Raw genomic sequence first — 518,051 nt, 5'->3', positions numbered from 1 at the left:
TTCGTAAAGTGTTAGCCTGAGAAACGGGCATGTACATATATGCATCTGATTAAGCGGACTGTAACCCACCAAAGCTTGTAACATAATAAATTTAAGGGATAACGGGGCTCTGATGTTTTCTCTGCAAGAGAGAGAACATGCATAAGATCAACCTGTTTAAGGCAGGAATCACCACTTCTGTGTACACACACACATCCCCGCTTTCCTCTCTGATGAACAGATGTTTGCATTGTTTCAAAAGCTTATGTACCCAGAGTTGAGAGACAGGCAAAAGGAGTGGGTTCACATGATAGGGGAAGCAAAGCCTCAATCACTTTCAATTTTGTTTGAAACTTGCCTGCCTCTCCGACCCACAGGTAAGCAGCTGCTAGGCTGTGGAGAAGTACTAAGATGCAAGAATTACCATTTTTTAGGCGATCGCTCCTAAATGGCCCTAGAAATCTCATGCTCTCTCCAAATTCTATTAACTTATTATTTCCTAATGCTCATATCCTGGCTTTCCTCCATCATGGACCGCATGGTTTGGTACACATTCCCAGGTAGTCACTCATCCACACACTGACCAGCTTAAGACCTGATCAGCTTCAACAAGGCAGGTAGGTAGCCTTGTGCCTTCAGACCACACCTGGCGAGAGCGGTATTAACCACATGATTTGCATGCAGCATGTCAGTCCCATACACTGTGGTGCTCTTTGGAACATAACAGGAGCCCCAGTTCAAATCCCCGCCCCTCCCGTTCTGTATGTATAGCTACTGGGATGCGTTCAGCATTTCAAATTAAAAGAAAATCAATTTATGATTCTGAGTCAAAATGGCAGTAAAACAATAGAAACCACATGGGAAATCAGAGGTACGATTGAAGACTGAGCAAGATATAAGGGAAAGATGAAGGACAGGAAGACTGACCTGGGAGCAAAGTCACGTTGTTAACAAGTTCCCAAATAGAGCAATAACCCATTCCCATACAATGAATAACCTTGGACCCTGAGCCAGGGAGGGGCACAGGGACATGCAGTTATCTATGGCCAGAAGAGCAGGTCTTTATTGCCTTTGCAAAGTTTTAAAATAAACATTGCATTTTAAAAATAAAAATTGCAGCAGCAAATTGTGGTTTGAATGCCGGAAGCATGTGATTTCCACACAACAGAAGCACTTTCTTCAGTAAAAGATTGTGTGGATCCTTCACTACAAAGTGGCTAATAATATCTGATTCATAGGTTTGATTAAATGAATTAAAACTTGTAATCAAATAAAAAGGTGCCACCAATTAATCAGGCAACAGATTTATATTATAATTATTGATAATATATAACAACTGCAGATGGGAAACATCAATCATCTCAAAAGAAGCATTTTGCTTTCTGTGTTGCAAATTGGAAGAGGTTATTCTTCTAAGATTATGACTGATTGACACACGTCCATAATCTAGAAACAAAGACAGTATGCATGCTGCTTGTTCTGTTTTTACTCATGTGTATGGGTGTAATTGACTTAAACCCATACAGTTAATTGACTAACATTGTTTAAATGAGGTGGCAGTCTTAATCATTGCACAAAAGCCTTACCTGACTATCTGTAAAGCCTCTTGATGGTTCCTTCTGTCCACACCAGGAAATGTTTGCTTTTAAAACAAACTTCTAAAATACAAGTTTCCCTGGGCTCAATTCTACCTGCTTGAATTTTTCTTTTTCTTAAAAAAAATCACCTAATAATCTCACATGGGGGATTTGCTGTGGTGAACCCTGTGACAGGCATACTTTGCATATGCTCAGAGACATTTCTTTACCAGCCATCTCAAAGGGGAGGAAAGGGTATAATAATAATAATAATGTATTAGAAGCGAAATTAGCTTCCAAATAGGCTTTATGTTCCCAACATTGGAAAGCTCCCATTCAAATTAATCAGAGGGAACAACAGAACTTCACTCCCCTCCAGGCACACTTATCAGATAGTGTAAATCAAATAGCTCTCGACTAGCAAACCTGGGGCTCATGTTGATAGAACAGATTACAAAGCTTGAGAACAGGACCATCAATCAGCAGATAGACATTTCAGCTCCATATTTTGCTGAAATTTCAGCTTCTAATTTGCCAAAGGGGAATGATGAAAGCTCTGTACTTCAGGGCAACACAACACATTCTAATTGGAGTAGGGGCCTTGGTGGAAGTCTAATTTAGGTAAGGATGTAGATTTGAAATGCAGCGTAGGCTTTTTTCTTCTGCAGGGTAGAATCTGGATTCCAGAGCTCATCCCAGCAAATTATCAAGCAAGGCGAAGTGTATCTCCCACAAGCTCACTGTAAAGCCTCAATGAATTTCTAGAGCTTCTGGTTGAATGAGGGAAATCAATTAGCAGCAAGTTTCCAAATCAATGGCTGAGAAAAGAGGTCATTTAACCAACTGCTATTCGCTTGGGGGAGGAACTGGAAGGAGAGAATGAGAACAATATTAGGCTGTGACCTGTGCCCCTGCTTGGATTCAGTAGTTTACACTGAAAGAATTGTGAAATTATAAAGCAAAGCCCAGCTTGGGGCTCTAATTCTGTGCTTGAGGGCACCATTTCAGCTTCCAGGAGTGGGAAAACAAATTTCATTAGGGCAGGGCAAGATTTGCAGAAAGGTCACGGTTTGGGTATTTTCAAAATTAAATTGCAGAAAAATAATAATTGTATATTTGAAGGGGATTTGTTCTGGCTCTTTATTATACTTCATAATAAGTATAGCAATCCTAGCAACACTGGTCAAGTCTTTTTTTTATTTTTTAAGGAGCTTGCGCTTTTGATATGCAAACCTTGGTCTATGTAATTTTTTTCTAGCAATGTTGAACCAATGAATGCATATAGGTTGCTTCAAAGGAATAAGGTCTGAAATATGGGAGGCGTGGTAGTGGATTACACTCCCTACTGTCTTCTTTTTCTTTGTTCTCCAGTTAATTTCCTTTGATTTATCTCTGGAGAATATTCCATTGCAATATATTCCCCTATCTCTTTACTTGGAGCGCCTACAGACTGCTAACGTTTGACCAAAAGGATTCAAGTGCATACATCTGAAGGCAGCCTTGTTTAGGGAAGTTTTTAATGTTTGATCGCGTTTTTAATACAGTACTCTGTTGGGAGCCACAGAGTGGCTGGGGAAACCCAGCCAGATGGACGGGGTATAAATAATATATTATTATTATTATTATTATTATTATTATTATTATTATTATTAAATGTAGGTTTGCACAATTAACGTAGATTAAAGCACTCTGTCACTCTAGCGCAATAAATGTACTTTTAAAAAGAAACAGACTTTTTGTGGTTAGGGAAGAGATGGGGAATGATGAACATATAAATGTCCCCCAAGCAAATGTGGGTGAGTGCTCAATAAAAACAGAGATAGTCTAACTTCTGCATAAGCTTTGTGTGAGCAAATCAAGATGAATATTCAATAAATACGGTAGGTCATTTGAAGGAGCCCTTGGCTTGAAATATTTGTGACATGCTAGATTTCAAGCTGAAAGGCAGCATTGTTTTGTAAAGCATAATGCTGAATAAAGCTGCATGCTCAGGAAATACTTCTGAGTGAATATGGTTAGGATTGGGCTGCACATGAACTGGCTCCATTGGTTAGAGCATGATGCTGATAACACCAAGGGTCACAGGTTCGATCTCCATATGAAACAGCTGCATTGCAGGGGGTTGAACTAGATCAGGGTTTCCCAAACTTGGGTCTCTAAGTTGTTTTTTGGACTACAGTTCCCATCATCCCTGGCCACTGGTCCTGTCTGCTAGGGATAGCGGGAGTTGTAGTCCAAAAACAGCTGGAAACCCAAGACTGTGGACCAAATGATCCTCAGTGTCTCTTCCAACCTTACAATTCTATGATTCTGGGACTATAAACCTATGCTCACTTACTTGGGATAAGCCCAATTGAACACAGGCTTACTTCTAAGTTATGCAGAGTGTTGCACTGTGAAGTTGTATTTCTGTACACACACTTACTTGGGAGTAAGTCCCACTGAACTCAATGGAGCTTATTTCTGAGTTTGTTTGTTTATGAAATTTCTATACTGCTCTTCAACTGAGGACCATAGGGTGGTTTACAATATAAACACACAAAAGTTCAGTACATAACATACTAATAAACAAAAACCAATCAGATGGTACTCATTGTGTAATTAATGTATATAAAGCCTGAAGTTTTGGGGGGAAATTCAATCACTGTTCCCATGAGCTGAAATAAAGATCATGAAATCACTACTCAACTCTGAGTATATTTCACAGTGCCCCAGTTTTATCTGGATTGAGCTTCAGTTTGTTGGCTGTCATCCAGTCCATTACCAGGGCAAGGCAACGGCCCAGCACATCCACTGCCACACCTGCAGACGTAAAAGAGAAGTAGAGCTGTGTGTCATCAGCATACTGCTGACAACATGCTCCAGAGCTCCAGATAACATCATTCAGCTGTTTCATGTAGATGTTAAATAGCACAGGGGATAAAATCAAACAGTGAGGAACCCCAGTCTCCATGAAGCTGAAGAGCACTTCTCAAGCACCACCCTCGATCATCCCAGTAGGACTTTGCAGTGGTTCCACCCACCCCTAACTCGGACAGCCACTCCAGAAGGACACCATGGTCAGTGGTATTGGAAGCTGCTGAGAGGTCAGGGAGAATTAGCAGAGACACATTCCTCCTATCACTCTCCCAGCAGAGGTCATCATACAGGGTGGCCCAAGCAGTTTCTATGCCAAAACTGGGCCTAAATCCCAATTGAACTGGATCTAGAAAATCCCTTTCCGCCAAGAGCACCTGGATCTGGTCCGTGACCACCCGTGGAGCATTGTAGGTCATTTTCTGAAATGCCAGCATGCCTTGATATAATTGTTTCACTTGCTATGTTTAAATAATATAAGCTTGCTTCTGTTCTATCCTACAAAGTTCTGTTTTATTCTGATATACTTTGGAAAAGCTATGAAGGTCATATGTCATAAAAATTAAATGATTCTTCAGCTTGCTTTGCCCAAGTCTGTGTATTGTTGTTCTCTTGGAAACGAGCTGCTTCTTATTACAGTGATTATATAATGCATGAAACATATAGCACTGCACAAACCAAGTTTCTTAGAATTTTTACATCTCTCGGATACAATTGTCAAAAGTTATAGGGCAAACAGGAATGTTATTCTGAATGCGGAATTCTGTCTCAGTCAGCCAGTTATGTCACATTGTAAGGTTTATGCAAAATTTGTGCCTGGTTCCAGATGGCAATACTGTATGAATTTATCATGTTTCCTAAAAGCATTGTGAGGGATTTATAAAAGTGTAATTAAACATTAACATCCAGTAACATTTCTCTATTTTAAATGTCCCCCTCCCCCCACAGTGCCATGCTCATTCCTTCAAACATATTCCCAGGGTCACTGATTCAAATAATACTCCAAGGGGAAAATATGCTACACTCTGCTATCGCCTCAGATGGTTGCATCTTAGGAAGAGGGGCATAGAGAGAGGGAAAGGAGGGAGAGGCTGGGTGGGAAATAGCTTTTGCCAACACAATGCACCATCGACCAGGCCAGAAACCAAACAGGAGCATATTTCCCATCTCCCAAATGGTGGTGGAAGCACTGGAGAGCCAAACCACCCACTGCTTAATGACTTCTTCAGGGCTTTCTACAGGGTCCCAAGACTCTTTCTCGGACTAGGTGCCCCCCTCCCCAAGACGCAGGTCAGACCAGCTTCTGAAACATGCCTGCCTTGTCACTGGGCCTGACATTACTGTGAGAAAGTTAGGGACGCCTGGTGTTTTGTGATGACTGCTGCATCAGCAAAATCTCCCCAAGACATCGCCAGGTCCGTACAGTCTCCTCTTTCCGGGGTAGTCTGGCACTGTGTAGCCAAGAACACCATCATGGACGCATCCTTATGACGTCAAAAGTGGCCTCAGGATGTGCCTGGCAATGCCTGTCGCCAGCAAGTAGCCATTACCTGCAGAGGAAGTGTGCACAGCCAGGCAACTGTATATTCTTAGCATGCTTTACTGTTGCTTTGCACACTGACAGGGTCATTCTTTATTGGCCTATATATAACACTGCGAATGACAAATTCAGCATAAGCAACAGAGAGCCTTGTGGTACCTTAAAGACTAAGAAATCTACTATGGCAGAAGCTGTTATGGACTGCAGTCCATTTTCTCAGCCGCGACAGACTAATAGGGCTATCCTTCTGGAAATCAATTCAGCATGGTTGTCACTGGTAACTAACTCATTCCTAATAGGTCCCCAGGCAACTGGCCACAAAAAGACTAGATCAAAGAAGCATGCAATGGAAATACAAATGTTTAAACTACACTCTTTCTCAAGAAAGGCATGTGGTCCCTAGGGTTAGAGTGATATTTAAGCATCCCCACGCCAAGTGAATATGGATACTAAAAGTGCACTGTGGGGACTGCAGTTTACGCCAACATCAAGGGCAGCCGTACATCAAATCCCGAGCACTGTTTAGGCCATTTGCAGCGCTAAATATGACAATACAATATGTTTTGTCCCTTTGGGTTGTTTATTTTTCCCTGTCATTTTTATTTCTTGGACACCTCTAACAGCTAGATTTTTATAGCTCAAACAAGAACATACCATATATGGAACCATATATGAAAACTCAACGTCTCCACGCAGGTGGCCAAAACAAATGTTGGAATTCCTGCAGCCTTAAAGCAGCATCAACAGGCCCAGTTGGATAGACCAGCATAGATGCCACCCATTTTAAAGCCAGGAGGGAATATAGGTTGACTGGATCTACAGCAGGCATCCCCAAACTGCGGCCCTCCAGATGTTCTGGCCTACAGCTCCCATGATCCCTAGCTAAGTGGTCGGGGAAGATGGGAATTGTAGCCCAAAACATCTGGAGGGCCGAAGTTTGGGGATGTCTGATCTACAGGCTACCTTTTGGAAGAAGAGCAATATATAAATTCAACAAATAACATCATCATCAACAACATAGTTTGATACTTGAGGTGCTTGTGACTTGCAGCAGTGGCAGTTTGTGCCCATTGAGACTGGAAGGGCAGAAAGCCTGGGGACCAGCAGCAGGTGGCGGAGGCAGAGCCAGTGACAGGCAGAGCCAACTAATTTTAGTTTTGTCCACATCCTCTTCCCTGATGAATTCTACAAGGGCAGCAATGAGAGCAGATGCACACTGTACATTTAAAGCACATCCAGTGCACAGCGCAATGTACTTCCCACATCATGGAGCTACAATTCCCAGCACCCTTAACAAACTACAGTTCACATGATTTTTTGGGGGGAGGGGGGAGGCATGTGCTTTAAATCACTGGGTGTGCTTTAAATGTACAGTGTGGATCTGCCCAGTGACAATGGAGGAGGAGAGTGACACCCAGTATCATCTCATGGACTGGTTGTGAGAAGGCCAGGAAGGGGCTGGTTGAGGGCAAATTGAGGCAGGAGGGGCAGTGACCCATTCACCCTAACAGATCAGCCTCCACTGACTTGAAGAGCTTCCTCCCCCTCCCATCACCCCATCTATTTAGCTGCCCTCTTTTCCCTCCTGGCTCTGCCTACGAGTATGAAATTCAGCTGAGGGGGGGGGGGCATGGTACCCACCCCTGCCTGGAATATGTGCTGCTAGATACAGTTGAGATTACGCTGAAAAACCAAAGCACCTGATGTGATTTTATATATCCTAACTCTAGCATAACTATAGGCCTTGGTCCTATATACCTGAAGGAGCGTCTCCACCCCCATTGTTCTGCCCGGACACTGAGGTCCAGCGCCGAGCGCCTTCTGGCGGTTCCCTCACTGCGAGAAGCAAAGCTACAGGGAACCAGGCAGAGGGCCTTCTCGGTAGTGGCGCCCGCCCTGTGGAACGCCCTTCCATCGGAGGTCAGGGAGATGAACAACTACATGACATTTAGAAAACACCTAAAGGCAGCCCTGTTTAGGGAAGTTTTTAATCTGTGATATTTTAATGTATTTTTATATTTGTTGGAAGCCGCCCAGAGTGGCTGGGGAAACCCAGCCAGATGGGCGGGATATGAATGAATAAATAAATAAATAAATAATAGCAATATTTGTTTTCTGACATAGACCTATGCCTTTGCTAGGCATTCCTAATATATAGGTATATTTAATGGCTTGGAACAAAAAAACCACTTTCTTGAGACCAATCTCCACTGAACACAGAGGAACTAATGTCCAAGTAAGCCTTGCCTTTCTGAGTAAACCTTGCCACATGCCTTTCTTGAGAAAGAGTGTAGTTTAAACCAGTGTTCTATCCTAACTACTCCCGATAAATAAATCACAAAGGTTTCAAATGAGGGAGAGTAGTTCTTGTTTCTGCTTCTAAATGATGCCCCTGTTTGCTACTCACCCTAATAAAATTCTATTTATGGTGTAAAACCAAAGAAGTGCATCTTCCTTTCAAAAGAAGAGGTGTTTGTGTTAGCAAATTGCAAATTTTTATAGGCTTAATTGTGCCTTCTAGCAAACCAGGAGGCTTGCGGGGACTTTGTTACAGTGTGTTAAAGTCAAGCAGACTTCTTCTTCTTCTTCTTCTTCTTCTTCTTCTTCTTCTTCTTCTTCTTCTTCTTCTTCTTCTTCTTCTTCTTCTTCTTCTTCTTCGTCTCATAAAAAGAGATAAGCCTTATATGAGCATAGCAGCTGATTTCTCAAGCTGAAAAGCACATTGTGATGTACTCTCCTTACCAAAAAGGGGATGAGAGCCAAACTTAGAGCACCTTTAATAGAAATTAGCAGTCACTTAGTCTTAAATAGCTTCAATTTTGAAGGCAGACCCATGGCGTCTTCCATCTCCCGCCTCCCCTTTTATAGAAGTTTAACAAGAAGATAGCTGGGAGCTGCAATTATTTCTTCTTTGTGCTAAAGAGCATCAATATCATAGCTGCCAAGTTATCCCTTATTTTAAGGGGTTTTCCCTTATGCTGAATAGGCTTCCTCGCGAGAAAAGGGAAAACTTGGCAGCTATGATCAATATGGTGATGCACAGCAGTTGGTCACACTGTGCAGACTTTACATTGCTATCCTATGGGGCCAAATTTATGCCAGTTTGCTAGTTTAGGCACCCACTGGTGGTGAAAAGTACTTCAGCACAGAAAACACTGGAATGAATGGACCCAGATCTGCCCATATTCACTCCATACTTTTAAAGCACTATGGTACAGTGGTACCTCGCTAGACGAATGCCCTGCTAGACGAATTCTTCGCTAGACGAATGGGTTTTGTGATGGGAGGTTGCCTCGCAAGACAAATTCGTTTTGTGAAAAATTTGTCTAGCGAATTGCGGTTTTCCATAGGAATGCATTGAAATTCAATTAATGTGTTCCTATGGGCAAAAAAATAATAATAATCAATGCATTCTTATGGGATTCGCAAGACGAATTTTTCGCAAAACGAATTGACTCACAGAATGAATTAAATTCGTCTTGCGAGGCACCGCTGTACCACTTTAAGCAGTCATGGATTCCCCCCAAGAATTCTGGGAGCTGTAGTATGTTAAGGGTGCTGAGAGTTCTTAGGTGACCCCTATTCCTCTCACAGAACTACAATTCCCAGAGTTTCTTGTGAGAGGGTTTTATTTTTAAATCACTCTGGGAATTGTAGCTCCAAGAAGGGACAACTCTCAGCACACTGTGACGGTTACCTATGTATAGTGCTGGAGGGGAAATAGTTAACTGGGAGACCCAATCAGAACCCAAGGGGGTGGAGTCAGAGGGACTATAAAAACCAGCCCTGAGGGGTAGTACAGGGGGTTGTTGTTGAGGAGTGGAGTTGAGAGAAGTGGTTGAGGGAGTTAGAGAGTTTGTGGGTAGGCTGAGGTAGTGTGGAGAAATAAGGGGAGTTCGGAACAGTTAATTGCTAGGAAGTGTAGGGAGGAACTGATTGCAGGAAGGAGAAATGATTACAGAAAGAGAGAGAGCAGGAATAGGAAGGTATAGTCCGGTATAGGTAACAATTGTTTATGTGACTGAAGACTTTTATTGCAACCACATGCGTGTTAAACTGCAAACTAATAACATTTTGTGTTCCAATTTAACCCTGACTGGACTCAGTATTGTACCAGTTAGAGACTGGTTGGTGGCAGCGGGAGAACTCAGTGGTGGCACAGGGATCAATAGACGGTGAAAAGTCCGGGGACCCTGTGTGATCGCCACACACTCTTCCCAAGATTCTTTGGCAGAAGATAAAATATGATACTACTTTAAATGTATGAGTGTGGTCTTCCTTTGCTTTACATCAAAAGTCTAAATACAAAAAAACCCCATCACATTAAAACATAAAAGTAATGTGTCATTAAAACAGCCGCAGGTAAAGAAACACAGAGTACCACATATTAAAATACAGTTTGGTGCTTGTGTTCTGAGCCTTAAAGGTAAAGGGACCCCTGGCTATTAGGTCCAGTTGCAGATGACTCTGGGGTTGCGGCGCTCATCTCACTTTACTGGCCAAGGGAGCCGGTGTACAGCTTCCGGGTCATGTGGCCAGCATGACTAAGCTGCTTCTGGTGAACCAGAGCAGTGCACGGAAACACCGTTTACCTTCCCGCCGGAGCAGTACCTGTTTATCTACTTGCACTTTGATGTGCTTTTGCACTGCTAGGTTGGCAGGAGCAGGGACCGAGCAATGGGAGCTCACCTGTTGCGGGGATTCGAACCGCCGACCTTCTGATTCGGCAAGCCCTAGGCTCTATGGTTTAACCCACAGTGCCTTAAGAGTCTGTTAAAACATCAGCAGAATCAGGGCTATATGTATCTCCCTAGGGAAAGGATTCCACAGCAGGGCCACCACTGAAAAGGCCCTACATCTCATGCTCATCAATACATCTGTGGCAGATCCACATGCAAGGTCTATGAGGGTAATCTCAAGGCCTGGGCAGGTCCACAACAACTGATGGATGGGAATGGGAGAGCCATATACAAACATTTGGGGTTCTCAAAGGTTCATGTCAATTCTCTCCTAATAAGGGGGGAATTGTAACTGTGTATACTCTATGCCACTGTTTTCCTGTGGAGTTCTAGTTCATTTAATGGGTTTTGTGCCAGAGAGCAGCCATTGCTATTTACTAATTAACTGGTGCATGTTTGTGTTGTTGTCTTTGATAAACTGATTTAAACTTCATCTAAAGAGGCATACTTTTTCCTACCTTTGATGAGCTTAAGCCACTACAAACTTTCTTTCAAGCCGTGTGTAAACATCAACAAATCAGCAACATTATGAGGACAAATTAGGGCAAGTTCATTGTATGTAAATCACTTCAGCCAACTTTAATGTGACATTGTAATTAACTCCACTGGTAAAATAACATCTCATTTGTATTTAAGAGATCCCACTTAACTCCAAAGGGTCTCTCATAACAACATTCTTAAACAATAGCCATATTTTCTGGAAATGCGCAATTGGAAATTAACATCTGTTACAATATAGTGGCAAGCTATGTGCCTAATAGTAGTCAATGGCCCAGCGGATGTCTTTATTAAGATGTCATTTTGAAAGAACAACACTGAACAATTTAACTTTTGGCAAGCATACCAATTAATTACACAGGCTCTGTTTTAATTATGCTTATGTAATCAAGATTGTGCCTTTGCCACATAATAGAAGACTAACTATTCAGCTCACTGCAGATATATAGGGAGATGAAAAGACGGATGATCCACTTGAATATTCCTCTCTGAATTGGTAGAGCACCCAAATAGAGAACTCCCCTTTTAGGAGCATATTTTTAGAAGTGGTTCTAAATTATGAAAATTTGATGATTAAAAATACCGCATTTGGGTGTGTGAAGAGCACCTGGGGAGTATGGTGGTATGAGGGTTGAGCCAAAGGCATTGGTTTGGAGAGATTCAGGAGCTGGCAACTAGAAGCCAGGACCCAATATCTATCAGGGATCAGAGGGCAAAGCAGAGAACAGCACTGGAGATGCTGCTTTATACTGAATCAGACCATTGGTTCATCTTGCGCAGTATTGCCTACACTGACTGGCAGCCGCTCTCCAGGGTTTCAGGCAGGAGGCTCTCCCAGCCTGACCTGGAAGTGCTGAGAATTGAACTTGGGACCTTCTGCATGTACAGCACATGGTCTGCCACTGAGCTATGGCCCTTTCCTATTCCTGGCAATGAAGGACCAGGATCAGAAATAAAAGATTCACTCAAGCTCAGGTAGGTTTGTTGCTCATGCAATGGTGAGCTTCTAGGGTTGCCAGACTCAATAGAGGACAGGATTTCTGTGCCTTTCATTGCCCTGCTCTCTTTTGAGTCTGGAAACCTTAAAGAGAAACCAGCAGACCCTTTGCTTGGAAATTAAACAAAGGGTCTGCTGGTTTATCTCTAAGGTTTCCAGACTCAAAAGAGAGCAGGGCAATTAAAGGCACAGAAGTCCTGTCCTCTGTTGAGTCTGGCAACCCTATGAGCTTCAGAAGAAGTCCTCCTTATGTACCACTTCCTGCCCTGGAGGCGCCAACAGTCAGCTTGCATGGAAGGATGGATCTGGTCCAGAAGGTTCTTCACCGAGGTTGCAGTCACATGGGGCAATTGGGCAGCATTCTTGACAAATTACTAGCTTAGAAGTTATGGAAACTGTGCCTTAAGAATGAAAGAATATAGAAAGAGCCTGCTGGAGCAGGCCAATAGCCCATTCAGTCCAGCCTCCTGTGCTCACAGATGCCAACCAGATGCCTGCGAGGAAACCCGCAGGCAGGACCTGAGCACAAGAGCCTTCTCCCCTGCTGTGGTTTCCGGTTAACTGGTATGCAAAAGCAGTGCAGCCTCCAACTGTGGAGGCAGAGCCTAGCCGTCATGGCTAGTACCCATTGATAGGCTTCTCCTCCATGAATTTGTCTAACCTTCTTTTGAAGCCATCTAGGTTGGTGGCGATCACTGCCTCTTGTGGGAGCGAATTCTGTTGTTTAACTATGCGCTGTGTGAAGAAGCACTTCTATGAATCTTCCAACGTTCAGCCTTTAAAGCCATGACTACAGGTTGATGGGCAGGAGGTCCTCAAAGGGCCAGTACCGCTGTCTGAAAGCGGAGGGGGTTCACACTCATGCCCAAAAGGAGGTGTGAAGTAGCAGATGGAGCAAGGAGAGGCTCCGTCAACACTTTGCAGGTGCACAACTCGATTGGCTTGCTGCATGCATGGGTGTTGATCACCCGTATCAGCAGACCATGGTGGATGCAGCTGTCCACTCAAAAGCTACCCAGCTGCATGGTGCCAAGATAATTACCTTCTTCCTTTGGCTGCTGCCTTCTCTTGTTTCCTTTTGGTAAGCATGGGGCCTCCCCACCCCCTTGGCTGCCATGTAGGCATCTTTAAAGGCAAAAACACCCACAGACTTGAAGATCTGGCAACCCTATTTGGAGCCTGCCATGCGCCATGCATAATTCATCCCTTTCCCCCCAGGCAGCATGTATTAGAAAGTCTGCATTTGGTTTTTATTTTTGGTTTGATGAATGAGATTAATAATTGCATAATGGTATGAACGTAAAACATTGTCTTCTTTTCCTTACAGCTCTTCCAGCTTCTCAAGACAGGCCGCACATTAGATATTTAAGCGGAATTGCTCAGAGGGTATGAGTCACCCAGTTACTTTTTTTTGTTTTGCTTTGGCTTTTCCCCAGCGTGGACACAGAACGATTCTTGCTAGTTCTCAGTAATTCAGAGTGATTTCAGAGCAGAACCATCTCCAAATATAGATCACACTGAATAATGGCTGTGAACAGCCCTTGTTAGTGCATTCAAATGTCTGGGGAAAGAGGGGAAAACATCCTGGAATGAAAATGGTGAGTCATTACCTGGGCCCTTCATACATCCTCAGACAGTTGGGCATCAGAAACAAAGACAAATGGTCTGAACAAATTTCAGTTTTTTGACCTGCGCAATGCCTCTAGGCCTTCATCATGAGCTTGTCTGTATCTACGTGATGCACAACTCAGTAAGTTACAGTCTTTTACCATGGTGCTTGAGTACTTTCAAGCGATTTCAGAGGCTGCTACCTTGTTCCATAGATAAGCTATTTATCACACAAAACTGTTACAGAGATGGAGCCCCCACAATGCCCCCCCCGAGAGACATTGAGAGAGAGAAACTTTTGGGATAAGCATCAGCCCAAACTACTTTTCCAACTCAATAAAGTAGTTTTTGCTAAATAACTCACAGCATGCCCCCCCCCAAGATAAAAAGCCTTCTTTGATCAGAGGGTCTACAAATTATGGTGCATTAATTGGATCCTGTCACAAGGCTGCTTCATGCATTGCACTTTTAGAACAGTGCTTTTTGGGTGGCCATGTGGCCCACTTCACTGAGTGCAGTCCTCTATTTGAAGGTGTCCTCCATTTGGATGTTCATTCCAATTATGACCCTTCTAGACCAGGGTTTGCTTACATGTGGACTTCCAGAAGTTGTTGGTCTTTGACTCTCATTAATCCCAGCCAGCATGGCCAATAGACAGGAGTGATAGAAATTGTCGTCCAGCAACCTTCATCTAGTGGTGGTAGTGGGCATCACAGTAATAGCTTTGGGGGTATAAGAATAACATTGGATTCTTATCTCATTATGCATGATCAAGCTTTCTTTAGCGCCTCAGCCCTTGCTTTTTCCCCGCAGGACCAATTGCAGTCATCAGCAATCGTTAACAGCCATCAACAGGTTTACCACTCCCATCAGCCCATCACCCATTCCCACCCCCACCCCACCCTCTGTATATACATAAGGGTCTGACTTCTGTTTCAAGTGTATCTGAAGAAGTGTAGTGTGCATGCACACAAAAGCTCATACCAAAATAAAAACTTAGTTGGTCTTTAAGGTGCTACTGAAGGAATTTTTTTATTTTGCTTTGACTCAGACCAACACGGCTACCTACCTGTAACTAGAGCTTTGGGGGTGTATTTTTCAGCCCAATGAGATTCCCAAATATGAACAACAAAGCTTTTTAAAAAAGTTATTAAAATATTGTAAGCTGTCTAAAAGAAACTTAGAGCAAACCTTAAGAGTGTTTCCACTCCCATTGTTCAGCCCGGACACTGAGGTCCAAGGGCCTTCTGGTGGTTCCCTCACTACGAGAAATGATGTTACAGGGAACCAAGCAGAGGGCCTTCTTTGTAGTGGCACCCACCCTGTGGAACACCCTCCCATCAGATGTCAAGGAGATAAGAATTAAATAACCTTTAGAAGACATCTGAAGGCAGCCCTGTAAAGAGAAGTTTTTTAGTGTTTAATGTTTTATTATGTTTTTGTATATGTTGGAAGGCTCCTAGAGTGGCTGGGGCAACCCAGTCAGATGGGCGGGGTACAAATAATAAAACTATTATTATCAGTGCTATTTTTCTAGAAAAAGAGGTGTCGGAATTCACCATGAGATGAATTCACTGAGAGGTGCCAGAACCGAGTTCTGGTGAGTTCCGACTGAAAGAAAGCTCTGATTATTATTCTTATAAGAGTTTCATGGGGTGTTTCTTCTGCCGCCATCAAGAAACCTGCAAAAACAAACAAACCCTCAAACAAAACCTTTTCCTTAGTTGGAGAACTATAGTTTGTGCCAACCTGTAGACACCCCACACAGTTTCTTGCCCTTTCCCTGAGCTCTCAACTCTGTGGGGGGGAAATGATGGTGCGCTTTACTACCCCATCCGCTAGCACTGGCTGGGGTGGTGAACACACCGCAATGGCAAAGTTCAATGCTTTTTGGAGATGCAAGGTGTGGTGTTTTTTGTTTTTGTTTCCAAAAGGAAAATGTGAAGTGGCACCTGGCTGAAATCTAAGAACACTGAACAGGTGAAAATTTGTGAAAATGTCCTAGAATGACTCCTCTGTAGGTCTACTTTTTGTGAATTGCACAATGAAAAATGCAGCAGGGGGGGCCCTCCAAATGGATGGAGTTTAAGGCAGTGGACCCCAAATGTTTCCCTTCATGAGCCACAAGAAAAAGAAAAAATCCACTACAGTAATACAGCTGGATCAGGTGTTCCTTTGATATTGCATAATATTATGTTCTCATAGGCAGGGAATGGAGTATAAAGCAAGCAAAATTAACTGTATGAATTCTTAATGCCATGGAAGACAGCTGGCAAAGTTTCACAGGTACAAGGTAAAACATATGAGAAAAATGCGAAAGAGAGTGCGGAGCCCAATCTAAGGGACTAGAGAAGAAAGTGCTGGTGTGTTTTCTGTCTGAAAATTGGAAATGCCATTTTCCTGTGGATCTTTCCCACCTTTCATATGGTCACCTCTGCTCCTCTCTATAATCCACAGAGCATAAAGAAATGTTATAGTTGGTATATATGCTGACAGATAAGGTTCGTTCAGTGCTTATGGGAAAATAGAAGTAGTAAAGAAAATGTATAAAGGGAGACGCCGGAATCAGCTCCATCACTTTCCTCTTGACCGTGGGAAGCTGCAAGAGGAATGTATCAAAAACATTCTACAAAAAGTCCAGAGACCATGAGGAATCATGGGAGGACAGGGTAAATAAGTTAGGAGATTCCACCCCATAGTGGAAGACGGTTCAGTTCTGGAGCCTGTTTTGGACACTGAACCTCTGGAGTACAGTGCCCTAGTAATGACCACATAAATTTGTGACTAGTTGAGAAGGAAGCTGCTCATCTAGCCCCAAACCTGAGTAGCTCTCCATATGTTTTTGGACTACACTTTGCTTCATCCCTGACCATGGGCCATGTTGCTTGAGGCTGATGGGAGCTGCAGTCCAATAACACCTGGAGGTCATCACAGTGACCACCCCCACCTTCAAGCTGTTATTAGCTGTGTCCTTGACACAACTTCAAGGGTTTGATGAGGGATGGTTAATTAAGATCAGAGAAAGTGCTTTCGCACTGATCCTAATCATACCTCAACCCCAGGGTGGGCCAACTCCCTTATAACAAGATCCTGGAATGTAGCGTGAGGAGGTTCGAGAGGCATATGCCTCACAGTTGTTGGCATCCATCCGTCTCAGGAGACAATGGAGTGCGCCTTCGGGGTGAAGTCAAACTGCTGCGCTAGCAGCACCGAAGTGACCTCCCCAAAGCCTGGGCAGTGTTTATGGAGGTCCTGGGCTGCCCAGGCAGCAAGACGCCCCTCTTGGTCTGTGGTCCAAAGGAAAGCAGAGCAATACATCTGGCACCAGCTTGGCTGCAATAATTGCTGGAAGAAGGCATGCAAGGCAAGGCACCATCCAACCGTCTTAGGGACTCTACTCTGGATTTGTGTGTAGAGTTTACTCCTTAGCCTTTTCTTCTCTTGAAGAAGTGTCACAAGGCAGCAGGGGTTGAGGATCAGTTTTCCTTCTCCTAGACGAGCGACCTTCCTAGGTTGATGATCCCCATCTGCCTCACTGTACATGTCTTCAATTCTACTCCATTCCTTCAGGGATCCCTTGAGCCAGTTTTATCCCATCTCATTTTCCTCCCCACTCCTTGGAAACTCAACTTTAGGTGCCTCCTTGTGGTCGCTGGGCATGTTCAGTCCTCATCAGCCAATGATTTTTCCTCCCTTTTAATTTACCAGCAAATATTTCCCTGCATACCTGTGTAGTCCTCTGAGTATACAGAAACTACAGCCTTGCCTGGTGTTGGCTCTTTTTCCCTGCCCAGGTGATAGAGACCAGACCCCCCAAGTTTGGTATTAGAAGGCATGATGAATTAGAAACGTAATTGCAGTGAGTCATCTATCCAGTAGATGGCAATTATAGACTCTCCATGTGAGTTCCAGTTACCCTAAGTCTCATATAAGCTGCCATGTAACTTAATGGAATGAATATGCTTCGGGTGCTTTCAGACATTTCCTTTTTCTTTGCAGGGGGAACAAGTAGCAGCACAGCCCTCCATCATGTCCCAGTGACGACTTCTATTTATTTGTGACATTGTTGCAGACATTATTTTTGTGTATTGATAGTTGTGTGGTGTGCTGGTCCATACCTTGAATTTCTTTCAGGATGATTGAGAATAGATCCGAAATCACCATTCATTTTGCCTAGCAATTTCTCTTTGATAAATAGGAAAGAAGTACCGTACTTTTCCATGTATAAGACGCCCCCCCATTTTTTGCATGATTTTTAAATTTAAAAACCTAGTCTTATACATAGAAAAGTACGGTAAGTAAGGAATATTAAACAGGCACATAATGGATAAAGGAAACAAGAGAAGACATGTCAGTATTTCACATCTTGAAGTCAATATTGTCAAGTGGTGGTGGCAATATACCAATGCCGAGTCTTCCTTACAGTGATGTCTACTCAGAACTGTCCATTGTGCCTATGAAAGTCTATGTACAGAGGAGGGACCGTGTATCTAAACAGCGCTTTTAAAAAGCATAGTCATTCACACATGTTTAACCCTTTGCATGCCTCCAAAACAAAACTTTACTTGGGAAATAACCTTAAAAAGAATCATTTCTCCGTACCACAGAACGCTGTATCCCCAAGCAACATTAGTTGCATGGGAATGTGGAGACCCTGTACCAAAACAATGCAGAGTACTGGATTGCAAATCTATATATAGACTTTCTTATTTTAGTTCCCAACTACCTCAGTGTGGGATGTTATTAATCCTCATCTTGACATGTGTTTTCCACAGGCTCAAAAGAAGCTGTCAAACATCCAGCTATTGATCTAGACAGCCAGAAAATGTTTACCATGGGTGTGTTTTTCATTATTTGGATTAAGTGAATCAATGCACTTTCCAGTGGAAGAGGCAGGGCACATGTGGGGTGGGGGAGGAGAAAGAACTCACTGGTGGCAATTGCCTATTTATTTCTATTTTACTTTCCTCTTTTGAAGTGTTATATTCCTATTTGAACGATAGTATTCCCCCCCCCCCCAAATTACACCTATACATAGAAGTATATGTACGTTTTATACAGATCTGCATCGTCTCCCCCCCCCCAACCTTTTTCTGGTTCTGCATTTGCTCCACTTTCGTAATAAGCAAGTGGACACCAGAGGAGATTATCCAAAGTGGACGACAGTCTCCATGGCTACAGTGGCCTCTGTAAAATGATACAAACCTAAAGGCCTGCTGTAAACCATCTGATATCTGCTTGGTTCAACAATGCGGTGTTCCTTTCACTCATTCTAAAACTCTATGAATTAGTAATGGAGAAAACATGCTACCCCAGTACAAAACCAAACCAAACCAAACCTAGCATCTTCCTCTACCTGTTCACTGCCATGATTCCATGGCAGCAAGCAAGTAGTTCAAAACAGGGTTGAAAATCTGCCTTCTCTAATACAGTACTCGCCTCCCCTTTAAACATGTCCTGTTGAAAATGTGATTACTGTACTTTTTCCAATTACTGCTCCCTTTGCCCTCTTCTTCTTCAAACAAATACACTCGTCTTGCAAAAGCAAACAACTTTCTTTTAAAAAAAACTTTCCCCCCTGAATTCTGTGCTGCTGCTGCTGCTGCTGCTAAGGCTGCCTGATGCTGATGGTTCCCACTCTTCTCCCTTGGCGAAACCTTGATTAATTCTGTGTCACCATTTGTTTGATCTTGTCATTTCTTCTTTCTGGGGTTTGGTTGGCTTGCAGACCCAGGAGCTTGCTTCAGTTAATGACTTGCTCCATCCTTCCATCTCCTACAGACACTTCCTCCTTTACCACTCAGCTGCTCTTTCTGTAACATGAAAGGAAGAGGAAGCAGCAGCAGTGCAGATGATTGAGTATGTTTTATTCAGAGAGAAACACACTTAGAAAGATTATTTTCCCCTACTCTGACAGAGGCTGTCTGCAGGTCAGGGGGGTGACTCAGACTGAATCACAAGGGAGAATGGAAACAGTCAGCATGGGGGTCGTCTTCCTTCACCTTTTCTGCTTTTCATGTTTGCTCTTTCTCACCAAGGTGCAAAATCTTTCAAGAGGCTTCATGGAAATTTTAAAAAGCACAAATCTCAGCTTTCTTTACCTTCCTGCACAGGTTCTTGACACTCAGCTCAGTATAGCGTAGCCGCTAGGGATATAAAGAGCTGTCCTAGAACAACAGGCCATTAGAGACCACTAACCAACGCAAAAGTAAAACTGAAACAAGTTGGCCTTCTGCTGGAGACATTCCATCTGCCACCCCACTTCTTTCAGCCCCTACCTAGCAGGTAGAGTGTGTGCATGTGCACTAGCTAGAAGCCACCAGCCATTAAATGTGATCTAACAAGCTTCCAAAAACCCAGAGATAATTATCTCTTCACCGGGTTGACACAATAGTACCCCTACTGCAGTAGCCTTATACTGCAAGGCCCTTGGTACTATCTTCTTTTGTAGGTCTTTCCAAGTTCTCATTGATTAACATAGAATCATAGAATTATAGAATTTTACCTGATTTTTGTTTTTTAAAAAAGTTCTGGAGATACCAAAGATTGAATCTGGGACTTGACGCACACAAAACCAGCAAAGCATTTGTTCTACTACTGAAATAGGCTACCTCCCATTTACAGGTGAGGGAAATGTGGTATGTGATAACACTTCCTTTCTTTCCAGTTTATAACGCTGGATGCAAGATGGGTTTTGAACAACCAGTGGTTTTTGAACAATTCTTTGCTTGCACTAAAGGATGGAGAAGAGGGGTAGAGGGCCAAGGAATCTCCATTCAGGCAGAAAGACGGAACTGCATTGATTATTGCTAATGCCCACACAATGAGTGGCATCCAATTTTGAAAATCATCGCCATTATTATCACCATCTTATATGCTTTTCATCAGAAGATCCCAGGGCTGGTACTTTACACAAAAATAAAACACAATGCAACTAAAATAGAAATAAACAACAAGAACCCAGCCATAGCCCCCAAACAATCTGTGAGTAATAATTGTGTCCATCTGTGAGTCAACATCCTTCTGCGTGAGCAACAGGACTTTCCTGTCTTCTCATTCCCCTTCCAACCCCTCATGCACTCCCCAAATCAGCTTTTGTGTTTGTGTGAGGGAGCAGATTGGAGAGGGGTTATATGGGGATGAGAGGAAGGAAAAGTTCTGCTATTTACACTCATACAGCGTTGAAGAACTGTTATGTACTACGCTTGGATCATAGAACAATAGGCAAGTAGGATCCTAGAATGCAATAACTGATTGGCTTGCAGGAGAAGACCAATCAGGCTCCAGGAAGAAGTTAATCAGCCTATTAGGCTGGTAGGATCGTAGAATGCAGCAACTGATTGGCCTGCAGGAAAAGACCAATCTTGCTCCAGGAGGGAAGCAGAATCAGCCAATCAGACGGGATTCATTGTGTAAGTAATGTATATAAAAGCCTGAGGTTTGGGGGGCATTTCATTCACTGTTTTACAAGCTGCAATAAAGAGCATGAAGTCACTACAGGACTCCGAGTTTATTTCAAGAACACACTCTAATTCCAATTTAGGAGAAATATGTATTGATGTTCCAGCATCACTCAGTGGTCACTGATGATGTGCAGAACTATAATTTAGTGGTAATTATACCAGTTAGAAAGCAGCAAAGCTGTAATTTGGCTCCATACTAAGTCTTAAACTAAAAACTCCAGAAAAGCAGACAACTTTCTAAGGGCCAAATTAGATATTATGGCAATCCTGTGGTTCTGCCCAAAGACAGCTGCCACATGTCTGTTCATCTCATCTTCCTCCCCTCATAACATCTAGAATGTACTTGGTTGTAATGTCAAGCAGCCTTCAACATTTCCACACCTCTGCCGTATTGGTAGGTGTCTGGCAAATGCCAAATGTTGTGATGTCACTACATGAGGTAAATTCCACTACACATTGTGGAGAGAAGAACAAGGTAAGCTGTAGCGATTTCTGTTGGCAACTGTGCATTTGTTGTAATGTCTCCTTTTGCCCCTACGTCTCTTCCACAAGTTACATAGAACTGCGGAATTGTACTACTCCTTTTTGTGTTTCTACTCTAAAAGGCATGTGGAACTTGTGGAACTCAGATGATTTCTGGAGCTCACTAAACTTACCAATACTGAACCACCTGTGCCACAGCAGAGGCCTACAATACATGCCATCATTTCTTATTTCTATGTCTTATAGAATAAGATGAAAGTGTGATTTGGCAAGGTCCTTTTAATTTTAAGGAGCCTAAGAAATCTGGGTAGGCATATCAGTGTTCTTCAAAATTTGTGATTCTTGAACCTTGTTCTATTCTCACTGGGTATCTGAGTAACTTGCTGGTGGGACTTGGCAGAAGTCTCACCAATGTGGACAGGAACCCTGAGTAGGGACCAGGGCTGGTCCAATGTCAAAGTCCAAGCAAGCAGGGTAGACAACAAGATGTCAAGGGAGAGACAAAGTCAGAGCAGTCCAAGGTCAGAGTACTGTCAAGCAGCATCCACAACAAGGATCAAGAGAGAGGCTGGGTCAGAACAGTCTGTGGTCTTCCTCCTCTGATGAGGAGTCCCTTGGCTAAGGCATAACAAACCCACATCATCCATGTGATTGCTGTGGACTTTCACATCACTCCACCACTTCCCTATACATATCAATGGATTCTGATTTAATCAACATTACCAAACAAAGTAAAATAAAAATCAAGAGCCTTGAAGCACAGACACTTTTTTTTAATGAATTCAAAATTTTGAGAAGGCAATATTATACTACATAAAATGTACCAGTTTACATCATGTAAGAAAACAATAACACTTCATTTGTTAAAAACTGAGGCAATTAATTATTGTTTCTCGAGGCAATCTCTTCTCTATTCAGCCATAGCAAAGACACAAGAGGATGTTATATTAATGGGGCAGGATGACTGGCTGAACACTTTCACATTTGTTCTTTATAATGATCAAGATTAAAAAGCCATCATAAAGATATTACCATATTAAATTACATGACTGTCAGCAATTAATTTGAATTTGTGCATTCTAATGGCTACAAGACAGAAACGGTGTGGTTACTTAATGACTTGTTAAGAAATTGCCACTTTTATATATTATCGTCTTCTACCTGTAATTCATCTTGGAAGATAGCTGGATAATCTCCACCCCCCACCCCGGTATTAGTCCTATGAATTTTTCATGCTTACACCAGAAATGCTACACAAACCCAGTATTGTTTGATTTGGGGGTAAAGAAATATATACATTGGTGAGTCAACACACATGCTCTGTCATGGAAACAAATACTGGATAAAATAATGCAGCAAGTGTGTGTTCAAACAACTTCTACCACATTTTAGAACCTCTCTTTAGGGAGATTCAGAAGACACTCCCTGTCCTGCTCTGGTTCCTGGGAGACACCCACAGAGTAAGGTACCCTGTCAGGTTGGCTCTCACAACACAAAGGAGAGATATTAGGGAGCAATTCTGACAAAGGTCAGAGGTGAACTGAATGAGTCCTTTTGAGCCTTTGGCTTTTTGTACGCACCATAAAGTGAAGAAGAAGAAGAAGAAGAAGAAGAAGAAGAAGAAGAAGAAGAAGAAGAAGAAGAAGAAGAAGAAGAAGAAGAAGAAGAAGAAGAAGAAGAAGAAGAATAGTAGTAGTAGTTTGGATTTGATATCCCGCTTTATCACTACCTGAAGGAGTCTCGAAGTGGCTAACATTCTCCTTTCCCTTCCTCCCCCACAACAAACACTCTGTGAGGTGAGTGGGGCTAAGAGACTTCAGAGAAGTGTGAATAACCCAAGGTCACCCAGCAGCTGCATGTGGAGGAGCGGAGACGCAAACCCAGTTCCCCAGATTACAAGTCTACCGCTCTTAACCACTACACCACACTGGCTTTCTTTCCCCTTCCCAAAGAATCCATTGCAACCTGCAACTCACATGTTGGAGGTAGAGAACCTTCACATGCTGACCAACTGTTCTTACAGCAGTGGGGGTAGTTGCTGCATGTGCCAGTGATGGGGATGGAGTTCCTCACGGGTCCTTTCAGCATATGTGAGTTATCTGAATCTCCATCATTACCCATAGGGTGTCCCTTACTGGTTCCCAAATCTGTTCCAATTCTCTGGCAATCCTCATGCCATCTTTAGCAATTCTCATGCCATCTTTAGCTGTTGCCATCAACATAAGGCTTGCCAACCAATTTTGTCTAGATTGAGCTTAAATTGGTCACTCCATTCCATAACAAATCTCCAAATCCGCTAACAGATGTTGTTTCTGTCCTGACCCATTCAGAGTTCTTAAATTGGCATTCTCTTTGAAATAAGATTTTCTGGCATTTTCTTTCAGTGGGATCACTCCCCAGCTACTGCGTGGCCCTTTGCCAAACTTGCTAAAGCTTCAACAAAGGAATACCAGTCAGTTTGACAAAACAAAAGTCACTTCTGCCTTGGTAGATTCCACACATAATTTATTCTATGTGAGAAGTGTCCATGTGCGCACATTTCATGGAGTATAACAGTTCCATGACAGGTGACAGTTCCTTTCAAAGTTTCCCTCCCCCAGCATAGGAAAAGACCACATGTGTGAAAATTCTAAAAATGGTTTACTTACAAGGGTCTGTGCTTTTTCCATACATCGGCCAGAAAAGTTGCACAGGCAGTAAAATGTAGCTTAGTTACAAAGTGGTAAAAGTTCCTAAACTATTGGTATAGGAACACAAGAGAGGCTGGTGAGAGTCATGCGGCTTAGCTGGATCAATGAGCTCAGATGTCCTCACACGTTGAATTCACAAGGAGAATGGAGGGGAGGTGACAAAGGTTTGATGACCTATTTCCTCTCAAGCTAAGGGGAATTGACATAGCTAAGCCTACCAGGACAGCTTACTCTATGGTATTAACCCAGACATCCCCAAACTGCGGCCCTCCAGATGTTTTGGCCTACAACTCCCATGATCCCTAGCTAACAGGAACAGTGGTCGGGGAAGATGGGAATTGTAGTCCAAAACATCTGGAGGGCCAAAGTTTGGGGATGCCTGTATTAACCCCTTCATGCATTAATTGGACTTAAGAATATTGACTATATGAAGCTGGTTATCCCATAAAAGGAACGTCTTCAGTAAGTGCCAACAAGAGAATAGAGATGACACTTTTATGATATGTAACAGGAGGGAGTTCCCAAGGGTCTCATTCACTAATTCCTGCACTGGGGGCTGATTTTGTGGGATGATGACAGCTTGGAAGAAAAGGGTAAAAGCAGGGAAGCCCCCAACAAATTAAACAAAGTTTTCCACTTGCCTTAAACTAAGCAGATGAGAGATCTGCTTGTTCTCCCTGAAGAGTGTGTTTTGCACTATCAACAAAGCTCTAGCTCACTGGAGTGTAGCAGGAATTGGTAGTGGTGAGAAGTTTGAGGGGCTGCTTAGGATGGATCTTGGAAGAAATTTAATTCCCCAATCACTTGGAATGATAAACAACTCTGTTGCCATCATACTGACCTTTGGCCAGAGGTTTCTGTTGAATTTTTGCTAAAAATTGACTGTGTTACAGTTGACTCCACACTGGATTAGCCTGACCAGATCTTGGGTCCATCTGAGGTGTGTGTGTGTGTGGAGGGGGGAAATCGCTCATGGATAAGTACTCAGTCTGATTCACTTTTTCCATTAGATTTAAGTGGGTGGAGAAAATGTCAATGTATCAAAGAATGTAGGTGTATTTTCACATTTCATTTCTATCTCAGGAAATATTCCTGTAGCATGGAGTGATTTGTACAAATGTCATTTGTCAAAACAATTTGCATCAATTCGCTATTCTGCCATTCATGATTGTTCCACAAAAGGCAGTGCAATTTTGTAAATTATGTGGAGTACACTTTTTAAAAATAAAAGCATATGCCATGAATCTTTTGTGGTTACATAGATTTGCTTGAAAATATTACTCTAAGGCTGCAAACCTATACACATTTACCTAGGAATAAATTCATTGAGCCTGCTAGGACTTGGCGAGAAGACACACATAGGATTGCCCTATCACCTCCTAACAGTACTGTATTTAGTTAGATACTGAGAAAAATGAGAGCAGATGAAGGGAGGAGGTAAATGGAATGGGATGGCTTTCCTTTGAATCTTATCTGGTTTGAGCATTGGCTTTATCATCTGTTTTCCACCCCCTATATTTTGTATAGCTGGTTATATTTGCAGCCCATTCTGGGCTCAGCAATCATGAAGATCAGGATGAAAATTGCCTAAACAGAAAAACAAAACACATAGTGCTAGAAGTAGATTATTTTCCATGTTGCCGCCTTTGGTGTGCCTAAGACTGCCTTCAGAGGGACACTAGCCTTCCCACTACAGCAGTAAATTTCAAACTTTGACTGACCTTTAATTGTTTGGATGACCATGTTGTGTGAACTAGGCGAATACTGAGCTATCTGAACCTGAGGTCCGAATAGATAATAAGCAGCTTCCCATGTTTCTACATCTGGGTAGGGGAGGGTCATTTGGAAACACTTTGCTTCTTAGACGGGAGGCTGCCTCACAATTTCAGCTTGGTATGATACAGAACAGAAACAATCCAACACATACCGGTATCTCCACTGAAATCCTTGATTTTAAAAAATGCTGCAGATATTCTTAAACAATATATGGATGCCTGAAATGCTTGGACTCAGGTCTACTGCAACCCTTGTACCTTTTCACTAGACTACACCACTTTATCATTTAAAAGGAGATGCATGGATAAATTGGGACAATGGCAATCTTGAGAGTCCTCCCCAGCTTTCTCATTAGTTTCCAAGGCAAGCCCTCGAAAGCAAATATAATGGATAAAGGAGGTATAGTGGTTACTTAAACTCCCTGTGTCTGGCCTAACTAATTAGTTGATGTGCACAATTTGCTAGAATAAGGAGCGATGGATGTGTTCTTCCAGCATCGCTGTTGGTCTCACTTGTGTTTTGTCTGGTTCTTTATGTGGTCTGCACTGTTCTTCTGGGGCAGTCGGGTGGATGTGGTTCAGTGAATCCCTGGAATGAGGATCAAATTGTAGCCTGTCTGCTGTCTCCTTCATGGGTTTATTTACTTAACTGCCTTGCAGGAAGAAAATGGTAATAGGTGTATATAGTTCAGCTTGTCTTGTATAATTGACTGCCTGCGACTTTCAGCTTTTAAATCCCATGTCAATCAGGCCACAGCAGACTGTGGGATTTGCTACTTTGGATGCATTTGTTGATTTATTTGCTATTTTTATACTCCAGCTTTTTGGTCTGGCAGACCTGCAAGATGGATTACAATTAAACCAAAATACAATAAAAAAATAAATACAGCCAATGCTAAGACATTGTCGATATGCTGAAATGCCAGCAGGGATGGAGTTTACAGAATAAATCTGGGAGAGTGGCACATTGTGCAGCCTGTGCTCCTTGTGACCATCAGCCAAGCTTCCTATGGGTGACGAATGCATGTGAGACATGGCGCTTGTTGAGATATCCCAATCCCAGACTGTTTAAGGGCTGTATTAAGAACTAGCAGAAAAGGTTATTTATGTATGCAACAACTGCGGCCCATGTTTTCTAAGCCCCCCAAAGGGAAAACGAGCGAGGTCCCAGCCAAAGAAGAACGGCAACTTAAATTGACAGAATATGCGCAACTTGCAGACTTAACACACAGAATAAGATAACAAGAAGAACATACGTTTAAAGAAGATTGGAAAACTTTTATTGAATATGTGGAACATAATTGTATACAGCCAAAAACGCTGGCAGCATTAAGATAAATTCAACAGTGTAAATACGTTTTGATGGATGAAATAATGGGAAATGATTGGTATAGTTTTTGTAAAATAGGAAGGGGTTTAAGATATGTAAAATGAACCATGGAAAGAGAAGAGGGGAAGCCATTGATATTTTAAGGATGTAAAATGAGTATTTGAAATTGTATGACAGAAAATTTAATAAAAATTATATATATATATATATAATTAGCAAGGGTATAGTTGAGCTCTTAGCATGGTTAGTCCCTGTCAACTGTGGGGCTGATGTATTTTCATCCAGTTGCAGCTTCTGAATAGTCTTCAGGGCCACATTACAATAGTATAGCCTTCAATCAATGACAAGAGCTGCACTCAGTAACTTTCTATAAGTTTTATTTTGGTGGCCCTTCAGAGGTAAGGTAAGGTAAGGTAAGGTAAAGATAAAGGACCCCTGGACGGTTAAGTCCAGTCAAATTTGACTGTGGGGTGTGACGCTCATCTCTGCTTTCAGGTCAACTGTCCACAGACAGTTTTTCCAGGTCATGTGGCCAGCATGACTAAACCGCTTCTGGCACAACAGAACACTGTGACGGAAGCCAGAGCGCATGGAAATGTGGTTTACCTTCCCGCCACAGCGGTACCTATTTATCTACTTGCACTGGTATGCTTTTGAACTGCTAGGTTGGCAGGAGCTGGAACAGAGCAACGGGAGCTCACCATATGATCAGCAAGTCCAAGAGGCTCAGTGGTTTTAGACCACAGCGCCAAGCATGTCCCTTGGCCCTTCAGAGCATCCTAGTGGGAAACAATGTCTCCTCCTGACTGTCTCACCATTTGTTGTTTATTTACTCCCTCCCTAGCATGTGGACAGCCTGCCTGCTTAATGAGAAATAAGTCCTTCTGAGTGCAATTGGTCTTGCTGTCTAGTAACAGGCTGATCATTGTAAGCTCCATTATACAGATGGGTCAAGAGAGGAGATATGCATGTGTGTGTGTTAGACCCTGTGCATTTTGAAAGCCATTTCACTGGCACTGAGTGACTTGTTGCACTGCACTACAGAAATGCGCCCGCCCGCCCACCCACCGTGTGTGTGTGTGTGTGTGTGTGTGTTCAAAGCCCCAATAAGTAAATACAATGTGCATATTTCACTAGCATGGGGGTGAGTAAATTGTTGTGTTTACCATTGATTATATCACAGACATTTCCAGTTGTACACCCACATTTTAAATATCACTCAGTACAACAATTAGTTCATTATCAGGTTTAAAAAAAAGGGGGAAATATGTTGCATTTTCAAATGTTGAAGGCAGTTTCCTCTTGCAGCAGAAACACTTCCTCGAGAGAAGACACTGGCATCAGGCACAAAAATCCTTGCAACATGGTCCTTGTTGCAGAAAAGCCACACACCCCACTCTCTCACACACAGAGTATTGCAGTAACAGAGCAAAGCATTATTTATTTTCTATAAGGAAGAGATTTGATCATTGTTAATTAGAAACAAATGATCCTGTGTATGCAGCTACAGTTGGATTGTAATTATCACCACAAAAGCTATTGTATATCCTGTATGCATTTTTCTGATGCATGTTTAGAAACCTCCTCCCACATGCTTTGCAATGTTACTCCTTAAACACTGCTTTAAATATCATTTGGAGAAGTACAGCTCACAGTAAGATGCTGAGATCTGACAGAAAGGCATGCACACCTATTCTTTATTGATCACAGCACAAAAATGTCATCAGCGAGACAGAGCTGGTGTGCTGTGCCCTGTTCCTGAATCCATTAGAATCAAGCTGTTGAGTGCATTGCCTCTTTTCCCTGCTTCCTTGGGGTGCTCTTCCCAGTGGTAATGTGATGTCTATTATGAACCTTGTTGGGAATAAATGCCAGAAGAAAATGAAATTGCTTTGTTTCTAGTGATTTATCCAAAGCCATCAATCTTTAAAATACTGGTAAGCATAAAAGAAAGTTGCAATAATGGCTTCCCACAGCACAACCAAGGCTCCTGTTCAAGGACCGCCCCTCTCCCCACTCCAGAGACTTGTGGGTATTGTTATTATTGCTACTATTGGGTTACATGATCACAGCAGATGGTGACAGCAGTCACGAAATTAAAAGACACCTGCTTCTTGGGAGAAAAGCAATGACAAACCTAGACAGCATCTTAAAAAGCAGAGACATCACATTGCCGACAAAGGTCCGTCTAGTTAAAGCTATGGTTTCCCCAGTAGTGATGTATGGAAGTGAGAGCTGGACCACAAAGAAGGCTGATCGCCAAAGAATTGATGCTTTTGAATTATGGTGCTGGAGGAGACTCTTGAGAGTCCCATGGACTGCAAGAAGATCAAACCTATCCATTCTGAAGGAAATCAGCCCTGAGTGCTCACTGGAAGGACAGATCCTGAAGCTGAGGCTCCACTACTTTGGCCACCTCATGAGAAGAGAAGACTCCCTGGAAAAGACCCTGATGTTGGGAAAGATGGAGGGCACAAGGAGAAGGGGACGACAGAGGACAAGATGGTTGGACAGTGTTCTCGAAGCTACGAACATGAGTTTGACCAAGCTGTGGGAGGCAGTTAAAGATAGGAGTGCCTGGCGTGCTCTAGTCCATGGGGTCACGAAGAGTCAGACAAGACTAAACGACTAAACAACAACAATTGCTGTTCGAGGACCCCCCCCCCGTGAGAAATAAAGACACAGTGACACATGGTATTTGAGTTAATGGGTAGAATAAGGCCACACAACTTTATTGGTTAGAGCAAGTGAAAGGTATTGGCTTAGGCATTGAACTCCCTAGCAAGCATGACTCCACCCCGCTCAGCGGGGGGTCATATCAGGTTAACACCCCAAGGGAGGAGCCTGTTGATCCAAATACAACTGAAAGCTCCCCCTGGTGCCACCGGGGATCGTGCCATGGCCCTAGCCACCAGCAGGGCGTCGGACAGGATGCACGACTGCCGGATCCCTTAAGGGGATACCCCTATAAGAGGAGGGTTGGATGATGGCCACAACCAGTCCTCGAACACACCAGATAACTCCATATTCCAATGCCTACCGCCAAATACCAAAGAAGTTGTGATGAATTGCTATGAGGTAGGCGAAAAAACCAAGAGGCTGGTGCCAATTGGATAAAAAACTCCTACCAGGCCCCTTGGGCAACCAAAAGCAACCAACCAAAGTCCATAGCAAGGTCAATGCAAACAATAAGGGAAGACCTAAAAGGAGGGTGGGAGGCAGTTAAAGATAGGAGTGCCTGGTGTGCTCTGGTCCATGGGGTCACGAAGAGTGGACACGACTAAACGACTAAAGAACAACAATTGGCACACAGGCACCTTTTTGAAGCTTATTCTTGCCTAATTAAGTTCCTTGTTTCCCCTTGGGGCAGGTACTTGCATGAGATAACAGCTGCAGTGCCGCAAGAAGTACTTGTGAAGGGCAAAATATTTGTTAGCAGTTGCTATTTTCAACCTTGCCAGAATAAACAAAGAAGAGCTTAGCACCTGCAGTCTTTGCTTTTGAGGAGTCAGCACAATTTCGTACATAATCGGAGGGAGGAGGGGGCAGCAGAGGAAAAGCAGGGTGGATAGTCATCCTTTTTAATGGAAGTTGTACGAGTTTCTCCATCTGCAGCTGCGCAGAGATAACAAATGCTCCCAGAAGGACTGAAGAATACACCGAAGAATTAAATGCTTTTGTAATTATTAATGTGCTGGGGATAATAAGCCAGCGTGGGGACCAAACAGGAGGGAGGAAAACCCAAGCAGAGCGAGTTCAAGAGAAAGCTACGATATGGGAAAGGAAGATAAGACATCAAAAATAAAACCTGCCAGCATAGAAATTATCTGTGTTTTTCATCTCTTGTCTTGTATCGAAACCAAACCAGAAAACTCTGCAATGGGGATGCAAGAGGAATGGCAACAGGGCTCTCTGGACTCAGTTCAGGGTCAAATCAAAGAGAAAATGGATGACTAACAGACTGTGCTAAAGCAAAAATAGCAATTTCTGAAAGGCAATTAGGGAGGTCAAGCCTGCAGGGGTTGAATCTGGCCGTATGTTCTCACGTGACAAATTTCTCCTTTGTGCTGCCACACTTGTATGAACAAGTAGATAAGCTGCTCAGAAGCAGGTGGAGAAAACTGCGTCACAGAACAGGGCTAGGAGAAGAGGCCCACTTGCTGGCAGTCATTAAAAAGTTGCTGTTCTTGTGGCTTTGTGGGTAGATAAGTCGAAGGGTGTGGCAGAGAGACTGAGTTACTGGCTCAGCAGGAAGTCCCTGGTTTAAATCTGGTCTAGGGGTAGGGGAAGCTGTTGTTGGGCCACAGCTCCTAGAAACCCTCACCACTAGGGGTGGGCCCAGTGCTATTTTTCCTGAGGAAACTCAAGGGTACACAGTACTGGCACCTTTTTTTCTAAAAGAAAAGCACTGGTTTTAAAAAAAAACAAAAACTTCAACAACCAACTGTAACAACCTTTTTTTTCCCTAGAAGAAAAGCACGGGATGAGTCAATATGTCAATTTCGGTTTCCCCCAGTTTCTGATTTTCCCAATGTTAAATTCAGGTCTCCACATCAGTTTGCATATTCTTTTTAAAAAAAATTCTTATGAAAAATTCATCAGCATTTTAGTGTGATTTCTCCTAATAGGCCCATTTTTGCATGCAATCTTGCCCAACATACAAAATTTTGCAAAGCAATTTCCCCTTATATAAATCATTTTTGCTCTGTTATTTTCACTAATATTACAGATTTAGCGGGGGGGGGGGGACGGGGGACACTGAGATTGAGAGAATATGTCTTGTCTAACGGCCACCTAGTGAGTTCATGGCAGATGTGAGGTTGAAAGTAAGGATTTACTGAGTCTCTTAGCCACTACGCAACAGCAATGCTAGGCTATTCAACAGAGGCACCCTGACAGATTCAATAAAGATACAGGGGGGCTTCCAGACTGTTGTTATTTTTGGGTGGGATTCAATTACATACTGGCAAATTTGGGTCTTGAAATCATAGTGGATTGAGAGGTCTTGTGGCGCAAAGGTGCTTCCCCCAAAGATAGGACATTTTGCAATAAGAGAAGTGATGGGAAATGCACTGGACAGGTGGGATAATGTTTACTGTGAAGCACTGAAATTCAGCCTCCCCACAAACAAATCAGGGCGAATGCAAATAAACAGGGCATCTGTTTATGGTATTGTGTTTGCTCTGCCGTAGCCACCATTCCCAGAGCAAATGGATGACAGCCACTACACTCTATAATAATCCAATCTACTACAATTGGCCAAATGGTGGTCCTGAGCTATAAGAATTTCGCTGGTGATTAAAAAAAAATGTTTGCTTTGGGGAAATCCCCTGTAGGCTGCTACCCCACCACTTTACATTGTTAATTAAGTGCCTCAACCATTGCGTTTGCACTCTTTAAACAGTATGGTTTCTGCCTTTAAAATATTTGCCAAGCACGCCTCCCATTCAATTTTGTAATCATTGTATGTGATATGAACCAGTCTGTGAACATAACAGTACCATACCATCTGTTACGCTGGCAGTCGCTTAGACAGGAATGAAATTCCAATTAAGTTCCATTAGCTGATCCAGGAAATGATGGATCCCACATGAAACTTTGTCATCAGCAAACCCACATTGATTACAAATGTAGCTCTTTCTCCCCCACTATTTTCTGTTTTTGGTGGGTGGTGTGTTGTTGTTGTTGTTGCTATCCCTCCCTTGTCAGAAAGAAACAGTTTAGACAGTTGTTGTGTTTCTAAAGGAAGACCCATATGGCAGGTAAATTGGAAAAGCCACACTGCGAATTACATATCAGGGTGGTACAGCTGGTGTGTAAATAACCTCCTTGGTCTGACAAGTGAGAATTACATCAAATGCAGATATATAAAGAAAGCTGTGTGGAAGGCGGGGACCTCCTAATTAAAAAAACTCCGCTCTGGAAGCAGATTCGGCTTTGTCTGAAACCTCACAGATCCATCTCCTTTCCTGCAAAGGACTTCAAGCTGTCACCAAATAGTCATGCAACTGTTCTTCCCCCATGACTCTCTACAAATAAAGTCAGGACAGGTTATTAAAGAAATATCACAGGAAGCCTCTAAGGGGATAAAGAATGTCTGGATTTTGCGTTCTGTTTTTTATTTACATAAAACATCCTCTCCAAAATTTGACACAGCTTCCATCAGAGGAAAACTGCAATAAAACAAATGAAGAACATCAATCGGTAGTTCCAACAAAATTAAGAGCCGTAGTGACAATGCAAAGCTGCAATGCACACTCACCACAGCCTTGCAGAAGACGTAGGTTTTAAACCCTCTCCAGCCAGGGTAGGGAACTTTTTCAGCCCAGGGGAAACGTTCCCTTATGGGAATCCTTCCAGCAGCTGCATGGTAGTGCTAGGCTAAGCCACTGGCAAAATGAGACAGAGCAACAGATGCAACTCTTACCTTTGCAGTAAGCTACATTCCAGCCAAACAAAACTCAAAAGGTCTTTGCACACCCACATCTCTTCATCCTCCATCTAGGCAAGCAAGGTGTTCAAGGAAACATTCCAGCCAGGAAAAAGCATTAAAGGAAGTTAGCAACAAGGCTGAGGAGGGGGTGTGGCCTGGGTTGGGTCCTGAGGGCCAGATAGAGAAGTATTGAGGGCCACATCCAGGCCTGAGGCTCCACAGCCCTGTTCTACTGAAATATACTCGGAGTCGAGAGTGAATTTCATGCTCTTTATTCAGCTCGTAGTCATCGAAGAGAAGAAGAACGGCCCTTTCCCCAAAACCATCTCCTTATATACATTATTTACACAATGGGCCTTGCGTGATTGGCTACTTCAGGGCTACACCTGTGGGCCAATCAGGTTGCGGATTCACTTCTGCCAGCAGCCTGATTGACTGCTCCTGCAGGCCAATCAGGTTGCGGATTCACTTCCACCTGGAGTTGGATTGGGTGGCTCCTGCGGACCAATCAGGCTGCTGATTCTGGATCCTATTGTTCTATGATTCAGCTCAGTACATAACACCTACAGAAAGCACGCGATCAGACCAGCCTGTCTTATTCCAGCCACAGGCTCAGAGCAACTGGAGCAAAAGCAAACTGTACCCACGCCTTGTATCATATCTCTCCTCGTGCCACATGGGAACAACAGCACAGGGACCGCGCACCTCAGAACACAGGCAGACCCTGGGCTCGCATGAGGTGATTTCTAACTAAGGGTGGACAGAGCCGTCTGTTTCAGTTTCACTTATGTTCATTCACATCTCCTAAGTCCAAGTTTCTGCATCAATGTGGGGTTTTATAAATTACAAAAAGAAAGCTGCATGGCAATTGCTATTTGTATTTTACAAAATAGGCATTTTAGTCCGAAACATACATATTTTATTCTAAAGGCCACTTTTGCCCCTGCCCCCACCCACCACAGGCGTGCCCCCACCCCAAGGTTGTCCAGAAGGGAATGTGACCCTTGGGCTGAAGGTGGTTCCTCACCCTCAAGATAAAGAAACAACCAGCCCATCTATTATAGGAAGCACCGACCCTTCCAATTCCAGAGTACTGCCATTTCCTACCAGTAGCTCTTCCACGTTGTTTGTATTCGCTTTCAACCTGTTTAACCTCATCAGTTTGATCACAGCCTTCCAGTGCTGGTTTAGAAGGGAGACAGCTGCTCTTGCCTGCCTAGTGAATGGAATATGGGGATGGTAATAACCAGCATACAACCAACTTCAAAGGCCCACTCAGCTCCAAAAGACCTCGCCCACCATGAGCCCAGGTTCAGACATCACCTTAAGCCAAACCAGTAGCAGGACTAATGTGATTTTTCTTGCTAAGTACCTGCATGCTCACTTGTTCCTACTTAGTCAGGGTGACTATCAGCTGAACTGAGAATTCTTGCATGTGTCACTACAACATCTTCTCATTCCTTGATAATAGACGTATCAATTTAACCACCATTGCTGATTGATTGACTTCAACGTTCGGTAAGTAAGGCCCAGAGCGCCCACCTGCTGATTCTCCTCCTTCACAATAAAAAAAAAGTGAAACGCTCCCCTGGGTCTAGTGATGTTGTTTGTTTCATTGGAACACTGGGCTGCAAGGCATTCTGGAAAGGTTAACATTTCCCATTCAAACTGCATTATTAGTAAGTAACACTACGACTTATGCACAGGCACTGTACAAACATTGTCAAAGGAAAACAAGGCAGAGTTACTGCAAAGGTTACTTCAGTCTGTGCAGTGCTTTTTTTCTTAAAAAAATGTTTAAGGGTACAGTACTCTCATTTTGCTACTCATATTGAAATACTGCCCCTCAATGTGGCCAAACTTAGATTCACAAAATGTTTAGGGGTATGTGTACCCCTGCATCCTCCCAGAAAAGAACACGGAGTCTATGCATCCAAACACTCGTGCATGCAATTTGCAAAACCAGTTGGTTAATTAAAGCAGGGAGGCAAATCAAAGGTGCCCAAATCCATCTAGCTATACTTTTTGGATTTCTTCGTGACATAGATCACGAGAACCCAAGTTACAGGTTGTTTTGCGCATCCTAAGATGTGGCAAAAAAGCAAATGCTAAACTAGGCAAAAGCATTATTTGTACCACCCCCCATTGTCATGTGTGAAAAGGAAAGTGCTGGATATCTTCCTATTTTTTGTAACACAAAGCCACTCAAAATATATGGAATAAAACGGCCAACAAGATATTCTTGGGGAATTATCCTGATTGCATCTCTCAGAATGTGCAAGCTTCCCTATAACCATTCTCTACTCATTAGCCATTAATGCTCAACTTAAAAAAAAACACACACAGACTAAACAGTAATTTACCCTGTAATACTTTTACCAATAGCTGAAAGCCCAAGGAATGCTGATAGCATCATCCACAAACCAATTGCCCTGTGCACTCCCAGAAGTGATTGTGTGGGAGCTGCTGAGTGCATGAAACATACTTTAGGTTTTAATAAATGGCCAGTGAAGAGCACTCAAAGGGATAAGTTTCCCCCACCCTTTCCAATGCAGAAAGTATCCATACACAATGCAGGAACGTCCTCAGAGCAGAACGTGGTGGTGGTGGTTTTCTTAACCCACTCTGAGCACCATATGCTATGGAAATGATAAATAATATTGCTTATCATGGGCAATAATCGTATTTGTGAAACTAAGTAGCATAAAAAAAAATATTAATAATGGTTTGTGTGGACCCAGGGAAGGCTTTGAGAATCTTGCTGTAACGATTAAAACCCAAATCATGTCTCTGTATCCAGGAAAAAACCCAATTTTACAAATGTAGAAATGCTATGATGCTGCCGCTTTGTGAGCCAATTATAATATGAGCTTCAACAACAACAAATTCTGAAATTACTTTTATCGTATGCGAGTTAACATAATTATGCTACATTGCTTAAGGCTTGCGGTACAGTTGAAGATATTTCGTTCCTTGTAAAAATTTGTTTTCATCTTGTCTGTGCCTCTCATAATAACCGCAGGTAAATGCATTTTAAAATGTAATTTCTATAATTGAATGCATTTTTAAACTGAAATTTTGCCAAAAGCATTTGAAAACTCAGATGATAGCTAGAAAGCTTCTCCAGAAGGCTATCTGCTTTATTAAAATGAGAAGAACCATAAGTCGCAAGTGCATTTCTTACAAATTGAAAAATGGGATGAGATAGATCTAACAGATGATTTTAAGCGATATGACACACATCCTTTCACAACAAACTGAAGAATAACACACATTTTCTAGCAAGCTGCAATGGTTTTTGAGAACTAGGACAGGTCAAAGTTCAATACAATATGAGGAATACATTTGAGTTTGTATGAAAGGTTCTTTGAAATAGCAGGAAAGGGATTCATTTTGCAATATCTGCGGCACAAAACAACCAATGAGTAGCCATCAAAAATGGGAGAATATAAGGCATGATCCTAAATTTGATGTTAAGTGACAGAAAATATGTTCATGACTTCTGTGGTCCTAAGCATATTTATGAGGAAGTAAATTCCATTGAACTAAATAAGATGTACAGTATGGGTAGGCATATGAGAGCCATCCAACTAAAAGAAGGTATTCCGTGAATTTAGCAATTCACAGAATGGGACTTTCCTACCTCTCCACAGTCTCTCCCCCTCAATTCTGCTGCTAGGAGTTGGAGGACCACTGGGAATAGAATAGGAAGCTGAAGACAGGGCAGGGAATTAGCACAAATTACTCTCCCTCCTACATGAAGAAGCAACCCGGGATCCAAGCTTTGGTCCTTTAGCACCACACTGACTTGTTTTATTTTTAAAGTATGACTTGTTGCATAAGCCCTAGTTTCCTCTTAAAATTCGAATAACCACATTTTTTCTCCTTCATGAAAACAAAATGTCTATAAAAGGTCCACAGCAGCTCATACTTGTAATCTTTCTCCCACCCCACTTCTTTGAGTTCCAGCAACTCAGCATTCACCCAGATTTGGTTTCTGTTTGAAGGTCACTGGAAGCTTATTGGCATTTTGTGGTGGTCATTTCTTTATATACAGGTTGAGCATAGTTGGAGATACATCTTAAATTGTTGTTGATGTTTAGTCGTGTCCGACTCTTCGTGACCCCATGGACCAGAGCACGCCAGGCCCTCCTGTCTTGCACTGCCTCCCGCAGTTTGGTCAGACTTCAAGAACACTGTCCAACCATCTCATCCTCTGTCGTCCCCTTCTCCTAGTGCCCTCAATCTTTCCCAACATCAGGGTCTTTTCCAGGGAGTCTTTTCTTCTCATGAGGTGGCCAAAGTATTGGACCCTCAGCTTCAGGCTATGTCCTTCCAGTGAGCACTCAGGGCTGATTTCCTTCAGAATGGGTAGGTTTGATCTTCTTGCAGTCTGTGGGACTCTTGAGAGTTCCTTAAATTAGGGGTCAGTAAACCATGGACCTCTAGATATTGTTAGAATACAACTGTCGCCACTGCCACCAGCATCCCTGACCATTAACCATGCTGACTGGGACTGTTGGGAGTTGGAGCCTGCAATTATCTGAAGATCTGCAGGTTGATCTTAAACAACTGAACAGATAAAAGTCCACAGCTACCTGCAACCTTAGGTTGTTTACACAGCCCAAACCCTTCCTTGGTTTCTGTCTCAAAAGGGCAGACTATTGCTTTTACACCTGGATGAATAATTTCTTGTATTGGATAATGCAGACAATTTATACTTGGAAGGCCACAATTTAAAATTTGGCTGGCATGCATGTCTTGGTTATGGGAAAGCTAAAATCTGTAAGAGTTTTATGAACCACATTTTCAGGAAGGATTTGTAGTGTCTGGGAGAAATGTAAAAATTTGCTGGAAATGAAAACACCTTTATGGTTATCTCCCATTGAAGCAATTACAATTAAGAGTGTTAATATGGATAGACTATGGGCGATTTACAGGGAACTGCTGGATTTAACAGGGTGGGGGGGGCAGACTCAAACCTATGGAAAAATTAAGGAGCCAAGTTACGGATTGGCTACAATACCACCAGCTACCGTATATATGTTTAAGTTAGATTTTAAAAAACAGGTGTTTTAAACAGCTTATCACCAATGTAAAATATGTGTCATGATACGCAGTTAAGATTCTGTATTGCTTGATAAATTCTTGTTAGAGCAAAGTTTGATTTAAGGAAGGCCTTAACCTTAACCTTACTAAAATTCCAGCAAATGCCCTTGACTTTTGTAGATGGACGGTGCTGCAAACTGACTTTTGATCTGTGCCATTATTCTGTTGGGGTGAAAAACAGTGGAAGTCCTTCCTTACTACATATTGCACTGTGTGTTTCCAAGAATATTCGGAGTACTGTATGTTTCTAAAGCAACTTCTGAGAAATTATCAACTCTGGTCCTACCAGCAGAACTTAGAATTCCTGATGGCCAATGGGAGCAAAGCAATTTTATACAGGGACTGCTTTTGCTCTGGCAGCCAGGAAGCAACCAAAAAAAAAATGACTCATTTTGTGGGTTGTAATCATGATACTTGGCTATTGGACTACTGCAACTCTGTAAATATGTTTTGTATGTATTTCTTTGACTACTGCCTGGTTGGATTTATTATTTTTGGTTGATATTTTATTCTTCTCTGTTATGGCCAAAGGGTAAAATAAATAAACTTGAAATGAACTTCTTAAAAACAATCCAGCTGAAGTTACCTGTGCTTAAATCCCATCAGAATCAAAGGGGTGGGGTAGTTAAGACTAATCTGCTGCATGGATTTCAATGATGTGATGTACACAATCCTATGTTGCAGGTCCAATGGCTGGATCAAAATTAAGATTTGGAAAAGCAAAGCAAATTTTCACCATCACAGGATTCAAACAAGCAAGGAGCCAAATACTTATTTAGAATACGGAGCCGTCAAAGGTAAGTAGCAGTAAATGAACAAAATAATAGAATTGTACAGTTGGAAGGCACCATGCTCTACCTAATCCAACCCGTGCAATGCAAGAATCTTTCTGCCCAACGTGGAGTTTAAACCCATGACTCTGAGATTAAGAGTCTCACGCTCTACTGACTGATCTATCCCATACAGCACTGTTTGGTCATTTTAGCCGTAGGTAAGCTGGCTGGCCTGCTTCTTGGGAGAAATGACAAACCTAGACAGCATCTTAAAAAGCAGAGACATCACCTTGCCAACAAAGGTCCGTACAGTTAAAGCTATGGGTTTCCCAGTAGTGATGTATGGAAGTGAGAGCTGGACCATAAAGAAGGCTGATCGCCGAAGAATCGATGCTTTTGAATTATGGTGCTGGAGGAGACTCTTGAGAGTCCCATGGACTGCAAAAAGATCAAACCTATCCATTCTGAAGGAAATCAGCCCTGAGTGCTCACTGGAAGGGCAGATCGTGAAGCTGAGGCTCCAATACTTTGGTCACCTCATGAGAAGAGAAGACTCCATGGAAAAGACCCTGATGTTGGGAAAGATGGAAGGCACAAGGAGAAGGGGACGACAGAGGATGAGATAGTTGGACAGTGTTCTCAAAGCTACGAACATGAGTTTGACCAAGCTGCGGGAGGCAGTTGCAGATAGGAGTGCCTGGCGTGCTCTGGTCCATGGGGTCACGAAGAGTCGGACACGACTAAATGACAACAAGCTGGCTGCGTAAGCTCAGGAAAATTATTAGAAATAAATACAAACAATTTGAAACTAGATACAAGTAGGCACCCAAGCCTTTAGAACAGGCAGCTGCGGAATTAATAGAATGCACTTACCAATAGCAAAATACAGAATGAAAAGTATTTTCAACAGTAATTCTGTTTGGTCATATTAAGGGGAGGGGAGGAATAAAAAAAGGGGAAGTCTTACATTTTAACAAAATGAGAAACATTAACCAGTTTTCTAGATAAACTCCTGTTAAAAAATATCATTGGTGCTCCTATGTCCTGCCCCCATTGCAACATGCATTCTGATTTCAGTAGGATTCAAACATTGCTAATGTCATCCGAATTGCACTGGTTTCCCCAACAGAAATTGCAAAAACTGTGATTTCTCTAGAAATGTGCTAGAACTAAAACGCTATAATAAACTAGATGCTCAGTGGACTACAAAACTTGTTTCCTTTGCATACTTGTAAAAAACTGCTTCTACATTTTTGTAGAAAATGTATTCCGTCTGTAAAAGTAAAAGGTAAAGGACTCCTGGACAGTTAAGTCCAGTCAAATTAAGAGTATGGGATCAAGGGAGCCAGCGTTTGTCCACAGACAGATTTCCAGGTCATGTGGCCAGCATGACTAAACTGCTTCTGGTGCAATGTGACACCGTGATGGAAGCCAGTGTGCATGGAAACACCGTTTACCGTACCACCGCAGTGGTACCTATTATCTACTCGTGCTAGGATGGCAGGAGCAGGGACAGGGCAACAGGAGGTCACCCCCATCGTGCAGATTTGAACTGCCGACCATGTGATTGGCAAGCCCAAGAGGCCTGGTGGTTTAGACCACAGCACCACCTGTGTCCCCTTATTCCCCCTATACCCCCCCCAAAAAACTGCTCTTGAGCGTTTGAGAATCCTTTATAGTGGTGTGGGAAGTGCTATACTGGGCTTCAACAAACTGAGAGTTTTCCAGCACAGAGTTTGAAAAATGTTAAATACGGTAGTATGTTTTAAATAACCGAGAGTTTAAAATAACTGATGTTTTCAGAACCAACTGTAAATTATTTTAATTTTTCTCTGAATGAACCAAATCCAAGGCAGTAACAAATATTGTATAACAAAGAAAATATATTTCATTCTATCATTACATTTTGAAACTAGGAAAAATACAATTACTGTAAAGAAATTTTTCAATTTTGGGTAAAATATTGAGAATTGTTATTTAATAACACATTTAAAAATGCAACTTAATACTAAATATATATTAACACTAAATATAATCAGAATATTATTATATGAACTGCTGTCTTGGTGAAACAAGATTAACATCCTGTGGAAACATCTCAGCATCTGAGTGAGTTGTACCCAATAAACTTTCAGATCACAATAGCAGACAATGAGGAATTAATTGGACAGGAACATTTGAAAAAAAAGAGAAGGGCAAAAGGGAACTTCAGAACTTTTCCCAATCAAGCCACTGCTCTAAAGCAGGATTCTATAAATCTATAAATATGAAGCTCCAACACAAAGGCCTGGTTGAGTATGTTGAAGTTTGTGTGTGGCCTAGTCTCCTCTTTGTGACTGGGCAGCTCCAGAACTATTCTGAAACGATGCAAAGATAGAAAAGTGAAGTCTTAGTTCACAAGTACATATGTCTGCCTAAATAGGATAGAATCCTTAAATTGTAAATGAACAGGGCTAAAGCTTTAAATTTTAAATTCAAACAATTACATTCTCAAAAAAATCTGATACAGGGGAGTCCACAACTTGCCTCTGGCTAGATTTCTCAGGTGAGAGGTAGGTTTCTCTGAAAAGGCAGAGATGTTAAAGCTGCAATTTGTGTGTTCTTATGAAGTCAATATTCCTCCCTTCCCTCCTGCGCATGCACTCACAGAAAAACTGCCTCACTTTTTAGTACATTGGCTTTTCTGGATTATTGCTCTTCCAGTGACAAGAGTGAGCAGAGCCATTCAAAATATCTGTGTTTAGTCTATATTATTATTGAGAGGATGAGCTTTTTTCATCATTCATGGAAACTTACTATGCATAGTTTGAGAATACTGTCTCCCATAACACCCTCAATTTAATTTGCCCCCTCTCCAACTTAAATGAAATCTTCCTTCCTGCAATTGAATTTCATTTGCGTTTTCTATATTTTGTTCTATGGTGTCCCAAACCCAGTTTTGTCCTAAACACACCCTATAAATTCTGCATTTGTTTTCCTTTCTGATCCTGATTCACTTCAAATTGTCCTGTAGTACTCTAAAATAGGACACTGAATTGAATCAAACCTTCTACATACTACTGTATTTATTATTATTTATTTTATTTCTATACCCAAAGGTCTCAGTATACTGTACCATTTCTTCTGACATTATGAATGCAATGTTTATGCTAATGAAACTAAAGTAGCATTTGTCTATAACAAGACACTCACTTCTGGTACTGATGCACTAAGAGCCCAATCCTATGGAACCCCAGCACATAATCTTGTTTCATTCTTGATCTCAATCCACTGCTTATCAAAGGTTCTTTATGGTACTTTCACACAAAAGAGTAGGAAACTCTTAAATCTACCCTTTCCAGGTACACTTGGCAGGCGGTAGAATAAGATCCTTTGCATTTATGAAATAAGATCTGACATGATTTTAGGGGCAGCCACAATATGAACTTGCACTGTAACAGAAACAGGACTTGGCTCTTAATTGAGACAAAACACATCTACCCTAAAACTTATATGAACTTGGTCTTACTAGTATTATTTACTTAAGGCATTTATATCCCATCCTTAACAAAAATCAGTACCACTGATGCACAACACCCAGCGTGCTTCCAAACAGGCTATTTATCTTTGCAAAAGTTAGTTATTATCCCACACTTTCTAGGGTAATTATTGTGTTACTTTTCTCACTGCAAAAAGTCCAATAAAAGTGAGGGAAATTGCCCTGGAAAATGAAAGATAACGATCACAAGCTGGCAATGTCATATAAGCACTGCGCTAACATATCAGGATGAATTCTCCATAAACTGGTGGCATCATATAGCCTCCACACAAGTTTCATGCAACCCTATCAGTGTGACTGCACAATAAACAGTCAGTTTGGAATTTCCTTGTCTCTCATATATCAGTTAAAAATAAATGTGAGAGTGCTCCTGTTCATCTCATTTTAACTGTTTCCCCCTTCTGAAATTAATTTAAGAATTAGACTGTTCTATTTGAATTGAAAGTGTGTCTGAGGACTTGTATACAAATTGTTTTGATCACTGAACAATTAATGGACATTAGCTAGGATGGTAGAACCACTGCACAATCACATGGCATTCAAGTGGTGCTGCAGTAAAACAATATCAAAAAGCGTTTTTTACTTATTCATATTACTGACTTGATCAACATTGATCAGGCTGAATTTTTTTTCCAGAGAATGAATTGTTGAGTGCAGCCATTGCTACATGTTAGATCTGCCTTTTGGCATAAAAGCCCAGATTCTCTTTAAAAATAATATTTAGCACTAGCATGGCAGAGGCCAAATGTGGCACATGGCAGCAATGCTATTCCACTTCTTATACTTAGGTCCAAACTGGACACGACATAAGGTTACGTAGCCTTGCATTTTTCTAAAATGAAGTGGGGTGGGGAGTGTCAATCCTTTACCCCATGCCAGTCTTGATACAAATCAAAGATCCCAGTATCTACTTGCAATGAGAGGAAACTGCTAAAAATGGGAAACATCGGCCATCAGATAGGAATTCTGCATGCACCCAAATACTCACTGGAAACACAAAAATGTATATTTGAATGGCAGTCTTCTCCCAAAAGTTTTTGAAACTTGCTTGTGTTTCAAAAGCAGCTCACCATTGTGTACGTGTGTGGCAGGAGCACTGGCCTAAAATCCAAACAGTTGCAGAGTTAATCATGCATGCTCTGGATGGCTCACCTAAAAATACCAATGGTACATTTTTTATATATATCGCTTATAAAATAAAAATTGCATTTGTGAAAAACAGTCATAATACTTGCAAACTTAGCATATAAAAATAAAGACATTTTCACTTTGATCTGGTCATTATTATTGGTAATTACATTGTGTATCCTGGAAGCTTGTTTACTACTAATTCACTGATGTGTCTATATTGATTAGTAATATCCTCCATCTCAAAATTATCATCTTTTTCTTTTTCAGATGGATTGCTTTCTTCTAACCCACTAAGATCAACATCAGACACACTGGAGGGCAAGTAAGAGCTAACTTGAGATGTCCTTATTGACTGGCTCTTTTCCACAGATGATTCGTCTTTTTCTACACTATTATTTATCTCAGAGGGAATTTGTTCCTCCCCCAAGGTCTGCATATCTTTGCTCTCTTCCTTGTTGACCCGCTGAGCTGCAGGTTCCTCTTTTGAAACTCTTGCAGAAGGAGAATCATGATCAAATTCATGAAGAGCAACACCTGTGGTTTTTTCATTAAATTTTGAATAATAGGTCTTTTTAAGAGATTGGATAGGAGATTTATCTGAGGGAACTGGAACAGGGGGTGAAATGCTTTCAGAGGTCAAACTTCTTTCAGACATTTTAGAATCTGAGTCCATAACAGACTGGCTTTGATTTGGGTTTATTAGCAAAGGTTCAGAGCTGTTCTCTTGAGCTTCTAAGGCTGTACATGAACTGTCAGCATTGGTGAAATCTTCTGAATAGGCTACATTTTCAGAGCTAAGAACCACATCACTTGAATTCTTAAGTCCATGGCTGCTTTCAAAGTTGTTTCTTTGGCTATCATTACGAAGGCTTGAAACATCCCAATTATTTTTCAGTACATATTTTTCTTCTTCTGTATCAATTTTACTTTCAAGGGCATTAGTATCCTGCAAACAGACTCTCGGCAGATGGACTTTCAAACTCTTTTCTTTATAAGAAGAGCCAATACTTTCAGGAAAGCTCTTGTGTTTTGCATTTTCATGACTCTTTACACGGCGGGCTGCAACTTTTTTTTTGAGATCACAGGTTAGTCCCTTTATGGGGGCAGAGTAATCTTGGTCAGTACTGCTTTGTATTAGAGTCTCAACATTTTCATTTATTTGAGCATTTTCTTCAGAGATGCTTTTTTCATCAAATTGTCCAGAAGACTTTGAATGGCGCTCGGGAGAGCTCCGCAATAGTTTCCCTTTATTTGAAGAGCTTTTGCTTTTCCTTTCAATGGTGATGTCTCCTTGCTTTTTTCTACGATGTTCCCTTTTTTCATGCACTTTCAACATGACTGGATTGGAGCGCAGCAAACGAAGTTTTAGAGTATTTGTTAGCCCATACGTAAGCCTTCGTCTAGGGGAAGAGTTTTCCTTGGTATTGTTTTTCTCAAGATTGCCACTTCTTTCCATTTTTGGGAATCCTTTACCAGGGTTCGTAACTTGCATGGAGGGATACATGCATTTTAAATGATCTGGGCGATTTCTTTTTAACTTTGGGCTAGCAGACCTTCCTCTGTCTTTATGATTAAGAGAGGGTTTTTTATATTCCCGGAAGGGGCATAAACTCTTGACACTTGAGGGTGGGGCTTTTGTACCATCTGCTACATTTTGGTATAGCCATGCTAACTGAGGGTGCACAGTAGACGGCCCTGGCTGCAGCGACTGGTTACTCAGCAGGGACAGTTCCACCAACAAAGCATTCAGCAGAGGCAGCTGGCTCAAGGTTTGTCTGAGCTGATCATGGCTACTAAGCGCTGGAGATGCCAAGGGAGGCTCCGGGACGCTACTCAAAGGCTCCTCCTTAATAGGCTCTGCAGAGGGAAAGACGATTTCTTCTTCGGGAAAAGGTTCACGAGGTGCAGCCACCGACACCATCCCTGATGCCGCAGCTTTCGGCGTGGAGCAAGAATTTTCAGCCGGGTGGCTATAGTACATTGGCGGGGGGCAGAAGATGTTGGTCAAAATCTCCAACTCTTGGGCTGCTTTCTGCACAGCAAGGCTGGGGGGCTGTTTTTCCGTAAGGGTGCTGCTTAAGGACTCCGTGCTGCCACCTTCTGGGGCAGGGTCCTGCTGGTCTTCTTCTCCCTCTGGGATGAGCTCCAGGTTGATCCCTCTGTCGCTGTGGACGCTCGACGGACGAGGTGGAGGTCTGTGCCGCTCCTCGATGTGGGGCTCCCCGGGGGCCGCCCCCTGCCCCAAGTGCCCCAGCAGGCAGGGCCCCAAGTTGCTCAGGCGGTAGCTCAGGCCCAGTTCTCCCACCGGCTCTCCCATCAGGTCCCTCAGCGGAAACTGCCCCCTTCGTCCTCCGGGGCCGCTCCCCATCAGCAGCTCCTCGGCGGCGGCCGCCAGGGAGACGCTGGAGGTGCCCAGCAGGCGGGCGGGGCCTTGTCCCGGCGGCAGCGCCAGTAACAGCGCGTAGAGCGGGGAGCGCCTCAGGAGACCCTTGAGGGCGCCCGGCCGCAGCCGGAAGAGGCACGACTTGCCCCGGCCGAAGGGCACCAGCGGGCCCGGCACCGAGTGCGGGGCGCGCACCAGGAGGGTCGGGAAGTCCAGCAGCCGCAGCGCCACCGCCGGCCGGAAGGGCCTGCTGGCCGGCATGGGCGTCGGCAGCAGCCGCGGCTCCACGCGAGCCGACTCCACCAGCAGCTCCAGCGAGAACAGGCTCTCCTCGCAACCGTCGCCGTCCTCCATCCCGGCTCACAGTCGACAGCTCTCACGAGACCGGAGGGGGGGAAAAACAGCGAGGCGACACGCGCGCGTGCGCGCCAGCCTCCGCGTATAATTATCTCTATGGAAGCCGTTGTCTAGCGACCGGCGGCCATCGCTGCTTCTGTACGCCGCGGCCGCAAAGCCCTCTGGGAATCTCCTGCGATCAAGCTCTCCAGGCCGTATCGGTGTCGGAAGGGATTCCCAGGGGTCATCTAGTCCAACCCCCGCCAAGAGACGTGTTAATGCTGGGAGCTACTAGACAGCAGGCCGTTGCCGCAGGTGGAGGCTTGTACCAGCAACGGCGCAGTATCCGCGGCAGCAGAACGGGTTTCATTGTCTTGAGCGCCTCATTTTGTCTTAATGTTAATGTTTAAGCAGCCGTTCGCTTAGAGCAAAAATAGTTTTTAGCATTCTGAGATACCAGTGGAAAAAAATCTGGCGTCCGTCCCCCCTACCCCTTCCTTGGTCTCCTGACTTGAGGGGCACAATCCAGACAAATATAAGCACCTTAAATTGCTTTTGGGTTGTTGTCTTCAGTGTGAGCACATGCTGATCAATATCTAGCGGAAATAAACGGGATGAATTTGTAATTTTGCTTGAATGCCCCTCAGGGTTTTAGATTTGTTTGTTTTTGCATTTCCTATACATGCTTCCCCCTTTTGTGCTGTTTTTTTAATGTTAAATGTTGCAAGTGTTGGAAGAGGGGGGTGAGTGGGATTTCAAAGGGGACGACCGTTGTTTACATATGGATGCATGTATTTCTTTAGCTGCAGGCTTTGGAATATGTGCTATCTTTTTTGCTGTACAAGAGAAATCATCTCCACTGCAACATGAAATTATAGGATTTGTGTTCGACTTTAATTTTTGTTTTGAGTGATCGCTTTAGCTAGCTCTGCTTTCATTGATAAAAGCACTGAAAGTATGCAGGCAGTGTTCAAAATCAAGATAAATCTGGGCCCAAGCTTTTGTGATTTTAAGCCATCCTCATCAGAAGAGGAAGATGAATATCCTTTTGGGGAGGTTTTGTCAAGAAAAAGGAGCATCCACAGATGTAGCCCCATTGAACATAAAATGTCAAATTCAACTCTTCCCCCCCCCCCTGCAAAATAACTCAGTCATTGTAACAGACTGGTTTTCTGAGCACATGAACTTTCATGAGAACTACGTGTGTTTTTATTACTCATTCTTGCATAGAGAATGCTTGAAAAAGTTAATGAACTGTTCCAAATATCAAACAATCAGAATGGAAATTAAAACTATTCCAAAACCATCTTTCCCCTTCAAACTCACTGATTTATCCTTAATCTGATTGTGTTTTGGGCTTCACCCAAGACTTAAACACTTGGGGTTTGAATTATTTGGAGTGAATAATTCACGTATGGCACTTAGTTTGCAGACAGGAAGATTGCTGTTGTCAACAGTTCAAGCCAATGTACCAGATTTGACTTGGCTTCGTCTTGTTTGTTAGGATTAATGTAACACATCTCAGTGAGCTGGAATCTGTGCTGCCTAAAACAAGAGTTGTGCACTCAAGCAGCCTGGAGAGAATACAGAGCATGTGCTGTACAGTCCAGATATGGCCTCCCTTCCCTCCATGACAGGGAGGGAGCAGTGCCCTTTCATTGTGGGAAGAGGCTAGAAATAAGCACATACTGTACTCCCTTTCTGGTTTATAGAATGAATTACTCTTCCCCCAAAGATGACACAGTATTGCACGTATTAATGATTACTTTTAAAATACTTAAATCATGGGGAAATGCCCAAGGTTCACATGCTGAGTAGCCTGTGGTCTGTATTATGATGCATGGTAAAGCTTGTGCTTTTAATACAGTTTAGAGGATTAAATGCACAATGCAGGACAGGAACACTTTACTAGTATGAGATTTATTTTAAGCTAGAATGTATTTGTTAGGATTTGGTTTCTCCCTTTTGTACATAATATAACCGTATTACATTTATAGTAACAGTTTCTGAAAACAATCCATTAAGATTGAAAGCATCTATAAACTATTGAAATAGCAATTTGTCTTTTGCTTTCTCATAATATTTTAAAAAATAAATAAATTCTTAAATACTTGTAATATTGCATAGCCAAATAAATATTTATTTTAAACAATCAAACATCGGAACACTCTCAAACTCAGGCACCATCCCTCCATAGCCTCCTCTATTCAATATGATAGCCACTTTCAGGCATCAGTTCAAAAAGCATGTTTGCATGAGATTCCCTTCCTCCTGTATCTGGTTTACACATGCATGTGTTTGCCTTTTGATTCTCCAGATAATCACATGCTGAGAAGTAAAGTACTTTATGTAGTTGCAATGCTTCCTGAATTATGCAGAATCTTTTCATGTCTATTATCCGTATATCGCTGATTCAAACACTGCGTTGGAGCCAGACTTAAATCATACCTAAGAGTAATGTCATTGATTTCAACAAGTCCATTCTAAGCATGACTAACAAAACATGTGCACTCCAGCCGGGCAGCAGCAGGGCTGACAAAGCAGTGGAACCACCAATGTCTCCACAGCCCTGTTGCTCATTTTCGGGTGGAAGGTGAGGAATAGCTTGGAGCTCCTGCAGTGTTTGGGGCACTGTCAAGTGACATTGGTAGGGACATCTTGGGATCCAGCTGTTCTAGACTGACTTATCTCCCCACCCCCCACCCCCAGCAATGTCCTGCTTTGGCAACTGCATTTGTTTGTCATGCGAAATGGGGAGTCCTGTGCTTGTGGAATTACATTGGTGTCACTGCAGACAGGGGCCAGCAGGGTTGGCAGAGGAAGCCTCAGCACCCAATTCACACATATCCGAGTTTGAAGAGGGGCTGGATTGCAGACTAAGCCTGGATCCAACCTCACTGTCTTTTTCCACATCAGAAATGATCAGATGGAGGCCAATGGCCCATCTATTCTGACAACTTGTACTCAACTCACAGTGGCTAACCAGATGCCTGTGGGAAGCATGCAAGCAGGATCTGAGTGCGAAGAATTCATTCAGCTGCTCTGCAATCCCCTTCCCCTCCTTTACACACCTCTGGCTCCCTTGTCTTCCAAGGGTCCAGCTGCTTCCCTAGCCAGGGCCTTCTGTTTCTACTGCATTTAAGAAACTTCTTGTTGGTCTAATATTTTCAGCAATGTGCTCAAATTCTTTCTTTTCTTTTCTTTTTGCACACCATACTGTCTACCTGTGCCCCCTCTCCCCCCAAAAGAAAGTTTGTGTTCATCTTTCTCAAGGAAGCATTGTTGCCTCTAAAAGCTGTTTTGATTGCTGAGTAGCCACACCAGCATATACTTGGCCCTTGTAGCACCTTTACCGATCTGCAATATACAGTCCAGTTGAGCTTGATATTGTGTCTTTATACAACTGCCAAACATTTTGGAGTGATTCGACCCTTCTGACTTTGCCTTTCAGTTTCCTTTTTACCAGTCCCCTATTGTTGGGGAAGTTTCTTTTGAAGGCAAATGTGACTGTGTTGAATTTTCTGGACAATTCCAGACGGTCACTGCTCCCAAATGGCTTGACAAGACTTGCCTCTTGCACAAGATTCTGGGCACCACTCAGGATTAAGTCCAGGGTTCCCACCCCTTGGGCCAACATGAAGACCAACTGTACGCTTTACGTCCTAATCCTAAACATGCAGAGGCAGGATGGTAACCCATCAGGGATATTGTTGTGCATTTCTTATGGCATAGAGTTGAACTAGACTACGTTTGATGTCACTTCCAGCTCCATAATTCCATAATCTCAGAAGTCAGTCTTACTGAGTTCAACAGGAAATATTTCTTGGCATGTTTGCTTCTGATTGCAGTCTCAGCACAAAGTGTGAAAGCCAGCACCCCACTCCAAAAAGTATGATTCATGTCCTTGCTCTCTGCAGAATTTGACTGCTCCCACAGTTCTTCCTGCACGCGGGTAGTGCTGTGGTCTAAACCATAGAGCCTACGGCTTGCCGATCAGAAGGTCGGCAGATCGAATCCCCGCAATGGGGTGAGCTCCTGTTGTTCGGTCCCTGCTCCTGCCAACCTAGCAGTTCGGAAGCACATCAAAGTGCAAGTAGATAAATAGGTACTGCTCTGGCGGGAAGGTAAATGGCGTTTCCATGCGCTGCTCTGGTTCACCAGAAGTGGCTTAGTCATGCTGGCCCCATGACCTGGAAGCTGTCTGCAGACAAACACCGGCTCCCTCGGCCTATAGAGCGAGATGAGCACCGCAACCCCAAAGTTGTCTGCAACTGGACTTAACAGTCAGGGGTCCCTTTACCTTACAGGTCTCCCAAAGTTTCTCTCTAGTCTGCTGTGTGGTCTGCCAGATGATTGGCCTAGGCCTGATGTTTCTGTGGAGGCTGCATGTGCTAAATGAGCACCTGAGACCTATGAGAAATCTCAGCACGCTGCTAAGCTCCAGATATGCCAAAGTGAATTCATTATCAGGGCATACGTTACATGCGGCGCTATGTGCCTTTCCAAAATGTTATGCTGTTGCCCAGATCCAGAGAAGGCAATCTGCATGTGGAAGCAGACTTCTGTGTACTTCTTGGGGACTGTAATGTAATGTAAGGAGGCATATTTGAATGAGGAAGCCTGTTGCTTTCACTGGAACAAACATTTAGATGTGCTTTCCCGTTTGGATATGGAGTAGAACGCACATCTAAATGTGTTAAAAGTGATGCTTCAGTTGAAGACATGACTTTTGCATTTGGATGCATATTGGCATATGGAACTAATTTACATTTGTGGTCCCTGATACTGAAGGCTGCTTCTCTGGGCAGATTGCCTTCATTTGAGTAGGTTGTCTTGGGATTCTTCCAGAGCTTTGCTCTTTTGCAGGTTGGATTCAATCACGTACAGGCAAATTGACAGCGAGCAATTAAAGTAAATTTGACACTCCCATTCCCAAACCCCACCACCACCACAATGGACTTGTTGGCAATAAGGAAAGTAGTGGGAAAATGCACTGGAAAGCACGCAATAGCAATTGCTTAATGTGATGTAGTATAACCTCTTCACAAACAAATCAGAATAATTGCTAAATAAACAGTTTTAAAAATGGCTTCCCCATTTGTTCTCCTTGTACGTTTGAGGCAACTTGGGCTGTACCGCTGAGAGGTGAGAATTGAGACAAGGGCTTGTTTGTTTTTTCTGGCCGTTTGGCTCCCTCACTTCATCATCACCTTCATCGTCTCCAAATAGTCCCAGCAACACTGAAAGGAAGAAATGATGAGTGAAAAGAGATTTACTTTTAAAAAGTTGTTTTGTTCAGCTGAAAGAAAACTGGTGAAACAATAAGAAAAATAAACGAAAAGCCCTCAAAGCTGTGCTTTATTTCCAGCAGGTTCTGATAAATGGAAGTGAAAATGAAACTCCTCCCTTTTTTCTGTTTCTTGACTTTCTGCCTCCTGCCTTCCCTGCCAATAATTGCCATACACCACTTTAAGAAGAAATGAAAAATTTGCTGCATTTTGTGGCACTTTAAAATGGTTTATAGTCAGCATTTAGCCAATGCATTGGCAGGCTGGGGGGGGGGGGTTAAATTTGATCGATTAAAAGAATTAGTGTTCACAGCTAAACCTGCCTTTACCCAAAGTAAGTACCCTAAAATTATACCTTCTGATCTGAGAGATTTGACCCCTAATCCCAACACATAGGTAAGAGATGGGGGTGGGAGGCCTGGAGGAACCTGTGGTTGGACTCCAATTCCCATCAACCCCCTAGCTAGCATGGTCAATGGTCAAGCATAATAGAAATTATAGTCCAACAGCAAATGAGGGCCCAGATATTTCCCTTTCCTGACATAGGGGCTGGCTATAAGATAGATACTCTTAAGCTTGTCCAGAAAAAACTGCGTAGTAAAGTGATGTTTATTCTTTGACTGAGTTCTGGCACTGAAAGCAGCTTGAGGCTGAGTTTGGCCTGAATAAATTCCTACATTTGCCTGACGTACAGCCCAGTTACAATAACAAATATATATTTTTGTATCGCTGATTCTACAGGGACTAAGCTGACTTAAATGTTAATGCCCATCACTAGGAATTAGATGGTGGCCTTCCCTTCTTAAAGGATGGATGTCTTCATAGCTAAAACTGCAGTTTACATCCTTCCAAATCCAAGGCAATGGTGGCAAATTAAAATAGCTGCTCCAGGGGATAGCCAGAATAAGCAGAGGCCTGGCTCACTCATCATGGTAAGTCATGGCTTAGCACAAGCGTATGGACTCCTAGAGGTAAAATGATGATCTCTTTGTTCCTCCCTGATTATTCTGCTATCGCACTGCACTCATGACTTAGCTGTCCTGCACAACCCATAAGCTATAAATCATAGGACAAACTTTAGTTAGTCTGGAAAAAGCTAAAGCACAAGCCCAGTTTTGGGCAACATCCTGAGCCCAGCTGTGATTTAGCCCTGCATGGGGAGAAACAAAGCAGTTGCAGTTTCCCAGTGTTTGTGTGTTCACAAAAAACCATAGTTTGACTTAATGCAGTGCCTGGGGGCGTCCATTTGTCCAGAAGTACAGTGGTACCTCAGTTTAGGTACACAATTGGTTCTGGAAGTCTGTACTTAACCTGAAGTGTACTTAACCTGAAGCGAACTTTCCCATTGAAAGTAATGGAAAGTGGATTAATCCGGTCTGCGGAGTACTTAAATTGAAAGTACTTAAACAGAAGCGTACTTAAACCAAGGTATGACTGTACCTCCTTATGGTGGATAAGTCTCTATAAATATCCCTTAAAACTCCATAATGCACGAGAGACTCTTCCTGCTCAGTTCCTGTTTGCCCTGGCTCGTCAATTTTACATTGAATACCCTCCATCCATTTGACTGGATGCCAGGGTGTGGCACCCAACCTCCCATTTTGAGCAGAGGAGAGGTGCCAAGAGCTGCTCTCTGTGAGCAAGAAGAGTGCTGGTGATGTACGTGCCTTTTTTTTTATAAAGGTAAAGAACCCCTGGATGGTTAAGTCCAGTCGAAGGCGACAATGGGGTGTGGCGCTCATCTCCAGGTTGAGGGAGCCGGCGTTTGTCCACAGACAACTTTCCAGGTCATGTGGCCAGCATGACTAAACTGCTTCTGGTGCAACGGGACACCATGAGGAGTGCCAGAGTGCTTGGAAATGCTGTTTACCTTCCAGCTGCAGTGGTCCCTATTTATCTACTTGCACTAGTGTGCTTTTGAACTGCTAGGTTGGCAGAAGCTGGGACAGAGCAATGGGAGCTCACCACCATTGTGCGGATTTGAACCGCCAACCTTCCAGTTGGCAAGCCCAAGAGGCTCAGTGGTTTAGACTACATCGCCATCCACATCCCCCTTTTTATACATGGAGGACATGGTGTCACGGTCCGGTCGGCGGGCGTCAGGACCAGAGGCAAGATGGTGGTGAAGAAGCAGGGTCGAAGGCAGAGGCGAAGGTCCACGGGGCAGGAGCAAGGCGAAGGCGAGGCAGGGGTCCAAGAAGCACGGCAGCAACAAGGCAAGGGTCCAAGGAACAGGAGGCCAGATGCAACCAGGCAGGGATAGCGTTGCTGTGGCAAAGAGCTGAAGGGAAATGCTGGGCTTTTATCCCTCCCAGCTCCTGCCACCAGGTGCAGTGAGATCTCAAGTGGCCTCACCTGGGTGATTACTCCTTGCCTCTCCAGCACAAGCTGAGGACTTCACCTGTGTGGCCACGCCTTGCTTCTCCAGCACAAGTTGAGGCATGCCCCAGTCCTGCAAAGCACTACAGGCGCCAGAGCCTGACCCCTGCCCATACTCCTGACACATGGCCACACCATTTTGCAGTCCTGTCTCTTTCAGATTTTAGATGGGTCCGCCATTTTGTATTGTGCCATGTCCTACAGCAGTCATTTTGTGTCATGTTGCATGCATGGCATGCAATGTACTCCTTCCAGGGCAGCCATTTTGCAACTGGCACCCATGATACGGTACTTTCTCAAGGACACATCCCAGCCAGGCAAAAACACACAAGGAGACTATGAAGTTGAGCTGGTTAGAGTAGATGGCCTGAATGGAGTATATTTGGCTGAGGAGGGGTTGTGACCTGACCTGAGGAGAATTCCATTTGCCCCACTCTGGTTTAAAGGATCTGGAGATTGCACGGCACAACTGCATTATCATTTACAGAGTCAGAACAGCCAGTCAACATAAGACAATAAGGAAAAGAGAAACTGGGTGCTGGCATTAAGTGTGGAAAAAGTAAATGATTCTTTGCAGATATAATCCTTCACATTTTTCACATAATGGGATAATCATCACCTCGTTTTTACTAATGAGGGGGCTTTCTTGAATCAAATGATTTTCACAGCTGGATCAGTAAAGCCAGTTCTAAGTTACTGCTCTTGAGACGGAAAGGCAAGTATGCGACTTTAACTCATCAACACAGTTTTAAAATACTCTCTTGTTGGAACATACTTTCCTCACTCTCCCCTCCCAAGAAGAACCAAAGACCTTATTAAAATGACCACCCACTGTAAGCCCAGGAAAGAATGTTCAGGTGATGGGAGAGACAATGGAGAAGAAAACAAAGTAGATAAGCTTGTCTACTCTGTAGTTTTTTGAGAGGGAGAAGATTGCATAAAATAAGACCTGACCTTTCAAAGAGACAGCCCTTCAACTCAGATTTTCATTCCAACATGTCAGTCTGCTAAGCTTGTCCTTTTGCTGTCAGAACACTGATTTGGCATCATTTGGGGAACAGGCTTTTGGAAGAACTACTTTTTTTAAAAAAAAAACTCACATTTGAAAGAATCTAGTTTCCTCTGTTCAGTTAAAGACTAGCTAATGTTTCTTGGTTTTTTTATTCTGATCTCTTGAATTACTCATTTTTGAAGTCTATTTGTTCCTCTCCCCCCCCCCACTGTAGAATCAGAGTTTCATCATCATATTCTTATAATGTTTACTGTAGAACATCACTCCCTCATGTGGTGTTACTGGAAACCCCATGAGTATTTCTGGTGTAATTCAATGTTAATTAATGTACGTCTTTAAATGTTGATACTTGTACATCTAGGATCCAGGAAATTGATTGCATAGTGTGTATTTTTGTTTTGTTTTTTAAGTCAATCTGTTTTCTTTTGCCATATGCAGCAACGTCTTCCCAACAAATGATGCTGGTATCCCATTTACTTAGTCAGCCATAAAGGGCAGCTTTGACAAGCCTGCACAGTTATGTGTGATGTCAAGAAAGTACTGAGGCTGCGCCTTGAGGTGGCATTCAGCACCTGCATCTCCTGCTGAAGCCAAGGCAGTCCTTGAAATACCCAGAACCTCTCCAGATTGGGCCCTTTCACTGTAGGCAAAGATTTATTCAATTTGCTCAGTGCCACCTGAAAAGCTACATTTTACAGTATTCTTATAGGTCAAGCTGTAAACCACCCAGGGCTGAATTGCAGTTAAAAACTGCACAGTGCCTTCCACTCTGAAAGCCCCTTTTTGCGCCTCAGGGAGGTTTCAGAAGGAGATGAAACAATTAGATGAGCTTTTACGAACAACAAAAAAGGGCTTCAAATATTTGTTTGGGTACAAATATGTTTTTACTGTGTGCATCCTAGCATCGGCTCATGAGATCGTACTGAAGCCAAACCACATTTTGTCAGAAGTTTATAGTTCAACTACTCTGTGCCGAAAGATTTTATCTTTTCTTCAAAAACAGATGGAAACTCAGTCAGGCTGCTCTGGGCTCTCTTGTTCATTCTGAGACTTCAAGAGGATTCCGGTGGATGTTAATGGCTGAGGTATTTAATTTTATTGCTGTTTATGTTTCAAAAGTCAGTGGTTAGATCAGAATAAAACCAAGAAGCATTGGGTTAGTCTGGCACTGAATGCTCAGCCTTGTTTGTAAGGATGGAACCAGATGCAAAACAGGCTGAGACTTCTGTACCTTTAAAGGGCACACAGAAGATGGAAATTTGATAGGTGCTACTTTCCATATAGGGCTGGAACAAACACCTGTAGAAACCCCTCTGTTAAAGACACAAGACCCCTGCTTTCCTTTGCAGCAGCTGTGTTAGGAATTATAAGGAGAGTCTCTCAGTGTGGCAATTGCATTAGACTTAACAGCCCTACAGTAGCAGACAGTGGGGTGGGGTGGTGGTGTTCCTTTCACCTCCAGTTGCCCGGGATGGAAAGGTGGAGGGTCACGGTCAGCATGGTGCAAATGCATCAGCAGAGCCAATCGCTGCTCCTGCCAGTGTGTTTGCACCACACCAAACTTGTTGCCATCGCAGCCCTGCCCCTTTCCCTCGGGGCAACTGCAGCAACACCAGTGAGGGGAGGGCAGGTAAGAACTGTTCCACCACCGACTGCTGTGGAGCACACATATTGTTGCGGGTCCAACTGTTCAGATTGCAATTTGGGCCCAGGGTAAACTGAATTGCAGGTGCTGCTGTTGCCTTATCTCACGCTTCTTGCACTTGCAGCGGTGCCACATTTTCAATTCAATATTGTGACTTTCTTCTTTTAGCTGCATTAGGAAAGATTTCTGTCAGGAGCCTGTATTGTTTGGGAAGACGCCGCATTAATTAAAGTGTGAATTACTCGCTGTGTGGGTGCTGGAGAGGAAGTAGATGGGAGCCGTTCCAAAGAGCCTTTAATGAGTTCAGTCATCTGGGATCCCGATTTCCATCTCATAAATAATAAACCCTCCTCAATATGCTAATTAAGACTTGCCTTTAAATTGCTCGCTTTAAATTTACAGAGAAGGGGGGAAAGTTCTGAAAAATGCAAGTCTGCTCTGACAAGAGTGATTGGGCATTGAGAGTTGCGCCACCTCCTCTAATTCAAGAACAGTGTGAAGGCTATATAAAGAATTGCTGCGTTTTCCCTGCTGTAATTTTAGATTTTGTCAGGGAGAGTGGAAATTCCACTTAAACATTTTAATTAAAGGTTATTGTGTATGCTATGTTTATTCCTGAAAAGACGTGGTGGGGTTTTCTTCCCTAAAAGCCTCAGCTCCTTCCTTGGCGGTTGTGTAGCAAGGGACCTCAGAATGAGAGCCTAGCCACACCGCAACCTCTCTGTACTCACCTGACTGAAGGCTTATGCCAGGGATAGAGAACCTGTGACCCTCCATATGCTGCTGGACTACAGCTGTCGCCACCCCTAGCCATTGGCCATGCTTGGTGGGGCTGATGGGAGTTGGAGTCCAACAGTATGTGGTGGGCTGCTGCAGGGGTACCTATCATCAGCTTAAACCCAGCATCCGGGCTGGAATTTTGTCTGAGCCCAAGTTGGCTTGAACTGTTAAATTCCTCCCCTCTTTCTTTTATTCAGCCCTGCCCCCATGATGCTTCAATGGGTTGGCTGGAATGGTAGCCCTAAACCTGCCTGAGAGCAAGGTCAATTCCATTACAGCCACTTCTGAGTAAACATCAAAGATGGCTCACCGTAACGTTTGGCCTTCCAAACTTTGTTGGGCTCCAACTCCCATCAGCCCCAGCCTGCAAGGCCAATTATCAAAATTAGGGGAAGCGATAGCCCTTCAGCCTCTGGGAGCCCCCAGGTTAGACACCTCTGCTGTAAATTATGTGAGGCCTCCCATGGCTTAGTCACATGATTCCTCAATAGATTGGCCACCTACATGAATGCGTCACAAGAAGAAATATCTCTGTACTCTTCCATATCTTGGGTCAGCATGTGAAGTGTCTAGAGAACATTGCCTCCGTGGTGGCCTAGCTGAATAAAGAAGCCCCTTGATGATTTTGTTGGGCCAGGAAAAGAATTAGTGATAACATATTGGGCATGGTGCATTTCTTTCCTACTCTCCCTGCGAAGAAGAAGTGTCAATTTAACCCTACAACAACCCCGTGACTGAGGTATGTTAGGCTGATAGCCTGCCCTCTATTATCCATGGTTTGTTAACATTCAGATTAGACTATTTTAATTGTTTTAACAGAGGGGGGGGGTTTCCCTTTGAAGATGGAAGGTAGTTCAAAATACTGGCTTGTAGATCACTAATGGACTGGGTGTTATTACCATGCTGCACTGCTGCATCTACATTTTATAATTATATATATTTTATATTTTGGTGGTTGACATGATAGAATATTGTTTCCTGAGCAATATGTAATTTCCATAATTTTCTGCTTAACATACATATGATTGTAATGTAAGTCATCATTTATCAACCAATACTAAGACTTTGCTCGATACAGTTTTATTTTCTGTATCTTGGCTCTTTGTTCAATATTCTTTTCAAGAAATATGCCCCATCAAAACTGACTCCTAGTTATTTCATTATTGATCTCCTGTAGAAATTGATCACTTCACCATAAAGTGCTCTGGGTGCACAAATAGAATTTTCTACTTACCTTAGAAAATGTTTTGTTTGTTCAGGTGAAGATTTATGATGACTTCAGTAAAACTGCTATACACCTTTCAATAGGTTTATATTGCTTCCCATGAAAAAAAAGTTACATATACAGAGGCCTTGACTTGGCGTACCATATTTGTTCAAATCTAATGCTCACCTTTTTTGGCCAAATTACATTGCGAAAATTAACGTGCACATTAGATTTGATGGCACATTTACATTCGCCAGCAAATAGTTTTTTTGGTTTTAAGTTCTGAAAATTGGGGTGTGCATTAGATTCAGTGGCACATTAGACTTGAGTTAATATAGTAAATGTGTCCCACACAATAAAGGATCCTTTGTTCCAATCCCTGGGTTAGCCCCTAATCTGCTTCATGCCTTGAAACCTAGTTTCTAATACCCATTCTTCACTGCAGCTAGGATTTTATGTTGAATGTGCTGAACCAGGCAATGTCAAGCACAGGGGTCCCGAAACTTACGTCACCGAGGGCCGATGCTTCCAGTGTCGATCACGCTGCAGGCCGGAGCATGCACCCATACACATGCGCACACGCGATTTCCGGAACACTTCTGGGTCGCCAGAACACTGGAAATAGCTTGTGCGCATGCGCATGGGCCTCCTCCGGCCCGGAAGCGCGCCAGAAATGACACTAGCACATGCACACAAGCTATTTCCGATGCTCCGGTGACCTGGAAGTGGGCAGCTGCGCCGCGCTGCGCTGTTAAGAGCGGGCGCCAGGGGCGCATAAAAGAGCCTCACGGGCCACATCCGGCCCCTGGGCCTTAGTTTGGGGAAGCCTGGTCAAGCAGATAACACTCCGGCTCATTCCAAACAAGAAGACCCTGTCAACCTATCACACCTCAGCTCAGAGATCTGCACTGGTTGCTCATTTGCTATGGGACCAAGTTCTATGTGTTCCTAATAGGGCCCTTAATGGCTTGGGACCAGCTTAGTTGGATAATCACCTTACCCCACATGTGCCCACTGTTACATGTTCCACGGTTACATGTTCCAGGCTTCAACATTCCACAGTTGTGAGAAATCGATCATTCAATGTGGCTGCACCTTTACTTTGGAACTCCTTGCCTATTGACATCAGGCAAGGGCGTCTGCTCAACTCTTCTTGGTGCCTTCTTTATACATTTTTGCTTAGGCAAGTCTACTTGCCTAAAGCCTATTAAAACACGTGAACATCTACATAGATGTTCACGTGTTTTAATATACCTGTTATTTTTTGATTATGTTTATTTATTTTAACTGTTTTTATTGATCACTAACTTTTATTGTAAGCTGCTTAGAGGGTCTACTGCAATCAAAGGGCCAAGACCCTCATAAAATTCAAGGAGGGGATTGGACCCCCTGAATATTCTACGGTCTGCAGTGGGCCTTCTTGGGCCTTCCTGCGGCTGCGACAGCCCCCATTGGGCCTCCTTCCATTGTGTGATGTTATGAGTGCGCACCAGGCCTCCCCAAGGTTGGGCAGAACCCGGCGCGCATGAATGGTAAGGACAGTTCCTTGGTTAGGACCAAGGCCAGCCCAAGACATTTCACTGCCTGAAGCGAAGAACATCATGGTGTTGACCATGTCCAAATCCTAACTGGACTAGCAGTAGTTTCTGAGTTCAACACCATCAATGGGACAGAATCCTCCATCACATGTCATGGCAGTAGGCCAGCTTAAGGGGTGCAGAGAGTATGTCACTCTCACGGCAATGTTCATTCTCTGTCTCTCAACATCTGCTTCCTGAGATGGTCGCCTTGCTCTCCCTAATGGTGGGGCCAGCTCTGGTTAGGACAACACGTGACCCCTCCATAAACAGAAGCACAAATCAGGTTGACTGGTGGTGGTTGGTTCCAAAATACTAGATTATGTGTTAGAAGTGATGGGAAATACCGTAGATCCCTTTTGGAAAGCCACACAGTGAAACACAGAGTGAGTGTTTGCTTATACTAATGGGGAGGGGGCTTGTAACTCTTTTAATGTGTGCCTACAGTTTAGCTTGTGGCCACGCTCACATTAGCTAACGTTCAAGTTTTTCATTAGCTGAGCTGACAGGTAATAATAATAATAATAATAATAATAATAATAATAATAATAAATTTTTATTTATACCCCGCCCTCCCCAGTCAAAAACCGGGCTCAGGGCGGCTGACACCAACAGAACCACAATAAAACATAAAAACAATTAATTAAAATACAGTATTAAAATTTAAAGTGCAGCCTCATTTCAAGTAGGCCATAAGTGGCTGACACCAACAGAACCACAATAAAACATAAAAACAATTAGTTAAAATACAGATTAAAATACAGTATTAAAATTTAAAGTGCAGCCTCATTTCAAGTAGGCCATAAGTCCAAGCCATGAGGGAGAAAAACACGGGTCAGGCTGAGTCTAACCCAAAGGCCAAGCGGAACAGCTCTGTCTTGCAGGCCCTGCGGAAAGATGACAAATCCCGCAGGGCCCTGGTCTCCTGGGAAAGAGCGTTCCACCAGGTTGGGGCCAGTACTGAAAAGGCCCTGGCTCTAGTAGAGGCCAATCTAGCCATCTTATGACTTGGGATCTCCAGAATATTATTATTTGTGGACCTTAAGGTCCTCCGCGGGGCATACCAGGAGAGGCGGTCCCGTAGGTACGAGGGTCCCAAGTCGCATAGGGCTTTAAAGGTCAAAACCAGCACCTTAAAACAGGTAAACACACTGAAGGCAGCATGTTAAGGATTTATACTCCCCCCCCCCAATGTGATCATGTACAACAGCTGAAAGATTTCAGGCTCTGCTGGAAAATACCTTTAAATATTGAACTGCTGTTGCTGCCAAAGTTTTTGTAAATGAAATATAATTCATTAGTTACCATAGCAATGCAGATGCAATCGCATGGAGCCATAATAAATCTTGCTAATAGTTATATATCTCACAGTTGTTGTTGTTGTTGTTGTTGTTTAAAATACCATCTTCTTATTTATTAAAATATTTGGCTACTGATCTGCTTCAGTATTTATTATGGCTTCATTTGCTTTCAGCGATGACATTTTGATATGGATCTAAAGAGCCAAATGACTATATTGAGTAGGGTAAAGCTAGTTAAACTCATTTCCCTTCACTGGTGCTAACCAAAGATGGGCCCAAGCCACTGAGAATTTCTCCGGAGCGTGACCCATTGAAATGAATGGAAGCTGTGCCAAAGTATTCTGTTCATGGGCAACTCTCATTCATTGACGTTTTCACATCGAAATGGCATTGAGGCATTTTACAGGAAGTGGTTCATAAACTGAATCGCACAAAATAGATGTGGGTATCATACCCACTAAGCAAGATCTCGCCAACCAAGTACTTCACGGAAAAACTCACTCGGCTCCAACGCTTTTTATTTCCAAGTGCGCTATCTTGTTAAAATGTGGTGCAGCAGCCTAACCCTGGGCAAAGAGAGTGTTGCCATTCTGCATTTAAATAATGAAAATGAATGGCATTTCGTCCAGGTGAATTGTTCCATTCCCACCCCGTCCCTCCATTGCCCTGCAGGTTATCTGGAACCTTAACAGGTCGCCTCAACTCTGCATAACACAGATGAACTGAAACAGCAAGTCTTCTCTAAGGCATGCACTACTCATTTCATGTGAAATCTAACGTGTGACCAACCATAAAGTTGTCCCTGCCATTGTGTAATTTACATGTATCATAGAATTGTAGAGTTGGAAGGGACTGCATGGGTAAAGCTGACAGTGCTGTGTGTTAGATTACAATTTTCTACACTAGGTATTTTGGGCAACAGGCTGAAAAGCGTGTGCTGACCATTTACAGTTGCTTTCATCTCTTTTCCAGCATGCTAGCTAGTAAGGGACCACAGGAGTTGACACACACACAAACACACACCCCTTTCAGTTTTGCACAAAATTGGAAAACTGCCCAAGCAAAATTATAATTGCCAGATGGTGTGATTTTGCACCCTTCTTGGGCAAGGATTGTCTTTTTTAAAATAATAATAATAAAACCCACAAGGCATGCAGGCATTGCACCTGCTCTGCCAGTACCTAATTGCCATAATAGAATCAACGAATTAGATGGCAGTGACAGACATGAAAGGGAACGCCTATTGGTATGAAGGGGGGAAACCAAAGTTGCTCCTCAGATACAATTGTAAATACATGTGGGTGTGGACAGCTCTAGTCTAATTAGAATTTGGTCAGTCATCATTCAGGGAGCATCCTCAATCCTCATTGGTTTGTTTTTGTGGTTCCTCCCTCCCTCCCTCTAGGTTTTCTCTCTCTTTTTTTGTCTGAAATTTGCTTTTGTATTCTTGTCACACATTGCATTAAATCAGCTCCTGTGTTGTGATGTGGGTATTCATGTAGGCTCCCTGAACATAATGTATCTCTAGAAAGATTTAAAAGCTAAACTTACTCCATGTGCTTTATATCCTTATGTTTCTATCATCCCTACCTTTAATTCCTCACTAATGTAATGTAATCAATTCGAAACTGTATCAGTGTGGGAAATGAATGTTCGAATGGATGTTGGCTCTGCCTAAATTGCTGAGAGAAGAAAATAGGGGAATCGCTCACGGTTATCTCAAACAGGACACATAAATTTTGCCTTTTTACAATATTAGATAAGAGATACCTTCTTTGGAAGTCACAGATTAACAGACACTCCTGAGGCATGCCTGACTGAAATGGCACATTCCAGGGCAGCTGGTACCTTGTCTCTCCACAAAGGACAATAGGATCCTGATAAGAGCAGAGATTTCTGCAATCATGATGCTGACCTGCTTGTTACATACCTGAAAACTTGGACAAAACAAATGGAGCAAGGTGCTCAGCTGAGCGTGCAAAGCAGAAGCGGGGGGAATATAGGAGCCACAGATGAACAGATCCATCTTCGATCAAGACTTTGCCCGTAGTCTACACTGAGAAGGAGAACGAACTCTCTCTAAAGCACAAGTTTTGTAGGCAGAGTTTGATAGGAGTGACAGGTTCATTCGTGAAACGACGTATTCATTCCACTTTGTAAGAAAACTGAGATGCATTACTTAGATAATCAGAGCAATTCATTGTTCACAAGTTAAGCACATGGATTTTCCAGGCTGTTCCACATTAAAGGGTTTAAGTGCTGTTTTTCTTCTCGTAAACAATCTGTATACTTATAGGGTGACATCCAACGCCACACAACAGACTTCTATTCCTCTCATCCCTTCTGCAGCCCCACCCTCCCCCACATGTCTGCCTGTCAGCTTCAGAAAAGGAGGGGAGATTTGTGCCACCAGCAGTATTCATTCCATTGGGGGACGGTCACTATTGGATTTCACCCATAATGGCTGGGGGAAAGAGGAAGAAATTAAGCGAAACGCTTATCTTTCTATAATAGCTTCAAAGCAGCAATTGTGCTGATTGTGTGAAATTGATCAGTTTCTTAATGAATAAAAATATCAATATGCTGAACTGGCAAAAATGTCCATGTCCTTGTTTTAAAACCATTATTACAGAAAAGCAACGAGTTTTCTTTTTGGGGTGGGTAGGGGGTGTTTATTTTATGTTGCTGCATTCTTTTGGGGGGGGTTGAACATGTTTAGTATATTTGTTTCCTTGTAATGATTATTTATTGTATATGTTTTGTTTATTGTTTTCTCTATAAATTGCTTCGGGACTCCTCCCGGCAGTGTGAAGTGATACATAAATTGAGCTGAATTAACTGGGGTGTGTGTGTGGTGTGTGTGGAATGCTTTCTGCTGTTGTCTTGGAAATCTGAGGGTACTTTCGATGAAAAACTTGGGCAAGGAGCAACCGCAGCAACAGTTGTCTCTCAGTGATACTTTAACTTGTATGGCAACTGATGGGTCACAATGAGGGGATGAAAACATAGGTCACCACCTGTGGAAATACCTTTAAAATGTGGAGGGAGCCAACAGATGCTGAGAGATTATTTCATCACACGGCTTTGATGTGTCAGCACAAACAAATGATTGCCATAACCTCTGAGCCCAAATCTCTGCTATAGCCAGCTGCCTGAACCCACCTGAAGAAAAACCTGGAAATTTAAAGGAAGATGCAGGTTGAGAGAGTCTGAGAGCAAAATCCAATGATAAGAGAACCTCTGGTCAAATTCCTAGAGTTCTTGGCTACTGATGGGCTCCTCCACATGACCTGTTTATTGATTTGCTTGCACAGAGCTTATGAGGAAGTTAGACTGTGGCTAGTGTTTATTGGGCCTTCATTTTTATCCGTTTGCAGGGACAATGAGCATTTTTCCTGATTTGCTTGTGTGGTGTTTATATATCTTCCCATTCACCATTCGTTCATGGTGCACTTTTTGGTGCATTTCCCCACTGCTTTCTTAACTGCAAAATGCCTTTTGTTGATGTTTTTAAGTGGATTTAGTTACAGGTAGGTAGCTATGTTGGTCTGCCGTAGTCGAAACAAAATTTAAAAAATCCTTCCAGTAGCACCTTAGAGACCAACTAAGTTTGTCATTGATATGGGCTTTCGAGTGCATGCACACTTCTTCAGATACACTGAAACCAAGTGGAGTAATTTCGTTGTTCCCGCAAGGGGACAATGACAATAAAGATTATCTTATTTGTTGTGCTAGGGTGACTGGGCACTTCAATCCACTTTAATTGCGCAAACCTAAATTTCTCATGTGCACTCGAATCTCTTCTGCAAAATACTGACAGCCTGGAGGGGGCCAGGGTCAGTTTCAGAGCTTGTGCCGGCTGTGATACCGTAGTGTGCACTTGTCAGAGTGTAGCAGTCTCTGTGGCTGTAGGGTCATGCGCTGAATGTGTGGTGGTGCAGAATGATCTCACGGGAGCTATTCCACCATCTTCACACATGGATTAGTTCTTTCTGTGTTTAGCTAATGTGGAGAGGGACATGTTTGATGCACTACACTGTGATTGATGGGTGTCAACGGTGTTGCTAGGGATACTGTAAAAGTGTCTGGCTTTGCTACGTTATCTTTTGTTTCTAGTAGTAGTATTGCTTTGCTGTTGACATTGCTGCCGGATTGAATCAGCTCGTAGCTACCAAACTTACACTGATGTAAGAGACCACTCAGGACCACAGGACCATTAGGCTGAGATGCCTGTTTGCTTCCCTTCCTTCTGTGTGCCTGATCCTTCACAGCAAAGCAGCCTGACTGAGCTGTTGACCGCTTTAACAAGTGACACGACCTTTTCATCCAAATTCTCCCTCTCCAACTCACTGCAACAACTGAGTTCCAGGTCACAAATGTCCACTCGCAGAATGTTAAAACTTTTCTAAAATGATCCAAGACTGACCTTTGTACTGAGTATCGCAGCACCAGACATTTTTCAGACTGCTGAAAATCTAATGTTTACCTCACAGAATAGCCAATTCTGTGTACTTTGGAGTGGAAAACGGAGCAGATGGTTTTCAAGTCAAAGTGCTGAAACGAAGCAGGCAGATTGGTGGAAAACTAACGTGTTATTGCCTTGTCTGCATTTGTAAAGCCGCAGCAAAGGATGGATGGTGTGGAATCTCCGCCTGCTGATGTTGGCACTCTACACCCTTGAGTGGCTGTGAACAGAGTCAGCATTTATGAAAGGGTAGCGTTCAAAGACAAGGTGCAGAAAATGACTGAGAATTAGCTTGTTCTTCCAAATTATTGGGAGGCAAAAGATTTCTTTATTTTCAGAATTTTTCGGGACAAACCCAGTCCTGTTATATACTTTGAGCATCAAAGCAGAATGTGATCCAGTGAGTTGTTTGCACGTGCATGCACGCACACACATGTGCGCATGTGTGTGTGTGTGTGTGTGTGTGCGCACACACACACAAAAAAACACACACCCCTACCTATCCAGGCAGCAATTTGGCCAAGCCAGTGGATGGAGAATTCATACTAGTTTAGGGTAGATCTGCACATCATGTGGCCCATCAAGCCAAATGCAGGTGTTGTGGAATCAATAAAGCTCCCATTTGTCTGCCTGCTTATGATTGCAGAAATACTGGACAGGCCAGATACCTGACCAGTGGAGTAGGGATAGGAGAAAAAATTGGTTTCTTTATCTAATTTGGGTTTCCCAAAACATACACAAAATGAAATGCAGGCGAGAGTGCTACTGTACTCAGGTCTTTCTTGAGGGCTTGGCAACTGTGAAAACAGGATGGGTCACTGACCTGATAAAGCAGGCTCTGCTTATGGTCTTATCCTCCGAAATTCATACTTCTCTGAATTGTGTGATGTAGTTCTTCAACCAAAAAAATGCATACCTGTACAGTGGTCTGGCACAGGCCACGTCAAGGCCCTGTGAGACTATCCAGAGTAGGGGGAAGGGAATAGCAGCAGGTGAGGAAGACCCAGTGAGTTGCCACCTAGTTGACCCCACCTCCAGCCCTGGTGGTGCCTCTCATGCCACTGGAACCTGCCCTTCCATTGACACCTGCTGACTAGCCCCTGCCCACAAAGAAGATGTCAGTCTGGTTCTGAGCTGGTGCTGTCTTCACCTCTGTCACCTAGGACACAGAGATGCCAAAACTTGCACAAGCAGATGGTGCAGGCATGCTCTGCTGGAAGGCAGTCCCATTTGCTTGCCCACTCTAAAGAAATGCCCCATTTGCGATGCTAAAGCCATGCCCATGCCCCACTCCTATATAACAGAAGCTTAGCCATCCATTGCACTTGCTGTGTCTTTCCTTTTTTCCTTGCTTAGGTACCGTGCTGATCTGAGCACTGAAGGTTTTTTTTGCAGAGACCATAATCTGAGTCCAAGTTCTTTATCCAGTGGGTAGGGCCATCTTAAGCATATCTGGCGCCCTGGCGCCGTGGTGTGAAGATCCCTCTGACGCCCCCCGCCCCGTTTCCCAGTGCGGCTGTCTGGCGCAGCAGCACGCACCCCCCTGGCGGCCTGGCACATTGCGCCACCCAGCCTTGCCTTATGGCTGGCCCTGCCAGTGGGAGCCAAGACAAATTGCATTCAATTTTTTGAAAAAAAAATTCAAATTTTATTAGATTTTCACTTACAAATCAATCATATCAAACCGATTATTCCAAATTATACAAATATATATCTATTAAACCAAATATTATGCCAAATTATAAAATCTTTGCTTCCCCATGCTTCAAATTCTGAGGGTTCTGAATGACAAATTGCATACAAAAATTAAGGGAGGTTCTCATTAAAATGTTGGTGAATTTTTGTGTAGATTTTTTTTAAGTAAAGCATGGAGTGATGCAGAACTGGGAAGACCTTAAAGATTAGGAAAGTGAGAAATGGAGAAAAACCAAAATAGGCAAGGTGCTTGTGGCACAGAATGGGATTTGGTAGGGCTCATTAGCCACTTTGCACACACACACAGGAAATATTACAGTATATACAAGGCGAAACCCATCAAAGTTTGCAGATGGGCTTCTTTGGAAACACTTTGGCGTCTTGTACCCATTTGCCCTTCCTCTCTCACACACAGTCGCTCGGATAAAATGTACAAGATGTGCTTTCATTAATATGCAGACTTGCTGGAAGCTTTTGACAAGCAGAACTGTAAAAAGCTGAGCCAGGAAGAACAGGAATGGGAGGGGGGTTGGCTTGCTATTTTCTGCCCATAGAAGAGAGGCAAAGAACGGCGAAGCCAGAGAAAAATTTGAAAATATTCATAATCATTCTGCCCTTCTTCTTCCCTCAGGGTGGATCCTGTCCTCCTGCTGATAGGGGAGATGTTAGAGGCAATTTGGGTTGATCCATCACAATTGTGGGATAAAAAGTAAGGCAAAGGCTGTGCGGTGGTTTTTTGAACTACACATGACAATAGCCATCATCCATTGGCATCCTGTAGCTTCTTGAGATATATTTTATCTTAATGTCAAATAGTCGAGGGTGAAACCAAATTGGACAGTTCTGTGGACTGGTCTCCATGTTCTGATTATATATAGAGTCAATAAATAATCGCCCCATGACTCACTCCTTGTTGTGGTTGGACTATATAGATTCATCTTAAAATCTGGCTGTATGTAACTGCATCTCTGTAATTTGATTTTTATAGTGAACTAGCTGGCCCGGCCACACGTTGTTGTGGGTTTTTGTGTTAAGTGGACCTTTTTTTGTCAAATGGTCCTTCAGAATCTCCCTTCAGAGTCCCCTCACCTGCCCTGTCCCAACCCTGACTCCCCTACTGTAAATTTCAAAAATAAGACTCCCCCACCCACGCGTGTTCCTGAAAATGTCCCCAACCCCCACTGCTTTGGCTGACTCAGGGTCCTACCTCCCCCCCCCATGGCTATGGGGTTTCCCCATCCCTTTGTTGTGCCTCATCCCTGTGAGCCCCCTCCCCCGTTGCTGTGTCTCATCCCTGTGATTCCCCCACCCTGTGAAAGGCCCATATTCTGTTTGTTTTTGCCTGTGGCCTACTCAGTTTTCCCTGTCCCAACCCACCCATCACTGCTTTGGCTGACTCAGGGTTCTTCCTTTTCCCCCATGGCTATGTGCCCCCCCATTGTGCCTCATCCCTGTGAACCCCCCCCCCCGTTGTGAAAGGCCCTATTCTGTTTGGTTTTGCCTGTGGCCTACTGAATGGTGCGGCCTACTCAGTTTTCACTGCTTGACAATGCTGCGGCCTATTGAAAAAGCTGGGCCTTGTTGCTGCCAAAGGACTGTTTTCAGTTGGTTGCTGTGGAATTTTGTGGTGTCATCTGGCAGCGTAGCTTTGGAGGCGGCAGCGTGCGACCTGCCTTTCTATTGGATGCTTCTGGAGTCTTCAGAGCTTCTGGTGGTGACGTCTAATTTGGGCGCCACTATTTTGTGTTTAATCATTATTTTAGGTGTGAAAGGTGTGGTTTTTTTGGGGGGAAAGTATGCCAGATCCCTCCCTGATGGGCATGGAACGTTGTGGCCAAATTTGTTACATTATGGTTCAGCAGTTACGGAGAAAGGCTGTGACTTACACGCGCGCAATGCCTACATTTTTATAAAAATTCCTTCAGTAGCACCTTAAAGACCAACTAAGTTTTTATTTTGGTATGAGAAGTGTGAGTGCATGCACACTTCTTCAGATACACTGGAAACAGAAGTGTCAGACCCTTATATATATATACAGAGGGTGGTGGGGATGGGTGGGAATGGGTGATGGGCTGGTGGGAGTGGTAAACCTGTGGATGGCTGTTAACGGCTGATGATGACTGCAATTAGTCCTGGGGGGGGGGAAGCAAGGGCTGAGGCGCTAAAGAACGCTTGATCATGCATAATGAGATAAGAATCCGATGTCTCTATTCATCCCAGGTGGCTCCATGGTTTTAAGCTTGGTAATGAGTTCCAATTCAGCAACTTCTCTTTCCAGTCTGTTCCTGAAATTTCTCTGTAATAAAACAGCTGCTTTGAGATCTTGTATAGAATGTCCTGGGAGTTTGAAGTGTTCTCCTACTGGTTTCTCTGTCTTATGGTTCCTGATGTCAGATTTATGTCCATTTTCCCAGGCAATGGACATCAGGTAGAGACAGCCCCACCAGTCCATAGCTGTCAAGTTCTCCCTTTTTAAAAGGGAAATTCCCTTATGCTGAATAGGCTTCCTCGCGAGAAAAGGGAAAACTTGACAGCTATGCCACCACCTCTCTGGTGTGAGGAGCAGCATACAAAAGCACAACCAGAGGGCAGGGCCACACACTCACTGTGTTTCAAGCCGCAAATGTGCACAAAGCCGAAGAAATGCAGGACAAGTCCCACCTCACCCACACCTTTAACTCTTACATATTTTAAATTATGTGCCCCACTAAACATGTCTGCTGCTATTTCCCACATCGAGAAACTGGCTCTGGGACAGACCAGGGATGTTTTCAGCTATGTATAAATGGGGAAAGATTACATCTGTATTCTGGAATTTTGTCAGCTAGGCAGAAGGATTCTGGCAGAGCTTTTCTCAAACATCTTTGCACTCTTGTGACCTTTTGCTCTGAGTCATTGTTATTCTCAACAGTAGGAATGACCCAAGGCAGCCTTCTTGATAAGGCAAGACAATGACACGCTTTCGGTAGGCTAAAAATATTACATTGGCCTCACACAATGAATAGCGGTATGACAGCAGGGAAATCAAAAGCAACGCTGGGGTGCATTTTATCAGAAACGCAACATTGCCCGTGGTCTAGATGTGATGTTACTAGCCCTTCTGCAACCTCTCAACTTTTCTAACAAAAGATACTGTAAAAAGTGACAGTGATGCTGTACATTGAACAATTACAATGGCAATTTATATGTTACCTGGTGTTAAGTAATAGATTGGCTAAAAAAAATTGTAGAAGAAAACAACTTTGTCCCCTGTCTTCCTGCAGAGAACTTTAATAATATAAGCAGCTTAAATCTATTTGACCTTGTTTCCAAAAGCCAAAGAGCATTTAACCATAGCTGCCAAGTTTTCCCTTTTCTCGTGAGGAAGCCTATTCAGCATAAGGGAAAATCCCTGTAAAAAAGGGATAACTTGGCAGCTATGCATTTAACATGGAACAATGTTAAGGAAAGGCAGCGATCCTTGGTGTCTTCAATCTCCTTTGGGCATAAGAAGCAGCAGCTTAAATGCTCTGCCTTTTTCGCACTGTGGGAGGACATCTCCTATAGAGCTAAGCTGAAAGTTATTCACGAAATTGTTCTGCCTGAAACTGGGGGCTTCAAGGGAAAAGGAGCCCTAAAATTGCACACCCTTCACTCTTTCCACCACTACCACCCCCCATTTCATGGTTTAGACCAGTGTTTCCAAGACTTGGGTCTCCAGCTGGTTTTGGACTACAATTCCCACCATCCCTGACCAGCGGTCCTGCTAGCTAGGGATGATGGGAGTTGTAGTCCAAAAGCAGCAGGAGACGCAAGTTTGGGAAACCCTGGTTTAGACAGTAGTGTCGGTTGCACTCTTGGGAGTCCTGATGGCTGGTGGACACATTTCCCCACTCCCCCAAATCCATAAGAGTATGGTTTGATTTGGCTTCACACCAATGCCATATCCTCATGTGACTTTATTATGAAGCATCCAGGAGAACAATGCTTCCTGCTCTCATTGGGGAGCCTTAGGTGGGAGTTAACAAAATGGCATCCAGCAGCACAAGGGAGCATGATCACCTCGCCCTGCCCTTCAAATCACTCAGTGGTCCCTGAATGTGTATGTTATGAAGAGGATGGTGAAGTGGTCCAGGGGTCACCACTAATCCAGGCACAGTATTTTACATCCTCCCCTTCCTGGATTCGGGAGAAGTCCAGGGCAGCCTCTTACAGGGCAGCCCAAGAGATGGATGGTGTCCATGTGATTCACTAGGCATGTCCACGCTGTGCAGGTGATGCAAGGACACAGAAGAATGCACTCGCCGGCAGGCTGGCAATGTCACATTTATTATTCCACTGCAAGACCTGTACACTTGAAAGCATCACCGTTGATTTTTCTCTTCGGAAATCTGTCCGCCAGCTCCAGACAAACATATTCTTTTCGCTTTGTGGAATCTGGTTCCTCCTTCAGCCAAAGCACCAGCTGGGTGAACTGTATCTTGATCACCTGGATCAAGTTCCGGCACCTCTTTTTCTTGCAAGTTAGCACAGGTTTGGCCCATTAAATCTGCCTATAGCAGCCTACAACTGATCTGTGTGGCCAATGGGGAGCATGACGACACCCTCCGAGCCCCTTAATTCAGGGGTCCCTGGGGTCTCCTTTTCACCCTGAATCTTACCTCCAACTCTCCCATCTGGCCTCTTTCTGAATCTACTATTTTGTCCCCAACCTTCTCCTCCTCCTCCTGAACAACATCCTTCCCTCCACCTTGGCCCATTGCCTGGCAGCTGTTTTTCATGGGAAATCAGCCGAGGGCAGGTTCAAAAATGTTGCATTCCTCCACCCAAGTGCTACCAAGAAATGTTTCCATGGGGTGGTTCTGCATGTGGAAATCATCATGCCTGTAAACAACTCAGGGTGTTGTTTGGGCCAGTAATATGACACCTCTCCATGCCAGTGGCTACCAAGGGAATCTAGTGCTGGTATGAAGACACCTCGCATGATGTCAGCCGCCCTAACCGCATGGTAAGCTGTTTACAAGAATTATGGCTTCCACATGGCATTCATAACTGTCTTTTCCCCGCAATGTGCATGTTGTGGGCTGTAATGTTTGAGGCAGTCCTGAGAAAGTGGAATGCATTTGTCTCCCAGAGTTCTGAGCAGGCTGGTGTTTGTTTTCTGAGCCACATAGAAGGGTCATAGTGCAGTGGTGGAGTGCAAGATTTATCAGCAGAAAGTCCCAGGTTCATCCTCCAATGTCTCTAGATAGGATTGGGGAAGTTTCCGGTCTGAAAACCTGGACAGATTCTGCCTGTCACTATATGGAATTAACCAAGACTCTGACTTGGGAGAAGGCAGCATTCTGTGTCTCCAAGTCCCACTTCAGAACTTATCTGATAGGTAGTGATGCCTTTGAAGTTTGGGTGCTGCTACAACATTTCAAAAGAACATTTAACTCCATTGGAAATATTTTCTTGATATTGTTGACTAATTCAGGATTATCTTCTGGGCTGATTCTGTGTCCTGATTATTGATTCCTAATGGCAAGTCAACACATGGTTTTTGGTTTTGACCAGATGTAAAAATAAGTTGATTGCTCAATTTTTAAAAAAATTGTATTAAAAAAGAACATTTAACACACATTTCATCCCATGTTAGCTTCGGCCAAATACACACTAGACACTTAAAGCACATGGCTGCCGCCAAAGAATCCTGGGAACTGTAGTTTGTTAAGGGTGCTGGGAATTGTTGCTCTGTGAGGGGTAAACTACAATTCCTAATATTATTTGGGGGAGGCACAATGTACCTCAATTTGCCTCATTCCTTCATAGCTTGGCCTCTCCCTTCGTCTTTTGTTTTATTGACATCCTTTGGAACCTCTTTTGCTGTTGAGATTTCGAGATTGTAAGCTCTTTGGGGCACAAACCTGCCTCCTTTCCCCCACTTAAGTCACACTGTAAAATGTATTATTAAGATATTCAGTATGTGGCCTTAGGAAAGGCAGCTACTATTACTTAGCCTCAGTCATCCATCTGAAGAACAGGGATAATAATACCAATGTACTTTACAGGGGGTTATAAGAACGATTTACCTCAATAGTTCTTATGTATGTGAAGTGCTTTAAACACTCTGGGGGTGCTATAAAAATGCTCAGCATTTTTAGAAAACAAAACGACACAAAACACAAAAAACCCAAGGTTAAATCAGAATTATACTTGGGTCAGGATACCAGCTACATTATTATCAGGACATTTGGGGAACCAGGTCTTTGATTCTGCAAAGCAGACTTGAGGAAATGTTAACAACCATTTTGTGGATTCTCTGAAGCAAAACTGAATAGCAGGCAACATCTCTCTGTTTCAGAAACTCATGCCTGTGTGGCAAGGCCTCTGAAATCCATGAGCAGCACAGAGTACCAGAGGTTTGCTTTGTCTTCCTGCCTTTTTTGGTAAATTAATATTTTGGACAATGGGGGATATAAATAATGTACAGATACAGCTTCTGTTTTGCTGGCTTACTGAGCTGGAGTTGCAGAGGCGCTGAGCCAGGATCTAATTCCTGGCTTTATTAGGTTATGAAACTCTGTCTGCCTAGAAGAGGTAATGTCCTCAAGCTGTTAACATCAGCAGCAACCGATGGATCTAGTGCTGTTGGACCTAATGGAATTAAGTGTGTGTGTGTGTGTGTGTGTGTGTGTGTGTGTGTGTGTGTGGCTAATGAATGTAAATGCTGCTGGGAAGTCATTTTGGGTGAGGCATATGGTAGTACTCAGAACTATTCCGTGCAACCATAATAAGCCATTTCACCAGAGGGGAATGGTAGGCAAATGCCAGCAAGATAAAGCCATATGATTTAGGACCAGCTGTGAAACAACATCTGTACCTATGCACTGGGCAATTTGCAAGGGTTCCATTGGTTCTGTTTTCTAGCAGCTAGAAAAGTAGTTTAGGAACGGCAACTGCACAGACAGGAACCTAGGAGTCTGCATTATCAAACTTCTCATCCACCTACCTTGCTTTTGTCTAATTATTGGCTCTCCAGGGTTTCAATCCAACCTGGCAATCAGACCAGGGATCTTCTCCCGCCTCCAAGGCAGGTGACACACTCCTGAGCAACAGTCCTTAAAGACTCTGCAGCTCTTCCGCATTAATAATGCCTCTGCTTAGTCTTCTCAAGAGGAACATTTTACTAACCACTGCTAGAAAAGTAGGCAATGTTTCCATCTGAAGCCCCACAAGTTTGCATTTGATAGCCCTGTGCCAGGGGGGAAGTAACTTGGTTAATAAAGGAAGAGATTTCCCAGCAGTGTTCAGATGCGTTCTTAGCCAGCTGTTACTCCAAAATGTTGGGCTGTGGGAGGCTTGGGAATGGCTGGCTGCTAGGTCATGAGATGGAACCACCAGGTAAATACATCCATAGCTCTCCACATTTCTGCATTCTGCTGAATGAGATCAAGAAGAAATAGTGCATCAGGAAACAAAGCATTAAGATTGGGGATGAAGGTGTGCCAGTATTGATGAGAGTTGGTGATAGAAGCCTAGATGAGCATGTTTTCAGCCTGGCATTTATGATGATGCTGCAGCAGCTCACTAAGGTGGATTCTTGGTAGGATCATCTAGAGCACGGGTGTCAAACACAAGGCCCGGGGGCCTAATCCGGCCCGCCAGACCTCGTCATGTGGCCCGCGTAGCCGCCACCGACAATAACCACTGACAGTAGTTCTGGAGCCTGCGATTGGCCGAGGGTCAAAACCGGGGGCGGGGCTGCAGGCGGAGGGCGGGGCGCTGGAGCCGCGCTGACGGCCTTTGCCAGGGAATTTCAATTTCGAATGAGGCTGAGGGAGGTGGTGGCACAGCGGCCAGACGGGGAAGTGAGATGCAGGAGGAGGAGGAGGAAGCCCGCCGAGGAGGTAGGAAAGCCCTACAGGCGCCGCCGGCAAAGTTGGTGCCGGGATGGAGCAGCGCTGGGGGTTTTTTGGGGGGGCTTTGCTGTTGTCTCTGAGAGCGAGTGAGGCGGCACTGGGGAGCCGCCGCCCACCGTTTCCCTTCCTCTCCTCGGCTGCATCCGGGAGGTGGACGAGCGAGCGGGCGAAAGGGACGCAGAGTGAGCCTGAGGGGGAAGTAGGCGAAGCGCAACAGTCGCTCTCTTGATTCCCTCATCCCCCGTTTTCTCCTCATAGACACTCGGGAGGGTGCCTGGCTTTTGCTCTGCCCCCCACCCCAAGCCGCCCTTTGGCTTCTCAGTTCCGGCAGAGCTGCTCCCCGGGGGGCGGCCGGGAGGGAGGCGGCGACGACGGCACGGGTTCCTGCTCTTCCCGCTCTGCCGCCGCCTCCTCTCAGCCCCTCGTGATGTAGGGCTCCAGATGGAGTCGCCTCGCGGTTTGAGTAGGTGGGAGGGGAAATTTTTTTTGGGGGGGGGAGGTTTTCAAGCCTCCTCTGCCTGCACTCCTGGTAGGGAGAGGCAGCGGCGAAGACGACAACAGCGTGGGTGGGGGGAAGAGCAGCTCTGAGGCGAAGATGCACGTCCGCTGGGGCTGCCGCCGCCTTCCTCCTCGAGAAATCCGCTGCCCTCCCTCAGCGCGAGGGGAAGGGACTCTGGCGCTGAGGAGGGAGGATGCAAAAGCAAAGCAGGGAGTTGGTGCTGCACCGCATGTTCCTGCCCCTCTCCAAAGCATGGGGTGGGTTGCAGGGTGTGGCATCCTGCCTAGCGGGGTTTGGGTGTGCGCAGGGCGGGAGAGGGAAGCCCTCTTTCCATCTGCAGGTTTTTAATCCCAGCAGTGGCTTTCTCCTTCCTGCCGAAGGTTTAGTTGGCCCCCCCCCCGGAAGCCGTCGATCCCCACCTTTTGTTCAAATTTCCCTCGTTTACATCCCCTCCCACACATGCGCCACGACGCAGGAATGTGATCCGCGTGGGGGCAGGAATGAGCTTACATTATTACAAAAAACAGTAATAATTGAATGCAGTGACAATAATTTATGATAATAAAGAGTGGACACATAGTCCTACAGACACAACCGGCCCTTTGAGGGTGACCAAACTGCTGATGCGGCCCCCGATGAATTTGAGTTTGACACCCCTGATCTAGAGTTATTCACAGATTACAGATGCAGGAAGTGAAAATCCTACCTACTGATTAAAGAGCCAGACCTAAGAATGAGGGAAGTTGCTAAAAGCTAGGAAACTAGCTCGGAGGGTAGCCTTTTGAAGAGGACATTCTATCTGCTATGTTTTATGGGAGCAGCACACGATAAGCCATGACCAGCAACGCTCCTCTTGACATAGTGCAGGTGTCTGGACATTCTCCAGGGCACTTATGCTAATAGTCTACCAAGATGACTCATGGCACAGCACAGATTACACCAGTCTCTCTGCACATCAATACAGATCTGAAGTAAAACCGAGCCATGGATTTGTGTTTATGCAGGCAATCATTAACTGAACAGCCTCAACCTTGCCCAAGGCTAGAGTCTGGATTCTAGTCAAAGTTTGCACTCGGTAGATTACGTGACAAAGCTTCCATTAGCCATGAATAAGCAGAATTCTGTCTGATGGAAATATAACCCATAAAGGGGCATTTTTGGGTGGGCGGGTACAAAACTAATAAAGATTTGCTTATGGACATAGCAATAAGGAAAAATATCTTCTGTAATCTAAAATGTGTATGCCCAATCACAGAAGTCTTCAGGGGAGTCACTGTTCATAGTCTCACATGGTTCAGAAGCACGGCTTGCATCCACCAGGAGCCATGAATTTAGTATGGTGGGCTCAATTTTACTCCTTTCTAGTTGAAGTCAGACTGGTCACCCCCCTGCTGAAATTCCAGCAGCTACCGGTACTGAAAATTTCTGTATTCCAGCAGGCATTTCAAGTGAAGCCTGATTTTGTAGTTTTAACTGAGTTTTATACTTTTTCCTATTACATCCTTGTATAAACCATTTAGAGACAATTGCACTTGAGCAGTATATACATTGTACAAACAAACAAACAAACAAACAATAAAATGGAAAGTCTAAGAACAGCATGTTTTTTCAAAAGAGCGACTGCTGATATGTTGTCATTTCTGGTGCTTTGAAGCTGGCACCAATGGGGGATTTTCTCCCAGCTGAATAGCAGCTTCAGAGAAGGGATTTTCCATCAGCACTGCAGCAGGGGAGGCATGAATTAAATTCCCTCCCCATAACTAATGTGATACTGATAATTGCCAGACACACCAGTGGATGGTATAAGATTTCAAAAAATGTACTTGTTAAATGCAAAGGGTCATTCAGCATCGCCACCAACTTTGGCCCCAAGGAATTGTCGGCAGCCGTATTTCTTCATATTACCTGTTGCCCTTCCTCCCCTGCTGCCTTCTCTATTGCTCAAATTTATTACCACCACCATTTAATGTGTATGCTGCCTTTCCGTAGTTGAAATGGTGCTCAAGGCCGCTTACAATGTGAAAAGATTTACATAATTACAAGCATAACAGAAGTAGTCATAAACAATAAATAAAACACATCAAAATGTATACAACCATAATCGAACTATTTCCGCATGAATCTAAAATGAGTATTGATAACAGCAGCAACAACAAAACCCAACAAAACCCTTTAAACAATCCCCTGACCATTAGATTGTAAGGTCAAGAGAGGGACCTGGGCTGAGTGTTCTGGCTGCTTTGTATACATGGTTCTATAAAGTGTGATGCACATTTGGTGCCACTATTAGGAAAAAAAGTATATAATAATCATCATTATCATGTATGACTAACTCAAGTGGAGCTCAGCAGTTCCCAGATGTAAAGTGTAAAGCTCTCATAAGAGCCTTCTGTCATTAGTCTGGCAGGAAATACACATTTAATAAATAAAACCTATTCAGCTGTATGTGGTGCTTTGTTGTTGTTGTTGTTGTAAGAAATAAGCTGCCTGGTAATAATAATAATAATAATAATAATAATAATAATAATAATAATAATAATAGTTTGTTTGTTTGTTTATACATACCCTGCCCATCTGGCTGGGTTTCCCCAGCTACTCTGGGCTGCTCCCAACAGAATATTAAAAACACAATAAAATATCAAACACTAAAAACTTCCATAAGCAGGGCTGCCTTCAGATGTCTTCTAAAAGTCAGGTACTGTAGTTGTTTATTTCCTTGACATCTGGTGGGAGGGCGTTCCACAGGGCCCTCCCTTCCTAATAGTGGCCCTACCGAAAAGGCCCTCTGCCTGGTTCCCTGTAACTTGGCTTCTTGCTGTGAGGGAACCGCCAGAAGGCCCTCAGCGCTGGACCTCAGTGTCCAGGCTGGACGATGGGGGTGGAGACACTCCTTCAGGTATACTGGGCTGAGGCCGTTTAGGGCTTTAAAGGTCAGCACCAACACTTTGAAATGTGCTCAGAAACGTACTGGGAGCCAATGTAGATCTTTCAGGACTGGTGTTATATGTCATAAATTGATAACTGTGCTGTGGGTGCCAGCACAAAATGGCTGTCACGGGCAGGAAAAAAGAAAAAGAAATGAAGTGACGGCACTCCGTAATGGTGAGTAGCTTCATACACAAAAGCACCGACTGTATCCTCCTTTCAGGAATACCCAATGTGGAGCCCTCTATATATTGATAAGACTACAACTCCCATCATCCTTGACCATGTGAAAGGTTGGCTGAGAGGGAGTTGTAGTCCAAAACCACATTGGCTACCAGAGACCTATTTTATTTCATTTTGTGTGTGCATTCTGAGTACGTTCCATATTAGTCTATCTGCATAATAATTACGAGTCTTTAAATGCAGATACTATTCCTTCTGCCATACCCTTGGCATCGGCAAGAAGAAGGGGGAAATCAGCATGTTTTTTATGAAGCTTAGATCTTTTGAAGTGCATATTTGAACTAATCGACGCAACTCTGACTCAGTTAGTTCTTCTCCTCTGCAGAAACAACGCAAAATCCAAAACCGCTCACAGTCGTGTGTGCTATAAACACTTCTTCTTAAGAGAATTACACACACACACACACACACACACACACACACACACACACACACACGGATAAGTTATATGTGTCGGGAAATGTAATAAGCAAAGCAAGAGTTGCCAGAATATGTAAACACACCATTTCTGCTTTGAAGGATTGCTTTGTTTACCTTGAGTTCATTAAAGATACAAGAGAGACACACATTGCAAATTCAGCATCCTTGCAAAGCTGCATTTTCTCTCTCTCTCCAGTCCCAGATCAGAAGTGCATGATCGTTCAGGAAGGGTATGTTCCCAAATCTGTAAAAGAACACAGATGGGGCAGTAAGTCCTTAACCCTTGCTTGCTCACCCACCAATCATAGCTGTCAAGTTTTCCCTTTTCTCGCGAGGAAGCCTATTCAGCATAAGGGAATTTCCCTTTAAAAAAGGGAGAACTTGACAGCTATGCCACCAATTCTTCTGTATAAATGTCTCCCCTAGCCATTCTGTTTCACCCTTAAGTTGGCCGCATTTCTGGTCTTGGAGTTCAGCTGCAGGGGAGAGGGGTGAGCAAGAGCCCAGTTGCCCTCACACTGTTTGTGTTACAAGCAAAGACTGGATCAGCAATGGGCCTCTGGATGCTTGGAGTTAGCAGAGTGCCTGCTCAATCCCTTATTGCAGATTGCTATTAATAGTACAGTTGCTTCGATGCAGCAATAAAAGAGGAAATAAAGTTTTTAAAAAGAGATAGAGGAACATCTGCTCCATAGCAGAGAAAGCAAGCAACAAGCCTCTATGGGAGGAAGATATGTTGACCTTGTACCATCTTCCTGTCATCTCTTTTCTGGTTTCATTTTATCATTTCATGCGGGACTCCAGGTAGCAGCTGTGCAGTTGAAGTTGCTTCTAAAATGTAACATCAACATTCACAAGTCAAAATCCACCAGGAAACCAAACCTCTGCAGCCCACAAGACTGTTATGGCTAATGTAGAGATTTGACCCATATTTCAATCTAAAAGAGCTCCTTACACTTAGAGCAAAACCTTTTCTCCATTTGCACCTTTCAAAAGTTTCTCTTTTGTTGTCTCCCTCACATTTCAGAGAGGCTGCTCATTGGTATGTCACAACAATAAAATATGACTTTGTGATAAGCTTACAACCACGAAAAGCTACTTTTTGAACTAGTTATTAACTGAAGGGTGTGTTATACCTTACAAATAGTGCTGTAAAGGACCTCATGGATACTACCGTAATACTATGAATATGGCTATTTTTACTTTTTTGGGGGGGGGGAGATACAAAATGCAGTTTTGAAGGATGTTGCAAAAATCTGCAGGTCCAAAGTAACAACTAATGCAGAAATATACTTGAGTCTCAAACCTATTATTTTACTATGAGTGGCACAAGGTTTCTTTAACGGAGAGCAGAGATGAGCTAAAAGAGGGAGCAATCATTTGTGAATATGTTTGCACACACACCCAGACTAATCCCTTTCTGACCATTTGTTTGAGGGGTGAAAAAACAAGCTATTGCCAGTACTGTTGCTTTGGCAAAGGATATTTTCCCTCCTCTCCAGGTCCCCCCCCCCAAGCAATCAGGGACTGCATCTGCGTGCAACCAATCTTCTGCTCTTTTCATTTCTCTGCATGTTCTAAGAGACTAGGCGGGGAGAGCTGGTCACAGCAAGAGAGGGAGACTCCCTGGATTCTTTAGCAGCCTGCCTCATCCCTGTCTCCTGCCCCCCACTTCCAGCCTCTGCATCAGGACTGCTTTCTGCCCCAGCTTCTTCCTTCTCACTAAACCCTTTTTGCCTGTTCAGCTTCCGACACCTCCTTCTCCCAGTCTGCTTCCTCTTCTCCCTCTGACCACTCATCACCACTCCACCACCAGTCCCCTGGTTTTGCATCTTCTTCCGCTGGGGGTTTCCTTGGGGGTTCTCCAGCTGGTGCCTCCCACAGCATCTCTTCAACCAGCCAGTCCATGACAGTTGCCTAAAAGAGTTCCATCTATTGTGGATATCCTGTTTCCACACATTGACTTAATCCAAATATTCCACTATACAACTGGAAGGGGACCGAACCCCCTTTGTTGTTTGTAAAACAACAGCACAATGTTGTCCCCTTCTGTATGTCCCCTGTGAGCCCTGAAATCCCTATTGGGGGTGTCCAGAATTGCTTTCCAGGCAGCAAGAGGGTCAGTGCAGGAGGGAGGGAGGAAACCAGCAACACCGCTGTACAAGCAGAGATGCCTTCTGTTGACCCAGCGGGATCTTTGGATATCAGCCGCTGCTGGCAAACTAGAAAACCCAGCTTGTTCAACAACTGGTGACTGCGGAGTCTATTAATCATTTGACCATCTCAGACAATCAAGTTCCAACTGTTTTCTGCCAGCTAGGGACTGCAAAGCTGCTTTTTGAGACAAGGATTTTAAAGGGCATTACACCTATAATTACACACACACAAAGAGGACTGAGGGCCAATGCGATTCACATATCTAGTGATGGCATGGATTCCTTACCCCCCACCCAGCTGCTATTTGCATCTGGAGAAAAAAATCCCAAGCCATGGGGGAAGTGAGGAATCTGGGTTTGGACCCCAGCAGCGGCAAAGAATTAAACTGGACCACAGTTCTGATCTGACTCTCTCCCGCACCCGCACCTACATCCACACCCACACACCACAAACACCCTGTGGCTGCTATTTGCTTCTAAAATGAGCCATGCCATTGCTGACTGTGTGAATATTGTCACATCTTTTGGGGGGCCCAAACAGCAAGGTACTATCTCCAGTTTCACCCTGGACCAGACTAATGCTGCCGTCGTTATAACTGAAAAAGCCGAGCCAGCAATGGTGGTTTGAGAGAAACAACACACAGCGCTGTCATGGATTTTCAATCTCGGCTGAACATTATGGAGTTAGGGAATTCCCAGCCCACATTCCACCAGGTCAAGAGTTCAAGCCTCCCTTTGATCTCTATGGCAAACAGTAGCAGATACTGATGTTGTGTATTCCTTTGAGCTGTCAGTTTCAGTGAACCTTTTCCATGTCACACTGAGGGTTTATAGCCTTTCCCCTGCTTCATAGGTCCCTGTTGTATTGACCATGAAGTGGTTTTTAATGCCTGGAACAAACAACATTCATCCAGTCTCCAAACAAAACAGACATTTAAATGGCTTTTAACAAGCTCTTTACCTGGGGTCTTAATGCACTTACCATTTATAGTGGAACAGTTGCTGGGGGTTTTCAGTTATTTTGGCATGTCGCCGCATGACAGCAGCACCATTTGGCTGGTATTCTGGAATAACGGACTAACACTTGTGGCTAGTACTGTAGGCTACATCCCAGCCACACAGAAGCCACATGCATGTACAATGTGCTCATAGGATTCTATAAAGAGCAGCTGTGGGGGGTATCCCAGAAGGTAAAAAGGGAAGAGCCATTCAGGGCACACCTGATGAAACTCTCTTTTACACAGAAGCAAGACATAAAACCTTGTGATTTTTACAGTCAGAGGGAGCCACCATCAAATAGTAGCTCAAATCTAGTGTAGTTTGATAAGGGCGCTAAAAAGTTGCTCCAGAGACCCCTATTTCCCTCTCAGAGCTGCAATTCCCAAAGTGGCTTAACAACTAAATCCCTCTTCCCAGGCAACACCTGGGGATTGTATCTCTGTGAGGAATAAACTACAGTGCCCAAAACTCTTTCAGGGGAGAAATGTGCTTCAAATGTACTTGAAAGGTATAGCCTTGGAAATATCGCTGTGATGCTCCACTGTCTAGAACAGCTGTGGCCACACACCTCCATTTGCTTCCCTCTAGAAATTTGTGTGTGTGTGTGTGTGTGCGTGTGTGTGCGTGTGTGTGTGTGTGTGTGTGTGTGTGTCCCCTCTAGAAAAACCCATGGTTTACCACTTAATTGGGACAAATGGCAATCGGGTTTTCCATGGGTTGAGGTTTGTTCTGATTCAGTGGTGAAGGGTGTGTTTTTCAGGGGGAAAGTGTGGACGATCCCCTTGGTCTGCCCTCCAGCAGAACTGGAGCCACGGGCTGCAGAAAGAGGTAGCTCCCTTCGTACCAAGATGATTCCTTAAGCATCTCTTTTTCCTGAAGGAAGAACTCTCAAGACATGGGATCAGGTTCAGGAATCTGTTAGATGGTTCTGTGCCCAAGCAAGGGTGGTAACCCATGTCCAGCTCTGTATGGCCCATGTTCATGTGTGGCACAGCATATAGACACATATACCTCTGCACAGGATCTTTCTGTCACCAAAAAGGGAATAGACCGTGCAAGTGAACAGTACACACAGATGCATGTACATATGCCTAAGGTCTCATGCAACTTTCTGATCATTCTCATTCCACACACTCAATGTAAGCTATAGATTCTACCCCAAATTTCAGTGTAACAGTTGTTGCTTTAAATGTGTCCTAGCCGGGGGGGGGGAATCCCTGCAGGAAATCTTGCAGAAAACCTTCCACCCAAGGACTTGGGGAGTTCTTGCCTACACAAAAAATAAAATAAAAAATTTGTAGAGTTTACCTAGTCCCTGAAGAGCTGCCACAACATTAATGTTCTATGCACTTTTTCCAGTTCACCTCACTGCCTAGATGAAATGTATGTTTTCCTGGCCCATCCTAAATGGGTCAGCGAAGTGCATCTCCCATGATTCCACTGACCACTACAGAAAATATCCTGTTCCTAGAAGAAGGTGGCATCTGTTTCTCCATCACCAGCTAACTACGAGGATGACCACCTACATTCCACCACCTAACAAGGTTTGTGCTCAACCATTCATTTGCTATTTTAAGGCCACCCTCATGATGCAAATGGCTGAATGTGAATTTGGGTTGAACTTGATTGTTTGCTTCAGTCTGGCATATGCTTAACTGGTCACGAGACTTCTTTTGCAAATACAAATTGCGAGCACAATTCAAAGTGTTGGTGCTGACCTTTAAAGCCCTAAACGGCCTCGGCCCAGTATACCTGAAGGAGCATCTCCACCCCCATCGTTCTGCCCGGACACTGAGGTCCAGCGCCGAGGGCCTTCTGGCGGTTCCCTCACTATGAGAAGCAACGTTACAGGGAACCAGGCAGAGGGCCTTCTCAGTAGTAGTGCCCGCCCTGTGGAATGCCCTCCCATCAGAGGTCAAAGAGATAAACAACTACCTGACATTTAGAAAACATCTGAAGGCAGGCCTGTTTAGGGAAGGTGTTAATTTGTGACATTTTATTGTATTTTAATCTTTGCTGGAAGCCGCCCAGAGTGGCTGGGGAGACCCAGCCAGATGGGCGGGATACAAATAAATTATTATTATTATTATTATTATTATTATTATTATTATTATTATTATTACTCTTAATTCAAGCTATGGTTGGCTTCTCTCCGGGGAAGCCATAGATAGGATTTTTTGTTTTTGTTCGGATGCTTGCTGGCAAAATTACAAGACTATATGACTGCATTCACACTGTACATTCAAAGCAATATAATGCCTCTTTAAACAGTCATGGCTTCCCCTAAAGAATCCTGGGAATGTGTTAAGAGGGCTGAGAGTTGTTAGAAGACCCCTATTTCCACGACACAGCTACAATTCCCAGAATGGTTTAACAATTAATACCTCTTCACAGGGAAATCTGAGCCGTCCTTTCCATTTGGCTTAGTGGCGCGGTGCGCCACAGCGCCTCCCCATCAGGGGCGCTGGGCTGGGGCGCCCAGCAGCCCCGTGCTCTGCTCATGTTCGAGGTGGTGAGCGAGGCGCTGCTGCTGAAGCAGCCTAGCTCTGCCGCTGCCCCTCCTCTGTTGCACTTGCAGGGGGCGGTCGACTGTATCCTCCACTGTGCGCTGTTCCCGCCACGGCCCCTCGCAACAGCAGGCTTGCTAGCCGCCGTTCCAACGGCGCCTAGCAAGCTGGGAGGGGGGTGCCAGGAGGGATTTTGCACCACGCCGCTGGATACCCTTAAGACGGCCTTGATCTGAGAACTGTAGCTCTGTAAGGGGAATAGGGGGCTCTATCAACGCTCAGTACCCTGAACAAACTACAGTTCCCAGAATTCTTTGTGGGAAGCCATGATTGTTTAAAGTGACACCATACGCTTTAAATGTATGGTGTGTCAGGGGATATCAGACTCAGCCTTGATGCATACAATATAACCCACATTGACAGTGCTCCAGATTGATCACATTAAATTAGCCCTAAAACCTCACACCCACACATTTAGCTTTAACTGTTCTGCTGATTTCAGTGGAATTTACTCCCAAGTAAGCATGGCAGGATTGCAGTGTTACTTTTTCCTCAGTTTTAGTTTCGTAGCTAAACACACACACACACACACACACACACACACACTTTGCAAGATTCTTAGAAGGTAAAATGTTGCTACTCACACTGGGCCTTTGGGAAATGTATTTGCATATTAAATAAATTAATGGCTATCCATGCTCTACTTCTTTCAAAAAGTCCTACTGTGCAGGAATGGGCAAGATTTCATTCAGCTCATTTGCAACCTTATGCATTGCATTCTTGCAGACATTTAGGCAGGAATCCAATAGGATTTAAGCAGCCTTAGCTGTGTGAAGGATTGCTGTCATAGTCAATCAATTCTAAAAGATTTAATGAAATGCAGAAAGTTGCCAGGGCAGTATGGCTTACTTATAATGACTTCTATGATTCCACTAACCCTCCTGACTGACAATATCCAGTGCCTCATAATGCACATGCATTGTTTAGCTGTCTGAAATGTTTCTTTGGGGTCCAAATGATGCATGAGCTCTGGTTGTTCATGTGCCAGTTCTGAAAGTCAAGGGCTAACTGGGAGTAATCCAACATATGTGTAGGAATGTCAAAAGCATTTATATTGAGCCTTCAAGCTGCCTAAGTGGAGTTTTCAATTTAGCTTGCAGCTTATCTCGCTCCTGTATTTGGCAGGGAAAGATATTAGGCTTACGATCTATCTCGGTGATGCTGGAAGCTATCCAAAAGCACACACTTGAATTGTTTAGTTCTATAAATTCCGGTTTTGGCTGGGCAGGGTAGTAGGTGCCTGCAAATTTGTGACTTCACAAAACTTAGTGAGAGTTCTTAAGCCTGAGTACAGAAATAAATATAACCCTAACCTCCACCTGCACTCAGAGCAAAGCAGAGGTATTTGCATTGTGGAGTTCAAGGCAATGTTATCTGATAAGAAGAAATCAATACAAATATTCTACCAGAGAGAGGAATGTAGGAAGCTGCCTTGTACAGAGTTAGACCATTAATCCAATGGAGTCAGTCTGCATTGATTGGCAGTGGCTCTCCAGGGTTTCAGACAGCCCCACCTGGAGATGCCAGTGATCCAACTGGGGCTCTGCTATTGAGCTACAGCCCTTCCCTCAATTCTGCTTTCTCTATCCTGATCAGAACAGAACAGAATTGTTGAGTTGGAAGGGACCATGACCATCATCTAGCCCAACTCCCAGTAATGCAGGAATCTTTGTTCCCAACATGGGGCTCCAACCCACGACCCTGAGATTAAGAGTCTCATGCTCTACTAACTGAGCTATTCCAGGTCCCTAAGTTCCTTTCCTGCCTAATAGAAACGACTTGTGCTGCTACATCTAAAGAGCACAGGTCTAAATATTACTAGCTTACTAGCAAACATGCTTACTAGCAAACATGCTTACTAGCAAACATATTACATGCTTACTAGCAAACAAATGCTAAAATATGACCTTTGCTGCAAAGGCTATTGACATCCTTTGGGTGGTTCAATCTGGAATGATCTTCCATTTGTGAAACAATGGTTCTCCCCAGCTCTTAGCCCAACTGAAAGTTGTGTTGATGACAAGTTAATGAACCAAAATAAAGCAAAAGTCAATGACAGGTTTCGATTGTTAATGTCCCTTAGTTTCCTTTTAATTAAAATTTCTGTAGAAACATGCATGCCCTACTCAGAAACAATGGACTGGAAAGGTAACATACAGTTAGACAATTAGCAAGACACAATAATGTTGGTGGAAAGCTCTGATGACACAACACAGACATTTCCAGGTTGGTACAAGAGATTTTATTGCTTGAGGTGGAACAGCAAGTCAAAGTGCATCGTATCCAGGTTGGTCAAAGTATTTTGCTCCAGGGTAGAAAATCCCAAAAGTGTCTGCCCCCTCACTGGCAGTAAAAATACAGCTATCATAAATTCATAGAATCAAAGAATTGCAGAGTTGGAAGGGATCCTGGGGCCCATGTAATCCATCCCACTGTGATGCAGAAATCTCAACTAAAGGATTCGTGGCAGATGGCCATCCAACTTCTGCTTTAAAACCTCCAAGTAAGGAGAGCCCACCACCTCCTGGGAGACACCAGAAGGTCCTTCCTTCCTGATGCTTAGTCAAAACCTTCTTTCTTGTAACTTGAATTCATTGGTTTGGGTCCTACTCTCCAGAGCAGGAGAAAACAAGCTTGCTCCATCTTCCATGTGGAAGCCCTTGAGATAATTGAAGATGGCTATCATATCTCCTCTCAGACCCCTCTTTACCAAGATAAACATACCCAACTCCCTCAACTGTTCCTCATGAGGCTTGGTTTCCAGACACTTTATGATATCTAAAATCAACGGCCTGAGGTGGCCAAGATCTTCTCATGCGCACTTCTGTGTATTGTGCATAGCTCCCTACATCCCTAAAAACTGTGGCAGACAGCAGGCCTTCCCTAAGCGTGCTGCATAGGTGACAGTTGGCTGAGACTTTCCACAACTATTCCACAACTGCTTTCTTATTAGCTAAAAATGCTACCTCTCAAGTTTACTTCAAACATGCTCCATTTCATGACAAGTAGAACATGCAAATGGCACGCCAGAGAACCTGCAGAGCATAGGGAATGTGCCAGATGAGAGCACAGAGACCCAGGTCCAGGTCCTCCTCACTGGGTTGACCTTGGGCCATCTCTCAGCCTAACCTACCTCACTGGGGTGTTGTGAGAATAAAACAAAGGTGTTGGGTGAACGTTATATGCCGGAAACTCCTTGAAAGAAAGGTGGGAGAGAAACACAACACATAATAATGTAGGAAAGCATGTCAGTCGGAAATCATGCCTGGCAATTGCATACTTCCAAACTAAGTAGCCCAAAAGAGATGTGTGCATTTGTCGCATGTGGTGATTTACAAGTGGCTGGCATGTTCCCCCCCCCCCCACAGAAGTACCATCTGTGTGGGAAATTAATCACATTTGGAAGTGCCCTTCTGTTGACACCAATAGTGGAAAGATTAGCCAGGCTCCTTGTTCTTCTGTTGTTATCTAAGCTGCAGCACTGTTGCAATTGGCAGGTGTCAAGGAAAGAAAGATGACCTCCGTGCTTAAAAGAAGGGCTGCACCAGGAGAGAAACGGCAGAATAAAACAAACACAGTCCAGGTTTTTGGAACAGTGCAGCCCAGCAATGTTTGACCCCCAGTTAGTAAGGGCTTAAACTATCATTTACCTGCTGCTGCTCACAAAACAGTGGATCAAGTGTGAGTTATAAAACCATCATGCCACTACCAGCAGCTAAATGTGGGGGAAAGGTCATGCTGTGCAAGACCAACTTCCAGATGTGAAAGTAGATAGCCGAAACATAATAGGGTGTGGGGAGAAGAGACCCCTCTACACCACACCTATGTGACCCAGCCACAAAAGCCCTATTCAGTTGTTCAGCCTAAGCACGAGGGTCTGAATGTGTAGGGGGCAGGGGAACATGTGCCAACCCCCCCCCCCCCAATATTCTTGCACACTGGGTGCGCTGTCTCCAACCTCACCTTCATGCGCCGAGTGGAGAAGTCTAAAGAAGAAGTGAATGTGGGAATTGATTGGTTTTCTACATATTCAGTAGCCTAGGGTGTCCAATGATCATAGGGTCATTTTCAGAAATGCATCCTCCCACCTCCATATACAGTCGAACCTCGGAAGTCAAACAATCCGTTCCGGAAGTCCGTTAGACTTCTAAAATGTTCAAAAACCAAAGCGTGGCTTTTGATTGGCTGCAAGAAGCTCCTGCAGCCAATCGGAAGCTGCAGAAGCCCCATGGGACATTCGGCTTTCAAAAATAGTTCGCAAACCGGAACAGTCACTTCTGGGTTTGCAATGTTCGGGAGCCAAAACGTTCGGGAACTAAGCTGTTCGACTTCCAAGGTACAACTGTATATATATATAGAGGTGGGAGGATGCATTTTTGAAAATGACCCTATGACCCAGTAGTTTGGGTCATATGTGTGTGTGTATCTGTATCTGTATCTGTATCTGTATCTGTATCTGTATCTGTATCTGTATCTGTATCTGTATCTGTATCTGTATCTATATCTATATCTACAGCCAACATCCAATTGACTCGTGACTGTGCATGTCTGCATTGCTTCAAGCTGGAAGTGGCTGGAAAGTGGGGCAGGGCAGTGTGTGAAGGGGCAGAAGGGGTTTATGCGCACTCCACTGATGTGCACGGGGGCCAGGAGAACAATCCTCTGTGCAAAAGAGTCATTGCCTGTATCTATATGCAAAACCCCTTTCTCCTCTTTACAATGTCCGTATTGTGTGAACTAAAATAAAAAAGCAAATACTGTGGTCTGCAGTTTGTGGTCACCTGGAACTAAAAAACTAGGAGAAAGAAGTTTTTAAAAAGCATATTTTACACACATTCTCAGAAGTTACTTGTGACTTTTTCTTACAAATCCTGTTGTTGTTGATGTTCTCACAGACGGGTTTCAAGTAGACCCTGCGCTGAAAATGGATAGCTCTCTCTACATGTAATCTGTAAAGCAATCTTCTGCCAAGAAAGGTACACTGTAAAAGCAACTGATAATGTCGACTCCTTTCCTGTGGAATGGGATTTACCATATCCTCACCCTTTTGACTCTTTGGCCAATATTGAGAAATATTAGTGAAGCCACTCCCCGACTGAGTCAGTGATACTTCTGTAATAACATTCCAGCTCATTCCAGCCATCAGATAAGAGAGCCTCATGCATGCAGAGCATAAAAACAGTGAATGAGTCAGAAATAAATCTCCCAAGGACAGACGTACCGGTATATCAGGGGAAGTCTCATGGTGTTACTGGGGGGCGGGGGGAGAGACATCATGTGCTTTTGCAAGGGGATGAAAGTAATTCCGCTTCTCCAAAGAGTGCATCTTAGAAGGCCCATCTAAACAGTTTTCTGGCATGCTTTTGCCATGTATGGCTACCGAGAGAATAAGATTAATATTATTGTCTGCTACGGTACCAGTGCTGTTTATTCCCTTTATCAGGTGCTGAGCTTGTGCGGTACCATATATGTTATGATTTTGTGGTTGGGAGTAAGTGGATAGAAGTAGTTCTAAGCCACTTAATGGTTGGACTTAAAACTGTATGGGGTTTTTTATACTGTATGCAAAAATAAAACATGAAAACAATAAAACAGTGTAACAAAAACCAGTATACCAGTATTCTGAAAGCAGGACTTCCATAATGACAGGGTCCAATCTCATGTGTCAGGGGAAGCCTGAGCAAAAAGCTATATGCTTACAAGATGTCTGAAGGATGGTGGTAGAGAGAAGGGCATTCCATATTTGCGAGGTAATGAAAATAACTCTTCACGCATTTTAGATTGCTGGGTGGCACAGTTGGTTGCAATGCCAATTATCCTATTTCTGGATTCTCATTGTCATCTTTTGATGATGCAGAATTGTGGGGAAATGTGGCACAAAGTGAACCCAGGGTTGTGTACGGACAGTCGTTTACTCTGCATCTAGGGCACTCCCACCACTGATTTGGGGAGTAAAGTCATACCTCGGTTTAAGTATGCTTCAGTTTGAGTACTTTCAGTTTAAGTGCTCCGCGAACCTGTCTGGAACGGATTAATCCACTTTCCATTACTTTCAGTGGGAAAGTTCGCTTCAGGTTAAGTACGCTTCAGGTTAAGTACGGACTTCCAGAACCAATTACGCTCATAGTTCAGGTTAAGTACACTTCAGGTTGAGTACTCCGCGGACCATCTGGAACAGATTAATCCACTTTCCATTACTTTCAATGGGAAAGTTCGCTTCAGGTTAAGTACGCTTCAGGTTAAGTACAGACTTCCGGAACCAAGTGTGTACTTAAACCGAGGTACCACTGTAGTGTACACATGACATTAACCACAATCCGTATCTATCCTACTGTTCCTCATGAACTGCTGTGTTTTGATGTGCTTTTCCACCTTCAATCTGAATTGAGAAAAAGAACAACCTAGCTGCATTTTAAGTTCATTTTATTGATGTTTGAAGTTTATATCCAGATAAAACTCAAAATCCTTCTCTACCCATGTATATGAACTACACATGATAATGTCAACAAGAGCGCTGGGTGGTCAACCTTTGTGAATGTCCTTTCTTAGCAGGAATGAAGAGTGACATTGTGGGAGGTCATGAGAAGTGTACAGGCAGGACCAGTCCCATATTTAGTGCTGGTCATGCACAACAGATATGCTCAGCAAAGCTGCATTAATTCAGGGGAGCTCAGAGTCAGCACAAAGTGACATGACATTTTCTGATTCCATGCATCTTTTCACATGGCAGCACACAGTAGAGCACAAAAACCACCATGTAAGGCTTCCTAGGACTGGTAACTTGTCCAGATGCAGGGGAAATTCCCATGTCCACCGCTGACCTTCAGACTCCTTTGCACGCAAAATCTGAGTCTCATACTCTCATTGCACCATTTGCCATATTTCACACCATTGTGTGGCCATGGGAATAAGTTATATTAAATTAGCTAAGATGTCTGCAAGGCAAATAGCTTAGAATGCAAGTCCATAGATATAAGTGGGTGATCCATATGTTTGTCTGTCTACCTACATATCTAATCATGTCTGTATTTTCACATGGCTCTGTTGTTCAAAAAAGATAAAGAAGTGAATATTTTCTTTGCATTCTTCCTGAAAGGTAAAACTAAAGGCTTGTTCTTGGCTATAGATTATGTAGGAGAGACCTTAACAACAATCTCACGTTGCTGGGTTTTGTTTTTAATTAAATTTACAGTATATCCCACCTTCTCTCCAAGAAGCTCAAGGTGGTTCTCTTTCTCCCCATTTTATCCTCACATTGATTTATGTGAGGGAGGGGGCTACTCCCTCCACTCTTAATTTGAAGCTTTATGGGACTTCAACTGTGTTTCCAAACTTGGAGGGATTCTGTGCCCTGTGCACATTCCAAACACTTAGCTAGTTGATGTTGTTGGGTTGATTGACCAAAACCCCACCATCACATTTCACCTCTTTCCCTAGCCCGCCAGAGATCATTGACCAGCATGGACAAAGTAATTTCAGTCCCACTATGAGGCCTGAATCCCGATTGGAAGAGATCCAAATGGTCTGCATCCTCCAGGCATGCCTGGAGTTGTTCAGCAACCACCCGCTCAATCACCTTTGCCCAAGAGTGGAAGATTTCTAGCCTTATTTTCTCTGTGACATGCTAATTTACAGGGCGGAAGCATCCATGTGAGTGAGCATCTCTCTCCTTCATTTTGAAGCGATAAGATGGTCTCACTAATGGTCTATTATGTGATACGGGTGGTGCTGTGGTCTAAACCACAGAGCCCTAGGGCTTGCCGATTGGAAGGTTGGCGGTTCGAATCCCTACAATGGGGTGAGCTCCCATTGCTCGGTCCCAGCTCCTGCCCACCTAGCAGTTCGAAAGCACGTCAAGTGCAAGTAGATAAATAGGTACCGCTCTGGCGGGAAGGTAAATGGTATTTCTGTGCGCTACTCTGGTTTCACCAGAAGTGGCTTAGTCATGCTGGCCACATGACCCGGAAAAAACTGTCTATGGACAAATGTCGGCTCCCTCGGCCAGTAAAGCGAGATGAGCACCACAACCCCAGAGTCGTTCGCGACTGGAGTTAACTGTCAGGAGTCCTTTACCTTTTTAATGGTCTATTGACTCTATTCATTTTCTGACAGAGCTGGCCTACCTATGAGGCAGGCTGAGGCAGCTGCCTTGTGCAGTGGAAGCCCACGAGATAGCACACCTGTGGGCACCTCCACCACTGGCAAGATTTCTGCTTTGCAAGCGCCGCCCCACAACCCAGGTAAGGGAGGCGGCAGTGGCAGTGGCAGTGGCAGGGTGGTGGTGGCAGCAAGATGGCAATTTCCCAATTTGTGTCAAGTGGCAGTTAAGCAAGCATTGCCTCTGTTTTCTGAATATCTAAAGTGCACCTTTGCCCTGATATAAAATCAGATGAAATCACTTTGATTCTTGCTCACTTTGATTTCGTTCACCATTCATCCGCTGATCAATGCGAACCAATTTGTTCTGAACACAACAGAAGCCATAGCATGGGTAACATAAACGGAAACAAGTTGCTTATTGTTTCACGCTCTGCATTTGACAAATATGCATCTGAACTGCAGAAGCTGATGTAATGATCACGCCAGTGCCCAGCGCATTCCTGCTGATTTAGAGCAGAATTTAAGAGCTCTTTGTTCAAACAGCGGGTCAGAATTTTTGGGCAACTTTACATCAACTACGTCTTCTCCCTGTGCTTCAAAACACCATCTATTAAACTGGAACAGCACTGCTCTTTTGTACAAGCATGCTACAAGAATAAATTCATTAATGCATCTGAAGTGCTCAGAAACATAATGACAGTGATTAGCACCATAGAAAAGTCCCTGAATTAATACACTGATTACTCACAAATATAATTTGGGTTTTCAGAGATGCAAATTTCATTCAATTGTTGTTCTTTTTATTCTGATCTTAGGAAGCTGACTGTTCCCCCATCCCTTTTTTATGTGAAGAAATTGGCTATGCCGTTGTTATAAAATCATATTGGGGGGGGGGGTTTGCAGGACACCATTATTAATGAACAGAGAGGGGTGACAGAATTTGACAGCTGCAATACCCAGAATCCTGTTCAATGCCATCTTCCCTGTCTCCCCACCCCTCCAGCTAGGACTCGACCCTGCCTGAAGGAAGGCTTAAGGATCTGCATATGCACAACAGTTAGCATAAACTCACACATTTCCCCTCTCCACCTCCCCTCCGCCCAGAACAAAACAATGTTTCCAGAAGAAGGGGGGGGGGAAACCGCCCAAATCCAAAGTTAAACTTTTCTACTCAAGTTAATAATACAGCCTATTATATGTTCTCTTACCATGAAATCTCTATCCGCTGCCTCTGTATTAGAATTGCTGTTTTATATCTTAGAACTGTATATGTCAGGACTGCTACCTTTTAATTAGAAATCCCTGCATTAGGTATGTTTTCCAGGTATATTTTCTGTATGAACCCTGTATGATCCCAACCCACCTGAACCTTGCCCTACTACCACCCTATACCCATTCAAGGACACACGGACAATAGAGGGATTAGCTGGAACAACTTTATTCAAATAAATTGCCATCCTCAACGTAGCCCACCCTTCCATGGCCTGGAGGAAAACACTGCCGGGCGGACTTCCACCCCATGGAAATCGCCAGGAACTGCCCCACCTCTGCACCCATCTCGACTGATTGCCCTTCCTGCCAAACAACAGGGAGCACCATCAGCGACAGGAGAAGAGCAATTGACATCTCTCCATCTGAAAGGAGAAGTCATCTCCGCACCCAGCTAATCCGATCTCCCACCCGTCGCCCTTGTCTCCCCCTCCCTCCTAGTCCAGAGATTTCCATGCATGAACAGGAGGGTATATAGGGGGACTTCACCATTTCCCGGGGGCCCTTCCTTCTTTCCAGAGGCAGGGACCCTACAGCTGTAGTTTTCTGCATTTTTTCAATAAAGGGATCTGTTTGTTTTCACTGACAGCAACGCGTGGTCTCTGTCATTTTCCCGGCGGAGGCGAACCAAGCGCAATCCCGGAGCTTCCAAGCCGCGCCTGTCCCTCTAACAGGGAAGCGCATTTTGGGACCAAATTTCCACGACAGTTTATGGCGAGCCAGCCAGGAGCCTTCGTTTAGCCGTACTCTGGGGGAGCCGTGGTTGGAGGGCCCAAGCGCACCCAGCCATTTGCAGGGGGGATCTCCTTCCCTGACTGTCCCTGGAGTTCTGGCCTAACTGGGATCCTTAGCGGGACCACACAGGGAAAACAAACAGGATCCAGACGGCCGTGGGGGGTTGATTTTTACAAGATTTTCTTCTCCTGATTGTTGCGAGGTGACCAAGCTTCAGGAAAAGAAGGCAGCGCGCTGCAACGTGAGTATCAATAGGGAATTGGCTTTTCGGGGTGGGAATTGTCACAGCAATCAAACTCTTTCCTATTTTCATAGCCAAAAAACCCAAAGCCCGTCGGAGTCTGCCCAGGCTGGAAGGTTTTGCGGCTGCCCTTTTCCTCCCCAAGGCTTGTTGTCCGTCGGAGTTTTGCCCAGATAGCAAGCCTTGGCAACTCTCCCTTTTCTCGCTTAGCTATCCCGGGTGAAGACGCCCCTCTGCCATGGCGACCTTTCTTAGGAATGACCCATGACCAGAGATTGCAAGTGCGCCCGTTCCCTTTTCCTACTTTGCATTCCTCAGGTCCGATCTGGCATTGCGTGGGCAAGCGTTCAGTAGGACCTGAGTCTAGAGTGTAAAAGGCAGGGAGATTGCTGTGGCACTATTAAATTTTGGGTGGGAGTAGGAGTCCTCCTCGGAGTGTGCCCACTTTCCTAGAACGTTTTCCTAAGGAGACTTTCCAAACCCCATTTTCCCTTAGAGAGCCCTTTAGCAAACCTTCCCAAGCCCACTTTCCTATCGGAGTCGGTCCACTTTCCTATCGGAGTCTGTCCACCTTCCTTAGACGTGCCCCAGGTTCCCCAGGAGTCCCCAGAACCCCGAGAGACCCCAAAGCCCCGTCGGAGACTGCCCAGGGCTAGAACTTGCGCAAGTGCCCCTTCGGAGACTGACCAGGGCAAAAATGGGTGCACCCTTGTCCAAAGGGACATCGCTGCAGGCTTCAGGGGAGAAGGAAGCTCCGCCGGAGCTTACTTCTCGCCTGAACACTGACAGCCCGCTGAAGTACGTCCTCAACCACTGGGACGTCCTTTCAGAGGGGAAAGGAATATCGCAAACGAAATTGATGAAACTCTGCACAAAAGATTGGGTGAAAATTACTGCAAGGCAGCCCGCAGAACTGCGATGGATAAGGGAGGGATCCTTTAATCTGCAACGACTGGCCGCGTTGCGTGTCGCCCTAGAAGACCAGTACCCCCTCCAGATTAGGTACCTTGATATCTTTGAGAGCGCCCGAAAGAAGCTGAAGGGTGACAGCACAGCACCCCGACAAATGCCTATCGTCACCCCACTGAAGGGGCCCCCGCCATACCAAGAAGCAGTTTCAGGATTCATGAAACCAGCAGATACAAGAAGGTGTATATGCCTTGATTTACCTGGAATGATTCCTTATAGAATTAAATTGACCAATTTGGACATGTGCCCTTTTCAGAATGGTTTTTATGGGGCTGTATAAATTATAATTGGGTCAGTTCTAATTGGGCAAGTGTATCCAAGGTGCAAGTAGCTTTCTCCCTTTAAGAGTAACTGAGCAACTCCCTACTACAGTGCAAGACCAGAGCCTATAATAAAAAAATCCCATAGAAAGCCCAAGGCAAAGGCATCTCTCTCATGACATGCCCAAACCTGTGGCAGCTATGGTGAGTGCCAGGTGACATGGTCGATATGAAAGCCCTAAGGGGATTCACCAGGGATTGTTGCTGCTGTGCCATGATGGAGGTGTGGGACCAGAAAGCTAACTTTTACACCTGAGAACACACAAAAGGCAAACTCCAAGGAAACTGCATTTTTCAGTCATTGGTGGACCTTCCCGGTAATGTAAGGCATATACCATTTCTTATAAAATGCTTCTCCCAAGCCCCCTTTGAGCCGCCACCACATACCCCTAGGTTGTGCCAATGTACCACCTGGGAAATGGAGAATATTATGTGAGGCAATGATTGGTTGTTACACAACAATATTGCCTCAGAGAGGGGGCTGTTATAAAATCATATTGGGGGGGGGGTTTGCAGGACACCATTATTAATGAACAGAGAGGGGTGACAGAATTTGACAGCTGCAATACCCAGAATCCTGTTCAATGCCATCTTCCCTGTCTCCCCACCCCTCCAGCTAGGACTCGACCCTGCCTGAAGGAAGGCTTAAGGATCTGCATATGCACAACAGTTAGCATAAACTCACACATTTCCCCTCTCCACCTCCCCTCCGCCCAGAACAAAACAATGTTTCCAGAAGAAGGGGGGGGGAAACCGCCCAAATCCAAAGTTAAACTTTTCTACTCAAGTTAATAATACAGCCTATTATATGTTCTCTTACCATGAAATCTCTATCCGCTGCCTCTGTATTAGAATTGCTGTTTTATATCTTAGAACTGTATATGTCAGGACTGCTACCTTTTAATTAGAAATCCCTGCATTAGGTATGTTTTCCAGGTATATTTTCTGTATGAACCCTGTATGATCCCAACCCACCTGAACCTTGCCCTACTACCACCCTATACCCATTCAAGGACACACGGACAATAGAGGGATTAGCTGGAACAACTTTATTCAAATAAATTGCCATCCTCAACGTAGCCCACCCTTCCATGGCCTGGAGGAAAACACTGCCGGGCGGACTTCCACCCCATGGAAATCGCCAGGAACTGCCCCACCTCTGCACCCATCTCGACTGATTGCCCTTCCTGCCAAACAACAGGGAGCACCATCAGCGACAGGAGAAGAGCAATTGACATCTCTCCATCTGAAAGGAGAAGTCATCTCCGCACCCAGCTAATCCGATCTCCCACCCGTCGCCCTTGTCTCCCCCTCCCTCCTAGTCCAGAGATTTCCATGCATGAACAGGAGGGTATATAGGGGGACTTCACCATTTCCCGGGGGCCCTTCCTTCTTTCCAGAGGCAGGGACCCTACAGCTGTAGTTTTCTGCATTTTTTCAATAAAGGGATCTGTTTGTTTTCACTGACAGCAACGCGTGGTCTCTGTCATTTTCCCGGCGGAGGCGAACCAAGCGCAATCCCGGAGCTTCCAAGCCGCGCCTGTCCCTCTAACAGGGAAGCGCATTTTGGGACCAAATTTCCACGACACCGTATTAAAAGCAGAATGGAAGTTAATTCTCAGTAAACCCTGGGATTAAATCCTTAGCACTAAACCTAATCATTTTCTTACAAAGCACCCTATATGATATTTCCAATTTGGGAGGTCTTCTATTCTATATTCAGATTTCTAAATAGATATATCTGAGGGAATTATTTTCAGAAGTAAATTGAAGTCACAAGGCATAAACTGTTTGAGATACAGTTAATTATATCTGTTTTGGTGTCTTCCTATTTTTAATGTTCATCTTTAGTCAGAATGGGATCTGGGATATATAGAATTCTGCAAATTGTTATTCCTTTTGGCACATCATGAAAACCACATTTTCCTTTCATAACCTGCTGGGATGAGTCCAGACAAGTCCATTGAAAACTTCAGATTTGGATTCGATCAACCAAAGCAGGGCCTAGGAGATAATCCAAAAAGCTAGTTTGCTTTTTTAACTGCATAAATGATCCTTAAAATTGCAGTTGGGCTTAGAATTCAGGTCTTCTGAATGAAAACCTCTTTGAAGTCTTAAGCTTTGCTAGTCTGAGCCACAAAGCCAGATGTAATGATACATAGTATTTTTAGATTTTTGTTGTTGTTGTCTATGCTTATTTGTTTATGTATTTTATTGTAAATGGAAAACCTCTACGGGATCATCTTGTTATGATGGAAGAATGGGATATAAATATTTTAAATAAATAAATAGCATTATTTTCTAAGGTGCAAAGTTTAATTTTCAAGGTTTGTTTTTGTTTTTAAAGAGAGCACATGCTTTGAAATGTCTGAATGGTGGCACAAATGTTTTGCTATTCAAAACCTCTTGAGTAGGGATGGGGGAGAAATTCAATTCACTTTGCATTTAAAGATGAACCTACCTAATTATCAATTTTGGTGACTGCAACATATCCATCCTTCAAATTTTGGACTTCTCTGAATCTTGCAGTGCCAAGTAATAAACACACAAATGCATATACTAGTAAAAAGGACATATGGAAATGCATTATATCAGAGACAACTGCTTTTCCAAAAATGAGTATATTTGGGGAAATTACATGCTAACACGTGCATATAATGAGAAATTTGTGTCAAAATGCTGATGAATTTCCATGATGACCTCTTTTTTTGGTTTTTAAGCAAACTGATGTGGAAATGTGAAGAACTGCACTGAGGGTTGGGGGGAAATGAGAAACTGAAATGGAAACTGATACACTGGCCCATCCTTGCTCATGGGCAAAAAAAATGAAAGGCACAAATACAGGATGGGAGACACCTGGCTTGAGAGCAGTACATGTGAAAAGGATCTAGGAGTCTTGGTAGACCACAAACTTGACATGAGTCAGCAGTGTGATGCAGCAGCTAAAAAAGCCAATGCAATTCTGGACTGCATCAATAGGAGTATAGCATCTAGATCAAGGGAAGTAATAGTAACATTGTATTCTGCTCTGGTCAGACCTCACCTGGAGTACTGTGTCCAGTTCTGGGCACCACAGTTCAAGAAAGATACTGACAAGCTGGAACGTGTCCAGAAGAGGGCAACCAAAATGGTCAAAGGCCTGGAAACGATGCCTTATGAGGAATGGCTTAGGGAGCTGGGTATGTTTAGCCTGGAGAAGAGAAGGTTAAGGGGTGATATGATAGCCATGTTCAAATATATAAAAGGATGTCATATAGAGGAGGGAGAAAGGTTGTTTTCTGCTGCTCCAGAGAAGCAGACACGGAGCAATGGATTCAAACTTCAAGAAAGAAGATTCCACCTAAACATTAGGAAGAACTTCCTGACAGTAAGAGCTGTTCGGCAGTGGAATTTGCTGCCAAGGAGCGTGGTGGAGTCTCCTCCTTTGGAGGTCTTTAAGCAGAGGCTTGACAGCATATGTCAAGAATGCTTTGATGGTGTTTCCTGCTTGGCAGGGGGTTGGATTGGATGGCCCTTGTGGTCTCTTCCAACTCTATGATTCTATGAGCAATAAAAAGTGGTGTAACAGTAATAGTAGACACAGACTATGAATCTGTGACTTTGTTGATGGTGAGTTCTGCAGTTCCTGATTTTCAAAAGTACATGAGCATGAACTATGCCACTTTATACATATTTTTTGTCGACCGCAAGCTCATCTGAACCTAGCTAGAGAATGTGGACAGGTCATTTATAAAGTCTGTTGGCTGTAGTAGCTCTTGTGCTATGACCTAAGGCAAAATTTGCAAGCATGCTTGTAAAAAAAGTGGTGGCAGTCTAAACAAAAGGTGGCGTGGGTGTCATTTCCAGGTTTCACCTTGATCCATGTAAAGTTGATGAGAAATGGATTTTACCAGAAGCAAAACCTGGAGTTATACAAATATAAGCTCTTTAATGTGACAGCAGTGCCCAAATGGAAGATAGTGTACAATGCAGCAAATGTGATGCTCTGTTGAGATATTATTATTGCTGCTGCTGTGTTACTACATATATTATTGTGGTTTACATATATTATTCTAAACCACATTGAGGTTTGTTTTGAAGTGAAATATTGATTCATAATAAAGAAATGCATTTATCCCTCCTACCTGTACACAGTTGACAATGAATAGCCTACACTGCCTGATTCATATTAAGAGGGCGGATCGTGGCATTGCTTCATTTTACCAGCATGAAACAGAATGCATCTAAGGATGGAGACAAACAATAGCTTTTAAGAGAGTTGAAGGCATTGCAATAGAGCAGGGTTTCCTTGCTTCTTTGATCTGATGGTTTGGCCCAGTAGCTTTTTCAGGTTTTTGAAGCACTATGAAACCCAGCACTATGAAACCAGACACACCATAGGGAATATTGCTTCTAACATACCCGTATGAATGTATATGTGAATGGGAGGCACTATCCCTTAGGGAGTACTGTTCTCCACTTGGTTTGGCTGGTGTCAAGTAATGGATGCAATGGACTTCCCTTCCTCCCTCTTATTTTTATCCTGGCTCTTCCAAGTTCCAGGTGGCTCACATCTATAAAGCACCATACGTAAAATATCATCACCAAGAACCCAATGCAGCCTTTGCCAGGTTTGGAGTGTGTGTTTCTGAAAATGGGGTGCTCTGGACAGGATAGGCATTGTGTTGGTGTACTGCCTGCCTCTAGGCTGGTGAGGGATGTAACCTGAGGAGAACTGGTGTGGCCTAGCGAGGAGGCATATTCTAGGCAGGGAGAGTCTCATGGGCTGGATAGGAGCCTGGGCTGAGCTTCCCCATGCCTAAGGTAAGAGGGAAAGTGATGCTGATGCGATAAAGAACCGAGCTGTCTTAGGGGAGGTCTACACTACACATTTAAAGCACCTTCCACTTGATTTCCCCCAAAGAATCCTGGGAACTGCAGTTTCCTCCTCACAGAGTAACATTCCTAGGACCTCAACAAACTACAGTTCCCAGGATTCTTTGGAGGAAGTCATGTGTTTTAAATGAATGATGGGTGTGCTTTACATGCATAGTGTGGATCTGTCCTGGAAAACCACCGCAGGGAAAAGAAGTTAAGGTTTTAAATGGCTACATCCAGAGTCCCTCTTCAGCTTTTCCCCAGACAGAGAGCATTCCCAATCCACGAACACATGAGTGGACTTGTCCACTTTCGAAGCAGTGTGGTGGGTCTTCTATAAATACAAAACAGGACCAACAACTTCTAGAACCAGTTCAAAGTGTCTCTGCTGTAAATGTTACAAAACAGAGACTATCTGCAATGTGTTTTGAGACCTGCTGATTTCTGAGACTGAGCAGTGAACTAATTCACCTCCCCCCCCCCCCGCCCCAGCCTGTCTTTGCCCAGAGGGTGAAAAATTACATAAAGGCTGTGTCATTGTACTTGTTAGCGCAGTGGGGAAACAGTATGAAACAAAAGATAAAACCAGGTCTCCTTTCTGTCGCCTCATGTGATAGATGAGTCAGGAGCCTTGGTCAACATGACGTGCAAAAGGAGAAACAGTGGGATGGGTCAAAACACAGAGGAGGTGGTGATAAAATGACATGCACAAACGGTACTTGATGGAGGAGGGGGGCAATGGTAGAGGCAACATACAGCTTGCCTGTGAGCCACACAATTAAGTGAAACCGTTTTTTAAAAAGAAACATCTGGAAATTGAGTTGCCTGAGATATCACTTCTAAGGTTTTTCTAACCTTTTCTAAAGTCCCTCCCCCCAGCTCAACATTCAAGTACACCCACCAAAATCAACGGAACAAACTAAAGGACGTCTGTTTTGTGTGCAGCATTTTCTGTTTGTGTATGTTTTCCCCTCTGGCTGAGCGTGTTTTGGATTATGGTCTAATCCTATAACTGCCTGACTGCCTCAGTTTTTCAAACCTTCAAATGAATAGCTGATTGCTCGCCTGGCATATGCTTCTGTCACATGCAGCCAAACGAAGGAAGCAAACAGGAACTTTGAATTCCATCACAGTCACACAGAGGCGTACCTAGACTCCCTCGTGCCCTTGGCTAGGAGCAGAAGAGGAGTGACCCAAGGAGTCAGGCGGATGGCCTCCTAGCCACTCAAAGCCAGAGTGGAGAGGCACGATTTTTGCACACACACCCTGGGCCTGCGTCCTTGGTGGTGGCCAACCCCTAGGTGCACCCCTGCATACGCAGAAATGGGACCTTGTTCTGTAGCACCTTGCTTCCTAGGATTTCAAATGGCTAGAAAATCAGTGTGGGTTGTTTGTCTCCAGTATCCAAGTATGTATGTGAGAGGCACTGTTTGTAACAGGCCTGCACGACGGATGACTCCCCAAGCCCAAGATGCCATGCCCAGTAGCTTCTGAAGTTCTTGTCAACCTTTCTTTTTAGCACTTCTGGGGGGGGGGGAAGGGAAGAGTATTGTTGTACCCTTTGTTTGCCACTGTCCAGCGGGTGTGGGTTGCGCTTAACTTGGTGGGCTACAAATTCTACAGGCTTAGTGAGCCACAAGTTGTGCACTGCATGAATTGTGCATGAACATATTGTGATTTTTGCAGCTGAGATCTTCCCAGGATACCAGGACATTGCAAGCTACTTGTATATACCGGTGTATATATATACTTGTATACGTACACATACGTATACGTACACACACACACACACACACACACAGAGAGAGAGAGAGAGAGAGAGAGAGAGAGAGAGAGAGAGAGAGAGAGAGAGAGAAGTTTAGGAGAAAATTAAGCCTCCTTAAAGAGTTAAGCTTCATTCTCAGCAAAGCAAACAGTGGATTAGCAGTATTATATTTCACATTTGCTGAAATGCAGCCAGTCTAGCATGCTTTAACACAATGTGAATCCTGTTGAAAGTACAGAGGAATTTTAGGCAGCTTTCTAATATGCTTTGCTTGTGTGAGAACTGGCCAGGAAACAAGCTTGAAAGTTTTCATTGTTATAGGAAGAGCCATGAGGGATGCAAGGATTGTGAGTTTTAAAATACTACCTTAAAGTTACAATCCTGTACAAACGTAACCGAGAGTAAGTGCCATTGAACTCAATAAGGGTAACATCTGAGTGCACTTCAGACTGCATTTAAAGGCAAATTTACCCAATGCACAATTTCCAAAATAAGATGAAACTGAAACACAGCCATCTTTTGAAATGCACACTTGTCTGAATTTTGGAATGCAATAATGTGTACAAAAATGCATATACTTGTGTAAAGTGTGCATATAAATGTGTGTGTGTGTGTTTGTGTGTGTGTGTGTGTGTGTGTGTGTGTGTGTATGAAGGAAGGAAATACAAAAGGAAAAATTCTTTGAAAAAATGTGTATATTATGAGAAATTTGCAGGAGCATACGTGAATTTGCACGACTTGTTTATATATATATATAAAACTAATGTGGAAATGTGAACCAAAAATGAGATTGGGAAAATGAGCAACTGAGAGAAACCAACACTGGCAGATTCACCCATCCATGCTTCTGAGTAACTAAGGCCACACTACATAGCCTGATTCTCTCTGGTGTGGTGCAGCATTATCCGTGACTATAGAAAATAGCCACTGCCATGTGGAGAATTTTGATTTGATAGGTCATGGGTGCTCCAAGGGCATTCACTAGCAAATAAAAACACACCAGGCATGTTCCCCAACAAAGAGCTAAAAGGCAGAGGAGGACAGCTTTTGTGTGATTAAGTAATATTTCGGGAAACATGTGTAAACGCAGTGGTTGGTGGTGGAACATGGGAAGCTCCCCTGCCCTGCTGGGGTTTGGTGCTTGATGGAGAAGGGGCAGCACTTATCAGAGCCTGGCTCACCCTGGTCCCCGCTGGCTGAGCTAAGGAAGATGTTGTCTCAGCAACAAACCAGCTTTGTGTGGCCTTTCTTTCCAGTGGCTCCACCCTTCTGGGACAGGTATCTGCAAGCCATAAGGGGCCCATAACTGATTCTGCCGTCACATGTCCCTGAGTGGCTATGGAGCAGGGCACGTTAGGAAGGGGCCAAGGAGACTGGTGAAACTTCTCTAATAGGAGGAGTACTTGTACTTCCTGGTTGTCATGGTGACCGCTGGCTCCAGGCACCGTAGCCCATTGAGTTTCCCCACTCCTTCATACTCTCAAACACACAGCTGCTTGATTTACCTTGCAGGCCAGATTATTTCCTTTGACCTAACTAGGGCAAGCACCTTTACTTCATGGCGTTCTTCTTAAGCTGTCACTACCACTCCCTTGTGTTTTCTAAATGAGCTTTCTCAAAGAGAAAGAGGCAGCCTCAGAGCCAGGGCGCATGTGAAGAGTGAGCAACCCCCAAAGTCAGAAGATGATGGCAGAGCCACATCTTCAGGCTGGGATGGTACTGAAGGAGGTGTTAAGGGCGCTTGCCTGAGTGGGGGGAACATTGGGACGTGACAGGAACATACCCGCTCATCTTTCCTAGAATATACCGTACTTCCCATGTTTATAATGTAATTTCAAATTTGCTTTCTTTTCCAAAGTCTCATTTCTGTGTGCTTAGTAAAGTGGTATGGAAAACAACTCTTGCATTTCTGTTTCCATTAGGTGTGTGCATAGAGAGAATATGCAGACCCGGCCCACACATGAAGTGGGGTAAAGCAGCTGCCTCAGGCAGCAGAGGTTCCCAAGGTGGAGCCCCTGTGGGTGCCCACCCCACTCCACCGCAACCACCACTGGCAGAGAAGCGGCACCTGCTCTGGCGTGCAAAGTCTTGTGAGATTTTGGTGAGAACTGTTGTGGTGGGCGGCACAGCGGTGGCAAACCAGGGCAGCACTTCTCGTTTGGCCTCAAGTAGTGAAACAGGATGCATTGCCCCTGAATATATGAGTGTCCCTTAAGTCCTATCATTCTCTGTCACCCATTCTGCTGCCCCTAGTGGCATTCACAACAAGTCACAAGCCATCGCCAGCAAATCGACTGCCTCAGCTTGTTTCGTAGTAGGGCCAACACAGAATGCCAAGCTCTGATACTCTGCTTGCTCACATTCTCGTTGAAAAGGCCATTTCTGCTGGGTCCCTTTCTCAAAGGTGGTGGGGAAATTACAATGCGGGTTCATCCAGTTCATTAGCTGCAATGCTCCAAATGTACTCAGAATTGCTGTCCCGACCCCTATCTTCTACTCCCCCCCCCATTCATCCAGCAGTTCCTGGGCTGTGGTTGCAGCAGCTCTGATGGTGGTGGTGGCAGAGATGAAGAATGAACTTTCTTTTCCTCACTTCCTCTCCGGCACCAGGAATAGGGCTGAGGAGGGTGGGGGAAGGAAGAGGAGAAGGGAGAAAAGAAGAGGGATAGAGGATTCCCAGCTACTGTTGACACTGTAACAGATAGCACAAGCGGCAGCTAGGTCAGCAGGTGGGAGCAGGATGGAAGAACAGTCCATCCCTCCTTTCTCTGCTCCTGCGTAGTGCTTCTCTGGCATGGATTGCAATCTGAGCCAGAGAAGAACTACGGGTGGGACTGGGTCCAAATCAAGAGCAGAGGTGTAGATTAGAGGGTCTTCTCGGTAGTGGCACCGCCCTGTGGAACGCCCTCCCATCAGATGTCAAAGAGAGAGAGAAACAGCTACCATATTTTTAGAAGACATCTGAAGGCAGCCCTGTTTAGGGATGCTTTTAATGTTTAATCGATTATTTTCTTTTCTTTTTCTGTTGGAAGCTGCCCAGAGTGGCTGGGGAAACCCAGCCAGATGGGCGGGGTATAAATTATTATTATTATTATTATTATTATTATTATTATTATTATTATTATGCACAAACCAAAGCCATAATCTGAACCTGGTTACCATTACACTCAGCAACATTAGTAGCAGACATATTTGTTAGGGCTCCTAGTTGAAACTGAATCTATTTGGAATGTTTAGCAGGTACAGATCCTTGTGGCTGGAAAGGATTCAGTATCAAGTGGAGGAAAGCAAATAGAATGACCACTGGTCACAGGCCTTAAAAAAAATCCAGACTGTCAGATTACAATAAATATGCTATTTATGAATGCTGTCCCAGCACATTCATCTCTTGTGATTTCTCAGAGCAGCTAATATAGTACAGTGACAGGATTAATTCTGTTCATTCTGATACTGGGCACCTTTTCTACTGCATCCATAGCTTTGATTTCTTCTTTAAAGGGGTAAATATGTAGCAATTCATTCCAAGACTTCCGTTTGAACCTTACTTATAAGGAAAGAACTCCCATTTCGTTCAGGCTTCCTTCTGAGTAAACATGTTTGTGTTATTGGTTTAAAAGTCTTTAATCATCATAGCTTGAGGAGTTATGAACTGGGAAGAAAATGGCATTTGGTTTGGTTGAAGGATCACCCATGGAGACTAGCACATGCGCCAACACCAGAATCTAAATATTAACAGGAAGGAACTAGGCGAAGGGCATGTCAGGAGGTAACAAAAGTCCACTGGAATTGTATGAAAGCCTGGAAGTGCAAGTGTGTGTGTATAGGATTATTGTCTAGGGCTGAAGCCCTGTGTTCACTTACCTGGGAGTAAGCCCCTTTTAATTTAAGGGGATTAACATCAAGTAGACAAATGTAGCACTGCATTGTTAGTGATCCAAATGAAAGCCAGGCCTAGAGAGAAAGGGCAGAGAAGGGAAATTTTAGGGGGAAGGGTTAGCATGTCTATAAGGGATACAATATGCACTGTTTCAAATTAATATAGCTGGCATTTCCATGGTCTTAGACAGTGCTTTTTTCTGGGGGGACGCAGGGGTAGGCATACCCCTAAACTTTTTGTGAATCTTTGTCCTTTTGTCCTTTTACTGTACTTGTTTTCCTCGATTTGAACTATAAAATGATGATTTTCGTGAGTCAAAATGAGAGTAGCCCCAAACATTTTTTTTTAAGAAAAAAAAGCAGTGGTCTTAGGCAATAGTATTTCCTGGCAAGGTTGCTGAAGTATAAATCTGCAGCAAACAGACCCTGGATCTGAAACACTCCTGATCTCTTAATAATACAGGTTGGTTTCAGTCCAAGAATTGCTTGCAAAAGGTCAAGAATTCCGCACAGCATTTAGCACAGCAGGGGGGTCCCATCAAAATGAGCTCACATGTAATAGTAGCCAATAATGCAATAAATATTTCAGCATTACTGAAATGTGATAGGTAAGAGAGAAAAATCAATGGCTAAGAAGGGCGACCTGTAAATGTTCATATTTTTAAAAAGGACCAGAGATTTCATGTCCAGAAATAACCACAGCAGCAAGTATTCACAGAGGACCCCTAGTGGTGGAGAACCATAACAGGTTATTTCTTAAGACTATGTACATTATGTAAACTGCACAATGAAATTGCCTGTAATGCAAATTCTTGTACAGTATAATGATTTTACAGAGATTGGGGTTTGATGGTGCTGGAGAAAATATGCTAATGAAAGAATCAGAAAGTTCTAAATACATGTGAAATAAAATCATTTGTGTCCTCAATTTTGTTTCAAACTACAGTACTGCAAGCAGAGGGATTATCCGGGGAATAGCATTTTTTGCTCGTTCCCTTAATACACTTGTCAGTTATTTCTAGGAACAACAGTGACAAGCTATGAAGAAAAGGCTTCAAACACAGCCAGAATGCTTTGTAGGCGTAATGTGGGACTCTGGATACTGGAGATAGCACGACAAGAAGAAATATAGGTGTACCTTCAATTATTCAGCATGAAGAGTCTTTAAAAGGCAGAAGTAATATAGATTCCACCTGCCCGCCTTTAAGGAAAATTCACATCCATCTACCAAGCAAAAGGGATGTTTATATAGTACACCAGTAATGATTTAATTCTTCAGTTGCTAATTCTAACATAGCCAAAAACCATCTATGTACAAGAGGTAGGTGCCAACAGACTTGGGGGAACCTCAAGGTTTGCAGAAGCAGAAAAGTACATTAGAAAGGCCCAAGGAAGACCCCCTCCCAGTCTAATGAGGGTAGAGCGTGCTGAGTGGGCATTGAATACTGAGTGTCTGTTGAAGGGATGCTGGTTAAAAAATGGGTATGTTTTTTTGTGTAATTTATACCGTGCTCTTCGTCCCAAAGGAGCCCAGGATGGCAGGGTAAGTAACAGAATGTCCTCGAAGAGGCCATGACTCACTGGTTGGCTGGAGCACTCAATGGGAGCATTCCACACTGCAACAAGTGCAGGTCCCACTTAGAAACATAGCATTGTAGAGTTTGAAGGGACCCTTAGGGTCATTTAGTCCAGCCCCTTGCAATGCAGGAATCTCAATTAAAGCATGCATGGCAGCCTAAAAACCTCCAATGGAGAGTCCACTACCTTCCAAGGGAGTCCTGATGTTTAGTTGTAATCTCCTTTCTTGTAACTTGAATCCATTGGTTCAGGTCCTGCCCTCCAGATCAGGAGAAAACAAGCTTGTGATGGCCCTTGTGATGTTTGAAGATGACTATCAAATCTTGTTTCCTTTTGTTTTAAAAGCAGGTGTTTCACCTTTATACTGCAGCTGTGTTTTCAATGCAGCTCTCAAAATATTTACTAAAACAATTCAGATACACTAAAACTATGTGTGGCCCACCCAATGCAAAACGAGTGAGAGCTGATCAATGTTGATAATGTGCTAGTCAACACCACACTATTACTTGTTTAAAAAAACAACAACTATTCATATACTGTTTAATACTGTAGTATCTATGTGGCACTAATAAAACCAGCCATTCAGTGCCATAGCATATTACATTGTGCCTATATGTGCAGTGTATATATTTCTCCAATATATGCACCATGTACAAATTCTCCACAAACCTTTGTATCATAGATGGATATATGAGTCTACCCTGAAAGAGTGCACATTCAACAGAATGCCACCTTCATTTAATCAATTAAAATACTCATTTATAATTACATTTATAAAAATCAATAAATAAACACAGGATTCTTTTTATATATGGAGAGAGAGGGAGGGGCAGCTATCTATACACTGGGCAATGTTGTATACAATTTGAAACAAAGATTGCCTAGGAAAAAATTAATGTATTTGATTAAACAGTTGAGGAATGCAATCAGGTTGTGTGTGATGTTTAACTTATTTACCGTAAAACATTTCTAAGCCACTCTTCATCAAAGCAGATGCCATTGTCTTCAGCAATATAGGCAACAAATTCATTAAAATCTAACGCAACACAAAAACATGAACATTAGCAGCTGGGGTAAAAACAACAACAACCCAACAGCAGATATATATTAAGGTTAAAATGTAAACTTGATTGGTTGAGTATTTTAGAACACCCTTGAGCATGTGGCATTTTCGTTGTGTCTGCCTGCTCTGTTTCAATAAGGTTAGCAGTAAAAGTGAAATTTACAAGACAAGTGAATTCTTGTAAATGTCAATCTGTTGCTTGTTTCCAGGCCATGTGAAAACTAGGGTAACTAAATGGTTAATCTCCATACCTTCCTAGTGAGCAACTGAAACTTTGAGGGGCAGACTATGCACTACCCGAAAATGTATGTAATGAAGGCCTGATTAGTTTTGTAGCCTAATGAAAACAGCCTCAGGAGATTGTGTTTTTGAGCAGAGGAGCACTTTGCCTGTGTGTAACCTTTTCCCTGCCAAGTATTCCCCCCCCCTCCCAGCTTCTCTTCCTCCGCTTCCAGGTGCGTATTTGTGAAAAAGGGTATCTCAAATTCCTGGGGTGTTTGTGTGATTTTAAACTAAAAATCATCATGGGGAGGGGTTAAGCATCTATTCCCTCTACCATTCTTTTGCTCAAAATTGCAGACTTAAAAATAAATCACATTTATAGACTGCTTTACTATCTCAAAGAGGCTTACATACACAATAAGTACAAAAAACCACTTCAATTGATTTGCACAACAAAATACATGAACAATATCCATATCCATAAACTTAGTATAAATTTGATAAAATCAGAGAGCCCTACAAGGCAGGATAATATATTGGGGCTGCTTTTCTGTTGCAAAAGCTCTGGGATTTGTAGCACCTACTTTATCCCTGAGTTCATTACTGTCACGTCACAGTTATGATTAAAAGAGTTGGAGGCAGTAGCACTTTTATTAAATTGAATGATATCTTGTCTACTGTAATGTCTGGACTGTTGCAATTGCCCATCTCTAGACATGAATTCTGTGTCAACTTTAGGAGGATCAAGACCATGTATTCCTGTGAGGGGGCCTCTCAAATTCCTTTTGTCCAAGGGGGCTGAAGAAAGAAAACAACACCTTCTCCTATCACTATACTTTACTAATGGGAAACACACCAAAAGATTCAAATAAATATCCTTCCAGAGCATACTGAAGTCATAACTTCTTTCCTCTGGAGTATACCTGTTTGAATTTATGGGGCTAATATTTTTCATATATATATATATATATATATAGAGAGAGAGAGAGAGAGAGAGAGATGAAAGTGCACTTCTGGAAACTGCATTAAGTCTTAAAATTATTGTTTCCAAAACTTTAGTGCACTATTCTAAATTTTAGAGGGAATACTAGGGCTATATTACATCTGCGCTTTACTGTGCCTGTTCTCAAGACAAAGTGCAACAAGGGAACTGTGCTTTGGGCTGCAATCCTGCACACACTTACTTGGGAGTAAGTCCCATGAAACTCAGACTTATTTCTGAGTATGATTGCACTGTCAGAATCAATGTTGATAACTTCTTCTTTCTCCCCAGGATGACCTTCCTGTATCTGGGTACCTGGTGCATAATTCCTTCAGAATGAGCTGCACAACTCTCTGTCTCTCTGCATTCTATGCATTCCTGTCAAGTATCAGTACCCAGACCTGGTCAAATCAGATTTTTCTTATGGTGGATGTTTTAATAAGAAATAATGTAAGAAGTCAGCAAAATGCTTCTCATTAGAGAGATGGGTAGGCTGCTTTACACACCCAACAGCAAATTTGTAAGTGTAAGTTTTTCAGAACAGAAGTTACTGTAAGAGTAGCAGTTTCTCATCATACGTTTGAGAGATACGCAAGTTACTTTGTCTTCTCAGATAAAAACTCATGGCACAAATTTACTTCCTGCTTCTAAAGAGCTGTTCCTACATGCTGTCTGTCTCTCGTTTTTCATTTCCACTGTTTTACAGTGGCTACCACAGATGTGCCCATTACTTTCTTAAATAGACTTTGAGGTAGTTTGTGTGTTTTGGCACTCAGCTGGGATAGCTCAGTGAATTGAACATGAGACTCGTAATCTCAGGGTTGGGCAAAAGATTCCTGCACCATAGGAGCCAACTCCTAGGGGCTGAGGGGGATTGTCCCCCCAATAAAATATTTGAGGAGGCTGCCCCTCAAATTGATGGGCATTGCCATATAAATGTACACAGTGTCATGTGATCGATTATGCGGGGCGGGGCTTACCTCACTTCCCCATATTTTATTCAAGTTGGCACACCTGACCCTCACGGTCCCTTACAATTGTGTGATTCTATTTCCGCTGCGAGGACACCACCTGCCCCAGAAAGAGAGCAGGAAATGGCAACGCCTTACTACGATGGAGTTGTCCAGGGTCTTGAAACGAGATGCCACTGAATGCTTCGAGAATGCTCACCCTCTCTGCAAAGGGCTGCCGCGGCTGCCATATGCGCCCTATAGGGCTACGGAGTCTCCACCGGAGTTTTAGAGGCAGGCACGTTTATTAAAGTTTACCGATGGCCGCTTTTCTTTTCACACACCCCGCTTAAACAGCGACTCGTGTCAAGGTCCGATCGCCGTCCACGCAAGAGAGGAGTTTGCGGTGCAAATCGGCGTCCTGGTCAACGTAGATTTCATATTCGCATTTTAAAAACCCCTTTGGCCGCCCAGAGCCGCGCCATGAGGAATCCCACCGGGATCGGAGACTCAGCCCGCAAGGCTGGTTACAGTGTCTCTCTCTCTCTCTACCTCGGTGACCTGCTTCGCTCCGGGCTTCCCGCCGGCCTCCTCCTCCAGCTTAGAGACTTTCCCTAGCGGAGCTGCCCTAAGAGGCAGAACTTTAAGAACCCGCCCCGCGCGCCGCCTGGGAAACAGGGGGAAAAAGGAAAGAGCGGCGGCGGCGGCGGATCTCAGCGAGCTCTATAAGGCAAGGAAGACAATTACCGAGAGAGAGAGGAAAAGCAGAAGGTGGGATCGCCTGCTAATACGTAGGCGGGGCGCCCTCCCCCCCCACAAGAGGCATCCTCCCCGTCCAATGGGGCGTCAGGGCGCCCTCCGGGGGGCGGCCGCAGCCAATGAGAAGCCAGGGAGGCGTAGCCGCGCCTTGCAGCGAAGCTGAGCTCCTTTCCTCCCCAGCCTATCCGGCGACTGAGACGGACCGAGCCGGAGCTTGCCTCGCGCGGGCAACTGCGCCGGCTAAAGCGGACGGGCGGCGCGCGCGCGCGCGGCGTCTGGGAGCGAGGCGCTCGCTCGGTTCGCCCCTCTCCCCTCCCCGCCGCGCTCTGAGGGAGAGACGCTCCGTCAGTCAGTCAGTCAGTCAGCCCGCCAGTTGGTTTACAGGGAGAGTGGAAGGTAACCGGACGGAGCTCCTTCTCCTGGGAGCAGCCCGGCTTCGCTGGTGGGGTGTGGAAAGGAGGTAAGGGAGCCGCCGCCGCCGCCGCCGCCGGGTCTCTCTCGCGTCGGTTCTCCTGAGAAAGTGGTGAGGGAGTCTGGAAGGGGAGCCGAGCCGGGCTAGGTTCGAGACTGAGGGGCAGCAGCGGCTCCTTCAGACTGTCCGGCTGAGGGGAAAGCGGGTCTTCCGAGGAGGGCAAGTCGGTGCCATCCCCTCCCCCCCCCCCTTTGGTGGAAGAGAAAGAGAGAGGGAGGAATTAATGGAGGGCTTTTGGGGATTAGTTCTCCACAGAACCAGGATCTCTCTCTCTCTCTCTCTCTCTCTCTCTCTCTGTGTGTGTGTGTGTGTGTGTGTGTGTGTGTGGAGTTTCTGGTGGGGGTTGGGGAAGCGACACTTTCTTCATGCACTTGCTGCAGATGGTGCAAAGGTTCCTCACGTTACTTTCTTCCTCTCCTCTCCCCTCCCCTCCGGGAGAGAGACAGGCTGACAGTCAAGATAGAAAGTTGGAGGAGGTTTTTCTGGCCTGGGAATAGGTGAGGAGGCGAAGGCAGGAGGGAGTTGTCTTTTCCTCCCTCCCTCAGGGATCTCTGCTTAGCCACCCCCCCTCCCGTGGGTGGAAAAATAGCACAGGGGGGAGGGGGGCTAGGGGTCGGAATTCCCCCCACCCCAAGCACAGAGTTCGCCTCTCTCGCGCACAGCTTTTGTGCCTGATGTAGCATTGCCGTGCATCGCTTGATTTCATCTACTGTACAGTATTTATTTATAAGTTTTGCAAAACAAATGATTCTGCTTGGACTAGGGCATGGGTTGGCACAACGGTGGTATTTGTTGGACTGCCGACGTCAATTTGCTGGACAGTTGTCTAAAACCGGCACCTCAAGTTTAGTCTAACTTTTTAAGGAATGCTGTGTGCTAATTGCTGGGATGTTTTTATAAGGCTCTCCCCCCCCCCCCATGGGCATATCGGAAGGGAGGAAATGGGGCAATCTTCTCTTCCCTTTGGATTTGAAAAGCAATGTATCAATCGTAGGTGCTAGAATAAGGTTATTGTCTGGTCCAGCTAAATGATTTTTCAGGAGTTTGATTTTTATGTATAGCAAATGGCAAACGAGGTTCTGTGTGTTTTCTCCCCCTCCTTCTCTGCTACCCTCTTGTTTTTCTTGAGTCTGAAGCATGACCACCAATTTTTTTTAAAAGAAAGCTTTCTCCTTATTAATGTCTTGTCTTATGCTGTATTTAATGGAACACAAGTGCCTTTGTAGTTTTGTGGAAAACTTTTACCATTATTTTATGGATTTTGGTTTAACTAACATTGTTATTGGGTAGCTAGCTCACTGCTTTGTTTTGACAATAGACTGTTCTGAAACTGATAAATTATCTAATGCACCTATTAACATATAAAGTGAGTTTGTAAGCTTCATTTTTAATGTATGTTAGAGGATACCTTTGAATACTTGCAGCATGGTTATCCTATTTTTATAGGATTGGTTGTTGGCAAAACATTGTTTGAAAACAGGTATCGATATTTTTGATTTAAAGATTCTTGCTAACAAAAAGACTGCTGTGAATTCTTTTACCTTATTTTTGTGTTCAATTTTCATTCCTAAATGTTAACACTAGATGGCTTTCTTGCATCGTCCAGAAAGTACAGTACGGTTCAGAGCTGGCTTCTGACTTTGCTAGGTTACCGTATATCCTAGCACTTTCTGCTTATAAAATACTAGAGTGCCCTGGTCTGTTTTATAGTAAATGGAACTAAAGTAAAACCAAATTTAAGCAGTTCCGTTCTTGGCAGTTTTGTTTTGACATTCTTCTTTACAGAAGTTCTACGGTATGTGTGCAGTTGTTTGCAATTCCTGTAATTCTGTGGTAAGCGATGCTCAGAAAAAGCTTTGAATGTATTTTTACATGAAAAGGGCTGCTTTATAATTGATGCATATATTGATTAATCAAAATTGCATTGCTTTACATTCTCTTTGAAACTGGTATAACCTCTTTAACTGATTTAATATAAACAAAACAATATTTTCTCTAGTTTTGTGCTTTTGTTGTTAATTTTGGCCAAAATGATGGTACTCAAAGTCACATTTCATTAGCTTCTGTGTAGCTAATACACTTGTATTTTGTTTGTACAAAAAGTGGCCACAGAACAGTTCTTTATGTAGTGCATGATGTTTTTCTTCTTATGAGCTAGGTGACTGTGCAAGTAGTGTAGATATGCTTCTCTCCATTCATATGAGCACAGTATGAAATTGAGACTGCGCTGTTGTTGTGGCCTGTCTTCTACTTGGGTCATGCTCTGAAGAGTAAAAATGTCCCGTCCCCACCCCGTCCCCGGAATATCAGCACCCTTAGAGTGCATATCAATACAGAGGATTGAAATGTAGAGGTGCTGCATTTGGATTTAGGAAGGATATTGGGCTCATTATGGTTATCATTTATCTATGCTGTTTTCTGAACTATTGTTAATGGAAAACATGAAATGTAGGACCCCAATGCAGGCTGTGACTAATGTTGTCTGTTCCCCAGTAGTAGGCTTTTCTTGTTGGTTGATGCTACAAGAAGTAGATTGAGATAGTTGGCCACTTCTGCTTCTGTTTGTTGTTTCTCACATTGGTAAATTCCATCACTGAATGTTAGAACTGAAATTGTCTTGATGGATGTTACTTTACATGTATGATTTGGGCTCATTTTAAAATGTACTTCAGTGTCATGTCTATCCCTAGACCTGACAGAGGGTTAGAGCATAATCTACTCACTTGGTATGCTTTCTAACATGACTACAATAAGTCAAATTGTTTGCATTCTACCTGTAAAAGCTGCTTACATTTTCTGTGCTCTTATCCATGCACTTTAGTTAAGTTTGTGTATCCAGTTCCATGTTTCTGGATTTGTCAAGCTTGATTGGCAGGTGTCTTATAAGTAATCAGCTCATTTGGCTTTTATAGGAGACACTCAGAATATTTGACATCATCTGTTAATTTGCAACTGAATTAATTTCTGGAATAAAAGTTGCCTACCTGTACTTTTGTAATTCATTAACATAATTTCAATCTTGCAAACTCCTATCTTTTCAGTTTTCTTTGAATTTATATTACAGTTAGAATATTTTGTCAAGCTATTTTGATGTGTGAGAAACACTTGTTTAATCAGAGTTTGAAATGTCTGCCTCATGTACATTGATGGCACTAAATTAAATAAACACAGCATTTACAAAAAGTTGTGGAAGAATTGATTTTAAAACTTACTGATGAAGTAAAAAGTTCCCCCAATTAATTGAGTAGATGTTTATTTGGTCCTGTGTAAATACTTCTAATAATAGTAGAGGAAGAAGTGTTTCCAAGGTTGTGCTGGCCAGGATTGGAGGGGGACAAGTTTTTCTGTCTGTCCTTGGTGGATCTCCTTTTAATAAAATGCACCCCCTCCAAAAAATAAAAAATAACCAATGCAGGATAATTACAGTAATTATGCCTGTTCCAAACTGGCATTGTTGATGATTATGATCCTGAAGCTTCTTCAAGAAGTTTCAAATTGAAGACTGCTTCTACCCCGTTTCAAGGCCTAACATTGACTACTGTCAGCAGTAGAACTATGTTCATAGAAGTATCTGCCAGTGTGCAGCAGGGGCCTGTGCACCAGATGTGCCTATCTACCAGTGCAGCTCTTCACCAGCACTAGCTGCCTCCAGCCAGTGAATGGGGGCAGGGTAGGATTGTTCTTCCAAACTCGTGTAGTTATTTGACTTTCTTTAATTGGGTGAGAATTATAATCATAGAGGTGGAAAGACCCAAGGGTCATCTTGTCCACCCCCCTGCAATGCCGGAATCTCAGCTAAAGCATCCATGACAGATGGCCATCTAACTTCTGCTTATCCCCCACCTCTTGTGGGGTTCCGCTGTTGAAAAGCTGTTTCTGTCAGAAAGTTTTTCCAAATGTTTAGTCAGAATCTTCTTTCATGTAACTTGAAGCCATTGGTTCAAGTCCTACCCTCCAGAACAGGAGAAAACAAGCATGTTCCCTCTTCCATGTGACAGCCCTTAAGATATTTGAAGATGGCTATCATATCTCCTCTTAGTCTCCTCTTTTCCAGGCTAAACATATCCAGCTCCTTCAAGCACTCCTTGTAAGGCTTTATTTCCAGATCCTTGATCATCTTGGTTGCCCTCCTTTACACACGTTGCAGCTTGTCAACACCCTTCTTAAATTGTGGTGCCCAGAATTGGACACAGTATTCCAAGTGTGGCCTAACCAAGGCAGAATAGAGTGGTACTATTGCTTCCTTTGATCTGGACACTGTACTTCTGTTGATGCAGCCTGAAATAGTGTTGTTTTTTTGCTGCTGCATCACTCTGTTGACTCAAGTTAAGCTTGTGCATCTGGTTCTTCCTGCCTAAGTGTAGGACCTATTGAAATTTATTTTGTAAGCTTGCATCCAGTTCTCCAATCTGTTATGGTCATTTTGAATTCTGATTCTGTCTTCTGCAGCATTAGCTACCCCTCCCAGTTTGGTGTCATCTGCAAATTTGATGAGCATCTCCTCAATTCCTTCATCCAAGTCATTTATAAAGACGTTAAACAACAATGGGCCCAGGACAGAACAGTGTGGCACGCCACTTCTCACTTTGTTCAAGGTTGACAAGGAACCATTAATGAGTACTCTTTGGGTTCAGCCAGCCAGCAACAAATCCATCTTGTTCAACCCACATTTTACCAGCTTCCTCACAAGAATATCATAACTTCACTGTCTACACATTGTGAACTACTCTGGATAGTCACACACTTCTGCATAAGTATTCTGTATATTAACATGAGAAGTGTTCTATAGTATCTCCAGCTGGTCATTGCAGCAGCAAAGTTGGGAGCAGTTTACAGAGAGAAGTGTTGGTCTGCCAATGTGGGCATACCTTCTGCTGCATAGGATCATAGTATTTAGTGTTTCTTTTGTGCATTTTAAGCTTTTCAAATACCAGTGTGGCAAAGCATCCAGAAAATGTAGAGCTGGAGAATGAAATTCTCAAAGAAAAGACCAGTAGGAAGTGTACCCGGTTTGGCACTGTTGGTTTGAAAACACTCTGAGTGCCTTCAGAAAATAGCATCCAGCCCTCCCCAGTGCATTCCATTCCTGTTCCAAAGCAGAAGAACCAGTATGGGGGTTGTTGGTTTGGTCCTGTGTGGCCAAGGCTCATCGGACATTTTGGCAATGCAGCTGCCAATCTCCATCATTCCTTACAATTTTGGAGGTGGCAGACATAACCACATACTTGTCTGGATGACCTCCACTCACCTCTAAAGCTTCAGAGTTGGGAAGAAAGCTGATTTGATGTAGCTTTGTTGGAGTGAAAATAAAAGGATAGGAGGGAAACCTAGAGATAGATTAGCTATTTCTGATTAGATTTTAATTTTGATAAGTAAGATGAAAATTAAACCAAGTTCCTAGACAGAGTTAAAATAAGTTATTGAGTCATCACTTGCTCTTTCAACATCCTAATGAGGCTGATTTTATCACTAGATGATGGGCCCTGGCATTGATTTGCTGTATGACCAGCAGTACAATTGTCCTCCATGGGCTTCATATACCAGCTGTACCACTACAAATGATTGTGTTGAGTGGTGCTTTGTTTAAAAGAGGGGAAACAAATGTGATGTTAATGTACAATTTCCAGAGTTGGCCACATATGGGGATTGGAGAGGGGACTGGCAAGGAAGTGCATGGATGGACAAGATGTAGACAGTATTGTGGTGAGACAAGAATTTTAAGAGGTGGGAATAAAGTGGAATCAGGGGTTTTCATGGATGGAATAGCATGAAAAACAAAGTATTTACAGATTTTGTTTAAAATATTTTTCAGAATGTGTATTGTAAAAACTCAAGTTAGATAGGAGTTAAGTTGTGAAAACCCTAAAGAAAAGTATTTGTTAAAAGTGTAATAAATAACCCCTTTTAAAAGTTCTTATAACACAGTTAATAAGGGCTTGTAGTAACCTATGCTAAGGTCTACCATTTGTTAACACATTATTTCTTATCCTCACCGAGGACACCGTTCAGTGGAAATGTCTCTGGCACAAACACCGTTCAAACTATATGAATGGTTGCATGCTACATCCAGGGTGGCTTGCATAAATGTTCCCAGTGAATTGCTCATACAGTATGTATAACCCCAGTGTAGTCAGAATTGTAACCTGTATTGTGGAACCTTTCAATTAGTTCATTAATGTATAATAAATTTATAAGCTTTGTTAAAATGACCATGATAGATATTTGCATTAAATAGATTTATTTAGTATGGCCTTCACAAAAAACTTCAGTGAGAAGATGATGTGTTCTGTATATGTTCTACATGGTGTGATTTAATCATTTGCTTCCATTTTAAAAGACAACAATTATAGTTGTAAATAGCTTTTTTGAAAGCATAGCATAAATACTATAGGAGTTAATGACATTTCAAAATAACAGCTGCTTTTAAAAATAACATTAAGTACTGGTGTGTGTGCATTTTTAGCATTCACTTGATTTTGGAAGGTAGTGTAGCTGAACAGCTGCAGATTGTGTATTTTCATCACAAGCTGTGGAGTTGGAAAGTTACTCTACTTCTTCCTATCCAACAAAGGTAGTTTGATGCTTGAGCAGCTAGATCAAGGTCACTTAGTTTCAACTACACACAGTACAGATTATTATTATTTGTTTGCTGTGTATAACAGTGTAGTAATTCACTGAAAGGAAAGGCATCTACAGGGTTATTTTGTATGTTCTCACAGTCTCACAAACTTTCAATTTTTTCTTTTATGTAATTGTGCTTAGTAATAATGATCTACACAGACACTCTACATATTCAGACTATGATTAATACAAATGAGCTGTCAATGGTGCAATGCTTGTTTGTAATATACAAGAGATCTGAAGCAAAATGTTGTAGCATTGTGAGTTCTGTTCACTGTTACCATCACTCATCCATGCTATCCATGATAACACAACTCGGTTCATTTCTCCTCTGGTTTTCTACCCTTCCCCCCAACTATCAGTCAGTATTTATTGGCAACTGAATAAGCTTACTGGTAGTTCTCATTGGATTATTTTGTGTTCCCCTCTTGTTTTTTATCTCCTAAGTATTTTTGTACTTCTGAGCAACTTAGGCTCTCCCAAGCCCACTAATATATCAGTGTTATGTGTGGATTATGCTGTTTTTGGCTATTAGTGCTCACATCCTGGACTTCAAAAGCATACGGAATGGTAGAATGATTATTTACTGAGATGTGCTGACTGTGTTGAATCTTACTGGCTTGCTTAAGATCTTGACCAGCTTCTTTCGAGAAGCTTTACCCTAAATCCTTAACTAGTGGCTTTCACAATGCTACTTGTTTCAATAATGACCATCTGTGTTCTAGAAGATTTCGAGGCATGATTTTGGCCCAAATCTTGCAGTTACCACTACTAAATATTCAGCTGTTGTAACTCTTTTTCAGGTCAATTGCAACAGTCAGTGTACTTGATTCATATATTTATCATTCCTCATATTTCATATTACAGTTGTATTGTGATTGTGGCACTGCCCAAGCATGTGGGGGGGGGATGAGGGGGACCGAGAGATCCTCAGCTGATGAAGCATTTTGGCCTCAGTGATGACGAATCAAGGTAACAAGTGAGTTAGGCAACTATGTAAGGACTGATGACACCCACCCAAGAGTTCTTAAAAGAACTCAAATATGAACTTGCTTATGATCCATACTTTTGTTAGAAGATATCCAACCATGTTGCTCAGCTGATAGCAAAATGTCTATCAGAAGAAAGGGGAGAGAAACAATTTTCAGTGAACCCCACTCCTCCCTGCAGCTCCCAAATTCCTCTGGAGGGGTCAGTTTGAGCAAATTTAAGGGGAATGTGGAGGGGAATTGTGAAAAAAACTATTCTCTCCATTCTTCTGACAGAAGTCTTACTGTCAGCTGATCAACACTATTGGATATAACCCAGTGTAATTTGTCTGTAAGATCAGCCTCTATACTCGAGAACTGGAAAGAGGCCAATGCAACTTTAAAAGAGGGAGGCAGGATCCAGGGGTGATCTAAGAAATGACAAGCTGGTTAGCTTAACATCTATTCCTGGAAATTACTGAGCAAGTCTTGAGGAACAAGTTTTGCTGATGAATAATCAGTGTGATTTGTATAAGGATTAGTCTTGTGGTTAAAACAAAAAGGGATTTTGAGGAATCCAAAATGAAATCTCCAAACTGGGTAAATGGGCATTAAAATGTGATTAAATGTAAGGAATTGTAAAGCGATGTACACTGGAGCAAAAAGCCTAACTTCACAGATACGTAACTCTGCAGTGATTTGAGCAGTAAAGTGATTTTGGAGTTGTGGTGGATAACTCAATGAAGATGTCAACTTAGCTATAGAAATGTGAATTTCATGTTAGTGATATTTAGGAAAAGGGTTGAAAAGAAAACAATCAGTATCATAATGCCATTATACAAATCTTGTCATGAAATCACACTTGGAATACTGTGTTCAGTTCTGGTCGTCATACCTAAAAAAAAGATGTAGAGTTGGAGAAGGTTCAGATTAAGGCAGCCAGAATGATCAAGGGATTGTAAAAAACTCTCCAATGAGGAAAGGTTACAACATTTGGACATGAGAGAGTCGTATAAAAGTATGCATACTGTGGAAAAAGTGGATGGACAGAAGTCCCCATCCCCTCATAATACTAGAGTGGGGGCCATCTGATGAAGCTGCATGTTGGAAGATTTATGACAGATGAGAGAAAGTTCATTCAATTAAACTGGACATTGTTCCCGCAAGATATAGTGATGTCCACTAAAGTACTTGCCTTTAAAAGAAAAGTTCATGGAGAATAAGGCTATTGGTTGCCTCCTCCAGTATTGGAGGCAATATGGCCCTGAATGTCAGTTGCTGGAAAGCGCAAGTAGGGGAGTGTGATGTTGTTTTCATGTCCTGCCTAGGGGAGAATAGTGAATCAAGGCCATCACAATCAGAGAAAAGACGGGCCACAAGCAGAAGAAAGAGGTTCATGTAGAACAGATAACAGCTGCACACTACGGGTCAAGTTACTGTATACGTATTATTGTGAAATTATGGAACTGAAATACATTGTAGAAAGCACTAGGTAAGAGAGGTGAGAGAGGACAAGCCAAGTATTTGAGTGAATCCATGTTAAAGAATTCTTAAACATGAGCCACTATGCCAGAGCTCCTCATGTGTATGCTTTACAGTGTGCCCGTCACTGTTAAATGCATCTTGCCATCGTGTCCATGGTTCTCAAGTGTGCAGCAAACCTTTCTGCATACCCAGTTTCTGCTCTGAACTCAGCCTTGGTATTCATCTATTGACTTTATTCAGTTCCTGGGTTGTTGGCTGGCTGACCATTTAAAGATGCTTTGGATTATAAGGGACATGACAAAGTTAAGACTCCTTGTAAATCCTTACAGCTGTTTGTCCTCACTATGGTAAGAATAGTTAGAGGGCTAATGGGAAGCAAGGAAATGCTCATTTTAGATGTGTTATCAGTACTAGATATGACTCGGACTTCCACATTAAATTGAAGTGAGAGCTTGAAAGGCTGATTTTTATATTAAAAATGAGCACAAATAGAGAAGGGTACCTTGTCTTTCCTCCCGCCCTGCCCCACCATACTTTGTTTCTTCAGGCATTTGTCGGCCTGGCCTAGAAGGTCTCCTTGAAGCAATGGAAAGTGGAGAGGTAAAATAAGGGAGGCTTAGGCTCCCTCATCTGCATAATACTGCAGTATATTTTTTATTATTTTGTCCCTCATGTGAATGAAATAAGTGAAGTTTTTAATCAATGGGTTAAATACCCCCCTGCCCCAGTGCAGCATTTTGTGTCCTCAAATACATTGCCATTAATCAGCATGCTTCTTCTGAAACTAGAGATCAAACGTAGCAGTACCTGTACTGTAATACCTGCTTCATGTACACATCTGTATGATAGGAAATGAAACACTTTCTGCTCTTGCTGCCAGTTGTGTTTCCTGTATGTAAACAAAAGCAATCAGTTAGCAGAATGGGAAATTGTTTATTTGCAGGATGCTTGCTGTATGAACGGAAGGAAATGTTCTTTTACAGAGATCAGCTCATTGTGTTGAGGCTACATTGCTGGCGAAATTGATTTTAGAATAGTTTGGGGAAATTAGCTGCAAAATAGGTGCATCTATTTTGAGTCCTAACAACTTCTTAACTCTTTACATTAGTGGTTGAAGTTGAAGCTTATAGATCTCATAACCATCCCTATTCATAGTATATGAACGGGATTTACACAGTTAAATGAATGTAATTTTAAACAGGAAGTTTGCTGTTTGTGCACTGCCTTTTTAAATTTTTGAAGCAAAGATGTAAGGCAAATTTGAATGTAATCTGAACAAATTAGCTAGGAAATATGTAGCCTGATAATCTGTGGTTTAAAATTTTGGAGGATGCGGGATAACAGGACTCCAGTAAATCTCTGCACCCACCCTGCCTTGAAGTGAAATAAAGGTTGTTTCCCCACTAGAACACCTTACTGCAGCTGAGATGTTGCTTGTCATTGGCTGGAGGCTTCACACAGGATTTACCGTATTTTTCGCTCCATAAGATGCACTTTTTTCCTCCTAAAAAGTAAGAGGAAATGTCTGTACGTCTCATGGAGCGAATGCGTGGTCCCTGGAGCCGAATTGCCCAGGGGCTAAAGGCAGATCATGCTCTCTCTTTTTTTTTAGAAAGAGCTAAAGGCTAGCAAGAGGGAAAGAGAGTGTTGAAAGGAACCTGCTCAGCAGCTGATTGCAAGAGATCAGGGAGGGAGATAAGGGAGTTTGCTCCCTTCCTGGCCTGCCCGGCCCCTTGCCTAGGCCTCAGTTGTTGTTTGCAGAGGGAGACATGTGACTGGCTGATTAGATTATCTGTCTGGAAACTGTAGAAATGGGTCCCTTTCCTTTCCTAGAGAAGCTGCAGAACTGTGAGTTGAACCCCATAAAAACAGGATTTTCCCCCTTTGCAAGGAAACTCAACAACTTTGAGCTGATCCTAAAAAATGGAGCTTTCCCCTTTGCAAAAAAAGATGCACAACTGTGAGCTGAACCCCCCCCCCCCAAAAAACGGGGCTTTTCTCATTTGCAAAAAAAAAGCTGCACAACTTTGAGCTGATCCTTAAAAAAATGGAGCAAAAGAAGCTTCCTGAAATATTTAATTGGGGGGGGGGGGCAAAGGCACCTAGGCCTCTAGGAGTTGGCTGCTATGCCTAGGACAATTCAAGAAAGCAAAATATATTTTTTTCTTGTTTTCCTCCTCTAAAAACTAGGTGCGTCCTATGGTCAGGTGCGTCCTATGGAGCGAAAAATGTGGTAATAGCCCACCATTACCTTTCCATGTAGCTATTTGCTTAGAATTAAGTCTATCCAAGGCAGTGAACTACAATATAAACATAAAATTGCAAGAATGTAACATGATGTTTCAAACACTACATTGCAGAAACAAACAAACAAACAAGAAAACATTAAAATATAATTCAGGCAGTACAGAATTGTTTCCAAAGCCACAACAATAAAGAAGTATATACAATAAAATAACATGTTTTAAAAACCACATGAAACAGATATTTTTTTCTTTTTGAATACCGCACATCCCTTGAGAGGGAGATCCATAAAGTGGAGACCACTGTACTTTGAAGTCTCTGTCTCTGAATCCCACCAATTTGACAGATCTTAAAAGTGAGCCAGTGAGCAGACCCTATATTGAGCGAAGGCCTCTCAACATTAAGGATCCCTCCTTGCAAGTTTTGTCCCTTTATTGTTTTGTCATGAGCATGATAGTTGTTTTTAGAAAGTTGCTTGCGATTTGAGGACGCACCCCCCACGAGGAGTAAAAATACACAGTGACACATGAATTTAGGTTAATGGGCAAAATAAGGCCACAACTTTATTGGTTAGAGCATGTGAAAGGTATTGGCTTAGGCATTGGAGACACAAGCAAGCATGACTCCATCCCGCTCGACGGGGAGTCATATAAGGTTAACAACCAGTGGGAGGAGCCTGTTGATGCAAATACAACTAGAGGCTTCCCCTGTCATCACCAGGGGTCGTGTCATGGCCCTAGCCATCAACAGGGCATCGGATAGGATCCACGACCGCCGGATCCCTTTAACGGGATACCCCTAAAAGAGGAGGGTTGGATGATGGCCACAACCAGTCCTCTAACACACAAGACAAACACATATTCCAATGCCTAACCACCAATACCAAAAAGTTGTGACGAATTGCTACGAGGTAGGCGGAAAAACCAAGAGGCCAGTGCCAAATGGATAAAAAACTCCTACCAGGCCCCTTGGGCAAGCAAGGCGACCAACTGAAGTCCATAGCAAGGTCAATAGCAAACAACACAAAGAGGTAGACCTAAAGGGAGGGTGGGCGGGAGATCCGATGTGGTGCAGCAGCAGAATGAGATTTGAATGCTGCTGCACCCGCTTAAATGTAGTCAAACCCCGCCCCCAACCAGCTCTATTGGCCAGCTGAGAGACTTGGCGCGGCCGCAGGGATAGGCTGGTGCAGGGGGCCGAAAAACACCGCCCTGCTTAGTGCGGGAAGCAGCTCCTGCTCGCAAAGTCTCCCCTCTTCAAGGAGGAGATATCTTCTTAACAGATCTATGGCCCCACCTGCACTATACATTTAAAACAGTATCATGCCACTTTAAACAGTTATGATTTCCTCCAAAGAATCCTGGGAACTGTCATTTGTTAAGGGTGCTGAGAGTTGTTAGGTGACCTCTGTTTCCATAAGCAACTGCAGTTCTTCCAATCACTCTTCCCAGGGAACTCTAGGAATTGCTAGGTGCTATAATGTCTCATAATTTTGTATATTTACAGATCTATATTTGTCTTGTAATGTTGGCAGGAAAGGTTTTCTCTTATTTTCTGCATTCTTAGAAATGGATTATCATTCATGGATTTAATTTTAAAATGTATCCTCCCTTGCTGTTCCTTTATCAGCATACATTTATTTAGAATTTCTGAAGTTTTAGTGGGCTAGTTTAGATGTGTTTCCAAACATTTGATTCTGTGAAGCAGATAAGTTGATGTCATGATCTACTACTCTACCCCTTCATCTTGTGTGTTCTAATTATTAGATTGCACTCCAGTCATTTTGTCTGGGGAGGATGTTGGAGTACAGATTATTCAGCAGCTGTGTGCTTCCCAGCTAAGTCTTAGGTGCAATCATTTTATTTTACTTTATATTTAGTTTGTATTCTCCACCCCTGAATCATATATGGTTCCACTGTCCCATTTTCAGTGAGACATCCTGGATTGACAGAAGCCGCCCTGGCTTCTCATCCCAATCCTGGGTGTGCCATTCTGGCTCCCGTGCTTTAGCTATGCCAGTTCAACATGGTACCAAAAGATGGATGTTTTTTCATCTTTCCCTGTGGTGCGAGTCAATTGGCTCACACCAGAGCGTAGGACCAAAAAATGGAAGCAAAGCCTACCTTGCCCATCACCACTCTTCTTCCTGGCTTCCGGAAGCAAACACATCTGCGGACGAGCTGGAGGCCACAGTGACTTCTCCCAAGGCCATGCCAGCCACAGAGGAGGCAAAGACCATGGAGGAGGAGGCTGCAGAGGTGGCAGGCAGTGGCAAATGAGTGGGTGAGGGGAACTGAATCTTGCCTAATCAGTCCAATCCATCACTGCTTTGTTAAATTGACTGGGCCAACCCATTATCCCTGCATATAATAGTATATCATCATTATACCTCGTGCTGAAATCATGCATAAAATATACTACTAAGAAAAGACAGCGTACGGTCTAGTTTCATTCATAAATAGCATTAGCTACAGAATGAGAAGCAAAGGATGTAGCTACAAATAATTGTAGTCGACTGAAGTCTCTGCAGTGTCAGCCTTCTTTACAGTAGTTGGAAAACACCCCTACTCTGACAGTCTAGAACTCAAACTGTTCAAGTACAGTACCATTTTCTACTGAGAACAGGAATCAGTAACCATTACATGGTAAGCCAAAGTGAAATTGCAAGGGATCCTGTAGAGGAGCTCTAAGTCATTTTTGATCCTCCCTGGTTCTTTTTATTGCCATGCCATAGGCTTGATTTGGCTTTTTATCTGAACTTGGGCTCATGGTTAAGCTCTCTTCTCACTAGCCACATGCTGTAGCTTGAGCAGTCGTGTTAAGCCAAGGTTTGGTTTAGTGTGATGTGCAAACCTGGTTTGTGTGAAATATAAGTGATTAGATATTTCTTTAAAGTTTGTTCTGTTTTATCCCTCCCCTATGCTACTATCTTTCATTGCAGGGCTCTCTAAAATGTGCATTTTGAACTACAAATAGCTGAATATACAAAGTTGCCTCAGGGCTACTAAACCAATGAGATGGTAGCTTGTCACAGCCAGAAGGGCCAACATTGCGGTACCCTGATAGGAAAGATAATTGTCTATACCTTTTTATAATTTTGAATGTGTCATATTGGGACATAAATCAGTCCAAATGGATTTCTTCTTTGTTCCAATTAATTTCTTATGTATAGGAGATGGTTTTGATACTGGGGGTGTTTTAGAGTAAGGCCCTACATTTTGAATAGAATATGTGTTAATTGATTTCTTCTTCCCTTTTGATTGACAGGTATGTGGAGTAAAAGTGAATTGCTGTCAACTTGATCTTGATCTGAAGTTATAAAATGCAGACCCAGAAATGAGTCCTACCTTCTGGAATGGCAACCTGAAAGATCTTTTGAAACACACAGACACTGTAACTCTTTCTTACTTCACTTCATAAATAATGGAAATGTCAGACCAACAGCACTTCTCTTGAAGATAAGGCTTTGCATTCCCTTCCTGTTGCTTGGATATGAGTGATCACACATCACAGGAAGAAAAACACAAATCCAGCAGAACTTCCTTAAAGTTTAAGGAATCAGCAAGAATTATGCAGTCTGATGACTATTTTGCAAGGAAATTTAAGGCTCTAAATGGTAATATGGGCCCCCCTTCTTCTCTAAGCGCAACCAACAAAGGTGAAAGCAGCAACCCAGCCAATGGTACCCCAGCTATGCCTAAGATGGGTGTCCGAGCCAGAGTATCTGAATGGCCTCCTAAGAAAGATTGTACCAAGGAATTAAGCAGAGCTACATGGGAAAGTAGACCTCAAGTTAGTTATGACGGTGCTGGGTCAGCAAATGGTGATCAGAATGAGGGGCAGCAAAAAGAACCCCTTGATATAGAATTTGCAGAGGCAAAGTATGCATTAGGAGACATTTTTCTCCATTCACCACACAGAGGGCTTCACCCTATAAGACAAAGAAGCAACAGTGATGTTACAATCAGTGACATTGACACAGAGGATGTATTAGACCAGAATGCTGTTAATCCAAATACAGGAGCATCTCTCCATAGGGAATATGGAAGCACTTCATCAATTGACAGACAAGGTTTGTCTGGTGAGAATTTTTTTGCAATGCTTCGAGGCTACAGGGTGGAAAACTTTGAGCATAAAACACACATGCCATTTGGATTTCCTGAATTTTTTCACTGCGATCCAACGATTTCTCCAAGTCTCCATGCTGCAGCACAGATTTCCAGAGGAGAATTTGTAAGAATTTCTGGACTTGACTACATGGATAGTGCCCTGCTAATTGGTAGAGACCGGGACAAATCTTTCAAATGGAGATTGAAGTCAGAATCTGTAGAAACGTCACTCTTTAGAAAATTGCGGACTGCTAAAAGTGAACATGAAACCCTTAAATTCTCGTCTGAACTAGAAGAAAGTAGACTTGATAAAAATGTTCATCCTTGGAACTGTCAGAAGTGTTTCGCACATTATGATGTCCAGAGCATTCTGTTTAACATTAATGAAGCAATGGTTACCAGAATTAATGTGGGGAAAAGAAAAAATATAACCACTGGGGCATCTGCTGCATCACAAACTTCAACGGTAGCTGGACAGCTTGGAAGCTGTGAATCTCCTATGGGGAGTAAAGAGGATCTCAATTCAAAAGAGAACTTAGATGCTGATGAAGGTGATGGGAAAAGTAATGACCTAGTACTGAACTGTCCTTATTTCAGGAATGAAACTGGTGGGGAAGGTGATAGGCGGATTGCGCTCTCTAGGGCAAACTCGGCCTCCTTTTGTGCAGGAGATAGTTGTTCTTTTGAGTCTTCACTAAGTTCACATTGCACGAATGCCGGTGTTTCGGTGCTGGAAGTACCCAGAGAGAATCAACCAATCCACAGAGAGAAAGTGAAACGTTATATCATTGAGCACATTGATCTTGGTGCATATTACTATAGAAAGTTTTTCTATGGAAAAGGTAAGCAATTTTTTCTGGAATCTCTTGCTCCCAAAGGTTTCGGAGCATTTGCTGAACTTGAGTAGTGTTGTGAGATATGAAAATATCTAATGTAAAATGAAGCTCTGCTTTTTAAATATGTGTCTTGGAGGGCATCATTATGACCCTCCTTAAAGTATTGAAAGCCCCCACCTACTTATTTAATATTAATGATTTACTATTGGGGTTGTGTTTCTTTGACTTTTCATGTCATGTTCTTACATAAGCTTTGACATTTTTAATGAAAACAATAATCTGGTCTCCTATTCTGAACTACAAGATTAAAGGAGTTAGGACTGTGAGAAATATTCTTTAGGAGAGTATCACACTGTCAGTAGTTGCAGCATCATTGTTTGCAAGTAACAACAACACCACCTTTATTGTCAATGTACAATCTATGTACAGTGAAATTAACAAAAAACTGTCTTCCATCAAAATGCCATAAGTGATATGTTCTTACAGTGGTACCTCGGTTTGCGGCCGCAATCCGTTCCGCGGAGGCGGTCGCTCCCCGAATCAGTTGCTCGCCGAAGGCACGCTTCTGTGCGTGTGCGAAGCACCAATAGAGCGCTTCTGCACACACACACACTGCGCAGATTGCTTCTGCGCATCCAAGCACCGTGGAACCCGGATGCAAACACTTCTAGGTCCGCGGTGGTCGGAAACCAAAGTGGTCGCGAACGGAGGCAGTCGCAAACCGAGGTTCAACTGTATTCTCTAACTAGTATTTTATACAAATAAACCAGCTAATTTCATAAGCACCTAATACATGTGAGGGTAGTGTGATGAGTTTTAAACTCTATACTTACCATAGTGCAAACAAGGGTTTAATATTGCTACAGGTACATTTAAAAATACTCAAAATGCCGCGTTTTAACTTTATAAAGTGCATAAAGTGTGATGGTCTGGATCCATGGTCTGGATGTGGCCCGCCAAGGCACAGGAAGAAGTGCCAGCACCTGCAACTTTATCTCTCAATCTGATCAGGAGATAGAGCTCTAACTACTCTTTAAAGAACTAACTCTTCTCTAAAGATCTTTTCTAAAGGGCAGGGAGAGAGATTTTATCTTCAGTCTTGATGCTAAGCAGCAGAACACTCAGATCAAAGAAAGAGTCTGGTGCCTGATCTTTAAAAATAAATGGCAGCATTTCCACCTACCCCAGCATTTGAGTGGAGAGGGTTAAAATGTGTGCATATCTGTCCCTGTGTATTTTGTGTGTGAGCGTGTTTGTGGGCTGTGTGCCCACATATCTAAGGAATGTGTGTATGGGGGCAGGGAGGGTGCTGTATGTGTAGTGTTTTTCTAGGAACGTGTGTGCACATTGACATGCATTGGCCATGTCAACCACTGGCATGTGGCCCTTGGAGAAATTGCTTTTGGGTAAAAAAAGCATTAAACCATATTTGGTATAATGCGTTCAATGCATTTTACCATCTTCCATCTAGTTTTGGTACAATGAGTGTATTCCCCTGAGTGTATTCTTGTTATTAAGAGTCATTCAGTAGTATGTTGTGCATGTGCATACACATGGTGTTTCTTTGTTTCTGAGCATATTTATAAAAATATTCAAACTATTTTCTCAAAGTTTAGGGGCCATTCTTACCAGTTTCATATTTACAAAAGCTACAATGCAGAATTGTAATTGTCTAAAATATGTATTAGGGGGCTGCTGCTTTGATAATTGGACAAAATCTGGGTTTTAAAACAAAGTGTAATAAAATTTAGGTATATAATAAATACCTGTCTCTACTTAGCTTCAAGTGGAAGAAGTTATTTTTATTTATTAGTAAATGTTTGTATGGTGTGTATGGACTATGAAATAACTTTTAATGTCAATTATTATTCAAGGTATGTGGTGTTAGGTGAAATACATTAAGAACATAATCTTTCTTCCTCTGTGATGGACAACAGAATATAGACAGAAACCCCATGGGAGATTGAAAGCTTCTATGGTGCCTCTGGACCAGACAAGATACATGCTTTAAGCCTCTTACAGAAAACTGAAGCTCTTTTGAACCTTGAAGGCCCAAGCCAGACCATTGGAGACAGCCTCAGCATGGATGATGAAGTCTTCCAACATTGCTGTAAAAGGGCTCTCCAACACCACATCCAAGATTACCTCCATCAGCTCAGAAAGGGAGGTAGTAGTACAGCCAGGTAGACAGTACACTAAAAGCACAGGAGGGGTTGGAAATAGCTGAAGGAACAACAGCAGGATTATTTAATGTTTTCTAGAAGTAAGTCCCATTGAGTTCAATGACATTTACTCACAGTCTAAGAGAATTTGAGCTGTGTGAACTCTGAAGGACAAAAGGAACGCACCAGAAAAATGATATATCAGTTAGGACTCATCAAAGGAGGACAGGTTTGAGAAAGGTACTCAAGCAAGACTGTAAAGTAACTAGTAAATAATTTTTATTAGTTTTAGCCATCTTTGCCCCATGCTTCAAATAGGTTTCCATGACAGCTCTCAAAATTTCAAAATAAAATATTTAATTAAAATGTGCAATCATAAGCTAAAAGCAACAATTCAGATTGGAAAATATAAAACAGTAAGTAGAGGAAAACATTTAAAATTCAAAAAATGGAAAAGTAAGGTTCTGTGCATACCTGTGAAGTACCGGTAATTTCAAAGAAGAAATGGGAATGAAATTTCCCACTCCTACTGCCAGTGAAGGCAAAGCTAGAAGGATAATATATTCTGCTTTTTTAAATCACTTTTTAAAAGAGGCATGTTATTAAACAAGTAATTGCTTGATTTGGGGACTTGCATTTGTATAAATAGTCAGATTTGGCAAAAAGAAAATTTTGTCTGTCCACCTTCCAAAAATGTGGGAATTCTTTGTATTAGAGCCATTGCGACTTCATTTTAAAAAATAAAATAAAAATGTGTTGGAATATAATCTGTATAAGCTAAAACCTACTTTCTTAATAGAAACTATGTATGCAGACTTGTCAGTTATGAAAATGATTAAAGCACATTTGACTAGCCTATGAAAATAGTCACAATGACATTTACTGCACTGTCAGTTTAACTATCCTCTTAAGAACTATGCTTATCCATGTATGTCAACTCTTACTTCCATATAAGTGAATAGCAGCTATTCACTTTGTGTAAGCAAAAAATAAAGTAGGCAAAACCTGCAGACAGTGGGTATCCCAACTTCTACCATGAGGAATCTAATATTCAACCCCCCTCCTCCAAACAGTTTCTTCTCCCCTTCAGTCCTTTCCCAGGAATATATTTTAGGAGGTTCTAGGCAATGTGGAGCTCCCATTCTGACTGCACATCTCCTTAACATGTAGGGTTTGAGGGAGTGGGAGGATTTGCATCCCTTGTTCTTTCTCACCCAAACGTCTGTGTTGTCCCTCAGTCATTCAATCAAAGTAGGAAAAATAGGTTGCAGGAAGGATTAGAACTCAACATCTCCTACCCTTGTCATCAAACTTAAAAGGATGTTAGCTAGTTTTGAATACACATAGGTTTTGACCATATTTTGTGGAGGCTTGGAAGGTGCAAATAAGAATTCTGTTCAGCCAGAAGGCTACATGCTACTCAGACTCACCTCATTAATGGCATTAGTATGATGATAAATATGAATTGTAAAGAGCCCTGTGTGTAGAGAACTAAGCCTTGGTTTCAAAGAGCTATGAAGGTTGATGCAAGGGGCCTGCCGTAGTCCAGTGGAATGTTTCTTCTTTCTCCTTTGAATGCCATATCAGTACAGTTCTTGGCACTGTCTCAGTTTTAAAGGCAAGGTGCATGTATGACTTGTTCGACTGCTATTCAAGAAAAATAGACAGTCCCCTTCATCAAATTTGTGAGGGATTTTGCTGAGTTATATATATACCTGCAGCTCAGGGAAACACTTCATGCATCTGATGAAGAAGACTATAGTCCACAAAAGCTTATGCCATAATACATTTTTTAGTCTTTCAAGTGCCTTTGGGTGCGGAATAACAACGTAGTTACTAAAACACTTGCATCTAAAATATCAATATCAAAGGAACATTGGATAGCAATAAAATGTCTGTTGACACAGAATATTTTTAAGAATCTGGTAGAGCAATCAAAACCCCACTTTGCATCAGATGGGGGTGGGTGGATTAGACTGGGCAGAGGTGTCCCTTCACCAGCTTTGTCATCCTCCCAATGGCCAGTGCCTGGAGAGAGACACAAACATCATTCTGCTGTTGTGGTGCTCCCCTCTTTTGTCCTCCAAATGTCTGAGTGGGGGTGGTAGTATTGGCTCTAAGCTCTTCCCCAGCTCCAGGTTGCCCCACCGCACCAAACCACCAAACTTCTGCTGCTGGGGAAGAAGGGAAGTTTCGACTCCTTTCTAAATAAATATTGCAAACACAATCCAGCCAGAGTTAAGGACATTTAAATGCCACTGACTTCAGTGAGGGTATTAATGATGTGCTTGATTTTTTTCCCCTTATTCTGCGTCCATGGCCATAGGCAGTATGCTTCTGAATACCAGTTGCTGGAAACCACAGGGGGCAGGGCAGAGTTCTGTTGTGCTCAGCTCTTGTTCTCAGGCTATCAATGGGTACCTTGTTGGTCACTGTCAGAACAAGCAGCTGGATTAGATGGGCCATGGACATGATCCAGCAGGGCAACTCACCTGTCAATCACATGTCAGTATTATGACATCAGAAGACTGATGGGTGGATTGTTCCACTTACCTGTCCAAATCCCTTGCTTGGTGTTTGCCAAGCTTGAGAACTACAGTGCAAGCAGTGTTGCCAGCTCTCTGCTTTGCAAGCCTCTCTGTGCTGCATCTTTCCACCCCTGATGTGAGAGGTGGAGAGGAACAACATGGGGCAGCTTCAAAGAGCAGTGCTGGTAGGGAGAGTTGGTTTTAATTGGTTTGGAAACTGCTTCTTCCTCTTTGAGCAAGGCACACTCCTCCTTACCATCACCAGATTATTGGGAGCATGCCTTGCCCCAACAAAGGAACTGTCAGGAGCTAGTGGGCCAGATGGGGAGATTTTAATTATTAATCTTAATTATAATTAATAATTAATCTTAATTATAGTTTGGCACACAGTTTGGAAGTTCCCTACCCCCACGTTAAATCAACAGGGCTTAAATATGCTTAACTTAGGTTGGATTGTACTTTGTGTGTGCATTTAGAAATGTGAGTTTTCGTGCAAAAGAGAGTTAATTTACTTCTAATATAGTTGAAATTACAGTTGCCTCATTTGGAAGGTGAGGAAATCTGGTTTTAAGAGAACCTGATCTGTGGATTGCCATAATTTCATGTGTGCCAAAATATACAAGACTAATTTCTATCAAAGTATTTCTTGCCCTGGCATCCCAGCATGCTGCAGAATGGGTCATAACATTTTTTTCATGTTTATGAAAAAATATGTTAGTTACAGATATTTGCATTTTTTTAAAATGGCTGACAGTTTTCAGCCACAATAGAGATCTATACTGAACAGATGTCCTAACTTGCAATACACTTATTATGCTTTTAGGTTCTGTCAGGGCGGTTGCTGGCTACCTTCAAGCAACGACACTCCAAACCATCTTGTCTTTAGTACTTTTATTGTGAAAGTTATTTACAGTGCAAGAGCTTCATGGAAACATGTCTACTCAGTACTATCAGATTCTCCAAATGGCGCTTTTTGGCTCCTTCCCCAGCAGAGTAGTTTGGGGACCCCAAATCTCCGCCCCCTGCGTTTGCGAGCCGCTGATCGCCTCAGTTCTGGGGTGAATTTGAAAGGACGCCCCTCTGCTGTTTCCCCGCTGGAACTCTCTGCTGGCCCCTCCTTCCTTGCTGATATCACAGGCTGCAGGTAGGGCTCTTGTATGCTGCCTGAGCCCTGGCCCGCTCCGCTCACTTCCTCCTTCCTGTCTCCTGTCCCTCTGCTGTTGTCCGAGCCATTCGAAGAGCTGGATTTGATGAGGGGTGGCTGTTCCCTGTAAGCCTACCCCCTTACAGGTTCATTGTCCTGCCTGCACATAAGACATAATAGAAATGTAAACAAATAGGTCTGAGGGACTTTCCAATCTCAACCAGTAACATTTATCTGACAGACAAACAGGAATTTGTCAGTCTAATATTTCATTATTGTCTTCTCCTCTTTATGTACAACAGAGCATCAAAACTACTTTGGAACAGATGAAAATTTAGGACCAGTAGCAGTCAGCATCAGAAGGGAGAAGTTTGAAGATGCAAAAGAGAAAGAAGGTTCACAGTTCAACTACCGTGTAGTGTTCAGAACAAGTGAGGTAGGGTTTCCGCCAGGGGTGTTGATAGGTAGTTAAAGGGCTTTGGACACAGTCCTATGGCACAAATTTGCATAAAATTTACATATGCTTATTTATATGCATAGAAGCAAATTTAAATAGACTTTCAGAAGGGAAAAATAAATGCTGGGCTTGCTGACAGGACTTATTCTGAGCTATGGAGGTGCCACGAGGATTCTCTGGACAACGTATACTGTATTATGCCCTCTGTCCTATATGTAATCTATTGGTAAGAGCAGGTGTTTGCTTGTATTCTTTCTCCTGTTCTGCCTTCCTTCAGTAACAGAGCCCAAGGTAGCATAAATGTGGTTTCCAAGCAAATTCCACACTGAGGCACTCACCAGCTTAGTTTCAGCAAATTAATAGCCAGACCATACCTTGGGACTTATGCCACCACCACCACCACCACCAACAACAACAACATGTCTCTTCATCAGATACAGTGTGCATGCACATGAAAGCTCATACCAAAATAAAAACTTAGTTGGTCTTTAAGGTGCTACTGAAGGAATTTTTTTATTTTGTTTCGACTCAGACCAACACAGCTACCTACCTGTAACATGTCTCTGTTACACACACACACACACATATGCTTACATGTCATTTTAAAAACTCAGTGCCATCCACACATAATACCTGGCAACCCCAGATTAAAAGAATACCAGATGTGCAGAAAAATACTGGATGTACAAAGTAGATAACTTAGGAAAATTAGTCTACTTTAAAAATGGGGACATGATGCTAAAGCCTGGGACATGGCAGGTGCCCAGGGGTTTTTCTAGTGCTGCAGCCTGCCCTGCTGCCCTGTGAACAAAGTTTGCTAAATAAATAATTAAACAAATATTTATTATTTATACCCTGCCCATCCACTGGTTTCCCCAGCCACTCTGGGCAGCTTCCAACAGAAGTATTAAAATACAATAATTTATTAATCATTAAAAGCTTCCCTAAACAGGGCTGTCTTCAGATGTCCTCTAAGAGTCTGGTAGTTGTTTTTCTCTTTGACATCTGGTGGGAGGGCGTTCCACAGGACGGGTGCCACTACTGAGAAGGCCCTCTGCCTGGTTCCCTGTAACTTGGCTTCTCGCAGCGAGGGAACCACCAGAAGGCCCTCAGCACTGTCCAGGCAGAACGACTGAGGAGAAATGGTCAGAAGTCTGGGAACTAGTGCAAAATACTCTCACTTGGGCAAAATACTCTCACTTGGGCCCTGTGGCAATGCCCCTGGTTTCCACACTGCTCCAGAAAGTAGTGAAAGGTAGTCAAAGAGAAATAATAAATTCACAGCGCTTTCATTTCACATATAAGATAGATATATTCAGTATCATGTGAGCTGACTTCTGCTCTGCTCACACAACAGAACTTCCCTTCCCCCTCATACCTCACGAAATCTGCTCCAGAGGGTCCCCTACCCTCCGGAGCAGATTTGAGTGGTGCATGAGAGAAGAAGAGAAAGTGAAGTTCTGTTCCGAAGGCAGAATCCCATTTCTATTTCTGCATGTGGACATGTAAGCACTTGCAAGGAGAAACAGGCAATTACTGGCAGCAATTCCCATAAGCTGCAGTGGCTGGAGAAAGTGCCACTGTGGTTAAAACAAAACAACGGAATCATAAATAATTATCTGTTTCTTTCCTGTTTAGCAGTTTGGTGTAAATAAGATGTATACTACATCTTGGTTCAGCACACTAGATCAGGGTCCCCAAACTACGGCCCCCGGGCCGGATGCGGCCCAATCGGCCTCCCAATCCGGCCCGCGACGACCCCCGCCGCCCGCTGCCGTCGCCCGCTCTTACGGCGCGCGGCGCGGCGACGGTCTTAAAAATCGGCAAAAAATCACCGAAAATCCTTTGTGCGCATGCGTATGGGCCTCTCCCGACCCAGAAGAGGTCATTTCCGATGCACTTCCAGGTCGGGGGAGGCCCATACGCATGCGCACAAGCGATTTTGGGCGATGTTTCCCCGCCCGTGTGCGTGTGCGCATGCGCACGGGCGCGCACTCCCCCGCCCTCCGGCCCGCTGCGCGCACACTCCCCTGCCCTCTGGCCCGCCGCGCGGTCGGCGCGGCGGGCACCGGCCCACTGCGCGGTAAGTCTGGGGACCCCTGCACTAGATGGATGGGAGCTATGGGTGATTCCCCCTGTTTATTACTAAGAGTGAGTGATACATGCTTTTTGCTGCCTGACACTCTGGTGATGTTACTCTGTTCCGATAGAGAGTAAACTTATTTTGCCCAGTCTAGATTGTAAGAAATATAGTCTTTAATTATTGTTGTTTGCAAGTTGTTTATAAAACTTAAAACTAATTGTACAACATTGATAAAGTACAGAAAATTAAATATATGTCATAATTAAAATATGCAATAAAACAAAACAGCACAACAATTAAAACAAGAGAATCAGGTCAAGAAATCAAGATAATGCTTGTGTAAACAGGTGCATCTTCAAAAGCTGGTGACATGCCAATATAGATTTCAGCAGGGAGTGCATTCCAGAATTCTGGTGCCACCAATGAAAAAGCTTGACCCTACATCACAAGCTGATCAACATTAGGCCATGTTCTTGTGTGCCCAGCTTTCATAGTGATCTATGGAATTGGCAAGAGAAAGGTGACTGCTGTGTCCCTGCTCCAGGGTTTGCGAGTACAGTAATCACATCTGAATATAGCCACCAAAGAGTGAGATTAATTTGGGCAAATATGCCCTAGACTTTCATACGGCACCTGTCTCTTACAGAATTCTGGAGAAAGTTAACATTCAGAATGACACAGATGAAACACAAACATTTTTCTAGGGAAAGAAGTAACATATCACACGTGTGTGTGTGTGTGTGTGTGTGTGTGTGTGTGTGTGTGTGTGTGTGTGATCTTGCCAGTATAAGCCAGCAGCTACCCACCCACAATCTCTGTTTTTTCTTCCTATTTTATGTACTGTAACCCTGATTTCCATTATTATCTTGGTTCTGTTCATGGGGTAACAGTGGAAAGTCCTTTGTGAAGTGCCACCTGTGAGGAAAGTCTATTCATGTTTCCAAATCTGTGTTCCACTGGGTTTGACCTGAAGAGTTATTGTGCCTTTCTGTACTCTTACCATTTGTGTTCAAATGCCTTTTCAATTTTGTAATTGCTATTGGTTTTATGTCATTCAGTATTTCCTTTTGAAGTTGTCTGATACCTCTAAAAACTTCGGTAAATGCCGTTATAAAGTCCCACTAAATCAAAGGGATTTAGTCCCGTGTGTGTGTGTGTATAGGATTGCAGCAGTTTTACATTATTTTATGGATGTGCTTATAGATAGGTAGAATATGATGGCTCTTGTAGAATCAAATCGTATTGGAGCCTAGCAGTTCTTATGTCAAAAATTCATTTTCCCTATTGAGGAATGAAGGAAATGGGTACACTTTTCAAAAATAAACAGATGGTGAGCCTGAGAGTGTAGAAGATAAGTATGGCTGCAGATGCTTGACAGAAGAGGATTATAAAAGTATAAGCAGGCTTGGGAAGAGAGTGGAAAGGAATAATGTTTTGAGAGGGGGAAGGGAGAGAGGGGATGTGACACAGAATTCCTCTTCTTTAACAAAATACTTTAAATGTCTATTTTATTTTGTGTTGTTGGATGTTCTAGCTATTTCTAGAACAACTATGTAAAGCACAGCAGGGTAATTTGTTGTAAAAGAATGGCATCGTGTTCAAGGTTTAAAAAATAATAGCATCTGAAGTCGTAGGAGGGATGCTAATTAAGCCTCATGCACTTTCTTAGGCAGCTTTAACAAAACACATACCAAAATCTGGTTGTCCACCATTAATTTCAGTTATAGGTAGTTTTTCAGTTCATTTTTCCTTCCCTTGTTAATTAATCATGGGAATCATGTGTATGACATTTGTGATAAATCTTTGTAAAAAGTTTCTCAGATCTTACATTGGCTAGCATACACAGAATTAAAGGATGCATTTTGCCATATAGTTTGCTGATGCAGTTTATGAAGTTTATATAAAATCTTCTTGGGGGCTAGAAACTGAGCCCAAAGTGATGGTTTCATGCTAACCTCCAAGTACTAATGTTGAAAATATACTGCTTGTGAACATGCTTCAATAGACACCTGACTTTGACTGTTGACCTTTCTGCTTATTTTATTCTTTTCAATGTGTGTCTTTAGTTGAATTTAGTTGTATTTTGAAGTTTTGCAAATTGCTATTGCCCAGCACCACAGTAAATTAAGCATAAGTGTAGCCATGTTCAGCATTATTCTTCAAGCTTGTTTAGGTTCCCCAACCTAGCACCATGTGCCAGATGAATGAATTTAGAATACTCTCCACAATTCTTGATAGTGCAGTTCTATGTAAGTTCAGTCAAATGCACTTAATCCCCTGCCAGAGCTTCCCATTCAGCGTGGCAAGGTTGGGGGTAAAGCCAGCACATACGGGGATGTTAGAGACAAGGCTAGCATGCATGCTCTTACTTCTCCGTACGCAGGTTCAGGCAGTAACAGCTTAATAGAGTTTGTACCTTCCTTTTCCTTGTTGAAGATTGTGGTACAATGATAAACATTTAGTAAGACTTATACTCTCGCTATAGCTTACCACGTTGAGGGGAGCCATTTTAGAAGATGCTATTCCATCCACTGCTAGACATGGCACAGCACGAGGTTTACCTCTTAAAGAAGTATTGGAATATGTAATACCAGAACTGAGCATTCAGTGCCTAAGGCAAGCTTCCAACTCACCCAAAGTTTCTGAACAGCTGCTTAAACTTGATGAACAAGGGGTAGGTATTGCATGCCTTGCCTGAACTTGTGTGCCTTTGAGTTGTCTTATTGCAGTGTTTTGTTGTCATAAATACATCTGAATTTGATCTGACCTGTCTGTGGAAATGCAGTTACTTACGATAAGTGAAGGAGATTTTAAAGGAACTTTAACAAAAGGGGACTTTCTGTTGTATTTATATTACAGTAAGATAATTTTGTAGGTTTCTTTTTTTTACATGTTGGCATATTTATATACTGCTTCAAATAAAAGTGGTTCACATAAAACAATAAATATACAAAATCCACATTTACACATACTAATCACAAGCACAAGTGGCTGTACCTTCCATGCAGGTAAAATACAGTTTAGTAAGCCATTTTAGGTAAACACGCAATATTAGAAAGCTGCACATTGTATTAAAGGGAAAATCATTGGTTTGTCAATCTTTCCCCTTTTCAGATTTTCCTTTCCTAATTATAATTAGCACACCTTATTCACAGTGGCAGTCTTCTTACTTGATATGGAATATATGATGGATCAAACAGCTGAAATTCTAATTGGGACTATTTAACAAGTTAACACTGCATGAGCAATGAAATGAACATATACTTTAAATTCAGAGTGAATAATGGTGAGATTAATTGGTTTGATAAAGCAGATCTATTCTGCAAGATTATAAAAGGCATATTGAATCATTTTATATAGAAATGCATATATAGATACAGAAAAAGAGCATCATTTTAATCAGCCTTATACAAATATGGTGAATAAGGTAAATATCTGCCTTCTTCTAAGGAGCTCAGGACACCATGTATGAGGATGTCTCTTTTTATTCTCACATGAGGCTACACACACACACACACACACACACACACACACTAATAAATAATTAACCAACCTGGGTTTTTTGAGCTGGGATTTGTCCCCTGGATTCCTCATTCCCAAGAGCAATATTCTTTATACAGCAGACCTCATTCTGTAGTCAGAGGATGTATTTTGACCAAATAAGTATTTTTCAGTGAGCCTTGAGCATGGCTGGATATCTGAAAGCAGTACAGAAAGACTGCTGCTTTCTATCACTTGGTTAATTTTTAATAGGAAGGGGAAATGCTAATAGAAAGGATGTAGGAACACTGGATTCATCCTATTTTGATACTACTAGAAGAGATCAAATCAATTGCTATGGCAAAAATAATCACCATTTGTTACAATCAATTGGAAGTACATACTTACATTATAGATGCTTTAGTTCACCTGCAATTGTTGTCAGAAATAAGCAAGCTGATTGTGTCAACAGTAGTTACAATCTAAAAGGGAACTTGTATAAACTCCACCCTCACCTCCACCCAAATCCTTCAAGTAATTGGGAAAATAGAGAGATGGCTGGTATTATTGCAAAGAGGAGGAGAGTCCATTGAACTTCAGGTATCTGAAATTTAAGTTAGGAAAAAAACAGTATTTTTTTCCTAAGAGTAACTAATTTCTGTGGTCTTTTTGGGTTGAATATTCTGGAGCTTTCAGTACTGGCATCTTTCATATATGCTGCTTTCTGCTTACACTGAGGTTCTTGCTTATGCAGGCAATATCTTAAATTAGTGCAAATGTATTTGCTCTGGGATCAACATAAGGTGTTCCATTTTGCTAGATGGAGATTTAGACAGTACTTTAATATACAAAGTGATCCTAAAATCACATTTCACTTCAAAGATTATCCCAATAGGTATAACATGTATTTTGGCCTCTGAAAAGAAAAGAAAACATTAGAGAGAATGAGGATACTTAGCTACAAATGATCCAATGATTAATACTGCACAGGGGCTTTGGGAAGGCATGATTTATCTGCCACATGCTAAAGAAGTAAAATTCAGTTAGTGTGCCAGAATTGGCATTAGCTGCTGTTCTGGGAAAGTTCAAATATGTCGATCCTAAACTGAAAAGTGTTTACTAGGGTTACAAAATATATCTGTCAGACCCTGTATTAGAGACTCTTTCTGTTCTGACTAGTTTTTTCCTAATTACAGCTGAGTTTTCAGCACAAGATTGGGATCCTGTATTGCAAAGCTGGCCAAAGCACCGAGGAGGAGATGTATAACAATGAGACTGCAGGACCAGCTTTTGACGAATTCCTTGATCTCCTAGGTCAGAGAGTATGGCTGAAAGGTTTCAGTAAATACCGAGCTCAGCTAGACAATAAAAGTAAGTTTTAATAATAAATTGTAATAAACACAAAAAGTATAAAAAAAGAGAATCTGTTATGCTAAAGTGCTTTCCTTCTGTAAATGCAGATTACACAGAGATCACAGGGACAGCATCTACACTGCATTTCTTTCTTCCCTTCCAATCTGAGCACAGTCACCCTACAGTGGGGCCAGATAGTGTTCCGGGCCTGCATGCTGATGCTTAGGGCCAGAGTCATAGCAACAGATGAGTTTTATCTTTGTGCAGTTAACTACATGCCGACCATGCAGAGCTGTCCAGACACACCCACACCCATCTCCATCCTCCATCCAGGCAAGCAGGAGGTATTATTACAATTAAAGGACATACTACAGGAATGGAGTAGGACCAGTGAGGGATGTAGCCTGAAGTGGTAGAGAGGCATGCTGAAGAGGCATGAGGACTGGAGTCGGACAGAGGGGCCTGGAGGGGCCACATTTGGGCCTGAGGTTCCTCATCCTTGCTCTAGGGAGACCAGACCCAGCAGCTGGTTTCCTTGGTGAGGAAAGCAAGGGGTTGTGTGAGTGGCTGTGTTTTGCGTGTTCCGTCTTAGTGGTTGTGCTGCACCCATTTAATGCCACGCAATTTTCACTTGCCACAGGACATCAGTTGAATACCAAATCACAATAGGGACATACGGCTTGGGAAGGGCTTCTGAAACTATTTGGAATTTATATGGAACTGTCATATTTGCTGGATGGTTTTTTGCAGCCCAGTGGTGGGGAGGAGAGATGTTTATATTACACTTGAATTTCTGCATTGTCTTCATTGACCCACTTGTGGACTTTATTTTCAGCTGATTCAACTGGAACACATTCCCTTTATACTACCTACAAAGATTACGAAATAATGTTTCATGTTTCAACTATGCTTCCATATATGCCGAGTAACAGGCAACAGGTATGTCTCAAGTCAGCTTTAGGGAATCATGCATGATTTCTTGTCTGAGAAGTTGTTTGTAGAATGTAATTTTCCTGTTGAAATGTTTGTTATGAATACTCAGTAAAAATTACTGTTGTTATTATTTTAACTTGAGGATTGCATATTGCTTAGGGATTAAAATGCTTAGGTTTATTACTTCTGTTTTCACCCAAACGTTTATTCAGTTAACTATTTTTTTCCCCATCTGGTCTTTCCATTCTTAAAAAAGAGAGAATAAATTATTTCACTGAATTGCCAGTATTCAGTGGTACAGATACTTCTGGAAACTTAAATACTTCCTCTCCTACCAAAACAAACTGAATCCAGCCTAATTTTTAATAATGTGCATTTAAAAGATGCAAGTATATGTAATTTGATTTTTCATGGTGTAAGTTTTGGTATTCTAATAACATATTGCTTGTCTGTTATGCACATAATAGATCATTATAGAGCAAATACAGTTAATGTTTGAACATGTTCCATTCTGTTCTAGTTTAGAATATCTTGCCGCATTAAGGATGGCTAAAAATGACATTGCATCAGAGGTTTTGTAGAATCCTAATGGTTGCAATCTTGAATGATTTGAAGTTAATGGGCTTTTGCCATTGGCTTGAATTGAATTATGATTTTCTTTTTTTGTTTTTGTAAGGTTAACCCTGTCTTTGCCTGTACTAATTGATATAAATAATACCTTTGGCATAAGTTTGCTTTATAAATGCATATAAATGGGTTTAAAAGAAATAGATATTTTTAAATGTATAATATATTCCCACTTCTACGAATTTAATGTATGAATAAAGGAGCCATTCACAAATGAGATTACTGCCCAAAGTGTAGCATTCTGTAAGCTAGTGTCTGTAGATAAAAGAAGCAACAACAGTTCCTTGTATATCTGCACAAAGAGTAAGGATTTCTGCAAACATATTTTTGGACTTCTTGGCAGATGTATAAAAGTTATTTCCTTATCTGTGGTGAATTTGTTTTGTGAGAATAGCTACAATTGTAGTAGTTAGGTTGTATGATATACTTAAAGTGGGCAAGTTGAGAATGTGGCAAAACTTGCAATTCTGGAGTTCTAAAAGAATAGCTTTGTAGATGTATAAAAATTAAAATAGTTTTGTAATATTTGGCAAATCACTTTCCTAGAAGTGGGTAGGGGTAACCGGCTGTCTTGTTTACCAAATTCACCAAACTAGGATCTCTTTGTTATTTCAACCACTTTATAGCTTGTTTTGTACCGTTTTAACTCAGGTGTACTTTCTATTGTTTTCAGAGGGAACTATTCCCAAGGCAAGTGCCCAGAGGATAGAATGAAGCCTTAGTTGGATAAAGAGAGAAACTCTTAATAGTAGACCTGCACAGTTCTATCTAATGAGAAAATATTGTAGCAACTCCTTTTAAAATGGAGCTAGAAATTATATGTGAAAAGGCATATAGGAAACGGCTTTAGAATACATCTACCTCAGTACTGTCTACACTAACCAAAACAGAAACTAGTGTTTCTGATAGGGAACATTTCCAGCCCTATAGCTAGAAATGCCAGGAACTGAACTTGGGACTGTCTGCACACAAAGCAGATGCTCTACCAGTGAGCTATGTCCCTTCCACTATACATCTTCCATATTTGGTCCACCTATGGTTTTTGGAACCATTTTGACCATTTAGGATGATACAAAAAAAAAAACAAATCCATCTGCCATACGAAGTTAATTGTATCTCCATGTAATTTAGAAACCCTTAAATTTCTTTGGGATCCAGTGCACATGCCCAAGGTGATTAAAATGATAGGTTAACATATCAAAGTTGTGAACAATGAGCTTACTGCATTTATTTGCAAATATTTTATTCCCTCCAATATGACACAAAAGACAGTATACACTGGAATAACAAAATGTTTGAGAAACTGTAATCTATCTGTGGATGGGTTTAAATTGCAAAGTTTAACTATTGTAGAAAATGCTTCTACAAAAGATATACTCAATGTTGATTTCAAATATTTTTGTTCCTAATTGCAGGCAATGACAATACATTAGACCCTTACTTTATGTTGAATGTTTGTCTTTGTCTTGGTTTTACCTAATCTGTGAGCATAGGAAATAACCTTTTACCTTGACCCACTTCTTCCAGAATTGTATGGTGTTTGTCACCCTCACTATTGTGTTTGCTTGAGCCACTCATTTCACTCTTCAGTTTTCTTACCTTTGCTTATATCTTTACCTAAATATCCCCTAATGTGTCTTCCTCTCTAGACAAACTAAAGCCTGTTCTTGGTTTATCCTCAGAATTTTCCAACCCAATTCCCCCCCCCCCCAGTAACAATCACACCCTTCCACGATGTTTTAGTAAACACTCATCAGTCTTTGTACTTTGGTATATTTAGCAGTAATATCATAGTATGTTCTATGGATTTCTTTGGATAAAATAATGTGGAAGTTTTCCATATTTAGGTAATATTAACCTCATTTGCACACTAAGCCGAACTATGGCTTAATTTGAACAAAACTGTGTACTGGTGAAAATTGTGGCTGCTTAGCTCCTTCCCTGCTGTTTCACTACCAAGAAGTAAACCATGGTTTGACTTATCATTACATATAAACTTGGGCTTACGGTTTGTCTCCCCCAAATCAAACCAAGAACAGTAAGCCGAGAACAAACTTTGGCTACAGATTGTGGTTTGTTTGGCGTGAGATGAACCATGAGCTCTAGTTCATAAGACTAAGCAAAGACATGGCTTAGTTATTGGTAGTGTTGCTGCAGGAGGAGCAAAGCACACTTGTTTGTTCACACTAAACCATAATTTGATTTAGAGTTATGCGCAAACCAGGCAACTGATATCTGAAGGCCCCCCACATTATTTTTTATGATACTGGATGCCAGTGGTATTTGCACAGCATGGGCACTTTTCAATAAAATGTGATAAGCACACTCTAGTAATCAACATTTAGCCAGCCTTAATGTGTAGAAGAAATAGCTAATGAATGTTTATTTTCTCTTTCTGTTGGTACCTCATTGCCAAACTATATAATGTAGAATGTACCCATGGAAGTATTCTTGACAAGTTAGGAACAATTCACATAAAATAACAAACTTTCCCTCTGAGACACACAGGAAGCTAAGATTCAGCATAACAGATAAAGTTGCTGCTGTCATCAAGGAACAGTCTTACCAGCCCTGTGGTATAGAAATTTTACTTTGTGTACAGGGCTTATCACATTTCATCCACTTATCCGAGTCATGTGGGAACTTCCCATCTTGGATTTGAATGGGATCTAGAGGTCTAGCCTCCCACTGAAATTATGGTTTGAATACGTTTATACATCCATTATACCTCGTATGATCACTGGCCATGGGATGTAGCCAGTTACTGTGAGCACTTTCTCCAATGAGCATTTCTTTAAATCCAATTACCTGTGAGCCAGAAATAGGCCACACCAGAACTGTCTGTTGCTTTTTCTAGGAAATAACTACGCCCTGCTTGGTCACTGATCAGGACATCCCTCTAGTTTTAGAGCGAGCAGGAGATCCAAACACACAGGTAATTTTTCACTTTGGCTGCAATATAGGGTGGGGAGTCTTCACTCTGTGTTCTGATCAGAACAGAGGGAGCTACCCACTCTGGTGTGGCCAGTACCACCTCCTTGTATTGGCTTTCCTTACACATCACAGTTAAAGGCTTCTCCTGTTGAACTTTTACCCTTGTAGACACCCTTTCCAGATCATTTCCTTGCAATATTTCCTCACACTTCTGCCATTTGCTTTTGTTATCTTTGGTCAGATCTGATTAATCCAAGTCAAGTTATCTTCTTGTCTGATATATATATATATATATATATATATATATATATATATATATATGAGTTATTGGTATGTAAGATTAAATGCTTCTTCAGTGTTTGGAATTTTCCTAGTTTAATCAGGTCTGATTGAAATATGTGATCTTTGTATGTGTAAATATTGACATATTATAATGCAAACTTATTACGAAACCACTTATTTTATTACTAAATTAAAATAAGCTTGAAGGTTTCCTGTGATGTCTTTTCATCCCCCTGCCCATTAAATTGAATGAAGAAAGATGCTTTATGCAATATGACAGGATAGCTTTGTTACTTTAGCTTGAGCAAGCAATTAAGGCTTACAGAAATAGATTGCTGTGGCTTTAGCTGTCCTATAATGGTCAATTTAGCTTGGGAAGCTTAGAGATGAATAAAAATATGCTAAAGGGACAGATTAGGGGTTGCATCCCATTTCAGATTATCTGGAAAACTTAAAATCACATTTGATTAGCATGTTAGGAAAAACAGAGCCAGTAAAGTAAATTGAATGTCCATAATTAAGGTCAGATCAGAACTAATACATTATTTTTAAAAGGTGGTAGATATTTCTTTTCTAACATTCTCTTAACTTGATACTCTTTCATATTAAAATTAAGTTCATTAATGCTGATATTTTACTGGATTCATATTTAGATAGACCACATCAATTAAGGTTGTGATCTACATTTTTTAAAAAAATAAACACTATTATCAGTGGACCTTACTTCCAAGTAAATATTGTGTTAGAACTAAGGTGAAAACTGTTATTAGGGTCTTGTTGTCAATATTGTGTTACTTTCTGAAAATAATCCCACTTGACCTATGTACTATATTTAAAATTCCAATTGAATTATATTGTTAAGAGTGTGTTAGAAGGGCAGTTGAACAAATAAGGAGAGAAAAGGAAAAAGAACTTGAAAACAAGCTCTGTATAGTAGTTACATACCATTTTCTTCAGTTTTCAGAACAGTATCTCTCTTTTTTTCTAGTCTCTAATATATTTTTCATACCTTTTTCTCCATTCAATTTGCATTCCATTTATACAATCCTACCGAGATCAATGTATTACATATCAATATTTAACTCTCCCTGCCTGTTCCTTGCATTTCAATTCCCCATTTATAATTATATGGTTCTATTACTGTTTTTCTTTTATGATGTTGTACAGACCTTTATGGTACTGATTATAATGGTAGTCTGCCATGTTGACTGAAATATTAGTTGTACCTCAGAAATCTCACCCAGTTTGCTAAAAATTTAAAGAATGAACAAGTTCCAATTTGTTTTATATGGTTAGGTTAATACAATTACATTAATGAATATGCTTATGCATGTTGGTGACAAAACTCAAATTCCTTTCAGGAACTATTGTTGCCCTTTAGAATAATTTAGAAAGGTTTATATTGCAAATGTCTGTTATTTACGATTCAACCCAATTAGCGCCTAATATCTAAGCCAAGCCATGGCTTGAGGCAAATATGTGGGATCCCAGAAAGGTAATTGTCCATTTTGCTCCTCTCTAGTTTGTTTTGCTGCTGCACTGTGCCGAGCTAAGTTATGTTTTGGCTTAGCATGTCATCCAAACTCATGAACCTTTGCAGCCCATAAGTGGGCCTTCTAGAGATCCCCTGGAAAAAATCTGTCCTCCACTCAACTATCTTTTACATGCCTTTCCTCACACAGACTGGAGTAGGCAAAAATGTTCATTCTGTTTTTACACTTTCCTGCAGGCATAGCCAATGTGGTGCAACTTCTTTCAGTCTGAGCCAGCATGGCTAATGATCAAGGCTGCTGGGAGTTGTAACCCAAATCACCTGGAGGTCACCATGTTGGCTACCCCTGAAATATTTACTTCTTGCTTCTGTTTCCTGATTTTTAACCTGTTACTGTTAACAGATGAATCTGAAATCAAAGGTACTATGTCACCTTCTGCAACTTTGGAATAATTTGAATATCTGGGAAACCACATCTGATCAGTACATGAACTTTTATTTTGGTGATGTGTTAGCAGAGATAAAACTCACTTCCATAGAGCCTTTGGGCAGAATTCAGCATTGCCCCAAGGAGATCATTCCATCGACACAATTACTTTTGCTTGCCAGACAAAATGAACTTCTCCCTCTGCACCCTGTTCTGGGGGCTCTCCTGACCCTCCCAATCAGATATGGGGAGGGCATTGGTGTGAAGGTGAGGGAGGGGGGTAACTTCTGTTGATCTCTTAGGACTTGTTGCACTAGTTCAATCCAGTCCAATGACTTTAGTCCACCTGTACTGTAGACCGAAATATTTATGCCCCACTAAAAACATGCTGAATTTAGTGTCTGTAGCTGTAAAATGTATTGCAGCTACTGGCTTATAATGGTATGGCAAAACTTTCATTGATTTTAATAGAGTTGGGTTGTACCCTATGCCATAAATTAGTGTGCACCAGATGCATACCCACAGTTGTGATTTTCATTTACATACCAGTATCTATGTCATCTAGGTAAAGGTAAAGGGACCCCTGACCATTAGGTCCAGTCGTGACCGACTCTGGGGTTGCGCGCTCATCTCGCATTATTGGCCGAGGGAGCCGGCGTATAGCTTCCAGGTCATGTGGCCAGCATGACAAAGCCGCTTCTGGCAAACCAGAGCAGCACATGGAAACGCCGTTTACCTTCCCGCTGTAGCGGTTCCTATTTATCTACTTGCATTTTGACGTGCTTTCGAACTGCTAGGTTGGCAGGAGCTGGGACCAAGCAACAGGAGCTCACCCCGTCACAGGGATTCGAACCGCTGACCTTCTGATCAGCAAGCTCTAGGCTCAGTGGTTTAACCACAGCGCCACCTGTGTCCCTTATCTAGGTAAAGGTAAAGGGACCCCTGACCATTAGGTCCAGTCGTGACCGACTCTGGGGTTGCGTGCTCATCTCGCATTATTGGCCGGGGGAGCCGGCGTATTGCTTCCAGGTCATGTGGCCAGCATGACAAAGCCGCTTCTGGCAAACCAGAGCAGCACATGGAAACGCCGTTTACCTTCCCGCTGTAGCGGTTCCTATTTATCTACTTGCATGTAGATGTATGTCATCTACATCATTTCAAAAGCCACTAATACAGGTAGGTAATGTTTTAAGTAAAATTCAATTAAAACAGCTCAGGATACAGCAGAGGTCACATCTCCAATTTTCCACCAGCTTAATCCTGGACATCCCAAATTAATACAGTAAACAAAAAGGTATTGCAATGTTTCCAAAAGCCCTGAGATCGAAACTTTCTGGTAGATGGACTTAACAGAGACTTTGTGTTGCTTCAGTATTTCCTTTCACTGGCAGCTCTGCTTTTAAGCTAACAGAGGGAAGCTGAAATAGCTTCTGGTTTACTATTATGGACTGCTGAAGTAAAAATTCATCAGAACACTGCATGTGAACTTCGGTATGTGTGGAGCTCCTGGATTGTGACATTTCCAACACCTTTTCAGCTTTCCAAATAATTACAGAAATTGTGGATGTTTTAATTGCAGACTTGTTACATTGTTACAAGTTATATAAATTGATATTAGGTTATGTTACTTAAGATATGTTACTCCAAAATATCATCTTTAGCTATAATATGAATGTCTGCATGTACATGTTTGGAACAGTATCCAAAGGACCACATGAGAGATTCTAAATGTGTGCCAGGGTATCTGAGGTCCCCTTTCTTTCACAGACTCTGCTGCAGACACACTACCCAAAAAGAAAGCTGTTTCCAAAAGTTTGGGAAGCTACTGTAATAGTGGGGAAAGCTGCAGCTGGAAATAAACGGCAAAAGCTGTGTTGCACACATGAACCGCTTCAACATACATTTAGGAATCCTTAGATCTTGGCCTGCCTTTGCCCATTGCTGCATTTCCAAACTTAATTGAAATAAAAATTGTACTGCAAAGATATTTGGTGACTTGTGTTATGGCGCGGAAAGATTGGTTTAAAATGTTGAGAATTTCTAGTAGATATAGAAACCACTACAGTGAGGAAAAACATCTTAAGGAAACAAGAAATGTTGTATTTCAGATATGAAAAGTTATTTTGCATCTTGGAAATGATGAGCAACAAAATGATTGAAAGGCTATTTAGTGAGGGTCTGTGCTTCATATACTTGAACCCGATTGGTTTAAGATTTTACCTATTCTCAACCCACCACTTTCCCCTTTTTAAAGAGCTGTGTATTTCAAACGGTATAGACATGACCTGTAAAATATACTTAGGTTGGGTGCTGCCTGTGCCAAGACAAGAGCATTGCGACTCATCAAAGTGTAGGCTTTTAAAAAATACATAATTGCCGTTTTTAATAGTTTTCTTTTTTTCTAGTGGATGTGAAGGAAATTGTAGTCACCATTTTAATGGTTTTTTGTTTGTTTGTTTTGCCTCTAGCTTTTAAGGAAAAGGCACATAGGAAATGACATTGTTACCATTGTCTTCCAAGAGCCTGGAGCGCTTCCTTTTACTCCAAAAAATATCCGTTCTCATTTTCAACATGTGTTTGTCATTGTTAAAGTCCACAATCCTTGCACTGAAAATGTGTGCTATAGGTGAGTACAGGTTTGTCGATTGCCTTAGTTTCTTAGGCTTTCATTGGAAATTGCTGGGGCCATTGTTTATTTGCTTTATTAGCCTTTTCTGCATTTTCCATGTACCTGTGCTCCCAGCTCACCCAGCCAACCATCATGGCACTAACCGCCCCCTTCCACTCAATGAATGAGCCTAGTGGCCATATCCTTGCCAGTGGGGGCTGGCAGCAAGCCCCCAAATGGGTTGCCTCAGGGAGGGGCTAAACCACACTGGGACCCACTGGATTCACTGCCATCGGATGATGGAATTTCTTCTAGTTGTCCTGTACCTCCTCATCTTTGGCCACAGTGAGCAATCAGAGTACAGATGGATGGTGGGTGTACTGCTCCAAAAAGCCCAACTGATGGCTCGAGAGGGTTTGGATTGCACCCTAAAGCCAAAAATGATAGTACTTTAAAAAAATATTAGTAAGGTTCAGGAAACCTGGTAGCTTCAATAAAAATAAGTTGTATGGTACCTGTCAGAGACACTGATGCGGCTACTCTAGAGTAACGACTCCTCGCAGCATAGTCCTTTTAGACTTTTATTAAGTGCTGATTATTTACAGTGCTCAGAGCGATTTATATACATGCTTTCGGTCAGGTGTCAGTACCTCCGAATGGAGGTTGGCGCGTTTTTCTCCAGCAAAGAAGCTTGGGGAGACCCAGCCTCTTCCCCCTACGTTTTTTGTGCAATTCCGGAGTCGGGGGGATTGGCCTTCCCCCCGGGCTCCCCCCTTCCTGTCCCACCTGGGTCAGTGGCTCCGCAACCTTGCCTGAGCCTCGGACACCACTTCCTGATTCTCCGCTGGAGGCAGAGCTCTCCCTGCTCTCCCCAGCGCTTGGGGATGGGCTGGACCTTAAGATGGGAGGGACCTCTCGGTATCCCCTGTCCCTCACAGTACCAATAGAATGTAGTCATCTATATTTAAATCTCTGAATTATTCAAGGAAAAGAAGCAATCTTATGAAAGCTGAGCCCTATTGCTAATACACATTTCTATATGCATGGGACTCTAGACTGGAGAAGAGGGGTAACCGACTTAGTTCCAAGGTAGCCCATAATAAATCATGGCATGCTTATATGTTCAAACCATGAATCAATACTGTATAGAAGTGTATTCTAGGCATATGGCATCAAAAACTGTGCATTTGTTTATACACTAGTACATATATTTAGTGTTCATGTACATGCATATATAACACACCATTTTATGATGGGTTGGTACATCAGCATTTGTGTTCTGTGAATATTTAATTTTTTGATGCAGCACATTTTCAATTTGATAAAAAATAGATATTCAGTTAGGAAGAGTTCTATAGGGGGTTGGACTGGATGATCCTAGTGGTCCCTTCCAACTCTACAATTCTATGATTTTATTTTTCTCATTTTGCTGCAAATGTAATTCCTGACAATTCCTGACAATTTCTGCTTTTGAAGAGTTTTGAGGTAGTTTATTATATAATTTTTTCTTGTCCTCGGTAAGTGCATGAATATCTTATGTATAAACAAATAATGTTTTAGTTAAAATAACTTACAAAACATTGATCCTATAATAAGTTTCCTTTACTTTCTAGTGTTGGAGTTTCAAGGTCAAAAGATGTACCACCTTTCGGGCCACCAATACCTAAAGGAGTGACTTTCCCTAAATCAGCAGTTTTCCGGGACTTTCTTTTGGCCAAAGTTATTAATGCAGAAAATGCAGCACACAAGTCAGAAAAATTTCGAGCCATGGCCACTAGAACACGGCAGGAGTACTTGAAAGATCTTGCAGAAAACTTTGTTACTACTGCTACAGTAGACACGTCAGTCAAGTTCAGTTTTATTACGCTGGGAGCAAAGAAAAAAGAGAGAGTGAAACCAAGGAAGGATGCCCACTTACTCAGCATTGGAGCAGTGATATGGAATGTGATAGCACGAGACTTTGGTCAGTCCCTTGATATTGAATGTCTTCTTGGTATCTCAAATGAGTTCATCGTGTTGATTGAAAAGGAATCAAAGAACGTTGTTTTCAACTGCTCCTGCAGAGATGTTATTGGATGGACATCTGGATTAATGAGTGTTAAAGTTTTTTATGAAAGAGGAGAATGTGTTCTTCTCTCAGCACTTGATAACTGTGCTGATGACATCAGAGAAATGGTTCAAAGACTGGAAGTAAGTCTTTTAAGCTCTTGGCAATTTCAAATGCTATTGTCAGTAATTTTTCAAGATAATGGAGATGGATAAATATGATACCTGACTATAGAATTTTAAAAATGAAAAATTTACCGGACCATTTCAAGAGTATTTCTGTATTACAGGCTTAAACTGGAAATGTGGCAGCTGTAGTCTGAAACAGAATTGTCCCTTTTTAGTACAGTTAGGGTTGCCATATTTCAAGAAGTAAAAATCCAGACAATTCTACTAAGCATAACAGAAAATTCACTTAATTCAGATTCTCTTTAAGTGTGTTAAATTGTTCAGATATATAACCTGACCCAGTCAAATGAGTCAGGTTACAATAATTTAGCATTGAAAAGGGTGATCTGTACCTGTAAGTATTTCAGTAAATTACTATTTTGCTTCCTTGTTCAAAATCAGCAGCTGCTAAGTCTTCTACAAACAAAACAGTCCCTGAATAGTTATAATAATCAGTAAGAGAAATGTACTCTCTTAGAAACTGGACACAGGACAGATGGTTGCTCCAGGGGCATCAAACGTTAGAGCTTGGAGAAGAACATCTTTATTCAGAAATCTCTAGTCAACCATAAAAGACAAAAATACTATTACCTACCCAAGGGGTAAATTAGTGCATGTGACTTTGCATTGTTTGAAAGCAGTTCATTACATGTTTCAGAAGGCTTGTGTCCAGTGAGGGAGATGTGAAGACTTGGTAAAAAAAAATTGAAAAGTGGTGGAAAAGAAATGGGTGTAGGAAAAGTGGGTGTGGGTGTGCATGCAAGGCTAGAAACAGATTACTGAACAATTGGTAGTTGGGAGTTGGGAGGGGGGATCTCTTAGGAAATGTACTATTCAGAATGTGTAATACTAATGTGTATAAAAGAATCCTACAGTTAATTTACCCTGCTGAAATTTTTTAGTCTCAAGATTCCAAAGCAGTAATAAGACTGATGACAGAACTAATACTGTGTCTGACAGGATTACTGAACAAGTAATTATTTTCTTTCTTGATGTTGGAAACTTACTTCAGAAGTTGCAGAATACAGAACATCTTTGAGTGTTTGGTTCAGAAGTACATTATAAGAGTATATCAGTCATTTTGATTCTGAAACCTGGTGGGCTTTTGACTCCTCTTTTTAGAATTTGTTTAAAATATTTGTTTATGCATGGCCCTTAATAAAAAAATCACAATAACACAAGAACTATACACTGTAATATAGTAAACAATTGTTATTTTCATCTTGTTTTTAGGTAACTTAGGTTGGGATTCACCTAACCAGCCCTTTCATTGGATCTGTGCAAGAACTTTCACTTGGGCTATAAGGCTCCCCCCATCTCCCCCCCCTGCTATGCCTTCCAAAATTGGCTTAGAAGGTTGGGAGAACCTGGTGCAGGGAGAAGCATATTGTTTCATTTGGCAAGCTGGAGTGCTCGCACAGATAGAATGATTTGAAGACCCTAAGTCTGCAATCCTAAACAGTTAGCTGGGAGTAAGTCCCAGTTAACATTGTGGCTCTTATGTATTGGTTCCATCATGACACAGATTTATAATTGTTCTAATAAAGTTGCTATTAGTTTTGGATTTCAGAAACATATCAAACAATAAAACTTTATAGGTTATAATAAATAACTACACTTCATGTTCTTAATGGCGGGGGGATAAAATCACATTTTTAAAACCATTTGAATATCACCCTACCCACAGCTCACCATTTCTGGAATTTTTACATCACTATCCTTTTATACTGTGGTCTCACTAATTTGATATTCCTTTAGATAGTAACTAGAGGATGTGAAACAACAGAAATGACCTTAAGGAGAAATGGTTTGGGACAGCTCGGATTCCATGTTAACTTTGAAGGGATTGTAGCAGATGTGGAGCCGTTTGGTTTTGCCTGGAAAGCTGGCCTACGTCAAGGTAGTCGCCTCGTGGAGATCTGTAAAGTAGCTGTAGCAACCCTGACTCATGAACAAATGATTGACCTGCTGCGCACTTCTGTGACTGTAAAGGTGGTGATTATCCAGCCACATGAAGATGGATCACCTAGACGGTAAGAAGTCACAGTAGCTAGTAGGTTATTTGTGTCTTCACTGCTGACATTCTTTTGCCCTTTTCACAGATGGCTTTCTTGTTAAATGGGTAGTGCTCATTTGGTGCTAATGAGACTTGCAGCTAACACAGTCTGTGAGAGAAGTGCTATCTTGTAATAGATGGAATGGATCTTAAAAGTTATTTTAATAAAGGATGGATTGTATACTGGGGAGAGTGGTTGCTTTTAGTTAAGTGAGCAGTGCTTTCTGAATAAAGTGAACTGTTTACTAGAGAATGGGGAAAGCATCAATATGGGAATAAGGGGGGAAGTGTTGGCAATTAAGAAATGTTTTTGAAAAGAGTAAAAATTAATAACAGATTTGAAATAGGGAAATAGAGTAGAAATTAATATGGCTTTTGGAATGGAAAGGAAATTAATAAAGAATAAGGGGGGAAAGGGTAGAAAGTAATAATAAATATTGGGGAACGGGGTGGGGGTGCTCAGTATATTTAATGAGGCAAATGGTTAATAAAGTTTGGCTTTGACTACACTCACATTAGCATGCAGCTCCTGGAGGGATTGGCTATGGGTCGATACAGTCCTCAGCACCAAAAAGGTTAGCTACTGCTGATCTACCTGTTGCCTGCATGCTCTATCCTCATAGGAAAGTATTCCAAACCCAAATAATTTTGCTTGCGCTTTTCTGCACCTTTTCTAGCTCTCCAATATTCTTTTTGAGATTGGGCAATCAATGTTTTGTTCAATTTCTCACTTTAAACTAACATTAAAAGTATCCAGAACAGATGGAGCAAGGAAGAAATTGAGAAAGTAGAAGAGGGAACTTAGGTTAAAAGAGGCAGCCTTGTGCTAGATGTGCCTTTGTAGCTAGGCAGATGGATATTATGAGGACAGAATACATGTCCGTTATACCCACTATAATAAATGACTGGGTTCTTTTTATCTTAGCTAATTCAAGTGTTTAGTTAGCTTTCTTTAATAGTGAGAGTGCTTGCTGTGTATGGCTGCCACATCAACATATTTAACTACAGCATTGTAGAATTGGTGATATATATGTTGCATTTCATTTATGGATGTTCTCCAAACATTAATTTCTTTGCGTGAAATGGGGGGGAAATTATCCCTTTATTGCTGCCACTCGTATCGCTACACATGTGCTGCCTTTTGAAGACATATAAATATGTCTGAATATCACTGTTTTTTTCAAGTTGCATATAATTGGCAGCTGAAAGATTTTCTCAGCTTCATTTGGAGATTTTTGCCATCTGCTTCCAAGTATGAAATAACACTTTTTGGTACTTATTCTCCTGATTATCACTGGTGCCATTCCAAAACAGTTGGATAATGATCCATAGCTTAGGATAGGTGGCAGACTGCAAAAAGTCTAGAAAAGTCAGAGCCCTTCTACAGGCTCCTACGTCATTATCTACCCCAACAGAAGGAGAAGGGATTTTTTGCAGCATAAACGTCTTGTGATATGAGAATCTTCAACTGCCTCTTTAAAAGAATGTCTGCTCTTCCTGGATTATCCGACTCTTTGAAGCCTTCTTAGCAGACTGGACTGAGTAAAGGTTTCCCCAGAGTCCACTGTTTTTTACTACTTCCAACCAAGGTGGATAAAAATGGATAAAAGTGTAATCTTACGTTTTTAAAAAGTTCAGTCTATAATCTGTTTCTCTTCTAAAATTATGTGGTTGAAACCATGAAGGTTATTGCAAAACGTCAAAGGCTCAAGGTGCCATAAGACTCTTTTTTGCAAGAACAGGCTAGCTCTACTATTCCTTTGGGAAATTGTTTCCGCCTTCCAGTGGGAACGCTTTGAGCTCTGGTCCCCTGAGTGTACCCCCTCACCTCAGCATGGGCGGGATTGCATCCCACATCACGCTGGGGGAACGTCCCGGCCACCCCACCGCCAGAGCCACCAATCCGGTGGCTCTTGGGCATGGCCGGGACGATTTAAACTCCAGCGGGAGGCTAGTTCAGCCCCTTTTACCTCGCGTTGCAATTCTCCCACCCTCCCTCCCTTCCTTTAGGCTGACCCATTGGCCTTGCTTTGGACTTCGTTCGGTCGCCTGTTTTGAAATGGGGGCCAGGTAGGAATTTTTCCATTTGGCAGATTGGCTTGGCCACTTGGTTTTCGCCTACCTCTCAGCAGTTGTCACAACTTTGTAAGGTGGTTGCTAGGCATTGGCATAGTGGTGTGGGGGGGAGGGGAGGTGTGGCCATCACCTGCCCCTCCATGCTTTAGGTATTCCGCTAAAGGAATCCAGGGGTCTGGGTCCTGTCCGAAGCCCGTGGAGGGGCTAGGGCCATACCACGACCTGGGGAACTCTGAGGTGCTTGAGTCGGTTCACGGCAGCCGGGCTACCTCTTCAGGAGTTTACCCTTGCCAGACTTCCAGCAAAGCGGGCAGGAAGTCAGTTATAGTCTCACTTGCCATTACCTAAGCCAATACTGCTCACATTCTGTAATCAATAAAGTTGTGGCCTAAATTCGCGCACCAACATTAACTTTAATCTCTGTGTCCTTGTGTCTTTATTTCTCGGGAGTGGGCTCGAGGGGCCTCGAAGCACAATTGGTTTAAAACTAAAACTGACCTCAATTTAAACATATAACCTCTTAAATATGAACATAGAACCCTCTTGTGAAAGACTCCTTTCCTTTCCTTTCCTTTCCTTTCCTTTCCTTTGTAAAGACAGGTCTGTGCTGCGATTTGTTCATGGGGGAATCTTTATACAGCATACTAGTTCGCATCTTAAACCCTGATTCAAGAGACCAGAGACAAGGAGGTCATCACAGGTTCTAAAATTCATATGATGTCATGACTTGCCTTATAACTGAGTCCATATAGATCATGTTGTCCTGATTGATGCCCAACTATCTGAATTGTACAATGTTTATGACTCTACCACCCAAACAACAAAGAATTCACTTTACATCTCATGGCGAAAACACTGTTTTGCTCTTCAACTACCTTTCCTTCAGAGACCAGAAAATGTGACAGCAGGGGACTTAGAGACAATACTAGTGGACATCACTTATGATGGAAATCCTAAGATGAAGCCATGATCATGAAACTTACGAGGTTTTCCAAGTTATCTGCCCCTGGAAAAAGATTACTCTCCACATCCCAAAAAATTCTCACATGATTTTCCTTCCGATATTTTTCTATAAAGGTTAAAACTCCAGTCCACAATCAGCAACTGGAACAAATTATAATAGATTATGTGTGTCTGGTTTCAACAGAGGAGAATTTATAGGAAATACCTTCTGTGCTTGACAAAATGTTAAAGACAAGTTTTGTTGCCCCATATCCAGATCAAGCTTCTGTCACTGCATTTCACAATCACAGGCATATGTCCAATGAACAGGGGGGATAGCTAATTTGCTAGCTTAATCTATTACCAGGCTTTATCCCTGTTCTACTGACATGTTCAGCATATTTTCCTTCCCAATGTGGACAGATGGGCTAGACCCTGTGCTTCCCATGGCTAAAGATTTTCAGCCTCGGGAGTCTACAGACCATACTATGGAAAATGCATTGAAGTCAGATGTTGAGGTCCATGTTATATTATCTCTAAACTCAGGCTTGATCAGATCATTGATTTAAAAAAATCTAGCCATATTTAACATAGGTGATGCTGTCCTAGCATAGATTATTATCAGCTTCAGTTTTTGTTGTGTTAGTGACAACTATAGGTAGAAAACTCCACTTATTCAAGCTTTGGGCTTTGTAGGGCTCAGCTGCCAAATTTGCCCTTTTCCTGCTGAGAAGCCATTCAAATAACCTCTAGATGAGTTTTAAGGCTGAACTTGACAATACATTAGCTCTGTATATTTGCTCTTAAGTGCCAGGTATTGTGGTGCTGTTATTTATTTAAAAAGATTGCCCACCCCTCTACTGGCAATCTAGTTTGGGACCTTGGAATGATGGGGCATGGAGGTTTTAACCCTTTGCAGTCAATTCGGCCCCTCAAGCTTGCAATTAGCACAGTGTGTTTTTTTAAGCTCTCTTCCACCATGCAAGAAGCCAGCATGGGAATGGTCTGAATCGGTATCATAAGGAGGCTAAAGGGTTAAAGCCCCTTTACCCCACATTAGGGTCTTAATATTGCTTGGCCACCTGGGTAGGGAGTATGTGTTTTAAAAAATAGTCCTCTGCACTTAAACAACACAGACATGGAGCTAATGTCTAGTTGGGCCCTCAGTGAACTTGTGGGTCATAAAATAACCCCTCAACCCCACTGAAGTCTTCCTTGTTTACTCTTAGATAGCTTGTACATCAGGGATTTTGCAAGTCATACTAGTGGCGTGTTGAGCAGGCAGGTTTTCCTTGGAATGGAAAAGCTGCTTTGCATTCAGTTTTATCTCTGACAATTTAAATTTTACATAAGCTAGTATAAGAGTACTGATGATGGGCCATATTTTATATTATTATATAATTGACATGATATAATCATATCATTTTATGACATGTGCATGCTATACTACTTTTTTAAAAAAAATGATGGGCTATATCTCTACAAGACTCAAAGATTATTATGTTTATGTATACTGCAGGGGTTGCTCAGAACTGTGTCGAATTCCCATGGTGGAGTACAAACTTGACAGTGAAGGCACCCCATGTGAGTATAAAACCCCTTTCAGGAGGAATACTACTTGGCATCGGGTGCCAGCTCCTGCAGGGCAGCCTCTTTCTCGTGCCTCTCCAATCCTAGGAACATCTGATAGATTGCAGTGCCAGCAGCTTCTCCAGCAGGCGCAAACAGCCATTCCTCGCAGTACTTCATTTGACAGAAAGCTGCCAGATGGTGCAAGGTAATATGCTCTCTGTGTTATTAATTCCTGTATTTTCTTAGTGCTTTATTAGTAAACCTTTCTGGGCTTTGGTATGATGTGATTTTTTAAAAAAGCTGTTTTATTTTTAAACCTCATTCATATACTACTGTAAAAGGTTTTAACATGTTTGAGCTGCAGTGAGCTTAGTGTTCACCTCCACGAATCCTTGTTGAAACAATAGTCAGTGCTAATGGTACTTTAAAAGGTAGGTGACATTAAAACTCACACCCTCCTCTCTATTTATAATGGAATATAAAAGCTAGATACTAGGCAATTTCGGCCACTGTGGTAGTCGACCAATAAAATAAGGACTTCTAAATAAGAGCAACAAGCATTTAAAAAATGAAATTAGTTGCTTGCATCTCATTCCAAGAGAGTTTTAATATATTTGTAACATCAGTACAGTGGTACCTCAGGTTAAGTACTTAATTGGTTCCGGAAGTCCGTATTTAACCTAAAGCATACTTAACCTGAAGCGAACTTTCCTATTGAAAGCAATGGAAAGTAGATTAATCTGTTCCAAATGATGAAAAACACCCCCTAAAACAGCAATTTAACACGGATTTTACTGTCTAATGAAACAATTGATCCATAAAATGAAGGCAATAATCAATGTACTGTACTATAAAATAAATAAGACAGTATTGTAGATGAAAAAAATTAACATTTACAGTGGTACCTCGGGTTAAGTACTTAATTGGTTTCGGGGTGCCATTCGCACCCCGAAAAGCACTTAACCTGAGCGGCAATAGTGCGCGTGTGTGAAGCGCCAATAGAGCTATTCTGCGCATGCACGAAGCACGCAGATCGCCTCTGCGCATGCGTGCGTGGCGGAACCCGGAAGTAAAACATTTCCAGGTCCGCGGAGTACTTAACCTGAAAGTACTCAACCTGAAGCATACTTAACCCGAGGTATGACTGTAGAACATGGCTATAGACGTCCAAGATCAAATGGATATTTGTGGAATGATGCCTTTGTTTAAAAACTGAAATGACTTAAAAGTTAAATGAAAACCCGATTGACATTTGTTCCAATTCAGCAGTAGGCAGCGGGTTTTTCCAGTGAAAGTGGCTGGACAGAAAAATCCCCTCTCAGGCCCGTACCTAGAAATCACAGGACATACGGAAGTGTGGATGAGCCCCAATACACTATTGCTTGCAAGGATTTATCTATATGTACTTTAAAAAGTGCTGAATTGTGGTCATTATGCGAAAATGTGCAGACTGTAGGAAACATCCAGCATCACACAAGCAGACTTCACCATTCTCTTGCTCCCTCACTGCAGGCCCCTCCAGAGCAGCTTGTAGGGCTACTGAAGTGGGGATAAAGGGAAGCTGCATATAATTATGTTTCCCACATCTAAATATGGTTTAAATTTCATGAAAACTATTCCAGTGTCTTCATATTGTTGTCTGTATTTCTGATTTCATTAGGAATTTATATCAAAAATAACAGGATTGTTGTTGAAGCACCGCAGATCTGTGTACATTGTTAATTACTTGAGTCACTATTTCAGAAGTTCACCGAGCAACCAATCATCCTCCAGTGACCCAGGACCAAGTGGGAGTAGTCAGTGGAGACACCAAGTTGGATATGATGGGTATTTGTTTCTTTACATCTGAATCCCTTTTTATGAACAGTAACTGTAAAAGCTAATTTACGTGTGGAATATCCAACTGGCTGTTATAGAATGTTTCATAGGTGGAGATTAAGGCTTCGTAAAAATAATAATTTATTTTAATTACTGTATTTACTCAATTCTAATGCTCACCTTTTTTGGCCAAATTACATTGCGAAAATTAAGGTGTGTGTTTGATTTGATGGCACATTTACATTCACCAGCAAATACTTTTTTTTGGTTTCAAGGTTCTAAAATTGAGGTGTGCATTAGATTCGATGGCACATTAGATTCAAGTAAATATGATATGTGCTGCTGTAGTCAATCTGCCCCATCTCTGAAGGCTTGGAGGCAATCCATACATAGCTGAATGGTGGTGGTATCGAGTGGTGTCTGTTTGCTAGCGGAAGTGCATCAACTAGCACAAGAAGAGGGAGCTGTTTTTCACCAGTCCCCTGTAGCAATTGCAGCCCCCTGTGTCATATCTCACACTGTTCAAGAGAGTCTCCCAACTCTCAGGAGAAGCTTTTGGAGTAGCATTTGGCTGTGGCTGGGGGGAGCGGACTAAGTTGGGTAGACCTGATTAGTGAAAATCTGGTACCCTGCTTTGCTCAAGTTAAAGTGGTTCAGCTTGTAAGAAAACCACCCATTTAAAAAAGAAATCAACGTAAGATCTAATACGTTGAGCAGGGGTATCAGCAGCTATATTTGGGCAACTTTCTGTATAAGTCTTAGATAAATAATAACTTAAGCAGAATGTATTTAAATTGTGCTAATTACTGAGGAATGTCTTACTCTTCTTTGCTTACCAGTTATCAATACTGAAAATATATAGTTGTGCCATTTTACAGCAGGGATTTTTTTAAACTGGACGAGAAGCTTTCCTAGTGAGCAGGGGAAAGCAATAATTTATTTCGTTGTTAATAGGTGCCAGTCCCCTTTACTTCATGATCACCAGGGTTCAGGTCCACTGGAGAGTGAAGGAGGCAGAGAACATGAAGAATCTTTGGAAGCGACCAGGCATCCCAATGGTAATTATTATTCTGTTTCAGTTTAATTACATTTTTGCTGGTTTTGTTTTCCACTTGTATAATATTTTGCATTTTAAACTATCTTAAAGGCCTTAGAATATTTTTTTTTAATGAAGCACAAAGCACTGCACAATCTCCAGCTTCTATGGGTTTACTTACTTTGCTGGTTTAGAGGTTTAAAAGTGATACCCAGAATTGTTTTTGGAAATTTTCTGGTAACCAGTGAAGGTTGTACAGTACTTCCATAAAGAGTGATTTGCTGCAGTCTTCAGGTAGGGTACATTGCATTGTCTAGTCTCAAGGCATGAGTGATCACAGCCATGTATGCAGTTTTCAGAAAGGGGTGCAGTCAATACAGCAGCCTAAACTGAGCAATGAGGCTCCTAGCCACAGCCATCACCTGTGCATTCATGGGCAAGGCTACAAGCCTGATTTTTCTAAGAGGACTGCTACCCATCCCAAATGAGGTTGAAATACAGTCACTGCTCAACAGTCTTCCAAACCATAAACACTTCTGTCTTATCTAGATTAAGCTTCAGTTTGTTAGCCCACATCCAATCAGTCAGTGATCTCACTAGTTAAGGCTTGAGAGGGGAAGGACATACAGAACTCTGTGTCACTGGCATACTGATGGTAACAAATGCAAGACCTTTGGAAATCTTTCCTAGTCATTTTATGTAAATGTTAAACAATATCAACCCTATGACACAATTAAATCCCAAGGATTATTCCCACTGGCACATTCTAAAATCTGTCCGAGAAGGACATTTTCTCCAAATCTTATCCCAGCTCAGATGCCATGGTTGATAGTATTGGAAGCTAGTGAGAGGTCAAGAACCAGCGCTCTCCTTGCCCAGCTCCTGGTATAAATCCTCCACCAGGCCAATCAAGGTTATCTCTGTTTCAAAACCTAGTTCCACCCATATGAGATCTGCATATTTGTGTGTAAACCTACAGAGGATTTTTCTTCGTGTGAGAGTGTGAATGCTGAAAATACAGATTCACTCATGCTAAATCTCAAGGTTTATAGTTAACACCAGGTACCATTTTTGTCCTTGTGTGGAACTTGCAAGAATTAGTGCTGTGGCATGATCAGGAGCTTTTCCTGCAGCTAAATGTGTATATGGTACAAGGAATGTCCCACAAGGTTGTTTTTTCTAATATAGTTCTACTACTTCCTTTCTCTTTTTATGTTCATATTTCCCTGCTTCTGTCTTCCTCATATAATTGTAAACATCCTTGCACACACCATTTTCTACCATATTTTCACACAGTCTTGTGCGCCTGCGCATAGTACTCTCTTGAATAAAGACTAGAATCAGCTGCATATGTATCTCATCACATTTGTTGTTTGCAGAGAGTTATAAGTTTTTTTTCTCCACATACAAGCTAAAGTACTTTTTTCTCAAAGCTACTGGGATGACTTCTTTTAAAACGATACTGTTTATCTCCCTCTGTTTTTTGATCATCAGAACATTAAGAGGATGTGTGTATTGATTTTGCATTGTGCTTGCATTTCCATGTTTAGTAGAAATGACACAGCAAAAGGATATGTACAAACAGGCCCTTCTTATTCAGAACTCTCATTTAGTAAGCTGTATAGACATCAGTTTAATTATATTTTAAGATGATGGGCAAGAGTAAACTCTCTGCTCTAGGAAATTTCAAAGAACATCACTGTTTCAACCTGATGCATATAGCATTAAGTTGTGAGCTTCTTTTCATTGTACCATATGTTTTGTGCGTTTAGAAATTAAAACACATAATTATTTATGGCAGAAACCAAGTGGCATGCACCATCAACCAAAGTCTTGAGTTCCTATAAAGACCGCGCTTTACAGAAAGAGAACAGTGGCAAGGATTCACCAAACAAATTTTCTCATGTAAGTCTTTTTTCTTAGGGTTTCCCAAATTAGGAATCTTTCCAAATATGTGGGCACAGTCTCTGTTGCAAAAGTTGGGAGAGCTGTGCAAATAGCTGGTTGCATTTGAGCCAGCAACTTGATTGAAAGTGTATGTTTTGTCCCTGCTTTCCCGTATAGAAATGGGAAGTACAAATTACAGATGGTAAACTATCCTGCAAGATGAATGAGCTATTGGGGTTAATAAATTTATTTCTGTATCTTGCTATGTCCTACAGTTCTGTTTGGCGTTGTTTTGCGTACTATCATTTTAATGGAATAACTGAAAAACTGTAAAATTGAATGGAAAAGAGGCCATCCAGTTGTATCTGCCAGTGTTACAATCTTAGATGTGGAATAAATTGCAAGAGTCTTGAGTTTTTTTCTAAAGTGTGTGCACAACTAATAAGCTTCACTGATGCAGAAGTAGATTCAAATATTCTTTCTGGCAGTGACCTCATACAATCTCATTATAAAGGGCATGTGCAGGTTTCTAGGGCACTGCATGGATTAAAGCTTCATGTAAGCATCACTCTGGTGTCTGATTAGAACATAATTTACATTGACTTGCATAGTCCTGAATACATTTTCTATTGTATTCAAATAACATTCATACATTGCCATTTCTTGTCATGTTGTAAGGGATAAGCATCTATTTTAATTACCAGCAATTTCACTTCTTTTATTTAGGCAAAATTTCACATTTAAAGAATGCATCTAATAAGACTATATTGTTATGCTTGTTCCTGTTAATTTGTGTGGTGGTGGTGATGACCTGATGTTAAGAAACAATTATTTCCAGCTGAATTAAATAATGTGAGAACTGAAGTGTGAGATTTGGAAAATAGAGCCTGTTTGTGCACAAATATCACTTTTGTGGTAAATTAAATGACAAAGGAACTATGCCAAGCCAGATTCTTCGCTTTCCTCTAGTTTATATGCATAAGCAGTCCATCTCCCCTGTGTTGCGCTAGCAAATGTTCATCGCCTTTTTGTCAGTGAAACAAAAGAGCAATCACCAAATCTACTATTTCAGCATATTTGATTCCCACACTCTGTCCAGACAAAACCAGTGCTGGTCACAGCTCATCTTCATGACTGAAGGATGATTGTAGGATCAAAAGAGCACTGGTTATCTAAGCCACCTGAGGGAGCAACATTGGCACAAGGTTATCCTGTATCTTATCCTATGTTTCTGCATACATACACATTTAGGTGGATATGTGCTGGCAATTTTTTAATATGACACAGGCATTTTAAATCCCTTTCCTTTTCCTCACTTATACCCTTTTAAACATTGACTTTCCTCGATACAAGAAGAACTGATATTGTTGACTTTATCTGTATTTCTTGATTTTGAATCTTGCATATTTTGCCTGTTATGGCAAAGTGGGGGAGAGAAGGTGAGAACAGTTTGGGGTTTCGCTGTCCCTTGCTTGCTCAGCATCAGGAGGGGCAAATGCAGAGGCTGATGCCAGTCTTTTTCTTAAAATAGTTCATATTGTGTTCAATTACTTGCAAACATTTTGAGGTTCTCTTATAACAAAATGTACATTTGCTGATGTAATATGATGTGTTAGGGATTTAATTTAAAACTATATTATAACATTCTGTACTGAACACAATTCACTCTGCACAGTGGAATCTTCTATACAATGGGCAAATTATTTCCCATCCTATTTTTACTTTAGTTTATTAAATTTGTTCTTTGCTTCCCATAGCCAAAGTCCTGAAGCAGCTTACAAACGTTAAAATTTTAAAAAAATGCAAGTGATAATGGCATATCCATTAAATCATGCAATAAGCAAAAAGTGTTAATTCAAAAAGTCACTCAAAAAAATCCACCACCACCAAGATGCATTTGAGCATGTGTTAATCAAAATACTAATTATTTTATCCATATTACAAGTTTATGCTGTTAGCATTATTCATTATATCTGTTTCATTTTTATTTGGCACTTCCAACAAATAGTGAGGCAGCTGCTTGCTTCTTTGATTGATGAAACTGTGAATAAGATGAAGTATAACTGTATTGTAAAATGTTTCTCTTTAAGATTGGAGACAAAAACTGTTCCAGCCATTCCAGCAGTAATACCCTGTCAAGTAACACATCCAGCAACAGTGATGATAAGCACTTTGGCTCCGAAGACCCAATGGACACTGACTTGCTTGGATTAACATACATTAAAGGGGCTTCTACTGACAGCGGGATTGATACAGCTCCTTGTATGCCTGCTCCAATTTTGGCCCCTTTGCACCTGGCTGGAAACCGGTCAGGGATACATAGCCGGACTGATCAGTGGGCTGAATCTTCTGAAGCTCCTGGACCAGATGATGAGACTAAAATGTATGCTGTTCACAGCTATGCTTCTGCCATTTCTAGCAGTCATACAGGTGATGGTAGCATGGGAGACCTCAGTGAAATATCTTCACATTCCAGGTAAGCAATCCCCCACCCCCCCCCAAAAATCCAGCTCCACAATTCTGTGATGGATAGTTCTGAATAAAGTGTGGATTTATCTTTTTTCTTGCTATTAACATTACATTTTACATGAGTGCTTTTATAAAACCTCATTTTAACAATGTTACATTTCAGAACAGAGGAGGAAAGACTAAAATGCATCTTTCTTTACAAACTTCCTTCATGTGCTTGACAGTGAAACTATAAACGGAGAAGAATATGCAATATTGTGTAGAGCTGTATGTTCCATGCAATTGCATAATAGCATGTGACCTGTTTTCTTTGCTGTATGCCAAGTCTCTGCTTGTTCAACAACAAAATTTAGATAACATGATTTTTTAAATATGTGGACACTGTTGAGTGGATAGTCTTCCCATGTGGCAGAAGATTGTACTAGATATCCCCCTACCTCTATGCTTCAGTTATGAAATCTGTAAATTACATTACACTTTTTACATCTGCAGAACCCTTTGGATTATCCCAGCAAATATAGACTATTGCAATCTTGGGGGGTGGGGGAGAGATTCACATGAACCCCTCTATACACTGAAAGAGAGCTTGGGTGAGTGCATGGCTGTGTGGTCTAGCTCCACCCACTGCCACCACAGATGTACGTGTGTAGACCTTCTGACATCATTTGAATGTGCTGCTGTCAGGGGAGTGTGACAGTGTTGGACAAAGCTAGTCTGCATGAAAGTGATAGTAGCCCTGTAGCCCTACCACACACTCTTTCAGTACATGGAGTACTTCATGACTTTTGTGTAAAATGTTGACACTGAAAAAAATGTGACACGCAAATGTGTGTACACATATTACCTTTGTTTTCTGAACAAGTGGGGCTGGTTTAGGATGGTAGTGATTTGCAGGGCAATCCCTAGCAATACTGAGTAAAGGCTCAGCATCAGGAGGGGCAAATGCAGAGGCTGATGCCAGTCTTTTTCTTAAAATAGTTCATATTGTGTTCAATTACTTGCAAACATTTTGAGGTTAAGAGAACAAAATGGACATTTGCTGATGTAATATGATGAGTTGACTGGAACACGACTTTCTAAAAAGTATGTTGGGATTTCCATGTTTAGAGTTTCTAAGGCTTTAAGAACTTAACCGGCGGAAATTGTTCCTATTTTTTACTTTTCTGAAATACAAAACATTTGCAAACCAACCAACTCGGCACTTGAAATCCCGTCACTTCAAGTTCTGTACTAAATGTCTTTGTACAGCTGGTCTCTGTACTTTCAGTTGTGTGGCAATGTCCCTCCCTCCTCAGGAAATAAGACACAAGACACAGTGAATTGATTTTAAGTGGGTGAACAAAGGCCACAACTTTATTGGTTTCGGATGTGGAGCGGTATTGGCTTAGGCATTGGAACCTAACCGGCTATATCCGACTGTAACCCGTGTGTTACAGTCTGTGAGAAATTAACCACCAGAAAGGAGCCCAGTGATGTACATCTACTGAGGCACCTCCTGTGGCCACCGTTGGGGGGTGCTATAAGGCCCTGACCTCCGTAGGCTCAGGACAAAGCTACCGCCCCCGGAACCACTTTAATGGGAATTCCATGTGTGTGTTCATCTTTTTTGCTGAAATGTCAGTTTAAACTATGATGTTTGAAAGGCCTCTTACAGCAATGTTTGGGTATATTTTTGAATAGTTTATCTGATACTGGTGTGTTTTAAGCATAGAGTTAAATTGAACAAAGGTGGGACATATAATGCTTTATAATCTATAACAAAATGTACTTTTAAATTGATTGGGCACAGTCTAACCAAAGAATAAAACTGTCAAACACAATGGCCATTATCTGAGGCCATTCTCTGGATTCCCCACCTCCTGAAATAAATCATATAGCTGATCCAGGAAGTGGGGCAAGGGCTTTTGGTTGTAGCAACCTATGTTATATCATCACCAGGGAAGGTCATCTGGTGCCATCTTTGATATCCTTTTGGTAGTAGGAGAAATATTTTTATTTGCCTAGATATTCCAGCATGTACTGGCCTTAATAATGGCTTCATCCATTTTGGTGGATTTTATTGTTGCTGTATTTTTCTCTACATTTTTTCTTGTTTTAGGTTATATTTCTAATTTATTTATTTTTAATGCATACTGCCTTGAGAATTATACAGCATACATTTTCCAAATAAATTTCCTATCAGCTGTAATGGGGAAACTATGAATTTCTATAAATATATCCAGTGAAGCCAGGATGACTTTAAAGTATTTAATTGATATTGGACAAAGAAAGCAAATAACATTAAATATGGCTGACTTTTGTCCTTTTGAGAAGACTTTAGATTTAAAAAAATGTATATGATATATTTTCCTGTCACATATTTCCTCATGTTTTCCTCTCTTCTAGTGGGTCACATCATTCAGGAAGTCCTTCAACACATGGCCCTAAAAGCAGTGGATCATTAGATACGTCCAAAGTGTACATAGTGTCACAGAATTGCAGTCAACAGATCTCTGGCTCCATAGCAAAATGCTACCCTCGACAAGGAGCTATTAGCAAATATGTCATTGGCTGGAAAAAGTCAGAAGGTAGCCCTACACCTGAGGAGTCTGAAGCTTCGGAATGCCAAGAGTAAGGGAGAGTTTGTTTTCTTGGGGATGAAAAGTCTGTGTGGATTGGAGGAGGAGGAGAGCCTGAATCATGAAAGGGAATGCAGGCTAGATGATGTATAAATCCCAGGACTAGGAAGAAGCAGGGAAAGGCCAGATAAAGTTAGTTGCTTTCTGTCAGAAATCAAAGTTCTAAATCAGTATGTAGAAGGAAAGTATAGTTGAATATTTCAGTTTGTTTTATACATTTTTATGTTCTGTTGATTTCTTATCCAAAACAGCTTTGCAAAATTTCTGGAAATAACAAACATGCTCTAATAATATAATTACATACAAATGTATAAGGAATGTCGTGCTTTATTACTAGTAACCTAACCTGTACTCAACATGAATGTGTGCTTTGTTATTTTTTATTTAATAATGATCCATGAACAAAAAGGAATTGGGTTGTGTGTTTTCTCCTCCATGTTGGAACCCAACTTTAAAAAAAAAACTTTATTGGAACTTATAATGACTGATGTACTAGATACTGTTACTGTGGTTTTAACGTCAGTTTTGAGCATCATTTTAGAGAGTTAACAACTTTGCAACATTCCCTCTAATTGTAAAGAACAAATTGTTTCTACAGAATGTATAGTGATGTTGAGGGCCTATCGTCAAGTCAGCTTCAGGCCTCTGTAAGGAATACAGTTTCTGAAAGTCAGCGAGTCTTATCAAAAGAAGAGTTTTTGAAGTTGATGATGCCAGACAACATCTCTGTGGAGGAAGGCAGAAGAAAGGTTAGCTGCTGTTACTTTTTTCTTTGTCTCTGTGTAACCGTTAGAAGCAGTTATGGTGGTGGGAGCACTGCTTGATGGAGTTAGTTCTAAAAAGAGTTGTAAATGAGAGAGAGTATAGAGCTTGTAATACTATGATTAATAATAAGGATTCTCACAAATATGAAGCCTGGTATGATTATAGTCAGGCGGTTTGGTATATTTAACCTGAAAGCTCTTCACTTTAAGGCAGGGATGGCTGCCCTGAGACTCCAAATGGCTGCCCTGAGACTCCAACTCCCATCAGCTCCAGCCAGCATGGCCAATGGTTAGGGATGATGGGAGTTGTAGTCCAGCAACATTTCAAGGTCCACAGGTTAGCCACCCCTGCTTTTTAAGTTGCTAAGTATAGATTCTCATTTGGGATGGAATTTTCTGAAAATACTGATGTTGAACTTGCACATTTGGACTATGGTTAAAGGTATGGATGAGCTAGGCTGCTGTAACTTGCACAACATTTTTAACACATTCTTTGAAGTGTGTTTTAAGTATAGAGGATTCAACTGGCATTTCTGGAAAGGTTTGAGAGTTATCCAGAAAATAAGCTTAGTGGCTATCATGAAATATCTATTGTTTGGTTGGTTGTAAGCTGCTTTAGGTTGCCCTGGGAAAGGTAAAGCGACACAAATTCTTTTAGATATAACTTTAGTGACAGTACTGCAGCTAAAATAAAACTATGGTTTTTATTTTGTCACTGTATTATTTATTTTCATACACACACACACACATATACACCTGAGGGGGAAGGTGAGGGAAGTAAGCCTGAACCACATGGGAACCATTTCCAATAATCCACTTTCCATATTGTGTAGTGATCATACTGGTTAAGTAATACCTGAAATGGGTTTAAGAGAACTTGGTTGATGTCCTAAAGCAGAGGTAGGGAACCTCCAGCCTGTGAAGTCATTTTATCCAAAACATACCCTTCTACCTATTAGCTTACGTCACTCGTGACATCATCTGATAAACAGGAGGGTGGGGTTGAATCTTGCTCAGTTTGGCTGTACGCTTCCATTCCCAGAATTTCCCAGCTTTGGGATTTCACCTGCCATGATTCTGCTATCAGGTGTTTGGTTCCACTCACCTGTCAAACGTAGGCAGCAAGGGGTGTACAGAACATAACAATCTGGCCCACAGGGCTAGAAAGCTTCCCCAATCCTGGCATAAAGGAAAGGGGAATCAGTGAAAATTGCCACCTCCTTCCATCAGAGGTACCCCCCTGCAATGGATCAAGGGACTTTCTGCAAATGAGAAGTAGAAGATAATTGGTTTAATCAGAGTTATATTTTGGAGTCTATATATAACTAATAACTTGGATTAGATATTAGAACAGTCTTTAAATCAAGACTACGCCTTAACAGTTTTAAATGGATTTCAAAGAATTTTTGCAACTATTACCCTCATAGAGCTAGAGGTTTCATTTATTACTCAGGAGTTAATACAACATTTCAGTAAGTAATAATTCATTATGATGAATGCTTTTATGTCAGAAGAAAATATAATTATCCAGTAACTTTGCTAAAATGCCAGGTGACCCCAAATGATTGATATAGCTAATATTCTGTTACTAGTACAAAGACACTAAATTCATGTTAGTGTACTATAGTGGGTAAGGCTTATCTACAGAATGAATTATTAGGGCAATCATTAGACACCACCTAACCAATTAAACAGTATATAAATGAATAAATTAATAATAATGTTGGAACATATTTTCTAATTTATATTTTTGAAAAAACATAGTTTTCATTTTACGGGAACCTATCTCCAAGGAGGACGCTATACCGCACTCTTTCTGATGAGAGCATATGTAGCAATCGGAGAGGATCTTCATATGCTAGCTCGCGGAGCTCAATGCTAGACCAAGCTTTGCCAAATGATATTTTGTTCAGTACTACACCACCATATCACAGCACCTTACCTCCTAGAACAAGCTTAACCACTGGTACTGGACGCCTACGACGTAAGTGTGTGTTAAACACTGTCTCATTTGATACTGTGCAATTGAAGGCAGATCTTCTAAACAGAATGTAGGAACCAAATTGAATCATTAGTTCCTCTAGTTCAGTACTGACCAGGAGCAGTTCACCTGGGATCAGCTCTCCGGGTTCCTTTCCCAGCCCTACCTTAAGTTGGCAGAGATTGAACTTGGGGCATTGTGTATGAACACCAGTCCAATGCCAGTTGACAAAATCCCTCTGGGAAGGGGCCTCCTTGCCCAGTCCCTTGCAGCAGTTTCAACTACAAAGGATGGCAAGGGTGGTCAGGTGGTTTCACTCAGACTGTTTTCATATTATTGCTTTGATACTTCTTTCTGCTCCTCTATTCAGCCTGTCATCTTTATTCTTAATTCTGTTATCTGTGGGGGAATTACAATGTATTGTGCTTTTCTGCTAATCAAATCATCTAATAGGGGAGCATGGAATACGGCTTGAAAAATATACCATGAATCTTAATCATGTCTAACAGTAACTGAGATTCCTATCATAAACAGGATTAAAATCCCAGGTTTGAATCTTGTTTGCAATCCATGTTTAAGAGGCTAGTTAAGAAATAAATTATGCTGGTTCAGACATAACCCCCATACCCGTGGTTAATTCAATCAAGGGTAGGGCAAGGAGCACACGCGGTACCTGGTCCAGGCTGAGATCACTGCCATCAGCACCAGGGAAGTTTATCTCCACAGGGAGCACAGCGGTAAGACAAAAATCTACATCTCCCAACACCAGAAGGGCAAATCTTCCATTCAGAAGACCTTGCAACACCCAGAGTGGGGCAACAAACCTTGGCTCTCTCACATCTCCTGAAACTGGGGCAGCTTCTCTCACACCAAAACCAAATAAAAAATTCCTTCCAGTAGCACCTTAGAGACCAACTAAGTTTCTCATTGGTATGAGCTTTCATGTGCATGCACACTTCTTCAGATACTCTGAAACAGAAGTCACCAGACCCTTATATATAGTCAGAGGGTGGAACTTGAACCAAGGAACTTGAGCAGCAAATAATGCCCACCCAAATAATGCCCACTCAATCTTTTACCATTGTTAGAGATCAGGACCAGTAAGCAGATGAGTTTGTGAAAAAATACAGTTTGGGTCAGAGGTGACAAGTTAAATAAAATATTGAGGGGGGGGAGCAAGTAAGCCCTGCCCCACATAATTGATCACACAACACAGTGCATGCACGCTGTTTTAATGGCAATGCCCATCAACTTTGCCCCCCTCTGGCACCCTCAAATATTTTATTGGAGCTGAAGGGACCTCGGCCCCTAGGAGTTTGCTCCTATGGTTAGGGTTGGGCATCAAAGCTGGGATTGCTATTTGGAGGGATGAGAGCTAGAAGTAAGGTTTTCCAAACAAGATTTTAAAACAAACAGCATAAACTAAAATATTGTCTCATTCATATCCAACCAATCGCTAGGAAACTTGTTCAGTCTTATGTAAGAATTAGGCTGCTGCCACTTAGCTGTTCAAACTCCTTCCTGTTAGGTATCAAACAAGTTCCATCTCTGTTGTAGTTCTGGTGCCTGTTGAAAGCCTTCCTTTTTCAAGAAGCCTTTTAAGAGTGGCAATTTTTGTCCCAGTCGGTATCTGTGTTGGATTTGAAATTGTTTTTGTATGTTTTAATTGATCACTTTGAAATATACAATGGAAAGTGATTCATAAATGAAAAAACATGTATTTTAGAGTGGTAACCATTAGCTAAATACACATTGTAGCGTATCAATGGTCTGATAGTGTGTGTAGATATTTTCTGGTTTTGGACCAGTCATAGCCCTGTTTTCAGGTCAGACACCCCCAAAGTAGTTCACATTGTGTTAAAAGCATAACATTTATGATGACCTAATTAAAAACTATAAAATACTATGGCATATACACAGTCCATAAAAAATAAAACATTTTAAATATTGTAATTGTTCCTTTTCTAAGTTGTTAAAAATGGTCCTGAAGATGGCTTCTGATTCTGCTTCTTAATTTAGATGAGTTTTGGTTCTCAGACGGGTCTTTATCTGACAAATCAAGATTCAATGATCCTGGGTTGATGCCCCTTCCAGATACAGCAACAGGATTAGACTGGTCTCACCTTGTAGATGCTGCACAAGCATTTGAAGGTACTGTAAGAATTTATGCAACCACTGCACATGTAATTAGTAGAAATTAAAGTCCAATGCTTGTTGTAACATTCATTGCCCCTAGTTATTGGCAGTCCTGCACATGTACTCTTGACTTATCCGTTTTTTGACATTCAACGATCAGTCAGTTCCAGTTGATAGGTGAGCCCCAAGAACTTTGTTGGTGGACCAACAAAGACCAAAGGTGGCATAAGGAGAGCCAGAAAGAGAACAGCATATGCTGACATCCTTAATTACCGAGTTTTCTTAGGGCAGTTCTACACATAGCCACTAGTTCATATTATAAATATCTTAAGAATCAGATGACGTCCTGGCTAAAGAGGAACAAATTTCGCCTGGCGCCTAAATGTGTAAAATGAAGGCGCCAGCCAAACCTCCCTTGGGAGAGCATTCCACAAGCAGGGAGCCACTACAAAAAAAAGGCTCATCTCATGTTGCTACCCTCTAAACCTTTTGTGAAGGAAGCCCACAAGAAGGGCCTCAGAGGATGATTTCAGGGTCTGGGTCGGTTCATATGGAGAGAGGTAGTCCTTGAGGTATTGTGAACCGTTTAAGGCTTTATAAGTCAAAGCCATCACTTTGAATTGGGCCCAGAAACTATTTGTTATCAAGTGCAGTCAGAGCAGGATTGATGTAATATACTCAAACAGTCTTGCTCCGGTGAGCAACCTGGCCACTGAATTCTGTACTAGCTGAATTTTCCGAACTGCCGACAGAGGCAGGCCTGCATAATGCAGTAATCTAACCTAGAGGTTACCAAAGCATAGATGACATAAGTTCGGCTGTCCCTATCCGTGCTTTTTTTCTAGAAAAATAGGTGCCAGTACTCAACATGAAGTTGTTACAGTAAGTGCCACACTTTATAACAACAGCAAAAGAGGTGCCGGTGCTCCGTACTCTTGAGTACCCCTGAAAAAAGCACTGGTCCCTGTCCTGATAAGGGTGCAGCTGGGCCACCACCCAAAGGTGATGGAAGGCACTCTGTGCCACTGAGGCCACCTGAGCTTGAAGTAACAGCAAAGGATCCAAGAGTACCCCCAAGCTATGTATCCACTCATTCAGAGGGAGTGTAGCCCCATCAAGGTTATTTACATAAAAACTTTTCTGCCACAGTGTTGCTTCCTTCAACCCCTGCCACGTCCAGAATCTTTTCAGAAGTTTGGTAGACCCTCCCAAATGTTGTAGACTGTAGCATGGGAAACTACAATTGGGTGTCAGGGGAATTGCCAAACTTGGTGGAGTTATTTGAACAAGTGGAGCTCAGCTCATGCAAGAGGACTTCCTTTTCTCCCCCCCCCCCAATCCTCCATTTTATCCTCATAACAACTATGCAAAATAGATTAGAGTGAGAGACAGTGATTGGCCCAAAGGTACTCCCCCACGCTGAGTGAGGTTCAAAGCTGAGTGGAGATTTGAATCTGGATTTCTCCAGCCCTTATTTTATTCATATTCAAAATGTTGGATATAAAAGGCTTTTCTGATTTCTTCAGACAACTGTAGTTATTGTCGCTGCTGGTTTTCATGGTTGCAATACCATAAATAAACCTGTGCAATTTAGCACATACAGTAATGGAAATTAAAGAATTCTACTGTGTTTCATAGTGTGTTTGGAAATCTGTTTGAGCTTCAACGTAGCTAAGACTGCAATCTTATACATAGTTACAAGTGAGTAAATACGGACTGAACAGTCAGTAAACATGCAAAGGATTGCTCTGATAGTATGTTTAGGATTGTAGTGTAAACATTAAAAACAATTATGAATGAATAGCTTTAGTAAAAAGAACCTGAGGAGAGAAAATAGATGTATCTTTTTTAAAGAATAAGAATAATATGGCTGATTGTTAAAGGATGTATACTATTGAAAGCCGGATTCCAAATCATCATGCGTATGGAACACATGCTTTTTCTTTGTTTGAACTTTTTAACACTTCCATCTTCAAAGGACCTCAGGGCAGTATACAAAGGTTTTCTCCCAATCTTCTCTCTACAAGGAACCCGCTGGAGGGTTGGTGGTGGTTAGGTTGTCAGAGATTGTGACTAGCCCAATGTTCCTCAATAAGTGTTGTGATTGAGCAGGGATTGGAACCCAGATTTTCAAAGGTTCACACTATTCACTACTTCACAATAGCTCTGGTTTATGGTTGCCACCTCAACATCAGAAGACCTGTTATCCTAGCAAAGCATTAAAACTGTGCCAGAATACATGTTTAAGAACAGGATGTTACATTGTTAGAGCACTGCATTAATAAAAACATAAAGTCAAAGTTAGGACTAAATTTTACAGAGCATGTTAGCCAAAACAGTTTGACACTATAGGTGTACTTCAATTAACTTGAAGCTAACCTTTATAATGATTGATATAAATGTGATATAACGGCTGGTTTCTGAACTTTTATTTTGTAGACCTTCAAATGTCTTCGCATAAATTTTCATTCTTTGCTTCTTCCAGTTTGTAACAGTGATCAGCACATTTCTGCTTGTGTAGCTGACTACTCTTTTCAGCAGTTATATTTCTTTGCAGAATCAGTATTCCTGTTCTAGGTATAACAAAGGTATCTGTTAATACCATACTTTTTAAAAAATGACTGGCATAATTCAGATCTGTATTTATATGCTGAAGGACAGAATAGAGGTCTCTGCTCACAAACAGGATCCAAGGGCCTGGTGTACATGTCGTTAATCAGAAGGATCATTGTTCATGTCTAATGCTGGTTCATTCAGTTCCCTTCTGGATTTCAGATTCCTGTTACGTTATGCGTTCCCATGATTTCATTCTCTTTGAGAGAGACAGAATGAACATCTTAGATCTGTATTGCCTTTGTCAGAGATGGAATCCATCCGCAATAGCTCTTTCTTCTTGGATAAGCTATTACATTTAAAAAGCCATAACATCAGTAATTGTATTCTGTCTTCAGCAGCAGCCAGTATTCATTTCTTCAGAGGAAATTTGCAAGATTGCAAGTCAAAAAGTTATTATGTTCCTTGTTCTTCTCTGTATCTGACATTTTTAGGCCTTGAGACACTCTGAGAAAGATGTTTGTATTTTGGCCATGTTAAGAACATATGAAGAGCCCTGCTGACTGCCCTGTCTAACATTTTTTAATCAATCTTTCCAAAATTTAATATCTCCAGAATTTAATATCACCCTTTGCTCATTTCTTCTATAGTATTAACTTTTGCTACTTCTGGTTGTGCCAGTGATAGTCTGCAGATGTATCATCTGTTTGTATTTTTATACTTTTCCCCTTTGTAGATCAAACAAAAGTATTAAAGGTTGGCTGCTAGCACAACAGTCCTTGACACTGGACATCTACTATTCAAAAAGTCTCTAGAGGAAATAGAAAGCATATACTAAAAATATACAGTATTTTACATGCAGCCTGGCAAAATTGCATTTACAGTCAAGCATATCTGAAGGTTGCCATGCATCATGCTATCTTGCCAAGAAAATGAAAGAAATAGACAGTCTAGCATTCAAATTTTACATATGTTTATGAACTGCTGTGTCTCCTCTGTCATTTCCCATCATCTGCTAGGGAACATTTTTAGGAAAAGATTCAAATATTTACTTTTATTTCATAATTAAAAGATTGACATGAAAAGGGAAAGTGATAACTAGGCCTCAAGCTGCAATTTTATTTTTGTCCCATAATGTTATAGGGCATAGTAACGAATATGGATAGTTTGTCTTTTGGAAAGAGGGAATCCTGATGGCTAATATGCTGCCATTATTACTAAAAAGTAAAATCATTTTTTTGACTTAGCACATGTAGCAGTGGGGTGAGTTGATGAGGAAAATTACTGTTTTGAGAAAATCAGGAAAGATCCCACAGTAAGAGTTAACATGAGTTGATGTTAAGTAATATTCCATAACTATTGTGTCTCATAAGGATTGCAACTATATTATTCCAAAGTTAGCTCGGTGGACTCTGTTGTTCATAGGAGCATTCTAAATCTTATTTCAGATTTTGACTCTGACGAAGAACTTGGGCCAGTCTGTCATCACACTCCGTTTCTAGGTGATGGTCTGGGGTTGGCTGCTGAATCTTATGTTTTCTAAACAAACTATCTTTATGCTTTTATACGTTTGCACGGTTGCATGATTATATGCAAGCATTGGGCCTTTGTGAGATGTGAGGGGAAGGCATGTTATTGTCAGGGCCAGCAGAAGTCATGGACTAGAGAAATCCGAGTACAGTCTATATATAAATGAAAGATCTCTGTTGTTGCAGCATAAACCGTTTGCATGGGGAAAAAACCCTCAAAGCGTGATTTACTCACGTTCTATACCAGTTTGTGTGTGGCATACTCTTTTTCTTTTAGAACTGGGTATATTTTTATATGCCACACTGCATGTCCTTCAGTAAAGAAACTCTGTTCCCAAACAAGGCAAGCATGTATTCTGCAAGTCCTAGGGTAAAGATTTTATTCCAGAATCCTAAAAGGAAGTAGCTGACATTATATGTGGAAGATTGGTAAATGTATGGCGATGGTCATAATGGTAGCATTTGCATATTATTCTGTTCAGGAAGAATAACTGTGCCTTGCTATACTGCATTCCATAACTTTATGGAATTATGTATCTTCCTCTGTCCCATTAAGTGCCTGCATTTGCTATTAGTTTGCTTGAAATTGGTCTTGGTCTCAGATTTTCTGTACATTTCTGTCAAAATACCTTAGTGAAAACAAATCTGTCTTGTTTTGTTGATATATGCAAAGCTGAGGCTATAGTGGTCTTGCTATCAGATGCTGGAAATTCAGGGGTGGGTGGGTGGTTCCCTGTAATATATACACTTGTTTCTTGGCTGTAGCTGAATTGGATAAAAGAACACCAGTTGTTTAAGCTGAGAGTATTTTTATACAGTCATTTCATTTTAGATGTTTATTTATTTATTTGCCCTTCCAGATCAAAGGGTTTCATCTTTTTGCACCTTGAATGACATGCAGCATGTGCAAAGCCTGGAGAGTAATCAAGCCTTGGGCGCAAGTCCAACAAATGGAAAGGACTTCATTGACACTACTGGGTATGTAAACCTTGCCTCTTTTCTTTGAGGGGAAACATGATTGAACAAATTCCTGAAAACATTCCTCCTGGAATGAATAGAGAGGCAGAATGATAGATAGGGTTATAAACAGGGTTGGGGGGTTGGGGTGGGGGTATTTGGCTTGGAACATCTTCAAGGACTTGGACAGGGGATTGTCTTAGCTCAGTACCTGAGATAGATATTGTGCTTCAGCTCAGAGGTTGAGTCTCACCTCATTTCAGATTCTGAAGTCATAGGCTCCCCATCGGCTAAAATGATAAAAACAAAAACAAAAGAGGTGGGAAAAATACTTGGGGAAGGCTGAGAAGGAGTTGCAAGCCTAGAATCAGAAAGGGGAGAGAAGGAAACATGTATATAAAAGGTCTCTTCTCTGCCTGCCAGGCAAAAGTGAGAAGTCGTTAATCTCAGCACACATCTGACCATAGCTGCTAAGTTCTCCCCTTTTTTAAGGGAAATTCCCTTATGCTGAATAGGCTTCCTCGCGAGAAAAGGGAAAACTTGGCAGCTATGCATCTGACAGGGAAAGGGGGGGGAAGAATCCCTTTTGCAGGTTCAGCCTTCCCTAAGAGGTTCTTCCCCCCCCTCCCCTTGGGAGGTGTGACTTCACTTAGCAAAGCAATAAAAAAACATTGCACATATCCTTATAAACCAAGAAAACTCTTAATAAAAATTATTTAAAAAATAAAATAAAAAAATCAGGTCTTTTTGCTTTTGTGGCACACAACTGTTCACAGGGATAATGCACCTGCTATCAAAGCAAGCAGACCTGTTTTTTCACTGCTGCTTTCTTTAGCTGTGTGTGCCTATTCCCAAGAGAGAAACTGAGCAGGATTTAACTTCTGCCTGTCAGCTGTTAAGTAGAAGTAGAATTCTGCTGCTTTGGCTGCAGTCACCTGTTTCCTGCTGGGGACAAGCACCTGCAACATTGCAGAAATGAGTCCTAGCCATCAGTTGATGTCATAAGTGAAACCAGCTGCTTGACAGGTCAGCATGGTTTGGGGGAAATGGCCTTGTGGGCTGGAGGTTCCTCATCCCTGCACTAACATCTCCTGGTAAGGAGCACAGAACTGAGACAACAGACGTACGTGTGTGTGTGTGTGTGTGGATAGATATATTGTATGGCTTCCCCAGCCCCTGTGTTTCTTGAGTCCTTACCAGTTGGACTTGGAGCTCTGGTTGTTGGCAGGATAGTTGGGAAATGGCTGGCTGGATTTGTTTTCTGCTAGTGTGTTTCTTGCTACTAAGAGTTTTGTGGGAGGGCCTTGCTAGTCTAAGGATTTTTATAAAATAGCTGCTGCTGTCACTTTGGGGTTGGTGAAAAGGAGCCACCCTTTTTAATTTTTTGTTGTGTGTGTTTCAGTCTCTGCAAAAATTAATGGTATGGTGCTGAGTTACTATTGTTTGTATTGCTTTTCTGCCCATTCTTTTGTATGTTAGTGATCCCAGGACTGGTCAGGGTGTGAAACTCACTCAGTCCTGTGTGTTTGGTACCCATGAGTGAGAGGCGGGATGTGGGGGGAGTTTGGTTGTTTCCCAGGTAAGAGCAGTGTGGTTGCTTAAGCAAATTAATTAGCATCTGTCTAATTATTATTGCTGGTGTTGAGATTCTTGTAAGAGCCTAGAGTGGTTGTGTATTGTGGCAGGAGGTGCTTGAGGATGTGTGTGGGAAGGAAATAGGGTGAAGAGGGTTGGAGGGAGAGTGTGGGGAGTAGAAGGCATGGCTCAAGAGGAGTCGGTTCAAGGGGGTTCATTTATGATTGCTTAATGTCTCCCACTTGGCTCCTCTCCAGTCCTTTATCACTGTAGGGAGATCCACTGAGTCCAATAGCCTAGTGTTGTTATTAAACTCATGTATATATAAATTTAATTCAATAATAATAATAATACAACTTTTGCTGTCAATAAAACAAATAAATAATAAAAAACAAAAAAGGTGTGTAGTTTGGAGGTGCTCCTGGATCTAACTTTGTCACTTGAGGTTCAGGTACTTTTAGTGGATAAGGTGCCTTTTACCAGATTTGGCTAGTGTGCCAGCTGCAGCCATTCTTGGACAGGGAGAGCCTGACTACAATGATTCATGCATTGGTAACCAAGGGCGTTGGGCTGCCCTTGTGCCTGGTTCAGAAGCTCCATCCAGCTAATTCAAATTTCTGTGGCTAGACTGTTGGTAGGTACAGACTACTACCAGCACATAACTTCAGTTCTGAAAAGCTTGCACTGGCTGCCCACATATTGCCAGGCCAGGTTCAAGTTTCTTGTACTGTATTAATTTACAAGGCCCTTAACAACCTGGGTCTAGGATATATTAAGGACTGTCTGATCTCCTATATCCCAGTCCAATCAGTGATCTTTGGGGGAGTCCCATGGCTCAGATGCATGGCTCATAACTGCTAGAAGCCATGTGTTCAGTGTAGTGGGCCCTAACCTCTGGAAATCCCTTCCAGCTGAGATTAGACCGGCACCTTCATTTGCTAAACTTCAGGTACATGCCTAATACTTCCTTGTTCCAGCATGCATTTTGAGGTAGTGCTCAATTTTATGATACATTTTTATTATCCCATTTTTGTGTGGATTGCTTTTATGTACACCTTATAAGAAATGCTTTAATAAATAAAAATTAAAACAGGCATTAAAAACGCCTTATAAAAATGTAGACACAACCCTCCAATTCCAGTGCATTTGAGGAGCAGACGATTGTAATTCTTGACCTGTTAACTGTTTCTATAATAGAATGTATTTTGTATGAATAATTTGTACAGATCCATGTAGGAACAGAGGCAGTATCTTATGGGTTGTAATGGGAGAGTCTAAAAGTGGCAGGGATCATCGGGTAGGGCAGGGATGGGGAACATGACTTTAGATTCTGTCAGTGCCAGTGAGCATGGCTAATGGTTAGGGATGATGGGAGTTCCAATCCAAAAGGTTTTGGAGGACCACACATTTCCCATCTCTGGGGGAGGGCTCATGGATTTTATTAAGCCCCCTCTAATTATCTTACCCCATCATTTGAGCACTGCCTTAAATTACATTTCAACTTTGCAGTTCAATTGTACAACATTTCACTACTAAAAACTCTAGGCATTTAGTAGAATAGAGCATAAAATAATCACTTGACACAAAAATTAAGGTTTGTGGGGGACTTTACATTTCTGAAGTTTCAGATTTCTGGTAGAGGGAAGAGGGAAGTCAGTGGGAGCAATGGTGGAGAAGTTCACTGCCCAGTTGCATTCAACCTTAGTGTAGCTTAGGCATTTTAATAGTAAACGACAAGACAAACAATGTAACCCCACAATCCAGTTGCCCTAGAGGAATAAAAATCCAAAGGGAGCTTGCATGCAATGGTAATTTGGCTCATTATATCACTGTTCAGTGATCCTCCCTGCCTCATGAGTTGCCACAACTACTGTATTTTTCTGACTGCTGCATTAAGATTATAAGAAAGATTGCCAAAGATTTGCTGCATTAGAATTAATAGAATCCATATTTTAAATTTATCATATTGTTCATTTGAAGTCTGTTAAAATTCTAATCAGCTCTCATACCTTTCCCAATATCTGTCAGCTTTTTTAAAAGACCAGGAGCTGCCTCAGATATTACTGGAGCGTTCTGGCTGTCACCAAAACAAACAACACACACCTCTTACTGCAGGAGAAGCCATATATATGAAGCAGCTATTTTATTTTAATAGTTGTTTAGCTGTCATTTAAAATACAATATTGTAGCCCCATTTTTTTTAAAAAAAAAGATTCAAATCTTATCCGATATAAACAGCACAGCCCTAGTTCCAATACTGGCACTAAAAACATTTCAGATCAATATATCTCAGCATCTATAGCAATATAAAACTCTATCCAGAATGCAGCAGTGACTTGGCCAGAGGGAGATCAGGTAAGAGGTGCTGCCCTACTGTGCCACCCACTACTAAGATGAGAATTGTATTTACTAAAGTTTTGAAGTGTGTATTTAGATTTTCAGTTTCAAAATGTGGAAAGAGGCATCGAAACAAAGTCTTTATCTTAAATAAGATGCCACTTTTCTTGATATCTTTATTTTATTTTTTTAGCTAGCAGTGTTGTAATACAACTTGACATATTTGCATAATAATTCAATGAGAACCAGTGTGCTGGAATCTCATTTTCCTTCCTTTAGAAGCAAGAAAATTCATGATGACAGTTGTTTTCTGAACCGTTTTAAGAGAATTTTTTCAACCTGTAGCATTACCTGCTTTTGTTGATTTTGTCAAGAACAATGAACATTTTTTTTTTTTGCCTCCTATTTTACTTGCAGATATCGGCACTCTGTCTTGTATTTCATCTGACTGCACTTTTTCTGTTAATGTGTCAGGCTTCCGTGGGCAGGGAAACAAAAACAGCCACAGTCACTGGGATGTTCAGATCATGACTTTCATTAGGGATTAAGTATTGCAGTACACTCTAATAGTTAACCTCAACAGTGTTAGAGATACATCTCCCTGGTCATTTAGGCAGCCTCCCTGGATTAGGGTTTTAGACATTCCCCCAATATTTGTGGATCCACTCAAAAGCACTTTGGTATCTAGTGAATACCACACAGTTTCTTGTGTGGCAGCTTTACCTCTCTCCTTCCTGCATGCAAAAGGGGGGGGGACATATTGATCTTTCCTCCCAAGACTGACCCAACTCTCTGGGGAGTTAGAGTCTGTGTCAGTGCTCAAGCATTTCAGGGGCTCGGCAGGGCAGTTCACTAGGCCCCCAAGTTCCTCCACCCTCCTTCCACTCACCTAACCAGCCATGGGTATGGCAAAGTGTAGCCTGCATCCTTATGCCTCTCCCCATTTGCCAGCTAATCACTCCAGCCTCCAAAGCATTTTTCTCCCGGCTTGCCTGTTGCTCAGCCAAGACTCCTCCTGATACCATAGTCGTATCTGTTGGTGTTTGACCTCAGTTTAGGAGATTGTGTCAGTCTTCAGTGGGCTTGAACTTGAACAAACTTTTATATGTGCTTTTTGCACTGATTACAACCGTTATTCATTGTCATCTGCACGGGGGACTATTTTACTTGGGAGTTGGTCGGACATCTTGAAAAAATTCAAAACTAAGTGCAATTTAATTTTGTAGGGAGGATAGCCCTACTACATTGACTGGAAAAGTAAACCAGCTGGAAGTGATCCTCCGGCAGTTGCAAACTGATCTTCGGAAGGTAAAAATGTTTAGCAGAATAAAATGTCATTGCATTTATCTAACACTATGTAAGCAGCTCACACAGTGGGACTTTCCCTTTCTCTCCTTCCCCTGTACACCTCCCAAAATCTGCTCTGCGTGTCCCCAATCCCTGTGGATCAAATTTTGAGAAAAGGCCTTAAAAATGTTTTTGAGCAATCTAGCCCCAAACCCAAATCAAGAATCCCAGCAGCTGTATTTAATAATAATAATAATAATAATAATAATAATAATAATAATAATAATATTTATACCCTGCCCACCTGACTGGGTTTCCCCAGCTACTCTGGGCTGCTTACAGCATATCTTAAAACATAATGGAAACATCAAGCATTAAAAACCTCCCTATATTTAGCCTATAAAAATGTAGAAAGTCCAATTAGTCTCCTGGCTAATCTAGTTGCTTCCTCAGGGCTAGATTCAATATTTCTGGCATAATTAGCTTGGGTAGCACTTCCTATTCTCTAGTTTGGATTCCCTATAACCTGGATGATAAATTATACTAAGTGATAGATAAGCTAATATTTGACCCATGTTTAACACGGTATAGTAAAGGTAAGTAATACAGGCTGCATTTTCAGATCTACAAATGTGTGGGCCCCCTTTTTTCTTTTTTAGTTCACAGCTATTTTCTGTAAGAAAAATAGGTGTGTCAACTTTGTTTAAATCATAGGTTTTAATAACGATAAGAATTCTACTTTTTTTCCAACTGCATACTCAGAAATAGGAATTTTCCTTTGCATATCCTTTGACAACATCCCCATTTTTCTTCATGAATTCTTCTATTATGATAGCAGAATTAAGGGAGAAATGCTCCAACATGCGTTGTTTACCACACAAATGACAAATTGGATTGCTTTCAAATATTACAGGAGGTCCAATACTACTTTGACTTCTTTGCAGTTGCCTTCTTATGTAAGACTTGCTTTAAAAAAATATATTTTGCAAACATCTGCAAGGAATTATTTCATAACATCTAAAGAAGTAGCATATGGCTGCTTTTGCAGAAGTTCTCTGAAAGGAAGCACTTACGTTTAGAAAACTTTTTAAATTGAGCAACCTATCCTCAAATCTAAGGTTCACATTACATGTGGCAGCAGTATAGCCCCTTGATTAAAGCTGGATCTCACCCCCTCTTACATGAGGGAGTAAAAGAGAATCTGGGTGTCTGGGGTTGGGGGTTTCCTGGAAAATAAGTGGTGCATGGATGGGAGTGCTACCTCACCACTTACGTACATCTGGTAGCCATCCGCCTGAAAAGCACGTGAGGAGACACTATGGGACATTAAGCTAGAAAAGGGTTTGGTTTTTTGTGCTCTTTTTAGTCTAAAAATCATACCCACACAAACATTTCATTCAAGCCCAGCTCTGACACAACTGGGTACAAAACTGTGAACTGGTCGATTTTATCTAGCTTTAGCCCAAGAGCATTTTTTGTGTCAGGGTTTCCAAACAGCTATTTCTTCTTGACTATGGTGGTTAGGTCATATCTACATCATACATTTAAAATGCATGGCTTTCCCCCCAAAATACTGGGAACTGTAGTTTAAGGGAACAGGGAATCATATAGTTTTGTGAGGAGTAAACTACAGTGCCCACAATTGGGGGGGGGGGTATGTTTTAAATGTATAGATGTGACTTTAATAGCCTCTCATAGAATCATAGAATTGTAGAGTTGGAAGGGACTCTGGGGGTCATCTAGTCCAACCCCCTACAATACAGGAATCTCAACTAAAGCAACCATGATAGATGGCCATCCAACCTCTGCTTAAAACCCTCCAATGGCACTCAAAGTCAATAAAACATTAATACCCCTAAATAATATGTTTTCTATTAGGTACTAAGGTTGGTGGCTGTAGTACTGAGTGTTCTGCATTTCTGTACAGTAAGGTCAAACTGTGTATAATGACCCAGTATCCCATTATAGTGTAATTGCTCTGCTCTCATCCAGAGCAGTGAAACTTATAGTATGAATTAAGCAGTGCAATGGTGGTTTGCACATACTGTACTGTGATTCCCTGTAGCGTTCCCTTACCCATTTGCCAACACCGACATCATATGGCTTCCCCCACACCCTCTGAATTTGCTTATAGAGCACACAGCCTTTAAACATTGGCATTGCAACAGACCCTGTGTCTCTTGCTGATAAAATTAACGTTGATGCATTTGCATTGTACTTGGAAGCTGTTCCCAACATCATGTGTCCAGCATGTATTCTTTCCCCACAAATGCTTATCTGTTCATTTTGGATGGCAGTGTTTAATACTCAGCGGGTAGAAACCATGCAGCTGGACATCTTGTTGCCTTCTACTTTGTTTGAAAGTAGCTTTAAGTCTGTGTAGTTTTTTCTTAATCTGATGTACAGCTCTAAAAATATTCCTTATCTTTTTGTGTAGTGATCTCTCTGAATATGATGAAGTGTGCTGAAATGTAGCCTAGTCCTACAGCTCTGCTGCAGAAACTTGGTTATACAAACTCATTTATCTTGTTTAGCCTGCAAGGCTATCTGATTTAGAACAACCCAGCAAGCAAATTTGGGAATTCAGCTTAGAGTTGACAGCATTGCAAAGAGGGAGCTAAAGAAAAAAGAAGTCTATTTACTCACTCAGAAACAAGAGCAACAAAAACACTGGCTATAAGCGTCATTCAACTCCTTTTTTTCTGTTATCTAGGAAAAACAAGACAAAGCTGTTCTCCAAGCTGAAGTCCAACATTTGAGACAAGATAACATGAGACTTCAGGAAGAATCTCAAACAGCAGCTGCTCAGCTAAGAAAATTTACAGAATGGTTTTTCAATACAATAGACAAGAAATCCTAATATCAAAGTCCCTGTAAAAGCACAGTTGAAGTCACATAATACCAGTAACTTTTGAAGTAGCCTAATATAATTTCACTGTGTCCACAATCCATTTTACATTTTCTGCTGTAATCTCTGCCCAGCCCCAGGCTACTGACAGTAAGAAATTATCTTCATATTCATCTGAAGAAAACAGAGAATGAATAGCAGACATTTGTTTTTGTGAAGATGAATGTACAATTCCTGGTGTCATTTTAGACATTTTAGAGTATACTTCTGACTTGGGATTGCCTGAAGAAGAATAAATTAGGGTTTATCTTCGGTACTTCAGCTGCTCCAGTGAAGATGCTAAAGCAATTTATGGTAGCTTGGGTTTCAGTATTGTAAGATAAATAATAATAATAAACTAGACATATACTTTCATGTTTAAAGGTGCTCTATTTTTTTGTATGTACAGTAGATATTTCCACAGTCACATTGTCATAGCAATAAGAATGGAAGTAGAATTGAATAGTCACAAAACTGTGTTTATAAAAATTAGCACTGAGGTGTTTAACACTAGTTTGGATGCATATATATTAGGGGTTATTTATTTGCAGAAAAAAATGGTGCCTGAATTTAAGCAGTGTTCTGATTTTTCTAAAAATATATATACACACGCCTTGTAAATGGCTCACTTGAATCAGTTCACTCCAATGTCAGTTCCTTTTGTATAGTTCATGTTCAGCTAAGATTGTTCTAGAGAAACTAACTATTGAAACCATATGTGGTGCAAGCCAGCCAATCATTTGTATAATGCCAGATTTGTTTATCTTTGTACAGAAGCTTTGAGCAAGTGACTTATATTTAACACCTTTATTTAAGCTTATTTAACCTGTTAATTTTATAAAGCTTTTGTTTTATCTGCACTATGGTGAGGACAGTGGATTGCAAGCTACAATGTGTGTTTAGCTTGCCAAAATGGCACTGCAGAGTTCTAGAAAATTCTAACTATTGGATGCTGCTAGTACACAATTTGTGTAAGTATACTTTAACATTTTTAACTGTTTCATTTGAAATGAACATACATTTTGCTTTTTTAATAAATGTTAAAAATGTGAACCACAAATAAGAACTCTCTGTTTATTAACAAAAGCTGCTGCGTTTGATAGATTCAATAAAGGAAGAGCACAGTTAAAACATTTCGCTTGCACTCTGGTTCCAAATCTAAGAACTTGAGTAGCTACTGCTTCAATTCACTTTTACACACCCCTTTTTAATTCACAGTGTGCAATTTAATAACAACTCTGGGTCGTATCTGTAAAATAGTCTGCAATCCCATCTTCTTTCTTCTTCTTCTTTGGCGATCACTCATAGCCAAGTAAGATTGTCTTCCATAAACACGGTTTTAACAATGAGTCCATAAGTGACTGTGGAGGCCAATTCTGGATCCACACATCCTTCCACAGTGGGGACATTGGTTTCCGGGCGGGAGTTGATCACGGTGTGGATTTGCCAAGCGTGCCTTCCTCTTAGCACATTTCTTCCTTGCGTCCTGAGATCGAGTGTCTTCAAAGCCCATGACACCTTTGGTAAAGGCTGTTCTCCAACTGGAGCGCTCGCAGGCCAGTGTTTCCCAGTTGTCAGCGTTTATACTACTTTTTTTAGATTTGCCTTGAGACAGTCTTTGAACCTCTTTTGTTGACCACTAGCATTACGCTTTCCATTTTTAAGTTCGGAATAGAGTAGTTGCTTTGGAAGACGATCATCAGGCATCCACACATGACCAGTCCAATGAAGCTGATGTTGAAGAATCATTGCTTCAACACTGGTGATCTTTGCTTCTTCCAGTACACTGATATTAGTAAGCCTGTCTTCCCAAGTGATGTGTAATTTTTTTTTCAGAGACACTGTTGATGGAATCTTTCAAGGAGTTGGAGATGGCGTTTATAAGTGGTCCATGTTTCACAAGCATATGGTAAGGTTGGTAAGCATTTTGGTTTCCCTGCGAATGTCCCGGTCCTCAAACACTGTGCACTCACAGAGCTCAGTCGATGCTGGATTTCGGCATGAATATTGGCCCTTGTGGAAAGGTAACTGCCTAGGTAGGAGAAGTGATTGACATTTTCCAACATTACACCATTGAGTTGGATTTCTAGCACTGCAGAGGGGTTGTTGGTGCAGAACTTTGGTTTTTTTGGATGTTTTTTGGATGTTGAGTGATAGGCCAAGCTTTTCGTAAGCTTCTGCAAAGATATTTAGGATGGTTTGGAGGTCATCCTCTGAGCGTGCATGCACTACGTTGTCATCAGCATACTGAAGATCTCTGACGGAAGTTACGGTAACCTTACTCTTTGCTTTCAGCCTGCTCAAATTGAAGAGCTTTCCTTCTGTTCGATATATGATTTCTACTCCGGTGGGGAGTTTCCCTTCAACAAAGTATAGGATCATGGCAATGGAAATAAAATAGAGTTGGGGCAATAACACAACCCTGTTTAACACCTGATCCCACTGTGGATGGTTCACTTTGAAAGTCATTGTTATCTGTGATTGTTGCTGTCATATTATCATGGAGGAGCCAAATGATGTTTACAAATTTATGTGGGCAGCCAATTTTCAGAAGGACCATCCACAGGGCATTATGATTTACAGTGTCAAAACCTTAGTCAGGTCAATAAACGCCATATACAGGGGTTGGTTTTGCTCTCTGCATTTTTCTTGAAGCTGTCAAGCAGTGAAAATTATGTCCACTGTCCCCCTAGAAGGCCGAAAACCATTTTGGGATTCAGGAAGGGTCACCTCAGATATTGTTACAAGACGGTTTGCTAAGATTCTTGCAATAATTTGGCCTGCCGTAGCTAATAGAGAGATGTCTCAATAGTTTTCACAATCAGTTCTCTCACCTTTTGTAAAGAGATTGATAATTTTGGCATCCCTAAAGTCTGCTGAGATTTCTTCTCTTTCCCAGATTTTTTTGATGAGCTTGTGAAGTTGTTGTGTAAGTTCAGTTCTGCCCACTTTGAAGATTTCAGCAGGTATCCCATCAGGTTCTCTGGCTTTGTTGTTTTTCATTTGGTTAATAGCTGTACACAACTCTCCCAGATTTGGAGATACTGCAAGCTCATCTCTAACTTGTTTTTGTGGAATTTGTGAGAGGGCCTCAGCAGCTAGGGGGGAGTTGCGCTTAAGGAGATGTTGGTAATGTTCTTTCCAGCGCAGTGCAATAGCTTTTTTAATCTTTTAGAAATGTGATACCGTCTGCTGAGCATAGGGGGCATATGCCATGATTTATTGGCCCATGTGCATCATGAGTGTCAGCTAAGTGCTGGATCTCTTGACCTTTTTTCTCCCTGGTTCTTCTTTGAACCTCAGCCTTAGCGTTGGCATAGGTTTTTTTCTTAGTGGCACAGTTTCTATCTCTTTGCCAGATCTAAAAGACCTTCCTTGTCAATCATGCATTCAATATCACTGTCATTCTCATCAAACCAGTCCTGGTGTTTCTTGGTTTGGTATCCAATAGTTTGTTCACAGGCTGCAATAATGGATGTTTTTAGCTTGGTCCAGTGTTCCTCGATGTTATCAGGGAATTCTGAAAGCAGATGGTCCTTAAGAGTCGTTTGGAAGCAATCCCGCTTAATGGGATCTTGAAGGGCTTGAGTGTTCATTTTGGGCCTTGGTTTCCTTCCTAGAAGCCTGCGTTGAGGTATAACCTTGATAGCCATCATGGAGCGTATTAGTCGGTGATCTGTCCAGCAGTCATTGGCGTTCGTCATAGCTCTGGTAAGAAGCACATCACAGTGATCTTTAGCACGGACAATAACATAGTCTAAGAGGTGCCAGTGGTTTAATAACAACTCTGGGTCGTATCTGTAAAATGGTCTCCAATCCCATACACACTTACACATTGAACATTGCAGGACTTATGGTGCAATCCTATACATATTTACACAGAAATATTTGCTTCAAAATGTCTAGCTGTGTACTGGTATACATGGTGGTCAAAAATGTTTGCAACATCTTAAAAGGAGGTGGTCTTGATTATTTTAACATCTTAATTCCCGCATTTTAAAAATTAGGAATCACATTAGATACCACATTTTAAAGGTTTTGGGCCATGAAACCTCTGGACTCCAACTCCCATCATCCCAGACCACTACCTATGTAACATCTGGAGGTCCACACTTACCTCGCCCCTGACTTATGTGTGCTGCCTTGATGTGTCTGAAACAAGCATTCAGTGAAGAAATTTTGAAGGAAGTGTGCAAGGAAAAAAAATCTTTATTGGCCCAACTTGCTTTTAAATACACTACTTCAAGGGTGCTACAAATATGAACAATTAAACCAATTTCATAAAAGTGAAGCAAATCTTTAAAACATTGAGCTTTTTCATTCATGTTTTAAAGATATACCTGTATCTCAATTGTTATACTTGTATACTTGTTTTAATAAATATTACAGTCTACAACATGTTCATTGTTCTTCTGTATAGTGATCCTTTGAATGTCCTTGAGCAATGAACCCTTTTCGTGTATTGTTAAGGTTTCATCCTCCCTCACCTAGCACATTTTTCTTCCTTGTTGGTACTTTCCTTCATGGTTTCTCAGAAATGTCCAGTGACCAAGCTATCACGTAATTAAGCGGCTGCATGAAAACATGAACATGGTCTGAGTGACATTATATGAAGTGTAACAAAAGTATTTTCTTTTAGTTGGTCAACCATGGTTAAAAACCATTAAGAGGTCAACAGGCTATAATGGTGCAGATGGAAGATTAATGCTGTGGCCAAGTGCCCAACACCACAGTTTGTGATCGTCGTGGAAGGAACTGTATTGCAAAATTCTGCACTTTACAAGCACTGGCTTTGATTTCTAGAATTCTGAGCAATTGTTTGAAAAAGTCCCATTAATTTAAAGTAATTAAATGTGGCACTTGCACGTTCCACTAGAGCTTGGTTTCAAATAAAAGGCATTGGGTTAAACCCATCTGTCTAAAAGCCTTGCCAAATGTCAAGCTCTTCAATTTAAAGAAACTTCAAAGCATGGTGCTAATCATCCTTAGAATTATGAGCAAATTTAAGTAGTTTCAAAAAGCAGACTTTCGCTGAACAAATAGATGACCATTTATATAAATAGTTTCCATATCTTTTTAGAGAATGATTTAATTGAGGTGTAGTAATAGACACTGTCTTATGTTTGCAGCTGCTGTGATAGGGACGATAATTTAGCTGCTTACTGAGATTTAGCAAGTAAGAGTCTATCATTCCCCTTTATTATCAGTTGTTTCTTTTTAGCCAGAACTGAAATTTATGTTTCCCACTCCACATTTGCTATGTTTGTCATTCCTGTGGTAGCCCACTGTGGTTACTTATACACATGTTTTTACACATGAGTAGCAGTAGATTTGAGATTAGGCTTTCTTCCTTTTATCCCTAAGAATCGTGGGATGGAATAAATGTACATGGCTATTTTATGGCATATTTGCTGATTGCAGCATAAAGCAAAAACCCAAAGTTGAGAATCACACACTTCTGAAATTTACCGTAAATCTACATAAAAGAAAGTTATACTGAAAATAGTGCTAACACCAGTGGGGGGGGGGGAGGCACCTGCAGCTGTAGAAGTAGGACACGGGAATAGAGGTCTACTGATTTATGAGTGGTGTGAAGAAAATTGATATTAATTGTTCCCTTTTTGTATAATAGCAAAACACCAGGTCACACAACAAAGTTGATTGCCAGACCAGATCCACGCAGCACATAATCAACTACCGGTAATGGTATTCACTCACACAAAGTGTGGTGATGACCACTTGCTTAGGTGGCTTTTAAAGAGGATTAGACTTGTAAACTTGTAAAGGACAGGTCCATCAGTAGCTATTAGTCATGCTAACGGTTGAAGCTCCATGTTGAGAATCAGTATACCTTTGAATAGCAGATGCTGCAACAAACGGGGAAAGGCTGTTGATTTCGTTCCATTCTGTGAACTTACTGAGAGCGATCAGGTTGGGAGCTTTTGGAATGCTGGTCTAAATGGTCTAATCAATGATAGTTCTTATGTCATCAGTCTACTATCAATACTCTGGCTGGTCCACTGCTGGTTTTAATGAAGTATAATTTGTACATGAGTAGACCTTTGTATTGTATAGGGGCCCTGTATCTTCAGTGACATCTTCAGTAAATTAATGATCAGCTGAGCAATAGTGAAAATAGAGAAGAGAGAATCAATCATAGATGAAATGGTGAATTATATCCAGATGCTCTCTTAGAAGTGAGGTCAAACAACTTGACAAAGAATGAGAAAGATAAAATTGAAGTCTGTCCTTATTAACCATGACCTTGGCAATCCATAGTCCGCTGGCTGATTGATTTTTGAAGTGAATGTGGTTTAAACCTTTTACTAAGCTCCAAATAATATACATCCCACACAAAACCCCCAATGTATTATGTGTGTCAAAAGCTGGAGAACCCCACATGCAGCAGGCTGTCAAATTGGATAGTTGAATTGTAGGCAGAAATTTGTGATACTTTGCCAACATTTTAATTCTTTTTATTAAGAAATGTGTACCCTTTCAAATTATATATGTGCATGTGACAACATGACCAGCATCTCCTGCTGCTGCCCTGCAGCGATTCTGAATACCTTGATTACACCTTTGTAAGCCACAGTTCTTCTCTCGAAGAAAAGTGCTGAAAGATCAGGATGTCAGGAGCACAAACATAGCTATTTCCACTGTCTCTCTTAAGAGTAGCAACAGAACAGTGCTTCAGGGCCTGCGAGCTCACTGATTTCCTATCTGTTTGTGAGGAGGCAGGGTGGAAAGGCAGCTCAACATCTTGTAGAAAGGCATGGTTGGCAGTCAGCCCATGGAACAACATCTTAATCACAACATGTGAATAACTAGAAGATACTAGACAGGTCTTCTGGAAAGGAATCCGAGGTTTTTGTGCTTCATTTCTGAAACCAAATGTTCTGTTTATGTAAATGCTATCTTTTGTCTTGATCAGTTTGCTTCAAATGCCGTCACTGGAACCCAAATAAATTATGACTAATTGTGCAGGTGGCATCTTGCATATGTATTTAGTACGTCCCTCTTCAGAAAAACAAACAGGATGTACGTCCTTTTATAATGATTCCTAACTCATATGAACTGAAGATGTTTAATTGCCTAGGGCTTGCCGATCGGAAGGTCGGTGGTTCGAATCCCCATGACGGGATGAGCTCCCGTTGTTCATTCCCAGCTCCTGCCCACCTAGCAGTTCAAAAGCACGTCAAAGTGCAAGTAGATAAATAGGTACCACTCCGGTGGGAAGGTAAACAGCATTTCCGTCCCCTGCTCTGGTTCACCAGAAGCGGCTTAGTCATGCTGGCCACATGACCTGGAAGCTGTCTGCAGACAAACGCCGTCTCCCTTGACCTATAGAGCGAGATGAGTGCACAACCCCAGTGTCATCCGTGACTGGACCTGACGGTCAGGGGTACCTTTACCTTTAACAGTGGCCAAGGTCTTGTCACTGGGAGGTAAAAATCAGGTGGTATCTCTACCACAGGAGAGAAGGGGTTAAGTTCCAAGCTGGGAAGCTACCTTATAGACCAGGCGTCCCCAAACTGCAGCCCTCCAGATGTTTTGGCCTACAACTCCCATGATCCCTAGCTAACAGGACCAGTGGTCAGGGATGATGGGAATTGTAGTCCAAAACATCTGGAGGGCCGAAGTTTGGGGATGCCTGTTATAGACAGTGCTTTCCTCCTAGAAAAAATGGTACTGGTACTCACCATGAAGTTGTGACAATAAGTGCCACACTTGACCAATGCTTTTCTTCTAGGGGGGAAAAGTTGTGGTACTGCGTACCCTTGAGTACCTCCAGAAAAAATCACTGCTTATAGATATGACCTCTATCATATCTATAATATAGAGGCAATGCATCTAATTGATGCCCAGCCTTTCCCTGGAGGCAAGCTACATGCATAAGGAAGGTATGAAGCAGGAAGCAGGAAGTGAGAGTGCTTGGCTGGGGAAGAAGGAAAAGGCGTGTAGAGTCAAGAAAATGTAGAGAGAATAGGCGAATGTTGGATGGGTAGCAGTCTGCCTGCTACTGAAGCACATCCACTTGTTAACCCAAACTGTGCTCACAAGAAAGAGAAATGAGATCCAAACTCAGCAGGAGCCAAACTACTTGGACATCTGATTTTCCAGGGAGGGCTACAGTGGCTTAAAGCAAAAGGCTCCATGCTGACTCCCAGGAGGCCTGCAATTTGAACCTACAGTAGTTGTGGCTCACTATCCAGACACTACTGTTCTTCTGGAAGGAAGCACCAAAGCTTATCAGTATTTCCAGTTTTGACCCTGCCATCATTATTATTACATTTCTTAGTCACAAAAAAAAAATTATCAAAGCTCATTAGGAAAGCAAGGTTAATTCTTGCTCCTGCATGCTACTCTGTTAGGTGCAGAGGCCTCTATTAATAAAATAGGCAAATTATTCTTTTCTCAGAACCCTTAAAACCTCAGGTTTTAATCTCTTAACCTGTCCTCCACAGTCAGTTCTTTAGCTAGTACAGGGGTCTGCAACCTGCGGCTCCGGAGCGGGTACGAGGGGAGGAGGCGTCCGAGCCATGCGCCGCCTGAGCCATGCGGCGGTGCCTGCCACGCCCGCCAGACACTCACACGGTGCCCACCGCCGCCGGAGCACACAGCTGCGGCGGCGCGCTGTGCGCCTGCGCCCCGCACGGCGCCCACCGGAGTCCACAACTCCACTGTGCGCGTGCGCTGTGCAAAAAGGACGCAAGGTGACGTTAGCAGCCCAGGGAGCGTGGTCGGCCCCCTCCCTGCATCAGCCCCTCCCTGCCGCATTTCTGCAGCCAATAGGCTCATGGGGGGTGGGGCGGAGTTATTTATTTTTTTAAATGGGCGCGCTTCTTCCCGCCCAGCAGCAGAAAAGGTTTGCGGGCTCGGAGCGCGTGTTTGCTGCTGCTGCTCCTGCCTGCGGCCTGCCTGTGGCCTCCTGCCGGCCTGGTCAGGAGATTGAGGTAGATGTATTAATCAATGGGTTGATTCAATATGAGGAAATTTTATAAGTTCACTTGATGGGAGCAACACACATGAAACCATACAGGTGTCCTAATAAGGGAGTCAGAGTTTTGCCCATTCCCAGTAATCAAGGCAGCCCAAACTCAAAGTTATTTTTATAATGACGAGGATGACATTGGGCCCTCATTATTAATTATTATTTACATCAGGCACTGATTATGATTTATGGTACACTGGGGCCCTGATTAATTTTCTATGGCATTTTGGGGCATTGATTATTGGGCATAGCAAATTTTGCTATGGGGCCCTCTGATTTCTAATTACGTCCCTGTTTTGCGGCTCCCAGTTTATTTTTTTTCTTCGGAAATGGGTCCAAGTGGCTCTTTTTGTCTTAAAGGTTGCAGACCCCTGAGCTAGTAGGAGGCACAAAGTCAGAATCTTAGGGGGTAGCTGGACCTTGCTGTTCCACTATCCACCCCTTACAGATCAAGAGACCAGCTGGCTTCTTTCCTACCATCCTTCTGCAATATTGTCAGAGGAATGCAAGGGGGCGTGTCCAGCCAAAGCTAAGGCTCACTCACTCACTCACTCACTCACTCACAAAGAGGCTTTATACCCCACCCTGCTTCAGACATGGAAAGCTTCAAGGTGCCCACACTCAGTAACCCAGCTGCATTACCTCCATCAAAATCTGTGGCAACGCTAACCCCAGTCTAGGGTCTATGACTAAATCAAGTTACTAGGGATTATGTACAGAGACTTTTGTGCATTGAAGATCTCTCAGTGAAAATGAGACCCTGTAATAGGTATCGCTCCCTTTGGATGGAAGCCCAAGTTCTGGTTGCCAGTTCATTGCTGGGCCCAATTCAAGGTGCTCAGCCACTTGGTTGACCTTGGGCCAGTCTCTGTGGGTGAGATCCAAGGTAATGTTAGTACAAGATGTTTGAGAATTGAGATTGTTGCTCAGGTGCTAACACAATCAGTAGTATATGAAAGTAACTGTCACAGAGTGTCACTGTGTCACTGTGAGAACTGGATGCTGGACTAGCTAGACCAGGCATGGCCAAACTCGGCCCTCCAGATGTTTTGGGACTACAACTCCCATCATCTCTAGCTATCAGGACCCGTGATCAGGGATGATGGGAATTGTAGTCCCAAAACATCTGGAGGGCCGAGTTTGGCCATGCCTGAGCTAGACCACTGACATGATCCAACAGGCTCTGTTTATATTCTTAATAGTGTCTGTGTTAGAAGTTGAACATTTTTTGCAAGGATGACTTCAGCTGTTGCACTATACTAAGGATAACACTCCAGCCAGCACATGCTTCTTCAACCTAGTGCCTTGCAGATGTTTTGGATTCCTGCTCGTGTCAGTTTCAACCAGCATATCTGGGCAGCCAACATAGCTAATGTATCAGAGTTGTTGTGTGGATATAAATGGAAAGCAAAGAGCCACATACACACCACCTTGAATTCCTTGGAGAAAACGTGGGATATAAATGTCATAAATAAACATTAAACAAGAGATCCTCAAATATGTTGCCCTTCTTATCTGAAGAATCATCTTTGCAGACAAGAGGAACATTTCTGCTCGCCATCTCACTCCCACAGTTTATAATGAACCTAAAGCTTCTCTTTTCCCTCTGATGTACATGAAATTATTTCCCTTGGTGGCTCACAAGTGAACTTTTTTTATATATAAAAAAGAGTAGCCTATCAACACAGTGCTATTTGCACTGTCAAGTATTTCTCTAAATGCGTCAGCCAACAGGCGAGGAACAGAACTCCAACTTCTCTTGTAGCAATAGACTTCCCCAGTCTACATGGAGCACATTTGTTCCAATTCCAACATACTGTACTTGATTATCATCGCCTAACACGTACATACAAAAAAAGTGTGCTGTTATCAGTATGCTGTACTTTAAATGAATGCATGCTTACATGAGCTGGAGATCTGGGCTTGTGTGCCTGCTCTACATCACTGTGCCCCTCTACATGTGCGAGTGACATCAGGACACCAGGGAGGTGTGATCCCATAGTGCACACACACTGTGTGTGTGTAATGACATCATGCACACACCTCACACTCTGCGCATGCACACTGGTGATGACACAAGGCCCCAGGCATCTGCAGTTGTGGGGGCAAGACACTCCTTGCATAAAGTCGTCAGGTGTCTTTTTTCTATGCATTTGGCTAGAACTCACCAGGCAACTGAGATGGAAAGGGAAATGTAAGTGTCAAGAGAAAGGAATTCTGTTTCCTTCTGAGAAGGATTCCCCATTAGGTGTGTGCGAAGTAACTGTTCTACTAAAAATGCCCAACTAGAATGTTTTCCTGAGAACACAGCCTGTAAGGAGACACCTATAGTCAGAATTCAAGGAGAATATGCTCTTCTCAGATGAATGCTCTTTGCTATAACAAAATGCTTTGAAGATCACACTGCCTGTTGCTGGAGTTGTATAAGAAACATGACTGGGGAGGAGTCAATTTCAATTGATTTCTATTTCCCAGTCACTTAGAAAAGCACCAACGGATGCTTTCAAAGCCCCAGATTCTCAGTTTTGGTGATTAATATGCCTCTGTGTCATTTCCAAGATAATATCAATAAAATAGCATCTCGACATTCTGGCAGAAAATATAACAAACATTTCCATGTATCTCTAAATGGAATGACACAACTGTTGTTCAAAAATCATTGTTTTCCAAATAGCTAGGGCCTTTTCTTTCTTTGCTTTGCTTTCCCTTCATTTCCTTTTGGCAGATGTGAGGGCTTGATAAAACCCACCCAGAAAATAGCATGTTTCATTAAAAAAAAAAAACCCACCCACAGAATTTTCATTGGAAGAGGTTCTGCCAAAAGGATGATAAAGAGCTTAGAAAGCCTCTTCAATAGAAATGGGTAGGGAGGCCTCAGGGAAAAAAGGTTGACATAGGACTTGGTGACCATCTTCAAATGTTTGAAAGGTTAGCTCACAAAGACAAGAGGGGGAATGGAAATAAGGAAGAGATGGTGTGATTAAATTGAATGCAAGTGGTTTAACCGTGGAATTACACATGATCAGCGTTCCTCCCTCCCATCCTGTAATGTGTACTTTTCTCAAATCCATTTGGGAATCACTAGCCCATGCCATAGGTCCTATGATGTAGAGCAGGGATGGACTAACTCTCAGTGTAATGATAATAGTACACAATATACATTGAACTTCACACATTATCCAGGTTCAAATGCAGAATGCCTTCAGTACCAGTCGCTTGGAAGAAGACAATTGCCCTCACATCTCCAGTGATTGGCCATTGTAGTAAGCAAGATGCTTAACTAAGTGGATTCTTGGTCTGATCCAGCTGGGAGAGTTTTATAGTTAAAGGAGTTTGGGGAGGAGAAAAACACACCCCAGGACTTTGTTTGGGAGCAGGCCCATGTTTCTGATATGGTTGCAGCTTGCACCATGTGGACAAGGCATTGGAAAACACTCTACTGTAAACACAATGATATGAAGGACAAAATGCACTTCTTAGATTGCAAGCTCTTTTTAAAAGATCTATAAGCTATTTAAGAGCCTATTTTGGCTGAAGAGTGCAATATACATTGTTTAGGTACACATAGTTCCTCATGTTGGGAGTCATTCAGTGCATTTCATTTTTCCTTTTAGCTTTATTTTATTATTTATTAACAATTGCCACCTGCCTTTTGAAATAACTTTAGATTTAATTATTTCCCAAACCCAAGAAAGACTGCAGTTCACATATAAATATGCCTTAGTGCTTGCATTTTATGAGTATAGAAGTGCACTCTTGCTTTCTCTCTCATTATATACACTCTATGGCCTCCTGCACATTTTCCCTCTGGTGAAATTCCCATGTCTGGCATCCCATTCAGAGCTCAGTTGCAGCGAGCTGGCTTTTCATTCTGGATTTTTAAACCTGCTTTTCCTCTCTCTGTAGATCCCCTAGAGCTGAACGCATCAACTTGGCACCAAGTCACATCTCCTTATATCATTCATTCTGATGTGTGCAGTAGTTAAGTCAAGGAAGCTGATGCGGAGCAGTAGCCAAGCTATGCAGCCGCAGCACCACAAATTAAATGCAATGTAATTTTTGTGGGCTGGGGAGGAGAATGATGGGTTTCCCGTTTAAAAGATCTTGCCTCAGTAATAGGTTCCGGCAGGAATGGCAGCACTTTTCCTTCGCACCTCAGACTTGCTCCTCAGCAATGCATGGTGTTGGCGAGAGAAGGCCCCAAGGTCTCTGGGCAACCTTGCTGGTTTCCTAACCATTTCTGGCTGTTGAAAAAGGCTTTGGGGGATTATTAGCATCTGAGGTAATACAGCTTGACTTCTAGGCCTCTGGAATTTATGGCAGAAAATGTGGGATAAATCAGCCTCAAATAACCAGCATGCTCAGCTCTAGTTGGTGCATGACGGGGTTAAGACCATAGAGTAAGCCTTTTTCTTAGACTTAGCTAAGTCACACACCCTCACCTTGGAAGGAAGTAAGTCAAGTTTCTTTGTTTCTAACATCAGGATTTTAAAATTCATTTAAAAAGCTGAAATCACTACAAGGGGCTCTCCAACCAAAGAATACTTGCCCCAAACCTGGATCTAGGCATCCTTTAATTCTTCTAAGCCAAACAGAAAATGGCCTCCTATCTTGATATTGTAGGGTTTTTATATTGTATTGTACATTATTATATCTGTGTTTTTATATTGTGATTTTATCCTGTGAACCACCCTGAGACCTGTGGGTATAGGGCTGTATATAAAATAATAATAATAATTAATAATAATAATAATAATAATAGATGGTGATGGTGATGATGTTGCTCCCAGAATCCAGAATGATGTCTTTTTGGGGAAAGGGTGATGTCTAAGGTGTGTGTGTGTGTGTATGTGTGTGTGTGAACTTCATTAAGGGCAGGCATCCCCAGACTTCGGCCCTCCAGATGTTTTGGACTACAATTCCCATCTTCCCCAACCACTGGTCCTGTTAGCTAGGGATCATGGGAGTTGTAGGCCAAAGCATCTGGAGGGCCGCAGTTTGGGGATGCCTGATTAAGGGCTTTACAATCTCCTCCACAAAGAATAGGCTCATGTATATCCTCCACTAGTTATGCTTCCTCAGGATACACCATCCTTATATGGATGGTGCTCTTTTGTAGAATACCTTCCTCATATGCAATGCAGATGTCTTGTCCCTTACCAGAATCAGCAACTGTATGGACTGGAGTTTCACTGTGGGCACTGTAGCCTCCTTTGCTATATGAATGGGACCCACCACTTCCTCCACTGAGCAGGTTTCCTGCAGACACCCAGTTCTGTAATGGATGATGGAATTTTGCCTGAAGATTTCCCAATAGGCAATGCAGATGTCTTGCTCCTTAGAAGTATCAGCCATCATCATCCTGACTGTGGTTCCACTGGGCTCTTTGCAAGCTTCTTCTGCTTCATCTACTAGCTGGGTTTCCTGCCAACGTGTTGCCACCCTCTCTTGGCCTGACCTGCAAAAGCTCTAACACACATCCTGGCCCTCTTTTACTTTCAGTTATGGACTTGGGTGGAGCTCCCCAAGGACTCTGCCTTAAACAAGCACGCTCATTTATATGTTTGCTTCCTTGCTTGTAAAATTCATATGCCTTCATCTCACAACAACCCCAGAATGGGTCACAACAATGGAAATACAACAACATCACATAAAGTCCCTCAAAAAACAAACAAACCTTAAAGAACCAGCACAACAATATAAAATTTAACTTTGGGTGATTTTTGTGAATGAACATTTTCTGTATATTTATTTCATTTTGATGGGTTTTTATTACATATATATGTATGCATGCTGTAGTCCTTGTAAATCACTTCAGGGCTCCTTCATTTTGAAGCGATTGAATCCATCTGTTCCTTTATGTAGATATTCCAATTGTCTTCCAAATTCCAGGTGTATTTGATCAAATGAGGCTTCCCAGATGTGAACAAATTTCTCAAAGATCTAAGCAAGGAAAATTCTTCTCGTGTCTTAATGATCTTTTAAAAAAATTCTGGTGACCTTTGCTCTGTGTTGCTTCATAATTTCCCAGATCATGCTGCCTACATTTGTTGAGGTTTCCCCACTTTCATTCATTACATGATATATCATCAGTTGCATAATCTTTACTATACGTTAATTGCATTGTTTCCACCGCCGTCCTCTTTTGATATCAACCCATTGCTTCCTATTTCTGATTCACGTTACAAGAAAGTTTCAGTTGTTCATTTTATCATGCTGTCTTCCTGCTTCCAATTCAGCCGCTCTGTATCTTTGACATCTGTACATTCCTGTATTCAGTTATTCTAACCCCCTTTTCCTCCATCTTTTTGCTGCATTTCCTAATTCTGTCTCTTTTTATTGTGTCGTTAATCTTCATTAGCTGTGTGCATGTGTGCTCTGTAGTACACTGATATAATATTGGCTAGGATGATTTCTTCACTGCATTCTTTCATCTTCTCTTCTTAGCTATCTTATATTTCTGCTTTTGACATGAAATGCAATTTATAATTCCCCGGAGCAACATTTTTTAATACTGACCGCCATGTTGTTGTTTTTTGTTCATCCTGCTAGGCTCTGAGATCTGCCTCCACGATCCTTTTAATAGTGGCTGCAGTAAATGACAAGTTGCTCCAATGTAAAATCGTAACATAATGGCTTGAAAACGTAATAATCACACTAAAGGCTAGAGCTATGTAGCATATTGTAGCTGCTGCTGAAAAAGGTGTGGACATTTGTTTCAGTTACTGTTCTTACTCTGCCTTTCAAGCATATTACCAGAATGGCTTACAGAGTTATAAGATAAAAGCATAATTCATAGGTATTATGCTACAAACTAAGAGCTTGGCGAAGTCAGCGTACTATGCCTTTCACAACATCTAGAAATGCTACAATGTGTGAGTTCAATTACAGTATATCATATCCCCCTCTTTCCATGCCCTTTTCTGTAACATACACATTTTGTATGCTTTATGCAGTCAAACCTTGGTTGTCAAATGTAATCCATTCCGGAAGCCCGTTTGGCTTCCGAAATGTTCAACAAATGAGGCACAGCTTCTGTTTGGTTGCAGGAGCTTCCTGCACTCAGCGGAAGCCACGTCAGATGTTTGGCTTCCGAAAAAGTTTGAAAACTGGAGCATTTACTTTTCTGTGTTCAGGAGCCAAAACGTTCCAAAACAGAGGCGTCCGGGATCTGAGGTTTGACTGTACAAGAGTTAACCCTTCAGTTACAAACTGAATGATCCCTGCTGTTGTACTTCCGGTATCTTTCACTCTCTCATCCTCACAGCAGCAAATGCTTAATATTCCTTATCAGAGCCTCAGGTAACTCCTTTCCCTCCACACCTCACAGTTCATCCAGCGCCAAGCTCCAACCAGGCTGCTACTCTTTGGTATGCTCACCCAATCCACACAATCTGCCTCAAGCCTCCTGCTGTGTGTGTTGCAAAAATAGACATATAAGCGTTTGTTTCACTTTAAGCTCCGTGTAAGAATCTGCCAAATAACACTCTCAAAGTATACCACTCATGTTATATTAAAGCTTCCTCAGCTGGACTATTGTCTTCCCCAGACATTTTTCACAATATTTTCAACCTGATCCTTTGACTGAACCGGGGACTTTCAGCATGCCAAGCATGTCCTGACTACCACTGGGCTGTGGTCTCTCTCCTAAATGCCTTCAGGCCAAATGCCTCCTTTTCTATAATACAAAATCTGTTGCTCGATTCAAATCAGTTTAATACTTGCTCCATCTGCTTTCCCCCTACCCATTACTTTTCTTGGAGGAAAATACAGGGAGATTATTTCAACACTGCACTAATTCTGATCATTCTGTCAGTGCAAACATTTTGGCTTGCCAAATTCTCTCGCTTCCTCCCTCCACACACTGTTCCTGAACCCCACCACAAGCAAATTTTGGAGGAGACCGGGGGAGGGGGAGAAGCCCCATTGTGCAAGTAGAACGCCTTTTGCAGGACATCCACTGATAGGACCCATTAAGTTAGATCCTGCCCTGGGACTACACAGAGTTTTCTTGCATAGAAGTGATAGTCCTCAGGGCGAAGAATTTGTTGCCCTTCAGATTGCCAACATGGACAACTGTCAGGGGTGATGAGAGCTGTGGTCCAAAAGGAAAACTTTGTTGTTGGGAAGCAGCTTTGTTCTCTGTAGTATTGACAGATGCATAACTTCTCTTCTTTGAGCAGCAACTGAACATCTTACAGTGAAATCTGCAATCCAGCTGGGAATCGACGTGATGCTTAGGTCTCTTTTTTGCGTTTGGCAGGCTTGTTCTGTTCTGCCTCCACAGCTGGAGGCATTAATGCTTCTGAATACCAGCTGTGGGAAACTACTTGAGTGTTCATGTGCTCAGGTCCTACTTGTGTGCTTCTCCCGGTATCTGGTTGGCCACTATGAGAACAGGATGCTGGAGAAGATGGACCATTGGTCTGATCCAGCAGGTTCTTCTTATGATCTTATGGCTACATCCTCCCACAGAAGGGGAATGACCTTCGGCCAAATGCCATGTCCCCCACATGTCAATTTCACTAAGGCAGAAGTATGGAAAAATTGCGGCAGTGGCATAATGGAGTGGATCTAAAAAATTAATTAGCAAGTGCTTATACCCTTCAAAGACACCCCTTTTCAAACTAAAGAGCACCTGGTTCAAGCTGTGATGGGAGAATTCCAGCTCTCTCAGTGACATTTCTGCTGTGATCCTCCCCATGCTCTAGATCTGCTACAGCCTAGAGCAGATGGCGCTGCATCAAATGTTTTCCTGAGGTGTCATTTGCTATTAATTAATTAGAGCATTGTTGGTGTTCGTCCTGATTTTCTTAGAGGCTTGCCAGTTTCAGTGGAGGATGTACTGGTTCAGAGTCATCTGAAGGAAACAGAAGCCCATCTAACTCTCTTCTATGATTCTAAGTTGTACCTCTCTATCTTCTCAAAGTATGAGGCTCTTCAGCCACCAGGATTAGCAGCAATAAGGACAGTATTTAACATTTCTCTCCTCCCACTCCACCTAGGTCAGAAACTTGGAACAGTGAAATTAAATCAACGGAGTGCCCTGCCAGACAATTGGTATCCCACCCACTGCAAACACACACGTGTTATCTTTCACATATAAAACAACACTATCGTTCTTAAAGAAAGGGAAGGTTTTTCAGCTGGATCAAATGTTAATTAAATCCAACTCTTGCCACCCCCAATAAAAGCACATAAATGCAGCAATGAAATGGTAGAATTAGATGGTACTCATAAAAGACACGGGAAAAGTAATGAAGAGGAAATGTGTTTCCAATGCAGAGTGGCTGGAACCTGGTGGAACTGTGTTCAAGTCTCACTTCTGTCATGCTACTTTCTCAGCCTCAGATCTCCTGCCCGTAAAATCTGAATGGTGGTCTGTCTGTCTGTCTGTCTGTCTGTGTCTCTCTCTCCCTCTCTGGCTAATTGTGATGGCAAGTACAGTAAGGTATATAAAGTACTTCACAAATTCAAAGTCTTCTTCTTGTTATTGTTTCTAAAGCATTTTTTTAATGCTTAATATTTCTAAAGTCTCTAAATGGGTCACAGTGCATAGAATATAAAAAAACAATGTCCATAAAACAAAAATGAAACCTGAACCTAATAAAGCACTAGTATAAGAACACATAAAAGTAACTAAAACAGAGGTTCAGGAGATTCAGCATTGATGCTTCAGAGATCAATTCCCTCTGCATCTGCCTAAACATTATAAGCAGCAGAACATTTCATAGGAAGGCCAGCCCTATGTTCACACACACACACAGGGCCAGCTCTAGGTTTGCCTGCTTCCTCATTGTCCCCTGCTCCCATCGTGCCCATCCACACTGGGTCACCTCCTCTCTCTCATCCTTCTGTTCCTCCATCCTACACAAATCCACTGTTGGTGGCCAGGCAGGTAGGCAGGACCTCCTTGCACAGAGCAGGGGCAGGGAGAGAAAGAGGAGGAGGAGGAGGAGGAGACAATATGAGGGAAAGAAGCAGAAGCAGTGCCATGGGCAGGAAAAGAGAAAAGGTCACCTCCAAGAGTCCCTTGGCAGCTGCTTCGCTTGATGTTGCATGAATCCATCTGAGGTGAATAGAGGTGGAGGCTGGACAGCTCCATGGCTGCAGTGAAGTTCCAGCAGTCACAGTGAACAGCTGCGATGGGGTGGGGTGGGGTGAGGTAAAAGCCTTTTATATTTTAACACAATAAATGCTTTCTTTCTCAACCCCCCCATCACTTCATTGCAAAATACCTGCTAGATTTCAGTGATCCTGATGCATCCTCTCAGAAGATTACGTCAAAATACTCCCTGAGTTGGGAAACTGGGTTGTTTAGCAGGCAGTGGTCTTAGAAAGGATTAACACACCATAGCCAGACATCGCAGCCCACGTTGACCAGCCAGGTGTCCCTTATTTCCTCCGTTAGCCATATGCCTCTCTGTCATTTCGTCTTTAATAGCTGATCTATTTGCTTTTCAGTGACAGAAACCAATATTAGTCTAAGGAGATGGTACTTAAGCAGATTGTGGATTAATTTGCAGCTTGCAATAGGATACTTTGCAGAATGGACACTTTCTTTGCAGGAGATATTTTAATGCACTTTTCCTGGGTTTTCAGTGCAGGTTTGTGTCAAGATTCCTTTGAAAGAGTTATGCTCGTCACAAGCCTGTGGCACAAAAGACAGGTGTGAAACACTTGTACAACTTACTTGCTGTCATTCGCTTATGGCCAGACTAGAAAACTTGGAAGCTCTGTATCTTTAAGTGCAGCTGTGTGGTTTTTGAAAACACGTATTGCCAGTGGAGGAGGCCCTGATCCAGACTGGGACCTTAGCAATGGAACAGGGAGGGGTGATTTTGCCTCCTGCTATAGTTCCCAGTTTGAATCAGAGGCTCCATTATGGAAGTTTGCATATGGAAAACGAAATCTTCTATTGGGATTATGGGACTCATCCTCTATGCAAATTGTGGGAGGAGGGGCCAATCTTAATTGGGATCATAAGTGAAATCTCTCCTGCCTCTCCACTAAGGATCAGATCCCTTACACAGGCGACTTTTGTTCAAATATGTATGTATATACAGTGGTACCTCGGTTTAAGTAAACAATTGATTCCGGAAGTCTGTACTTAACCTGAAGCTAACTTTCCCATTGAAAGTAATGGAAAGTGGATTAATCCATTCCAGACAGTCCGCGGAGTACTTAAACTGAAGCATACTTAACCTGAAGCTAACTTTCCCATTGAAAGTAATGTAAAGTGGATTTAATCCGTTCCAGACGGGTCCGCGGAGTACTTAAACTGAAAGTACTCAAACAGAAGCATACTTAAACCGAGGTATGACTGTATATATATCCTCACAGATAGAAATCTAAGGTACTGTCTAGTTTGGATTTTACACTATACTTTCTTTTACTTCTCTATTGTTTTGCCAAAGTCCTACTTGGAGACTTCTGAAAAGGCATCAGGTTAGCTACTGTGGAAAACAAGCTGATCAGATGCAGCAGGAATCCTCTTATATTAAAGACACATTTGGTTGTATATACACTCTCCCACTTTGGGCAGCTGTAGTTACGTGAAGTTAAGATCGCTGTGTGTTTAGAAAACCGCAACCCTTTTGGTACATGCATGTAGTGCTCCTAGACCAAACCAGGTTTTCTAGCACGTGTACACAGCTCTCTGAAGAAATAAATATATATTAAATGTTTTCTATGTTTGCTGTGGGAAATACCAGTGAATCCATACCTTTGAAGTGGTATTAGGGCACTCACCGCAATGTGAGCTGTATTTCATGAATACAGAAATAATGTACTCTTTCCCATGGCTATTATTGACCTCAATCTTTCAACACAAACCAGTCACCCTTGAAATATCTTTCTATCTTCCAATTTTTGCTCATTTCCTGGCCCAAGCCTGGCGTCCCTTTCCCTATGGTGGTATAAATGTGAAAATATTTTGCACAGGTGTATTAGGCGTGAAAATGGAAACCACAATCCTCTGAGCTGAATCTGTACTTACATCTTTCGTACAAAGGAGAAAACTACTTTTGGCTCAAATAATGTTGTTTAAGCATGTTGGGTGTATGCAGGATTTTTTTTTCCAGAACTGGCTAGACTATGGAGGGTTCAACTCAATCTATCTTTGTGACATTCCAAAAATGATACACTGAAGGGCAACGTGGGCTCATTTGCAGCTTATTTTGCCAGAAATGGTCCTTTAATGATGCAGAGATATATACACATACACAAATAATAGGTAAACTGAAAGGCATTCTGTAGAAAGAGGGGGTTATCAGATTGCAGCGATATAAAAATGGAACATTTCGTTTCCACTTCACTGCTTGCTTTATCTATTAACTGCCTATCTCTCATTGGAGCGGGGGGAATGATAGCACACTGAAATATATTTATTTTCTCAGCAATCTTAGGGCTGAATTTTTACTTCTCCTTTAGATTAAGGATGTTATCCAGAACTGGACCAGGCCAAGACTTTATTGTGGGCAAATTAAACAAATTAACCTGGGCAAATTAAACAATTGTGCCCTACATGATCAATAATTAACTCGGATACTAGCTGCATACATACCATATGTTTAAATCACATTTGAAGCACATGGCTTTCCCCAAAGAATCCTTGGTGCAGGTCTTTACCCCTCACGGAGCTACAATTCCCAGAATATTGAGCCCACAGATTCAGGAGATGCCTATCCTATTTCGCCACCTGAGGCAAAACAAGAAGATCTCCCACCCAGCTTCTCTTACTAAGGTTATGCTGACATTGTGCGACCCCAGCAGGAGGTCCGGTGGGGTGCTCACAGGATTCTGCCAACCATGGATGCCTCGTGGATGGGCCAGTCCAGTATGGACTAGTAGCAAGAAATACTAGTGCAGTTGAATTGACGCTTGTTGGTTGCACTGCTCACTGCAGCTGTGTACCCACCCACCAAATATTTCTTTCTGGGTGAGGGTAGGAGCACATTTAGTAGAAGGAAGGTTGCCTGCATATTTTGCCATGTCACAATCAGAGCCTCTGAATGCCCCCCCCCCAAAAAAATGTGTGTTGCCTGTTAGGCCCACATTATGTGAATAGACATGGTGGAGCCTGCAGTCTGGTGCCTTTGCATTTTACTTTGGGTGGAGCATGTTTCCTCTCTCACTCTCCACCTATTTTTCCTTCCCACCCAAAGTGTATTCGTGTATCTCAAAACTGGGGCCACCATAGTTTTTGATTCTAAATGTTTTGATGGTTCACCCAGTTTTCTGTGCATCTTCTGTAGTTCGGTTTACATCTGGTTTTGATGCCGTCGATCTCTTGTAGTTGATCTCCATTTGGGGCTAATTCAGCGTTGGTTCCTGGTGCATGATTGTAAGATGCAGGAAATCCATTTACCTCTGTGGTGCTGAGATGCAGCTCCACAACAACAAACTTCAACAGTATTGGCTGGCTATTCTTGGGAGTTATTTCAAGTGGCTTAGTCCATATTAGGCTTCCTAATGGATGGACAAATACCTTATGAATCTACTGCTGTTCATTCATTACAGTTTCATGGGGGGGCACCTGTCACAACTGGGCTTGTGAAAAAAGCTTATATTTCACATTAAGGGTTTTAATCTAACAGAAACTATTTCTATTATACATAATGTATGGTGAATATTTTATATTTTAATACAGGCTTCCCATTACATATCCCTCATATTGGAGCATAACTCATCTCATGTCCTCATAATAAACCCTGGCTTTCCTCCTGAATTTAATTACCAGGAATGGCAGTTTCCTTTTTTCCCTTCGAATGGCTTTACTCATTCATGCTATACTACGGTAAGCCCATACAGGGATGACTAACTTTTCCAAATTGATTTCAATGGGACCTAAGAGTAACTAACTTATAGTGCAATCCTAAGCATGTCTACTCAGAAGTAATGCCTAATTAATTCAATGAGACTCACTTCCTGGTAAGTGTGTAAAGCATTGCAGCCTTAGATCAGTGTTTCCCAACCTTGTGCCTCCAGATGTTTTGTGACCACAATTCCCATCATTCCTGACCACTGGTCTTGCTAGCTAGGGATGATGGGAGTTGTAGTCCAAAAACAGCTGGAGGCACAAGGTTGGGAAACACTGCCTTAGATAACTCACAAGAAACACTTCATTAACATCCTGATGAAGAGCTGGTTCTCAGAAAATGCATCAGGATTCTGCATATAGTATTTTCATCATGACACTTGCCTTTGGCCCTCTGCCCACTTCTGGCTCGTTCAGTCCTCTCTTTGCTGTTGGAACTTGACCTTCTGCCAGGATCTCGACTCCCTTCTTGCCTCTGGCCCTTTACTGCTAGTATGTCTGATCCACTGCAAGACCTCCAGCCCTTCTGCTGCTCATCTCCCACACCTGAAAGAGTACCTTGCTACAGGGCATGACTATGGAGGCCTGACAAGTCATCACATTCCAATAGTTCTGAGGTGACTGCAACTTTCTTCATGAGTATGTCCCTAAGGCTAAATCGGTATAATTATTTTAGCAGATATCAATACATCTTGTTTTCAGAAGCAGAGAATCCTAGGGTTTTAGCCATACCTGCTAGGATCATTATGCAGTAGCAATGCATTCTGAACTTCATCAGAGTTAAGTGTCATGATACTTTGTTAACCTGCCTTGAAATAAGGCAAGAGTCTTGGTTTTCATTGCCTTCAATTTCATGTTAACTCCTTGACTGTGTGACCTGATCACGCTGCATAAATGGGATATGTTATGTACTAAGCTTGGATCCTAGAACAATAGGCAGGTAGGCTCCTAAAATGCAACAACTGATTGGTTTCCAGGAGAAGAGCAATTAGGCTCCAGGAGGAAGTTAATCAGCCTATTAGGTTGGTAGGATCGTAGAATTCAACAACTGGTTGGCCTGCAGGAGAAGACCAATCACGCTCCAGGAGGGAAGCAAAACCAGCCAATCAGATGGGACTCATTGTGTAAATAATGTATATAACACCCTGAGGTTAGGGGGAAAATTCAACCACTGTTTTACAAGCTGCAATAAAGAGCATGAAATCACTGCAGGTTTCTGGGTATATTTCAGGATATAATCTCAGAACTGATTCCAAGGAAGCCCACCAACATTTTATCCTGAATACAACACTCTAATGCAGGCATGTCAAACCTGCGGCCCTCCAGATGTTTTGGACTACAATTCCCATCTTCCCCAACCACTGGTCCTGCTATCTAGGGATCATGGGAGTTGTAGGCCAAAACATCTGGAGGGCCGCAGGTTTGACATGCCTGCTCTAATGGATCTTAAAGATGGATTGATATCTTTCCGGTAACTAGATCTGAGAGGAACAATTGCAGAAAGATTTTGTCCCAGTATGATAGGAAAACTGCTTCCACTAAAACTAATTATTTGATGTATTGGTAGATGTGAGGGCTCGCCTGTGGGCAGCAATTTGGAGTGAATTGAGAATGGGATCAGAGGGTGAATCAGGGCCAAAGAAGAGACAGACCAGATAGTCACCGTTGATCAAGTTAAGTTCTACTGTCAAAAGAAGCCCTCTAATACAACTTCCTGCGCAGGAAGAGCCTGGGTAGAGTCAGTCTGGAAGTTTCTTTACTAGGAAGCTGTAGTGACCTGAGCCACCACATGAGGCAGAGGTCAGCTGTTCCTGACACCAGGAAATTAGGTCTCAGTACCCAGTGCACCTGGTATACAGACATCCTTGAAGAGTGAAGAACGAAACAGTCTGCATGCTCACAAGAAAACAGTTAAAATGGCCAGGAGCTTCAATATGTGCATACCTTGAGAAAATAAAATTGGCAGAAATGAAAGATCTCAACTCTGTGTTTAAAGACAGCATGACAAACAACAAACAGAGAAGCCCCTACTTACATTTTTTTTAAAACTAAACATTTTGACAACCTATTATTAAGCTGTGAGAAATACAGAGTGAGAGACATTCTTCTGTATTCACAGCCAAACATCTCCTAAAGGAATAAGGCTACAGAAGGTGTAAAATGATACGAATCATCTAATGTTCTTCAATTGCCAGCTTTCCTACTTGACAATGAAATGATAAAGGTGTTGCACTATATATATACCACTCAAGTGAAACAATAAAAGTGTTGTATACTACATTATACCACTGTCGTGAGCTTGAATTCATTCACACCATTATTCAACCCTTGGGTCAGCACCCAGGTCCAGGTCCAATGTCTAGGTGAAATCTTTGTATATTAAGTTCTGGCTTAAGTTCTTGGCCCACCCAAGAAACATGGAACTCTAATGTGGATACCTGAGTAGCAGCCTTCCCACAATACACCTTTATTTCTTTTTGCCATCATTCAAAGGCTAAAGAATTTAGCAAAAGCTACTGGTTCAGAGGTGATATAAGGGAAAATTGGTAGGGGGAGGGAGATTTACAGATAGAAATCAGGTGTGGTCACACAGGAACTTGCTCCAACTGTAATTTGTGGGATAAATCAGCCTCATATAACCAACATGCTTAAGTCTAATGCATGAAGGAATTAAAACCAGAGTAAGTTGTCCTGCTTAGTTCACCTTGGGAGTGACTAGGTAATCAAGCCTTTTCTTCTTCACTCTACCAGAGAAGCTCAACAAGTGAGGAAGTCTGAGCTGCAGCAACCAGCTCAGACCGCATGGCTCTAACAAGCCTCTCTTGAGTTTGTATACCAATAATTTAGAAATTTTCACCACTATAACTAAGACAAGTTTTACTGCCAATGGAACTTTTTCTGACTGATCTTTGGAGAGTTTGTAAGTAAACTATTTTAACTTACCAAACGCATGGTCTTTTTTATACTAGGGGAAGAGTGGAATTTTGGAAGGAACTTAGAAGGGCATATTTTAAAGGTCTGACAGCCTGTATTCCCATGCTTTGCTTTTGTGATTTTAAATCTCTGCTGGGGTTTTCTAACCAAAGAGTACTTGCCCCTAACCTATCTTGGCATCCTTCATTTATTTATTATTTTTTCCTTGAACCAACACTTTCCCCCAGATGTTCTGTTCAGTGATTTAGCTTATCATTGTTTTCTTTCGAAAGGAAAGCTGAGGTCTTCAAATGTGACCTGAGTCACTGAAGAGCATAAGAAGAGTCCTGCTGGACTCCATCATCCTCTTTCCATATTGGTCAACTAGAAGTCTCCACAAAGCCCTCAAAACAGGATATGAAGTCAGTGGCCCCTTCCTGCTGTTGCTCCCAGTAGCTGATATTCTATAGCATACCTGAATACAGTACCTTGTCTCCTCTGAATCTTGGGATATATCACCTATACTTCCAGAAGCGCAGAGTATCTGATTTATAATGAAAGCAAACTTTATAGAGACAGCTGCTCTAAAAGTGAATGAAGAATATGTGCTGTTGTCATTGAGCCTGACTGCACCCTGATGATCACTTTCTGGAACTGGTGCTAATCACAGTGGGCGACGGAAGGGGAAGCCTGACACAGTACATTACTCCACAGGAACATGCACTGAAGCTGAACCTTTTAATTAAAAGACGCTTTTCTTCCTAATTCGCCCCTCCCAAACTTCTTGAATAAAACACAGGCATTTCCTTATCTAAAAAATGCAGCGATGGAACTGAGCTGAATTTTTGATCAGCGTTGGATTGTCAGACAGATCTCAAAGAGATTTTCTGAATGTTTCTCACTTCCTCTTAGTACCCTAGGGTCTGTTCCACAAAGACTTTATCTTATTCAAGGCCATTGAAATGAATGGGGCTAGCATGTAGTTCAGGGTGGAGAAGCTGTGGTCCTTCAGATGTACTTAGACTCCAACTCCCATCAGCCTCAGCCAGCATGGTCAACAGTCAGAGATTATGGGGGTTGTAGTCCAGCAACATTTAGAGGGCCACAGATTACTCTCACTCTCTCACATTAGTCCATTTTGATCTAGTGAGTGGATATTCCCATATAAAGCATAATGCATTATAAAATGGCCTCCAGTCATTTGTGGGACAATTGTTTCGTCTAAATTATTTATTATGAAACACTTTCATGTACAAGTAAGTGTACTGTCAGTACACTAAAGGAAGAGTCTTACATTATTTGTATGAACTCATTAAAACTCTTTGGTTTCAATCTGTGTCCAGTGGTTCCACTTTTAAAAGCCCCTCTTCAGTTATTTGGGAAGATCTCCTGTAATTAATGGTTAGAGAGGCCATTTATTATTTGAGCAGAAGTTCTAGGCAGTTTTCAGTTGTGTGGCAAGAAAGCATGGGGAGGATCTATGCAAAGGTCCAGTTCTTTAAAACCTTCATCCTAAATGAATTCATGTGTTTGTTTTAAATTCCAGTGGCCTCTTCCAAGTACTGTACATCTCAGTGACTGCTTCCAAGCAGCTCAGTGGTATAGCATCTGCTTTGCATGCAGATGTTCCAAATTCAATTCCTGGCACCTCCTGGTAGGGCTGCCAACTATAATTCTAGAGAGCCCCTCCCAGACAGTGTGGACAAGACTGAACTAGGTGGATCAGTGTTCTGATTCAGTAGAAGGCAACTTCCTACATTCCTATGATGCCTATTCTTCAGGGTGACAAAATATTTGCACATGCTGCACCCTCATGCTTCAGTGTGTGTGTGTCTCAGTGTACATGGGCACAGGGGACGCAGGTGGCACTATGGTCTAAACCACTGAGTCTCTTGGGCTTGCTGGTTGGCGGTTCAAATCCACACAACGGGGTGAGCTCCCGTTGCTCTCTCTTGGCTCCTGTCAACCTAGGAGTTCAAAAGCATGCAAGTGCAAGTAGATAAGTAGGTAGCACTGTGGCGGGAAAGTAAATGGCGTTTCTGTGCTCTCTGGCTCCCGTCACAGTGTTCCGTTGCGCCAGAAGAGATTTAGTCACATGACCTAGAAAGCTGTCTGTGGACAATCGCCGACTCCCTCCACCTGAAAGCGAGATGAGCGGCGCCGCACCCCATAGTTGCCTTTGACTGGACTTAATTGTTCAAGGGTCCTTTACCTTTACTCCTTTAAAAGGAGCACAATGGAGCCTAGGTACACTTTTGTCTCTAGACACTATGAAATAGTCTAGCTTTAAAAGCAACAGAGATTTTTATTGTTCATATTGGCTATTGCATAATACACCACTTCATCCAAATTCAGTGGCCATCCCTTGCGTTCAGGGAGGGTTTTGCCTGCCCCCCACCCCACCCCCTCCGTATGAACTGAGGACAGCGCCAGTCAGTTGGTTTAACATAAGCAGCTTCTCTTTGTGCTCTTAGTTGGTCCATCACAGGAATTAACTCTGAAGCTCTGCTGATGCACAGCACTTTCAACTGATATTGGAGTGACGGTATCTAAGCAGAGGCAGGATGTTTTGTATGAAATCCAATAACTAGGCTAGAATTTTAATGTGTTAATTATTCATACTCAGCTGGTGTTCTTAGAATGTCTTCCTGTTCTGCACATGTATTATGAATAGCTCCTTCTATATACATGGAAGGGCCTGGGAGGCCACCACTTCAAGTACCTGTCATAAATTAGCTGCCTGCTGCCTCTGAGAGGGATTACCCACATTGGCACATGTGAAGGAAACATATGGCCAATGTGGAGCGACAGCCTTCTGAAACAGAAGCCTGTTTAAACACTGGGCTTAGATGAGGAATTAAAATGGGTTAGTGTGTAACGGCTCTGTACAAACTGGGAAAGCTTTAGTGCATCACATTTTACCTGCATTTTATTACGAGAAGCCTAAAAGATCTGCTTACGTTCCTCGAGGCAGAGTAAAGATAGGGGGATGTTCTTTGGCTGCTCCGTGGGTTCATTTGGCGAGCCTTTCTGGCAACCTTGAGCCGTGGGGGTCAGGAGTGGGGCATTAGTGATCAGCCCATGGGTGGAGGCTCAAGAGTGGCAGAGGTGGAGGCGCGGTGGCTTGTCTCCTTGGCAATTTCATTTCATGACACTGAACCGGAATCTCAGCTTCACCATTGTTTAGGTCTGCTCAGGCCCCTTACTGGAGAGAGGGAGCTATGCAACCTGCCCACTCAGCAATGGTTAAAGAACAGGAAGCAGAGGATATGAATCAATGGGAAATTCTCATGATGAAGGAACAAAGTATTAGGACACTGGCAATTTTATTTTCAGTCCCTTTGGTTTTATTTTCATGCCCTGATGGTTCTAGCAGGGCATAGGTGCCAACTCCTAGCAGCCGAGGTTGCTTCGCCCTCCCCCAATTAAATATTTGAGGGGGCCGAGCCCCTCCAAAGTCAATGGGCATTGCCATTTAAATGGTATGTGTGTGCCGCATCTTGTGATTGATTATGCGGGGTGGGGCTTACCTGCCCCCCATATTTTATTCAAGTGGCACCTCTGTAGCAGGCGGTCTGTCTGCTTGCAGCTGCCACTTACTGGATCAACATTTTTGTTCATCTATCCACCATGACCCTTCACAGCCACTACCAGCTCAGACTCCATCAATGAAGCAAATTATATATATATATATATATATATATATATATATATATATATATGCCTTTATGTGCCTTACATTGCACTTACTTCAATTAAATCAGATTTGCATTGCCCATTGACTCAGTTTGTAGAGATGCTTCTGGAGATTTTTGCTATCTCTTTTTGTCTTTAGCTCCCTGAAGAATGTGGTGTCAAACACAAGACTGGCCACTTATCTCTTCAGTCCTACCGTAACTCCAGATCATTAATGAACACATTTTAAAACTTTGGTTCCCAACTTAGATCTTAGGAGAGACTCACTTCATTCTTCCTTTCATTGTGACAATTGTTTCTTTATTCCTACTCCCTGCTTCTGGTTCTTTAACCAGGTCAAACTGATGTGAGTTTTATGAGAACAAGTTCACCTTTCCAGAAGCCATGCTTATTCCTCTTCAGCAAGACTTGTTCTTCAGTATGCTCCATCATGTTAAGTTTAAAAATGCTTTGCACCAATATATCCAGAAGAGATGTTAAACTAGCTAGCCTAAAATTTCCCATGCTCCTCCTGAATCCCCTTTTATAAATTAGGGTTACATTGGCTTCTTTCCAGTGCTCTGGTGTAGATGAAGATACTTAAGAATGTGACATATTCCTGTTAGAAGTTTTAAACATCACACTTGGGTGGGTACTATCTGGACCAGGTGATTTGTTAATTTTTAATTTGCTGGCCCAGGCACAGTGAGGCTGTGAGTCGGGGGGGGGGGGCAAGAGATGGGAAGATGCAATGATCACAGGGCAATCATTTTGTGATGAAACAGGTTACAACTTTATTGATTACAGATGCAAGTTGCTTATGGTGTTGGCATTGGGTGTGTATCCTGAATCATGCAACCCAACTGCTGGTTGGTTTTGGGGCAGGATTTATCCTGGGTTAAGGGCCGCCCTATGATGTACATCAAATCAGGGTGATCCTTTTAAGATCACCTTTTGACAAGAGGGGACACGTTTTCTCTCCAATCCACTCCAAAACCAAGCCCCCCCCCAGCTCACCCACAATTTGACAGAACTGTGGGTGAGCCCCGGAGGCCCATGTGGTCAGTGGAGGTGGAAATGTGGCCAGTGGAGGTAGAAATCATCCCCAGCTGCACAGGAACTGGCAAACTGCCCTCAGCACTGCAGTGGCCTACCCCAGGTCGCAGTCGCTGCTCACTGGCTAAAGGTAAGCAGTCCTTGTCAGTAAGCCCCAGAACTTCAGCTCTTGTCACAACTATTAGCCTCAGTTTTTCAGACTCCTTCCTGAAAAGGTTGATTCTGGCACGAGTATCTGCTCTAAATCTTCTGCAGTAGAGTAATTCATTCAGCGCAGTAGAGTAATTCATTCAGCTTGACTGCAGGCTCCCTGTCCCCCTTTAACACACCTTTGTCTAATGGTCCAACTATCTCTCCAGCTGGTTTCCTTCTTCTGCTGTGTTTAAATCAATTGTTATGGCCTTAATGCTTTTATTGATATGCTCTTTGATTCATTCATTCATTCATTCATTCATTCATTCACTTTGCATCCCTGATTGTCTGTTTGCATTTCTTTTGCCAGAGTTTGCATTCCTCTTTCTTTTCTCCTTTGGGCTGTTTTCCAGAGGACGTCTCCTTGGCTTTTTTTCTTTCTTTTTTCTTTTTAGCTTCCTTGACTCTGCTCATTAATCACCCCGGCATTCTCTCAGGACTCTTCCAGATGACCTAATTTTCACGATTTGTTCTATATTTGTGCAAACTGCCTAACAGTTTTCTTACTGTCAAGGGGCAAAAATACACATAGTTAAATAAAAATAAACAAATAAAGTGTTACAGTAGAGACCTTTGAGGACTAGAACCCATGCTAGAACCCACATCCTCAGGTGCCCCAGAGGGGAGTTTTTGCTTTTGTTTTTTTTAAAGTGGGCTGCGCTGCAATACAGGGATATACAAAGCCCGCCTTTTCTGCCTAAGTCATCCCGACGGTTTGACCTGCCATAATAAATTAGAAAGTGGAGGGTGCGTAGAGAGAACAAGCTTGGCAGGGAATTGTTCTGGAAGATAGTGTCATTCTAAATGAAGCAAACAGCGTTTCCCCCGCCATTACCTCCCTATCAGTCTCATTTGCAGTATGTTCTCTGTGGTTCCTGCCACTGGTGCTAAGAATCTAATTCATCAGCTTTGCTGCAGATGGTGTCATCCGCTGGGATTCCGGTTGGTTCCATCATTAGCACCAGCATCTTCACTCAAAGGGGTGTTGAGGGGAGGGGAAGAGGATGCCGGCGCTCCACACGATCTGCTCTGGAAACAGAAGAGCCTCTTTTCCTCCTCCCACCTCTTACAGAATCCACAGCATGCAGAGTGCTGCTCCCGAGGCTGCTGGATTTCCCAGAGAAACCAACTTTTGGAGAGGCAGAAATAAGATTACACGTGTCTCATTAAGAAAGCATGAGGGGGAGGAGAAGAAAACTCTAGAGTTCCAGCAGGGGGTCAAGTCAGTGGGGTAGCAAGTGGAGACAGCTGCCTCTGCTTTGCTAATGTCTTCGCCATTCCTCAGTAGCCATGGCAGCCGCCGCGATGCAGGCCTGCTTATTGCAAGGCGCACCTCACCGTCTTAATTAAACAGAAAGCTACAGGAGGCGAGTGCATTGGACATGCCTCTGGTTTGTAGCGAAGGCTCCCCCCCTCCCCCAAGCAACTGAACTCCTTAGGAAAGGGAAACACTGTTCACACTCTGCTCCTTGCTAACAGAGCTCTCTCTCCTGTTGTGCAGCTGGATCCTTCAGTGAAACTGAAGCCTGCCAAGTTGTTGCACGGCTGCAAAGTCCTGTTATTGTGAGTGGGGATTCATGCCATTGTTGTATAAATGGGGGCAAAGGGTTAGCGCTGGATTTGTAAGCTACATGCTAGAAAAAAATATAGAGAGGGGCAGCATCTCAGGTCGAAGCTATGCATTTTCTACGTAGATAGGCAAATGTACAAACTGAGGTTATTGCCAACCATTTTTGGAAGTGAATGAATGCTTTGAATGGAGTTGTTTTGGCCACAAGTTGCCACTATGGTTATTGTTTCTCCAGTTCAATGCTGGAGGGTGTGAAAGAAGAATTAATTTTTTTTGAAAAGAGTATGCTGGCTCTGATTCTAGCATATATCGCTATAAGCTAAGAAGGTGTAGCTCAAATTCAGTGAGAGTGACGCCTCCTTTCTTTCCTAAGTCCTACTACTGAGGATTGCTAATGATCCCCTGCTATTGGCAGGAAAGCAGGCACCTAAACATAGTCATAGATAAGTTATACATAAGCTCACATAACTGTGTCCCTACAAGGTAGGTCGCAGGAGAACTTAAATTGAATTTGTGCACAGATACTATATTGAACAAAGAAAAGGTACTGGAAGAATGCAATTTTATTTTTTTGCCTTTTTGCTCCCTGAGATTTAAAATTACCTACTTAAATGTCTATTTGCCAGTGTTTCTGTGTCAGATAAAAGTAAAAACAAAAAAACTGACTTAGTTCTTTGACTTTTTATGCTGATCAAGTCACTGGTCCCAAGGGACACTGCTAGACCCAACTAAAATTTCTCTGAAGGCTATTTGTGGTTTGCTCTCAGAAAATCTGCCAATATATTGGTTTTTCTCACAATCATTTTTGGAACTATACATTTGGAGCTGTATGAAAAAATATTAAATCCATTTTTTTTTTACAAAAAGGAAAGAGAGAGTGTGTAGGAACTAGCTTACTGCAAAAATCTGAATTTGTTGCTTATAACCTAGCACAGGGGTTAGCAAACTTTTTCAGCAGGGAGCTGGTCCACTGTCCCTCAGACCTTGTGAAGAACGAATTCCTATGCCCCACAAATAACCCAGAGATGCATTTTAAATAAAAGCACACATTCTACTCATGTAAAAACATGCTGATTCCCAGACCGTCCACAGGCCGGATTGAGAAGGCGATTAGGCCGGATCCAGCCCCCGGGCCTTAATTTGCCTACCCATGACCTAGCATCTCATTTAAACCAGGGTGTCAACCACACACACACACACACAAAATGTTAGCACACTAAAAAAGTAGCTGTTCAGGCTATTAATCCAATCCAGGTAGGTGCATTAGTGCATGAATACGTTTTTCTTGCTTGCTTGCTCATCATGTGTAAGTGGGGCCACAATTCACACAAAGGTGGGAACAGAGTTCTAATCTTTAGTAGGTTGTGTGAGCGATCAGCTTGACTCATGGCCAGTGGACAATATTCAACTTCATTAGGGCTGCCACACGTCCAAATTTTCCCAGGCATTACTGGGATTTCAAAGGCAGAATTGATGTCCTGGAGGGGGGATATCCTGGTGGTTTCTTTACAAAAAAAAACCACTCAACAACTTTCAGGGTGTCCTGGTTTTTACTTTTTGAAATATGGCAACCCTAATTTCATATTTTGTGAATGAGGAATGAGCCCCACTTTGGGGGCGGGAGAGAGAGAGAGAGAGAGAGAGAGAGAGAGAGAGAGAGAGAGAGAGAAGCTGAAGACACAAAACTCTGAAATGTGGAAATAGTAAGAACTGAGCTTGATGCATACAGATAGCAGAGCTCCTCTAAGTTTGTCCAGCAGTTGCCTGTGGCCAATTAATTATCTGGCTCATACAACTTTACACAATCTGGGATCTTTGGCCATTTCCTCCCTACATTGCTACACGTGCTTTAAAGATGTGAATGGAGAGGAGCCAGGTCAGAACCATCCTCAGGAACCAAAATAAATGATAAAAATGGAATGTGTGCTATGAGAGCATACGGAGCTTTTTTGTCAAAATTTCCTGCTGTAATCTGATTCACTTTTCCTGAAACATAGAACAATATTACTTGGAGAGCAACTAGTTCTGTTACACGGCTACCTACCTGTAACTACTGATGAAGTGTGCATGCACACGAAAGCTCATACCAAAATAAAAACTTAGTTGGTCTTTAAGGTGCTACTGAAGGAATTTTTTACAGGTTTTGGAGTGTGTGAATTTTGAGTGTGCCTTCCTTTAAAATTGTTGCTGATGCTCCCATAACGTGGAAGAGGTTTCTGAACTATTTCCATTCTATTTGCACTCATAATCATTTAAAATCGTATTCACTCATCGGCTCAGACAGCTGAAGTCTCTGTGCCCTGCCTTTTGCCAGATTAAAAAGCCAAGCACCCAGCAGAAAGGGAAGCAAACTCACAGAACAGTAAACAAGCTTCAGTCTGACGGCACTAATTTGGGAGCAGAGCAAGGCAGGAGAGGAAATTGTAATCGACCTGCATTTCTGCATAAAAGTGCCAGACCACAGTTATGCTTTCAGAGATAAGGCAGCAAATCTGAAAACAACAACAGTCTCACCCTTTCATAACAACAACAGTGGTTTTCAAACTGTGTTCCAGATCAGGATGGGGAGAAAATAAATTTGGTTTGCACATTTCTTAAAACAATACATGAACCAAAACACAATTGCCCTTCAAATTTTATATTTATCTGAATTTTGCAGTGCAGCACACTTTAGTTCATCAACACACACATCTATTAGGGAAAATGTGCATGAAATCCATAAATTAATGAAAGACACATACAAAATGCAGTATATTGTGGAAAGTGTTTTCAAAGCTATTGTAGTACCAAGCTATTTGTATGCTTGTGAAACATGGACCACTTATAAATGCCAACTCCTCAAAAGATTCCATCAATGGTGTCTCTGAAAATTTTTACACATCACCTGGGAAGACAGGTGAACTAATGCCAGTGTACTGGAAGAATAAAAGATCACCAGTGTTGAAGCAATCGATATCAACTTCATTGGACTGGTCATGTTGTTCAGATGCCTTATTATCTTCTTCCAAAGCAACTACTCTATTGTGAACTTAAAAATGGAAAGTGTAATGCTGGTAGTCAACAAAAGAGGTTCAAAGATTGAGGTTGAATCCTGACAAGACAGAAGTACTGTTTTGGGGGGACAGGGGGCGGGTGGGTGTGGGGGACTCCCTTGTCCTGAATGGGGTCACTGTGCCCCTGAAGGACCAGGTGCGCAGCCTGGGAGTCATTTTGGACTCACAGCTGTCCATGGAGCCACAGGTTAATTCTGTGTCCAGGGCGGCTGTCTATCAGCTCCATCTGGTACGCAGGCTGAGACCCTACCTGCCCGCCGACTGTCTCACCAGTGGTGCATGCTCTAGTTATCTCCCGCTTGGACTACTGCAATGTGCTCTACGTGGGGCTACCTTTGAAAGGTGACTCGGAAACTGCAATTAATCCAGAATGCGGCAGCTGGACTGGTGACTGGGAGTGGCCGCCGAGACCATATAACACCGGTCCTGAAAGACCTACATTGGCTCCCAGTACGTTTCCGAGCACAATTCAAAGTGTTGGTGCTGACCTTTAAAGCCCTAAATGGCCTCATTCCTGTATACCTGAAAGAGCGTCTCCACCCCAGACACTGAGATCCAGCGCCGAGGGCCTTCTGGCAGTTCCCTCACTGCGAGAAGCACAGTTACAGGGAACCAGGCAGAGGGCCTTTTCAGTAGTGGTGCCCGCCCTGTGGAACACCCTCCCATCGGAGGTCAAGGAGATAAACAACTACCTGACATTTAGAAAACACCTAAAGGCAGCCCTGTTTAGGGAAGTTTTTAATCTGTGATATTTTAATGTATTTTGCTATTTGTTGGAAGCCTCCCAGAGTGTGGGGGAAACCCAGCCAGATGGGTGGGGTATAAATAATAATAATAATAATAATAATAACAACAACAACAACAACAACAACTTTTTAAAAAATGTAATATGAACACCAACAATTGGGAAATACTGGCATGCAAGCGCTCCAATTGGAGAACAGCCTTTACCAAAGGTGTCATGGACTTTGAAGATGCTCAAACTCAGGACAAAAGGGAGAAATCTGCTAAGAGGAAAGCACATTGCCAAACCCTCACCTTGATCAACTCCCGCCCAGAAACCTATGTCCCCACTGTGGAAGGACGTGTGTATCCAGAATTGGCCTCCACAGTCACTTATGGACTCAGTATTAAGACCGTGTTCATGGTAGACAATCTTGCCAAAAAAAGATTACAGAAATTTCTCGCAAAAATGTGCATATTAGATAAAACAGCATTAAAACTGTATTGAGAGAAATTTGCACTTAAAGGGCTGGTGAATTTTCATCGGGACTTCTTTTTTCTTATTTAAAGTGTGGCTGTTTCAGTTTGCATATTGTTTTGGAAAGTGTGAATTGGGTAGGTTTGCATTTAACTGTGAACTGGATTAAATTTCTGCTCCATCCCTGGTCAGGACCTTTCAAGGGTGCTGTCACCAAGATTCAGGGATATTCCCTGACTCGCACTAAGAACAGACACAGCTTATTGTGAATGAACTTACACTGTTTCTAGGATAAAAACCACAACAGAGGCCTTGAGCTTTTAACTACAATCAGCCATCTTAGCAACCACACAAAGGGTTCTTCATTTTATTTTGTCCCTGGGAGGCAGGTGGACAATCTTCCAAATATTTATTTTCCATGCACCATGGTACAGTTTGATTGCTCTTTATCAGACCAGGAAACAAGCTGCAGAGTCTTTTCTCCAGCCTCTCTGAAAACGAAAAATCACAGAAGCACCCAAGTATGAGTTAGTCCCCTTTGAAAGCCTGGATATCTGTGCTCATAGCTTCCTGCCCATGGTGAGCCAGTTGCGCACAGCCACCAAACCAAGCAGTCATCAGGGTTTGGGTGTGGGTGTGTCAGCATGTGGTGTCATGGTGTGGTGGCTGGCTGCCTGGCTGCCTGCACTCAACTGCCTGTTGCCGGCAGGGAGCCCACACACACCCAGGCTTCTCAAGAGGCCACAATGGCAAGCCTGATGCTTATGTGAATCAGCCCTAAACCAAACGGAGAAGACAACACCTGCATTTCATATTTAAGGAAAGGAGGTATTTGACATTCTGTCCATGTTTCATCCTCCTTTTTACACTTCCTTCACTCTTTTATTTTGTGTGAAAGATGCTGATTCTCTAAATGACGAAGGCTGTAGAAGGAACACTCTGCTTTGTCGCTCTTCTTTCCAAAACCAGCACAGATTTTTAGTGCTACAAGTATCCTTGACATCTGCTAAGCCAAAAGTGAGCTGAGGGTTACATTTACACTAATGACTATTTCACCATTCTTCCTTCCGCCACCCCCACCCCCAAGCTAACAGAGCCTTTCCATTCAGGATGAGCAACAAAGCATGGGTAGAAATAAATGCAGGATCCCCTTTTTCTTTGTGTGTGTGTGTGTGTGTGTGTGTGCACGCGTGCGCACGTGCACACACACACACATGCACAAACACACTTCCATTCATTTTTTATTTCACCTACTCAAAGGGAAATACTGTGATTTTGCTCCAGAAGATCTTTTGTGTTGAGCTGACACAGTGCATTTAAATATCTATTGCTTCCTCTATCATTTGCATGCTAATGTTCCAAACCAATAATCATGAAGCCTTCTGTGAAGATGTGAAATAACAATAAGAACGGGAAGAATTTTGGATCTCATTCGAAGCCTCCCTTAAAATTATGCCTCAGAGGTGTCAGCTAGTTAATAGTCATGTTAGAGACTGTTTAAATTAATGAGACACTTGTGGGTAGTATCTGGGTAATGCCACAGAAGTCTAAAGCATTCGGGTATTTTATCTGGTTCACAGTCAGTGGGTACTCTCTTCGATTTTTGTCTAATTTTGGCACCATTTTGAATATACAAATCCATGCTAAATTTGGTGGGGTGTGTGTGTGTGTGTGTGTGAAAATACAATTAATTCTGTATTGTGAATTAGTTCTTCAATCCTTTGCAGGAGTGAAGCAAGGGGACCTTTTCAGACCACCAAATATCTTCATTGTGCTTAGAATTCTTTAAAGACAATGATTAAAAAATATTCTGATATTATTCTCTCCAGACAATGCACTCCATTTACGTGTCATGGAAGGCATGTGATAGCATGCAACCACTATACATTTGACCTCATCTCATATAACGTATTTTAAAAAATAGGTGGTCTTCCTTTCTCCTTGATGAATGATTTAACCTTTTCTTTCTGGAGCCTTCATTATAGAGAAAACAGTTTCAGGTTGTTTGATTTAACTGGGAAAAAAGTTCTTTGTTCCCTGGAAAGTTTGATGAAGAAACTGGTTAAACAGGACTCTTTTCATTCCACTTGGGATTCTTTAATTACTTTATGAATCAAAATAGACAACCACCCCATTCTCATTTTAAAAAGATCAACTGTGTCGAAGTATGGATAAATGACATTCCTCGTGCATTTTTCTTAGAGAGTTCATACAATGGTCCTCTTTTCAGTCTCATTTAAATTGCCTTGAACATTTTGTTGCCGTTTGTTTAAAATGTATCTGGTTATGTCCTTCCTCTGCCTCCTCTGAATCTGAATTATAATGATAACTCCAGGTTTGTAAATCAGATGAAGGTAACTTAATAACAGTTAGTTCCTACAGCTGCTATTTGGAAAAGAAATCTCCACTGGATGAATGCTATTAATTAACTAATGTTTTTCAATTTCATAACAAATGGAAAGTGATAATGAGCATGGTCCATTTGTTATGAAATATATGAAAGGCAATCTATAGACATTCGCTGCTGTTTGTTTCTTTCATTTTTGTTCTCCTTGTGAGGAGTTATCCCTCCTTATATGTCGAGAACCAGCTTCTTTAGCTTCATATAGATAAACTATGCTGTTTACCAACATGATTGATGATAACATGTGGTACTTTAGACATGAAACAACCAACCTGAAACACTTTATAAGTCAATAAAAATAACAAGATGTTCATTTTACCTTTATAGCCAATAAAAAATAAAGTAAATGCTATGTTTAAATTGGTTGCTGTTTCTTTAAGACGTATGCTTGCTTTTAAGAAGTTGTTGTTCTTTTAAATGGCAGTTGCTTTCAAATACAGACACTTGCATAAGACTGATTTGTAAAGTCAAGTTCCTAGCCCTACCAAACACATGTACATTTCCCTTAGCCCCTTTCCCCTCAAGTAATTCCTTTCTCATCTCTGCTAGGTCAAGGCTGCTGTTCTCCATTTTTGGATTACTGTATTTTTCTCTTAACCAGGTTTGGGCTGGACAACCCCTAAAAATAGACAGAGGACTGCCCTTTGTGAAGTAGGACAAATGTCTACTTCCAATATATAGATGCATTAGTAGTGGTAATAGTTTTTATGGTGCATTTTCATTCATGGTCATGGATCTCAGAAACATGTTAGACAACGGGATTGATTTATGGGTTGTGAATCCTCATGAAAGGCAACCCACAGTTGAACATAGTGGTGGGAGCAGATATTTCTCTTCATGTTAGCGATGTTTTTCTCTGGACTCCTCAGATGTGATTCCAATTCTGCCCTATATGTGGCTTGACTGCTGCTGCTGCTGCTGCTGCTGCTGCTGCTTCAGATGCGCAGGCCAAACTCTGGCACAACTTCCATGGATCCATCACTTATCTCCTCCTCCTCTTTGTTTCTTTCAGCTATGCTAATTGTGCCACAAATTATGCAAAATTAGCGCAAAATATGGTCTGAAGCTCAACATCAAAAAAACCAAGATCATGGCCACTGGTCCCATCACCTCCTGGCAAATAGAAGGGGAAGAAATGGAGGCAGTGTGAGATTTTACTTTCTTGGGCTCCTTGATCACTGCAGATGGTGACAGCAGTCACGAAATTAAAAGACGCCTTCTTCTTGGGAGAAAAGCAATGACAAACCTAGACAACATCTTAAAAAGCAGAGACATCACCTTGCCGACAAAGGTCCGTATAGTTAAAGCTATGGTTTTCCCAGTAGTGATGTATGGAAGTGAGAGCTGGACCATAAAGAAGGCTGATCGCCGAAGAATTGATGCTTTTGAATTATGGTGCTGGAGGAGACTCTTGAGAGTCCCATGAACTGCTAGAAGATCAAACCTATCCATTCTGAAGGAAATCAGCCCTGAGTGCTCACTGGAAGGACAGATCCTGAAGCTGAGGCTCCAATACTTTGGCTACCTCATGAGAAGAGAAGACTCCCTGGAAAAGACCCTGATGTTGGGAAAGATGGAGGGCACAAGGAGAAGGGGACGACAGAGGACAAGATGGTTGGACAGTGTTCTCGAAGCTACGAACATGAGTTTGACCAAACTGCAGGAGGCAGTGGAAGACAGGAGTGCCTGGCGTGCTATTGTCCATGGGGTCACAAAGAGTCGGACACGACTAAACAACAACAACAATTGTGCCACAATCCCTTCCCCTGCTCCTGCCACTTCATTTGATAGGAACCATTCCTGGGTTCCTTCCCTATTCCTCAAAAATGGAAAGCCACAGCCTTCGGATGCATGAATTTTGTCTTCACTTCTCTGGAGGCCTGTATGCTGCGTGAATGAATGTGGTGCTAAATTGACATTTGAGAGGCATACTGACATTTCCAGAAGAAAAACTCTGCTGTAAAAGTGTCATTTATTGTGACAGATGGGGATTTTAGCAAATTAGGTATTGTAAACTGAAATGAGGGGAAAAAACGACACAGAAAAATATGTAAATTGAAGCAGACGTTTTAAACGCTCCCAATTACAGAACTTGTTTCAAAATGTAAACCAACTTTCTGATAAAAGATTTTAAGCCAATACACATAATCAGCAGAACTTGCTCCAGTGCTTCAAATGGATTTGGTGGCATTTAAATCAGCCAACAAACTTTTTTTTTTGTAGAGAAAAAGATGCAGAAAGAGATTAGATTAGCCCTATTCAGATTTGCTGTCTAAGGATGTCAGAATATAGCTCAGTGCTGGACTTTGGGCTATCCAGGAAGCCTAGGAGTGCAACTCCACTTATGGGATACTCCACTGGAGAAGTAGGAAGATCATTTTTGTCACTACTTCCTTTCCCCTGCACTATCCCAAATCTGCCCTGGAGTATTGGGGTACCCTTTGGAATAATATGGAAAAGCTTCAGGCGGAATTGACAAAAAATCATTTCCCTTTCCTTGCGGGGTGGGGGACGGATCTGGCACTGGATCTCAGTCTCTTCTGCAAATGGCAGCCCTTACCATGAAAGAACAGGCCTGGATTCAGTCTATAGACTGAATACAGCTATTGTATTTTTTTCTTTTAGAAATCTGGAAACTCATTGTTTAATATGGGAACTTGGTTTAAACTAAACTGAGAGTCTGGTTTGCCTTCGCATGTGTGTATGTTTAGAGCTGGAACACACATGGTCAGCAGGACCCGACACCTATTTCATCCTATTTCACTTCAGACTAGTAGTGGATCAAATATTCTTTTAAATGAGGAACATTTCTCAGGAGCTAGAAGCAACCTTGTTTACCAGCTCCCAATGTATTATGAATAGGGCTAATCTGATCTCTTTCTACATTCTTTTTGCCCTGTGCACATAACTATATAACCTATGGTCTTAAAGGTATCAGATTATAGTTACAAGACTCTTTTGGGGTGTTAATGCTGTGATCCTTCCATCGTAGGCTCAGGTTGTGTGTGTGTTTGTATATATAGACAGGACAGACTCCACTCCGCCTCACTCGTAAAGGCAACATGAACCCTGGAGCTTCATGCTCTGGCACCAGGGGGCAGAGAGCAGGCGGGGGTGTGGCTTGCGCACATCCCAGGGACGTGGCATGTGCCCGGGGTGTGTGGCATGCCACCCGCAGGTGTGCATCCTGGGGGCGTGGCATGGCGACCAACATGGGCAGGGTGCACCTGCGATGGCACCCCACCGGGATCGCACTGCCCGGGGCAGAGCGCTTCCCCTCTTCCTCCGCCAGTGCTTGCACCACTCAGAGATTGGGGTGGTACACAACATGTTGTTGTTGTTGTTTGTTGTTGTTATACTAGTTAATTCCTTGTTACTCAAATGTATCCAAGTGACTTAATGTAAAAGGATTGGCGCTGTGGGTTAAACCACTGAGCCTAGGGCTTGCTGATCAGAAGGTCGCCGGTTCGAATCCCTGTGACGGGGTGAGCTCCCGTTGCTTGGTCCCAGCTCCTGCCAACCTAGCAGTTTGAAAGCACGTCAAAATGCAAGTAGATAAATAGGAACCGCTACAGCGGGAAGGTAAACGGCATTTCCATGTGCTGCTCTGGTTTGCCAGAAGCGGCTTTGTCATGCTGGCCACATGACCTGGAAGCTATATATGCGAGATGAGCGTGCAACCCCAGAGTCGGTCACAACTGGACCTAATGGTCAGGGGTCCCTTTACCTTTTATGCCATAAAAACAATAGAATCCCTGTTAGCAACCCAACTAAATCATCAGAAACTAATGAGCACTTAACTGGCCCTAAGAAAGGTATTATTGCCCCATTGCCTCTTTTGGATCTTTCTCTTAACTGACAAGTGTTGCCACCTGAGTTTTCTTTTCTTTTTATGCTATATCATTTTCATAATTGACATCATCAAAAAAATAAAATGCCTCCCAGGGAAGGACATGCCTGAGGGCTTAAGCCGCTGTTGCATGATGTGTGTATGACCAACCTACATCCCATTAGAACAACCCAAGGCTACTCTATGCCCAGGGAGCGACTTGCATTGCCGAACTAGTCCTCCGGCCCTGGACTATTCACAAGTGTTGGTCCACACTGCTTGTCAGGCACTGCAGGCAACCAAGAGAGAGGGTGGAGCCGTGGAGGCAGAGTTGCCATAGCATGGGAGGGGGAAAGCGTTAAGTCCTCCCAATTCTCTTGAGGTGCTCCCGATCTAGATTACACATATACAGTACTGTAAAATGCAATTAATGCTCTTTGGAAATGGAAGGGTTATAATGATACCCAGAGAGCGAGTGGGGAAACATTGGGAATAACTTTCTGACAGTAAGAGCTGTTTGACAGTGGAACAAACTGTAAGAAAAACACTGGGGCCTAATTTTATCAGTAGAATGTCTGTCATCTGGTGGGAAAGGCTTCAGTGTTGTGCTCTGGAATCAGCCCCTCCCTTCAGGTGTTCAGTTCAGTTCAGTTAGAGAGGCCAACTGTCATTCTCGCCTCATGACGTTGTTTTAGTTTCTCTCAGATAGTAGGTTATCGTGTTGCCATTTTCTTTATTAAAGCTTTGACATATACGTGAGCCGCTTACTTTGCTGAAAGAAAAGCAACTCTGCTGAAGACTGGTGGGATATTCTAAACTTGAGTGAGTGAGGGGATATTACCAGTCTGACAGGAGCATTAATTATACCGAAATGGCTAAAATGACCGGAACAATCAGAAATCAGGAAGAGCAAAATTTTAATAGGGAATGGGGGAAATGTATAACCTATCTTAAAAACCCATTGTAAACAGTTAAAATCATTAGTAAGATTGGAATATCGCTTGTAGCTTAATGGTGAATTTTTGGACACAATGGAGATGTAAAAGATTTGGATTATCATAAAAGATGCAGGAGGAAATGATTAACAATAGGACCACAAAGAAGAGGAGGGAAGTCCAAGAGATTCCTTGGAATCTTGTTTTTATTTTGTTTGTTCAATATGTGACTGTGAAATTCTAATCTGAAATTTAAATAAATAAATAAAATACACACACACACACACACACACACACACACATATATATATATATATATATATATATATATATATATATATATATATATATATATATATAATCACCCCCACCCTCCACAACACAGACAACCTCAGAAGGTGGTAATTCTCATTCATTGGAAGTTTCTAAACAGAAGTTGGATGGTCATCTGTCAGGAAGTCTTTAGCTGTGTTTCCTGCATTGCAGGGGGTTGAACTAGATGACCCTTGGGGTACCTTCCAACTCTACAATTCTGCGATTCTGTGAGACAAAATTTCTAGATCAAGGTATGCAGGCTGTAACCAACTACCATAACTGCTGAACAACTTTATGATTTTATTTATTCATACATACATACATACATACATTCATACATACATACCCTGCCCATCTGGCTGGGTTTCCCCAGCCACTCTGGGCGGCTTCCAACAAAATATTAAAAATACAATAAAACATCAAACATTAAAAACTTTCCTATGCCATCTTCACCTGTGGAAAATGAAGAGCTGTTCCACTGTTTTGTTTTGTGTTTTTAAAAAGTCAGATCTTCCGAGATGTTTTGTGGGGAGAGAGGAGAGAAACTGGACAAGGAAAAGGGAGAAGAATCACAATGTCATGAAGCTAACCCGGCAAAAACTGGATGAACAAAGCCTTGCTCATTCATAGTCAATGCCCGGTCTGGAAGAAATCTGAGAAATTGTTCTGCTAGAAAGATGAACAGGTGTGCTTAATTGTTGAGTGGGGGGGCAGGAGGGGGCTATTATTCATCTTTTTAGTTGTCTAATAACTTTAGCATAAGTCTGGAAGAAAACACTTTCCTGGAATGGGAAAAGACTGAGTTCTATGGAAAGGAATTTGATGAAGGAAACCTAAAACAGAGGTCCCCCTGCAGCTTCAGCAGATCTCTGGAGGAAAGTGCTTGAAAACTCTTCCTGGATGCCCCATCTCAGGGTTTAACAAGGGAATTCAAAATCCCGTTAGTTTCATTCCTAATTATGTTACAACAGCACAGCGTGGAAGAAAATCTCGCTATTGGCAATTTGCTGTGGTAAGCTGAAAACTGAGTTGCCCAGAATTGCCACATTTAAACTGTAATGTGCAGCTTCAGAAAACACTGCTCCTGCCTCCGCTCCTCACCCCACAGCTGCCAAATTCCACAGAGTGCCTCATTTCATTCAAACCCCTTTACAACAAATCTGTATCATTTCTATTTAAGAAATGAAAGGTCAAACTTTAGCTGTATCTTTGAAACCTTAGATTAACACTTAACATTTAAGTGAGCAGCAATAATGGGGAGGGGGTGCTGATCTGGACTGAGGCTGCAGCATGGGGAGAGTTAACCCTTTATGTTGTGCTATTTTCCTACTGGACCCCCCCCCCATTTGCAACTTTGGAGACAAACAGGTGGATGAGATGATTGGGCGGGGGGACACCTCCTCCTCCCTCTACATCCGGCACCCCCAAACTGCGGCCCTCCAGATGTTTTGGCCTACAACTCCCATGATCCCTAGCTAATAGGACCAGTAGTCGGGGAAGATGGGAATTGTAGGCGAAAACATCTGGAGGGCCGAAGTTTGGGGATGCCTGCTCTACATCATGATCCTGTTCAAAATGAGGAGCCATGTAGGCAATAGCCATTGGGGGAAAATAAGAAAAACTTATGAATCGTGGTTTCAAATACATGGTTAAAGTGAAATCTATTCTGATCTTAACAGCCCATTGAGACATTCACAACCAGTTTCTTTCGTGCATCTCCTCGCTTCTGTTTTAATGTCAGAAGTGTTGATGTTACTGGAATGAAACCCTCTTCTCTAATTTGCCCGTCATAAAAATGGGAAACAAGCAACTTGGCTAAAACAATCCAACAAGGAAGTGTCATATAAGCCCAGTTTCCCTACATCCAAGTCCATCATATTGAATCCTGTGTGGGATTGATACTGATGCAGCACAGAAACCGTTGCAAACCTACAGCAATGCTAGAAGCTGGAACTGGGATTGAAAGTCTCCCGTTGGCAGCATTTGTCAGCCTGATGTTTACAAAACCCCAGACGTTTCGCTTGTCGGGAATGATGGGGGGGGTCTAAAACATCTGGAGGGCACCGGGTTGGCAAAAGCTGCAAATGTGTGCCGGGAGAGAATAGCTGCTTCCTCTCATTAGGATATAATTTTTAAGATGCCCTCTTTTTTAGGGGGGGGGGAGTTAAAGCAAATAAAGGGTCAGAGGGAGTAAGCGAGCAGCTGGCAGAAGGACAGAGGAGTGTGATGGGAGCATCAGGCTGTGAGTAGATGAAAAGGAAGAAGAGGGCAATGGCAGGTGCGCTTAACAGCCGGTGGTTCAGATGCCTGCATTACAGTAAGTCGCATTCTCTTCATATGTCACACATTTGGTATTGTTACGAGCACCAGGGAAGCTGCTTCAAAAGAACTTATCCCCCCCCCCTTCCCTCCGCCCACTTTGCTTGCCACTTCATTTCTCTTCCTCCCTACAGACGGCAAAGGTCACAGTCAGAGAGTTCTGCCTTTGCTAATAAGTTTCTGGAATGCAGTTCACTTCCCAACCTGACTTCCCCACACAAACGTTCGCAAAGGACAGAACTATTAGCTTGTCTACAGATGGGATTTGGAGAGATGGCTGTGATGTCAGAGGCAGACACAGCTCTGATATTCAATGGATTGATCGAGGTGCAGTAGACTCAAGGGCAAGCTGACATATCCTGACAAGTTTCTAAGCGGGAAAGGAAAGCTAGAAGAGGTTATAAGAGAAGCCTGGCTACATCCTCTGGATGTTACAGGATGGCTGTTTGCTGCTTTCGGCAGGCTGCCATTCATTGCTAGCTACAGGCTATGGCACCAGGAGGCCAGTGCTGCAAATATAGCTTTATTAAAAATGCACCACCATAAATGACAGGCTATGAATAAATGCTTGTCACCTGGGAAATGTGCCATGGAATAATAAGCTGAATGTTTGCGCATTGGTTTTGTTTGGAGGCAGCGGCTCAGACTCTCTTCTAGCATTCATCTGGGCAAAGATGGCATCAGAACTTGGCATCCTTAGGCATCCTGGTCCAGGCAGAGCTCACTGCTGAAGTCTGCTCTTGTGTACACCATGTACACCACCTTGAGCTCCTTGAAGGAAAGGTGGGGTATAAATGCAATAAATAAAACATTTCAGGTACTGGGATAGTGATTTTCTACTGGATGCCTGGTATTTAAGAAGCAGGGGTGGGTGGGTGGGACTTAGAATGAAAAATAAAGAAAGTGGGGAAATGAACACAAATATACTGAGGCTGACAAAACAGAATCCTGCAGAACCCAAATATAGTAGTGCTTGTGAATGCTAATTACATTTGTCTCTAACACATTAGTTCGAAAGCTATCTTGTGGAGGCATTGTGATAATTAGGAATTTTACATAAAAATCAAACCAAAGTGTCAATGAGAATGAATAGTGTATGTATGTGTCTCCCGCTCGCCACCCTATAGCCTAAACTGCAGGAGCTATGACAACAGTATAGCTCCTTTAAGCACAGAAGGATCTGGAAAGGATCTGGAAAACAGGATCTGGAAAGCTCAAACTAGTAGAGCATTTTAAAATAAGCAAAGACACTTAGATGGCAATCCTTTACCCATTTACCTGGGAATAAGTCTTAATGAACTGAGCCTTAGGGGATGCAGTGGTGCTTAGTCCTGAGTAGGAGTTTGGGAGAAATTCGATTCAGTTTGCATTTAAAGGTAATTCTATTAAATTTGCATTTTCTGAAACAATATGATTGGTGTTGATCCCAGTTGGTGCTGACCCATGGCAGGGCCTTTTCAGTGGTGGCTCATGCAAACCAGCCTGGCTGGCCTAGTGAAGAGCAAATCTGTTAACGTGACAAAAGGAGTCGATGGGCTATCTAAGGAATCCTGTGGCCTGGGGAGAAAGATGTTGCCAATGTGTTGGGTGAAGGCTGTGTGTGTGTGTGTGTGTGTGTGTGTGTGTGTGTGTGTGTTTGAAGTGATCGGAAAAGTCTTGAGCAAGGGTTTCTGGAAAGAAGGGGAAGAAGAAAGACTGTGATCCATCTTGGGCAGACTGGCTGGAAAAGATGCTTTAAACTCCATGGCTGCACTGCTGTAGGGGACAAGCACCTCTTGAAATGACCATGCTGTAAGATCTGGACTTGCTCCACAAAGACTGAAGGTGTAAATAGGTGAATAAACCATATTTCTTAAAGCTACAACAGTCTCCGCCATGTCTCAATCGTCCAAAGGACCACAGACCCTAGGTCTGTGCCTGGAACCTCAAGGACTCTTGCAACAGCTCAGCAGAGAGGGGGGGAGGCACCCAACTTTTGTAACAATATATTGCACAAAGCAATTACTATGTTTTTCAGTTCATGACCAGCAGACAGATCCTCACATTGACGCTTTGTGATGCTTTCTGCACATTCACTTGAGTTCCGCACTGCTCCAAGCCACACTTTCATCCAGTACATTTGTTTGTTGATGTTTTCTTCAGGACGGCACATCAAACCTGGACTCGGTGTGGCCTGCAAATCGCTTGAGGCGAAACCTGATCAACTCCACTGGACCTGCTGGAGCCGCCTCGCTGGCGTGAAGGCTGTGCTGCTCGCCGTATCCATGGATCAGTGATAATACTGATCAACAGGGATGCCTGAGCTTTGAGCCAAGTTGCTGCGTTTTAAAGGCTTGGAGGCTTACTGCCATCTGTAGAAAATCAGGCCATATAGGTATTATATTGCCATAGGTCCTTCCCCTGCCTGACTTGCTTCCACGATTACCAGGCAGGCCCTGCTCTTCCATCAATTGTTGCTGTTTTGTACAACAGCAGTTGAAAAGCAATGATACCCGCAGGGCACAGCCCCGCCAGGCTTCTCCCTTAGAATCCCCCTGTGTTTCAGCCAGCCCTGTTTGAACCTCCTCAGGCAACGCAGCTTCAAACAGCTTCCCTCGAGAAATCAGCGCTGCCGTTTAATAGTAGCAGGCCCTGTTCTGACTCCCTCTTTCTTTGGAGTGTTTATTTCTACAGCCGAGTGACACAACAAGAGGCTGTAATGGGTATCCTGAGAGCTATTGAGCTAGATGGTGTTTCAGGATGCAATGACAATAACCACTTGAGGATGACTACAAATGGTCTCATTATGCATTTGCACATGGCTTTGAACCCTGGAATCAGTGTGCAGGATTCTGCGGCAACACGAATGCTTCCGGACATTCCTTCTGGGAAATGCAGGAGTATTTTTTCTTTTCTTCTCTAAGGGCAGCCTCTAAGCAATCTACTCATTTTGTGGAATAAAGCTCTGCTAGCTGCTGCCATGGCTCCCTCAGAATGTGTGTGCCACCTGCGGTCTTTCTTTATTTCATCAAATTTGTATACTGCTTGACTGAAAGAAAGGAAAAATAAAAGTGGTTTACAAAAAGAATTAATAACACCATCATTTTTTTTTAAAAAAACAGTTAAGAACAGCTACAGTGGTACCTCTGGTTAAGAACTTAATTCGTTCCAAAGGTCCGTTCTTAACCTGAAACTGTTCTTAGCTAATGGGGCCTTCTGCTGCCGCCGTGTCTCCAGAGCACAATTTCTGTTCTCATCCTGAAGCAAAGTTCTTAACCCGAGGTACTATTTCTGGGTTAGCGGAGTTTGTAACCTGAAGTGTTTGTAACCTGTAATCAGCACCTGAAGTGCTGAAAAGGCCCTCATTTAAAATGAGGCTGCATTTTAAAATTTAAAATTTAAACTGTATTTTGACCCGTATTTTAATTGATTGTTTTTCTTTCTTTTACGTCTTATTGTAATTTTACTGGTGCCAGCTGCCCTGAGCCCGGTTTTGACTAGGGAGGGTGGAGTATAAATAAAAATTTATTATTATTATTATTATTATTATTATTATTATTATTATTATTGAGAAGCTAAAACAGATGAAAATGCAAGTCAACATTTCACCTATCTGGATAAGCTGAACTAAATGAAAATGCTTTTTAGCAGGTGCCAAAAAGAGCACAGGGTAGGCACCTGCCTGATGTCAATAGGCAGGGAGTTCCAAAGTTTGGGTGATGCCACATTAAAAGATCCATTTCTTTCAAATGCAGAACAAGGTTTTTTTGTGGCACCTCTAAGAGTGCCAGTTCTATGGACTGAAGCGGTCAAGTGGGTTGAGGCGATCTCACATGTCCCCAAGTTGTTAAGGGCTTTATATACTAATAGTAGGTAACACCTTGAACTTGGCCTGGTAGTAGATCAGCAACCGGCGCAGATCGCTGAGCAGAGGTGTTATATGCTGACAGTGTCTCAGTCCTGCTGGCAATAATGTCGCAACATTTTGTGCTAACTGCAGCTTTTGGATCAAGCACAACAGAAGCCCCACACAGAGCGCATTGCACTAACCCAGTCTTGAAGTAACCAGTGCATGAATTATTGTGGCAAGGCTTTGAGTGTGCTTGCTTGTTTGTTTAAGTTATTATTATATATTTATCACTCTGCCTTCTTCCCTGACGGGACTCAAGCAGGCGTACATATAAAAACTAGAAGCACTGAAAACAATCATTATAAAGCAATTTAATGTTGTTAGAAGCAATACTCTATACGTAAATAAAAGTAAAGTTGTACAAATAATTACAATAAAACATAATGGCAGCAGCCCCCAAAAGCGCCTTTCCTCGGGGATCGCCTTGTGTCTCTGATCCCTAAAGCCCACACTCCCGTACCACGGAGGTCCCTTCCATGCCCATCTGCACACCATATGGGAGGATACCGGGGGCAGCTAAAAAAGAAACAGAGCAGACTTGAGTTTGCCTGGAAACTTTCAGCTTTATTGTTTCTTCAGGCTGTTCTCCATTTTACCTTTCCATCTCTTGTCAACTCAAATAAATCCCTTATGTCTGAAGCCCTTGGAAAGCGGAGAGGTGGGGCTTTTTTGGAGGGGGGGGTAAGGCAAGAAATTTACTGAAACTGTGGTTGTTTTAAAACATTCAGCTACCATTAGTCAGTCATGTACACAGAGTAATAATCTTGCTAAGATAAACTGCTGTCAGCATCGTTGTGCTGTTTCACAAATTGCTCTCACCGTTTTCCCAAGAAGCCTGGCTAAAAATAGCTGGTGACAGTGATAAACGAGGCTGAGTGGAAGCGCTGTTACCAGTGTGGCTCCCCTCGTGCTAGGGAATCGCTACCAGGAATTCAAAATACAACTTTACGAAATGCTTGCAAAAGTCATCGCGAGAAAGGATATTAGCAGAGAAGGCTGTGCCATTTGTCTTTGGTGGGAGGGGGGATAACCAGTGCTTTTTTTCTGGGGGGACGCAGGGGTAAGCATTTTGTGAATCTAACTTTGGCCTCATTGAGGGGCAGTCTTTCAATATGAGCAGGAAAATAAGAATATGTACTCCTAAACATTTTTTTTTAGAAAAAAAGCACGGGGGATAACCAACATTAAAAAGGGCTCAGCACACCCTTTATAACCAAAATGAAACACCAGTGCCTTGGCCACGTCCTCCCTAGTGTGTGAAATGTCAAAGGAAAAACACCGTTTTTTTAGTGAACCAACCAGCTTGCTACCATGGCCAAGGGTGTTATAACAGGCAAAAGTCAGATTGTATTTGAAGGCTTGACGCATTCAGCAGGCCAGCCAAGCTGCCAAGCGAAACTGTCATTTCTACTGCTTATCTAAGCTCAGCTGCAGAGATCTGATGGAGGGGTGTAGTCTTAAAGTACGGAAGCCAATGGAACGAATGTGAAGTGGAGTGTCAGCCTCACTGGGTACTTATGACACACAGACCTGTGTGCAAAGATGTAATTTTAAATATAATCCCTTATTCCCTCCCCCCCCCCATCTTATTTCTATTTCAGGAAATTTCATACATTTCGCTCCAGCTTAAGGTGTGGTTGAAAGATAACAAAATTATAATGCAGCATGGCCTGGACTAACAGGATGAAGCCGCAAATAGAGGTAATAGCAAATAGAACCCAACATTGCCTCAACTTCCTATTCTCAACAATAAGCAGTTTTAATAGCTTCCCATTAAAAGCACTAAGAAACCCAGCAACCAAGAGAAATTTAAAATAGTGTTTGTGTATTCATCTATCTATCTATCTATCTATCTATCTATCTATCTATCTATCTATCTATCTATCCTCTATCTATCTACCTATCACCTATCATATATGTATGTCAGGCCTAAGCTATTAAAAGTATTAACTTATTTAATGAAGCTAAGTTACATTGACAAACTCAGTTACATTGTCCTTCAATATAAGGACATCTTGAATTGGAATCTATTTTTGTTATTAAAATAAACTTTATTTAAATTCATAAAATACAAACACATATACATATGTGTATGTGTTTGAATTGGAATCTCTGTGCAAAGCACTCTCCTTTCCTAGGACCCAAAGGAGGTGCAAGAGAAGACATGCTCCCTCTTCCTTTTGGCCACCAAACCCTTGTTATGTGGAGGGCCTTCCAAAATGTTCTCTTTGAAGACCTCTTGCAACTCTTTTTGAGAATGAGTGACAGAAATAATGGATCTGGCAGTACCACTGCCATGCATTCCTTTGGGAGCAATGTCCTTGTCCAAACCTACCTTCTAGTTGCCAATTTGATGTTAATTTCCATGCGCCAGGACGAAAGGTTGAAGGAACAGGTGCAGCTGCCAGTTCCTTCCCTGTTATCATCCTGCTGCCATTGATGCTCCCTGTAATCACTTCATTGTTAAGTTGCATTTTCTGTAAAGCCAAACAATGAATAATGGATGCAAAACTAAGTGGCATTGCGAGTTCATTAGTATGCATATTGTTTGGAATTTGTTTCAGTGGGTGCTCCACAGCCCCTCTCTCCTCTTTTGTGTTCCTGGCTGCCTTTGCTTCAGGCTCTGCTAATGTTCATTCTCTATTCATTGATTCGTGTCTGAAGTTTTACCTGCATTGTAGGTTATTGTTGTTGTTTGTCGAGGTCTGGCTTAATTTCCTATAGAGAACATTTTCTTTTGCCTCTTGGGGGTGTTTCCCCCCTTTTCTTAATATCCTCTTGGAGCGCATTAAAGCTATCCCGCTGGTGCTGTATAATTTGTTTTTCCAGAAAGAAGAAGAAAAAGAAAGAGCTTACCGTGTAGGGCTGAAAACTATTTTGTTTGCCTTCATTTTGTATTTTCAAATACAATTCTGCTGGCACCTAGAATATAACACCCTTTTCATTTAGTTCCATGCCTACCTTTGAATTTACCTAGCCCATAACCATGTGTACACACCACACACACACACACACACACACACACACACACACACATACGTACATACATATCTTGCGGGTTCCCTCCCAGTCCCTGGGTACCACTGAGTTCAACATGAATAGCTGAAGTTCAGGATTTTATTCCTTTGGGAAGAAGAGGAGGAAGTTATCTTTCATGGCCAGCCATATTTGCTTATGTGATACGCATATTTAATTTTCCTGCATCACCTTCCTCAGAAGAAAAGCTATTATTCTCCAGCAGATTCATAGCAGACAAAACATTTCTAATACTGGCCCTATTTTTATCTCTTATAATGTCTGTCTTCCATGCGCGCACACACATACCTTACTGGTAAAAAGTGTATCATTAGACCTTGCCTCTGGCCATCATTACCGGGGAACAGATGAAATGGGATGGATGTTACAGAAAGTACGTCTGACTACAACTTTTTTTCTCCTCTGCACACTCTGCTTCCCCCAACCCCAGCACTCTTCTGCTACAGATTACCCTTAGCTGTCATTGAGCTACTAATTGCAAAGGGCTTCTATTATCTGTATTTCAGTCATAACATCAATCTTTTGCAGCTTGCCTTCCATAGAAAGTGGCAGCTCAAGAAGATCATGATGTACCAATCTCTCACATGTCTACATGTTTAGAGCCCTTGCTAATTCACTGTATTTGGAAATAGATTGTTGTAGTAAAGGTAAAGGTAAAGGGACCTGTGACCGACTCTGGGTTTGCAGCGCTCATCTCATGTTATTGGCCGAGGGAGCCAGCGTACAGCTTCCAGGTCATGTGGCCAGCATGACAAAGCGGCTTCTGGCAAACCAGAACAGCACACGGAAATGCCGTTTACCTTCCCGCTGTAGCGGTTCCTATTTATCTACTTGCACTTTGATGTGCTTTCGAACAGCTAGGTTGGCAGGAGCTGTGGTTATTTTAGTTCATTATACAGGATGGAGTTTTTCTTTCAGAGTTCATAGAGGATGATCCACGTCATGTTGGGGGGAATGTGTGGTTCCTGTCTCAGGCAGAGATGGGCTAGATATATAAGCTACAATTCAATCATCCAGTGGGTTAGGGGGTCAGAAGGTCAACTTGATTCCCAAGACTGGATTGCTGTGCATACCTGTACACACAAATCTTAGACTGCAGCCATATCGTCTACAAGGAGCACTGGGCAAATGTGTCAATTCCAATTTCTTTCAGTTCCTCATTTTCCCAGTCTTAAATTTGGTTCTTCATATTTTCACACCGGTTTGTGATTTATTTATTTATTGAAGTTCAGTGCAAATTTCTCCTTATATACACATTTTTGTATACAATTTTTCCTAGTGTACTCATTTTTGAAAAGCAATTTCACCTGACATAATGCATTTTTTAAATGTTATTTTCACTAATCTATGCATTCACAGGCACACTTTACCCTAGTGCAGGGGTGTCAAACTCAAATTCATCGGGGGCCGCATCAGCAGTTTGGTCACCCTCAAAGGACCGGTTGTGTCTGTAGGACTATGTGTCCACTCTTTATTATCATAAATTATTGTCACTGCATTCAATTATTACTGTTTTTTGTAATAATGTAAGCTCATTCCCGCCCCCACGCGGATCACATTCCTGTGTCGTGGCGCGTGTGTGGGAGGGGATGTAAACGAGGGAAATTTGAACAAAAGGTGGGGATCGACGGCTTCCGGGGGGGGGGGGGGGCTCAACTAAACCTTCGGCAGGAAGGAGAAAGCCACTGCTGGAATTAAAAACCTGCAGATGGAAAGAGAGCTTCCCTCTCCCGCCCTGCGCACACCCAAACCCCGCTAGGCAGGATGCCACACGCTGCAACCCACCCCATGCTTTGGAGAGGGGCAGGAACATGTGGTGCAGTGCCAACTCCCTGCTTTGCTTTTGCATCCTCCCTCCTTAGCGCCAGAGTCCCTTCCCCTCGCACTGAGGGAGGGCAGCGGATTTCCCGAGGAGGAAGGCGGCGGCAGCCCCAGCGGACGTGCATCTTCGCCTCAGAGCTGCTCTTCCCCCCACCCGTGCTGTTGTCTTCGCCGCCGCCTCTCCCTACCGGGACTGCAGGCAGAGGAGGCTTGAAAACCTCCCCCCCCCAAAAAAAAAATTCCCCTCCCACCTACTCAAACCGTGAGGCGACTCCATCTGGAGCCCTACATCACAAGGGGATGAGAGGAGGCAGCGGCAGAGCGGGAAGAGCAGGAACCCGTGCCGTCATCGCCACCTCCCTCCCGGCCGCCCTCCGGGGAGCAGCTCCGCCGGAACTGAGAAGCCAAAGGGCGGCTCGGGGGTGGGGGGCAGAGCAAAAGCCAGGCACCCTCCCGAGAGTCTATGAGGAGAAAACGGGGGAAGAGGGAAGAGAAACCCGGCTCCATCAAGAGAGCGGCTGTTGCACTTCGCCTACTTCCCCCTCAGGCTCACTCTGCGTCCCTTTCGCCCGCCCGCTCGCCCACCTCCCGGATGCAGCCGAGGAGAGGAAGGGAAGCGGCGGGAGGCGGCTCCCCAGTGCCGCCTCACTCGCTCTCGGAGACAACAGCAAAGCCCGCCCCCCAAAAAATCCAGCGCTGCTCCGTCCCGGCACCAACTTTGCCGGCGGCGCCTGTAGGACTTTCCTACCTCCTCGGCGGGCTTCCTCCTCCTCCTCCTGCATCTCACTTCCCCGTCTGGCCGCTGTGCCACCGCCTCCCTCAGCCTCATTCAAAATTGAAATTCCCTGGCCAAGGCCGTCAGCGCGGCTCCAGCGCCCCGGTCTCCGCCTGCAGCCCTGTTCCCGGTTTTGACCCTCGGCCAATCGCAGGCTCCAGAACTACTGTCAGTGGTAAGTGTCGGCGGCGGCTACGCGGGCCACATGACGAGGTCTGGCGGGCCGGATTAGGCCCCCGGGCCTTGTGTTTGACACCCATGCCCTAGTGGATGCATTTTTTTTACAGATTCCTTGGCTAGAAAACTCCATTGCAAAATTCAGATTTCAAAGGAAGGCTGTGTTTCAGATTGCATATTAGGTAAGTTCACCTTTAAATGCAAACTGGATTGACTGCCTCTCCTATTCCTAGTTACAAATCAATCAGCCAGGTATCCAGAAGTCAACATGCCCAGAGTTTGGTTGCCATCTACATCTGCATGCACAGATCCTAGCCTCCAGCTACCTGCCACTGGATGAACCCCAGCTGTTCCCCAGGAACTTCCCATGCATACCAAGAGGTGTTCTGCTGCCCGTTTAACAGGGAACATTACCACTCCGAGGCCCTTAAAGCATCTATAGAAATGCCTGGGGAGGCAGGCAAAAGTAGCATACTGATTTAAAACAAGTCGAACTGAAAACTAAATAGAGCACTGATATGGGCTACAGTGACCCAGCATCTTAACCTGACAAGCAAGGCTGCAGATTATCTAAAAGAAAATGGATGTGATCCACCCACAGTTCTACAGTTGCGCACCCTCTAATTGTTCATTTTGGGCACCTCCTTGTTAGCACCAGAGCCTATTTGAGCTCTGCATGTTCATTAGGACAGTCCAGCCGAATAATGTGAAAATGCTTCTTCTGAACTGTGCCTAATACTGCCGTAAACACTGCCAAGCTGTTCTAAGTGATTTTCCAGTTAAGTTACTCCCTTCCCTTCCCCAGTAACAAACATACACACATGCACAAGCACCAAATTATCCCTCAGCCTCTCAATCTGTTTGATTGTTTTCTTTGTTTGGGGGAAGCATTTAAGAAAATAAATGTCGACATTGAGCTCCTGCTGCAATTAAAGTGCTGGAACTTGGCTCCTGCGAGCTCCGCTCTATTATGAAGCCTTGTCCATTGATTCTTAAATTGTACACTAATGAACCCATCAATTCATCACAGCATTTCTATTACCCGACTGCTGTTGTGGGATCCAGTGCGGCTGTGTCTGGAGGCATCGGGAGAGTCTGTTGCTGCTGGTCCTACCAGTGAAGCCATCAGTGTCTCCATATTGTTCAGAATCGTGACTCCGGGGCATAATGTGCATCTTGCTCCCCTTTAATACTTTTCACTGTGTTTGGGGATCGGATTGGGGCAGGGGGAAGAAATCCTTCATTGGCTCATCGTGGTCAAAACCAGGGGTCCTATTTATTAAAAATAATTAAATTCTATAGAAAATTTTACTTTTGATTCATGTGCATTATTCAAGGCAGCTTACAATAGTTAAAACTGCAATATCAAAACAAAACAGCAATATTGAATTGAACACAGCGAAGGCAGGTTTAGCAAATTAAATGTAGCCTTCAGATAAAATATTATCATCCTGGCAAGGCAAAAGGATGGTGGAATTAAGTGTCCACTAGGCAACCAGTGTGGGGGTCACCTATGTTTAATAGTTCTATAGTATTGGTGCTGCCACTAAAAAGGCCCTATTTCTTATCTCAGCCAACTTTACTTCCACTCTAGGTAGTGTTTGACTTTAACACCGGGGATGTGCAAAACACACAAAAGGCTTTGTGGTACAAATGCAAGGTTTTATTTATACGAATGTTTAGTTGGAATCAATAGCAAATGCCTATGTATATCTACTCAGATGTAAGCCCCCTTGAGCTCAGTGGGGCTTAGTCCCAGGTAAGTGCATATAGAATTGTGGCCTTACTGCCACTAGGCTTACCATTTATTATTCATAAGATGAGACCCCCAAAGCTGCAATCTCCTCTACATTCTGTGGGGCTTTCTTCTGGTTTTTTTTAAAAAATGGTTAGAATCAGTGCTTTAAAAAAATGTTTAGGGGTCCTCTCACTTTGACTCAAGAAAATCACCATTTTATAGTTCAAATCGGGGAAAATAAATACTGCCCCTCAATGAGGCAAAACTTTCATCAGTAAAATGCCACACATCCACATTCCACACTCCTTCACACATTAAACACTCTCTTCCATCTGAGACTCGGGGGACACCATGAGAGGAAATAAGGCCGCTATCGAGGGTAGCAACAGAACTGACAATTCACCATGCTCCAGAAAAACGCACTGGTTAGAATCATTAAGTTTATTTGGGTATATATCAAACATCAGGCCTGACTGAACAAACACTTAAAGAATCTGAAAGGATATCACTGCACTCCACCTGCCTTGGTCCCTGATCAGTTGCTTTCGTAACTCATGACGCTGTTCCCTTCCAGTGAGGGTGAAAGAACTTAAGTGGAACCACAGGCGGGGGGGGGGGCTGTCGCTAGGAGCAGCTTCTCTGGATATGCTAAGCAGTTTTAATAGCACAGGAGATTAATGGATATATGGTGCTCTCTTACGCTGTGTCATAACGTTGGTCCATCAAGTCCAGGGCTTATCTGCTGTGACCGGCAGTGGTCTTTGGAATCTCAGGCAGATGTTTTTCCTCTAGCTCTGATATTTGGGGTCCTTTTAGCAGGGTATACACAGCATGCAGGCGACCACAAAGCTATGATACAAATAACAAATATTTCCTACCTCCATCAGTTCCCATGGTTCACGTTGGCTATCAATTACAGGTATCATGATGGACATGCTAGGCCACCTGACTCTAAACAAATCCAAGATTTTATTAAGCATTAAGACAGATATTCCAGAATGAAGTGCAGTCTAGCATAAAAGCAGCTGGCATTTTTACCTTCTGTGAAAGAGCGTGGAATCTAGATGCTGATGGGTTTCGGTTTGCAACAGTCCAAGTCAGCATTTGTTTGTTTGTTTATTAAATTTGTACATCACCCTTCACTGGAAGATCACAGGGTAGTTCACAACATCGAAACACAAAATGGGAACACAAAATACATGCTAAAACTAAACCAAATACCCCCTCCGATAGACACATTTAAAAAGCCATACAGTAGTATGTTCAATTGTCATGGGTGATAGGCGACATCACCTTGACTAACATTTCATCTGTGGTAGGAGAAGGCAGTCTGAATGCCCCTCTAGGCTCTGGACAAACAATGATTAAAAACTGTGAAAATGAAATATATATTTCGGAACACACATATGCACTTCTTTGATTCCATTTCTGAAGCACTTCCAATAAGATAGTCTCAAAGAGGTGTTTCATAGTAAAACAAAGCACACACATCAACAATTAAAAACAATTCCATATGTAAACACAATTCCATATGTAGAAGTCATTCAGTATATACAAACAATCAGAAACAATGCTGTATATATAAACGATGTTTTATGTAAGAACACAGAAGGATACAGCTCAATATCTAAATGCTTTATGAGAATTTTGCTCATTAAAAATAAGCGTGTTACCAAGGTGACTGGAAGAATACCGTTTTAACTCTGTGTGAGGCAGTTCCTTCTGTTTAATGGCTGTAGACTGGAAGTTTTGTAGTTTACGTCAAAGAAAAAAAGGAAGAATATCAGTCGAGAGGTGATTTAGAGGTTACGATACGCCTGGCCCAAGAGTGAATGACCTTGTTGTAACCTTTATTATTCTGTGAGTCTTTAAACTGCTGTGATGTGTATAAAATGACACCTTAGCTTAATAGCAGTTTTCTGTGGATGACAGCACACCCTTCCCCCCGTCTGTCACAGAATGCACTTGTTCACTGGCTGCAGGAATAGCGTAACATGGCACAGTGTCTGGTTGCTTAATCAGGGATGTTTCCTTTGGATTGAGTAACTGAATGAATAGACACCCAAGGGGGGAAGTCAGCTACATTGTGCAATAGGATCTTGCATTATTACTATATGAGACTCACACAGCAAACAATTCTTGCAGGAGGGAGGGGGTGATGTGTAGGAGAACATCATGTTAAAGAGGAATTCAAGAGCTGTTAGTATCTTTGATCCCCACGTCCACCCTCATTTTCTCAAGCATGCCAAAAAGCCAACTCCTGACTCAGAAGGTTTATAGTGAGATGAATTACTACTGTTCCTTTTGCTGCTGTTCCCTCCTCCCCATGCTATGACATGATCACCCCCAGTCATCAATGCAATAGGAAGCAGGCACAATTTCATCCATACCTTGGCACACAACACAAAATTCGGTGCTAGCAGTAATGGGGCTGATGTTGCATTTAGCACATCTGCATATAATGCATAAGACTTTAACTCTGTGCTGAATTGCTGCAGCCAGTGATCTGCATGCAGAGACAGTCGTCCTGTCATAAACGTGGGCAGGGAGTGTGCCACCATGTGTGCCCAGATACCCCCCAGTGTTTTAAAAAATGGGGGATCAAGGGAGACAGAGAGAGATGCAGGCAGAATAAAAAGGCTGGAATGAATCTCCAGCTTCTGCATAGATTATTTTTAATGTCCTCATGAAAATTTATCAACATTTTTGTACAAATTTCTCCTAGTATACACTTTTGCTTAATGTATACATTTTTGCAAAGCGATGTTTCCCGATAGAATGCATTTTGGTGTGTTATTTTCCCTAATATACATCCTTTCCTGCACACCTTACCCTAGCATATGAATTTCTGTACACATTACATTGCAGACTTAGAATTAAGAAGGACAACTGTGCTTTGGTTCACATATTGTTTCAGAAAGTGTGAGCTAGGTAACTTTAAATTTGAACTGCATCATGTTTCTCTCCCAGCTCTACCACTAAGCTACACAATTTAAACCTAAAAGCACTGCATGGATCAGAGGAAGGAGAAGGAATCACAAGTCACTTAGAATGCTACCACATCCCACAAAAACAATTTTCTATCCCTTTGGCAAGTGAGTCATCATAAGAGTTTCTGCCACAATTAGATTTTTTTTTGTACATATATGCATTTGCAATCACAACATGGAGTAGATCCACATGTTCCCCAATGACAGCAATAGGTTGATCGTTGATCATCAGAAATTCAGCCCAGGATTTGGCAAATTTGATAAATCTATAGACTTACGCTGAACTGTTCATAAGCTTGGGATTTGCATGATTTTGTTAAGGCCAAAATCCTTAATACAATGAACGCCTAGCTTAATCCCTCCTATCCAAACCTCAGTGGCGTACCAGCTGATTTCCTTGGTAAAAGTGCATATTTGCTGGTTTTAAAAAAGAATACTAAAGATTTAATTTTATAATGTGACCAAAAAAATTGCTACTGAATACAGCCTCTGTTCCAGTAGGAGCTCAAGCTAGTACTAGTCAATCAAAAGGACTTACTGAATGCTGTTCAAGGACAGACTGAAAATTAAGTCACGTTTCCATTATTTGAGATGCATCAAGCTGTGAAAATTGACAGAGAAAGGAGAGATTATAAACTGAACACTGGGAAAAAAGATTTTCTTACTACAACATTGTTATCCATATGGTAATTGAGTATCCACGCGTAAGCAAATAAAAGATTTCTGAATTAAAAGTCCCTGCTGAACTTTTATGTCCATTGAAAAGGCTTAAATTCTTTGCTGAAAATGAAGGAGTTTAGAAAAGCAATGGCTGGAGGTGAAAAGATGAATGAGGGAGTAACCTTAGATAGATAAAGCTGGCTGTTTTTCTTCATACTATACTTATTTTTTATTAGAAATTTGTAAAGAAAGCAGAAGAGGAAAATGGCATAGCACAAAAGGGGGGGGAACCCAAAAACTTTTAGATCTTTAAATATAAAAGTGAGAATATCAAATTAAAGAAGGAGGGAGGGAATTGTATTGACTAAACACCTTAAACTAGGAGTTTAAGGAGTTCATGTTTTGTACTAGTGAACCTCCCCAGTTTAGGAAAGGAATTCTGAGCCTCCTTGAGACTGATTTGTGCTTCACCAAAGCAGATGGTCTGGCAATGTTCACTCTTGTTTTAAAGACCAGGGGGGCGGTTGTGGGGCAGGAATGGGTAAAAGAGAAGAGAAGCAACATAGGCCCAGAGCAGACTTTGAGGAGCCAGAGATAAGGACACAATAAAAAGAAGTCAAAATTAGAAAATAGATTGGCTAGTGCAGTGCTAGAATTTTGCATGCCGAAAATCCCAGTTTCAATCCCTAACAGCTCCAGGTAGGACTGGAAATGTCCCCTTAACCAGCATCATAGGACACACAAACCGAAGGCAAACCCCTCTGACAGGGAACATCTCCAAGTGACCAGGACTGCCAACAAGACGGGTCATTTCATTCTAGAAGATTCTCCAAGTCCCTATTTCCAGGGACAGTCCCAGATTTACAGAATTCATCTCGGTTTTGTATTTTATCCACTTTTACTTAGGATGTCCCTATTTTGATTGGAGAAATATTGGAGGGTATGGAGCCACAGAGATAAGCAACTATACAGCCTTTAGAAGAAATCTGGTCAGCCCTGCATAGAGAAATTTTTCAATGTTTAAAATGGCCTCGGCCCAGTATACTTGAAAGAGCGTCTCCAGCCCCATCGTTCAGCCCAGACACTGAGGTCCTCCTCCGAGGATCTTCTCCTGGTTTCCTCACTGCGAGAAGTGAGGTTACAGGGAACCAGGCAGAGGGCCTTCTCAGTAGTGGCAGGTCCAATAGCCTTTTGTGGAGCACAGCATCCTCTCTGCTCTCTATGGAAAGCTACCCCCATGTTCCAATTCCCCATTATTGCTCCATTTTTGCTGCTATTACATTTCCATTAGCAGCTTCTGTTGTGAGTTTGCTCCACCTTCCTCACAACACACTATAGGCTGGAAGGGTGCCATGAGTTAGCTGAAGACAAAACATCAAGGTGAACTGGAAATCAATGAGGAAGAGGCTTGCATAATGACAGACAAAGCTATCAAGGCATGCAAAGTTCTACAATGTGCAACTTTTGCTACTCATCGGTGCAGTCACTCATCAGTGCTGTTCCCATGGACTGAAAATGTTGAGTTGGTGACAGACAGCAAAAGCAGAGGAGCCACAGTTAGTCATGCCCTAAGACAGGCAAAACATGTTTGCATAGGGTGCAGATCCCCTTTGCCCAAGGAGCATGTTTGCACCTGCACTCTGAGTCATCAACACCACCACTGTCATCTGCCACAGGAACTTGGTCAATATTCATGGGAGATTTTATGAATGCCTTTTGCTGTCATTTGGGCACTATGCAGCAATAATCGGACCAGGTTCCTACTTCATTCATTCATTCAAGATCTTCTTGGTTCACAAAAAAATGTGCATTGTCTCTCTCTCCCCCCCCCCCATCGTAATGTCTTTTATACATTTGATGTGAGACATTATAGAGAGTAAGGTGGGGGAAGAAGAAGATGGGAAGAAAGAAGGAGGAGGGGGATTATGGTGGTAGTATTTAGTATGTTTGTGGGATGTGATAGCTAGTCATTGTTCCCCAACTGTGGAATTTATGACGCTTAAATGCAGACCCATTTACATCCCCCGAGAATTTACAGTAGTACTGATAACTATAGTATATATTGCACCTGATGCGAACATCAATGAGGCATTGGGGCTCCTGCACGATGCTGTTAATAGACAACAATGCAAGTATCCTGAGGCTGCATTTATTGTATGCGGGCATTTCAACGAAGCAGATTTGAAAGTGGTCCTACCTTAATTTTATCAACATATAAAGTGTGCAACCAGGGGGGAAAGGACTCTGGACAGACTGTACACAAATGTCAAGCAGGCCTATAAGGCTGAACCACTGGCGCACCTAGGTCAATCTGATCACGTGTCCCTGCTCCTGACTCCTGTATACATTCCACTGAGGAAACGGATTCCAACAACAAAGAGGAATATTATAATATGGCCGGCTGAAGCATCTCAACAGCTACAAGACTGTTTTCATGACACAGACTGGGAGGTATTTAACCAACAGGACATAGAGACTCTTACTGGGGAAGTGTTGGATTACATCAGGTTCTGCACTGACAATGTAACACAGAGGCGCCGGATAAAGATGCACCCAAACAGGAAGCCCTGGATGACAAGGGAGGTACAGGGGTTGCTAAAGGCAAGAAATACTGCTTTTAGAAGTGGAAATAGGATGCTGTACAGCTCAGCCAGAGCGGATTTAAAGAGAGGTATCCGGGTGGCCAAAGAGGCGTACAGACAGCGGCTGGGGGATCACCTACAGAGTAATAACACCAGGCAGGTGTGGCAAGGTGTACAGGAATTGACGGGGCAAAAATCCTTAGATTCCTTGGTGGACGAGGGAGGGGCATCCATCACAGAGGAGTTGAATGTCTTTTTTGCCCGCTTTGAAGCAACATCTGCAGTGACACCTGTGGAGGCTTGGCCACCATCACCACTGTCGCCATCATCGGTGCAAAGGAATGTGGTATTCAGCGTGGAGGAAGGAGAGATGAGGAAGGTGCTGAAGGGAATCAACTCAAGGAAGGCTACAGGGCCAGATGGAGTAGCTGGAAGGGTCTTGAGAGACTGCGCAGACCAACTAGCAGGAGTCTTCACTGGGATTTTAAATCGATCCCTAGCCCAGGCTACTGTCCCATCTTGCCTGAAGTCTTCTATTATTGTTCCAGTACCAAAAAAATCCAATCCGAAGAATCTGAACGACTTTCGTCCAGTAGCACTTATACCCATAATTATGAAGTGCTTTGAAAAGCTGGTACGAAATTGTCATTGCCTGCCTACCAGAGGGATTGGACACATTCCAATTTGCCTACAAAACGAAAAGATCAACAGAGGATGCCGTGGCGATTGCCCTCCAAGCTGTTCTTGCACATTTGGAGCAGCGGGGTAGCTATGCCAGGCTGCTTTTTGTAGATTTCAGCTCGGTATTCAATACCATTCTACCACGACATCTGATAACTCAATTGGGAAATCTGGGGCTGCCGCTATCACTCTGTGGACTTTCTTTCAGATCGCTCCCAGAGGGTCCGGTTGGGCCCTTATATGTCTAACATGCTTAGGACTAACACAGGAACAAAACAAGGATGTGTGCATAGTCCGCTCCTTTATACTCTTTATACGTATGATTGTGTCGCTGCCCACCCTAGAAATAGGGTTGTCAAATTTGCAGATGACACAACCGTGATCGGGCTCATCTCTGATAAGGAGGGTGAAACGGACTATAGAGATGAGGTGGAGCAGCTGACAGATTGGTGCAGAGTTAATAACTTGCTCATAAATACAAAGAAAACAAAGGAGCATGTGGTGGACTTTAGAAGACAGAGGAACAAGGTCCAGCCACTTTTGATTGACGGAATTTGTGTGGAGAGGGTTACAATGTTTAGATTTCTAGGCATTGAGTTACAGGAGGATCTGTCCTGGAGTGTTAATACAAGGGGGCTTGTGAAGAAGGTGCAGCAGAGACTGTATTTTTTGAGAATTTTAAGGAAAAACCATCTTCCACAAAAGCTGCTGCTTGCCTTCTATCACTGTGTCATACAGAGCATGCTCACGTATGGTTTATGTGTGTGGTACGGAAGCTGTACTTCTCAGGATAGAGCAGGGCTGTGTAGAATTATTAAAACAGCAGAGAGCATTATTGGCTGCTCACTCTCCACCTTAGAACAAATCTACACCACCAGGTGCCATAGAAAAGCACTAGACATATCAAGAGATCCAACGCACCCTGGTCACCATTTCTTTGAGCTCCTGCCATCGGGATGGAGATATAGAACAATGCAGGCAAGAACGAGCCGTCTCAGGAACAGTTTCTTCTCTAGAGCGTTTTTGGCCTTAAATGGAAAGCCTGGACTTTGAAGTCATCTTATTTTACTTGTCATTTTGTATTATATTTACTGTTTTTAATTAGGTTTTGTAATTTTGGATTATGCGGAATGCTTTATCTGAGTGGATGTAGCAACCGAGTAATTTCATTGTTCCCGCAAAGGGGACAATGACAATAAAGATATCTTATACCTTATCTCTTATAATGCCAGTGTCACTTGAGTAGGTTCTCTGTTCATTTATTTTGCATGAATCCATCAGTCTTTATAACTACTAGTGCTTGGCACTATCCCAGAGTGAAAACTTCCACTGTTGCTTTATTAATTAGAAACACATAGTGCTTTTTTTCCTAGGGGGACACAGGGGTATGCATCCCCCAAACACTTTGTGAATCTAAGCTTGACCTCATTGAGGGGCAGTATTTCAATATGAGTAGGAAAATGAGAGTGCCCCTAAACATTATTATTATTATTATTAGAAAAAAGCACTGGGAACACAAAAGCTAACCGGGAACATTGACACAGAAACCGCACCCTTCATGGGCAAAATGATTTCTGTTGCTGCTCCTCAAAGTCATCATGAGCCAGTGAATGCACTTGGAATGAAGAGATGTAGGTTCAAATCCTTGTTCCACTGTAAACCTATCACAGCCTAATTTACCACACGGTATGTGTACCAGAGAGGAGCAAATGGGATCACCCTGTGTGTGTGTCCATACCCTTGCCTAGCATCATTGCCAATCCTGCATTATTGACCAGTTTGCTTGCCTATATATATATATGCCCATTTTACCAATTCGTTCTGCAGAATTGGCAATGATACAGGTGCCGCATAATACTTCCTGACATCAGGCAGGTTCGCTCTACTTATCAGCACCTAAAAAAATCCCCCCAAAAACAAACAAACTATTTTGTTTGAGCAAGCCTCTCCAGAAACTTAGAAGTTGATGTGTTTTAAGTTGATGTGTTTTAATCTCTTTTCAGCCTGCTGTGATTTTAATTATCTTTTAGATGTTTTCAATTATTTGTCTTTAACTATTTCTGTTGGTGATCTTAATACTTCTCGTAAGCAGCTTAGAGATTTTTGAGCAGTAAATACATTTTGCTAAAATAAATAAACAAACAAATAAACAATTAAGTAAGTACATCAGTTTCTTTGTGCTTCAGAGCCCCACTGTGCTAGATATCTAAGAGGGCTTGCATCCATGGCTCTACAGTTTTGAGCTGATTTTACACAGTGTGCAGCTTGCTCTCCCCAGGTCACCCATTTTCTTATAACAGTTGCCTTGCTGCAGTATACTAAGGTTTCACGTTCTGAAAAAGCAGGTGCAGAGAAATTGCATCCGTCATCGTACATTCTTGGAGAAATAACAGACTCCAGGTTATGGAAATAATCAGGTAGAAATATAACCCAGGAGAGCATTCGCATATACCTTCTGTTCACTAGCACTCCTTCTTTTCTGGTCTCTGCGTTACCTGACACCCAGCGTCCTTGAGCACTTCTGCATGTTCACCAGATGGTGCCAGGCACAGATAGCATTCCACCACAAAGCACGGAGGAGGCTGCTTTGTGCTGAGGTGTTGGCTGCACGCAGCCTCGGGTGACAAGGCATCCAGAAGTGCACTGAAAATGCCTGGTGTGAATTAACCTTCCGGGTTGGGGGTGGGGAGGCAGGGAATAAGCAGATTTGACATGTGCAAATTGACTTCTAGTTTTGATACAACCCATCTGCAGATGAATCAATAAGCAGGTCAGGCAGGTGCTATTCCTCACATGTCACATCCATTCTCATAATCACAATCTGTCAGGCAAGGAACTTGACGTTCCTCTGTTTGTTTTTGAATTGCTCAAGTGCTATATTACAGGCAAAGTCTGGGTGCAAATTCAGGCACGCTTTGCTCCATGGCCAGTGCACAACATAAGGTTGTGTTGCTCAACCTTATTCGCTTTTATAAAACACCCTTTTGTGTGTGAATCTGTGTCACCATGTCGAAAGAAGGGAGACATTTGACTATTATTATACAGTTGTCACAGCGGGACTGTGCATTCCCCTCCTCAGCCTGCAAAATAAATTACAGTATTACTTTTTTGCCGCTGAAATGCTTAGCAGGTTATTGATTCATAATATACCATGTGCCTCTAAACAGTGAGATGAAGCCTTCCTTATGTGCTCAGAACTTCAAGCACATGCAGAGTCATTCTAAACAAAATGTAACAATAATGGGACACAACAGATGCCTCTGACTTTAAACTACACCACACGGCTGTAGTTAAATCCCAGCCTCCCCCAAGCTCCAGAAATAAATCCCAGCCTCTCCCAAGTGATTCTTTGAACAAAACAAATGGCCAGAAAAATCTGGCACAGTGTCAGCTTCTCTTCTGCTTTCCTCCTGGCCCACCATAGTAGTTTCTGCTGAGGCTGGGAAGTCACAGGAGTGCTTCAGCGATGTGCAAGGCTACCCAACTTTCTTTTCTTACCAATGCCTTCACGCCCTGTTAAAAGGAGAAGAATTAAATGAGGTTTGTAAAAATGAGTACCGGATATGATTCACTTAACATGGAACACATGAATGACCTTTAAAACCCAAAGCAGACTAGGACCACGATGTATTTTATGGGCCGTATCTCATATGCACCTAGACATTCACTCAGGTCATATTGGGAGACTTACTGTATCTCACCCCCACCCACCCACCCACAGTTGCCTTTGTTTTCAAAAATCTGTGAATGTGCCAAACAACATAAATTGGCATATGCTAACTAGGGAGCGCAATAGCTTTATTTATTTGCAAGATTTGATGAGCCTGGGGCTTTGGGACCGTCCAGTGGAAACCAGTGGCATTGTGATATGGGTCCAAATTGCCCCAAAGGACCAGGTCTTCCCAGAGAGCCTAATGCACACTAGCATGGTGGGGTGGTGTCGGGCCTCTGAACTCCAGGTAGCAGTGTTGCTGCAACTTACTGGGATGGGGAGGCTGTGGAGCAGGGTAAGGGCCAGGTGGGACTCGCTAGCTCTGAGAGGAGAGTTGTGATTCCTCAGCTGGTGTAGGCTTGGAACAGGTGAGGGTCACATGTCTCATCAAGCCCAGCTGCTGCAAAGTATAAAAGGGAGGCAAAGCTGAGGTACTGTGTCTGCTCAACTGCCTATGTTTGTGGACCTGTGCTTGGATGTTTCTGGACTTATATGGGACTGTGTGTTGGGTTTGACTCGACTGTATTCTGGCTGCTGACCTGGCCTACATGGATTGACCTTGCACTGTGTTTCCTGACCTTTGGACCTTGGACTGATCCCTGAACTTTAAACTTTGGACTTGACGTACTGACTTGCCGTAAGATAGGCCATGGGTTCAGGGTGAGTGAAATGGCCAGCCTAATTAGCTGATTTGGGGGTGTCATGAAAAATGCATCTAATTGTCACTTATTTATTGTAATTTTTTTTACTTCCAGAGAGGGTGGGGTGAGATCTTGTGGGATTTTCTGGCTCAAGCGCCAAAAGAATTTGACTGGTCTTGGTCGTTAAGAAGGGGCAACATTTGCTATTCCACCTCGGGTCACTCCATTGATTTTAATATAACTAGCTCAGACAAAGTCAACATATTCAGGGTTATACCCTTTTCAATTCTCTTGGTTTTGTAGTTAACCTTTCAAATGACCTCCATTTACAATCATTAGTAAAGGAAAATCAGACTCTGCCAATCAGTTTGCTCGATACGTATTTGGGGAAAAAGAGACTGCCTTCCTTGACGCATTGGTTGCATGTTAGTTCCCATTTATTTCCATTGAAGTTACACACACAGGTAGCAGTATGCAGGAGTTCAGACTTCGTGGGGAATGTATATATTATGAGAGAGGCATGAAAGCTGCATTTGCTGTGGAACTGAAGGAGTGAAATTGGATATTCTCGTGCTCTGATATCAGTAATAAACACATCCTATTCCTCACTATACAGCCTAAGCAATTACACACTCCAATGTCACCCACACATTTAAGTGTATCCAATATTGGGTGGGGGGGGCACATACCAGGAGAACTGATTTTTTCAGTATGTGAAATGGTTTAAATGATATGATGAAGAAGCCAGTTTTCATATTTTATTATCAAAAATAGCATGGAAATACCATTTTCCACACATGGTACATCAGGCAGCCTGTAAGGAAATGCAAGTATTTTAAAATTATTCATCTAAAGGCAGAGTGTCAAGGACTCAGTTCAGTGAATTTGGGGGTAACTGCTGGCCAGTCAAAGCAATAAAAATTCATTTATTGTAACTGATCCTTTATTATTAAGGTGAAATTGAAAAAGAATGGCTAGGGAAGAAAGACAATTAACTGTTGCGAACACCATTAAAAGTTTTGGGCTTTCTTCAGATGTCTAAAATGAAAGGATGCAAAGCTTTGTTACAAATATATTTCACTCCACAGCTAGCTTTTCATCTGGGCGATCATCACTGCTATAGTCATTTCAGTCAGATTACACAGAAGAGAAATAAAAAAAATTCCTTAAGTAGCACCTTAAAGACCAACTAAGTTTTTATTTTGGTATGAGCTTTCGTGTGCATGCACACTTCTTCAGATACAGAAGAGGTTAGCAGTTATTACAGAAAGAGTCAGTGTGGTATAGTGGTCAGAGTGTTGGGCTAGAACCTGGGAGACCAGGGTTTGAATCCCCACTTGGGTTTAGCTGTGAACAGATTTGACTTGTCTTACCTAGGTTTAACTTAACCTGACTGACTTTGACTTGACATACCGGTACTTGACTAGATCTGCCTTAAACTGACCTGCCTTGTTGTAATCTACAGTAATACTGACTAGGCCTACCTGACTGGACTCAACTTATTTCTGCTTGAGTCTCCTCTTCCCTTGTGAGTCCCAAACTGACAAAGCAGGGTAGATACGGCCTCAGAGGCTCATGTGTCTAGATTACGAAGCAAGCAACTAATCCAATATAGTTTAGCCTTGAATTAGTAGAAAAGTTTCTTAAGGAAATCAGCCCTGAGTGCTCCCTGGAAGGACGGATCGTGAAGCTGAGGCTCCAATACTTTGGCCACCTCATGAGAAGAGAAGAATCCTTGGAAAAGACCCTGATGTTGGGAAAGATTGAGGGCACTAGGAGAAGGGGACGACAGAGGACAAGATGGTTGGACAGTGTTCTCGAAGCTACGAACATGAGTTTGACCAAACTGCGGGAGGCAGTGCAAGACAGGAGTGCCTGGCGTGCTATGGTCCATGGGGTCACGAAGAGTCGGACACGACTAAACGACTAAACAACAACAACAGTAGAAAAGTAATAGTAAAGGTGAGGAAAATGACTGAGTGAATGTAGGCCACTGAGTTGGGTAATGACTAACATTTCACAACTTCTGGATGTAATATGTATTCTTCGCCACATTGCTGTGCATTGCATAGGAAGCTGCCTTACCCCCCAGTCAGGCCATTGGTCCATTTAGCTCAGTAATGTCAATGCTGACTGGCAGGGCTCTCCAAGATTTCAGACAGAGGACATTCCCAGTCCTACATGACTGTTGGATATTTAACTGGGACCTTCTGCATGCAAAGTAATTGCTCACCCACTGATCTACAGCCCTTCCTCAACACCTGTGGGTTGACCATGCTAATTATCCAGTTGTTGAAAGCTAAGCATACTTTGCTGTTTTTAAAATTGCCTGTGAGGAATTCCATGAATCAAGGGATTTCAATAATTGTTTGTGGGCTGCCAGTCCTGTCTTTTTAATACAAAGCATCACTGATTAAAATGCAGATCTTTTGTATTATTGTTTTGATCCAGCTTCTATTTTGATCCAACCAATTTATTGACAAATGCTTTCAGCTGTAATTATAAAACAATGGATATGGGTGTCCTCCTTAATTTCCCTGTTTAATAATTTTCTGTCTGAAGAGGAATGTTCTCTGAATATTAAAGCTAGCTAGTGGTCTGTTGCCAGTGCTAGCATTGATCAATAGATGTTGTTAACTCTGGCTACAGAGATTCCTTTATTCGACTGAACCTCTCCTTGCCTCAGACTTAGAAAACAAATAGATGTGGTAATGCTGAAAAGTTCTAGAGATGCCCTGGTATACCTATGCAAAACAAATCAGTCTCTGGGGTGCCCTGATGGCTTTATGACTAATAATGCTCTTCCATTTTCTCAGACTTGTTTTCTATTTACTAAGAACTTTCCACGTAGCAAAAAAAGGAAGCAGAAATGTTGAGCCTCCAGAGAACTCAGAGTGGTTAGGGAGGAAAGCGTCCCTAAGCAGCAAAAGAAACAAGCTCTTAATTGCTTTGTTTTTATTTTGCTCTGGTGCTTTCATTAGGAGATCTGCACCTCAATCCTATACATGCAATCCCATGCTTGGCATAGCTGCCAAGTTTTCCCTTTTCTCGCGAGGAAGCCTATTCAGCATAATGGAATTTCCCTTAAAAAGAGGGAGAATTTGGCAGCTATGATGCTTGGAGTGCTAAATCTCACTTGGCTCAGTGGCCCTTACTCCTGGGAAGTGTACAGGATGTCAGAACAACAAAACAGAATGCTGTATGGGCAGTCCAGTGTAAATCAACCACTAATGCACTATAATTGTGTCAATGATATGTCACAGAATACACTTGAAAAGAATCCAAGCACACACCATTTTAGAGGGGGGGGGTCACCTTATTGTTCAATGTTTTATTGCATACTTGGACATGATAATCTTGGTTTATATAACCAGATCAGCACCTTATATACTGTACTGGATAAGACGTCAAATACCAAAGGATACCCGGGTGAAAAACTCACAAGAAAAGAGAGCACCTATATTTTATTTTGGGTTGTTTCCATTTCCACCCTTACACACACAAACAACATGTCAGCCAAACACTAAAATAACTTTTAGTAAAATCACTTTTCATGCTTTCTCCATAATTGTTGACATCAGTCTCAGAAGACAATGCAGGAGCGTGCCTTAAGGGTTGAAGTAAAACTCTTGGAAGGTTGCAGAACCTGCTGTGGGTGTAGAGACAGATATGGGAGAGATATGTTTTGTTGCAGCTGGGGCAGACGAAGGCGTCTGGTTGTGTTGCTGCAGATGCACCATGGCATTTCTTCTCTCTGTGCTCCTCCTAGTGGTTATTCCTCCTCTGGTCACTGCTGTGGATACTGACCTGACTGTCTCTAGGCACTGTGGTTGTCTGCAAGGGATTCCCACAGGGCAGGGTTGGTGTTTCCAGCTTTCATGTGACATTTGCAGACATCTTTGAAATAGTTGGTTTGCCAGTGGGCCTGGTGCCTGAAGCCAGCTCCCTGCAGATCACATCCTTGGGGATCCTGCCATATTCCATTCTGTGGACACGGAGGCTTGCAACATCAACCCTACTGAGACAGGAATGCAAACATGCTGGGAATGTGGGCTTGGGAGAGCACATCTTTGTTTGAAAACTGTGTCCTGCAATGGGATACCCGAAATCTTCCTGACATAGCACATGTGGAAGGCTTTGAGGCATCACTCCTGGCTATTGTACACCTGAAGGAGCGTCTCCACCCCCATCATTCTGCCCGGACACTGAGGGCCAGTACCGAGAGCCTTCTGGCAGTTCCCTCGTTGTGAGAAGCCAAGTTGCAGGGAACCAGGCAGAGGACCTTCTCGGTAATGGCGCCCGCCCTGTGGAACGCCCTCCCATCAGATGTCAAAGAGAAAAACAGCTACCAGATTTTTAGAAGACATCTGAAGGCAGCCCTGTTTAGGGATGCTTTTAATGTTTAATCAATTATTTTATTTTATTTTTCTGTTGGAAGCCGCCCAGAGTGGCTGGGGAAACCCAGCCAGATGGGTGGGGCATAAATAATAAATTATTATTATAATATTATTGTAAGTTGTGCAAATTTTGCTTTGGTATCTGACAATGTCTGGTGCACTTAGGTATAAAGGGAGGTGGGGCTTGTGCATGTGAATCTGCCAAAGGAACTGATTATGCTGAAGCCTCTTCTTCAGGAGTCTACAATTAAATGCTGCTATTGCTTTAAGATTTATGTTTGCATGTTGAGCTGCAAGTGCAAAATGCAAAATAAGTCTGGGAGGGGGAGGAACTAGCTTGGGGGTGTTGTTGTTTTCTTTTTCCTGTAAAATGGTGCTCATTCACTTTGGAACCCCCACATATTATTGTTGCTTTCCAAAATAATTGAAAACAGTTAGGCACTGGGCTTATTTTCCCTTTCCTCATTTGTAGAACTTAACAATTAAGGAGCTCTGTGGTATACTGGTAGGTAGCCTAGGGACACAAATGCTCCTCTTCATTGTGTGCATTCATAATTTCACCCATGACTTAAAAGTTTCTGGAATTAATAAGGAATCCAGTTTGTTCCTTCATTCACACATGACGTATTTTTCTACACATGAGCAGTCTGACCCCCCTCGGGTTCATGTTTTTCTTTTGTGTCCCATAAAATGCTCCCAAGCAATGGTAACTTCTGAAGCAGTAAAAGGAAGAAAATGTTCCAAGCTGACAGGAGAAGCAGATTCAGTATTATCGTTGCCCCCCACCCCGTGCGTTTCATGACATTAAATGGCAAACATCATACTCTTACATTTCAAGCAGACACAATTTGAAAAATGACTGTGATGAATAGTAAGGTTTTTAATCACTGTCTCCAGCTAAGTGCTCTGCAAGATCCCAAAAGCAGCTGGAAAGCTCCTTTATGTCTTTGGACAAGGAAATCGCCTGCAGTATCTAACTCTGTTATATAATTGCACTCTTGTGTCAAGCTGATATCGCAAAAGCCAAGGAACAGGATGCACCAGTCATGTATACTTTCAAAGACAGATCTGAGTGAGTTCACACGACATGTTTATCACTCAGGAGCTACAGTACAGTGTAATAATTTGCATGTGTGAAACAGTCCTCGGAGATCAAACCCCTGCACAAACTCATCCCAAGTCACCCAGCGTTGTTCTATCAACTGTTGTCCATGCATGTGTCAATCTTCTCTCATTATGTTTGAAATAAAGTGTTTACTTGCAACAGATTGATCTGTTTTTATCATGAGGATTGCTCTGAATTCCAGTGAGACCTCAGATGGGATTTCAGAATGATTCCCATCTGACATTTGCAGTCCTCTCTAGGCACAGCTGGCCCACCTATGAGGCAAGGTGAGGAGGCTGCCACAGGTGGCTGGGTCCACTGGGGCAGCAGATCCTGATGTAGATTTTAGGCTTGTCAAAAAGTCTGCACTAAAGGACGTGGGAGGCGCTGTGGGTTAAACCACAGAGCCTAGGGCTTGCCGATCAGAAGGTTGGTGGTTTGAATCCCCGCGATTGGGTGAGCTCCCATTGCTCGGTCCCAGCTCCTGCCAACCTAGCAGTTTGAAAGCACATCAAAGTGCAAGTAGATAAATAGGTACCACTACAGCGGGAAGGTAAACGGCATTTCCGTCTTCTGCTCTGGTTTGCCAGAAGCGGCTTAGTCATGCTGGCCACATGACCTGGAAGCTGTACGCCGGCTCCCTCAGCCAATAAAGCGAGATGAGCGCCGCAACCCCAGAGTCGTCCGCAACACGACCTAACAGTCAGGGGTCCCTTTACCGTTACCTTTAAAGGCATAGGTGCTGATAATGCCACCAGAACTTGCTAATGGTGCCATATTGAAGGAAGACAGGCTATTTCTCCATGACTTTAAGTTTCTGGGATTAATACAAAATCAGGCTTTCCCCTTCATTCACACATAACTTATTATTCTTTGCATGAGCAGTCTTGACCTCATTCAGCATTTGATGTTGGATGTCAAATGTTGAATAGGAAGTACTTGCAAATATATCTGGAGAATATTCATGATGAAAACTGGCAGAGGTTGAGGGCAGGGAATTGATTTCAGTTTTATTTCAAATTTGGGTTGTATTTCAGAAGTTCTTTGCATTGGTAAAAGACAGCACTTCCTCTCCAGATACATGCTTGGTATTTGTTTCTCCTTGTATACAGCGACTTTGGATTATTTATGACTTTTTATGCTGTCGGAAAATCATTTCAGTATTCATTGGGGTAAAAGATACCTCCTTAAAGTCTAGAAAGCTGTTCGGTACAAAGAATACCTTTTTCTGCTGTAGTGTTTATGGATTAACTACAAGTCATGCTTTTTGTATTCTTAAACACAATTTCCCCATGGAGGAGGGAATAGCTAATAAGCCACAATTCTCATTCTCTCAGTGTTTTGTTTTCCATACATGCCCCATATTCATTCATTCCTTGCTCCCCCACCCTCATAAATTTCAAAGGGCTACAGCCTCCCACCTTCAATATGTGGGAGAGAAGCAGTGGCAGAGAAATATACTGACCAGCAGATCACTGTAGCAAATTCCAACTTCCAAAGAAGTCTGCCTCTTTTATGAGTAGGAGGCAAATGTGTCTCACCAGAAGAGTTGGGCAGTCCAAGCTGGAAGCAAGGGCTGTTGTCAGACACAGTTCAGAAGTAGCCTAATAAGAGCAAGGCAGATGGTTGACAGGTATAGGGAGGAGGAAGGTAAAAGGTGCAGACAAAAAGGAATGGAGGGAAGCCAAACGATGAAGTTGAAAACACTTCATCATGGGTATTTAAATCCCATCATCATAACAGAGGTGTCTGTGGAGGGGATATATTAATTGAAAATGTTGGTGGGTTTTTTTTAAAGTACCAGTAACCTACCTGTTAAGTCTGGCACCTGAGGTCATTCTCTAAATATACCTGCCACTTTTGTAGGCTTTCTTAATAAAAAAAATACTTTTATTGATAAGCCACCATATGACTGGGTTGCCCAGAGCCACATTTTAGACATTTAAAAAAAGGATTTCCTAGGATTTTAACTGATTTTATGTCTTTCTTTTTGAATTTTTACTGTTGCTATGACAATTGCTTTTATTTCTAGGGTTTTTGATCTGTTTTATATTTGTTTTATGGTTCTCTTTTTGAAAATCTAGAATAATAAAATTGTTTTTAAAAAGAAAACATATGCTCACTGGTTGTATTGACAATGATGGGGCATGTGTTGGAAATTGGAGGTGTAATAAGAGGGTCAAGGGGAAAAAACATATAGGAATAAAGCTTAGCAACACCTTTCTTCTGAAACATCCTTGATCAATCAAACATCTTCTTCCTTCCCAGCCCATCAGCCCCCAGTTCATTCATAGCCAAGCGCTACTGGATGAGCCAGACAGGCTAGGTCAGGATGGAAAAATTGTGCTGTCTGTTCTATAATGGATCATGCCCATTAGTTGTTGTTGTTGTTGTTGTTGTTTGTTTTGTTTTCTTGTAAATCTAAAATTTTACAGCCAATCACCCATAGCAGGAGTCACAAACATCAGTTCCAGTTTAGGGGGAATGGGACAGAGATATTGTTTCTGGTTCTTAAATTGTTCTAGCAGAAAATGAGTAATGTATGTGATTTTTTAAAACATTTATCAAACAAATCATGGATGCTTCCTGTCAATACCTTGTCTAACTATTTTAAACCAGTAAAGCTCTCTTCAAAAGACCTAACTTGCATTTGTTTTATCAGTTGTTTATACCAGTTTTATTCACCATTTGGTATTTTGGGGGCCATTTGTTTTAAATCACTTGGTCTGGTATTGATAGAATGTCATCCTGAATGTAGTCACCCTTTTTTAGACTCTCTTGATAGACAGCATGTGTTAGTTAGCCTGTTTGAGCCAGAATTCATTTTAAAACCATTCTATTATGACACCTATAGCACTTATTCCTTTGTTCCTCTTTCCCACCTTTAAAGTGGGAAAGTCTTTTTAATGGAGAGAGGAAATGCATAAACATGGTTTTTAATACAGCTGTTGATCATATGAGAACCAAGCTTTCCTTCCTCACAGCACTCTTTTTGGCTCTGCAACTTCCAGCTGAGGTTATGGAGGAACTTCCACTAAAAACTTCTGTTTCTCATCAGTCACAACTAGAAAAAACAATTCCCACAGAGTGGAGTCTTCTATGCCTAATTTTCATGCAAAGTTAACACTTCTCTTGGAAATTTGACTGAAATAAAAGTCATTCATCCATTTTTGAGCTATGTGAACATTTTTAAAAGTATTTTGTGTGGCGTACACTGATGTGTCACTGTAGCTTATTAATACAACCCCATCCAAATCCTGTAGTCAATTATTCATAGCTCTATCCCTAGCATAGATGGGGGACATCAGGATTGCCTCTAATATATAAGAAAATGATCTTGGTGGACGACAAGCTTAATGTGATGCAGCAGCAAAAAAAAAGTTTATGCTATTCTAGGCTGCATCAAAAAAAAGTGCAGTGCCCTGATTAAGGGAAGAAATTATCCTGCTCTATTCTACCTTAGTTAGACCACACCTGGAATACTGTTTCCAGGGGCACCACAATTTAAGAAGCATATTGACAAGCTGGAATGTGGACCTAGCCTTGTGAGGAGCAGTTCAGGGAATTGTGTATGTTTAATCTAGTAAAGAGAAGACAGAGAGGAAATACGATAGCAAACTTCAAACATCAAAAGGACCAGGGGTGCCATATCTCCATGGGCGTACCCAGGATCAAAGCGGGGGGGGCACACAAGCCACACACACCAGCCACACACACCAGCCACCCGATTGGCTAGCTGGCAATGACGTGGCCAGGATCCCCCCCCAGGAGGCATGGTCAACATCCATGCCCCCCAGAGGAAAGGGGGCCGTTTGTAAGGCAGCACACGGAGCCACCCGCGCTTGTAATCCTGCCTCGCCCGCTCCTTTAATAGCAGCAGTGACTAAAATGAGGCAGCAGTGCCTCCGTTGAAGGAAATCTGGACCTGGGCTAACTTCAGCCCACACATACATGCAAATGAAGTGCCTGGAGCATTGTGGGGAGCACTTTCTGTGCTGTGCTCGCTGTGACTTGAAGGAGTGTGGGCTGAAGTTAGCCCAGGTCCAGGTCCAGGTTTCCTTCAATGGAGGCAGCATCGCTGCCGCTGCTGCTGTTTCCCTTCAGCCAAGCAGGCTGAGGCGGAGCACAGTAGGCAGCATCCCTGCCTGTCCTCTCCAGCTGCCCTGCTTCTAGGGGGGCAGCTGCCCCCCTGCCCATACGCCCATGCATATCTCCCTCAGGATTGTGGGTGCCTGCAGTTGTAATGAGGACATGCAACATCACACACATGTGCAGGTGTGTGCTTGTGCCGTTTGATGTCCATGTTGTGGTGGTAGCTCTTCCTCCTCCTCTCCAGTCAGCGAGGGCTCCTTTTCTGCAGAGGAGGGGGAAAGGGTGCCACACACGCTGGCTGTAGAGGAGGAAGCTGAAGTGCTTCTCTCTGGTTTTTTTTTTTGTTGTTTTCAAATATTTATTATTTTGTAACAAACAAAGACAGAAAAGCATAACCATACAAAAAATACAAAATACAAAAAAAAACCAAATACAAAATACAAAAATAACAAAGAAAAGAAAAACAGAAAAATTCCAAAACTTCAACTTATATCTATTCTAATATCGGTGACTTCCTCAAATGCCTTCCAGCTGCGTTACATTGTAAATCCTCTTTAGTAATTTCTAAATTTTCTTCTTATACCTTGTATACCATATAACAATTCTTATTCTAATCTTATCTTATATCCCAACACAGCATCTCACACTTACTATTTTAAATCTACTTTAAATCAATATCAATACTTATCTAAACATTTTTTATTTCTACAACCTCCCTGTACCTCCTAAACTTCTCTTAATTCTATTCAATAATGTTTATTTCTTAAATACACTTTAAATTTTTTTCAATCTTCTTCCACCACTTCTCCCCTCTGGTCTCGGAGTCTCCCGGTTAGCTCTGCCAGCTCCATAAATTCTATCATCTTCTTCTGCCATTCATCTATCGTTGGTAATTCTTCCTTCTTCCAATTCTTGGCTAATAATATTCTTGCTGCTGTTGTGGCATACAGAAAAAATGTAACATCTTTCTTGGGTTGAAGTGCTTCTCTCTGAGGCAGCACCACTGCTGCCTGTTGGATTTGCTCATTGACTTCGTGGGTCCCCTGGAGTTGGCTTCTATGTGAAGGGCTGTCACATGGAGGATGAAGCAAGCTTGTTTTCTCCTGTTTGGGAGCATAGGACCCAAACCAATGGCGTCAAGTTACATGAAAGGAGATTCTGACTAGGAAGACCTTTCTGACAGTAAGAACTGTTCAACAGTGGAATAGATCCCCATGAGAGATGGTGGACCCTCCTTCCTTGGAGCTTTTTAAGCAGAGGTTGAACAGCCATCTGCCATAGATGCTCTAGCTGACATTCCTGCACTGCAAGGAGTTGGACTAGATTAGATGACCTTCGGGATCCTTTCCAACTCTACAATTCAATGATTCCATGACTCTTGCAGCAAAGTCAAAAAAAGTGACTTAGGTTAACCACTTGCACCATAGAGAATGCATATGGAAAAAACAGGGAGGAGTCTTGGGTAGATAGTCCATACATTTGCTGTATGGAACCTTAAAAGGTTGCAATCTTGTTAAATGGCTACTTTCAGGCCTTCTCCTGAAAGCAGGAACCACCAGGGACAGACAGACTGGGCAGGGTCGGTGCACAACTCCACACCGTCCTACACGTTTTGATTTCAACACAGATAATATAACCTCTGAATGGGGATGGGACGGAAAGAAAGCTCATACTGTTAAATATCCTGAGTGGCATTACATTTTGTTCATTTAACTATTTGATTCCACTTAGGAATCACTTCCCATAAAATATGTTGAAATGGTTTCACTGTGAAAACAATTGTGTATGTAAAAAGAGTTTCAAATCCTATTGACATGCAGTTCAAATTAATGTGATTACTACATGCAACAGTGTCATGTGAGCAAATGATGAATGGTTGCTGGTTCTCTGTCAACTCAGGAAGTTAGAGCGGTGAGGGTCCTCTCCCTTCAAAGTAAAAATATCACCAGCTGCCACTGATCTGGTCAGTGCCTGGAGGGAAGAGCTATTGGAAATCACATGTATACCACCTCAGGTTCCACAATGGAAGAAAGGTGGGATAGAAGTGAAAGTAAACATGCTGTCATGTTCTTCTTAAACTGAGAGTCGAAACAAAATTAAAAAATGAGCCAAAGCTCATACCAATGACAAACGTAGTTGGTCTCTATGGTGCTACTGGAAGGAATTTTTTAATTTTGTTTCAACTACAGCAGACCAACACGGCTACCTACCTGTAACTTAAACTGAGAGCTGCACTTCCTCTTAATTATTCCAGAGCGATGTACTATAAGTTTATCCCAGTCACATCTTTGAGGCACATTCAGGTCAGAAGGTTGCACAAAAAAACCTTGCCCAAGAAAAACTTCTTTAAAAGGCTTGATTAAAAGAAAAGGGGGGGGGGAACCTTTCACCTAAACAGCCACAATCAATTTCTAGAAGTAGTTCAGTTAATACCACCTGAACTTTAGCTAGACCATTGTGAATACAGAATTGATCAAACGGCCCTTTGAAGAGCATAGAAATCCTCAGGTAATTTTTTAAAAAATAATGATGATGGTGTTCCAAAAGTTTCTTTCTGGTTTCTTTTTCTAAAACCTGTTGGTTTGGAGTAATTAGTGTCCCTTCGGGACTGGGTTCAAGCTACTGACAAATTCTAATAATGACCAGACCTCACACTCCACTCTCAGCTGGGCACCAAATTGGAGCTGGAAGCAAAAACATCCTTTTCTTCAGCAGAATTGGTTGGGGGAGCATTCTTCTGGTTGGCTTACATACAGATTATTTCACATGCATAAACACCAGTGGTCCCTTATCTTTCACTCTGTGAACCATTAAAAAGCTTCAGTCCTTGAAATCCAATGACTATTCAAATGAATATACTTAGAAAACACTAAAATATTGATTTTCTAACTTGGAATGTGAGTGTATTTCCTTTTACCTAAACACAGCATTGGATCTACAGCTGATAGCTTTTCTGCTAGAATTTATGGTATATTTGCTCATGATTAGAACAAGGGCTTAGGACAGCCAGATGCAAAAGGAAAGGGCATCCCAAAATGTAACCTCTTTGCAGAAACGGGGCTGGTCCATTAAGGGGTAAAAATAATAGTATCTACTCAGTAGGGATGGAGAAAACATTCCCATTTCCAAAACAGAATGTGAACCGAAATACAATTATCTTTCAAAATTCACACTTCTCCAAATTTTGTGATGCAGTTCTACAAACACATGGTATTAAAAGTGTATATCAGAGGAAAATGTACATAAAGATGCACACATTGGTTAAAATGACATATAAAAATGCACTATATAAGGGGAAATTTTCTTTGCAAAAATGTGCGAGGAATTTGCACTTAAAATGCTGGTGAATTTTTCATGAGGTCTTTTTTTTAATGCAAAGTGATGCAGAAGCATGGAGAGCTGAACCAAAGACTGGAAAAATGAGAAACTGAAGTAGGCAGATCCCTACTGCTCCAATTCCACTTGCACTACTATTTGAAGCATAGAAGCCCCCTGCCCTCTTCTGAATATGGCCACCCCATTTGGTCCTTTGGAACACTCTTCATCTTGCTATAAGAATGACTTTGCTTGTCTCTGTTATTCGCATAGTGCATGTTTGCTTTCATGCCCAGTTAAACTGGAAGGCAGGCACTTCGCATGCGTCCCTGTACAATGCATTTTTAATGTTGAAGAAGTCAAAAGTCGAATCACATTTGTCTTCTTGTTAAGGATGGCCGGTGATCCTGATTTCTCCTGAAATTAGCTCTGTACATGCGTTCATTTGTGTTTGTTACCATGTTCAGTGTTTGCAAGTATCTGCTATCAAATATAGTGAGCGACTGGTCTCAGTGGAATGCTCTAATACAGGGGTGTCAAACTCAAATTCATCGGGGGCCGCATCAGCAGTTTGGTCACCCTCAAAGGACCGGTTGTGTCTGTAGGACTATGTGTCCACTCTTTATTATCATAAATTATTGTCACTGCATTCAATTATTACTGTTTTTTGTAATAATGTAAGCTCATTCCCGCCCCCACGCGGATCACATTCCTGTGTCGTGGCGCGTGTGTGGGAGGGGATGTAAACGAGGGAAATTTGAACAAAAGGTGGGGATCGACGGCTTCCGGGGGGGGGGGGCTCAACTAAACCTTCGGCAGGAAGGAGAAAGCCACTGCTGGAATTAAAAACCTGCAGATGGAAAGAGAGCTTCCCTCTCCCGCCCTGCGCACACCCAAACCCCGCTAGGCAGGATGCCACACGCTGCAACCCACCCCATGCTTTGGAGAGGGGCAGGAACATGTGGTGCAGTGCCAACTCCCTGCTTTGCTTTTGCATCCTCCCTCCTTAGCGCCAGAGTCCCTTCCCCTCGCACTGAGGGAGGGCAGCGGATTTCCCGAGGAGGAAGGCGGCGGCAGCCCCAGCGGACGTGCATCTTCGCCTCAGAGCTGCTCTTCCCCCCACCCGCGCTGTTGTCTTCGCCGCCGCCTCTCCCTACCGGGACTGCAGGCAGAGGAGGCTTGAAAACCTCCCCCCCCCAAAAAAAATTCCCCTCCCACCTACTCAAACCGTGAGGCGACTCCATCTGGAGCCCTACATCACAAGGGGATGAGAGGAGGCAGCGGCAGAGCGGGAAGAGCAGGAACCCGTGCCGTCATCGCCACCTCCCTCCCGGCCGCCCTCCGGGGAGCAGCTCCGCCGGAACTGAGAAGCCAAAGGGCGGCTCGGGGGTGGGGGGCAGAGCAAAAGCCAGGCACCCTCCCGAGAGTCTATGAGGAGAAAACGGGGGAAGAGGGAAGAGAAACCCGGCTCCATCAAGAGAGCGGCTGTTGCACTTCGCCTACTTCCCCCTCAGGCTCACTCTGCGTCCCTTTCGCCCGCCCGCTCGCCCACCTCCCGGATGCAGCCGAGGAGAGGAAGGGAAGCGGCGGGAGGCGGCTCCCCAGTGCCGCCTCACTCGCTCTCGGAGACAACAGCAAAGCCCGCCCCCCAAAAAATCCAGCGCTGCTCCGTCCCGGCACCAACTTTGCCGGCGGCGCCTGTAGGACTTTCCTACCTCCTCGGCGGGCTTCCTCCTCCTCCTCCTGCATCTCACTTCCCCGTCTGGCCGCTGTGCCACCGCCTCCCTCAGCCTCATTCAAAATTGAAATTCCCTGGCCAAGGCCGTCAGCGCGGCTCCAGCGCCCCGGCCTCCGCCTGCAGCCCTGTTCCCGGTTTTGACCCTCGGCCAATCGCAGGCTCCAGAACTACTGTCAGTGGTAAGTGTCGGCGGCGGCTACGCGGGCCACATGACGAGGTCTGGCGGGCCGGATTAGGCCCCCGGGCCTTGTGTTTGACACCCATGCTCTAATACATATTTCAGCACTGGGGGTGGTGTGTTGGCTACTGATTCTTCTACTCAAAGAGACTGTTGCATGAGTAGTGGCTACATTGGTTTCTTGTGTGCCTGTCCATTAGTTGCAATTGAACCAGGGCTTTTCAAAAACACATGGCTGAATTGACTTACCTCATGGAGCCTCAGAGACCCTTGGGACCGGCCACCTGCTCAGGAGTGGAGGAAACTAATAGCTCTTAGATGAAAGCCTGTGCCATTGCCTCTTCCAGTCTTAACAGTGTATGCCCCTCTCGGAGAGAAGCATCAACCACTTCATTAAGGCAGGCATTTTGTTCTGACCTACTGAGGAGCTAAGCCTTGCTGTCACTTCAGACATGTCCCTAGTACTTTGACTCTTTGCTGCAGATTAAAGGTCAAGGTCAAGAGAGCCCTGACCATTGGGTCCAGTTGCGGACGACTCTGGGGTTGTGGCGCTCATCTCGCTTTACTGGGCGAGGGAGCCGGCGTACAGCTTCCGGGTCATGTGGCCAGCATGACTAAGCCACTTCTGGAGAGCCAGAGCAGTGCACGGAAATGCCGTTTACCTTCCCGCCGGAGTGGTACCTATTTATCTACTTGCACTTTGACGTGCTTTCGAAGTGGCTAATTAATTCTATTAACAATATTTATTAAAACTAACTGTTTTCTATTTGGAGGAAGCATGAAAGCAAATCTTATGCCACTGTGGTTTATATGCAGGGAGGAAAGTAATAGAACAGTCCTATACATGTCTATTCAGAAGTATGTCCAGGAAACTTTCAGATTAAGATGGCACCGAATTGCAGTTTGAGCCTCATATTAATTGACTGATAAGCACTGAGCATTACTTATCAATGCTGGAAGGTATCTACATGTATGGAAGGTATCAAAACATCATCTTACTGGCCTAGCATTTTGTACATCCCAGCTTCTTTATACAAACCTTTCTAAATGTTCAACATGGATAGAAATGGGGATATTTTGTCAGGAGAGATGCTCTAGGTTAAGAGAAACATTAATTTAAAGTAAGTGATCAGACGTCACTCTTGTGTAGGACTATTTTTGGTGAGAATTTGGAAAGCCATGTCTATGGGAAACAATTTCTGCTCTTTGGGAGAGACATAATAGGTTCTGCTTATCACAAACTCAGTCATTCTCTCTCTGGGGTCAGCTCTCTGTTTTCATTATGCAGCCTTATTTCTTTCTGCAAAGTACTGTGAAACCTCTTGTGAAACAAATGATTCTAGGGCAGTACATGATTCCTTCACATCTCGTTATTAGCAGTCACTGAACATGCCTTCATTCCTTGCCAGGCCCAACACGAGACGAGAAATTGGCCAGTTTTAACATGGAAGGAAGGTTAGGGGAGATGTGAAAAAGCACTCTCGGAAGACAGCAGAACAAGAGACACAGCTGAGGGAGGAGAAAATGGAATGAGGCAAGAGCTTTACAGTGAACCCAGTGTGGAAACCCACTAGCTTAAACTGAACGCTAGGCCAAAAATTTATTCTGCCCTTCATCAATTAATGAGGAAAGAAATTGCATTTGAAAATTTGAAGGGGGAGGGAAAAACTCTTGATGAAATTGAGTGGAGTACAGGGTTTTTTATGCGCTTCCATTACTTTTGAAGTGATTGAGGGGTGTTTGTGAGGGTGCTTTTTTTGTTACACAATGCACCACACCCCAGTGATCTGCACTATGCTGTGCCCCCTGGCACCTGTGTTTCATTTAAAGCAGTAGGAGAGACAACACGAGGTAACTCTTCCCATGGGGATTTTTCAGGGCAGTCAGGAAGGCTAGCGAGTGCTGGGGAGATGTTTACAGAAAAGAGAACGCATACAGCATCTTTGGATACATTGCGATGATAAAATAAGTGCAAAACCCTGCACTGGCTGAAATTCTAAAGAAATTCTCCAGTGCCCTAAGAATGAGGCCAAACAATGGAAGCCTCTTTTGCAGAGGAAGGAAACTTTTGAGAAAATGGAGGACAGATTTCAGCACAGCGCTAATTAAATCAAATCATATGTTTAAGCTGGGGGGGGGGAATAGCTCTGTGCATTTGCAGGAGAAGTCTGCCATGGATTGTAAGTCTGCTTACAATCCTCAGAGCACTTTCCTACAGTTCAACAACTTCCTGGTTGTGGAACACTGTACTCCAGATTACATACATTGAGTGGTATTCAACTAAGTTTTACTCAGACCTACTGAAATCAACGGGTGGGACTTAATCATTTTCCTTAATTTCAGTGGGTCTATTATGAGTAAAACCTGGCTGAATTCCACCCATAATTTGTAAAGTCTGAATATATAATCCAGTTTATCAAGTAGACTCAGTGACTTATTGTTAGCTTCTTAATTTATGACTCTGAAATTCTTGAAGAAACACCTGTGCAGGTTGATATGGAGGTCAGACCTCCTGCATCCAGTGACAATTATTTCCTAGTAAGTGGTTAGAATTTCAGCCTTAGAGAGAAGGACCTTCATACAACCACTAAATATTTTGTTCAAGCCAAACTTTAATTTGCATCAGTCAAAATAGAGTGGCTGGCTTGCAACCTTTTTATATTGTGAGTGTTGAAAGAAAATATACTAGGCAAAGTGGGGTGTTGATCATAATCAGAGCTAGTGACTCTTATTGTGTGGCTCTGTAAGGGGTTTGCATTCCAGCAAGTCAGAGGTAACCATTTAGGGCAGGTTGTATGTAGCGGTGGTAGCTCAGTGGTTGTGACCAGCTTTGAGAACCCAAGAACGCTCAGCCAGGAAAAAGAGTTCTAATGTTCCCCTAGTCTTTCATGTTGGAATGCATACATATGAGCAACATTCAGAAATAATTGCTCGTAAAGACCTGCATTTGCAAGTTTCTTCAGGCTGGTGTTGAAAATCAGTTCAAAGTAAAGGAGAGCTGTGCTTCTGGGTGTACTGTGATGGCTTTAAAAGCTTCCAACAAGGCAGTAATGACTCACAGTTGCTAAGGACAGAGCTCCACAATGGCATTCACATGCCGATGTCATAGTGCTTAAACCTCATTCTAGGGATGGATCAGAAGTGGTTAGGAGAGATGTCTAGGAATTTATAGTCCGCTAAGTGCAGATGGGAACAATGATGTTTTTAAATGAATAAAGCAACAAGAGTCTCAACTTGATTCACAGCTTGGTCATGTAATTTCAGACCTCCCCTTCCCATTAAGTAAGAATGCTTGCATTTCAGCTAATTTAGTGCCATCTACTTCAATGAGAGTCCATTAGCTTATAACCAAACACACAGGTTTGGACGTTGAAGGTCACACTGTTCATTTACTGCAACTTCGTAGCCATATACAGTTGCCAGATGACCACCAAAAATAGCTCAACCTGCATTTGGGCCTTTATCAGAGGATTGATTTCAGGAGTCAGATGATTAATCTTGTTGCTGCATGGAGAGAAACATTATCAGCAAATCTCTGCAGAGCAAGCAACTATTAAAAGCATGTTGCACAGGGCCCTGTAAAATCCTACAGATGAAAAAACTAAAACCAGCCACGGGAGTCATGCAGGCTTCAGAAAAGAAAATATTTTAATAATCAGTCTTTGAGAGGAGAGAGATGGAAAAGGTAAAGCACAAACAGGAAATTGTCAAAATTAAGACAAAATCTTTATTATGCTAACCAAAAAGGTCACAGAATAGTTTACAAGCTTTTGAGTTCTCCTGAACTCTTCATCCAGCTAGAATACTGCAATGCACTATATGTGGAGCCCCATATAACCGCCTTTGAAGACGGTTCAGCTAGTGCAGAATTCAGAAGACAGATTATTGACTGGGACCAGGAAGCCTGAACATACTACGTTGATTATGACCCAACTGCACTGGTTACTGGTTGGTTTCCAGGTTCCATTCATACTGCTGGTTTTGACCTTTAAAGCCCTATGTGCCTCAGTCTGGCTCTCCCATGTGACCCAATAATAAATGTAATAAACAATAATAGACTGTAAACAAAGCAGGGGGCGGAAAGCTGGAGTCTGCATTTAGTCACAGTCCTAACATGAAATGTGGGAGGAGCAGGCAGACACTCAAATGAGCCCCTGTTAGATACTATGCAGGTCCACCAAAGGCTCTTCATCATTAGGTGAAACACACAGGTTCCTTGGTAGGCAGAAAATGAAGAAAAACTAGGCAGTTTTATATTAACAAAGCTAGAGATTAATTTCAGAATGTGCGCTAGATTTCTTAAAAGGCAGTTGAAGTCACCTTGGGTAGCCTTACTGGTAGCTGAGTGAATAAAGGGGGAAAATAAAAGAAATAAAGAAATGAAATGAAAGAACCAGCTGCCTTTTTAACTTGTCACTGTAAATGCCAAGAAACCAAATGTACCAGTAGTTAGAAATCTGATTTCAAAAGCTGAATACTTACCAGTAGTTACTATAGGTTGGACCAGGCATCCCCAAACTTCGGCCTTCCAGATGTTTTGGACTACAATTCCCATCATCCCTGACCACTGTTCCTGTTAGCTAGGGATCATGGGAGTTGTGGGCCAAAACATCTGGAGGGCTGCAGTTTGGGGATGCCTGGGTTGGGCAGTATGGGTCTAGCAGTAAACTGAGAAAAGGGGGGAGGAGTTTAACTTCTAAATGATGGAAGGGGGATTTCCTACCCCATATAAATGTCTACCTTTCTTTGACTCAACCTTTTGCCTTTGGTCTCTTCATATTTCCACTCCTGATTCACACCACTCCTTAAAAATGACACCGGACCTTTAAGTCTGTTAACCTGATGAACGGGTCACAGCTGATATCAATTTTTCCATCCCACTCAATTATTTCAGGGATGAATCAGTAACATCTGGCTCCATCAAAGATGGAGAAATCTGTTGCTTCATCCACTGCCCATGTTTTTGGAGTAATCAGCAGCTTTCTAATCATCCTGTGGAACACAAGCACAACACCTGTAAAACTGTTCCCAGACTTGGACACAGTTTTGACTAGAGACACATCTGTTCCGTGCTCAGCAAATAGAAATCTGACATCGGAAATTAATCTTTCAGCAGCAGCAAGATGTTACAAAGCTGAGGGAACATTTCTGGCAACCAACCTCATTATGGTTGGGCAATGACTCCTCATCTCGAATCACTGAAACATCTACACTCATAAGCAACCTAGAATTCTGGCTATTGGGAATATTACCATTGCAAACAACCCTACTCTTCTTTGCTATAGGCAATGATGCTTATACATTGTGTCAAATTCTTTGCTATAAAATATCAATTTTGTTCCAAAACCTTGCAATTCCAAATAAATAAGCATTAATGATTTTGTTGCACAAAGCTGCTCTTCTTCTTCTTGGCGATCACTTGTGGCTGAGTAAAAGCTATATGGTTTACATGACATCCTGAACCTAATGGTTAAACCCTTTACAAAATTGAGGTCAAACTATACACAACACTAAGGCGTTAGGAGTTTTTGGTTATTTATTTAATGACAGGTATGGGACTGCAAAGTGTGAGGTAGGGAGGCTTAACTCCTCTCTGTGATCTCGATGAAAATTCCCCCCTGTAGCTTATGCACTCTCCCCCCACCCCACACACCAAGCCTTATAGATGTGTGCATGTGTTACTTTTATCAGGATATTATGTGGGGGTTGTTGTTGTTGTTTAGTCGTTTAGTCGTGTCCGACTCTTCGTGACCCCATGGACCAGAGCACGCCAGGCACTCCTGTCTTGCACTGCCTCCCGCAGTTTGGTCAAACTCATGTTCGTAGCTTCGAGAACACTGTCCAACCATCTTGTCCTCTGTCGTCCCCTTCTCCTAGTGCCCTCAATCTTTCCCAACATCAGGGTCTTTTCCAAGGATTCTTCTCTTCTCATGAGGTGGCCAAAGTATTGGAGCCTCAGCTTCACGATCTGTCCTTCCAGGGAGCACTCAGGGCTGATTTCCTTAAGAATGGATAGGTTTGATCTTCTTGCAGTCCATGGGACTCTCAAGAGTCTCCTCCAGCACCATAATTCAAAAGCATCAATTCTTCGGCGATCAGCCTTCTTTATGGTCCAACTCTCACTTCCATACATCACTACTGGGAAAACCATAGCTTTAACTATACGGACCTTTGTCGGCAAGGTGATGTCTCTGCTTTTTAAGATGCTGTCTAGGTTTGTCATTGCTTTTCTCCCAAGAAGCAGGCGTCTTTTAATTTCGTGACTGCTGTCACCATCTGCAGTGATCAAGGAGCCCAAGAAAGTAAAATCTCTCACTGCCTCCATTTCTTCCCCTTCTATTTGCCAGGAGGTGATGGGACCAGTGGCCATGATCTTGGTTTTTTTGATGTTGAGCTTCAGACCATATTTTGCGCTCTCCTCTTTCACCCTCATTAAAAGGTTCTTTAATTCCTCCTCGCTTTCTGCCATCAAGGTTGTGTCATCTGCATATCTGAGGTTGTTGATATTTCTTCCAGCAATCTTAATTCCGGCTTGGGATTCATCTAGTCCAGCCTTTCGCATGATGAATTCTGCATATAAGTTAAATAAGCAGGGAGACAATATACAACCTTGTCGTACTCCTTTCCCAATTTTGAACCAATCAGTTGTTCCATATCCAGTTCTAACTGTAGCTTCTTGTCCCACATAGAGATTTCTCAGGAGACAGATGAGGTGATCAGGCACTCCCATTTCTTTAAGAACTTGCCATAGTTTGCTGTGGTCGACACAGTCAAAGGCTTTTGCATAGTCAATGAAGCAGAAGTAGATGTTTTTCTGGAACTCTCTAGCTTTCTCCATAATCCAGCGCATGTTTGCTATTTGGTCTCTGGTTCCTCTGCCCTTTCGAAATCCAGCTTGCACTTCTGGGAGTTCTCGGTCCACATACTGCCTAAGCCTGCCTTGTAGAATTTTAAGCATAACCTTGCTAGCGTGTGAAATGAGCGCAATTGTGCGGTAGTTGCAGCATTCTTTGGCACTGCCCTTCTTTGGAATTGGGATGTAGACTGATCTTCTCCAATCCTCTGGCCATTGCTGAGTTTTCCAAACTTGCTGGCATATTGGGTGTAGCACCTTAACAGCATCATCTTTTAAAATTTTAAACAGTTCAGCTGGAATATCATCACTTCCACTGGCCTTGTTATTAGCAATGCTTTCTAAGGCCCATTTGACTTCACTCTCCAAGATGTCTGGCTCAAGGTCAGCAACCACACTACCTGAGGTGTACGAGACCTCCATATCTTTCTGGTATAATTCCTCTGTGTATTCTTGCCACCTCTTCTTGATGTCTTCTGCTTCTGTTAGGTCCTTACCACTTTTGTCCTTGATTATGGTAATCTTTGTACGAAATGTTCCTTTCATATCTCCAATTTTTTTGAACAGATCTCTGGTTTTCCCCATTCTATTGTTTTCCTCTATTTCTTTGCATTGCTCATTTAAGAAGACCCTCTTGTCTCTCCTTGCTGTTTTTTGGAAATCTGCATTCAGTTTCCTGTATCTTTCCCTATCTCCCTTGCATTTTGCTTGCCTCCTCTCCTCCGCTATTTGTAAGGCCTCGTTGGATAGCCATTTTGCCTTCTTGCATTTCCTTTTCCTTGGGATGGTTTTCATTGCTGCCTCCTGTATAATGTTACGAGCCTCCATCCATAGTTCTTCAGGCACTCTGTCCACCAAATCTAAATCCTTAAACCTGTTCATCACTTCCACTGTGTATACATAAGGGATTTGATTCAGATTGTGGGGGTGGAAGGGTTAAATCTTCCCTCCTCATACTTTGTGGTCCCAATGCAAACCATGGCATATCATGCCTTTTCTTTTTCTTTTAAGAAATCTGATGAAGTTCCTAATGATGCATTTAGCATCACACTCAGTTTGATGGTTGTTGTTAGTCTGACACTGTGGGAAATGGCAAGGATTCCTAAAATTACGTACCATGATCTGTTTTTTTTTTACCACTCCCAGCCAGAATCTATGCAACCACCTTGCCTCATATTCCTGTGTTGCTACTTACCACCCTGTCCAGATAGAATGAATGCTCTTTTCCAACTCTATGCTATTCCCTTAGAGATAAGGACACCAGAACGGCTCACATTATTCCATATGTAGTGGCTCCAAAGATTTATGAAGCTGGAATACTGGCTATTTCATTTCATTTAAGCAGAGCCATCAGTAAATACTGTGTCAACTTTTTCACTGTGCCTAGTAGATTTTGGCCACCTCATGAGAAGAGAAGACTCCCTGGAAAAGACCCTGATGGGAAAGATTGAGGGCACTAGGAGAAGGGGACGACAGAGGACGAGATGGTTGGACAGTGTTCTCGAAGCTACGAACATGAGTTTGACCAAACTGCGGGAGGCAGTGGAAGACAGGAGTGCCTGGCGTGCTCTGGTCCATGGGGTCATGAAGAGTCGGACATGACTAAATGACTAAACAACAACAACAACGAAGTAGATTTTGATACCCTTATTTTAATATACATTGGCAACCACCTTGGGAACACTGGCAGAAAGGGGTACATAAAATATATTAAACAGAAGTATAAACAAAACCAAGCAAGTGAGCTGCTCTCCTATCCCACTCCTTCTACAGAAGGGGTTGCACAACCAGTTCCATTAGCCGCTTCTTAGGCCTGCATGTGCTTTGTAGGCCACCTTGTCCAACCCACTACTTGATGCCAGAAACCCAGAGCTAGAGCATCCCAGCAGATGGCTAACCAGCCTCTGCTTGAGACCTTCAGAAGGGGAGAGCACATTAATATAAAAAACATATTTTTTCCATGTATAAGACTAGGTTTTCCCCCTAAAAATAATGTCCAAAATTTGGGGGCATCTTATACATGGGGGCCATCTCCCCCCATTTTCTTAAACCGGAGTCCCCAAAAATAGGGGTTGTCTTATACATGGGGCGTCTTATAGATGGAAAAATGTGGTACACAGCTAAATATACTAATGGTTTTTAACAGTATGCTTTTCATATTATTTTTGTTCTTGCTGTTTATGTTCCTTTTCATTCTCCTCGTTTGGGACAGGAGTAACCCTTCTTTCCTCCTTGATCTTTCCTTACTCATGTTATTGCCCTCAGAGCTGGAAATGTGGACTGTTGGCTATTATATGCAAAGATGATCAATATAAAGCCAAAAGACATTGACTAGATTAGAAGGTGAATAATTGGATCAATGAGGCTTTACCATTATGTTCACTGCTTTTCATAGCTACAAATACAGCATAGTTCTGGTTTTGTTTTTTTAATGTGAGACTTGTTCATGCTGTGCGCTGCCCAGCTGTACCTAACAATATTCCTTAAAAGGAATTTATTAGATCCTTGGCAAATGCTAGACCACAGTACATGTTGAAAGAAAGCTTAATGAGCAATAATGGGGATATTTGATTTAGTTTTCTGACAGAGGCTACATACAGAGGCTTTGAAAAGCTGGCCGACAAGCCAAAATGCAATAGGTTCAGCTTTGCCAATTGCAGCATCTCTAAACAAGGAAATTATTTGATTTTCTGCCTCTATTACTAAAGTTACCAGGCACCTTTTTGTAAGACCTATAACTCAAGCCCCATATCGAGCCCCATATCAAGCAAATGATTTCTGCATTGCAGGGGGTTGGACTAGATGACCCTTACGGCCCCTAATTCTGCTAGGTATTTTAGTTCAGGCTTCCATAAGAAAACCTGTTTTGAAGAAGTATCCCAGTCTCCTATCCGGTCAAATGTCATAATAATTTATACACTTGAGTATATGCATATTGGCATCCCTGGTTCTTATTCATTACAAGATTAAAATAGATGCAAGACCACAACGAGGCCTAAGCAATCAATATATTCCAGCCCATAGGATGGTGACCGGAGGCAAGTGCATTTAGAAAGTTGTGGGGAAGATGAGTCTCTCAGAATATTATCAAATTTTTATTTCACTTTTTAAACTAACATGTTCAGGAAAGCTGGAGGAGAGAGAGAGAGGTGTAGATGTGTTCAGTGTGCATAAACAACAGTGATTGTGCATTCAGCACACCTTTATGCAAATACTGCTATCCTGAGAGGAAGGTTGAGATATGAATTGAATAAGTAAATAAATGAAATATGCACAAATGAAAACATGAACAGGAGAATTTGCACATTGCCCACTTGACATGCCTAGTCTCAAAATGATGTTGGAGAAATGTGTAAACTGTGTAAATAAGGTAGTATGTACATTAGTCAGCCAATGCATGTATTCCACATTTGGGGAGTAGTATATTGGCTATGCAATGTACAACAGACATATGGAAGCTGAACATGTTAAATGAGCAAAGTATAAAAAAATTCCATATGAACACTGTCAAGTTGGTGTTCATTTCAATGCGGTACCACAGCACAGCTCAGGCAGATTCACCAGTCCACTAACGTTAGTCTCAACAGAGTACCAGAATATAGTTTGTTCTCTCCTAAAGTGCACATTTATAAAGGAATCTATGATGTTTGCCTTCTTTTACACATATGATCATATATATGAATATAAAATTGTAGCATTTGGCTCTTCATCAAGTGATAAAACAGCAGAGGGTAAATTAGGCCCTTGATGGGATGTCTGCAATTCCAAAATTCCTCCAATGCATGTATGGTTCTTGTTGTTGTTTAAAATGATTCTCCTGTCTTTTATGTGGAAGTTTGCTTAACTCTTGAATGTCTTCAAGGTAACAAGATGTGAATGAGACCCCATAGCTTCTTCTTCTTCTTTTTTAAGTCTTAAAATAGGCTAGAGTTTGGCCAACTTTCTAAATGAAAAATCTGCTTCCAAGGTTTCAGCCAGCAGCTCCAAATACTGTAAATGAATCTGGAACAGCTGTGCACAGCTTTTAAAATCCAGGTCCAGGACATTTTCCTAAGAGAAATGTGGTGAAAGTTAAAAGTCCACAGTCCCTTTAAGAACAAAGGGGTTATTTTTGTAGGGGGAACTTCTGCCTGCAGCTTCCCATTTCACCCTAATGTTCTCAATAATCCCTGAATTTTGGGGCATTTTTGTACACCATCAATAGTAATATATATATATATCCCTGTTCTGTCTGCTGTTCGTGTCTGATTGCTATACATAGGCAGGACAAGCAAGGATAGCTTTGCTGAATTCCTCCCCTATAACAGCACCCCCATTGCCCTCCATACATTGTGAAGTTTGAAGCAGAGAGTCTATTATACTCCTGGAGGCTTCTTGCATGATTTAGTGCTCAGTAGATTTTGAAGGTGGGAAGCTTTTTGTACTCGTGAAGGCTTCTTGCATGTTTTAGACCAGGGGTAGGCAACCTAAGGCCCGTGGGCCGGATGCGGCCCAATCGCCTTCTTAATTCGGCCCACAGACGGTCCAGGAATCAGCATGTTTTTACATGAGTAGAATGTGTCCTTTTATTTAAAATGCATCTCTGGGTTATTTGTGGGGCATAGGAATGCGTTCATATTTTTGTTCAAAATATAGTCCAGCCCACCACAAGGTCTGAGGGACAGTGGACCAGCCCACGGCTGAAAAAAGGTTGCTGACCCCTGTTTTAGACTTGTGGTCCTAAATCATGCAAGAAGCCTCTATAAGCAGAGGAGGCTCCCTGCTTCAGAATGCCCCCCCCCCAAGTCATAGCAGGCACAGCAAAGGCCAAGCTTAGTGTGCTTGTCGCTGCTTCCATGTAACGTTTACACATGAGGAGACTGTCTGATAGGGTTTGTCTCCATCTTTCTGCGAATACATATGTGAGTGGGTATCAGTGGCAAGAGAGTAGGGGAAGAGAGAGGTGCCATGTACTGCCTTTCACATCTAAGGCTCCAGGGTGGTGTACATCAATAATATATTTTAAAATTAAAATAAAACAATAAAATACAGGCAAAATACAATAAAATGATTACATAGCTCTAAGACACAGGAAGAAAAGGCTGCACTCACTTATTCCTCACTTCCACACAAATCCAACTGTGTAAGAGATCAAGTAGCAATATAGTTTTTTTGGGGGGGTTGCTTATTTTATTTTTTATTAATTTATTAATTTTATTAATTTTCAGAAAAAACATGACAAACTAACAAAGTAATTCAAATTTAAAACAAATTTAAAAGTTTATTCCCCCCCCCACTTCAAATGTGTTTCTTTTTTCTCCCCCCTTTGCTGCTCACAGTGACATATAATTATAGATACAGCTAGAGGGAAACCAAAAGGTCCAGGTAAAACAGACTTAAAGAATACCTGCTCTTCAATGTGTGTATATGATAGCATGTGCATAGATAGGTATACATATAAACATGTAATTTCCAGACAATCATTACCGTGAGATTTCAAGAGGGGCATTAGACAGAGAACGACAGGATATATTTCTCTTCTGCTCTTGAACTCTCAGTATCATGATTGATACTGACTTTGCTTTCTGGTGATACAATAGCCATCCTATCATGTATCACTTAGTAACTTGTCATATGCATAGTTACTAACTTGCTGCACCACCGTATTCACCTTCCATGAAAAGCCAAAAGCAACATAGTAACAAATGAGCTTTGAATGTTGAGATAGATCTATCTACTCGCTGCAGTGATGTCATTGGGATTTCAGAGCCAGAATGATAAAGACAAGAGCCAACTCGTTATCTCAGGGTAGCTTACTATAAGGACAGCCCTGTGCAAACTAACTCTTATGTCTATCCACCAAGAATTAATCAAAATGCACACTATAATGGCAAAAACATTTCTGTTAGAGAAAATTGCTTACAGCAATCCTTTTTTAATATTGAGAATATTTCTAACCCATATCAAATCTCAAGGCAGAGTACAACATAATGAAAACGCATCCAAATTAATCACAATTTAAAAATATGTACTTAACTTGAGCAACTAAGGCAAACATGATTCAAACTTAAATCTTTAAAATACAAGTCTTAAATTAGAGAATGGGATAGGTAAAGGGTAAAGGGACCCCTGACCATTAGGTCCAGTCGTGACCAACTCTGGGGTTGCAGCGTTCATCTCGCGTTACTGGTCAAGGGAGCTGGTGTACAGCTTCCAGGTCATGTGGCCAGCATGACAAAGCCGCTTCTGGTGAACCAGAGCAGCGCACGGAAACACTGTTTACCTTCCTGCCTACCTATTTATCTACTTGCACTTTGACGTGCTTTCGAACTGCTAGGTTGGCAGGAGCTGTGACCGAACAACGGGAGCTCACCCCGTCGTGGGGATTCGAACCACCGACATTCTGATCGGCAAGCCCTAGGCTCTGTGATTTAACCTACAGCATCACCCGCGTCCCACAATGCGATCCCAGAACAGGATACAAACTCCCTAACAGCTAACTAAATCTAATATTCTGTAATATATTGGGGAAAATGTGTGTGGGTTTCTTGCTTTTTTAAAAAATTAGAAAGCAATGCAGAAATGGACAAAAATGAAATAAAATCTGGGAAAGTGAAATTGACAGATTCACCCACTCTTACTGAGAAGTCTCTTTCACCACCAGTGGAAAAGTTAAACTCCAGCATAGAATATTAAAAGCTGAGTTTTGTACTGCAGTCATTTCAACTTTTATTCTGCCAAGATGGAAAGAAGAGACTCCCAACTTCCTCTGGGTCAGTACATTATGTGAAACAGGAGACAATTGTTTATGTACCAGTAGGAAATGCCAAGGACAATATACAAAGGCACTTCCTCTTTTCTTCCACAACAAGTGCACTATTGGCAAAGTCCAGATAAAACACACAAAAAGACTGGTAGAAATGGGAAGCTGTTTTTCTAACTCAGATTCTCTTTTGCCTCGATTTTTGAAAATAAATTGTACACATAATCTTAAGCAAGATTCAACAGAAAATAAAAGCAGTGCAAGACCCAGCCCAGCAGACCTTTCTGCAATCCAGGCAACAAGGAGTGGAGTGGTTAGCAGAGTTCTTGGAAAGAATCCCAATGACACTGTAGCAGCTTATGCAATGGAACCATGAATGTTGCATTTTCATAACAGTCGCAATGCAATTTTGAGTCTCTGGGAACACACAACTGCTCCCATTCCCCTTCAAGCACAACTGTTCCATTTGCAAGTGTTGTGTTGATATGATGTGTGTTTAGTTCTAGTGGCAGATGTTGACCGTTCCAGATGATAAGCTTTAATCTGTTGCCTATCCCTTTCCATGCTTGAACCTATTTGTATGTGCATTTTTTAAATGTGGGTCTTTTACACTTAAAAATATACCCCATAGATGTCCACACTCCATGTGGAAGCACCCAGACCCTAGCAGTCAGTTTACTCGGTGCCTCTACTGACAAGTCTTGGTATTTAAATAATTTGTTAAAATGGACTAGATGCGGGAAACGTTCAGGAAACATTCAAGAATAATGGCAAACATAGCTATCCCCATGAGATTACATGCCCCCTCCACACACACTTATGGTGTGGGACTGATTATCTTACTGCAGGTGCAGAATATAGCACTCCACACAAAACCCATGGGAGGTTTCCCCCATAATCTAAGGTCTTTAGTAAAAAAATCAAAAGAGGAAAATCAGGTTTCTATTAAACCTTTTATGCCCTGTCTGTGTGCACACATACACACACACCCTGTCTAGAAATCGTATTGTGTGAGCATATGTGTTTAGCACTGATGGCACAAATGTAATGGTATCACCACAAGAGACTCTGACATAATTATATATAACAGGTATCAAATCTACTTCCCACTGTTCTGATTTTATTGCTTGGGTCCTGTGGGGGGTGCTTTTTTTCTTTTTTTACTAATTTCACACCTTTGCCTAGCAACCTCAAGTGCAAGCTCTCTGCTACATCTTCCAGGCTTGGCATAATTTAGCACTCTTTGAACCTTTTGTTTTTAACTTAATACAGTCTCCCCCCCCCCGCCTTATTTTTCTGGGTGGTTTTACCCCTAATTATCTCTACAATTAGAGATTGACGGGATGAGCTCCCGTTGCTTGCAGGGGGAACCTAGCAGTTCGAAAGCACATCAAAATGCAAGTAGATAAATAGGAACCGCTACAGCAGGAAGGTAAACGGCGTTTCCGTGTGCTGCTCTGGTTCGCCAGAAGCGGCTTTGTCATGCAGGCCACATGACCTGGAAGCTGTACGCCAGCTCCCTCGGCCAATAACACGAGATGAGCGCCGCAACCCCAGAGTCGGTCACGCCTGGACCTAATGGTCAGGGGTCCCTTTACCTTTACCTTTATCTCTACAAACAGCTTTTAACTGCCGGGGGCACTCTCCTTTTGGAGACACCAACCATGATATAGATGTTATTCACCTCACCATAGTCACATCTGGAGACTTGTTCTAAGCAATGCCATCAGCCTCAGCCAAAAATGGCCAACAGTCAGGATGATGGGAATCATAGCCAAGCAAACAACCCCCGGAGGTTCATGGGTTCCCCATCTGTGACCGAGAGGCTGCTTTACTATGCTTTTGACACATACATGGGGATTTCTATACAGGCTCCAGCCATGTGACCAGATGAGTTAAAAATATTGGCAGAGACGACTGAAACATTGTTAGGTACCTGCCAAGTTGGTTGCTGCTTTGGTACATGTCCAACTTGCCACTCAGGCCACAACCAGCCAAAGTTTCTAGCTGCTTTGTATGAACTAGGGATTCATGTGTATGAAATAGTTCCAACCACTTGTGAACCAAGGGCAAATTGTGCTCCAGAAATAGAATGAAAAATCATATCAAGAGAAATAGGTCTCCAGCATTTGTTGCAAGGAACTGTAATGTATAGCCACAGGGTTATAGAGACTATGGCCTCATCTGTACTATGCATTTAAAGCAGTATCAAACCACTGTAAATAGATCAAAATCCAAGTGGGTGGAGAATTCATGGCTCACCCATCTTCACTGTGCACCCACATTTCCCACAACAATTTTTCCCCAACTGGAGAGAGCAGGTATTGAATCTGGGACCTTCAGCAGGCAAAACATGTGCTCTGCCACTGAGCTATGACCTTGTAACTTCTCCAGTGGTTCCACTCCTTCCTCCTGGGCTGTGTCCAGAAAGTGGTGGTGGGGGATGAGTGTTCAGACCCCTGGGCTCTCACTTGTGGGGTGCCTCAGGGTTATGTCCTCTCCTCCATGCTTTTTAACATCTACATGAAGCTGCTGGGAGAGATCATCAGGGGATTCGGGCTGGGTGTTCATTAATATGCAGATGATACCCAGCTCTACCTCTCTTTTAAATCAGAACCAGTGGAGGCAGTGAAGGTCCTGTGTGAGTGTCTGGAGGCGGTTGGAGGATGGATGGCGGCTAACAGATTGAGGTTGAATCCTGACGAGACAGAAGTACTGTTTTTTGGGGTCAGGGTATGGAGGACTCCCTGATCCTGAATGGGGTAACTGTGCCCCTGAAGGACCAGGTGCACAGCCTGCGAGTCATTTTGGACTCACAGCTGTCCATGGAGGCACAGGTCAATTCTGTGTCCAGGGCAGCTGTCTACCAGCTCCATCTGGTACGCAGGCTGAGACCCTACCTGCCCACAGACTGTCTCACCAGAGTGGTGCATGCTCTAGTTATCTCCCACTTGGACTACTGCAATGCGCTCTACGTGGGGCTATCTTTGAAAGGTGACTTGGAAACTGCAATTAATCCAGAATGCGGCAGCTAGACTGGTGACGGAGTGGCCGCCGAGACCATATAACACCAGTCCTGAAGGATCTTCATTGGCTCCCAGTACGTTTCCGAGCACAATTCAAAGTGTTGGTGCTGACCTTTAAAGCCCTAAACAGCCTCAGTCCTGTATACTTGAAGGAGCGTCTCCACCCCCATCGTCCAGTTCGGACACTGAGGTCCAGCGCTGAGGGCCTTCTGGCAGTTCCCTCGCTGCGAGAAGTGAGGTTACAGGGAACCAGGCAGAGGGCCTTTTCAGTAGTGGTGCCTGCCCTGTGGAACACCCTCCCAGCAGATGTCAAGGCAATAATCAACTATTTTACTTTTAAAAGACAACTGAAGGCGGCCCTGTTTATGGAAGTTTTTAATGTCTGATGCTGTATTGTTTTTAATATTCAGTTGGAAGCTGCCCAGAGTGGCTGGGGAAACCCAGCCAGATGGGCAGGGTATTAATAATAATAATAATAATAATAATAATAATAATATATTATTATTATTATTATTTATTATTTATTCTCATTGAAACTTTCTACATGATCCATTGTCACATTTACATCAGTGATCATTGCTTGGCATGTCAGCCTTTGCACCTGCTGGAAAGTGGTTGTCCAAGCTGGGATTTGATAAGCTGTCTGTAAAAATGTGAACTGAGGGACAACTCCCATGCTCAGGGTTAGCATGTGGTAGCTGGAACCATCATATGATGGTTTGGGGGATGGGGTATAAAACTGCTATCACAGGTCCACTCATAGAAGCAGAAACTCATAGAGAGTGGCTTCTCACTCTCTTGAAAATTATCATAGCAGATTTTACAAAGTGGTAGTCTTGAGCCTTAGAATTAAAATGTCAAAAACAGAGGTCCCTGTTCCTCAAGGGCTGGCTGCCACTGTGGCAGGGATTCACCATATGCATCTCTCCAGGTTAACCTTTGTGCCTGTCTACCTGATCCCACTCATATGCTCCTGTCTTCCTCTTTTTGTTTTAAATTGCCATTTCCTAGGGCACTTGGTATCATCACATCACTGTCAGGAAGCCAGGCAGCATCTCTTGTGTGTCAGGTTCAGCTGAAAGCCCCAGGCAATCCATTTACAGTTCCGCCAAGTAGGTGCAAAGATCTGCCATTTACAAAACTCATGAAGAAGTTTATGCAGAGAATCCTGATGCAGGCTTCCTGCCAGTGTGGCTAATTTGCTAGCTTCCTAATTGGGCTCATGCTTTTATTGTCACAATGGTGAGCATATATCACAAGGAGTATTTTCCTGCTGTGAGGTAAACACTGTTTTATTTATTGTTATTTATCATTTATTTAGCTTTCATTGCATTTAACTACTCAGGACACATAGAATGAGAGTTGAATGTGATGGTGTCCCTCATCAGATGAGGCCCTCTTAGTGGCCTTGATGCAGAACAAAATACATGGCCTGGAGAAGGGGCTTTTCAGTGGTGGCACCTTGCATGTGAAACTCCCAACCTATTGGTTAAGACTAGAGCAACTTTTTCAGTGGGCATTTGGGCCCTGATCAGATTAGTGGATTAATGGACCCTGTTACAGTTTTTATATATTCCCTTTATCTCATTTGACTCTGTTGTAAACCACTCCATGGCTTGTGCAAAAGGTGGCATATAAATAATCTAAATGAATGAATAAATAAATGTCTGGCCCAGGGTGAATAGGAAACTTGGTAGTTACAGATATAAATTTGCTATTCATAACTATAGTGACCCTCTGGTCTCGACTTAAAAACATCAAGACTTACCAGCACAGTGGGAAAGGGGGCCACTTCATTTTTAGCAGATCTATTTTGGTCCTGAATAACAAGTAGTATAGAAAAGACACAGAGCAGTTCTGAAACAGATCTTGTGGCTTGTGCATGCTCTTCCTAAAAACATCCAGCTCCTTCAACCTTTCCTCATAGGACTTGGTCTTCAGGCCCCTCGCCATCATTGCCACAGTCCTTTTGACATGTTCCAGTTTGCTGATATTCTTCTTAAACTGCAACTCCCAGAGAATCAGTGTGGTGTGGTGGTTATAGTTTTGGACTAGGACTTGGGAGACCCAGGTCCAAATCCCCACCCATCCATAAAGCTCACTGGGTGACCTTGGGTGAATCACTGCTTCTCATCCTAACCTACCTCACAGGGTTGTTGTGGGGACTAAACGAGGAGCAGGAGAACCACCCTGGAGAGAATGGTTGGATGGAAATGAACTAAATAATAAATAACTTGACCCAGTACTCCAAGTGAGCTCTGACCAAAGCTGAATAAAGAGGCACAATTACTTCTTGCAACCAAGCCAATAATAATACTTTCAAAATGTTTGTAAGTGCATCACATGCATAAACTCTATAATCACATCTGCCTAGATATGAACATGGTGGCAGGCCATTTCGACAAGGGGCTGTCAGCTTCTTTCTGGAAGAAAGACACTCGGCACGTGAAATGTTTCCCATTGCTGCATCTCTCTGTATCAGGAGAGAGAGAGAAAAGCTGTGAGCGCTGAGAGAGTGCTTTACGTGCAGCTGTTATAAAAGCAAAACTTGTGCCAGAAAAGCAGAGTTGGCAACCCTGTTTGGACAAGACAGTATTACAGCCTTTCCAGCACAAGGCTGATTCATCGACAGCGTCGTCTTTTAAAGAATGATGTGAAAAGCATGACTCGAGGTTTACGAGCCGAGAGTTTCAGTTCTTTGGAGAAAATTTCGCAAGAGGATGCAGGCTCTGTTTGTTTGTTTGTTTGTTGTCTTGTGAATGGTCCAAATGCCGTTTGTAATAGAGGGTAAAGCCACTGACACCACACGTCTGCCTTTATCCCAGGCTCTGTTTTGTGTGTTTAATAATAACTTTCTAGCATGTGTTAAGAGCTGCAGCCTTCCTTTTAATAGCTGTAAACAGATCCTGTGCTGAATTGAAACTTACATCTGCGACGAGAGGAACTCTAAAGGGGGATGTGAAAGGAAGAAGTGGGGAGGGGGGGGATTAGCCAAAGGCACAAACAAGCCCTTCACCCCTCCTCCTCCTCCCACTTCTTTTGGGAACAGGTGGATGCGGTTGGAATATTTCTGAGCTTAAGTTAATGCTGACCTTAGCTGGAATAACTTGCCCTCTTGAGCCTCCTCAAATGGGGAGTCAATGGGGAGTTGTCTGGCTGTTACACATGATTGTACACATCTGTCATCTAAATCAGAGCTCCAAATGCAAGACGGAGCATGCAGGAACATCGTGTGGATTTGTGACACTCCCTGAAGGCCTCTAGGTCCATAAACCAGGGAATGGATTAAAAATGAGGCAGAAATAACGGTAAAGGTGGTTTATTATTATTATTATTATTATTGGGGGCAGATGTAATTCTGAAACAGCACCATTTGTGTTCTTTAAAGGGGAAGCATATCCATTTTCTCCGCCACAACCACTCTGAAATTTCAGAAGATAATAAGCACTTTTCCACATGAATGACCCAGCAACAGCATCTGAAAATGATCCAGAGAGGTTTTGTTTAAAACCTGGGCTAGCCATTATAAAATGAATTTTGTGGTTAACGACCATGGAAACCTATTTCTCCTTACAACGGAACACAACCAAACTCAGTCTGAGAAGGGACCGGCCTGTATTGTTTTATTCTTTCTGCATTGCCTCAAGATTTACCAAAGAGAAATGCAGTAACTTGGTCACTGGAAGCTGTCATTCTCCTTCATGATCTCTGCACAGGAAGATATGTGAGGGAAACTCAGGTTTATGCAGGGCGTCTTCTGAACAATCCAGATCAGGGACAACCAACATGGTACCCTTCAGCTGTTTGGATTCCAACTCCCATCAGGCCCAGCCAGCATGGTGACTAGTCAGAAGTGATGGGAGTTGTGCTCCACAACGTCTGGAGAGCACCCCACTGACTGCCTCTGCTCTAAACCCTAGAGGTTTTTTGGCCCGGGGCCCACTCCCTCAGAGTCAGTGTGCACATCCAAAGAGGCAGACTCCACACCTTCCCTTCCCACACCTCACACATTTCTTGTTCAGTCACACCATGTAAAATGTTCTATTGGTCCGTGCAAGAATTGAGGCTAAGCTTCTAGCTTAGAGGCACTAGCTTCTCCAGATGATTGAGGGGGCCATATGTAACGTCGCACAACCTCCTGATGTCACATGATGTCACAAGGAGTCAGGGGGTGGAGCAAAACACCCTCTGAAAATTGAGGGGGCTTGGCCCCCTCAAAAATACATTGGGGGGCTGAAAGTGCCTTGGCCCCTAGGAGTGGGCCTCTATGCTTTATCTTCCCTCCACCCCAACACACCTCCTTCTCCAGATCTTTATGGAAAGGAGTGAGGTGTACTGGCTATGTCAAGCACTTTGTTTTTACGGCTGCTGCCATCTTGCAGTTTTATTGCTTAATAATAATAATAATAATAATAATAATAATAATTTTATTTATGTCCCAGCCACTCTGGGGGGCTTCCAACAAAATATTAAAATACAGTAGTCCGTCAAACATTAAAAGCTTCCCTAAACAGGGTTGCCTTCAGTCTGGTAGTAGTTGTTCTCTTTGACATCTGGTGGGAGGGTGTTCCACAGGGCGGGTGAATTGTACTGCGAATTATACAGTTCTTGCTGTATTTTGTTTCAGTTTAATACTGTTAATTTTTGTTTCCATGTGCATTATTTTCTGCCCTGGGATGTTTGGGTGAAGGGTGGATTATAAATGCTTTTAATAGGGTGGGTGGGAAGACTTTCTCAGCATAAGACCCACATTCCTTTCCAGGGGTCACATGTCAGCGGTGGGCAGGGCCACAAATGCAAACATCACTTGTGTACAGGAGGCTAGTTTCTACCCACACCGTTCTCTATCCTCCATCCACACCAGCAAGTGACATTATCAGAGTTCAAAGACGCATTGCCGCCAGTCAAAAATTAAAAACCACTCGTGGGTGGTAAAAGGCAGGGCTGGTATGGGGCAGAGCTTGGGGGGAAGGTGCAATGTGGAGAGTTCTGAAGGGCCATTGCAGGGGGTTGGACTAGATGGCTTTCAGGATCCCTTCCAGCTCTACAACTCTACGATTCTTTGATTCTATTTGGACCTTGGGCCTGATGTTCCCCACCCCTGCCTCTTAACAAGAAAAACAATTAAATAAAAAATGACTACTAATCAGTGACACGGACAGAGCAAGATGTCCTGAATCAAAGCTCCAAATGACTTACTGCAGGTCAGTCCTATGTCCTTTGCTGTACATCAACCATCACAATAATGATATTGACAGAACTGGTAACTACCCAGAGACAGATAAAATATGTACCATGAGCTAAGACAGGAGTAAATACAACATTAAAAATGAAATAACAAAAGCCGGTGGGCTTTTACCAAAGTTGCTGGAGACAAAGGCTTGTTTTAGGTTGCTATAGAGTGGTATGCATAAAGGACCTAGTTAACGTGTTGAAAAGATGAAATGGAAAACTCAGGCTAAATATCAGGAAAAACATGATCTGACAGGAAGATCCATTAAAATGTAAACTAATATCTCAAGAGGGAAGAAGGGATGCTTCATTCCTTGGAGCAGTTGAAGTTACATCAGACAGAACAACAGAAATTCCGTTCAAGTGAACCATGGGGCATTGGCAGGAAGATGAATGGCATAATAGGCAAAGGCTTCCCTCTTTTTTAAAAGGAAACACACACACTCTGTAAGCATTAACACACAGCCACCACATCCCTATTGGTTGCTATACTGTACTGAGAAATTGTTTCAGCACAAACCAAAACCATTTCTCATGATCTTGCCTCCTTTTACCATGGGATAATTAAACATTGTTCCTTGAAAACCATGAAGCTGAGAAGCCCTAACCAACTGCCCCTCGTGATCATGAGCCACATCATGTTGCAGCTCTCCACAGAGCCAGTTTTAGTAACACAGGAGTCAGTCCATTGCTCCATTCAGTTCAGTGTTGGCTATATTGTCTGCTAGCCGTGGTGCTCTAGGCTTTCAGGCACGGGTTTCTCAAAGCCCTATCTAGAGATACCATGGATTGGTGGCCTTCTACATGCAATGCAGTTGCTATGCCACTTTGCTATGGCCCTTCCCTGCCTCTTTGAATCTATACGCCCTTCTTTGCTCTGCCACTCTATTGGATATTCTTGGACACAATGCATCTAAGAGGGCCTCGTTTGTTCCTGGTGACTGACTTCTCCTTCAGCTTCTGGTTCCTGGCTCACCTCAGAATGCTGCCCTCTGTCTAGTCTGATTGCCCCCTAATTTCGGATATGTGGTGGGTGGCTGTGACTTCTCAGAAGTGGAGCAGAAGAAGCTGCCTCACACTAAGTCAGGCCCATCTAGTTCAGTAACACCTACATGGACTGGCAGCAGCTCCCAGTGTTTCAGACAGGAGTCTCTCCCAGCCTCACCTAGAGATAGTCAAGAACCAAGTCTAGGATCTTTCAGATTCAATGAATGTGGTGCAGCTCTGAGCTATGGCACTTCTCTGGTGATGGAAAGGCACTTCAGGTATGCAAATATTTTTCATCTGTCTGTGTTCCATTGCTGATCTCTTGTCCTCACAATATATTTGAGGGCAAAATTACCTCTTCCTCACTGCCACACACATTTCAAGGCACTTGGGAGCAATTTTAGTGTGTGTCTTTCTCAGTGGAAATATTCGTTCTCTTTTCCTGGGACTTCCAAGCTACATCCCGAGGGCCTTTGTCTCTCTATGAAGGCTATCTGCCAGAGGCAGTAAACCTCTGAATACTGTACTGAGTGCTGTTGTGCTCAGGTCCTCATTGAGGGCATCCCTCAGGCATCTGGTTGGCCACTGTGAGAACAGAATGCTGGGCAATATAGGCCTTTGTTGTGATCCAGCCAGGTCGTCTTATGTTGTTGTGTTTATCCTACTGCTGTACCTGTTATGAGCATCACTTGGGTTGAAGACAATGTTTGAACATTGAATTTATGGGCCTTTGCTCTTACTTTCCTGATGCAAAAGTGACTCCTTCTGCAGAGAAATGCCATAAAACTCCAATCTCTACCTTGCAGCCAATAAGTGGTATGAAAGAAGCAGACTGTAAAGAGCAGTGATTACATTTCAATATTGAGGAAAATTTGCACACAGCTATTCTCCATCTCCCGTCTCCTGTTCAGTGACTTTTCTGCTTGCTCTCAGTTGGCGGCTGATGAAATAGGAGAATAGGGTGTGGGATCCTGCTGGGATTACAGCTGAACATCAGTCATGCACCTTGATTCTGTCTGCTTGCTCTCCCTGCCTGCAAGCAGTGTGTGTGAAGTCACAATCTTGCTAGCACACTTGGCAAATGAAAAGTCCTAACTGTAGCCAAATAATATGATAAATATTGACATAGTGGTGATTCAACATTAGAGTGGGCATTTTAGTGAAGCGGGATTTTGCCATTATAAGACCTTGCATCAAAATCAGGATGATTTACAGGCTGCCTGTGGCATCTGCTCATGCAGCCCAGCAATATATTTCGAAGGCTTGCTTGCAATATGAAGTTTCCCTCTTCACACCTCTAAGATAGGTTTATGGAACCAAGGAAGAAAATGAAGAAAGAATATAACTTCCAGCAGGCCACCTTGTAGGATCACTTACATTAAACAGATGAATTGTTGTGGCATTGCAAAGATTTGAATCTTCAGCTCCTGTCTTCCTACAGCTGCCTTAGGGCTACCCACATATATTACCTTACCCATCTTTTACCTGATGACTCACCGGGGTTTCTACAATTCCCATCATCCCTGACTTCTGGCCTGCTAGCTAGGGGTGATGGGAGTTATAGTCCCTAACCAGTTGGAGACCCATGTTTGGGAAACCCTGCTCTACACCAAATACAAAACATGTGGAACCACTTATCACATGCAAAGCCCCAAAGATTTGAACAATTCCTTTGAAGACTACTCTCTGATTAGTTTCTGGCCCATCTCTTAGGTCCTTTATATCAAACCACATACTTTATTAACCCTCATTCTTATTGTTCTTCCACTGGCCATTGCCTCCCCTGCACAGCACCTTCAGTCCCCATGCCTCTGGTCTTTGTGTTGTTTAGCCTATCCACCTCTTTTGATTTTGGGCTCACCTGCAAAAGGAATCAGGCCCTCAGTGTGCCATCGAAATGCTCAGAAATCCAGGGCAGGAGCATTTGAAAGAATACTGGAAGGACCTAATTCCCTCTGATGCCTCTGTCCCATCCCCATCTCCAAGGGGTGGGGAGACTCACTGGAAGATGGGGCAGGGAAGCAAGTGGTAGAGGAAGTGGCTTTAAAGATGGAAGGGCCCTGCTTCCTTTCCCAAACTCTTTGTAAACTGAGCACGCTGCCAAATGTAGTGATGGAACTGCCAGCTTATTTTCCAAGAGACAGTCATGGGAATAAGGAGATGCCAAGTCTGGGGGACTCAGTTCTTTACTCTATGGAAGATGAGGAAAGTAGGTTAGCAGATAGAAATTAGGGGGAGGGTATGAGCAAAATTGAAGCAGGCAAGCAGGCAATCACGATGTCCTCAATTCTACTTGCAAGTGTTAAATCACCTCTGCTAAAATTCTCATGACTCCCCAACTTTCCAGTTCCCTTTGGACCAACTCTGTGAAGCTTTAATCCCAGAAAAATGAACAACTTTACACTCCCTCAAAGAAGCTGGACGGCAAATTGCTTCCTTCCTTGAGAAATGGGACTTTCTGAGCCAGCCCACCTGCTCAGCCAATCAGTGTCAGAGGCTTGCAGCAGCCACAAGGTCAATGCAATATGGATTCCGTTTTCCTGATGGATGAAATAGCAGAAACTCCAAGAGATTAAGTAACTAGAGAAGTCAAACAATTATGTATCAAAGTTTTCTAGGACCAGATTCTAGCATCGCTCACATTTGAAGTGTTCAGCACCCTAGCAATAGCTGGTATTATATTTGTGGGGAGAATAGACTCAGCTCCATTTTGTCCTTTTAGCCTTCAAATACCTCACCAGCTGAAACTGTTCTGGGTAGACCCTTTAGCCTTAAACAGCTGTGCACAGTTGCCACAAATTGCTTTTCAGGATATCCTGGGGAGAGGTAGATGTGCTGCACTAAACTTCAAATCCAATCTTTTAAAGTAAGATTTTCATACTTTTTTATTTACTAACTTTAAATTGCTTTTTCTCCTCCTCCTATTGATTCTCCCCCATAGAGGCATTCAGTCAAATAGTTATGAAGGGGTGGGGGTGGGGTGGAATATGGGGGGGTTTACTTTTTTCTGCAAATCCATAACTAGCCTTTAAATTCACTGTTAACAAGATCGGCAAGGAGTCTTGTGGTATCTTAAAAACAAATAAATTTATTGCAGCATAACCTTGTGAACTAGGGTTGGAAACACAATACTGGCTTAAAGTGTAGCTAGGTCATTCTTTTTCTAAATCCAGATTGATGCTAGTTTGGGGGAATACTGCATTTTGATGCATTTATCATAAGAAACTACAGAATAGATATGGACTGATAATATATTGTGCTAATATCACTTCTCTATGCAGTGCACTGGGTACAGAATAAACTGGAGAGTGTACACAACCCTAAGCCCATTTTTTTCAGATGTACATAGTATTGTCCTCAGCAGATTTATTTATTTATTGCTTGCATTTCTATACCACCTTTCTGCCAATGCACTCAAGGCATATGTGTATGTGCAGGTATGGTTAAGGAGCTCAAAGTGGCATGCATAGCTCTATTCCTTTCAACATTCTCACAACAACCCTGTGAAGTAGCATTCAGCACAGTTAAAAACCAGGTTAGACTATTTGTCTGTTCTGACTGGGTATCACCAGGCAGAGGGTTTCTCCCATTATCTTCTACTTGATCTTTTTAAGTAGAGATGCCAGGGATTGAACCAGGTGGCTTCTGCATGCAGTGGATGTGCTGTCACAGATCTAAGGTCTCTTCTCTCACACATTTTGAGAATAAGAGGATGTCATATTGTTGTTCTCCCAAGAGGATCATGTTTCATGCAGTGATGAAAGAACATAAGACTCACACATAAGAGCCAGTGTGGTGTAGTGGTTAAGAGCGGGAGACTCGTAATCTGGTGAACCGGGTTCACGTCCCAGCTCCTCCACATGCAGGTGCTGGTTGACCTTGGGCTAGTCACACTTCTCTGAAGTCTCTCAGCCCCACTCACCTCACAGAGTTCTGTTGTGGGAGAGGAAGGGAAAGGAGAATGTTAGCCGCTTTGAGATTCCTTTGGGTAGTGATAAGGCGGGATATCAAATCCAAACTCCTCCTCCTCCTCTTCACACTGGATCAGACAAGGCAGATCCACACCATACATTTCAAGCACATCAGACACACAAATGATGATGATGATGATGATGATGATGATGATGATGATGATGATGGCGATGATTATTTTATTGGGTTGCTCCAGCTAAACACATGACTTCCCCCAGAGAATCCTGGAACTGCAATTTGTTAAGGGTACTGGGGATCAGAGATCTGTGAAGGGGGAAACTACAGTTCCCAAGATTCTTTCAGGGACCTCTCATGCTTTAAATGAGTGTTCCATCTATGGTGTGGATCTGCCCAAAGGCCTCGTTAGTCCAGCATCATATTTCCCATAGTGGCCAACCCATAGCTGCCAAGTTTTCCCTTTTCTCGCGAGGAAGCCTATTCAGCATAAGGGAAAATCCCTGTAAAAAAGGGATAACTTGGCAGCTATGGGCCAACCAGATGCCTATGGGACGCCAACAAGTGGGACATGAGGCACCCCAGAGTTTGTACTTCAGCTTCCAACTCCGGAGAGAGAAGTGTGGACTTCCTAGCCATGTTCCCACATGAGTCACATGTGGAGAGGATGGCACCCCAAAAACAGGATGTCCCAATTTCATTGGGGGCAGTTGGGGGTTGTTAGATCAACATAGGTAAACTAAAGAATGATGTTGGCTACTTAGACAGCAAGTAGGTTAACATGAGCCGGTCTTCATTGCTACACTACTTGTAATTAATGTTTTGATGGAACCCTGATCTACAGCTAAAGGGCCTACGTAATTGTTGTGATATAGAAACCACAGATGTACTGTTAACAGAAGTTACATCAGAGTGGAAATAGCTTGTGGAAAACCACAAGCTTTTATCTTTAAGCACACCAGGCTGTCAGGAAGTTTGTGTGTAAGAGAGAGAGAGAAATGGGGGATGGGGGAATATTTGCTGGAGTCTGGGGACAGATAGGGGAAAACCAGTGCTATGATTATTTGATTCATGAACATTTGTATTCCCCCCCCTAATTACAGTTTTTGGACTTTTTATACAAGTGCTGAGGACACTTCAAGTGCCACCGCAACTTCAGACTGCATCCCAGTGCCAGGCAGGCTAACATTGGTGCCGCCTCCTATATACAGTACTACTTGTGCTAACCCACTGAGTTTACGGTGCATTCTCATTTTACAGGGGCAGAGGAAGAGGGATGTGGTGGGTGCAGGCCGCCCCGGGTGTCACCATTGGGGGGGTGTGACAAAATGCCAGGTGGCACTCACCGCGGTGCCTGCAGCACGCTCGAGCCTGGGAGAGACGCATTGCCTTGGGCACACGCAGGCTCCGTGCTGCCCAAACGGTCCACCCGCTGCCTCCCCCCCCCCAGCTGTAGGGTGACTGAGTGGGAGGAGGCAGGCAGACTCAAGAGGCCCCACAGTGCACGCCGCCCCAGGCGCCCAAGCAGCTTCCTCTACCGCTGTCAGGGCTGGACATTTTGGGCCTCTGTCTAGTCAGGGCTGGACATTTTGGAGGAAGGGTGGGATTTGAAATAAATGATGGAGAGATGGAGAGAGAGATTTTGGACTAGCCAGGCCCTATCCACCCTATTTACTTAAAGCAGTATCATACTACTTTAAATAGTGGTGGCTCCCCACCACCACCACTGCAATAATCCTGGGAAGTGTAGTTTGTTTAGGGTGCTGCAAGTTCCTAGAAGACTTCTATTCCCCTCCCAGAGCAACAGTTCCCAAAGGTCCCTGGGGAAAGGAATTGATTGTTAAAGCACTCTGGAAGAGGAATCAGTATATAAGATTACATAGGACTCGGCTTTGGCGAGACCTATCAGATCCAACCCAGTCCTTTGTTGCTGTTTATGAAAATGAGACTCACTCTCTTTCAGAGCTGCAGAAGCTACCTAGCTGCTAAATTAAGCTACTTTAAATTAATATTCTTCATCATAAGTACTAGTGAGAGAGCAGCTAAGTTTTATCTTTTAGTTCTGTTTGGTTTGTTAACTATGAATCATGTGATTTCCTCAGATGCCCCTGAGGTCTAAGCCTTATCTTGCCACCCTGACTGAGTTGGTTTCCCTTGGATTAGATGCATTTGATTGTAGGTGTTGATATCTTTCCTGAAGCGCCAATTGCCATGGTGTTCATCAAGGTAGAGGCAATTATAGGATCATGCCACCCTCTGGAAGCAGGTTTTCTAGCCTGAAGTAGGAGAGTCTCTTACCACCTATTTCCTCCCACTAGTAGAATAAATAAACACAAAAGAGGAAGAACAAAGCAAAAATATGGAAAGGGTGGGGTCTGTAGGAAACATAAGAGGGAATAATAACTATTATAATAACAGTGGCAACCTTTCATTTGGGTTAAAATAAAGGTACAATATTATTTTTTCAACGACCATGTCAAAAGGCATGGTTCCCATCCACTATAGGCCATTCTGATAATAAATGAGTTCATAATTTTAAGGTGTCATTTTTGCATTGTTGTTTTTGCAGCCATAGTCTAAAGCAGAGTTTGGATTTGATATCACGCTTTATCACTACCCAAAGGAGTCTCAAAGCGGCTAACATTCTCCTTTCCCTTCCTCCCCCACAACAAACACTCTGTGAGGTGGGTGGGGCTGAGAGACTTCAAAGAAGTGTGACTAGCCCAAGGTCACCCAACAGCTGCATGTGGAGGAGCGGAGACGCGAAGCCGGTTCACCAGATTACAAGTCTACCACTCTTAACCACTATACCACACTGGCTGTCAGTTATTCTTTTTGAACTTTCATTCATAACAAGGTCATCAACACCCAATTAGCTAATAATACTTCAAAGTAAAAAATGACGGTGATGATTGATGATGATGATGACAATGAAAATCATCTGTTTTCTTTGTCACTTCCGTTATATCTTCTTATGCTGACAACACCACATCTACCTCCAAATAAACTTCATTCATGTTCTCAGTCTGATGTCAATTGTGAACACAGATGTTTCCATAGTGCTCTTGACTGCCAATCACTCAGCACATTTAGTATGCTACACTACGTAACATTATTAGAATTAATTGATGCACAGGATGAGTTTCACTGTTTGGTGATGCAAAGCAGCTGAAAAGTTAATTTATTGGACACCTGGAAATAACTTTGGCATGTGCAGAGTTGCTGGATTGTATGGAATTGTTACAGTCACTGTATTTGTTTTTCATTTTAGGGATGGCCAAAATTCTAATGCCTGGGGGATGATGCACTTCAGCACCAGTTACTCAGAGGCCAGTATATACACACAGTCTTCCGTAAAAATCTACTGCTGTAACACCTAGGAAGGCTGGAACCATACATCTAAGAATCTAGGGCAAGGGTCCCATGCTGGATTATGCTGATGGGAGCTGGAGTCAAAAACCATGTGGAAGGCCATAGTTTCCCCATCCCTGAAGTAAGACTTGAAGAGGGAGTAGCGTGGAAGCTATCTATCTGGGCTGGATATATATAAGCTGTTGCTGCACAAGGAAGAATTTGCTTTCCCAATATAGAATGGTGCTTTCTCGGAACCAGGCAAAATGGCAAAGTCTTCCATGGCCCAGAGATCACCAGTTCATCACTTCTCTGCACTCTATAAGAAGCAATAAAGACATAAACTGCAGTTTGTGGCTGATTTCTAAGAGCCTTCAGATGACTTCTTTTCCCATAAAATTGGATGGGTGACATCAGCTTTCAGGTAGGCAAGGCCTATTATGATATGTAGAATATGTCCTGCTAGAATATGTTGCATGTAAGCATTTAGCCTTTTGAGTGCTCCCTCCTCCCAATTCCTGCCCTTCATTTCCTATGCAGTGACTCTCCTGGGAGCTATACAAGAATGAAAAGTAGAGATGAATAAGGATTGTTGGTGCCTCTATACATCTGCAACAATTCTTGTGGTGTGAAATGTCTAGAATAGTTCCATAGGCAGGACAATTTATTGAGTATGCATCTTTGAGCTGTGACCAACCATAATCCTCTCTTCTGTAAGCAAGCGTTTGAATGAGGCCCCATTACAGCAGCTGCTTTTGAAGTGCCATATCGTTGAGTGTTTTGGAAAACAACTAATATCAGATGATCCTGCCCCTTCACAACCATTTTTCTTTGTATATTTTGGACTCATCATTTGCCAACGTTTGTTTTTGATTGACTTCATGTTACATCTAACAAACATACACCAAGTGCAAAAATGCAACTGAAACCACAAGAATGTATTGTTTTAACATCAGTAAGTAGTTGCAGCAGGAAAGACCAGGGAAAACTCTATTGAGCACAGACATATTTGACTAGCAAGTGCGCACCACTAAGATAGATGCAAAACTGAGGAAGATCAGTGGAATTCCAAGGAAGGGAGCACAGTGGTGGATAGAGGTGCAAGTCCAGCAACACCCTCCAACAGTACCATATGTTAAATCATCAATAGGGGTTGATGGATTAGCCTAGTGTCATTCCAGGCCAGTTTTGCACACACAACACACACAAAAACATAGATTTAAAAATAAGAATGAAAACTTCGCATTTAAATTCTATCTAATTTGTGTGCACTTTGTATCCATGTTATATGTAACCTTCTCCCTCTCAAAAAAAATTTTTTTAACAAAATTGGATACTTCCCATTATGTTTTCCCCGAAACATGGGTTTTGTTTGTGCCTTCGCTCATGATTTTTCAATTTTTATTTTTTAAAAAGAAACTGCATCACAGCATTTGAAGAATAGCATAATCCAGGCATCCCCAAACTGCGGCCCTCCAGATGTTTTGGCCTACAACTCCCATGATCCCTAGCTAACAGGACCAGTGGTCAGGGATGATGGGAATTGTAGTCCAAAACATCTGGAGGGCCGAAGTTTGGGGATGCCTGGCATAATCTGATTGCTTTCTGATCTGCATGCAAGTCCAGAATCATAAATTAGATTGGTTCCCTTTTAAAATGTGGACCAGATGCATCTTTCCTCCATCCTTAAGCATTAGCCCAAATTAGTTACAGCTTCAGTAGAATGCTGCATCTTTTTGGAGGCTTTTCAAGTATGATCCAATGAGCACTGCAGGAGAGTTCCCAAGCTGGTATCTCCATATCTGTTGAAATTACATTCACAACTTTGAACATGCATGTAGGGGCTGGTTTTGAATACTCAGCACATCCAGGTTGCAATTCTCTGTGACAAAAATAGCAGATAGCTTCTTTGTGTGTCAGTGGCAGGGATGAGGGATGAGGGAGAAATTTAGTTGGGTTTGTATTTATATATGATATTTTGCATTTTATGAGCCCATGGGATGTATCCAATGCTCTGCATGCAGAAAATGAATAGTTTGGGGTTTAAAAAAAAAGCATCAAAATGCATTGTATATGGGGAAATTGCTTGCAACAATGTGTATATTAGAGAAAATGTGCACTAAAATAATGATGAATTGTCATGAGGATTTTTATGATAGCAATCTCACCAGGTCCAGTGGACACTGGCTATTGCTGTATGTGGCATATCAGTTTCATTCCTGCCGGAGGCACAAGCCAAAAGGCGAGACCACAGGGGCACTTGTCCTGTGGCTCAAAGCCAAGGGGCAACTTTTGCATCCTGGATTCCAAATCCAAATCACTTTATTTCAGCTTTAAGCTCATAGACATAATAAAACAAGATTATGGTACCACTCACAAAGTGGACAATTGGGACTAGTTACATCTGCATCTAGAGCAAGATGAGCGTGCAATCCCAGAGTTGTCCGTGACTGGACATAAGGGTCAGGGGTACCTTTACCTTACATCTGCATCACTGAGAGGAAAGCCATTGGTTTGTTGCAAGGACTGAGCTCACAGTATTTGCAATGCAGTATCTGAAGCGAGGCTGTTGAAAAATTGTGTTTGCAAGTGTGTTATAATTGAATGGAGATATATTAGGACTCAGCCCTCATACCCCCACCCCCCATACAATTCGATGTGTCAGCCACCGCTGGGAAATGCACTAGACCTCTCATTACCTGCGCCTGTGTTGTTGAAACAACAGCTTAGCATCAATATGTCTCATACAGTCCCATGTCAATGTAAACTTCTATATACATTACATTCATTCCATCTATTTGTTTATAAAGACATTTTAGCTAATGCACAAACAGTTCACCAAGTGAGGCTGTAGAGTAAAGTAGTCTAGGAGATGCTCTGGGGGAAGAAAATGACTTATTTATAGTATTTGCCCCCTCATTTTAAGATGATTATATATTCCTAGATTAGCTTGTCTAGCCATCATCTTATTCTTGCCACATTAGAGTGGTTTTGCTCAGACGCTAATAGCAATGGGATAAGGTGTGCCACTGAGTCATCTTGGTAGCCTCTAAGTTTGTTTATGGAGGCTGAAATTCTTCATAAAGGTGACATTCAAAAAGGAAATGCAGGTTGTTGTTCTTAGACTGCAATGCCATTATGACCACCAATCTCTCAAAAGTCACGGTAATTATGCCAATAGTTGTTGCAGTTATTATTATATGCACAGCTTTGAGGCTACTTTATATTGTGATACATATGCAAACGAATGATGCATTTAATGGAATTTGAAGTTGCCTTAAAGGTCATCTTGTCCGTCCTCTTACTGGTGCAAAATATCCACTATTACTGCAATTTAATTGTTCACTGGGTTGTTTTACCCACCTTCCTTATTGTGATATAAAGGAGGAGTATAAGTAGGTTAAATGGGCTAAATAGATTACAATAGATTTCTATTTGCATATAGACAGGTGTAATATGGATTCTTGTTGCTGCTTGTTTTCCATTACAAGTGAAACGAAAGTTTCTGTAGCCATATCTTTTAGTGTTGTAATTTCTGCACAAACTTCTAAACTTCACAAAGTTCTATTTCATGCAGAGAAGCAAGAGGATATAGTCCTGGGAATGAAGACTGTTCTCCATTCAGTCCAAAGATTTACAATTTTTATGGTGATGGATGAGATTTAAGCCACTTGGCCAAAAGAAAAGAAAAATCTGGGCACCAAAGAAGATAAATGCCTTTTCTGCAACATGTGAAATCTCTCACTTCTCTTTATTAATGTTTGCTGAGGAATACCTATTCATTATATTTGCACCTAAAAAGAAACCCAACCTTCATAAATGTCCTTGTGCCCTTGCTGTTCTAGACTAGATGTCTTAGAAACGTCTGTCATCTTTAACCCAAGGCAAAAACAGAAAGTCAGGCAGGAGATTGCCTCTACTTACTGCTATTGTGTTACTAATTCAGTTTTGGAGACACTTGCCCTACATAGTAACTGTTGCTAGTGAAATAGCTGTGGTGCGCTCCTGAGTGGAAAGTGAATGAACAAAGCTGTATTTGCCTTGTTTGAATTTTCTCTGCTTTTCTTTCCCCGTATCTGTAGATAAAAAGCCTCACCATCGAATAGATGCTTTATCTACTCTCTGGGCCTTGTTTGTGTAATCGTTGGCTATGTGAGACATACAGGTCCTTGTGTTTACATGCAACTGTTTTCATTCATTACATAATGATGGTCTCATAACCCTAGTCAAGATTTGGCCTATGTTTTTCTATAATCCAGGAAGTCCATCACCCATTCCCATCAACCCTCTGACTATACATAACAGTCTGGTGACTTTTGTTTCAGTGTATCTGAAGAAGTGTGCATGCACATGAAAGCTCATACCTATGACAAACTTAGTTGGTCTCTAAGGTGCTGCTGGAAGGATTTTTTAATTTTGTTTAGAGTTAAACATGTTGGTTATATGAGACTGATTTATCCCAGAGTGGGATACAAATTGTAGCCCTTCCCAGAGGACTATCAGAGAACAGCCCTTCATTTGAAGACACACTCCGTTCAAAGGACTGCTCAGCAAGTCCAGTTTAAAGATAAACAGCCCCAAGGAGGGGTACCGTGTTTTCCCCTTTTTAAGACACCGTCTTATAACTTTTTTTACTCAAAAAAACAGACGGTGTCTTATTTTCAGGGGATGTCTTGTACCTTAAGGCCTCCTCGGAAGGGCCAGGCCACTGGCTCGGGGTGCTGCTGGGCGCTCTGCGCGGCACCGAGGCGGCAGGCTGCTGGCTCGGCGCTCCGCCCAGCGCTGCTGGGCGCTCCAGACGCTCAGCGCTGCAGACCGCCGGTTCCGGCGGCGGGGGGCAGGCCTCGGGCAGCTCTCCCCCCAAAAGAAGAGGCCAGGCGCTGCAAGGCGCTCTGAGCGCTTGGCGCTTCGGAGCGCTCCGCTATGCAGCCGCCGCTTCTGGCGGCGGGGGGCAGGCCTCGGGCAGCTCTCCCCCCAAAAGAAGAGGCCAGGCTCTGCAGAGCCCTCCGAGCGCTCGGCGCTTCGGAGTGCTCCGCTCTGCAGCCGCCGGTTCCGGCGGCGGGGCGGCAGGCCTCGGGCAGCTCCCCCCCCCAAAAAGAAGAGGCCAGGCGCTGCAGGGCGCTCCGGAGCGCTCTGCTCTGCAGCCGCCGGTTCCGGCGGCGGGGCGGCAGGCCTCGGGCAGCTCCTCCCCCCCCAAAAAAAGAAGAGGCCAGGCGCTGCAGGGCGCTCCGAGCGCTCGGCGCTTCGGAGCGCTCCGCTCTGCAGCCGCCGGTTACAGCGGCGGGGCGGCAGGCCTCAGGCAGCTCCCCCCCCCCGCAAAAGAAGAAGCCAGGCGCTGCAGGGCGCTCCGAGCGCTCGCTGCTTCGGAGCGCTCCGCTCTGCAGCTGCCGGTTCCGGTGGCGGGGCGGCAGGCCTCGGGCAGCCCAAAAAAAAGAAAAGAAAAGAAGAGGCCAGGCGCTGCAGGGCGCTCCATGCGTTCACTGCAGCAACAGCAGCCGGTTCCAGGCCCCTCTGGCTGGCTGGGGTGCTCGGCGGTCTCGCATGGAGGTATGTCTTATTTTCGGGGGGTGTCTTAGATTTCACTAATGCTAAAAAATGCTGCCATGGCTTACTTTCTGACTACGTCTTAAAAAAGGGGAAACACGGTAGCAAGGGCCCTGCAAGTTGCCTTTCAACAGCTAGCAGCTGGGACAGCAGACTGAGCAGGTAGCATTAGTAGGAGTGGATGAACAGAGCAGATTGACTCCTGGAAGTAAGGAACTTTGCAGACTTCCCTGAGTCACAAACAGTTCAGGTGAATAAAGCAGATTAGGCAAGACCTCTGGCAGAAACAAAGAGCACAGCTGCAACTAACACACGGGACAGGCTAGCCTCTTTCTATACAAGCAAACTCAGGCCAAAGGATTCTTCTTGCCATTCTACCCGGTTGCTAAGCAGCACCCTCAGAGTGACCCTAGTTTGCACCCAAGGTTCTCTGGAAGCAACCCAAACTGTTAACTAGCTTTGCACCCAGAGTGACCCCTTTACATTACACCCACTAACTGCCCTGAAAACCCCATGTACACTTCACTTTCACTCTTTGGTGTGATTCTCCAGCCATCAGCTATTCCAACATATGGGCCACCTGGCCACAGTCTTTCCTATATTACTATATTATTATAATATATTTTATATATTATGTTTCTCTTTGAAATTATAGTAAATATTTCTAAATCTATAAATGTGCATGTGTAAATTTTATGCAAATCTGTCCTCTTTTTGCCATCGGGTTTCCTCTCTTTTTGGGTGATGCATGAGCAGCCACCCGAGGAACCTCAGGATCTGAGACTGGAGCTGAGCTGAGCAAGAAACTACTCCTTGCCTTTGCTAAGGCATCAGAGTTCTCTTAAGGACCAGCCTCTCCCATTGGTAGGTTGTGTGAAACCTGATATAACTACCGTAAGAAAACTGCATGTGCTGTGCTGTGCTGTGCTGTGCTGTGCTGTGCGTGTCATGGAGCTGCCTGCTCTTCTAGCCACAAGACGCCTTGTTTTCATTGTGCTTTCTGCTATTGTACCTGTGAATTGTGAACTACTTTGTGAGAAATTATTCTGCTGCTGCAGCCTTTAATGGTTTGGATGAACCTGAGCAGATATGTTGTTATTTCAGAGTTCAGCTCAGGAGACTGCTGGAGGCAACTCTGCAGTGTTTTGCTTTGTTTTTATCCTGGCATACCTTCACCATCTAATCCCTTTTAGATGGATCCTTAGCACTTTGCTGTTGTCTCCCCTCCCCAAGGTTAGAAAAACATTGTGCCTTTATTCAACACCTCCATCCAAATGTGTTTAACAATAATAAATGTTCTAAAATAGCATTCACATCTAATGCATAGTTTGGTGCCAGTATCTAAATGTTACACAAAGCTATCTGAAATGTGTTTATAGTAAACACACCACAGCATTATTCTCTGCATTATCTCATCTGCTACATATTTGGAGAAAGTTGTTCATTTGCTACGCATTTGGGCACTTATTAATATAGAGTAAACAAGTTTTGCATGTTGGCTCCTGAAGTCAAGGAAAGAATTTTTTGTTTGTGTTTGGATGCAGTTGGATGCCATTTTGAATCAAGATGGCGGACTGAACCTTTCCAAATGCTGGTTTTAACTACCAATTTCAAAAACTTTGCTGATTTTGTTTCTTAGATTTCCCAAGCAATTGCAGCTAAAAGGCTGATAGTTTTAACTCTTACAGAGTTTATATGCCTTAAGTGAGAAGGGGAGTGTCTCCTTCCCTAATCTGCATCCATTCAGTAGGACATTTGAACCCCTCATCGAACCCTATAGCATCTGAAAAGGATTGTTGTTGTTGTGAATATGAGTTTCCTGTTATATTCTTATGTGGAACAACCTTGATACCCACAACTAAGGGTATTGGATGTACTTTTGAAGCATCTTAAGGATGGTCTAATAGTGTAGCTGTACAAAGAGAGTTTGCAAGAAAATTATTGTGGCTTATTCTTCCACCCAAAGGAAGTGCTTTTGTTCCAGATGCCAGCCAGACATTCCTTCCAACAAGCATAGAAGCCAAATCCTAGGGGGCGATGTCCCTTCAGCCCCCCCCCAATAAAACATCTGAGGAGGCTGGGGGGGGGGAGTTAATGGGTGCTGTCATTCAAACGGTGTGTGTGCACTGCATCATGTGACTGATTATGAGGGGCTGGGCTTACCTGAGTCCCCCAATATTTTATTCAAGTTGGCACCCCTGTCAACAAGGCACTCCTCTCCCCACTACCACAATCCTAATCTTCTTTTCCATCAGTCTCTCTACATTCCATCACCCCTGATCTCAGTCATCACCAAGCTGTTTTGGGGAGTTGCCCCTCATAAGGTTTTTGTTTCATTTTTGTACTTCTGTAAACTTTGGGGTTCCCCCAAGCATACTGATACCTCTGTCTTGTTTCATGGTGCTCCCATTTTTGGCTACAATTCTAGTGGCACTACCAACTGAGTTTTCTATTAAAAGGAGTGGTAGAGGGTCAACATGTGGTTTACAGAGTCCAGGGTCTGCTTTTTGCATTTTCTTTTTCCACTCATTTTGCCAGCAGAAAATCATTGAAAAGTCCAAATGAGGGACACTCACCCATCACAGATGCTAAAATGAAAGGCTGTTAATTGTAGGATGAGATGACTAGACAGGTGGTAATATATGAACAAATCTGTGATGCCCTTAATTTTAGACGCTAATTTGTCTGGGATAATAATACGTTATTGGAAACTGAAAAAATAGCACTGTATTATTTAGTGACCAAATGAACTCAGATCATCATCAGCTAGGTACAATAGCTAAAACATTTGGGGACTGGAGAGGACTTTCATTGCATCACTCCTCGAAAATCTCCCAATTGCTGGGAGAGAAACAGGAGAAGTTGGGCTTTGTTGATTCTTGATCTCAGATATTTTTGATACAATTGGCCATTATATCCTTCTGGATTAGTGACAGGATTGAGAACTGGACATATTTATCTGGGTTCCTGATTTCGGAACGTGGTGTTCAGGGTCTACTGTTCATCCCCTTAGCATTTATGTTAACATGGAACCACTGAATTAACATGTGGATGTGTAGATGATGCTTTTGAATTATGGTGCTGGAGGAGACTCTTGAGAGTCCCATGGACTGCTAGAAGATCAAACCTATCCATTCTTAAGGAAATCAGCCCTGAGTGCTCCCTGGAAGGACAGATCGTGAAGCTGAGGCTCCAATACTTTGGCCACCTCATGAGAAGAGAAGAATCCTTGGAAAAGACCCTGATGTTGGGAAAGATTGAGGGCACTAGGAGAAGGGGACGACAGAGGACAAGATGGTTGGACAGTGTTCTCGAAGCTACGAACATGAGTTTGACCAAACTGCGGGAGGCAGTGGAAGACAGGAGTGCCTGGCGTGCTATGGTCCATGGGGTCACGAAGAGTCGGACACGACTAAACGACTAAACAACAACGTGTAGATGATGCTCAGTTCTATTTCGCCAGGTTGGTGGTGCTGGATCAGGCAGGGGTGTTTAGGTGACACACTCTAAAAAATTTAAGTTCTTATGGAATCTCTGAAGTTGCTGGAATTGAAAGGCATGGACTTAAAAATGTGTTTCCCCATTCCTAGTAATTTTTATGAACTCATTTTGCAAGGTATAAAAGATAGAAATCTGTCTTGATAACATATCTAAAAGAAAATGACCTAAAAATAGCAACCAGTATCAAAGAGGTAATTGCTATTGATTATTCATATATATATGCAGGCAGTAAACAAACAATAGGTTTTCAGACAGATAACAATATTTAATGTCTGATACATTTGATGGTAAGGTCGAATGGAGGTCACCCGCATCTTTCAAGCAGAGAGAATGCACTAGATTAGAATATGTTTGTCTCTAGAGTCTGGGTTTAGCACATATGTTTCATCTTGATAGATTAAAATCTGTCCTGTTTGTGTACTCAAGGTGTCTCTGTACACCATGGTATCTGAGAACCTCCATCAAATATTGTGCAGCTATAAATAACATTCTAGCACTTATTTTCCATCCTGTAAAAAATATCACTAAGGGGGGGAAATCCAATGAACTGTTAAAGTCTGTTAACTGTGAATGTACTTGAGAGAGTGGGAATAAGGTGATGTATTTTATTGTCTTCTGGTGTTCTTTTAGTTAGAGTGGGGATTATGGGCTAGGCCCAGTCTCATTCTGTTGCTTCCTGCACCATTACAGCCTTTACCATGCAGAAAGTTCCCATATGCCAATCCGTTTGCATGTGTCCTGCATTCAATCATTCCCCAGAACATTTTTTGCAACTTCGGAGACTCCTTGCAATAGTTTGAAGTGTTGTTGGGGCTAGTTTACTGGAGACTGTATGAAAACAGACTCCTAATAAACTCTGCTCAGAAAGGTAGCTGTGGTGACAAGGAGTCCATGGAAGCAGCCCCCACAGCCTTTCCCAAAGCATCAAGGTGAAAGCAGATGTTCTCAGTGTCCATCACTATTCTAGTCTTCTCTCCAGTGTTAGGTTCTTAGATAGGTCCATGGCAGAATGAGTACCATTATGCTATGGAGAGAGCAGAGTGCCAGATGGTGCTCAGGCTGGACAAGGAGTGAATCAGGTTATCACCTTCCCTATAAGGGCCTTTAAGGGCCATTGAACTTAATGAGTAAACATGTGTAGAACAGGCACTATTAGTTTGTATAACTGATAGATTTGTCAACTGCAAATTAATTTGAAGAGGCTGATTTTAATCAGTAGGTCTGATGGCACAGGGCACATTTGTTTATTTTTTTGTGGTGACCTTGGTTCTTGTATATTACTACTACTAATAATAATAATAATAATATTTTTTTTTAATTCAGCTGACTGGTCACTCACTTGGTTGCAAAGCAACACTGAGGCTGCCATCCGTCATGTACACATATCTGAGAGAAAGCCCCACTGAGCACAATGAGACTTACTTCTGAATAGACATGTATGGCATTGCATTGTAAATGAGTAAAGATTCTTAAATCGGTCACAGCCTTCTCACTATAAATGTATTAAAATATGAATGTATAGGGATCATACCTCCACACATGGGGATCACAATAATGCCATTGTGGAGGGTTCCCCCCCCCGCCCCTTCAGTATAAAAGTAAAACCATTTTCCCCTTCCTTAAATCGGAACAATTAATTCATCCATTGTTCACTGAAGCCTACAGAAAGGGTGAGGGCTTATTCAGGGGAAAGAAACTTTTCATTGATATAGAAATGCAGCAAAGTTGTAATGTGCATTGTTTGTATAGAACCCCAATCCCCAGCTGATTTGAAGGAAGCATCTGTAGAGAATGTTTGAATATATGTGAATACGAAATCAAAGAACTCATCAAGGACAGCTTTGTGGTCTATTCCTTTTAGAAAGAGATCCTCATTGTTCTGTGAGATTTCACATCAAGCTCTCTGAAATTGAATTAAGACTTTGAAAGTAATGTTTAGCCTCTTCTCGCTGAGCAGCTGAACGTGTGAGGTCACATATGAAAAGAAGTTATACTGTGTGTTAGTAAGGCAGATTAGATTTTCATATTTTACTATTCATTGTTACCTTGGCTATGTATAAGATGACAGCCAGGTGAGATCCCATCAGGGTTTAACTTCTCAAAAAGAAATAGGTTGGAAGAATGCAACCAAACTCCTGATGCCTAAAATATCCCAACAAAGAATGCCCACGTTAGCACAACACAACTCTGCATGACCTTGGGATAATTGCATGACCTTGGGATCCTCTGCTGTGGTTAAAGTAATTCCTCCTGACTTTGAAGGGTGCTCCTGTGCCTTTGGCAGAGATATATTTTGCAAGGAGATTTTCCCAACCAGAAAAGGGGGAAAGGTACATCGGCTGAATGTGGATAAGTAGACATCAGTATTTATCATCCTAAAATAGGGGATTGGAAACTGTGGCCCTAAAGATGTTGTTTGGCTACAGTTCCATCAGGCATGACCAGCTTGGCCAGTGCTAGGAATGATGGGAGAAGACCAATAACATTGGGATACCACATTTCTGGCCTAATTGTTTCTAGCAATTTTTTATCTTGGTTCTAGAGATCTGTGAAGATATACCTTTAGAATAGGTATAAGGAATCCTTCAGATGTTGTTGAACTGCCATTTACAGATTCCCCAACCATTGGCTATGCTGACAGGGACTGGTGGGAGCTGGATTCCAACAACACCTGGAGGGCCACAGCTTCCCCATCTTTTCTCTTCTTTTCAGTATCCAGGAACTGAATCATGCCCATCAGCTTTATTTCTCTGAAATACTCAGTGTGGATGGGAAATCCTTCCTTTGCCTCTGATTGCCTAAAGGTTACAAAGATAGAAAGTTACTCCACTCTCTCGTAATACTTGAATCCAGGATCATCTGATGAAGCTGAATGGTTGGAGATCCAGGACAGTCAAAAAATGTATTTATTCACACACAGTGTATATAGTTCAGCCTTTCTCAACCTTGGGTTCCTAGTTGAATGCCATGTCCAAGATCCACAGATTAATGGTATATCGGCTCATTAATGGCATATGAGCCAACTTTGGACAAAACTGATGCTAAGGCTACAATGGTGAAACAACAGGTGTGAGGCAGAAAATACGATATTCTTGCCAAAGGTATCCATGCAGACTGGAAAAAGAGGCCTTTACTCTCTCCTTTTAATTGTCATTGGTTACAGATGATGCTGAGGTGTCACCAAACTGGCAAAACTAGTTTGGGGCATTTCGAAGAAACTCTGTCTTCAAAATCTTATGGTTGTATCCATTAAAGGTGCAGAGCAGGAAACTATGAAACAGTCAATTCTGAACCACTTATAAATCACCTCACTAGGGTATTATCAATACCAGCTGTGCATTGGTAACTATTAACAGCCTTGACAAGACTGCTAATAATAGATCAGTTGACAAAAACTGTTCAATCCCTAAGTGAGCTAGCAATGTTGAAAGTCTTAGGTTAAACCCTTCTCTCATCAGCCTTATCTGAAAAATTCAAAATTGCTTGTTTTATCTAGTCATATTTCTTTTCTGTGTGAGGACTGTGAGCCCCCCCCCTTTGTTTCAGAAAGCACAGATTGTATCAATACTATTCCTTTTTATGCCTCCCTGCTCTCTTGGGCCCGTTCTGCTTTTATGAAAGTCTGCTGATGTTTTGATATTTGTGTTAGCCATAGGAGGGGAAGCCCAGGGGTCTTGTTTTGTTCTGTTCTGTTCCTTTCATTTGTCTGTGAGGTCCTTGAGGTGTTATCTTCATTGGTCTCTCTCCCTGATTCCTTGCTCTGAGCCAGCTTCAGTAGCCTCGCTCCTGCCCACTTCCACCCTACCCCCAATATGCCTAAGCAATTCCTAAACCATATGTTTGGACATATGTGGTGTCAGTAAGCACTCTGTGAGTGCAGTGTGATTAATAAAGGCTAAGAATTCTCAGCATATGCATGTTCCTCTGGCAAAAAGCTGTATCTTGTTTTCATTAGGATGTGAAAGAATAACTTCAGCGGCATGGTGGACTAATCTCAAGCAGAAGAGTATCACATCACAAAATCCACACAACACTTGGCTAAAGAGCAGATGATTTTGCACCTGCAATTTTTTTTAACAGATAGAAAAGGGGGCAGCACCAGTCTAGGGATAAGGTTTGTCAATATAGCATACCATGCAGTGTGGGAATTGGGCCATCCAGATGCGATTGGACTCCAACTCCCAGCAGTCCCAGCCAGGGTGGCCATTGGCAGGAAGGATGGGAGCTGTAGTGCAAGAATAGCTGGAAGCCCACAAGTTCCCCATGCAAAAACAGACAGCGGTAGATCCATTGCACTCAAAGTATAGTACTATATCTAAGAAGCTGCATTGTTCTGGGACATTGGTCCATATAGCTCAATATTGTCTTCACTAACTGGCAGCAGCTTTCTGGGATGAATCTTTATTAACCCTACCTGGAAATGATAGGAATTGAACCTGGGGCCTGAGCAAAGAATAGGCCCTATCAAAACTTCCTTCCTCCAGGGTGAAGCATACAAAAAAAATCTGTGAACTGGGGCCCTTAGAAATAATTGTTGTTGTTGTTTAGTCGTTTAGTCGTGTCCGACTCTTCGTGACCCCATGGACCATAGCACGCCAGGCACTCCTGTCTTGCACTGCCTCCCGCACTTTGGTCAAACTCATGTTCATAGCTTCGAGAACACTGTCCAACCATCTTGTCCTCTATCGTCCCCTTCTCCTTGTGCCCTCAATCTTTCTCAACATCAGGGTCTTTTCCAAGGATTCTTCTCTTCTCATGAGGTGGCCAAAGTATTGGAGCCTCATCTTCACGATCTGTCCTTCCAGTGAGCACTCAGGGCTGATTTCCTTAAGAATGGATAGGTTTGATCTTCTTGCAGTCCATGGGACTCTCAAGAGTCTCCTCTAGCACCATAATTCAAAAGCATCAATTCTTCGGCGATCAGTCTTCTTTATGGTCCAGCTCTCACTTCCATACATCACTACTGGGAAAACCATAGCTTTAACTATACGGACCTTTGTAGGCAAGGTGGTGTCTCTGCTTTTTAAGATGCTGTCTAGGTTTGTCATTGCTTTTCTCCCAAGAAGCAGGCGTCTTTTAATTTCGTGACTGCTGTCACCATCTGCAGTGATCATGGAACCCAAGAAAGTAAAATCTCTCACTGCCTCCATTTCTTCCCCTTCTATTTGCCAGGAGGTGATGGGACCAGTGGCCATGATCTTGGTTTTTTTGATGTTGAGCTTCAGACCATAATAATTAATAAGAATAATTAGAAATAATTAGGACTTTTTAAAAGTCAACCATGACTCTAAATATTAATAACTCCATTCAGTTGTTGTTGCTGCTGTTGTTGTTTACCACTTGCTTTAAAAAATTAACTCAAAGTGACTTAAACAAACTAAAAGAGTAAATTCACCACAATAAACAAATGCAGAGAATTAAACTTCCAAGGCCTGGGTGGTTTGGTTTGGTTTTTAACCTGGTTCCTTATAAGCACCAGAGCATTCTCTCCACCTGTGGTTTCCAACAACTGGTACTCAGGAGCTTTGCTGCCTCCAACAGTGAAGACAAAGCATAGCCACCATGACCAGTACCTATAGCCATTGATCTTGAGGTGAATTAGCTTGCAGTTAGTAGAGGATCCTCTGTGGGTTTTGATCCACAATGATTACTACAGGCAGATATATGTCTTTCCTTTACTTTGGGTTGAGTGCAGTCTACCTCAGAATGCCTCACCATGATCCTGAACACACCTTTTCATATATATGTTGGGTCTGCATATTCTGTGATCAACGTTCATTTAGTGTAAGCTGCACAGGAACATAGGAAGCTACCTTATCCTAAAGCAGACCACTGGTCCATCTAACGCAGTACTGTTGACAGCAGTTCTCCAAGATCCCATGTAGTCAACCTGTGTGCAGTACACATGCTCTGATGCTGAGCTATAGACTTTCAATGAACAAGCCTCCTCCTGTTTTTGCTATCGGCTTGGAACTTCAAAAATAATGGGGTTGTCAAGCATTTGCCAACCCAGGATGACCACATATGACTGGTTGACTGAGTTTAGCTTGTGGGTAATGAGTTATGCAGGCCTGCTTTATCCCGTCTGCATATTCACACAGTCTAGTCACTAGAATGTGACTTGTCTTCCTTAGTCTTTTATTTCCCCTTTGTAAGAGTCATTTTTTTCATACTAGTGAGGGATGGGAGACAAATTCAATTCAGTTTGCATATACAGGTGAAACTTATCCAGTGCTTTTTTTTCTAGAACTCACGGTGAACACCTCCCATGTTCTCTTATAAAAGCAATGCCCGCCTGAAAGGTGCTGAAACTGAGTTCCATTGAGGTCCAGCTAAAAAAATAATAATGCCCTGGATTTACCTAATTTGCACTTCCTGAAACAAGATGTGAACTGGAACAAACCCACCCTTCCAAATTTGTACTATAAATGTTCCAATGCAGTTCTTCAGGCAAGTAATGTGTGCACAAAGGGGTAAAGTATGCATATGAAAGAATATAATGGTGAAAATGGCATTAAAATGCATTAAACTGGGGGATTATTTTGCAAAAATGTATATATTAAGCAAAATTCATACAAAAATAGTTACAGTAGGAGAAATTCCCACTAAAATTCTGATTAATTTTCATGATGACTTTATAAAACACCATAAACTGATCTGGAAATGTGGAGAACTGGCCTTAAGCCTGGAAAAATGATAAACTGAAATTGGCATATTCTCCCATCCCTCCATATTAGTAAAAACAAAATTGGGGGGGGGTGCATCTTGAGTGATGGTTGTAGTAATAATGTTTGGCCCTTTTTGGTTTTTAATTTGGGTCCAAGAGGGACGTGTAACTGTGTGGTACTTGAAGTTGGAACTGGTGTGAATTGATCAGGATGCCACTTCTATAGAGGCAAAAGGGTACGGCAGTTTTGAAGAGGTTTAGCTGGTTACCCAGATATTGTGCTAACAGAGCCAATGCTTCTGGAGTTACAGCCTTTCTAATGAGCTGTAAAACTGAGATTGTCAATTTTATTGCTTGGAGATGTTAAATGTCCCATGCCATTCATTACAAAGAAATGTGCAAACGCTGGCACCAGTGTCCGGGCTCATCTCCAACTGGGTCACCATCTCCTGCATATTATTTAATATTTCCTCATAGATTAATTGAATCAGATAATCTACATTAAACAGCTGGGGACAGTTGATGATCTCACTCCAGAGGTGACTAGATCATACGAGAGTGATGGCTCAGCTGCTTCGTATGAATTACACTTAATGGCCCAAGTTGAACGTTTTACTAAGAAATGCACTAAAGCACATCTGGGTGGTAAGCAGGAAACTGCCATAGGCAATATTACAGTCTCTTGAAACAAGGGGAAGCTTTATATTCTCTTATTTTCATTCATTCGTAAGGTTGGCCAATAAAGGTCAATGTGATTCTTGCTATGGACCTTTCTATGATCTGAAGCCGGAATACAGTGGTACCTCTGGTTACGAACTTGATTCGGTCCGGAGGCCTGTTCTTAACCTGAAACTGTTCTTAACCTGAGGTACCACTTTAGCTAATGGGGCCTCCCGCTGCTGCCACACCGCCGCCATGTGATTTCTGTTCTCATCCAGAGGTAAAGTTTTTAACCCGAGGTACTACTTCTGGGTTAGAAGAGTCTGTAACCTGAAGTGTTTGTGACTCAAAGGTACAAATATACATATAAGCAGGGCCGGCTCTAGGTAGAGTCCCGGTGGCGTGGTGTGCCAGGGCGCCGGGCCGGTAGGCGGGGCACTGTGCAGCGAAGCCGCGTGGAAACCATGCTGCACCTTGCGAGGGCGGGGGCGACGGAGCGATCTCCGCCCCTCAGCGCCAGGGCGCCCGACCTGCTTGAGACTGCCCTGCATATAAGAATCCAGATTTTTCCTAGCGAGGTTTTCACTACACACTGGAGAGAAAGGATAGTTAGCACAGAGTGTGCAGGTGGAAGAATGGGGATGATGACACAACATGATCTTATTTTATAAATAAACAAATGCCCTCATTTTGAGGTCACTGCAAGCAACACAAAGGAGCTGTGCCATCAACATGAAGCCAAGCAATAGCAAATCAGAGATTGGTGATCTGTCGTGGAACAAACTATTGAAGAAGAGAACAGTGGTTACCTCGACCTCGTTGCTGTTTGTTTCAGGGCCCCCAAAATGTAGGTCCACCACTGAGGCCACCCACAGCCTATAAGTGTCATTGAACAGCTGGTTGTCAGACCTTGCATAGCAGCCCATAAGACCTAACCATCAGGAGGTCATCAAGAGCTTTAGGTTGGTACTAGGACTGTTGTGAAACAGCCCCTGTGCCCTACGGCAAGGCTGGGTGGCGCAGGGTGCCAGGGCGCCCGCCAGACAGCCGCGCTGGGAAACGGGGCGAGGGGGCACCAGAGGGATCTTCGCACCACGGCACCAGGGTGCCAGATATGCTTAAGACGGCCCTGCCTGTGCCAGCCTAAAACCAGCAGAGGGAAAACTCCAGGAGTGTTGCTCTTAAATATGGAGTGTGTTTCTCACAGAGGAAACAATGGGTTTTTTCCAGCACTTCTCTTATTATTTAGGGTCCATCTGGAATTGAGCTGAAGGAAAAACTAAGGTGCAGCTGTCGGCACTGTTGCTGCGTCTTTTTGGGATAATGATGGAAATGGTACTTCTAATAGGATCACTGCTTTTCCCATCATAATAAAAGTTGGCTTCTGGTAAATTGATTTGACTTTTGGCAAGTTGGTGGGTTAGTGCCATTGCTAAAAGAACTGCAGGAGAGACATTTCAGTGGAAATCCACTGCCTGGTGCATTTCTGAACTCTATGCTCCATGGGGCAGTAATTCAGAATTCCCTGACATCAGACTCTGTCGTCACCTATTGGCTAGTCCATATATGTTAAGCAAATGGGAGGAAATATAGTGTATGTTCCCATGCAGGGCAGAAGGTTGTGGGAAAGGTTCGGTGCTGATCAGCCAGGTGTGGAAAAGAAGATTTGAGGATCTAAGTTCTACCCAGTTACTGAAGTCCACCAAGGCTCATATGGCTTGAGATTATAACTGAGTCTATAACAGGCATCCCCAACCTTCGTCCCTCCAGATGTTTTGGACTACAATTCCCATCATCCCAGACCACTGATCCTGTTAGCTAGGGATCATGGGAGTTGTAGGCCAAAACATCTGGAGGGCCACAGTTTGGGGATGCCTGGTCTATAACAAAACCACCACATCTTTGTGTGTGTGCCACAATGGCTAGGTCCTCATGTAACTGTAAGCCAGAGTTGTGCAAACCGTGGTTTACTATGGTAGGAACAAGCAAGTGCGATGGGCATGCTGCTCATATTGCATCAACCCCCTTTGCAGTACTGAAAGGAAGCAAATCAGAATTTGTTTGCTTGGCATTACATGTGAACTCATGCTCGTGGTTCATTTATCTCAAGCAAACCTCAAGACAAAATCACATAAATGATGAAGCAGAGCTCTGGCTTTTTTTCTCCCAGCAGGGCAAAAGGAGGGACCTGGGTGTGATTTGAGCAGGTTGCACCAGAATGCTTGCTCATTCTTGGTAAGGCATGGTTTCCTTATCTCTGCATTATGGTTATGTGCAAACCAGGCCAATGAGATCTGCTAATTTAGGCAAGTCCCTGGACCACTTTTGTACACATGATGTGTCATTTCTCACTATACACCAGGCATCCCCAAACTTTGGCCCCTCCAGATGTTTTGGACTACAATTCCCATCATCCCTGACCACTGATCCTGTTGGCTAGGGATCATGGGAGTTGTAGGCCAAAACATCTGGAGGGTCACAGTTTGGGGATGCCTGCTATACACTATAAGCTAGTTTCCAAGATCTACTCCTAGCTGAGGTAATAAACTGAAATTGGGTATGAACCATTCCAGACTGCTGCTACTCTTGTGTAGAAACAACATTCCCTCTGTTCACAGAGAAGTGGATGTCAGAGAAAAGGGTTCTTGCCCATCTCCCAGAAATGCTAGTTTTCAGTGTGCAGAAATTTATTTTATTTGACGGAAAAGGGGAAAGGGACAGCAAGAAACAGACGAATAGAAGCATGTCTCACAGAGCCCAATGCCTTTCACATTTGTTCCCTTCTTCAGGGGCAGAAATTCTTTGGGATACAGCTGGTGGAGCAAAGTTCTGAACACAGAGTATATTCCCTCAAACAGCCTATTAGCAGTTGAAGAAAATGTCTCACTGTGCCATTTCTGTGCCTTTAAACCTCACCTTTGTAACATAATCTGGTTGGGATTCCTGCTGATCATTGGGTCATATCAGAACTTGATTCTATTATTGTTCCAGGGGAAAATGTCCTTGGCCTTTTCCCTTCAGAACATGTAATGATTCATTGTCCTCTCCCTATAAAGCCTTCACCTTTTCTGGGTCATAAATTTTCTAACCTGACAGCGGTAGTATTGAAAAGAACAAATCTCTGTGCATGTTATCTCGAACTCACCGGGGGCCAGGCAAAAGCAGGCATGCAGCTGAATGGCAAAGGAAATGATACCACACTAAGATGAGATTGTTATTTAGCCACTCAAGTAGAACATAGGCAGTGAAAATATTTATTTTAAAGTCTTAAAACACCAGTTGCTTGAGCTCATGTGAAAGGGTGCCTGGTTTTACTCAGTGTAGATCCATTGAAATGAATGAACATAACTAAGGTAGGTCCATTAGCTGGTTTACGCTGATTAAAACTTACCGTAGTTGAATAATACCCGTAGTATAGAGTTATTGCATACATTCCAACTGTTTAGCATCTGAAGTCCAACAGTTACTCCGAGGGAAGAGAGAACTGTCAGTTTGGCAGGAAATAAAAGTAGTGGCTGGGTCTGACCAAAATATTAAGCCATTTCAGAGGGGTAGGGTGGAAATGCCCCTTCCCACAACTGGAGTTATCTTTGTGGGGCAGCAAACTAAGAATTTTCAGTGTAATTGTGCGTTAATAGGTGCTGTGCCTGTTTCTTCCCCTCTTTCACAGGAAGAAATGGGTTTTCTGTCGCTTCATGTGGCCGGCTGCCTTCCTGGGACAAAGTGCTCTGTGACAGTGACACGGTCACATCACAGAATCTTTTTGGGAGGTGGCCATCTTCTTTCCCTGAAAATGAGGCTGTGTTACATAGACCCTGAAGGACATTCTCTTCCAGGAATGCAGCTGGATTGCTGAGGGCGGCCGAGCTGCCACTTGAAGCCATTGTAAGAGTTTTATGGTGAATGTAAAGGTAAGCACCACCAACCTGAAAATTACTGGAATTTGTCATCGCCCCCCCCTTTCATATATTCCCTCCTGAACGTTTGTGGGTTAATGAATGGTCCTACAAAAGGCGGGGTGGTGGTGACATTTACACACAGGAAAGAAACTCTATAAGTCAGAAATTAGATAGTTATAACAAAAGGAACAAACCCTATGGAAATTTACATAGAAAAATGTTCTGCTCTCTGGTGCCATCTGGTGTTGTATGCTTATAACACATTCAAATCGTTGTTCCTTTACTAATGTAGCAGAGTCCCTAGTGTAAACCCAAGGGTCAGTAAAAGCTTTGTGGGGAAGACGGGGCTTGGGAAGAAGTTGCAGGGTGTGTGGAAGTTTGGGGGAAATTGCTTAGTTGGAGCATGACTGAAGGAATGATGCACAATAGATAATGTGAAATCTGAGGGAAACACCCAGCCTCAGGAAGCCTGGAAGGAGCTGTAGCTAAACACAACAGACTATACATCAGGCATCCCCAAACTTCGGCCCTCCAGATGTTTTGGACTACAATTGCCATCTTCCCTGACCACTGGTCCTGTTAGCTAGGGATCATGGGAGTTGTAGGCCAAAACATCTGGAGGGCCACAGTTTGGGGATGCCTGGACTAGACCTAGGATGAATGTAGTTTTGAAGGCCCCTGATTTCTCAACTTTGCTAATGCTAAGAAGACTTGTGGTTGCTTAGTGCTTGCATGGGAGACCTGCAGGGTAGGGAGGGGAATCATATGTGTGCCACTTTGAGTTCCATCACGGAAAAGGGACAATATATAAATGTAATATTTGAAATCATAAATGAAATCTATATGAAACTGAGAGCACAGTAGTGCCTGTCTCTTCTCTATTAATCCAATGGCCTACCTTTTAATGGGGGGAAATCTTAGATGGCTGTGTACTTTCGCCAAATTCTGGAACATGAAGTTAAGAAACAGATGTGTTGCTTCAAGTTTAAGGCCAACGTAATGGGTCATTCTCATCTTCTATTTCATGCTCTGTCTCTTTTCCCCGACTGATCTAATAATAACCAAGGTTTCCACTCCAAAAAGCCTCTCCATTTATCATTTTCTCTGTCACAATCTTCGGACAATTATTGTCAGCCAGAGACTTGGAAATTGCTTTAAAAGTAAATCTAATATAATGCCAAAGTGCCAAAGCTTTAAAGAAAACGGGTAGCTGGACCACCATGGACGTTCCAGTGCAACAGAGAGTACACCCTGGGATAGTGCTGAACAAGATAGGTTCTCAAAGAAACAATTAATGTAATCAATTTCACTTTGCATTTTCCCTTGTCTCCAAATTGAGTCATTAATCTTTAGGGCTGCTCTGTTGTCATCCATGGAATTCAATTAAGAGAGTTCATTGTAATAAATAAATAGATGTTTAGTGAGCATTCAAAAATGCAGAACAAACAACGACAAAGGAATCTGGCTCCCTGCCCCCTGCAATAAACTAGTAGAAACCTAAAAAGAACAAGGGGGCAAGAAGGCTTCCAGATGTCTGCTTCATTGTCTGCTTTTTTGTCATTGGGCATAATCTGGGGCCCTGAAATTGCACGTGGAGTTTTACAGCTGTTTGTAGAAAGCGGCCAGGTCTGTAGGCTTTTCTTGGTACCTCCATAGCTCCAGGGTTGTGAAATTTATCACATTTCTTAATCCCAGAAATTTTTAATCTCGTTCATACTGCCAAAACCAAAGTATTGTAGTGGTGTGGTGGCTGGAATTCTGGGCATGGAGTAGCACAAACTAGAATGGGCAACGGCTGCTTGAACTGTGCTCCTATCTCAGCCTCTGCATCACAAACCCATTCTTCTCTGCCAAGGCAAAGCAGCAAGTGCCCTGGAGCAGTGGTTCCCAACAGGTGGTCCGGGGACCCCCAGGGGTCCGCGAGCTATGCCAGAGGGGTCCTCAAGATCCTATTAGAATAAAAAATATATTAAATATATTTCGTATGATAACAGATTTTTTGTTTTGGCCGCTTCCTGCATGAGCAGAGTCTAGCGCAAAATTAGAATTAGATAGAGGCAGTAGTTCTGCTGTATGCCGCAAGGACTACAAGAAACTTGGAGATAAGGCAATGAAAAAGATCCTTCCATTTGCAACCACATATCGGTGTGAGCAAGCATTTTCTTCCATGTGTTTCATGAAAAACAAATATAGGAATCGGCTCGACATGTGGTCGGATTTCAGAGTGAAAGTTTCAAGTTTGGAACCTAATATTTCAGAAATAATGGACTCAAAGGACACATTTAACTCATCTCATTAAGAACTGAAAATTAAAACTAACTGTATACTGATGGAGTACTCTGTTGTAACTGTAAAAAACGTATAAATATAAAATATAAAAAGGCTCTTAATTTGGCTCTCACTTTTTAATTTTAGGATTAGGAATTAATGGGGGTCCTTGTCACAATAGCGGCTCGATGAGGGGTCCTCGAGAAAATTTTGTTGGGAACCCCTGCCCTGGAGACATCCAGGGTCAAGCCACTGGCACCAGCTGGCAGTTGGTACTGAACTGTGTTTGTGTCACACGGAGTTACCACAGTGCTGATTGCAACACGGATCACTCCCTAGTCAATCCACACAGTGGATCCCAAGGCTGAGGAGGAGGCAGAAGACAGCAGAGAAATATAGAAGGTGGAGGAAGTGGCGAGCAAGTGGGTTGAGCGAGGGAGGGGGGCATGGGCAGGGAGGGGGTGAGGTGAATGGACAAGTGATGGGTTTGGTGGGATGGGGTGCCCCTCCCCAAATATTTGAGGTGAGAGAGTATCTGACCAGATTAGCATATTTCTCTCAAGCCCTTTTAATAAGCCTTACTCCATTGTCGCACATTCTGGCTTGCCCCATCCCCTGGTCATAGCTGCCAAGTTTTCGCTTTTCTCGCGAGGAAGCCTATTCAGCATAAGGGAAAATCCCTGTAAAAAAGAGATAACTTGGCAGCTATGCCCCTGGTGTCCACATGGATGCACAAATACTTCTGTGATGCCATGCACGCTGCCTTGCCCCCACGATTGAGGGGGCCTGGGCTGCACAACACCAGCATGCCCCTCCAGTGTGTGCAAGTAACGTCAGTGTGCTGCAAGGCATGTGCGCACGGCTGCCATAGAACTTTGAGAGGGCCCAGCCCCTTCATTGAAAATATTTTGCGGGGGGGGGAGCCTGGCCTCCCGGCCCCCCTTTCTTGGTGTGCCTGTAAGCTTCAGATGCTCACACTGTACACACAAATGCCAGGGGCAAGCTACCGTTTGCCATGTTGGAGGCTGGGCTAATCAGCCCAGTCCTGCTCCCATGTTGATTCAGTGTGTGAGTAATTCATATGGAAAGGGCACGTGGGAAATATCTAACCAGTGTCTCATTATTTACAAGCAAGGTTATAAATGTCAGTGATCTGTATAAGAATCCAAATCATCTCATTTATTAAATGGGCAAGAATTTGCTTTGCTAGTTTGTCCATGGCAAGCCACAGACTATATTTGTCTCTTCTGGTACAGTATACTGATTTTAGCACCGGCCTGCTCTTGTTAGTCTCTCAGCTGCCCTAGGTTTAAGATTTTGAAAAGCAGCATTCGTCTGGCAAACCAGCAACACTTATTAAGGGGACTCCTACTTGATGTGTGCAACTTCTGCTCTGGTTCTGGGAAATTTTACAAAGGGACTGGAAAAGCCAGCAAAACTATCTGCAGACTTTGTAATCATTTTCAGTCTCCTCATTCCCCACATGGCTGTGGTAATTTCATTAGAATTTACAGTTATTTTTGCTATTAATGGCAGTGGCATTTGGGAAATAGTCTGCTGTGGTTTTATTGTTACTATTTTAAACTTTGTGAATATACCAGCCCATGCACATAAATTAACGGTTAGGGCCCAAACACCCTTATTTTTTCTTTCAAAGGGGCTTCAATATGCCTCTTGTAGCTGCTAGGAACATGCTGACCTGCCTAGTAAAGCCAGCATGTCTGCTTTCCCAAGTACCCATGCAAAGTAATGTATGACGAGGAGCTATTTATGCTTTTTCAGATGTTAAGAAACAGGGAACTTTGAAGTGGGAGGGGGCTCCTTGGCTCAACCAGGCTCCCTGCTCAATTGAGAACCCTGAAAAATCAGTGTTCTCAATCCTGTGGGGAGCCTCCATGAGGAGGGGAAGTTTCCTGCTTCAGGCTTCCCTCTCCAATTCGTGGAGGGCATTAAGGATAGCAGTGATGGAAAATTAAACTTAGGGTCCTCATCCCTGCATGCCTTACCCACATACAGTCATACCTCTTGTTACATTTACTTCACGTTGTGGCTTTTCAGGTTACGCACGCGCAGAAGCGGTCTACATGCTTCGCGCATGCACAGAAGTGCTCTATCCCACTTCACACATGCGCAGTAGCAGCACTCTACTTAGGGACTTCTTTGGGGTGCGGACTGCACCCCGAAACGGATTGCGTTCATAAGTAGAGGTACCACTGTACAAGTGTCCACATGAGCAGCACATCCAAGAAGGGCTGGAGTGACTGCTGTTTACAATTCCTAAAGGAGGGTAAATGGCACATGGCCTAGTGTTATGCTTGCCATCTTCAAATCTCTAAAGGGCTGTCACATAATGCCATAATTGGCAATGTTGTGGATCACATAGTTTGGCCATGTGGGACTACAAAATGTTTAGGCTTGCCTAGGTCTGAACCTTTTTTAAAAAAATGACCAAGTACTGTATTACAGAGACTGAAATTTGACTTTCTCAATGTCCTTCAGAACCAGATTTACAATCCACTTGTGGGGGGGGGAGGATTCCTTTGAAGAAAGGGAGAAAATGTAAAACAGACTGAACGTGTTTCCTTGACAACTACTTGGTAAACAAGGTCAACAAGAGTTGAAAGACCACTGCAGGACCATGAAAATTTGCCCTGGGTGCTTTGGTTACATCTTGGAATTTTGGGGGGGGGGGTTAAAATGACAAATTGGCATAAATAAAACAAATTGTTGAGTAGTAGAAACAATGGCTCATTATAAAATTGTTTTCTGGGTGCAGATACTCACACATCCAGGAACACCCAAGTTTTGTATGGGAATAGGTTTATTCCTTAGTGTCTAACTAGAACACAAGCTATTGTAGCTGGACTTTCACTGTCACGTCTAACTTCTGTTCCAAGCCTGAGGGTTTCACAAAAACAGCCGGGGAGATTGTTCCAGCATCATTTTGTTTTATGTTTGAATCGTCTCAAATTCTAGCTTTCCAGATAATGGGAGAACAAGGAAACCACTGTGCCAAATGTGTGTTTTTTTAAAAAAAAGCCTCAATCCCTTCCAGATTGGTGGAAAAAATAAATCTCATTGCATTCTGCAAAGAAACAACACTGTTATAATAATTAGATACTGCTTTTGGGTCCATGATTGAAAATAACAGGTTCTAAAGAAAACTAGGTGGGGGTTGTATATGTTAGGGACGAAAACCTTGTTATTGTAATTAAGGCTCTGTTTCTTCATAGGAAATGTGTGACTAATAAGGGCTGCATGCCAGGAGTCCCCCCCACCCACCAACAATAGAAAATTGTGTACAGAGCCTTTAAATAGAACCATGCAGCACACCAGTGATGCCATCTCTTGTTTACTGCCTGGTAAAGTAGATTAGGCTTTCCAGCTACAAAGCGTTGCAGTGACAAAATGTTGCACTGGGCTACTTGGTTTAATTTACAAACTCTAGTTTAGGAACAGCAAATTGTGTCAAGATGCTGGCAAAGCAGAGAGAGGGAGACGGAGAGGGAGGGAGGGAGGGAGGGAGGGAGGGAGGGAGGGAGGGAGGGAGGGAGAGAGAGAGAGAGAGAGAGAGAGAGAGAGAGAGAGAGAGAGAGAGAGAGAGAGAGAGAGAGAGAGAGAGAGAAGTACTAATGTCACAGTGCAGACCTTGGAGATGGAGGTTAATTGGGAAAGGGGAGGGGAGTATGGCAAAACAGCCACTGCACCCAAGAGTATCTGTGCTGTAATTAGCTGGAATGGAGGTCTGGCAACCCTATCCACTTGGGACCTATGAATTTAAAGGATAAATGGGCAGAAGGAGGGGGGAGCTTTGCGATCTGTATCAGGGAAGTGCAGGTGCATGGCTGCAATTCTGGGTACAACAGAAATTGGGAAACCAACCATTCCATAGAACTAAGCGCACTGTGCCTGGAAGCATCCTAAGTGTGTTAGGATGTGTGTTTCCGAGCACAATTCAAAGTGTTGGTGCTGACCTTTAAAGCCCCACACGGCCTCAGTCCTATATACCTGAAGGAGCGTCTCCACCCCCATTGTTCAGCCCGGACACTGAGATCCAGCGTGGAGGGCCTTCTGGCGGTTCCCTCACTGCGAGAAGCAAAGCTACAGGGAACCAGGCAGAGGGCCTTCTCAGTAGTAGTGCCCGCCCTGTGGAACGCCCTTCCATCAGAGGTCAAGGAGATAAACAACTACCTGACATTTAGAAAAAAACCTAAAGGCAGCCCTGTTTAGGGAAGTTTTTAATCTGTGATATTTTAATGTATTTGGGTATTTGTTGGAAGCCGCCCAGAGTGGCGGGGAAAACCCAGCCAGATGGGCGGGGTATAAATAAATAATAATAATAGGAGGAGGAGGAAATTAGTAGTAGTAAAATTTCTAAACCACCCTTCATTTGAGGATCACAGGGCAGTTTACATATATATATGCATTACATTAACAAACAAAAACAATAAATGCCCCCCACAGTATTTATATGTTTTTTCTATGAAATGCTTATAGGTCCTACAATATCACATGTTGAACGTACTGCAAAAAAATCCCTGCTTAAATCTTGATGGATAGAGCATATACACAGGCAAGTAATAAATAAATCTGGCTGACAAACAAAAATTAGAGAATGCTGTCTCTATTTTTCTACTTTCCTTTTGCCCCCTTGCTTTTGCCCTCTCCTCTGCCCTGATCTCTTCCCACGAGAGTCCAGCTGTATGAACTCAGAGATTTCTCAAGGTTCATTGATTCTGCTCTGCAGTGCTTGGCTCCTCCACATAAAACAAAGATTGCCAGAAGAGTGCAGAGGCTTTCGGGGGGGGGGGGTGTTAAAGTGACCGTGTTGTTATTGTAGACTGTACCACGATGTTTACAATTTTGCCAGAGATGAATGAAAGGTCTCAGTTGCTCCCAACAGAGGCTTTTGAAAGCATTTCCAATCTCTTACATTCTATACAGCATTGGCCTGAAACACCTGCCTAAAGAAAAGGGTGCTTCTCACAGCCTTTGTTCTGAATATGGCTAATGATCCTATCTTTAAAAACAAAAAACCCAGTATAATTTATATTATGCGATATATCAGTGGGTATTTGTGTGGTTTAAGATGGATTTGTCCTTCATCTCTCATTAGCTGTTCCTGGCTCCTGCATTACTCTGGCCAGACAAAATAGCATTGCAGAAAAGGTAGTATAACTTTAATGAGCCACAGCTGGCATTTCCAGTACCCAACCCAAAAATGTTGCCCGTGTCATTTAGGGGCAAGACCAGCTGTGTGCTGCAGCAGCTATTCTTCATATTCTCCAAGGCATAGTCTGAAAAACCATTCCCTGTAACTTAAGTTTGCAGAAAAGGAGAGCGTTTTCACTGGCACACATTCAAAAGCCCAGCAGTTATATCTTTTTAACAGGCCACATTCCATGCTTCAGGCTCTTGAATCTCCCAAGATGGCTTCCAACAAATAAAATTACTTGTTAGAATAATGATTCCAGTAAATGTTCAGTCAGAACCTAATGAAAATATAAAGACCTGGTTCAGACATAAGGTAGGATTCACCTATCCAGCTCCTTCAGTGGAAACCCTGTGGAAGGACTTCTGCTTGCACAATGGGGCTTTGCCCTCCCTTGACCACCACCACCCCAATTGGCTTGGGGGGGGGGGAAGAACTGCCAAAACAGTGCACAGTGGAAAGAGGGACGTATTCCACCTGGAAAGCTACAAGACTGCATCCATAACAATCTTCATCTTACAAACCATGGTTTTTCAGACTGAGGGTGAACCTTGTGCCTTCATGCTTCCTCCTCCCCTTCTATTGTACACCATAAATTAAGCACCATGCCAGTCTCCTGTGACACCAGTTTACAATGTCTGCAGTAGCAAATGTCGCACCTTTGGCTTCATCTGGAGCAAAGCTAGCAAGCCAAGCCATGTTTAATGCACCATTGCAAATATTGGTACAGTATAGGGAAATGTGGGTTGTGGTTTTCCTCATTGTGGTGAAGCTCTCCCACAACCCCTTTTGCAGGAGTGGCTTGGGAATGATTTGAAGTTGTGGCAGGGCCAGTGGCAAAGCATCTCGCCTCAAGAATCAGGGGAGCTGAGGAATGGAGCAGTCAGGCGATCAATTAGGTGCATGGCCAGCAGTAAGTGCCCCTGGATCTCCTGGGCATCCAGCTGTAAATTAGTCCTCTGTCTTCCGTTCTTGTAAGTTAGCACACTTTAGGAGAGCCCCATCCACATCTCATCTCCAGCTGGTGTGAAATTAGTGTTATGTCCCAATTCCTTTTTCTTTCTGAATGGGAGATTGCCAGCAGAGATGCTTTTTGCTGAACCCTGAAGCTGTTTTTAATAAATTCAATCTGGGCCAGCCTAATCCTTTTGCCTTTGTAGTTCATTTAGTTTGCAATGTGGTTTCAGTCAAGATCAAACCATTTCCCAGCATTAATACCTTTTTAAAAGCTTCTCTTGTGTCTCATTTGAACTTGAGAGAAGCTTGTTTTCTCCCTGCTACTTGCCATGATTCAAATGTTGCCTTTGTGGCGACTGCTGTGGCTGCTGCTTTACTGTTCATTTTTGAAGTTGGCTGCTTCAGGGAAACGAGGGGCCTTCATCTCCATGCACTGATACTGATGTCATGGAAGAAGTATATGAAAATATGGCATGCTGCAAACCAAAAGATTGCAGCCATCTGTTTAAAACCGCATCTAATGTAAGTATATAATGCTGTGGTTAATAGGTGGCTGGCTTCTCCAAATATTTAGGGTTACGCTCTATGGGAGGAAGGTGACATCTAACCATGTTTCCTGCCTCATTAATTATTGGATCGTTTTTGTGGGATTTATTTCTCAAGTAGACTATAAGGAAACTTATCTCCACCATGCTATTATTTTACTGCAAATCAACACATCCATCTGTCTCTTGATCTGTGTATGCCATCCTGAAAGGGCTTACTAGTTGCTGTTTTATCCTGCTAAGGCACATTCACACATGCAATGTCTCTCCCTCAATGGCAGCCAACATTCCCTGAAAACTTTTGTGTGTGAAGCAAACTCGACAGATCAAACTATTACCAGAGCTTTAACATCTCCTCCAACAAAATGCTTTTAATGGAAATAGGTCACATGATTTGTTGTGAGTTATTGAGTGATGATTTATAGTGGGAAACAAGATTTCTATACTGTACTGCTTAACAAAAACAACCTTTAATTGCTTTACACAGAATCTTAGAATTGTAGAGTTGGAAGGGACCCCAAGAGTCATCTAGTCCAACTCCCTGTAATGCAGGAATCTCAACTAAAGCATCTATGACAGATGGCCGTTCAACTTCTGCTTAAAAACATCCGAGGGAGTCCATTCCACTGCCAAACAGCTCTGAGTACCAGAAAGTTCTTCCTGATCTTTAGTCAGAATCTCCTTTCTTATAACCTGAAGCCATTGGTTTGGGTCCTACCCTCTGGAGCAGAAGAAAACAAGCTCGCTCCATCCTCCATGTGACAGACCTTTAGATATTTGAAGATGACTATCATACCTCCTCTCAGTCTCCTCTAATCCAGGGTAAGCATACGCAACTCCCTCAACCGCTCCTCATAAGGCTTGGTTTCCAGACCCTTGATCATTTTAATCACTCTCCTCTGCACATGTTCCAGCTCGTCAATGCCCTTCTTAAATTGTGGTGCCCAGAACTGGTGGTGAACAGCAGAAAAATCAATGATAACATTACATTCATAAAACAAGTACAAAATACAGCACAATGCTCGCTAAGACAATACCCCTAGTTTTTCTCCAGAATCTAGCACCTTTACTGATATCTTTGTGAAGCACCATTGATGATGACCCAGCCACTCAGTTGCCTATGTCTTGCGCCTGAAATGTTTAGCTGTTGTGTGTGAAGGAAGAACTGACTGTGGGAGAGGAAAGGAAGGATAACTGTTGCATCTATTTAGTATATGCCAGAAGAAACAGGTCAGCCTTTGGGAGGGAAATCTCCTGTCCCAGGAAGTCAAAGGATGCTCAACAGGTGTGTCATATTCATCAGGTGGGACTTGAAGTCTACCTCTGTGAGAGAAGAGCTTTCCTGAGGTGATAGGCCTTAAGTGCTCCTGCTCCATGCTTGATTGTGACCTCCTGTGCTTCTCAGATTGGTGAACTGGAGGCTTGGCACTTTAGATGAGTATAAAACTGTGTCTTGGTGAGTCAGGCGAGGGCTTGTATTTCTTCATTTGCCTGGTCATGTCTGCCAGGCTTTGCTGAATGATCTCCCGGAAGTTTGAAAGGAAAGCAAGCTTTAATCATGTCGAGGTGAACGAAGAGCAGATGCAATTACAGCTTATTAAAGAAGGTTGGGAGATGTCAGCTGATTGAAGTTGTTTTTGTTTAAATTAACTGTCTCCCTTTTAACTGATTAGCTAATAGCTGGCTAATTAAATGATCCTTCTGGATATTACAGCATCTCAAGTCAAGTGCTGCTTTTTGGTGGCTGCTGGGAGAGGCAGAACATCTCAGATAGAAAGGATGATTGTGTACGGCATGCCTGTTATTCCAAAATGTCATTAGGATGGCCTCTCCTTCTGCCCCAACTCCGGCTGGCCTCTTGCACCTTTAACAACTGCACAGCAAGTGAAGCTGTTTCCGTGACTGCACGTCCCTTTTAGGAAAAGTCACACCTGTTGAATTTCTGGCTATTAAAAGCAGAGGAGCCCTGCCAGGAAGAAAGGAAAATGCCATCAGCAACATTGTACACTTTTCCAGTGGGGACAATTTGCATTAGGATCCTGTAAAAAAATAGCCATATTATATATGAGTATTAAATACCCAAAATGTTTTTATGTGTGTATATCCTCCACTTTGCTGGTAACTCAGAGTCTAATTAGACAAGACTGCAAGACATCTGTTTATGCTGTTTTTAAGTGTCTCTTCATTCCAATTTTCTTCCTACCAAGATGAAGACAGACCTGAGCATGAGCAACCTCTGAATTCTATATTCCCAAAGATGGGTGAACAGTGATGTTCCTTTCCCCCAGGAATCTTTGATCCCAACTGAAACCTGCTTAGTACCTGATAGAGCCTAACTAGAATGTCTCCTGCCTCCTCCCAAATACCATCTGAACACTGTGATTCACCACTAGCCAGCCTGTTTCCTCTCTCTCTCCTTACTCTTGCATTGTTTACTGTCAAGAATTGTGGGGGACTTGTAAACTTGCACACTATTTTGTGACGTTTTGGACTGAATTCACATGACTGTATATTACATTTCCCTAATTGCTCATTTCCATATTATATTGGGGCTTTTACATGGTGTAAAAACCACTTCTGGAAATCAAGGGGAATATAGTAGGAGTGTAGCACTCAATTCCATGTTAATTGGTTCTAGAAACAATTCATTTGAAACCCCATCACCCCAGAAAATTGCCAGTGTAAGGTGACAAAATCTGGGGCAGTATACTGGTGTACATTGTTTTTTCTTTCTGTTTTCATAGATAAATCATGGGGAAACAGAAGTGTGCATGTGCGAAAAGGGTGGGAAAATGGTGACAAGGTCCTGTGATGCTTGTTGTACCAAGCCCCCTGGTGTGAATGGAATTTAGCATGACATGCTGGTATACCAGTCAAAAAGCCACAGTTCCGTAATGCAACAGTGTGAAAGGGATGTTAGAAAATGGGATAGAAGCATGAGCATTATAATCAGGGAAACTAACACAATATTCCCCACGTCTGAATGTGCCCTAAATTGACCTAATAAATATATTGACCTAATATAGACTTTAGAGGTTTTTCTTGTTTTTCTTGATTTTATTGCCATAATATAGACTTTAGAGTTTTTCTTGTGGCTCAGCAGTTATCTATATACATTTTATATCTTTTGATGACTCCTTCAGAGCAAGGACATTCCCCTGCTTTTGTCATCATGGCAGGTGAGCCTCAGAGGCGGTTTTAGGCTGGTGCAACTGGTGCAGTTGCACTGGGCACCTATTTGGCTTCTTCCAGACAGGGGCCTAATTTGCAAATGGTTTGTTGGACTGTCGTTGCTGTTACTTATCAGATTTTCCATGGAAGGGGTAAATAGGGATTAAATTGGGGGGAGGATGTTATGGGCTGGCATTTTCATGGCAGCAACACTGTATGGACACTGCAAAAAGCTTGCATGCATGAGGTTCATCTATCCCACAATAAACACCCACCTGAAAGCACTCTTTGCCCAGGTGAAGCATTGCATAGTTCTAGATTGAACATTTGTGATGCAAAGGCATCAAAAGGGAGAAATGAAAGATGTGAGGACAATCCAAGGAAGAAATAAAAGGCTGGTGTTTGGTCAGGCTCCATGATGCTAAGTGGGGCTTAAATTTAATTCACTTCTCCAGTCACTGGATTTATTGCATTTTCCATTGATGAAATTTCCATTGATGAATGTTGCCTGCAGCTCAGCATCAACACTGCACTGTTTCCTCCCATGTCCATGTTGGCTCCATTTGCATCCTGCAGCTTCTGCTGTCAGCAACTCTATATACCGGTATTGTCAGCTTTTGTTGTTGGCTTTAATGAAGCCACAGTATTGGTTGGCATAAAACAATAAACCTGGGGAAGGAGGGGGTGAAGGGAGGTGCAGTTTAGTTGCTTACAGAGATTATTACAAGCGACAAAGAGGTGTGCATGGGAAAAATTGTTAGAGAAAACAGGAAGATCAAGAGGAATCAACCTTAAATGCTATTAAACAAACAAGAAACCTATGACTGGAGATGGAATCAGGAAGATAGGGATTTAGAAAAAGGCTGCAAATCAGTCAGTCAGGTCACATCCATACCAAACACGCAAAGCACAGATAAAGGGGGGAGGGAGCTTGTTGGAGGGGAAACTGCAGTTTGTGAGGGGTGCAATTTTCCCTCCTATAATACATTTTTGTATGTTTTTTTTTAAAATGAATATATTCATTCTTAGGCTCACTTTTCCCTAATATGTGCATTTTTGTAAACAATGGTTGGAGAAGTGCTTCATAAAATTTGGTTAAGTGTAAATTTTGAAGGATGGCTGTGTTTCAGTTCTCACATTGTTTCACAAAGCGTCAATTAGATTTGGCTTTGAATGAAAATGGAATCCAATTTCTCCACTTGAGGCGCAACATTTATCAGTGCAGGAAGGCTCTTCATTGAATTGCAGGCCGTCTCAGGACAAATATGTTTGAATTGGTCTTCATGAGTACCATCACAGGAAGACCAGCTTTCCTTAACATTATCATGTTACTTAGTAACATGTAACTCTAACTTAGTAATGGGATAAAGGGGAATTGCAATGTGGGTGTGTATAACTATCTATAGGTTAAATTAATTTTAGACGGATGGATATCAGTGTAAATGCATTTCGGGACTGGTATTCATCTAGACAGGATAGCCAAGGGGTGAGAAGCCCTCAGGCCCACATGCAGCCTTCTGGAGTTTTACAAGTCGTCCCAGATGGCCCTGACCAGATCATGCCCCTCTCTCTTCTGACCACACTCCTCTGCACACCCACCCACCCCAAAAGCTTTTGCCAGGCTGGAATGTATTCTTGAACTGTGGTCATTCTTCTTGCCAACCTGGATGGAGAGTTAGGGGTGTGAGTGTGCAGAAACCTCTGGCTTTTATGTGACTGGAGAAGAGCTGACTTACAAAGGTAAGAATTGCATCAGTTGTCCCGCCCACCCACTCACGTTTTCCTCTGGTCCTGCCCTCCACTGGCTTGTGCCCCCCCCCAACAGGTTTCCTCCGGGGGAATGCAGGCCATGGGCAGAAAAAGATTGTCTACTCCTGATATAGCTAATATATAATCCATTGAGCTTGGAACACTGTTTGCGAGGATGATTATATATATATGACCATTGTAGTACACCAGGCATTTTATCACCTGCCTGCACTTCCTAGTTAGTATAACTCCTGTGCCTTGGGTTACCTGACACAGAAGCGGAAACTCTGCTGGGGGAAGGGTGAAATATTCAGAAAATTCCCACACCCAGTCTTTGTGTGTGTGTCGTGATAATTAAATGTTTCTCAGCATTGGAGGAAGAGAAAACCTTTCCCCTGTGTGCAATGTTAGTTGCTATGACTTCAGATTTGCAAAATTAACACCCAGGAAAAAATGTGCTTTTGTAGTTTTGGAGAAAGTATTGCTTACATATCAAGAAAATAATACAAGCATTTACATTAGAGCCGTAACCACATAATCTGTTCTAATGTACTGTTGGGGTCATGATCTTCTTGGGCTTAAGAATGACCTGAACATTTGGCCATTTGAGTGATTTGTTTTTTTAAGCACCGTCTCGGTGATAAGAATCAGGTGCTGTCGAGTTTGCACACATTTCAGTGAATTGATATGAGAGCAATGGAGCAATAGCTGCTCGTTCCCTTGCTCTGACAGATGTGGTTAATAGTAAGTATAAGGAATCTGATTTTGGCAGGGACATGCATTTTTCCATGGTTTCTATTGAAAAGCTTATAGGGAACTCTCTCTTGTACAACAGTGACCTTTCCAAGGTCGTATTGCGCCAGACAGAAAGGGCTGACGCATACATTCAAAAGGCACGGTATCATTGGTCCCTGTGGCAGTTACATGTGGAAACCACTGCCAGTTTATATGTGATGGCTTGCTCTGTGTGTTCAAAAATTTTAGCCACAGCCTCTGGAGGGAGAGGTTGCTATGGAGAAAATCCCCTCAAACACAGAAATGGTTCTGGTGCACAGAGAAAGGTGCCACAAAAAGGCATTTTAGAGATGCTCCATATGGGGGCTGTTTTGTGCACCAAGTAAGCATTCTACTTATTACTAAGTGAAAGGCATGTACTTTCTTCACATGAAATGTCCTTCATATTGATGTAGCACCACTGCAGGCATTTTCTAAAAGGAAGCTTTGTCAGCGTGCAAGAAAAGGAAAAAGGCATTTGCAAAAGATACTATTGTTTCAGATTTGGCTTCAGGAATGTGAGCTTTTCAGTTCTTTCAATGCTTGCACCTCTGTGCACCAAGATAAATAAAAATGTATCACAGAGTGCCCTTGTGCTGAGTTTTAAAGTATCAGGGGCTGAAATGAGCCCAACAGATAAAATATTTGCTCAAAAATATCTCCCATTTGATGAAATGGAACCGATTCCCTGCAGTTGCAACTATCTCCGATTGTTGGTTTGGAGGCCCATCTCAACATAAAGGGTTTGAAGAAGCCACCTAAATTACCTCCAGACTCAGTATTTTGTGGGAGGGATTCGAGTGCATACTGCAAATTTTAGCTCGTGCAATTAAAATGAGTTAAAGTGTTCTGCTGCCCCTAGTCCTAGTGCAACAAATCCACTCTTTTTTTTTTTAGTAAACCTAACTTCTTGCAGTTATGAAAGTACACGTAACAGGGAAATTGAGAGAAACTGAAATTGTAAGATTTGCCCATCCCTAGATTCAGATGTTCATTAACTTTTTTCTACAACTAAATTTTTGACCACCTGCATCCACAAGGTGTTTGCTGTTCCATCTGTGTTCCATTTAATCAAGCTGACGATTGATATACATCAAAGTATGGGTTGGATATGCGTTTATCAGACATGCAGCCTGAAATGTGTTAAGGCCAGAACATCAACTCCAGACACCTTCCAACCTCTTTCAGTTATTAGTGTAGCCCACTGAGCACAGGCAAGCAGGTGCAGTCTAGCCCTTCCGTCCAACAGACTCTGGAGTGGACCAGAAGCTGCATCATTCTCCAACACCCTCCACTGATCTTGTTGTCCAGAGTAGACCCTTTCCATGCATTTTCCACACAGAAAAAGCATTGCTCTAATTCAAATAGTCAGTTTTATTTATGCTGACTTTGAGTTCCTCATTTCCCACAGGCTGAGAATTTATGGATGTCAACATTTAACTTGGGGAGGTGCTGTATGTCTCTTCTCAAGCAACAATATTTCAAAAATATCTGGGGTCAAATATCAAGTTGCATATACAAGCAAAGATTTCCCTAAAGTCCATGGGAGTCTCTCCTGAATAAGGAAAAGATCAGAGCCGCATAATAGTTAAGGGCTGGCCTTTCAGGTTATGGCGTGCCCGATTTTGCTGAAAGAAGAGTGACACATGGCTTCTGGAACTTTGCAGAGAATCTATGATTCAGCAACCTCATTCTTTTCTGCATGCCAATATGAATGTTAAGAGGAGAGTCAATGTAGATTGCTTCAGTCATTGGGTAACAAACAGGATTCCCTCCTATTTCCTGATATTTTTGATGGATTCCCAAATCCCTTTTGTGGTTCAGAAGCATGATGAATGGGCCCTGGGTTGCAAATGTGTCAAGGAGTTCCACCCATCCAGTTTACCATGAGAAATCACCCTTTGTTACTGAATGTAGGAGTCTTCCTTTCATATTCACATGCACACACACAAACAAAACACCCAACACCAATTTGTAAGTCCCATTGTATTTCAGACACCACACTAAGTAGATTAATTACTAATGGGAACACCTCTTTCCATATTCACTTACATGCCTCTACTTGCTCTTAGGAATTCTTTCTCCAATTTTAGCTGGGGTGGGTGCTGTCCTGAAGCACCTTACAAGACCTCTGTTGTCTAGAATTTATTGTCCCAGCTGAAAGTTCACACCTTGGACAAAATGCCTTTGACTTCTTTTGGAACCGCAAGGGACTGGGAAGTGGCTGAAGCCATGGCATACTAAGATGTGGCCTTGTGATGAGAAAAATAGCATGCAAGTGCCTTTTCACATAATTATACTTCACTCTTCCCTGGTGGAAGCAGGGACCAGGGACCCAAATGGCAGTCACTCAGCCTGACAATGATTGCTTGTCATGGGTGTGAGTCAAACTCTATATGGGGTCTTTAGGGCTACATGGCTACTCAGTTCGCCAGCGTCAGTGGCTTGGTAGTTCTACTACCATTATGATAGATCTGTGTTACTCTCAGATGATTCTGTCTACCAAACTCTACCAGAAGAAGCAGTCACAGAGAAATGACAATTCTATGGCTTTAACAGCATAGGAAATGATCTTGAGATTATACATTTTCAGCCCAAGAAAGGTCCATGAAACCATCCTTTCTCACTGAAAAATTAATAGAGATCACTTGTCTTTTTTGCCTCTTTCTTTCTCATATTTGTATCCCATCCCTCCTCCAAGAAGCTCAGTGCAGCATTCATGGAGGTCATCCAGTTTACAACAGTCCTGTGAAGTAGTTTTGGTGGGAATGTGTGACTGGCCTTAGATTTGCTCAGTGAGCTTCATATATAAGCAAAGATTTTAATCTTGAAATGTCTGCTGCTCTATCACCCTGCATTGTGTTGCCCCTTGCACCATTGTATGCCACACACAATCCTCTACACCAGGCACCCCCAAACTTCGGCCCTCCAGATGTTTTGGACTACAATTCCCATTATCCCTGACCACTGGGACTGTTAGCTAGGGATTATGGGAGTTGTAGGCCAAAACATCTGGAGGGCCGCAGTTTGGGGGTGCCTGCTCTACACCATACTGGCAATGGAATAACTACACCAGACATCCAATGTCTGAGATTATTATATTTTGGTAATGTTATTTAACTGAAATTGGCATCCCCAATGAATGCTGGAGACAATTTGTGGAGAATGACAGGATCACTGAGTGGACTCAGCAAATCTCATCCATACAAAATAATTTTTAAAGATTGGTGTGTGTGTGGAGAAATAGGAAGAAAGCATCCACTTTGGAGTTAGCTGGGTATCTGTCTGTAGATATGTCAAAACTTTTTTAATACAGTGTTGTAAGTTGTCAATGGGAATTAATGCAAGTGCTTGTCAAGAATACCTAAGAAAATGCTATGCACCCCATGCTTCCTTTAAAATGCTATTCTTAGGGAAGTTTTTGGTGCAAAAAAAGTGAAATCAATCAAAAGGGTGACCCTGATTAATCTAATCTTGCCAATCAAGTCTCTTTCATTCCAGAAATGTTGCACGTTAAATAAGTGAAAGGCAATGGGGAATTTTCTGAAGAAGCAATATTGAATTAAAAGGTGTGAGGTCAAAGAGTAATGGACAAAAGAACTATGTTACTGATGAATTAATTCCCCTGCCCCATGTAATATTTATTCCTCCAAACTGATTCAGCCGCACTGGCAGGAACAGAAATTTTTACCAGAGTAGAATTTTGCCAGATCCAATGATTTCAGATACTTTTAGGTTTTGAGCCTGTGCGCATGCAGGAAGACTTCTGTAGTGTAGCACATAACATGATGACATTACATTGTGTTGGAGCAGTGGCTTGTTGTACAGGTGACTGTCAAATTACACAGAGGTTATGTACCGGGAATAGAGCGTAAAGCCAAAATCATGTATATTCAAAATGCATTGTGTTCAATGGTGGGTGGGATTGCCATCGTCTTTTTTCCTAGATGCCCACCCCCTTTTTAAATTTCCCCCCCAAGTGCATAAAGCCAAATACGCACAAGTTAAATGTGTGTAAATTGCAAGTTACCTATGTGGGATGTAATCCATTGGAGCAGTCAAATACAACATTCATTGTTTCCCTAGAGTGGACACAGACAGGGGAGTGTTACTCCAGCCAGTATAACTTCCTGTTCCACTAGTCTGAAGTGTCCTCCCATTGCATGTGACCAGGCTGATAGGCATGACTCTGGCTGACTCCATAAAAGAGCCGAGTCACGCAGCCATCTTTCTCTTGATGCCATGCTGCTCTCCTGCAGCCATTTTGTTCTCTTGATGCTGTTCTTGGAATTTGTATTTTGCTATCTGCTGGCTCTCAGCCAGCAGCACATGGGCTCAATCCCAATATGAGACAAACTCACATTTTTTTATGTACCGTAATTACAAGTTAAAGCTTGCCTTCAGTGATCATACTGTGAACTGAATGTGAGTAAACCTCTTGTTACTTTTAAGGAAAGACTTTTGAGTCTTTATTCTTTTAAGAGGGATAAAAGGCGAGACCAGGAATCATCCTTCTGGGCAAGCCAGACTGGATTGCTTAACTAAAGAGATTCACATGAATATGCAAACTAGCTTCCTGCTGTATTGAAGGGAATCTGCTCTGCTACATGACTCACTAGCGTGAGTGAAGGAAGGATAGTACTTAATCAATATATCCTCTCCTACTATCCTTAACATCCCCACAACCTATACAAGCAAAGCAAGTCCCAGGACAGCCTTGGGATGGGGGGCTTTGGCTTGACACTGAGTGGTGTCATGTGTAGGGTTTTGATTGGACTGGGGGGGTCAGTGTTGATCTGGGTCCATCAAACATATTTGCTGTTGAACTGGCCTGTTCCACCTATTCCTGCATATGTGTCTCAAGAATGGACTGTTTTAAATCAAAGCCGTTCCATTTTAAATTCCAAGAAACAATTTAAATAATGAGTTTAAATCAAGCTTTCCGCTTTCTAATCTACATAGATCCTGAACAGCATGTACTCATTAGTTGTTATAACAACTGAAATATATGTTTGCAATTAAACGGAGCCATTGTACTATGTAGGAGTATAAATCAAAGCCCACCAACAAGGCCTCCTCCCTGGTTATGTATCCAACATCCTTTTTGTACTGTGGATGCTTTATTTTCTTAGAGGAACAATTGTGAACTGAAGCATTTCTGTTTGGCTCTTGTGAGTGTAAGAACAGTAAGCAAAGTGGTTTACAGCTCAATCCAGACCTGAGACCTGCCAAGATGAGCAGGTTTGGAATAGGTGGGTTGTGCCAGCTGAGTTGGGGCTTAGCCGGGGCTACAGCAGCATAACTCCCACACCCCAGCTCCACCGGTGATACACCAGCCCGGTTTCTCAACCCTGCTGAGCTGAGGCTATGCTGGAACTTAAGCTGGCAGAACTTCCACTGCTGTAAGTCCCCCTAAGGCAGTGTTCCAGGGGCATTTGAGGAGAGACATCTACTGTATTCCAAATATATTTCAGCTCAGTCACTTGACCTGCCAGCCTGGTGGAACTAACACTGGCTAAAAAGGTGGTGTAAATCAAATTCTCTATTAAAGGCTTCTTTCCCCTCTGCCTGGCTCAGTTGGCAATAGCCCCACTGCCAGACATTCCGGGATCAAATCAGAAGCCAGGATGGCTGTCTTAATTCTGGGACTGTCCCTGGAAAATTGGGTCATTTGGAGGGTATTCTGTACGTGTCAATTCAATGGTAAATCCCACTGAGTTCAGTAATGCTTACTCCCAGGAAAGTGGGTACAGGATTGAAGCTGGAATTTTTTAGAATCAAGAACATAACTGTGTTTCTCTCTGACATGGAATGTTTTAAAAAAGCACTGTTTGTCCAAAAGAGTAGAACTATTACAAACTTGCACACAACGATAAATGAAACACATGGACTGTGTGTGTGTTGTATTTCTAATGCTTGACCTCAGCAGTGACATTTTTGATCCCTGATTCATTTTTCATTTTTCTACATTAAAAAAGCAGTATTTGCTTCAATACATTTGAAAGGAGGTTGTGGATTTGCTCACAGAATTTGATATGTTTGTTTATATTACATTCTGGTATTTCAAACCAAGTCATTGTAAAGGGTCCTTAAGTGTAAGTTGTTTTTTTAAAAAATCATGTTTATTCACCCTGAATGTCTTCTGACATATTCAGATGTGTTCCATTCTGAAACTTTATTTGGCTACCTCTTTCTTGTCATTTGTATGGAAGATCTTTCCGTTTCAAACGCATACATTTTGATGAGCAAACTCTGGGTCCTTGTTTTCCTGTGCTGCCTTTTGGCATCCCACCACAGATCCAGTGACAAAGGAGAATTAACCGAGAAGTCCAAACAAAGGAGAGATGACATATTGGTGTACATACAGTGCTTTCAAAGGTGAAATTTTTAGAGATATAAAGCCTTGCTTCACTTCCCCCTACCTTGTGTCAGTTTCGGACTGATTTGTATTTGTAGTTTATTTTTTCTTGTTTATGTGAGATTGATTTGAGCCATTCACTTTGTAGTTGAAAGGGACTTCACAGGCTGACATCTGCTCTGAAGTTTGGACTTAAAAGCTATTTTTATAGTAGCTTAGCATCATGGTGTGCTCCAGTGGATTATCTGCCTCCAACTGTGGGCTAACATTTCTAGCAGGCATGTAGTGACGAAAGGTTTACAGGGAGTCCATCTTAATCCAAATTTTGTGGTTTTCTCATAAGCAAAAGCACACACACACAGGAAGAGGGGGGGGAAGAACCCCAGCCACCAAATACTGTCAATTTCTAAAGCCTTTGTGACTTAGTTATACATGCTGTTTTTCTAAAACAAAGAACACTTGGCATTGAATGTGCTTTGCTTATTAAAAGAGAAGGCTGGTTTAAATATAAGCAATTCGGCTAATAATTGCTTTGAAAATGAGACTTCCTGTAAATTATGTTGCACACTTTAAAAAATTTATTTTTAGTCACTTCATACCCACTTTGATAATTAGAGCCAGGCCCCTACATCTTGCCTGTGTTTTCACAGCACACTAAACCACAATATAGTGTGATGTGAACAAGTAGGAACAAGCTGCAGCAAGTCCTCCCACCCAGCTGGAAGGAAGAGTTTGGAGTTTGGAAACTCTCGCTCCCACTCTTGCCTGACCACAACTTTCCAGGCTGTCCAGTGCTAGAACTGTGGTTAATTTTAACAATGCTTAGTTTGACATGCCAGTTTCAGTAACTATGGTCTGAAGTTGACATGCTCGGAACTAAACATAGATAATGTGAACCAGATTTTCTTAGTCCTTACAACACAGTAAACTGGGGCTAAACAAGAGTGGAAGCTTCCAGAGTCTTCCCAATCATGTCAGAAGAGCAGAGAGAAATGCGAAAGCAGCCATTGTAAAGCCTGCTATCTTAGCTTGTGGCTGGTACTCAGGAACAGCTCATGTCAAATGCAGGAAAAGGCTTGTTTAGTTATGTATTAGCAAGTCTTAACAATGATTCTCTTCATGGGGGGGGGTGCATTAGGAATGATTCCTGAAAGAATACACATGTGAAATGTTATACCATACTCGTGTCTTGCTTGTGAAAGCTCATGCTGTCCTACATTTTGTTAGTCTTCAAGGTGCCACAGGACTCCTTTGCGTCGCAAAAGGAAATCCATGTGGATTTAAAAAAAAATACCTACCAGTAATCAATAGTCCTGAATCCATATAGCAGCAGAGGCCTCCAAGGATCTCATATGGGCTTAACTGTCAACATTCTACAAAGCTACAAAAGCAGCTTTTCATATACCTGCACTAAAAGGAAAACGTCAAATAACACCTCTGATTTATGAAGTACTGTGTGAGTTGTTGTTTTTAAGTGGAGATTCAAGCTGAATTCCGGCAACTAAAAATGGAATCCATGTGCTGGCTGACTTACCATGCTGTGACTGGTAAGATAAATAATCCCACTGCACAACAGACACCCAGAGAGTGTTTGTAGACCTACAGCCAGAATGTGGCATTGAGGTTTCTGAACTTCTGGAACTTCCAGATATAAGGGTGACCCCTTAGGGAAAATTTGAGATTCCATGGCCTTCATAACAATTATCAGTCTCCCCCAGTTAATAACTGGCCCCAGTGCAGTAACTGGAGGAAGGATGCAACACAGTGATAGAGCATCCATTGGGCAGAGGGTACCAGCTTCAATCCCTGGCATCTCCAGGTAAGGCTGGGAGAAATTCCTGCCTGAAACTGTGGAGAACTGCTGCCAGTCAGTGTAGGTAATAATGAGATACATGGACTGTTGCTCTGACTCAGTATAAGGCAGCTTCTTATGCAACACACCATGAATCACTTTCTGCCAGTTTTACATACCTACACAAATGTGTTTGGGAGCATGAGGGCATGAGAATGACCTCTTGCAAGGAGGGCTGATGTCCATCCCACTTGACTGAAGCCTGTCAGGGAAATATGGATGTACTTCTGGCCCTTTACCAGTTTTGGAAAGGACAGGCTTTCAGCTTCAAATATGTGGCCCTCTGGATCCTGCTTTTCAAAATATATAATTTTCATATTTATCCCCAGTTAGTTGCAACTCCCACCTCACATTTTACTATATTGCATTTCTTCTGAAATCAGCGAGAGCCTGATATACTCAAAGCTTTTGGAAAAATAATCTGTTCTATCAATTGGGGTCACTGACCTTAGGCTTGAAACTGATGCCTGGTGCTTTCAGCTGCAGGTCTTAGAAGGACTGTAACGCTGCAAAAAGCAGCAGAAAACATTACAGTGCCGGTTCTGCTATCAAATGGAAAGGAAAGGAAACTTCCTTTCTATTCTCTGGGATAAAAGATGAAATTGGCCTTTGCTTAGCTTTTAACCATTTGGTCATGCTGCTATTCTGGCACTTGATGTGGAAAAGACCATCTGTTGGAAGGAGCTGCAAAACACTTTGCCTCTGTCAGAGTGACTTTGAGTGCTGTTGTTGCAGCATTGTTTATACTTGAACAAAGAAAAGGTCTCTAGCACTGACAATTTTAGCTTCCGCAATCAGAAGTCTGGGAAAGGATGAGGCCATCAGCTGTTGTTGTTTTTTTCTCTGTTTCTTTCCAGGAGATTGAGGACTAAACCAGGAGTAATGTTGAGCACTCTGGGCTCCTTTGGGAGAAAGGATGGTGTAGATATTTCGTGACCGATTTTGTTTTGTTTTTAATGGAAGTACTGTAGCAGCCACAGGAGAGGCAGAGCAGCGCCAAAACTACAGGAAATGGGGAGATGGAATTTAACCACCCCCCCCTCCGCTATGGTCCCCACAAAACTTGCCTCTCAGAAACTGTTTGCATTTCAATGAAGGCTCTCATTGGCACCAATAGATGCTTCCTGATGCAAATAGCAGCTCGGGGGGGGGGGGAGAGGAGTTCTCTCACCCAACCTGCCACACAGGCAGAGAGAGACAGAGTGGGGGGAAAAGATGAAACACTCCCTCCTCACCTGCAGTCCCAATGTTGTTCTTTCCCCTTAGAGTTGCTACTTACATTTGGTTCCAAGGATTAGGGTTCACCTATGTAACATTTGTCATAGAAAACACAAGCTGAGTGGGTTGACAACTGCAAAGCTTTTGTAAAGCATCTGCCTGCTAAGGATGGATGGACCATCTCCATCTGGAATGAGACTCTACATGGGTCCCCTCTGCCATTGTGTAAGGCAGCGATTCCATTTCCCATGGGCCTGGTGGGCCTGGAGACAGAAGGCCATTCATAATACAAACTGGCTGCTTCCTGTTACTTACTAAAGATAGGAGAAACTGATGTGAGTGTCTCATTCACACCGTATAGACCAGGCATCCCCAAACTGTGGCCCTCCAGATGTTTTGGCCTACAACTCCCATGATCCCTAGCTAACAGGACCAATGGTCAGGGAAGATTGGAATTATAGTCCAAAACATCTGGAGGGCCGAAGTTTGGGGATGCCTGGTATAGACTGTAGCTGTTATTTGGACCCACAACCACTGGGATTTCTCTTAAACAGCTATCTGGTGTATATTGGTACACATTTCCAATGAAATTCATGTATTCTGACATGAATAAGCAAGGTTCTCTGTAACAAGTATATGGATATATGGGTGGAATGCATGCATGCCCTAAAATGCATAATACTTAGAGGAAGGGAGTCTATCCTAGGGGCAGCAGAGACGTTTGTCAGGTCCACTTTTCACAGTGCACTGATCCAATGCAACATTCCTGAACTTCCTTAAAGTTTTAAACTTCCCCAGATTTTCCAGTGCAGTCTCAATCCCCAAATCTGTGAGCTCAAATGTATTTCACTTTAAAGATGACAGGGTGGGAGGGGCATCTTAGGGTCAGTTCCAGAGGCTGAGTTTGGCTATATCCACACTTGGCCACTCCTATCTATGCCTTGTAAGAAACATTCACAGGCAAGAGAGATTGAGAGTGGTCCAGTAACCAGTACATATCCAGACAACTGTTCTCTATTTACTTGCTTTCATCTGCTCTGAATATTCTCCGTTACCCTTTCCCAGCTGCCTCCCTATGGGAACTAAGGGAAAGCAGTGCGCTGACCTTCAAATTCACACCGTCAATGAGCTAGAATCAGCTGAGCCTAAATCCTCTCAGATAAAAAGCATCAAATTTTGTTCTCAGCAAAGCCCCCAGTGATATATTCTCTACAAAGATCAGAATAATGGGATTAGAAGCGTGATCATACTACTGTGTGGAGCTAATGTGCAGAGATTTCAGGGAACCATAAAGATGTATAATTACATTTATACGGATTAGTATAATCCATGAACTTGTGACCCCCCTGGGACCAGGTCTAACAGGGGAAGGAAACACAGAGTTTCTCCTTCTCTGCTTTTTCAGAAGCATCTAAGGGTTATTTGGAGTCCTGTGGTAGAACACTGAAGTATGTCTCCTCAGTCAACTGCTGTGCTTCTCTTCTATAATCAAGCAATTAGTTTCTTTCCTTTGGGGAATATCATTGTAAGTCCTATTCAAACATTTTTCTGATTGCTCCACACATGAGTGAAACTTAAGAGTCTTACTTCAATGGAAAAGATTGTTACTGGGACACCATTTATGGATGTCAGAAAGTAGCCTTCCTCTGTTTGTGGTTATTCCTCAGGACTGGAGCATGCTGATCTCAGCCCACTTCACTGGTTTTACGCCCTAAGGCAACATCTGTGACATTACTCACCTTCACTGGCATAATGTGACGGTTGTCTTTTAACAAATAGGCATGAGTAGGCAGAAGCCAGATCTCAGAAATGGTGCTTTGAAATGTTAATTTAAAAACAACAACACAACTTTCATCTTTATCTTCTGGACTTGCCAGTATTGCTGAAGGGAAGCTAAACTGCATCCATGCTGGGGGATCAGTGGCCCTCCAGATATTGTTTGATTCCAGCTTCCATCAGCCATGACCATTCTGTCCTTGCTGGTCAAGGCTGATTCCAGCAATATATGGAGCAATGGCCAATTGCTACTCTGGCCATTTCCCCCTCAATAATCGTCACAAGACTGCTTCTTCACAAACCGCTAACATTTCCTCAAAAATGGCCAAAGGATTTTATGTATCTGTATGACTTTCCTTCCCCAGCGTGGGATGTGCAGGAGGTGTATAACCTATCCTCTCAGAGAGATATAATTTTGCATAGTGGTTTAACTCTCAATCCCTCTTCAGAACTCTGGAAATTGTTGCTCTGTGAGGCCAATAGGGGTCTCCTAACAACTCTCAGCAGCCTTAAATGGTTCCATCCCATTCCAAGGCATGAAGAACAAGCTACAGAGAAGTGGGTAGCAGCGGCTGTGAATGTGCTATTATACATTTGGTGCTTTTGATGTTATTTTACAGAGCTACTTTGTTACATATTCTGGGTTTCATACCTGCCCTCTAAAATCTATGATTGACACTATACTTTTAATCTATTATTGTATTTTAATATTTCTGTTGGAAGCTGCCCAGAGTGGCTGGGGAACCCAGCCAGATGGGCGGGGTATAAATATATTATTATTATTATTATTATTATTATTATTATTATTATTATTATTAATCTGATTTGCTGTGTCTGGTGAAGTAGACTCTGTTCCACAAAAGTTTGTGCTATAATAAAAATGTAAGGGGGCACAATATCTTTGGATTTTCAACTATAATCTAACAGAGTCATTCACAAACTTTCCTTCTCACAAACCACTTGAAAATCACTTCGGGTCTTATTGATGGAAACTTAAGGTCTTAATAATAGGGAAAACCTATCAGTGGCTCTGTACTTCCTCCAAAATCAGAGACACTATGCCTCTGAATTACTTGTTGCTAGGGAACAGCAGTGGGAGAATGCTATTTTTCTCCTTTACTGTTTGTGGGCTTTCTAGCGACATCTGATTGGCCACTGAGGGAAACAGAATATTGGACTAGATACTGGCTTTGGGGTCCAATCCAGCAGGGCTCTTCTTTTATTCTGAACTTAAAATGTTTACAACCCTCCCCCCACCCCAGCTTCCTTATAGGAACACATCTATTTTTTAAGAACCCCCTTACAGTATTACAGTGGAACCTCAGTTTATGAACACCTCAGTTTACGAATTTTCAGTTTATGAACGCTGCGGTCCCATCTGGAATGGATTAATTCACTTTCCATTACTTTCAATGGGAAAGTTCGCTTCAGTTTATGAACGCTTCAGTTTATGAACAGACTTCCGGAACCAATTGTGTTCATAAACCGAGGTACCACTGTAATTCAAAACATGTTGAAGTGAAATAGTTATGGCCTCAATTTCTTGTTCCTTCCCTCCAAATTGTTATAGACAAGTTGGTTTAAAAAAAATATGTTCCACACACACCCTTTCTTATTGGGTTCTCCTGTTTTGTGTGAGAAACCCTGTTGGTGAGATTGTTGCTTATGCAGAAGATGTCTCAGTTATTGAATCCATTGAGGGAAGAGTCAGTACCAATGAGATCTCCGAGAGTGTTCTGCTCTTCCATGCAAAATAGTGGACTAGGCAACAAAGGGCAACAGAAGGCAGCTGGCAGATGGGAGATACAGCAGGGAGTCAACCACAGGCAATCAGCAAGTGGTCAAGAGAAAAGGGAGGGGGAGCCGCCTGCCATGCGACTAATGGATATGAGTTGTACCTGGCGGAATGCTGCAGACATTGGATCTAAGTCACGGAAGGTACCTCCTTAGCACCTATGAAATCAAACATACTGTGTCTGAAGTGGACAGAAAAAAAATGCATGCAAATATTATCTGCAGGTTGGAGATTTCAGATTCTATATCTCTGTGTTACCACCATGTGATCTAGTAGTAGCATGTTGCTTAATTTATTAATTTATTTGGAAAACATATATGTTGCTAAACATTTTTTGGCAAAGCTCCCTAAGCAGTTTGCAGGAACATCTGTGTGTGTGTGTGTGTGTGTGTGTGTGTGTGTGTGTGTGTGTGTGTGTGTGTGTTGGCACCCAAAGACCAAGCATCACCTGGTAGTGGCCTGGTCCCTGATCATGGCAATGGGGAAATATGACCCACCCCACCCCTGCAGGTGATGTGAACTTGAAGTTTCTTCTATTAGGTAGAGGCAGCTCCCATGATGCCCCTGTGAATGGTGTTGCTGTTGGCATCGGTCTGTCTTGAGAGACAATGGAGAGCGCCTCTGGGGGTGAAGTCAAATGGCTGTGTTAGCAGCTCTGAAGTAACCTCCCTGGGGCGCACGCCTGGACAGTGTGTATGGAGGTCCTGGGCTGCCCTCTCAGCCTCACTGGTGTGGTCCAAAGGAAAGCAGAGCAATGCTTTTGGCACCAGCTTAGCTGTAGGAGTTTCCAGAAGGATGCATACAAGGCACCATCCCACCTCCACTCTGGATTTGTGTAAGGTTTACTCCTTAGCCTCTTCTTCTCCTGAAGATACCCTGCAAGGCAGCAGAGGTTTAGGATCAGAGTTTTCCTTCTCCTAGATGGGCTACCTTCCCCACCTGCCCCTCACTTCCCTCTACAGCATGTGCAGAAACCACCTTCTAGACCAGGCATCCCCAAACTGCGGCCCTCCAGATGTTTTGGCCTACAACTCCCATGATCCCTAGCTAGCAGGACCAATGGTCAGGGAAGATGGGAATTGTAGTTCAAGACATCTGGAGGGCCGAAGTTTGGGGATGCCTGTTCTAGACAGTTGTACCCAATATTGGTCTTTTCCACCCAATCTGCCAGAGCCTGTCTTTGTGGATGGGGGAAGTCCCTCACTCACTGAGGGTTTGAGACCCATCAGGTACCCTCACCTGTTTTAGCCAACCAGTTTCGCGGTGTGTGACCACTGTTACCCCACAATAGTGTAGCACTCAACATGAACTTGGAGGAACATGACAAGCTGCAGAGTCCATGTTTATTATTTGAGACAGGAGCCATTCCCAGCCCTACTTGAAGAGACCAGTAAGTGCAGCTGGGAGCTTCTTCATGCCTATTTGTTGTTTGTCGTTTAGTCGTGTCCGACTCTTCGTGACCCCATGGACCATAGCACGCCAGGCACTCCTGTCTCCCACTGCCTCCCGCAGTTTGGTCAAACTCATGTTCGTAGCTTCGAGAACACTGTCCAACCATCTCGTCCTCTGTCATCCCCTTCTCCTTGTGCCCTCCATCTTTCCCAACATCAGGGTCTTTTCCAGGGAATCTTCTCTTCTCATGAGGTGGCCAAAGTATTGGAGCCTCAGCTTCACGATCTGTCCTTCCAGTGAGCACTCAGGGCTGATTTCCTTCAGAATGGATAAGTTTGATCTTTTTTTTTTTTTTTGAAGTTTAAAATGCTTTATTAAATATTACACATATAAACAATAAAATCCAACATATCACAACATAACATAACATAAATCAACGCAAATAAAGTACATTAGTACAAACGTAAGTCAGAATTGTACAAGAAAGAAACCAAAACTTATTAGAAACTTATTAGAAAAAATAAAGGAGAAAGAAAAAAAGAGAAAGAAAAAAGAAAGAAGAAAAAAAGAAAAGTACAGAAATTAAAATTACAATAAACTTCCCAACATTTACATATCGGTTTCCTATTATACTGAACGTTACTATGCTTTCCCTTAAAAAACACATCATTTACATTTATCTCGTTTTCTTTACCTATTCTTACAATTCCCATAACCTTGTGTGAATTTAATCAAGGCAAATTACCCATCTAGCACTAATACCTTCAGCTCTAAGGTAATCCTCTACATACTTCCATTCTTTTATCCATTTCTGTTTGGGGACTTTCCTAATTATCGCGGTTAATTTAGCTAAATTCATAAATTCCACTAGTTTAATGCGCCAATCCTGTATAGTCGGTAATTTCTCTCCCTTCCAATTCTGTGCTATTAATAATCTGGCCGCGGCGCAGGCGTAAAGCAAGATGTTCTTTCTATCTGCAGGCACATCCTCCGGGATCAGGCTTAACAATAAGATCTCGGGTTTTTTCTCAAATGTCCATTTTAATATTTTTTTAACATTCTCATAAACTTCTGTCCAAAATAAATAAAGAGTCTCCTCCAGCACCATAATACAAGTCGGTATTGTTATTTTTATGTAAGCTACTTGGAGATTTTTGTGACCAAGCGGTATACAAATTCCATTAATTAATTAATTGACTGATGGATTAAATATCCTTTTCTGTCACCCTATGTGGCATTCTTGGGTCTTTTCATTCACTACATTTCATACTGTTTTCTTTTTTTAAGAGTATGTCATCACTCAGTTTTTCCCCACACAGAAAAAGCATAATGCTTAATGTTTCAGGACTATTTTTATGCTTTTAAACTCTGTGTGCTTATTTGAAAAGAGGCCACTGAACTCAGTGGGACTTGCTCTCGAATACAAGTGGGCAGCGTTGCCGGCGCATTGGCTGGGGGCCACTCTCTCAGTCTGTTCCACAGTATTTTGTAGCCAGAGAGAGATGTCTTCCGGGAAGCCATAAATCTCAGGCATTAGAGTCAGTGAGCGTGCTTCCCAAGCAGGGCTGCTCTGGTAGCATAAAACACAGTGTGAACGCTCCCATTTCACGTGTGCCACCCATTGTCAATAAACAGTGGCCGAAGGAAGCAAGCCGCTCAGCAAATGTTATTGCCATTTCCCTAATGGAATAGGTTGCTGTGTGGGCTGGCCCTGAGGCAGACGACTTTATACTTTATTTGTTAACCAGCTGCTGTACATATGGCTGGGGGAAGCTGTCCTGCAACTAGGGTGTGTGTGTGTGTTTAGTAAGACCATGTATTGCAGGAATAAAAATATTAATGATAATATCGGCATTGTGAAAACAGTGCTGCTTCCAAGTCTCAAGGGAGCTTTCAACTCCAGCCAAGGTTAAAAGATGTTCCATGTTTTGGTGAATGTTCCATATTTCTTCAAAGCATACGGCTAGTTGAGATCATTGGCTGTCCCGTGCTCAGGGTTCTGCACATTTTGGCTGGCCCTGGAAGTCAGCCAAAAAGCTATGCTAACTGCCTTAATTTCCATGCTTTACTTTGCTGCATATATTGTGATTTCAAATCTCCACTGGGGTTTCTCGCCAAAGAGTACTAGCTCCAAACTTGGATCTTGGTATCTAGGAATTCTCCTTTTATACCTATATTGTTTCCTTGCAACCAGCATACATAGCTTGAGACAAAGGAGGAAGCTGAAAATTAGTGCATGTATGGAGACATCAGATATTGGCAGAGGTATGTCTGGGTGGTGGCTTAAACATTACCCAGTTGGTATCCCCCACCACAGATGGCTGTTGTTGTACACTTGCAGAAACCAGTTCCCCTACCATGCTCAACCCTGGAAAAAGAGAGGGGGTGAATGAGGGGGGAAAGATTTCCAAACTGCCTTCACACTGTTCTACAAATGTTACTTTAACTCACCCTGTACCCTGTTTCTCATATTTTAAGACATACCCATAAAATAAGCCATAGCAGGATTTTTAAGCATTCAAGGAATATAAGCCATACCCCGAAAATAAGACATAGTGATAGGCGCAGCAACAATGCCGGCCGCGGCAGGAGGAGGAGGAAAAAAATAAGACATCCCTTGAAAATAAGCCATAGTGTGTTTTTTTGAGGAAAAAATAAATATAAGACGTGTCTTATAATATGAGAAACACGGTATTAGCAATGGCGGGGTCGAGGTGAGCATTAGTGTCCCACCTCAATATATCTTCTACAGCTTGTTCAAACCCCTGGCTGCCTTGTGCATTAAAACTGCTATCAGAGCAAGGGCTAATTAGAAGTAGTGATTAATCCATCATCCAGCAGGCAATATCAGTCTTCCATTCCTTCCACTACATAAATTCAATTTTATATTTAATGGGGTTATTAAACACTGACATCTGAGCAGAGCCAATCAATATTGCAGTGACGCTCATGAGAAACAGTCCCAGGCAGTAGTGGCAGCAGCGGCAGCAGCTTCTGTTCCTTGGTCATGCAATCTTTTCATGGCTTGGCAAAATTGCAACAATGCTCCTACCTACTCCCTGTTTTTTTAGGCTTTGCCCTGGGAACACCAGAGATAAATTCCAATAGTGCAATAGATTCAGCACAACCATGAGTCAAACTAGATAATACCTTAGAGCCATATCCGTGCCCTTAAGTCCATTTATAAATTGCACCATGCCACTGTTTCAAAAGAGGATCCCAACCTTTTATTGGCCAGCATGATGGGAAGTCATTAATGTTTCTCAGCATTCCGTCATGGTCTTTGAGCAAATGTTTGCTTATTTGTTTTTCTTCCGTGCAAGTCCCAGCATGGCTCCCCCACCGTAACTTGCTTTTTAAAATTTCGCTTTGCCCTTTCATGCCTTGCTTCCCTTCCCTCCTTGTGTTTGTAGCAGTATCTTGCCTGACTAAGTAGCATGTGCTTTCTAGAACGGATCAAATCCAGTCTCACACGAGTTGCTTCTTATCACTTGCACTCCACAGCATGTTGAATAAGCAGAAGGCACACTCAAAAGAGCACCCATTTCCTTAATTGTGTGTTATGTGTACCAAGACATGGGATGTTTAGGCATTTATAGCAGATTTCTAAAAGAGATGGTTTGAGACTGACTAGCTTGCAAATGGGGGGAAGCATACTTCTAATCCTTCGTCTTTTATTCCTTATATCTCCCCCCTTCCTTGACAGTTTAGGGGTTTTGAAATCCCCATCACTCTGCATACATTTTCAGAGCTTCTTTCATCAAATGCTAATCTCCAAGACTAAAAATCTTCAGGTCCCACTCTCACTTTTAATAGGATACTAAACTAAGAGGATACACAGGGATTATTCTAATCTTCCCTGGTAGCTCCCTCCAAGAACTGTCGTTATGCTTTAGGTAACCATTCTATAGTGGCCTTTTCCATCCTCTCCAGAAAAAAGGGATTCTTATCTTGATTTAACAAGCTATTATAGGGAAGCAAAATACCAAATTGCCAAGTCCCAGCAAAATGGGATTAGCTAATTTATTGAGAATAAAAAAATATTAGGATGGATCACAAGCATCCTCAGGCAGGTTTATCCTCTCTACCCAAAGCAAACAATTTATTCAGAGTGTTTATAATCTGTTTGATAGGATCCCTTCTCTCAAAGGCTGTTTTGCTTTTCTTTGGAAACTGGCAGTTAAAGTGATTAAGAATTTATAAAGCAAATGTTTTTGCAATCCCAGCTCTCATACCCTTGAAGACCTGTAGGACTGAGGGAGCAGACTGAGGAAGGCAGGTTAAAGAAAGAGAAGGCAGGCTGGATTTCTCTGTAGCTTCTAGTGGATACCCGGAGTCTGTTTTTCAGGTCAGAGATCTTACCTGCACTGGAGTTTACTGTGTGTTTGCAACACCTTAATTTACATAATTCACATGAAGTTTCCCCCAAACAACATCAATCTTGATACTCCAAGCCAAGGGCGTACCCACCACGGGGCAAGTTAGGGCAGCTGCCCTACTCTAGAAGCAGGGCTGGTGGGCAGAGGCGGAGCACAGCCCGGCGGAGCGCAAGTTCGCCATTCCCGCCGCGCCGCGCCGCACCCTCCCTCCAGCTCCCCGCCGCGCCCTCAGGCAAGGCCAAGCACGGCGGGGAACCAGGGAGCGTGGCGCGGTGGGCGGGAACGCCGAACTCGCGCTCCGCTGGGCTGGGCTCCGCCTCCGCCCACCAGCCCTGCTTCTAGGGAGGGGCACAGCCCGGCGGAGCGCGAGTTCGCCGTTCCCGCCCACTTTGTGGCCCCTCCCGTGCCTTGGCCCCTCCCCTTGCCCCCCCTAGTTTTGATCCTGGGTACGCCCATGCTCCAAGCAGCTCCGGTTAGGGTTGTAGATCATTTGTTTCAGTGTTCCGGGGGGGGGGTGTATCCAGGGCTGACCCACCCATGAGGCAAGTTGAGGCAACCACCTCAGGCAGCAGGAACTGCAAGGGCAGCAGATCTGACCTCCAAGGAACACTCATTGGAGGCAAGAAATGCCGCCACCTTGCCGCTCCCATACCGCTTCCACAGTGACCTCTTGGTGAAAAGGAAGCACTGCTGGTCTCCTCCAACCCCTAGGGAGGAAATGGTGGGGGCTTCCCTCTGGAGTCTCCTGGGCTTTGCACCCACCCAGCATGATTCAGAGTGAGCTCCTTTCCCCCTGCCAAAGGCCTTTGGTTAACAGTTCAACTATTGGATAAGGCTCCCATTGTTCCTGATGTTGATCTGGTGGATTTGGCAGTATTTAATGGAATAAACCCATCAGAAGGCCAGGACAAACACAAAAGGGAACATGAACTGGTTTGAATGGGAAAGACTGAAGTTGCTCCACACAAATTCAGATCCATGCAAATGTGGACTCTGGTGTAATAGGAATGCATTAAAAGTGGACTAATGGGCTACATCATGCTCAAATGTGGACAAACCACCACAAGAGTAACAGTTTTATTATGACATAAACCAGGCATCCCCAAACTTCAGCCCTCCAGATGTCTTGGACTACAATTCCCATCTTCCCCGACCACTGGTCCTGTTAGCTAGGGATCATGGGAGTTGTAGGCCAAAACATCTGGAGGGCCGAAGTTTGGGGATGCCTGACATAAACCTTCCTAGACGAAAGTCAATTTCACCAGATGCATGTTCTGCTGGTATCCATACGAGTAGAAATGGTCCAGAGAAATGACTGTGAAATGCAAAAGGGTACAGTCTGTGATAATTCCATGGAAAAACCGAAGTACATTTTTTGCTTTTCACAGCCATTTCACCCCACGGTTTACAATTATTTTTTGTATACCTAGTTAATCTGTAGCAGCCCAAAGACACACAACCTGTAACACCTGGCAGATGATACTCAGCTAATATAACTGGCATTAGCCACTTTGTATCTTCTTACTGTTAATTATTTATCTGAAGAGAACTATTTTTACTTTTTTCTGTTTACTATGTATTGTCTTTTTATATTACCTTAGTTGTGTAAACTGCCTTGAGGTGTTTTCAGTGAAGGGTGCTGTAGAAATGAATTGCTCAAAGAGTTTTTGGCTCAACTCACCTCCTAGGGCCAGACAAGACATTCTACATGTTGTTGTATTTAAAAATATAAATAGCAGCTGTGAGGGAGGAGGGGAGCTGAGCAGCAGTGATCCTCCCCAGAAGCTGCCATTTGCACTGGAAAGGAAGCCACCCTTGGTGTCCTGATGCAAATAGCAACTGAGGGTGGAATATTTTTACTGGGACCACAGAAGGGAAGGAGAGGATTAAATCCCCCTCCCTGTGGTTTCATTGCTGCTCCCTCCCCTTTAGCTATTTACATATTTTAAAATGTGCACATTAATTGTACCTATTAGGCCAATAGAAACAGTTCCACAGGGCATACTTTTCCTAAATATCGAACATCTGATGTAAGGCAAGCAATGCTTTGAAATGGGAGGAGGGTGTACCTCTTCATTCCTCTACCAGGGGTGGGCTGACTTCAGGCTTGTCGGATCTGACTTGCTTTTTTTGCGAGACCCCTAAGATACACCAGCCAGAACCAGCTGCTGAAGACATGCACTCAGAATTGAACAATGGGTTGCCTCTGAGCACAGCCAAGGAATTTGTTTTCAGTATAACTCCTTCCCCATAAAAGGACCTCTTAGATTTCTTCATTTCAGCAACCTAATTCAGGTGGGAAAGGTCATTTTGTTGTTGCTATTGCTAAACAATCGGGAATCAGAAAAACCTTTGCTGATGTGTTGCAAACCATGATCCACCTTTTGCCAGTCCTTGATCTAAACCAGGGGTCCCCAAACTAAAGCCCAGGGGCCGGATGCAGCCCAATTGCCTTCTAAATCCGGCGCGCGGACGGTCCAGGAATCAGCATGTTTTTACATGAGTAGAATGTGTTCTTTTATTTAAAATGCATCTCTGGGTTATTTGTGGAGCCTGCCTGGTGCTTTAACATGAGTAGAATGTGTCCTTTTATTTAAAATGCATCTCTGGGTTATTTGTGGGGCATAGGAATTCATTCATATTTTTTTTCAAAATATAGTCCGGCCCCCCACAAGGTCAGAGGGACAGTGGACCGGCCCCCGGTTGAAAAAGTTTGCTGGCCCCTGATTAAACCAGCATCTCTCTTTCCCTGAAAATACTTGCTGATTGGTTTTTCACATCATAATACAGAATTATGGAAAGGATTATATCACTGTTTTAACTTAAAACAACAGTTTTACGTTTAGCAAAATATAGGGTGTGTACAGAGTATAAGAAAAACAACTGAAAGTGATTTTTGTTGGGAAATATTTTTATTATAAGAGGAGTAACTTCTGCTTCAGCTGTTAATGCCTTGTGGTTAAGAGGAAGGCAAATGGAATGATAAAGAGATGTCAAACTGCATAAATTATTAACTTGGGAAAAGATAGCATTAAATGGGAATAATGCACCAACTGATATTAGCTTTACCTTCTATAAATCAGACTAGTGATTTAATACGTTTCACATTGAAATAATACATAGGAATGCAACTAACCCCCCCCCCCCAAATGAGTTTATCCTAGCCATCTGCCTGATCACTAGCTCTTAGCATCCCTGAGTTCAAGATGCTTACAATATGAGAGGACCTGCTTGGGAAGAACTCCTTGCGCTGTTCTTAGGTGACATACATTTTTTCTAAAGCTGCTTCAGTGGCCATCCAGAGCGAACTTGTAGGGACTCCAGCAGAATGTGGCCATTAGTAACCAGAGGGTAGGGCTCGAACCAATGGATTCAAGTTACAAGAAAGGAGATTCCAACTAAACATTGGAAAGAACTTTCCGATGCTAGAAGGTGTTCGACGGTGGAACAGACTGCCTTGGGAGGTTGTGGACTCTCCTTCATTGGAGGTTTTTAAGCAGAGGTTGGAAGTCATGGATGCTTTCATTGATATTATTGCACTGCAGGAGGTTGGACTAGATGTCCCTCAGGGTCCCTTCCAACTCTACAATTCTATTATTCTCTGTAGTCGTAGCTGTAGAGGCCTGGCCCTGCACTCTTATTACACACTCATATTGGGTATGTTTTTCCCTCCATGACTAACATCAGCACCAGAGGAACAATTTGGACTAAGGCTGTGGCTCCTGTGGCTATGTTTCACAAAATAAACATATGTTAGGAGATTCATTCATGCGCCTCCTGCATCACATTTAGTTTGGTACCTGGCCTTCAAGGTAGTGGGCTGACGTTCACTCACTCTTGACCCCCAAAAGAGCCCTGATAGATCAGACTGAAGGCTCCCTATTCTAGCAAGACATGAGCACACCTGTATTCTCCCACCTGTGATCCCCAGCCATTGATACTGTTTGTGGGGGACAGGAGGAGGGCAGGTGTGGAGGATTCCCTGGTCCTGAATGGGGTAACTGTGCCCCTGAAGGACCAGGTGTGCAGCCTGGGAGTCATTTTGGACTCACAGCTGTCCATGGAGGCGCAGGTCAATTCTGTGTCCAGGGCAGCTGTTTATCAGCTCCATATGATGGACAGACCTGCCTGCGGACTGTCTCGCCAGAGTGGTGCATGCTCTAGTTCAGGCATCCCCAAACTTTGGCCCTCCAGATGTTTTGGACTACAATTCCCAACTTCCCCGACCACTGGCTCTCATTGCTAGGGATCATGGGAGTTGTAGGCCAAAACATCTGGAGGGCCGCAGTTTGGGGATGCCTGCTCTAGTTATCTCTCCCTTGGACTACTGCAATGCGCTCTATGTGGGGCTACCTTTGAAGGTGACCCGGAAACTACAACTAACCCAGAATGCGGCAGCTAGACTGGTGACTGGGAGCGGCCGCCGAGACAACATAACACCGGTCCTGAAAGACCTACATTGGCTCCCAGTATGTTTCCGAGCACAATTCAAAGTGTTGGTGCTGACCTTTAAAGCCCTAAACGGCCTCGGTCCAGTATACCTGAAGGAGCGTGTCCTCCCCCATCGTTCTGCCCGGACACTGAGGTCCAGCGCCGAGGGCCTTCTGGCAGTTCTCTCTCTACGAGAAGCCAAGTTACAGGGAACCAGGCAGAAGGCCTTCTCGGTAATGGCACCCACCCTGTGGAATGCCCTCCCACCAGAGGTCAAAGAGAACAACAATTACCAGACCTTTAGAAGGCACCTCAAGGCAGCCCTGTTTAGGGAAGCTTTTAATGTCTGATGGATTCCTGTATTTTAATATTTTGTTGGAAGCCGCCCAGGGTGGCTGGGGGAACCCGGCCAGATGGGCGGGGTATAAATAATAAATTATTATTATTATTATTATTATTATTATTATTATTATTGATATTCAGGTCCATGCCATCTCTGATACTAAAGGTAGAAAACAGCCATCATAACTAGCAGCCATTGATGGCTTTATCCTCCATTAATTTTGTCTCGTCCTCTTTAAAGCCATATAAGCTGGTCATCATCACATCTTGTGATAGCAAATTCCAAAGCTCAACTCCATGCTGTGTAAAGAAATGCTTCGTTTTGTCTGTCCTGAATCTTTCACCATTCAGCTTCACACACACACACACACACACACACACAGAGAGAGAGAGAGAGAGAGAGAGAGAGAGAGAGAGAGAGAGAGAGAGAGAGAGAGAGCTTTTCTGTAAATTGGACTTTACCCAATGCATAGGGAGAAAAAGATAGATTAGGACTGCAATCCTATTGAAAGTAAATTCTGTTGAACTCAGAATAACTCTCTTCTCTGTGTGTAGGAACTGGTTGTATCCTAGTTTAGCTATGGGTTGTAGTCATAAATAATGAACTCAACAATCTACCTTTGTGAATGTGGCTCAGTGTTACAACATACTAAAGCCAGATTTAGTCCACGCTAATGGGGAAAGTGGAATATAAAGTGGAAAGGTTGTCTGTCAATGTGCTAAAAGTGCTCTGAGGATAAGGATGCTGAATGCCTGGGCAACTGCATCCTAGTTTAAGCAGAATTTACTCACCAAATGTTCATCACAGCACTGCCTGCACTTTAGGGTGATAGTGTTGAATGTTATCAAAGACACCTCACATCTTACTAATAGAGACTTCATTTTCTTGTGGGTTGCTGCACAGACTACAGTCCATACAGTTATCAGGATCAGTTGGGTCAGAACCAGCTGGTTTTGTATCTGGATGCTCAGAATATATTGTGGAGCAATAGACTGAGGTTAAATCTGCTGTAATCATAGCTAAAGTTGCAAACCTAAACCAACTTACCTAGGCGTAAACCCTGTTGAATTCAATGGGACCTACTTCTGAGTAGACAAGGATAGGATTGCGCTGTAAGTCTGGATCCAACCCAATGGAAGCAGGATAAGGGAACTGAAATGTGGAGAGTAATGAAAGAGAAAGGGAAGAAAGCAGCAGCATAAAGAGGCATTAGAAGGAACACTTGCTAGAAGCTTAGGAGTGAGAAGTAAAGAGGATAGACAGCTAGAGACAGAGCCCATACGAGGCTCCAAGCCAAGATTTTCGGCTGTAACATATATTTGGCAGAGATAAAAGCCAGTCACGTTTGTCTTACAGGGCTTTAATTCCACCCAGAGGAACAGATGACTACATAAACCACTTGAGCTTTACCCTTATGATTTGACATCCCTGGGTAGAAAAGTAACTCTCTGACAACACAGCTTCCTGGCATCAATTCCCAATCGATGTTTTTGAGGTAGAAAATTCAGTGCTAGATTTAAGCTACAGATAAAGAGGTGATAGCAACAAACCTTTGTCACCTCTGTAACTTGCAGCACAGCGGTTAATGCTGCAGGAACATGTGTCTCATATTTGTGAAGCTAGTAAAAGACTGTGTCATAAATATAAGTGATCCCCCCACAATGAATAAAATAAAATAACACAATGCAAAGGAGTAGCGATTTAAAATAAATTATACATTACCACTATAAATAATGTGTTTCAACTAATGATTTAAAGACTGGCTGAGCAGATTTTAAAACTCTTTCAATTTTTGGAAGTTTTCCACATGCATTAAAATCCAGAGATTAATTGTGATCTCATTAGGCGTGACATATACATGTAGGAATGTTTCCAACTAACAGTCCATTTTTCAAACTACACCACCACTGAAAGCATATCCAAAAGATCTGATTGTAAAAAGGCTCAAGAAGCACTGGTTTTATACAATCTCCATTCAGTGGAAATGCTCCACTTCCGGGTGAGGCTGGGTTGCGGTTGGGCCAACTAGCCTCCCGCCTCAGCGTTGGGGCAGGACAGTGGGGGAGACCCTGGTTGTCAAGCGGCAAATCAGGTTGCTTTGGGGCATGGCCAGGGCCAATTTAAGCCGTGGTGCAACTCAGAGGCTTCCCTTTCAGCCTCGCACCCCGGATCTCCCACCCTCCCACCCTTTTTTCAGGTTGTGTCATTGGCCTTGCTATGGACTTTGGTTGGTCGCCGTTGAAGGGCCTGGTAGGACTTTTTCCATTTAGCAAATTGGCACCAGCCACTTGGTTTTCGCCTACCTCATAGCAATCGTTACAACTTTGTAAGGTTTGGCGTTTAGGCACTGGAATAGCAATGTGTGGGGGAGGGGAGGTGCAGCCGTCACCTACCCCTCCATGATCAAGGGTATTCCGTTAAAGGAGGTGTGGATCTCGTCCGAAGCCCAGGGAGGGGCTAGGGCCATGCCACAACCCCATTGGGAACCCAGGGGTGCTTGAGTCGATCCGCATCAGCAGGGCTCCCCCTACTGGTGGGTTTCCCTTACCAGACTTCCTGCAAGGTGGGCAGGAGTCAGATATAGTCTGTTGATGCCAATGCCTAAGCCAATACCGCTCACATTCTGTTTAGGGAGGCTTTTAATGTTTAATAGATTATTTTATTTCATTTTTCTGTTGGAAGCCGCCCAGAGTGGCTGGGGAAACCCAGCCAGATGGGCGGGGTATAAATAATAAATATAATTATTATTATGGCCTAAGTTTTGCCCATTAACATTAACCCAAATCCTGTGTCCTTGTGTCTTTATTCTCCTGGGTGGCTTGGGGGCCTTGACACGCAATTGGGCTTGCATGGGATTCCTGCGCAAGCTTCTTTGAATCTGGTGGATTGCTGCCAGAGTTTAAATTTAGCATCGTAAACCTTGCGTTTCCACACACCATGCAGTTTGCCCCCCCCTCCTTAAATTACAGAGCTCCACCCCACAAGCACTTCAGTCTGATGTTCCAGAGCTGTGCCTGGATTGTATAGGTTGATCTAAGAGGGGCTTGTGAGTGAACTATACTGCCTTACAGCAGAGGTATACGTTAAAAATATAAATATTTTAAAATATAAAGCCCAATTTTCTGTCCTCTAGGGCACAATACAACAATGCATATAAGCATGATAACCAAATATCTGTAAGATGTTCATTTAAGAAACAATTTAGAATCTAGCATTGTGATGATTTTTGGTGATCTTCAAGTTGCCTTGAGTGGGATGGTTGTGTGGATAGATCCTTAAAAAAACACACCACACCACCTTTCATCCTTTTGCACTTTTTTCACACCTACGTGCACCCATTGCTTACCTGAACTGTTGCACGCTCTCTCTCTCTCTCTCTCTCTCTCTCTCTCTCTCTCTCTCTCTCTCTCTCTCTCTCATTTTGAACATATGACCACAGCAAATCAGAGATCACATAGTGCAGCCAAGCAAATGAGACTACATTATGACATAGATGAAGACAAACAATGTTCTTCCATTATGGGAGAAGCTGTCCACCCTACTTGCCCAGGCAAATGAGTTGACCTAATGAAATCATTCACACACACCAAAGGAACATGCTGCAAGTCAATATTGTTGCAGTAGCATTGATACCCAAAGTAAATTGCCATTTGTAGATTTCAGCTCTCTGGAAGTCACATAGGAGAGAAATTGCTCCCTGAGTTTTGTGATGTTGGTGTCATATGGTTCCCTGAGGCTGGAACCAGAGAAGCCATGCTGCCACATACTGAAATCTTATCTACATGCTGACACTGAAATTTCAGAACTGTCTTTGCAGGTGCCACCCAGTAGAGTGATTGGCAATGATGCAGGAGATGACCAAGGCTTGCCAGCCCATTGCAAATACTTCCTTACCCTTCAAGAAAGGGAATCTGTCTTTAAAGAGCTAGACAGCATATTGAACACTTCCTGCTCATTGTTCCTATGGTTCTGTTTTTAAACCCACTTTGATCCCACTTTCCTTTTATCTTGAAATAAACCAGAGTTTGCTGGTAAGTACATTCTGAGTTGATATATATGCTTAGAAATACACCCAGCTCAACATACAATTTGCAGAAACCTTCAGAAGAATTTTTAAAAAGTCTTTATATAAAAACAGTGAAGCATCTATCTAGATTTTAATTACACTAAGCACCATCAGTTTGCTTTTTTAAAAAAAATCAAGAAACCATTGGTTATTGCTTTAAATAATTTTCCGCTTTAGAATTAACAAGGATTTCTTCTCACTTTTCAACACTAAATGAATATAGTTGGAAAAGCTATTATGACATCCTTTGATTTCAATTATCACTATTATATGGAATGCCAATGGGTATATGCAGCCCTCATTTCATTTAGCAAAATTTTGCTACTAGTTTAAATTCCAACTTAGTGCCCCCCCCCCCAATGTAATTTGGGAGAGCAGGAATATTTTACAAATTGCATGGAACAAAGTACACCAATTCTTCAGGGCTGTTCTAGATCATGCTGCAAGGCCACGTCATACATTTAAAGCATTATTATGCCACTTTTGAGAGTCAAAAGATTCCTGGGAACTGTAGTTTGCTAAGGGTGGTGAGAGGAGACCCCTGTTCTCCTCACAGAGCTACAATTCCAGGAGCTCCCTGGAAGGATAACAATGTGGTAGAATAGTACTCGAAATGCATGGTGTGGATGTGGCTCTCGTGTGGTAGAAACATTAATGTCCTGCTACATAACAAATCTATTCATGTGCAATCACATTTGCACTGCATCCCAGCAGCAGTAGTGTTGTATTGCTTGGAAAATGTAACAATACCCATTGCTCTCCTTTAAACTACTATGGTAGTAAGTGGCCCCTGGTTGAGTGGTTGTGCAGGTGTCCCAGACACCAAATTGGATGCATGTGTGGCAAAAGCCATCCCTCTTCGTGCACATTGTTTTGAGGAGTCCTGACATTTAGGGTATCTGGCTTTCTTCGTTTGCTGAGTTTGGTATTCCTGCTTTCACATACTGGAGTGCACATCACACCCCCAATGCAACCCTGTCCCTAAAATGGGGGCGGGGCAGGAATATGCAGTCCTCCAGATGTTGTCAGACCTCACTCACGCCATCCGGGATCACTGGCCATGCTGCCAAGAGCTGATGGGAATCAGAGTCCAACTATGGCTAGCAATAGCTTCCCCACCTCTGAACAAAAAGGCCATCACTGAACAGCAATGCAATTAAGGCTAGCCACTTGCAATAGCCACTGCTCTTTAGAACAGGCACTTGTGACTTCTGAATGCACAGATCTCCACATTACATTGTCAAGTGTGGGCAAAACTAGAAAGGAGTGCACAAGCAGATTGCTACAGCTTTGTTGCCTAAGTCTCACCATTGGTGCATCCATTCAGACATAACAGTTTGGAACCGTCACATCAAAGAGTACATGGGACACAGGGCTTCAAAAACCATTTCCAGATCTGACCCAGTGAAGATGCAAGTTACAATACTTGTTAGGCAAGTCTTTCAGGGTCTCTCCCCCCCCCCCCCAATATCCAATAATTGATTTAGTTGTTGTTAGTTATGCAGAGGTGGGAAGAATCCTTGAGGCCTCCTAAGACAGTAGTCAGCTCTTTAAAGCAACTCTTTTGAATGAAACTCTCCCCCCCTCCCCACCCACCCCGCTGAGTCTTCCTGCTCATTATTCCTCTAAGCCTTCCTTTCCCGGACACCAGCTGCCACCAAGGAAGTCGACAGCAGCATCTTCCTCAGCCTTCTTAGCTGGCTGGAGCTGTAGCAACATGGCCTGGAGAGTTTCCTTCACCATCTGGATCTCTCTCTGTAGAGGCTGTATATGCTTTATTAAGGAATAAATTGAAAGGTAATTGGCAGCTCCTTTCCTCTCTCCAAGTTATTTAATAAGTAGTTGTTGTGCTGTGCACAACAGATGGGCATTGCTAGCTAATTGCAGCATCAAGTTCATCCAAATTGCTTGGATTAAATATTAATACATATTTCACACTTGTTTATGCCCCCCTCCTCATCCTGTCTTTTTGGGCCTGTGGGCATCAAACAGCATTTTTTGCTTGAGGGGTATGAAGTGAGCAGCAATTTGTGTGCGCACGCACATATGTAAGTGTGAGTGGCTGTTGTAAATCCCCATGTGTTACACAAAGAGAATACCACAGTCACTATTCAGAGGGAATAATCTTAGATCTCAGCTTGAGAGGAATATAAATGAACATAGAAAGCACTCCCCCCTTTTTTTTCCTTTTCTTTTTTTTTGTCTCTGTGCCAAACCTTCAGGTCATCGATGGCAATTCTCACTAACAGGAGAACAGATTCCCTCCCCGAGTTCACATTCATACTGCCCTCGCATCTATCAGAGTCTGAAATGCATCCTCTCGCTTCCTCTCTCATACACAGCGTCCCCCATAAAGTGAAAAGCCACCACATGTCCAAGGAATAAAAAGCAGAACACAAGTTTCCGCTCTGGTCCTAGATGACTTTACTTGAAAGTAAACTACTCTCAGCAGAGCTTAAGGGAGCTGAGCCTTGCAGCCTTACCCATAAAGCCAGGCCTGGAATTACTTCCTCTACAGCCCCAACTCTGCAGCTGGGTCAGTCTTACAGAAAATGCACAAAATGACTCCTATTAATGCCACAGCCTTTCATTCTGGAACACAATGGAAACAGGACCTAAAAACTAACCTAATTAGTTCAGCAAGGGAACAATCAAGTAAGAGCTATTTTACATTTCAAACATGGAAGATAATGATAATATATTATGAAACCACACTTCACAGAACATTAAAGTGTCTTGGTTCAGAGCCAAATGTTTAAAAACTCCCTACACAAGGAGAGGGCAAAGTACAAGCTGACACTGATGTGCTTCCTCGCTTTTTATGTTTTCAGGGGCTCATGATCTATTAGGAAATGCTGCCATACCCAAGAACAATGTCAAGATGAAAATACATCCTTAGGTTATGAAGTGGATAAATAAAAAATCATTTTTCTTTGGGGGTGAGAGAGTAACTAAAGGGGATCATGGGAAAGTTATGCAAATACCTTCAATGCCAGACTGTCACACATACCAATTTGAAAATCCTTTTGGCAGCTTCTGATTCTTTTAAAGCTTCCTCAAGATTTCATCTTTTTCTGTAATTTACATACATTCACTGTGATGTTTGACTCTCTCTCTCTCTCTCTCTCTCTCTCTCTCTCTCTCTCTCTCTCTCTCTCTCTCTCTCTCTCTACTTTATGGGGAACTAATGTTAATGTAAAAGGATAAGATCAATTTCTGCCCACATTTTTAGACCATCTTTTTCAGTCTAAAGGCAAAACACAGATAAGATGCTGGACAAATTCCTTTTGTGCTAAAACCATGTCAAGGATAAGTAAACAGATCCCTCATATAAGGGTGGACCACTGTTAAAAGTTGCCAGTGCTCTTTACCACCTGGCCCACCCTTCCTTCTTTACACCTCATACCAAAACAGGCATTGCCAGAGGCATAGTGTGTGGGGGTGGGGGTGCTGTGGGTGCCATGGCCCCGGATGCAATTTTGAGATGGGGTGCAAACAGGCGCCCCCACAGCAAGTTCCTTCATTGGAGCCTGGCTCTGTGTCAGGAGTTGCACCTAGGCTGCAGTGGTTGTGCCTGGCATAGCTCTGCCCCCCGGGTCAGGCCTGACTCAGGGGAGGAGAGCAGGCGAGTGGACATCAGCGCTGCCCCACACCCTCCTCGGCTGCAACACACCATGCACTTGGCGGCAGCAGCTGTGAACACAGCGTTACCTCCTTAAGTTTAGTTATAGTGGGGTGGGAGAGCCGAAAACAATGCCAATGTATTTCACATTTCACATCTGACGACCAACGTGCTGCTTTGGTTTCAGCTAGTACATGGGTAGACAAGTCTAAAAAGCCCGGATCACAAATTTTCACAGTCCTCTATAGAGGTTCATTTACCAGAAGTAATGTATTTTACATTAAATACTCCCTTTCACACCCTGCAAAGACTGGCACCAGAGTCAGGGGTCATCAGTTAGTACCTCCTGACTCTGAGGCCAGTTGGTGTGGAAGAAACCCCTGGGAGAGTAAGGGAGGTTTGTACCATGGGTCTGTCTGGTTTGTTTATGCAATGCTCTGCAATGCCTGTTTTGGTATCTCTGAGGTGTTCCTCCACTGGCATTTCAAACTGACTATTAAAACCATTAACACAAACTTATTTTTGCAGGGTGTGAAAAAGTAGATTTTATGCAGGCGGAATTCAAATAGCCAACCCACTTTCTTGCAGCAGAAAAAGCATTATATCTCAAACTATTACATGCCCTCAAATTGTCTGTCAAGCCATAACTGCTAATTAAGACCCCAAATGACTGTGAAATTGCAATATAAAAATCCATTTAATTTTACTGGGAATGCTAAGTCTTTCCTGTTAGTCAAGTAACACCTCTCATCAAGTCCTCAGACACCAGCAATGCGTCACCTCTTGCCTTTGGTTCTTCCAATTAACAATTCAGATTGTTTTCATTTGCTTGCCACTGATTAACAGCCATTGGCTCTTTTGTGGGTTTGCTTCACTATGGTATTTCTTGAACAAGAAATCCATCAGAGGCAGAGATACACACAGGTTTTACTTTTACAGACCAATCATACCTGTCTACTTAGATGCAGGTCCCTTAGAGTTCAATAGGGCTTACTCCCAGGGAAGTGGATATAGGAGCGAGCTTTAATTTGCCTGCTTGTGCTCCCATTCATCCGTCAAATGCAAAACCTCCTGCTTAATATTTGCTTTGAGGAGTTACAATATTAAATAAAAATCCCTTGTGGGTCTGTGTAAATATTCAGGGCTAAGCATTAGTGCTGGTTTCTGACTTCATTTGTGTTGTGTGTGCTATTTATGCCCTACTAGCAGGCTGGTTGGTTCCAGTATCCTGTGCCATAAAAATGTATAATGAAAAACAATGGCATCTGGGATTTATTTCTTCTAATAGAAGTTTAATTGTTAATCAAAGCCGCAATGTGTGTTTAAATATTGGCAGAACCGCCTTCTTGACAACACCAGGAACTTAGATCTCCCAGAAGCAGCATTCTCTCTCTTTCTCTCTTTTCATTAGAAGCATACCAGCTGCAATTTTCAACCCAAAGTACTTGTATCTATCCTTGCAGGTTTTTGGAAGATCAGGCACCTGGGCACCCATTTAGCCATTGGTTAAAGGTTTGTCTACTTTAATGGGCAATTTAGAAATTAAAATATCTGGGAATTAGTTTAGGTGACACTAGAACTATTGCTAAGAGCCATTTCAGACATGATTTTTGCCGTTCATTTTACACATTTAACTGCTTGTGCAAGTGATCTGCCAGTGAGTGAACAGTTTAATACTGGCAGATGGCACTCTCAGAACTCTGTAGATCAGTTTCCAAGGCCAGGTTGCTTTCTGAAACAGGAAACTCCTGCTCATGGAAGTGGATCCAATGAATTCTAAGTCCCCTCCTCTTGTGATAGGAAAGGACATAACATGAAAATACCCTTCTGTTCCATTTGGAGCATTTTAACTTCTTTTACAATTGACATTACTTTACTTGTTTTTATAACAACATATTCTATTGTTATTATGACCTGTCCTGGGAACATATGGTGAAGGGCAGGTAAGAAATCTAATAAATAAACACCCAAACCATTTGGAAGCCTTTGCATAATACAAATAAGTGTGAGGAAGCTTTGTCATCAGCCATCCTGACTGCCCTACACAAGTCGCCTCCTGTCTTTTGCTGCATCTGTTTGAATGGGGTTCTTGCTGCTCCTAGCAAATCCAATCCATTTGCCCAAGGAATAGACTGAGGGAAGATGATGATGTTGTTATTATGGTGCCTGAACGGAAGACTGCCTGGGGGCCCAGCATAAGCTGCTCCGAGTTTGTCAAAAGAAGAGCAGCATGTATCAGTGTAATAAATAAACTCTGCAGCATGGGCTCAAAACAGTTGTGTAAACTGGGATTTAATTCTGTTGGATCTGGCTGGAGTTTTTACCATGGTATTTTAGGATCCACTAGACACTACAAGAGAGACAGAGTTATTGCTGCTCCCTGTGTCTTTCTTTTTCTCCAGGGTAGCATGTGGTTTTACAACCAACCGTTTGGAAGCAGGGGGTGGGTAAATGCACAGCACAATGTTGTTGCATCCCATGTTGGGTAAAACAAGACAATACTGGAGAGAGAGAAAGGATAGAGCAGGCATCCCCAAACTTCGGCCCTCCAGATGTTTTGGACTACAATTCGCATCATCCCTGACCACTGGTCCTGTTAGCTAGGGATCATGGGAGTTGTAGGCCAAAACATCTGGAGGGCCGCAGTTTGGGGATGCCTGGGATAGAGGCACAGAGAAGTAGCAAGTAGACCTTTTGTAGGGTTGTTTGCAGGTTCCTTATTTTTTTGAATATTGCAGTCTGTCACGAACCTTTCAAACTGGCTTTGATTACAAAGCCAAATTAGCAACAGAAAAGGCCATCTTTTCCTGCTCACTTTCCTGATTATACTTTTTCCTCCTCCTCCTCCTCTTGCTTAGTTTATCCAACCCCATATTTCTGTCTGCATCCAGTTTAAGCAGCATATGTATTTATGGACATCATGCAGAATAATTGTGGAAGAAAAAGGCAGAAGTGATATTTTAACTTTGTGCCTTTCCATTTATGTAGACATGACAGATTCAGCAAGCTTAACCCAGATGCCAGTTGGCATAAGCAGCCTTTTAAACAATTTATGTTTCCCTCATTCAAGGGATTTCATCTGGAAGACAACCAAATGCCCATCTTGCTAGGGTTATTTGTACTATACACACAGTTAAAACTGCAGGGCAATGTGCCATGGTAAGTACTCACCGGATATTTTAAGGGGAAAATATGTTTGTTTCCAAGATACGCACCTCCTGTTTTGGCTGTAGATGATAATTCACTAAAATTGGTTTAGTAGATTACTTTTGTAAGCTGAGATCGCTGGGTGTATGGTGCATACAGCATTTTTCACACATCTGTTGAAGCATGTGGAGGGAAGACTGAGATCACAGGTGCCAATTCCATTCACGGAATATGGACATATAAGTGCACAACTGTATGCACATATGGTTCTTACCATGTGATCAGGAACCATCACAAAGTGGTAGAGCATCTGCCTTGCATGCAGAAGGTCCCAAGTTCAACCCTGGGCAGCTCCAGGTAGGGCTGGAAAAGATCCCTGCTTGAAACCCTGGGCAGCCACTGCTGGTCAGTGTCAAAAATACTGAGCTAAATGGACCGATGGTCTGACTCATTTTTGGCAGCTTCCTAGGTTTCCATGTTCCTAAAAGCAGTGGGCCATCAAAAGGCCCAAAAATGTAAAATATCTGTATATGCAGTGCCAAATTAAATCCCGTAGAGGCCCCCAGGCAGTCGAAATCTTGGAGGGACGGGTGACACCCACCTTGCATTGAACTAAAAAAGGTTGCTTGTAAAAAAATTTCAAGATCAAATCAATATTATTTTGATCTGTTGTCACAGGGACCCTAAAAGGCCTGGGGCCCATAGGCCAGTGCCTACTCTGCCTATTTGGTAATCTGGCACTGTGTACTTGCCTGACTGAACTCATGGAGGTTAGTCGCAGCAGCAGCAGCATTGCTCTTCCATAGGTTCAGCTGAATATGTGACAAACAATTATGTCACCCCACCCCCCGAAGTCTTCTGTGGTGGTATTCCAGTGTTTTTAAGGGGGTACTCAAGGGTACACAGTACCAGAACCTCTTTTTTATGTGGCACTTACTGTTAACAGCTCATGGTGAGTACCAGCACCTATTTTTCTTGAAAAAAAGCACTGGATATTACAACCATTACAGGACAGATTGTTTTAATATATGCCATAGGTTTGAAGGAAGGATCTGTCTGGATGAGAACTGTGAGTCCCTTCAAAACCTTTGATCATAAGTATGTGAGGTTAAAATCCATGAGGAAACTTGTTGAATCGGTCAGGCAAGTCTTTTTGTAAGGTGATGGCCTTAGCTGGCCAACAGTATCTAATAGAGTGAGCTAGGTTGCCATAGTGCTACATGATGATGTTCTCTAGGATGGGGTGTAGGCATTTCCTCCACCTCCCTCACCTGAATGGATGCCACATCATGGAGAATAATAGGCCAGGGGGGGGGGGGCATGTGTGAGTTTGGCCGATGCTGGAAGTTAGAGACAGAGCCATGTCTCGGTCTGAGCTGGACCCAAAGCTGAGTTTTGGGTTTTCCTGGAAACGTGAAGGGGAGGCAAGATGTGCTGGCGGTGTTAATGCTGTGAGTGCCTCCCTCTATGGTGTGTGTGTGTGTGTTTAGAACCATATGTCCTAAATATACCAGTCTCCATTGACCTTCATTCCATGAAAGCCAAATCCCGGGAGACACCCTGGAGACTCTTGCTGCTTAAGAGATTGGAGTATATGCAACAATAGTTTGAGGGTGCTCCTATCAGTACTTAAATCACTCTAAATTGAAATTAAACTTTACATCACCAAGAATGTACATTCGGTTTCTATTCTGCTTTTTCTTTCTATTAACCATTGGCACAAATTGCACTGAAGGGGCTCAGATGCACTTTTCAAGGTATGTGCAAGGGGAAAGTCTCAAAACAACATCTGTTCAGTCTGACCTAATTTTAGATCAAGCCAATGACAAGACTCCTCTCAGTTTCAGCGAGTGCTGGATAAATGGTCCTGTCACTATTCTCTGAGGGCGCATCTGCACTGGACTGTTCCCTAATATGCAGTTGGCAATTTAGCACTGAACCAGATGCTTGGAAAGATACACTTTTAAAAAATATGCAGGGGTGGGGAAAATATGGGAAGCTTGGTGCAGCCTGCACTTGCCCCACTATTATCCCCAAATTTGGGACAGATAGGAAAAGAATACTAGTATATCTTTATACCCAACATAAGGTGCACCAAATTGTGTCAAAAGCAGGGGTGCATGTGGAGCTTCAAAGTCCTCAAGTGCAGAGCTTTCCTCCCTTTGTGAGGCTAGTGAGAGAAGAGCAGAGAAGCTGTCCTTGAGATGAGCCAAGAAGCCAGGTGGGGAAGCAGCTGACCTCTCCCCACAGAACAAACCCTGCAGGAGGTATGAAGCATCTACACCCTACCTAGCCAGGCTTTAACTTCCCACAACAAAGGAAGGCCAATACGAGACCCTATTCTGATAAAGCAGGCACCTAACATGTGCACCCTCCTCCCTGCTTTTTGTTTGTTGGTACTGACCCTTGAGGACCAGTGAATGGGAACTGGCTATCTTTGTAGCCCCTCCCTGGTGTGAATTAAGGGACCTCTCCCTGCAGATGCTACACTCTGTCCAAGGATTGACTGAAAGTCTAACATCATGCCCTGCAGCTGTGGCTCTGAAGAATCCAGTTCCAAAGAACTTTCCAAATTTTGCTCCTTATGGATTTCCTCTCTAGGCTCTGGGGTGTACTACCTGGCTACAAGTAGAGGTGATGCAAGTGGTAGTCGAACACCACCTCAAAGGCCACAGGTTCCCATGTCTCTGGTACAGTGGATGGAACTTAGAGCCGACAGAAGATATTGATATGGAGCAAGATTTGCTGGGATTCATTGCTCTGCACGAGCTAATCTCATTTCCTCAAAAAGACTTTCATAGATGCACTTTCAGTGGACAAACCTGTGATACCTGTTTATGTTCAAGCTCCATTATCTAGTCTCATAGCCTGACCTGGAACTCATCCTGCCTTAGTCCAAAGTGGAAGGAGCTTGGTGGGTATCCCACAAGGTTCCAAATAAATAACCCATCAGACTATTATTTCGTAGTTCAGGTTTCCAGAGAACAAAGTTCTATTATAACCTAGTTATCTTAAGTAGGATTCACACAATGCTAATTTCAGAACTGTGCTGATAAAAGCTAATTCTTTAGCTGGAGCATCAAAGGCAGACTATCAAAAAAAGGATATGAACAAGGTCTTCATCACAGCCGCAGAGCGCTGTTTGAAGTTGATCTTCCAGGTGCATCAGCTTCTCACTTATTTTTTCACATTTGTCGTCAAGTTCTGCTGTAAGTATATGAAATTCCTACAAGAAGGGGGAAAAATATTACAATAAAGTGTTTGCGTTTTTGGCTGCCCATTAGCATCCTTGAAGATCATATTAAATCGGGTTACAATATTTTGTTACTCTGGAACAAACTCAGCAACTGACCTTTCACTTTAAATTCATGTCCGCCATAGCCATGTATAAAGTAGGGAGTGTGGGGCCTATACTAAAGACAAAAGTAATCCTTCTCTTTATTTTCTTTTACTGATCATTTTTTAAGTAAACAGCTTGACTACTGATAATAATGCACAGTTAAGAATCAGCCTGAGTGGGAAGGGAAGCAACATGTATCCACCAAGGTACCAATTTAGACTACTGTGATGTGCAGTATATGGGCTATATGGAACCTGGTTAGTCTTATCACAACCTGATGATTATCAATTTGTGATGAGGTGAGGATGGGATTTTTCACTGGTGGCACCGGCGTCGTGGAATACACTCCTTACTGAAATATGAGTGGTCGCATTGGCATTCCAACAGCTTTTGAAGAGTGCCTGTTTACACAGACATCCTCTTCACCTGAGCCTCCCATTTCAATTGCTTTGCTGTTTTAATTGGACTGTTTTGCTGCACATTTTAATCATGGTACTTTATATTTGAAGGGGATTGTTTTGTTGTGTATTTTACTTATGGTGTATTTTACTTATTTCGTAGTTTAACAATGTTGTGCAATTAGTTTTAATGCTTTGTAAACCACTTAGAAGCGCCCTAGGCATTAAGTAGTCTATGAATTAAACATTCTTCTAAATACATACATACATACATACATACATACATACATACATACAGGCATCTTCATATTCTGCTGAAAGTATTAAGACACATGCAAGATTTTCAGCAGTCTAATTCCCACAAATGGATTCTGTACAACTTTACAATAATCAGATTTGTCCAGATGCTTCATTGCAAAACTTTACAGAAAATAATAAGTTTATACCAGGGATCAATATGCCATAAGCTTTTAAAACCACAGGCAGCCATACTAAGCAATGCCATATATTGGCTATAAATGTCCTTGTGGCTATATGGATGAAGAACAAGTCATCCATCAAGCTGTTAGATTGTTATTCAATACCCAGCAGGATCCTGCATATCTTAGGGAGAGAAAAAACACCTGAGCAATTTACAAGATTGGAAAGCTATTAGAAAATACCTTAGTGACCCACATACAAGAAGACAGGGCAGTGACATAAAAAAAACACTTTTATTTACTATCTGGCAGGCTTGCAGGGAGATCAGTCATGAAATCATTTATTTTCTTTGCACTGAAGATTCCTTGAAGTCCTGATTACTAACTGGTGCATCTATCTGAAGAAAACAATGTCATTCTAGATGCTCACTATTCTCTTCTTTATATATATATATAAGTTAAAGGTTTGGGTGGGGTCATCTTCTTAATTGGGAGAGAGTTTTGCTCCACAGTATGAAATAAGGAGAGTGATTATCCAAACGGTCACATATTTATGACAGGCTGTATCCAAATTTAGGTGGGCAGCCATGTTGGTCTGACACAGTTGAAATAAATTTAAAAGTTGTCCAGTAGCACCTTGGAGACCAACTAAGTTTGTTCTGGGTATAAGCTTCCGGGTATCTAAAGAGGTGTGCATGCACACGAAAGCTTATATCCTGAACAAACTTAGTTGGTCTCTAAGGTGCTACTGGACAAATTTTTTTAATTTTCTTTTATTTGTATCCAAATTTAATATTTACTTACTGCATTTATATCCCATCATTCCTCCAAGGAGCTCAGGGTGGCACACGTGATTCTTCTTCCTCACTATTTTATCCTCACAACAACCCTGTGAGGTAGGTTAAGCTGGGAGACTGTGACTGACCCAAGGGCACGCACTAAGTTTCATGGCAAAGCAGGGATTTGAATGCTGGTTTCCCAGGTCTTAGTCCAACACTGAACCACTACATCACACTGGTTCTCTTTGAACTAACTGATTTTGGTTGGGGGGACTTCCAGTTATAGCACATGAGCTCATAAATGTACATCCAAATTCATGAATGAAAGTGATGAAAAAATCTTCCCTAAAACTAACCTGCCTATTGAGATTGAGCAGGTTGCCTTTGGGCAACATTCTTGTTTAGATAAACCTACCCAGTTGTGGTACATAATTTTAATCTGTATTATTGTTTTAATTTTTGTGAGTTTTAAAGTATGGCTGTAAATTTTGCTTGGTTTTATTGTCTTATCTTTCTGTAAACTGGTTTGAGGTTTGTTTGCATAAATCTCATGAAATAAATAATAACCACTCTGCAAACTTCGTCCAAGTAGAACAATCACAGTTCAAATCACGAGCTGATGCCACAATAGATGTGTGAGTCTTTAAAGTGCAATGTGGACTCTGTTGTTTTTGCTACAGCAGGGTAATGCTCGGGAAATTCAAATCACATAAGGGGGGGTGGTTGTTTTCTATAAGAAGAAGAAAAAAGTTGTAACTTCAAAGTGCTGGTTTATTGAGTAGCTTGGCTGAATCTGATTAAAGTGCCCTGCCATTAATATATTAGGCTATAGGTCAGATTCCTGCTGTGACCATGCAAGAGACTTCACAAGGCTGATTTGAAAACAGGTGGTGTGGAAATTAAGTGATTTTTAAATCCTCTGCCATCCTCCGTAATAAAGCTAAGGCAAAATGCATGCCCACACAAAACCAATAAAATAATAATATATCAGTATTTGAGAATATAAACACACACGGAGCACTGCAATATGGCTCTCTCTCTCTCTCTCTCTCTCTCTCTCTCTCTCTCTCTCTCTCTCTCTCTCTCTCTCTCTCTCTAGCATCAAGCAGCAAAGAGAAAGGACAAAGGACAATAGTCCCACTTCAGGAAACACAGTAACACAAAACATCCTGTATTCGTCACTTCCCACTGTGGGAATGCAAACACGGGGAATGAATCTCCAAATAGGCCATGGGCCTGATCCAACAGGCTGTTCATAACTAAGAAATTGCCATGGTATATGGATAGCAGATTTTTTTTTTAATGTTATTTTTAAATAGAACTGTTACATAAACTGCAGGTGGGAGGTGCTATCTTAGAAAAGGCAAGTGCACAATCTTTCTTACGTAGAAGATGGTGCTTTCTATGAAACACACATGCATCATTTAAAACCAAAACCCAGACAATGTTTTTTCCTCATCCAGAATGACTGTTATTGCCGCTGGCTGGTGCTGATGGGTGTTGTAGTCCAGAACATCTGGAAGGTATCAACAATGGCTGGTTTTAGTAATTTACACAGATGTAATCAAAAGTCATACAATTAACTGGGTTACACCTCTAATAAAAAGGTGATTGTTTCACATGATTTCAGAATCTCACATTTTTCTCTAAATTAAAAAGGTGATAGTAAAAGGATAGCGGCTCATTTTAACTTTAAAAAAATGGAGAGAAATGCCTCTCAGCATCTTCCTTGCCTATTAATGTCACTGCTAATATTTTTATCTGACACATATATGGAAGCAGGCAAAACACTTGCCAGTGACACAGAAACTATTTTAAACACTTCCTCGTTGGAATGTTGCTCGGCGGACACTGAGAGGCATGGCGTGTGTATCTGGTAAGAAAGAAGAGAATGGACCCTTGCCTCCAAGCTCAATGCATTAACCAGACTGCAATGCTGCAGCTGGCAGGTTGGCCCACTGCTACAAGCAACTATCCGTCGCTCTGGAAGCAGTTCCAATCTTGTTCAGTTCATTTAAAAAAAAAATTCTGTGTTGACAGCATTTTGGGGAAGCTGGAAGCTGCTTGCTAGGGGGAAGTCTGGCTTGCCACGAGAAAGCTGAGAATTTGATTTTATCGGAAGTCTAGCTTCCAGTGGTCTGGGTTTGACAAAGTATTCTCCTTTCTACTATAAACTGCAGGCAACCACTGGGAGATTTTTGCTGGTGACAAAAGCAAGATGCTCTCTGCTTCCCACTGTGAAGTGGGCATTCCCATTTTTTCCTTTTTCACATGCAGCATATGCTGCCTCTGATCTCAGTGATTTCCACTGTGTTTTCCTAAAATTATTTATAATTCTGCCACCAGCATAATATATAATGAGACACTCATGTAGCTTGCATGCCTATTCAAAGCAGCTTCTTGGTTGCAAATGCCTACCCCTACTTTTTATTTTTCCTTGAATTCTTTCTTCTGCACCTTTCTGTGCTCAAACTAGATGCAGCTAATCAAACACCCTGCTCCAAAGTACTCAAAATTGGTGCAAATGTCAAGTTTCCAAAATACTTGGTTTCCTGGCAAGAGTGGTGGGAAGAAAGAACAAGGGTGCAGGCAGAGAAGGGCAAGGAAACAAGTTTATGTGAGGACTGTTATGCCACACATTTCTTTCTTGGATGAATCACAACTGAGGTTTAAGGAACTTCTGCTTTAAACATGAGGCTAAAATAAGTTTTAACTGGAAGCATTTCTACCAGACTTCATCATGTTTTGCTTTAAGGAATGTTATAGCTTGATTTATCAAAGCAGCACATTTCTCCATACAGAAAACTCTGTAAACTCCCCCATTTTTTCACTGGTATATCTATGCCCAAAGTAAAAGTGTTAACCAAAGCACAAAAGCATTTCTGTCACAACGTTGTGTATTTGGATCTTCAAAAAGTTTGTTGATGTCACCAATTTATTCAGTTATTCTGTCCATATACCATACATAATGAGCAGGACAATTTTGTGAATAGAATTTTTTTAGTGGTTCATTCAAGAAATTTCCTTTCAGATGGAATGTCTTTATCTGTGGCCAGTAACAATAATACATTAAGTGGACTAAAGGTAAAGGGACCCCTGACCATTAGGTCCAGTCATGACCGACTCTGGGGTTGTGGCGCTCATCTCACATTATTGGCCGAGGGAGTCGGTGTACAGCTTCCAGGCCATGTGGCCAACATGACAAAGCCGCTTCTGGCAAACCAGAGCAGCACATGGAAACACCGTTTACCTTCCCGCTTGGAGCGGTACCTATTTATCTACTTACACTTTTACGTGCTTTCGAACTGCTAGGTTGGCAGGAGCTGGGACCGAGCAACGGGAGCTCACCCCGTTGCAGGGATTCGAACTGCCAACCTTCTGAACAGCAAGCCCTAGGCTCTGTGGTTTAACCCACAGCGCCACCTGCGTCCCATCTTAAGCATAATGATTCATCAACCTATATTGTGGTTCATATTTAACCTTAAGAAGTTCTGCTTTGTTACGAGAAGTGCTTTAGATAGATGAGGACATTTCTACAAGTTCATAATATCAGTGGTGACCTTCTCTTTGACTCTGCTGAAACATCCTTGTGACTCTTAGTTCAGCGCTGCATGTACCGCTGTTTGACAGTCTGATTTGTTTTGTGGTGTAGTGACATGATAGGTCCCTTTAGGCTCCTGAGCTGTCCTGCTGTTTTCTGAGAGCACCACAGATGGGTACCAGTTTTGCTGGGCAGGTTTGATTTTTTTTTTTTTGGTCTCGGAGACCATATGTTGCCTCCCCTGTTACCTTACGCCACCCTGCTCCCTTGGCAACTGCCAGTGGCAGATAGCTGGACACCATCCACAAACTGTTGTTATCATTCTTTTCCAATAACAGGTGTTTCTATTATCTTGCTGCTTATGGGACTGTGGCAACAACTCCCTTGAGCTTCAGCAGGCTTCACGAGCACGTTTATGTCATCGCGGAAGCAAGGTACACTGTTTCTCTTCTATTTACTTTCTGACGCAATTGAAAAACCATTTCCTTAAAAGTCTTTCTGTCCTATTATATTTTTCCACACTGTACGTGAATAGGCAACTGTTCACATGGGTAGGCGATCAGATTGGGTAATGGGAAGTTGTGAATTTATATTCTGCCAGTCAGCTAAAATTTGTATTGCTCAATGAAAGAGTTGTTTCATATTGACACTCCTGTGTCTCCCAAGAATCAGTGAAATGAATATTATCCTGATGGGCAAACTACTAACTTGGTACAGTATAGGGTTTTTTGTTTTTTTTTTAGCATTTGTGAATTTAGGTAACAAGGTGCATGTTCATTCACACTGACGTCAGGGGGATTTACTGTAAGCAACCTGTGCACAAAATTTATTTAATGTTTTCGCCTGCCTGTCCATGACTCAAGATGGCTTTATGGCACATTCAAATGTACAAAAATAAAACCAATTTAGCAAAACCAATAAAGAGACATACTGGAAAACACAGTTACTAATTTCAACAACAGCTGCAGATAGGGTACTTATTTTGATCTAGCATGAGAAATGCATGCTACTGTGGAAGTAAAATATTGCACACATACACTGATCTCTAGATCAACCTTAATCATCCTACATCTGGTGAATCTCAATATGCAAAAAAGAAAATGCCATTGCAAATCTGTATGATTCTTACGTTTATCATCTAACAATCCAATGCATACAACAGAATATGCCTCACTTATTTTTCTCAGTCTACTTCCCTCTTTCAGACCTATTTGAGGTCTATTTTTCAGAGGTCTGGGCTAATCTTTTCAAACCACTTAATCCAAATTAATCTCAACATCAATGGGACAATGCATGAATAAGAGAGAGCTATGGCTGAAGTCTGTAAAATCTAATCTCTTTGTTTATGAAAACATCTTGTTGAAAGCAATGTATGTCACCCTGTTCCAAAGGGGTATCACACACGTAACCAAAATGGGGACACAACAAAACCAATTAAGAAATAACAACTTGCACCATTCATCCAGTATTACTGTCATTGGGACAAAGAAGGCACTCAAAGAAGAAAAAAATCATATTAAAATCTGATTCCCATCTGAAGTTTCTAGATGTCACTTCTGGCAGCAACACTGGCACCAAAATGGAAGTGATGGTGGTGGGCAAGAAGAAGTAATTAGGTCAGGTGTTCAGAGCTGTTGTTGCCAGTTTGGCTTGATAACTGTGGTGGATCTCTGTGGATCCAGGACAGTGGTTCTCAAAGGGTGTGGCAGGAGAGGATGCCAGGTGTGGCAGGAAGATTCAAGGACAATCAAAGAAACATTTAAACATTTCAGTGTTGTATAGTATAGTATCAAAATAATTCTTTATTTGCAGAATATATCTTTTCAAAATCAAGCACTACTGGGAGTTGTTTCTTTCTGTTTTCCAATATATTTCATATCAATTAAAAATTGAGTGTGGTGTGAGCAAATTTTTATTCTGAAAGTATGGCCCAGAGAAAAAAGCTTGAGAACCAGGCCAACAAGGATCAACATCGTGGTTTGGCAGCAGTGATGTAGTTAGCATTTTATCCCTTTAAGTAAGGTCAATGTCACAATCCTGCACTGGCTCTAGGGAAGCTGAAAGAAGAAGCTGAGGAGATGAGGTAAAGAGTACAAAACAAGCAGGGATAGGTGGGTAGGCATCAGTTCTGGGAGTGGGCAGTTGGACTATCTTTCTTCATAGAATTGTATAGTTAGGAGGAACCCATCCAATATTCTCAACCCATCATATCACATGGGATTTTTTCCGGGATTTTTAACCCTCTTTTCTACCTCTGTAAAATTATTTTTAAATTCCCAGGTGCATCTGCACAGAGCAACCACTGCCACCACCCCTGCCCCCATTTCAAAGCATAGAATGTTTTAAAATATGATAGCAAGGACTATCTTTCAACACCTGCTGCTGGTTTGTCCTATCAAGGAGAAAGGCACTCCTAGATACAAAATCCCCAATCAGGCCTTTTAAAAAATTCCTAGATACAAAATCTTGGGCAGGCCCCTTCATAAATTAAGGATGAAGAACTAATAACCTGTCTAGAAATAACTCTTCTGAAAAACAAGTGGTTTATTATAAGAGCAGTCAAAATAGGATAAAAATAGCAAAATATTGTATTATTTAGGCAGGTGCCTTTCTTCATTTTCCTGGTTTAACAATAGTACTAAGCGGGACTTAAGGGTTCTAAATATTATTTGTTAAAAGCCATTTCAAAAGATGATATCCAACATCAGTCATGCTCACAAGGAGGTGCACTGATTTCAATGAGGTTGCTTGGAGTATGATTAAGGGATGTCACCAGAATCTCCTAGATGGTTTTGAATATAAGGCTTCTCAGCTCTTCAACCCAGCCAAATGTTGACCAACAAACATAAGAACAGAAGGAACAGAAGAGTAGGATTCCCAAACACTCCTCTTTTTAAGAACCTATGCCTTTCAGTATTGGACAAGCAATATCCATCCATCCCCATAATAGGCAGGGTTTGTGAAAAGCCAATCGGGGAACTCCACTTTCCTAACAGAGTCATGCTTCCACCTCCAGATTCCTGGGCCAATTTGAGTTAGACAAGTTCGGAATGATGTCATGCACTTAAGCTGTGAAAACTGATTTAACATGTGAAATGGAATTTCAGAAGGGGAGACAGAGACAGACAACACACAAACCCTCATTCCAGTTCTGACAGACTGGTTTACAGTCTTTGCCAATTCCTAAAATGGAGTTCGGGCTATATAAGACAGCAGAGCTATTCCAAATGAATGCAGGGTCACAACAGGTTGCATTCTGTCTGTTTGGTTGGTTTCCTAATGCATGTCTTGGGATGTCTTGAAAGAAAACTTTCCTGCATTTCTAGCAGTGTTTCATGAACCTTATAACTGTATGTTAAAACATTGAGAAGATGGGAATGCAATGGAAATGGGCCAGAAGACTTCCATGAACCGCAAGTTTAAGAGTTAATCCTACTGATTCCTTCCATCATGCAGAGATGTGCTGCTGCTCATGAAAGCAGGGGATCCTGCTTTTACAAATATGAGGCCCGGAATTTAGAATACGATTCCTAGGCATTTCAACTAGACTAAATTAGAAAAAAGAAACCTAGACCATGTTGGATTTTTTTGAATAGTCAAGTTACTTTAGAGCCGGTCTAATGTAAATACTGTCTGTTTAAGAGAAACAGGTGCCGGTGTTTCTGTTAATTGCTCACAGGCGTGGGCTCTGCTTCTTGTATATAAGGCTCTGCCAGAAAGCCTTCTCTATCTCTTAGTTAGATCTTTCAGTTTGATTCATCTCTTAGTAAATCACTCTCTCAGTTGTTCTCAGTTTAAGAGATTCCTTAGTTGAATCTTAGTATGAGAGTTGCTTAGTTATAATGCTAGTTTGCTGTTAATTCTCGGGTAGTTTAATGGGAGTTTTGTGGGAGGTTTGGAAAGTGGGTAGATAACATTGCTAAGAGAGAAAGCATTTATCTTTAGTTTAAAGTCTCTTTAGAGTCAGTTTGTTTTTCAGTTAAAGAAACCCAACCGTTTGTATTTTCACCTGCATACTTTTACAAGTGTGCAGCTAGTAAGGGGCTTCATATAAGGGAGATAATTCCCTACGCTCTTGGTGGTGTTTTCTTAGCCAGGTCAACTTCTGACTGCGTATACTCTGCATGAAGCGTACTTTAAAGGGCCGCTGGAAACTGGGATATATGATTTAGGTTAAGCAAGTTTCAATACCCAGTTTTCTCCAATATTATTCTTATCATATATATTATTCTCCAATAGACCAGTGCAAAACTCCAACTTGTAAGTAACAGAAATAGCTATACTCCAGACAGCTTAAAGTATTTAAAGTTTCTAATACCGTTTCCTGTGTTTATTACATGGCAGAAGTAAATCAAGAAAAGAGAAATTAAATGCATCCCAATGATAAAGTCAAAAAGGTGCAGTTGTGATGGTGGTGCCTGATATCCAGCAGGCTCTCAGTGTAGTGAGAAAAAGTGGTAATGGTAGCAGTCTATCTGTGATGTAACTTTGAGAGCAGTCTAGCTTTCCAGTGGTTCTCAGTGCAATGCAATGCAAGTCAAGTGCCTTCTTACCAAATCCCTCTACAATACAGGATTACGGGTATTGAAATCATATTTAGATACTGACCTTCACTAATGTTCAATGTTGACATTTAAGCAAGCAATAAATGTAGCACCAATTATTTGGTGTTCTATAAATATTAAATTTAATTAAAGTAAAAATAAAAGTGCATGGATTTTTTAAATGCTTTGCCCTTTATACCCTCTGTATCAAGTCCCTGGACTAAGGGCTATTTTAATCTACAGGAATGTGCTGCTGACAAAAGCACTACAACTAGCTAATAGCCACTAAGCCCTGCAATATGTAATGCAGCTTTCTTTGAAGAAGGAATGGCAGTCATGTCAAAGCCTTTAGAGACGCCAGGTCTGCTTGAGCCCATGTTTCTTTCAGGAACGGAAAATACATTCCCACCATTCTGTCCTTCAAAGTGCTGGTTCTTTTGTGGCACGTGGCTTATTTTATTAAAATGATTCTAACAACTGAATGAAGCACGTGTTAGACTGTAAGAAATGTGAACTTTTTTTAAAATACAGTAACATGAAAATTAAAAAGACAATCTGACAGGGCAGCAAAAAAACTAAACAAAAAAACTCCACTAAGCAGGTGGAAACGTCACACATATACTGTGGACAGACTTCTTGGCACCAGATGGACTGCTGTTGTGTAAATTGCTTAAATTATAAGGAGTGGATTACAATTAAGAAGCAGTTTTCCAAGTCAGTTAAGACACAGAGATGTTGGAATAAAGGTGGTGCAAGGCTATAAACCAACACTATGCAGTAGCATGCCGCATTGTGAAATCCAAAATTCACAATGGGAAAACTCCACATAGTGACCGAGTGCTATGAAAATATTGACAAATTGAAAGTAAAATCTCATAGAACATCTATAAATGTAAGAATATCCTATACACAAATAAATATGTTTGGTTTAATGGAAGAGCTTGAGGCTCTTACAAATTCACACATGCAACAAAAACAATGTAATTGCAAGTTAAGGCTCTTGTTTTAACTTCCAAGTTATGCAAGCAGCAAAACTATTGGACAATTTCACATACTCCATTTCCTTAGAACTTGGAAGTACTTTCAAGCAGCATGGAGAGGTAAAGTTTAGCTAAGTGTCTGGATCTGCAACCCCCCCCCTCATGTTTTACATCACTGGGGAAGCACCAGCAGAGTAAGGGGTCGTCCTTATTTATCATTCATTATGATTTGTGCTCACAATGGTATCAGGGTGCCAGGCTGCTTCATTTGCAATAAGTACATGTCCCATAGTTTCCTGCTAAGATCCTGTGACCTTTCATAACACAAATGTGGCGGGGCGTGGTTTGCTATTGTTGTTGAATAGTGTGAGTGTCTTTCCTGATGGAAAAAATGTAACAATAGAGAAGCATCACAGAACAACTACTGTAATAAAGTAGAATGATGTGTGGATGCTTCAGAATGATTCCACTACTGGTGTCACAGAATACACTTGCAACAAAAGAAAATGGAGGGGCTACAAGACTTCTTCCTCCCAGTGCTAAAACACACTAATATTTGGAGTTGGATGCTCAGTAAGTTGTACATCCAGCCCAAGGTTTCTGCCATAACACAGGGCTGGAGTTAAATTGGGAAGAGGAATGTCTCAGGCAAATCACGACGTCACACCTATTGGCACACATTTCTCCAGCTTTGTATGTTTTATCCCACCAGACTCAAGCAAAGTGGCAACAGTAGGGCAATGGGGCAGCCACTGCATAACACTCTTCAACAACAAACCTTGGCTACAGGTCATGGTTTAGGAAAAGAGAGGTTGAGCACAGCCTCACATCTGGATGACATGCTAAAGCTTGGCTTAGCTGCCATGTCATGCTGAGCTAGAAGGACCTGGGAATAGCAAAGCGGTTGTGATTGCATCCCTGGCTTGGCTTAGCATTATGTGTGAATGATATTCCTAATATTCCTTCTCTGCCTTTTCTCTAGGTTTTCTATCCAGGGACAGATGTATTCTAAGGATTTCCTCTATTCCACTGCAGGTTCCGTGGAAAGTAGCTTTTAAAAATATTTACGTGCAAAATAACAGCAGGAGGTTAACTTTACATAGTCGTGGTTTATGCATTCATTTCCTCATAATCTGTTGCACACACCCTTTATGGCTATCAAAATGGGCACATTCCTCCTCATTTCTCAGGTATTTCTTGTACTGCATTGCTAGAGGGAGGGTGAGGACGGTAAGGAGTCAAAACATTTCTCACCAGGCTGTAAAATATTTAGACAAAACATGAATATTTTATGGCCACAAAATCACAAAGTTATTGTGCAGATTCCTGGAAACATCTGCTTATAACACTGCAATGAAAAGAACCAAGCAGAATATCAAGGGTTTTTACAACAGGGATAGTTAATTATACTGAATATATTTAGGATATTAATCATGGACTCAGGAAAATGTTAACAGCAACTAAATGTCATCTATATGAGACATTTTGTCCTCAGAAACAGATTCCCTAGTACAAAATATAATACTGAATTAGTTATGGCAGTTTCCCTCAGGTATAAACTGTGGGTTTTCCTTTCAAAATGCATGCAGTCTGGAAAAGGTGGGATGGTGGTTGCTGGTGTTTATTTTAAAAGGGATTTTATTTATTTTTTATCTTCATAACCAATATGATAGTGTTGTGTGTTTTTTTACATTAGCAAGAAGCAAGAATTTAATGATCAAAACCATAATCAAAACAAGGAAATCATCATGGGAACAACAATGCCACAGACAAATAAATAATATATAAATATGCTGCTATAAAGGCATTTTGATTGTACAATTATGAAATGAGCAAAGGACATGTAAGGAGAAAATAAAAGGAATAGTCCTAGTATTGGATTAATGTGCATGTAGAATCAGGTTGTTCCACAGGCCTACCTTAAAATTATTCTCACAAAGTGTGGAGGCGTTAAGATGATACTACTACATAGAGTTGGAAAGTAAGTTCAGACTTCCGGTCTGCAGCACCGGCGAGAGGATGCAGGGACCTCGAGCTCCGAGGTCCCTGGCATCGCGGGGGGGGGGGGGGGAATCCACAGGGCGAGCGGATTCCCCAAAAGAACCCCGGGAAGAGCGTCCCGGGGGCGCAGGTCCAGCAGAGCTCCGGACCGCGATTCCTCTGCTGCCCAGGGAATCAATAGAGCCCCTGCGAGCCAGCGGAGTGAAGAGTCGCGGGAGCCATTTTGGACGTCAGCTTACCTCCGAGAAGCGAAGCCTCGAGTCTTCTGCCTGTTAGCTGTGGATTCTTCCAAAGAAAATTAAAGGAAAAAAGTAAGTGGAACCCTCAATTGGACTTTGAGATAAATTTGGCAACAATTTGGGGGGGGGAAAGGAGGAGATTTAAAAAACGGAAGTCGATCTCTTCCTAATGGTCAATCAAGAGGCGCAGCAATTATCCCTAAGCCGAAAGGGAATTTGAGTGATTGGGAAACCCGAGAGAAAGGAAGACTTTGGCAGCCCTTCTCAGTCTCCCGGAGTCGGCACCCCTTGAGGACCAGCAAGATTGCTGGGGGGAAAGCGCTTTGACAGCTGTCAAAAGCTGTCAAAGCTGTCAAAAGACCAGACAACTACATTGAACTGCTGTTTAACGCTATAATTTGCTACAAGAAGAATTTAAAGTTAATTTAACCTGAATTAGGATTTGATATATGGACAAGTTAAAGACAATGGGAAAGGACAGCCAAGATGGAGGCGATCGTGTAGTAGGAAGGAAATTTCCAGTGCCTTTTGTCTCCTAATCTCCTGCCTGCTTGCGGTTAAGAGCAAGAATGAAAACAACTTATGCCCTGGCCTTCCAGGAGGCGGTGTTAGACTATCTGCAAATACTGAAAGACATCCAGAAGACATTGCAACATTCCAGTCCATCATGTACAGAAATTATGGTACAAGAGCAGGACTCAAAGGACAATTCTGAATGTGAGATCAAGATTAAAGAGTCAGAAACAGAGGACAATGACAAAACTGAGTTGGATTATAAAAAAACAGGAGCTGGATGAGGCACAAGGATTTGAAAAGAAAGAAGATGAGGTCAACGAACAACAAAATGAAATGAAGAAGCAAGAAAAGAAAAACCCTGGAGGGACTGAAATCTGGAGTTGGAAGAAGGAGGGGGGGGGACAGAGGCCTGGATGGGGAAATGGGAAAGACGGGGGGGTGGGATGAAAATTTTAGTTAAAAGGTACTCAGGCTGGCTGAATAACCGTCTCTGAAATTTTGGCATGTTAAAGGAAATGTTGGTTCAATTGGGGGAATGACATCGGGGGAGGGGAAGGAGGGTGTTTAAAAGCAAATGTTAAGATTTTGAGTAGAGAAATGATTGTATATAATTATTGAATTTTCTGGAGGGAGAAAGAAGACGGGTTGGGGAAGGAACATTTAGATTTGTAATAATTATTTTTATGTTTAGATAGATGTCTGGGCAGAGAGCTACCTCTCTTCCTCTCTTTACTCGGAAGCACCTGGTGGCAGGGGGTGCTCTGAGGGGGGAGGGGGGGAGGGAAACCCAGACACAAAAATGGATCTCCTTTGTAAGGCCGCATCTCACGGGAGGAGGATAAAGTGATATTTTAAGGAAAAGATTTTGAGTTAAGATTAGAAAATCCGCCATAATTTATATTAAGATATTAAGAATACCAGGAAGAAGAGAATCGAGGAAGTCACAAATACAATGTTAAGAAATAAGATTTGAAAAATTTAATTGTTTTATATGTGTGTCTTTTGTCTTTTTTTGTATTAAAATTAATAAAAAATATTTTTTTAAAAAGGAAAGTAAGTTCATTATTATTCCTAGTAGCACAAGAGAGGATTTCTAGCTCAGTATTTGATTTTATAAAGAGAGCTGGCGATGGAGGCATGTAATTGTTGCCACTGTCATCACCACCACCAATGGGCAGTTTGTGGGGTTTATTGCTAGTTGCTTTTTGTTTTTCATTCTCTGTGTATTTCTTTTTTACAGGATACATTACGTATAATGTAATTAAGTTTTAGATAAGCTAGAGGAAAATGGAATAGAAATATCAGTGATATTGAACATTCAATACAAGTCAAACTAAAAGGATTATGGTCTGTGCAAGTAAATAGACTGATATGGGATAAATGCTACACAATAAATTTATACATTCCCATAGAAAGTTAAAGTAACTGGGTGATAGCCAACTAAGCCATGCTCACAGTGGACCCATTGAAATCCAAGGAATTAGGTATATGCATTCATGTTAATATATCTACTCTGAGTATGACTAATGTTGAATATTGCCCATTAGTACCGTACAGCATCCACAATAGAAAGTTTCAAGCTTTCCAAGTACTGTAGGCATAAAATATATTCCAGGTGGCATATAAAGATAATAAATTAATATAAATGTAACAGCCAATACCCTAAAAGAACTAGGAAGAATAGGCATTGACTTGTATAATATATTAGGTCCATTATCAAATCATATATAAAGTAAAATATGTTTCTTTTCATGATCAATCTTCTCCAAGAAAGGAAGATTAAATTTTAATCAAAGCTCAATGGAAAACTAATTTTACATGAGAAAACCTCAATTAAAACTGTCTTCCCTGAAAATAGGTTCCAGTTTACAATGTTTGGTCCAGGCAATGAAGTAAACATCTGGAAATTGAAAGGATATTAAGTAATCATTGGAAGTATAATTAAAGTACTAAATTAAAGAACAGCTAACTTCTATCACTTGATGTAAAGTTGATCAGTTCCCAACTGATTACAGATTTTTGAATGCTACTGCTGGGGCACAGAAGGCTGGAAGGGGGAAAGAGAAAGCAAAAGTGCTGATGTGCATTAAGAGGGCATCATTGGATATCACCTAATAAACCCTATAGGCTCAAAACAGAGGAAGTTTCCTTTTCGCTCCTACCCATTCTTATCAATATATGAAGACTCAGATAGATAAGATTGTGATCATCGGTTTCCACAGTAATTTGTAAATCTGATTCTAAATACTTTCCTCTCAGAATGCCATTTGTGATAATGCAGCATACATGGGTGCATGTTTTTTGCCTGTGGAGCTAATAGCTACTGCAAAGGCAGGCAGAATTTAGAATGTTGAAATCAGTCTCCCTGAATCCATCACATACTTCCACAGAGAAATAGGAAATTTCAGCTGTCCTGGGTTATCGTTCCCTCTCTGATACGAACAAACCACCAAGGACTGTGGAACAAAACAATATTAAACTAGTACCTGGAACATGTTTCAGGCCTCCCTGGGCTTTTAGGAACTGTTCAAGGAACTGTTGCTGGGCAGGAAAAGTAAGTTGAGGCCCACCTTACTAGGAGATGAAGCATAATATAGATTCAGACTATAGCTTGAAAGAAGTGGTCCTTCTTAGAGGACTCAAACTATCAGGGCACACAAATGTTCCCCAGTAGAATACAGGATATGTATGGCCTCTAGCTTCATGAGACACCATAAAATGAAATGCTGCAGCTCCACAGAATCTGTCTCTGGAAGGAGAGTGTGGCTGCAAAGAAATATTAAGTGGTGTATGACCAAATACAAAGAAAGCATGTTCCCCACAGCCAGGGATGATGGACTGCGTTGGGACTTCCATTTCAGGGAGCGGAAAGATGAATGAGAAAGATGTACTCTGTGAGAATTCTTCTATTCAGCACAGAGAAAGTGGTAGCAATCGTCTGTGCATGGCACTGGAATCAGGTATATTAGGTTTCTTCCCTCACCTGCTTTTTTGAAGGTTAGGAACTATAGGCAATGAGAACCTTGTGGTTCTTTTTGTATTTCTATTTTTCTTACAGAAATAGGCACTGTGTTTTGGGGGGTCAAATCCAGATATGGGTTAAGAGAGAGGGAGGCTTTATCACCTCTTCTGTTCCAGTCCCTGACTGGACCTCCAACACCCACCGTTTTCATGGGGCAAAAATGACTTTCATTCACTTCGCTGAGAAGTTTCCTCTCCCATGCAAAGTGCAGGTGCAGGGTCTCCAATCAGAATCAGGACTGCAGTGGAGGCAAAGAGCTCAAGCCTCCATATTTCCCACCCCAGGATCCCAGCTTGGGGGTGGTGTGGGGGACTCTGCTGGCTATTTCTGCATTCGCTCGAGGAAAAATCATCATTGCCGTGTGTAGTTTGGGCCCTAAGGACCACTTCTTAACTCCTACACTGAAGCTGCTTCCTATCTTTGGTAAATCTCAACACATGGAACTGGTTACTGGTAAGTAGAACTGTCCCATGCACTGTGATCTTCCATGCAGGAGACTGGTAATGTGCGACACAGTCCCTTTGGGCTTCACCATCTGACTCCAAGCATACATTTCTCTTTACAAGAGCTGCTAACATTTAAGTCCAAGTGAAACTCCTGTCAAAAATGAAAAGAATGACATCAGTGGAAAACAAACTGAAAAGCAAACCGAGGAAAAAACCAACATGATACCTCTTTCAGTTCCCAGTGTGTGCTCTGCTGTTTGCTTTGGATAACAGGGCACTGGAGAGCACTCCACTTGGAATCTTGAACTGGAAAGTGTTTTGATTGTCCCCGGTTGGTGCTCAAAGAGGCATCGGCAGTATCCTCCACTTCATCTGTTTGGCTCTCTTCGCCCTCGGAAACACAACAACCACCTTCTTGCAGCTGAAACCCTCGGATCAACAGTTGACAGGCCTCTAAGTCAACTTCCCACACTCTTTCAAGAAGTTGGCTCCCACAGCTGAAATAAAAGCCAGAAAGAAAATAAGAACTTTGTTCAGAGACAAGAGTTCATCTCTTATGTAATGCTTTGGGAATCTCTTGTTTTGTTTTGTATTTTTACCAAGATAAAAATTTAAAAAATTATAGTTCTCATAAACCAGTTTGGCAAATTTCTTTTTTCTTCTTCAAAATAGTAACTGATAGATGACAAGGGGGAGCCTGCAATAGGATGCTGTTCTCTGCTGCTTGTTAGGTTGTGGAGGTTCTGGCTTGTCCTCCAGAATCTATAAATATCTTGAGAATTCTGTGTCTCATTCATTCACAGTAGCCAATCAAGCTGCAAAGTAGTTTAAAATGGTCCAATTCAATTTCTTCCTGCCCACTCAATGGAGGTGGTCCAGTGTTCTATGTGCACACAGAGATTCACAGAAGCAGGGGCTTCCACTTCAGTTTTGGGGTATGTATGCAAAGCATGGGACAGTCCTTGCTTGTATAGAGCTCTATGTGCACACTGGAGTCCCTCTGTGCACACTGTATCCGCAGGATTAGGCAGTTCTGTGCACAGCTGTGTGTGAAAGTACCATAGATTTCTGGTTCCATGGAGTCAATGGACAGCAGACTCAGCCATCTTGATTTCCAAAGGAATTAGGGAAGCTTAAAAGTACATGAGATTGCAGCCCAAACTTGCTATTTATAGCATGATTTAATTTCCTCACATTGAACCTGTGATGAACACAAAGTGCTTTAAAACCAAGGGACACAAATATATGTTTCAATCCAACACTTTGTTTAAGCTTCAGTTTCTTTTGGGATATGCTGATTATATCGCTTAGTAATTCTCAATTCTTTAGTACAATTATTTTTCTGATATGAAGCAGATATAAATAAACATATGTCCCCAAGAAGAATTCAGACGATACTATTTTGGGTTTCCCTGTGTGAATAAATATGGTCTAGAAAAAGAACTACTGCATCGCTCCTGTGAGTCTGTAAGGCCCTTCATTTAAAGTTGGTATGCAGCTTGAGATCTTCAAATCGCGGACTTAATCCCAGTGGGATCACAGAAATGAGGACATTATTGAGCAGAATCCCTTATTAGTAGTCTATATTCTAGCTGATCAATACTTAAATATTTAACTCGGACGCCTTTCTGAAATCCTGGAAGGCTACAGTCAGTCAGCAAAAATAACACTGAGCTAGATAGACCCATGGTCTGATTCTATTTAAGGAAGCTTTCTTTGCTTCTATGTGAAGGTTTTTGTACAAACTTCCCTTCTAAAATGGGGCATAGTTGCTTAGTTATTTTGACTGATCAGCTAGTATCTAAAAGGGGGTTCAACTTTTCCAATAGTGAAATGTTATTTGGATCAAACTTTGCTCACTATTATTTGGCACGCTGATCACACTGGTTGATGTGTGAGAGGTGCATACATGTGGTAAATAGGGATGCAGATTATGCACAGAAAATCCTGTTTTATGCATGACATTGGTGCTGTCTAATCTATTGTACAGGTTTTTTCCATTATATGATTTATTATTTTTAGCAAAATTCTTCCCAGAGGATGTATTTGTCCTGCAATATTCCTTAGAGTTTAAATATTTCAAATTTAAAAAATTGAAATTATATTAGAATGAAAAGCAGTGCATCAAAACACATTTTATTGTGCTTCATAATTGGCTTTGATGATTAGATCTAAATTATACAGCATGCATTCTTCTTAAAAATGGTTTATTTGTCAGAACTTTTAATTGGATTCTTTTATCATCTTGTAAAAAGCTTTGTGATATAAATGTATATGTATATGTGGCATGAAAGTATACAGCAGTGGGGGGAAACAAATTAACCCAGCATATTCTTTAATATAATGAGATTAATTTTGGGAGTCAAAAAACCCTGCACAATACTATTGTTATAAATGTATTTCATAACGGCAGTACAATTAAATATTGATTTTTGAAGGTATGTCTCAGGATTTCTGGGACAAATTAGTTGATAAAATTGTATGAAACTGGTAAACAAAATGCAACTCTTTAGCTGTGTGTTATAGTTCTTTGGTTACTACAATCTGCCTTGGTCTGTGGGTCAGTAAAGGCCACAGATTACACTAAAAGTGTAATAACCGAAACATAAAGTAGGCTCAACATTTAATTCCTACTTTCTTTCAGAATTTAACACTAGCATGTTCTTGTTACAATAGCCATCTTCTAACACTTAGAAATCTTTCAAAGAGGAAATTTTATGGACCTTGCTTTTACATAATCTAACTTTTTAAAAATTTAGCTTTCATTTCTCTATTGCATAATTGATATCCATGTTGTCTATCCCAAATGTCTACAGTCATTAATATCATGCAAGTAGAAAAGTATCCAACCCTATGCATGCTTATGCTTTTTTTCTATCCTAGAAGTCAATTGGCTGTGAGTCCTGGAAGAGCTGCTCCCAGCGTTGCTGGACTATTCCACCTTGCCTGGGAGGGCAGGGCCTTGACCGACTCCAGCTACAAAAGCTGAGACTGCTGAACAGACTCTTGGGTTGGAGTAATGTTTGGGGTACTGTTTTGGGGGGTTGGGGGCTGTTGTTATTTTATATCATTGTTTTTAGATCTTATGATTTGTGTGAAAAATCATTCCATTATGGTTGTGTACTTTTTGATGTGATTTATTCATTATTTTGACTACTTTTGTTATATTTATAATAATAATAATCTTCATTGCGGTCCAGTGACCCATAACATGGATTCAGAATAAAATACAGATTCATACAGACAACCTCCCAGGGAAGGAAGACCGAAGCGTTATTTGTTTAGTCATGGGTATGTGGATCTTTGATTCGTATGACTACTGAAAGAAACTTTGCCATAGCCACTGTGATATCATTGGACTTGTCGTCCAGAAGATATTTGATATAATAGGCTTCAGATTGACCCGGCCGATTTGCCAATAGTGGTTTAATCAATAGTTCCCTAGCTTGATCATATTGTCCGCAATGCAATAAAATATGCCTCATGCAGTCGATGTCCTGAGAGCACACACAGATCCTATTTTGACAAGGGATAACTCTCAGTCTGCCATTTAACACTTCTGATAGGAATACATTTAATCTAGTGAAAAGATGCCAATATGTTGGTACCGAGAAATTTCTAAGATATGCAGGTGTCTGAAACTCGAACCCATAGTGAATTCCTACTGCTAATGGGCCACAGATAACATGAGATAACATGAGATAGAGATCGGAGATCACATGTGATATGTCCCAGAGCCTTTGCCTCAGAGATTCAAGGGTGCTTTCATAGCCCAGATGGTAAATATTATGTAAATATTTGCATGTTCTAAATTGCCTTGAGCATGGCTTTAATTATGGAAAGGCTACATACAAATTAAATGATAGTGGTGGTGGTGATGAAGCAATAGGAAGTGAGAAATTAAATGGGTTACAATCAGAAACACTCTTGAGAATGAACACACACACACACACACACACACACACACACACACACACACACACAACCCAAGGACAGATTTAGGGCTGTGCAAGTGGTGCCCACACTGAGTCAGCTCCATTGAAATTAGCAAGTATTGCTTCTGCAGAATAACACTGCTTTAGAAACAATTCACAAGCAGGCATTCTCAAATGTACACATCATTTCTTCTTCTTCCATCTAGAACAAGAAGGAAAGCTTTTGTGCCAAGGGGTGCTTGACTGATGCATCAGAACAGTTGTTTCATTCAGTCATCATATGGCAATCCCTTTCTGTGCCTCCATGGCTTATGTGGAGGTTCTCCACTCACTCCATATACACTTCAGTGGAGGGAACAACAAAAGGAAGCTTGCCCGGAGCTGCCATTTCCAGTAAAGTGAATGGAACCACTAGTGGAGAAATACTTTGTGCAGATGGGGGCAATACACTTAGGATCAGTGTGAGCCATAGCTGCCAAGTTATCCCTTTTTTTAAGGGATTTTCCCTTATGCTGAATAGGCTTCCTCGCGAGAAAAGGGAAAACTTGGCAGCTATGGTGTGAGCCATTTCAACAATGCTGATTTGAAAACAATGCTTTATTGTAAAAAATTGTTTCCGTACGTATATTGCTTTGAAAACATATATTGGTTGTCTGACTGTGCCTTCTTCTCTTACTAAATTTTACATACCAACAATTAGTATCTTCAGTTTCATAGCCTAGAATAAACAATTACATCTGCACCCACAGAGTACAATGCATAATTGCTGAAATCTACATTGAACTCTAAAAATAGCATGACAAAATTATTCCTTTCTCTTTCCCTTAAAAGAAGGGGGACACACAGCCTGACATCAATATCTTGCTTGAGGGCAGAGCAAACTCCTTGTATTTTATGTGAGAGTACAAATTATGTAACCACTCTTTATACTCTGTAAGGCCGCTTGAGAAAATATAGGGGAAAGAACAATTTTTCTATTGCTGAAAACCAATAATGGATGTTTGATTATGGTTATTAAAAACAACATACCACATAATACTAGGCAATAACAGTAATAAAAAAGCATTTGAGCAAGAGTCAGGGATGGGAATTAGTTTGGGGTTTTATGTATTCTTTTCATCTGCCAGACATTCATTTCATCTAGGACAAAACTTTAATCATGGCCTGTCATTTTCCTATCAATGTTCAATGTCACTGTGTTATAGTTAAATTATCTCCATGGGAAACACAAAATGACAGACTGCTGTAGCTGATTGTTTTTCCTTTGATTTCTTTCTAAGGTGATGAAGATAAGCTTGCAGAGCTGACTTGTCAAAGGAAAGAAATTAACTAATTGACAAGGAAAGCAGCAAGGAGCCTTGTAAGAGCTTACTTTCTAATTGGTTTATTTTACACACACTATCTTTTTAAAGGGATATTATCTAGTGTATAATGTACAGAATTTGTTGCACAGAGAGCTATTCTAATGCTCCCATATCTAGTAAAAGAAGTAGAAGTAAGACCTGCAGCAAAATGTTGCAGAATAGAATGCTCCTGTTCAGAGTTTTGGGATACAGGAAAAATGTACCTGTGCTGCTAGTACAAATAGTGGTATAAAACATGCAACACGTGGGCGACACACAACTCTCCTACCCCATTTTCTGCTCCCTCACAGATAGTTAGTGTTCTGTGGCTGCTAAGCATTGTTGTACTTCTGAAACTTTGGAACTCTCTCAAATCTGCTGATTTCTCCCTCTTGTATGTGGACCGTACAGTTTTGGCTACATAAGAATAATCACTCTGAGAAAGAGTTTGCTATTAGCATAAAGCACAGGTGAGACGATCTCTAGCCTGTGGGCCTAACTAGGCAGGGCGTGAGTCCCAATTTAGCCCTTGGGACTGTTTTTCCCCACATCCATGTGCCTCACACCTGATATCAGGATACAGTCACAAGACACAGGACACAGATGGGAGCTTAAAGTGAGCTCCCAGTTGTTCTTTGGATCACTGATGGCACTAATTAGCTGAAAGCGAACCACACTAGGATCAGCTGCACTGGGGAGTTCCCCATTGGTGTGCCTTCAAAAGAGGCTTTCTGCATCCACCAATTAGCTGACTGGAGATTACAGTAAGTCCCTCTGAAGTCCCTTTGCAGGTGTAGTTTGCATTCAAACCATACCTGCAAGTGAACATTTTTTGTTTCCAGAAAACTCGCCGGTTTGCAGAGGAAAAATGTAGGCATGGTTTGAATCCAAAGTACAGTACGTCTTCAAAGGCACTTGGTGTAACCACCAATCAACAGTTAGAGGAAAACCCTCTGAAGTTATCGCCTGATATTATAATAATGTCAGGGAGCCCTGGCCCACCTCTCTAAATTGACATGTGCAGAGTAAGGGAGGTAAGGCTCTGGCCTGCCAGATCCAGTTTCCTACTTCTGATGCATGGAATTATTTTCCCTCTCTACAAAACACTGTACTGCAAATAATTTTGCAAGAGGGTTGTAAGAGATGGGATTTTTGGTAACATAAGGTTAGCATGAGAGCATGAGAAAGCTGCTGCTTGCCTTCTATCACTGTGCCATATAGAGCGTGCTCACGTATGGTTTAGGTGTGTGGTACAGAAGCTGTACTTATCAGATAGAGCAGGGCTGTGCAGAATTATTAAAACAGCAAAGAGCATTACTGGCTGCTCACTCTCCAGCTTAGAACAAATCTATACCACCAGGTGCCATAGAAAAGCACTAGACATATCAAGAGATCCAACGCACCCTGGTCACTGTTTCTTCGAGCTCCTGCCATCGGGACGGAGATATAGAACAATGGAGGCAAGAAGGAGCCATCTCAAGAACAGTTTCTTCTCTAGAGCGATTTTGGCCTTAAATGGAAGGTCTGGACTTGGAAGTAATCTTATTTTACTTGTTATATTGTATCATATTGCATTGTTTTTATTAGTGTTTTGGATTTATTAGTAATTTTGGATTATGTGGAATATCCGAGCTTTATCTGAGTGGATGTGGTAACTGATTAATTTCGTTGTTCCCGCAAGGGGACAATGACAATAAAGATTATCTTACCTTATTTTCACACCTTTGTTTTGCTATACAGTTGTACCTTGGTTCTCGAACGGAATCCATTCCAGAAGTCCGTTTGACTTCCAAAAATGTTCAAAAACCAAGGCGCGGCTTCCGATTGGCTGCAGGAGCTTCCTGCACTCAAGCGGAAGCAGCGTCAGGCATTCGGCTTCCAAAGAACGTTCGGAAAACGGAACACTTCTGGGTTTTTAGTGTTTGGGAGCCAAAATGTACAAGTACCAAGGCGTTCAAGAACCAAGGTACGACTGTAGTTCCTCTGACAAGCTCAAAAAGTTCAAGTACTGTACATATCATTTAATTCCTGGGATGAAAGTGTGCAGAATACCATCAATGCATACCATTGCAGTGAGCTGTGTTGATGCGCCCTGGCTTTTCATACTCTGCAAAGCCCAGCCAGCCTGGAGTCCAGAAGCTATCTGCCCAGCAGCCATATTATTTGCTAAAGTTAATGCAGTGATAGCTGAAACAGTTCCAACAGCCCTTAGCTTGGAACCAAGCTGGGCACCCAACAAGTCCTTGACTGGGTGCAGCTGGATACAGTTGCCCTTCAACTATGTGCAAATTCTCCTTTTTGCAGCAGCAGCATGCCTCACTCATGCCTCCTGTGTATTGCTGAATACTGCTGCATTCCCTAAAAATGTGCCCTTTCACCCAGTGCAGCACTTTGGATCTTCGCAATGACATAAGAGAGAAAAAACATACAGTGGCACCTCGGTTTACGAACTTAATCTGTTCTGGAAGTCCGTTCTTAAACCGAAACCATTCTTAAACCGAGGCACACTTTCCCTAATGAGGCCTCCCACCACTGGTGCCCTTCCACCGTTCAGATCCCTTTCTTAGACCGAGGTCAAGTTCTTAAACTGGGAAACTACTTCCGGTTTTGCTGAGTCCGTAAACCGAATCGTTCGTAAACAGGACTGTTCTTAAACCGAGGTACCACTGTACTTGGGTTTCACAAATGAGAATAAACTCACATCCCAAAGCACTATGTCTTAAGCAATCAGTATTTCTTAGGAGATCAAAAACCAAAGATAAAAGAGAACAAAGCTCAACTCAGTAGCCTGAATAAAGCTAACCTTGGACCAATTTTAAATAATACAAAGTTTAACAAAAACTGGGGTGTTGTGCATTGCTACTTCATAAATTTCAAAGGGCACTGTCAAGGACAAAGAGTCCAAAAAACTGACTTCTTATATTGATTTAATAAAAACTGTATCATTGCCAAGAATGTATAAGCTGTATAGATTTTCTAGCTCCGAGATTCTTTCCTGTGCTCTTTCTTTATTTTTCGAAGAATCGATGATACCAGCGCAGTATTCACGAATTTCTAACACTGGCAGAACTAAATTCATTAAGAAACAAAACAAAACATGAGGCTTGCAGTCCTTTGCTCCACCCTGCAAAGTCTTCTGGGTTGGGCAGTAACTGTAGGAGTTGGAGAGAGGTGGCCCCATCCGCCTACCATTCTAAGAGGCAAGAGCAGAGTGTCAAAAGGTTGTTGTAGATCTCACAATGTCTGGGAGACTCTCAAGTTCATGATGGCCTTTTCCTGTGATCAGTCTAGCCTGTCCTTCAATTAACCTGTGGACCTGAAACTCTGCACAAAGGTCCAGGGCCCCCCTGTAGCCTCAGAATGAAAGGTTAAGGTCACACGTGACCTCCCAAATGAAAACTGAGTACCTAAAAATATTGAAAGACTGCATCAGCCAGGCTGAAGCTACCCCATTGTTGGTACAAGTTTCCAAAAGCATGGAGGTTATTGGCAAAGGTAGTCCTTGCAGTTGAGGCCAAAGGTAATTAGATGGCCCTATCCACTTCTATCTGCTAGGGTTCTGTCAGCTTCTGGCCAAGACTAGATCTCTGCAGGCCAGTGGGGGCCCCAGGTTTGAGGAAACCAGAGCAAGATGCCCTCAGGGAGCCTCACGTCACATTCAGGATGGTAGAATTGGGAGGGTCCCTTTTTCTTTCTTTCCCTGCGCCCCCCCCCCCAAACAAAATAAATTGTTCCCTGTTGGGAACAGACCATTTACTTTCTCGTTTATGTTGTCAGTGTACTGCCTCCAGTTTGGTTATCGTCTTCTAAAAATGGTTTTGAAGAAAGGTTAGAGAAAGGATGGGCCTCTTCTCCACCATCTGCTCAGTCAATCCCTTCCTCCTTATCAGGTAGTGGCAGCCCCCCACAACATCTGAAGAGTCCACTCCTTTGGCTGTCTCGTTCACCAGCAGCAGCATGTTTGGCCAGGAATACGATTTCCAGGCTTGGCATGATAGAGATTTATACTCATTCCCTTACTTGAGCTGACTGGGATGATTAACCACATGTACTACCGTATGTGTGACGTAAGTGGCATACCCAAACAGCAACCTCTTGCAAAAATCACTTCCATAGATGTCAAGAACAGATAAAGGTGGTTGGGGGCCTGGGTACAGTTCCCAAAATAGGGTGCTCTTCCCCAGAACAGGAATGCATGAAGAAACAACTATTCATGTAAGACCAAAATTGGGAACAAAATTGGGCGTTACTAGTGACTAAGGCGCACTGCAATCTTTGCTGGTAGCGTTCCATGTAGTTCAAAATAGACAAAGAGTTGCAGGAACTGCTTGCAAAAAAGGAGGGTAGCCAAACTGAGGGTCTCCTGGGTTAATCAGATTTCTTTCAAACTAATTAAATTAACTGTGGCTTCTTAAAGAATCTAAGTAATACAGGGAACCACCATATGCTGGCTATTTCAATGGCCCACTACTGTCAACTTTAACAGAGTTCTCTTGGGGCTAAGGCAGATGTCTCTTCTGATTCCGCTACCTAGGAACCATTAACAAGAGATGTCGAACTGTCAAATGTGACGTCTCATATGTTCCAACTGCTCAACTTTTTAGCCATGGCCCCTTTAATCATTTAGAGAAATACAAGATTAAGTAAAAGATACCATGTAACCGAAATGAGTGCTCATTTCATAAAACTGAATGTAAGTTCTCTTGGAAAAAAATTATGCCTTACACACACCATATTGTTTCAAAATTCAGCCCTGTTGCTACATGCTCATGAACTGACAAGTGCACTTGTTAAATTAAACAAAGATGAAGTTGAATAGAAATAGAAGACAAATAGTGAGGAAATCGGTTAAAGCGGGGTGAGGTGGGGATATTCATTTTCAAAGCTCCAGGGTACTGCATCATTGTCAGTCTTTAGCAGCAATGCAAATGTATATCACAGCGTTGGAGCGTATTAAACCCCGCATTCATTTATACTCCCACTTTCCAAAGTCTAAAACAGAATAAACAAGTAAGGCTCCTTTGTGCATTGTCAATAGTTATCATCCTTCAAAGAATGGCATCCCCCTAAATAATTGTAAGATTTTTATCTGGGAATTAAGAAGAGCGACTAAATGTACCCCGCTCCCTCCTCTGCCTGCTTTCTTTCTTTGAGATTTGGAGTACAGCATAATCACATTAAATTCTTCAGCTCAAAAAAAGTGATATTTATGGTGACTGACACAAATAAAAAAGTAGTCTGGGGCCTGAGGCAACTGTGATAAGGGATTTTGGACAAATCACCATGTGGCCTGTGAGATATAATAGAATGCTATTACAGAATATAGAGTGGATACTGATCTCTCTGTGGTATCTAATATTCTTGTTGCTGTCTTTGAGTTAGGAATGGCTTGGAAGCAACTATTATTAATTATCATCATAATCATTGAATTTACACCTCCCTGTCCTAAATGTTATTGAGGGTAGCATTTAACTAATCTTGCAACAACTAAAATGGAGTGGTGTAAGGGACTGGGAAGACACTGACGGATGCTGGAGTTTGACTCGGGAGAGGGGACCAGTGATTTGTGGGGACCTGTACAACCAGGAAGCAAGAGTCAGATGCAGGGAAAGCTTAAGAACTGGAGGGGAGAGCATAGGATGGCCTGACAGAAGAGGCCGGTCAGGCAAGTGAAGGGCCAGGTGCTTCCCCACCCTCTCCTGCACCACTGTCTCCCAAAACCAGGAGGAGATTGAAGAGGAAAGAGGTTGAATGGTCATCTCTCATGTACGATCTAGATGAGATTGCTGCATTTCTAGAGGTTGGACTAGATGACCCTCAGTGTGATTTAGATGACAGGGCACCATGCTACTAAGCATAGATCAATATTAGGGAACCTGCTGCCTTCCAAATGTTTCTGGCTTACACTCCCATCATCCCTGACCACCGCTTTGCTGGTTGAGGGTGATGGGAGGGTCAGGACTTGCATGCTGACTTTCCTATAAAGAAACATGTTTCATTACAGAGTCTAGGCCCTTCGAAACTATATACTGTAGCATCTGAAGAACTTTTTAGAAATCATAAATACTTAGATTATCCCGTTATAAGAGTAACACAACACCAAGCGATAAGCCTTTTAAGAGGCAACCAAAGCCTTGAGGGAAACACCAGAGCTCTTCAAAGCTAGAAGATTAAACATTAATCTCAGCAACGGCTCAGGAGGGGGGAATAAGCAAATGTTCTGAATAAGGATTAACATAACAATGACATTGTTTTCTTGCTTTCTATTTTTGGATCTGGAATAAAAAGATGAGAATTCTTCATGATCTCCAAAGTTATTCATAATAAAACGGGGAATTACTTAATCATATGATACAACCAATGAGCCATGGCTAAGTTTATCTGAAATACGCCATGTGCAAGATCAATAAGAGGATTTTCTGCCACCGAATCTTATGTGGATACTCATTCACAAGGAATAGAGCAGGCATATTTCAACCTTCTGCTAGTGTGACATGACATTGGAAGGAGAGCCCTTCCACATCAAGCCTGACACTGTCTTAAAGGGGAAAACAGAGAGCATCAGATGGCATGCCCAGCCCCACCCGCCTGCCACAGGCCTTAACAATGTAGATGGAAAGGCAAATGCACTATTTAAAGGCACAGGCTGCATCAGTGCCAGAAGAGTGAAATACACATGTATGTAGACTGGTGCTGTGAACCAAAAGTGTTTCCCCGTGCTATTCCCTTTCTTAACCAGCATAATGCCACTCAAGCCGACAAGGATGTTTCATGTGGTCTCAAATGGAGATTCACTAACTCCAGAAGTTTGCTGACTCTGCTTCCTGGATGCTATGAATCAAAACAATTTCTACGGAGTTTCTCTCTCTCTCTCTCTCTCTCTCTCTCTCTCTCTCATTTTACCTCAATACTGAAGCAATCTACAGTACTTTTGCTTCTCTGGTTATGTGTGGGAAATGCCTTGCAGCCCTGAAGTCCCATTCTACCTGTGACATTTCTGAATGATTAAAACAATCCTCAAGCCTCCCTGATATAAATTAATGTACAGTGGAAACTGAAGAAAAGCAGACAAAAGGGGAAAGTAGAAGAGTGGAGAGCAAGACCAGCTGGTTGGCTTGCAGTATTCTTTAAGCTTCTGATAGGAAGGGCAAGCTCGCAAGTCCAGACTCATTTCACAAGGCTACCATTTTAGGTGCATAGTCCACAATCTTCACTTCACAGAGAAAGGCTTTTGGTTTCCTTATAAGCCTGCCATAATATATGGTTTTCATTTATTCTCTCTGATTTTTTAAAAATGAACACCAGTATAAAAATATTTTTAGAAATATATAAATAAATCCCTCCATTGAGACTGGCCTCACATTTTTTAGAACACTACATTGAAAAATCTTGAGATTTTGACCTTTCAACCCATTTTTTGAAAACAAAGTTTCATTTTCTCATATTTTAAAAAGAGACCATTAACTAAACGAAGTTACAATAATTTGACATGTCATCCCAAAAAGCCTTCTAAGTCCAAACCAGTCCTTTGAATTATAGTGGTGGGGCTAGGGGAGTAGACAGAATAGTTATCAGAGATATTGTACAGCATAAGGTAACAAATTAAAAAATGATATATTTTTCTAAACATTTTAAAGATCCCATCCTTCCTTTACCTTTGCAGTTTTTCCTCCAGCACTTCCATGTACCTGAGAATATCTTCCTTCAACTTCTTCTCTATAAGACAAAAACAAAGTTTGTGTCATTTGGGGGGGCGGGGAATCCCATATCTTTTAGCAATTATTTTGAAGAGAGAATTTTGCTTATTTTTGCATCATAGAAAAGCAAAAGTTTAATTGGGCTTTCTTCCTTTTGGATTTCAGATCACGATGAATCTAAAATTAAACAAATCTATTTTACTTACCGGTAATAAAGCTCATATAAAAAAATAGTCAGCTGCTGAACACTGTGGGTGAAACAGGGAAGGGAAAGGGAAATGTACTGTTCACAGAGAGGGGTACTCAAGCCAAGTCGTTTCTTCACTTTTAAATGCTTATCTACTAGGATGGTCGATCTACTGGGTATTATTATCTTTCAAATGGGATGAAACCTACTCCAGTAGCCCAGGCTATCACAATCTTTATTAGAACTAAAACACTCTAGATATTTTATTTATCTGCATAACATCCTTTAGCATCTTAGAACTTGTTATATAAACTAGAGAAGTACCGTAGCCATATTCATCTGTTACAGCAAAAATAACACAGGTCTTGTGGCACTTTAAAGATGAAGAAATTTATTGTTATAGTTTTGGGGGGGGGATCCCCCTAAACCCTAGGAATGAATAAATACTAGGATATTTATTAATCAGGATATGGATTAAAGTACAAACTCCAGAGCTGTGCCAGACAGAGAATTCCTGGACTGGCTTATGCAAACCAGCCTGGCTGGGTGAACAGCAAACCTGTTCACATGACAAAAGGTGTTGATGGGCCATTGGGAAGTGAGATGTTACCAAGGTGTTGGGGTATATGTTTGAACGGGCAGGAAAAGGAATTTCTGGGAAGAAGAAGCTGGAAGAAGGGGGGAGATCCATCTTGGGAGAGGCTGGCTGCAAGCAGCTTACACTGGAATGACTATCCTATAAGAGCTGGACTCCCTCCATGCAGACCGAAGGTGTAAATAGGCGAATGAACCCTATTTCTTAAAGCACGACAGTCTCCACTGGGTCTTCCATTCTCCAAAGGGACACAGACCCTGTGTGGGTGCCTGGGACCCCATGGGCTGTTGCCACCGCTCAGCAGAGAGGGGGACAGGCACCCGGCTTTTTTAACATTAGTATGGGGCTACAGTTCACTTCATCAGATGCTTGTTACCTTAGTTGCAGGTATGCATACACGTGGCTATGGGGGGAATTGTTATAGAGGGAAGTCGGAGGGAGATGAAAAGTAGAAAAGTAAAGATTGTGATAATTACACAGTAGCAGAAGGGGAGGCTGGCGCTCCAGCAAGAGTGAACCATGCTGACCTCCTCATCCACTCAACCCTTCCCTTCTCGCACCCAGTAACCAACCTACCCACTGGGAGGCTGGTGTAATGGCCCCATCCTACTAGGTAAGCCTCTTCTGTATTAACTTCCCTTCTGTGCTATCCTTGTACTTTGACTCACATGATATTTCAATGGAATCCCATGTCAAGTTCAAATTTAGCAGTAAAAGAAGACATTCAAGTACCCCTATGACAGGCACGTCCAACAGGTAGATCGTGATCTACCGGTAGATCAATGGACATCTATGGTTGGTCACTGCCCCCCCAAGAAGCTCAACAAGTTTGGCTCCCCCCAATAAAGCTCAACATTTTTGCCCTGGACCCCTAAAAACGTGGCTTTCCCCTCCCTAAAAAAATTCCAACAATTTCAACCTGAATCCCCCCAAAAATGGGCCTTCCTCCTTCCTAAAAAAAGCTCATCAACTTTGACCTGAACCCCAAAAAGGGGGTAGATTACTGCCAGTTTTTAACTGTGAGCTAAAAGATAGAACTAAAAATACATTGACAGAAGAGTTGTATTTGTTCACATTTAAAAATCAGTCTCCATCTCTCTTGCTCTGAAGATCAGTGTGCTTTTAAAAGTCAATGTTAATTTAAAAAGTACCATGCAGAGGAAATAAACCAGTTCTACAATGCACATACAGTAGCACCTTCTCATATGGAGAGAGCCAAAATTTCACCCTAGCTGTCCAAATTACAATTCTGACATTCCCTCTACTAGACCCCAAATACCTCCTGGCATTAGAATTTCTGAAACAGGAATATAGACCGATTCACACACGGGCCAAGAGTGGGGCATGTACACACCCTCCCCATTCATACATTAATATGAGCTGCCATTTACACACAGACATTCCTATTGAAGCAGGCCACTTTCTGCTTGCTCTCTCTGCCTAAGGAAGTTGGGCTTCCCTAATGATGTACCTCCACCCACTTTTCATGGCATTTACACAAACGACCCTAGTTAACATTCAAGATTCTCTACAAGGTGTGGAAGGGGCAGAACCCCAAGACTTGGTCCCACAACCAACTTGTGTACTGCCTTTACACCTGAGACAGGCATTTCGCTTCATTCTTCTAAATCCTCCACAGCTCAGCACTGGGCTATGAACCTAAAGAGAGATGGCAAGAATATAATCACATCCTTGAATCGCAGTGCATTCTAGAACAAAAGTAAAACCAATTTGCCAACCTCTAGTGATGTGTCAGTTGCAAACACTTTCACTTAAACATGTGATAAGTTCTTTTCTAATAGGAAGCTTTGATGCTCCCACTTTTAGTGCTCTTCAACCTGTTCCCATCTTTACATGGCCTTGGAACATGACACATTCCGACTCAGGTTTTCTCTCCCCCCCCCCCCCAACATAAAACGTCAATAGAGATTAATAATTGGAGGGGAAGGTAGGGAATATGTTTCACACTTACTTTGTTTCCAACTAATACTGCAATGTATTATGTTACATGAATGATAAACCCTAGTTCCAATTTCGCCTGCTGTGCTAGCTAGATTTTAATTGGATATTATCTGATACAGTAATTCTCACTTTTCACAGTTGTGTCCTATTCCCTACGTACAATTTTACAATGCCCTTGAAGATATAGCTTAATAAATCAGCAATGCTCAATGACAAAAAAAAAAGTAACGGATAAGCAACCGCCACTAGTCAAAAGTAGGTCAGCTATAAACTCCCTGGGAAACACTGTTAGGACATACACACATCTCCATCAAACATTTTAACTAGTTTAAAAGGATTAAGAACATCATACAATTCTCTCTACTCACGGGGAATATGTGTTCCTCCCTTGATTTCCAGTATATATAGCTGGGCACTTTCATTTAAAGGCCCTTCAAAATCCCAATAGTTCTACTTTCCTGCCAACAAATTGAAGGGAGAGAAAAACGCCGTGAAAAGTATCTGGGTTTTTCTCACCTTTGGACTATAGTCAAGCTATTGATCTGAAGGTTTAATTTAATGCAAATCAATAGCTGTAGCAGAGGGAAAAGAAAGTACTAGAGTGCAAACTTCCTTAATCTAGCCAAAAAAGAATGATATAAAGCTGGAAGGAGTTAGCTTAGGGGAAACTATGTGACTGCATTCTGTAAACATGTCAAAGGTTTTTTGTTTTGTTTTTCCAAATACAAGCAATGTCAATTTCTTTTTGTCTCTCTCTCTCTGTGGGTTTGTGTGTTCAGCTCTTATTGGTACTGAAGGGAGTTGCCCATATAAATACTATAAATATTGATGAAAGAAAAGAACAAACACATTTGATGAAATAAAAAATAGGGTTTTCCCATGGAATCATAAATTGGGGCAGGGGTAGTGAGGAATATGTACATTGGCTTTTGTTATTTCTACCATCACATTTTTTTGTGTTGCCATAATAGGGAAAGTCCTTAGCATCCAGGGATACCATGGAAGAATATTGCAAGACAAGAGGTCATGGATAATTTGCATACTTTCATTGTGCATAAATATAAATGTATGCATGATGTGCTTTTAGCAGTGATTTTTATAGTATTCATTTTTCTGGAAGCAACTCTGCAATATTGAGAGCAGCTTCAGATGTGTGGGAATAAAGACAGCCAGCCAGGTGCAAACAGTCTTCAGGTGGTGGGACTTGATCATCTTGTCCACTAGGGAAATTATCCTTCAAATGAGATGGGCAAGTACCAGTAGCTTGATCTGGAAGAAGCCACAAATAGGGCTGGCCAAACTTATTTATCTATCGAGTTCATGTTTGCAATCTGAACTGGCTGGGATGATCAAACTCCCCCCACCCCCAGATCTTTAAAGGTGTGGCACAGCTGGATTTCAGCCCCATTCAGTTGTGCACTGAAGTCCTGTCATGCACTTTAAAACACGCTATCCAAAAATCTCAGCATCATCTGTGAAAAAAATTCTTGATTAAGCTTCAAGAATTATTTTTTCCCCAGTCTGATGTCAAAAGACAACAAAATGCGGGTAGCCTGTATACTAGCAAAAACAAACAAGGTAAGTATCAGAGCTGTACTGAACCCACATGAACAGTCATCACCAAAGTAGTGTTAGTTTGATTAATACAACTCATCTGCACTGTGGTTTACTCCACATGCTATGGAATTAGCAGATTCATATGCATCCACTATGTGCCTTGTGGCATCCCACACAAGCAGAAGAACATCAAAAGCTGCTGGATAAAACCAGAAGTCTGTTCTGACCAGGATGGGAAAGACTCCAGCTGGTTGACCGAGTCCTCAGTTCCCCCACTCCCACGGCCACTTTGACAAATAACTCAAAAGGTCGAAAAAATATCCCGGTCATAACTGCCATGTTATCTTGGATTATCCCAGTCTTGATCATGCTAGTACTTTGTTTCTAGGGTCAACTGATATGGATAAGCTCTCCTGTTCAAAAACGCACCTGAGTCATCCCCCAAGTTCCCTACATTCCCCTCCATGCAATTCAGTCCATGGCATACCTAAAATAGGTAGCTCAAGCCAACGCAGATGTTACTGGTCATGAATGTCCAACCTATGGCCCTTCAGGTGTTATTGTGGTTCCCTACAGTCCCATCCAGCATGGTCAATAGTCTGGGATGATGGGAGTTGCAACCCAACATTTGGAGGGCCACAGGTTAGCGGCATTCTTTTTCTAATCAACTGTTCTATAATAGTATTAAATAGCATTAAGTACATAATGTTGCTTGGATCAGGTGAATCTGCTCCACCATCACAGTGGTCAATCAGATGCCTATGGGGAGTGCAAAACCAGGACCTGAGTGCAACAGCACTATTCCAACATGTGTCTCCCAGCAACTGGCAGTCAACATGGTTATCATGGAGAGCATCAATTCAAACAAAACAAGGTAATTAGGTGTGTGAATGAGAAGCGCATGATCAGACACATCGCTCTTTGATGTTTCTTCTGCAATTGCTCCCACTACCAAAGACATATCCTGCTTTTCTTCTTAAAGTTTGCCTCTTCAGCTACAATAACTGAAATGGTATCTGAAGAAGTGTGCATGCACATGAAAGCTTAAACCCAGAACAAACTTAGTTGGTCTCTAAGGTGCTACAGGACAATTTTTTATTTGAAATGCTCATTAGTTAACCAACGACAGATTTTTCATGTGATACCTGCAAGCCTATTTTGCATGTGTTTTCAAGACACCCGTTGCTGCACCAGCTGTGTCTGCGGAACAAGTGTGGCACCTCAGTACCATTTTGCCTTAAATCTTGAATTATACCATTAGACATGAATGACTGAACAACAATCTTTCTGTTAAATACAAACCACAGTAAAATATCCCCTCCAGAAATTCATTCTAATGAGAAAGTCAAATGGCAGAGTCCCATGCCAAATTCTTCTTCCCTCTTGAAATTTGTAATACTGTTCAGTGGGCTGGCTACTCTTGTTTATGCATTTGGGGAGATCCCAGGAGCCCAAAGACGTCTATTCATCCAATAAAACAACATGCAATTTTGTGCAGCAATTCATCCAGAAGATCTTAATTCATTACAAAGGCATGTCAGGAACGCCAATGCCAGAAAGAACCTTGTGAAGCAAACCAATCTCTCACTGATTTTCAGATCCTAGCTTCTCAAGCAGATATTGAAGGTGACTTGTATAAATATGACATGTATATTAATATGAGATTGTATTATTTATATTATATCTGGTTTTATTTATATTTTGAAATGTTGCGGTCAGCTTGTTTTTTAACATCAGATTTTATCAGTATTTTAATGTGTATTTTATGTAAACATCTTAGAAGCTTTGATGATTAAGCAATATGCAACTCCTGTTAAATAAATAATTAGAACATGGGTAATATTGTCACTTTCCAGAAACTGATAATGGCAAGATCGTCACTGTCAACCGGCAGAAGAAACTGACACATACTTGTCCTTGCCCAAGAACAGCAAATGGTGACAAAAACACTGTCCCTTGGGCTTGCTTAAAACAAAGAACAATGAACAAGAAGCAAAGTCTCTGAAACGGATAGGTTTGCATCCTAAAGACTAGAAATAACATGAATCACAAAACAGAGCATATCTAAAAAGAAGTAAAGAAAAGACCATTACTACTAGCTATTGGGATGGGGTAGGAAATCCTTGAGGTAACATCAAATAAGTACTGAAGTTATGGGGAGAGGCAGCCCAGGAGAACCATTAACTTTTGTGATGGCCAGCTTAGCTACCATTTAGAGAAGGCTACAGGGGCCCATGAATTGGCTAAAACTGGGCAAAGTTAAGAGAAGTGCTATCTGTGGGTGTCATTAAAGGCACTCTACTCCCCCCCCAAATCTCAGCACTTCATCTACCACAGCACAGATGTTCATGGTCCTCAACTATAATGAGTTGTTTAATCATTAATTCTTTTAAATGCTTATATCCTGGCTTCCAACCTAAAATGTCCCCAAGGTGGCCAAGAAGAAAAAATGAAAGCAGAAAACAACTATGAAAACGTTGCAACAATTACCAACCATTTAGCTATTACAATGACTCCAAAAGGATCCAATAAACAAAATTGCACTATTAATTTATGCTTGTTATTTACACCATTTTTATACTGCTTAACATATTTAAAAATACCTCTAGGTGGTGTACAGAAAACTGAAGCAACAACAGACAATATTACAAAAATGCAGTTACTTATATATAAATCAATATAAATGCATTTTCCCTTCTGACACACCCTCCCTCTCAATCTCCAGGTTCTCACCCAGGGTCTATGAAAACTGTCAGCTCACCTGCAAAAGCTTCACACCAAGAAGAGTTCCTGGAAGCAGTGGACATTACCCTAGTCTCTCACTCGAGACTTGCTTTCTACAGGCCCAAAGTGGAGGCCCACAGCTGTGTCCCATTCAGCTGCACTTTCCACACTCAGTTCCAGATACAGCAGGTGTGTTGAATTTCCCAGCGGGTTCAAAGGATGGGAAAGTTTTTCCCCCTCCACTCACAGCTGTTTCTTCACCCTTCTCTTCCTCCAGCTGTGTGTTTTTTTAAAAAAACTCACAGTAAAATAAATCTGCAGTGCAATCAGCATCTACCCACCAACCAGTATTGCGGGTGAATTAAAATGCAAACCACAAGCAATAATGAATAATTTTCAAGTGGCATTTTGCAAAAGAGCTTTTGCAAAGTTGCTACCTCTGTATAAGCGCACAAAGAGTGTGTCACTGGCCACTTTCTGCTATTAACGTCACCAGTTTTATTTCCTATACAAGCAATGACTTCTGCTGGGTGAGATTTAAACAAACATGGATTGCCCTGTATTTCTTAAACCACATCTGAATATAGAAAGAATTGGCTACATAGCTGTATGTGAAATGCAGTAGTAATGATCCCACCTTTGGAAGTTTGGAGATGCAAGTGCAGAGCTTTCCATGCCACATGTTTGTTAGCCCTGAAATGAACCAGGGGACAAGTTATGCCAATGGTTTTGTGCTCTTCAAAATGCAATTCTTACTCATTCTCTTGGAAAGCACTTGGAAAGTATGTTTTAAAAATGCAGGTAATAAAATTTTTTGTTTAAATCCAAACAAAGGATTTTTAAAATGGCAGGTAGTAGTGCACACTAACAGGAAAATTCCATTTTCCAAGCGTTGTTTTTAAAGTTAGGGTTTTTTTAAGCACCAGCACAACAACAAGGTGGTTTAAAAGAAGCCTACAACGGAACAGTGCAGTCAGTGTCCTTTCACATGAAAACAAAATGGCAGCAGCCGATTGGAAGAAATAATGGCTGCTAACAAACATGAAAAAAAGTTTGTTTTTAAAAAGGGCCTTCAAAATGGCAGTTTTCACATGAATAACAAACATTCATGTGACATTGCAGCACAGCACTAAAGTATATACATAATCAGTTTATCCTACAGACTGAGAGAGTGGATTGGTAGAAGTCAAAAGATACCTATACTGACTTCTATGATATAACATTACCTGGGATAAGATGAGTAATGTTGCAACACTGTAATGCTGATATTTTTCATGTCCTAGACATCCCTTGTCTCATGGGGTTTTTTCCTAGACATGGTAAATTCTAATTTTTACTAATTGTGTGGTTGGGGGCTCTCACTATCGTATACTATTGACATTTTGCCATGTGGTTGTTTAAATGAAAAACCTGCCCAAACCAAAGAAACATGGTTGTGTAAATCAGGACTTATGGCAGCAAATGATCTGTTGCTCAGGGTTAAGTAAGAAATGTTGACAAAAATATAAAAGCAGCCGCCGCTGTTTTCTCTGCTCCCAATGGTGTGACTATAGCTGTTGATGGCTCACTCTCTTATTTCCTCATACGGTGCTGACTCGAAATGCGACAAACTGACTTGCATGCTAAGCATTTCATGGCCTTTCGGCCCCACTAAACAAATTTGTTTTCTTAAATATAGCATTTCTTGCCAACTGGGGACAACCCTTTATGCATCTGAAGCCGGATCTAGTTCAAGTGTGCATGCACACGAAAGCTCATACCTATGACAAGCTTAGTTGGTCTCTAAGGTGCTACTGGAATGATTTTTTTAAATTTTGTTTTCACAATAAATGGGTTACTCTTCAACATGACCCCAAACTCCTTGTTTTTTTCTAGGATTCTAATGCAGCTACACTTCTGAAAGAAGTGATAATGAGAGTTAAAACCTGCTAATTATATGCATACTTCCCAAACACATATGTAACTTGTTTTTATAGGACCGGAGTTCACAAATGTTGTTAGGCAAAAGCTGTTTTTCAAACCCGTCCACAAACATACAATAAGCAGCTGATTTTTTTTAATAGAATACTCTAAACATAAGAATTCTGAATATAGCTTTAACAGGTGCCCTATTATCCAAATAATGTGGTAGTCCCTATAGGCTGAAGTTGCTTGAATATGAAAAGTTTAAAGTGGACCCAATTTATAGTATGAGGAATTTTTTTAGTAAGATTGTAAAGTGTACTTCACATAGTACTTCACAATCTACCGGCACAACAAAGCAAATTAATTTAAATGGAAGACAGAACTGGTTACACTTCTGATTGTTTACAAATTCAACCTAGATTGTTCCATGAGTGAATTTGTGTCATTCCTTCTTGACACACTTCTCTGTCACCACTGCCAGAGATTTACGGTTTCCCCTTATCATGGGGGATAAAATGCTTGAGCTGCTAGGTAACCTTTCTGTCAGAAGGAGGAAGTTAATAGTATTTTGGTTTAAAGAGATAATGAAAGAAGCAATCCTATTACATGTTTTTTGAAAAGGAGAATCTCCCTCAAAATTGTAATGGACAGTTTTAGGGCCAGCAGAAAATCATTTATTTGAATTATATACCACAGAAGCTCTCTTACAGTAATATCGAGGAGCTGAGCAAACGCAGGAAAGAAAGGAAATTGAGAATGGAAAATGAAACCCTGCCCTCAACATTTTGTCAAGGACAGCCCATGAATGCAGGAGATAAAAGCCACTTGTTATAGGAAGAATCTACACACATTAGAAATACTCTTCTGTTTCTTTTGCACAACAGATACACACCTGCAACACCCCCCTCCCCACAATCTATTGGAAAGAACTGCTGCTTATGTACATACAGTATATTAATTCAGCCTAGCATACATCACAAGGCATTCATTCATACATTCATTCTACCGTATTTATTAGCCATCCTTCACCAATATCTTCTGAAGAATCACAAATTTAGCCTGAAAAAAATCATCTATATACACCATATGTTAATTACAAATTAACCTCTTAATTTGCTCAGAATATGCTACAGAATATTTGAGGGTTACTTTGATCCATGAACAGTTCTATTTTTCCCTTTTCCTATTTCGGTAGAATGAAAATACTGTATTTTCCCAAGATATATCATTTAACTGTGTGCTGAATATTGTATTTTTCATTGAATTAACTGCTTAGAAATATTGAGGAATGCACATCCATCCCAAGAGCAAGGCACCATTGGACAGATCTGAATGAAATTGCAATATATTTTGATGTCCTTGTAGGTATAAAGAAGGATGAGAGAGGAATTGCAAAGCACCTCATACAGTGAAAATGTGTGTGTGTGTGTGTGTGTGTGTGTGTGTAAATGTTTTACATTTACTCCTAGACACGTAGATGTTAATGTGTTTTAACCTCTTGTACTGTTTTGATTATCTTTAAATGTTTTTAATTGTTTTCACTGGTAATTTTAATATTTCTTGTAAGGTTTTATTTCTATCAACCAATATACACATTTTGTTAAAGAACAATAAAGTGAAAATTCGCTTTAAAAAAACTGTTTCACAGAAGTACTGTGATATTTACAAAGTCCTCATGAACCAAACGATTTACCATGAAAAATTACCCTTATTAAGCAAGGCCCAAGGTTCAAAGGAGCTTACTCCCAAGTATGTGTGCACAGGATTGCATCCTTGAGATTCCCTCAATAAATTTCTCTAGAAAAAAAGTTCCATTGCTTTCAATGGGACTTTCTTTTAAATCAGCCTGTTTACACTATAGATGTGTACCTTGAACCTTTGTAAAGAATTGAGAGTTATAAACATTTCTAAGAATTGACTGGCTGCTTTAAGTAATGTAGTTAAAATTGCTGATTGCCATCTGGGTTTGTTCCAGTTAGCCTTTGAAAAAGTGATTGAAATATGAAAGCCAGTCACAAAACTCTGATGGGAAACTGTAGTCAAACTTTCAATTCTGCTGTTATCGTACCACACATTTTCCAATCACAATTAGGAAAGATGTTTACTTGAAGACCAAGGCCAAGCTCCAAAGAATCATTTAATTAGCTATCTGAAATGGCAGCTCTCACCTGCATAATAGTGAACTGCTTTTGAAATTCTGGAGCAATTTTTAAAAATATGTTGCTATATATGTCATGAAGGCCCATTGTTCAAAGGGGTGAAAACCCAAAACTTCCACTATATTGGCACAAACCCCTTGGCATGAGCGTAGCAGTTTAAATGCTGATAACTTTCCAAAAAGGAAGACCTGATTATTACTGGCAGAAAATTACTTCACGATTAAATGGAAAAAACATACACATACCGTTCTGATGGTAGAATTATATTCATTTAGCAATAAATTTAATACATGATCATGTGCTATGTTTAATGATCAACCTCACACCAGACATTGCACACACAAATACATGGCTGAATCCAGACTTTTCATGTGTGGAGCTCCACTTAGCTGGCTGCAAGGGGTGGGGGTAGATGAGGTGATTTTTGCACACTTCCTCTTCCTCAGCAGCCCCATGAAAAGTTGCTCCAGAACAGTCTGAGAGAGATCAAGGGTGGCTGCAGAGGTAAGGGGTGATTAAAATAAATCAACTTTCAACAAGAGTTTCTACTGGACTGGAGTCCCTTCCACAAATGGAAGGTGTCATTCCGTTTCTGAAAAATAAAATCTGCATCCAGTTCTCAGAGCAAGCTTTAACTCAGTGGTTAATATGGCTAAATCTCCAAGAAGCCATTCAGAAACGTAACTTATATTTAAGAAGGAATTCCAAAGCACTTCATAAATCTTTAACAGAGGAACATTTTTTAACCATTTTCTTCTACCATTACAGAAGAATAGTTATGCAAAAATTTCTTGCTTGGTAGCAATTTGTACCCAATTAAATTGGCAGCTATAACTTGTATATCTACACACACTCTGTCCCAAAGGATCATATATATTAAACACAAGTTAAGCCTGCTAGGATTTAATCTGTGTTGATTTGATGCTCCTTATGGGGCTTACTCTGCTATTTTGCTTAATTATTTTTCTCCTCTGCTCATCTGCAATATTGAATGGCAGTAATAATGAACTCAAATCATTGTACAAACCCCAATAGTAACCATTCATCGTTTGCTAATAGGACATTATATTTGCATTAGAATATTCTGTTCAAAGCACAGTGTGTAAATTAGTTCAAAGGGTTACAGCCACAAATCTGAAACTAGAACATCAGGTCAATTAGCAGCTAAGCCAAAAGAGTTGAAAAGAAAAGAGGAGACTGTATAGTGATTAAAATTCAAATGGTGTGTTCTCAGAGCCAAACTAGACTTACAGGCAATAGATGTGTATGTTAAACTATGGATCTGCCACAATCTCATAGAAAGAGGGCAGGTAGAGATATATTTTAATAGCTGGGTTTGTAAGTGAGGTGTACAGAACTCTTCCCTCAACCAACAGCTTAGCTGTGTGCCAGTTGATGTATTGGTTAGAGTGCTGGAATACCAAAACAAGGCAATAATTTTGCAGTTCAACTGCCTTCCCTTGGTTTGAGGGAAAGAAAAATAGGGCTGGGTATCACTGACACGCTGAAGACACCATGATCTAAATTTCCAGTTTACTTCCCGCAGTGGTTTTATCTAGATGTTAAACAGTATGGGGGATAACACAGAATCCTGCAGGAGTTAAGCAAAGGTCCCCCAATATCACCTTCTAGAAATGACTGTCCAGCTACAGGCAGAACCACTTGAAAAGTGGTGCTACTGCTGTCCACCTGAGCCTCTCCAGGTACATATTATGGTCAATGACACTGAAAACCACTGAGTGACCCAGGAGAATCAACAAGGTGACACCCCTCCTTTCTATTCTAGCAAAGGATAAGTTTCAGTACAAAACCAATGTTAAGCTCCAATGGACATAGAAAACAAGAAATTTAAGAGGTGTAGCTGCTATATAGAACTAGGAAAAATTCCAAAGCTTCAGGGAGGAACTGCTATAACCTATTACATTTTCTTTTTTCTTTCATACCTCCTTTTCCTCCCCTGCCACTTTCCCCCTCCCACAAACCTCCACTATTACCTTTCTCTCCTGTCTTCTCCATACCTTATTATACAATATAGAACAGGGGTCAGCAACCTTTTTCAGCCATGGGCCGATCCACCATCCCTCAGACCATGTGGTTGGCCGGACTATTTTTTTTGGGGGGGGGGGAGATGAATGAATTCCTATGCCCCACGAATAACCCAGAGATGCATTTTAAATAAAAGCACACATTCTACTCATGTAAAAACACCAGGCAGAACCCACAAATAACCCAGAGATGCATTTTAAATAAAAGGACACATTCTACTCATGTAAAAACACCAGGCAGAACCCACAAATAACCCAGAGATGCATTTTAAATAAAAGGACACATTCTACTCATGTAAAAACACGCTGCTCCTGGACCGTCCGCGGGCCAGATTGAGAAGGCCCCCGGGCCTTAGGTTGCCTACCCCTGGTATAGAACATAGAAAATGAAATCCTGCAATAATTACTTTTAAAGGCAATCACTATTATATGCAACCAATGTGTCCTAAAATGACATTGAGAACACTGTTGCACTCCCCTGGGCCTCTATAGTGTGTTGTTCAACTTACTTCACATCCTGTCTTTACCCTTCCCTATCCCTAAAACATCAGTGGCTACTTCCACTGGTGGTTTTCAGTAGCAGCTCTGCATACCTAGTAATGTGTAGACTAGTTCTTATTAGAATTTTATGAAGCAGGTTTACGTCTGCTGCTTGACTTTATGTTGAACCAATTGCACTAATCCTCCTGAGAGAAAAGCATTACAGTAATACATGTTACATACTTTGGTTTTAACCTGACTCATGTATACAGCTATTTTCTGTGTTTGCTTTAATGATGGAGGAAAAGTAATGGTACAATTCTTTTCAAGTACAGGTTACATTAGCATTTGAGTAGTCGGGACCCAGGTGGCGCTGTGGTTAAACCACTGAGCCTAGGGCTTGCTGATCAGAAGGTTGGCGGTTCAAATCCCTGTGACGGGGTGAGCTCCCGTTGCTTGGTCCCAGCTCTTGCCAACCTAGCAGTTCGAAAGCGCGTCAAAGTGCAAGTAGATAAATAGGAACCGCTATAGCGGGAAGGTAAACGGCGTTTCCGTGTGCTGCTCTGGTTTGCCAGAAGCGGCTTTGTCATGCTGGCCACATGACCTGGAAGCTATACGCCGGCTCCCTTGGCCAATAATGCGAGATGAGCGCGCAACCCCAGAGTCGGTCACGACTGGACCTAATGGTCAGGGGTACCTTTACCTAGTCAAAAAATGAAATCAAAGACAGAGAAAGAAAGAAAGAAAGAAAGAAAGAAAGAAAGAAAGAAAGAAAGAAAGAAAGAAAGAAAGAAAGAAAGAAAGAAAGACAACCTAGCTGAATTGAGGAAAGCTCTGTTGTACCTTTAATGAATAGGTTAATGAATAAGCCCTAACAGTGTTTCACTGTGAACTAATAGCATAAATGTGTTTTATGTAGCTTACATTGATAGCTTTTACAAATGAGTCAAGAGCAAAATCAGCCTTGGCTAATGTCTTGATGACTTTTCTAAATCAGCTGATTGTTCTAACAGGAACACTGAAAGAACAAAAATCTACAAATTGTTATTAAACATGCTTTCCTGTAATTTGAAAATTAAATCGGAATAATTTGCTGCTGTTGTTTTTTAAATGGTTTGAATCAAACATATGCATTAATGCACCCACACTTCAAACATTTCAAATAATTTAAAGAAGCAACAGCTCATGAAAAACTGCAGTGCAGACAACTACAAAGGAGACAGGTGTTGAATGACTATCTCAGATCAAGAGGCCATTGCAGTCCTCTCGGTTCTTCCAGCTTTTCGGGAAAGATGTGCAAAAGGAACATTTAGGACCTTCCCTTTGCACTAATAAAGCTTTCCAAGGGGAGGCTTCAATTAGTGTAAATGGACAGGTAGTTGGTCTATTGAGCAAATAATACGTAGATGGGGTGTATAATCCCCAATTAAAGGCACTGGGGGTCATGCCCTTTCGTCTTCAGGTCTCCATGTTTCTCACTTTCAGTCTGACTGGGAAAAGTAACACAGAAATTCTCTTCATTCTTCTTGTGGCTCTACTAAGCATGCTGTCCATGCTGTTATGCAAGCTAATCTTGTTACATGGAATAATGCAGCAAATTGTAGTATCACAAGTAATTTGCCATTCACCTGGATCCCAGAAGCAGCAGCAGGTGCCTTCCAAGGCAAGCAGCAAAATATGCTTGCACCTGCTTTTAACAACACTCTGGGGAGCTGCTGCCAGTTGCTGAAGATGGTGCCCTAACTCCATGTTTCAACAACTCTTAAACAATTGAGGGCAGTGAGACAAGATATATATATATTTGAACATCATAATTCTTCCTCAGAAGCCTTGTTCTTCTGTATCAGCCTTCCCCAACCTGCTACCATCCAAATGTTTTAAATTACAACTCCCATCAGTCAAGACAGAATGGCCAATGGTTGAAGTCCAAAACATCTGGAAGGCACCAGGGTGAGAAAAGCTGTTCTCTTTGTTTAAATATTGCAGCTTTAATCGTGCTTGCAATTTATATAGGGCAGGCATTCGATTACTGGGACTAACTCCTGGCCTATCCTTCAGCCCTTTTTAAAAACTGGTGTTATGTTGATTACCTTGCATCCTGTAGGTGCTCATCTACATATATATAAAAATGTAGGCATTGCGCACGCGGATTAAACAGCCTTTCTCCATAACCGCTGAACCGAATTGAAACAAATTTCAATCCCCCCCAGGGAGGGATCTGGCGTAAAAAAATTTCAAAAAAAGCACACCTTTCATACCTAAAATAATGATTAAACACACAAAAAAGTGGCGCCCAAATTAGACATCACCAGACTCCAGCAGCATCCAACAGAAAGGCAGATCACATGCTGCCACCAGCAGAATCTCTGAAGGGTGGCGCCAAATAATGACATCATCAATCGAGCAACTGATACCACCAAGGCGGCCATTACCAGACAACCCACAGAGTCAGGCCAGGGCCAAGGAATGGAGATACAGGGCGGAGGCCTCGGCTCGCATTCAAATACTAGCCCAAGCCAAGGCCGACAGACTAGGCCTCACCTCCCGGCGGCTGCATTAATAAACGCCTGGCAGCATTAGGCAGTCATTCATCATTTCCCTTAACACACACTTGGGGGCACGGCGAGGGGTTTTTGCTTTTTAAATTAGCAGGCGTTGTGTCACATGCAAGGCTTCAACGGCCATTTTAAGTAAGGGCAGTCGTGCCCCTTTTAACCTAGGCTTTATACTTTCTCATGTTCTTATTTTTTAAAAAAATAATCTAAATATATAAAAATGTTCACGATGTGTGTGCATGGACCAATGTATAGAGATACAGGGAGGAGGGGACAACACTCCCCGGGGACAACAGAGGGCTCAGACAAAAGTAAATACTGGGAAATAGAACCCAGAAACTGACAGTTCCTTCTCCAAGGGTGGGGGCCAATGTAGGAAGATACCGGGGGGAGAGGCCAACACTTCCCAGGGACAACAGAGGGCTCAGACAAAAGTGCATGCTGGGAAGAAGCTGACAGTTCCTTTTCCAAGGATGGGGGCCAAGGTATAGAGATACAGGGGGGAGGAGCCAACACTTCCTGAGGACAACAGAGTATCCTACAGTATCCTACCAAAACACAGGGATGAGCCGAGGGGGTGGAGGGAGGAGGGGCAGGATACGTCATGGATCGGGACAGGGTGGGGGGAATCACAGGGATGACCCACAGCAACGCGTGGCCGGGCCAGCTAGTTCTGTATAATTTTGCCGCAACAAATGTCATTATGACATCAGTTAAAAGGACTGCTGTTATTCCCAATGACCTGAAGTAAAATTACATAAATAATCCCAGAGCCAGTTCACAAAGAGGAACAGTATGTATTGCATTAACATGCCATGGATTGATTCTTGCAGTAATTGCCATGATCACAGCTGCATGTTTTGGAGCACTGGAAGAAGAGCATATCACTGAAATGAACAGAATAAAGCAGCCTGGAGAGGGGTTGAATTGAGAACAATAGACTGGCCTTATCATCAAGTGAGAGTGGAAAGGGTGGAGAGGACATAAGAGGAATTGGACTACTTATTCATGGATAACCAAAGCGAAGAAAAATTGCCATCCGAGACATCCCATTTCTGAAACATTTCTGCAACGTTCACTTCCCAACCACTAAAGTTAGTTACCATGTAACTTTTCCATATCAGTTTACCTTCAAATGATCATATGGTACCACCCTTGAATACTTAGAACAGGCATCCCCAAACTTCAGCCCTCCAGATGTTTTGGACTACCCATCTTCCCCAACCACTGGTCCTGTTAGCTAGGGATCATGGGAGTTGTAGGCCAAAACATCTGGAGGGCCACAGTTTGGGGATGCCTGATGTAGAATCATAGAGTTGGAAGGGACTCTGAATGTCATCTAGTCCAACCCCCTGCAATGCAGGAATATGCAGCTGCCTCATACAGTGTTCATATTAAGTTCTTCAGCACTCAGATCAGAAAGAACGGGGAAGGAGAAGCAGCACACTTTGGGTACTTCAGTTTAGTATCACTGCCAATTAACATACATTAAATAAAAATGGAAATGCATGTTAAAAGGAGCTAGATGTGCATATAAGCACAGGACTGCCTCATTTAGAGCACTATATTCAAAGTTAGTGTCATAATAAATAATGTTTTGCTGTGCATAGCATCATTATTTAGCCCTTAAGGAATTGAATCTTTATTGTAGATATCCTCAGGTAATTTAACTGTTGCTTGAAATATTAGGGGGGAAATCAAATAAAATATCCACTGTACATTGCTCAAACTACAGAAGGATGACACAAACGAAAACTTAATAATAATAATAATAATAATAATAATAATAATAATAATAATAATAATAGCAGCATAAAGAGGAAGGTTTGAATTCCTTTTCAAAATGCAATTTTGTCATTTTATAGTACACATTTCTCGTTTATTGACAGTAACAGTAAAAACTGTTTTCCATCAGAGGAAACTCAAAAGATACTGCTAATGAAATGAGCCGTAATTTTTACACTTATCTTCAATACCGAAACAAAGCAAGGAGATCTAAGGCACTGTTATGGAAATATGACATAATAGCTACACATCAGGAGTCAAGAACTAACAGACCTGCACCAAATCCAACCCCCTTCCACAACTTCCAACCAACAGATAAAAGACAGGAATAGATTGGTGATGTCTGTGACAGGACTTTGTAACTTTTTGTTTTGGGGTTTAGGGTTTCTTGCTTCACATTCAGTACACCAAACTTGTGGGCCTTGAATCCATGCATTAGCTACAGACTACCCACTTGTGATGTGTAACAGTCTCTTTCCTAACTTTGCCATCACAGGAAAAGTGAGACACATCCCTGGAAAAGTGCAGTCAATACAGGTGCTGAAGAGAGGTTTCTAGAAGCACAGGCATGGCCTTCCATTGTTTGTTTGTTTGTTTGTTTGTTTGTTTGTTTGTTTGTTTGTTTGTTTGTTTGTGTCAGGACAAGTCTTTGTGATCAAGGTCATCTGATGGCTTTGCCTTTTGTATGCTTTCTTGACAAGTGATTCAGAACTCTCCAGGAAGGCAAAGGGCATAGTTCACTGGAAAATCATCCAGTACGCATTCCTATGAAAGTATGAAAGATTCTACATTTAAATGAGGCTCACTCAATAAAAGATAGCAAAAGCAATATACATATTTTTGTTGTAGGTGTCTGAATAAATAATCTCATCCAATGGGTAAAGAAAGCCACTAGAATACTTCTACTCATAAGTCAGATACATTTTCTGTTGAAGAAAGGAGAGACTTCAATAAGCAGGAGGAGGAATTTTGAAAGAGGGGTGGTTTCACAGCTTGCATTATAGCTCTCTGTTGAATTTCTGGGTGGTTTGAAGCTCATGTGAAGTTCTAATCCCCACAATGGGAATAATTAAAATATCTGCTTCTTTTCTTGTTCCCGTTGACTGAAGATAACATCACAAATATATATACAAGAACTAAGGCAATTTAAAACAACAAATTAAAAGTGACCATAAAAGATTAAACGTGTTGGGTGTAGAATGCTGAAACTTCTGCAAAGAGTAAAAGAAAATTCATTGCAGGGATTTTTATTTTCTTTCAGAAAATATGAATTTGTCAATGATTGGGACGAAAGTCTGTAAAGGACTAGGAAGATATGCTAACATAATGACCAGAAATCATTATTACATATTAATTTATATTAAATATTTATTCTACCCCAACCCTGCATCTTGTTGCATGAACAGGGAGGGAAACTTGTTTTCTTCCTGATAACAACCCTTTTCTACTTCTCCATATGTTAATAAAGGGAACTTGCTGCTATTGGGAAAAATCAAAGAGGGAGAGAACTGTATTTGCCCTTAAAGAATTTTCCTGGTTACAATCTCTTACTTGCCCTGTCTATTGGGCTGGGCCAGTCTTGATCATATCATGGTAACTTCTGTCAACAGAGAGCATAACCTCTTTCACATAGGTCACATACGAAGCTGCTATATTTTGAGTCAGACCATTAGTCTTCCTGGCTCAGTACTTTTTGCAGCATTTCTCCAAGATTTCAGACAGAGTTCCCTCCTGACCTTATTTGGAGAAGCCAGCGAATGATCCTGGGACCTTTTGCATGCAAAGTCTATCCTCTCCTCCTGACCACACTGCCCTTCCCCTATCAGTGGGAGCAATTGCTTTGCCATATAAACAACCAGCAAGTGATGAGCTTCATAATGAAACATAGCTCTCATTCTGTATATGACAACAAATACATCAAATTGGATACTGTGGAGGCAGACCTGTCTCTAAACAGAATATTAAAAAATAATAATCCATGCTTTACCAAGGAGGAAGGGAGACAGGGACACTGAAATTGCCCGTGCAGCACATAACCTAACCGGATGAATCATTGAGCAACAAAGAAAAATTGCTAACAGAACTGTGGTGGAGACATAGAAATGCTGAGCGTAGCATCCACAGGAGATAGTATAATCCATATGAGAGAGAAGGACAGGGCAAGAGCAGCTCACTGGAAAGTCACCAAAAGTCAGAGGTGAGCTGATATGGTGTGCATTCCAACAAGTCATTTTATTCTACAAAAAGGCTTTTCATAAAATATTTTCCACTTCTTGCTTTTTAGGCACAATCATAATTTTTCTTCCTGCTTATACTTTTATCTCCCGTAATCTCAGATCTAATGGTTTGTAAGTCTTTTGCTACCTCTATGATACAAATAACACCTTTGTGGGAATGAAATTCAATCCTGGTGTTCTCATATTCAAGCTGTGTTGCATTCGGAATAACCAGACAAGAATTCATTCTAAGTCACCAACATATAAAATGGCTTTGCAAAATGTGCTGAATATAATGTTACCTGTCTTCCAAGGGTCGCCATCCATCAAACTTAGTCCTGCAGTAGAGGCTGACTGAACAAAGCTTTTTTTAAAAAACCATCATCATCAAATCTAAATGAAAACAACAGAATCCTGTAGAACCTTGAAGACTAACAAATTTAATCTTCTATCAACTAGGGTGCACTTCATCAGACACATGATGTGTTAGTTTGATTTACAGGTATATATTATACACTTCAGTATACAAAGCATTCTACAGTTCACCTTTACAACTGTCCTGTGGAATAGGCAAGACAGAATTATAATAGCTTGCCCAAGCCAAAAAGCAGCTCAGAAGAGATTTCAACCTGGGTTTCCTCTGTCCAGAACAAAACACTACTGCCAAAGTAAACTATTATATTGTTTACTTGCTATATCATGTGCACTTCCTAGATCTCAGGGGAGTGTATGACTGAAATAAGCAAAAAATAATGATCCAAATTTAAAACTTACAGAGCATTCATAAATCTAAGAGGAAAGTAGTAGAAACCAATATTCGGTAATGATGTTCTAGACATTTGCGTGTCAGTCTGGATGCCCTACCAAGCTTTTTTAATGCCCCTACCAAGAGAGATTTGTAATAAATCTAATAGGAAGGTAATACTTCCTTTGGAGAACCTGAGCAAAGGTCCCCCCAAAACCTCTTGTCCTAGGAACTATCAAAAGGTATATCATGGATTTCTTCTGCTTGAGGGATCATCAGTGCCTCTGTGAACACAATTACCACTGGAGAAGGACCATCACAAAATGGTTGAGTATATGGTCATTACTAGTCACAAGGAAGCTCCCTAGTCTGTTTGGAATGTGCTTGATTCACACTAGTTAACTTTGGGTTCAATTTGATTTGGGCCACATAAACTTGATTTAGGCTCAACCAGAGAGTCTCATTTGCACTTACATCAACTACCATACCTCACTCTAAGCAAGTAAGCCAACAATCTGGAATCACTGCAGATGTGGTGAAGAGCTCTAAAGATCCTGCCTGTCAAGGTCAGTAGGAGGAGTCAACGCAATTAAGGAATAGCCTCATCCTTTTTTGGCGAAGATGCTTGTGAATCATGACCAGACCAGAGGCCCTAAAACTATGTCACAATTTTCTCCATATATTGTTTCTTGTGTTCTTTTCCTGCATTCTCGTCAAACAGTAATGGAAGTGTGACGCTGAGACTAATCTATACATCCAGGAATATCAAGACTTCTAAGAAAAATGAATTTAATTCTGTAGTAGACCGTTTACTGTAATTTCTTTCCATTAAAGGAATGCAGTACAGTACTTTGTCCAATGGCCTGGGGATATTATCCAAGCTGATTCTAATTGCATCTTTTTGTGGGGGTGCAAACATGTTGCAGATAACTGGACTGTGTATAATGGGAATTCTACTACATCAGCACTGACTGGATACTCAAAATACGTGGCCATCTGTCTGCCTTATTAAAGCTATTTCTGTATTCTTATCTCTAGACTTTCATGCTTATAAACAGGGTTGTGAGCTAAAACAGTTCAATTATCATTTCTGTGAATACACTTCAGTTTATATTCAGTTTATACTCCACATTGTGCTTGTCATACTTCCAAATCATTTGGCCATTTAACATACTGTTGCTTGCTGAGCCCAAAATTTTCATTACCCCCAAATATATGGAGAATTGTCATCTTCACAAGCATTTGTGTGAATTCATATTTGTACTGAAATCTATGCAGCATGTCACCTTAAAACAGCCACAGAAATATTTGAGACTTTTCTTACAGATTTATTCATGAATAGCAAAAATAAGAGATGCATGGATGCAAATGCTAATCTAGCTTTTTGGACTCATATTTTTTTTTACTAGGTTTTAGTTTTTGCTGCAGCCCACATTCTATATCAAGGGTTCTCACAACATAACAATGGCTTTTCATCCACTTCAACTTTCATGCACATCCAAATAGAATCTTTCTCTGTGTGTGCATGACTGGATCACCTGGCATATTTTTCTTGTCCTTAAAGCAGACATGGGAGGAGTCAATTTAGATTGGGGTTGTAGAATATTAAAAAATAACCCTATACTGATTACCCAATCAAATAGTCTTCTTCTAGAGTGGCTATTTACAGAGGAGAATCATATAGACACAGTGTGAATAACAAATACCAAATTAATCATTAAAATTAAGTAATAAGTATCCAAAGAAATGGGGATGCATTACTACTTTTAAGAAAACTAAATTGGAAAATCCAATCATAGATGTCTTGCAGAATATGCAGTTTAGATCAAGATCAAGATAATTAAAAATGCTTAAGGGACCACACTATTTTTTTTATTTGCCAGCTATCTGAATTTTAGGAACTGATTAAAAAATGTTGCTCCTCAAAACAGAAAAAGGAGTTGGAGAAAATCATCCAGAAAACACCACTAGCCCAACCTATATCCAAGAGTATTCAGTATTCAGTTGGATGGTGATTCTAACTTATTTATGCATCTTCCAAATTTAGAAAAGGGGCTATTGCTCAAGTGTCAAAAGGGCACAGCACCCTCCCTGTGTCAGTGTTAGCTGTTTGACAGCCAATGAATAACTGTTGCACTTTCACAGAGTATTAACTACATATATTCAATTCTGTGTGCAAAATTCAATTATTTGTGTGTGTCAACAAACAGTCTAAGTCAATTAGGCAGAAGGTTTTTGTGGCAGGCTGTTTCACCTTTTCTATCTGCAAACAAGATTGAACACAAAATAACTCAATTTAAAATGCACACACATTGTAATCTCTAATTGCTTACTATTTTAGCAACCAAATCAAGAAAATGTATACCGGAGTAATCATTTGCCACAAACAGCAATTCCTCCTGTTACTGCTGTATCACTCCTTTCTTGCATAAAAAAGTGAACTTGTACCAGTCTGAAAGGCAAGAGGGATTGCACCTTATCAAAAACTGAGAGTGGTTGTTTTTTTTAAAATAACTACCTTGTTAAATTCCTTCTCATCTTTATTTTATAAGCCCTTCTTACTGCTCATATAAATACTTAAAAGGTACCATATAATGAGGGATGAGCATTTAATGGTGGACAACTTGCTTTGCACATGTAAGCCTCACCCTACGGGATCAATCCACCAGCTCTCTTTTGTTTTTAAAAGGATCTCCAGCGGTACAGCTGTGAAAGGCCTCTGCCAAACACCCTGTAAAGTCAATCAGAATATACAGTACAAGATTGGATGGATCAGTGGCCCAACAAAATATTATGCAGCTCCTCCTATCCTAATAACCAGGAATTCTTGAGCTAAAAGTGTGAAAGAGGGCACATACCAGTTCCTGGCATGAGAAAATGTGAATTCTGCGATTGGAATGAGTCATGCATATTTACTTAATTTACAAGCTCTATTTTTCTAGTATTTCTAGTAATAATTGGCAAGCTGCATCAGAACCAATGGCACCAACTATAACCTAATTAATACAGAGTGTAATATAGTAAGATTCATTTTCTAACAGAACTTAAAAATTAAAATATTGTGCCTTTTTCAAAATCATTCTAGAGGTTCAGAGATATAATTTTTAATGTGTATGACTTTAAACCTTGGTGCTCTGAATAATAAGCTAAATTCAATTCAAACTGCTTCATTTTCAGGACTTAGGTCTTGGCACTCCTTAAACTTCTTGCAATAAATATGTCATGAACTCTTTCAAGAGGAGAAAGTTAATTATATTTGAAATTCCAGAGGTCTCTGCAAATAGTTTCACGGCTTTAATCTCATCTTTATTTGACAGGAAAGCAATAACAACATAGACTTTCTCCTAAGCACCTGAAAGCAGAAAGGAACAACCAGTAAAGGACACATGACAGCACTATGAAAAGTCTTTGTATCTTTCCATTAACTTTGCAGAGCTTTCCTAAATGACTAAAATGGTTTTGTAAAAGAAAACTCAAGAAAATCTGCTTTTTAGGGGTGCAAAGAGAAGCCAGACACAGTAGCAGAGATTATCAGCTAGAAAAGAAAGAGTACCTATTCAGCTTTGCGTAATATGATTACTGTTGGTGAACAAAGAAGAAAACTCCTTTGCATAGACAGGTGTTTTAAGAATGTGTCCATACTTCCCAAGGTTTTTTTTTACCTCATGATGGCCTTCACTTTTCCCAGCTCTACCAACCATCCAAATTCTCCCTTGCAGTCCACTAGACCTATAACTTGCTTCCAAAAAGTGTCTACACTGCCTCTCCCCTCCCTTCTCTACATTCTCTCCACAAAATCCACCTTTTCGGCGAAGACACATGGGTTGCCTTAAACCCATTAGTTCTCACCACCAAGCCAAACAAAACCTGTTTGCAAAACCTGTATTTAATTATTGTAGAAAAGGCATTCCTTGTTTTACTTGCAATCTCTGTCTGATCTGCATGTTCCTTCTGTGGGCTCAAATAGGCAGTTGTAATAGATGAGTTGTCCCTAAATCACAATCTTCTTCTATTAGGGAAGTCTTTTCTGCATCTTTTGAAAGCTAGCTATGAATAATATATTACTATATACCTTTGGTTGACAGATACGCCCGTTAGTTCCAGAGACTGGTCTTAAAGAGAATTTGAACTATTAAGCAATGAAATCTTAAGAATTGCTATTCTGCAACAGATCAAAGGGTCCATTTAGCCAGAAAAAAAGTCAGATTGCAGCAGAAAGCTCAGAAACTGGGTATGAGTGTGATAGCCATTTATTCCTACTTGCCCTCACAGCATGTGGCAATCAAAAGTACACTGTATATCGATCTATAATGAATTCATCTAACCTATTTTTTATTTTATTTTTAAAAAACCATTGAGCCTTGTGCCTATCACCGTAGTTTGTGAACATGAAGCCAAAAAGCCAATTATGTAGTACAGAAAAAATACTCCCTTTTGAGGGGGACTAGAATCCAACTGCCCAGTTATTTCAATGTGATGAATCCAAGTTTCTCTTCCTTTTTCTCTCTCCATATAGTTCATAAACCTTTTTTCTGAGAAACATTTGTAAACATTGCTGTAGTCTGTGCTAAAGGCTTGAATGTGAAGGCCGCCGCCACTCACCGCTAAAAACACCCTAAAATAACCTTCGATTGCAGACTTACAACTGGGATGGAGGCGGCACTTTATTATTCATTTTAACAACACATTCCTGCACTCCATTCTCTATCAGCTGCAAAATAGCTCATGAGTCAAAGTCAACAAAGAATAAGATAAGAATCAGAGTGACCTTGGCTTGAAAGAACGTACTATAATACATAACACTGGATCAATGACTGGGATTTGCAGAGCTCTGATACAAGTAAATCGATACGGTGAATTTGGAAATATATGAAAGAATAACCATACAACAAGGACTAATATGACACTTTTTTCATTACTAACAAACAAAATGAAGAGTCATACTATGGGGACAAATGGGTGCATAATTCAATACATTGCACCAAATAGGTGCTGAAACAATTTGTTGTCCAAGAGAACTGTATTGATTCTTACAGAAAATAATATTTCACACAACAAATATTTCATGCCATCATTCCACAGATCAGGAGAGAGCTTGACTCAGTTTGTGGAGGTTTTAGGCTACACATGCATGCTGTACAGCTGCCTCACGTCCAGAAAACAAACAACTAGCATAGGTTAAGTAAAACAAATCTAGATTAATCCCAAGAGCATTTGTTTCCTTTCATACTAATGCCTGGAACTGTTCAAATAAATTTTTTATTAATTTCACCTGTACTGAGAGGACAAAGTTTCCAAGATGTATTCATGCAGAATTCTGGATGACTGTAATCATTTCAATGCTTTCATTCTTTTCTATCTTCATAGCTGCCAAGTTTTCCCTTTTCTCGCGAGGAAGCCTATTCAGCATAAGGGAAAATCCCTGTAAAAAAGGGATAACTTGGCAGCTATGTCTATCTTATGTTCAGTTCTAATGCTATGAAGCAGCTTTGTAGAATAAACATAACATAAATGCATCAATAGTTTCTGATCAGAGTTTGAGTTTTTTGAGTTAGCATCCATCTGTCTTGGGAGACAATGGAGGAGTGAACCTTAGGGGGTGAGGTCAATCCATTGGACAGTTGCAGCTCCTGCTGTGGTTATGGAGATCAATGTGGGGGAGGCATGTTTTGTTGCAGCTGGGACAGATGAAGGCATACGAAGGCATGCTGCTGATGAACCATGGTGTTTCTTCTCTGTGCTCCTCCCAGCGGTCATTTCTCCTCTGATCACTGCTTTGGATACACAACTTGACTGTCTGTGTATCACATATATTAGCATATGCCCAGTGTAAAAGAAAAAAATGAACCTTCAAGTCTTCTGAATGTGGACAAAAGCTGCCGAAGTGCAAAACGCAACGTGAAGTAGATAAAATATGATGTTGATCACATTTACTTTCAAGATATGTACAGTTGAGGTCTTCATTACTGTCTCCCCAGAAATCTTGGAATGACCACTGAGTTGTTGTTCAGCTTAACTTGTAAACACCACAAGCAAATGATTACACAAATGAACAAATGAAGCGACCGTATACTCAGTCAGATCACTGGCAATTATAGCCCAGAACTGAGCGACAGTAACTCTTAAGGGTCTCGGGCAGAAGCTTTTCCCAGTCTGGCCACATGAGATCCTTTTAACCAGAGCTGTTGCCGTTTTGCATTCAAAACATGAGCTATGTCCCTTCTCTGGAGTGCCTATGTAAACCACATCACCACTGAGTAAATAGTAATGTGTGCACAAATGCTAGAACTCCATCTCTGCATGTTGCCTGAGCAGCAGCAACCCAAGCACAACAGATGACAGGGTAAGTGCTAAGGGTAACACTTTTCCAGGAGTCATTACCAGCTGTTGCTTCCTGATGGGAAACAGCTGCCTAGGGTCTTTTCCTCAACTGCCAGTAAAGTGCTAATTGTATTTAAGAGTAAAAGAAAAGGCAGAGTCAGGTGTTTAAAAAATAATATATATAGATAATTATTGGGAAAAGGAATGGTTGATAAACATAATGCTCCTAATCCCCAAATAATCAAGACAGAACAACAGTCTCCCCCTACCAACTCTCTCAAAATTCCTCCTCCACCACCAAGCTCATCAGAAACTTTGCCCTCTCCCTTGGAAATGAGAATAAATTGGTCCTGCCTCTAGCAAACCCCTTGGACACCCATCAGGTCCAGTAGTTTCCAGTCACCTCTGGCTGCCCTTCATCTCAAACAACTCCAGAGAAGTTAACAGCCATAATAAAAAACAGCTCTTCAAAACACTTTTAAAATCACAATTAAACAAAAAAAAATCAACAGCTACAACAGAGAGCAGAAAGCTGGGCAGATTATACAGGTAACATCAAGTTCATGTTTGTTTTGAAGGGGCCTACAGGAACAAACAAGCGTTTAGCTGATGCCTGAGAATGGGGACAGGTAGCAAGTAAGTTCCATACCTGGGGTGCCACCCAACTAAGAATTGGTCTTCTTGTAAAAAGTTGCACTACTGAGCTTAACAGGCCCAAGCAGGCAGGAAAGGAAAAAGCACAGGAAGAGGATGGTGGATATTATTGGAGGCTGGAATTAAAAAGGAACTCATCCACATAAATTGCACTCTGATTGCCCCAGTTGAAGGGGTCTCTGTGCTGCAGGGTGTCCTTCAGTGCTGAAAGTGGTATCATATCCATTCTGAGTCAGTGCTGCAATTTGGTCATCATATAAATATCCATAGCAGATTCAAAATCAAAACATTGTTTGTTTTGATAATGCAGCCAGATAAACCTGAAGTGGTCCATTCATCGAGGAGGAGTCATTAGCCATTCACCAGCTGATCCAAGCCAAAGATGTTGAAAGGTGCTTTGGCACAAATGTTATTCTAGTGCTCTCTCACATCAATTGGCATTAGGAAAAGCATTCTTGCTTAGAGGACCCAGAGTGCATTCACTTTGTGCCTCCATCCACGCCGCCAAGGGCAGTGATGTTTCCACAATAAACTAGCTTAACCAGTACTATGATTGCAATATGGTCATTTTACGTCTTGGGTTCATTTATTTTTGATACAATGCCATTTCTTTTGCGCTGCATGGTAGAATAGAAATGTAATATTTTAAGGAACTGCTTGAGAGGCTTCTTTTAAAATTACTTCAGCATTCATCAAGAGTAATTTAAGTGAGAAATGAGTTCTGCTGCCTAATTATAAATGAAGTTGCTCATGAAAAAATGGGGTGTTATAATAGATATATAGTGCTGCCTATAACAATTAGAGACATAGCTGCCAAGTTTTCCCTTTTCTTGCGAGGAAGCCTATTCAGCATAAGGGGAAATCCCTTTAAAAAAGGGATAACTTGGCAGCTATGATTAGAGATGTGGCACAAGGTCACCCCCCAACCAAAATAAATAAATAAAACACACATACTGAAGTAGTAGGGTGACCAAATGCCACAAAAAGAGCACAGTACTAGGACCACTGAGAGAGGCACACAACCACCCTGCTAAATTGGGCTCTGACCCACTTCTGGTTCTCAGTCCCACCAGTTGAAGACCATCACGGCTTTGTATCCCTCTGTACCCAGTTGCAAATCGCTAATGTAAGACAGGAAAGATTTTAAATCAAATAAACAGAGGCTTCTTTCCAACACCATCTCAGATTTTTCTACACTGCAATCGTTTCCAAAAAGTCACCCAATAGAGTAAGCTGCTTTTAAACTAGTCATTTCCTTCCCTGAAATTGTGTGAGCCTCATCACACGGAACTGCAAATAGCGTATGAATAACCAGTAAAATATTAAAGATTTAAAATGCAACACCCCCATTACCCATTCTCATCTATTATTGCTAAGATGACAGTGTTATAGCAAGGTGGATATTAAGGCAGAATCAACACAAAAATATACTGTAATTTGAAACAAAAGATCATTGTTCTGAAAAACGGGTCTTCAAAAGACAGAAGCAGCCCAATATCAAAGAGGAGTGTAATTGTGAAGATGTATCTGTTATTTCTCTCGGTCTCTCTCTCCCTCTCTCCCCATCCCCACCCCCCCACCCCGATTCTGCAGGAATCAAAGCTAGCTATTTGAACTTAATAAATGAGCTCCCACTTTGAAGTTTCATGTGAAAAGTGCACCAGTAATCTGCAAATAATTTGGGGTTGCTTCTATAGCGTTACAACACTGCCCCCTGGTGGAAGAAAGGCGGCAATGGCACTGTTATCTTCTACTTTGAAAACCTATTACTTTAATTACAGATTCATTACTACAGTACCTTCCAGCAAGGTCAGGGAGGTATTTCTAGAGACTATAAAGGTTATGATGAGGTGAAAGCTGTACATTTCAAAACTGTCTAAACTTTTAAAAATGCTAATCTCAAATGTTTTAAATTCTTCTGAAGAAAAAGTACAATGTGCATATAATTCCATGGTATGTTGTACTGAAAACTGATCTGTGAACGACCCGTTAGCATTGCTCACTGTCAGATTGCAGTTAAGAGTGTTTATGTATCTGGGATTTTTTTGCCACCAATGGCAAACATACAAGAGCATTGTAGCACAGTATCACATTCCCAATTTGCTCTGATTTGCCTAAATATCAATGTCATCACCACCACCACAATCCATAGCCTCATTTTCTTTTTTCAACAATCATTTTCATAATGCTCCTTGATATACAAATGTAAACAATGTGCATAGACTCCTATCCACCAACTTGAATCCACCAACTTGGAGTAGATATAGGATCTTTAGTGTACCGTATATAACAGAGTTTAGGGCATGCATAGGTGCTCTCTCCTCGTTTCATGACAAAAGCAATATAGCAGAACATGAGTAACAGCTCTGCAAAGCTCTGTGCATATATGCCCACATGCTCATTTAAAGCATGCACAAAAGGGGGAGGAAAAAGCATAAAAGTCTCAGAAATCCAACTTTTAGCTTCCAGCAAAAGCCATGCCAAAATGTGTATTATGTGTTCTAAATGAAGTGGCCAATAAAATAACTAGCCTATGCTGTTTTAAAATACATACTTCCAAACAATACAGTAAAATAACAAGTGTACCCTTAATGCAACACAACCAAATCAAAGAAATTCTAAAAACAGACACATAACTTTGTTACTATTGATATCTTCATTAGCCAAAGTGGCATCATATCAGCATTAAAATAAATCCCATCTGGGCTAGTAAATTTTGACAAGCAAACGGTTGCATCCAATTTTCCTCAGTAAAATCTCACATTGGCAAAGTTATTCTTTGAAAGGCAACATATCGCTGCATGTTATTTTTCCCTACTTCATATACCCTTTTACAACTCTTGATGTAATCCCAGATTATTTATCTGCAGAATTGTAGGGGGAAACTGGACTTCTTCTGAAAACGTATTTTCTTATGGAACTAAAACTAACATAATTCCCTTAAACATTTCCTCGGAATAAAAGCTCCTTCCAATAACTGTGCTTTTATGAAGATGCTCTAAAGGAAAACCAAAATTAAACAAAGAATGAGGCTATTATTTATTATGACTCATTATTTTGATGCAGATCCCAGTTGTAGCATCCAAGGCAATTTAGAATAGTATCAGCACGGAATTGGTTCTAGTCCCATCCTGAGTACAAATCGATTCAGTTTCTGCTAAGGGAACAGGGCAGGCAATTTTCATCTGGTCAGCAACTATGAGAGCAGAACGCTGGACTAGACAGCCTCATCCAGCAGGTTCATGTATTGTTAATCCATTGTTATATCAGGAGATGTACCTGTTCATCCTTTGATCGTGTTTAACTCAAACATGGCCTGTTGCGGTTCACATTTTGTTAAAACTTTTATGATCTCGGCACAATCTGGTGGTTTGCAAAAATAATGTTATTGGTTTCAATTCTCCTGACAGTGTTGCGAGCATAACTCACATAATTTACAGTAGTGCTACTGTTATTCATTACCCATCATCAAGTAGCCATTTGCATGCCCCCAGGGGTATTGTAATTTGCCTGTCTTGCAATGTCGCATTAATTTTGACATGTTCCTTTCTTCTTTCTATATTTTCTAGGAATCTAATGAGGCTTCTGCATGCAGCTGGAGAAAGTACTTTGTTTTAAAATTTGCTATTTTTAAAGTCAATGATCCTCATTGGGGGGGGGCTAACACTGGGAAAGTGTCACGACATTTGTCTGTATTGTTTAATTTAACCCTTGCAGTGCTGTGCTTTACAGTTACATAATGTGACCCAACCCAAAATTTATAATGCAAGATCCCCCACCCAACATAGTAATTTACGGTATAAGTAATACTTTTGCTTCCATCCACCATCCTCCTCTCATCCTCAGTCTGCTCATGATACTTCTTGCCTTAGGGCACAGACTTCTAAGCAACACTGATCCAGCAGATTAGTGAACCATTTCAATACTAGGATTACCTCACTTATCTCTGAGAGAAGTTCAGAGACTGATGTAAGGTATATACAGGCAGGGAGATAGAACTAGAAGCATAACTATGCATGGTAGTGACCACCATGATCACCTCAAACAAAGCAGTTCAAGGGATTGCACATTTCAGCACATCAGATCAGGCGGTACCTGCAAAATAATGACAACGAACAGAATACCATTAGCATAATGGTCTGGATTCAGAAAAAAAAATTTTTATTCATTTCATAAAATTTGTACGCCGTCTGATTGAAGAAAAGAAAAGAAAAGAAGACCAGAAAGTGGTTTACGAAATTACTATTAAGTTTGGGGGGGGGGGTTAAATGATACCAATAAGTATTGCTCACAGTTGCATGGAACTCAATTGGCTCATAGTTGGTGAACAAGGGGACACCATACAGCTTGCATTAAAGTTTGCTTGCTGCAAAATTCTCATTGATCCCTAATCCTAACACCCACCAGCAGAGCCTCACTTCTGGAACAGCCTCTCGCTTTGTCTCTCTGTCTCTCATGCCATTTCCTGTACCTCACCGCAAGCTTTGCCTAAGCACCCATTGACTCTCAAGGCCAGAGTGGAATGTGGTGAGGTGGTCAGCCATTAGAAAGGGGAGGCAGGAGAAATTGTGGACACACACCCTTGTGTGACAAGGAATGAGCAGAAGCTGTTTTAGGAACTCTTCCAAGCCAAGCGATGGTATTTAGAGATTAAAATCTCTACTATATTGACTATGATATTTGTGTTGGAAACTCACTGCACACAAAGTTCAGCTTACCTTAAGGTTACCAGACGTCCCCATTTCCCAGGGAAAGTCCCCATATTTATCCTCATACAAAATCCATTGAAGTTGAAAAGTGTCCCCAGATTCATTGAAAAAAATCTGGTAACCTTAGCCTACCTACACACAAACTCTGCACAGGACAGAGTTCCAACAGATATCTTACATTCCTGCCTGGAATGAAGCAGAAGCGTTGTAAAAGTAAGTCAATATTCAGCAGAGCGTACACCTCACAGGGAAACCTGAAATGAGACCAGCATGAGTCACTAGTGCAGACTCTGCTTATTTCCATGAAACATAATAATCTACATCTGTGGGGCAAGATTAAACCTGTAGCAAACTCAGACATTTTGCAAATGGCTGGCTGAGTGGACCTTTTTTGAAAGAAAAGAAACACAAACTTTTTTTCCTTTTCGGGCATTAAAATATAAAAATACTACTTCACTCTGTGTTAGACACAGAGAAGTCAAGACAGCTTCCAAAACAGATCAAACATCTTGCAACAGTTTTTGAATAAGACCTGGTCTTGGGGGATGACAACATCTAACCACAGGTTGCAAGAATGCCCAACACTGCCCCACGGTTGGCATGCCATAATGCCCCTCTATCTCATAATAACAGGCTATTAAAACACCCTTCTGCCCATGAGAGTGCTTGGGTGTGGACCCAGGCTAGGTATGGGTTAAGCCACCTTCCTATTTTCCATGGTGGGCTGCTAAAGATTAAAGTTTGATACTGTATATAGATTAAACGCCAAGATTAAAGTTAGATATGGAGATGTTGGGGATCAGCTGGATATCAGCTTAAATCCAATACAGTACATACAGTATATGAACCTCTGAATTTGATGCAGACGTAATGCAAGAGAATAGTAAGTTAACATATAAAAGGAAGTACAGTACATCATTTATCTCTCTCTCTCTCTCTCACACACACACACACACAGACAAGGACTAAAAAAAATACTACCGGTACACAGGAGTGTTTAAGTGAAAGATGCTCATAACAACAATAACAATAATGACAACAGTATCAGTAATGATGCAACTGTATCTAAACTGTCCATGATTTCAGATGCCCCATATGTTGGACAGTGTGAGGGTACCACAGCTACCCTGAGTCCTGGGCTGTGATGGAGAAGGGAAATCCAGTCCCCTCCTGTTCACCCACCTTTCCAAGAAAATAACTTTCTGCCACCAGGTGTAAAATAAAAATTCCTACAAGGCTGCTTTACACCATTCAGTCTATAAAAAAAGGACTTGCATCTCCCCAAGAGCTTTCCAGGTAGCATGTGATTCGGCTTCAGAGACCACAAGGGTTTTAATGAAGCAAATATAAAATTTTACTAAAAGATAAACAAAAGGTTCCTAGAAAGAAAAGGCTTAACAAAAAAAGGTTATAAGAACTTTTAATAGAAAAAAGAATATTCTCAAAGGGCCTAAAATAAAATCTAATTTTCAAAGTATATAAACTGAACTGTAATGGAATAGGACCTCTAGGTTTCTAAGAGGAATTCTTAAAAACAACGTCAAAACCACGGTGAAGTTTTCTACTTCAGAGCATACTGGTATCGTAAGTAGAGTAGAGAAAGAAGTTGCTAATAAAATGCATCCAAATGGCCTTAGGCTGCCATCCAGCACCTAGATACATACATTTAATTCCATTGACTTCAAAGGGATCAGGAATACATCACTGGCTGAAGAACTGCAGGCCCAGAATGCTATTCGCATAAAGTTAAGTACACTTAAGTCTCCCCACAACCATTAAAAAGAAAAATCTGCCAGCACTGCAGGTAGATAGAACAATGCAAAATTTCAAATCACGTTAATATTAATGAAGATTCAAAAGCAACAGTCTCTTTAAAAGAGAAAGTTGGCAGGACCAACACTGCACCTTGTCTCAGAAAAGATGTGAAGGAAGGTTCTGCATGGCTACACACAACTTTCTATGCTTTTCCAGCAGAGGTTACGTTCACCTAAAATGTGTCTTCCATCTTAATGTGTGAAAAGAACTGAATTATGTACAAAGAAAGTAGGGAAAAGCTCGGCAGAAATTAAAATTAAGTTTGCAAGTCAAAATGGAAGGTGCATGAAAGAATAGGAGAGCAAAACTTTTTGAAACTTCAGGACCTTGTTAAAAAAAAAGTGGAAGTAGTGGGAAACAAAGAGGAAATCCAGGGGTGCTTCCACATGGCAGCTTCTCTAGCCATCATAACACCAACAAAGAAATCTGAACAGAAAGGGACTCATTTCACAGGGTGGAGGTTTACTGCTATAGTAGATGAAATTTGGTGCTGCTGTTGCCCAAGCTGAGTCTCCAAGCCCATTTAGAGTGAGTGGAAGTGTGATTCAGGCAATTGGTTCATCTAGCTCAGGCATCCCCAAACTTCGGCCCTCCAGATGTTTTGGACTACAATTCCCATCTTCCCCAACCACTGGTCCTGTTAGCTAGGGATCATGGGAGTTGTAGGCCAAAACATCTGGAGGGCCGCAGTTTGGGGATGCCTGATCTAGCTCAACAATTTCTTCAAGGACTGGCAGAAGCAATCCAGTGTTTTAGACAAGAGACTTGCCCAGCCCTACTGGGAAATCCCTGGGATTGAACCAAATTTATTTTTCATGCAGAGCATAGCTGGTCTACCACTGAGCAGAATCTCTTCCCTGTGTGACTTTCAGGTTTCAGGTGTGGTTCACATGCTGTGCTAAGCCAAACCAGGTAAATGAACAAACGTGCAGGATCCTGGAGAGGAGATTGTGGCCATTTTGCTCCTTCCCAGTCATTTTGCTGCTGCACTGTACTATGTCAGAGTTAGAACAAGTCCTGGCCACATCATGGCTAATGAGAAAATAACTTAGCCACAAGTCCCAGTTTAGGCAACACACTAAGCCAAACCTTCACTTAACTCAGCATGTTGGTAAAAAGGACTAGAGAGGATCAAAATGACGGCAGGCTCCTCTCTTAGAGCCTCCACATTCATGTGGTCTCAAGTGTTGCATAAACCAGGCTAGAACATCATCGTTGGTTGAGAATAATTGAGAAACACCATGCAGAACTTTGGACCCACATAACTATTTAAACCTATTCAGCTTTCATATTATTAAAACCTCTGTGGTTTAAGAAACATGTGTGAAAGGCATTCTATAAACTTGAAGCAAGGCCCAGCTCCTTGCTGGGAAGCCATCAGTGGGAATGAAACCCAATACCATTTTTTCATAAAATGGACATCTTGTATTATACTTATAACATAAGGAAGTATCCCATGGGTTTCTTTTGGCCTTGACTTTCATGCCTCTAGCTGATGTTTCATAATCTTTCCAGTCAGCGTAAAGATGAAATTTCATATCCCAGAAAACTATCACATTTTCATTCAGGCAAAAAAGCAATTTCCCTGTCAGGCTAAAATGTGCACAATTCTGTTAACCTTGACACAGAACTCGTTGGGTCAGGTGTGAATTTTTCTTAGGTTTATATCTTGGGGAAAGCCAATGGCATTTATAATGTGAGCATATTAAAATTACTAAAGGTGTTGTTTCTTGCCACCACCTACCAATTTTAAAAAACATATTCCTATTAACTATAATTTAGTTTTTTTTGTAATTTGTTCCAGAGATTTTAAATCCACAGTCAGTAGCAGGCATTATATATTCAACAACTGGGACTAGAGTTATGTATTAGTGTGGCATCGTTATTATTCTCATTATAGTGAATTATATTTATGCAAGAATTAAAAAATACTGATTCAGAAATATATTATCATTAGAATTAAAAGCAAGCTGTGAGCTAATTTGAACAAAACTATAGTAAAGGATGCAATGTTAATTTTTGGAATTTGGTTTTATCTTCTTCTTTTTCCAACCTCCCCTCTTGTGGTTGTGATCACTTCATCCCATCCTATGTCTAAGTTTCTAGTTTACCATACCACTGTAAAAAAAACAAAAAAAAAACAGTAAGAAATTTGTGCAAAAAAGGGGGGGATAAAAAAGTTAGCCAAATGATCACCATTAAGAATGCTGCTTTAAAAAACCTATATTTTCCTTCATGTTTTTTTTATAATAGTCCAAGCAAATTAAAATATAGCTCATTTAAGCACGAAGGGACAAATGGGGATTTCACGTAGAACAAGGCGGCACATCAACCTGTTGTCATGAATAGGGGTTTTGGCCTCACCGTATCTAACAGCAGATAATGGAGGGCAGGGCAGGGTAATAGAGTGTTAACATTAGGGGAGCTATGCTATACAGAAATTAAGGGATAATGATTACTTTAATGTGTCTCTGCTGCATGATGTTGAAGGCAGGAAGCATGTGATGTCAAGCTGGTAGGAGAGGTGGAGGGGCTTAATATATTCCTAGTCATACTTCAGATGTATATGTATGGGGAAAATGTCTCTACAAAATGCAATATTCTGAATCATGTGGCACAGGAATAACCAATGGGCCCTCCAGCTATTGTTGGGACTACAACTCCCATCATCTCTGGCCATTACTGACTGGGACAAATGGGAGCTGGCATCCAACACTGTTTCTAGACAAGTTTTTTGGCATTAAAAGTGTTGTAAAGTTAGGTAATAAGAGGAGAGAGAGCCTTCTATGGAACAGTGCCTGGTTAAGGAGCAGGAAGCTAACAGCAGGAATGGACTGTTCTCCCAATGGAAGTAGCCTATAGAAGCAAAGTTCCCCAAAGATCAGTGTTGGGACCATGTGCATTAATAATCTGAAACTAGGTGTGAGCAGTGAGGTAGCGTAGTTTGCAGATACCACCATTTTTCCCCATTGTGGTTAAATAAAAAGGGACCTCTCTCAACTGGGTGAATGGGAAGCAAAGAGGTAAATGCAATTAAATGTAAGCAACAGTAAAGTGATAAACATCAGGGTCAATATTTAATGGGGGGCAAAGGCACCTAGGCCTCTAGGAGTTGGCTGCTATGCCTAAGACAATTCAAGAAAGCAAAATATTTTTTTCTTGTTTTCCTCCTCTAAAAAACCAGGTGCGTCCTATGGTCAGGTGCGTCCTATGGCGCGAAAAATATATACTTTGCATAAAAGGTAAAGGTAAAAGGTAAAGGACCCCTGGACAGTTAAGTCCAGTCAAAGGTGACTATGGGGTTGTGGTGCTCATCTTGCTTTCAGGCCGAGGGAGCCGGTGTTTGTCCACAGACAGTTTTCCGGATCATGCGGCCAGCAAGACTAAACCGCTTCTGGTTGGTACACAGAACACTGAGACAGAAGCCAGAGGCTGAGCGCATGGAAATGCTGTTTACCTTTCCGCCGCAGTGGTACCTATTTATTTATTTTCTTGCACTGGGATGCTTTCGAACTGCTAGGCTGGACAAAGCAACAGGAGCTCACTCCGTCGACCTTCTGATCAGCAAGCCCAAGAGGCTCAATGGCTTCACATAGCACACAGTTAAACAATATAATTCACTCTCACAAGATGTAATGGTGATGGCTGTCGATTTGGATGGCTTTAAAAGAGGATTAGACAAATTCATGGAGGATACGCGATTGTATTTTAGTAAAAAATACAAATTAATATGACATTTTGAACATGACAGCAGGAGGCTATGGCAAATGTCATTATGGTAAAATATACCAAGAATTAATGTCAGGATAAGAGTAGGTCATTGGTTTCAGTTGCATGAACACAGGAAGCTGTCTTATAATGAGTCAGACCATTCATTCATCTAGCTCAGCACTGTCTACACTGAATGGCAGTGGCTCTCCAATGCCACAAGCGTCACTCCCGCCACTACCTGGAATTTGGAACCTTCTGCAGGCAAGAAAGATGCTTTATCATTGAGCCCTGAAACCCTCTGCAGTGCTTAAAAAAGCTCCATTGCAGGAGGGGTGAACAATACTAATCACCACATAAATGTATTCATATAGGTGTGTCTTCTGGTTCATAATAAAATTTCCATAATGATACAGGACTAAAATAAGAAATCTATTCAGCTAGATTTCTAATCCTGGTTAAACTCCTAGTGAATCTGCAGTTCTATCTGCTGCTTTGCCTTCACAAAATATGGAAAAATCTGTTTTATCTGGGACAACTTCAGATGAAAGCTACAAAGCACCCCTCCTTGAGCAATCAAAACAACTTTTCAGATGGTTTCTTCGGAATGTGTCCCTGCAGGGGAGATGCAAGGGAATGTTGACAGCCCCTCTCATATAAGAAGTGGACAAAATAATAAAGGCTGCTGCCTTCAGATGGGAACCCATCTGCTATGTGTCCTATGCAATTTAGTCTTAATGATTTATTTAGGCAGATGGAATCAGAATTATAATTTTTCCACTTTAGCATGAGGTAACCTATATTAAGCATAAAATAAAATCTAGGAAATGATGGGATACTGTTGACCATGTGTAGATTCAGAAACACACACAAGGACACACAGAATTTCTAAGCCATTGAAAATCCGCATTTATACAATAGAGCCACTCTGCAGCGTGCTACACCAATTTTAAAAATTAGTATGCAATAGTAGATTGCTCTGTTAAATCATCTTAAATAATTTTAATAACACTGTGTGTACTGAAAAGAAAGAAAAGTTTCCCAGTATGGAGTAGAAATACACCTATTGACAATATGTACCACTCATACATTTGACAACATCAGCACTCAAGCCCACAGTGGGTCCTCAAACTGGTGGACTGAAAAATGCTAGGAGGAGATTCATTGCCAACCCAGAAGTGGGCAAAGGAAATAACAGCAGAAATCAACTCTATCAGATACAGATGCTTCCTTACACTTTTTCGCTAGGATTCACCTAATGAGCTCTAATTCCTCTTAATGGGGCTTATGCAGAAGAAATGCCTACTTGTTTGTCCCAATGGGATATGTGTCCTTAGCTGCATGGGCTGGTTGTGTCCTGAATATTTAAATCATGAGCTGATACCATGTTTATTCAAAAGGAAGTAAAACATTTTTCTAAAAATCACAGATTCTGTCCCACAAGGCATATACTGATCAAAGGATAAACATTTTTGCAAAGCCACATCTCTGCATTACTTCTGCAACCTTTTATACATGGCAGCTGGCATCAAGAGAGAAAACTCATTAACATGCTAATGATGCGTCCCATTTAAAATTCTATCCCTGATTATTATGTGATTAAATCTCTTCCCTTGACTTCTGCCTCCTTCTATCTAAGTAACAGTAAGTAAGGCATCAACAATAGAAAAGCAGAAAGACCTGTCTGTCAGTCTCACTCATATATTTATTTGCAACCATTTTAAATAGTGAGAGGCAGCTCTCCTCTTAGGAAACACAAATTTGGAGGATGTCTTCTGGACAACTGCAATTAATCTTGTTATTTTAACAGGTCCATTTACCTTTCCGTTTATAAAGTTGGGTTACAATGGAATACTTGTAGTGGTACTGGAAACTACTGTACAGGAAATATGGAGACTCTCATTGAGTTTGCATGGGAAAATTTTGAGATGCTGAATATCATGCAGAATTACTCTTAAAACCTCAGTGGTCAGGGGGTTATCCATTTTATGAACTCTACTGATGTAGGTCATGCTTAGAGATGACAGGCTGAAGATTGCTAATTGACCTTTATAAAGTTGACTGGGGATTTGAACCAAGTCTCCCCAATCCAAGTTCAGCATATCCATGGTTCTACAATCCTTAGCACATCTATTCTACACCTAAACATGCTTCAAAAAAATAAACCTGCTATGTTGCTTATTTTCAGGCTGTGAAAGACTTGTTAAAATGACATTTAAAAAAACAATTTTTGCAACAATTAGAACACATTAAATAATATATCTAATGTGTTCTTTGGTCTCTTTCCCATGGATGTTCTAAATTAGATTTCCGAAGTACAGTGGTACCTCGGTTTACAACCACAATTGGTTCCGGAAGTCTGTACTTAACCTGAAGCGTACTTAACCTGAAGCGAACTTTCCCATTGAAAGTAATGGAAAGTGGATTAATCCGTTCCAGATGGTCCACAGAGTACTTAAACTGAAGTGTACTTAACCTAAAGCGAACTTTCCCATTGAAAGTAATGGAAAGTGAATTAATCCGTTCCAGATGGGTCCGCGGTGGTTGTAAACTGAGGTGGTTGTAAACAGAGGTATGACTGTATGTCTATCTGAAGCTTTTATCATTTAATACTGGTAGTTTTAAAATATTGCTTTTTGCTGTTTCTGTTTCATACAATAATCCACCAATCCACCCAGTGTGAGATTTATTTAAAAGAATGGGGAATCACCCTGCAATAGTGTTTAGTGGAGAGTGGGCCCCAGGTTGAAATATATGTGGGCTTATACCCACAACCATTTTCCTAAAAAACAAACATATTTTGGCAGCTACTTTATGGCAGAGATGCATGTGGCACTTGCTCTCAGGAACAGATTCATCAGATGAATATTTGGTATGTGATATACAGGCAAATAGATACGTGATAAATATACAGTGGTACCTTGGTTCTCAAACACCTTGGTTTTCAAATGCCGAAAACCCGGAAGTAAGTGTTCCGGTTTTCAAATGTTTTTCGGAAGCTGAACGTTTGATGCGGCTGCTGGCTATTGTTCTGGGGCACCAGCACACATCAGTAGCTGTGCCTTGGTTTTTGAACATTTCGGAAGTCAAACGGACTTCCGGAATGGATTAAGTTTGGTGCTTTTGTTTTTGCTATTTATTTTGCGTGGGGGTTTTTTTGAGGCTTTTTCGGTTAATTTGTTTTTGTGACTGTGTGGAACCCAGTTCAGCTCCTGATTAATTGTGTGACTGCGGAAATGGATAAAAAGCCCCCCCATCCAAACAATGACTATCATCCGTGCAAGTAAGAATTTTTTTAACTTTTTATCATCTACAATACTGTCTTATTTATTTTATACTACAGTAGATTGATTATTACTTTCATTTTATGGATTAATGGACTCATTAGATAGTAAAATTCATGTTAAATTGCTGTTTTAGGGGTTGTTTTTAAAAGTCTGGAATGGATTAACCCATTTTGCATTACTTTCTATGGGAAAGCACGCCTTGGTTTTGGAACGGTTTGGTTTTGGAATGGACTTCCAGAACAGATTAAGTTTGAGAACCAAGGAACCACTGTATTTACAGCACACCATTTGCGTGTTCAGACCTTTAAACCTCCCCCTTAAATAAATTCAGACAAGACTCAAATTTTGGTTTGGTTTTTGGCAGAATTTAGGCCACAACTTTATTGATTACAGCAAGTGAGTGGTTGCATAGGCTCTGGTTCGACTAGCTCCCTGCACCGTGGCAGATAAAGCTGACCCAGAGCTCCATCATAGGTCAGCCTAGGGTGAACACCTGGAATGGCAGAAAGCCGGGGTCATGCTATGTCCACCACCCAGATGTCCCCCTGGACAGGCACGGGCACAACCCCTCGCAGGGTTGACCAAACCATTGAGTCCCTGGATTCCTTTAACAGAATACCCCTTCGCAGAGGGATGGCAAGAGCGTTCCCCCATCCCTATCACCTGAACCAGAGACTATCTGCAACCTTACAAGTTGTGACAATTTGCTACACAGCAGGCGAAACCCAAATGGCACCAGCCAATCAGCCAAGTGGGGAAAATTCCTGCCGTGCCCCTGTCCCAATGACAGACGACACACGACGGCATAGCAAGGTCAAGCGCGCAAGCCCTAAATATAGGGAGAGGTGGGCGGGTGTTCCGATGCACTGACCAAGAGAGAAAGCTCAGGGTCACATACATTGGCATATATACAGTAGGTCCCTTGATCCATTTTGGTTAGCGCCCATTGGTCAGATTGAACCCAACATCAAGGGACCTCCCAATCCGGTGTTGTGGCTATCCAATCATACCCACCCACAACACAAGGGTTTGACTGCCAGATCTCACTGCAACACATGCCCTCTTTGAGGGAGGACACGATTTAACACATAACTCTACCTGTGCCAAGAAATGGCAGCCAAAACTCATGTGTTTGAGGGGAGGAATAGTGATATGCATCCCCCTTTCCTCCAGCCTGGTGATCTAAGCAGAGCCAGTTGTCACCCATTGCTATTTCTGGTGGCTGTTTAATTTTTTAGTGTTATCTAATTCCCACTTTTCTTGGCCTCATTGCCTAGTTTTGACATTCAAAACTTTTAAAATCTCTATTCCTCCTAGTATATTTGTGATGCTAAAATTCATGGTAATTTATCCCATCCTTAATTTATTTCAGTTCATGTTCCTCAATATTGCTTATAATTATTCCAAAAAAAAGACACACAGGCACAAAAGACTCTGGAGAGTGCCAGGATAATAATGTAGCCTTTATATCAATATATGAAGATTGAACTTGCATGCTAGTCCCTTACATAATAAAGAAGAGATTCAACAGCTACCTTTTCCACTCTACAGATAGGTGCACTGTGTCTAATAACAGCACTCAATAGCCCGTCCTGTGTATGAACATATTTTATTTTTTGTTCAAACTGGTGAAAGATCATCTTTGGTTTTCATGCTACAAACCAATTTTATTCATTAATCTTGATAGTTAGATCCTGCCAACAGTTTTGGCAGCAAGTTTGTGAATAATTATTCCTTTGATTATTCATTCAGATCAAGTTGAGTTCATTTCAGGTAGAAAGGGCTCTGATCCAGGGCCTGCTTTTGGCATAGTAACCAGATGAGAGAAAGCATTTGATCAAATTCACTGAAATTTTCTATATAGTGCCTTAGTAAATTTTAGCTTTCCAAATTGGTTGGTGTGAAGACGATGAAAAATATGACATCTAGGGGTTGTGGAAATGGAACCCTCACAGGTTTTCTTTTGGAAAGAGGGTACCAGGGCAGGGCTGACTTATGTTTGATCCGGTGTTTGATCTGGTAACAACAGAACCTTTAGCTTGCATAATCAGACAGCAAGGAAATACTGGTTTGGCTTAGTGTTACATGCAAACCAGGTCACTGAGACCACCACTATTTGGGGACATGAACACATGGTGCTACAGGACACAGATGGTGCTCTCTTTCCTTTCTTGAAACACCACTTCCCACAATGGTGTGCTTGATTAAAACAAATTAGAAATTTCCATTATTTGGGGAGTTCTCTGGCTTCAGAATCAACTGGGGCAAAACTCAAACCCAGATAAGGAAGACTAAGAAGGGCGTCAGACAACTGCCAGTTTATATGGGTCTCTTATCATATTTGAAATAGCATCTCTGAAATATTCATTTGTTGATATACAACTAAACAAACTAAATTAAACTAAAGAAGAGCATATTAAATTACAATTTCTGTGAGGGACAGGGGATACCGGGAGGTCCCTCCCATCTTAAGTACCAGCTCATCGCCAAGCGCTGGGGAAAGCAGGGAGAGTTCCGCCTCAAGCGGAGACTCAGGAAGTGGTGACCGAGGCTCCGGCAAGGTAGCGGAGCCCATGCACAAGGTGGGACAGGAAGGGGGGAGCAAGGGGGGAAGGCTGATCCCGCCGACCCCAGAATTACGCAAGAAACGTCGTGGGAGGAGATTAGGTCTTCCCAAACTTCTTTGCTGGAAGAAAACGCGCCAACCTCCATTCAGAGGTACTGACACCTGATTGACAACATGTATATAGATCGCTCCGAGCACTGTAAATAATCAGCACTTAATAAAAGCCTAAAAGGACAATGCTGTGAGGAGTCGTTACTCTAGAGTAGCCGCATCGGCATCTCTGACAGTTTCCATTAACTGGGAGTGGTTTGCATTTCCAGAGTTATATATTTATCCCAACATTTTTAATTGTAAAGAATACCAGTTTGGGTTGGACTTAGCACAATTGCCTTGATTAAATGGATAGGCAGCCTCAAGTCCATTACATTTTCTGCTACATCTATCAGCCTGCCAAATATTAACAGTTACGAACGCTTAGCCACTCTTCCCTGTTTTGATCCTTCTACTCATGCTTATATCAGTGTATGAAAATATCCAGAGATCCCACAGGCAAATCTTTTAGAATAATTTTGTTAGAGGGTGATTCAGATACTATCACATCCATTTGGCACTCACAGTAAGTTTTATTCTTTGAATTGCGGAGATTTTATCAACTACCTGAGTCTGCAAAAAGGCAATGAATTTGAATGTGTTACAATTTGTTTAAAAAATCTGGTCCCAAAATAATCAGTGCTCAACAATCTACAAACTTTGGAACTGAACCCACAGTATCTACGATGTATGCCTATACATTTGATCAAAACTTTCAGACAACAAAAATAATTAAGCTATTACAGTACATACTGCCATTTCCTACCAATACTTCACTGGTTAAGCTGCAAGCCATTACCACTTTATTAGAATGTGTTCAAACTTCCTAATAAATGTTTCCATTTTCACGACACAAACTTAAGAACCTTAAAAAAATTAGACAGAAGTGTTTGTTGCAGCCATCAGATGTTTAACATAATAGTATTAACTAATACTGCATCTAAATTTCAGTTAATTTGACATTGATCTTGATTTAATGTGATTGTGTTTTATATAGTTCTAGTTACAGGTAGGTAGCCGTGTTGGTCTGAGTCAAAGCAAAATAAAAAAAATTCCTTCAGTAGCACCTTAAAGACCAACTAAGTTTTTATTTTGGTATGAGCTTTCGTGTGCATGCACACGAAAGCTCATACCAAAATAAAAACTTAGTTGGTCTTTAAGGTGCTACTGAAGGAATTTTTTCGTGTTTTATATAATTCTTGGTCTTCTGGAAAGGTATTGGATCAATCTTGTAAATAATTATACTGGTAATAAAAAATCCAGTGCAATCCTATGCATGTTTATTAAGCACAAAGTTTAAGTGCATTCAGCAGGGCTTAAGTATCATAAGGTTGCCATATCTAGAAAAGCAAAAAAGAGGACAGCCCGAGCCACTGCTAGCCCAAGCCAGGGAAAGAGGCATGCAGGTGAGGGCATGTGTGAGGCCACTGCAGCGTGCAGAGCTGCCAAAGCCCAAGCCACCTGAGCCACTGCCAGCCCGAGCGAAGGCAGGACCCCAGCTCCAACCTGATCTTCAATGCAACGGCCTCACTCCGCTGCAGCGCTTCTGCTTCCTGGGCACAGCACCCTCCCAAGCATGCACGTGTCTCCCCCCCAAAAAAAGAACCAACCCCCCCAAAAAAACCCAAACCCAGACATTGCCTTTAAAATGTAAAAATCCACCTGGATGGGCATGTTGGCCCCCCAAAAGAGAACATGTCCAGGTTTTCCTGGACGTACGACAACCCTAATATACAAGTATATGCACAATCCTATAAACAACCACACAAAAGTAACTCCCATTAAGCTCAATGGGGATTAGTCTCAGGAAACCAACTATATGATTGCAGCCTATGTATGTTACCACAGACCTTTGATAATAGCGATCCATATAGGATCAAAACTACTCATGCATATTCAGCCACAGCATTCCAATATCCTACTTTCATATACAGCAAGAATGGGAAATCTGTGATGCGCAAGATGTTGTTAAGATTACCATTCAGCATAGTGGATGGGAGTGATGGGAGTTGAAGTCTAATAACATCTGGGGGGCCACAGATTCCTCATGGTTGTTGTTGTTGTTGTTAATTACTTCTACTCTCCGACCCTTCACCATAAGGTCCCAGGACAGATTACAGTAATATAAAAATATAATGTTAAAATCAGTTACAGCAATTTGCAATCAGCAGAGTAGGGTGGGTCCTAACAACTGTAAACCTGGCATATGGCTAATATCACTAGGCAACAATAGGTGAATAACGAGCTCTCAGTCAACCCAAATATAATCCTTGCAAATGGGGGCAACGCTGACCCACCATATGCTTACTGTATGTATTATACAGACCATGTAAGTGAAGCACACTGAACGCTTCTATAAATGTAAAATATTACCCATATGATATACTGGCCAATTAAGAAAATATTTCAAGCAATATTGCCAACCATTTGGTCTTCCAGCTAAATATGTTGGGATGTTTTTCAATAATAATAATAATAATAATAATAATAATAATAATAATAATACGCCCTTTATAAAGTATTTTTGTTTTAAAAAGCGAACAGGGGGGATCAACAACATTAATATATATAACAATATTGCAAATAGCTTCATTAAAAAAAAATCCTTAAAAGGCACCATAGGTTTGTTTTCAACAAAATTTGTTACACCCATCATATGCTTAATTTAATCAGAGCTAAACAAATTACCATAGCCTAAAGAGAGACATGCAGTAGATAACACAGTAAACTGGGGATCACTCATTTTAATTATTTATATTTGCTTAGAGGAATTTGTGCTCCACTGGGCTTTATTATCCAGGAGAACATATTCTTTGTAGTCATTGCTTGAGAATCACAAGAAATGTAAGGTTCATCTTAAGGGCAGGGGGGGGGAGCAACACATATTGTTGTGTGTTTTCTAATGTGGTTACACCATAACAAAGGATGGTGACACTTTGATACAAGCAAACAATGATACAAAACAGCATGCATGCTGTCATCCAAGTTTTCTCCTTTTGGAAGGTGAATCCCTCAAAACAGTTTTATAAATTCCCCAGAGTTCAAACCCCAGTTTGGGAATGTAGCACTACAGTCTTTACAGGGAAAAGTGAGCTGGTGTGTGTGGTTTCTTCCTGGAGGGGTGGAAGCAGGTGGGTATTCCAGCATCAAATCCCCAGACTGGATTTTAAATTTAGGGCATTTTTAAAAAAGCAGTTTGGAAGTTCAGCTGGAGGTAAAATCTCAGAAAAAGGAGAACAGATCTGAAGACAAGACCCTTAGCAAAATGTTACAGAACATTACTCTTTTCCATTACAGAGACTACCTAGCAACAAGAATAGATCTATCAATGATCAGACACTCACTTGAAAACCAAACTAATCTCCATGTTATATTCTGGAAAAATTGTTATTGTAACAATGGATCAACCTTTACCTTTTTTAAATCATGCTTCTGTGCCAGGAACAGAAAGCAGTTCTTTACATTTGTTTTTCTATTCATATTTCGCCTCATGTATTGGGAGGAAAATTATGTGTGCCTGCCTGCACATGTATTATTTATATGAAATGGAGCAGGAGTGTAAGAGGAAGAAGAGAAGACTGGCTGTGCACATGCATGCACAAGCCGAGACAAAAGTCGGTTCGCAAATTCTGTGTGTGTGTGTGTGTGTGTGTGTGTGTGTGTGTGTGTGTGTGTTTGTCTGAAACAGAGCTAGACAGCAAAAGGATGAAGAGGAGGAGACTGGCTATCACACACACACACATGTAACCAAGAGGGCAGTCACTTTAAATAGCATGCTGTTTTCTCAGGGCAACCTCTCTTGACCCCTAACTTTAGGACTTGGGAAACCACCAATGAAAACAGCACAATGACACAATGAATTTTTATTATATGTAAGATTTAATAACTCACTGGCCAGCATAGCTGCCAGTTCCAAGAGGCCAAGGCACTTTTTTGGGGGGGGCAATGTTTTTTTAGGGGACCGGGCCATCTCAGTGATCAGAGAGTGCTCAGTTCTTCCCCCTGCCTCCTCGCAATGTTGTGTTGGGGCCACTCAATCATCTTGAGAATATGGTGCGTCTGCTGACCACTCTCACAAGTACGCTGTTGTGATGACGAAAGGTTTTTGTGACAGCCACCCCAAGATCCCCTAAAACATTTCTTCTAAACTTTTTTTTTTGCTTCACCCACTTTTATGTTTCAGTCCCCAGAGAGCTGACCATGTGTTAATGCAGCCCTTAGGGCAGTGCAACTGGTTCTGTCGCACTGGGCATTGAGCCTAAGGGCCACCGCAGGGCGTCACAACTGTGACATAGCAGAACGGGAGGGGAGAAGCAGGGGGGGGGATTTTGGCCTCACACAAGGCACTGCTGAAATTCGAAGAACCATAGTCATAACCCTAACATAAAACAAAGTGATATCAGACCAATAAATGCTTAGCTATCTAAGCCATAACTTTTACACATCTATGGGGCAAACTAAACACATAAATTATCATGGAGTTTGTCCTTGAGGGCAAGCCGTTTCCTTCAAAGATTGCCAGGGTGGGGTCCCAATCTGGGTTGCAACTTGGTTGGGGTGGGGTTAACTCTTTGCTCCCCACAGCAACTCCAATTAGACCTTTCCCCCCCCCTTGCAAATTGCAGGTGTGGGCAGGGAAGGAAATCAGCATCAAAAGTTGGGGGGGGGCAAAAGGATTAAAGACCAGCACCATCACTGAAAAGCTTGAACACAAGCATAAACTATATGATAAACATCCAGTACAGTTTAGCCCAATGGCCAGCTCTTCCCTCTTTGGTACCTCAGCCTATCTCTGGTTGATTCAGGTGTGCCTACTTTCAGTCACCTTAGCCACATTGCTTGCCTCTCAGTTACCTGTCCAGGTGTGGGAGTCCTGTCAAAGCCAAGCCTGTGGTTTAAAATAAGCTCCGCTGACCAATGTCAACACATGAAAAATATTTCCTGGTTTCAATGTGATTAATAATAATCGCAACCATGTTTACCTTTTCAGGACAGTTCTAGTCACTAAACTGGCAAAATCCACCTTAATCTTTCATAAATAAAGACTTATTGCTTTCAAAACATTACACATGCTGTGGATTACATCCTTACACAACATGCTTAGAGAACAAAAACCCAGGGATGCTAGACAGCTTTCTTCCTGGACTTGCAGGATCTTATATTTTCTATGGATTAAAACTGAAGCATGCACAATTCTATGTGCAGAGCACTATTAAATTATGCAGGAGCTATGAATGCAGAGACATTCTCACTGTCAGTTAGCAGGCTTTTCACCACAGGAGGCTATGCAAAAAATAAGCAAGAGGAAATCAACTCAAAGCCTGCTACATCATCAGCATACACAACGCCAGGGGAAAAAATACCCCTCAAGAATGACAAACTCTGAGGCTGACAGCACATTCAACCTAATATATATCAAATGGTCTGCCAGAATTGCCCATCAAAATAACTATTCTTATGTCATATAAATTAGATGGCTGCTCATCAGTTCAGGCAGGATACTGAATGACACACAGCCCAGGAAATGCCAGGCTTCTGTCACCCCAACAGCTGGCCAACTGCTCCACTTACCAAAAGCAGACTCCCCTTGCGCCATTTCTTCCTTCAGTCTCTTGTAACCTTCTTTCATTCTCTCTAATTTTTGGACATTTTTGGCACTCAGCGTGAACCATTCGTTGAGAAGTCCCTCCAGTCTCTCTCTTTCAGCTGTTAACGACTTAATTTCTTCTACAAGGTCTCTAGCCGTACAGAAATTACCTCCTGTGGATTCATTGGAGGGACATTAGAGAGACAGAGGAAGACAGAGAAGAAACAAATAATAGACACCCTCAAGGAGCTTACTAAAAAACAATTAATAGCTAATCAAAAAAAATTAATAGCTAATCATTCATACAGGAGATAAAACCTGAGCAGTGAAAATTATAGAAAATTTGTAGTAAACACATTTTCCCTCTGTCCACTGATTTCCATTTCCTGGTACCTATTCTGCCCATATAAACAGTGGTAACCTAATTTGATTATTATTTTTTCATTCAGGTTACCAAACTGCTACTTAGGTTTTTTTAAAAAGGTGATGGACTGCAGGGTAATGATCTGGTCAGTATGTAATTTTTTTTCAGATTAACAAATAATTGCATACTGACTGGATCATTACCCAGCAATCCATCACATCATTATGCTACAGCTAGCTATTTACATGGATATCTTCAAAAAACTGAAATGTGCACATCATGTGGAGCATATATTATACGCAAATAAATAAATCCTTAAAATTAGTGTGTCAATACATGCACATAGCTTCTACTACCCCCATCCCCAAATGAGTTGGCCTCCCTCTGTTTTCATTAGAGATGCATGGCAGACTAGCCTGGTCAAAGGAATTCTTTCCAGTTGCTGTATTTTTCCTTTGCTATACAAAACTCCACATGGTATTTCTTTTAGTTACAGACTGGTTTCTCCAGAGCCAGCTGTTATACATGTCATTAAGAACCTGTGTGTGCATGTTTTTCACATGCAAACTTTAAAGGTGTTTTTCTGAGAGGTAGATCTCTTACATGGGTTGAGTGGTCACCACCCTGAGAATATGTCTAAGGAGTTCAGAACCTGTCTAAGGAGTTCAGAACACCCAAAACAAAAACTCAGTTTAAATTGTATTTATTACAGTGGGGTGGGGAAAGGAATTTAATTACAAACTAATTAATACGTTGCAGCATATAAGCATGAACTCACAGGTGGATTTAACCCTAATACATTAACAACACTAAAGAGTAAAATGCATTCTTTAACGAGGAAAGATTGTGCTACTCTAAAAAAGGTGGGAGCATGGCCATTTGACATGAAAACCCACGAGGACAGAACAGAGATTCAAAGTTACCTCGCCAGTGCCTGGAGCAGCACTTGCAGCTGTTAATTGATACCGGTAGCAATGTTGTACTGAATGTAGGTGTGTTGGAGCCACAACCGGAAGTGAGGGTCAGGAGTTCTAACTGCAGCTGGGCTGCCTCTGAAAACGGTTTGGAAATTTCAGCTGGTGCAGAATTCAGTGGACAGGTAGTTGACCAGAACAAGATTGTTTGAGCGTATTACACCAGTCCTGGACCACCTGCCTGGTTGCCAGTTAGTTTCTGGGCCCAATTCCAAGTGCTATTTTTGACCTATAAAGTCTTAAACAGCTCAGGACTGCAATATCTCAAGGATCACCTCACCTCATATATAGTAAAACCAACCCAGATTCTGCAATCATCATCTTAAACCCTTTTTCGTGTGCCCCCTCCATGAGAAGTCTGTAGGATGGCAACATGAGATCAGGCCATTTCTGCAGTGGCTCCCTGTTTGTGAAATGCTCTCCTCAGGGAGGCTAGTCTGCACCTTCATCATAAATCTTAAGCGTAAAGCAAAAATGTTCTTCAACTAGGCCTTTGGCTGATGTCAAGGTCCATTTAAATGTATTTGTGGGAAGGGAGGTTATTGGTTTGTTTTCTTGTTCTTATGTACTTTGTGGTTTTATTCTGTATTTTTATGCTGTGAATTGTCCTGAGATCTTTGGATGATGATGAAGAAGAGTTTGGATTTGATATCCCATTTTATCACTACCCGAAGGAGTCTCAAAGTGGCTAACATTCTCCTTTCCCTTCCTCCCCCACACCAAACACTCTGTGAGGTGAATGAGGCCGAGAGACTTCAGAGAAGTGTGACTAGCCCAAGGTCACCCAGCAGCTGCATGTGGAGGAGCAGAGACGCGAACCCGGTTCACCAGATAACGAGTCCACTGCTCTTAACCACTACACCACACTGGCTGAAGGACTGATATACATCTGCCCCTCCCCAACAAAAGGCCCGCCCCCCCCCTAACAAAAATCCTGGCTACGCCCATGCTGGTATACAAATTTAATAAAGAAGTAAATAGATAACATTATTTGTGGTTCTAAGCTCTTAGACTCACAACCTCTGCTGTGCAGTTGCTTTGAGTTAGGATCTGAAAAAGGATATAGAATAATGTACCTAGACTAGAGTCTTCTTTGTCTGGTGCACTGTGCTATGTGCCTCCTGTGTGCAGAGTCCAACAGGCAGGAGAAGGGGCTTGGTGGTGTAAGAGAGGGGTAAAAAAAAACTCCCTGTCCGGCAAGTCTGTGTCCTTCACTCTGCTGCTGGAGCTATTCTGCCATGGGGCCATTCAAAAATTTAAGGCTTCTTAATTAGAAGTCACAGCCTAATCATTCTTCGTCTCTCTTTTTTTCAAAAAAGAAAAAAGTTAAGAAGAAGGCACTACCCTGCCTATTAAAATTTCATATATACTGAAACATTATTAATTCCCAGAGGGAAGGTTAATATCCAAACCTGAAGCTATGATGGAATAAACATAGTATCCCTGTTAATAATTTACAAGCATTTTTGCCTCTAATATATGCCCACGAGGCAAAACTGCCCTATGCAGCTTTTTCCCTGGCAGAGGGAATAGGCCTTCAAATATCAAGAACTCGTCAAGAGATCAGCACACCACTCGTTTAAAGTGCCAGTGCTGAACTCCTGACCTCAATCACAGTAACTGCAATGGGCACTTTCTAAATGCTACAAGAGAACTCGTTTTTTAAAAACATAAATATAAATCTGTCTCACTGTTAAAAATCACAACTTTATAAAAAAAAAAGTAGACAAAGGTAATTTTTTGGTGGCTGGAAATATATCCATCAGGGAAACATCTAGTTAATACTGTTTAATTACTACAATTTTTCATTTCCATGACAGATTTATGTTTTATGTAAACTGCATGTTATAATTTATTCAGTATGCCTTTCAACATTTCCATACCGCACTGTCTCAGATAGTACTTGTCAGATCTTGCTAAGCAAGCCTTTCCCAATAATTTGAAAGAAAGCATCTTCCAAAAAGCAGAGAATGATGGTCAATATTTTAAAAATGGCAATTGCACACACACACACACACTGCAGCGTCCTTTATTAACATTGTTTTGACATTTGTAGCACAACGTATAGCAGTTACTAGCTTCCTGCACCAATTTTCTATTAATATATCTATTTAAAAATGGAAACAAATAAACACAAGTGTAAAGCTATATGGCCGTATTTCTTTCATTGCCAATTTTTCCATATCATCCTTTATAATGCATAAAAGATGAAACAATTACAACACTTTACTGGTGCACAGACTTTGGAATACTTTCCCCAGAGCTGTCTGCCTGGCCCTTTTTCTCTTCTGTTTTAGGCAGCAAATGAAAGCAATTTTATTTGTATGTCCCCGGAAAAGGGGATGAAATAAATATATTTATGCTGAGGATTTTTTTCAGGTCTGAATTTTAACTGCTATTTTGTTTTGTTGCTTCTTGCAATTTTATATGTTTTTATTCTTTGGAATTGTTTTGGGTATATTTCAGTGGAAAGGCAGAAACAAATAATTGCAAACAAAATAAATAATGAATAAATGAAATAGGCAGCCTGAAGATTTGGGGGTTAAAGCAACATGCCTGGAGTCCTGGATTCAAAATATTTTTCAAGGCCCGCCAGGGACAGGCAAGTCACCTTCAATTAACTGTCAATCAATCTGGACTCAATCTAAGCCATTCAAAGCAAGATACTAGGATGGGGTACAAACTGGGTAGGGTACAAACTCTGTGATGAAGACCTACATAATGCTGCTGAAATAAACTGTACATATAGTTCAGCCATGCAATTTGCCACTTGGCAGGTTGCCCAGAATAGATAGCAGCTGCCCCAGGCAAATAACTGAATGGTAAACTGCTTGCTGTCTGCCTCAACCCCTTACTGCCTACCCACGACTGAGAATGAAAATAATTTTGTTTCTATAGCACACCAAACAGCTGTGCACAAGATACTTATTAAATATATACATTGCCAACATGAAACAAAATCATGTAAAATATTTTAAACAGAAAATTATACAAGAGAGAAATGAGAAGTTATTCCTTAAAAGAGTGCGGAAAATAAAAGGCATTCAGATGCTTTTAACATATGGAATGGAAGCCAGACAACTGTGCAGGAATAAGCCCCAGATACAGGCATCGCTATGCAGTTCAGAACCACATAAACACAAAAGTGCCATGTTAACCTTATCCACTACTTCAGGGGAAGACTTTATAGTGTCCTCCAGATGTTATGAACTACAACTCATAGAATCGCAGAGCTGTAGAGCTGGAAGGGGCCCAAAGGGTCATAAGGTCCAACCCTCTGCAAGACAGGAGTCAAGCCATCCCTGGCCATTGGTCATGCTAGCTGGGACTGATAGTTGCAGCCCCAAGCTTCTAGACAGTGCTGCTCTATAGGCAGCCAATACTGCAAAAAAAACCAACCTCCAAGTGGCCATGAAGAAATTAGACCTGTAATTAATCTAGATCTGTAATTAGTCACACTGCTGCAAACTGAAGAAGCTGCAAGTCCATATAAGAAGAGATTTTAAAAGTCAAGCCATGCTGTTGCCTTAAGCAAACAAATGTGTAGCTTATGCAAATTAGTGCTTGAAACACATACGATACTGACATTTCATAGAGAGAACAGGGTCAGAGATGAACCTATGACTCTCAGTCTCAGGCCCCATTTGCAATGTGGACATAATAGTACATTTGTTTTACAGAACTACAATATTACACTGAAGGCCAAACGAGTTTCAATATGACACTGCATTTAATGTCTGGTTTTTGTTTTGTTAAATAGCATCTGGGGGTGTGTGGCTTCATCAGGATCACAGAGCAGGGGGGGGGCAGGTTATCCCGTCTCTCATGCCACAGTCACAATGTAACTCCTCCTTCCCCAGACCATTTGCTACATAGCTTCTTTATTCCATCAGCAAACAGCAGCTTGCAGAGGGCTTTTTTCCCCAGGAACCATGGGAGGGGTTAAGCTCAAACCACATGCACTGTGCTCCCAATCCATACTTTTTCTTCAAGTATTATTGAAACTGAAACTACAGAGCGCTAGCTGAAAAGTACTGTGAACCATATAAAAGTTCTAACTTCTTACACTCCAAGTAATTTATATAGGATTCATATAGATTCACTCAACATTAATCCCCCCTGAGAGATTCGAGATCATCTCTCCAGAGCAGAGACAAAACTCACTGGAAGCCTAAGAAAAGTATTAATTGCCCAAGAAGAAGAGCCAGCTGTGGAAAGAGGCCAGCATGGTGAAGGGTAGGAGAGAAGAATGCAAGGAGTTGAAGTGGTGAGATTATAGGTGTACAACCCTTCTAAAAATATTTCAAGAGCTGAGGGTACAACTCATCACTTTATTTCAAACTACAAAGTGCTATTACACAACACTATATGTGCTGGCAAGTGCAAAAATCATAAGCTATATGCATCCTCTTGGCATGCAGAAAACACATCACAACAGTGTTTTTTGATGGCAGACCTTCTTGAACCATACACCCATTCATTGGGCTGGCTCATTGCCTAATGGAGAGATTTTCTGCTTGTCAACTCTGCAAATTGTAAACACGACTGTGCATAATTTGTTCTCTCTCACCCCTACTAAAAAAAAAAGGCAAGGGACTACAGTAATCCAAAATTCATGGCATAAAAAGCTGTTATGGGGGGGGGAATCATAACTTAATATGTTGTGAAGTTCAGATTCATATATCAGTGTTTTGCTCATGAAAAATACTCACATGCTCTGTGAAGACTAATAGCTCTTCCATTGCCAGCATTAGCTGCTTATCGATCTGAATAAGAAGCTGCCAATTCCCGTATTCCATTGTGGAACGTCATTTAAATCAGATGCATCTTAATTCTGAAACCACTTTGTGCCCATGTGTTTATGAAACAAAACTACTGTAAGCTAGAAGAACTCTCTCCTGCTTTCTTCTTGCCATTAGAGAATAGGAAGACTCAATAACCCTTTATCAAAAATTACCTGTAATGCTGGTAAAGCTAAATCAGACAAATAAGGACTTACCTGCTAGAGGGGATGCAATATAAAGAGGCAGTTTTGACTGCATGTGCTAGGACTGCCCAGTGGCTAATACATCCTGGCAGAGGAAATTCCTAGAGATCGCATTCAAACAATTAATCCAACAATTAATCCTGATGAATCTGGGCATTGGTTGATTGCCATTTTACCCTGAGGCTATAGACAAAGTTATGCATAAGGATTTAACAGCCTTGCTGCTGGCTGCAGAGGAAGCCAAATACTGATGGTACAAAACTTCATTTTTGCTGCTAGGATGGTGGACAAAGGTCTAAAACAGTGGCTCCAAATTAACTAAGTACTGCAGACCCCCCATTTCTCAAGAGTTATGTGAATGGTGCCACAGACCACCTAATGAGAACCACTGGTCTGGAACATAACACTGGCTGGAAAACTTAGGAAGCCAAACTGAGTACATAAGGGAACGAAACATAAAGATTCATTTGGTATGATTAATTTCTGAAATATTTATGGTCATAATTTTATTTCAAACAAATGCTGGACATTGCAATAACACCTGGTGCACACCCTTTTCCTGAGTAAGTTTGAGCTTCCTATGGATATGTACCGGTAGCATAATGCAGTTGATGGTGTTTGTTATTGTGGTCTTATTACAGTGATTCAGTACAATGCCTTGCAACTATGCAAACTGTATGAATACTTCTTGAAAACTGAAAAAAGTTAATAGTTAAAAAAAATCACCTGAAACAGCAAGCATTTTGGCTTCAAGAAGAGCTGGTAGTTGAGTCTCAATATCACTCACTTTTCTCCTTAAAGTGCTGCACAGCTTCTGACTGGTACACACCTAGATTGAGGCAGACAGCAATGATATATAATTCATTCATGTAAAAATATAAGGGAATAAAAAAGGCATTTCAAATTGTCTTGGTTTACAGACATGACATATCATTACACAGCATGACAACAAAGGTTAATAAAAAGTGATGTGTGATATTGCTGCAAGACATTCATCCTGCCATTCCAGGGCTTTGCCACAGAATCCCCAGAAATAGTAACTCTCTTAACAGTTGCCCAAATAGGGGGAAATGATGATCACAAACAAAGCAGACAAGCAGATACTGCCAGACTGAATTTCAGGCAAAAGGCCAAAGCTGGAAAATTATTGCAGATGTTTGATCTTTCGGTAAATATCTTGTTGACAGTCATAATGGCTGAAGATCAAAGTAAACAAACACTTGGTTCAGATTAACAATCTGGCCCTACTCTCTACTCTTGCTGTCCTTATGGAACAGCTAAAACAGCATTCCACTACAAGACATACAGGGCAAAGTCACGCAGGCTGGGCCAATGTTCCTAGAAACTGAGCCCAATTCTCTTGCTGAAGTGAACAGTAAGCACAAATATATGTTGGGAAGAGGAATGCAGTTTAAGGTACTAGCAGAGCGCCAAACAACTATTCAAAGAATCAAAGCAAAAATACATTACAAGTTGCCTCACTGTTGAATGTCAGACGTTTGACAAAGACCTTTCCATTTCAGCAGACATTAAGAAAGTTTTCTGCTTTTATGATTAGTTTTATTGATTTTATTCACTGTGAGTTTTTTGTAATTTTACATATACTACTTATAAACTTCAGAGATTAAGCAGTATATAAACAGGTGAAATAGATAAATTAAATTTGCAAAAGAGACTGTCTTACATCCTTTCCAATCTAAAAACAAGCATCATTTCCTCCAATGCCAAACACAGGTGGCTCAGTGCCTATCAGTGAAATACAACCGCCCAAAAATAAATATTATTTGTTCTTACTTGGGACTAACTATGTAAATTGCTTTATACATGAAAAGATAGAGACGTTGAAAGCAACAACAAGAATAAAATGGCCAAAGATTTAAGCTCAGTTAGCATCAGCTAGCTCTGTACTGATTCCACAGGCTGTCTCAGTACTGCTGTTGTGGCTCTGCCTTGCCAACTGCCCTCCTTCAGTGAACTTCCACCATTTTGGCATTTAAATAAGCCACTCTGAGTAGCACTATAGTGTTCTAAGCCTAGAGAGCCAGGCTCCGTACAACACCTCACTCCTATATGAAGTTAATCAATAGTGGCAGGAATGGAGGATGCAGCAGCGTGTGTTAAAATACTAAAATTAACTCACTCTTTCAAAATGTCATGCTATCTTCAGTATTTGCTGTAACAATCACTTAGAAAAAAGAGATGGAAGCAGTGCTGAGTTATAGATGCCAAAGGCAGCACCTCTGTCAAAGTTGCACATCCAAGTGAGGCATCGCCACTTTGCATCAGACCAGGCCTGGCTTCATTCTGAAGGGGACAAAGTGACTAAGGCTGACTGCTCAGTTCATTATCACAAAGTCTTGCTCAATAGTCACTCGAAATGCTATGTATCTTCAGAAATAGTGCATATTTCCTATGACCATGTGGTAGGGGGAGGGAACAATCAGTTACTTATTATTGTGGGAAGAGTGAGAGATACTTCATGCTATTTAATTCTGAGCTTTCAATATTTTTAGGTAAGCCTGCAATTTTAAGTACCCGTAGAAATTAATGAACCCACTGTGTTTATATTACTCTTCCAAGATGAAACTGCATAATCTATGAGGCAGTTGCACAGTTCTAATTCAGCAATGTTTCTTTCAGAATATTCTATGCACAGTTTTCACACCAAAGCACTTTTCAATGGCCTCCACTGAATCCAAAATGTATACTGAAACATTTATAAACAATTCTACCATCATAATCCTCCCTGCTATTGTGAAGAGGTAGCTCAGCACAGTATTGGGCCTCGACTCTCAAGACTAATAGAAGAGCATATTGTGCTTCAGACAGTACAAGGAAGCCTACTTACTCTGTGAACTGAGGTATGAGCAAATATTGGAACTGCTGCTCCAAAATTATGAGAAAGCCCTAACATGAAAAAGTAATGCATTTTCTTAGGGCTTGGAAGAGTGGTGGACCACTTCCTTTCCTCTTGCAATCTATCCTAAAGGCTGCAGCAACAGTTCAGTTCCTAATATCAAAGCACTTTTGTACCTCTTAGAACTGTAGGAATGAGTCTTCTTGTTCAATTTACTAGCATGGTTTGGCTTAGCATGTTGTCCAAACCCTGGCTTGTGGCTTAGTTCCCCATGAACTGTAAATCACAGGACAAATCTTGGTTAGTCTGAAGAAAGTTAAATCACAAGCCTGGGAAACGTGGCAGTGGCAGCCTCGGCAGCCCGGAGCCAGCCTGGTAGTGCAGTTGGCTCTGGCTGGCTTCAGGAGCTGCTCGCTGCCGTGGCACCCACCATTTTGCCTCGCCAGAAGTCCCCATATGATGGTGGTGCAGGGGCTCTAAGATGCAGCTTCTGGGCTGTCTCCACCTTCCCTGACCCCAGCAACTAATCTGTGAAGGGAGGCTTCATGCTGCCTATCGGAGCAGCCCTGATCCCAACTCCTACTTGTGTGTTCAGTTAGGCAATGGAAAGCCTCCCTTCCCAGCTGAGGGATCCCCACCCCCTCCTGCTTGCACGCAAGTAGGAAGGGGATTGGGGCTGCTCCAATGGGAAGGCAGGCATTGCGCTGCCTAACCGAGAGATCCCTGCCCCCTCCTGCTTGCACGCAAGTAGGAGTTGATATCAGGGCTGCTTCGATAGGCAGTGTGAAGCCTTGCTTCCCAGTTGAGGGATCCCCGCCCGAGCCTTGCTGCCGCCGCCACTCAATCCTCCTTCTCCGCCTTCCACGCCTGATCCACTGCGCACCGCTTCCTCACCACCACCACCAAAGAACCAACTCAGGGGCCGCCCAGGTTCATGGAGAAAGGAGATAGAAGCCTCGGAGGAAGGGGAAACATGGCGGTTGAGGTCAAGGCGGCGGCCGCCCCTCTGCCACCTCCATCACTGCAGCATGAACGTCCCGAACGTGCAGTATGTATGTATGTATGTATGTATGTATGTATGTATGTATTTAAAGTGTCCCCGGATTCATTGAAAAAAATCTGGTAAATTTAATCTGCAATCTCCTCTCCATTTGCCTGCATGTTTGGCTTTGTGTGACATGTAAACCAGGCCATTAACTACTGCTATGATGGCTAAAATCAGGGATATGAGCAAGCAGAGGGAGAGACAGGACTGCAGCACTCACTCTTATCAACTCTACTGAAAGACCAGCATCATTCAACTCTGTATCGCTGAACTGTTTCTGTTCAGGTCTGTCATTACAAGCACCATTAAGAAATTATGCCTGAGCTTGCTTGTTTTCCTCCTGTCTCTGAATCCCCATTTTCTTTTGTGTTGTGTCCTTTAGATTGCAAGCTGAGGGGTAAAGACTGTCTTGTTTGTTATTGTTCTTATCAATCCTATTCTAAGCCAGTTCAAAAGTCTTTGCAAATGGAGATTGGTGGGGGGATGTTTTAAATAATATTCAAAGCTCTCATAAACCTGATAATTTTTTCCAATCGGCGGCTCACTGATAATCTCTCCTTTGCATGAGCTAAGAAATAGAATATTTAATGCACCATTCCACCCACTATCCAGCTGTCACATTTTCACTTTTTATACACTGACCAAATTAGCATAATGTCAGCATTCCAATCACTTAATATTACATTAAAAACAAGATCTTTAGAAAGCTGTTCACAGACTGCTTCCTTACACTTATGTAATTAATTGCCTCATTAATGCCTTACATTTACAGAAACAAATATAGCAGTTAAAGTGCACTTACTCTGGCAGCTGTATCTTTAATGGACATATTGAGTGATTGCTCTTTTTCTTGAAGCCTAGAAAAATTAAATATATATTAAAAGATTGCCATTATTGGATAATCAACGTCTCAGAAACAAAAACGAATATTCCAGTTTGTTTATCCCATAACAACTCTCTCAGATCGTTGAAACTATTGTCTGTTACACCAAAACACCCATTCGTTTCTTTACAGCCCAATTCATCCCAAGCTAAGCACTTTTAAATGTATGTATTTATTTCTAAAAGTATGCCCATGTTACTTTTTGGCTCTAAAGAAGGGGTCACACAAAATCACATTAATTTATGAAGAACATATGTTTAATCCCTACCCCACCCTAGGCTGGACATAAAAAGTACTTAAGATTGACTTGACCATGCCAACTAAATTTTATATTTTAAGGCCTGTTTCTAGCATGAGGCCATCAGAAACTGTAGCATCCCATTACCAAATAAAGCTGGTGGGGGGTAGGAGAAGAAAGCTAACTCAGTGTGGGATAATGCCAATAATCCACACTCACATCTGAAAAGACAACTAGAAGATTTTGGTGAGCAGGTGTGGGTGCCGAAGGAGGCGATCATATTTTATTTACTGAAGAGACTCCAAAACAGCAGTACACACTGGTTCTACCACAGACTTTTGAATTTTTTTCACAAATGGCATTTTGAAAGCCATGACCTTCAAAATGGATCTAATCCAAGTCCTTTGAAAGAAGGCAAACACTGTACTCCAGGGGCTTCTATCTGCTGAAGCTTGCCTCAGTGGAAGATATATAGCAAAATTCTATTAAAAGTTTGAAATGGAATGATTTCCTTGCCCTTCAGCAAAGTTTGCACAATATGAATCAATCAAGGAATCAATAACTCCTTGGCATGATTACAGTTCTTATCTGTGAACCTCTCCATGTGCAATTTTGCACATCTTTTATCAAGCAACTGCTCATTACAATTAAAGTTGTTGTTTTTAAAAAAAACTTATTTACCATTAGATAAACTTTTTTTAATATCATGAATTATACAAAAAAAGAATGCTTCTTGGACCAACTGTGCATTGTGAAAACACTATAAAAATGAAGTAGACTCATACTGGATTCTCTGCAGGCGCTTTCACTTTACCCTATCAATCGTTACATCTTTTGAAAAGTTACTGCTTAATCCAAATAGCATAACATGATTGTTAACCCAGAAAGTGAGATTATCTAGGGTTCTAGGGTTAAGGACTACTTGCGATATCAAAAAGGGAAACAGGTGCTAATGTGATGGTTCTTAGAATTTCAAGGATGGACAGAATTCTCATAAAAGTGAAAGGAAGTTTAAGAATGGTGTAATGATGCTTATTTTATTTATTTATATCTATTTCATTTATATACGACCCTTCAGTTTTCAGGGCAGTTTGCATGATAAAAATACAAGATAAAAGCACAAATAAATAGTTAAAACAAAACAACAAAAGAATAAAGCCCCCTCCCACAAACACATTTAAAAGGCTGTAGAATATTAATCAGCCAAAGACCTGGTTGAAGAGGAACGTTTTTGCCTAGTGCCTAAAGATATATAATGAAGGCGTCAGGCGAACCTCCCTGGGGAGAGCATTCCACAACCGGCACAAATAATGCAGAAAAATAAATAAACTAATGTAAGGTTGTAAGGTTTGGTCTGTATATCCAGGGGTTTATTTGCTTACATGCAGAATTCATAAATGCATACTTTTCAGACCGCAGCATACAAATTCATTATCTTCCATGAGTAGGATAAATCACACGTGCAAGTCATGCATCAAAATAGCCATGGATGCATTAAAAAAAAAAAGTAATCAAAAGCTGAACAACTGAAGCTGGGGAAAGAGATGTGGCTCACCAAGGAGCCATTTGGCTCTGAATGAAGAGTAAAAGTAAACTAAAATGAGGTAGAATTCTCAACTTTACTGTGCTTCACCAGCAGCTAGGGAAGACAACAGCAAACCCCAAAGGCAGGTTAGGAGAGGAAGTTGCAGCAGAAGCCCTACAAAGTCAAGTACAGAAGTGAAGGCAAGCCACTGGGGAAAATGACTGTCAGAAAGGAATTCCAGACAGGGGAGACCACAGAATAACAGTCCAACTGGCACTCCATATACCACGGGTGTCAAACACAAGGCCCGGGGGCCAAATCCGGCCCGCCAGACCTCGTCATGTGGCCCGCCGAGGGCCCCAGCCAGCGGGACCTTGCTGCTGAAGCGCCGCGCCGACAAAGCGCCGACAAACAGCTGGGGCCTGCGGGGGGTAGAAAGGCGGCCGGAGCAGCGCTGCGTGGAGCGCCCCGAGCCACAGCAGGAGAAGGAGGAGGCAGCTTTCCGGGTCAGCACCCAGCAGCGCCGCACGGAGAGTCCCGAGCCTCTGGGACGCAGCAGTGCTCTGTAGCACTTTGAATCCTCCTCCTCCTGCCATGGCTCGGCGCCTGGAAACGGCTGCTGCTGCTGCTGCTGCAGCACAGACAAAGCACCCAGCAGCGCCGCGTGGAGGAGAAGGAGGATTCAAAGTGCTACAGAGCACTGCTGCGTCCCAGAGGCTCGGGACTCTCCGTATGTCGCTGCCGGGCACCGACCCGGCAAGCCGCCTCCTCCTCCTCCTCTTGCCTCACCTCCTCCTCCTCCTGCCGCGGCTCAGCCTCATGAACGTGAGCTCAGCAGCGGCTCAGCCTCATGAACGTGCAACTCTGAGGCTTTACGCACGTCTCCTAAAACAGACACCCGCTGCCTCACGCTGCACAGGAAATGCTTTTTGCCCCTGGGTCCATTCGCGCTCTTTTCTGGCGCTGAATCAAGGCGGCGACCCCCCCCCTTCCCTTTCTTTCTTCCTCTCTCTCGTTCTTATTCTTTCTTTCCCTCTCCTTCCTTCCATCTTTATCTCTGTCTTCTCTCCCTCTTTCTTTTTCTTTCCTTCTTTATTCCCTTCCTTCTTTCCTATTCTTTCTCTCCCCTCTTTCCTTCCTCTCTCCCTCCTGCTCCCTCTTTTCTTTCTTTCTTTCTTTCTTTCTTTCTTCCTTTCTTTCTTCCTTTCCTCCTTCCGTCCTTCCCATCTTTCTGCCTCTCCCTCATTCTTATTCTTTCTTTCCCTCTCTACTTCCTTCCTTCGTTCTCCCTTTCCATCTTCTCTCCCTCTTTCTTTTTCTTTCCTTCTTTATTCCCTTCCTTCTTTCCTACTCTTCTTTCTCTCCCCTCTTTCCTTCCTTCCTCTCTCCCTCCCATTCCCTCTTTTCTTCCTTCCTTCCTTCCTCCCTCCCTCCCCTCCCTCTCCCTCTCATCAGAAACATAGGATGCTGCTTCATACTTCTGGCCCTTAAACCCTGGAACCAGGAGAGCAGCTCCAGTGAGTCAACCTCAGCCAGTCCCTTTGGTGAAGGGTGGTGGCTCACTGGCAGAACATCTGTCCTGCATGCAGAAGGACCCCAGCATCTCCAGCCAGTAGCTCTGCAAAGCTCCTGCATGAAACCCTAGCGAGCCTCCACCACCCAGTGCAGTTACCAAAAATCATTTTTCAATAAATTGTACAATAATTGTACATTTGATTATCTACTTGCCATTATTCTGACTATGTTTCTGCTTTCAGAGCTAGTTATTACTTACATTATTACAAAAAAACAGTAATAATTGAATGCAGTGACAATAATTTATGATAATAAAGAGTGGACACATAGTCCTATAGATACAACCGGCCCTTTGAGGGTGACCAAACTGCTGATGCGGCCCCCGATGAATTTGAGTTTGACACCCCTGCCATATACGGTAGCTCAGTGGTAGAGCAACTGCTTGACATGTAAGAGGTCTCAGGTTGAATCCCCAGCATCTCCAGGAAGGGCTGGGAAATATTCTTTGTCCTTGGAGAGCTGCTGCCCATCAATGTAGAACAATACTGAGCTAGATGGACAGATGGTCTTTGGTCTAAGACACCTTCTTATGTCCTTATGCATATTCCAAATAATTTACCATTTGGAATGGAAGAGTCAGGAGGGAGGTGACATTTATAAGACTTTTCCCTTCTTATTGCTTTGCCTGTGGCTACTGACAAACCTGAAAGTAAAGGCACACAAAACTAAAGACTCCCTTGAGCTCTATAATGCTTGGGCAAATCCTCAGATACCCATATTATCCACACACCAGATATAATAAAGAAAGTACAAAAGGGGATATTAAACATTGGCTAGCAAATCCAAAAAATAGTTGAATTCTGTTTGCAGGGATATCTACTACTGTAATGTATGGATCTGAATATTTTCCACCAGCACTGCAAAATAGTATCACTTTATCTGGCTGGTAATTGGAATTATGATAGTAACGGAATAATTTTACATTTCATGCAAATTTAGGTGGCTTGTTATGACCTATGGTAATAAGTAGTTTTCGAAGGATTTTTATTCTATTGGTTTTGTTATGAAGGGACAGGATTTGGTGTTGCAACTTGCCCCAGATCCTTGAGATGAGCCAGGTTATAAAACAAAACATAAATACAGTACCTAGTGCAGATGAGTGAGTCACCTTACAGCATGGGTAGGCAAACTTAGGCCCGGGGGCCGGATCCGGCCCAATCGCCTTCTAAATCCGTCCCATGGACGGTCTGGGAATCAGCGTGTTTCTACATGAGTAGAATGTGCCCTTTTATTTAAAATGCATCTCTGGGTTATTTGTGGGGCCTGCCTGGTGTTTTTACATGAGTAGAATGTGTGGTTTTATTTCAAATGCATCTCTGAGTTATTTGTGGGGCATAGGAATTCATTCATTCCCCCCCCAAAAAAATATAGTCTGGCCCCCCACAAGGCCCCCTGCTGAAAAGGTTTGCTGATGCCTGCCTTACAGCTTACATAGCTCTCTACAGATTTGTGGCCATATATCTACTGACTAGATATTTCTTCAGGGCACCTCTTTTCATAGTGCTTAATGAACATATTGAACAATCATAGTTCTCTCTTCAGGCTAATTTCCTCAAGCAGCTCTCTCTCTCTCTCTCTCTCTCTCTCTCTCTCTCTCTCTCTCTCTCTCTCTCTCACACACACACACACACACACACACACACAGAGAGAGAGAGAGAGAGAGAGAGAGAGAGAGAGAGAGAGAGAGAGAGAGAGAGAGATTGTGTAAGAGTATTTGGCCCAAGCTGGCCTTGTCTTCAACCATAATTACTATGTGGCTGAACTATATTCTAACTAATAAGCCTTTCAGGCCCCAAGCATTTAAGATTATCTTTGAATTAAGCTCTTTCAGACAAACCTTTAAGGGCTCTTGTAGCTGAATGGAGTGGTTACCAGAAACATCAAGAGAAAATCCTACTGCCAATGGCCATGACAATATTAATCCAGATTATTTAAAACATCCATAAAACAGGTTTTGCATTCTGAATCCATTTCAACCAGCAACGGCTAAACGGGATGAATGTGGGAATGAAAGCAGAGCGTTCAATTTTTTTTATAAAAAAAAATATTGGACACTATCCAGCCCTCAAGGCACTGTTTTAGAACTGGCATCCAGATTCCCACTCCCTCCCTTAATCCAAAATCAGTATTTTGGCATTACCCTGGAGCATAATACAAGGGAGCCAAGAATGAGCAACAGGAAAGCAGATGAGAAGATTAAATTTAAAAAAATATGAAAGCTAAGCAAGATACATACAGATAAGTGGTTTCTGTGATAATTAATCTCAATTTTGTAGATGTGACCTCCACTGATCTTTTTCATCAAAGCATGCAATAAAAAAATGTCCTTCTCAATGTATCTACTTGTGTCAATAACAAAGCAGGATAGCAACTGACTAATCCAAAAGCTGTCACTTTAACTCCCGCATTTGTTGACTGGTTTTCCAACTGAAATTGACAAATAGCAGCCAAATTTATTTAAAATCAATGTAATATGCAACTGATTTCTCTGACCCTAAAGTCTTTTCTTTCTTTTTTTATAGAATTCTATAACCAACTAATGGAAATAAGACAGGACAGACATTTTCACCCCATCAGCCATTATGCTAAGTTAAAGACACCCACCCCTTTCAGCATGATGTGAAGTGAATGGCATTTGCTTTGTAATGTGGGGAGAGGGGTGTCACCTCTCTTCTGTAATAATGAGGATCTTCAGCTGCAATATGATAAAAGGTTTTGAGATCAGAGGTCAATAAATGGGTGTGGGGACCTATTTTGCCATTTCTCTGCCTGGTGGGCAGGACAAATCACTGTATCAAAATGAAAGACCCACACTATAATAAACTGCATGAGTCTTTATTTAACAGTTTAAAATAATCCCCTCCCATGACACATGGGAAAGACACCAGTAAGGATGGAAATGGCACAAAAGATTGATAATGCTTCTTACTTAGCACAGGGGACAAAATGATTGCCTTTTGGCCACCTCTGCACTAATGTATGTTATCAATGAATGGCTTATTATGTGCCTATTGTTATACCTATAGTAAACCCAATTCCTGGTAAAATATTATGTAGCACCAAAATCATTCCAATGCCCCAAAACAGTTTTTCTGAACAGCAGGCTCTAAAGCTAAAAACAGAATTTTTCATGTATTTATTTTCCGATGAGGTAAGAGAGAAATCAGAAGAAAACAATACATCAGAGTTTTTATATAGGATTTCAAAGTATCATACAATAACACATACCTTTTAAGGGACTCTGGTAAATCCAAAGTGCATGGAATACTATGTGATGCCTTTGAAGTTTCAGTCAAGGCTTTGCCTATTTCTTGCAGCTCTCCAAGCGATACCCAGCTAAGCAAGGTAGACAACTCGCAGTCCTGCGTCTGAATGAACTGATCTTGGTCTTGAATTTCTCTCCTTAGCTGTTGATCTTTAGCTTCCAGAACAGCCAGCCTTGCTCTAAGGATTTCAATTTCTTTCTACATGAAGTAGAGACAGAATTGTTAAAAAAAGGAGTGCGATGAATGATACCAAATGGTGCAACACACACAAACACATACAAGAGCCAATTCTCCACATGGGTATAATGCATTTATGAATATCATGGATACCAAGCTCATGTTTCCCACCCAATGAACCTCACCCACATGGTTACAATATGTGCAGCCATGTCAGTCACATGGGACAGAACCACAGAAAAGAATCTCTCACACAACTCAATATGTCTGAAAAGAGCTGAGGTTTTACCTCATCCTCTTGAACCCAATGAAACTCAAGTTGAATGTTATTAATGTAAGTCCTACTGATTTAAAGAAAGCTTATCTGTGAGTTATGTTCTCAGGATTAGGATCAACATGTTTAAACAAATACAGGCTAACAGCATGAATCAAAGCAACAACAGTCAGTCACTTTGTAAAGGCACATTTCTGAAGATATGCCAACCCTTGAAAGCTAATTCAGCTTTGCAGTCATACTAATTAGCTACAAAGAAGAGCTTTTCATTCTGAACTGAAATACAGTAGTCAGTCCAAAAAATTCAATTTGCACTCGTGTTGCCTGAAACATATGTTATTTGCTGTACAGTTTCTTCTGCAGCGGGAAAACAGACAAAAGTAGTGCTTCAGCACACACAAGTATTTCTTAAGGTCATCACTCAGGACAGCATCAGATCTGTTACTTTGTGTATAAAATCAAATTTGTAGCACAAACAATCCATTCTCTGTATTCCTGATTTCATAATAGTGCCAAAAACCCTATGGTCTTCAGTTAACAATACTACATCTCCAAACTCAACCATACTAATTTCCATTAGTTGGTAAAGTTGGAGAAAGAAATAAAGAGGGGAAATGGCATTATATAACTTCTGTATTAAATTGTTAAATATTTGACAACATTTGTAGGGGGAATACAGGACTAAAATACAAAATTACAGCTATGTGACACAACATAAAAAGTATCCACTGTCCAGCAGGTCATACCATCAGAAAGTTCTTCTGATGTTTCATTTGAATCTTCTTTCTTGTAACTTGAAGCCATTGGGTTTGGGTCTTCACGGTGAAACCTGGTTAGTGCTAAGTGTGGTTAATGTTTATTTAAATCAGGGTGGGGAACCATTTTGGTGCTGCAGACCAGATCCTTATCAGAGCCAAATTTGACAGATGGGCAGGGCTGATGACATCTCAGTCACCTGAAGTAATAATGATTGATTGATTGATTGATAGACTGATTGATTAGGCAATCTGAAGTTCCAAAATCAAGACTTTAAAACACCCAGCAGGGCTTGCAAAGAGCTCTGTGTGATGCTTAAAAGCTAAGGCTTTGGCTTTCCACAGGAATCAGCTGTACATGTGAGTTCCCTGTGGAGAACTTGCTTGTGCAGAAAATCCAGTCTGATTTCCTTGCCAATGTGCAATCACTTTAAGATTTAAAATTGATCATTGGCAGTCATAACCTGTCACACACCTAATATCTCACAGGCTAAATCTGAATCCCTGGTAGGTCAAGTGTGGCATATGAGCCATAAGTTACAAATTCCTGGTTTAAACCATTTAATAATGCTTAGAGAAGGATAGCTGGAATTCGTTCTAGAACAGGGGAGGCAGCACACAGCTCCAGGTGCCATGTAGGGCTTAGAGAACAGGCCAGTCAAAAAACTGTACAAGAACTTTATTGTTTCTTTCCACCAAGAACAGAACAGCAACAAGCAGCTCTTCATTCTACTCAAGTACAATTAGGTCTAGTGCCACCTAATGACCAAACTACAGAATGATGCTATCCATACTCCATGGTTCACTCCCAATCCCTTAACCTTTGTGGAGGGCAAGAATACACTATGTTAGAATAATGTGACTATAACACTACTTTAGGGGATAGGCGCAGGAAGGAGGCTCAGCTAGAGGCAGAAGGAGAAAGTAGCTAGGGAAGGAAAGCCTGTTATATTGCAACAAAAGCTACATCATGAGTCAACATTTACAAGTTTACATTTATTAGTTATGACTGCGAATATTTCCTATAGTAGTAGTAGTAGTAGTAGAAGAAGAAGAATAGATTTAAAAAACTGTATGACCAATAGTTAGGCAAGAACAACATTTTAATAATAATCATTGCATGTCAAACTTTTAAGTTACTCTTTCATGAACCTACATCATGAAGTTCATAGATCAGACACTGATAGAATAAATCAAACAAAAAAGAAATGAAATTTGTCTTTGAAATTTGTCTTTATTTCCCTCTCGCTCAACTAATTTCCAATAGCCAGTTAAATTTAGGAAAGTAAATTACACAGGTGAGCATAAAGAGCATATTTTAAAAATACTTAGAAAAGTAAAAACATGTTCATGAACAACTGAATCTCCAATACCCTCCAACCTTGCAAGAAGTTTGCATAACTCCTGTGGTCAAAAATTTTCATCATTTTTTTAGACTGCCAAATGGACTAAGACTCTAATTACTGCAGAACAATAAATCCACTTGACCATACTTCCCATTTGCTTTCCTACCCTGTTTCCCTGAAAAGAAGATATACCCATAAAATAAGCCATAGCAGGATTTCTACGCATTTCCGCAATATAAGCCATACCCCCCAAAATAAGACATGGACACGGCGCCTCCCAGCAACAGCTCGCTGCCCTCAGCCATGCCACGCCGTGCGGAGCTGTTCCCACTGGAATAAGACACCCCCTGAAAATAAGCCATAGTGTGTATTCTTGAGGGGAAAAAATATAAGACAATGTCTTCATTTGGGAAAACACGGTATATATAAATATTGATGCATATACTGGGGCATCATGTCCTTCTTACCTGTATCCATGCCTTTTCTTCAAGCAGCTGATCTCGTTTTGTGGCTGAAATTAGTAGTCTTTCATGGTGAGGAAAATTTAAAATCTTCTGTTCACATCTCTGCAACAGCTGTTTTTCTTCTCTATTAAGCATTTCAAAAATAACCATTACAAACACTGACATGTGTTGCATTAGCAAACTGGCAGTCATCTCCTAAACATTCAGAAAAACACAGACTATCTTCCAGGTCATGGTGATCTATTCTCTAAAAACATAGTTGTACCAAGCTTGAGAATTTATTTAAATTTTAAAGCAGTTTAGTGGTTTGATGTTGTGTGGGGCCTTGAGAGTTTAGCAGAGGCCATAAGGTGGGATCACTAATTAAAATATGATGCCCTAAGGGTCTTTTTTTTCTGTGTACACCATACAATGTTGTTTGCCTAAAATGTATCCATTAGTGTCTTACATGAGTGGCTAGAGGCAAATGCATAAGAGCAATTTTTATCTCCCCCCCCCCCCCCGGTAACAAATTTCTTTATCAATTAGCTCTCCAGTCCTCAGTATGTGTGCTGATATCTGCCTGGAATGTAACAATAAAGGTAAAGGGACCCCTGACTGTTAGATCCAGTCGCGGACAACTCTGGGGTTGCGGCGCTCATCTCGCTTTACTGACCGAGGGAGCCAACGTACAGCTTCCAGGTCATGTGGCCAGCATGACTACGACGCTTCTGGTGAACCAGAGCAGCGCACGGAAATGCCGTTTACCCAGTTTAAAAAGTGTCCAAGCACATTCCCTTGGGTCGGCTTGGAAGCAGGATTTTTATTGGGGGAGGGGCTTCTTTTCCCTTATTAGCGTATAAAAATAGAAGATTATGCTGGCCTGTGCAAGGTTGAACACATAAAACCTTTAATTCATGTTATATATCCTTTGCAGCTATGTGTTCTTTAATTTCTCTTATAACACAACAATCATTCATTCCCCAGTTACAGTTTCAAAGTTCAGTGAAATGCCTTCTGAAGTCACTTATGAAAGTCACATGGGATTTGATTAGTTCAGAAACACCTTTTGAGATTAAGGCTACCTGACCTGCTAAGAGGGCATGAGAGAACAACATGGGAAATCAATTAAGGGTGTGGACAATACAACTCGCCTTTCCCACTGAAAATATGAACCTTGACAAATGCTTGTGGAAAGACAGTAACAGTCATAAAGAACTGATTATAAGAGATTTGAACAAGGAAAGAATAATCTAGACAAGTCTGGGGTTTTCTTTCCATGAAGTGGGAGACTGAGGGAGAGGCTCAGCAAAGAAAAGAAAATGTCAGGATCTCTGCTATAGTGAGTAATAATCTGCAACACCCTTCCCCAATCTGGTACCCTCCAGATGTTTTGGGCTACACTTCCTGTCTGCTCCAGCCAGCATCTGAAGTGCAGGAGTTTGGGGAAGGCTGATCTACAATCCATTGAGATGTTCTCCTGTGAAGTCACTCTTCAGACCTGTACATGGCCCTTAGTGAGGCTTGCAGAGAAATACTTCGTTAGACTGTGCCCCCAAACAGTCATCATCATTAGATACATACATTATCAACCAACAATAGGTCAGTGCAGTATCACTATCCCCAGATGTGTAGATGGAGGAGCCAAGTCTGAGAGTTAGTTACCTTAAGCCACCCAGTTAGTTCATGGCAGAGACAAGATTAAAATGAAGGGCTTCCTGGTTCGCAGCTCAGCATCCTAACACTGCATGAGCTCTCTGGACTTCTTTTGGTAAGAAATGTGCAAGTCAGCAAATAGTGGCATGTGCTTTTAAGTCTGCCATGGGTGCCTTGGCAGAAAGGGAGGTATATAAATGCACTCACTCAATAAATAAATAAATAAATGACAAAGGCCCATTGATTTCAACTGAGTGCTGGGTTTCATCCTATGTTCACAAATTTCAACACAGTTTTTAAGGAAGCTTAAAACATTATCCTAAACCACTAGGACTAGCAAACTTACCTAGGAACTTCCCCATACAATGCCACTTGAACCTGTGCTTTAAATCTCTCCAAAAAGCTACTAATTGAAGGATGTTGTGAAGGGAGCTGAAATTTTAGAGAACTTTTCTCTTTCTCCAGCTCTTCAAGTTTTCTTCTAAATTTATCAGCTGGGAAAACAAGGAGGAAAACACATTATTATTAAATGATTCAGGGCTATATTTTGTTCGAAAGAATGTCTGGTATAGTGATAAACAAAAGGGACATACCATAGACAGAATGCTTTGGTTATGTGAAATATTTTAATTGATAGCGTGCAACATTATTAAAAATGCAGCCAAAGAGTCACTCTGGTTGCCAAGCTACTTTAGCCTATATAGCCTATAAAGAACCAACCAACAGCTTTCCCTTGGCATTATTGCATTATTGCATACACTGTTGAAAATGGTAACAGACACATTATGAAACTTGCAGGACTGACATCAAATGCTTACGGCAAAATTAGACGTGACATTAATCACACACTTATTGTTGTTGTTTCCTCCACCAAAAAGCAGGTGGAGAGGGAGGCAATTTGAATCAGGACTAAAGCAAAAAGACTGTGGGGATTTAACCCTTTGCCTCTCTTAGTGTCCCAAAATGGATCAGGGCCCACACAACTACTATTTGACCCTTTCTTTATGTGCCATCTCATTCTGGGTAAGTCAACTCTATTTTCCCTATTTGAAAACTTATCTCTTAAGAACTTATGTCTCAGGTTGAAATAACATTGATGAAACTTTGAGAACTTGGATAGAAGGCATATCTGAATACAATATTAAGATCTTATTGTATAAAGAAGCTGCCTATCATCCAATACTAATTGATACTTTAAAAAGTTACCATCCTTTTGTTTCTTTAAAGAGGCTTTTAAATTTCACAGAGTATATTTAAATATACTCATTTCAAACAAACGTAAAACAAATTTTTTTATTCTTTGAGAAACAAAAAATCCTCCAATTATTCCACCATTTCCAACCACCATCACTCAGTTTTCATTTGGATAATATGCTTATCAGTTCGGCTCTGAAGCTATTATCAGAACTATTATTTCACGCTTAAGTACCCTGTTTCTCATATTTTAAGGCATACCCATAAAATAGGCCATAGCAGGATTTTTAAGCATTCAAGGAATATAAGCCATACCCCGAAAATAAGACATAGTGATAGGCGCAGCAGCAATGCCGGCCGCGGCAGGAGGAGGAAAAAAATAAGACATCCCTTGAAAATAAGCCATAGTGTGTTTTTTTTGAGGAAAAAATAAATATAAGACGTGTCTTATAATATGAGAAACATGGTAGAAAATTCAGCTAGGTGCTTTGAGGGAAATGAAAATACATCTAAATGAGTACTAAACTGAAGCAAATGGGGGCAGGTTTTGTGAAGATTTTCAAAAACTGGAGGGGTCCCCAATTTCGAGAAGGCCATCACAGAAGTGATCACCTAATTAGATGTGAGAGAAGTGTGAGCATTCTCCCAAGCATTCTCCCTGGAATACATCAGGAAGAACTTTCTGACAGTAGGAGCTGTTCAACAGTTGGAAGTTTTTAAGCGGAAGTTGGGTGGCCATCTGTCATGGATTCTGTGATTCTAAGTTTGATTGGAAAACTACAAAGCAGCTTTCAGCACCTGCAAATGACTGCACCAATGGTGGGGAAAGGTATAAATAACGCTTGCCCAAGGTCATTTTCCCAATCAAAGCCCCATCCCTAACCCCTCGTCCAGTATCTTTTGTCAATAAATAGAAAAACAGTCCACAGACAGGGTTATGGGTACCTTTCCCACCCACTGCCATAGAGGCTATACTTCATTTTTTGTTGATTTTAAAGTTCACCTATCTCCTGTATTTCAGCTTAGTCCGGAGAAGTGGCGTGGAAGCCCCTCTCTGGTTCATTCCAGTCTAGACCATTTAGCATCTTGAACCGAACATAGAAACCTACTGGGAGCCTGTGGATGTGCCGCAAAATCAAAGTAATTTGCTCCAAGCAGCACCCACTTCTCCCCATTAATACCCTGAATAGAATAAGACACTGTCAAACATATTCTGGGAAACAATTACTGAGGTCCAATTTAAAAAAGAGAAAGAGAAAGAGAGAGAGAGAGAGAGAGAGAGAGAGAGAGAGAGAGAGAGAGAGAGAGATAACATACAAAATGGAATAAGATGTCGAACAGTGATAACATCTAGAAGCCATTTCTGTGCCATCAGTCCCCTAGGAATGACTGGTACATGGAAAGCTTGCCATGCTATAGCTACAGGGTTCACATTTCAACACACATATCCTTCCAAACAATACGCTTCTGTCAGGTTAGCATTCCATCAAATCTGTCAATTGCATCATGTTTTTCCACTACAAGACAAGATGACACATTGTGTAAAGGTCAAGTGGAAAAATGTCCCTTCCATTACATCATCAACTTCAGCTGGTAAAGGTCACTCCGCCCAATAGTTGCTCCTACAGGAAAAAAATCTACATGAGGAAACGATCCAATACCTGAGGAAGAAGTGATCCAATACCTTTTGTCGCATCCAAATGTTTCTTCAGAACCAAGTCAACTTGCCTATATCTTTTTCACAGGGTTAATTACAGAAACCTAGTCTGCATAGAATGGATTGCATATAGGCTGGACATAAATTTCAGCAAGTACATTTTATAAGATGTCAAAGGTTTCCCATTATCCCATATATGATTTCCCATTAGAGCTAATAAATGTGATGTGCTTTCAGTACTTGGAAAAAGAGCTCTTGAGTTGCATGCACTCTTATGACAATCCCTCTATAAACTCTAAGTTCCAGTTACTTTAACTCGTTACTTTAATTTTCCTGTGTATAAGACTACTTTTTAACCCAGGAAAATCTTTTCAAAAGTCGGGGGTCGTCTTATACTCCGGGTCGTCTTATTTATATGGCGAGTATATCCCAAACTCTATATTTTAACTGGAAGAGTTGGGGGTTGTCTTATACGCCAGAAAATATGGTAATGTACTGAACTCAATGAGATGTATTTTCTTCTAAAAACAATACCAAATTAAATGGACCCAAGTCTGTTTTGTTTGAAAGCCTGTTGTTTGATTTCTACATGTAGACACTCAAATAAAGTAGTAAGAACTGGCCATGGTCAAAATCCATGGCATGTGCCACTGTTGCTTTCAACATAAAGAAGTGGTAAAAGTCTAGAGAAACCTTATACTTAAATTGCCTGTAAGTATGTTGCATGGTTGCCAACACAAAAATATTCATAAAACATTCCTGAAACTATGAAGTTTTAGTAGGGTTCATCTTTTGGTTATTAAAGCTGCAATTATCTGTACAGTGTACTCACTTAACTGCCAGCAAACCCATTGAACTCAACAGGACATACTTAACAGTGAAGATGTCAGAGCATTCCAACAAAAACTGAAACAGAGTTGAAATTACCAATGTTCATTTGTTCATCCCATGTCCAGAATGAAAATCAATCAACTGTTGTTCCTTTCAATCTGCAAATGTTACATAATTGATTATGTTGATTCCCATTTGATTATGTTGTGTTTCCTTTGCACTGAGATGAATGGGGTAGAATAGCATAATGGCAATGTAATTACACAATTTACATAATTTATTACATAAAATATGTAATTTCACCACAGTGGACAGCGAGACAAATATAGTCATATTGGGCAGAAAATGAACTGTAGTGCAATCAATACATGAAGTACAAGGGTTGGCATCCTGTTCATGTTCCCAGATCATGAGTGCTTGATGAAATTATAAAACTACTCCAAACCTCATACCTTTGCATAGGCTTATACCAGAAAAGCATGAACCCTTTATCTAAAAACAAATGCTAGGAGACAAGTATAGAATTTTCCGTTCAGTCAAACTCTGTTGCAATTAGACAATTATTATTGCAGGAGGTTTGCTCCTCTGACATCTGTTTATCATTATGGCCAGTTAATTAAGTGCTCAGAGATTCTCATTCATGACAATACCAATGTGCTGTCAAAGTAGAAGCTGCCATTTTCTATCCTCACTGACAGTCTTGTGGATTGGTTCGCTTGATTAGGCAGCAGAATAGCATGCATGCAGGTCCAGCATCTACAAGATTAAACCTCTTTTTCTTCCTTCCTCCAATTTAGCAAGGCAGGACAGCAAATGGAATTTTCATGATAAACTCTTAGATTTTTAGGATCTCATATAATTGCATTTGCAAAATTTCCCTAGAGGTTTAGTAGTAGGAGAGGAGCCGTTATAAACAGCGGTATTGCCTCTAAAGAAAGCCATTGTTCCTTATTCTGGCTACATAATCAAAATTTACTTGAGAACGTAATTAAAGAAAATACCTTTTCAAATAAAGAAAATTTCCCATGGGGCAACATTTTCAAATTTAGATACGTACTCCAAGGCGGCCACTATCATACCTAATTATACATTTCACTTTAACATTTAATACTTGGTAAGCACATACAAGATTTCCAGTGAATTCAAAGGCAGTTCATGTTCTCAGCATCTATTAACATTCAGAAATTTGAACACTGATATAGGCAATTGTTCACACTATTTTTAAAAGAACACAAGAACTTTGTCGATAGAAAAATGAATGGTGGTTTTGTATAAGAGCACAGTTGTGTGCATCACAATCACTTCAGTGGGGTTTAACCAATCAATGTTCATGGTATTTGTTGTTGTTGTTTAGTCGTTTAGTCGTGTCCGACTCTTCGTGACCCCATGGACCATAGCACGCCAGGCACTCCTGTCTTGCACTGTCTCCCGCAGTTTGGTCAAACTCATGTTCGTAGCTTTGAGAACACTGTCCAACCATCTTGTCCTCTGTCGTCCCCTTCTCCTAGTGCCCTCAATCTTTCCCAACATCAGGGTCTTTTCCAAGGATTCTTCTCTTCTCATGAGGTGGCCAAAGTATTGGAGCCTCAGCTTCACAACCTGTCCTTCCAGGGAGCACTCAGGGCTAATTTCCTTAAGAATGAATAGGTTTGATCTTCTAGGAGTCCATGGGACTCTCAAGAGTCTCCTCCAGCACCATAATTCAAAAGCATCAATTCTTCGGCGATCAGCCTTCTTTATGGTCCAGCTCTCACTTCCATACATCACTACTGGGAAAACCATAGCTTTAACTATACGAACCTTTGTCGGCAAGGTGATGTCTCTGCTTTTTAAGATGCTGTCTAGGTTTGTCATTGCTTTTCTCCCAAGAAGCAGGCGTCTTTTAATTTCGTGACTGCTGTCACCATCTGCAGTGATCAAGGAGCCCAAGAAAGTAAAATCTCTCACTGCCTCCATTTCTTCCCCTTCTATTTGCCAGGAGGTGATGGGACCAGTGGCCATGATCTTGGTTTTTTTGATGTTGAGCTTCAGACCATATTTTGCGCTCTCCTTTTTCACCCTCATTAAAAGGTTCTTTAATTCCTCTTCGCTTTCTGCCATCAAGGTTGTGTCATCTGCATATCTGAGGTTGTTGATATTTCTTCCGGCAATCTTAATTCCGGCTTGGGATTCATCTAGTCCAGCCTTTCGCATGATGAATTCTGCATATAAGTTAAATAAGCAGGGAGACAATATACAACCTTGTCGTACTCCTTTCCCAATTTTGAACCAATCAGTTGTTCCATATCCAGTTCTAACTGTAGCTTCTTGTCCCACATAGAGATTTCTCAGGAGACAGGTGAGGTGATCAGGCACTCCCATTTCTTTAAGAACTTGCCATAGTTTGCTGTGCTCGACACAGTCAAAGGCTTTTGCATAGTCAATGAAGCAGAAGTAGACGTTTTTCTGGAACTCTCTAGCTTTCTCCATAATCCAGCGCATGTTTGCTATTTGGTCTCTGGTTCCTCTGCCCTTTCGAAATCCAGCTTGCACTTCTGGGAGTTCTCGGTCCACATACTGCCTAAGCCTGCCTTGTAGAATTTTAAGCATAACCTTGCTAGCGTGTGAAATGAGCGCAATTGTGCGGTAGTTGGAGCATTCTTTGGCACTGACCTTCTTTGGAATTGGGATGTAGACTGATCTTCTCCAATCCTCTGGCCATTGCTGAGTTTTCCAAACTTGCTGGCATATTGGGTGTAGCACCTTAACAGCATCATCTTTTAAAATTTTAAATAGTTCAGCTGGAATATCATCACTTCCACTGGCCTTGTTATTAGCAGTGCTTTCTAAGGCCCATTTGACTTCACTCTCCAAGATGTCTGGCTCAAGGTCAGCAACCACACTACCTGGGGTGTACAAGACCTCCATATCTTTCTGGTATAATTCCTCTGTGTATTCTTGCCACCTCTTCTTGATGTCTTCTGCTTCTGTTAGGTCCTTACCACTTTTGTCCTTGATTATGGTAATCTTTGTACGAAATGTTCCTTTCATATCTCCAATTTTCTTGAACAGATCTCTGGTTTTCCCCATTCTATTGTTTTCCTCTATTTCTTTGCATTGCTCATTTAAGAAGACCCTCTTGTCTCTCCTTGCTGTTTTTTGGAAATCTGCATTCAGTTTCCTGTATCTTTCCCTATCTCCCTTGCCTTTTGCTTGCCTCCTCTCCTCCGCTATTTGTAAGGCCTCGTTGGATAGCCATTTTGCTTTCTTGCATTTCCTTTTCCTTGGGATGGTTTTCGTTGCTGCCTCCTGTATAATGTTACGAGCCTCCATCCATAGTTCTTCAGGCACTCTGTCCACCAAATCTAAATCCGTTCCTCACTTCCACTGTGTATTCATAAGGGATTTGATTCAGATTGTATCTTACTGGCCCAGTGGTTTTTCCTACTTTCTTCAGTTTAAGCTGGAATTTTGCTATAAGAAGCTGATGATCTGAGTTACAGTCAGCTCCAGGTCTTGTTTTTGCTGACTGTATAGAGCTTCTCCATCTTTGGCTGCAGAGAATATAATCATTCTGATTTCGATGCTGCCCATTTGGTAATATCCATGTGTAGAGTCGTCTCTTGTGTTGTTGGAAGAGAGTGTTTGTGATGACCAGCTTGTTCTCTTGACAGAACTCTATTAGCCTTTGCCCTGCTTCATTTTGAACTCCAAGGCCAAACTTGCCAGTTGTTCCTTTTATCTCTTGATTCCCTACTTTAATTTGGTATTTAATTTGTACCATTTACATAAGTCAAAATGCTGTGTTACTATAAAATAGAGCAAGATTAATTCAAGAACCACAACTTTTTCCATCTGTACGCACAGTTCCATTTTATGAGAAGGAGTGGGGAACCTGTGGTCATGCTGGCTGGGGCTGATAGGAACTGTAATCCAAAAATATCTTCAGAGTCACAAATTTTTGACCTCTACATTAGGATGTATATAAGAAATTACACAAAGACAGAATCAATGTGTCCTACTTTTAAAATGAGAGGAGGTGCCATTCCATTCCAAATCATATTACTGTATAAGTCACTCTACTTCAATCACCTGCCTAAACAAGTGGTAAGGACGAAATGCCCTCCAAATCAAAGCATAGCAAACAACATCAACTATTAAACTAAGCTGTTTGTGTGGTATTTTCCATGGCACAAGTGGTAAGAATTCCATTCTAAACTATCTGAGGCAGTTAGCTAACCTATGAGTTATAAATATCATAAAACTGACTGAAGAATTCAAGCAATCTGCAAGAGTTAATAACATATGCAAGCCAAAACAATTAACTTTCTAAAGCAATGTGGTCCAAAGTGTAACTAAGATAATAAATCATCTTCAGATACTGCTGTTGCCTGATACCATTCTCAAGGGTAAAGCATTATAGCCAAAAGAGGCTTTTCCTCAAAAGCCACCAGATTCTTTTTTCTTAATCTTGACTCATGAAAACTTGCTTGCTGTTTGCATTCAGTAATGAAGGTAAATTTGATGTTTGCCTAACAGCACAATCCTGTAAATATTTACCTAAGAAAGCAAAGATGTGTAATATTTTGTCAGGAATACAACATTAGCAGATAGGATGATCCAATAGAAAGTTATATGGATAACCCATTCAGATCAAACATTTTTCATGTGTATGGTCTAAATTGCTAAATACAGTGCAGTATTACCATCACAACTAGTCCTAAACATTATGTTCAAGATCCCATCATAGCAAAATATGGTTTTGGCTTTGTATATTCCTTCAACAGTGGGTTTTTGAAACTTTGCTGGATTGATTAAAGTGCATGCTACCAAACTCTTATTTAAATAAGCACATTTTTCCAAACCACTTAGCAAACTCATAACTCTCATATGTAATCTGTGGAATAGAACTTCACCACAGAAGTATAACTACTGGTAATATCCAACAAGAGTGTACAGCAGTGATGGGACACCTGTGGTCCTTCAGATATTGTTGAACTCCAGCTGCCATTTAAAGGGCCATCCCACCTGAGGTTCATTATCCCTGGTCTTCATCTACAAAGGTGCTCATTTCTCAATTTATCCCTGTTGTTTCTTTAGTCGTTTAGTCGTGTCCGACTCTTCGTGACCCCATGGACCATAGCACGCCAAGCACTCCTGTCTTCCACTGCCTCCCGCAGTTTGGTCAAACTCATGTTCGTAGCTTTGAGAACACTGTCCAACCATCTCATCCTCTGTCGTCCCCTTCTCCTTGTGCCCTCAATCTTTCTCAACATCAGGGTCTTTTCCAGGGAGTCTTCTCTTCTCATGAGGTGGCCAAAGTATTGGAGCCTCAGCTTCACAATCTGTCCTTCCAGTGAGCACTCAGGGCTGATTTCCTTCAGAATGGATAGGTTTGATCTTCTTGCAGTTCATGGGACTCTCAAGAGTCTCCTCCAGCACCATAATTCAAAAGCATCAATTCTTCGGCGATCAGCCTTCTTTATGGTCCAGCTCTCACTTCCATACATCACTACTGGGAAAACCATAGCTTTAACTATACGGACCTATAAGTTATCCCTACTAAACAGCTATCATGTATTGAGCAATAATTTATGCCTTATTTGAAGAACCCAAGCAATTTGTTATGTTTATACTCATCTTTTTTAATTGATGCAAGGGAATTGTTTTGTAGGTGGGTGGGTAGGTAGGAAAAATATGCTATGTTTTTTTAAAAAAAGCGCTATCTAAAAACACACCATCTCAAAAGTGCTATATAGCCCTACACACACACTTTGGTGAAAGACTCAGCCAGGAAGCACCATACCAAGCAGATTGTGGCTAACAAATCACTGGTTCCACTCAAATACTAAAGTGGGAAATTTTGGCAGCACATGCCAGCTTATGCAGCCCAAGCAGCATCACTGGAGTCCAAAGGAAAAAGTATCTGAAGGAATCAGTGGGTGGTGTCCAATCATGTCTAACCATAACCATGGAAGATAGATCAAGAACAAAGGAGCCTTTAGAGCTGGTGAGGGAACATTGAATCCCAGCTATTTATAAATTAAAAACTGATTGTCCATATCGCTTGACAAGAATAGCATTCCTCTGATACAAAGATATTCTTTGGGAGTATTCAATGAAGGTATGTGTGTGTGAACTCTTTGATTTTCTGAACTGCATTCAATTAATGTGATGGAACTTGAACGTGCAACAGTATAACATACAACCGGTGTGCAGTGCCTAAACTGAACCCCTTTCACATGTGCATATTGCCAGGGCCCACACTGAAAAGAAAATAATCTTTAAACATTTATGCCCTCCAAAAATCCTATACAAACATTCAAGTTGGCACACAAAAAAGCAAGCTACCCATTCCATCTACCTCCCACAGATATTTTACTTTAAAAAAAATCAAAAAAAAAATCTTGGCAGCAAGTTTAACCTTGGAGCTGTCAAGTTCTGTCATGAATAATGAGCCATAACAACATTCCAACATCCTTGGACAACAGAAACATTTCTCCTCTGTGAGCTATGCCAGGCAAAATGACTTCCCCCTACCATCCTACCTGTGAGAATATGTATGGTAATGTGGCCATCAAGAGGAGATTGCAAGTAAATACAAATGAGCCATTTCATTATGTTTCATCATACAGACTGAAAATTGGGTAATAAGCAAACTGTGTAATAAATAAAATAATGTGTAAAAAATACATGTTACATTTAAAATTAAAACAGGGAACAGGACAATACATTTGCCCTAATAGTCACTCAACAGGGCATCTGCATATGATAGCATATCTACACTCAAAATAAGCAAAATCCTGTATAAAGATTTCAGGCACCACTCTCTCTCTATATATATCTATATATATATATAAATGTAAAAATCGTGAAATTCCGTTTGACACTTTTCTCCGTAACCGCTTGACCGATCGTCCTGAAATTTTGACACAACGATCCAGGCCACTCCTAGAGCGTTGTTGGGGGCAAAAATCCCTCAAATCGCACACCTGCCCAGGTGCAGACCTGCTTTTCCACCAAGTCAAACAGCGCCCTCAAGTGGCGTAGTACCCTCCTCCACCCCTCCCTTCCTGTGAAATCTAAGCCACACCCACAAACCAAATGACATCATCATCAACCAAGCAACTTGAAATCCCCCAAGGCGGCCATTAGGCCTTTGTTTAATGTAGGCCCCTGACAGGCCCGGGGGGGGACCCACAACAACACACTTGGGGGCATGGCAAGGGGTTTTTACTTTACCATTTAGCACCACTAACCCTCCCCCCACCAAAAAAAAAACCCACCAAAAAAACAACATTGCCAAGTGGAGGTCGGGGCCTGCCTTGGGGGGGGGGTGGCACAGGCCACAGCACAGCCTTTGATTTATGTAGGCCCCTGCATGCCAAGGGGTTTTTACTTTACCATTTAGCAACACTACCACACCGGTCATTGGGGGGGGGACAAACTGAATAGATCATGGATCGGGACACATGGGGCCATTCACAGGGATAAGCCACAACAACACAACACACCCACAAACCCCGCCTCTGCCACGAGGAGGCCTTGGCTCCATTTTACATACTAGGCCTCAGGTCTACAGCCCATTAAATACTATCCCAAATGGAGCCCTGGGTGGGAGGTGGGGGGAGGAGGAGCCCAAATAGGTCATGGGCTGACGTAGCTTATTTTCCGCTATTTGATCCCACCACCACCCCCCAGTTAGAATTCTTTAAGTAGTTATCTGGGTCCCAGGGCACCGAAGCGCCGAAGAATTGATGCTTTTGAATTATGGTGCTGGAGGAGACTCTTGAGAGTCCCATGGACTGCTAGAAGATCAAACCTATCCATTCTTAAGGAAATCAGCCCTGAGTGCTCCCTGGAAGGACAGATCGTGAAGCTAAGGCTCCAATACTTTGGCGACCTCATGAGAAGAGAAGAATCCTTGGAAAAGACCCTGATGTTGGGAAAGATTGAGGGCACTAGGAGAAGGGGACGACAGAGGACGAGATGGCTGGACAGTGTTCTCGAAGCTACGAACATTAGTTTGACCAAACTGTGGGAGGCAGTGGAAGACAGGAGTGCTTGGCGTGCTATGGTCCATGGGGTCACGAAGAGTCGGACACGACTAAACGACTAAACAACAACAACAACAACAGGGCACATCATCATCCCCTATCCTTAATCTAAATATATAGAAATGTTCACGATTCGTTCGCAGGGGCCAATGTATGGAGATACAGGGGGGAGGGGACAACAGAGGGTTCAGACAAAAGTGCATGCTGGGAAATAGAACCCAGAACCTAACAGTTCCTTCTCCAAGGGTGGGGGCCAAGGTATGGAGATACAGGGGGAGGGGACAACAGAGGGAAGGGTATCCTACGGAAACACAGGGATGAGCTGGGGTGGAGGGAGGAGGGGCAGGATACGTCATGGATCGTGACAGGGTAGGGGGGGAATCACAGGAAAGAACCACAGCAACGCGTGGCCGGGTCAGCTAGTATATATATATATAATAGTAATAATTAGTTCTTAGCATCATCCAGAAGAATAATGTGCAATATCCTATTCAATTAGGCTTTCCAATATGAAAGTTGTGACTGTGCTCTGTGTTTATTCAATATAGATAGAAATAAACCATCAAACAGCACTTTCACACAACCACACTCTGGATCTTCTTTAGGAGCTGGTTAATCACTACATTATTATATATGTTCCTATGCTTAACAAAATTGAGTTTTCATTTATGTGGCAAAATGTTTCACCTTCCACCTTTATCAGCTGCTCTGATATATAGTTTTACTTATTTTTTAAAGAGAGAATTACTGTTTCCCAATCAGCCAAGCCAACTATCAAAATAATCCAACTTTGATGGCGATGTAACGCCTCCTACTCAGTATTTCACTGGGGTCATGTCAATGTAACATCTCCTCGAGTCAGTAAAGGGCAAGGAGTTTCCCACCATAAAACCACTGGCAATATATTGCATGTATGGTAATCTGTGGTCAGTGGTAGGCAAGAGAGTGAGATACATGATAACTGAAATCCAAATGAATGCATTATTCATATTACCAGCACCAGGCAACCCATTTAATTGGTGTTTAAATCATATTGTGCACAGCGTACCAAACATTAATAAAGTCCTAGGAAAGGATTGTGGTTAAAGAAGCAAGTATGAAGCAGGAATTCTCACCCTTCTGAAGTTCCTGATAACATACGTTTTCCATAAAATCCAATTAACTTGTGATTGTTTACTAGAGATGCAATCCATCACTTCAGTGAGGCTTGCACGGCTGTGGATTACATCCTAAATTAGCTGTTCAGCTCATTATTTTAAACAAACCAGGCTGCCTTTAAGCTACTGTTTTTCTTTCTATGGTCTCACCATCTCAATTTCACACTAAATATGTCAACAAAAACAGCACACAGACCTGACACAGTCCATACCTAGTCCTCCCACTAAATGATGGGCCCCAATTAGTGCTACAACCATTGATCAGGTCTTGCACTAGAAAAAGAAAAATAAGCACTTAAAAGATTATATATATATATATATATATATATATATATATATATATATATATATACATACATACACATATACCGGTATATATATATATATATATATATATATATACACACACACACACACACACACACACACACACACCCACACACCCATGATTAGGATGGGTAATCCCTCACAATATCTTTCTTCCCAGCCACTGCCCTGCCCTTTCCCCTTCATTCCTAAACCTTATCCACCCTCAAAACCAAGCTTTTCTGGATTTTTGTTTTTAACTGTTTTTACTGATATCTCTGTTTCTTTCTTTTTGTAAACTACTTTGTGGGTTGTTGCTGTTTTTTAAACAGTTTAAGCCCCATATAAATTTGATAAAATAGAGAAAATAAAAATATTCAGAATTTGTTTATTTAACAAAATGCATATGCTGCTTCACTGTAAACAAAACAACAAAAACCAAGTTTGACCTTTCGCTATATCGGAAAGTCTGATGCAGGCAGCAGAAGCTTTGCTTCTTTGTTTTCAATTTCCCTTGCTGGAGCACAGTAACAGAGAAGCAATCCCATAATGAGAAACCTCTCCCTGGATGCAACTCTCCCTGGATGTGGGAGGGAGGAACTTGAGGACAGGCACACCTGAGTGTCAGATACACTTAGGAAAGTGGTTTAGGATTATTGTTTTCCTTTCCCACATGGGAATGCTCCTTTGCTTTGTGCTCCAAGGAGAGATTAAACAAAAAACAAACAAAACCCAAATCACCTTTCTGGGTGCTTGCATCTTGCATTGTCAGATATTGATGAGTGGCTGATGGGTACAGATATGCTTGTCTGCTAGCCATTGCCTAGAATTTCCCAATTTGCAGAGGAAATCTGGAAAAAGCAGATGACTTGACACTTTCACTAGAATTCTCTCAATTAGCTACCAAAGCAAGGGAGAATTTTCATCAATTTTCATCAACTTTAAAACGATTCGTTTTAAAGTATTACTGTGTGTACTTGTTCACACACACTTTAAAAAAAGCAGCTCGTCCCTCCTTAGAATTTGGTGCCCATTTTGAAAGCTATGCTAGAAACCAGACCACACACACCCCCAAGAGCCTGAGGTCTAGACAAAGGAAGTTTTTCTGCCCAGTGAAGGAGTTTGTTTCTGTAAGAGCAGAACTGCACACCGAAGAGAAAAGGGTTGGTTGGGGTGGGGGGGCACCACACCTCTGCTAAACCCAAGTGGGGGCAGCAAGGTGGCTGTGAAATGAATTTCCAGAGGTCATTCCAGATCCTGTGAGCCACTCCAGAGTTTGGACAGGGCAGAAACAACATTACCCCAAGGGCGAGTCACCATATGGCAGCAGTTCAGGTTGTACAGAATGGTGGGAAAGCTTTCATGGGCTGAATATGGCACACAGATCTAATGCTGTCTACACAGCTAACCCTTCACAGATCAGGCAACTGGGTCAAACTAGAAATGTGCAAAAATACATAGCTGCACATCTGGTTTTTCCTTAACTAGACAAGGGTGGCATGTCCGATTCTTACTGTGAAGGGAAGGTGGGGCGGGGGATTATCTATTCACTCTCCCACCAGTATCAGAATGGTGATCACACTCACATATAGAGCTTAGAGCGTTAAAGAGAAAAAAGTCCCCAGATGCCAACAAATCAAATTAGGCCTGTATTGCCGCATGGGGCTGTTGCCACCAGTACATTTCCTGGGGAACTACTATTACATCAGCTGCAATGAATTAATCATTTATTACCAGAGGATCTTGTTACCAATACATTAGTAATAGCAAATGGGTTATTCCTGACCAGAACACAAATCTCAATTAAAACTCACCAAGAGACCTAAAGAAAGGAAAGGAGAAGGAAGAAAATAAAGGTAAATATGTGCCTTTCTGTTACAGAAGAAACACCCTAGGTATGATATCATAGTTCCCCAGAATAAATATAACCTTGCACAGAGGGAAATATTACCCAAAATCCACAATAATGAAGCAATACCTTAAATGCCCAGGGAAAAACTTGTCAAAAGATATAGTACCAAGGAGATTCTTGCCTGCTAATTAGAAATATCAGCACAATTTCATCAGAATGTATTGCTCCTTTGTTGTTAAGAGACAGATTCTCTAAGCAAATGGTATTAACTACTTCCCAAATTTATTATCCCAGGAAAGCCTCTTCAATAAATGTTAATGATTAATTGGTGCCTTCATTGTGAAATGTAAATTCTATTAATGAAGTGGGAACAATGAATGGGTCTCTCCCCAATGTCCGCCAGGTGAAAACAATTTTAATTCATCTCTCTTCATTACTCAAGAAAACTATGCTAAGATATATGAGCAGATACCTTTGGGAAACAATGTTTGTGTTCATCTGGATTAGAGAGAGATCCAGCTACAGGAGGGCCCACTATTCAATATCGCAAAGACTATCTGGGGAATTGAAAGGAGATAATGAAAACAACCCACATTTTACACAGAGAGATCATCAGATGTATATCCATTATAGAGAATAAATACCTATTTCCAGGCAATAATTACTGTATTCTCCAAGATTTCACTAACATAATGCAACTGAGGGCATAAACCTGATGTGACTTGGAAATCGCTAGGCAACCAAGTCTCCCAGACAGATACTGGTGGACCCCTCATCACAGGCGGCTGGTTTCTCTAGAATACTTATATTTTTCTAGATAACACATTGGGATAGAGATATTTCACTCCTCTAGTTTTGGCTACAGTCCAACAGGCAAGGCTGGTTTAGGGAAAGGTCTCTCAGAAAGGTGTGCCCTTTGGAAGGTCAAAGGTGAAATTATTCCCCAAAGTCAGAGGAAGCCTACATATGGGCCAGCAGAGAGATCAACCCTCTCTCTGTCGTCTCTGTGGAATTAATTCTGGTTTTCCTGTGGTCAACCCAACCACAGCATTCCAAGCTACACCTTGTTTAATCAGACATGGCTGATCATGCTACAACGAGGTTAGCCCAACCTGAGCTGTGAATCATTTCAGACTTGGTAATTAAAAAGCTTTTCATGAGAAGGTGAGAAAAGCACAGAAACATCATCTCCATAAAACAAGTTACATACTTCCAGTTCCTCATCACCCACTTGTGCTCTCTAACCAATTCATGGTATGGAAGAAATTCCGTGCCCAAAATGCTAGTCTTAAAAGATCTCCAGCAGATTCACCATTCCATTCATAGCTATACTGTATAGGGAAAGGGGGCTGAAGAGACCAAGTCTAGTTCAGTGACTGCCCAGAAAACATAGGGTGGGAGATATTATACAACAGGGCCACAATGGATCATTGTGAGAAACATTTTCATGTGTAGTGAAGCCCTACAATAAAATGTCTTAGATGATGTTTTGCAAAGATAATTAGTAAGGATCAAATAGGATGTTCTTAATGTAGTCTGCCCCACCTTGTTTCATAATGGCGGTGATTTATTTCATCCTGTTCCCCGCAAGATATCTGTATGGGGCCTGCAAGTTCCACTTCCTTCCCGCCCCATCATACAACCTATTATTCACATCACATGAGGAATTATAATCAATCAGCTCAGATGTCTTGCGAAGGAGACTGGTAACAAGTAGTCTTTCTACACATTAGTGAGTTTTAAAACCTAACTTTTCACTAGGTGTGACTTTGCTACATTCCCCAAACTACAAAGTAATTTCTGCAAACAGAGCTGAAACCGACATGACAGCAAAGGGAATGGAAGGTCAAGATTTTAATTCTTCTTCCTGCTCTCAGCTTTCAAGATCAGAAGCTTTCCCTTGAGAGAAGCAATGTGGATTTCACAAAAAAATCTTGAGAAGTCTGGTCATATGACACAAAATAATAAAAAGCAGTGCCAGAAACTTGGCTGAGAACAGCGTCAGCAGAAAGCAAAAAGAAAGAAATAGGTCAAAAAGTAATAAAGTTAGGAAAAACTAATGTTGGTGTTTCTGCAGCTTTAAGTTTGCCTCCTTATGTGCATTTTGACAAGATAATCTATGGAAATATAATGTCAGAATGATACTTGTCACTTATAAAAATGCAAGTAATGCAAAACTCCAAATGTAGTTCTGGAATTTACACTAAGTTTCCTTGAGTCATGTACATTAGATAAAATCAACCTTATTCATGGATCTTTAGACACTCCTGAGTGCAAACCACTGCATTGCAAACATCTGTGTTTCAAAAATAACACAAGATGTGCCTTTTTAGAACATGGTGGTCCCATGACGGAATACAAATAGCCATAGGCCCAGTTCTGGGGAAAGTAGAAATTCTGATGATCTGATGCAAAATGAAAGAAAGCCATGCATGGCAAAGCACACAGTGTGAATGAACAGAACAGACAGATGACTGCGCAAGCGAAGACACTGGAAGAAGTGCAACACAAGGGTGGTTGCATCTCAACACCATCATACCCTTGGACTCTGCATTTATTTATTTTGGATGCTGATCACATTCTTTTTCCATGGTTAACATTGATTAAAATCCCAACTTCACCCACAGCTAGGCACAGAAAAGGCTGGTGGAGATCCTTCAACTATATGGACCATGAGTGGCCCTCCTGTAGTCTTTAAGCACAAAGCAGGGAAGAAATACAGTAATGTCTTTCTCCCCATTACTTTATCTCATTTCTTTTTAGTGGAAGTTGGCTATTCCCATATTAATTTTGTTAATTTTGGGTTAACACTCAGCAGCTAACTATATGTCGCATGCAAATATATACATATAACAGAGCCCCCAAACCTTGAAAAGCAACAGAACAACCACTTTAGGAGACAGAAAATTGGGGCAGAATAGTGATGTGCAGGGAAAGGGTTACATAGCCCATCTCTACTGCTATTTCTCAGCTCCAGTTTTCTCCCTTCCAAATCTGATTTTATTTTATTTTCTAGAGTACTAAGACTCTGTTACAAATGTTTGAATTCAACATACAATTAGCTCTATGTGATAATACATAACATAGCTTTTTTCACATGCTATTAATCTTTTTATTTTTCCTAATGAGGATGTGGAAGACTCAAATAAATCTCTATCCCATCATTAAGGCAAGTCACTCGCTCTCTATAACCTCCTTCATTTGGGTTTTTCTGAGGATGGCAGAGTATTGAAATCCACCCTGAGCCCTTGAATGGAGGGGAATGATTACCAAGACCTCATCATCCCAAAAAACTATCACAGAAAACTATTGTAGAACAAAATAGAAGTCCAGCAATAAGAGGAAAAAACTCACCCTTCTCATAATCATCCTCAGCTACTGCCTTCGCTTGAAGTCTTTGAAGCTTTCTTATTAAGGATCTTATCTGCATTAATTAAGAGACAATTAACAGTATTTCTATGAATCTTTATTTTATATTGAATTCAAATCTATATAACTGCATATATGATCATAACATTTTAAGTGTGTCAATTTTGGTACACTTAACTAGAAAATTTCTGAGGATACTTATGTCTTATAGATTTCAAAAGCAGGACAGAGCAGGCATTGAATGTCAGGGGTCTACCAGGAATCAGCGCAGAGCCCAGTGGAATGGTGCCAGAGCTCCTGGAGGATGTCAGTTCTGAGAGTCAGTTTGAAGGTGGTGTTGAGGCTCTCGCAGTGGAGAGGGGAGCGGAGGGTGCTGACAGCTCACAGGAGTGCTAGGGATGGTCAGAATTGTCGGACCAGAGTATGGTGGAAGGGGAGGCGTCGGAGGTCAGGGAGCCTACATTTTTGCTCTGACTTGTACATATGTATATAATAAAACTCTGTTTAAAAAAAAACAGCTACGGAGTTGGGAGCCTCTTACTCGTGAGAAGCCACTCTGCGCCCTTACATCGAGATATTAGAAGAGCATTTCACAAGCTGTCACATGAGACAGGTTTCATGTTTGACAATATCCATTCACATGCAAATCTGAAAGCACAAATACAGAACAAATTCTGAATTCCGTCTCCTGCTTTTCATGCTTGAGCCAAGAAATATGACGTCCAATTTTAAAATAAGCCTGAAACCATTAAGACTAAGCCAGGCATAGGCAACCTTGGCTCTCCAAATGTTTTGGAACTACAACTCCCATGATCCCTAGCTAACAGGGCCAGTGGTCAGGGATCATGGGAGTTGTAGTTCCAAAACATCTGGAGAGCCAAGGTTGCCTATGCCTGGACTAAGCAGAGAGCTAAGAACCAATAACCCAAGGGGAAATACCTCTGTGAAAGAGGATGGAAGTGGCATGGAGGGAGCTATGAGGAGCATAACCAGGGAAAACCTAATGGCAAATGAGGCTGTGTTGGTTGGCTGTTTATGTATTGCCAAAAAAGGGGGCAGGGAGGAAATACACTACCAAAAGAGAGGACACCATATTGAATAATATTTACCAGTATATGTTTAGAGGCAAATAATATGATAGAAATGGAAATACATCTCACCACAGCAGGAAAGACTGTGGCCTGGTGATCTGTGTGTCAGCTCAGGCTGCTTTCCCAGCTGCTACTTGCTGCTGGCAACTTCAATAACCCTTTAAAACTGGAGTTGGGCAGAAAGGGAGTAGGCAAGGTAGGAATTTTTGGAAGAGGAGAATGCGCACTAAGGAACTAAAGGACCAAGATGATGGAGGATGTACTACAGGGCATGATGGGGCTGAATTTTGCATGTTGATTAGAACTAGCCAACAACAGTTCCATAACCATATTTTCCGATCCACACTACAAATGCCACCAATAAGTGCAACAACTGCTTCTTATCTTGCACAACAAGCTGTGGATTTGATTTCAAATTCCTATAACACAAAACAGGAATGAGGAAAATGCTAACCTTTAATATACTTTGGTTGCCCAGCAAGCAGTCCTGTAGCACCGGCTCATATTTCTTCATCAGGGAATCCCAGCTGTGATCGCTAACAGTGTTACTACTTTCATAGCCTGAGGTCACAGAAGAACCAGCAGATGCTGCTTCCAAAGACTCAGTTGAACAGGAAAATGTAGCATTCGAATGTGAAAGTGTGTGTGATTCACAATCCTGCACTTTATCATCTTCTGTATTCTCCCTTGGGCACTTGTGGTCTTTGCTACACAGAGAGATGGATGAAGCCCACAGTTCTTTCCCCGAAATTCTTTGTCCCTCCCGTGCTACATGCAAATTAACGTTTTCTGCTCTTCCTGCCTTGCATGTTTGCCAAGCTTCTTTAGGCTCTCTAAGGTCTACTGGGCCTCCAATGTCATTTGTTTCACAAGCTGAATTTAGCGAGAGCTGTATGAAGCTAAAACTTGAATTAAAGTGATCCTGAGGACAGAAAGAGCTACAAGGCATGTCCTTGCTTTCAGATTCCTGGTTGTTCTTCTCTTCCTTCTGATCCAGAGCATGCATTCTTTCCTTCTCCTGGGTTCCACCAGCAAAAGCAGTCTCCTTCACAGAGTCAAGCAAATTAGTCTGCTGTGAGGATGAGCTGGATGCAGGCAACAGATCTCTTTTATAGATGGCAACCACAGGACAAACAGGTTGAATTAGATCTTCTGATTGCTGCACTCTGAAATCAGCCAGGGGTCTGAGACTGTCTGCTTTATTTCCAGCAGTAGGCGATCCCGTTGCCACATCTGAAGAAACCAAGGGGCCGTTTACACAAGCATTACAATGGAACAATCCCAACTCACTTTTGCATCGCCTCATCAGAAAGCAATTTTTAAATTCTCTGTAGTGTTTTCTGCCATTATGCTCAAGCCCATTGGGGCCGAAGGAGTCAGAAAGTTAGAAAGAGGCTGAAATCCTATCTGCTGCAGCACTTTTGTTCTCATGTATCCTGGCCTCTTCACCACCCTCTTTTTGTGAAAAGAGCCCGCAAGCAGTGAGCCATCCTGGACCTCTAAAATAAAGAAAATGACAAAAGGGTCACAACAATATTTTGCCTTGTAAGGAAACAGCTTCTGGAGAAAATTACTTCCCTGAAATATATACATAGGCTTAGCTTTTAGCAACTGAGAAGTAGAAACTAAGGTGCTGACATCTGGTATGTTATTACCCGTTAAAATTTCTATAACAGGTATAACACAAATCTCAATAGCCCATTTATTATTCCATCCATTCAAGTGGTTTGTGCCCACATTTCTCAACACATTCTCCAACTTTTCCCAGTTCTGTAATTTCACCACTTTTGTCAATCTATTTAAATGTGTGCACATTTGAAGTTGTACATTTGAAGTTGCTCACTATTTAGCAATGAACCTGGATTTTAGAGAGAACAATGCAGCTAGGTGAAGAACCAGCCAGACTGGTTTAAAGCTTGCAAGGTAGCACTCTTATTCTGACGACACCTCTCAGCCTAGAATCTAGAGATAACAAAAGTTTTTATGCAAAATGGTATATCTGAAATGTTTTATATAAAAATATAGACTTAAGAGACTGATATCAATCACTCTAACCATTTGGCTGACATATTTGTCTTATAAATCTTGGGATTATCCACATTATCTATTATGTGTATAGATCTGTATCTGAATGGAAAGGCACAGCCCTTGCATAAGAGAGCATGGATTTTGGATTTCATTCCATCCCTAGCTACAGGGACAATATGTACGTATATATGTCTAAGCATACATTATGACAGCCATTCAAAGTGATTGGCACATGGACAGCTAAACCCTAGTTTTCAACAGCATTTAACTAGAGCATTGAGTTTTAATTTCCCCAAATTTTATGTTTTAAATTGTTTTAATTGTGTTATTGTTTTAGTGTATTGCGAATTGCATTGGGGGGCCCAAAAACTGCCTATTAATGCACATATAAATAAAATCTTGCAGAGTACCCTTCTCCCCACCATGATCAGTAGAATGCCTGACAATGCTTGCTAGTTATTCTAACCCTGCACACATTATTAACTACACTCTTCCTTGTACTCCATTGACAAAGGCAAAGGCACACAGCCCTGGTGTGACGTTATGATGGATAACCCTCTTCCCCCACTCCTCCCACCCTTTTTGTTCATGTCTTTTGAAGGCTGCATGACAGTTGTTTTCTCTCCAACAGTCCCTCACGTTGAAAATTCAGCATTAAGATTCAGACTGCCTGCTGTTAATGTGAAGAATAATAGCACCTGGACATTTTCCTATTGTCTATTTCCAATTGTACCCAGTTGTACCAACCAGGTGGCGCTGTGGTTAAACCACTGAGCCTAGGGCTTGCTGATCAGAAAGTCGGCGGTTCGAATCCCTGTGACGGGGTGAGCTCTCGTTGCTTGGTCCCAGCTCCTGCCAACCTAGCAGTTCGAAAGCACATCAAAATGCAAGTAGATAAATAGGAACCGCTACAGCGGGAAGGTAAACGGCGTTTCCATGTGCTGCTCTGGTTTGCCAGAAGCGGCTTTGTCATGCTGGCCACATGACCTGGGAGCTATACGCCGGCTCCCTCGGCCAATAATGCGAGATGAGCGCGCAACCCCAGAGTCGGTCACGACTGGACCTAATGGTCAGGGGTCCCTTTACCTTTACCTTTATTTCCAATTGTAGGCTCCTTGGGGTATGGATCTGTCATATAAGTTCCTAGCAAAGCACAATGTACATAGATGGTACCATATCGCAGTGTGCTTTTGTTCCATTTACAATCACAGAAATTCCTCTGTGTGTCATAATCCAGCTGCATTTCACATTCAATCCCAATTTGCAACTTTAGCTTCAGACCTGTTTTCATGGCCTGCTTTTATTTTTCAAACATTAAACTTTTATAGTCTACATAAGTGCTTCCACACATTTTGAGCCTAGTATGGCTTTATGGATAAGTATATAGCTGTACTCCAGCACATAAGGAATATATAAACCAGTTTCTATCGAAGACCTTGCCACCATTTTTAGGGCAATACTTTCCCAAACCCTCTGAATATATGAAAAACAAAACTGTTGTGTTCTGAGAGAACCACTGGTTCAATTACCCCCATGTTGTACATTCCAACTGACAGTATCTCTCCAGGGTCCCAAATAAATGCCTTTTGCAAAAAAAAGAGCTTTGTCCATCTGAGATATTTCTGACATGTTTTTGCCCCTTTGAGGTCTTTCCAACTGGCCGATGACTTTGCCTTGGTCCTCAAGTCACTGCCAAATACTTCAAACCCCAATCAGAACCACTCAGACATAGGAGCAAACTCCTAGGGGCTGAGATCCCTTTGCCCCCCCCCATTAAAATATCTGAAGTGGCCAGCCCCCACCCAAAATTGATGGGCATTGCCATTCAAATACAGTAGTGTGTATGCCACAGCTTGTGATCAATTATGTGGAGTGGGGCTTACCTGCTCCCCCAATATTTTATTCAAGTTGGCACCCCTGCACTCAGATAGCTCCAAGCTGCCACACACTCATGCCCAGCCAGCCCCAATGCTCCCTAATTCCAGATCCACTGTCACACCAACTCACCCTTCTTTTCCCTGAAGCCCCCATTGAGTCCCTCCACAACTCCTCCCTCTAACTGTTGCAATTACCACCACAGAACCCAGCCTTGTGTTTACCTTGCCAGTCTGGACCCAACAACTAGGATGCCCCTATTTTCATCGGAGAAGTGTTGGAGGGTATGAACTGCGATAAACAGCAAGTGAGAGAATACACAAGAAAATACATGCTTTCTCCCATCTTTCTCCTCCCTCATAGTAGAACTATGGCAGGAAAGGACAGCCCGTTTGAATATGTGTTTGTTGCTTTTAAAGAGAATATACCTATCAGTTTTGCAGTTTTGCAAAGTCTTCAAATATACCTTCATAAGCCTTCAAGGATGGCACCACCCAGTGAAACAAAGGAGGCACTGAGCTACACCAAGTCATAAAATGAACTGATTAATATTTGTTTGTTTGTTTTTCAAATCTGCATCACCTTGCTGCACAAAGGTTACAAAGGCTGAAATACCACCTATTCATTTAAACACACCCACATACACAGAGTGCAAAAATTAAAAGCAATATATACCATTGCTGTGATATATCATTAAATGACAGCTTCTTATAAGACTGAAAAATCCTTTGCTGCTTTCAGTCCCCTTGAACATGTCTTTAAATGGTACACTACAGTAGAGAAGCGCATATTCAGAAAGCAGCGACACTGCACACTTTTGGAAACAGGAGGAACACCAGCTGGCAAGTGGCTTCCTGTTATTCACATTACTCTTAACTAGAGGAAAGATCCTTCTCATAAGTTTCCTATTCCCAGAAAATACCATCTGCTGCAAGTAGGCATGGTTTAACTTTAAGCAAACCACTTAAACTGTTTGGGTTAAAGAACATTTAACCTTGCTGATCAGAGTTCTAGTAGGAAACAATACAGGGAGTAGGTTTGCATCATTTCAGATGCAAACACTCCCCCCCCCCCACTCCATGGACTTCCAAAACTGTGGTTCGTGGACCACCAGTGATCTGTAAGCTTCAATGAGGTGGTCCACAATATATCTGTAAAAATGCAATGAAAAATCCTAATAGCAAATAGCACAGCACATTACAATTGCTATGCACAGGCAGAAAAAAATCACTAATGGCATACCAAGACTCTCAGCAATTTTCAAGCAGATTGAGGAAATTTTGGGAGAAACCACTGATCTACCCTGTAGGATTTTTTTATCCAGCTCAGATTCCAATGTTTCCACAGGGCGGATACGGCAAAATTGTACACCTAGTCTTCTGGAAGAAAGTACCAGAGAAGGCATAAACCGACACAGAACTAAAGGTTTGTTGTTTTTTTAATGCTTTATTGGTTTTAAAAACAAAACAAAACAAGTACAAAACAAAACAAAACACTATTGAACGATCAACAAAAGGCAATCCAAAATCAACACTCATTACAAAAAAAGAAAAGATTGAATTCACATGTCACGAATTCCGACATGAGTTCCAATCCCCACATTGTGGTTCCTAAATTACATTACAATTGCGCACTTAACGTTCTCTCTCATAGGTTGTTCAGTTGTGTTAATTTTGTAAAATTCTCTTATTTTATTCAGAAGTCAATCCAGGCCTGCCAAAGAATTTAGGTTATTACAATGTTCTTTTAGATATTCTCTGTAAATATTCCACTCTTTATTAAATATTTGATCTGTATGGTCTTGGAATATTGCTGTCAATCTTGCTAGCTCTGCATATTCTAACATTTTATTCAGGCAGTCTCATTTTGAGGAATTAGAATCTCCTTTCCATACCTTAGCAATCATAATTCTTGTTGCTGCTACTGCATACATAAAAAATTTCCTTACCCTTTTTGGAATTTCATTGCTCATTATACCTAATAGGAAGGCTTCAGGCTTCTTAGGGAAGGAACATTTAAACATTTTTTTAAGTTCATTATATATTGTTTCCCAAAATTCCCTGGGTTTTTTTTTGGGGGGGGGTTGCAGTTCTGCCTCCCTGCATCTCCAGAAGATGTTTAGCCTAGTTTTATACATTTTGGACAGTTTTACAGGTGTTAAGTACCATCTGTAGAGCATTTTCATGAAATTCTCTTTCAAATCACAGCAGGCAGTGAATTTCAGGTCCTCCCTCCACAACCTTTCCCATGATTCCATTGGATGTTGTAACCAAAATCTCTGGCCCATTGTACCCTAACAGATTTTACTTCTTCCTCCTTGACCTCCCAAAGAGAAGTCTGTACATTTTAGAGAGTGGCTTTTTTGTGTTTGTATTAGGTCTTTCTCAAGTCTTGAAATTTCTGTGGCGAAGCCTTTCTGTTTGTCCTTTTGGAATGTTTCATTTAGCTGGAAATATTGCAATCAGTCAAATGGGTCCAAATTTCTTCATTATTTTTTTAACCTTTATTTTCCTGAAGGAGCGTCTCCACCCCCATCATTCTGCCCGGACACCGAGGTCCAGCACCGAGGGCCTTCTGGCGGTTCCCTCGCTACGAGAAGCCAAGTTACAGGGAACCAGGCAGAGGGCCTTCTCAGTAGTGGCACCCACCCTGTGGAATGCCCTCCCACCAGAGGTCAAAGAGAACAACAATGACCAGACCTTTAGAAGGCATCTGAAGGAAGCCCTGTTTTGGGATGCTTTTAATGTTTGATGGATTTCTGTATTTTAGTATTTTGTTGGAAGCCACCCAGAGTGGCTGGGGGAACCTGGTCAGATGGGCGGGTTATAAATAATAAAGTATTATTATTTTCCCCTCCAATAGATCTGTTTAGTTGCCCAATTACTTCTCATGTTTTGTTTTGTTTTGTTTTAAACTGAGAATGCTTCTGTCGGTGAAAATCCACCATGGCGTTTTTTGTTCTAGGGACATTTTTCGTTCTAGTAAGTCCTTATATTTAGCCCACACCATATATAACGGTTTCCTAAGCACATGGTTCAGAAAGCCTTTGTGGACTTTAAGCTTCTCATATCCCAAATAGGCATGCCAGCCATATCTATTATTGAATCCATCTAGATCCAGCAAGTCAGTATTTTTTAACATCAGCCATTCCCGAATCCAAGAGAGACAAGCTGCCTAATGATACAGTTTTAATTAAGGTTCCGGATGTCCACATCAGTAATTTGAACCTTACTATTAATTATTAAAATATGTAGTAAAAAAAATTCAGCTTTTATACTGCAAGGAGCAACCAGGTCAAGGACTGGAAACACTCAATACTACTGTTTGAGCAACTGGCTGACCTGTATAGGGAGCCACCAGAACTGCAGTTTGGGTCATCTCCCTGGACAGTAAAATGATTGCAGATTCTGGCCACGCCGATCCAGGCTAACCATTGGGCTCCCATAGGCCAGACAAACTATAAAAGGCTTCATGTTTAGGCTGAGGCTTCCATGGGCAATAGCGGTCTTCCTGGCTCTCACCTGACTTATGGCTTTGCTCCTCACTCAGACCCCTGCTGTGACTCCTGGCTCTCAGTGCAAACTTAACAGCTGCTTATAAAATAATTTACTGTAGTTCAATTTTCAACTTTACACATGCTCCTCACATTAAGAAGACCCACCCTGTATGTGTATTTTTTTACATCACTTTGTACCGTATTTACTGCACATGTGTATGTCCAATAAAAACGGCTGGAAAGATTCCAGTCCTGTGCTCAATGAATTAGTCTGATTCACTGACAATGCTAAGCAGAAGATAGCTTGAAAATTTAGGACTCTAATTTACTTCAAAGTAAGCTCTGTTAGTAAGGACCCAGGTGGCTCTGTGGGTTAAACCACTGAGCCTAGGGCTTGCTGATCAGAAGGTCGGCGGTTCAAATCCCTGTGACGGGGTGAGCTCCCGTTGCTTGGTCCCAGCTCCTGCCAACCTAGCAGTTCGAAAGCACGTCAAAATGCAAGTAGACAAATAGGAACCGCTACAGCGGGAAGGTAAACGGCGTTTCCATGTGCTGCTCTGGTTTGCCAGAAGCGGCTTTGTCATGCTGGCCACATGACCTGGAAGCTATACGCCGGCTCCCTCGGCCAATAATGCGAGATGAGCGCGCAACCCCAGAGTCGGTCACGACTGGACCTAATGGTCAGGGGTCCCTTTACCTTTATCTAAGCTCTGTTAGGTTAAGTCAAACTTGCTGGAGTTACTTGTCTACGAAATGGTTTTTGTTGAAACTCAATATAGGGTTTTAACAATATTTTAACGGGTAGCATTACCTGGTAGAATGTGATGTCTTGCATGACTGTCACCTTTGAGGAACTATTTAATAAGTCACTCATGTCTCAAGCTATTGGCTGAAAGACAAATCTTTGGCCTCAACGCCACCTGCTTCTGTCAAAACACCTGGTGAGTGCTTCAGTATAAGACTCATCAGGCAGATAAAAGGCAGCACGACAACACGCCAACAGAGGCCAATTTAAGAAGCAAGCACAGTTTGAGTGTTCCAGCTGAACTATTTGAATTTTTAATTTCACCAGGGGAATATATTGCAAATTAAGTGTCTGACACACAGTCCATTTGGAATGAGAATTGAGTTTACTGAAATAGAAAGCAATCTTCTCCTAGCAACTCAGTAGTGATTGCCCATAATGAGAATGAGACAACAAACACTGAAGCTGCCATTTCAGGTCAATAAGTCAGATATGTCCAAAATTTGGCCATTCAATTTAAAAAAATCTGGATTGTGATTGATCTCTAGCTATCCCACTTATACCACTTTGGCTGTTCAATATATTTACTGCATATTCAAAACTACAATATGGTATAATGTAATCCACAGGATCACATAAGATCACATAGCAGAATCAGGACATGTTATCCAGATACTTAAAGAATGGAAGGAAGGCAGAGGAAGGAGCACGTACATTTGCAAAACCATTTAAGGTGCCCTAATTACTCTTTAAGATGCTTTCCCCCCCCCCCCCCACATGGCATAATTCACAGAAGGAATCTCCTACTGATTGGGCTCACAATCATGATACTAAAATAGTACTATACTGTAAGACATTATATCTCTCCCTATTACCTTCCCACCAAAGCTCAAAACATACAAACCCATCTTAAACATATTTAAAATGAAATTATTCCACTGTTAACTACTTGTTAGAGCTGGTTAGGGAAAATGATTTCAGGTTAAAGACAGAGACCAGCATAAAGTCGATGGAAAACTGACCCTAAAACACCCAGATACAGTTTTTAAAAATACATTAGATTACTTTGAACACATTCTCAAATCTGGAATGAGTAATCTTTTGGAAACTGTAAGAACCTGATAATATCACCTTTCAATATGTCATGTACCTAATTTTAAAAGTTCTATTTTTCTACTGGATTTTATTGAAAGCCAGTATTCTAATATTAATTTATACTGAAGGACAGGATATAAATTCACAGAATGAATAAACAATGAGAAAAAGCAATGAGATATTTTAAAGTTGCTAACAGCCGGTCGATTCCTAAGGCTGAAACCCTATACAGGAGGGGTGAGCCCCACCCACCCCACTTACATATGAAAAAAAAGTTCACCACAGCTAATCACAAACAACACGGGTGACGCTGTGGTTAAACCACTGAGCTTAGGGCTTGCCGATTAGAGGGTCGGTGGTTCGAATCCCCGTGACGGGATGAGCTCCCATTGCTCGGTCCCAGCTCCTGCCAACCTAGCAGTTCGAAAGCACGTCAAAGTGCAAGTAGATAAATAGGTACCGCTCCGGTGGGAAGGTAAACGCCGTTTCCGTGTGCTGCTTTGGTTCACCAGAAGCGGCTTTGTCATGCTGGCCACATGACCTGGAAGCTGTACGCCGGCTCCCTCGGCCAATAACGCGAGATGAGTGCCGCAACCCCAGAGTCGGTCACGACTGGACCTAATGGTCAGGGGTCACTTTACCTTTTATCACAAACAACCAACCACACCCTAGGCCAAACCCAACATCTCTTACCACCAAAGAAACACAAGCGAATAGTGAAGAGAACCTACACAAGCAACGCTGACACAAAACCCTACACATACATTAAGTAAAACAGAAACATCACCACCCGACTCCACCCCCACTCACCATGGCCCCCTCCACCTCTTTCCCACTTTTCTTCCTAATTTAACACTAATGCAGGCATAGGCAAACTTGGCCCTCCAGATGTTTTGGGACTACAACTCCCATCATACCTAGCTAACAGGACCAGTGGTCAAGGATAATGGGAATTGTAGTCCCAAAACATCTGGAGGGCCGAGTTTGCCTATGCCTGCACTAATGTCTCAACAAATGAAACTGATCTGTAGAAAATGTAACTTGAAAAAAGAGACACGGCACATACTTTTGTAAACCAAGAAATCTTTAATAAAAAACATGTTTTTTTAAAAAACATGAGGGGTGAGACACTTTTCTGGTGGCATCAGGGGCTGGGCTGAGAAAGTACTCAGAGGCAGCTGTGCCACTTTCAATGCCACCACCCATCCATTCTGCCCATCCCTATCTGTTCTCTGCTAGACTTTGGAAGGGCCCACTGGAAAGCCCCTTGCTCATAACTCTTTCAAACCATTTTTTTAAAAAAATCTGATCATTTTTATTCTGTTGTTTCAGCCACATTCATACACCTCTTGAAAAGTAACCTGGTTTAAAATTTAACCTGAATTTAAATACAGAGTAAGTACACTTCTCAAGAAACTGTCTATATGACCCTGAGTTAATGTTTGTGCTTTTCACCATGTAAATGAATTAACCAGGTGGAAAATTGCTTGACCTTTCAGATCAAGCATTATTAATATAACACAGTAGGTCATTATCTTATTTATTATTCTGCAAAAAATGAATTGACCCTGTCAACCAAACAGCATGGACATTCACTTTCCAAGTCATTGAAAAACATTGTTCTTTCTAGTTACTATCAGTGCTCTGAGCACCCTGCTAAAGAGCTCGGGCTTGTGACAAAGACTTCTGGTATCCCAGTGGAGTTTTAGATCTTTCCATTTGAACAAATAAAAACACAAAAAACCTCTTCTAAAGTCAAGAGGAGCTTCAAAAGCAGCTAATCATGCAGCATGGGTGCCGGCTGTTTGAGGAAGTACAACCCTAAAAGTCCCCTTGGACTCATGGAACTAGAGCATGATAATATTCTCTTGATCTTCACTTTGTCTAAAGTTATAAAGATGTTGAACAACAACAGGCCCAGGACAGAACCTCATGGCACCCTCCTTGACATTTTTTCCAGGCTGCTGAGAAACAATTTAGTGTGCACTCTTTGGGTTCAGCCAGCCAACCAGATATAAATCCTCCTAACAACAACCTCGTCCAGCCCACATTTTACCAGCTTGACACTGAAATAACAACTTACCAGTAAAAAAAAAAAAAGAATCCCTATACAAAAGTATGGAACTTCAAGAATCATTAAAGAGCAAAAGGAATCAAACAGCCTCAGAAACGACAAACCCAACACTTTTGTTTCTATTCCATGCAAGTTATTTGTGTACATCTGAATCATGCACAAAAAGGGGAAGCAGAAGCATTGCTGCATGCAATGTCATCAAAAGAGAGGAAGGTTTCCCCAAATTTGCAAAAGCGGTGGAGGGCATGAGCCAAATACAGCAACAAGCTGACAAAGCTAACAGAATTTGGCTGCATAAGCTATGACAAAAGCAAAGATTACAGGTAGGTAGCCGTGTTGGTCTGAGTCGAAGCAAAATAAAAAAAATTCCTTCAGTAGCACCTTAAAGACCAACTAAGTTTTTATTTCGGTATGAGCTTTCGTGTGCATGCACACTTCAGCTTAGATACCTACAATTCAATGTAGAATCAAAGTCTGTCATATTTATTAATCCTCCCTTGGAACCACTTTACACACTGAGGCTGCAATCCTAAAATCCTACTTACATGGCAGTAAGCCCCATCAAGCCCAATAGAGCATACTTATGCCTTGGATTGGGCTGTAAGTTTATAAACATATTGAAGTTTATAAAAGCTGTCCCCATATATTAAAACTACTCAAATTTCACTTGATCCGCAAAGTGCACTCAACATCTGGCCATACAAGTTTCGGGGATTTTCCTTCTGTTTGGTAAACACACATTGGCAATTTCTTTTTCTTCGCTAGTAAGTATTTATTCAGGATAAAATTGTATCAGCACTTATTTAAAAGTAAGCTCCCACTGAATTCAGTTGGATTTACTTCTAAGTAAGCATGCAGAGGATCAGACTGTTAATCACTCATTTAAATAAAATTCCTCAGCCAAGCAATATTTGGCTATGGAAGTGTCCAAAAGAACAAAGCATAATGTCATTTACTGAATCAGACATCTGATCGGGTGATGGCTATTTAATAAAGTATCTGTCCGACTTAAGGACTTCCTGGGCTTCTTCAGCTGAAGAAACAAAGAAGTCTATTGATACAAATCTTTTTTAAAAATTCCAGTGAAACAGTGTAGGCATTATATTGGAACTGAAAGCCTTTTGACTCTCTGGGGGACTATGAATAAAACTGAAAAGGGAACACCCAAAGGAGGCTTTAAAATGGGTTCCAAATACTTCACTATTTAAAGAATTCTTCTCTTGGCAAAGACGGTTCACATGACTACACGAAAACAAACAGGAAGATGTGTAAAAGCTCCTACAGTTTCTTGATGTTTTGAGAAGATATGAGTTAAGATTTGCTGCGACTGCATCAAAGTCTTCATGAATATTTGTACTGTATTTATTTTATTTTTTATTTTAAAAAATCATTATATTTTTCCATAATAGGTGTAACATGTATTCACGTTTCCCTTCTACACTCAAAATCCGAATATGCAATATATTTAAAACAGAAAATATGATCCAGACACAAATCCACTCAGAATAATCGTAAGGTTAGAATGCCCTCTGTAGGATTAAAACAGATGGTGAATTTCTTCAGATAAACTAGTTACAGTACCTCATACAGTGCAACAAGAAATACAGTAAAGGGAAAGTGCAGGTTGTTATATGCACATGCAGTCTGAAATACACAGCAATTTGTACAGTATCCTATGCAAGTTACTGAATATTTTGTTCACATAGTAGAATGTCCACATCGTCAGCCATCAGGCTAAATGTGCTGGGGGGTGGGATTAATGGAGGACCCTCTTTAATGTGAATGTGATAAGCAATTGATGCAGTAAAACAGTTTTCAGAACATTTGAATAGATTTCTAAATAATTCCCAAGAAATATCCATTCTACCTATTCTGTTTCTCAAATCAGTAAACTCAAGTAAACAAAAGTTTACTTTAAAGATGGATGAAAGCCAATTCTATAAAATGTCTATCAGCAAAACACAAATTTTAGGAGCAATCTCCACTTCTTAGTCACTTAGCTTTACAGCCATTCAGAAACAAGCTTAATAAAAACAATTGTAAGATATTACACCACCACCCCACACACACACACCCAAAAAGCTAATGCAATTCTAGGCTGCATCAATAGAAGTATAGTGTCCACTACAAGGGAAATAACAGTAATGCTATATTCTGTCATGGTCGGACCCCACCTGGAATACTATGTCCAGTTCTGGGCTCCACAGTTTAAGAAGGATGTTGACAAGATGGAAGGTGTGAAGAGGATGGTAACCAAGATGATAAGGGGGCTGGAAACCAAGCCTTATGAGGTATGGTTGGGGGAATTGGGTATACTTAGACCAGAGAAGACTGAGTGGTGATAATGATTGTTGTTGTTTAGTCATGTCCGACTCTTCGTGACCCCATGGACCAGAGCATGCCAGGCACTCCTGTCTTCCACTGCCTCCCGCAGCTTGGTCAAACTCATGTTCGTAGCTTCGAGAACACTGTCCAACCATCTCGTCCTCTGTTGTCCCCCTCTCCTTCTGCCCTCCATCTTTCTCAACATCAGGGTCTTTTCCAGGGAGTCTTCTCTTCTCATCAGGGGCGTCGCTAGCCTTCTGGCTACCCGGGGCAGCAAACCAGAAAGCACCCCCCAGGGGGCGGGGCGTCCGTCGCACGCATGCATCACACGTTGTGACGCACGAGTCGCACTATGGGGCGGGTTGCCGCTGCCGCTCCAGCACCCGGATCCCGATCCTAGAGCGGCGCAACCTTTACGGGGGGCACACCCAAAGGCCAGGCCCAGCCCCCAGCAGGCTCTGCAACGCTTAGCCCCGCCCGTCACTGTTGAGTAGCATGTGAAGCAGCCAACGGAGCCTGGGAGGGGCGAGGCTCCGTTGGCTGCTTTACATGCCACTCAACAGTGACGGGCGGGTCTAAGCATCGCAGAACCTGCTGGGGGCTGGGCCTGGCCTGGGGAAGCGGCATGCCATAAAAGGACATACAGCTTCCCCAGCCCAGGCCCAGCCTTCAGCAGGCGCCTCTGATGGCGGCCCCAAGTGGCGGTGCCCAGGGCGGCCCGCCCCGCCCCCGCTCCCCGCTTGCTCCGCCCCTGCTTCTCATGAGGTGGCCAAAGTGTTGGAGCCTCAGCTTCAGGATCTGTCCTTCCAGTGAGCACTCAGGGCTGATTTCCTTGTGATAATGATAGCCATCTTCAAATAACTTAAGGGCTGTCATATAGAATATGGATCAAGTTTGTTTTCTGCTGCTCCAGAGGGTAGGACCCAAACCAACTGATTCAAAGTACAAAAAAATAGATTCTGACTAAACATCGGCCCAGCATACCTGAAGGAGCGTCTATACCCCAACGTCAACCCAGACACTGAGGTCTAGCGCCAAGGGCCTTCTGGCGGTTCCCTCAGTGAGAGAAGCGAAGTTACAGGGAACCAGGCAGAGGGCCTTCTCAGTAGTGGCGCCCATCTGTGGAACGCCCTCCCATCAGATGTCAAAGAAATAAACAATTATCTGACATTTATAAGACATCTGAAGGCAGCCCTATTTAGGGAAGTTTTTAATGACTGGTGTTTTAATGTATTTTTAATCTTTTGTTGGAAGCTGCCCAGAGTGGCTGGGGAAACCCAGTCAGATGGGCGGGGTAGAAATAAAAATTTATTTACTTTATTTATTTATTATTTATTTTTAAAGTTGTTCAACAGTGGAAAGGACTACCTTGGAAGGTAGTAGACTCTCCTTTGCTTGGGTTTTCTTAAACAGAGGTTGAATGCCCATCTGCCAGGGATTCTTTAGTTTCCTGCTTTGCAGGGGACTGGACTAGATGGCCCTTGGGGCACCTTCCAATTCTAAGATTGTGGAAGAGGGCTGTATTTTTTAAGGTACTCTTTACATAGAAAATGTAAGTGGTCGAAGTATCACATAATCCACCAGCAAAAAAAGCAGAAGAGGAAATTAAATGCACTTCTCTAATTCATGTGAAGAAGTTTGGAAGAGAACTAATAGGAAGGAAATTATTTTAGTGTGGACATTGGGGTATCACTGTACTACATGACCACAAAAAAACACAGAGGCTGGCTAAAGCAGACTAGTTTCAATGCACTTAAACATTCTTCACTCTGTGCTGGGAAAACAGCCCTTGTCTTGTTTGAGAAAATATTTTGCAACTATTTCAATACAGAAATGATTGTACAACTTTTATGTGTGAGAGAACACATGCAGTCACATTTCCATGCATTTAGCAATCTATGGATTAACAGAGGTACAAATTATCATGTGAAAAGGACATATACAAAACTTCAGAAAAGTCCACTAGGTATTACAGCTATCAAAAATGAGCAGCTTGTAATTCAGAGAAACAACAGAAACATTTAAGGAGCAGGAATGTATCAGTCCACAAAAGCCTATGCTGTAATAAATTTGTTAAATCTTTAAGTTGCCACAGCAGACTGAAATTCATTGTATATGCCTGAAATCATTTTCAGAAAAATATCATTGAATTTGGTAGGCAGTATATTATCTATTGGTTGATATGCATATTATTTGAATGTACTGACCTCTTCCAGTCTGAAACAAGAGGATATACAATGTGCTAACAATCTAGATTTTAATCAAGAGTCAGAGCTAGCTACATGAAAAATGCAAACAAAAGCTGTTCTGCCTTGCTTGGTGATCTCAAAAGAAATATGATAGGGATAGCTGAGTAGGCCTCTAAGATATCTGGGAAGATCACTTCCACAAAATTTCTCTTCTAAACTTTCCAAAGCAGTATTCATACTAGCAGGAGTGCCAGCTTGACCCCGCAACTGTGGGTGTCATGCAGCATGCATGGCCCTGGTTCTGAAATTTGTGGGTGCCCGACCACTTCACAAGGAATTTTGTGGGTGCTTGTGCACCCAGGGCCCCAAGGAGTTGGCACCTATGCATACTAGTAGTGTGCAGTTTGAAGGTTCTAAGTCAGATATCTTTCCAGCTAAAAGTAGAGTCAAACAAAGCAATAACAGTGTGTCAATTCTTGTGGGTATTTCTTCGCCCGCCCCCCCACTGTGTTCCAGAGCTACACTTTGGATGACACAGCAAGGATCAATTTGAACCCCAAGTCATATGGCAAAGGCATACAAACCTGCTCACCTGAACCACAATGATGAGGCACAATGATTCCACAATTGCTGGCTGCAAATGATGCCACACTCTTCATCCCAAACAGTGTCTGAGCAGTATGCGCACATTTTCTTCTGCAATGCAAAGAGGGATGCTTCAGAGGGACGCAACTGAGATTGGGAAACTAGTGCAGGGGGTGAAGGGTTAAATATCATTTTCCCAGCACTACAGCCCCAATCTAAACCAGTCTCATGATTCATTTTAACCCACCCCCCCAATATATATATATATATATATATATATATATATATATAGGAGATTGGATCATGGTTGGCCACGCTTGGTTTGCCACCTTAATTAATTTAGTTTGATCCTCAGGGACATACAATCCATGACCCAGATCTCCCACTTTTTTTTGTATTTGAAGATCAGTGAAGTGGCTTTGGAGAGAAATATTTAACTGTTTCCTCCTCCCCACCCCCAAGCTGCTCCACCTCTGTAACTCTCAGCCCTTGCAAAACTGAAGTTGGATTTCAAGGTGGAACAGACAGTATTTACAAGATGCTTTTCTACATACTGTGTTTGTAGTACTCTGAGGAACAGCAGTGAGATGTAGACCCCTCTAGGTTGTCAAAAGAAGAAATTTAATGACAATTTATGTTGCAACACTTGAACTTTGGAACTCCATGCCTGTTGACATTAAGCAGGTGCCATCACTATACTCTCTTAAGACACCTGCTGAAAAGTGTTCTGTTTCATGTCTGTCCAGGCACATGTTTTCGGTATATCAGCATTTAAAATTGTTTTACATGTTTTATTGTGTTCAACAGTTTTTTATGTTTTTAAATATAGATTTTCATTTTTAATTGTTTTTTAAATCACATTAAGTGTTTACTGCTCTGGGCACCTTTGGGAGGAAGTGTGGGCTATTAAATAAACAAATCCTTATCTATTTTTTGTTACCGTAGTTTGTTTTCTTGGTTGGAGATGGGACTGGGGAAGTTGCAAGATACAGTTATCAAAGATATGATCAGATAAATCTTGCCCACCAATCCATCTTCAATCTAGCTTCTTCAGTCTTCTGAGAGTTGGCTGCACTTGCTTATCTAGATTATTATTTGTTACAATAACTAAAAGAGGAGATTCCAGCATCATGACCTGTAAATTCCTTATGTGGCAACAGGTCCAATAAGGGAAAGTTAGAAGAATGTCTTCAAACTTTAGACTTTCAGCTGATTGCTACCATAGAAACAGGAACAGATGAAAAGATATAGATATATATCAACAACCCTAAATAACCAGGACTGTAATCATTCCACAATTAATGAATTAATATTAAACTGGTACTTTTACAAGTGCCACAAAATTTCACACTTTTAAGGGATTGATATTTTAGACTGGCAACTCCTGAATTCTGGAACTTCCTACCAGTTGACATTAGGCAGATGCCCTATCTATACACTTTTTGATGCCTGCACAAAAACTTTGTCAAAACTTTGTCAATACTGTATGCATTTTCATCTGTAACTTTCGCTTATAATGACCTCGTTTTTAACTTGGGACCTCTACGAATAATTTTAATGCATTCCTTGGAAACTGCTTAGTGGTCCTATTTAAAGTTAAGCAAGATAAACAAATCCTATTAAATTTGCAAATACAGGTCACCTTGATATTCTGGAAACACTGACAGTCTTTACTCAGACTTTTGTTATTTTAACCCATGTGCAACAACTGGACTCATTCTAGGTGCCTATTTTATAGTTTTGTTTTCCATCTTGTTGCTGTTAATACTTCTGTTTTATACACGCTGTAAAATGAAATGAAATAAACCAAGGAGGAGGAGGAGACAGATCATAATGACACAGTATATGGCAGAGATGGGGAAACTGCAGCCTACAGATGTTGCTACACTCCAACTCCTTGCTGGCTGGGGCTGATGGGGGCTGTAGTCCAAGAGCCCCTGGAGAGCCCCAGGGCCCCTAACCCCGGTATAGGGTGCAGTACAATAACTTTTTTTTTACAATACAGTAACTTCCCTTCGTCGGATTCCCACCACCACCACCCCCGCCCCATTTTTCTCTGCAGGGCTCCTATGTCTCTAACCGTTGGAAGTTGACAAGAAGTTGGACCTTCCCAACTACTGCCTCTCTAGCCAAGGCGGCAACTTGTTGGAGGCCCAGGAGCCCTGGCGAGGGAGGACACGGACCGGCAGTCCCCCTTTTATCTTCTTCTTCGCCTGCTGCTGCCGGGCTGCCCGAGTGCCACCTCTAGGGGCAACGGAGATAGGAAGGGGAAAGCAGCACTGAAACTTCTCCCGAGGGAGCAAAGCCTCCCCCCTTGCTTCCCGTCGCCTGCCGCTCCCAAGGCTCCAGGGGGGTGGGGGGGCGGCGCTTTCCCGCTCTCTCCCATTAGAGAAGCGGCTCCGCCTGAGGAGAAAAATCCCGCTTCTTTTCTTCCCACGCCGCCGCCTTGCGTGGAGCTGAGGCGAGGAGGAACTCCGGCGTCCCCGCCGCCCCTTCAGCCCGAGAAGCGCCCAATCCTCACCGGCCTTCGGCTCCCAGCTCTCAGGGGCCCGACGCCTTAAGTCTCCTGAGGGGCCGCCGCCGCCGCTCCACATCCTCCTCCTCCGAGGCTGCCGTTCGTGGGCCGCCTCGGCCGCAGCCCCTTCCCCGCCCCTTCGGCGGCGACTCGCATCCGCTGGAGCAGGCGGGAGCCAAGGGCTGACTGAGGCCGCCCCCAGGCCGCTCCTCCCGGGTGGAGGAGAGAGAGCTCGCTGGGTTGCCAGCGCTCCCGGGACTTCTGGGCTCCGCCATGCTCGGACTCCCGCTCTTCTCCTTCCTTGGCTTTTGTGTGCCTTTTATCCAACGCAGGACGGCGAGGGAAGCTTTTCCTCTACCCTGCGTCGTTTTGTTAGAGGCGGCTCCACCTGTTGAGCCTCTGCCTGTCGCGCAGCTGTCGCACAGAAGCCCTAATGGTCGAAATCTCGCTCTGTTTCCCTTTGCATGCCTCAGCCAGTGCCAGATTTACATATACAGGCTAAACAAGCTGTGTAGTTTAGGGCCTCCCTCTCTTGGGCCCCCCCCAAAAAAAATAAAGGATAGAAAACCTGGATGTACATTTCCAAAATATAAGATAATAAACAAATAAAATAAAACCTACATACAGCAACAGTGTTTTGTGTTGTCTAGGCTCCTAGACAACACAAAAGAAGGGGACGACAGAGGACGAGATGGCTGGACAGTGTTCTCGAAGCTACGAACATGAGTTTGACCAAACTGCGGGAGGCAGTGCAAGACAGGAGTGCCTGGCGTGCTCTGGTCCATGGGGTCACGAAGAGTCGGACACGACTAAACAACAACAACAAGGCTCCTATGATGGAAGTAATGGCCTGCCTGCTAGCCTGCTCCCTACAATATCACTGGTTTGCTCATTTCTATATATAGGAATTTTGCATGGACTGGTTGCATGGCAACATGTGCCATGCTTTAGATACCTATTAGGCTTTAGATACCTATTAGGTCCATAAATTACCATATAGCATATATTCATTACCATATAGCATATATTCATTACCATATAGCATATATTCAACAAAAAAGAGAATTTGTTGTTCTTCCTGTTAAGCTACACACACACAGTTACTACCATCAGACTAAGTAGGCCCATGACATAATAAGCCAAAAGTAAAATGGCAAGGCAAGAGGTCTTTGATGTTTTGGGAATAAAGTTCTGTTACTCTGACATTATGTAGCTTCCCCATATATTACAGAGCTTTTGTTGTCAAATAACTCTTCCCAGTAA

The 518,051-nt window shown here is 42.1% G+C and overlaps 3 protein-coding genes and 3 long non-coding RNA genes across 10 annotated transcripts; 4 read left to right on the top strand and 2 right to left on the bottom strand.

Moving 5' to 3' along the window:
- Positions 1-41,498: 41,498 nt before the first annotated feature.
- MAP10 (microtubule associated protein 10) lies at positions 41,499-47,256 on the bottom strand. The gene is given in 3 exon segments (XM_035108445.2): positions 41,499-46,895; positions 46,898-46,956; positions 46,958-47,256. Coding segments are annotated over 3 exon segments (2,571 nt in total). The 3' UTR covers positions 41,499-44,682.
- A 66,877-nt stretch (positions 47,257-114,133) lies between these two features.
- Positions 114,134-198,417, top strand: SIPA1L2 (signal induced proliferation associated 1 like 2). Of its 5 annotated transcripts, none has more exons than XM_035108446.2 (23): positions 114,134-114,425; positions 129,023-130,706; positions 136,837-136,970; positions 141,560-141,748; positions 143,751-143,925; positions 144,743-144,846; positions 148,325-148,402; positions 153,071-153,228; positions 154,824-155,400; positions 157,183-157,457; positions 162,018-162,275; positions 163,814-163,897; positions 164,843-164,946; positions 166,726-166,829; positions 168,902-169,287; positions 171,666-171,890; positions 172,497-172,647; positions 174,427-174,646; positions 176,663-176,794; positions 180,781-180,834; positions 181,722-181,839; positions 186,957-187,038; positions 189,731-198,417. In XM_035108446.2, the coding sequence occupies exons 2-23, from the start codon at positions 129,248-129,250 to the stop codon at positions 189,875-189,877; spliced, it is 5,214 nt and encodes a 1,737-aa protein (XP_034964337.1). In that variant the 5' UTR covers positions 114,134-114,425; positions 129,023-129,247; the 3' UTR covers positions 189,878-198,417. The 5 variants fall into 5 exon arrangements, with proteins under 5 accessions (XP_034964337.1, XP_034964339.1, XP_034964338.1 ...); XM_060272852.1 differs by lacking the exon at positions 114,134-114,425 and adding an exon at positions 114,432-128,038; XM_035108448.2 differs by lacking the exon at positions 148,325-148,402 and having other exon boundaries at positions 189,731-198,415.
- Positions 198,418-222,012: 23,595 nt separating this feature from the next.
- LOC132591908 (uncharacterized) lies at positions 222,013-304,061 on the top strand. The gene is made up of 4 exons (XR_009557369.1): positions 222,013-222,117; positions 241,671-241,770; positions 245,989-246,060; positions 303,746-304,061. It is a non-coding gene; the product is annotated as an uncharacterized LOC132591908 (long non-coding RNA).
- An 18,942-nt stretch (positions 304,062-323,003) lies between these two features.
- LOC132591909 (uncharacterized) lies at positions 323,004-382,597 on the top strand. Its single transcript, XR_009557370.1, has 3 exons — positions 323,004-323,550; positions 323,868-324,108; positions 381,967-382,597. It is a non-coding gene; the product is annotated as an uncharacterized LOC132591909 (long non-coding RNA).
- DISC1 (DISC1 scaffold protein) lies at positions 374,471-516,914 on the bottom strand. The gene is given in 15 exon segments (XM_060272850.1): positions 374,471-376,377; positions 393,603-393,873; positions 406,310-406,370; positions 455,988-456,176; positions 457,291-457,419; positions 463,055-463,157; positions 467,033-467,087; positions 473,680-473,915; positions 476,737-476,857; positions 478,715-478,862; positions 496,756-496,825; positions 498,316-499,242; positions 499,245-499,360; positions 514,281-514,384; positions 516,795-516,914. Coding segments are annotated over 14 exon segments (2,640 nt in total). The 5' UTR covers positions 514,348-514,384; positions 516,795-516,914; the 3' UTR covers positions 374,471-376,230.
- LOC132591910 (uncharacterized) lies at positions 396,587-400,121 on the top strand. Its single transcript, XR_009557371.1, has 3 exons — positions 396,587-396,667; positions 398,592-398,671; positions 400,015-400,121. It is a non-coding gene; the product is annotated as an uncharacterized LOC132591910 (long non-coding RNA).
- Positions 516,915-518,051: the final 1,137 nt, after the last annotated feature.

Source organism: Zootoca vivipara, chromosome 3 (assembly GCF_963506605.1).
Source record: "Zootoca vivipara chromosome 3, rZooViv1.1, whole genome shotgun sequence".
In the NCBI taxonomy this organism is placed as follows: domain Eukaryota; kingdom Metazoa; phylum Chordata; class Lepidosauria; order Squamata; family Lacertidae; genus Zootoca; species Zootoca vivipara.
This window is presented reverse-complemented; position numbering and strand designations above follow the sequence as displayed.

Coding starts and splice junctions, on each gene's coding strand:
- SIPA1L2 (XM_035108446.2), top strand. CDS start 129,248: ATGAGTGATCACACATCACAGGAAGAAAAACACAAATCCAGCAGAACT. Junction 164,947..166,725: donor AGCGACCAGGCATCCCAATG/GTAATTATTATT, acceptor TATTTATGGCAG/AAACCAAGTGGCATGCACCA. Junction 187,039..189,730: donor TGCAAACTGATCTTCGGAAG/GTAAAAATGTTT, acceptor TCTGTTATCTAG/GAAAAACAAGACAAAGCTGT.